We start from the raw sequence: 566,442 nt of genomic DNA on the forward strand, positions 1-566,442 counted from the left end.
AAAAACCTGTTAGTGTTGTAGATTTGATTTCAACCTCATGATGTTCGAGCCCTTTATGCACTACGATATTCAATCTAGGTTTGCCTTTAAGTTATCTATAAAAAAGCTTGAGCTACTTGAAGGTTCTGACAATACATTTTCCTGGTACTATACCTGATGCATTTGATAGGCTTTGATAGTGTAAGCAGCTTGGAGACATGACGACAAATGCTTCCAATTTGTTGACGAGGCTTAATCAAGTTAATCATGGTTTCTTTTGTGACTTTGTGCCCATTTACCCAGACTTGCTGGCTGGCGCGTAATTGACTTTATTGCGGTTGAATGTGTTCTTAGCCGATAAAAAAAAATCCAGCACATTTTCAAACCGTCATCCAAAGCTATACCCTCGTGCCTAAATCAACAGACACAGGCATTTGGGAATTCCAGGTTGATGTTCTAACACTATACATGGCCACATCCCATTTGACCCAAGTGCAAATAGGCTACAACAGACGCCTTGTGAGTGCGGGGACCGCTAATAATGCTCCCAGACAGAGCGGCCCTTGTCTGAAAGCATGATGCACGGGATTCATATTCACGCTCTGTCCGCCAATCTTGGCACCCTGCAGCCCTTCGCCATCTCCATTTGTCCTGGGAAGAAATAACCTTGGCATCAAAGACACCCAGCACTGTCTTGTACTATACGACTTTGACTGCATTTTTTTTTTCTTACTTCTTCTTCAACTATACTCGGTGTCGTGACGATCTTAAGCAAGGAGACTGTGTGTGACTTTGGAAATGGCCCTAAGTGCTGCAACATGATCTTATTCCCTGACAAGTTTTTTTTTTTTTTTTTTGTATCCTCGCCAGTGTGGCGAGGATACAAGAACATGGTACGCCTTCAAAATGACACTGGAAAACACTGGCAAAATGGATTCACATTCGGTCACGGTTTTATACTCGCTGCCATCCGAATCATTACTTAATTTCAATGCGGTAGATAACCCTCAATTTCATCCCTCGCTCTCTCTCTCTCTCTGTCTCCCCCTTCTCTGGAAGGGGAGCTGCGCGCCGGTGTAGGCTGGCCATGGTAAACAGTGCCATCTTGAGGTAGACTTGTGTAACTGTAAGTGTTATGGAGAGAAGGGATTCGCTGTGTGTAGTAAAATGTCTGGACAGTATGCATTTTTGGGAACTTTTATCCGATTCCTTTTCTCACATACTCCTACTTTTAATATATTCCAGCGTTTTTTCCAAAGTCACGGCTTTGGAAAAAACATGCAATTTACATTGTTCTAATAGGCTTTACGTCTGCGAAATAGAAACAGCTAAACCAATATGTGAATGACTTGTATTTTCAGATAATGTTTCTGAAGTTTTATAGGCATGATGTATACATGATATATCTTAATGGAGACGTTGTGGGGGTTTACAGAGCACATTGTGTTCCATTAGTAATTGCAGTGATTTGCTAGTTGCAACTGTTGCAATGTATAGCCCTAATATAAATGTTCAGTGATCATAATCTATAGAGAGATGTTGATCGCAGCAAAAAAGAAAAAAAGACTCAATTCACCTGATAGTGCAGTGTCCCGTGGGTTGTCTTGTTGCCTGGTCAGCTCTTCCTAACCTGGCGCTCTGACCTTTTCTGCCACTGGTTCAAGCCATCAGTGTCCACTTAGAGACAGGAGGCGAGCAGCAAAAAGAAAAAAAAAAAGACTCATGTGTCACTTCAAATTAAAGCCCTGACAGAGGGATGTGGTGGGAAAGAAATGTGACAGTGCAACAGTCTACAGCCCAGAGACAGAGTATTGGACTCTTACCCCCGGCTGCAGTCATAATGAACTCATCACAGCCTTTTAGCTCACCGTCAAGAAGTGAGGAAAGGTCTATTCACTGGGAAACAGGAATGATGCTGCGGTTAAATGAACGTTTGCGGATTGTGTGCATTGGAGTGCGGTCACTGGATTGTTTTCAGTGGAGCAAATGTATTGAGGATCAATCTTATATGTACAGTATATATTTTAAGTCATTTTGTTGTTAAAGTTTCTGAACGAGTGGAAAGAAAGATGCTGAAGGAAGTAGCCTAAATGATGTACGTGGGTGGATGAAACTGTAAAGCCTCTTTGAGTTTCGCTGAAAAGCGCTATATAAAGTGTTTTCATATTTATATTTTATCTTTGCATGTTCTCGCTATCTCGACCCAGATTTCCTCTTAGTCTTGTATATCCAAAAACATTAGGCTCAGGATGGACCTGTACCATAACTTCATATGGTCATTACTGGTCAAACCTCATGATCAGTGTTGGGCAATAACTTTAAAGTTGTAATATAGTCTATATTAGTAGGTGCAATTTTAAAAAGTTTCAAAAATTTAGCTACTTTGAGTTACTTTTGAGTTACTTTTGAGTTACTTTTGGCAAAATATAAACTGAAAATAGTAACAATTCCACTGAGCAAAAGTGCTGGGGGCCATTTTTTGTTCATACATTTAAATGCTCTTGTAATTCGAGTTACTTGAATTATATGTTCCCATATTTTGTGTCAGTAATATGTTATATTCCTTAGTTACTGAAAAAGTAACTCTGCTCATGATGTACATTGTCGTTTTTCTATGTCTACCGGTATTTTGGCTTGCTCTTGACATAATATAATGACATATGACATGATGACATTTTGCAGTATAATTTGACTGACTTTCCATTGCTCAAGTCAGTGAGAAATGAGAACATCATTTCACCTTGTACCTCAGGCTACACTACTTCAAAAAGACAGACTATACAGTTTCTAGCTTCGTATATATTGTTGAATACCAGAAAAAAAATCCTTCTTAACAAATGTTTTATAGTACAGAGGTCTTGGAGTAAGGAGCCAGCAGATCTGAGTGGGCTCACAGATTTTAAAAGTCTGTCTGTCAGAGAGTCTAGACTAGTCCATGCAGTGCTTTTAAAACCAATAAAGGGTTTTCAAATCGATGCGGTAACCAACAGGGAGCTTGTGCAAATAGCCATTGAGCTACTGAGTTTTGAATGCTTTTGTTTGATCAAGGAGGAGCGCAGAGGTAGGTTTGGAGATAAAGCTATGTGTCAAGTGAGGGTCAAAACAAGAAGGGCAAACCTTTGAGGTATATATATATATATTTTTAAGAACAGCATGACTTTCTGCTTATTCCCATTCAAGTGATCACTCGACTTACAATTGCACGTGTCCGAGGAGACTTGTATTATCTTTCTACTGTATAGACATCATACATTTGGTTGCATGTCCTTGGGTGTTGTGATGAGGAAGCATCTGTACTAAGAAACGTCAATGCAACTGTATCGGCCATTGGCAGGATACAGTAAAAGTGAGTAGGACTGTAAGTGTCACTTTAACAATACATTCTTCACCCTTTTAAAGCGGACACAAGAAGACAAATTTTGCTAAATTATCAGTTGCTTTTTTTCTGGCATCTGAAAACAATTTCAAACACATCTTAAATTGTCTTTTTAGAAAATGCTCTGTTCTTCTAAAACAACTTATTCAAAGTTCCCCTAACACCATGACTTCTGACCTATGACTTATTGTGTAACATAGCCTTTGTCCCTTTAGGAAAAAGCCGGCCTTCTTTACTTCCTTCTGATGCTCAATTCGACAGCAGTATCAGAAGAGGCTGCGCCCTGTTCTTTCATAGTAACAAAGCTCCAGTGAATGTTGAATGCTCCGCTTCAAGGTGAGCGGAATGGGAAGGATCTGGAGCCTGGAAATGAGGAAGACACAGTGCTTCCTGATTCCATAGGACCGTTGTAGGAGCTCGGGTTAACTAGCTGAGCATTGTACAGGTATGTAAAACCCAGGCATCAAGCGGAAGACTCAAAGATTTCTCAAACAAGCGTAAATGATTGAAAATACAACTCAGCTTGATTCGAGAGCAACATTGTACTTTTACTTAAAAAGATGAAAGTACATTTTTCATGATATCCCCCCTTTAAAAAAAAAAAACAGATCGTTCTGGACTTCACACAGTCTGAACCCACAACCTGGTAAGTGCTACAACAACCCTGACATTGTGTTTTCAGCGCTTTAAATTTCAGACTTGCTAATCCCAACTCCAGACCATTGCCTTGTCTGCAATCAATTGTTAATGTACTGGTATTGATCTACTTTCTTATCAAAGTCGCACAAATGGACCCTGCTTAATTTTTAATTAGCCACTACACTTGTATTTATGACATAGGTCAGTTAATAAAGAAGTGCAAAGTTAGATACTGAGTCATTCTTATAATGCACTTCTTCCCTTCGGCTTTGCCTTTTTGAGGTTGCCACAACAAATCATACCTCAGGGGTTCACAAAGTGAGGTCTGGGGTTCCCTCAGGGTCAGGGGCGCAGTATTTTGAATATTGAGTTGCCGGTTTTTTACACCTCTCTTAATGTAATGCAATATTCCAGCTCCAGGGAAGGAGACAAAATCAACATCCGCTCAAACTTAATGCCAAATATACCCATTGCTTTTCAATTGGCCAAGCAAATCCTTCAGTCTGTCAACTTACTCAGTCAAGTACTGAATAACGTAGCATGCGATTAGATATTCGAGCAGCTTAGGTGTGTCTCCTACAATCTTACATTAAGAGAGAGCCTTAGGGAAGCTTCCACAGCTGGTTCTCTGCGTACCACTCGCAGTCAATCACACCGTTCACCTTGGTCCGATCCTCAACGGCAGGAATTATTGACTGGTTCAACTGGTCTTATGAATAATACAAGCCACAAATATGTTTATCAAATGTGTCCGTTAAAAAACAAGGTCAGGACTGCTCATTTATAATGTATTTTTTAAACTTAAACAAGGTCTGAGCAGCAGATGTATAGAAATGTAAATAGCACAGTGTCACAAGATCAGTTCACACGGGACACAAGCTGCAAGGGCATTATAGATTATTTTAATTATAGAGAGGTTATATATTTAATTATATAGAAGTGAAGGAACTACTCAAAACTTGTACTACAGCTAAAGTACTACAGCTCAAGTACTACAGCTCAAGTTTTTAAGCTCGCTGGTCAATCACTCAGCCGTTTCCCAGCCGTGCTACAACCCTCCTCGACCCCCTTCTCCGCCTGGCCTCTCCTCGGCTCTGCTCGTCATCGACAGGCCAATCCAGGTCTCCTCTTCTACCACCGCCAGGGTCCAGGCTCCAGGGGAAGATTCTGGCTATCATTCATCAATGCCGTGCATTTCATATCGTTCGTTCAATCTTTCGCCGAGGTCTGAGCCCCAATTATGATTCATGTTCATTAATAAAAACACTCATACAGGCATTCTGTCTCTGTGAGTCTTTTCAGGTTGGGATGACTAATATATTCTCCTTTTTTTTTCTTGTATTTATTTTCATAGTCATACTGGGTTATCCGGAATGCAGTTCAAAATACACCCATTTTGAACCCAATCTGTAAAAGCAAATGAATAATCGTAAAAGCTGCTCTCAGAAAAACATGTACAATCTCCAACTGTTTTGCTCTGGTACATATATGGTAAGCTGCAAAAACCCATAATTGGTCCTAAAGTAGGTAGTTGTTGTGCTTTGGTGTGATTTGAGACTGTCTTCACAGTGACCCTCTCAGCACAGGTGAGTAAAAATATTCTGGGTGAAGACATTCATAATGTAGAGGCCATTTTGTATCATTGAGTTCATCTCATTCCACGGGCTAAAAATAAAGGGCCATAATGAGGCCAGATGATCCCAACTTTCACAAGAATTTAAAGAGCTAATTAAATCAGACACTTTTATCTTTTAAGTATATAAAAGAAAAGTATGATGACAATTTATAGAGCATAAATTGTCTTTGGAATGTGGCTTTGAATTTCACTTTGTAAAAAAAAATAGAGGTTTCAAGCTGCCAAGTTTGACGAACAACTTGTCTCTCACATCTGGAACAACACAATCACAATGACAGAGGTGGACAGCAACAAAGTCCATTTAATTATACTGTACTTGAATAGTGTTTTTGAGGATGTGTACATCTACACCACTGCATTTCTAAAAATGTTGCCATGTGTTATGTTCATTTGTTAAAAGCATAAAAAAATGGACACTCTCGAACAGTAGGTGGCGTTGTGCAGATGCAGCTGTCAAATGCCACTGGAAGACGTTTTGTCCCTGTTGTTTTTCCGTACACATTTTCTTTTCACAGATTTGTACTTTCTACTTTGAATGATTAAGAATTTTCTACAGCAAATACTTCGGTACTAGAGCAAACTTTACTTTAATTGGAGTAATAATTGACCAGTAGTATCTATTTTACTCAAGTTATGAAATCAAGTTTTCCCGCCTCTGCTCGTAATTTACATTGTATAAAATGTTATTCATGACCATGTCATAATGTTGTTGTATTCTCATTGCAAACATATGGAGTTTTGTTTTGCTATAATGGCTAAATGATTTGAGCTCCCGTTGACTAAATAATTTGAGTCCAAGTGAACTCAATGGGTTTAGGTTTACGTACATGTGATAAGGAGTAGGCTGTGAAGATATATGAGAGAGCAGAAGGAGGGTGGAGTCGAGAGATTGTGACCAACAATAATAATAACATTAACTCTATGTAAGGTTTTTAGCATGTTTTTGAACAGCTTTCACTGGTTTATAGCCTGGGAAATTAAGGGTCTTCATACAACTATGGCTCAGCATTCTGAACTAGATTAGTTAATGAGTAAGGTCACTAATGCTGGAGACTCAATTAAAAATGTCCTGACAAAGCATTACCACAAATTGTCAACAGCGATAAAGTCTATAATCAATTAGTTTCTATGTACACAACTTACACATAAACTCCTCACTGAGAAGCACGATGATGAATTACCTTTGAATAGAAAAGTCAGGTTATTTTTGTCTGTATCATAGATTTCCTTTCATTTTCACCCTATCGATATGTGCAAGGAGCCCCAGAAGTTGCTAATGAAAATTTAGGCCTTTCTCTCCGAAAATCCCAATGCCAGTGTGACATCTCACAAGGGCCGTAATGACCCAGTGGATAATTGGCCTGGCACACGCTGTGGCCCCTGAATGCCAATCAGAACGGCTAATCAACACATCTCCACATTCGAAGTTTGAAGACCCAAAATTTGAAAGGAAATGCTTTGGTGATGTATTTGGGTAAAAAATCAAAGCCTGTAAACTGGTATTGAGAGGAGAGGAGTCAAATTGATTTAGATTTTCAAGAATTCAGCACAAAATTGGCAAAAGTTATCACTTTATATTTCAACATATTTTGTCATTTTATTGAATTTCTTTTGGGGGAAATATCAAGCTTGGAGATCAGCATTCCAAAGAGTGTCCTGCAAAGTGAAATAAAATTTGGATTTTTACAAATGTGCACACTCATTTAGAAACTTCTGAAAAGTGTTCCGCACACATTCCGCAGTACTTTTTTCCATAAAGGGTATTCCAAATTGAATCAGCTTTCAAATCAAGCACATAATTAAATATGTTTTTGTATTTATTTTGGTCAAAATGCCATGCCAAGACCCAGGTATTCCACACGATGCTTCCAAATGACAATCAATTCAACAAACCAATGCTTACTCAATGTACTTTTTGATGCACCTCCTGGAAACCAGTGGCTGCAGAATAGATTGTCTGACTATTCCACATTCATTCCCATCTACATATGACTTAATGTATATCCTCTCTCATCTGACACTTGACATTTGAGAGGCACCGCGGCGTTCCACTGGATCCGCAGAACAATGACTGACGCGCAGTTTGATCAAAGCAGAAACCCCGGCTAGATTAGAGTTTCAAGACGCCAAAAGTGCATATCTCCTTTTAAGAAATGAATTTTCTGACTTCATGCCTTCTCTCCTCAAGGTAATTTGCTTCTCTCTCTGGCTTCCCTCCCTCCCCACTCCCTCTCTTCATCTTCACCGTGACACATTTGAATCACATACCGCTTTGCAGACAATGTGCAGAAAAAGGTCAAATATCCACGACTGTACTGTGCCGTCTGTGGGAAAGCGTCGTCTGTTTGAGCGGCTCCTGTTGGCTATAAAGCACTGGAGTCCTTGTGCTAAGACCAATAGTGAATAATCGGCGGGTGAGGTTTCGGTGATTCTTAGCGTATTCCAATATAATAAACTAATGAAGATTGTAGGATGTGAAATACTGGAGTTACTGTATATTATGTATATAAGATGTACTCACCAGTAGAGTCTAGAAAACAGAGATGTTCTATGGCTTTTTTTTGCTAATGTTCGTAATGTACAATGTTGTACAATGTCTGGAGCCATTGTACCAAAAAAGGTCAAACTTCAGTCACACGTTGCTCACATCATCAATTGCTGATATGTTTATGCTGTTTGTATTTGCTGTATTTCTCACAAATTAACAACGTCCTATCGACATCTCAATTAGAGAAGAAGTTGTGATCGCTGCCAGGGAAACTTGTCGGAGCAGTGGGGGGCCAATGACCGTTGCAGAACCTGGGGATCCATATTCCAGATCTTGAGCTGGTTAGTAAGGGAGAGTGGACTGGGTTAACTGTGGAGGTTCCAAGAGGAATGTACAGGGTACCTCCAGATGCCGGAGGTGGAGGTATAGGCATCACGCACACAACCCACAGAACATTTGGCTTCTTTATTATTGTTATTGACTTTTCTTTTCTTTTTCTTTATGACCATTAAAAGCCCTTGGTGGAAGGTCCTTGTAAAATTAATTTTAAGATTACTTTTCCATTTTCAACCTTACCTTGTGTTTGCACTCACAGTTTTTCATTTAGTTATGGCTTTACTTACCAAATTAACATGGCTCAAGTGTCAAGATTGTTAATCTTTTCTATGCCTTCAAAGATTTCTGTTCATAGTTTAGCATTTGTAGGGGAAATGTCACAGCTATGCCACTCATCATATGCTTGCATGTAACACAAGCTTTTTTCAAGTAAATGCCCTGGACATAATCAGACAGCAATGCTGTCAGCAAGGCTGCGTCTCCTTGAATCGCCTATAGCACTATATACTGTATACTTACGTCTTCCTGCCAGTAATGGTGTTTGCGTGGAGCACCATGTGAGCGTCCACTTCAAGGGCTTGGGCGCAGTGTCCAAGCTTGTTTCTTATGCACATACATCAGGCTCCTCTCTGCCCCTACAGTTGTTTGTGAAGGGGAATGTTTTTCATCTTTCAAAAGGTTTCACTCCGCTATAAATAGTCGAGCCCAAGCAGTAAGGACCTTCCATTTGGCCGCAATGTGATGTCTTTTAAAAGACGCGGCAAAAGCAGGTATGGGGGAACGGGTTTGTGCAAGAGGGGCGCAATTATGTGGTTTTGTATGTTTATCGACAATGTGTGTACAATGTGGCATTCATGGGGAACAACAAGGGTTTTTGTCAATTGGCATAATCTGAAGGCTGCCGCGTGGTATTTTTATATTTCTGTAAGCACTGAAGCTACTTTCATTTAAAGTTAGGAAAGGGCACTAGAGTCATAACTCAGCATCTGTTACCTATGCTGCATGTTGACACAAACACAAGTTTAAATAGCCTCTGTGCAGCATGTGGACGTCCTTCGCTTGAAAGCTCAGAGCCTCCAGAAAAAGTCACTGAGCTTTAACAAACCGAGGCCTGCGCGAGATCTAATTAAAACTCCGCTGGGCACATGTGGTGGGATTTCGGTAGTCAGTATTTAGATCATGGAAGAGTCCTTTAATGGCGGTTGCAAACTATTTTGAGCCATGGCATCTGACAATCTCAAGGGTGGGGCTCATTTGGCGAGAGAAACAAAACAAGTACAACTAATTGGTAATGGATATGAAATCACAAATAACAATAATGGCGCCTAGAGACGAATAAGGAAAAAGAGCAACATGCAAAGAAACAAATACAGTGTGATTAGCCACCTTCAGCCAAATCTACAGGTGAACTACTAAACTATTTTTTTATTACAGGTGAGAAAGTTTGTGCTGAATGAATAAAATATGTCGTACGGTAGATTGATTTGTGTAAAATGTCCAGTGAAAACGGCTTTGTTTCCGTGTCGTTACTGATTTACTCTTGACTTCTCCAGTTCTATGTAAACTAACACAAGTAAAGGGGTGGGCACAATTCATGGCGGCGCCCACGGGAACTCCCACAATAAGGTGAATAGTAACTGGAGAAAGTAATGAAGATGAGGTGTCCTGCCCCATGGCACAAATAGCCCATAGCATGGCCGTGGATCAGACGAACAAACAAACCCACCATTTAACATGTGTCCTTGTTTTCCCATTATTGGGTTCATTCTAAATTGTTATTGAAGCAAAAACGCTGCTATTTATGGGCAGTCCTCGGCCTTATGAATATTCTTTAAACAACTCCCGACCTTTCCTTGATCTCACTCACCAATCATTTCTAAATTTATCTTCTACCTTTATATTCCACTAAACCTTTATAAAAAAAAAAAAAGGCTCTTTGAACAGACTCACTAAGGTAGCAGCTTTGATATGAATTTGTTTATATTTCTTTCTTGAAATCCGTATTGAGAAGCACAGGGAGGAATTTTGATGTGCAACACAGCGGCAATGATAAAAACAAATCTAGCGTCAATGGATGTGGTGGGTAACTAACCATAATCCGTGCTTGGTGTCTTCAAAAAGTTTGCTGAGATCACGCAGTAACTACAGTGCCCAGATGTGGAACCGACTACACAAAGCTCATGTTTTAGCTTTGCTTTAATATTTTTTTGGTTGTCATTTTGGAATATACCCTAGAACCACTGCTCTGTTTGTACATATCTGTCTGTAAAAATGCACGAATTAATCCAGAGCTATTTTTCATCTTTTTATGTGTTCCAGCTCCTTTAAAACCAGACTCTAAACACTGTGGACCCACTGTTATATCATTAATGTTACCTAGTTTCCTCATTTTTTACACCTTCAGCTGAAGCTTTTGCACATTACTGTACATATGGGTGTGTGTCGAGACAGCAGTCATATTTTCAGGCTTGGTTGACCCTATTATAAGACTAAACTGTTCACTGAATACTCCGCCATCCATTCAGTCGACTATCCATTTTCTGCCTCAGTGGTTGCATTGGCAAAACAAAGTACATTCTACTGAGAACCATTTGGTTTTTATTTTTTCAATTACTTCGATTTTACCTCTTGCCCTCGTGTATGGCTGAATATTCTGGATAGAGTATCGCAAGTGAGAGAGAAAGCTATACTTTTATTGGATTTATTATGGGCTTTGGCGTTTTTACACCCATAGAAATGGCTAGTATAATCTTGACTTAAATCTTGAATATGCGGTTCATGGTCTAAAACACAAGAATTACATGGGAGAAATGTTATTTTTGTCTAATTGTCCATTAGACGGGCTAAACCAGAACTAAACCTTGAAAATGATATTTGAGCAAAACCAAGACAAGGGACTAAAGTAGTTCTATGAGAAAACTCTTCTTAACAGATCAATACACCTCTTACTGTACATGTGATTATTACCATTAGGGCTGAATGTGGGGAAGTCACTGCTTTTACACTCACATAGTTGTAATGTGTCAGACAACAGGAAATCATCCACATGTGACAATTGTTCATCTGCTCGCACGACTGCAATGACAAACTCATGAATGTGAATTAAACGGCTGGTGCCCGTCTGAAGCTGTGGCTGATGAATCTGTCAAACACATGTTTTTACTATAATGCGTTGCATTGTCTAACAATCTACTTCTCCTGCAATCAATACTTTTGTTTTTGGTTCTTTGAAAAATAAGAAAACAGGACTTTCTCCTCATGTTTATACTTTTGTAGCCACAAAAGATATCAAGTTGTCTGCTCTTATCTCCAAAGTGTTTGTACTTGTCTGAGTGCTTCACGAGAAATTTCATTTTGAAGTTTGGCAGATTTATTATATGAGGGATATTCAGCACAAGCTCTGTGTTTGTTGTTTTGCCTTAAACAATGTTGTTAGGTCCGCTCAGTCTGATGGTTCCAGATAAGGCTCATATCAGAAGACTAACACAGCGCCTTTGCGGCAGGTCCAAAACTGTTTTGTTAAGCATTTGCTTTGTCCATGCTCTCCTATTTCCTATAACAAATACACATAGTTTACTTTCTCTGAAAAAAAAAATCAAATCATTCTGTATTCAGAAAGCATGGAATGAAAGACCCATGTTTGTAATACAACACTAATTTGCACATCATCAGTAGAGTATTATCAATCAGATGGTTGGGACTGCATGTTCTGAGATGATAATAAAATCAGACTAATCTTGTCAAAATCCCATCCATATTAAATGTAAAAAACAACAACAACAAATACAATGATTCAAATGTTGATCCTGAAAAGGTTTGAGTGAATCTTTGTCTTGTGCAGTCTATGCTGGATTGTCATGGAAGTATATTTTAACTGCTTTTCTGGCCGCTTATGTGGAGGCTCATTAGTCTAAATTATATTTGGATCACGTCCCCATATATTTGAAAGTCTGTGTGCTGAGGCTTGTCGCCATTTGTCATATTTGTTGGTAAAGGCCCAGCAAATATATACAGTACACCATATACTGGCCCACTGCCACTTTCGGAGGCAATCAATTTCCCCCATTTCACTTCGCCTGACAAAACAAAGTGAGTATTTCAGGCACAAGTACAAATGATTGTAAGATTTGATGTAATGGTTCTATAATGATTGCCCTGTAATAAAATACTGTGACAGAAAATACACACTGTCGAAGGAGGAGTGGGAGGGGCTGTCTCTCATAATGCGGTGCATTATGAAATGTCTCCTTTTTTTTCCAAATGTCAGCAGTTGTTTATATTGGTTAACAGAGACATTTTGTTAGAATGAAGCTGCAAAACCACGTCAGACAAAACAAGCAAGGGGATGTTGAGAAATGGATCTCCCCAGGCTTCAAGATATCCAGCACCTGCTCCTCATCACCTGTTGCCTCGATATTGCTCATTTCTCATTCGGCCATTGCTTCAGGTTTGACAATATGGAAAACGAGAGTAGGTATTTTTGTAAAGAAACACAGTAGACCTTATACAGTATGTCTGAGACGATGTGTTTTTTTCATAGTGAACCTCAACAAACAAGTTTTGTTGGAGTGAGGGACTATACTAGGTCCACGACCAATGCTTTTTGGTGAAATTGACATGTGGCCTTGTCTGTCTTTCACTTTGATTATTTTGCTTTTAGAAAAGAAAAAACTCCATTGTGCTGTGGATGTGGGAAGTACATCACCCGTTCAAAGGGACTGTACAGAGTTTAAAAATGTTAAAATTCAGTATTTTCCTCCCCCTACATGCTCCAGCCATGTCCGAATGTGTAGAATGAGCTCAAACCTATTCACCACAACTGCCTCTAAAATCCTGCACTGTCACTCAAAAAGGTGTTTATTCGGGTCTGAAGTGCCGTCATGCACAAACTTAATATAGAACCCGCAGTTACACGTAAGACCTGAGGTGGCAGTAGTGAGAATAAAAATGACCAACTTGCATGGAGTCCCTTTCCAGACATCGGTAGAAGAAATACAGAAAGAAATAACCTTAAGGGAACAGGCAACCATTTTTCCACACTGAGATATGTTCTTACCTGAGCTTAGACGAGTTGATGTGTACCTGTTTGGTCTTTACGTGTGCGCTCAGTCACGCAAAAGACCGAAGATGTTTATAGCATTTAGTCTCTCCTCCTCTCCTCTATGCGGCCAAACGGGGGTGAAGTTAGCTCTTCCACGTTTTCCCCATTTAAATACAATTACATTAGTAGTGACACGATCAAAATATAGTTACACAAAATCAAACATGTCGATTTTCTGAGGGGATAAAAAGGAGTACTATATTGTACGGCGTATTAACACCTTAGGAGTACTTCAACATCTGCACCGTATTATCTGCATATAATATATGTTAATTTTGTGTAACTAGACCTGGCTTGGTCGCTTCTAACTTCATCACCGTTTGGTTCCATAGGAATAAACTGGGAGAGGCTAAATGCCGACAACATTGTTGGTCTTTTTGCGTGACTGAGTGCACACGTAAAGACCAGACAGGTAAGCATCAACTCGTCTAAGCTCAGGCAAGAACATACAGTGGGGAAAAAAAGTATTTGGCCAAAATCCAATAGAATGTCTATGTGGAACTGACCAAATACTTTTTTTCCCCCACTGTTTCTCAGTATGGAAAAATTGTGACCTGTTCCTTTAAGGAATCAAGTCCCAGGTCTTTACATTGAAAGGGACATTATTTCGGAGCGCGGAGCTGGACCTGCCCAGTTACGGCTGTGATTGCTCCATGTTTATAGAGGAAATTAGGTAGCATTGCATTTTTTTATTTTTTTTATTTTTTTTATATTAAAATGAACAAAAATGTTTTTCCATTTGTGTATTTGAGCGAATAAGGCTGCGATTTGGAAGGAAAACTAAATAATTTTTTCCACTGACTGGATGATAAACTGTAACTATAAACAAAAGCCGAATAAAGAACATTTGGAGTTTGTTTTAAAACGAGCAAATACTGCACAGCACAAGCAGTCACCTGTCACTGTGTTAGGCGTTTGTCAGTTTCCCTTTTTTTTTTTACGTAGATGTTTATTCACAAATTCAATACCATCTGAAGCCAGCTTTCTAAGCTTTTGATATCAGGATTTTTTCATTTGTGGAATCCAAAATGTAATGCAGCACTGACAAATGTGTAAAAATAAACTGATTAAAATACAGCTAATGAACCTTGTTTTAGACTTTGACTTAAGCATCTGTCTGGGCTGCTTGTATCTACAGTATCTACACTAAATTACCCCTCTGACAGAAGCTTATAAGGCCCATTTAGCTCCTCCGCATTGTCACATGAATAATTGTTTTAAATGATAATATGGCTAGTGTGATTTATGTAAAAATATCTGTCACTTCTGTGGGCTTTGATATGGATAGTAAACCCGTGGCCCTGTTTCTCGCTGCTCCACATCTGAAGCCCACTGTACGCTGCTTATGAATGTGCAAATAGCGGATAATTGGAAGAATATCATTTACATTTTTGTCAGTCCCATATTCCGAAATATATTCAGCCATTTTTCAACTCGAGATCAGAAGTTTCGAAATTTGGGTCCCAAAAGTGGCTTTATTTTAGGTCAGAGTTTTGAGTGCATGCTGTGACAGCGCAACCAAAGCACTGAAGATGGAGTTCAGCTGATCTGTTAAGTTTTGCTGAATGGTGCGGCTGAGTCAAAAGTTACAGGAAGTGCCTGACTTTGTGTAAAACTACAACACTACCTGACACCAGAGGCTATATCTGTTCTGCTTTAAGTGGCGTGTTTGGATTGGAAACTATATATAATTACACATGGCTATGTTCTCACATTGGAACAATATCTGAAATAGGTCAATGTAAATGTCAACTGTGCATGTTATGGGGAGTATATAACCTTTCTGTGGTGATGTGTGATCTCTATGCGCAATTAACATGATACTTGTTTTGCCTGAGAGAAAAAGTTGAAGGAAAGGAAATTACAATCTGCATACCACAAAGCAATTAGAGGTATAAAAAGTACTGCATCAAGTCTATCCAATAACCACAACCTTTGAAGTGGATATATCATATATCATGCATAATGATGCCTTATAAACCTGCTTTTGGACACCTAGGCATTGTTTAGAATTGTTTTAGAACTTAAAGGAGACTTTAGCACCAAGGGCTGTCTGTGTTTGTTTATTTAAAATATATATTTTTCTTTTCTTTTCAGCATGCTAGCAAATTAATGGCCCCTTGAAAAATGCACTTTGATTGCACAACTTTTAGTACAACCAAATTTAGAACAAAGTAATGTGCTATGTTTCACTGTGTAATAACTTACACCTACGGGTTACATACACAATGAATTAATTTGTATTTGTAGTTTGGAGGTACATAATAAGACCCAAACACTAACCTAGTCTTAAGCCCTAACAGTCTTATGTCCTATTACATTACGTACCTCCAAACTACATACGTATTATTCCATTGTGTATGTACTACATAGATGGGTTAGATAGATAAGTTTTACAGATTGTTACAAAGCAGATTACATTGTATTACATTTAGTTACAACATATCAAGGTAGTGTAAACTGAAGCGTAACCACGTTTTTTTTTAGTCATAATCTTTTCAAGTCAAGTCAATAGTTCTGAACTCATTTAAGTGATCTTTTTTGCAGTGTGCTTGGGAATTTTACGAATGTTAAAGCGACTATTGATTCAGCCTTCGCTAGATCCATTGTCACAATATAAATAGCTTCCGAATCTCCCACAAACCGTTCCCATCATATCATGTTGCTTTTCATTTTCATTTTTAAAGACACATTCATCTTGCAGGGGGACGATGACCTGCTGGAGCGATTGTCTCTCTGATGACTTTCTAAATTTGATGCTGCTTTTCCATTTGCAATTATCTCCCCTCAGATGTGCTAATGACATGGAGGGTCACCGTGATAACCCTGATTGGTCACATTACTGGGGAGCCAAACACCCTCCTGCTCTCACACCCTTGACTATTATTTCCCTGCCTTTTGTCACACTGCGCATTGTGTGGGCTAGAACAACACTGTAGGGACTGAAACAAAAGCCTACAAGTGTCTCATGGCTGCGGCGTGATGGATCATGGCACAGCAGCATCAGAATAACACGCTGTAGCTCTGGGGTTATTTGGCTTTCTGGACATCATTTAGACCTGTTTAAGAGAGTGTAGGAAGAAAATTGGTTCACTGCTTTAAACTGAAAAATAATGATATCATTGTCATATTTAGATTTTAGTTACCTCAGTTGGGAGCATTAGAACAAGTTCACAAACATGCAGATAAAAAAAAGAAAACAATAAATGCAATAAAACACTTTGAGTTCACTGTTTGGGGTTGAGAATAAAACACATTCATTCTTGGGCTTGTTTGTCTTTCCTGATACTGTGAGAATTCCTAATTGTACATAGTAGTAGTATCTCTGAAAGACTTACTTGAACCATCTGAGCCATGTTCTCCCTGTTCCCATAGCAAGTTTTCTGTCTTGGTGTTATTTACTCTTTTTTTTTTCCATCACTTTCTTTACTTGACCTTTAACCAGGGAAGTCAAACTGAGACTCAGACTCTTGTTTTTAGGGAACCATGTTTGTCTGGAATCACACACACAGAGGAACACCACGCAGAGGGGAAGGAGGTGTGCGGATTCCCCACAGATGGACCTCACCTGGCCTGAGACCAAAGTCAGGACCATCTAGCTGTGAGATAAGCGTGCTCTCCATGTAGCGTATGAAGTACAGTGGCTCATGAATCCATGCGCTGATTTCTAATGCATGAGACAATCAGGCAAGCATAAAAACAAATTGTACGAAAACACATTGAAATAAAGTGCTTGTCCGTACACATAGCCTTGTTTCCCCTTTGTGATTTTCCGAGTATTAAAGGCTTAACCCTGTGGCGCGCTGTTGTCAGTTGTGCTTTGCAGCTTTCTGCCACAAATTCAATTTGAATGCTTCCGTAAGGGGTCAAACATCTCAAGAAAATAGACCAGACACACCATGAAATTAGAGTGTTGTTGCAAGAGGCGGTGCCGCACTTAGATACAAATTTCTTATTACAGAAGTATTTGCACACAGATTGCATTGTGGATGACTGGTCCGCTGCAGTCGACAAACATAGGCCCATCAACTCCCCATACTCCGCACAGATACACACGCCTTATTGTGATGCACTGTGAGCACATTACCGAGCATATTTATACAGGAAACATGCAGACAGGGCTTTCTGAATATATTGTTTGCATGTATTTTCAAGTATACATAAACAATGAAGATGTATATAGATCTGGCATTACAAAAAAAAAAATGTAACAACAGATATAAACATTGCATGTTAAAGTATACATTGTAAATTGTACGCCATTTGATTGAATTGTTACAATATATAGTATATGTGGCATTACAAGTGGTGGTATTTTCTTAAATAAATTAAAACATTTCTTTAAATTTTGAATACATTTTTGTATTTTAAAGGGACTATAAGGAGCTACAGAGCAACTTTCATCTAGTCCCTGTAAAGAGACAAGATGCAAGTTAGCCATTTTATACTCACTACTGCCCCCTCAGGTCTTACTTGTAACTGCAGTCTCTATATTAAGCTCATGCATGACGGCACTTCAGACCCGAAGTAACAGTGCAGGATTTTAGAGGCCGTTTGGGTGAATAGGTCTGGGCGCATTCTACACATTAGGACATGGCTGGAACATGTAGGGGGATGAAAATACTGTTTTTTAAACATTTTTAAAAAATACATTTATGTTAACCCCCAAACTGCCTCGGCGTCCCCATGATTAACATTCACACGACAGAGCTGCACAATAAAATTGATAAAGGCATCACATTACGTAATACAAGATTCTGACTCTCACTACTGACATCCTGTATTTACCCAAAATGAATTCACCCACTCTCATTTTCTGTCTCACTTTTTGTGACGGCATGAGCAGTTTCTTGTGTTTTCTCATCTGCTTGTCTTTATATTGAAATGATTTTTCTGTGTATTTAATTGGACCCTAGTTGCTGGCGTTGATTCTCGCCACACAGAAACTCGCATATGAATACGAGGCGGGAGATGAATGGATAAATATTGTGTGGAACAGATGGCTCAGTTTAGCCTTTGACATAGTTTAGCAGCAGAGGGTAAACGGACAGATACATGTATTTATAGAAGTTTAGTGCGGTCTGTAAAGCTTGTGGTGTTTGGCTGAGGCGAGGGACAGTGTGAGAGAGTGTTTGTGGGTTTTAGATGAGGTGTTTTGGAAAAGGCCCAAACAGCCTGTGTACGCCAGATCGCTGTTTCAATACATCGGCCTTTACCTGGGCTCGCTGCCCAGTCAAACTTGTTCCCAACAGGAAGCCTCATTTTAATTCAAATTCAAATTTACATCACATAATACGGAGCTGGCTCAAGTAAAAGCAATGGCCACAACTGACCAATGTTCTTTAATCATTTCAATGTTTCTCAGTTAAATGTATTTTGAACAAATCTGAATTATGCCATGTTGAATCGAGCGTGCTAACGAAAGATCGTTTTGTTTGCGCAAACGATCATGTGTGGAAAAACAACATGCATGTGACATACTGTGACAAATGCACCAATCTGTCAACGTCATTAGAAATGAAATTTCACGTGAAATATAATCTGTAGACACATAAATCATGTTCTCTGGATGGAAATCATCATTGTTTTACGTATTTCTTCCAATCATTTTATTGATGACCATCCATATAGCTATTTCTAAAACATTACTGTATAAACCAAGACATATACAAGTCCCAAGCTAAACAGGGCCACAGTATTTGGCTAACTAGCTAACTAACAGCTGTAAATTGAACATCACTTAAACAATGTCACCTATAAAGTAATAATGGCTTTTGCCTTGGGCCCCAACAATGTCTACAAACGGCTCTGTAAATAAAGGCCATAAATGTGAAGAAACCGGTGGCCACAGAGCAGTGTCTTCACAGTAAGGCAACTTTATCCTCAGTGTCTCATTTTATCTCAGTAAATCTATTGTGAGCCTGTCAAAATGAATTTTAAACAGGCTTTACGCAAAAAAATATTACAAATTCAACCTCCCTTGGTGCACAGTGTTAGAGTGGTTGGTGCTTCTGCCTTTCAGCAAGGGGGCTCACTCCTCAGGCTAGCCTGGGTGCATGAGGAACTCTTTCCCAAACACACTGCTTTTTGAACAGGAAATTGTAAACCTAAATTGCCTAAAATGATGCCCGTGTATTCAAACTTGTCACTGGCTTCTGCTCATACTGTGCTCTTCCAAAAGCTCATATTGCTGAAAGAGCTCTTATCTGCAGCAGGAACACGCAAAAGAAGACAAATGAATAAACAACACTTCCGAGCTTAGTTGTTTATTTCTTTTGTAATATTGCACATACAGCATTTTGCAGAAACCAAATTGTTCAAAAATCCATTTTGCATAGAAGCACCAATACCTGGCGTTAGATGTTCATACCTGCGAGCCAAGGATGCTTTTATCCAGCCTGGAATATTGCAATAAGCTGGTGGTTGGTTGTTTATCATGTACTGTCTGAAACACAATGGCGTATAATAAGTGTTTGGCCTACATGCATGCCGTAATTGCCAGGTGCAGTTTTTCCTTTGATGATTCATGGGCTCTTTCTAAATGCTAACAGGGATACAAATTATCAATATATAGCTCAAATCTTAACAGCGAGGTGGTGACACCACATCCCTAATGGTTAGTGAAATTATACGAAAATCAACATGTTTGCCCACGCACTGTTTTTCCGTGTCTGTCTTTCTGCGCTCTTTCATGCGTGTTGCTAATTAGCATACTTGGATCACACAGAAATAATCAGGGGCTATAAAAGTGGCTAAATTAAAACTCAATTATTGGCTGAGGCAAATAGGCAAAAGAATATTGTGTGTTGTGTAGTGGCTGGCTGTACTGAGAGTGGGCTGGCGCTCTGCTGGCATCCTTCTAGTCAACAAAGACACAACAAAGGTCCCTTGTACTTAAGAAACAAAAACAAAAAAAACATTTATAATTGTCTAGAAAGAGGAGGCTGATCAACTGCTGCTGGTAAATGTGTAATTTCACAACTTTTTTTTTGTTTTCTCACACATTTTCAAAGTTGTTTATTGTAATTGTATTTTATTTATTGTTCAACAAAAGATTGTGAGTAAAACTTTGAAGGCATCGGCCAGTTGAAACAACCCCGATAAACCGGAGAGTACACAGCGCACATTTACGGGATGTTTCACACAAACAGTCGGCATCTGGAGGCGTTAATCTATGTAAATGTCGCATCTGTACTCGCAATTATGTGCTTGTGTTTTACATTTCTTTTTCTTGTTATTTCCCTCTGTGTTGTTTCTCACAAAATGGCACAAAAAAAAACATTCAGAGAGGTTTACTATGTGCAGAAAATGTATTCAGTTCGAATTTACTTGTACAGCACACAAAAGAGTTAACAAACAGGCATACATTAGCATATACAAAATAAGTGTGCTAATGGAATTAACACCGTGCAGCGGTTTACCACTTCATCTCATACGTGAAAATCCTTCCTGTAAACCAGACAACACCGTAGTCACAAGTGCACATTACAGAAAAAGTATCACATAGTCATCTCCCGCTCTGCCTGCTCCCCAACTCACTCTTTAAAGTTTCAAAGAGGCTGGAATGAACGAGTTCTGCTTATTATTCATTGGCATATCTGATTTCATATGTATTTCCATATTTGTTGTCGCCAGTGCTTACGGCTCAGTGCATCCCTCATGTTTTACCAAGCCCCACCCCTCCAGCTGCAGAGGAACCCCCTCCCCTTGTTTCTTCCTCCCCCTAAACCTCGGAGTGGGAGCAGGTGTGCTACACGTGTGCACAGTCAGACCAACTGAAAAATACAGCAGCCAGAATCAAATTAAACACCATAAACGCCGCGCTGATAAAGAGTCCGCTGGCATTTTTTATGATCTAATGCCTCTTAATAATGGTCTGATCAATAGCGCTCATGAGTCACCTGCTCAGAGGGATGATAGCTGGAGCCCACTGCATATGATGGTTCAGGTGCGAAAAAATAAAATGCATGTTGCTATGGAAGTGAGCATGAATGAACTGTGGCAGTGTAATAAAGAGAGTCTTTATAGAGCCTCGCCTCCGAGTGGATTTTCTCCAGTTCGGCTTTCCCCAAATCTAAAAGCTCCTGGACCAGTGAAACACCTCATTTGAAAGCTAAGACCTACAAAACGGATCTAAACGGATCTTTTTCCTTGGGTTGTTGCTGTGTTGTCGTCACTTTTTTCACTTTTTTTTTCATCTCATTTTAGCCGTTATTTTGTTGAGTTTTTGTCACTTTTTGGTCACATTCTTGTTGCTTATGTGTTTCTCTTTTGCCACTTTTTTGTCGAGCTTATGTTGATTTTATTTAGGCTTTTCTGTTGTGTTTTTGTCACAATTTTGCCACTTTTCTTGTTGAGTTTTTGTCACTTTTTTGATGCACTTTTATCCTCGTTTTTTTGTCGCTATTTTGATGCTTTTTTTTTGGTTTCAAGAAACTTGGGTAAAGCTAAACTGGATTGAGGTGGGGGTTAAGAGGTTAAAAGGGTAGTATATCAATCTAAAACCTTCATACCCCACAAATGCGTCTCCTGTAAAATGCATATTGATGCTGCATACCAGACAATTCCCGGTTGTCCTTTAAAGACTGCACTCTGACTCGGTATACAGTGAAGTGCAGATTTCTTTGTGGATTAACAGTGATCCCGGAGCTGTGCCGAGCAAACAGCAGCTGTGTGGATTCTTAATGTCTGAAATAAAGTGGCAGTCTGCTGTGATCACTCCTATTACCATAAGACTCAGGAGACGAGCCGCTCCATTATGTTGCAGAAACATGTTTGTTAATTAATTATCACCATCATATCTTCACAAAGAGACTAAAAATACACATATTTCTCTGTAAAGGAGAGGGGGAATAACGGCTCCGCTCCGAGGACGTGATTTGCATGTGCACTTGTAGTGTATTGTTTGAATGTCATCTCTCCTGGTTTAAAAGATTACAAAGCTCCTACGAAACACTGTGACACAAACTTAACACGCATTTGTTTATCCGGAAATGTAATCAAAATAGCAATGCGGTAAATGTTTTCAATACGCAATCATCTGGTGTCTTTGCCTCTCATCCGAAGTTCTTCTGGTCTGGAAGCCTTCTCCACAAAATAACACCAGACAATAAAAGCTGTCATCAGATGTGTACTCTGAGTCAATAGTTACAGATTTACAGTCAATAAGTAAAGTGCTTTTTTTCGCCCCGTTACGTTTTTTTACTCATTAATTGTCCGTGAGAGTAAATACTACACTGACAGAAAAGACAAAGGGAGAGAGGGATATTGTTCATCCAATTACACAATGGAGATCATTTTTGTCACTCAAACTGGACTGTAAATACTGTTTAAGTGGTGCTAGCCCGCAGTTAGCTTTGCCCGTTAGCCTGTTAGCTCCTTCTTCGTGATTCTGTTAGTGTGTATTGGTGCTCCGGGTCAGAGCAGGGAAAGTTGCAAGTGTGATTTTCTGGCCAGAGACACCAGGGGGAGATGAAAGACCCAACAATTATCCCATCAACACTTGTATTACCTCCAGAGGGACTACGGAAAGGATTTATCAAGGTAAACAAGTTACTTATTACTGCTTTAAGTGTTCAACAAAATTATGTATATTAGATAGACAGGGGTTAGATTAGGGGTGTCAAACTCATTTAGGGTCATTTCAGCTCCCACGGTGGGTCGCAGGCCGCATATAATAGAGAACATTTTCCCAATAAATGAATAATAATAAACTGTGATTTGGTCAAAGCCCCAACTTAACTGTTGCTTCATTAATAACAACAGCTCACACTTGTATTGCACTTTACAAGCCTGTGTCACAAGTACTACATAGTGCAATTGATTGACTGGCAGACTGTTCATTTACCACGTGGTTATGTAATGTGTTGTTCATATACTGAGCTCTTATTATGTCAGTGCTCTCTGCTGGACACGTGTGGAACTGTTTCCTTTTTTTTTTTTTTATGCCCCCTAGTGGCTAGAATGAGCATTCTGGTTATTCTTTAATAAAAAATCATAACTTCGCACAGGAATGGGCTAGAGACTTACTTTTTTTTTTTGACATTCTCTGGAATTTAGGCTCTACAGGACATTAAATCATCTCGCGGGCCCGATCAGGCCCAGATGGAGTTTCAGTCTTGAAGGGCATCCAGCATAAAATACTGTATATGCCAATTGAATAAGCACTTTCAGTTTGTATTATGGGAGCAGATTTGGTGATGCCAGAAGAAAAAGGATACATTATGCTTTTGATATTTTGCTATATGTGCGGAAACCATGAATTTCCAATTACTTCGAAGGCCAAAAGAAAGATGTAACAGGTGCGTTGCAAGCTTTAAGCAAAACTATGCTGAATCTCAGATTATTATACCCTGAGATTTAACAAAGCCCTCCCACGCCTTATGTCTACGGTTTTAATAAAGAGTAAATGTTGTGTGGGTGGGTGGGTGGCAGGTGGGGCGGACAGGATGGAGATGCGCGGTCCGTTCCTGAGGATGTTTGCTGAACACAGACTTGACCTTTCCGCGTGGAGCCCGTTAAGCCCTTAAATCTGATATCACCTGTCACTGCGCTGTTTGTCTAAGCGCTGTGTACATAAACACACCTGTCTCACTGTCCCAGCCCTTGATCACACAGCCATCTCTTCACCGCCGTATTTACCATGTATCAAGTGTTTGCACGGCCTGCTTCCAAGTACACTGAAAACCACCACACATTTTTTTGGGTTATATTTCATTTTGATTTCTATTTGTAACAATAAAGCGCTGAAATGAACTGTAACTCAGTGAATGCAATACAATGAACATCGGTTTGCCCATGTAGCGGGGTGTTACTCCATCGCAAATTTTAGGTCCATGTCAACTTCCTCCTTTTTTTCGGTTGTCTGCAATCTCCCCTCTCCGTCTCTGCCATTTTGTATCGCACCATTTAGATAGGCCTGTCTTTTCGTTTTATTTCTCTTTATTCCCAGTGCTCATTGGCTTTTGTCTGGTTGGAAGCAGACAGAAGGATGCCATCGATCTTCATGAGGTTTTGATACACATCGTTTCACCTCCTGCAGTACCTGCTTTATCAGGAGATTGGAGGAGGACGGATGACTGATCAGACTGATATAGCTTCTCCCGCATTTCACCCAATCCCCCACCCCCGTTGCCTCTGCTGTTTCATTCTGCAATTCTCATCTAAGAAGCAAAATATATTGAGAGTTGGCTCATCTAAGAAGCTTTGTTTTTGTATCCACGCGGTGGCCAAGCCTCTACATGGGCTAAATAGTGTCCCACCTTGCCCTTCATGTTGGTTCAGTCATTAGAGTCACAGCCAGAGTAACATTTTGTGTTAGTCCCAAACTTAAATAATAAGCGACTGGGATGATGAAAGAATCTATTTATGCTTTGCAAACAACAATTTCAAATTGTATTGGGGATTGCATAATCATCAGCTTGATGATTATGCAATTATATTGTTCCCTCATCAAAATAGTTGTGTTTTGAGTCATTCTTGCACACTTAAATAATTTTCAGTTGTCTCACAGCAACTATTCCAACTGCCTTAATCAGGTTCAAGTACATTGCCCACCAGTTCATCTATGGCCCCTGCTGTGGCCCTAAGTAGTCAGCAGGGGCACTCCATGCAATCCACTCTGGCTCCTGATCTGCACACCTCACCCCGTCCGTCTTGAGGTAAAAAAAACATCCACCAGAGGTTCACTGCAACAAAACAATGCAGCCACCTCTGAGACTAGCACCAATGTCTGACTGTGCTACGTCCATGGAGGCAGCAAGCATTTGTATTGATGGGGTGCAAGAAAAAGATGGTCTTAAAGGGACAGAAGGGAATTGCAGTGCATGTTGAACCAAAACTTTGAAAAGCCATTGTAGATAAACCTCTTACCCCGCACCTGAACCAAGCACTGCAATGCAGTCGGTTTAGACGGGGGTAAGAGGTTAATATCCTTTCCTAACTTAGAAAAAAATGTAAGATTGTGATCAATATATATTTTATCTATCACTAGATAACTGAAACACATACACGCACACATGCACGCACTCAGTCTTGTACTTCTATCTTAGTGAGGACCCTCATAGACATAATGTGTTACCCAGACCCTAACCCTAAGATTAGGGCCCTAACCCTAACCATTATCCTAATCCTAACCCTAATCTAAACCCAATTCTAACCCTAACCCTAAAACCACATCTTGACCCTCAAACAGCCCTTCAAATAAGTGAGGACCACCCAAAATTTTCTCACTTTCCAAAAATGTCCTCACTCTGTTCATTAAAAACTGAAACTGGTCCTCACAATGTTGTAATTACAAGAACGCAAACACACACACACGCACGCACGCACACATACACATACACACACACACACACACACACACACACACACACACACACACACACACACACACACACACACCACCCCTTTACCATTTACAGTTGAGTGGTCTATTATCTACGGCACAGTATAATCATGTGGCAATTCCACGGTCAAGATTGTTCAATGGATCAATGAAGCTTTGTGAATTTTCGGCTTCTTTGATTATTTGTATTCATACACAGCTCTGCAAAGTCACTGTGGAATTGTTTTCCGTGGATACTGGCTTTTGCTTCTTCCGGGTGTTTTCATGCTTCTCCTTTGATTTAGGCACTTAAATACTTTACTGCATTCTTAAATTAAATCCAGTGCATCATCAAAGCACTGCTGAGCAAACTAACAACAAGCTTAATAATGTGTGTTACCTTAAACAGGGACAAAATGCTGCTCATTCGGTCCCCATGACTGATTTATTCATATTAAACATAATGAAAATCCATCTTTTGCCCCATCATTATCAACACTTTGAGATTAGGGTACTGACATTTTTTTCATTATAAACGTAATGTTTATATTGGGCCTTTGAAGAGTTAACTTGTCATTTGATGCTAACCTTGACAGAGAATGATAAAAATGCAGGATACGAAGACAAAGTGCCGGTATGATCCATGTTAGGAGCAATAATCTACTGTTCAATGCGTGACTGATCGCATCTAAACATGGCCACATTGTGATGCGTTCATGGGCACCAGCATGAAATGGTTCATTTTTATGACTGATAAACCTTTGGTAAAGCGAGATTGTAAACGCTCAAATGACTCAAGCACAGGTCTGTCCCCCCTATCTCCTCGTTGTGCTCGCAGAAATCTTCTCTCCATCCATGCAATAAACGCGCTGCCGCATCTCGTGATGAATGTGTAACGGCTCCTCAGGTAATTTTAAAATAATGTGCCGCAGTGTAACAAGAATAGAGTTTAGGGTACTGATACACCGGCAGAGAAACAAGAGAAAAGATGGAGGGCCTATAGGCGCTCAGTGTCACAATAGTGGAGCAGATTAAGCCCATTTTCTAAGCAAATTGGTCACTTTGTGATTCAGGCGCCAAATCTGGCATAAATGTTGCCTGGGAATTTCTGTGATAAAAGCCAGTCAGGCGCTTTACAATGATACTTATGCTGTAAATCGGCGAGGTGTCGGCCCTTTGTTTTTAGTTACAATTTACCTCACCACGTAGTTCATAATCTTTTTTGAAGTCAGGTTTATTTAAGGGACTATAATGAGCACAAGGACAAACATATTTTGTGATGGAATTATGACATTTGCTCAATATCTTGACATGAAAAGGATACTAATGAAATTGAAAATGGAATCTGGGGGTTTTCCATTTGAAATATGACATGTTTTATAGCAGTGACATTTTACCACATATGGATTTTTTGGTAAATGAGCATTACCACATTATAGGTGTTTGTATCACAAGTGAATGATATATTGCTTCTACTTTATTCATACATTGGGAGAAAATATTCAGTTGATCAACATAGTCAAAACATTTTCAACACTTCCACATGCAGTATACACAACCTTTTATTTATGAGCTTTAGGAGAATCTCTTCAATGGTCCCCTCTGTTATTGTGCTCTCAAACTGATGCTAATGTTACAGCAACTGGGTCAATGATATGTCGCACACACACATAAAGCATTAACGCAAATGAGACACCATGAGTATGTTTTTCGGGGACACATTTCTTCACTATTGCTTATTTGCTTTTCCATGGAAACTGAACACAGTTTGAAAAATGTTCAAAGCAAACCATTGCATACAAGCCTATATGTCTCGGGACTAATGCAAAAAATGGACAAGCATTGACTAAACAATGCAATTTCAATAGTAGTAAATAGTAATTGTTTTCTTCATCGATAAAGTACTGCTATAAACTCCATTTCATCCTAACCAGAATCAAAGTGACTCCTAAATGTGTGCAGCCCATTGTAAGGGGGTATCAAAGCCTTCAGGAAAGAGCAACTGTACATGCATGCAGCCTACACGTTATGCACAGATCTCTCCTTTGTGCCCTGACAGTCATTTGGTTTCTTTTAACTGTAAGTAGCACAGCACTGCTTAACATTAGCATTAGTTTAACCCTAACTCTTATGCAAAAGTACTTCACCAAAAATCCAACCCTTCATTGTGCCTATCAGCAACTCACAGCTCAGAGGTTTGACACACTCTGGCCCCTGGAACATCATTAGTGAAATGGTGAAATTATCTCCCTCATAAATCACTCGCAGGTGTCATTTTTGGCGTTGACCTTGTTCCAAAGTCAATCACTTTCACCCCAAAAGGAAATGAAAATATCGCCTTATCTCAGGATTAGATTGGTTCCCCGCACCATCACCGTCTTCCTCTTCAGCTGCCTCGAGATGTTTAAATATTACATGCCATCCTTTTGGTTTTAATAATTCAAGAGCCAACCAGTGATGTTGATTAGAAGCCTTCAGTCGGCGCGTGAGGAAAAACAGCTGCGCGTAAGAAATCCAACATTTTTCCAAAGCGCAGTGTGATTCATCTTCTTCCAAAAGCACAACTGGCGTGTTTTGTTTCACTTAAGAACTCGGCAACCCCAATGCTATAGAACAAGTGCAAAGTCATGAAAACTGACTTAAGACAGCTAAAACAGAAATGCTTCATTTCTACATTGGGGGAAAGTTTGAAGCAGTGGCTAAAACATGGCCCAAGAATGTGCCATTGGAGATTTCTGTTTTAACTTCTGGCTCAGCAGCAAAGATCTTTGTGTTATACACTAGCTGAGTTTGAAATGGACTGGAAATTTGGCCAGATATAAAATGTTATATTTATAAACCAAGAGCCTTTCACAAAACCCACTTTAAACTTAACATTTCAGATGTTGAGTGAGGAAGTAAAAATGTGCTTCACAGTCACAATAACTGGCTTTAGTGCCATGATGTGTCGCAGAATGCAATAGGCCTGTGTAGTTTATTCATACACAGATGCAATATAAGATAAGAGGAAAGCCTTTATTGATCTCACAATGGAGAAATTCACTTGTTACATTCAACTCTCAGAAACACTCAGGGTGTGCAGAATAGACAGGAAATGTGCAAACAATTAAATAGTAAATATGGAAAATGTATTTTTTTGTCATTTCAGAACACTGACTTTACATAGCTATTTTCAATCATGACAGGACTGAGATAAAACTATTTTTTCCTCTAACAGCACAGTACTTTTTTATTTTATTTTTTTTGGATTTCAGAATTTCTAAAAAGTTGAGTTGTAAAAGTAGAGTGGATACTCTTTGCTATAGTTCATAAACATGAACTCCAGAAGAGGTATTCTGATTTTACTGATACAATATCAATGACAAGACTGCTTTATCTATCATTCCAAATACATTTAATGTAAAAGCTGTTGCTAGTGTGATAGTTTGAGTGTTTGGTGGAGTAGTTCTCCAACCGTCCACTGGGGGTGCTGGACTTTACTAAAAAAAAAAAAAATTCCTTAGTGCTTTTTCTCTTGCCCTTGCACTTCCTACTTTTGTACTACTGGGAGCGGTGCTTTATGAGAGCTGGTAAAATATTGGCAAGCTTTAATTCTTTCTAAATAAGTTGATTCTGATCCAAGCTACTGTATATCCAAGCTATAGCATTGCTCCAGTTCTGGGGGAACACGTTAAGCGCATGCCGACAGCAGCTGTGTATTGGGTGTGTGTGGCCCCAACTGTCCAGTGATGTCCTGAGCATTTGCCCTTTAAACAGACGTAGGAAGCGGTACGTTGTCCACGTCACCTAATGTAGCACTAGGCTTTAACTAAACTATTTTTCCACTAGGTTCTGCATTCTTTGAGGCCGTTCCCAGTAGGCCCACCACGGCTGCCTTGCATCACTTTGTTATCTATCACATACTTGTTTACATGTTCAGGCATTGTGCAGCCAAATGGACTTGTTTCTTTTCTGTATAACTTAACACACTTTGTTGAGAGAAAATCGGAAAGAACCCTTTTTACTTAAAGAAAAGAAAATATATTCCTTTGGATAAATTAGTAGTTTGGAATCGTCACCCCCTCTTTGTTTTTCAACCTACTTACCTGTGTCATTAATTTCTGTTACTGTAAAACAGGGGTGTCGAACTCGTTTGGGTCGTGGGCTGAAATCCAGCCCCACGGCGGGTTGCGGGCCACACATATTGTAAAGGACTGGCCTCATAAATACAGTAACAGCAGTTTACACTTATTGCACTTTATCAGCCTGTGTCACATGTTTCTCAATAAAGTCATTATTCATTCACTCCACACTCGATGGCAGTAAGCTACTATTGTAGCCACAGCCACCCTGGGGCAGACTGACCACCAAGTGGCTATAATATATCCTGATCTCTTATTACTAGCTGAGACCCGGCCTTCGGCCGGGCCTCGCTAGTCTCCACATTTGATATTCTGAGATTATGAGTGATTACAAAGAAATGTCCAACCCGTCACACAGTTCAGCTGTAGACCAGTGGTTCCCAACCCATTCCAAAAACTATGGCCACTACAAATGAGTAAAAGAATGAATGCAAAAAAAAATGTCAAACAAACTGCAATTGGAGTGTTTGATGCACCCGTGCTCCTTTCTTATAAACTACAACGACAATATTGTCGCTAAACTCAGGGAATAGAATTCAAGAGACAGTGGAATAATTATGGATAAATATTAGGGGTTCAGTTCTAACGCTTTGGTTCAAAGTGCAGGACCCGTGGTTTGGTGCATCACGGTAGTTTACAATCCAAAAAATAATGAGTAGGTTTTGAAATGAAATAGCCTAATTATCGTAGTTAGACAGTATTTATAACCTTACAATAAAATAGGCAATGCTTTCCAAGCTGCTTTAGAAGCAAATGTACCTCTGGGCTCAATACGTGAAAGCAAAATAGAAAACAAATGGTCCAGCAGCCAAGTAAAAAAAAAGATAAAAAGAAAAAAAACAACGCAGTGCAGGCCATGCGCTCGTGAAGTTGTAGTGTCATTTTCGCGTTTACTCACACGGAGGATAAATCAGTCGGAGCAGCGCGTGTGATTAGAGGCTCGTGTTTGAGGAGGTTTTGGGCATGCACGCACACGCACACACATACGCACACGCACACACACGCACACATGGCCCTGTTTGGATGCGCACGCGCACACATACATACACACACACACGCACACACACACCGCCCTGTTAGTACGCGCGCACACGCACGGCAGTCAGATCTCGTGCACTCGCGTTTTTGTGACAGCGGGTTGTCCTCGGACAGCAGCACCGCGGTCCATATGGACCCGTGGCCAATGCCCGCGGCCGGTGGGACCGTCACGTGGGGGCCGGCCGCGGATGTAATAACACCAACCACGCACACACTCACTACTGTCGCCAGGCTTCCTGGTGTTCCCAAACGGTCTCCCATCCCAGTTCTAACCAGGCACTTTCCTGCTTAGCTTCAAAGTCGGTATGGGAAATAAACATGGCGGCGCCCAGGCGGCGGCCATTGAAATAGCGTTTTCTATAATAGATGTCAGTGCCATCTGCTTTACACGTGTGGAATTCTCTCCTTTTTATAATTGAAGATGCCCCCTAGTGGCTGAGTGAGCAAACTGGTTATTTCGTTTTTTTTGACATACTGAAGAATTCATGGTCCTCATTCGGGCCTTGACCTTGACCTTGACCTTGCTGTAAAACATGAAGTTACGCTTGGATCACTACATTAGTTTCTTTGTTTTGTCTTTAAATGGATGGGGTTCTTAATGAAACTAGATGCAAGTTGGTCATTTTATTCTCACTACTGCCACCTCAGGCGTAATTGCACCTTCTATATTAAGCTCGTGCATGACGGCACTTTGGTCCGGAGTAACAACTTTTTCAGTGACAGTGCAGGATTTTAGAGGCAGTTGTGGTGAATAGGTCTGGGCTCATTCTACACAGGACAAGGCTAGAACATGTAGAGGGATGAAAATACTTAGTTTTAACATTTTTAAACTCCGTGTAGTCCCTTTAAGCCCACACTGACTATTTTCTACCCATCGATAGCCCACCCGTTTGAGGGAATTGGAGACAACAGAAGGGCTGCGCACTATCCAAAACCTTGTATTAGGTTAAGGAGGTGTAACACTAATTGTAAACAAAAGTATTAGGGGAAAAGAAGGGATGCTCTCTGGTTAAATGACCTGGCATTAATCTCACATAGTTAGAGCAGCAGGGTCCGTATCCAGGAGCGCGCAAGTTAAATTGGGAGGATTCTAAATGACGGCGAAGGTCAGAGTGGGGGGAAAACTACAGTGTTGTGCCCAGATAAAGGCGCACGGGGCAGGCAGGAGAGGTGGGGAGCCAAGGCTTTGCAGGTGGCCCAATCACCGCCCAAATGTGCTGCTAATAGGTTCCATTCATTATCGAACACACGAACGGCGGGCGCGGGAGGAGCCAGCCCATCCATCCCCGTCAGCGTGTGCCGTGTCAATGACAAAACCTTAATTACACCATTAATTAATAGAACGATTTTTTTTTTCAGCATGCGCTCTGTGCCCCCCGTGAGAGATTGCTCGAGAGAGAGAGAGAGAGGCTTCCGCAATAGCATTTAGCTGACAAAAATACACACGAGAAAAAACAAGTCAATGAAATGGAGTCCGAAATGCTCTTGAGTGCTATTGATTGACACAATAAGGAGACAATAAGTTGGATCTTGTTTACATTACAAGAAAACTGTAATCTCACTTAATACAGTCGATAAAGAATAAAAACACATTTTTGAAATTTGAAAACACACAATCAATAATTGGAAATCATTTAATACATAAACATACAAGTTATTGTATTCGTTAAAATACTAGTTACCATATACCAATGGCCGCTGGCTGCTCTGCTAGGGGCTGCCATTGCTGTAGTACCTCCATATAGCCGCTAGTCCCCCATTGGAAAGCATTGGGCTGTAGACACGTCAAAAACAACTTTAAAGCCTGGTCCCAATTTTTGGAGAAGTATCTAGAGCTAGATATTCCTCTGGTGATAACGCTGGGTTAGTTACAAATAAAGACCGGGTTGGTGTTCGTAAGAAAAATGTTTGAAATCTCATACTAATGAGGGTTGGACTGTTAGCATTGGAGCTGCGCGAACTACACGTCACGGAAGAGCCGAGTCCACAGTGAAGATCCCGCCCTTATGCCCTTTTAAGGAACATGCCTCGTCAGAGCTGGGGAGGGGGAGTCTGTAAACCTGCCATGATTTCCCCCTCGACCGTGGTCATTGTGGTAAACGGAGAGGAGTGAGGAGGAGACGCCCATCATATATACAGTCTATGCCATGTACACGACCAAATAAAGACGTTTTGAGCCTTCAGTCTTACAAATTCATGTGGGGCCAAAGTGCAGCCTAAAGTTTGTTCTTTTACTGCAAATTTAATCAGTCTACACAATTATAGCCTCAAGCGCAGAGCTACATTAAGCGTCCAGATAAAGGCGTGAGACACTGTTAACACGTCTCTTGAATGCATCCAGTAGAATGTTTCACTGTGTTGACCACCAGTTTGTGGCCCCCAATGTCGTACAAACTTCAAAATGCAGTCCATCGATGAAACAAGTTTGGACACCCCTGATGTAGGTGCATAAAACTGAAATGCAGCCTCAGCACGTTTAGTCCCGACTCTGGGACCACCAGGAGACCACTCCATGAAGATCTCAGAGCCCGGGATGATTCATGTCAGTAGTCCAACCTGCAGAAAGTCTCTCCAAGTCTGGTTTAGGCACTATACTTTTCATCTTGGCTATGTTTTTCGGCTGCTGATAATATTGATTTAATATGACTGTTAAAAGTCAGGTCATAATGCCATAACATTTCTAACCTGATTTCTTGGTTTTAGAGAGCAAGCCTCAAGGGGACTACTTACACTTTCTCCTTGTTTCTGTGGGCCAAACCAGATCACAGGACAATATAAGTGTCCAGTGCTTTAACGGCGCTGTCAGAACCTCCCAACACAAATGAATGCTATTTTATAGAGTGTTGCAACTGGTTAAACATTGCAAACTGTGTATATTGTTAGTGGCACAACCCTGATGTACAAATAAGTTTGCACTATAGGCCTTCTGTTTTGTTTATGAGCGACAAAATCTCAATAGCACCTGCTATTTGACACACTTAAAGGAATAGGCCACTGTTTTTACATGCTAAGATATGTTCTTACCTCACTTTAGACGTGTTAATATATCCCCGTCTGGTCTTTGTCCGTGCGCTCTGTCACGCAAACGGAGCACATACGCAGCCTCTCCCACATGTCATATAGCTCCAAAAAAGCTCACGATAGAAGCTACCAAGCTCTTCCACGTGTTCCCTATTTAAATAAAGTTGAGGCTGCGTATGTGCTCCGTTTGCGTGACAGAGCGCACGGACAAAGACCAGACGGGGATATATTAACTCGACTAAAGTGAGCTAAGAACATATCTTAGTATGTAAAAACGGTGGCCTATTCCTTTAAGCATTCACTCTCTATTTTGCACACTTAGAGAATCAATATATGAAGAGACACTGAGGACTTTAATGGCTGTAAATGTTACATGTGGAGGAGAATTCAAGGAGCACTAATGTGGCTCTGTACCTGGTTGTGTCCAAATGTTTTTTGGAGCTGTAAGAGAGCTACATTGACAAATAACATTCGAGAATGAAAGATTGAACATGAAATAAGCACTTAGCCTTGGTCAAGTGCAAAATTGTGATTTTTTTTCTTTTTTTTTTAATGAATTTTAAAAAGACAAGAAAGAAGTACTTTTTTACAGTAGCAATGAAAAGTGACTGGAGATAATAGCAGTCCATTAATCATCGTGGACATTATGTGCCTCACCATTAGAGTGATATTACTAAGGTCACAATAACAATAGTGATAAATGAGAGTCTGCCTGTTTGCACTAGAGCATATGCAGCCTTAAGTGTGACCAATGATTCTTCAAGTCCTTTCATATTTACTTCTTATAACGAACTTGCTCGATTTGAGCTTTCTATTTCCAGTCTATTGGTTGTCTGTAGCTATATCCACCATAGATAATGCAGGTTTGTTTAGTTTCAGACCTCTTTTACTGTGACTCAATCGCTTAGTTTGCTCGGATGTGTGATTAGCGCTCCTCAAATACAAGGAAAAGGACTGTATCTTTAAGGCTTTAATGTGTTGACATGTCCATTATGGGTTAGAAAACACACAGTGGCCACAGAAAAGCTATTAGCCGAGCCATAAAAGGAGCAGGACAGTGGGCAAACAGAATGTGAAAAGGTGGAAGTGTGTTAAATTGGCAGCGGAGTGGCGCGCGGCTGGGCAGGGAGCTGTGACCGGTGTCGAGGCCTCATCAGTGCACCGGTCTGTCAGAGCAGCGCTGAATAAAGCATCAAGCCTCCGGAGTGTAGGCTGCAGGGGACAGAAGGGCTATGGGCGTGTAGGGAGCACTTGGACAAGCACAACAGGACGACGCTGTTACACTCAAAACTGTTGGGGAAGTTTTCATTAGCAAAAGCCGCAACTGGTTCAAAGACAGCTTACACAAAGAATAAGAACATTCTGCAACATGTGGCAAATGGAGGCACATGTAAATAATTCAGTTACATACAGGTGAAGTGTGGCACAGTGGCTAGGACTGTTTTACATCTAGAAATCAGCAATGTGTTTGGTGATGTCCAGCACTGAACTACAATGTGGACAAACAAAAGATGTCTTGGCTTTGCTGATGGACTATTGAGTCAATATTAACTCTTTGCCTGCCAGCCCTTTTCTCAGAATCTATCCCAGAGTCTGCCAGGATTTCTCCTCATTTTCAACAATCTTCAACAATTGCTGCACCACAGAAAATGTTGTACTACAGGACTCGACATTAACGGTTGTCCGCTTGCCCGGAGCAAGTCAACTTTTTGTCTGGGCAAGTGGCCTGTTCTCCCTGGTTGCCCGATCGAGCAAGTGAAAAATACAGCAGACAGCAGAAGTCTTGTGTCCCGAAATGTATGAATCTATTATTGTCTATTATTACTAAGAACTCTATATTTTTCACTATTGTGTTCGCCTGAGCGCTGTGTCTAAGTGCACGAGCGCCGGACAAGGAGCGCCATGGCGGAGCAACTCGTGAGGAGAAGTCAGGTCAGTGCAGAGGCAGAGAAGAGTTTAGCGTTTGTTTCTACCTGAGTTCGCTCTGATTTCCTCGCGATCAGAAAGAAGCTTGTTTGTTTGTCGCAGCAAGCTAACGTAAAGCCAACAGCTACAGCTGCTGGCGGAGTTTGACCCGCCCTCCCCCTCAGCAGCAGGAGCAGCTAATGTATTTATTAAGTCTGTTTAAGCCCAAGCAGTGATATAGCCAATGTCATGGTTCATTAGAATAAGTTATAGTACATTCAGAAGTGTGCAGCACATTTAAAAAAAAACACAGGCTCAGGATAAGTGGTAAGATATAAAAATACAGTTAAGTGCACTGGAGACAGGAATTACATCAGAAAAGAGGCAACTTTTCGTTTCTGTTTGTTTCTTCTCAGTTGGATGAGTATGATTAATAAGATATTATTTGTCAGTAAAACCTTTGAGATGATAAACAACAAGTGGTTGTGACATTGCAGACTTGCAAATAAAGTGACAAATAATTGACAAGAAAGACGAATAATTATTTGATTGAATAAACAAAATTACAAATGGAACAATGCTAAAAAAAAAAAGCTGAGTTGAATTTTATTTCAAAACTTACACTATTTTACTGGAGTAGATTTTGTTGTCGGGCAAGCAAAAAATACCTGCCACTTGCCCGGTGGGAAAGTACTTCAAAATGCTTAATGTCAAGCCCTGTTCTACTTTGACAGCCACATGGTATGTACTGAAACAACGATCTCTTTAGGCAACCCCTTTTTCAAACACACCCGATGTCTCCTTCTTGTACAGGCTTCCTCAAACTGATCTGACTCTGATATTGTCTCATCGAGTCTTTGTGTGGGGTCTTCTCTAGAGCGTACTGCGCCGTGTATGTTTTGGTACTTCCTGGATTTTGTTCGTCCCCCTTTCAGCATGGAGCTGGAGTGTAGAGTGCACCTCACAGGTCTGATCCACAGTCAGAGCCTTACTGTGGGGAATTTATACATTCTCTCTGTGTCTGCATAGGTTTTCTCTACCACTAAAAACATGTACAATGGGTCGGGTTGAATGAAAGTGTGCCTGTGAGTGCGTAACAGCAGATGGAAACTTGCCCATGGCAACAATCCAGTGCGGTGAGTCCCATATGTGTTCATTAACATGCGCTGTCCCGAAAAAACAAACTAACAAGAAGAGGCAGTGTTTATATGTTGTGTAACACTTTGTAACAGAGGCAGTCCAGATTTGTTTACTTCATTTCACTTATTTTATGCAAATTGGTCATACATCAGTGAACTGTCGGCCAGGCCCAGGCCTGGATAAATGAGAATAGTGTCAAGAATGGTACATGTTATTATGTCATTCCCTCATTAAAATCATGCCTTGCTTTAACAAAAGGCATTTCCCCTGACCTTTTATTTTCCACTGAAGCACAGACTGAATTTTTAGCTACATTTGTATTTTCACTACTTTTGAAGTGCATATTGCAACTTTGCAAACAACTGCTCTCTTTCAAAGAAAACAGGCCTTGCTTTTAGCACTTTTCTCTCAGAAATGGTGATGAAACAGCCCACGTTTCCAAGTTGAGCTACAATTTGTTTAAGTGGTTTCAATTTAAATAGAAAACATACATCTTAGCATGGCGGAATACATTAATTCTGAAATGTTTTGACAATTGTTGAGTGAACTAGGCCTTCTACAAAAGGAAATATGGGTGCTCCATTTATTTTAGACGCTGTCACTGAATCATTTGCATATGCTAGAACGAGTTTTGTGATGACTTTTTCTTCTTCACTGGCACTGTGGCACAGCAATCAGTGCTCTTGCAACACAGGAAGAAGGTCCACGGTCCGATTGGGTGTTTCAGCGCAGAGTTTGTATGCTCTGCCTATGTCTGCTTAGATTTCATCCCAGTGCTCCACTTTCCCTTACCACTAAAACATGTACAGTCCCTGGGTGCAGGGCTCGCCCACCGCTCCTGACAGGGCTAGGCACCGTTCGTTTTTTTTAAATTTATTTTTATACCACTGCTTTAAAGGGACTAGATGCACGTTGTTACTACTGCCACCTCAGGTCTTACGCGTAACTGCAGGTTCTATATTAAACTCGTGCATAATGGCACTTCAGACGCGAATTAACAAACATTTTAAGTGACAGTGCAGGATTTTAGAGGCAGTTGTGGTGAACAGGTCGGAGTTCATTCTACACATTAGGACATGGCTGGAACATTTAGGGGGAGGAATATATTTAATTTAAAAATGTTTGAACTCTGTATAGTCCCTTTAATGATACCTGTTTTTCGGTACAGGTACCTGAACGGTACTTTTTTTGAAAGCTATGTCATTATCGTTTAGGAAACCCTAAAATGCACAACATAGGCAACACAGGCCTCAGCATCGTCACAAACAACTTCATGTTTTGAGCAGAATTTCCATGCAATAGCAGGGACAGATCAGATCCACATCATGACATGGTACAAATATCCTTAAATCCCTAAATACCTAAATTAAACACAAGGCACTTTATGTGTCATTCCAACAAGCCAAAAAACACAACACAATGAAATTCAGTCTCAAGGCCCAGTGATGTGCATAAATAGAAGAATATAAGAATAAGAATATAAATATAAATATGTTTTCAGCACAATGCAATTTCAACACATTTTTGCCTGGTTCAGGCATTTTTGCCCATGGTGCTGCACTGTGATAAGCCACTGCTCCTGACATTGGTCTGAGAAGTGCAGAGAAACTTTCTTACACCACATGCAATGACATATTGATGCTTATTTTACCACATGCCCTTTAACTACAAAATGTACTTCTATTAACAGAAAACAGAAAACTTCCCGTACCAAATGTCTTTGTGTTCTCCATGTAACCCAAGTAGTCTGAACTGAACTGGTGTCTTACAGTCAGACACTGGCGTTGAATGATGTCTAAAATCATTCTTACAAGCCTTAAGTATTTCCAGGAAGTGCTCGTGATGTGGGCACTGAAGTCATTTGTCTGTGGACGGCAGCCTCAATTAAGCAGCAAACCAGATCCGCTGACGGTCGGGCCTGAGACAAATGGTGGTCACAGTTAAGGGAAGGACATACAGACTGAGGTCCAACATAATGGGAGACATATGGACAAACGAAGCATTCACTTTGACCTCCAGCCTGAGGTTTGGTTTTGGACTGACATCAAGCCACTTTATCTTATGTTGCATACACAGCAATCAAATTACTTTAGCATGCAGTTATAGATCACTGGAGAACTGAGTGGACTCATATACACTATCGCTCAAAAGTTTGGGGTCACCCAGGCCAGTTCTATAGCTTCTCTAATCAGCATGACAGTTTTCAGTAGTGCTAGCATAATTGCACAAGGGTTTTCTAATCATCAATTACCTTTTAACATGATTAGCTAATACAATGTACCATTAGAACACTGCAGTCACCTATGTAAGTATTCCATAAAAATCACCCGTGTCCTGCTAGAATAGGCATTCACAACATCAACAATGTCTAGGCTGTATTTCTGATTTAATGTTGTCTCCAATGAAAAAATCAGTTCTTTTCTCTCAAAAAAATATGGGCATTTTAAGTGACCCCAAACTTTTAAGTGATAGTGTGTGTTTTAGCATAGTTGTAATTGATAAAATATCTGAGCATCCCCTCCTGGAACCGCCACCTTAACGTGGTGGAGGGGTTTGAGCACCCGCATGATCCTGGGAGCTCTGTTGTCGGGGGCTTGGTGCCCCTGGTACAGTCTCCCAGGGCAAACAGGTCCTCGGTGACGGGTCAGACAAAGAGCGGTTCAGAAGCCTCTTATGAGAGACCAACAGGCCCGGTTAATCGTGAGGCCGTCCTCCCATGGACCCACCACCTGCAGGAGGAGCCATAAGGGGCTGGTGCAATGTGATTTGGGCAGCTCCAACAGCTGTCCCCACGACCCGGCAACGGACAAGTGGAAGAAGATGGATGGATGGATGGATGGATGGATGGATGGATGGAAAATATCTGAGCATTCATTTATTTGTCATCCTCACCACTTAATGGAACATAACAAATACCTTTAAAAGTTTTGTCAAGAAATTGCTTTCAGGTTTAATTATTATGTGATAAAATAAAATCGATATAATTTTCTTTCAGGCCGACTGGCTTTCCCAAGTAAATGAAGGTCAAAGCAGAGAAAGGTGTTCAAAGGAGTTTTTTGGCCTGACTCCATTGTCCGTCTCAGGGACCAGATTTAAGATGAAGAAAATGATTCTTTTATCAGATGTACAGACTTTCTGTTCATTTCAGAGCAGATGAATTACTTTTATTTCAGAGTTCATCCTATAAAACGTTAATGCATTATTGTACATGGTGCAGCTCTCCAACAGAAACTCCCCGGCTGTGTGGACTTCCCACAAGTGTACAAGGCTTAAGGGTAATGCTACATTGATTCAGATTCAACTCTCCGAGGCAGTGACACACATACTAATATTCAAGTTAAGACCAGTCGCAGATGTAGCAGCCTGTTCTCTGTAAGCCCACATTTGTTCTTTATTCTACTGACAGTTTTAAGCATCCTATATACATGCACTGAAAGTCACACGGTCACATGTTTCCTCGCACCAATTTCATGGACCTTTCCGGAAAGTTTTGCTGTTAAAAGTTTTCACACTGGTATAGCAAAAAATGATGAGTTGAACTGATTTCAGTGTTGATTCAATATATCTAAGTTGTTCAAACCTTGTGTATTCCCTTCAAACAAACAAAATGTAGAGCAAATGAATGCACTCCTGTCACTCATCTAGCTATTTGTCGTCATACAATTGTGTAGATCAGATGCAGGGTTAGTGGTTCCCAGCCTTTATTGTCTCCCGTTCCCCTTGGAATTTTCTTTTACACTTCCACTACCCCCCATGTCAGATCGCTGCCATTTATTTAGAAAATGAGCAACAAAAGCCCAGATTTGTAGTTAACAGACAATGTGTTCCTTTTCAAACCAAAACTAAAAGATGTGACTTAGACGTAGTAATAATAATACTGTCTTATACTTTACTTCTACGTAGTGCTATGAACATGAAAAGGTAAACATGTTCATATGGAGCTCACCATGCCTTTGACTGTGGTAAGGTATGAAGGTTTGATGCTTGGAGAATTGTTTGATCGTTTCTGCTGATAATGGCACTGGGCCTTGAGGCGGACAGCGCTGAATAAACTGACTTAGACTTTCTCCATTGGGACCCATTTTATTGTTAGGACTTCTCTCTCCGCTCGACTTGATTTACAGTGGCGCGGAGGTAACAAATGCTCACCGCTATTGAAAAAGATTGTAGCTCCATGGCTGCCGCTACGGCCGGCCCTCTCCTCCCTCCGAGACCTGCCTCTTTATTACAGCGTGATCTCCTTCATTATTACAATAAGCACACAGGATAATCACAGCTCATTAGTTATGTTGGATATTAATGGGGGCAATATAAATAGATTCCCCATGTGTTTCAAATGGCTTAGCAAGAAAACACATCGGCCCTTATCTCGGTGCTAATGCGGTTCAGCTAAATGATGGGGATGCTGAGCGTCTGAGCAGAGCAAAGGCACTAATATAAAGCATTGATCTGCCTGGTGCTTCTGTGGCAGGCTGCATATATGAGCGGAGAGACAGCAATGTGTAACAGGCAAATGTTAATGCAGCAACAGCAGCTGGTCTTCTCAACACTAATGTTTTGTAAACAGAAAAATAAAAGAGATAAACTCCTTGGGCCTGATCTTGTGTTTCAAATTGAAGACTATAGCGCAACATTTTGCAATGAGTAGGAGCGCACTTTGTGATCTTGCCACTCCAGACATAGCGCATTTACGTGGGAAGTACGTGGGGTGGAGAAACACTCATGGCCAATGGTTGTGTTCTGTACAACAGCCTTTTCCTCCAACCAGACTCTGCGACCGTGAAGGGGTGAGGGAGAGGGGTTGTGGGGGAGTGTGGGGTGAACATGTGCATTTGTTTTGGTCGCTATTACGGCCAAGCGAGTGCCGATCCGTGCCACAGTGTGACCGGCATAGGTTACATCTCCTTCTCTCGGGACACGAACATTGTTTAGCTCACGATGGGGTTTTAGTTTGACCTGTGAGAGCCTATAATGCTTCAGGAAGAGCGTGATGTAAAAGAGGAAATGAATGTGAGGCTGCCATCAGAGCACCACTCTCAGTGCTGCTTGTAATAAACCACGCCTCAGTCGACCTCATATTATAAGCGACGCCCTCATAGCGCAACAGCAGATCTGGCCCCTTATCTGCCCTCATGCAAGTATGTTGGTTTTGTTCATTGTATTCTGACAATAGATTTAACAAAATAAGAATTTAACCCTAACCATCATTGTGTAACTCAGTATTTTATCACAAAAGAATAAAGCACATGCATTGCCAATTCTATTTCAAGCATTACTACTGCTATAACCACCATATTGTTACTACAACAGTCATCACTTATTGTCCCACTATGTCTGCTTGCACCTTATCTTACAACAGCGTACTTTACTGCCATTTTGTGTAACTGATTTGCTGCTGTTGCCACTCAAATGTCTGACAAATCTAATAAAAGGAACACTGTGTAATAAAAAAAAAAAATCTTCCCATCCTCCCCATTGCTGATGACTTGTTTGTGTGTGAAGTACTTGTTGGCTGTTGCAGAGTAAGTGTAAAGTTGATCTGGAGAAGACAGCGGAGTGAAACAAGGTCACGTCTCTCTCATCCTCACACAGTAACGCAGTAATAGACTGTGGCAGACTGTGTGCGCGTGAATCCTCTGATCTCGCTGCCCGCACTCGCTCTGTGTGTGTCCTGCTTCAGATTTCTGTTTGATTCTTGTCTGTGGAGATGGAGGCCGCCATTAATCCAGCAACGTATCTCCGCATGTCCTATGGAGCCGGGGGAATCCTTTTCCGCAGCCCTCCTCCCAACTTATGTAAATCAAAATGTGCATCAAAAGCCATTTGCCACATTAAGCGCCGCCCGCAAATATATGTGTACATGCACGCAACCTTGACAAGAGCACGACTCCCAGTTGTACTCGCAAATTCCCACACCTCATTTAAAAGGCAGCCATGCTTTAAAAATGAAGACGTAATCAAGCCGCTCGCTTTGAAAATCAATGGATTCAACTTGTTTACTTATGAATAAGAGAAAAGCGCTATTTGCGTATATCAGGAACTTTCTTTTTCATATTTTTTTAGACATGAGCGGGGAGTCATGCATGATTAAAGTATAACACTTAAATCCATGTCGTCTGCATATCTGCATACTAAGGAAGGTCTGAGACAGAGCTTTACACAAGCCCTTTGCAGTTTTTCTGTTCAACATGGTTCTTGAAATTTAAATACTGCAAGTTGCAGGGTTATAGGAAACCAGAGACATCCCAGCATGTGATTAAAGTTATTATGTCTATTGTTGGAGCAGAACATTAAAAGTGATTATGTGCTTTGTTGGAGCAAAACAATGTTCTTTACATGAGTCTGTTATTAACTTTGCATCAGACTGGGTACAATTAAATTCATTGATAATGTTTTTGTTGTGTTTTTTGTTACTGTTAAAGTTTTTATTCCCTCTTTTGCATGTAACTGTGATTACATTATTGTCTCCCCTACATATTGACAATATGTAGGGGAGACATTGTGACAACTTGCCCCGCACATGGGGCACATTGTCACAGTTGATTTCGTTGTGTTTGACGGTTGATAACTATTTATTGAAATATGATTTCATTTAATGCAGGTCTGCCTCTTGTGGAATTTTCTGTTGATGAGCAGTGAACTCTAGAAAAAAAGTGTGACAAACAGCCCTACGCATTGTAAAATGATTAGATAGAGTTTTATAAAGTATGCATTTCCCAAACTACGTTATAGACTTCGGGAAATTCCACAGTTACCATGGAGATCCGCCATCTTTGCAGCTGTTACATTTCCATTGACTCATGGTGCGTTCCAGGCAACTGGTAACTGGTACTTTTCCCACTGGAAAGTTACCAGTTACGACTTCAGTGCGTTCCAGGTGATTGAAGTCGCATGTAAACAAAACAGCTAATGCTACAACAGCTAGCTCATACGATGCTAACATATGAACGTTTCTTCAAACCAGATCTAATTACAAACATGCGACATAACGTTGTGTTGAAAGCTGTGACCAAAAGTAATGTTCACTTCACTGATGCAGTGGTTTTATCATTAGCGGTGCGGCACCACTGGGGGCCGCCATTACTGTCTTCATCTCGCATACAAACTCGTAGCAGTCTTCAGGTTTACGAGTTTACAAGTTGTGATTACCAGTTCGAGCGGCGATCCAAGGTATTTTTCCAAGTGGGAAGTGGTAAATTTGCCTGGATTGCACCATAACATTAGCTAAAAAACAGTACAAAAAGTGGAGAAAAAAGCCGTGGAACTACTCCCCTAACACTGTGGTGTCCGAGTGTTTTAACTTTTAAAATGCCCATTAGTTTACAATTGCTGCTAATCCCATAATGCTTAGCGACGTGACATCACATTCCCGAACTCTATTACCAAATTTCTCAGTTTTGGCAACTCTTGTCTCGTGCTTGACTAATTTGTGTTGTAAAGTTGTTGTTTTTTTGTTTTGTTGTTCATAAGAATAATGTAACTTCGAATGTAATCAAGGATTTTGATCGAAGGTTAGGCCCCGCAGTTCCCCTTAGTTTACGATACAGATCTATTAATGCCACTATGTGGTAGTATTACTATGTTAGGGACCAAGCAGTGAGACAATGAGACAAAGGCTATAAATCTCAAAAAAAGGCACTTTATTGGCCACAACAAACATAGGCCGATAAAAGAGGTCAACTTAATGTAACTTTACAAAAATAGAATGTGCAAAGGAAACTAAATAACACAAACAAACTGACCTCCTCAAATGAGACAAAAGGCAACTTGTATACAACTTGGACCATACCAAAACATAATGAGCAGAAACACAGGGGAGAAACAAACAAAAGTAAAGGACAAACAAAGCCCCCTTAACCCCAGTCCCCCTCTGCAGTGGTCTGGTCCACATAAGGCCGCCTCCAGCTCTCTCCAGGCCCGCCCCTCGCCACTGCTCAGTTCTTAAAGGGACAGAGAACAACATTAGGTCCAATCTCATATGAACTGGTTACCTCTGTGTGGCTGGGCCATCACATACTAGAACAGTGTAAGACTATATTATGCCACAAAATACCCTTTCCCGACCACCTTGTTGTGATGGAGGGGTTCAGCGTCCTGATGATCTGTGGAGATACTGCATGTTCTGACCCCTTGAGTAGGTTTCCCATGGCAGGCATTATGTAACAGGTCAGACGAAATGTGAAAGCCCCTTGTTATGAGAGAGTGACCCAACCATATGTACATACTGTATGCACGTCTGCCCCTGTGATAAAAGAAATAAGATGGATGGATCCATGCCAAAAAATGACATAATTTTTGTTTGTTTTTATTTAGATATACAAATATGTATATCGATGGCATATAATTATTGCAACATGTGAATTTCTCCATTGTGGGATCGATAAAGTCCTGTCTTATCATATGGTCTGTAAGTAACTTTAATCTACTGAAACTAATTCTCCTCTGGTGACAAATTGTAAATATACATATTTTATAAACATATTTGCATTGCATCTTGTGCCCCTTGTCCCCAACACGAGAAAAGTTATCCAAACTAAATGTATCATTGTGTCCCTACAACACCAGAGCCTCCTCCACAACAGGGAATTCATCATAATGACAAACTATGTGATTTGATGTATTGTGTGGACAATTTGTTAGACAATCCCCTCCATTTTGGGGACCTCTGCTGACAGCCTGTCTGAAGTTATGGTCCAAAATAATATTCCAAAGCATTTCTGTAAAGGCGTATGTGCCAGAGGTCAACGTAATGTTGGAAATGCGATTAAACCAGGGGGATTTTGACCAGCAGATTGAATGAATATAAAATGGGCTAAATGGCCGATTAGATGGCTGTCACATTAGGTAATCTCGCAGTTTGATCGATCGCTGGCGTATTGCGTCGCTCATATCGAGGTGATTAATTTGTCTTTTTGCAGTTCGTAACCTCTGTGGCTGCGACTTGTTTGCCTTTCCAACAATGCTGTCAAAACCGCGGCTGTGTGTCACATTGCCTCTCGTTCCATTAGTCTTTCTTAAACGCCGCTATCTATGCGTTCACTGTCAGTCCGCCAGAATTAGGGGACATCCGAGGGACTATAATTAACCTTGCGCTGTTTACTTAGCCTTCCGTACATGCTTGAGTTGTCAGTCCTCTATTTTGCGACGCTCAAACCTTTAGAAAACAGTGGGTGGAGAAATGAAAGCTGTCAGGAATGGACACAATTGAAATTAGTTAAATTAATGAGATGAAAAGAATGTGAAAGGGTGGCAGCAGGTAGAGCAGATGAAGAGGTCAATGAGAGACTATAAAAGCGATTATGATTGATGGTGACGGACCGGAGCATTTGCACGGGCTGCTGGAGAATTAATTAGAAAAAATTCAGCCACGATGAATGTATTGGTGGCCAGCAAATATGTACATGTATCCTTTTTTGGAACCATAACCTTTTCAGAAGACATCAACACACATTTGCTCATCAATTTATAGAAAACAGTGACTTGTTAGATTGTGGATTTGCTTGATATACATGAATTCAATTAAATCTGCTTTATTGTCAATTCTACTACATGTAAAGCATGTGCAAATGCAATGCAATAATGGTTCTCTCAGTTCTGAACATGTCCTCAAAGTATAATAGCACCCTGCGATTTTTTGTAAAAGTAGATAACTGGGTGAAAAAGGTTTGACAAAGGGTTGCCAGGTCCATGTAGCAATCTATCTTTACAACTATTTCCATTTAAAAACATCATACTCATATTGTGTTGCACTATATTTTCGATGCGATCACAAATAAATCGAAATGATGAAATGAAATATTTATCTCTAAAAATATTACCGCATGATGATGAGTGCAAAATGAGCCAAGTCAGAATGGAAGGACATATTGTAATTACCTCCCCACATATCCTCGGAGCCGCATTTCAGGATCCAGATGGAGTGTTGAACAGCTGACATCACTTATTTTATGTAATAATGTGTAGATCAGAGCTCAAGTCCTCCATGTTCTGCCTGTGATATTACCGACTCGAGCCGGAGATTGCAGGAGTTCAGAGCGTAATTGGACACGTATGAATTCATTTAGGGATTTGATGTGAAGGAATTTCCGGCTTGGCGTATGTAGCAATTTCTGGATGCAGTTGACATAATTGATGAATAATATTTCAAATGTTAGTGAAGAAATAAGTCTTATTTATTTGTAGGCTATTTATGTGAATTTTAACATCTTACAGCAAAATAGATTAATGAGATTTTGGAAACTAGAAATTTTAGAAAAAGATCCATCACAACCAGATTACCTTACTCTTCTGACGCAAGCAGCAACACACCGTCAAAACATGTCATATGAGTAAAAGAAAAGGACTCTTGTAACTTACGTGATCCAGCCGCTAATTTTAAAGTTAGTTAGACTCGCCCTCTTTTCTTCTTGTCATGCACACAATCTTCAAATTCTGTTCATTACATGCTGTATATCTAAAGTATGAAAAGTAAGCAGAGGCTGCTTTCGAACGGTAGGCTATAAGTTTGTTTTGCTAATCATAGCATATCAGCAGGTCAGTGCGTTAACCTCACACCCAGACACGCACATGTCATCATGGGACGATGGGGACTAGTTGCAACTTGAGGGGGGCTAGAGGTCACAGGGACTGTTTCTACAGTTTGGTGCAAAAATGCCTTTGGGGCTGATGCCAAAACCACAGTGAATGGTAAATAGTCACATTTATATAGCAACTTTCTACCTGCTTTAGGCACTCATAGTGCTTTATATCAAGGAACCAGTCACTATTCACCAGTGTACGCAGACACCGGAGGCAAGAAGGGTGAAATGTCTAGCCCAAGGACACAACCAGAGCCGCCTTAACCAATGGGCTAGCAGGGGCTGGAGCCCAAGGGCCTACCGTATTCAAGGGCCCATCACGGGGGTCGGCAACCCGCGGCTGCGGAGCCTCATGCGGCTCTTCAGCCTCCTTGTAGTGGCTCTTTGTCCAACTGGAGCAGCAATGAGTATACTGTATCTACAAGGAGAACCGGTTCTGATGAGTAATCCATCAGAATCGTGTGACTCCATCATTAACAACGCCTCTTATTGATTCGCTTTGCACCGCAGCTTCTTTATACGATAAACCCGCTGCAGATACACGCCTGCAGATACACATACCACTCGCACCATCCCAAACGTTTGTTTTAGGATCCGCGCTACACTTTGTAAAAAGCCCGTCTGAATCTGTCCTCTTCATACATGCTTATACGTGCAGCTACGTTATTAAGAATCAAAACAAAGCGCACGTGCTGAAACATGTGCTTTTGCGCGCTCGCTTGTATCATTCAGAAACTACGACGCTGAAGGGCTGAGATCATCCTTCCATCCTCGTTCATAAAAATAGAGTGTCTGCCACTGAAATAGCTTTAAATCTTAATTAAATAAAAAATGTAATAACCATTGTACATTAGCCTTTATAAAAATACTTTGAGGAAGTTTATGTCAAAATATGTTAATTTACTTTCTTTTCTGTTTAAATAAAAAAAAAGAAGCACATATTAGGCTATAATTTATAGCATATTTTTTAATGAATTGATAAGCAAAACAATAAAAAAGATCATCGATAAAAAAAATTAATCGGGGGGGCCTAGTATTCTGTTTAAGCTCCGGGGCCTATGGGTACATTAAGGCGGGCCTGGACACAACGACTGTGTGCACCTGCGGGATTCGAACCACAAATCCTCCAATCACAAGACGACCCCCTCTACTCTCTGCGCCACTCTTGCCCCAGTGCTATAGTTGTTAATGTTTATAGAGAAGAACAAGTCCTGACTATGTTTCAGCAGATAATATTTTTGAAAAACAAGAGGGTGGTTGTGCAGACATGGTAGAGCATGCCAGTGGATCCAAAGTGGATCTCTTCTGCGTGGGTGTGGCTGGATGTAGGGGCTGTGTGCGATCACCTGCCCAACTCATGGCCCTATCGGTGATGAGCGTCCCAAGCTTCCCCATTTTTGGACCGTCTCCTGTACTGGGCACCTCCTCCGGTGCCTTGGGGATGTTCAGGGGTGTTCTTGGATTGGTGCAGAGCAGAAGGCGCCCAAATATATAATCAATCAATCAAGTTGTTTTGTATAGCCCAATACACAAGTTGCTTCACAGGGCTGCACCAAACACTAGAACAGTGGAACAATAATCAACGGTAGCATTTTCAAAGGTATTGTAGATGTGACCATGTAAAGATAATGTCTGTCCCATGAAGACATAACACTGACTACAATATCTACATGAATTAATTGACCAATGTATTTATTGATTAAATTATATCTGATGCAATTAAGCTCGATCTATTTGTAAAACAATCCCGTTTTTCCTAAAATGCAGGATATACAGTAAGTGTCTCACTTAGTTTAAGTTCATTCCTAAATCATACCTGCCCCTTCAGTTAAATGTGTAAACGTTGTAACACTGTGCCAGTAGAACTGAAGGCTTTCTGAAACCAGGTTAATAAGAAGCAGATTCTCACAGATTCAACCTCTTCAACCTATTTCACCAAATGTCACATGCACACACTTCTAAGGGGGCCCACGGAGAATTAATTTGTTTCTTCTCTTGCCGTGAGTCATTAAAATACACTTCATTTCAGACATTTTTTTTTTTTTTTTCCAAACTGAAAGAGCAAAGTGTCTTGAAGGGACATTGGTGCCCAGAGCATGTCTTCTCCATTACCGGCTGAACGTCGTGATGAGGGCCGCAGACAGCAACAGGAGGTAGTATGCAAATGCAAACCCAAAAGGACTCTAAAACTCTGCAAATGATCTACAGCAGCCACGCACGCACCGCAGATGCACGACAAACAAAAGCCATCAAATTGTCTTCCTATAAATCTGGGAAGCCATTAAATATGAAGTCTGTGTGTGTACCCTCGTGTTTGCCGCGGAAAAACAAAAACAAATTTCATCTGACTGGGGCCCGTCTAATCTGCAGTGCAACCTGTGAAATTTGGATATGTCCACTTCGCTTCCCAGGATAACCAAAACAGAAATCACTGCACAAATAAATGACATCAACTGTGAGACAAAGAGTGGCGTGCCTCTTGTTGGCATCAGTAAGCAGAGGTGTTAAGTTTTATTGAAAATGAATTGTTGTGACAAGTACTGCCCAACCTATCTCCGTCAGCGACTGCAGGCTTGAGACAAAAGCAGCAGTTAACAGAAGTTTGTTAACATTATTATATCATTTGTGTTTGTAGGGTTTTGATTTAAAAATATATATATATGTATCGGGTCAGTAATGGATAAAAGTTAAGTGTAGGGACGCACCGATCCGATACTGGTATTGGATATCGAAACCAATACTGGAAAAAATGCGATATCGGGTATCGGCTACAAAAATCCAATACTGAACCGCAAATGTATTTTTGATCGCCAAATTTGAAATAGAGGGTGCATGCTAATGCTAGCGAAAACTAATCAAGGCTATAGAAATACCTAAATTAGAAATAGAAATACCTAAATTAGAAATAGAAATACCTAAATTAGCCAAATAAAATAAAGTAATCAATTCTGAAGCCAAATGTTTGTATTTTAGATTAAGAAATAACATACCTAACTATGTGTAATGATCAGATCCCTTTATGTGAGTTGTTTACAGAACAACACAACACAACACAATACAATACAATACAATGCAATGCTTTATTTGTCACTACACACAAGCATAATGAAACTTGCTTGGCTCTCAAACATTACATTATATTAATGTAACCTAAAACCTGTCATATACCCAAGGATATTTATTGTAGAAAAGTCATCCTTGTTAAATGTTTATCCAAGAGTTTTTCAATAGATATAATTGATAATTGATCTCCATTGTAAGATCTCCATTGATCTTACAATGGAGAAGAGTTAATGACATTTTTCACTCAGATAAAGCCACTTTTAAGAAAGTCTCTTAGCATCGGTAAATATCGGATATTGGCAGAAACTCAAACCCCAGTATCAGTAGCAAAAAAGCTGGATTGGTGCATCTCTAGTTGTGTTGTTTCATGTACAGAGCAAAAATAATCTGTAATACTAAACTTATGTAGAAAAACTTTTAGTTAGTTTAGGTTATTCCATTCGACGTTAGGAAGGTCTGGACGCTCTCGTTGGTTGTTTCTTCCTTTTACAACAATAGTGTGTGTCTATAGAAGAAGAAAATATTCCAAGGTTAAGTGAAATGGACTGCCGCTCTGGGATGCAACAAGCTTGTAACACAGCATTACCTATTAAGATGATTTATATAATGCACAGATAGCAGAGCGCTCCAATGACAAAGTTATATAGTACGTTGACCGTCTATGTTGCCCTCCATCTGACTTTTGCCGATCGAACACTTCCTGCCGCTGTGAAGGCCAATTTGAAAATAAAATAAACAAGCATGCCTTACATGGGATATTTATATTAGTCTCTTCTCGCTGCTGGCCACCTAATGCGTTTCTATAGCCTGATCCCATTACGCCGTGACACTGCTGTCTGCATATGGAAATCAGTTAATTGGGGCTAAAGATGGGCAATGACCCCACACACAGGCAGCCAATGAGAGCAGAGACGCACGCTGCTTTTGCAATAAGTCAAAGAATTCCCCCGTACAAGAAATCCGCAGTGACATTCAAGTAAAATTAATGCACAAACTGTATTGCTTTTTCTTTCTGAAGGTCAAATGAACAACGATGACTCTGGTATTATGTGGTGTGTGCTATGTTGCAACCCTTCACTGAAATGTGTCCACTGCATCCGTCCTTCAATGCCGCCGTGCCAACCTGTTGATGGGTGACCAAAGCACCCAGAAACAAACCCGGGACTTTTTTCTGTGCGGCTGAAATGCTTAATGTGCGGCCACTGACATGTCTTGCCAGGCTTATGCTAAATGCAAGCAAGGTATACCCTGACAAAATGCGAAAACAACACACTGGATAGAAAAAGAACTGATGATTTAATTAGTTCTCAGAGCAACGGTTGGCCCTGCTTTCCCTGTTTTGTTGAAGAATAAAAGTGGAGTCTTTTTCAGTCTCTCAGGTGTGCATTGTAATGGCAACAGACTCCAGCTGAGCTTATTTAAAGTTTGCTCGTTTCAAAAGTTGATTCATCTGACACAAAAACTCTTCCGTGTTGTTGTTTGCTTCAGTAAATTTGCATTGAACTATGGCACAGAGTAAACAAAGGTGTGACAGCTGGGTCCTGTCTGGACATAAGACACACACTGAGATGAATCAATGCCCCATTTATACTTTAATCTGGTTCTGCATTTGAAAATCAGGTCATCGCTTTATGGCTGCATTGTTGTGGCGATGAAATTGTTGTTTATGTAATATATTGTTAATGTTAATGTTCTTTCTGCTAGATTGTCGGCAAACCATTGTATTATTATGAGTAAGTAAGTGAGTGAGAAAGCAAGTAAGTGCTTTATTTGTCAAATAGTGTTCAAGTGTTAGTCCTGAGCCACTGCGACTGAGCCGAGCCGCCACTGTGGGCCAACCTGACCAGCATGTTTTTAGGTTGAGGAAACCGTAGCACCTGGCTGAAACCTGGCTGGCTTCAGTCCTCCTCTGATCCTCTGAAATGGTGCAGCACCTCTTGGGTTTGTCCCTGTTTCAGAGCGTGGTGTCCTGCACTGGTCAGCTCCACCTCCTCCTTCCTCCTCCTCCTGTGCAGTTCCCTCCACTCCACAACAGTCTTTCACCTTCTTCTGGGAAGAGCTTAATTAATCTGTTTTTATTCTCCAGTGAACGTCCATCAGCCAGAACAATCGAAGGCATGTGTGGCTTAGCTGTGAGTCTTGCCCGGATACCTCCTTGTTCTGAATGCATTCAAAAATGTTTCCAAAGTGCCCATAGAACCCATAGAAAACACAAATAAAAAAACAACAACAATAATTAAAGCCGCAAGCGGCGTCGTGCGGCCCTCGCCCCTGGCATTCCCCCCCTTGCAACCGCCCCTGCTCGCTGTCGCCCCATGCGAGCCCCCCGATTGCTATGCTCCTTGTGAGCCCTTCTGATCGCTCTTGCCCCTGGCGACCTCCCCCTTGCGAATGCCCACGTTCGCTGTCACCCAAACCTGCTTTAGCCTCTGTCTCACACCCAAACCACTCTCTTACGCCTGCTAACCCATCCCACTCTCGCCTGAGCCTTTGTCACACACCGGCCTCACTCTTGTCCCAAGTAGCTTTGGTGCCCACTGTTGCCTCAGCCTGAAGGCCCCCTGTCCTCAACCTGGGCTGCTGTTCCAGATATGAAGCTTGTAACACAAGCCTATAAGTAATGTAAGTCTATCAAAGACAACAAACGGATACAGGAGAATCAGAAAAAGACGTTGCAAACTTTTCATACTTGTTGTAGGAAGACACGTTGTACTGTAATGTGGAACGAACCAGAGGGGTGTTTAAATGGAACACCTCTCTGCAATGGTCTGCACGAGTGAAGAGGGGGAAGGGAATACACAATTGTGTCACACTACTTGGTTCTCATTGTGTACTTTTATCAGGCTCGAAAATATGTGAATCATGTGAAAAAACAAAGAATTAGAAAATTGTCATGGCTGTGTTTGAACTGGCAACCTCCTATACCAGAGACCAGCACACTATCACTGAGCTATAAGTACACACTATCACTGAGCTATAACAACATACTGTCAATGACCTGATGTGGGCAAGTATTCTCTAGAACAACGCTCCAAAATTAGGTCCCAGCACCTGAGGAGAGGTAATTTTTGGTCAATTTTCCCCCTCCATTTTCTTGATTGTTTTCGACATAGTCCCTGGTGTTGCCTCAATAGTTGCCCTACTATCCTGCCATGTCTTTAGTTATGCAAATTCTGTAAGCGTTGTTCCCACTTTTTTCATGAGGGTGGGACCATAGGTGCTGAATTATGTAATTTCCAGTAGGTGCCGAGAAAAAAAGAAAAAAGATAAAAATAGTAAAGATCAGAATTGATCCAGCAGCCTCATGGTTATGAACCCAATGCTCTACCTATGACACTATACAGGCATAGTTAAAATTCCAGCTGAACAAAGCAATGTCTTATAAAACTCCCCGTGCATTAGAAATGTTAGGACTAGCTACCTCCTTCACCTAAGATGACCTTTTACCACTGAGATATAAGTCCATACAAACATGGGCCTGATGAGGGCAAGGCTTCTCTAAATTTCTGGGCCGAAATTAGGGGACAGCACCCCACTGGAGGAGAGGGAACATTTCCCCATTTTTCATGAGGGTGGGACCAAAGGCGGTAAATCATGTTCTTCCCAGAAAGAGCCAAAAAAAAGAAAGAAAGAAAGAAAGAAAAAAAAAAAAAAAAAAAACTTATGAAGGTCAGAATTGATCCAGGGGCCTCTTGGTTATAAACCCAATGCTCTACCCATGACACTATACAGGTACAGACAAAGTATTAGTCGAACAAAAAAATATCTTATGAGACAATGTGTACAGTGGTCCATGTAAAAAGAGAAAGCATAAGAAAAGTGTGAAGGCTGTGTTAGGACTAGCTCATTCACTGAAGAAAACCTTGCTACTACTGAGATATAAGTCCATACAAACATGGGCCTGATGAGGGTGAGGGTTCTCTCAATTCTCAGGCCAAAATTAGGTGACAGCACCCCACTGGAGGAGAGGGATCATTTCCCCATTTTTTATGAGGGTGGGACCAGAAATTACAGAGTCCAAAAGAAAAAAAAAAAAAGGTGATGGCTGGGATCGATCCAACAACCTCACATATAGGAACCCGGCACTCTACCAATGGAGCTTCACAAGCTTAGTGAATTCTGTAGCCAATTTAAAATTAATGTTATGAAACACTTGTCTATTTGCAGAAAACGGACATTACAGCTGAAGCATTAATATATTTCATCTTTTTAATTAGGGTAAATTCCTCTGACCGCCCAAAGATTTGATGAGAGGGTGCATCAGCCCAGCAGCACCCTCCATATAAAGAATATTTCGTTGAGAGCGAAATAGTACGAGGAACACACAGAGGGACGGACAGGAAACGGGTAAACTAAACTTCCTGTCACTATAAACTTTAGAAAAAGTTGATTTTGGAGTCAAAAACATCAAAATTGAAGCATCTTTCTGTGACAGAGGGGTAGTATAAACATGTACGAGTCTAAAACTGTAGCCGTTGTGAAGAAAGGAGGAAATTTGGAAAATTGACGAATTTCAGAGAAAAGTCTTACAGAGGCCAGCACGCTGCCTGGCTAAGACCTCTGGCCATTTCCACGGAGGATGGGTGGGACCACTTAGAACCACTTAAAACCCACTTAAGGCCCAAAGGCGCGAGTGTGTGTCCAAGTTGGTGGAGGCTCTCCGTCACTGAATTATTTTTTTCAAATTTGCAGGTGGCGCTGTTGTGCCATTTTGCACGTCCCACATTGGACACTCACATTTTCGTAAATTTTTCACCAGACCGGATTTTTCGGTGATTTTTAATTGAGTTTTCGCGCACGTTCAGGGGGTGAAAATCCAGTTTTAAGAGGCGGAAAGAAAGAAAGAAAGAAAGAAAGAAAAATAATCGTTTTTTGCCAAAAAAACCTAAGCCGTTGCCGTTACCACCACATGCTGTACACCGTTGGAAAGCTCTGGCTAAGGCGCACAAAAAAGTTGTGGGGCATTTTTTTCTGGCGTGTACGTGGAGCGCGCGGTTGGCCGCTGAAGCCCCCGGGAAGGCTTTTCTGCAAAAGCAAAAACAATATAGGCGTTTTTCCATTGTAGCTGTTTTTACACATTAGACATTTTCGGAAAGCTCTGGCCGAGTCCTATGCGTCTGTCGTGGTCGGAGGTCGCTGTGGTCCCTGTCGTGTCCGTTGTGCACTCCGTACGCCATCGAAGCGCACCCTGGTGCCCCCCTGCGTTGCAGAAGCAATAGTCCCTATCGCCATGTATGGCGCTCGGGCCTAATAAAGTGTTTGTTTTTCCGCTAGATTCCCTTCCTTTATTTATTTCATTCAACAAAACTGCCCCGTCAGTGCAATTTGAAAGAAAAGGAGTAGATCTGCCCCTTGTTACGCCACAATCACTTGTCACTTGTCTTGTTAACAATGTTTACTATTTCCATCAATTTCTCATATTTTATGTCCAACTCTCTAAATATTTACACTTTTACAGATGTTGCTGTGTATTTTATGTACAGTATTTAGAATATCCAAATACAAATCATATTCACGTTTGTTCAAATAAAATATCTCACTGTATATCATCATTGTGACTTCAGAGGCCATGTGGGTGAAGTGTCCTGGTACACAATGGCTGCACGAATGCTCTCGGGCAGTATTGAAATCATCAACTCTTCTCTTCCCACAAATGCTCAAACCACAGCATTCCCTTCTTTTTTCCCCCACTGCATTTTACAAAAAAAACATTTGTAAATCCTTTCCATTTCCATTACACATATTTTTTTTCTTCCCCCCCCTACTTTTCTTCAATTGCTGTTGTGGATCTTTCGTAAAGTTTCTCCCTCTGAAGTGATGATACTGCTTTGAAGGCATTTTTCGGTAAAAAATTGCAGCAGTGTCAGAGTGGGCATGATGTGATTCTGCAAGACTTGACCACATGCATCGCGCCATTTCTGCTCGGCTTGCACTTTTCCTCCTTGTTACTTACCCCTGACCTGCTCTTAAAAAGAAATCCAGTCAGCAGCATCGCAGCGCCTCTAATGATGTGTAATCGCAGTGGTTTTCTGCATAATGCTGTGAATGGAGGTGTAGACCATCAAGCAGCACCGATACCCTGGGATGTCTTATAAGGCAGATGGCGATACTCTACTTCAGTTGGCTAAGACGCTAAGCGAACACATAGTTTCATGCCTCATTGAAGTGACTATTGAATGGATAATAATTTGAAATAGAGGGAGATGAATTAGACTAATTTCATAATGATGTTTTGCATGTTTGAAACTCATGAATAGCATTACGAAGTGTTCCCCGCGTGTTCGACTGTACGCGGCCCATCATTTCTGAGGGAAGAGCGTGGAAGCCATCAAAGTTATTCATGTCAATATTAAAGCTCTTGAGAGAGGGGGGGAGAAAATGCAACTAAGGCTGTTTGAAAACTCATATCCATGTTTGCGCTCGCTCATTTCATCGCGCCGCATAGCCCACTCTCTGTTTCAAAGCGAGCGCCGGCGTCACAGCTGAATTCAAATGGAGACGCAATTAAATGCAAAATGACAGAGAGGAGAGAATGTTACGATGGGAATGTTTATGCATAACACACTGTTCGCTTCTGTGATTGCAAAGACTTTTGATACATCTAAGAGTACGTGCATCAAAATGATCAGGGATCGGGAGCCCTTTGAAACCTGGTCAACAAATGTAAAGTTCTCTAAATCCTGAATCTGTGGGAAATATACAGGAAAAAACATAGGTGTAAACAGGGCAGCATATATTTGAATGGAATTATAGAGTTTGAAGTTTTAAAAGTTAAGACTGAGGTTTCAAATGTGTGGATTTTAATTCAGTTATTGTTCCCAGTATCGATAACATTTTAGATCTGTAGTCTGTAGTCAACCAAAATACCAAAACCAACCAAACACTAAATAAATCCCACATAAACCAGCTAAGGTGCTGTGGTGCTTTGAGTTTAAGGTGCTATTTATTTATCTGCTAAGAAGGGTTCTCGAAGAGTAAAATGCTTTGTTTTCAGGGATTTCAGGTGGCCATCCATATTTAAGTCACTAGCATTCACACCAAAACAGAGGCACCAACACTACAATTCAAAATAGGTTACACACAAAAAAATAGGATAAGTTGTGGACTAGTTTTAACCGTGGTAAAGAGCTGAAAGGGACGGCTATTGAACAACCTTGAACTTAATTGAACAGCAGTGGCATGGCTGAAATTAAGACAAAACACAGATCAGTCTACTATTAGCCGAACCCAAGCTGTACAATGGGAATATTCATCTTAAAGGGGGGTCTTTCATCTCTGTCTCTGGCCAAAACAAAACTGCAACTTTGCCTGCACCGGGTCGGAGGCACGATACACACTAATGGAATCACAAAGAAGAAGATGTACAACATCCCTCTCTCCCTTTGTCTTTTGTAAAAAAAAAAAAAATTCAACATGCTACGACACCTGCAGTGACGCTTCTGGCCTCTAGGGGCATGAGTTGCTTAGTGTGGCATAACGAGCGGTATAGGGGCCTTTTACTTAAAGTGTTTACTGTACACAGACCCTTAAACTTGTTGTTACAACGCCACCCTTTATTTTTTATGGCCAAGGGAACCCAAGAATGAAACTAATTCCCACACACGCAAGTCACACAGGTTCATTAACGGATAGGGACAGTAAAGTTATAAAAAAAAGTGTTATTTTATTTAGCCAGAGTTGCTTGATGCTGTTCCCTCTTCTCTGCAGGCCCGACTACTACCCACCGGGGTCGTGTTGTGATGTTTGCCGTCCATGTAACACTGTGCTAGTTGAGCGACAGGTTTCCTCGGAGGAGTCACAGAGAAGAAATACAGAAAGAGGAGGCCCATCCGACAAGAGCCTGTCGGTCACAATCAATGCATTAGCACACTAATTAACATAAATAATAAAGGGGAAAAGACTTTCAGACACATAGTGAGTTGTTTACGTGTGGCATGCCACTATAACATGCGCACAAACATGCCTCGACCACACCGGAGACACAACGGCCCGACACAATGACCCACAGTCAGGAAGCTAAAAACAGTTAGCGGTGTTAGCTCTGTACGAGTATACTGAATGTATAAAACCACAACTCACCGAGCATACACAAGTAACTGTAGCGAGTCATCGGGGCTTGACATTGAAGGATGATGACAACGCGTTTACTTCTTCAACAATCACAATGTGCTACGGCTGAGCTCACGGTGGCCATTACTCTGCTCCTGTCGGCGTGTGACGCCAGAGGGGACGAGGTCAGGAGGAGAGGGTGCGACACCCGTACCACTACATTAGTACTGCTTTAAGCAGACAGAAATCGGAGGTCAAACAGGGGACTCAGGGCGCCTTCAAGGAGCAGCATAAGCCTCCTCACCAAACCTTAGCCAAGCAGTTGAATAGCATCAATAAGTCAACGGATGAATAATTGTACTTTTAAAAGAACCCGAATAAGTCACTAATGTTGCGTTGTCAACAGGTCAGAAATCCAAGCTGTGAAAGCAATGTAATAACGTGTAATAACAGTGTGGCGCTAACAAATAATTTAAGCTATGAAGCTTGTAAAATTAGACAAAATATGGAGTAATGTTATGTTATAAACCTGAACAGTGTGGATTCATATTTTCACTTGCTAATGTTTCCATTGAAAGTAACTATCAATAGAATATTATTAAAATATTATTCAAAATGTCAGTCCAAGTACACATTTTGAGATCTGAGGCATGGTACAGAGTTGAGTTACTGACTTCAAGATGATCCAATGATTATATTCCAACTCCAAGACTCACACATGCCATTTCTGCCAGCGTTACTTTGGTTTCCTGTACATTAATATGACTTGAGTGGTCCATATGTGGCTAGCAGCTGTTTTGGGGCCCCATGTGCAATCCCACGAAGCACCTCGCTCCCCAACAAGTGCTAGCCGCAACGAGGCACGTCATTGTGACTTTTAATTTCCCTCTTCACCACATCATATTTGCAGTCGTCCGGGATGGGAGGAGTGGAAATAGATGTGCAGATTATTTCCATCTATAATTTCTTATCTGTGCCGTGGCTCCTCTGCCTCCAGTGCCCCGAGCGACCGCCCACTCATCTCACTGCCACTGCTTTTAATTCCCTAGGAGTGCCACCAATCTCCCAAACTTATTTTTGCAGCAGGATATTAGAAATTTAGCCACTTTACATCTCATTTTCCTGATCCAATGAGACAATTCACATTCAAACTTGCAAAGCTATAAAACTGCAACTGTCTCCATTCATTTCACCTTACGACCTTGTCACCTATCCCCCGCTGGCGCACTCTCTAAGCCCCACGCTGTCTGTTCGCCGCCCCTTTAAAGAGCGCTACATCTTAGAAACAGTCAATTTTCAAGGCAAAGTGTGCCACCTGCTTTTGGCAGCTGGAAGCCCTGGCAAATGTAGATAAATGAACAGAGCCACCTGAGGGATTTTATGAATCTGCTGCTGCTTGGCAGATTTATTTGCTTCCCGCCACAGAGAGCTGCACTGGTAAGCACAGATTACGGTCTGCGGCACACTGGGCCGGCCCCTTCTCCTGTTCTCCCCTTCTGTGTCCCAGCCGAGCACGCCCCGCCAGGCTGTTGACCCCACATTTATCAGTATTCCTCAATGTAAACCACGGCCTCTTGTTTTTCATAGGTTTATCATTGTGGCTCGTAACAGATCATGGAGTGCCCTTGGGAAGAGGTGAATGCATCTGGCGGCTTTGAATAATCTTACATTATTATGAACCAACACATGGGCCTGGACTGAATCTTCTAGTTTGAGGCAAACGCTCTTTTAGGATAACTTTACTGACCCTTCTTAGCTGGAATAACATTATTTGAAGCTGGGATTGATCTGTCTTGTAAAACTATTTTGTACCATACCTGGAGTTGGTTTCATTTTATGTTTCATTATTCTGCATAATGTAGTTCATTTCAATGGCCGCTTGCTGCTCTGCTTTGTGACGATGACACTAGGGGCCGCCATTACTGTAGTGCCTCCATATAACCGTAAAAATGCACAGCGGCCGACGCTAGAGTTGGGATTGTTGAACTTTTTGGAGAAATTCGTGACCAATCAGGAGCTTTCCCCAATAGTGACGTTGGAGCGGAGCCACTGCCGCAAATCCGGGGACTTTTACAAAGAGACACAATGTTTCTATTACCGAAACACCCAGGATTAAAAGCCGCGAAGAGAAAACTTATTTCAGTGGCTGGATTTGCACTGGGAATGTGTTTGGGCCTTGATGATGCATGAGTATTCCCAAAGCTAAAACAACACAATTTCCGATCGATCTCGTGAAAACGAGAAATATGCACGAATAAAGTCAATAAAACCACCATCTACATGAAGCATTCATTTAACAACAATAACACACTGAGCCACGCTTGTTGATTTTGTAGTTTATTGCTCACGTTTCATTTAGCCTACATGTGGCCATAGCCGATTTAGTACCTGGAGCTAACTAGCTTCTTAGCAGCTAGCTCCAATCGATCTTGTGAAAACAAGTAGCCTATTATGCACGAACGACGCCAAAAAAGCTGGTAACTACTTAAAGAAGCCTTTAACACGATCACACATGGAGTCGGTCTTGACACATTTGTGGTTTATTGCAGACTTTTCATCAACAATGAGTTGTAGGCAATTGTAACAAGCTAACAGGCAAACCTAGACTAGTCATTGTCCACCGGCACAAACAATTGCCCCAGGCACCCTGACCAAACTTGTTTTGATCTATTCTTGTGGTCAAATTATCTTTCCTCGTGCTTATTAGTATGCTTGTAGGTAGCTATTATTCTATTGTTTTATTCATTTATTGAATTTTTTGGATGCTTCCACTTTTCATCTCAGCAACACCAGCACTATCTGGAGGCGTATTAGAACATTCACTAATATTTTACGTTCAACAGGTATTTTTGGTAATACGGAACAGTTTGAGTTTGAGATCTGGATTGAATTCAATTTTATCAACCATTTTGTTCATCATTTTGTTCATTCCTATTGTGGCACATTGGTCTATGGCACTATCCCACAATGGTGCAGCTGGATAATAAACATTTCTTTAACCATGAGGTGCTCCTGGCCTGCACCAAACAGCATTGCCTCTTGTTTTTCCTGTACATAATTACGACTCCGAGTGGATCGTGCTCTAGGGAGGCGGTGAATGTGTTTGTCGACTTTGAGTGTTCATCTAATCTTGCATCTTTATGTGGCGCAGTCTCACAGTAATCTTATACAAGTTTAATTACATTTCTATTAAATGCCCTGCTGTTTCTTCTACATGCATTGATGCGCACATAACTACAGTTGTGCTCAAAGTTTACATACCTTTTTGTCCAATCATTCATATTCTTATACCCTGGCATAATCAAAAATTATGCCAGGGTATAAGAATATGAATGATAACACATAAAGTTTTTTTTTTTTTCACTCATAGTTAGTGGTCGTGTGAAGCCATTTATGGTCAAACAACTGAGTTTACTCTTTTAAAATCATAATGAAAAAAGAAACCCTGTTCAAAAGTGTACATACCCTGATGATCCTGACCTGATAATATGCACACAAACAGACACAAATGGGTTTGAATGGCTCAGGTAAGCATCCTCACCTGTGACCTGTGTTTGTAATTATTGTCTGTGTATAAAAGGTCAGAGTGAGGTTTTGGGCTCCTGACAGACCCTTGCATCTTTCATCCAGTGCTGCACTGGTGTCTCTGGTTTCTGAATCATAAGGAAATAGTTATAGTTGTAATAGTTGTCAGAGGATCTGCAAGAAAATGTAGTTGCACTGTATAAAATGGCAAAGGTATATAAAAAAAAAAAGATATCCAAGGTACTGAGAGAATCAATCAGCAGTGTTCAAACTCTAATTAAGAAGTGGACAAAGAAGTGGACAAAACCACGCTCAGGTCGGCCAACAAAACATTCAGCATCAACTGGCATGAAAATTGTTCAGAATGCAAAGAAAAACCTACAAATAACTTCAGCTTAAATACAGGACTCCCTGAAAATAGAGGTGTGGCTGTTTGAAGAAAAATGGGCTGCATGACCCAGTTGCCAGAAGAAAACCATTACTTCGCAAATACCACAAAGCATCCGCTTACAATATGCCAAACAGCACAGAGAGAAGCCCCAACATTTCTGAAGCAATGTCATTTGGAATGATGAAACCAAAATGGAACTTTTTGGCCATAACTATAAACGTTACATTTGGAGGAGTCAACAAGGCCTGTGATGAACGGTGCACCATTCCTACAGTGAAACACGGAGGCGGTACAGGAAAGTTGGTCAAAGTTGATTTCAGGATGAATGCAGCATGTTATTAAAGAATACTGGAGGAAAAGTGTGATCAGCCTGGAAGCTGCACATGGGACACACTTTGACGTTCCAACATGACAACGATGCAAAGCACAAGGCCATGTTGACGTCTCATTGGCTACAGCAGAATAGGGTAAGGTTCTGGAGTGGCCATCTCTCAGTCGCTTGACCTCAATATCATTGAGCCACTCTGGGGAGATCTCAAACGTGCAGTTCATGCAAGACAGCCCAGGTATTCACAGGAATGGAAGAAGGAAAAAGAATGGCCAGCTTACCATCTGAGGAAATGAAGAGGCCCAACCACAACTATAACAAGAGTCCAAGCTCTCATTGAAGCTAAAGGGGACATTGCACCATATTAAGAACTGGGGTATGTAAACGTTTGATCAGGGTTTTGGCATTATGATATCGTTAGCCACATAGCATAATTGCCTAAATCATATTTCAATGTTTTTGGAAAACAAGAAAAAACTATTTTTTTAGAAAACGCATTGGTATTGTTTATTGATATTGTAACAGTACATTCAACTAGATATGTGAACAAGTATGCAAAAAGAAAAAGACCTATCGTCAATTTCTTAACGGATAAAAGTGACTTAGGCAGAACATGCCATGACTTAGGCATTTTTTCTCTACATATAAATGCCAACATAAACATAACCACAGTTGTTTTTCTCTCCTAAACATAACCAAGATGTGTAACTTGTCAACCTTAACAAAGTTGTTTCTTAATGTGTAACCTTAACCACTGTTTTCTTTTCCCACCCCCTGATCGAAGTTCCACTCAGGTGCTGTTCAAACAAATTTTCACTGTCTATTGATGAGGGAGGTTGTCATAGTACGGGTGGGCCACTCTTGGAAGTACTGGTTTCATTGCCTGCAAGTCATTGAATTTCCTGAGTGTAATTGGCAATTGGGCAGGAAAGAGTGGGACATAGTGGAATGGTTCTTTGGGGATGCTGATTCGTTGAGGCAGGTCCTCCCAGTCTGACTCAAAATCCACCTTGTACCGGATTCGACCGTCAGCCAAGTACTGGAGAGCCCGGAGGTCATGGACTGTGGGGTCACCGACTTTTTTACCTGGTCGAATAGTGGTGACATAGGCCCCAGATAACTTCATGAAGTCATTGTGGTATAGCTGTGTCACCTTGTATGGGGATGGATGCATTCGTGCAGTCTCAAAGATGACAATGTAATCCCGTGGAGTGTGAATATCTTTGATGATGCGCCGTTCGATGAGGCTATGCATGGAGTCGCACTCCATTTGCGTGTGCCCTGCAACCAGAAACTTCTGTTCTATGGTGACATCATGTTTCATAGCCAGATGAAGGAAGGCGTTGCTGATGGTACCACACCGATTTTGATATCCACAGCCATCACTCCAGACAATGACCTTCTCAGTGTTTCTGTTGGCCTCTAGGATTGATTCATAGTGTTTAGACTGCAGATGGGCAAAAACCTCACTGCCGAGGGAGCCTTCATGCTCCTCCCAAGCGTAACAATACCCATTTTTGTTACTCATGTTGAAGCAAGTAAAGTTGTGCATCTGTAATTTAGTTTTATAATACATTGTACTTGCTTTTGTCTTGGGGGAAAGAAGAACGCATTGAAGGTCCATTGTCCACACTGAAAGTTTGTCACTGGATTCCTTTTTATCCTTGGCTTTTTCAGCTTGAGCCTGAGCCTTTAATTTCAAGTGAGCATTAAGCGTATCCTGATCTGTATTTCCTACCTTGGCGCTGACACATACATCACACTGGTCTTTTTTTGGTATGAACACAGAGTAATTCTGCTCCCTGAACAATTTTCGAAAATAAGTCTCACTCACAGCACGCATTCCATTTTCACCAGCAGCTTTCTGATATTCCTTGTGAAGATCACTTAGAACTGTTCCTGGCTCCAGAAACTTCTTATCCTGATAGGAGGGAACCTGACGGCAGTAATGGGATGGGACTGTAGGCAGTCCAGAGAGCCATTCTTTCAGGAAGGTCTGGTCAACATCTGATATGGGCACATGTGGACCAGTCTTGTTGGTCTTGGGTTTACATGCATCAGTTTTGTCCACAGTTAACCATGATCCGATGGTTCTGGGGGCGATGCCAAGTGTTGAACAGAAAAGATTCTTACACACAGGTAGTTGACCTCTATTTGTCAGTTGCAGGTGGTATGATAGGGATGTTGTTCTCCTTGATGCAACACCACCTTTCTTCTGTTTTACATGTACATTTTTGACTAAAGTCTGGATATACAGCTTGCGTGTCTCCCAGGAGGGCATGGACCAGAAATTGTTGAAGATATCTGTTCTCTTCTCTTCAGTCAGTAGTTCACAACTTCGTCTCTTTGACCTTAAGCAGTGCTGTGATGTGCAGGGTGGGCCCATGGTCTTTGGTGGTCTCTCCTGTCCTCTTGTATTCTTGTAACTCTCCCCCTTAAGACGCTTCTGTTTTATCACCTCTCGCTTCCACAGTGGCCTTCGGCGCCTATGACGTTGAACAGCAGAAGTTTCAAGTGCAGCTCCTGTTTCTCCTTCTCTGTGTTGAGATGTGTCTGTATCACTACCATTATCTGGATGGTCATCTTTCTCAGGTCTATAGTCCTTATCCAAGACAGTGTCATCGGGTTCACTTTCTGACGATGAATATGGATCTGATTGAGCTCTGGAGGTTTTACTAGCTCTTTCCTCTTCAATCCGTTGCACCATGTCTACGTCATTTCCTTCTTTCTCACGTCTAAATTCATCTAAATCCTCGACCTCCTCTAAATTGGTATCGAGCCCATTTCCTGACAAGAAAAAGGAAAATTAAGAAGAAGATCTTATGAAGAAGAAGATTTACATATCCCTTTCACAGACATAGTCACAAAGCGCTTTACATGAGACAATTCAGATTAAGTGCTGTATTTTATCACAGTAAACAATGTTAAATTCATAGGTTCATCTAAATGTTCTTCTAAACCAAATACTTCTTACATCTAGTCAAAACATCTCAATTCTAAAACAAATCTATTTGCACTTAAAATACAAAAGCACACGCTTGAAAAATAACTACACTTGAAAATTTGCTTAAATGTCTAAAATTGCCTAGATGTCTTTTTATGACCAAGACATTAAGTAATATTTTTACCTAATCAAAATTAGGCTTATTTCTGGTCAGAACACATTTCTACATTTAAAAAACATCACCAGTGTTTGCTAATGTTTGCTAGCTACTTAATTTCTTGTAGCAAAAAAAATGTGATATAAAGTTTTAATTACACAGTTCATAATTCCTTTGATAAACAGAAATTGCATTTAGTGTCTAGAAAATATAAATAAATGTGAAATATGAACTCTTACCAGATGAAAATGAATCAAAGAGACGAGCTAATACTTCACTTGTGGACATGCTTTCTGCCATTTTGTTTGTAGCATCAAAACTGCCTAAGTCAAAGAGATGACTAAGGCAGATAGTGTTTTTGGATTCTAATAAGTGTTGTGATTGGCCAAGGACATAGGCAGAAAGGCAGGATGATGCAGCAGTGAAAGGAGCATAAAGTTAGGCAGATATCTCAATTTGGCCAAAAAATGACTTAGGCAATTATGCTATGTGGCTAACGATATGTTGTTTGACCACTCATATACAACCACCGAATATGAGTGAAAAAAAAAAGGTTTTGTGTAATATTTCATGTTTTCTGAAAAATAGCCAAGAAAAATCAGCCAGGGTATGAACATTTTTGAGCACAACTGTATGTAGTGTGCTGGTTCAGTCATACACCAGGATTTTACTTGTTAACTATTCTCCCCACAACATTATATAATTGTAATTCAATCATAAATATAATTTGTATATCCATCCATCCATCTTTTTTTTATTTTGTCACTCAACTTCCAGTTTTGTTCGAGTTTTCTCTTGGTATAGTCTCAAGTCTTCGCTCTCTCAGTAAAAAATTGAGAAAAAGCCTTTGCCATATTGACTGCAGACACCAATGGGACAATTTTAATACTCTCATTCATTAATTGTATGCATCAAAGAGCAGTTTAAACTAATATTGAGTCAGACTCTGGCTGAGGGCACACCAATCGCCACATGTGCAATAAACCTGTTGGATCGCAATGTGCAAATACAGTAAATCCCAATTCAATCGTGTACTGTGATAAGAACCATAGAGACCTTTGCCCTTATCTGTGCCGAGTCCTACTGACTTCATTTCCCAGATCGTTGGAAAGCTCAACTCTCCCTTTACCTAACCCGGATGCCCCTTATACACCAAGGGTTTGAGAGTAACGCATGTGTACCATACGACCACGTGGGTCGTATTGACCATAAAGCTAACTGGACTGAAACTGAACAGAAAACTTTCTGAAATAACTTCACTAAAGCACCTTGCACTGACTCTGGTTTATCGCAGTATACAGCAATGTAAGTTTTTAGCACTGCAGGTCATCTATCAAGACCGCCATGAGGCCGGTGCATCCACTGAGCTAAAATCAAACACAGCAAGGTTGTTGCAAATATAACAATCCATCATTCAGGCCACATCCAAATTTGACACATAATCAGGGGGAATGTGTACCTGTATTTGTTAGTGCCTGTAGGAATGGTCTTCTGATGCACAGGGTGCTGGAGATGAGGCACTTATGGTAAAGGCCAAAGCACTTAGTTGTACAGAAATGTCTCCATAATTGTGATAACAACAGCATGAGAGAAACAAGGGTCAAGTGGGAAAAAGCAGTACGAGTGAATGCAAATCACAACTTAATTTCTATAGGCTTCTTTCTATAGGATACGGTGTTTCCTCATGCTAAACTGAAGCAATTCATGCCTGGTGGTGTGTGCTCTCCGTTTAAAAGTGCAATAGACGGTTGTGTAACACATTATATCAAGTTCCTTTTCGATGTTTGTCATTTCCCGCTTCACATGTTCATTGTCTGTGCTCAGCTGTCTTTGTACATGTCCTGTATATAGCCTGTGTATGCAGTGTGATTGTACAGTTTGTGTTTTTATGTTTTTTGGATACATCAACCTGCCAGGTGGTCTGAAGATGGAAATTAGCCCAAGGCTATTTTGCCACATTTACATGTGTTTAAATGTAAATATTGATACTTCACAGTGAGCATAGGGTTTTGATAGTTTTCCAGTAGTGCTGTGGAGCATCCAAGAGCTTTTTCGCAAACCAAAGTTGAATAGTTTGGGAGGGACACACAAAGTTAAGTATGGAGGACAAATGGAACAGCACCAACATCAAAACCCTATGGTCAGTTTGAAGTTTTAGTTTGATTCACAATATTTTGCAGAAAGATCAGACCACATTTTATGACAAATTTAGGCAGAAATGTGAGAAATTTCACACAGTGGCCCTCATTTATCAAACTTGCGTACGGTGAAATCAGAGCGTATGTGGGGTTTACGAAAAATTACCGTATCAATCTGAGCGCACCGTACACCTGGCGTACGGTGCGCTCAGATCCTACACCAGGTCAGGAGGTGGTGTACATGATACACCAATTTTAACTAAACACTAAACAGCGCTGGGAAACAGTTTTTAGCAGCATGAATTGCATTGCCACACCGCATATCATCCACATTGATGATATAATCATGAAACAAGGCTACAGCGTTAAAGGTCCTATATCATGCAAAATCGACTTTTTGTTGCTTTTAGCCATGTTGTTATGCTATTTCCTTATCAAAAACACCCCCAGAGTGGTTTGTGGCTTCATTCACGCAGCTCTCAGTAATCCTCCTGAATCCTGCTCTCTGAGCAGCTGCTCCTCCCTCTCCTGGTGAACGACTGAGTGTCGTAACAACGGAACGGAAGTGCTCGACGTCTGTAATGTAATGTCTTAATTCTATGCTTACGGCCTGATTTTAATTTGTAAAACAGCGTTTTCATTATTTCTGTCGTAAGAGACAAACAAAGAGTAAAAAAAAAAAAAAAAAAAAAAGGATGTGCCCGAGGTGCTTCCAGGTCAGCTGTGGCCAAAACAAACACATCGCGTCTGAACAGATCAGTCATGTTTGCGCTGCAGCTGAAGATGGAGCTCGTTACCTACTCTTGAAACATCTGTTCTTCATTCTTAACTAACGATAATGTCACGGAGAAAAAGAAGCGCGTTTGGCTACGTGGACGAGGAGTTTATATTCAACCCTTTTCAAGAAGAGGCCACTCAGCTGTTTTTTTCTCCTGGATTCAGCGACTATCACCAAAATATTGTTTTTCTGTGACTGTCACTGATGGATGTTTGGTGAACCTTCGCCAGAACCAAAGTGGATTAACTTTTATAACCAACGCGAGTCCCATAATGTAAACAGCGATGGACCAGAGCGGTGAGTCAATCCAAACGCGGGTTAGCTTGTATGTTAGCATATTAGCATGTGTGTTAGCCATTTATGAAGCTGTGTTGCAGATGTCAACTCTGTATCGTGCAGTAACTTCACTTATTGTTGTTTATTTATATTACGGTAAAGTTGTATGCGCGGAGAGAGGGGGCGGAGTTAACTGAATCGAAGCGTTGTGTCTTCCGGGTTCGAAAAATACCTCCAGAAAACACTTATATTTATCACAAAAATGAGTGCTCCATAGTGGTAGAGGTACAATATATCAAATAAATGCCTATACTTAACTTTGGAATGGCTAAAATAGCATGATATAGCTCCTTTAATGTTTATGGGCAGACTTGATTCAATGTTGCGCTGCATCGACCTGCTCCTCCACGCCACGGATCGAGCTCAGAGGCTCAGCCCGGACCAGAGACACTAGAACCTGGACTGCGGGGATATTTTCTTTTTTAACAAAAAAGACCGCTGCTGCTGCTGCTGCAGCAAACTTTGTGTGGATGTCTGCCCCGCCTCACATGCCACTGCCGTCGGGACACCGGGACTCACCTGGGTCTTCGCGAGGCCCTGCTCCGTGTTCTGGCTGGTTTGGGCGTCAAGTCTGTGGACGTATTCCGTGGCGCGAGCAACCCGGGTGTCAAATAAATCCTTCGACAGCACCACAGCTTTCTTCGGTCCGGACGGGTTCGTAAGGTCCGGGAGTGGCACGCGCAGGGTCTGCTGACCGCGCACTCTCCTCTCCTCAGGGGGAGGATCGAAGCTCGTCCCGTCGTCGGGCTGTCTTCGGTCCGGACGGGTTCGTTAGGTTCCGGTTGGTTGTGAGCTCCGCGCACCTGTTCCCTCCCGGAGGAAAGCTCTGCTCGGCCAAAAGACGCGTAGTTCTGCCCCGGCTCCAGCGCTGAGTCCGCGGAGCTGACCGCTGCTTTTCGCTGGTTCAGTTCATGGTCCAGAGTTTGCTCGGACTGCAGCGTTACATCCACGCTTTCTTCTTTTACTACACATTATTTTTTTGTGGTTTAATTGTATAGCCTTTTTTATGTTATTTAGGCCTAAAGTGTATTTAATAAACGTTTTTTTATTATTAACCTATTTCTTTTCAGTAAATGTGATCTTGGATTGGCCATAAGGTTATTGTGGGTTTCTAATAGATTCTTACATTTTTCTCATGCGCAAAATATCATATTTGTTGTGTTAAAAACAATTCTTTATCATTTCCTGGTTGGAGAAATGTTCCTTTTTTGCCGTGTTTCGAGCGTGCCGCAAAACCCGTGGGTGAGGCCTCCTGATTATGAATATTTTTGGGCGTTTCATTCAAATGACGCTGGGATTTCTCCGTGACATTTACCATCAGATGCTTCTGCGTACGGAGAGATCTGAGCATAAAGCACGGGTTCATAAATGCCACGCGCACTCTGGCGTATATCGCAAATGCACCTACACGTACACCGTTTTTGTACGCAATGTTGATAAATGAGGGCCAGTGTACTCACCTTCTCCTCCCACTGTATCCCAACTCTGAAGTTTAATCCTCCACAAATATGTTCTTGAATAGATGTGTTTCTCGTATTAGCAATTTTCTGTGCTCTGTGCACTAAATCTTGATTTTAAAATATGAATGATAAATGTAAATGCAATCATTAGTGGAAATTAGATATGTCCGAAAAATTGCTCATAGATATTTTTCCAAACTCGTGCAGCCCTTGTTGTCATGATTTCTCTATATTTCAGATATACTGTGCTATTGTAGTCAGCCCCTGTAACAATGAGGCAGTGTCTAGCACAGGTCCACACACTATGGGCAGCGGTAATAAGGGAGCAGGCAGCCAATAACAGCTGTAGATATTGCTGTTCTTGATCTGGCTGTAGTTAGCAATTCACCGCTGCCTCAGGCCATGTCCGCACTGGCCCTCTGTTTTTCACACACTAGCAGTTGTTCTTTCGAAAAATGCTCCCCAGAGAAGATCCAATCTGAAAATGTTGCTCTTTGCTAAACTCAGATGGCCCCACGCTTTATTTTTTCTTCCGAATAATGCCTCGCAACTGCCACCCACACATCTCTGTTTCCACGGCACGTCTGATCTTATCCTTTCAATGTTGGTGTAATTAAGATAATTGTCCAATAACAAAAGGCATGAAAATCCACCATCCATAGAAAATCCAGTCTGACTGCAGCAGTAAAATGTGGAGGGATATAAAATACAAATCATAAAATGACATCATTTTCTAAAACAGAACTCTCTCCATTCCTCTGCTTCCACCTGCATGACATATATTACATATTACAGACACATATTATTAACTCTTAAATTTTGGTTTCCTGCATGTATCACATCTGAGTTGACCACCTAAGTTTGTCTCACAGTGTTTCCATTGCTAAAGCCTTTAAATCCTTTTCTTATTGCTGTTACTTGGGTAAGTTAGGTGTGCATTTCTTCACCAATCATGAACTGAATGACCTCTAGTGACACCGCTGCATTTCATTTGCATAGAAATCCTGTCACCCAACAGAAGGGGGAAATCATAGCATCTATGCATGGTTTAGTGAAGACAAAGGGACTTAGGCGGTTGCCAATCAACGACACCAAATGTGAAAGAGGAGTGTTTAACAGAGCATGAATTTGGTAAGTCGCTCCTGTGCAGCTGTGACAAAAAGGGGAACTCGTCTTTAGAGACCAATGTTGTTTTTGGAACACAATGTAAACATGTTTATTTCATTTGTCAAATCTCCACCTATGGGTTCAACGGGAATACTTTGTTTGTTGATCCTGGCCTCTTAGCTAAAAAAGAGGTTTAGACTGTGATCATTCGACATATGTGTCATATTTTAACTACACGTATTTCTTAAAGCTTACAATTAAGGGAGCACAGACAGAGTGCTTGCATTTGTTATAGTTCAATTGTGATTATACTATAGTGATAAAAGACAAGTCTCAGCCTTCAAAGAAAGGGAAGGAAAAGGGATGCAGAGTCTCAATCTGAGCCATGTCCAACTGACTTAAGGACAGTTTCATCCACCAGGCAGTCAGGAACCTAAACTCTCCTCCTGTTGAGTAATTCTTTTGATATTGCTTTCTATGTAACGGTGAATGGTGATTTGTGAGTAGTGTGATTTTGAGTCTTTGTACTTCACATGGTTAAAATGTAGACCTTGTTTTCTGAGCACACATTTGTTTATTACATTGTGTATACATTGTTTGAATGATTTCTGCTGCAAACACTAGAATTATTTGAGATTCTCCGTCCATCTAAATGTCCATATTGTACTGCTCTGTTCCACACCAGTTCACCTCCATCCAGCTGTGAACATCTGCTGATCTGTGACAGCCCTGTCTCTGAATCTTTAATTGGACCTGGGCCCATTGATTTGTATTCTTCACATTTATTACCGTCATTTGTATGCACACTGTATTGCCCATATAGGATTGGTCAAGTCAAGTGGAATTATGATGAGAATACAACTTCATTATTTAACATAATAACTTTATATTTGTTAATGTATTGATTAATGTATTATTTTATTTTTACGCGATTCTGCCATATATAGATGCAAGTGTACTGTACAATCATCATGTTTTTCCCTTTACTCTTACCCGGACCTTTCCAAATCAGAAAAAAAGGCTTATGCTTTTTGTTTCTGTGAACAGAATCCATTCTGAAGATATCTCTATTTGCTTGGCACAGTGACAAGTTTCTCTAAGCAATGCATTGTAGTCATTATACAAGCGCACAGTTGGTTATTGTAACTGACTGAAGTGAGGCTGCCAATCTGCCCCATTGACCCATCCAAGCTCCAATCACTAACAGTGGTTGAACTGGTTTTCCCAATAACACGACAGCGCCGGAATTTGTCAAGCTGTCCTTTGGCTCCATGGACAAATGCTTTAACCACTGCACCACTGTTTTAAATTTCAGTCACAACACTAAAAAACAACACTAAAAAGTTGCAACAAAAAAAAGGTCACATGCTCTAATAATTCATTGGACTGTCTTTGGCTATGATTACTGTGATTATCCATTTGCTTGTTTCAATAAGCTTCTGCAATGTCAAATGACCCAGAGTTGATGAAGGGAGAGTGTGACCACTGTGCAAAGCCTTCTTCCCAAAGAAAACCAATGGGGTTAAGAGTTGTACTCTGCGGTGGCCAATCCATATGTAAAAATTCTCTCATGCTCCCTGAACCACTCTTTCACAACGTGAGCCCGGTGAATCCTGGCATTGTCATCTTGGACTATGCCCTTACCATAAGGGAAGAAGAAATCCATTGATGGAATAACCTGGTCACTCAGGATGTTCAGGGAGTCAGCTGATCTCAGTCTTTGGGTGGATTGGCTGCGCTGTTTGGCTGCAGTACAAGGCACAGGATGGTTTTTCACATTTAGCATTTCCATCGAAAATGGGCCGCAGTTGTGGGCAGAACTCCCACGGATGCACGTGCTAGAATACACATTACCACTGAATGGCGATGAAGACTGTTGTGAGCCGCAATGAGAACAGTGGGGACAAATTGTAGCTTTGGATGGGGCTTATTCAAAGGTGCCAAAGCAAGTAGTAGAGGAAAGAAGCATCTAGAAAACAAAGCAGATGTTATGCTAACACCAGCTAAAGTTGCTAAATGCTATTATCTGCAAAATCACCCTTTTCAACAACGATATGATGGTGGGGACTTTTATTTTTTGTGAAGCAATGTGATATGCAATTCTTCTCTTTATTTTGTTTTGTTTATGTATAAATAGAAGTTACCACTACACAGTTAAGGTAATTAACATAGCGTGTAAGGTTGTGACTTTGTGGCATTATTTTATTCAACCACTCCACAACCAATAAAACCTCCCCCAGCTCTGAGCCATTTAATCCTCTATGGACTCGAGGCCACGACAGGGGTCATAAGCCTCTGTTAATTGATGAAAAACTTCTTTGTGTAACCTCCACGGTCCTGCTACCCATGTACTCTTACAAGTCATGGCCAGTGTTGCGCTTCACACATCTGTTTTATCATACAACATTAATTCACCAAGTTGAATGAATGAGCAAGCGTATAGCCTTGAGAGAGAGAGAGAGGAGAAAGGAAAGTTATCTAAAGGCATAACGCGACCCTGAAAATCCAAAAGCGTATAAAACTCGCCTGGTAATTAGATGCTAAATTAGTCCACGTGGGCCAATTAGGCAACTCAAGACATGCGGGCTCTGCAATGCTTTGTCAACAGAAATGAAGCCAGCGCAAGGAGACAGGCTGGTGCAGAGAGAATGATAGTGTGAATGAAAAACACAAGGCATGAGAGCATAGTCCCTGATTAAAGGAACAAGCAGGATCAAAGCTGTTTTATTTGGCGTGCGTGTGAAGATTAGACAAACCTTAAGAAGAATAAAGCCGCCGTCATTTCCTGTATTAGGTTTGAATTAAATTTTAATGCTGGAAAAATGTTTGATCTTTTTTAAACAAATGAAGATGCTTTGGTTGGAGTCCCAGGCCTGCTCAAGCACAACTTCTTTACATATTAGATGGCTTTGTACTAAAACTTATCACGTCGGTAGTTTAATTAGTCTGATGTGTCTCGATTGCACAAGGAACAAAAATGTGAAGTAAGGTCCAGCTATTTTCTTTGTATTTATTCTGAGAGCTTTTTGTACTACAATAAGACATTTCTTCTTTATTCCTCCTGTGAGCATTAAAATGAAGTGTGTGATGCTACTCAATAAAATGAACTGCAATGAACTAAATGAAAAAGTGTTGTGAGTTCATGTCCCAGCACCAAAAATGTGTGTAAAAACGTCTTTCCCCCCACATGTAACTAGCCTGTCATAACGCCAGAGTGACTTTATTTATGTATTTATAAACGGGTATAAATACATATAGTCCCTCTGGGGGCCTATGATGTCGGGGGTTTCGTGCCCCTGGTCTCCCATGGCAAACAGGTCCTAAGTGACGGGTCAGAGAAAGAGAGGTTCAGAAGCCCCTTATGAGAGACCAACAGGCCCGGTTAGAACCAGCTGGATGGATGGATGGATGGATGGATGGATGGATGGATGGATGGATGGATGGATGGATGGATGGATGTAACGCGGCCACTGAGATCAGGCCCAGACGTACATGTAGGGAAATTATAATTGACCAGTGTTTACGGAAGGCTAAAGGCCAGGCTACCTCAGAGCAGCAGCTTTAAGGACAAGTCCAGCTCATTTAAAACAGAAGAAAGGGCACTGGTAAAAGATCGCTGTGTTGGTTGCGGGAGGAGCACTCCCGCACTGGTGTTTTATGGGAAATCCTGATGACACCATTAACTCCCGCCTCCCGTGCTAGGATTAGCTCTGCTTGGTTTTGCGGGAGTCAGCGAGATTAAAATCACACAATACCAGACGGTATCCCCATGTATCTTTTAACACATAACCTCCTTTCACCCTGAACAGTCATGTCCAATAAAGCCTACAGGCCAAAAAATTACTAAACTACCACAGACAAAGTGATGGCACATGCACAGAAATCGGAAAATACCGTACTTTGTAGCCCTTTCTGCTATTTTGAGTAAAATGGCGGCTGTTTCTGCGTTTATATTAGTGAATAACTTATTTTTCCTCCAAAATACTGTACCTCATACTGTCATTGTCCATGCCTTTATTTGATTTTCTTATATCTTTATTCCATTATTTACCATCCAAAGTGGCGCAGACTGAACGCTGCTCTTTCATGTGTCTTGAGTTGATCAGCTGATAGAGTCAGGGCTGCTGCACTGGGCCATAAAGCACGTCTGGCCCCAGCACAGCGCCTGCTTTTTGTTGTGCCACTGCACCTGCAAGCCCCAGATAAGGCGGCAGTGATAACAACCTGTCGCCATCCTGACATTTCTCTGGACATTCAGCCTGAGGAGGAGACCGAGCACAAAACACTGCTTTGTCACCACGTCGCTACAATGAGGCAAACCTAAATTAACCCCAAAATATTTCAAAGTCCTAGGCAGGTTAGGCTAATGCACACATGTAAGTATGTGGTGCTACTAACTTGGAAAATACAGTACCGCAAACTTTTAATGTGTTCACATCATGCCAGTGTGGTTTGAATAATTCTATTTAAATTTGCATATTCACCTGAGCTGGTTTGCATTGAACAGACCGATTAAATTTAAATTATGGATCATAAGATTGACTCTCATTATGTTTAATGAAGACAATGTGCATTTATACAGTCCGCACAATTTAAACGCTGCAGCTATTTCTTCTTTTTTTTTATCACAAAGACATCAATGAAACTCAAATTGTACATGATAATGTAAAGAATCAACACATAACAGAACTTATGTCATTTCATATAAAGGCTAAAAGAATTCAGGAAATGTATTGCTAACAATTTATTAAGTTTCAAATAGCCTCGAGATTCCAACCTTTTTGGACTAACACCTTTACCATGTTGTGCAGAAGCATCTATTTAACATCAGACGACTTCAGTAGCTTCATTCTGATTGTTGTGCACAACACCCCTGCCCTTCGCCAGTTTGCAGACAAAAGCATGACGCATGGCATCGTCAAGTATCTTGTGGCAGGTTTTATGGTTTGGAGGCTCTGTAGCAATAGGCCTCTTCATAATGATTGATCAGCATGTAGCGAGAGCAGCTGTCTGTCTGTGTGTCTGCTGCTACCCAGGGTGCTGTACTGGCACGTGTGGAAAATAAAGGACTTTGATTGCATCATGTTATAGGCCTGTTTCACTGGGGCAGACCTCCACACTCTACCAGCCATATGCAATTACTGAGCCTCTGGGGCTCAGCCATAGAAAAGATACACCGTTGTTTTACTCAAAGCAAATGAGTGCGAATAGGTTTGATTGCATTTGTACATCCAAAAGAACAGACTATTAAATATAGGTTAGTCGACTCGGCTTTGTTAAATGACAAGATCAGAGAGAATAGAGCAATATAACATTGATCTTTTGACTTGAATGTGACTAAAACCTTTTGTGATCAATGTTACTGATTGTATGGTTAAAAATGTAACTCAGAAACAGATTCACGCCCATGGTTGTGTGAGCCTGAGTATGAAAATTATATGATTGAATTTTCCATATTTTATGGTAGCCTTATCAGTGTAATTGTTAGATGCAGTTGTTATTAGTTGAGTTCCCAATGGGAATACAAATGTGAAATGCATGAGTGCTGAAAGTATTGAATATAGGGGTAGTTGCACATGCTTTTGCTTTTGCTTTAGCTTTAGCTTCAGCCTATTCCTTTTGGGCTTCCATTACTGTGTAATGACATGTCTATGATATGATATTGACATGTGATAAAAAAAAAATAAAAAAAATTGTGTACCGTGTTGAGAATGATTTTTAGTAAATGTTGTGTGAAACTGATTTACTTTAATGTTTCTAATGCTAATTTTGTGCTTGTCATGTATGTCACAACCAAATTTTAAATGATAAAAAGTAGTATTTACATTAATTACTATTTTATTTTTACCATTTGTGTATTTCTTCCCACTCAGTTTTGTTGTTACTCTACCCGCCTTATTTTTCTTGCAAAACATCATTCTGCTGCTAATTCTAGAAACATGGAACTATGTATATACTGTAGGTGAGCAGTTAGCAGATCAAGCTGAACAGTGGCACATTCATTCTTTACCCATCTTCCTCTCCATTCAAAGTACAGGCGATCAGGCTTCCCCCTCTCCCTGGACCGTCTTTACAGCTCATACAAAGGCGCCCCAACAGACCAGTAACATGGTGTGCTTCTCTGCGGAGTTTCAGAAACAATGGCCAAGCACGGTAGGAGCATGAAACAACCTCTCTGCTCAGGACTTTTCCAACACGAACAGGTTTAGAGATTTAATTATCCACCCAAGGCACATGTGTTTGAGCGGATGGGGAACAGAAGGAACAGAGGACATACTTGCTCTTCTTAGAGAGATTGTCCCATACCTCGAATCCGATAACGTCTTTGTTAGAGCCACAGAGGTTAGGCCTATGTATATTATGTTTTATTTTATATTTTTAACTGCTCGTCTACTGAACTAGAAACATGTCTATGATCAGCCATACGCCAACACTGTTTGTTGCAATGGGTTAACTAAAGCAGGAGTACGAGTCAGGTTTGAGGAGAGCTTGTATTTTATTCTAATCATAGGGCATGACGGTACGGCTTTAAGCACATCCATATAAAAGTAAATACAAATCAATAAATAGGCTGCAGTTTTAATATTCATAAAGTTATTATGCTGCAATAACTACAACTTATGAGGAGCCTTGCAGCAAAAACACTTTATTTTCAAAAACTAGCCAAAGGCACAACTACACAACATGCTGAGTTTCACCCACAACGTGTAATAATAATGTAAGTGTAATAAAAAGTACAATGCATTATTTATGAGTTAGCATCCCGGGCTTAACAACTGGAGTGACACGCTGTTTGGTAGCAATGGGCATTTTTGCAAATAAAATTAGCCCAGTAGCGGTCCATTATCTGCGCAGCATGGTGGACTTATTTTTGATTTCGTTCCGACTTGAGTCAAGGTGACCCCTGTTTGGTGGTGTGGCCCCCAGCCTACATAATATCAGTGTCAGTAATCTAAGCTGTGTGAAGTGTCAGGAAGTAAAGCGAACATCAAGGATAATAATGGGGTGTTTAGCCCCTGTGCGGTCACACAAGGAAAGGCAAGTGAAGGAGAGATGGCCCGCAGACAGACACACAGCAGGGGGCGCACTGGTTAGACTGCCTCATTTGTCTAGATGGGCATTGATAATAAGAGAATAGAGGAAAAAGGAACAGACAGAAAGAGACAATAGGGCACAAATATTTGAGGTTGTATAGAAATGAGTGCTGTGCTGCGGCCCCGTGACCGCATGAGGAAGTCTCAGATGATGGTCTGCAAGCTTAGCTACCTGTGTTGCGGGTTCGGTGTGTATCTCACAGTAGAGTCTCACGCCATATCGTTGCCCTGCATTGGAAGTAATAGGATTGTGGCCAGGGGTCTGGGTTTACTCAGGGATGTATCTAGACAGGTGATTCCTGAAGCTGTTAAGAGCTTGTCTGTGTTTCAATGGTAACTGTCATGAACAAGTTCTGGTCGACTTGTGCCATGGGATATAAACATTACTTGTATGGATTACCAGAACTTTATGGACTTTATCAAACTAAATTCAACAACAGAACCAACAACAAGCAATTCTAAAGCGAAAGTTACACACAATTTGAGCATGATTTCTTTTCTTTCTTTCTTTTTTTTTTGCTGGAGGATTCGCATAATGTCCATGGTTGATGGGGGAAAAAACCCAGATCCCCCACAGAGGAAACCCATCCAGACACAAGCAGAACATGCCAACTCCAGCACAGAAAGGCCCCACACAGTCCAGGAATCGAACCCATGATTTCCTGCTGTGACGAGAAAGCGCAAACCATTGAGTCAGCGTGCTGTTTTAAAGGTTCAGTGAGAGACACAAACCATACAGTTGGCTTTTCAGCCCAACCAAACACTGCGCCATATTGTCTTTTCTTTTGCAACATCCTTCAAAAAAAAAAAATCTGTTTTTTGTTATTGCCGAAGTGCCACTGCAGAGTAACAGACCTCCAAATGGAAAAATGTTTGGTTCTGGCCAAAGGGTGCACTTACTCTGAAGGGTGCACTTCAGTCTAAGTGCATCCCCCACTGTGAGCACAATAAATTTCATTAACACAGAAAACCATGCAGGTCAGGGGTTCTATTAATGCCCCAGCTTCCCTCAAGAATAACAACCACATACGGTACGGCTGGAAAATGCAGTTTAGTGCCTACCCACGCTGAAAGAAGGAGGAATTAGGGACCTGCTAATGCATAATAGCAGAACAGTGTACAACTTACACCTCTCGTCTCTACTCTTACAGTTTTCCACATTATGGCTTTTATTTTTAACCACTGGATTGCGGTCATATCTTGAAATGTGAACTAAAAGGGGCATATAATGGGTTTTAACTAGTTTCAAACTAGATACTCACAGCACCATGGCTGGCAAAGTGTCCAGCATAGTATGTGTCACAGCTTATAGGCTTAACCACTACGCGATCATGCAGTGTCGCTTTTTGATTGGTTAGTGCCTCCGGGATTAGAGGGAACAAGGAGTAATACCGGGTGAAACTGTGTGAATGAAACAAAGCGGAAGTCTGAGGGGAGTGTATTTGATGAGGGATCATAATAAAATATATTTTGAAAAGAGATTAGGTTTCACAATGCAACCCCATTTATTACCATTTATATAATACAATGGTATAGTATTAAGTCTCCCCGAAACTTGAAACCTAAATGTTCTATGAAGAATATAGAGATAGAGGTTGTTTTTCAATCATTTTCAGTAACAAAGAAGTGAACCAAAAGAACTTGTGTTTCTTTAGCTTAAAATAAACTTAAGTGCAAGTTGCAAGTGTGGCTTGTTCCAGTTGCCACTAATGCTGTTGTTCAGCAAGTTCTATGTGAACTAAAGACAGTGTATTGTACCTGACAAGGTGGTGGTTTGTGCACCTCCACACCATCCAACTGCAGGTCCTACACCTTGCTGAAGTCCTATGCAAGTCCCTTAACTATTATTTATATATCTTATCAATGTTCTTGGCTTGATTTGATGTGAGATGCCATTTTTTGCAGTAATGCCAACAGTCTGGATTGAACACTATTGAACAGTGGCTTTGGATAAGATTATGTTCCTAGTGTTTTAAAGCCCATAATCTGGAACTTTATGAGATAGGATAAGGAAACAATGGACTTTTAATGTTTATCTATTTCATCAATTTATCTTTCCCACTGAGATGGAGAACGTCCTTTTCAAGAGAGTCCAGGCCCCAGTGGGAATCATGTACATGTTTAAGCAATGCACTGTGCCACCACGCCGCTCACGGTTGACTCAGCAACCTGACCATGCATCTGCTGAGACAGTAAGAGGACATGGGAAACGTAAGCACCGGACACCGGGCTCTTATGTCCTATAAAAAGTGTTGTTGCTATTGCAACAACAGCCTGATTCATTCCTGTTTTCCTCGCTTACATTTGTCCAGTGCTGCAGCAAATGCCCTTTTTATTTCTCGTAATTCATAGTTTTGTTGATTTATGTCACATTGTTTTTCTTCGCGTTGCGCCGCTAACGTTTTACGAGACCCAGTTCGAAAATCTGCCTGTTTTGTAATTTTGAAACAGCGAGGCTTGACGTATTTACTGTATTGACAGGGGCTGACTCTCGCTCTTCATTATTGTAGTGGGCAGCAGCGGGGGCTTTTCAAGTGGGTCTATATCAAGGTTCATGGCACTACTTAATAGAGCTTTACATTTAATAGACTTCTGCTGGGCTCAGTTGAGGTGGTGCCAGGTCTTTATAGATTTTCCTGTACACGGGGGATAACAGTCGCACTTTAGCTTGTTGTTGATAGTATGATAATGTACGGCCAATCAAGATTACAGTCCGCAGTGCTAAATCTAAGGGATCATATTGTTCATAAGGAGATTGTGTCTTGCTCTCCAGAGGCAAGTTGGATGTGAAAGTGGTGTTTTGAATAGAGCAACATCCACAGCACATTTTCAATCAACAACACAGGTAAGAAACAAAATCGCATGGCTACAAAACGTTCAAATTATATAAACAACGTGTGCCGCGTTTGATGTATTTCTTTAATTTGCATTTTACCCAGTGTTGTGGTTGCAGAAAGGGGCGGATGATTTGCCCACTGAAGGCGCTCCTTTCCTTTGATTGAAATGGACTTTGACATCATGAAAATGGATATGTTGCAGAAAATGCAGTTTGGAGACGTTACAGCCGTGTTTCAGCCTCTCACTTAGGCCTGATTTGGCTCGGGACTTCATCGCTGGGCTCTAAAACGTTGGCCCTAATGCACCTCTAAAGCAATTACAGCCTCCTCCCAGGACTAATGACTATTACTTGTGTGTTTTCCTCCTCCTCATTACGTCCCGCTATTAGTCATAATGCTGAAGAATTTGATAAGACCGATGTTGCACTTTGATATGGCGTATACAACAGGAATCAATTATTTCCCAGTAGAAAAACATGCACACATGCACCTCATGACACACTTCCAGATAACGACGAGAGTGCAAGAAGAAAACATTATGAGCCGAAATTACAGACCTTGTGGTTTTTAGAATAAATTGGTTTGCTCTCTTGTATATTTTGATGCGTGGTAGTGAGTGTCTGTCATCCATTTTACCATTTCCTGAAAAAAAAAAAAAAAACACACACACACACATAACTTGAATGTTAAATATCAAGAAAATAAATGAAACACGAGAGTGGTTTACTGTCATTGTTAATTTCAGGTAAATTGTGTACGTGCTGCAATGAAAGAAAGAAAGGCTCTGGCCCTGATCTTCTGCCTGGTGTAAGGACACCATTGCTCCAAAGGTGGACATCATCTTGCCTGTGCACAGCTGTTGTTCTATGTGCCTGTGCCACGAGCTAGAATATATATTAAAAAAATACATATATTACAGGCAGCACAGACAGCGCTGCTCTCCTTTGGCAGCCTCACATTATTTTCATATTTTACATCGCGCTGCCTTGTGGTCTTCCTTTAGCATAATAGGCTTTTTGCTCTCACAGGTCAAACTAAAAATATTCATCCCACCGTAAGTTAAACACTGTCCGTGTCTGGTGTCCCGAGAGAAAGAGAGGTACAGCCAGTACCGTTGTGGCGCAGGTCTATGGGCTGCACTCGGCCGAAACACAAAAACAAACAAAAGCACCCCCACTCCCCCACCACCGCGGAAAGAGTCTGGTTGGAGGAAAAAGGTTGTTCCATTTGCCATCTATGTTTGTCCAGCCCACTCAATGCGTCAGGTCTGGAGCATCTGTAAAGAAACACAAGATCAGGCCCTCTGATTGCTATGTGCCTAATCTTTGGAGACAGACTGAAAGATGGTTGGAAATCTTGCATCAGTGACATTTTTTTTTTTTACTATTGACTAACTAGACATATGTATAGCAGGTCCATGCTGCATTAAAAAGTAATACCTGGAACAAAGACATTCCAGATATGGCAACTGCAGACCTATTCATGAGCAGTGCCTCAGTTCTGCCTCGGCGACTGAAGTGAGAATAGACTTCATCTCCTCATATGAACAGTTGGTGGGAGATCGAGCCTCCAAAATCAATTGGTTTTGCTTTGATCTGCTCTGCGGCTCTTAGCCCAGATGTACCTCTCTCATCAGGTCAATAAGAAGGAGGTAGTTTCAGTCGGTCTTGGGGCAGTATTCCAGTGGACAATATTCACAAAAGGATTTGCTGTATGACTATCTTCATATCAGTTATTTTACTTGAATGTCTATACTGTTTATTGCCCTTTTATAGTAAAAAAAAACCATATTCCTGGAACTGGGTGTTAGAACTTTGATTGATTGATTGATTGATTGATTGATTGATTGATTGATTGATTGATTGATTGATTGATTGATTGATTGATTGATTGATTGATTGATTGATTGATTGATTGATTGACTGACTTGTATGAGCATTGCACTTTACATCTTTACATTAATATTCATTTATTTCTTGTTTTCCTTGGCTGCTTGTACTGCAGTGAAGCAGGCGGAAAATAAAACCTGGAGGGAGCTCAGACTGGAGCAGACTTGACATGGGACAGGAAGACAGGCAGACGGCAGCGGAGAGGAGAGAGACAAATTTACTGTAAGTGCCTTTGTCAATGTACCATAAAAAAATGGCAAGTCTGCAATGATACAGGCTGGTGTCGCTTTGTTTAACTCATCATCTCTTATATATAGACAAATCGAAAAAGAAAAAAAAACTTAGGCGAAAAACAAATCATAACAATACAAACCAATAGCTGAGAAGGTCTGACACGTCCATTCAAGTTGAGATCTTTAAGGGTAAAATTCCCCGAGACACATTTTTGAACAACAGAACGATAAGTGTTTATGAAAAGACTGTCCAAGCATGAATCGTGTAACAGTGTTTCATAAAGCACCATTTTTGTGATTCTGTTCTGCTGCAGTGTTTCTTCTATGCAGTGTTGTATTTAATCACATTTAACTAGCTCTATGTTTGTTATTTCTCCAAGTAGTGGTATAAAAATGGAGGTAGTAGCAGGATTAGTAGTAGTAGTAGTAGTAGTAGTAATAGTCGTAGTAATAGTAGCAGGTGTAGTGTTAGCAGGTGTTAGAATAGTAAGTAGCAGAATATTCAAGAGTGGTAATAATTGATAGGATTGCTGTGCGTTTAAAAATTAATCTATCAGCAAATTCATTTATTCAAAAGTGACACTATTAAAGGGGCTAGATGCAAGTTGGACATTTTATACTTACTACTGCCACCTCAGGTCATACGTGTAACTGCACCTTCTATATTAGGCTCGTGCATGACGCCCATTCGGACCCAAAGTAACAACTTTTTGAGTGACAGTGCAGGATTTTAGAGGCACATTAGGACATTGCTGGAACCTGTAGGGGGAGGAAAAAACATTATTTTAACATTTTTAAACTCTGTGTAGTCCCTTTAAGCCTGGAGCTTAAGTTCAATTTAGTTTTATTTTAGACCCAATTTTGTTCTGATTTGATCACATAGACCATGAAAAATAGCCATGGACTGAAGGAGATGTGACCTGCCCCATAGTGGGCAGTGTGGGCTAGCTAAAGCTCGTTCATGCTAGCCGTTTGGGTGTTTTTTTTTTGTAGCCAGCTCATTTATGAAGAATAGAGCAAAAATTCAAAACCAAAATAACACAAGGAAAAATATTCTACGATGTTGTGAATGTTAGGACGAACACGATGAAATAAGAATGACAAGCCTGTGTTCAATTATGACTTCAATTTGTGCGTGACCTTTGTGTTAGCATGGTGCCTTTACTTTCCATCACGGTCATTTCTAACTCAATTGTTTTGGTTTTCTGATCTGTCAGCGGCAAAAATCAACCAGAAACAAAATAAAAACGATTGATCGTGAAGCGTGACAGAGGCCACCGTGATGATGCTGACCACTCATACAGCCGCTGGGTAACTGAAAGGTCAAATACACACAATATAAAGTTCCATAATGTACAGGGACAAAAACATTTCAATGGAAAGTCCATTAGAGCCAGGAACAAGATGTTTAATCTTGATCTGGCCCAATGATAGATTAGATACTCCCATAAATAGCCAAACATGGATTTACACAATGTTGACAACTTGTGTAGAACAACTCTGTATGTTTGTAAGAGTAAAATCTCCCCCAAGGCAAAGTCTATCGCTACCAACTGTCATTTAAACAACAACTAAACTACAATCTGTGTTTAAAAGTCCAACCATGAACCAAAAGTGAGTGTATCGTGCTGCAGTTCTGCTTTTGCACCAGTCAAACAAACATAAATGTGTTCATAATGACTTAGACACATGTGGAAAGACCAGAACTCTGCACATTGTAGCTAAAAAAAAAATCCATAGATCAGTTTCGGTCTTGACCCATGTGTTTACAATTAATAATGCTATAGCTTAAGTCAGCCGGCCATATCTGCTCATATTTCACCTGTTACAATTATGCCCACATAAAACACTCATCGACCCACTCTTCAGTCCTGACTGACAGTTTTTATATATATATATTTTTAAAGCTAACAAAAATGGTCAGCGTGTTCAGTTTGGCTGGCGGACAAAACCAGTTTTTCTGGACAGTTAGTTTCATAGTGTGCTCTGTGGGGCTCACTATCACAGCCATATGGGAAATGGACCGTTAGCCTGGCGTTAGACTTTCGAGTGGAGCGTAAGACAGTGGTCAGGTGAGGCGCCTGCTGCTCTGCTAATGTGCACACCCAGCCGAGGACTTAATAAAGAGATGCTAATGAAGGAGATGGTTAAAGCAGAAGTCATCAAAGGGTAATGTAATGTGCATGGCCAGATGTCTCAACTTTTACGCTAGAGTTTTCAATTTCAAGAAGGAAGTCAGCAGCTCAGTGATAGCATTGTTTAAAACATTATAGTACATGGTATACACGTAGAATGCAGATTAGGTGTGGAAATCAAAGTTACAATTTCCAAGACTCGATTGGCCTTGGTGTCTGATCAACGGAAAAAATACATAGACCAGAATGTAAACAAAAACAAAAGCATGTCCATTTATTTCTACTGATTAATATGGTGGGCTATTGTCGGGCAACAATACAATATAGCTACTGTGCTGTTTCACCAACTTGTCATTATCCATATCCAAGAAGCCACAATATCACTTTATCACTAAAAAAGTAAAAGCCCAAACATTCATGGTAACTTGAACGTGCAGTTCCAGCCATGATTTTCTGAATGTATTTCCATTTTGGCCAAATTTTGCCACGTTTGTCTTATTTGACAATGACAGTAAGATTTTATAAATAGCTTTGTAAATATTTTAAGACTGTTATCAAGTAATGCAATGTGGTAAGACTTTATAATAAGGTTACATGAAGTCATGCATGAATAACATGAAATTATGCATGAAATAATGCAATTTCATGATGTATTCATTTATCACAATATTATGACTCATCATGAGTTAACATGGCTTCACATTCTTTCATTGGTTGCAAGATATACCTTAATATACCACTTGCTGCTGTAATTAACCCATCATTAGGTAATCCAACCCCATACTAAAGTGATGCACTTTTATGCTTTGGACAATAATCAAGGTGTTTATTGGACAAAACAAACACAAACATCGTAGACATTATAATTTATATCTGTGCACAATGGGTTTAAATTATGTCTGTTTTTTGTGGTCATTTTAATTTCCATTACATCAACATAAACAATGCCTATTGCTTACATTACAACTAGAGGTCGACCAACATGGGTTTTTCTAAAGCAGATGCCGATATATGCCACCGATATTTTTAACACATTATTAAAATATGTCTTGACTATAATCCTGTGTATTATTGTAAATATGTGAAATTTAATGGACCACAAAACATTAATTTAATTTAAACCCATAATGCATTGTGCACAGATATAAATTATGATGTTTGTGTTTGTTTTGTCCAATAAACACCGTGATGATTATTGTCTTAAGCATTTAAGTGCATCACTTTAGTATAGAGGACGCAATCATCATACATTTATGAATGAAATAAGGATTAGCTAATGATGAGTTAATAACAGCAGTGAATGTTGCATTAAGGTAAAACTTGCAAACAAATTGGCTTAAAAAGCATGATGAATCATGATATTCATGCATAAACCTCACAATTACGATAAAGCTTTGTTAAAAACTCTAAATGTTTTAGTGAATTCATCATGATTCCCAGATCATGATTATATTCACAAGAATTTCTCATGAATTCATTACAGTAGTTACTTAATTACTTAATTCATGCATGATGTCGTCTATGAAAGAACATGAAGACATGTTAACTCATGATGACTCATGGTATCGTCATCATGCATAATTTCATGTTGTTCATGCATGACTCTATGTAACCTTATTATAAAGTGTTACCTGCAATGTTTTCTCATATTGTGCTGCCCACATTCTAAGGTTTTAGTTTGGACCGAATCAAAACACAGCACAAAGATTCCCTATCCCAAAAACTATGAACTGAAGCTCCGCGGCAGGCATTTCCATCATGCAAAAATTAGTTAAAGCTATTGAACTGTCCCCTTAAGCTATGCTGCTATCATCCTATTTTTTTCTACAAGGCAACACCCACTAGGCCAGAGCAATACGAGTGGAAATATATTCAAAAGTTAGAATATGAAGCAGAATGAAATTTACTGGTTTATGTTTACTCTGGGAGTCATTGTGCATCTCTTACCAGTAATATGGGGCTCCACCGCCGCAGGAGCTGTGCGGGAGTAAGCTATATTTTATGTACGACATTACCGTAATGTTTATGGCGTTTATTTATGCGTAACGTTTTGGTGTCAACACATCTCGTCTTTGAGGTCATGGTATGTAGTAGGCTCATACTCAGACGCGAGCACATTTGTTTTTATAGCGGCACCTGCAGCCTCTGGTCCTTTACGGCTTAGCGAGCAGCCACAGTGAGGACATTAACCTTGAGCACAGTCGCTTCTCTGGGACCATTCCCCCCGTCACGATTTAAAAATGTGTCAGATATTATGCGTTTAAATTATTTAGCGGGGTAACACTGAAGTTTAGCACTAACAAGTAGTTTGTTTAACGTGGCTGTAAATGCAAGGACAGAATTGAAATAACAAGGCGAGGCTCTTGCTATGCATTTATTATGTACATGTGAGATTTGCAATGGGATAAAGTTTATCAATGATGTATAAGCGAACAACAGAACAAGAAAATCACTGTGCAGCGTACTGTGCAAGTGCATGTGTAACCGAGCTTTTCCTACATATTTATTTAAATTTATAGGAAATTAACATTTAAAAAAAGAAAATGTGATGATGTGAAAAGATTAATGTGACCAAAATTGTTGCATAACTAAATCAAACAGACTGAAACGTAAAACTATCTTTAGACTCAAAGCAATGGCCAAACAAAATCTACCCAAAGAAAAAATTTAAACACTCAATTAATTCACAAATTAGTTAACATTGCAAAAAATATTAGCATTGGCTGTACAAGTACCCTCAGGCGCTCACCCCCCCCAACACGCAGCAGAAGACCCACGCTGCGACACAATTTCAGTGCACCCATGGGCTCAGTTGTTGCAAAGGGGGCAGCTCGCATTTAATCTAGAAACAGAGTCAGAGATAGGCTGTGCAGGCAGGAAAAGTTCACAGGCATCAGGTGGCACAGATGGCTTATCAAAGCGTTCCAGCGGTGCAGGCTGTGGCACGGAGCAGTATGTCTTTGCCACAACCTGATTTGTACAGAAAACTCCTGATAGGTGACAGGTGAAGGCCACACCCCACCCCCACTACAGTACATTCTCACTTGTTCGTTTAGATTTTCAAATATAGTCCACTGTACACAAGCTAGAGATGAATCAGTCTAACATTTTGACACCAAGAGTGAGAAATAGCTTTTGAAGATAGAAAGATAGAAACATGTGGACAATGTTTGAAAAACTCCACTACTAAGCATAACTGAAAGCCAGTACACCTCACTTGTTAGTAGAAGGACATCCTAGCCTAATAGCTAAGTCACATTATGTTCAAGCTTTTATTTGATGTATTCCTTTGGGGCGGGAGTGGGTATGCCAAACTTTCCTACTTACATTATTATAAAGTGTTGCTTCCATAATAACATGTTTATAACTGGCTGAAATGTTCATTTCAGACAGGCATTGCAGAGAAAGCTTCCCTTTAGCCTGTAGGAATGTTTAAGCTAGGTATAAGATGAGGAGGAAATGCTAAACCTGTGGCGAGCGTTCTTGTGACTGGGTTGAAAAGCAAAATGCCTGAACTCCTTTCAGCATCGTCAGTGATGTGCCGCCGCCTTTGAGCATGAAAAGTGATTCCTAAACAGAAAAGAACCATCTTCTTTCATTCAAAGGCTTGAACTATCTGGGAAGTGTGGGCAGAACATCAGCTCTGACCTTGTGTGCCATCAAAAAGCCCATAAATATTAAAAAAGTCTCTGCCGGATCCTCTGCCCTCCTCGGAGTCGGGAAAGGTCACCACCCAATCGAGACCGAATCTGTTTCCTCAAAGCAAAAAGTGACACAGTTTGTACAATGTGTTAGGTCTCTCCTCCAGCAATGTTATCATCATCATTCTGTGCCAAATAAGTGTGTATCACCACGACCCAGAGCAGCCCGTGGTTAAAACCGACTGCCCTCCAAACACAGCAGTGTGAAGACATGCAAGAGCATCCAGCCCGAGGATTATATCTGATAAGAATAAACGTACACAACGGGGCGCTTATCATTACCAAGGTGACTTTGGGAGTGTGGAGGTGAGGGCAGCTCTGATTGGTCACTTTGGGAATAGATGAAGGTGAACATCAAGAAAGAAACATTTTTTGAATATTGTCCCACTTGCCAGTTTGATCCAAGCCTGGCCTTAGCCATCCGTAAACTCCGGTCAATTATCATTTCCCTACATGTACGTCTGGGCTTGATCTCAGTGGCTGCGTTACATCGGTTGACTTTCTACCGACCATTCAGCGAGCGGGGGAGGCGGGAGTTGTAGGTGACGTTAAGCATTTGCACCTATTTGCGGTTTGTAGTTTGGCAACGGCGGCGGATACGAAAGAAATGGAAGCTCTTCAATCCGTCCTGGCTCGGCTCCCAAATATCCAGAAATTTAAATTGAAGCCTCGGAATGAGCAAGGAATGTCCCCAAGAGTAATGATAGAGTTATGATAGAGTTATGTTAGAGTTATGATAGAGTTATAATAGAGTTATGATAGAGTTATGATAGAGTTATGATAGAGTTATAATAGAGTTATGATAGAGTTATGATAGAGTTATGATAGAGTAATGATATAGTTATGATAGAGTTATAATAGAGTTATGATAGAGTTATGATAGAGTTATGTTAGAGTTATGATAGAGTTATAATAGAGTTATGATAGAGTTATGATAGAGTTATGATAGAGTTATAATAGAGTTATGATAGAGTTATGATAGAGTTATGATAGAGTTATGATAGAGTTATGATAGAGTTATGTTAGAGTTATGGTAGAGTTATGATAGAGTTATGATAGAGTTATGATAGAGTAATGATAGACTTATGATAGAGTAATGATATAGTTATGATAGAGTTATAATAGAGTTATGATAGAGTTATGATAGAGTTATGATAGAGTTATGTTAGAGTTATGATAGAGTTATGATAGAGTTATGATAGAGTTATGATAGAGTTATGATAGAGTTATAATAGAGTTATGATAGAGTTATGATAGAGTTATGGTAGAGTTATGATAGAGTTATGATAGAGTTATGATAGAGTTATAATAGAGTTATGATAGAGTTATGATAGAGCAATGATAGAGTTATGATAGAGTTATGATAGAGTTATGATAGAGTTATGTTAGAGTTATGATAGAGTTATGATAGAGTTATGATAGAGTTATGATAGAGTTATAATAGAGTTATGATAGAGTTATGATAGAGTTATGATAGAGTTATGGTAGAGTTATGATAGAGTAATGATAGAGTTATGATAGAGTAATGATATAGTTATGATAGAGTTATGATAGAGCAATGATAGAGTTATGATAGAGTTATGATAGAGTTATGATAGAGTTATGATAGAGCTATGATAGAGTTATGATAGAGTTATGATAGAGTTATGATAGAGTTATGATAGAGCAATGATAGAGTTATGATAGAGTTATGATAGAGTTATGATAGAGTTATGATAGAGCAATGATAGAGTTATGATAGAGTTATGATAGAGTAATGATATAGTTATGATAGAGTTATGATAGAGTTATGATAGAGTTATGTTAGAGTTATGATAGAGTTATGATAGAGTTATGATAGAGTTATGATAGAGTTATAATAGAGTTATGATAGAGTTATGATAGAGTTATGATAGAGTTATGGTATAGTTATGATAGAGTTATGATAGAGTTATGATAGAGTTATGATAGAGTTATCATAGAGTTATGATAGAGTAATGATAGAGTTATGATAGAGTTATGTTAGAGTTATGATAGAGTTATAATAGAGTTATAATAGAGTTATGATAGAGTTATGATAGAGTTATGATAGAGTTATGATAGAGTTATGTTAGAGTTATGGTAGAGTTATGATAGAGTTATGATAGAGTTATGATAGAGTAATGATAGACTTAGGATAGAGTAATGATATAGTTATGATAGAGTTATAATAGAGTTATGATAGAGTTATGATAGAGTTATGATAGAGTTATGTTAGAGTTATGATAGAGTTATGATAGAGTTATGATAGAGTTATGATAGAGTTATGATAGAGTTATAATAGAGTTATGATAGAGTTATGATAGAGTTATAATAGAGTTATGATAGAGTTATGATAGAGTTATGGTAGAGTTATGATAGAGTTATGATAGAGTTATGATAGAGTTATGATAGAGTTATGATAGAGTTATGATAGAGCAATGATAGAGTTATGATAGAGTTATGATAGAATTATGATAGAGTTATGATAGAGTTATGATAGAGTTATAATAGAGTTATGATAGAGTTATGATAGAGTTATGATAGAGTTATGGTAGAGTTATGATAGAGTAATGATAGAGTTATGATAGAGTAATGATATAGTTATGATAGAGTTATGATAGAGTTATGATCGAGCTATGATAGAGTTATGATAGAGTTATGTTAGAGTTATGATAGAGTTATGAAAGAGTAATGATAGAGTAATGATAGAGTTATGTTAGAGTTATCATAAAGTTATGATAGAGTTATGTTAGAGTTATGATAAAGTTATGATAGAGTTATGATAGAGTTATGATAGAGTTATGATAGAGCAATGATAGAGTTATGATAGAGTTATGATAGAGTTATGATAGAGTTATGATAGAGCTATGATAGAGTTATGATAGAGTTATGATAGAGTTATGATAGAGCAATGATAGAGCTATGATAGAGTTATGATAGAGTTATGATAGAGTTATGATAGAGTTATGATAGAGTTATGATAGAGCAATGATAGAGTTATGATAGAGTTATGATAGAGTAATGATATAGTTATGATAGAGTTATGATAGAGTTATGATAGAGTTATGATAGAGTTATGATAGAGTTATGATAGAGTTATAATAGAGTTATGATAGAGTTATGATAGAGTTATCATAGAGTTATCATAGAGTTATGATAGAGTAATGATAGAGTTATGATAGAGTAATGATATAGTTATGATAGAGTTATGATAGAGTTATGATCGAGCTATGATAGAGTTATGATAGAGTTATGTTAGAGTTATGATAGAGTTATGATAGAGTAATGATAGAGTAATGATAGAGTTATGTTAGAGTTATCATAAAGTTATGATAGAGTTATGTTAGAGTTATGATAAAGTTATGATAGAGTTATGATAGAGTTATGATAGAGTTATGATAGAGCAATGATAGAGTTATGATAGAGTTATGATAGAGTTATGATAGAGTTATGATAGAGCTATGATAGAGTTATGATAGAGTTATGATAGAGTTATGATAGAGTTATGATAGAGTTATGATAGAGTTATGATAGAGCAATGATAGAGTTATGATAGAGTTATGGTAGAGTTATGATAGAGTTATGATAGAGTTATGATAGAGTTATGATAGAGCAATGATAGAGTTATGATAGAGTTATGATAGAGTTATGATAGAGTTATGATAGAGCAATGATAGAGTTATGATAGAGTTATGATAGAGTTATGATAGAGTTATGATAGAGTTATGATAGAGCAATGATAGAGTTATGATAGAGTTATGATAGAGTTATGATAGAGTTATGATAGAGTTATGTTAGAGTTATGATAGAGTTATGATCCAATCTTTCTATCCAATCTTTTCAAAGGAGTTCCCACCTGATAACGGAGCTCAATTGTGAAAGTCCAGACCCTTCTGGTAAAACCAGGCTAGTTTGATCCCCACAATGCATTTGTATTCTTGAGCAAGACACTTTTACTTTTTACTACATTTTCTTTTTACCAATTCAAACATTTGTCTTGCTCTTTGGTTTGGTTCATCCAAGGGTTGCATGTTTTGATGTTTTTAAAGGCACACTGCGTCACATTTTGGCCCTACTGTTGCCATCATTAAAAACATGCTCCTATAGCACTGTAAATTCCAACTCATTGCGCTTACTTGGAATAAGTTGTAAACCCGATGCATAATTATTAAGCCCAATGTTAAGCCATGATTGCTAGTAACGCTAGTATGATTAAGAGGGCTTTCACAGTATTCTTTACTTGATACAAGTTCTGATTACTAGACGTTAGTACAGGCAACTGGGAATTCCTAGTACTGATTACTTTTGTTCCTTAAATATGGCCTTAACCTGTACTATTATTCTTAGTAATGGTTACTGGAATATTCCAATTCCCTTTATAGTTTATTGGTCATTCCCATTAATTAAGTTTTACAAATGTAGTACAAGATATAAACGTTGTAATAAAGCAAAACAAAGTATAGTTATAAAGTGAATTTATTTAACATTAACACAGTGTGAAGCACTTACATTTTAAGGTGAAATTAATGATAGAGCATCTCTATTTTTGCAGTTATCGTTCACATCAGTCCAAACAGATGGATAAGTCTATACTGAGCCGATGAAGCCGAGGAGCTGAAGTTTCTCAGAAAGTCCCACATATATGCAGCAGGTTCTGCAGACTCACAGCAGGAGGAAAGGGATCTTTGTAAATCACCGTCAAAACTCACTCCTCAAAGTCTTTATCAGTGTGGTCAGATTTCTGTAAGACATAAAAAGAACAAAAATGCTTTAGTTGTGAGTCCCTATGACAAGACTAAACCAAAACCTATAGATAAAATGTTGCTTTGTATCATCCAAACATCTCAGCTCTGACTCTGTCTCACCTCAGTGTGTTCAGCTCCAGTCTCAGCAGATCCTACCTGGATGCTGAGATGGTCTCAAGTTTTTACAGCAGTTCAGATTTCTGTAAAACAAAGAATTACAATAAGTAACCACAGTAAAAACAGGTAAAAAGCAAAGACTATGGACGTCCTCAGAGTTTTATGACAATAAGGTTAAACTATCATGTAAAAAATCAGGACTGATATTTGAAGATTGAACACTTCTGTACTAATACTAAAGTCCAAACCACAGATAAAATGTTTTTGACACAAACATCTGAGACCTGTCTCACCTCAGTGTGTTCAGCTCCGTCTCATCAGGTCTTCCCACAGCTGGACTCCTCAGTCTGACACTGGACACACACAAACCATTTCAAAGATTATTTTACTAAATTACATGCTGTTTAAAACACTGATCAGTGCAGTCTTACCTTTGGCCTTGATGCAGAGTCAGTCTCTAAATCTTCACAGCTGTCACTGTCTGGGGAAAAAAGAGAAACTTTAATCATAACCAGTAGTATTAGATACAGTATACACTCATTTAGTGCAGTGAGTTGTTAAATGGCGAGTGCCGTTTTAACATTTGAAATAATGAGTATTACAGTGATAGGGCCAAAGCTAATATGTAAATGCTACACGATTAAAAAGTACACAAATAACTGTACTGCACTTTTGCACATGAGCAACACTTTAATGACCCCTAAGTATCTATTGTCTTTAAATGACTTTACAACTTGAATTTATATCACGTATACTAGACAGGCCACTGTGCGGTCACCAAATTAAATAACAAATGTGTTATAAGGTAGAGCAAGAGTGTTGATGCATTTTTCAAATATGAAAAAATATTGAAAATAGTAACAATACATCAAACTCTCAGAGCAACACAAATATATCCAAAGACACACTCACCTTATGTCGATTAATGAGAAATAAAACAGGAAAAGGTCCTGTTTTCTGCTGTTTCTGCTGATGATACACTGAGGCTGATGAACACTCATTCTGTACATGCGACATATGACCTGAACCAACCACAGGCAACATAAGTTATAGCTTAGTTTTGCCCGTTACGATTACTAGACAGTCAAGTTCCCGTTACAGGGGGGCAGTAGTGGAGACTGGGGAGGTTAGTGAGAGTTACTAAAACCATGTACTGGATAAAGAGAAAAGCAAGTAAAGCCAAAGTTAAGTCTATATTATTCTATTATTCAAAACTGACTAATCCTAGTAAATGGGACAGAATCGTATAATGGACACTTTAGAATGAGCGTGAGCACAACAGGACTACAAATAATCATTACTGGCATCATGTAAAGTTAGTCAGTACTTGCAAAACCCTATTATTGGAACGGAAACATGTTGCAGTAAAATGGAAAAGTAATGAATCACAATTTTCTCTTGAAAATGTACTTCTTAGATGGAATAGAGGGTAAATGCTGTAAATTTCAGGTCTCCTAGTAATTATAACACTTTATTTCATGTTACGACCTTAATCGGAATTTACAGTCTACAATGACCAGCTTGACCTCAATGATAAAAATACTTGTATGCTTGAATTTCCATATTATTTATTGGGTAAAATTCTACACGGTGTGCCTTTAAGTAAAGAACGCACATGTTACACAACATCCGACAGAATCAAAAGCATGTCAGGACACATTTAGAAGTCTAAATAAAATAAAAGAGGACAGGTTTTATACATAATTCATTCAGTTGTTTTTAGAGTACATTATGTTACCTAATTTACTGCGGAATTTGTGATTTGCTAATTGCAACCAAACGTATGATGTCTACTGAATTGTGATAGCGAGCAATTGTGCATCCCTGGTTCATCCAGTGTCTTGATGCAATGTATAGTAGAAAGAGAAATATATTGGAACGTGTGGAAAGGGAAAAATGTCCATATACAATAAATCCATGTATTTTATAAGATAAGATCATGGATTGAGAGCTCATCGAAAACACGAAGCACAGAATGGACACATTTATGTCATGTCTTTCATGTGAAAAACACTTCTGTGCCTGAAAGTAATTTTTTATGCATTACCATTATATAGTGCATTCCCTCAACTATTATATCCTGTGGTCTATACTGTCTATGCCTGACTAGAAGTGTTTTTGCAGATGTTCTTCTTTGAAAAGCCGCACAAAATGTATAGGTTATAGAAATGTGCAGGGCTGCCATGACTTATATCAAGGCTTTGCTTTACCATTTGTTCTGAAATCTTACCCTTTCATGACATTAAGGAGGATCTACAAAACCGTGGATTTTAGTCTGAAGCTGAAAGGTAGAAGGGAGAGAAAACAAATATTTGACAATACAGGAGCACCTCAATCCACTGTCAAAAGCCGTCACAGCTAATCGGGATTGATCCTTATTAGCAGCGATGCAGAGGAAATCCATCCATTGATAAACTGTTTCTTTAGAAAGTCACGCGGCGGCTCCTGCACTGTTTTTTTCCTTTCCATTTGCGAAAATGAGCCAGCAATTTATTTCTAATTCAGAAACGGTAGCAATGGTCTAAACACAATGGTGTCTGCTCTGCTCCCTCAATATGATTTATGAGACAGAATCTTAGTATATTTCTTTGGCCGTAATAAGAAAATATAGCAATAAATCTGGAAATGTCAGGCAATTTTGTTATCACCTTGTTGAAATATCTGAATACATTATCAGAGGAGATGCTCAGTGGCCAATAGCAAAGACTCTGTCACTATTAATGCATGATCAACACAATTATTTTAACTGACTGCAATTACTCTGCTTAAATGTTAAAATGTTTGTTATTCTCTGTTTAGAAGACAATCAACTCATTATTAATCATTTTTGAAAATGTCTACTGTCATTGCTCCTGTTGTGTAAAGCGATGAATGTCCCATCCAGTCACACATTGTCAGTGTGACCATTTAGATTATGTTCCACAATTTCATTACTGCTCAGAGATCATATACGGTAACATCCATACCATAATTCCTATTTCTGGGCATCCTATCCTGAAAATGTTGCGACTCATTGCTATATCCATATACATCAAAAAGGACATTGCTAAACTGTTAATTTTATAACGCACTCTCTAAATGGTATCGAAGGTGAATTGGTGACGATTATGTCCAAGATCATCAGGACCCCACTGCCTTCTCTGCAGAGTATCTTCCGACGCCATCATTAAGGACCCTTTCCACCCCAACATGGATTTTTCACACTCCTCCCATCAGGTCGGTGGTACAGGAGCATGAAGTGCAGAAAAACGAGGTTCAAAAACTCTTTCTTCAAGGACTAGCTGGGCGACTGTGGGCGCTGTGCAATATGTTCTGTCTTTTCATTAACTGCACATGCAAACATAACATTGCACTCATTATTTTGCACATAATCATTTTGAGCACTTTATCTTTTTTTAATATTGTTCTGTTCTTTTAATATGGCTTAAGTGTGGACAGCAGAGTAAGAGTAAGAGTAAGAGAATTTCACTTGTTCCATTTTGGAGTGTTTAATGCACCTGTAGTCCTTTCTTGGTCATACTTGATGATTTTTAACATGATCAAATAACGGCTTTTCAGAATAGTAAGTAAGTAAGTAATCTTTATTTATATAGCACCTTTCACAGACAAAGGCCACAAAGTGCTTCACAACACAGTAAAAGCAGAAATTACATACAATATAAAAAGGGGTCAAAACAACACAGAAATCATAGCAGCCCAAAAGTAGCTAATTAAAATCTTGCACAAATAAATGTGTCTTAAGTTCGCTTTTGAAAGAATCAACAGAGTCAATAGAGCGCAAAGAGGGTGGAAGATCATTCCAGAGCCTGGGAGCAACAGCCTGGGAGCAACAGCCTGGAAGGATCGGTCACCTCTAGTACGAAAACTCGTACGTGGAACCTTTAGCAGATTCTGATCCACAGACCTCAGAGCCCGCGCAGGGGTGTAAGGCTGGACCAGAGCACTGATATAGGAAGGAGCCTGACCATGCACGGCTCTGAAGGCTAGAACCAGAACTTTACGCTTGATCCTAAAAGACACCGGCAGCCAACGAAGCTGTTTTGAAATAGGGGATATGTGGGTCCTCCTGTTTGTGCGGGTCAGAATTCTCGCTGCAGAGTTTTGCACTAATTGCAGTCGAGAGAGCTCCTTCTTGTTAAGACATGAAAACAAACCGTCACAGTAGTCTAAACGTGAAGACACAAATGCATGGATGATAAGCTCCAAATCATTACGTGAGACCATATTCCTAAGTTTAGAAATTTTCCTTAGTTGAAAGAAGCAGTTCCTGGTTAGAATGTCGAAATGACCTGGAAAATACAAGCATGCAAACAGGTTGCTGCCTGATTGAAGCAACGTTGTACTCCAGGTATGTTTTTTGATGAGGGACCAACATCAACTCATGGTGAAAAGCTCAACAAATGCATTTCATAATAATAAATCAATGTTAGTACAATCTCAGGCTCTAACATAACCTTCTCTGTTTATGACAACTCCAGCAGTCCTAGTCTTCAAAGCCTGTAAATGGACGGCAGATCAATAGACGCGTAAGATACCGATCGCACCTGGATAAATAAGAATAAATCGGCGGATCTAAGAGGCTGCGCTCTTTTGAAGGTGCCCCGCGCGTTACCGCCTACCTTTCCTTCTACTACTACCGCTGTAATCACTGCGGATAAATAGAGCCCACATGCGCAGAGTCGTGTTCGTGGGCTTGCTTGTCGCCATCGCAAAGGTCACCCCAGCCTCCCCGCCTCATTCCTTCTGTACCCCTCACACCCTCATCTCCTCTCCCATCATGCTTTGCACACATACACACATACACACGTGGAACAAGGCACACACGGAAGGCTGGTATGGGAGATCACCAGCTCATTTGTCTCTTTATCTGGCAGTGTCTCCCTCTCTCCCAGTGAGGTGTCTGTTTGAAGAATGTGCCCCGTTTGGGAGGATGAATTTGCATGATGAACTTGCGGATTTATTTTTTTATTTTGGCTCGTGAGAAGGCGAGAAAACCCCCTTGCCGCCGTAAGCATCGTTCCCCAAAGTGTTTTCTATTATAGTAGCCTATGTCAGTTAAAGCCAATGTCTTTAGGTAATGATTGTTTCCCTTTAGCTGTCAGAAAGCAAAGATTTGTTAGACTTTTAACAGCACGTTAAGACATCAATCCTAACGGTGTAGTGGCGTGATAGCGCTCTTGCTTTCGAGCCTGCGTGCATTTACAGCCGCAATCCACGGGGCAATGTCCTTAAAATGCAAAACAAGTGAAGAATGAAGAGGTGCGCCGAGTGAGTGGGGCGCAATCTGATGAAAGCAATCATACTTAGATTCAATTTCTGCTCCCGAGAAATGTCAAACGTAGACTTTGAAATTAAAAATCTCCTACAGTTCCCAGGAAATACACAGGAATTGCAGCTCTTCATAGAGAATTCATTTTACAGAATACAGTACCAATCATGTCTTAGCACCATTACAACTACCTCAAGTGCTCTTCAAATCCGGGATGAGAGCCCAAAGACGCAGGATCGAGCGTGGAGCACTGCCTTCGTCTCGACCGCTATGGTACAATCAGCCCAGGCCATCAGTCAGTGTGAAGGATAAACCATTGGTACATACTTTTATATTGACTCTGGCAGTAGTTAATGCTGCAAACACTTCAGGTGACACACAACGCACCAGAGGAGGATTGTTATAAAACACCGATCCCTCTGATGATGAGAGCATTGATCTTATCCCTCGTCAGACAAGAAGTGCTTCAGCGACTGACAACTGCGACTGTGTTTGGAGCTGTCAGTCAAAGCTAGCGATGGAGACAGCAGCAAAATGTCCCGGTCACGGGTATTATTCTGGGCTATCAAAGTACAAGACTCAAACAGGTGGGGAAATGGATGAATTATGTTTAATCACATTTAATGCATCTATTTTGTATCATATTGCAATGTTGTTCTCTGATCAAAAACATCTGATCAACAGAGATTCCATTTTCTTCAATTGTCTCTAACATTGCGCCAACATTTACCACCAAGTTTCTGCCATGGTTCTACAAAATGAGGAAGCATAAAGCTCTCTGCCAGCCTATAGGTTCCTTCCAATCCATAGCACAGCACAGGTCACTTCTCCTCTTCAGAGCAGCAAGAGACAAAACATCCACTGGAGATTTGTTCTGCCGTAACCCCTTCTGATACATGCGTCATCCACTGCAGCTTGTGTATGAGAAATCGAGCAAATCGATAAAAAGTAGATGAAGTAGAAGGAGATGGCCTGCCACCTCTAAATGAAAAAACACACTTGCAAGCATAAGCATCGCTGGCCCGGTCCCCTTGAAGTCTAGGGTCCCATAGGAAGGTCTACCAACAACCAATGGATGCATCCAGGGTAAAACTAAGGTAAAGTCAAGGAAAGGATTACGCACAAATCAACTTGACTTCTGAATGGTCAGCATCATGCCGGAGGAAATTTGTATTGGAGGATTTGGCCAAACCAGTAACCATAATTCAGGTCAAACCTTTGTGTTTTGTTTTTGGTAGCGCTCGTGCTTCACAGCAAGAAGGTCCTGGGTTCGATTCCCACCTGGACGGTGCCTTTCTGTGTGGAATTTGCATGTTCTCCCCATGTCTGTGTTGGTTTCCTCCAGGTACTCTGGTATCCCCTACCTAAAATGTGTACAATAGGTTCCCCTCTAGGGCCAGAACTCCCCTGAAAAAGTGATTCTTTATCTCAGTGGGACTTTCCTGGTTAAATAGGTCAAATAAACAAATCTTACAGTATAACTATCACACATAATTCATATAAGGTTAAGCGTAAGGTATACTTCATACATCACCGTGGGAAAATTGCATTTGACCCATCCTCAATGCTGCCAGTGTAGGCCGGCGCTCAGGGACCCATCTCCAGATGTGGAGCCAGGATGAACCTATTGTATATGTTTTTAGTGGGAGAACATGCAAACTCCACACAGAAATGCCCCGTTGAATTGAACCCAGGACCTTCTACCTGTGGAGCACGAGCGCTATTCCGAGCAAACACACTGACACTTTATCAGATCAGGTTTGTGCCGACTATATATTTTTGATCAGCTCACTGTAAACAGTATTATAAATGAAAGTGTATGTTCCCACTTCCCTATTAAGTATGAATTATTTTACATGTGGAATTTGCCTGGATATGTATATTTAACAGCGTTGTATGGATTTTCTGGTTAGTTGTGTCTCATGAGATCTCATTTTAGATCATACGCAGCGTATAAAGAAAATACAGATGGCTACTTCTGTGCATTAATTAGGATTGGTGAAAAATGTAGCGGACTTGACAGTTATACAGCAGTGCATCCAAACATAAGAACATAGCCTATATTATTTAACATAGCCTATATATACTGTAATTGTGTAGCCATCAGCGATATATAGAATGAAACATATTTTAAAAAGAGCATGGATAGGAGACATTAGGAGGGGCACTAAACTTAATTGAACATGAAATTAATTGAGTCCATCTCCGGGCTTAATTGTTGGACAGTCACATGCATGTTTTATGAGCTATGACGTATAGTGTTGGACATAATGTTCCCAGCCATTTGCAGCTCATGAAATGGGAATAGTTGCACTTTACAGATGCTTAGACACCCACCAGACTCTGAAGTCATTTACGCTGTTTTATTTGACCGGCACTGGGAGGTTTAAAATATTTATAGAATTGTAAAATGAAAGATTGAGGCATGTTATTTATTAGTGTTAGTCCTAATGTGCTAATGTCTAAAATTAATGTCTTGTGTAAAGGCATCATTAAATAGAATGCAGTGTATTAAAAGATAAAACTACACAATAAAGTGGTTGTTACTTCTTCTGATAGTCTGGTTATATGTCTCTTGGTCAGGCCTGTGCAGACGGCAATCCTATTTAATGCCCCTTGTTGATGAGATATGATGGCAAATGGATGGCACAGTGATTATGTTTTTTTGAGTTTTGTTTTAATCAATCAATGGCTTTGTATAGCCCAACAGGAGTTGCCTCACAGGCTGCACCAAACACACCAAACAAGGCAATAAACATTTTTTTTAAAAAGACAACATAAAGTTCAGGCAAATGAAGCATCCAGGCAAACTTAATGTCCTTGTTAGAGCTTCAGTTCGTCTTGTCCAATTCCTGTAGGCGGGGTTCCTCCATTTGATCTGAAACAGGGGCACTCCCAAGGGTTAGTGGAACAGGGGACACCATGTGAATAGTAATGAACAGACTTCAGTGAAGAAATATTGTATCATAATAAAGACAAAGAAGAACTAGAGGATATCAGTCAGTGTACCGTACTTCCCACAGCAGTTTTTTTTCCTAAGGCAGCTTTTCTTCAGGCTGTGGGTTAGAGCTTTATCTAACTGACCTGGCCAGAGGTACGTTCTGAGCCTAGTCCTAAATGTAGGGACTGTGTCTGCTTCTTTAACATTAGCTGGGAGTTTACTCCTTAAAACTGGAGCTTGGTAGCTAAAGGCTCTACCTCCTACAGTGATTTTGGAGACTTGAGGAATCACTAGTAGCCCTGAGTGCTCTGGTCTTGGAGATAGATCGGTGCCAAACCCTTTATTGCTTTAAATATGAGGAGCAGGATCTTAAATTTGATTCTAAACTCAACAGGAAGCCAGTGGAGAGACTTTAGTGACCTGTTTTTCTTGCAGATGTATTTAGAACTAATTGAAAACTTCTCATGGAACTTTTAGGACAAGCTGCTGCAGTAGTCCAGCCTTGATGAAACAAATGCATGAATACGTTGTTCTGCATCACTAAGATGTTTTGTACTTTAGCAATGTTGTGCAACTGAAAGAACGCTGTTTTACAGGCCTGGTGTATGTGCGCTTTAAAAGAAAGGTCAGGAACAGCACTCCAAGGTTTCTAACCATTGAAGTTGTACTTCTATAGAAAATTTAAATGAAATGTTTGCTTTTTTATGTTGAAACAAGTGGCACTGTAATCAGGACAATGAAATGTTCCAAGAACATTGGAGAACAGGGACTCACTCAAGTCCCACTTGTACAGTGTGATAAACATGATGAACATCACAAGCAATATCAAGCCGTGGAAAACTTATTCTCCCCATGCCTGTGTAGGTTTCCTTAAGTCCAACAACATGCAGGTCCAGTTGCCCCACATTGCAGCGCACACAGACACTGCCGCTCAGGTTTGACCTTCTCAATTGAATTTCCAAATAAACACTTTCACTTCAGTATTGTCTATCTGCAGGACAACAAATACTGGCATTGTAAACCAAACCAAAAAATGGCTTTTATGTAAATTAAGGAAGACATCATTAGGAAAACCATGTCAAAGGTTCTAAAATGCGTAAATCAAAAATGTCTTATAAATTAAATCCTGAAGATGTGCTTCAAAGCAGACCCTCCAAATTCCCCATAGCCTTACTTGTACCCATTATGTGTGTGCATTTTCAGAAAAGTATCAACAAACCACCCAAAAAAATACAAAATCATAGCAAAATGCATCAAGTCATCTCCCCTCATCTATATCTTTGTGCACAATGGCGCTTAATTCACATTCCTGGCCAGCAGCAAAAGCTGCCATTGTTATACAGAAAAGAGCCCTCTCCACCTCTTCATTCACTGTTGATATGAGCTGTGGCACATTGTTGGACAGCTACAATGGATCTCTGCCCAGATTTGTCACTGTCAACAGTGAAATCAATGGCCCTATGGATATTTTTCAACAAGTTTGTGCCTAAATGCTAATGTGGCTAATATGTGGCTAACATACTGTATGCTTCATGCGTGCACTGAACTCTTCCAACACAAACATCAATGAATTTCATTGGGAAATGGCTCATTTTAAAGAGAAGAGGCAGCAAGAAACACAGCAACATAACTGGAATTAACCAAATGAACATTATGGGACAGAATTTCCAGCCGGCTTATGATGATTAAAAATACTATAATGCAGGGAGGAAATACACTGTTATGCTCAATTTTGCATATATTCTTTCAATTTTTCTGTCCTTTAATACATGTTTTGACTTATGTTATAGTGTTGCATGACTGGAGTAGATGTTTTGGGAAGAAGGAGCATGTTTAAAAAAATATGTGCCACCTGATTAAGGACAGTGCTCCTTGAGATGTTGTTAATTGCGTGATGTTTGAAAAACTCCCTTTTTTTCTTTCATCATTAAGTTTAAACTCTGTATAAAATAGGAGCAAATAGATAAAATGTCATTATCCACCATATAAAAGTAGTTGTTGTATAATTGCATTTTGTTTTGATCAACTTTGTAGATGCTTCAAAGTTCAGCTGGTTGACTGCAGTGTAATAAAAGTTGATTAGTGCCAAGTGACTTTGTGCCCACACAGTCGGAGCTGGACTTGATGCAAAACTTTCTCTGAGATCTTAAATGTTTTCCTTAATGTGGAGGATTATGCTCTGAGCAAAAGCACTATTTGTTTTGTTTTTCGTTTTGCCCACATTTCAGTTATTCCGGCTGCTTGAGTGTGATGTATCTGCGAAGCAGCGTGCCGCTGTGTCTGATGCAGCCCAATTAGCGCCTATATAATGACGCCGGGATATTTTGTTGTCTTAGCCTTTCTAATGTGCCGACAATTTAGAATAAACAAAACAGACCAAACTTGTGGGTAATTGAACTAAAAGTGGGTTAGATTTAGAGCGCGCAATATGTCTCTTCAAGAACAAGTGCAATGGCTTCGGCAATTATGGGCTTTATGCAAATGTGCCTTATTTCAGTTCTCAGCGGTGGAAAAGCTTATAAGTCTGAAGACCCAAGAAGAATAGCCTGGATTTATATTGTGTTTTTCCAATCATTTGAGGTAGTTTCTTGTATCCGTGCTGGTTAGGCATTGCTTTTAATTTCCAATGTAGCGTTGAAAATCCGATACAATCTGTTTATAAAAATCAATCATTTTATTGACCGTGCAGCGCTGTGGCTGTACTTTGCAGCAGATCTATACTGCACATGGCTTTGGCCCATTGTTCCTGCACCTCCCACTCCATGCATCTGTCCTTTCCTCGCTCCAGCAGCCTGTTATCTTGATGGTTCGGAGCTAGCTGTTAGCTGAAGTCAGCTAAAACATTAATTGGACAGCAGGAAAAGTTCACGTTCCTTCTAGCCTTTCGATGCGCACCTTTCTATTATTTATGCTCCCTTATGTGAGGAATTCCTTTTGATAGAGCCAATCAATGGGTACTTTGAACAATTTCGACTGCAGACCGCAAATACAGTAGGAAAATGTGTTCTTTAAGTAAGTTTGGGCAATGCTATTAACTCGAAAGACTTTCCGCTATATTCTGTTTGAATTCAAATGAGAGAAGACGGGATTTGACTTGCAGCTGTGCTTCAACTAATAATGTCTTAAAGTTATGGGCAGCACACTCCGTCTCTTCAACTTCAGAAACTGCAGTATCAGAACTCTCAGTCAGTGGTTCTCAAGATATGGGTCGGGGCCTGTCTGGTGGGCCCTGGATTGATCAATTGCATTTATAGGTTTTGACCAAGTCTTCGGATAGTGCTTGAATTGAAAGTTGCAATAATACTTTTCTCTGGGTTGCTGCTTTTGTCAGGGGATATAGTATGTGTTTACATTGAGTTAAAGGGATGTTTCAGGGTTTTTGACATAGGGCCTCATTTCCAGAGTGTTGTTGATTTCTGGAGATTTTTTTTAGATTTTTTTTATTTATTTATTTTATTTGTGCAATCCTTATGTTTGGAGAGTTTAGTGGTGCTAGGCTAGTGCTAAGCTAGCGTATGTCTATGGTAAGAGGTAGCCTGACCCACTCCACAGTGCACCTGAGGCAAATCACTTATAACACCAGACTACCGATATAAATGTCTGTGTCGATAGAATATTTTTTTTGAAATATAACTGAGCTTGCATCACATGAATTACCGCATTTTTAGGGACTATTTTCTCGCAGATCACTCCACCGCTGCTTGCAACCACGAAGCTGATGCTGCTCAAATACAAGTTCTTTTAAATGCAATTATTCTATCGACACAGACATATATATTGTTAGTCTGGCGTTATAAATGATTTGCCTCAGGTGCACTGTGCTTGGGTCAGACTGTTTTTAATGCAGGCTACTAGTTACCATAGACATGCGCTAGCCTAGCACTATAGCCTAGCGTCACTAAACTAATCAAAATATAAGGACAGCATTAATTAAAAATATATATATTTCTCCAGAAATCAACAACACTCTGAATAACTATTGGAAATGAGGCCCTGTAGAAAAAAAATCCTGAAAAATCTTTCTTTCATTTTGACTCCATTTCATGCTATGCTATAGATGAGAAACTAGCCTCTCCACTATCCACTCAATTTAGTTTGTAGGTTGCTCATACGTTTTTTGATCACCATCCATTCATATGCAGAGATACAGGTGGCTGGAGCCTTGTGGCAACTATGGGCCACAGACGGGGTGCACCCTTCACAATCCAGTTTGATATATAGCAGTTATTCTCAATGTTCAATTCAGCAGAGAAAAACATTCATCGGAAACTATTTTTGCTCTGCTTCCTTCTTCTCAGCATGAAACTATGGAGGTTTATTCCTCTATATGTGTTTCCATATGTGTTTCTGCAGCGGAAATGGCCCGCTGAAGTAGTGCATAAATCTCACAGCACAGGGCAATCCCACCAGGTTCATCTTTCTGTGTATTGTGTGGGATCATGGCATCCTCAATGCATCCTAGTAATAACAAGGCATTTCTTCTCTTTGTTCTCAGCGGCAAAGAATGCATCAAAATAATTCAATAGCAAGAGAAGCCCCAACAGACGTCTTGCATCAAAATTCAAAAATATTTCTTTATTTGAAATACCTGTCTTTATTTGCTTGAAAACAACAGTCCAGCCTTTGATGGACTAAAGTGTAGACTTTGTAATGTGCAGTAACCCACACAGTGGCCTTTGTGAGTGAGAGGAAATATCAAAAATTCCCTTTCAATATCCTTTGCAAATAAAACATTGTGTTCGCTTGGTTCTCCCAGTCTTGGTCTTTCTCTCCCGACTGATACTGCCCAAACTTATTGATCATTGCGCTAAAGCATTCCCTCTAGTAGCACAGCAAGGACAAGAGCTCATGATTTAGGCATAAGATTGCAGTATGAGTTTCTTTTTGGCTTCGTCCATTTCCCTTCGCTCCTAAGAACTGTGCACTTAATTTGGTTTGATATCTTATGATGAGGTAAATAGGAGAAAATATGAAGAACAAGGACGTCACATGCTTGTATGTAGATGTTGACACTTTGCTTTGAACACCTGTAGCCAAACATGAGGTTACATTGTAGGTCCTCCTCCAAAAACATCGGTATCCTGCTGAGGAACATGCACGTTTGGTCTTGCTGCTAAGTTTGCTTTCATCTCAGTTTCACTTGGATTGCTCTTGTGTTGTAGCAACATAACCGGAAATGTTCTGCAGTGTGGCTTTAAGTCAAGGAGAGGTTCAGCACGAGAACTACACACAGAATCATAAGTAAGTAATCATAAGTAAGTTGAAAAATGACACATTTAAACTAAGGAATCACATGGAACTGTGAACCAGGAACAATCTCATTACTCAGAGACACGACCTTTTATTTAACCCAGATACCTGAAAAAGCAGAGGCAATCATTGCTTCAATTAATATTAATTGCTCAATTAAAACCACAATCTAATTATTGCAGGGATTTGTACAGCAGATGAAACATTTTAGAACAGGTTTATGAATAAATAGAATATAGAAAGACTTCTGTTTCAGCTATATTATGTCAGCGGTCCCCAAACCTTTAGGGCCGCAATCCCCAAAAGCACCTGACCAACCACTCGGGACCCCCACTGCTACAGCAATTTCAAGTGCTAAACATTTTTAATCTGGTTCATTGATGTTTGTTTTGATCATGCATTTTGATACTGGGAATAATTTGGGCATTGTAAAGGCATCTTGGCCACATTTAACACTATGATAAATAGCAAGTGTGTGTTTTTCAAAGACAAACGTCGACTTCTAAAGCTGCTCTCCCATCCACATCGTGAGTGTCATGTCGAGATGCAGATGGCTGAGGACTGGAGGTTGGCTTTCCCTGTTGTAATCCTCATATTAGTGACACTTGATTTGAGCGCCTCTTGCTAATCTCAGGTAGTGGTTACACCTAATGATTCTCTGGTGCCCTCATTCTGCTTAAGTAAATAGGAAAAAGGGAATGAGACAGACAAAGGGGCAGAGACGCTAACACTTTGAGCGAGGGGAGAGGGTGAGGATGAGAGCCTCTCTGAAGACGCTCTGCAGAGAAACAGTGCCATCTGTTGATCCAAATCAAGCAAGAGCAAGAGAAAAAGCTTGGTAACTTCTGGGCAGCTGTCTACACTCACAACTTACTGAGACGGGCACTAATGAGACACTATTTTCTACTTTGTTAATCATTGTGCTATAGCTAAGAATACGACTCTAGAACATAAAACTATTTGAGAGCAATTTCAGCAGCTCTCCCTGTCACTACTGATGGGAAATGTTTTAGAAACATGAATGGGTTACTTTATTTTGTCAGTATTTGAATATTTGAATCATTGCATCACGTACAACATAGTGCTTTGAATGTGGTTTAAATCGTTTTTTATACTTCTACGTCTTACATGTTATTAGAGACCCCTGCGTTGGGGTCGGTGCTTTGAGCATAATTTACCTCTTTTGTACTTGTAATATTGCACAAGTTCATCTTTCCAAACGTACATCTCATTTGTTGCCTTGCTTTTCTTTAAACAAATCCAGAGGGATAATGTATCAGCTGTAACAAAAAGGAACTTTGCATATGGTGGCATGATAATGAGCAGCCAGTGAATCTTTTTTTAATTGATCATTGGTCTGTTCACAAAAGAATGAGAAAGAGAGGGGGATGGCGGTGTTAGGAAAACAAACAAAAAGAAATGTTGATTTGGTACTGGCTCTTCAGAGGACAGATTAGACTATCTAATGATCATCGTTGCCTTCGGATGACGCCTTTGATGTGAATGTGACTGCAGCTTCCTCTTTCTTTCATTGGTAAATAATGAGAATGATAATTAGGGCAGGAATAGTAATCATCGGGTGCGTGGCCTTGGTTTGTCTGTTGTTATAGCGATGCAGAAATCCTAGGGGATGGACATTGGCTTCTAAAAGGGCAATGTTGAGATATTTTTTTCTATTTTTACAGGGAATTAAGTGTGCGATGGCTGGTTTACTGGCAGCACGGCTTTTATGTTGTCAGGAGCTATGGAAAAGGATGTCAGTCAGTGCAGTGATTGGATAAAACAGACATGCATTTGTGAAAGGGATGGAGCGGTTTTAGTTTTCCCAATCCCAATGCATGACTGTTTACTTAGCGGCTAGTTGTGTTGTGAATATTACTGGACAACTAGTTTAGGTATGGTTTTGTCGTCGGTTTGTTAATAATCCACTGTGAGATAGTTGAGTTATTAAACTTCCAGTATGTTTTGCACTATCGAGTAATAGAGCCAAAGAAACCTTCAGTCCAAGTGGTTCTAAAGATCCTGTGTTATGCTTTTTCATGGTTTTTAAACTACTTTCGCAGACCTTCACCTTCATATTTCTGTAAAATAACAAAAATGCTATGCAGCGACCCGAGTTTGACCTCGGACCGGATAAGGACAGTGAAAGTTAGAGAAACAAATGAACAAAACAACTCTCAAGGCATGTTTTTGATACAGATGTGAGATTATATATGGTTAAAAGTAGTGATGCGCCGATCCGGTACTAATAGGCTATCGAATATCGGAGCCGATACTGGAAAAATATGTTATCGGGGATCGGCTACAAATATCCGACACTGAACCGATATTAGTATTGGCTCTCAATGCAAATGTATGTTTGATCCCCGCTCAAAATTCTGTGGTTAGCAACAGCATGCTAAAGCTAGCGGGAGCATGCTAATGCTAACGAAAACTAATCAAGGCTAGGTCAGAAACTATGATAGAAACACCTAAATTGGCCTAATAAAATAAAATAACCACTGCTGAAGCCAAGTGTTTGTATTTTAGTTTATGAAATAACATATTTGTAAAGATCAGATCACTTAATGTGAGTAGTTTATATAAATGTAACCTAAAGCCTAAATAACCCAAGGATATTTAGTGTAGAAAAGTCATCCTTGTTAAATGTTTATCAAAGGGTTTATCAGTAGATATATTGATGAATGATCTGTAACCTGACAATAAAATATGACTTCATTGATCTTACAGTGGAGAAGAGTCCATTTCATTCAAAGAAAGCTACTTTTAAGAAAGTCTCTTGCGGTAAATATCGGATATCGGCAGATACTCAAACCCCAATATCGGTATCGGAAGCAAAAAAAAGCTGGATCAGTGCATCTCTAGTTAAAATCTAACAATAATAATAATAACTTAGCACATGTTGGTAATCATTATACTCAATATGGATTGTACTTACTTTTGCACATCATCCAAATTGCACTATTGAGCAATTCATACACTTTATAATTCCCCCATCTCTTGCTTTTGGTAAACGCTTCCCCTTTTTTCAAGTTTATTTTGTATCAAAAGTTTTGCTAGTTTGAAGATGTGGAAGACATGTTTGCTTAATAAACACAATTTAGACAACAGTTAAGGCAAAAACACTCCAAACACTTTAGAGCTATAATTGCTGTCTGTGTTCAAAAACAAGACACTTTTAAAAGTTTCGGCTAAATGTCATTCTTGGATTGTTCTTGTCTGTATATGAAAACCTTACAAAGGCACTATACAAAGACATAGAGAAAATGAACCTATTCTGCACCGCGCCGCAAGATTGTGAGTCTGCCTGGTCATCGAGGTCAAGGGAGAGTCGTTGCAGTCACATGAGTTCACTTAATTGATTACACACTCAAACATAATGAATTTAGTGGAAATCTATTAACCTTGTAACCTTATCAACAATGTGACTGTTTGTGAGAAGCCGGTGTTAGATGCACCACAAAGTATCCAGTGGACAGGGAGCGTAAACAACTCATCAGACAAACTATCTTATGCCATTCAGGGTCATGGTAAGAGTGTGAATGTGAATTCATCACTATGCTCCCTTTCAAGGATTTCCATCTGGTCACCCCTTTTATATCTTCATAGTGTGAAAACAAGGATTAAAACCTCGATATCTCTGAGCAAGAACAGAAGTCACGCTTCATATAATCTCTCCTGGCCTTCCTTCATCTCAACATGTACGAGTTTTATCAAGCTAACAAGACCCAGTTTACTGTACTGCAATCAAAGTGTCTTCACAGTTAAACTTAGTCAAATCCATTTTTGACAGCTTGTTTGGTCATGTGACTTCTATAGAGCGGGAAATGCAGGAGAAGTGTCTTGCCCAGAGAAACAGCAATAGCGGGCTCTTGAGGAAGGTCACAAGTGAGAGTCTTAAAATTCTGGCCGTATGCTCATAACATTTTTAAAAAACGTCACTTTCTATAATATCACAGCACGCATTCGCTGGTGGCATCATTAAGTGTTGCATTCAGTTTTCACCAAGATCTCGCAGTGATGATGGGAGAGTGCGACCACAGTGCAAAGTCTTCCCCAGCACATCCCAAAGATGACTCGAGGTTTTTCCACCAAGGTGCTAGTTCTGGGCTGGTTCAGAGCTGGTTCAGAGCTGGTTCTGGTGCCGGGTTGGTTCCATACTGACTTGGTTTTCCACCAAAATGAGAGCCTGTGCCTATTGTCATGGCAACGATTTGGGAAGTCAACATCAAAAATGGATAGTAACATCTTACTACAGCCACTTCTGGTTATAAAATACAGAAAAATAAGTTTATGTTTCAGTCACAGCAGCCGTTAACATTTTGATTTCTTCTTTCTAACTCTTGTTTTAGCTAAAGAGCATAAAGCAAAACAACAGTTTCCTCCACAGAGACTGTTTTGGCTTCTCCAGGAAGTTTTAAGCACAAACTAACTAATATTGATTGTTTGTTGGAGGAGAGAGCCACGCCCAAAGCTGTTGACATCACTGGTGCTCGTTTCTTGGTCCAGCTTTTAATTGGTTCCCAACCAGCACCAGATTTTGGAACTAAGAGCCAGCGTTTTTTCAGTGGAAAACGAAAGAACCGGTTCTGAAACTGGAACTGGCCCAGAACCAGCACCGGCACCAGCTTGGTGGGAAAGGGCTGAATGGGGTCCAGATCTGGGCTCTGCTGCCAGTCCATGTAATCTCGTGCTCCCTGGACCACTCTTTCTGGAATATGCCTGTGCCATCAGGGTAGAAGAAATCCTGTGCGGGAATAAACTGGTCATTCAGGATTTTCAGGTCGTCAGCTGATCTCATTCTTTGGGCTCATACGGTCGCTGAACCTCGACCCGACCAAGTGCAGCAACCCCAGATCAACAGTTAGTTAAATCCAGGTGGTGACTCTTTTTATCGGTCAGGCAGTGTTAATAATCATGTTGCTCCGCTGAGTATATGAGACACCGTTATCAAATAGTACATCACATGGACACCGCAAAACATGTGTCCCCATGGGGTTTGTAAACACGATTGTCAGCTTAATTGCAATATATTTCCCCATTAGAAAGGTATTTACTGTAGATATAAATTTGCATGAAAAATGAATAATGAATTGGTTATTTTTTACAGCACAGACATTTTCTGGGACGTGTTTAATTACGTAATTAACCGAGCTTTGTGTGTGTACTAAAGCCATAATCTGTAAGCAGGCGATGAGTTTGAAATCCTCCTGAGATTCATCCAAATGTCTTGTGAGTCCATTGTAACAAGCCCTTGCTTTATTTATGAACCATGGTTGGCCATTGCTCATTACACGAAAAACACCAACTCCTGTGTCTCAGCATGCATTCAGCGCAACACTAATGCTGTCAGCGTGTATGGTCTCTATTATGTGACTCTGTATGAGCAGAAACTCACATAAAAGTACAAGTTGAAATTAAACTTTCGGAGAAATACAGCGAGACCTATTGTTGTACTCATTTCAATTCAACTGTATTACGGACTCAGGATGCAAAAAGATAATGTTGCATCCAATATCCAAAGGTCAGTATTTAAAACCTTCTGAGTGGTGGTGGTAAGCTACTATTGTGGCCACAGCTGCCCGTTGGGGTAGACTGACAGAAGAAATGTAGTAGTAGTACTAGTAGTTGTTGTAGTAGTAGTATATGTCTTCTTTTTATTCCACAGTTTAAATAATAGAGTCAGTTATAAAAGATAGAGGCGTGAGGATTTTCAGCTTCACTATGAGCTAAAACAACTTTGAATTTGCCCTCTCTGCTTGCTCTCCAGACCACCTTTTCTTCCATTGCCCTATTCCAAAGTGTTTCATACTTACATTGCAACGATCAAATACAAAACCTCAACCATGTAAAAGTGAATCAGACTGAATGTCATAACTTTGCAGAGCATTTTGAGGAGCTGCTGTAATGGACATCGTGAAGCACGTTGCATGTCTGATGTTCATTTATGTTTTAACACATCACACTTCATATTTTTTTCACACGCGTTGCCCTGGTAGAGCATTTTTTATTGAATTTCTTTAATAAGTCCAACTGCACACAGAGAATAAGCACTTGGCCAAGGCCGATCGTCCACTCCAGCCCCACAATACCCCGCACACTCAAAGCTCTAATTATTTCAAGTTATAACGGACTGCTACCATGGAAACTCAGGTCTTGCTTATTTGTTGGCCTGGGGCAAAACTTGTAGCCGCTGTTAAGCACAAAGAAAGCACACCTGGACTCTGTCAGGGGTGCATTTCTTTATTTTTCATATGAAGCTGCATAGAGAAGTTCCCCGTCGTTCCACTGCTCACGGAAATGAAGCCCATGGTATTGAAATGGACTTTCCGCAACTGTTGAAAAAAAAAAAAATACCTAACATAAATCAACAATTGCTTTGCTTTTAATGACTGGGGTGTTTATTTCATAAGATCAAATATAGAAGCAACATTACATTTAAGAATAGCATTACAGATTCAGCCCAGTTTTCACCAGGCGCACGAAAAGCTTTTTAATGCATTTTGCTTTGGAATTCGGCCCGCTCACTGCAAGATGTAATTCCACTGTTCCTCTGGCAATTATTTTATCTGTTTTGCTGTGTGGCTGTGGAAAGAAGGGAGGGGGGACAAAAAAAAAAAAAAAAAAAAACAATTTGAGAACCCGCACTCAAGTGTCTGCTGCGAGTGTTCATTTGGGTTTTGGATGGAAGCTGGAAAGCGCACTTCGCCTGTCATTCTTATGTTGCCCAAATGTCCACAGACGACTCGTTCTCCTGGGCACTTGTCAGCTTTGAAGTGGGCCCTCATCAAGCTCCAGTGTGTCTGGGAGGAGCGAGGGATGTCATTTACAATGCTTTACAGCTTATTACTGAGCGGTGGACCGGTGGCACCTGTCAAAACGCAGGGGCTGAGGAGGTGGACAGTGGTATCCTCCATGAGCGCCCGAAAGGTGCAAATCAACAACAGCCTGGACAGGGATAATAAAACACATTGCAAACCTCAGGTGGCGGGGCTCTGGTCTTCAAAACCTTCCCTCAAAACTCGGGCACAAAATTGTCCGCAATGGCCGACATGGGAGGGTGACGGATTCTTGCAGCATTTCAGCCACAATGCAAAGAAAGAAATAGGGCAATTGTAAGAAACTGGACATAGTGGATTCTTTACCAGGAATCTCCTTTTGTACCAGGAAGACAAGGGGTGGCATCCAATGAAAGATATTATTTTCAGCCGCTTTTTGGACTTTTTGGACTAATGGCACATGCTGTATAATAACTCTGGCAGGGCACTGGTCTTCAAAACCCTTTCTCAGAACTCGAGTCACCATTGTTTGCAAGGGACGGTGACGGATTCTGGCGGCATTTCAGCCATAATTCCAGCAGGGGGAAAGGGCAATTGTAAGAAACTGGACGGGTCACGGTAGATTCTTTGCTAATGTAAAAAAGGAATTATCTTGTGATAATTTTAATTCTATCTTTTGACACTGCAAACTAATGATTCATTTTATAATGAGTCAATGGTGCTCATTACCCTCTCTCCAAACTCAGCACACAACTATTTATGGGGGATATTACAAGGTGTAAAGCAGCAGCAGCAGCAGCAGCAGGTCACTTGGCTTCAAAGCCTGATCTCAAAAGTCACAATCTGGCAACATTTCCTCCAATTGCATGAGAAAGTTATGGCGAATTTATTACTGTTGCAAAACATAGGAATTACCTTTTCCATCTGAAGATTTTATACTGTTTTATAAATCTGACAATGGTCAATGTGGCAATATTGAAGTATTTATTCATGAACAAAAGGGTCTATGAGTTTGAATCTGTTGTGTCATTTTTAGGAGTGACAGCATTGGATAGCAGTTTATGATTACTCCTATAATGTTCTTTCCCACGGGGCTAATAATATGTTGTACATATGTGGCAGTTCAAGGTCAGCAGAAATACTCTCAATTTCAAATCACAGAAAAGAGCCGTTTGCCATATATGCTTGAAAGAAGAAGAGCGATTGCATGAGGCAGTAAGCAACTCACAGTGGATTCTTTCCCATTGTAAGATATAGCTATTTTCAAGGATATACTGAAATACGGTTGGAGGTGTTTGAGTCTATTGTAAGATTATTATCCTTGAAAGTTTGTTTTGTTATATAGGACTTGTTCATAGTTCTATAAGTCTTCCTATTCATTTTTTTCCACACTGGACCAAAACACATTGTATAACGGCTGGTGAATGGTTTTCAAAAGTCTTTCCTAATAAGGATTAGGAAATGGAGGCTGGACATCAGGTTATAATAGACTAGAGTTGCCTTGATAAGTACACGTCCAGGCACTGGGCACCTTACAAAATGTATTTTTTTTGTGTGGATTTTTGTGGATTTTATAAACTCACAGATTCAATGTCAGACAATTGCTAGATAGTGGCAGTATTTTTCCTTTATGAACTTGCAAATGGCACTGTGTATGCCACAGATGGCAGTCCATTGGTGTTGAAAACCCATACATCTGTAAGCATAACAGAATGGTTTTCTATACGTGAGTGTAGTAAAGTGGAGCATCTTGGCAGCATTTCAACCACATTGCAAAACTAAATATATATAGCGACCATTTACCACTGTGTAAGACCGGGCAACATGGAGGATGGGCTGGCAGCTAAAGCGCAGTGTCTACAGCAGCACCTCCCACAGCGGCTCAGAGTCCAGGGACATGTGGACCTCTCTGATGCGCCATTGTTCCACCCACCACCAACTGCTCGCTTTCTGTATCTTCAGTCCAAGCGCTGTACCTGTATGGTTTCTCACTGCTACCTCAATGCCTGTTTTACTGGAATGGGAAAGCAGCATAGAACACAATGCCTAAATTACTTTAATTGTTATTAGTATTAGTCATTAGTATTGTATTTTTTTCTTTACATGATTGAAAAGGAGCACAATGATGACAACGCTTATATTAAAAGGGACTATACGGAGTTTAAAAATGTTAAAACCATGTGTTTTTTCTTCCCCTACATGTTACAGCCATGTCCTAATGTGTAGAATGAGCTCGGACCTGTTCACCACAACTGCCTCTAAAATCCTGCACTGTCACTCAAAGAGTTGTTACATCAGGTCCAATGTGCCGTCATGCACGAGCTTAATATAGAACCTGCAATGACGCAGAAGACCTGAGGTGGCAGTAGTGAGTATAAAATGACCAACTTGCGTCTAGTCTGTATGTGTATCCCTAATGCTGTGTACATGAGATTTCCAATATAATTTTTCATCCAGTGTCACTCCCAAAAACTTGAATTCAGATACTCTCTCAACATTTCTTCCATTTAAAGACCATTTTTAATTCACACTTTGAAAACACCATACATTTTGTTTTAGCCACATTTAATGATCATTTATTTTTGTCAAATCAATCTTTTATTTCACCATTTCTTTTTGTACTATTTTACTCGTGTCTTTTTTACTCATGTTTTTTCCTAACAAGAAGAAATGTGTGTCATCAGCGAAAAACACAGACTGTAATATTTCTGATACTTTACTTATGTCATTTATATATAGGATAAAATGAATTACTACAATGAAACCTTGGAGAATACCACATTCAATCTTTCTGAAATATTACCAGCAAACTATATAACTTGTCTATTTTCTAAATTATTTTTAATACAATTTAACACCTCTCCCCTAATTCCATAATGTGGCAGTTTTTTTAATGAAATGTTGTGGTCTATAGCTGTGGTGATGTGCTCTGTGAATTTCATCAACGCTAAAGCTGTGGATCTGTTTCTTCGAAACCCAAACTGACTGTCATTTAATAATAATAATAATAATAATAATAATAATAATAATAATAATAATAATAATAATAATAATAATAATAATAATAACAACAACAACAATAATAATAATAATAATAATAATAATAACAATAATAATAATAATAATAATAATAATAATAATAATAATGCATCAGTTTTATATAGCGCTTTTCTGGACACTCAAAGACGCTTTATATTGCATTATTCATTCACTCCATACTTGGTGGTGGTAAGCTTCTATTGTAGCCACTCACTCACACACTACCCTTTCCTGTTTTGCTTCCGAGATCTGACGGGATCGAGCAGAGCAAAGGCGACATGGTCACATTCAGCAAATGATTTTTCTCCATGAATGAATCCAATCTAAACAAAAAGATTTTTCAAGAATTTTTGCGAACTGTGAAATTAGAGATCTTGGTCTATAATTGGTTAGGCAGTGTTTGTCAACGTATTTAAAAGTGGGATTACTTTTGATCTTTTCATTTTGTTTGGAAAAAAAACCTGAGGTAAAAGAGATTGAAAATGTGGCATGAAGGGTTGTTTCAATAGTAATCACTAGTTTGTTTTATAATCGTCATGTCAAACCCATTACTGTCAATGTCTCATTTTTAAACTGAGCTACAGCAGATGTAATTTCTGCTTCAGTAACTCCCTCCAGAAATGGAATTCATTACTTTTTGCAAGATTAGCGCCAATATTTACAAAATATATTGAATTCATTTGCCATTTCTTTTACATCTATTTCTGTCATCGAAACATGTCTTCAAAATCAAAAAGCCTGGTTTTGGGTCAATACTATGTTTCGTCCAAGCAATATTAAACATACTGTTATCTTTCCTCAGACAAACACTTCATTGTGGAGTGTGTGGGTAAAGAGTTACAAGAACGGAGGTGACGTCATTCGACTTTCTCCTGAGCCAATCAGCTCCCTGCCTGGGCCGATTGTTGTAAGACTCGAACTGCAAGTAACCGCTTAGTTGAATCAAGCTGCACTGAACTGGTTCCAAGTTACTGCGCATGCTCCTCTGCTCTGGAAGCTAAATGTCAGACTACCGAAAGGGGCATAAGCTCAGAACATGGCACAGGCGATGCTCTTGCAGTCCAACGAGGAGACAACCTTCATGCCGACCCAGCTGAAGAGTTTATCTCCTTATAGCTATTAAATTGTCTCAAACCCAGAAGCTTCCTCTATCTCTTTGCTTGAATGAAAGAATTGCTCACATTTACTCCTCCTAAACCTCTGTTTGTATGAGCAACCACAGCCTTCTTCCAGTTGTTAATGCGTTTTTGACACGTTCTGTGCTGCTGCCTCTCACGCCGCAGATATGAATTCTCTGTCTGTTTCATGTCCAGAGCGTGTTCTGGAGGCACATTGGATCAATCTCTCTGTTAAATGTGTTAGTTTCTTGCAGGCCTGTGTCGGTCTGTTGAATCAATATCTCAGTTTGAGCTCACACGTGTAAAGTTTCTGTAGCTTCTACCAAAAATCTCACATGACTTTTACAACATGGAATGATAACAGTTCTTTGCAAATCAATGAAAGGACTATAAAAAAAAAAAGAGTCCTTCAAAGTGCAGGGCTCCTTGTGAGAACGCAAGCTTTTGACAGGGGCACTGGTGAGGAAAACGGGGTACACACTATTTGAATATAATGTTTAGAGACAGTTGTTGCAAAGGTCGACAAACAGAAACAATACAAAGGCAAGTTTGCACTGTATGATGCAAACTTAGAGTTGGCTGCTCAGACATGAGATCACAGCCAGAGGATATTTAAAGCAGCATTAACACATTTTCTGCTAGAATTCATAATTACATTCTGCGACTGTGACCACATCTGTGATAGGATTACCCATCAAACCCTCCAAAGATTCATCCATCTTTCTGTCAGCCCTCCCAGTGGACATCAAGGGTCCGATTGGATAAAACATTTGAACCCGCCCAGTTGTCATTACCAATGCAATGCTGGCTATTTTTACTTCATGTAATGAGCAAAGTAAGTCGGCTAACGCTCTGATCCCTCTTGAAAGTCTTCTGTGTTTTGAGCCAGTGAACAGGGGCAGAGGACTAATAGTTTCTTGAATTCATCCCTCTATTTTGAATGTTTTTAAAGAATTAGTAATCATTTTTAGGGTTAGGGTAAGGGTTAAGGTTAGGTTTAAGGTTGGCTATGAATAAGGGTACTATTAATGTCCTATCAGTATGTATAAAGTATATAAGCAGTGTGTTAATAATATACAAACATATTATTAACACTTATTAATACTTACCTAGCACACCTTAATATAAAGCGTTACCGTATTTTTGCTTCATTCTTACAGTTTTGAATAATCCTGTGTTGTTTCTACTGCAGAAGCACTCAATATTGTATGGATTTTTTTGTGTCCTGCACATTATTTGTTGTGTCCTGCACATTTTACTCTATGCCATACTCAAATGCACATTTCATTCTATGTCATACTCAAACTGTGTTTATCACAGCACCATACACTTGCTACCATACTAGCTAAAAATGGCGGCTTGCCTTGTTTTGAGCAGATGTCCTCTGCTGTTCACAACCTATGAGATCCCTAAAAGATCAGTTTTCTAACCATCTATTAATCCATCCATCCATCCATCCATCCATTTTCTTCAGCTTTATCCGGGGCCGGGTCGCGGGGGCAGCAGTCTCAGCAGAGATGCCCAAACTTCCCGATCCACGCACACCTCCTCCAGCTGTTCTGGGGGGAGTCCCACCAGCGTGCCCTGGTTCTTGCACGAGGCCTTGTCCCAATTGGACATGCCTGGAACACCTCCCGCGGGAGGTGACCAGGAGGCATCCGAAACAGATGCCCTAGCCACCTCAGCTGACTCCTTTCGATGTGAAGGAGCAGCGACTCTACTCCGAGCTCCTGACTGAGCTCCTCACCTGATCTCAAAGGGTGTGCCCAGCCACCCTGCAAAGGAAGCTCATTTGGGCCACGAGCTTGTCCTTTCGGTCATTACCCAAATCTCATGACCATAGGTGTCCCTGCACAAACATTAATGTAGATCATGAAAAGTGCACATCAAAGCAGTGGTGCACAAAAGCAGGTTCATAAACTACAGTTGTGCATAAAATGTCCACTTTAGAATAAAAATAAAAAAGCTACAATGTTTTTTGCTTCATTTTGTCAAATTGTATCGGCAAAACAAAAACATATGTGTTAAAGGATAACTCCTAGACAACTGAGAGCTTACACAGACATGTGGATGATTTGGTTCAATTTAATTGTTTAGAGCCACATGACTATTGACGGGTCGACTAAGCTTCACTTAAAGATATAGGTCACCACTTTTCCAGCTTAGACAAGTACCTGGTACCTGATACGTACCTGTCTGGTCTTTGTGCATGTCCGTGGAAGAGCTTAGTCACTTCTAATTTCCTTTAAAGGAGCTAGCCATTTGTCATATAATATGCGGCAGTAGTTCATTTGGTGGAGTGTTTGCCAAATGATCAAAGGCTTAGTGGTTCGATTACAGTTCCCAACGCAAACTGTAGTTGTGCTCTTGGGCAACATTCGTCACTCACCTTTCCTGATTGGATGTCGTATGCAAGTGAGTGACGGAGCAGCTTTTGGCGTAGCATGTTTCCATCAGTCAGCTTTGGCTTAACACCAACAAGCGTGAAGTGAATGAATCCTGTAATGTCAAGGCGCTTTAGAGGTGTAAGTGCCTTGTAACGCCAGAACACGTTACTGGAGATGAGAAACTAGGAGCGCTTTGGGTGTTTGCTCTCGAATTTGCAGGTGGGAGTTGGGTGAGATTTTCTGAAATGAAAAGGTCACAGCAGGAAAGGTATGTAATCATCACTTTTAGTACTAGATAGTGATTAGAATTAGCATATAGATAAAACTCTCTGTCAAAAAATGACACTTTCTAACTATGAATATTATGTTTAAATCAAGCGTACGGAGAAGTCAGTCAGCCAGGAAGACGTTGACCGAGAACGGGGTTGTGTGGCGTAAAAAAATGTAAGAGAAAATGTTATATACCAGTCAAACGTAACATGAACTTTTTAAGGCAATAATCAGGATGTTAATGAGTGGGATATTTTGGGATAGCAAGTGCACTTTTTGTCCTCAAAGTTGACTCTCTAAGCAGGAAAACCGGGGGGAGATTATGTGAGTTTGACTGGCAGGCTGTTGACTAATGTATTATTTCAAAGCATGTGGTTTGTTGATGCTGGCATTTGTGCTTTTCGACAGTTTAGTTGCTCTTGTGATAGAGCACCTTATGACCTGCAATGTCCTGCAGTGTGCCTTTAAGCGTTATGGAGCAGTCTGCCGCGGAAAAATAATGGTGTAGACGGGGTTATTTTGTGTAAAGAGAAACCGAGATGTTAGTTATTGCAATTCTTTTCATTGAGAATAATTTCACGGAGGTGTGTAAGACCAGTCTGGAATAACAAAGCTACCTTATGATCACATTCTGCTATAAAAGTTTGGGAGGTGATAATTTAAAGAGATCCATGACTGAGCCGACCTGTTTTTTTCCTGGGGCAGGTGACTGCAGAGCTCTGAAGCTTGGACCAGATTCGGTGACCCCCTTTAGTTTTGGAGTCAGGCCTGCGCTGATAAAAGACCTGGAGGATGTGAAAGCAATGCCTTGAATATTAAGAGGCTTAAATTCAGAGATGTAGCTGCAAGCCAAGCAATAAAGCACTTTAAAAGTCATCAGTAAATTCTGACCAAAATGTACCCAGAGTGAGCTCACTTGTCGGGAGCGGAAATGTAATGCGATCATGATTTGCATTAGGTTGGTTTAAATTCTCGTATTATAATCTTTCATTATGTCTTCCTTGCATTGATGTATATGTGTGCAGTGGCCTTAATGCACAATGACTAATGCATTTGAATTGTAGGGGCATTGTAAGGAAGTGGTGATGAAGTTTAAAGGTCAAACACACTGGATGCCACAAAAAGGATTTCAGTTGCATTAAGACCAGAAGTAGTGGGAGGTAAGAGCTCGATGTTCTTCAAAAGTTGGTTTCACTTCAGGACTCAAATCCTCTTGCTTCGTTTCCCTGCTCTTATGTCATTAACACTTATTTCACACATAATGTAATAAAAACATCAGGGAGGAATCGAGCTAAAATTACGTTTACAGACTGCATGACATGACGTGCGATTAGTAACAGTTGTATCTCCATTGGACATAATGTTTGCAACAGTTATTTGTTATTTTGAAATAGTAGTTAGTAAGGGCACAGCGACCATCAAAGGTATTTCTGTTGACCCTCAGGGAGGGCGATACCTGACCAAATTAAATGCATCACTTTAATCTATATCTAAATCTATTCAAGTGCTGGAGGCTTTCAAGAACAGATTTAAATGTGTTTTTTTTAGCAATTCAATCATTGGACTTCAGCCTCGTCCTGGTTAACCTCTTAACCCCCGCCTGAACCAAGCACAAATCTTAAAGCTTCTTCGCCTCATTTGGAATCTAAGACTCTTTCCTTGTTTTTGTTGTCGTTTTCGTCGCATTTTGATCACGTTTTCATTGTGTTTTCATCACATTTTATGTCACAATTTCCGTCACGTTTTTGACACAATTTTGGTGTTTTTGTTTTTGTGGCTTTATTACAGTTGCATTACACTACAAAACAAAACGCTACAAAAATGCAATGAAAGGACGACAAAGCAATAAAAACATGACAAAAATGCAACAAAATCAATTAAAACAAAACAATTAACTCACTGACTGCCAATGACGTCTATAGATGTCAATTGGGTTTTTCTATGGGAACGGCTGCAGCAAAGCCTTGAGCTGGTGTTAAAATCTTAGTTGTAGTTCTTTTAGGTGGCAGCATTGCTCTTTGGATGCAATCACAGTCACAGTTTTGCTTGATTACAAAAAGCTTGCTTTCTCAGCTTTTTGGTCAGAAAACAGCATTTTGGGTGATTTCACCTATTTTCTACGGACGATTACTAAAGAATGGAAAAAGGTACAGACAAACTTTTTTTAGATGAAAGAAGAGAGTCCAATCTATCTTTTGGTGGGTTTCGTGTTGACATAGACCTAGACCTAAATTACAAGTCTTGAAAAAACAGTCAAAATCCTGAAAAACCTTTGGCAGTGGGGAGCTCTCTGATTTGAATGTGGCTGGCAGTCAATGAGTTAAGAAGCTTAGATGAGGTCTTAGCTTTCAAATGAGGTGTAGGCTGTAAACTCCCAGGTCAAGAAGCATTACCAAAATGTAACAAAGCAAATACTGGGTTCTCTTGTAATTGTATTGCACTCATATCTGTCCCGTCAAGTAACTGTGCTGTGTTGTTTGATTGATAAGGTTAATTTTAGAAGGGCAAAGACATACCGCTGGACTCTTTTTTTTTTTTGCTAATTTACAAATCGAATTTTCTTCTTTCATTCAGCAAGACTTGGGACTGATAATTAGTGGCTCAAGCCCCCATGTGGTTTCATAACCTGTTAATGATGTGTCGTTTTGAGAGCTGCTGTGCACGACGTCAGTAAGTCACAGATGAGTCATTGTTTACCGAGAGACATACCCCTTTCATTTCTCCCTTTTTTTTTCCTTCCGTATTCTGTTTGGTGATTGTGCCAGATTTGGGTGTCCTTCTGGTCGTGCTGATTTGCCACTTAAAGAATGTCACTGTGGCTGTGTTCCGATGAGGTCAGACTCTTGTTGTGACCACACGCTCCAAAATGAAGTTAATAAGGTCAGATTACAAAAGCAGCTGCAAAGGGCACAAACTGTAAAGGTTATCGCAGGGCCGGAGAGTGGGACTCAGAGGGGAGCGAGGGTTCACTAATGTGACAGAGGGCACCACGGGACAAGAGCGAGAATCCAAAATCCCTGACATTTCTTCACTTGATTCTTTTTGAGTACTGTAAAGACGCAGTGCTGTCAAAAGTCCTTTATTTGTGAGAACTACACTTACTTACTGAACTAAATTGCTGCTACACTGGTATCATAGGAGACTTCAAATCACGATGTGTATCTTCCACCTAAAAAAGTGTTGATGAACTCTGTCCTCTGCATTGAACACATCCCTCAAAGGCGTTGGGTGTAAGTGCTGTGTCCATGGTCAGGAGTAACTAACTTGAGGATTAACCTATGCATGTTTTGTATGTTTGGAGGAGACACGGGGAGATTAGATTTTAGTTTAGTTTATTTTCACAATTCTTCATGATGTAATCTCAGGAATCATCCGGAAGCCCCAGACCTTCTTGCTAAGGTAAGCAATTAACACCTGTTATAAGATTTGGCTGGATATTTTGCACATTGCAAATAAGCACCAAATGGATCTGGGCTTGCTTAAAGGGACTATACAGAGTTTAAAAATGTTAGAATTGTGGATGTTCCAACAATGTCCTAAGGTGTAGAATGAGCCCAGACCTGTTCACCACAACTGCCTCTACAATCCTGTACTGTCACTCAAAACAATGTTTCTTTCGGGTCCGACTTGCCGTCATGCACTAGCTTAATATAGAAGGTGCAGTTACATGTATGACCTGAGGTGGCACTAGTGAGCATAAAATGGCTAACTTGCATCTAGCCCCTTTAATTTATTTCATACTAAAGCATTTCGGCAAATATTTCTCAAGATGATTTTTTGGTAACGCCTTATAATAAGGCTACATGAATTCACCATGACTTCATGTGAGTTCATGATGAAATACTCATAGTTAACACAGTTACTTCAGGCAATGAACTTATTAATGATCATGATTAAATAATCATGATCATGGTGAATCCTTATGCAGAAGAAACAAACTGTGGCACTTTGTATAAACTAAAAATGATCTCATGAATAGTTTATCATGACTTCTTTATGATTGTGCCCCTTGAACTCAAGCGTTGCAGCTTTGATCACTTGTATAAACATACCTAGGTTGGGGTTTTGAATCCACTTCACCCACCTTGCCTGTGAGAATATAGTGTAAGAGTGAACGTGTGTTGGTCGGAAGGGCCGATGGCGCAAATTGGCAGCCTCGCTTCTGTCAGTGTCAATGAGTAATGCAATTTAAAGCATCTTTGACTGTCCAGAAAATTATGATAATGATTAATTCATCAGAATCATTAATGAGTTCATTGCCTGAATTAACGGTGTGAATTCATGAGTATTTTATTATGAAGCAACATAACCTCACATGAATTAAGAATTAATTCATGAATTCATGTACCCTTATTATAAAGCATTGCCGAATTTTCTTGTAATATAAAATATAAAATGTTCCTTTAGGTTGTGTTTCAGTTGAGTTTTCAAAAGTCACACTGTTGTATGTGAAAAGTATTATATACAAAAACAAACCTAATCCAACTGAGGAGAGTGAGTTTGGTCTCCACAGCTGCCTCTGCACTTCACAGCTCTCTAAACCCAAACACCAAACCGCAGCGTGTTCCCAGACAATACAATACAATGCATCCTGTTATCAGCAGCCACAGTGCCCTCCGCTGGCTGGATGTGGAGCAGAGATAGAGGTTTTGATAGAGCCTCGGGCCTAAAGAACAGCATTGTGTGAAGCTAAAAGCGCACACTGAGCGTATTGTCAGTTCTGCATCAGAGCACTGGACGCGCCGTCTTAAAATCGCCCAATTTCAGCTGCCATTTCCCTGCTGTCTCCCTCTATCTCGCTGCCAGCTCCAGACTCAGTCACACATGCAAAACTATGCGCAGCAGCTTAAATACTGTAGACTCCCCTTTTTCTGTCCCTACATTTATGTGTGTTTTTCAGTGTCTGGGCCCAGGAAATGTGCAGCTAATGGACTGGCAGATGGATAGTGTCACAGTGGCAGATTGCTTATGTGGTGGGTATTTAGTGAGACTATTGTAAAGTAAAGTAATGTTGCTTCAATATACTGTTAAGTGGTTAGTTAATGAGTGGTTCATTGTAGCAGTAATCCAAATGCATAACAAATAATAGCGCATTGGTTTCATGAGCTATTATTCAAAGATGCTACGTTGCACTATTTATTATAAAGACCAACATTTAAGCCACATAATGTTTCAATTCCACCAGTAAATAATGTTTTGAGTTTTGAGATCGTTCAGCTGACCTTTTGACCTAAGATAGTGTAGTTTAAATTCATTATTATAATGGCATAGTGATCCAAAATGTATACAATATGTAATAAATAATTACATATTGATTCGAACCAAAGTTATAAACACTGTCTACTTTACTGAAAGTTGAAAGTTAGAGAGAGAAAAGTTGAAACGAGTCAGGGATGAAATGAAGAAAGTTGAAAGCCGTCACATTGATTAGATCAGCCGCATACGGGCAGGAAATGGATCACAGATTCCTGCCCTTAGCGCTGCGCTTTAGCCACACACAAGCTAATCATCAGAGCGCCAGTGACTTTGACTTATCACCCCTTTTATCCTATCAAAGGGGATTATTTTATCTTAGTGCATTCACTTCTTGTGAATAGACACTATGCTGCAGTGGTTTGGGCCATAATGGACAGATTAGGAAGAAACCTCTGTTCTGGCAACACTCAATATTTCCCCATTAGTGCGCCTGCCTCTGGGATTAGGCCTCTGCCACGCATTAAAGATGTCAATACTGCTAATATTGTTTTTGGAGGTCCTGCGCTTCCTCACAGAGGCTGCCTGAGTAACCAGAGCTGGGTGATAGGATCTATTGAACCACTGTGAGTTTCTCCAGGAGACCTATAGGACTTGTCTTATTTGACTGAGGTCGAAGTCAAGCAATCAGCCGAGTGCCCAGGAGCAATTTTACAAAAACCTTTGCAATTTACACACCACCGGTTTGTATGCAGTCCAAGTTTAGTAACATGCAACAAGCCTGTTCTACAGAGGGGAGGAAATCATTTATCATTCTGCTTCAAATGTCAGCAGCATGTTTCGATTGTTGAAGTTAACTGAACGGTTTTACAAAGATCAACGAGGTTTAGTTGTGCTATATGTTAAGGCTGCATGGCATAGAATATTCCTGATTTAAGTCTACTTTTCTGCATATAATTATTAGATAAGACAACGCAAATTGACAGATAGCATTAGAGAATACAGAAACAAGACCTGAGTCTGCGAGAACCGTGTTTCCCAACCCGGGGTATGAGGACCTCGAGGTACTTGAGCACACAGTTAATTTTAATGATGCTTTTTTAGTAAAATCTTTGAATTTGGGAGTGTTTTAGCTTCATTTTGAAAACAAGACTCTCTACATTCCTGATAATCTGTGTTTAGTTTACCACATTGTGATAATATTGGCAGAATTCTCGAAGTAGGGGGTCCTCGGAGTAAAAATGAATGGTTCAAGGGGTCTACGAGGAAAAAAACATTGTGAACCACTGTGTTAGAAGTGTTAGTGCTGAGTTGTATTGAATATCATTTCAGCTTCATAGGCTTATTTAATGCTTATTTATCAGATATTTGTGGGGAAAAAATATGATATCGCAGAATAAAAACAAATGAATTCTCTGCTTTGGTCTCGGCTTGTGATCCTATTGGATGGCGGTTCTCGATGGCACAGCAGTTGAGAAACACTTGCCTAAATTAACAACCTAAAAATATGTAGTATTGTATTTTGCTCCTAAGGGACCTGACGTGTTAGTTTCTCATCAACAGAAGGTAAATAAATAATAAGTTTTTCCCGTTTAAATCATTACTTTGACAGATGATTAATTGCCCGTGAGTCTGGTCATTTTACCTATTTAGCACAATGCCAGCACTGCACTCTCTATTAGGTTTGCTTTCAGAACAGACCGACGCAGGTGAGCACCAACCAAATGGAACTGAAGAAACACCTCACAATGCTAGCAACAATACACTTCAATAGATTTGTACATCTGTGCTGATTTAACTCATTTGTAAAACATATCATTTGTTGGACTCAATGAAAAGCAGCGATAAGTCAATCTCACCACAAGAGGGCACCATTGCACTATCACTCCCAGTCTAATCAACCCCCAAACTGTAATGTACCTACAATAACCTGGCTGGTAATTTTAGAATCTTACAGAACAAAGCAGTGTCTACATTATAGCAACTAAACATGGTATTGTTTTGTTGTGTTTTGTTTTTGCAGCCTTTTTAGCCAAACATAATGTACCGATAAAAAGTGAAATTGTATCACTGTTTAATGTTGTGCACAGGGTTGCGGATGATTGTAGTAAGGCTCAGATACTTCCTCCTACATCCTATATAAGTGCATAAGATTCCCAGGCTAAATGAAAACATGCACTTGAGTGTCGGTGCATGTGTCCTGTACGGTGGGAGTCTGCTGAGGTCATTTCCACTGGGACAGGATGAGGGATAGAGCCCCACTTTTCTGAGTTAGATAAATACCTCTATCCGGCCTTATACTGGAGCGGACACCAGGGACGGCTCGAAGACCAAAATCAGCAATACATAAGCATCAATAATTAAGCAACCCCACACAGAGAGGTGGCCGCGGGGAGGGCCGGGTGGATGCCACACAAGGTTGGACTGAAGTCATTCGAAATGGTCCTTTGTGGGGAAATAGACAAAGAAAAGCAATTTAAAATCACTTTCTCTACTAATTGTTTTGCTGTAAAAACAAAAAGAAAAGAAAATGCTTAGATAATCTGTTTCTATTGGAATTTATCATGTGTAAAACTTGCCAACTCTGTGGTTTGGACCATCGCAATGCAAATAATCTAATCTGTATAAATTCATATTTCAGTATGTGTAGAGATACATCTGTGCATGTTGGAATATTGATATAAATGCAAATAAATCACAAATGTATTTCACTAGGGCTGCCACGATAATTACTATATCGACTTACCGTTCCATAAATAACAGATTGAGTTACATTATATTTCATGTTAAATGCAGCTTGTGTGGTATTTTAGGATATGATTATACACTTCAAATAAAGGTTTACTGTCATTTTTATGCCTGAGAGTTGACAGTGTCGAGTATCGTAAATAATATCGTTTATCGCGTTGTTTTTTACACATTCTTCTCACATGTTTGTTGCTATTTTGACACTTTTCTCAATAAACATTTCGATTTTGGTCAAGCTAAACTGGGAAAAACGTGCTCGGTTCAGGTGGGGGTTAAGAGCTGTATTACTACAAGACTATACACTTCTTACATTTGACATTATTTTGGCTACATTTAGTGACAAGTTGCCAACTTTTAGACGCCGAGAAGCATTTACAATAATAAGACGTGCTGCTTTCCACTTTTACTGTATGAAAATAATCTGCCTTTTATTGCACCATCCAAAACATACCATTATCTCTCATGCCTTGCTTCAATTCAGCGTATCATTCATCATAATATAGGCTACTTAACAAATATTCAGACCGATCTAACTTTGATTCGGCCCGGGATTGAGCATGAGTTGCAGTGGACACAAAACGCTCTGGGTCAAACCTATAGACATTTGCACCATGTGACCCGGCAAAAACACAGCCTGCGCGCTATGACTTATTGATGAAGCCGGGGCAAAACAACTGACGTCCCTGATTTGTGCGCTGTTGTGAATTAGGAGATTTCACAATGTAAAGGTAAATGCCAGTTTAGGGAAAGAAAGAAAAAAAAAAAGTTAAATCGTGTCGTCTGATTCCTGTGTCCCTTTGTCTCCTGCAGCCCTGCCGTTATTTTGGTGAAAGAGGGGTTTTGGTGTTGAGTTTCTGCGGGGGCTCTGGGACAAGGGTCGGTTTTGGATTTCTGCCACTGTCCCACTTGTCCTTGTGAAGTTTCTTTGCCCTGGCGCTTTTTTTTTTTTCACGTTATCTTTTGAACGTCTCAATTGCTTAGAACCAAGTGAGGAGAAATACCAGTGGGCCACTCTATGGGGGAAAAAAAAAACACAAAAAAAAGAAGGAAGTTGGGGGTCGTCTGAGGGTTATACATGAAATCGGCCGCTAGGGGGAGAGGTAGAGCTGAGACTGAGAACAAAGTGTCGTATAGGCCTGGTGCAGCGAGAAACGCGAGAGTTGCTGAAAATGTTAAAAGACAAGCACAACAATAGGCACACACAAAAAATTGAAGAAAAAAATGTTGCTGTATAGATTTTTTTTTGTCCCTACATGTAAAGCCTGTCTCGCTTCTCAGACGTCTTTGGTATCCCCAGTCCGCGCGCTGCACTGGTGTGGTGTGGTTTCCATTCACGGGCCGTGGCGGTAGCGCGCACTGACCTAAGGGAGACCCCGTAATTATCCCGTGTGAGTGTGACAGGCGCGGGATAATCAGTCTCTCTGGGAATTGCGCGGGGGATCTGTGCACGAGTGTCTCTGAAAAGGCCTAATCCTCCGTGAAGCACTCTCACAGCGCGCGCGCACTCTCAACTGGAGAGCTCTCGAACAAACAGCGCAGCCCTTTTCGACACGGACACTCGGGACACCCCTGAAATACCCGGGATTATGGTTTATGATGCGTTTAGGGACTCCTCACGATCGATTGAAATGCACCTTTAGTCTTTTGTTTGCGTTATAAATTTGGAGGACTTTTTTTTTGCTGCCGCAGATGAAAAAAAAAAAAAAGTAGCCCGTTGTTTTGATCGAATTTCTCCCGCTCGTCACGCATCGTTTTTCATTCAAACAATAGAATTATATATAAAAAAAATATATATATAATTGTTTTTGTACTATACTTGCTGATATGTTTAGGGAACTTTGTGTAAGCTTTTTTTATGTAGCTAAACAATAGCCTTGACCATTCCAAATCTGAAAGCAAAGATAACCTGTGTAGTGTATCAACTAAAATTTGTTCTTGGTCTTAGAAGACATGAAGAACAAAGTTGTACAGGACAAAATTCAACAAATAGTATTTAAACAATGGCATCTACACTACACTACAGGTAGGGTTAGGGTTAGGGTTAGGGTTAGGATTAGGGTTAACCCTACACTAACCTATGTAGCCTACCACATTTTGTACATAAAGATCAAGAACATATCAGTGCGCTTATTTTATTCAGTTTGTTACAATGTTATTCCATGAAACTGCTTGGCTGTTTAAGAGTTGGACATCCAATGCTTATAAACTACCAAGCAGGTAAAGGTACAGGTAAAGGTGTTTTATTTGTCATTATACATCAACTGCATTTGACCCATCCCTCAACGCCACAGGACGACCCGTCGGGCACAGTGGGGAGCGACAGTGCGGCGCCCGGGGACCCATCTCCATGATGAGGAGCCAGGCTGATGGTCAGAAACACCTGGCTGGGAGGATTTACCTATTGCACCTATTGCATGTTTTTTAGAACAGATGGTAGCCCTTTGTCCACGACAGAAAACTCCTGTACAACTGAGAACATGTATAAACATTTAGAAAAAAAAAATGCAAAATGACTATCACTTAAACCAACAAACCACTGTCGGTGCTTTTTTGGTCAAAGACGACCCACTCCAATATTACGAACTCAAACAACAACTTTCACAATAAATTAACTCTCCCAAAGTTGAAATTTGTGTTGACACCGCTCCATCACATGCTCTGCCTGTCTCTGAGGAGTTGAGCTGCCTGCATTTGGAGCTGGAGGTGCACTGCGGGTCACCATTCGCAGACACTGGATGTGTAGCGCGGGCTGAAATTTGTTATGGCAGGGAAGATGCTTGTGCTCCTCTGCCATACAAGATGAAGTGAGGCGGCGCTTCCCTCAGGGGGGCCCAGGAATCAATTACTGCTCTCCGGAGGCACTGGGTTGGCTGCAACTTGCCATCCCAGCCCGCACGGTCAACCTGTCATCATTTGATTTACACATAATCACCTCCTAATTGTATCACATTGGGCTGTGTACATGTAATTTACAATGGGAAGGCAATTCACAGGGGTTTTGGCATGCAGGCGCTTCTACCTTTCTCTGTGTCCCTCTAGTCATGAAGCGCTTTAATGTGCTTGGCCCTGCCTTGCCCCGTGAAGCTTGGGGAGGCTTGGGATACATACTTTTGGAGCTGGGGCGGTTTTGATGGACAGCTGACATGAGTAGCACTAGAGTTCCTAGTCAGTCCATAGGAGTCAGTAGGTAGCCCCCCCTTATGCTACAAAGGGGGGAAAAAAGCTTCAAAGTCTTTCCTCCCGTGTATTTTTATTGTGCGATCACATCCACACTGCAACAGTATCCCCTGGACAACGCAAAGTTCAAGAAGACACTGTGCAAGCTCTGGAAAGTTTGCAGGCAGAGAAACATACCGTCTCCGCAAGAGCATAAAGTAGCTTAAATTATTCATCCAATTATGTGACACTAAGAGCTTTTTCACCAGGTGAGACAAAATTAATTATAAAAACCTCATGGGGCGGACCTTCAGACTCAACTTTGTCTAAACTTGGATGCATGATGTCACTGAGCGCGCGGCAGACTCCCCAGAGCACCCAGACAGACAGAGCCGAACGCATCACATGACCGCTGTATTAATCCAGTTGCATTATGGGCCATCGATCAATACATATTTTACTGTGTGGTATAACAATAGCCATCTATCAAGTCAGCTCCAGCTGCTCTGTGAGGGGGTAACCTTTTAAGACATCAGCAGGAAAAGGGAAGTGTGTCTTATAGTGCTCAGCCATGGAAAGATGTGTGCGCATGTGAAGATACTTTACTTTGAGGCATGGAGCATAAAAGTAAAAGGTCCAGGTTGTCCAGAATTAAACTTAGTCCACAGTCGTTGACTATTGCATTTTGATAATAGATTTAGGTCAAAACAATCATAATTCCTCTTACACTATGTTGAACTCGTCTCATGACATGGCCCAGTAGTGAAATTTTACAGAACTTGCAATGCAGAGAAGAAAATATCACACACATAAGAGTTCTTGGTGCCAAAAGTGCCAAAGTAACCCCCATTAGAGAGCAAATAAAGGGCAACGAGCTTCATACTTTACCAGGTTATAACAATATGTCTGCTCCTAGTCATGTTAAGTGCTTGGAAACTACTTCAAAATTCCAAATTGTATTCTAAATGTGCCTCTCTAACATGCTTACACGCTGGATTGGCACATGTTAATGAATGTGTACAGCCCTTGTGCTACATCAAATGAACATGAACCTGATACAAAGTCATTCATGTATTCATTATAGAGCTGACTTAAGCCCATGAGAAGAAGAAAGAAGTATCTTAAGGTTTTTATTGTAAAAGATCGGCGTCGGCGTTCGTATCTCTGTCTGGGCCACTCCAAAACATCCCGTCCACAGAGCAAATAGGAAGTAAGGCCATTTGCTGTCAGCCAATCAGAGCCCGCGGAGCCAAAGGCCACGGCAGCTACAGGTGCGCCTCATTCTTTACCCCCCTGACTGAGATGGATCTGTGCAATTTCTGCTGCCAGCATTGCACTAAGTTGTGTCTAAATAATTCAAGAAGTGGCCCGCTTTTCAAATTGCTTTTATTTTGAGCAGAATACAAAACAGACAACAGTGTGTGTGTGTGTGTGTAGGGGGGGGGGGGGGGGGGAATAGAAACTCCAGTGGAAGGATTTCTGTGTCAGGGAAAAAGCAAGAGTCGCCTAAATGGTTTCATACATCTCCTCTCATTTCTACACTCAGCGCCTATTCCGAACCGTCGTGGAGAGAAAAGCGTTTTTTTTTTTCATGCATTCTTGTGTTTCTCTTTCCCGTTCATTTTGACATTACTCAGCGTTTGTCCATAGCCGCCGCAGCTTCACAGGCGCGGATTCACAAAAAGCATGCTGTTTGACTCCAGCTAACAACTCTTGCCCTATAGTCTCGCTTTGATTTCTCTTCTCTCTCTTTTTTTTCCCCTGTTGTTGTGTTTTTTTTTCTTTTTTTGCCGAGTAAACAAACAATATTTCGAGTGATTCTCGCAACGCTTGGCTTCTCAGCTTTCTTTCTTTCTTTCTTTCTTTCTTTCTTTCTTTCTCGCGAGCTGCTACCACTGTGCGTTTGCTATACCGCTGCTGCTGCTGCTGCTTGTCAGAGTGCAGCTAGCTTTAATCGCTAAGCTCTCGACGCCATGTGATGTTCAAGGCCGCGCGCGCTTTCCCTTGCAGCCATCTTTTGCTATTTATCTGTCAATCATTCCACGCTTGGAAAAAGAAAAGGAAAAAAATGAAAAAGTAGAGCCCCCATGCCTTTATACCAAGCACTTCCTGATCAATATTATCAATTCACCCTCCTACCCGTATATGCCCCTGCCTACATTCACCCCCCGCGTGCACTTTCCTCCCTTCATCTGCAACCCCTCTATTCGTTTGGCCCTTTCTTCTCTCCACCCTCACACGCTCTCTCCCTCTCTCCCCTCTCTCTCACTCTCTCTCTCTCTCTCTCTCTCTCTGTTCGGGTTGCTGCAGCTGCTGTATCCATTTCCTCCTGGCAAAAAGGGACTTTATGAATAAATGATACTGAATTGCTGAAGGTTCAGATACTAAATAATGAATTTCACCACCAAAAACACAACAACTTCTCCAATCATAAAATAGCTCTCCCCTTCCATATTGATTGTGCTTGTGCAACCAGATGCACAGAGAGCGCCAGTCGGCATCGGCGGCGAGCTGTAGCGAGAGCATTTACACTAGAAATAATGTATAAAAATGATAAGGAGGACTTGCACTTTTTTTTTTTTAGTAGCCGTAGATTGCCGATAAGAGTGGCCGAGGTTTTGTTTCCGACAGTGGAGGGAGTAAAAGGGAGAGAGGAGGCGGTGGCGAGAAGGGGGAAGAAAGAAAAAAAAAATCCCAAAACTTTTGCTTCATGGGACATTCAAAGTAAGTGCGGTCATCTATTTGGTTTGCTCTGTCGCGAAGTGTGTGTGTGTGTGTGTGTGTGTGCACGGGTGTGTATTTTTGGAAGTGTGTGTGTCAGACGCTTGAAGGAGAAACTGTATTGGCTGCTGTTGGGGCCATGTTGATTTTTTTTCTCTCTTTTTTTTTTTTTTTTTTCCCTTCTTAGGTCATAGCCAGGCGAGGTGCAATTGTGAGAGGAGTCGGAACGGTCGGGCTGAAAATTATATCGTTTTGTTTTGGCATTTTGGACAATGTTGTTGGTATTTTGTACGATGTCGGCGTTAATGGGATGGAGGGGAGACGGGGATGGGGGGGCGTCTCAGGGGTGCTGCCGGGTCGTTGTTGCAGAGAGCTGGGGAAAATTGAGGCGTCTTGTTTTGCATGCTTCACTGATTCTTACATCACAGGTTGTAAAGCGAGGAGGGGGAGTCCGCAAGTGTGTGTTGGCAATGTGTTGGGGTCATTGTTGCTCACACTGAATATTTAAACTCACACACGTTCACTTTTTTATTTCGAGCAGAGATGCCATTGTCGAAGTGTTCATTTAAACCATAGATATGTTGTCTTACGTTTTGTTTTTTTGTTGCTGTGTGGAAAATGCACATTTATTTTCCACTTTGCAAAAGCTATATTTTACAGTGCGTTCATTCACATTCATTTTATCGATTTTACTCAAACTTTAAAATTGCATCAATTGCAGTAAAATGAGCACGGTAAATTAATATGCATTTTATCACTTGTCATTTTGCGAAATTTGTATATTAAAAAAAAAAAATCTCAGTCGTATCTAAGATGAATAGAAATTGATTTTTGAGTGCGTGTGTTGTGTTATTCTGAAAAGTGAACATATGAAAAAATACTGTATTTGACCACATTGCCACATCGACCACACTGAAATTTGGAAAGGAATTTGTAATGTATGTATATATCTTAGACTGTATATATTTTTACTTCACTCAATACAAAAAGAAAAATAAACAATGACATAAATTACGATTAATGAATCCTCCTTCTGTGACTTCTCATTCCTGCATTTTATCCATCTCTATATTTTATCCCATTATTCCATCTCGTTATTATCACATGCACTGATTTGCAATTCCATGCGTTATTCAGGAAACACACACACACACACACACACACACACTAGCTGTTATGTTATGGCGCACTGAGCCTCATAGTAATGCAGCCAGTCATTGTGCACAGCGATAAATAATTGATATCTCAATGAATATGCAAATGAGGAGAGAGAGAGAGCGAGCGAGAGCTGCGTTTCTTTATGGTGCTAAACAAAAGGCCCGTGTGATTTCCCGACTCCAATTAAGAAATATTACAGGCGCCATGTTGGGACTGGAGTCGTTTAGAGTTGTTCGGGGTCCTGCTCTCATGTACTCTTGTGTTGTAGTACTTTTGGGGCGAGGTCTTTTGAAGTAATTGTTCTGAATATTTCCCCTGATGGAGTTTTCCTTTTACACAGTTCAACCCAATAGACGACAATAATAATAATAGAGGCTACCAGGGAGTTTGTTTTGATGAAGCTACACTGTAAAAAAAAAAAAAAAAACAGTTGCTAGTCTTGCTTAAAATGACTATTTACAGGTTCTGCCAAACACTAATGATGCATGAAGTCCCTTGTATCAAAATCTAATTTGTCAAACAAAATGCTGATTTTTATTACAGATAAGTAATGTCTCTCATTTCAAGTTGTGTTAGTTTGAAATGTCTTGATTGAGTTATATTTTTACACATGAACAGTATCCCTAATGTTAAGCGAGTCACGCCAATTAGACTTATATTGTGGAATATTATAAAATCATGTCAAGGAAAAATGTAATAAACAAAGTGATCGCGTGTGTTGCAATGTCACAAGAGAGCAACTAAACTGTCGTAAAACGCTGAAAACAAGACCAAACACACTCCTAATGGGTCAAGAGTATAAGTATTTCAACCCTGTTTGGCTTCCTAGTCAAAGATATCCCACTGCAAAGTTACGAGTCTATACGAGTGATCACTGTTGTTTGCTGATGTTTTGGTGAATGGTATAGGCAACATCAGATACATTCAGGTCTCTAACGCTGATTTAGGAAATTGCCGATCAGTTACAGCACAAGGGGAGCACTGTTCTGTTTGTGAACCTTGTTTTTGAGTATCATAGAACTATTGTTATTTAATGAATACATTAAATTGCCAACACGGTCTCCAGACGTGACGACGTTGCCATTGTATGTATTGCATTTGAGCGATGCGTCTTATCCAAGAAGTGGGCAATAATCAAACTCGCAATCTCAACTTTGGTCAGTCTCAGAAATGGTCATGGGACTTTATAGTCGGTTTGCAGCCAATTCTTTGGCAGTAATAACACCTAGTATTGGAGGTTGGATGAGTACAATGGAAGATTTTTGAGTAAAATGATAGCGAAAAGCATAAGCTCTGTTGTTTGAGCTGACGTCTATCTTGTTGAGGTTCATCATTCAGCTATGTATTTCTTTTTATGTGACATGAAAAAAAATATTGAATTGAAAATCGAGATTGAGGGCTGCACTATTTAAAAAATGTGATACCAGTACTTTATCGATATTTGGTTTACGGTATTTGATACCTAAACAAAACTTTTTTTTTCCAATACTTATACTAAAACATTCCATATTTTTCAATTTGTATCATTTATTTAAGCCAAGGAACCAAGTAACGTTCCCCCCCATCTATATCATCTATAGCATATGAAGATTACATTGACCATAATGTGTCATTCACTCAAACAGCGCATGCAGCATAAACAGAGAAACTTCTGAAGCGCATTTTTTTCATGCCATGTCAGATTGCATTGCGTTTCCTGGTGCATTAGCCCTGTAACCTGCAAACCGGGGCCGGATAGAGCACTATAACAAGCTTTCAGCAGCGAGGAATGAAAATTTGATGTTAATCTGTGAGACGCAGCGCTGGAGCTGACAGGTGCTTTCTAGTCTACTTAGCCCAGTCTCCTCACATTTGCTGCTCTGCCTCCGACTCGCTGCAGCCCCTTTTAGAGCCGTCAGATGAGAGTTGCCAATCAGACGGAGCATGTTTTAGCAGCGTTTATGGTTTGGACAGAAGTGCATTGAATTATTGAGGTGAATAATGAGAGAAGATGTACGTAAAAATGCAAGCTGTGGTTTTAGCGAGAGGGAGATGTGAGAGTATATTTAGTCAAATCACATGCTGCATGTGGATTATGTAAAACACTTTGTAGCTAATGAATATTGACCTGATTTAGCAGATGAATTTAAGATATTTATGCACAAGCCTGTAACCTGTAAAGTTACTGTGGTATCACTTAATGAGAACTAGTCCTTATTATACCAAGCAATAATAGTAGTAATGTAATTCATTTTTTCTGAATGGTTTTGGAAGGAACATACTGTAAACGGAATGATAATTTTTGTTTTTGAACTCAATTTTGTTATTACATTTCCACAATGAATCATCATTTGACTCTTTGTTTTCATCCTGTCTCCATAGGGTGTAATGTAAAAACCACTGCCCTCTAGAATGTGTCTAGAAATGGTTCTCTAAAACATAAAGCTGTGTTTATGTTTTCGTATTATGCACCGATAAGACACCTCTACCACATATCAACCTATTAATCCTCCATGTGATCTGGCAGACATGTTGCCTTATTTCACATTATAGGGTCACTTCTCGCCTCCTTGACTATCCCACACACACACACCCCTCTCTCTGTGCTCATGTCAGCCCCAGGGAGCGCGGGCCTCTCAGACAGGAGTCACAAGGTTGAGCCGGTCATTATGGAGGGCCTTGACAAAGACTCGACACAGACCAACGCAGCCTCCTGACACGGGCCGCCTGCATTCCCCTGTGAGTGATACAATAAAACAAAACACGTGTGTGTGTGCTGAGGCGGGCGGGCGAGGCCAACTATACCTGCCCTGTCAAAGCCAATATGAGCCGCGTGTTGTTCTTATCACTAACTACCATTCAATAAAACTTCAATAAAAAGCACCGGACAATTTTCTCCCTCCTCCATCACGCTGTAAGGCCTTAACCCAGCGGTGCATCAAGACTGGATGCCCGAATATGCTGTAGTTCAGCGCTGAGGCAAAGGTTTGGCCAGTCAACACCTTTACAATAAACAAGATGGTTTTCAGTACAGAATGACGAATGGATTTGCCTGTTCATTAAATTTGGCATATGGCTGCCGCAATCTCCAACCACCTTTAGATTATATTGATCACTTTAGGCTTACAAAGTGAGGAGAGATAGAGCGAAATTTTAAAGAAAACAAATCAAAGTGCTTCCCTCTTGGACCTGAACACCACTAGTTTGGGCACGTCTTTCCACTTTTCCAACCCAGTTACGCCATGATCCTGCCCCTCTAGATTGTTCTAACTCTAACCTAATCCCTTTTCCTAAACCTAACCTTAACCCAAACTTTAACCTTAATTCCTTGCCTTAAACATTTGTAAAACAGCAATATTAACTTAATAAAGCCAACTGAAAAAGCTGCATTTTGAGTGACATCCAATGAGAATTCACAGGGGCGGGGCTTATGGCTTCACTTGGTTGGAGATCAAAATAAGGCACTTTGGACAAAGGTAAGAGCAGGCAGAGAATTTTCAAAAGTTAACAATCAAGCTCCTCCCCCTCTCACCCGATTGGACCTGACAGGCCAGTTCACAGGAAAAGCTCGCCTCATTGGTCAAAGTGGTATCCTCGGGGATTCTGATTAGTGTCTGAAATCAGCAGAAGGAGGGACTGAAGAAAAAATATGATTTAATATGACTTATGTTGCCTCCAATTGCAGACCCAGGTGGTCAATTACACAAAAATCTATTACATTTGTAAAACACTGAAACTTACAGACTGTCACTTTAAGGCCCATGCAGTAAAAGACATGCTATTATAACATGTTTTTTTTTCCATTTACTTTCTGAAATTGAACAAACAATTGTCACGATGCTTTATGTTTTATGGGTGAGAGGGTATTTGGCTGCAAACCGGCATGGCATGTGCACCATTTGTGTTAATATTGACTGTCAAAACCAAATAAACAAACAAATAAATAGATATACAGTAAGCGACTCAAACTTTTCACTCCAAGTACCACCTGAAAAGATACCTTCCTTCTTCGGTACTACCAGAAATAGTGCAACTTAATTAAAATTATGACAGATAAGTATGTGGCAGTATGTGCTCCACGTACAGTATATCTACTCTAGTTGTGTTGGTTTGGTCAGTGGTCCCCACTTATTTTACCAAAAAAGATATAATTTCATTCACTCTCTCGTCAGGCCTTGGTTACATGTTACAATATCGCTTCAATAAAAACACCCACCAATTTCCGCTGCCCTTGATCGCGCCTAATGCCTGTACGTCCTTGCGCGTTCGTCAGTGATACATTATGACTGAATACCAGAGCAGAATTCACTTTAACGGATGGAGCTTGGCGCTGCATTTTAGGGCCATTTTAAATCTTATTTCCCTGCTTCCTGCACCAGATCTGAAGCAGAGGAAGAAAAAAAAAAAACATGATTCCTCCTCTACTCTGTCGAGCCCCTGAATTATTAGGGGCATCAATATCTTTAGCATATTGCCAGGGGCTGCTGTAGACACTATCTGCTTTCATTATTAGTGTCAGCTCAATTATAGCTCACACCCAACTGTTTCTCAACATCTAATAGCGTCAATCGACAGTCGAGCCGCGCGCGCACGACCAGCCAATACCAAACCACACCTCCTTTCTGCATACAGGGCCTTCTGCTTTCTGTCATCTCGCTAATGCAGGGGAGGAAGCACAGGGCTCATAATGGTGGCCGCGTTCTTAGTGGCGATGAGCAGATGAAGCAGGCTTGGCCCATTTTCATCAAATATTAATGGCACGGAAAAATACACCCAGGCTGAGGCTCCTCCGTCCGCAGCCAAACCGGAGAGGGGCGACGGGGGGAAAGAGCAATGGGGAGAAAGTGCACTGAGTGTGTTTAGAGCTGCACTGTCTGATGGCCATAATTAGGGCCCAATGCAATTAAAAATTCAAAAGCCCCAGTTTATTTGAGCGCATGAATCTTCCACTCGCTGTAGCGTTTATTTCCCCTTTACAAAGTATTTTATTTTACAACTTTCAATTGAGCTCCATGGGCTGCTCTCCTCACTACACACTACTCTCTGTGCCTCTCTGCTGACTCCCCGGTCTGATGTAGAGGGTACACATGAACAAAAAATGTAACAAAAACAGGAAACTCAGGATTTGTAAACGATTGGCACAGATATCTAAGAAAAAAGAGAAAGGATCGCATAATCAAACTGCTGCAGTCTTACAATACATCATGATGAGGACTGCGGCAATGCTGTTTACAAAATACAGTTTGATTATAGATGCAATTATTATGTGAATTTTGAGTGATGTAAAATGATCGTTGTCATAGCAATTCCATTCAATCGGTTCTTGAATGGTCAATAATTCAATTGACTCCATGAATAATGAAATTGATGTGACTGATACTCACAGATTGCATCGTTGTAGTAGTAGTAGTAGTAGTAGTCGTAGGACAGAGGGTTAGTGATATAGCACTATTATTCCAACTGGAGAATAAGATCAGATCTCAGAAGTTAAGCTTGATCTGGCCTGTTTAGCACCTGGATGGAAGACTGTGAGGGAACACCAGGCTTGGGTTGGAAGGGCCGATGGCGCAGATTGGCAGCTTCACTCACATCAGTCCACCCTGGGACAGTTGTGGCTATACAACTTACTCTCACCAAGTATGGAGTGAATGAATAATGCACACAATGCACATAAACGACTTTGGGCGTTTGTATAAGATTAATGCTTAATTATTATGGGTGAAAAAAGCATAACAAATTTATGTTTATTTTTGATGTGGATAGCCCCAGTATTGCATAAAGATACACCTGAAACCAGCTAAATGGCTAATGCTGTTATGGAAATCTGTCTTGTCCTACAACTGAACAAAGCTGCACTGCAGGTTGTCTGTTGCTTTTTTAAAAGAGCAATTCAACTGTTGCCAAGCTAAATCATTTGAAAGATGACCTAATATAGCCAATTTCAAACATCATATCTCCTATCTCTCATATTATGAGGTTTGCAGAGAGACGAGTCCACTCCCAGTTAAGGCATGTTTTATGAGAAACGTTTCACCAATGAAAACACCAAAAATGAAACTGATCCTTGCATTTTATTCTATTTACTAGTAAATTGTTACGCAGTGTGGCTTCAATCTATGGGCTCATCAGAACTGCTTTCTAAATCTGCCCTTTCTTTGTTACACGTCTATAGCTCACCGCGCAATTCATTTGTGATACACTACTGCTTTCTTTATCCCCACTTTAAAATGACTTATCCCACTCTTTTCATTTATGCTCACAGCGGCACCTTAAACACAGAACAAAGCAGCTACATTGCACAATTTGTGGCCCGTGTATTGTCTGATTACCCAGACAATCCCTTCGCCTCCCGCATCCACATCTCTGCAACAAATAAACAACGACATGGAGTGCTTTAGGGATACACACTTCCTCCCTTACCCCACTTTACTTTCCTTTCTCTCTCTGACCTTTCTTCTTCTCTGTTCCTCCCCATTATCAAGCGTTCCGTGCCTTCAGATTTCATAGATATGCCACACGTGCGCAAAGCAGTCTGCTCCTTTACTGAATAGCGGCTCTTTTATTAGCGCGGGTCGTTCCTGTCTTGCTCGCCTTAAACAGTGAAGTGGGGAAGACGGGAAGAATCCAAAGAGGTGCCAGGGGCTGAGTTTGCACAGAGCTTTGATGTTGTCTTGATGCGGCAAAGGCAAACACGCTCACACATGTACACGCACACACACACACACACACACACACACACACACACACACACACCATGCCCAACTTTCTGCTCATGCTGTACCGTACAGTGAGCAGACAGGAGCGTGTGAGCCCAAAGCTAAGTATAAACATGCATACAGTGGAGATCAGACTGTGGTGAAGCTGCAGCACCAACGCCGGAGACACGAGGAGTCAGTCGCCAGAAGACAAGTCGGACAAAATATGCAGCGCATCAACATTTTTGTAACAATAGAGTCTTGCAGGGGGAGAAGGGCAAATGAGCCAAAACACAGGAGTTTGGAAGCAGAGGTTGCGCTGACATCTGGAGATGCTGTTGCTCGGGTGTTTTGTTTGGTCTGTGGGTGGGAAGGCGAGAACTGTGTTTTTTTGCAAAAGATCTGTGGATTATTTGGCTGTTCGATAACAGGGGTGTGCAGGTGATGTCACAGAACGGTGACAGTTTGGCAACAGAGGTCAAATGAGTGTCAGTTCTACATTGTTATCTGTTGACTTGTCCAAAAGATCAATCGATTATTCAAAAGTTAGATACAGATGCGTATTCTGGCACATATTCAGCTTCTTCCAAAGGTCAATACAGACTTATTGTTTGTACTTGTGATTTGCGCCATCTTTTACTATAAACATAAAATAAAGCTGAATTTATTATGGTAGAGAGCCATCCCCAAGTTAGAAAGCTGGCAATTGTGTCCTTAAGGTAAAACACCTCATCTCTAACTATATTAATGTTTACATGTGGAAAAAGCGATGATTTTTTGATTTAAACAGACTAGATGCAAGTTGGTCATTTTATGCTCACTACTGCCACCTCAGGTCTTACACGTAACTGCAGTCTCTATATTAAACTTGTGCATCGTGGCACTTCTGGCCCGAAGTAACAACTTTTTGAGTGACAGTGCTGGATTTTAGAGGCAGTTGTGGGCTCATTCTACAAACTCCGTATACGCCTGTACATAAAGCCAAACTGTGTAACATTTGGAATAAAACAGAAGCATGTAGGGTTCGCCTGGTTCGACTGGCGGGACAGCGCCAGCTCGTCTGCATGGAGAAGGTGCTTATCTCTGACAAGTGCTTTTTTGAGGACCCACAGCAGCAATAGCACTGTTGTTTGTCTCGCTGATCGTTGGAGCACAGCCGTTAAAAGTAAAGCTCTTAAGAAGTGTATCATATGGAGCAAATAACAGTAAGATTGCAGATGAAAACAGATATATTGGACAACTGGTCTTCAATTGAGAAGTATAGTTCAGTTGTACTCATTGTATATTTTTTTATGTTATTTGCTCTATCTGCATGTTGATGTTTTAGAATAAAAATAAGTTGAAAGCTCTTAATTCCCCGCAAAATACTTTATTTTTTCAAGGACTGCTTGAACTTGAGCAGTATTCATTGACCATGCCCCCCCCCCCCCCCCCCCTGGTCCTCACTGATGCTCGTCTATTATCAGAATAGGTTAAGTAGATTCTATTTATCTTTGCAGAGGGGGTCAAGAGCCCTGGGAGACAGAGGAATAATCACAAGTGCAGGGCCGTGTCTTCATTATGTCCAAATGAGGTGCAGAGATTGGACAAATATGACACGTGCCAATTCAGCACCTAATATTCATCACCCTATTATAGCGCTTCGCTGTCATTTTCTAAACAAATTTGACCAGGTTTAACCAAGATGTCCGGCTGTTAAGCGCTGTTTGCACTTGGACATTGGGGTTTGCTGAAATAAATGCACTTAGGGGGTCATTTAGAAAGTGTTCGCTCATGTGCAAAACCAGAATCATGTGCAAAAGTGGAGAAGCAGCAGAGTCATTTACGCATTTGGTAATCACAGAGTATTCTCTCATTTAGATAATACATATGGGTTCTAAAACTTTAATGCAGATACATTGTATATAAACTAATGGTTGTCAGAATAATATATTTTAGGAAGAGTGGCTCAGGTAATAGAGCAGCTATAACGGAAAGGTCGGCGGTTCTTATATTTACTGCCACTGTGTCTTTGGGCAAGATACCTTACACATCTTGTCTACATGAATATAGTGTGCAGTGATTGGTAGAGAGTGGAGGGGCCAATGGCAATTTGTATTCTTGCATTTTATTCATATGTTTTACAAGTAGTATTAAAAATATTTGGTTAAAAACAGCTCCAATTCTTACTGTTTAATTCTAATTTCAGATCACATTAATATTTTTATTTTTTCTATTACCTATTTGGTTACACTTTATTTTGCACAACCTTGATACGTTGTACCTAACAAAATGTAGTACAAAGTAATGTGCTTGGCAACAATCTGTAATAACTTGTACCTATGCTGTACATACAATGGAATAATGTTACCTTACATAAGGGTTCATTATGTAATAGGACACGAGACCCTTAGGGTTAGGGCTTAAGGTTAGGGTTAGAGTTGGGGTCTTATTACATTATGTACCTTCAAACTACAAGTACATATTATTCCATTCTGTATGTAGCACATAGGTACAAGTTATTACAGATTCGTACAAAGCCAATTACATTGTACTAAATTTGGCAGGTATAATGCATCAAGGGGTGTGTAAAATAAAGTGTTACCATTTATTTATCTTGCAAAAGAAAAAACAAGGCATCCAAAATGAGCATGTTGACATCTAAGTTGCAGTGTCAGTTATCAGTACCAACACCAGTTTAATGTATATTGAAAACTATTATAACACGCCGACATGCGATCGGTTACTAAACGTAATTTGTTGATCTATCCATCCAAATACAATTTACTGAAAAGTGACTCACTTAAAGGAGTTGATCTAATTCATTACTGCCACTCTTGCCACACCTTAAGTATAAATCTATCACCATTGCCGGTCTCTGCGCACTCTCCGGGTCATGGAGCCTCCAACCAACCTTGACTAACAAGCATATGTTAATTATGAGGCAGATCACAGGCGGGTCAGGCAGCACTCCGCAGTCACTAAAAAGGAGGAGATGCATTACTGGAGGGCATACCCCGGACTGGGGATGGGTACAACACCTCACGTGCCCCCCTCATGTGCTTTTATTTCTGAAGCCCTCACCCTTTTAGTGTTAATGATGCCAATGTGGTGACATGTTGAATGCTCTCATTTAGAGCACTCTAGAAATGTAAGACTGATACATGGACCAAAGGACAGCAAAGGCTCTGGTTCACTGTCTTCTCTCTAGACATGCTTCATTGTTATATTATATAAAAAGTAGACAAGAGACAAACATGTGCGACCCTTGAGCAGCATGTCAAGATTGTAACTATGTAATAATGGGTGTAACTTTGTGCGTTAAGGGGTAATGAAAGCAAAGCTAATGTCAAGAAGGCTAAAGCCAATTTAGTACAAATAATAGAAGATACTTCTGACTAAATTGCCATTGGGATGTGTATCCACAGACGGGACTTTACGTAAGGTTCAAACTGTAACAAAGTGGTTTCATATGTGCAGGCACACTGGATTATGAGATTTATTTAAAAAAGAAAATATATGCTCTAGTATAGCTCTATAAAGTGCTCTGCCAAGTAATCTGCACACCCAAAATAACACCAAAATCGCTCATCTGTCACCCCTCAGCCTCCTCGCTCTGCCCCCCTCCCTCCCCTCCTCTGTGTCCCTCCGCCCCACTCGGTCTGCCTGCCCTGCACCTCCAGGCCTTGCCCCGGAGCACATTGATTCTGCTGTATACCTAATTACGGCCCATAATCTATTCATTTCAGCAGCACCAGAGAGGGCAGCAGCTGTCACCAGCACAGCACCGGGGGACCGAGGCTGGGCTGAGGCTGGTGGCTGTTGGTGGGTCTTTTTTTTTACTCTGGCCTTTAAGACAATGTATGGCTTTAATTAGGGTTGAACTTTTTGGGAAATGATCTTTATTTTTTTCTGAAAAGTTGTATTGACATTTGAGAGAGCACTTTAAAACGCTGAAAGAGAATCACATGTTAAATAGAGTAAACAATAAGGGCATCATTTTATGCAATTGAACCTCAAGGGGAGTTGATAGTTTGCAGTTTGCCGAGGACATTACTACTTAAATGAGTTGTTCTCAAACTTCAGTGCTGGTACCTCCAACAGCCTCATGAGGTACTTGGGGTGCCCTGTACTGTTTGTTTTAGAGACATTACTGTTTATGCGTTTCTCCCCCTTTTTGGATTGTGTCTTGTTGCAAATTACTGTATCTTGTTCATGATTTTGTCCCATTTTAGACTTGGTTAATCCTGTTCTGACCGCAATATATTAGTCATTACAATTTAAGTAACTCAAGTTACAAGTGCATTCAAACTTTTGAACGAAAAAAGCCAAACCCTCCCAAACAACGGACACTGGTGTATAAGATCTGCGGCTGCGTGTAGCTAACGTTGTCAAAACAACAAACAGAGAGAATGGAGATAATGAAAGAAAAGGAAATCTTTGCTCGATGGCGTTATTATTATATTTTTAGTTTTTTGCCAAAAGTAACTCAAAAGTAACTCAGAGTAGTGTAGCTTAGCGACATTTTTGAAACAATAATATGTAATACAAACATATTACATGTTTATAGGTGTAACTAGTAATACAGAATATATTAGTTTTAAAGTAACATGACCAACACTGGTTATGGACCTGTGTTGGACCTGCCATACTTTTTTTCTCTCCTTTGGATACTTGGTGTGAAATGTTTGCAGACTTTGCCATTTGTAAACATTCAAATTTATCCATCCATCCGTCTTCTTCCTCTTTTCTGTTGCCGGGTCGTGGGGGCAGCTGTTGGAGCTGCCCAAATCACCCTGCACCAGCCCCTTATGGCTCCTGCTGCACGTGGTGGTCTCTCATAAGGGGCTTCTGAACCGCTCTTTGTCTGACCCGTCACCTAGGACCTGTTTGCCATGGGAGACCCTGCCAGGGGCACGAAGCCCCCTCAACAGAGCTCCCAGGATCATTCAGGTGCTCAAACCCCTCCACCACGTTAAGGTGTCGGTTCCAGGAGGGGACATTCAAATTGAAATAAATAAATCTCCCAACCATTGTTTTATTTTTAGAGATCTTAAAACTGGATCGGATAATATCTTTTGACCATGCACGGGGATTTGGCGGATAAGATAAGCCCCGTAACCAGTCAAATGCCATGACATGAAAAGAAAATGTGGGTGAAATGACTCCTGAACATTGCTATGGCAGAAAGTGTAGTCATTTGATATCCAGGCATTCAAAGAAAAGAAAAAAAGAGAGAGAACTGCCAACCGCCTGAATATCCCTTTTATGTTTATCTCCATTTCCTTCTAAGTAAATATCTGTCGGCAAAAGGACACTGATGAAAGATAACAACATCTGCCTGAGCTCTGGATGTGTTTCCGTTACCGCTGTTTGTCTCTATGTTCAACAAGGGACCCGCGCGTTCGCTTTGCGTCCAATAATGTTGCATTAATAGAAACTCGGGGATGACTGTGCCACTTTCACATCCAAAACGTCTCTCCCTCCCACGCTCTGGCTGCTTTTCTCTCAAAGTACTTTTGCTTCACATATCAAATATTTATATGTAAAAAATGGTCCCACGTCCATGCTTATATCTCGCCCACTGGAGCGATTCTTTTGGAGCTCGACTCTTTTTTTTTTCTTGCAGCTTGTGAATGTGACTCGTCTTCAAAATATTTTCACTCTCCTTTTTTTTTTTTTTCTTTTGCATTTTTGACAGGTGCGTGTGCGTGCGCGGTTTCTGGCAAGTTTAAGTGTTATTTTGTGATCCGCGTCAAGCGCCGGCACTTGAGAAGCCATTGTGAGGCAAAGCGCACCTCTCGGCCCGCCCAAGGGTAATCATCCTCTGTTTGTTTAATGTGCTTAATCTGCGGGTGAGCTCCACTGGGCGTGTCTAATTAGCAAAATTAATTTGTTAAGACATTAGCGTCGTTGGAAACGGCCAAATGAAGCCGCACTCTCTTATGCAAATGCGCCGCGGATTTGGCGGGCCGTGTTACCTCAATTAGACCCTACTTTGATATCCGCCTTGATTCCATGTCCTGCCTCTTTCATCCTGCCTTTCTCCTCATTATCGCTGCCAGATTGGGATAATCAGGAAGTGGGACTGCCATTGTGTGACATGTAAAGGCGTTGGGGGGTGTGGGGGTGTGGGGGGGGATTCAAACAGGGATCTTGGTTTTCAATTAGGAGGAGTGCGCCCACCTCCAGGATGACGGCAAAACTCAAAGCCCTTTGTGTTTCAAGCTAAGAAGAAACATAAAGGTGGAAGTGAGAATACTGTAAATGTGTTATATCTGCAGACATTTTCTTCATTGACAAATTCCATTTCTTCTCTTCTTAAAAATCTTATAACATCTTTTAGGCCTTTATATGTTTGGTAAAATTGCTGCTACAGTTGCGTAGTTTGAATGATTTATATTAAAGCTGTTATTTATTTTTAATCACTTCGGTGTTACATGCACAACTATGTTTTTTTTTAGATTAGGTCACAGGGATAACCACAAGATAACACTTAATATAACCTCTTAAAACATGAACTCATGCATGTTACAAATGATTACGCCTAAAATGCAAGTGGCTTATAATGAACCTCTTAACCCGCACATGAACAGAGGACATTTTCTCCAGTTTGGCATTGCCCAAATCTAAAAGCAAAAAAAAAAGCGGCAAAAGAGGGACAAAAAACGTGCAACAAAGTCACACGACTAAACAGACATGAGACGGTAACAATATAGCAACAAAAACACAAAATAATGTATTAAAAACACTTCCAAAAGACCACAGAGTGATGAAAAAGCAACAAAAATCCACGAAAGAACAACAAAAAGTCAAAAATGAGATGAAAAAGTGCGTTCAAATGAGGCGTCACACTGGCCTCTAGGCTGCAAGCTACGGTCGAGAAGCTTTTAGATTTGAGTAAAGCTGAACTGGACAAAATGCGCTCCTTAACTGTAAGAGGTAAGGAATAGTCCTATAGGTCCAATTATGCACTGATCATATCTTTTTGTAACTGCAAAATAAGCATTGTTGTTTGATTAAAACCATTAAGCTTTCTGATGATCTTGAGATATATCCAGGAGGGAACTGCGGTTGCCGTATAGAACATAAACTAGTGGTCAAAAGGAATTCTAGCTTACAGGGGAAAAAATGTATAATTCCAATTTGTTATAAAAGTGTTGTTGTAGTTCTTTGAGTTTGGCCTTTTCCCTTTAGTATGTATTTACTGTAGCCAATTAGCACATAGTCATTATCGAACTACATAATAATCTCTATATCTATGCCTTTGTGAAGCTGTTTTCTTACTTCTCAACAAGCTTCCCCGCACGCTGCTCACTGATTGGTGTTTCTTTTTTCTTTTTTTTTGTCTGTTTGTGAGTTGGCGAGTTAATGATCCCATACTTTGCACCCCTCTCTCGCCTGTTTAAGGGTTAATGAGACCCCGGCAGCCTCTCAGCGTGGGACGAGAGGGGCGGGGTTTTGTATTTGGGTTGGTTTGGTACAGCGGGCCGCGGCTTCAGTGGAAAACCACCCATAGGACTGTTCCCTTTGAAGTGTCAGCGAGCGCACACCCCCACCACCCCTTTCACCCCCTCACCCGCTCGCCCCTTGTTGTTCCGGGTGGCTCTTGTTTCATTTGTCTGAGTGGCAGTATAAAATATAGATGAGCATGCCAGACGACACGCCCCCTCTATCCAAAAAAAAAAAAAAAAAAAAAAAAGGCTAGAAATCCACCCCCACCACGCCATTATTCAAAGATTAAACCAATGCCTCCCTGTCACCTGGTAATGACCCCCCTAATAGCCGAGCAGCGTGACAGTAAAATTAGCCACACTTCGTTTTATTTGGGATTTTAATGCTTCCCGGCTACAATAAACCTCCCAAAATTATGGGTCATTTCGAAGCAAAGGATAAAATAAGGCTTTTTTTTCTTGCACGTTTGGCCCGAGGTGTGATTGTGTAATGAGTGGTAATGCCGTCGACGTGCCAGTGATCGCGCCGCCGTAGGGATTTGTAGTTTTGCTGGGAGTCTATTGTGGGACCACTGTATTTCATCTCCTGCGATCCCCGTGGGACGTCCAGTGGTCCATTTGAACGGCGGTGAGCGGGGGCCTCGGTCAGCTGCGCCCACGGGAGAGGACAGGCAATATTAGTCTGCTGTAAATCGTGCAAAGAAAACACCGGATTCATTGGCACTCAGCTGTCTAAATGAGAGATAAAATGAGGCTCAGGAGTCAGGATTTAAAGCAATAGGAAGACTTTTGAAAATGAGCTGCTTTTTTGGACTTAAATCGATTGAAAGTTTTCTTCACTCTGCTGGGGCGACAGAAAGAGTCCTGCACGCGGTTTCTCCAGTTCAGCTTTACACAAATCTAAAAGCTTCTCGAGCTTACAGACTACAGGCCAGTTTTTAGCGCCTCATTTGAAAGCTAAGAGCAACAGAACTAAGCTTCTTTCTTGTTAGGATTGTCACGTTTTTGTCCTTTTTTTTCACAGGTTTTGGTCACATAGTTGTGGCTTAATCAGTTACATGACATACAAAAAAACAAAATGGTGCCAAGTACTACAAAAGAAAAGCAATGAAAACATAACGAAAATGTGGCAAAAAATGTGGCAAAAATGTGGCAAAAATGTGGCAAAAATGTGACAAAAAGCAATGTATATGCGACAAAAAAAGTCCATGAAAACATGACGATAATGTGACAAAAACATTACAAAAACCTGCCAAAAATATGGCAAAAATGTAGCAAAAATGTGGAAAAAATGTACAAAAATGTGGCAAAAATGTGACAAAAAATCCATGAAAACGTGATGATAATGTGACAAAAACATGGCAAAAATGTAACAAAAATGTAACAAAAATGTAACAAAAATGTGAAAAAATGATGACAAAAATATGGCAAAAATGTGACGAAAAATATTGTAAAAATGTGGCAAAAATGTGACAAAAAATCCATGAAAGTGTGACGATAATGTGACAAAAACATGACAAAAATTTGCTAAAATGTGGCAAAAATTTGACAAAAATGTGACAAAAAATCCATGAAAACGTGGCGATAATGTGACAAAAAATTTGACCAACAAAAATTAACAAAAATGTGACAAAAACGTGACAAAAAAATTGGCTAAAAAGTTACAAAAAAAAAAAAAGCGTGATAACAAAAACAAGGAAGAAGCTAAGATTAGGTCTTTCAAATTAGCCGGAACACTGGCCTATAGGCTGTAAACTCTCCAGTCAAGAAGTTTTTAGATTTGTGTAAAACTGGAGAAAGTGTGCGTGGTTAATACATGTCATGTTTATGAATTGACTTCTAGTTGTCCACATTCCTCTTTGCTTCCAGCCCACGTCCCGAGAAAGTTGGGAGAGGAGCATTAAAATGTGTTCATGACAAAAGACATTAGGGTGCGCACACAGCCAGCACATTGCATTACGGGCTACAGGGACCTCTAATCTCATTCCAGTCCACTTTATGGAAACGACAAAATGCTATTACGTTCAGCGGGTGTATCAAACATTACATAGCTACTATTTATTTTCACTTTATTTGCTTAAGTAACACAGGGGCATCTGCAGGTAATTGTTTTAAGCTTTGTACCTATAATAAATCATCTTTTTCTCCTCCGATCTCCAGGGAACTCTGACTGTGGCCAACTTTAAATGGTCTCCGCAACTTCTTCTCCATTCACTTTGCAAAACTTTCTCATCCCATTACCTATTTTATTTAGTCTGGGAAGGCTATTAGAGAAGCGGGGAGATTGCTTTGACCTGCATGGGCCTTTACTTCACATGTTTGCATCAAAAGTGGAAATAGATTGTGGAGTGGCCCGCCTGTCGACGAGGTCTGTTCTAATTATCCCCGGCATTCTTCATGTAAAGGAAAATGGCTCCATGCATGCAAGATTAAAGGGAGGATGGAGGTATTAGAAATGTAAATGGTCGTACTTGCTTTGTTCTGGTTAAATTATGACAGGAGCATTTAAATAAACATGTGAAACTGAGTCAGAACAGCAAAGGAATTATGGCAATTTGAGAGGAATATAAATTAGCACTGGATGATTGTAGAGACTTGAGTATTGATGACTGGATTTAGATGCATTTTGAGAACTCACATTTAATGCCTTTTTCTCACAGATTACCATTTGGACATTGGGTATTGAATATGTGATATGATCTGAGTCCGCAATGAACTGAAAGTGTCATGTTAATTTCAAACAGGCAACAACAACATGTTTTGAGGATAAGCCTAAACACAAAATACCCAAAGTTTTGATTGAAAGTCTTAACTATGAAGAATAATCAACTTAAAGCAGTAACATTTAACCCATAAATCAAATCAAATACAAGCATGTATTTTAAAACACAAATATAAGTGTTTGCTGTGAGCAGCTCAACTCTACTCAGACCTGACAGTAACTTTATTAGGAGCGGGGATGTCTCCAGCTCGTCGCCATGGAGATATTGACTGAATGCAGCCAAATATGAGATTTAAATACGTTAGGTCCTCAACCAAAGCCGTTCATTATAAAAAAATAGCATTTTCTGTGTAGCTGGAGCATGTTTTGTATTGGCAGCAGTTTAGTCTAAAATGTTGCGCTGTGTACCTTTAAATATTGACAGTATTATATATACGACAATAACAGAACTTCTCACTATTTTGAATAAATACCTATTTACAGTATGTCCTCATTTTATCCTTGTACGAGTACATTTTTGTATATATACTTGAATTGTTTAATATTTACACATTCTTTTGACCTTTCATCCATTTTTTACACCACAGACTGTAATACATAATTAACTTTTGGCAACATTAATTTACTGCACACTGTGTATGTCAAATAGCAAGCCAAAGACAAATTTCTGTATTTATGTATTGTGAATGGGAGAGAGCAATGTTGTCCCATGTTAATTTCTACTTTCATTTATCAAAAATACATCCCAAACAATTCCTTACCTTCAAAAAAGTACACCAAGAACAGCAGTGAAAAACAATCCAGTTGGCGACTTACACAAAACTGGGAAAAGAGGCGACAACTTTTACTTAATGCCCATTTTGACTTAACCTTTTCTGATGGTTATGTCTTGCTTGATCTGAACTAAAGAACAAGCTTTCGTCTCTACTTCCAATCCCAGTTAGGCATGTTCTTAATTATTTCCATTATATCAGAAAGAAGTGTCAATAGTGACTACAGTGGGTGTTAATGATTCTTCTTAACAGAATTATACTTAAACCTTGAAAACTTAATATTTTTTTTTCTATTTGTCTTCGACCATGACTTTGCGGCTCATGTTCTATGCAAGAAACATTTTTTTCCTCGTCGGCTGTAACCAGAGAAAGGCTGAGAGAGAGACACGGGTGCGTAATCCTGGAATTATTATATCTGCTTTAGTGAATCTTGAAGCCTCGTCCGATTGCTTTTCCTAATCATTGCGGCCGGCGCGTGTTTGATCTCCATGATGAACAGATGATTAGTTTTTCATGAAACCGCTCAAGCACAACACACGGACACAGGCAGCAGTCAGGCGCTGTTGATTTAGCTGTTTGAGAGGCGGGCGGACCCCAACATCTCCCCTCCACGAGCCCGCAGGGGACCAGGGAGGGGTCAGCCGGGGTCAAGTCTATGGGTAATGATATATCACCTGCCGTATATTTAAGCTATTGCTAATTCTCCCCTCAATTATGGCCGTCCCGCTGCCCTGTTGGCCTCGGAAGCATCCAGGCGTCACAATCAATTTAAACAAGGATGCGCACATTTTGGGAGGGAGATGACAGCATCCGGATGCGGCAAATCACAGCAACGCGGCCCCAGATGAGACCACAGTGAGGCAACGTATGTGATAATGTCAGGGTTTGCCAGGAGAGCCAGGGCAGTGTGCGGGAATCACAAATTATAACCGTAGCATTTGGTTTGTGTTAATTCACTGACTTTGCACATTTATGGTTTAGGATGTTGACTTTGTTTATTTATGGTTTAGGATGTTTTTGGTTTGACAAATCTCATTTACACTGTAGTTTTTGAACAACATAGTGAGGCATTTATTGATGATGATAATAATAATATGTTAATGCACTTTTTCACCTCTTAACCAACACCTGAACTGAGCACATTTTCTCCAGTTCGACTTGACCCAAATCCAAAAGCTTCTTGAAAAACGCAGCAAAAGAGTGACAAAAACGTAGGAAAACAGTTGACAGTGAAGAAAAAGCAACAAAACGGTTTGTGAGGACACTCATAGACATAATGTATTACCTAGACCCTAACCTTAATCCTAACCCTATCCCTAATCTAAACACAATTCTAACCCTAAAACCACATCTTGACCCTCAAACAGTCCTTCAAAGAAGTGAGGACCACCCAAAATGTCCTCACTTTACAAAAATGTCCTCACTGTTAAAAACTCAAACTGGTCCTCACAATGTCGCAATTACAATAACACACACACACACACATGCACGTTTGTAATGCTATCTTAGTGAGGACCACTCAAAATGTCCTCACTTTGCAAAAATGTCCTCACTCTGTTGGTTAAAAACTCAAACTGGTCCTCACAATGTCGTAAGTACAAGAACACACACACACACAGACGTACATGAGATAATGGACATATGACAATAAAGCGATAACAACACATAGAAACACGTGGAAAAATACTAGATTTTGTAGTAGTTTTGTAGGTCTTAGCTTTCAGATGAGGTGCAACCCTGGCCTATAGTCTGTAGACTCCAGAAGCTTTTAGATTCAATGTGCCTGTTGGTTAAGGACACCCAAAGATGGTTTTCATCTTGCTTTCATGGCCTAAACCAGAGGTGTCCAAACTTTTTTCATAGCGGGCCCCATATTGAACATACGCAGGGTGAAGGGCCTCAGATCGGGGGTCTGTGCCGTGAAACCTTCAACTGGGTGTATTTAGCAGAGGTTTAAACTGTTTAAACGCCTGCTATGTCTCACAATAGTTGGATAGAAATCTCACGTTGACAACAGGAGCAGGTAAAGCTCAACAGCTATGGAAAAGGTGAATGGTTTGAGAGGTGGTAAGTTGGAGGCCCAGATCATAAATCGTGGGGTGTGTTTGGAACAAGGGGAACAAAAACTACACGTATGGGCTGTACTCATACATACAGTTCAGGAGTTCTTCCCATTATACTAGTGTGATTCTGTTCAGTGTCTTTTTTTTTGCCTGCGTTTTGCAATTCTTCCCTGACATCAGCTCTTCTCTATCCTCACACCAACCTCGGTAACCTGTGAAAGTGCCGTGCGGCTGCAGCGCTCCCCCGTTATAATGGGATGACAGGCTCCGTGTGAGTAGAGAGAGCGCGGATGAAACGCAGGTGAAATGGCTTATTTAACCAACACAGAGCAAGGAACTGCGGGGGGCTCACATCTCCATCAGAAACTCTCTTCTGCCTGAATAAAGTGGAGTCTGGTGCGCACCCTTTTGTTCATGCGGATAACGGAGAGCCAAGTCAGCAAAGGCCTGACTGGATCATACCACAGGAAGAAGTCGAGACTCCTCAAAAAAAAATGTTGGCAGTTGGAGAAGGTGGTGGCTTTTGTGGTTGTAAACAACTGTCAGCTAAATGGCAAAACAGTGAACAGTGCAAAGCTTGTTTCACTCATTATTTTTATTTTATTTATCTGTGTAAGGCTGCATGTGACTGGAATTTCTGTGAGGGTGGGGGAAAGATCGTATTTGGTGAATTGTTGGGCTGAAAGGATTTTTCAAAACAACAGATAAAAGTATAATGCAATCCTGATAGTAGATGATAACATTAGTGCTAGTGCAGATCACAGATCAGTTTTTTGGCCTCTGAACATTGTGGTCTGTGAAATAAATATGAAAAGTGTTGCAACAGCAGAGTCTGGGCTTCAGACTGTGTTAGAGAGGTGCTCTGAAGGAGAATAGTGTTTTTATTCTTACAGGTGAGCACCTGTGGAGTTACTTTCAATTGCATCATTATAGACTCAAAATAATGTTTTTTTTCCACAAAGTTCAGTGTGAAACTACAGTTTAACTAAAACAAAGGCTGGGTCTGAATTCCTCTCTTCTAAGACCATCACTTTTTTCATCAGGACATATGTTTTGAGTAGAGACTAAGAAAGAACAGACCCGTCTCTGCATTTGACCCATCCTCAATGGGGTTGGGGCAGCCTGTAGGAGCAGTGGATAGCCAGTGATAGCCAGTGATAGCCAGTGATAGCCAGTGATAGCCAGTGGATAGCCAGTGATAGCCAGTGATAGCCAGTGATAGCCAGTGATAGCCAGTGATAGCCAGTGATAGCCAGCATATGCCGGCGCCCGGGGGCCCATCTCTAGATGTGGAGCCAGGCTAATGGTCAGAAACACTTAGCCGAAGGATTAACCTATTGTACATGTTTTTTTTGGTAGGGGAAACCGGAGTACCCGGTGGAAACCTAGAACATGGAGATCATGCAAAATCCACACCGAAAGGCCCTGTCCAGCCAGGGATCGAACCTGGGAGCTTCTAGCCATGATGCATGAGCGCAAACTACAGTGCACCCCCAACACACCCCTCCCTACACCCTGTAAACACAGACACATGCAGGGGTCACAAAATAAGTAGGAATGTTTGCAGACGCAGCAACAGCCAGCGCGCTAACACAGTTTAGCCTTATGAAAGAAGTTTACAGAAGAAGATAAACCATCGGACCGACCTGTTCTGATGCAGCTGAAATGTCCATGTCCGTACCGACACCTACTAATAAAATATACCTAATAATTCCTGGAGAATTTTTTAAGTATATTTTAGACCCATAGTTCAGATTTTCATTTCTGGAATCTCTAAAATAAGGATTTTGTGATTTAAAGGATTTTCTACATTTCCTTCTACATTTATTCAGCCTTGGGAATGAGTCCCATTTACATAAAAAAAACATGTAATTTAATACATGCCATCTTGATACACTCAATATTTTAATGTGTATACTACACTTCAATATCATTTTTTTTAACTATTTACTTTAGTGCAATAACCTCCCCATGAGTCCAGAGGCCGATGGTTTTCAGCAAAAGTCAAATGTTGAAAAAACCTAACAAGCAGTTGTCAGTTCTCGACCATCACTCTCCTGACAAGCCACTGTTGTGCACTTCCCCTCTCATCTCTCTCCTCTCTCACCTTGCAGCCATCTGAGAGCCGCACTGCATTGCATTTGTGGACACACCAGGTTTACCTTTACTATACTGTACGTGTGTGTGTGTGTGTGTGTGTGTGTGTGTGTGTTGGTTGTACAAGTGTCAAAAAACTCAACATGATCTGGTCTCCGGCTTGAAGGCCTTGGATCTCGTGGCTCGGCTCACTCCAGACCTGACAGAGCAGCTGAACTAATCAATATCTCTCCTCCCCAGCCAAACGCGGGTCCTGCCACGGGGCCGCGGGGGTGCACTAATTGATGGGAACTCACTGGCGGGCTGCAGCTCCATGCCCTGCGGCACTGGAAGATGGCGAGCACAGGCCCTTCCACCGCGCCAAGAGGCGGAAGTGGAGCGGAGGGAGAGGCTCGAGATCATAATCCAGAGGTGAAAGCATTTGAGTGGTAGAGTTATTGGGTGTTTACATGTTGTTGCACACAGTGATATGGACACTGACAGGCAGATTCAACATGAATTAATATGGCTGTCTTGTTTGAAAATTCAATCAGTACAACAATCAGTAATTGTCATCAATGTAGTCATGTGCAATGTGTTATGGCTTTTGTGGCTCTTTGTCTAGTGAAAGGGGATTTGTCCTGGTTGATCTAGGTTTGATCTAGAGTTAGTAATCAGTGGTTATACCAGTTTTTTGAAGTACAACAGAAATATACTATTAGAGTCTATGGTACAATATGCCAAACAGCACAGAGACAAGCCTCAACATTTCAAATGGAGCACTTCCTCCTGTACTCCAAAAAAATAAAAGTAATGTTATCAATTGGGCGCGATGCATTGCTGTGTGGCTCAATGGTTAGAGTTTCAGCACATTTGCAGTGCAGCCCAGCTGCCTTGGCATTTTGACTGTGAATCCTAACAATCACTGAGGCACTCAAGAAACCAGATATACTATAAAATAGAATATGAAAAGAAGCCTCCATTTGTTACCAGCCATTATCAAATACAACCACTTAAAACCATCTACAATGCACATAGTGACCATTTTACTGTTTTGTGCATTATCTCACACTTTGGTGTAGTTGCACATTACACTGACAAACAACCACTATCCCCTTTCAGTCGAGGCGAGAAACACAGGGATGTCCCATTAGGTCTACGGCAGATAATTTGAGAGAAAGCCCACTGACTTTGCTCTTGTTAAGAATATATTGTTATGGCACAGACAAACCACGCCATGATAATTAACATCAATAATTAAGTAAGGGGAAATGGTAGAAAGAGCTTGCTTCAGTGCTTGCTAAATGTGCCTGGGAGATGCTGAGATGGACAGTCTGGCTAGCAAGCTAATTTGGCTCCTTTTTATGTGGCACTGAAGATTATCTTTATGTTTTCCACCCGCTTAGCCCTGGACCCAGTTTCAAGGGAGGGGAGAGAGAGTGTTTCCTGTCACTGCTGTTATCAACTGCGGTTGGTGTTTGTATCGATCAAAGGCAGATTCAAAACGAGAAGTGAGCTGCGAGAGAAAAGTATTTCTCATTCTGATGTCATATTTTGTTTCTGGTATTATATACAATTAATTACTAGTACTGTATAAGTGTCTTTTCTTCTACTACTACTGCTATCCTGACTTACACTGCTCCTGTATTGTCACAACTTTTTATACTGCTGTTCTCATGGCTGCTTTTTATACTGCCTACCAGTATTACTATAAGCACAAATGCAGCGGCACAGTTCTACCCCAAGTTCTCCTCCTCATTTGCTCTATACTGTATAAGATGCTGACGACTGCTTTTGCTGAAAACTGGGATAACCTATAAAGATAAAGAGTTCCCTTCAGGGGCAGTTGTTGGAGTAAGCAATTTTGAAAAAGGGGGTTGTCTCTAAACTAGACTTTGAATTAATTGGCGCTGTCTAATGCTGCTAATATGGGAAATTGCAGACCATTCATTCATTCAAAAACCTATAATTATGTTAACTTGAAATCCATGTTTCTTTTCTTTTTTACATAAAACAGCAACTTCATTTAAAGAGGTGGACTCATATAGAACCTGCTAGAGCCAGGTCGAAAGTAATGTTGTAAAGGGTTAAGGTTTGTAACTGGATGGGCATCTGATTTGAAGATTTGCCAAAATATATGTTTAAAAAATGAGACTTTAGAGAGCTGTTTATGTAAGATCTCAGGTGTTTTCGAATACTTCAAAGAATATATTCATATGGGGATACTAAGAATTGAAGACATTTTGCTTCTCTAGATTGTACTGTGGAGGCCATCTGACAGGTTTAAATGCTTTTGAAAATATGACTTATTTAGATGGATAACATCTGTTGTAAGTAATAATTATGATTTTACTTCAGTAAAGCAGCATTTTTTTAATGAAGACATGTTGGGCAGAAAAGTTAGTTTTATTTGAGTTTGTAAGTTACTGACAGGAAGTGACATAGATAGAGGTAAAGTGAGTAATTTCCCATTGACATAACATGGTTGGCACAGCAACCGTTTAAACTTGTTTGCCTCTAAGTCACTTCCTGTCAGTGTCCAATAAGGAAGTGAAATATAAACATCACAAAAATTACAAACTAAAGAACACTCGGTAAAGTTTTCAGCAAAATTTTAAACATAATAGTGTAAACTATGTTTTAGCAAAAATTGTGTCTAATGCGTCACTTAAACCTCATAACCCCCATTGAACCGACAATTCCACATTACCCAAAACAAAGATATAAAAAAAAGCATCAAAAAGTGACACAAAAATGAGGCAAAACATGACAAAAAGCAACAAAAAAGTGTGCCGCAAAAACAAAGGAATGCGATTAAAACAAAAATGTGGCAAAAGCACACAAAAAAAGATAAAAACCAACAAAAATATGACAAAAAAGAGACAAAAACATGACATAAACACGGCGACAACATGACAAAAAAATACAATCACTTTTCTAGGTCTTAGCTTTCAAATGAGGCATTAACAATGTTGCTCTCCAGTGAAGAAGCTTTTAGATTTGGGTAAAACAACTGTAGACAAAGCGCCTGGTTCAGGTGGTGGGTTAGGGGCAGGTTAAAGGGGACGTATCAGGTACATTTAAATTAAAACTTATCTATCAAAGTATTTAACTTTTTCATGCAGGTTTGAATCATTCTGTTTACTAATGCAGTCAAAATAGTGATTGTCATTGATTTGTTAGTATGCCATTGGCTATTTTCTTAAATCGTTATTTTAATTTTTATTATTTTACAGGTCGTTGGGTAAAAACTCAAATTTTCATTGTCAACCTGGCCAAGATGCATCGCAAGGCATTATTTTAGGTTATAAAACCTAAAATCAATGCTGAAGTGCCCAAAAGCAGGTTCATAACACACACTTTTGTATGATATACCACTTAAAACTAAACACCAAACCAAACAGGTAAAGGCAGTGATTTTATCGTGTGTCAATACAGCAAACCTTTAAAAACAAAAAAACAAAAAAACGATTATAATATCTTGGTGCATTGTCCAACACATGCATACACACATACAGCACATTGCAAAGGACTGGTGAGCTTTTCCACAACAAAGAAAGTTCAGTGTGGGCATTGACTTGAAAAATGATGTGCACACTCTCTTGGGAGTCAGGTGCTCTTTCCAAAATGTAAATGAGACACACGGGCCGCTGCGTCCCCTGCTGCTCCCAAAGCTTTGCCGTTCACCTTTAAACAGCACCACAATAATCAATGGGGCATTATTAATGTGCAAATCATTCAAGTGCTCCTCTGTTATCCCCCGCCGCGCTCAATACCACCTATAGTCCATAATATCACTCTGTATGGACATGTGTCGTGCGCTGAACCAAAGAATACCATCAACACCGTGTACTCTGACACCTTTCCAGTCATTGTGGTAACTCTCGTTCAAATACTAGCTGTGTTTCTTTGGTGAATTGCCCAGAGAGCCTATTGTTAGCACTCATCATGAACTATTAACACCATTGTAAGCCTCCTGAGATCTCTCCCCACTTCTCCGTCTCTCCATTTCACTGAATCCCTGAGGTTTTTTTTTGGGCAGCCGTATCAAGGATTTCAGTCCACAGACGTGTATGTATGATATGATTCAATCTTTAATAAGGCGTGTTTCCCTGCCGTGTTAGCCCCTCAGTCCTCCCCTCAAAGTTCCGAGTGTAAATTTTTCATAAAGCGAGTCTGTTTCCTTGTTCCTGAGCAGTCTCACTGCACAGAGGAGCCGCATGTTGTGCAGGGTGCTTATTGGACAGCACAAAGGGATGGCATCACACCTAATTTGGTCATTGGTTAGTCCCATTTTAGGTATAGTTATAGTATTAGTAAGTGTGTTATGGCGAGTGGACAATTTATAATGTCTTTGTGAATTGTCTTATAGCTGCATGTCTGAGCTGCAAAACAAATTTCAGATCCTCGCATCTGACAATAAAGTATTTATCTATCTATCTATTGATTATTGAGCAGCGAGTATCCTTGTACTGTATTTCTTCATTAATTGATGAACTAGTACAGTGAATTCTTATTTTTATTTTACATCTGTTTTTGCCTTTTTTACTTTACTCCATTAAAGAAGTACTAAGTAACTCAAAAGCACATAAGAGAGGCCATAAGTACATTTAATTAATTGTCTGTGAGAGATATTGTACATCCAATTACACAATGGGGTAATTTTTTTCACTCAAACTTAGCTGTAAATACTATTATTTATTATTATTGACCTTTATTTAACCAGGATAGTCCCACTGAGATTAAGAATCTCTTTTTCAGGGGAGTCCTGGCTCCAGAGGGGAATCTATTGTACATGTTTTTAGTGGTAGGGGAAACCGGAGTACCCGGAGGAAACCTACGCAGACACGGGGAGAACATGCAGACTCCACACAGAAAGGCCCTGTCCAGGTGGGAATCAAACCCGTGACCTTCTAGCTGTGAGGCGCGGCGCTAACCGCTGCACCACGCCTTATTGAAAGTGTCTTCGTGATTCCATTAGTGTGTATTGGTTGCTCCGGTCCGGTGGCAGCGAAGTTGCAATTGTGGTTTTCTGGCCAGAGACACCAGGGGAGATGAAACCCCCCCAATCATTTCATTAATCATTTTAGTATTACCCCCTGAGGGACTACAAAAATTATTTATTAATGTAAACAAGTTACTTAGTATTGCTTTAAATCAAAGAATCAAATCAATTATGTGTTGGTTTTGTGTTTCTTTTCAGTTGTTGCACATTAATTTAATTATTATTTTGAACAGCAAGCAAAACAAAAAAATTATGTAGTTTTAGTGTAGTTTTAGTATTTTAGTAGCAATTATTTTTTTACTTCATATTTCAGTACATTGTTTTTGTTGTTGTTGTTGTTTTGTTGTTTTTTTGTGGTTGTTTTTTTGGTTTTCTTCAATCTGAGTTGTTTTCTAAATAATCAGCAGCACTCACGAGACAAAAAGGTTCATGATCTGCTTTAGATCTGGAGCTCTGAACTTATGGTCCCGATTTTGGTCTTGTTTAAAATCTGATTTGGAGTGAATTTAGTTCTGGGTTAGACAATTTACCCTATACCTGTAGGTGCATTCAGTTTGAAACTAAAATGTAGGATTTTTAATTTTATATTTTTATTTAATATTTAATAATTTAATGATCCCGTAAATTTGTCATATCATACAAAATGTACCTGGAGTAGTAAATTGCTTCATTCAGTATGTGCATTCTTCACATCGTTACGGATTTTGCGGCATGCCTTTAAGTGAAAGCTTGTTGCCACTAAACACGTCATTCTAACTGCAGCCTGCGGAGAGCGTTTTTGGAAAATGTTCTTATTATTCTCTTTTCTCTACAAAGACATTGTTTTAAATTTAGTTTCAAAACAAAACATATAAATGCTGAATCATGTTTTTAAGCCTGACAGGGCCTCTTGGTCTCCTCTGAAGCACAGACCTCTTGATTCAATCATTAAGCATGTCTGTTCCTTGTTTCTGAGCCCTTCTAAACGAACTTTACCTTCGCCCATTCCTCCCCCGTGCTGTACAGCGTATTTATCGGGCTTCAGGAGAAGGTGAGGCAGGAGGAAGAGGAAGGAGCTCGCAGCCTGGTATAAATCAAGCTAATTATGGAGCCACGACAGTATCGAACCCACGGAGAGGAAATGAAATGATGGGAGGCCGGCCGTGGCTCACAGCAGCCGGAGTTAATGAAAATATTAATTACTTGATGATATACGGGGAATGTAGAGCAGCTCCCTCCTCCCTACAGCCCGAACCCCCTGTTCACAGAGCGCATTTGTTTTAATTGAGGTGTAATAGGACAGTTACATTCGGCTGACTCACTTGTTTTGACTGTGTAATTGACCAATAAAGGCCCATGATAGCCCAATTATAAATCCAATGTAGCGTTAATGACCGAGCAACTCTTAAGCGTCGGCTGAACGTTACGCTAGTGGTTATTTTAAAAAGTCGTAAAGTGCGGAGACAAGTGAGTTCAGAGGTTGGTGACAGATGCTGAATGAACTACCACTATACAGCAGTCCAAAAAGTCTATCATTACATATGTTTACTTATGTTGTTGTGGTAAAACACTTTGACTTATCCACAATTTTAACCAGCGAGTCCTAAAATCTTTGCATTGGTGGAAAAATACCTTGGTGTTTTTGTTCTCGCTTTTACCCCAAGTCTCATTAACTTCTCGCCCGCTCCCCGCTCCTCATTAACAGCACACCCGGTTGCTCATATGAGATTTTGTCCTGGCCATTGATTTGCTCTTTGTTTTCATTGTAAATTATTCAGAGGTACAGTTTATCAATAAGCAGGCCGGTGTTTGGAGCGCGGCCGTTGAGAGACAGGGGAAACTTGTGTTGCAGAGGTGTGGTAGGACTCAGACAGATAATATTGCACAACAGTCAATGGTGGTAATTAGAGCAGACGTCAACAGTCGGGCCCGGGCCACTGAGGTTTTGACTTCACGCTACTCTTAAACGTTATCCATAATATCGAATGAGCGGAAGGCAGGTTGTCATTTTAGTAACTTTACGGTTGTGTGGCGATCCCTTTAGAGAGCTTTTTCTCCATACGTGACACGCACAGCTTCTTAGCAAACGGAGAAGACAGAACTGACAGGGAATGAGCTCAATATTTGTGAGGGCAACTTCTTTCAAAGCAAGAGCCTCGCAGAGTAACAGGTCAGTGAATTCTTTCGAAATGGATCTAAGCCTGAATGTCTTGCAGGAGAAAATTTATCAGGTTTAGTCTCTCTCAACTTTGTATTTCTAGAAACAAAGAGACTAAATAAGGATGCCTTTTATTCAGTGCCATTTTAACCTGTTATTTCTTAACCGTTGTAAGAGCTCTGCGAAACAAATACAAAGTGCATGGACTCGTTATATATTTGGGCACAAAAGTGTAGATCTCTTGAACTTAGAAGACATTACCTTTACCTTGCAGTTGTGCACTCTATACAGTACTGTGTTTAATGAATACACTCTTCGTTGCAAGGTCATCGTATATTTAAGAAGATTATGAAACTAATCCTATGAAGATAACAACAAAACAAAGCAGTCATTAATCACATAAACTTTGATAATTAATATACTCCAGGATCAGCGCTCATGTAATTTATTCTCATAACTCAAGCTATTTCAGTTTAGCCCTCCAACCGTCCTGACACGTGCATATGCAGCTGTGGAAGCGGTGAGTGAATTGGACATAGTTAGGCTGCCAGTGAGTGACAGGCTAATCAGGACTTTGTCAAAGTGGACCGCGGCTGCACCTGTCAGAGCTGTCAGTCTTCTGAGGAGGCCGCCCTGGTCCCGAGAGTAATAAAGAGGAGCGCTGCCTTCACACCATTGACCTGAGAGGGGCCCAGTCAAGACGCTCCGGACATAACAATCAATGTCAAAACATACCCTATTGATGAGAGGTGTCAAGAGCAGACTGCACCTTACACAGGCTCCTGCAGGCGCCGCGGGAGTCTCCGGGGTGTGATCCTGATTAATACACAATAACAGCAATGAGAGGCAGAGCGCAGCAGTGCAGGCAGGAGGAGTGAGGAAGGTTTTGCAGAATATCCTACTGGAGTTAAAACACCTGCACAACTTTGTTACTGCTTTTTTCTTCTTAGTTATACAGTGGTCTTAGGTAGACAGTGATATGACATTCAGTTTATGAAACACTTTATAACCTGGATCTTTTCTTCCTCCAGTGTAAAAGCAAACACTGTAGTTCCCATAACATAACCTTCAAACTTTAAAATCGGTTGTTGTTGTGTCCATAGGCAAGACACGTTCACCCATTTTGCCTCTGTGTATGTGATGTGTGTTTGTGGGAATCTGGTGGTGAGCTGAGGAGGAACCATTAGCACAAACTGGAAGAGACATTTTCACCAGCCAGCAAGAAAAGAGAAGTATTTAGTACCTATTTAAGTGTAAGATTGTGACTATTTATCTGTTGTATGTATAGTGTGTGGAGGATCCGTATTCATTCCCTTGAAGTAAGCGACCCAACCGCTTCATACTGTAGCACCATGGACAGCGACCGATTTTACTGCCATCACACGTAATGAGCTGAAAGGCAGCATTTAACAATGGTCAAAAACATACTACAATGCCCTTGCTGCTGTGTTGTTTGATGACTAACACCTTCCTGGAGCTATAGTCTCTAATGTTGCAGTCAGACATTCTCACAAAATCAAAAATGCCACTGAACACAGGAGCCTTCTCACAGCTAACCGGTGACAGGCACTGATCAAACAGCCGAGTCACCACTCGGATCTTCCAGTAAAACTATCAGCGGGATGATATTCCAGTCTCAGTAACAAGAAGCTCATAAGATCAGAGCGTGATCAATGGGCAGTAAGATGAAGCCAGCCTTTGCTTTCCTCTCTTTGTTTGGAGAGCTTCCTCTGGTTCTGTGCACCGCGGCCAGTTACACTTACTTCTCCTTGTATTGACCTGAGATTCATCTTGTACAAAGAAGATAATACTCTCGCATATAGAAACAGAACTTATTGCAAACCAACAGTGACTATTTATTGCCCGTCCAACACAAGCTGTATAGCAAATTTAGTCATGTTGATAATACACATAGTAGTCCTGAAATATGTCACAAGTTGAAGTGCAAATGACACTCTCACCCTGACAAGCAATGGCACAATAAAAAAAAAACACATTTATTCCAGAGTATAGAATGTAATATTGTATTCCCCCAAAGATTACTGCTGATTTAAACAATGCAAAAGCCTGAAATTTGATCAATTAATTATCAAAACAACAGTGAAAATGGGTCACAAGAACCAGACATATTTTTGCACAGACATAGAATATGTCCATTCAAGATTTGGATTTAAAACGTTTCCCTTTTTCCCCTCTTTGCCATTTATTTATTTTTTCAAGTTTATTATTGGTCCTCAGAGTAATAATATAAATGGACATTTTGTGGAAAAACAAAAACAAAAACAAAAAAAACATATTTTGAATTTAGTCATGAAAGTTGTTATTTTAATAAACATGGCAAAGATTAATGCATTATCAAATGTGACATGTTTATATAAATGATCTAACTAAAAAAAATATGCATTCCTGATGATGTGACAACTGTTTGCATATCCCTAACGTCAGAGCCTGTGGGTCCCTGTGTAACACGTGTTTGTGAAAACAGTGATTTTTCTCCCATCATCAGGGGAGCGACAAAGCAAGCCACATCAATCATCCAATTAGACCAGTGTAGTTTGTCAAATGAGGTGTGGGACTCTGAGCTCAGTGGGGTTTAGGCCTTTTTTTTTTACAAGTGGAATTGAGAAATCACTTCCTGAAAATGACAAATATATACAATAGAATATGCTGTTACTATTTGCATTGTCAGTGACATTCATGAGGAGTGAATAAGGTTATGTGTGACTTCATCAGCATTTGTTCCCAGCATGCATCAGACCCGGTTCAGCAAATGAGTTGGAGCAGGCTTCCTGGGCAGTCTTTCCTCTCTGCTCCAACAACTCATGAAATATTTAATGTGGCTGGCAGTAACCTCTCTCATTCTCACTCTCCCCTTTCTCTGTGTCTGTGTCTCAACACATCCACACAAAAACTAACACACACAGCGCCCTGTGCTCTCCACACTGTCTGCAGGTTTTCTCTTCTTCCTGTCATTCAGACCATAGTCGCTGGATGGAAACGTCAGTGTTCACAATGAAACCTGCTACAGTCCATACAGAGCTGCATACACACACTTTACCCACATCAGTATCAAATCACCAAGTTGATTCAGTGATCTATTTTGTTACTGCAGAACCTTAGAAATACAAAAATTATATGTAAATAAATTACAAGACACATAATCAATGTTAAAAGTTATTGTCCTGTTAGAATTTAAATACATTGTGTTCAGCACCATGGACAGCGGCATCTGGTGCACAAACGCTTTATCCTGTCAGAAATTACAAATCATAAACTTGATAAACTAATGCAAACAGGGCTCCAGAGTGGGATCATTTTGGGTAATGCAAAATAATTGCATTGAATCCTTTTTTCCAGAAGTACCATCCAGATTAGTGCACTGAAGTACTGAGATGAACCGGTGCATCCATCAGTTTATCTGGGCATTTCAACTCAGCAAACACTTCTTCCTTCTCTTCCAGGTGAGTCTGGAGCCCCGATAAAGGCAAAATATGACCCTAAATTTGTTTTAGGCAGATGGGGGGGCTCCTACTGAGCTGCCCTGAGCAGAAATGAGTTGTTATATTCAAACTTTGCACACTGTGGTTCAAAACAGTGAAGAGAAAGAAGGATCTGAAGAAGGATCTGCCAAAACGTTATCTTTGATTCATAAATATACCTTTGTACATCGGCTACTTGAGTGTGCGATGCTGCTTTTTTATTTTTTTAATATTTCAAACTTCAGCCAAAATATAACCTCACTGAGTAAATAAATACCTATGGATTCAAAAGAACAAAGATATTTCCTCATGATGTCATTCTAAGCTTTGTGGACCATGACTACATTCACAGCCCATGGATTTATCGCTAAAGATAAGGTTTGTCCACACTTGCCAACATTTTCCATTGCACATTTCCTTCCCATGCCTGTCTGTATCATTCCAGTCTCTTCTGATTGTACGTAGGGTGTGGACAGACCTGATACAAATTTGACACCAAGCAGATCGGCAGCTGCCGGCTGTTTAATCAACACTGATGAATATTTGATGGTGCGGCGGCGGCGAACAGTGGCCCACATTCTCTCATTATCCAGGACCGTGAGTGCACTGATGAGGAGAGGGCTCTCACTCACAAGAAATGCCCTCACAACTTCTACTCTCTGGCATATTTCAGTAATACTGGTCAGATAAAAGAAACACATTTGTTAGTGATTGAACTTATCAAATTGTTAAATATATCACAAGATAAACAATATAGCACATTCAGCACCCTGGACAGCTCCTAACAATCAATCACTCAATCACATTTTATATGTATAGCAACTTACAACAGCCAAAAGGTATAGCCGGCCAGCCAGAAGACATGCTTTTCCTTTGGAGCAGATACAAAAAGCAGGAGTGGACGGCTGGCCAGGAAAGCCAAAAGGTGCACAAGGTGCTTTCCAGTAAAAATACACAGAATTAAAGAACATCAAAAAAACACAAACTACTCATAAACAACAGCAGTCAAGTCACTGGCTTTGTATAAAAGGCCTGAATAAATGTGCTTTTAACTGAGATTTTAAAACATTTGGCTCAATAACAGATCACAGGAGTGCTGGAAGTGAGTTCCACAACTTGGGGCCTAGAAAGGCAAAGGAACTGTCACCAAACTTCTTGTAAGGGGAACTGGGAACGACCAAGCAGAGTCCTGACTGGATGATGGATAGTTGATGGTAGGCCAGGGCCTGAAACACAAATACCTGTAAGTCCATGTTGATATCTACAACTTGTTTATGCCACATTATCCAGTAATTCAGTTAATTCAGTGAATAAGTATTTATAAATAACATTTATCATTCAAACAATTGTATGCACTGACACATTTTACACCATCGAAAATACAACCCAGTTAAAGCTGTTCAGCACCATGGACAGTGATACAGTATGTCTGACATTCCTATTTTAATCCCTTTTTATACCTTGTTTTAGCAGTATTACAAAATAATAATAAAATGTCACATCATCCGTTCATTCTTCTAGTAAATGCTCTTGTCTATTCACCTTGTTTCCAGTGGTTTGAGCTTTGTATTGTGGTGTCTGCAGCCTGCAGAGTGATGGAGGTAGAGAGATGGTTCAATAGAGGGTTCAAAGAGCACTCTGCCAGAGGCTACAGCAGCTCTTAAAAGGGAGAATTGGGAAATAAATGACATTTAGGTAGTGGGGCACATTTTGCATAGAGCGACATTTAGGTGGCAATGGGAATTTTCTTGAACGAAGTAACGCATATCAAACTGCTCTCTTCAGACACTGACAAGTGTTTTGATATTTTAGGACTGTACTTCATCAAAAGGGTGTCAGGCACGGAAGGCTTCATAAGTCAGGGTTAACGTATGATAGGGATGGTTTTGTTTCTTCAGAATTTGATCCAAGAGAGCACCACAAAGAAGCTCAAACAGGCAGTATTGAAACACAAAATCCCATCAATTTGAGTACACTGATTTATATGGGCAAATCACTTTGTTTTGAAACTTTTGTGAATTACATAACTAAAATGAAAATGCAAAAAATCTCTCTCTCTCTCCCTCTTAAGTAAAAATCAAAATTAGGCCAAGTGACTTTTATAACTTTATTTTCTAATTACAGACAGTCTCCATAGTGCAACAGATGGACAGTTTGGTGCGATATCAGGACAGTTAATGAGAGTGAGTATTCTGGGAAATAAGCGGGTTTATTAAGACCTTTGATGTTCCAACATTTGGTGCAGACTGGAACAAAGCTGCAATAGAATAAGAACCCTGTTAAGTGTTCATTTGGAAGTCTCAAGTTTCAGATGAAGGCTGTTGTTAACTGTTGTGTTACAATACTCTCCCAGAAGATTGAACTCCTTATGGACACAGCGTTGACTCATTTTATATCATATAAATAATTTAATAGTTAACTTGTAAAAGTTGAAATATGCTATTCCCCTCTTCTTTGTCAAGAAAAAGCTTGAAATTGGAGGACTCTCTGATATGTTTGTTGTGGTGAGTTGTACAAATAGGAATCTAAATTACACTTTTTGCTATGCAGCCTTCCTGCATATCCATAGCCTTCATTCCCATTTATCCATCACTGGCTACATGACAAGGGGTCAGCCCCTCAAGATCAAATATTTTTCTTACTAAATGACGGATTTATTAGACAAATAAGTTGTTCGTCTGACTCTGAACCCTCTGTGATTGAAATATACCCCTGTGTCAACAGCAGCGCCTCGCTAAGCGTGTCCCGGGCGGAGGAGGGCTGCCACAGCGGATTACTGAGCAAATATGAGTGGGAAATGAGTGCAGATCTGGGGGATCTACCCTCCACAGCCCAGATTTGACATTTCCTTCCGAAAGGCCGGCCTTCTGTGTGGTTAGACGGACGTCGCCCTCAATGGGAGCTTTTTTGTTTTGTTTTAAGATACTCCGAGAGACCCAAACAAGAGCATGAAGATAGAAACTTAAGTTCAGAACCAGCATTATCAGTGTGGTTTTATATGAGCCTGTAGCATTGTAATTATAATGGTATCATCCATCTTAACCTGGCGCCTAACAGCTGCGATTAGACCTGGATCATAGGCCCACTCCCCTCCGCTCTGAGCTACACTAAAAAGTCGCCCGCTCGTAAATCTAAGTGCTGCGTTTCCATAACATGGGCTCACATCATTATTTCGGCAGCGTAGTGTCACCCACTCTCTCATCTCGTCTGTCAGGAATCCAATTTCCCTTTATTTACATCCACACTGGAGATTAATTACTCCCCAGCAGTGGCCTGGAGGAACTCTCATATGAGCTCCTGTAGGCTGCACTCAGCTCCACTCTGAGGGCTGTGAGCTGTAATGGATCCATTGGGCCTGGGCAAAAAGACGCAAGAACCAGAAAACTATTACAATAAAAAAAAAAGTAACTAGAGAGCTCCTCAGATTTATCGAAACTCGCACGGAGTTAATCATTTCTCTAGCAATATATTTGATTTGATTTGATTGGTTGATAAAAATATATTTAGAATCACATAAAAGTGATGAAATATTGTGCCCGGGTCATTATACTGAATTGTACTTCAATATTCAAACCTATAGTTATTCTCTAAACACACACGGGTCATCTATCAGTTTGATATAAATTATTCATAAGATAAGTCCTCTTTACAAAACACCTTAGATGCTTTCAAACAAGTTCAACAGTTGACCTAAAGCTTTTACAGGTAAACTGGTGAAAGAATCAAAGGCTAAGTAATAACTTAATATGACTCCACACTGTACACTGCAAACAAAAACAAAAAAAGCAGGTATAAGAATAGGTGTTTATGAAAAAATACAAATTCAAAATTATTTAATGTAGCACACATGTAGGCCTGGAAAAAAAAAAATCATCATAAAATATGTTACAGTTGCCTCCTCATCGCGCTTTAAATATTGACAAGGCATCCATGACCAGATTTTGTTTGTTTGTTTTTCGCTTCATTTTTTTTTTTTACAGTAAGCTCTTTCTCCCATCGTTTGCCCTCTCCGCCGGACATGCCAGACGCGTGGGAAGAGTTTTTTTCAATGACCCTCCCTCGCGGTGAAGACGAAGGCCCGTGTCTCTGAGGCCCAATGCAGCCCGCCTCGCTCTGTCCGCGCGCGCCGTGACGCAGCGGTGCCATTGCCGCTGAACGAGCCCGATCGCGCAGAAGTCGTCGGTGATGAAATAGCGGCTGATTAATAGAGGCCTGTGTCGTAACGGGCTGACATATGGTAGGCGAGGCAGCTGGGGACGGTACCCCGGGCGTCCCCTACGGCCATTAACATATTAGAGGCTATTGTGCAGGCAGACAGTCCGACTTCATCCCGGGCCCCTGTGCAGGAAGACAGCACCCCAGAGCTGTTTGATATAGGCTTTCAATAATGCATTAGTCTTCTGTCCGGGATGCTGGGAGGAGGAGCAGTTTTATGTTAGTGTAGCAAACAATGTGGCTAACTCGGGTGCTAACTTTAACGCTCACCTATAATGCGAAATTACGCGCAACTAATGCAAGGGGAAGAACACGAGCCAGGCCTAGAATGTTTAATTTGTTATGGGGCCAAAAAAGCAAAAACAAATAAATAGAAAAATAATAAGGATTTAAAAAAAAAAATGTACTCACCTTTACTGGGTGTCTTCAGATCATTTCTGCAAAGGAAAACCATAAGGCAACAGGAGAAGTGCGTCTCAGCAGCGATGGAGCCTAAGCTGTGCGCGTCTGCAGCGTCCAGAGAAAGCCCGAAAGCTCACTGAAAATATTGCATTTTATATCAGCGGCCAGCCCGATTAATATTGCATTACCTCCGCGTTTAAAAATGCGTTTCATATATGAGACTCACGGGAATAATTCTAAAATTTGCAAGTGGCTAGAATTAAGGGGAAGCTTTCAGAGTTACAGTAGACGGGTTGATTTAGTTGAAATAATGAACTTTTGCTCGTTTTCTTTTATTCTCTCAAATTTGCAAAATTCTGATACATTCAATAGCATAAATATATAGGCTATTATAATTACCCTCTATTAGATATAGCCTATGTGGTATGCGTTAAAATTATTATGAGCATATTATTATTATTATTACTATTAGTATTACTATTATTATTATTATTATTATTATTATTATTATTATTATTATTATTATTATTATTATTATTATTATTACTGCATTAACATTTCGGCACAATTTTATCAAATCATTCTTAAGAAAGGCAGAACATCAACAAACATGTTTCTAGGTCAAAAGCTGCACTAATATTTTAAAAAAGCAAAATCTCTTAAGAAATTTGTTTTTGAAATTTATTAGAAGATTGCTGGAACACACCTCCCTGTTAAGTTTGGCTTACAGGATGAACAGTACCAATGAGGGGACAACAGAGGAGCGTGGACAGAAGTGAGGGACATTTCCATGATGCACAAGTCGCTGCAGGTTGTAAACATACTTGTGTGTGCACAAAAGTAAAGGTTTTACTTACACAATGTTTCTGAAACAATGAACACGACAAACAACATGGTGATCTCAATGTGAAAACAGGCATTAAACAGTGACTTACACCACCCACAATATCAGGTCTATAGTATCTCTCTAGGTGCAGTGACTTTATCCAATGCATAGTGTTTGCACTGCAAACTCCTGGTCCTCTGAATATCGGCTCCCTATAGAGCAGACAGGCCCTCAATCGGTTGAACTTTGTGTGAAGCCAAATAGTGACATAGACCTAATTTATCCAAAACACAGGAGCACAGTCCTGATTAATAAAGTGATGTCTTTATATACAAAACATTTAACCAATCTAATAACCTAAAGGTTCGTGTGCAATTTTAAAATAAATATAATATCTATGTGACAGCTTATTGACAGTTTCTGTCTGAGACGTTTCCATGCAGGCCAAATTCCTTGTAGCCACTAAAGAATGAAACTGATTTAGCAGCTTTCAAATAAATAAATATATGACTAAATGAAGAGACTGATGAGTTACGACGACAGAGTCAAACCAAAACACAGCTTAATAATCAATGAGGTAATTCTTAAATGGCTATATTTCAAATAATAGGCCTATTGGAAAAAAGAACTCGCTATTGTAACAAGCAAATCACCTTTATCCATGTGTTTTTAAAAGGCAATGTCGACTAAACTTTCCCTCGGAAAAACTGAGCAAAATGTGTGTCTGTTATTTGCATACTTCACATTCACCGATAACGTGAAAATAAACCGGATACATAACGCCTCAGAAGTGGGGATCTAAAGCCCATTGCGCACCAGCGAAAAACCGCTGGAGACAAAGACTGAAAGTGGTGTCTTTAGTGTCCCTTGGTCCCAAATTCAGTCATTATTCTCTCAGTACATTTTTCTTCACCCATCAGTGAGCAGCAGAGAATTTCAACCTTTTCTGCTTCTGTCTTTGGTTACAAAACCACACTCTCACCACATTTTTTTTCAAGTCCAACTTTTCTGCAATAGCTGCAATTTTCTCCGACGAGGGCCGCGGTTGTACGGCAAAATATGCCTCTAAAGACCTCTTCTCGGGTGCTGCTATGGACGTCCTCTTGCGTTTCTTTTCACCCCCGTTGAAAATGTCAGGTTTGCTCATTTTCTCCCTCTGGGCCCCCTCGGCCTCCTCCAGCCAGGCCTGCAGGATGGGCTTGAGCGCGATCATATTGTTGTGTGACAGCGTCAAAGACTCGAATCTACAAATTGTACTTTGACTCAGTGACCCCACACCGGGGATTTTGAGATTAGCCAGCGCGCCGCCCACGTCCGCCTGGGTCACCCCTAGTTTGATCCTGCGCTGTTTGAAGCGCTCTGCGAAGGCCTCAAGCTCCCGTGGGTCTGTGTCCGAGTCATTGATGGAGGGCAGCCCGTTGTTAGGCATCTGGCCGCCCCCGTGGTGGCCCGGTATAAGGCCGTGGTGCGTAAGGGGCGAGTTCATGCTCATAGCGGCCTGGTGGGGCAGATGTCCCAGGCCGTGCATGTGAGAGTGGTGGTGGTGTCCAGCGGATGAACTGGAGATGAGTCCCCCTCCACCACCACCTCCTCCTCCTCCGCCACCACCCGTGCCATCGTGCGTGCCTCCGGCCATTAGCGCGAGTGACGGCGAGCTGATGTGGTCCATGATGTCCGGAGGCTCCATGTTCCCATGGTGATGATGGTGGTGGTGATGATGGTGGTGCGCGAGCGGCACCGTGGACCCGGACGAGCAGGGCACCGTGCTCATCGTGTGGTACGTGGCATCCGGTTTGAACGGGTGCGTCTTGCCCTGGGACACCGCGATGTCCACCGCCGCCAGAGCCTCTGCGCGCGCCAGGAGAGTCTCATCTAAACTGGCGAAGATATTGCTCTGCAGCTGCGGAAATTAAAAAGAGAAAATATATATAGTGTTGATATTTATAGCGAGTACATATCCATTATTATTTTTAATTGTTTAAAGTTACTAAAAGATTGGCTATCTGAAAAACAAAAGTTGCAGACAGGTTATAACGACACTGAATGGAAACTTGCGGAATAAAAAATAGGTCTGTGCGCACTGAGAACTTATGAAACTTGTTGTTGGTTTAAATCAATCCCGATAAAATATAGCTACCCATAACTCAAATCATCTTTTAGGTTTGAAAAATGGTAGTTAAATAGAAATATGTTTAGGTGAAATACGTTTTTAATGCTTACAAACAGCTTGAGAACAGGCTAAGGCAAACGGAAGAACACTTTTTGGATAACCTATTAGGCTAATCCTACAGCCTTTTAGGCCTATTTCTTTATTTCTAGATTCATATTTAAGTGTTGAGCACAATACAGAAGACTGTACATTGGCTGCAATATGAAAAAGTCAAATATTGAAAATCAAATCAAACATAAACATGCTGATCAACATCATCGTAAATTTTCCAGTCGGGTGAATAAGTTAAAAATCCAGGCTTTGGTAGTTTAGTCCAAAAGAACAACGCACGTCCCAATACAGCTCATGGACAATATAAAGTCTCACAGAAAGCTCTGTGTGTGCTTTCAAAAAGATCACAGACTTCCGAGTGACTGCCGTGGAACACATGAAAAATACATTAAGTGCGCGTCTTAGCTGGAAGTGCCTCGGAGCTTGTTATTACGCACAGACCGCGCTGCGTGCAGGAAGCGCGAAGACACAATAAGAACTTTTGGAAAGGTTTAATTTACCTGTGGAGTCTGCAGACAGGCTCTCCGGATCGCTTCGGAGCTGGAATGCAGGGTGGTGTACTTGTGTTCGGGAAGAGAGGGGTGCATCGCGAAGTGCGGCTGTTTGCTGTTCATGGACATCATCTTGGCGAGCGCGTCCAATTAAAGTGCACAGGAAAAAGGGGGGGAATCGGCTTCAAGAGCTGGAAAACTAGTCATAGATACACAGTGATCCCCTTTGCCTATCCGGTTAATGATGCTGAGTAGAGTTCGCGGGAGCAGCCTTGAGCCCGGAGATCACAGAGATGCCTGCAGTCTCTCAGACGCACTTATCTGTCTACTGTTTCCCACTGCTGGGGATGAGAGAGGCTCTTACACCTGAGCGCCTCAGATCTCGTCAAGCCCGGACTCTGCTACTCTCGCGAGACATACTCTGGCAGAGCAGCGAGCAGCAAGCTGACAGAAAAACTGCTCACAGGGCACAGGCTGCAACATCTGGAGACTAGACGCGTGCGTTTTAAATTTTTCTCTCTCACTCTAGGACTCGCTCATCTATCTACCCTCTCACTGGGAGGATTTACGCTTTTCTAAAGGCACACACTTTATGCTGGTATCAACTGGTAAACCTTGTAACATTTTTGCAACATATGATTTTATTTTCAATGTTAGAGTATTTGTTTAATGAAGTCATAGCTAGGTTTGAAATAATAGTTAAAGAAAACATTGTGTGTAGGCTACTACAAACAGCAACAAAAGGTCCAAGTTTCTTTCCTTGGAATCATCCTGTAGCCTCATCAACTATTTCTCTTTATTACTTTATTCCAACGAGCTTGTTATGCACATAAATCAATGTACATACATTATATATATATATATATATATATATATATATATATATATATATACATATACATTATAAATGTATAATGTATATATACATTTTGGATGGTAAATGTTAGTAGCTAGTGTTGCCCATTATCTCGAGCAATGGCTTCCCTAAACAAATAGCCCATCATTAAGACCCATCAGATGAGCGCCAAACAAATTGATTTAATACAACTGCGTCACCCTGTACAGTCCTTAACCCAAATTAATTAATCCTAATGAATTAACTTTTTATTTATTCAAACCACAAAGGCCAGCCCAATTAAAATTTCATGCAGTGATTAGAGGTATGTGAAACATACATGATATCATTTACATAATAAATAAGCTGCTTTGTGTTGCCAATACATCTAAAAAGCATGTGGGGTCCCCAATGTGTGCCATGATGTTAACACTAATGTTTGGAGCAAATGTATGAATTGAAAGCAGGGGATTTGTATTTGCACAGTAGTGATTAAAGCTACAAACATTTTAAACAATACACATTACAATGATTGGACCTAACAACTTACAGACCGCTTGGTGAAAAAAAAGCCCGAATGCATTGTTTCCCCTTGTATGAACACTTTTCTTTCGGTTTTATTTGCTTTATTATTATTTTTTTTCCAGCTACAGAGTTGAACAAACAGCAAATGTTTCACAACTTTAACAGGACCACAGACTATCACAACAATGACAAACTAACATTACAATTTACAAAGCATCTGCTGTTCTGTAAATGTACAAGATCACTGACCCCTTATTTGATTTCCTCACATAAGCTTGGACAGTTTGGTTGGACTGCTTGTGCTAAAGGGGCTGTAGGACTTCCTCTTAGTTGGCTGTGTCATACTTGTGTTTCTATCTCTTGTGATTTCAGGTTTATCATCGCTAAAGGCCAATGAATAGCAGGCTTTATTTGGGTCGCGTTGACATTCTGCGCTGACGCCATCTGTGTTTTCATCTAGTGAATCAAACAACAGCTCAAAAGACAGTTCATCGGTCTGGGAAGTTCCTTCTTGGACACCAGCATCATCTTCCTCACTTGGCACTGGTAAATGGACTTCTTTAGGATCTTCTTTGTCTTTCAAGTCTATGATTTTACTGAGCGGTTGGGTTTGCCGGTTACTGTCCATTGCATTTTTACCGCTATGAACAGGAAGAAAAGTCGAGGTCATCTGCGTTTCCGAAACCAGAGTGTTTTCCAAATCTGTTGATGGAGATGAGGCCATGGACAGCTGTGATCCACGACTGCTCAGACTGTCTCCATCCAGCATCATTGAGTCCAACTCTGAGATTTTATCCAGGTAAGCTGCATCCATAGATGCCTCACTCGTCAACTGATACCTCTTACAATTGTTAGATGTAGCTCTTGAAGATGCAGCTTCTTTGGGTGGGCTGCCTTGGCTTGGACCAGAGCACGAGTCAAGAGGTTTAGGGTTATGCCAGGCGCCCCAGAAGGCCGACTTTGGCTCCACGTCGTCAGCATTTGGAGGCAATTTGTCAAGGCTCATAAATTGGTTTTCCACTGTGCTGCTTTCACTTGAACTTGGAAATTCGTCAAAATCAAGTTTCCGTAGATAAGAACTAGGCTTAAATGCAACTTTTTTCTCTCGGATCCCAGGGCTTTTCAGTGTCAAAGAGCGAAAAGCTGAAGATGGAGTGGTGGGCAACAAGTCAGCACTGGTGCCATTCAAGTCCTCACATTTCTGCTTTGCCGTCAAACTCTTGTTAAATGTGGGATTTCCCGATGGCAGAAACAACAAGCTGTTTTGAGAAAATGTTCGACAGTCGGCCTCTGGATTGCTGCAGATGGACTGGCGCTCGTTGTCACTCAGGCTCCTCATCATCATGTTGATTTTTTGTTCTTGAGTAACATCTTCGGGCCCGCTCTCATTGCGGTGCCGGACTGGCTCCTGTAAATCCACGCTTTTAGTTTCAGACTTTTTGACGCGGGATTCCAGCTCCTCAATGTACTGATCGCTGCGCTCAAGAGCCCGCTTCAGCTGGTCCATATTGCGCTCATACTGTTGGATTTTGGCCTCAAGTGCTGCCACTGTGAAACGGCCAAACCTGAAACACAAAAACATAAACATAGAAACCATGCTCTGTTATGGTCATGTCAAATTGCACGCTCAGAAACAAGCTATCAAAATTAAGATCACAAACATGAGTAAAACATACACTAAAGCTATACATAGTAAAATAAGTGACCAAGCTGCCTTTTGACTTCTTTGCCTATGATAACAGTGGTACACACAGACAAAGGGCACGGTCAAGGCTAAACAATACAAAAACATATCATCAAAAGGGTACAAGAACTTTTTTTTTTTTTAAACAACCAGATCTGAACCGCAATCAAAGTTTAGAGAAACTCCCTGTCGTTATCAGACCATTTATGCATAAACCTTTAAAGTCTCCAAAAGTGGTTGGTAAATGGCAAAGCCTACTTACTTTTGAGGTGATCTGCTCGCAACCTCAGCTTTCAGCCTCATGTTCTCTTGAACAAGGTCAATGTTTTGAGATCTTAAAGCCTTGTTTGCCTGTAATAAAGTTAAACCATTTAACAAATATTATAAAATAGTACGTTGCAAATTGTTTAAAAATCATGAAAAAGTGGATTGTTATTGAATACCTCTTTTAGTCTATCCATATCTTGCTTCACTTTTTCACAGGCATCTGTGGCAGCACGCAGCTTATTGGTTAGTTCTTCCAAGATGAAGGGGTCAACCCGTTTATCGTCCGTTGCCAGGGTGTTGATAGTGCTCGGATCTAGAGCAGTCTTCAGCTGGGACTCCAGATGTTCACTTTTGTTTTGTAGCTCCTCATTTTCCCGCACGAGGCCCTCAATTTCATCCTTAATAAGAGTTGAATTCATTACGCATCAACGCTGAGGTACATTTTTATCAATGCAATTTGTGTAAAGCAATTATTTACCTCGTACTCCCTAAAAAGCAGCTCCACTCTCGTTTTTCGCAGACATTTTCTTGTAGATGTTTTTTCTTTGTTGTCACCCTCATTTGTGCCTCCTAAGGCATGAGTAACAGTATTCTATTATTAATTATTACAACATACAACATACAAGGCAGGTAGAGAACAGTCACATTAAGCTTCTCTGTTTAACATTTCCCTATCCCTAACATTCCTCCCCCCCCCCCTTCTGCAACTAAATATGCCTCATCAGGTTTGCGATGCTTGTATTTACTCCGGCCTACAGGCAGCTAAAGCCTCAGATTACCTCCGCTCTTCTGTGTCGGACTCCGTACTCACCGATGATTTCTCTGCAGGGGTTCTCTTCTGTGATGGGCACTCTGCATGTGGGGCACTGGCTTGCCTTCTTTAACCACATAGTCATGCAAGACGAGCAGAACACGTGGTTGTTGGCACAGATAACGGGCTGCCTGACCTAGTTTGAACAAAGAATTGTGAATTAGTTCGGGACAAAAATCGCGAATATCACCGCAGTTGTAAACAATCGGAAACGTAAAGCGACCAAACGTAAATCAGAACGTTGCTGTTGCCAGGCATTTTTGTAAACAATCCATTCACTAGCAAGAAGGCGTCAAACGTAAAAGTAAACGCACCTTCCCGAGACATATCTGGCAAGAAATCGGCAAAGTCAGCGAAAGGGTGGATGCTTGGAAGTTTAGAGCCATGTTTTCCGTGATCAGACAAAGCAAACACACACAACTTCCTCAAAGAAGTTCCAAATTTCCCACCAGCTCAGAAGCATGGCGCGATACCGTAGCGTCTGCAAACTACGGAGAACAGAGAGGACCAAAAAGCTGCCTGCGCGTTTTCGCCAAAAGAAGTGTGCGGTTTTAGGTTGGTATATCATGCAAAAACAAGTCGCTTTCAGAACATTTAAAGTGATAATACATACCAAACCACACCATGTATCGCATGTCTAAATTATATTCAGACTTCGATGTGTTTTTTTGTCTCTCGTGTAACTTCGATACCGACTGAGCTGCGGTGTGTAGAGCTGAAGGTAAAATTATTTCATCAGTTAAAGCGCATATGGCACAATAGACACAGTTGTTACTAAAACATAGTTAACACAATAATATTAAAGATTTTTGCTAAAGCTTTTGCTATTTTGGCCTTTATTGTGATGCTTAGTTTCACTTCCTTATTGGACACTGACAGGAAGTGACATAGATGAAGGCAAACAATTTTAAACTGTTGCCGTGCCAACCATGTTAAGTCAATGGGAAATGAGTGAGTCAAACTGCTATGGAACATTACCTTTATCACTTCCTGTCAGCAGCTTGAAAGTAAAACAAAATTCTAATAATTGCTGCTTCACTTGACATAAAATGATAATTGTAAAACTGGTGAACTTGCAGCTGATGTTATCCTTCTAAATAAGCCATATTTGCAAAAGAATTAAAACATATCATATAGACAGATGTTGGTTTGAGCCCAAATGATAAATGATGAGAGCATATTGCTGCAGTATTGTAAACTCTCTTGGGCCTGACTGACCTTTTCTTTTTTCTAACAATGGGGTTAAAAGCTTGAAATTGTACATTTAGACCTGCCTATCATGATGAATAGCATTCATCTCAGGTACACAGACTAATTTATATGTAATGTCTCATAGTGGTCTACTATTACCATAATTCTGGAGTCTAGATATTTAAAATGGCATCACCAGCACAGTTAACTCTGTAGACCCATTACTCATATCTAAACCAACATGTCCTGCTCTTCATCGTATCTCAACCAGGACAATCTTTCCTAGATCTAATATGATTACAATTGACTGACTACAAATAGGCTTGTATTCTGACCTGGTCTAAAACATCTACATTAAGCACCTTGTTTAGTGATTTTGGGTGTGAACCACAAGCAAACACTAAGTGGACCTGCCATGGAAATTCAAGTACTTTATAAAACGTTGTAGATTTGTGTGAATGAGTTGCCCGTGTCCCTGCTGGTCATCATTATAGTCGTTTTACTTAATTTTGTTTTAATCTGGCTTTATGAAACTTTTCATTCATGAACAGTTTGTTAATTTTTGAACGTTTTCTGGAAAACACAAAAAGACACTCACACAAGATAAAGAATATTGTAAAGATTGTGTCCACAATTCTCAATTGCCCTTTGAGTTTGCATTGCTTTACAACAGGCCGGGCATTAATTGGTGACAGTCAATTAATCACTGCTGGTACAGACGGCTGCTGCTATTGATCTTGTCCCGGTGCTTATTTTTCATCTCTAAATGACACCGATCGCCAGCTTTGACCAGCCTGTGTAATGGACAGTGAAGAACCAATGACCCGTGTGTCAATCTCAGACTGGTGAGGCTGGAGGCTCCCTTCCCCCATCGCTGCCAAATAGCATCTTTAGCATTTAACTCAGAAAGGTTTAGACTGCCCTAAGAGCACAGCAGCGTCACAGTGCACGCTGGTGCCCAGATGACCTTTTCTGTTTAAGGCTTAATCTGTGACAAATGCTTTCTGTAATTAGCCTGATACCCCCTGCTGCACTGTCACTGCCCCGGCCGCTGTCAGAGAAGGAGCTCTCACTTAGCCTGGTTTCACATGTGCAACTTCAAAACATATCACATGAGAACTGTGTATGAAAACATTTTAGTTTAAAACCACATAATGACTCATTCTGATATAACTTGTTTCATCTAGATTCGGCACCATCCTGGATAATGTCATTTAACTTCAAAAGCAGTTTCGATGGTAAGTTGTCTATATTATATACTATATATTTTATAACATTTTATTTTATTTCATTTTTAAACTTTGCTGGTTTGCTAGTCAGAATCCTCATTCCAAAATAACATAGAAACAAAATAATATTTTTAATTAGCAATCTAATTACTTTTTAAATATTTTTACTGAAAACCCAAGCTTTGCTGGCATACTCTCATCCAACTATGGTCAGCTACTGAGTTTGAAAAGGGAAGGCTATGCTTCAGCCAAATTGCTTTTTCTTCTTAATTATTGTCAAAGAATGATCAATTGGTAGGGATAAAATGCTGAATGTCTATATTTCCTTGACCATCAGCATGCTCATGCATCATGCTGCAGTAAACACAAGTAAAATAGATGCACAGCTACAAATCCCAGTTTTATTGGATGGGGGTCTAATTATTAGGATGTAAGTCAGGCTGTGACTGCAGGGCCGGCTCCTTGATGTGGCTCGGTTTATATTTATCCTCTGCAGCTCCAGCAGCAGTGCCACCATCTCTACCCCAGCTTTTATTACATGGCCCAGGGCAGGTTACCCACATCCCCACGCAGCCACACAGGGACCCCTGGGACCGAGCAGAGCTTGGTATTATGGTAATACTATGGCTCCTTCCATTCTGGTGGCGCACAGCTGGGAAGGCCCATCATTACAAGTATTGTAGCAATCTGTTTAAGACGGACACTGTGTAGAGGTGGGTGACAGCGGCAGGATGAGAGCTGCATACATAGATCACATAAAATATGACTCAAATGTGTGTGAGGGTAGCCGGAATAAAATGCAAAACTTGTTATGAACACCTTATATCAAGTCCACTGTCAAAATGGCTAGCAGTAAATCTCTATTTTCACCTCGTTACTTTTGTATTTTATTAAAGGTTTCTTGTGTCGGCCTGTCATATCTCAAGACCGGAGCCTGTAGCACATAAGGAATAAACAGGACAGAAAGTGCTTGAATCTGTGATGACTCATAGCTTTAACAGTCTCTGTTATAGCACGTCGGACTATAAATCCATTAAAACCTGTCATAAACCAAATCAGAATTACATATCATGAAGTGGAAATGCTCATATTGAATTTCAAATTGTGTATTGACAATGAATGTACTAATTCAACATACAACCATTTCCCCCTGTTTTGTAAATATATAATTGCAAAGACAAGGTGGTAGGCTAGGGGTTAAAATCTGAATCTGATGACAACAAAATGACATTAAAACTGCATTTAAAAGTAAGCTTGTCTTAATAAAACCACAGTAGAGAAACTAATTTCCAAATGTCCTCACTTTATATGAAGCCACAGAAGCCCATTCAGGGGTTGTGTCAAATACAGGGGAAATTTACTGAAGAATAGTTTAATTAGTTGTTATTTTATTGATATTAAAAGTTATCCAAACCAAATATCAGAGTGTAGTAGTCTAAAACAGGACGGCCCATCTCTATCTGTCTTATACAGCTGCCCATAGAGCCATTCATTTGGTTTGAAGGAAAGTCTAGAAGGCTATGATTCAGATGGCTCCAGCGACTAATCATCCTCACAGTATTTTTAGGAAAGCGAGATATCCATTACGTCCCTTTGCCCCGCTTCTGGTGCTATTTTCAGCCCTGTTTTGAACACGAACATTCGATTGATAAAGCACTGAAACAATGTATAACGGTGTTTGGAGAGGTGAAGGGTAATCTAACATTATGACGATAAAATGCAATTTATCCCGCTGTCGAATAAGAAACATTATGTCATCCGATGTCAAAAAAAGTATCATAAAGTCAGTGCTGTGATCTGTAGATTTATAAGAGGGTAAAAATGTTTCTGCTTAGTTTATGTCTAATATCAGGAAATTAATGTTTTTATTCTGAACAGCAATATTCTGTCTGTATCACCCGTTTCTATTTTTCATTATTATTTTTCTTTTCCTTTTTTTTGTTTTCAATTTCAGTATCGTCATTACTTTTTTTAAAGTCTTTTTTAAAAATGATTTACCGACTCTAACTTAATAATATAATGTATTGTTTCATGTCAGTATTCTGAATCCATTCACATTACAGTGGCCTTTAAAATTGTTAACCGCAAATTCTACCAAATATCCAACCCACTCATACCGCTCTTATTTATTCTTATGAATTAAGTCTACAGTCTACAGTCAGGCTAAATCAGGGGCAATGCAATAATAAATAATTTACCACAGATATGAATGTTCAAAAACAGCCAACTATAACAAATGGAATGGTTCTACTGCAGTTGTTTATTCCTATTTTCTCAAAAAATACTTTGCATTTCAATTTTAATGTATTATTGCAGTGTTTTATATATATATATATAGGAAAGACATTCATATAATTGTACCATCATATACAATATAATAATAATAATAATGAATAAAGGTATGAAAACGTTCTGAACCCACAGTAATTTCTTCCTGCTCCCAAAGTCTTTCTTAAACGTGATCTCGACCTATAGGAAAATCTCATAGGATAAAATAATGTAGTAGCAAAGACATTCGTCAGCACTTAGCCCACTCCCACTCCTCCCCATGCACACACCCACCATGAGGCCTTATTAATTATTTGTAGCCACTTGACTTCATATTGTGCTGCCAGTGGCTTGGTCAAAGCTTATAATTACCACTTCCCTGTTTGTATCATTTTCCATCTCGTGTGCTTTTAGTGCAGTATTACGCGGCGGTGTCCTTTCTCTCTCTCCCCTCTGTCCTCCCTCTCCCCGTATACACAAGACCAAAAGTGCAGCCACATCATTTATTGATAAGACAAAAAGAATGTAATGAAATTATCAATGTTCTTGAATTAATTATGAACATGATTAAGAAAGCTAAAATCTCAGGAGCCGGTCTCTCATTACCCATTCACTCCAAGGGATTGCTTTCATTCAGGGAAGGAGCGGGGCGAAAAAGCCTCCAAGCAGAGCCCAGTCCAGCGCAGAGCCTCTCCCTGTGTGCCTGTCCCCTGGTCTCCGCTGCCGGGCTGGAGGACCTGTAGGACTCTTGGCTGTATAGACGCCGTGGACTTGGCTCACTCCTGGGTTGTGATGCTGAGCTGTAGCCGGTCGATGCTAGCCGCCGCTCGGCCTCCTGACGTTCCCATGGAAAAGAGGACCTTCCTGTTTCAACTACGATCAGGGGTCTTGACCTCATCGGAAGGAAAGTCATGAGGTAAGTTAAACCTACAATTATGTAGTTGGCTGACAGCTTTGCATCTAAACGGGTAGAGCAATTAATCTGTATTAATCAAAGTTTGTGTTTCAAAGTTGTAAAGTGTTACCCTTTACAGTGAAATGTTAGTAGTGTAGCCTCATTTGAGCTTTTTCTATGCTTTACAAATTCTTATTTATCAATTCATTTTTATTTGGAAAATGTAGGCTTTCTTACTTTCTTACACTTTTTGCCTAGTTGCTTATGCTAATTTATTCTTTTTACATATTTATATACTTACATTTTTTTATGTCCTTATTAACAAATTCACATCTTGAAAAACAAAAACCCTCTCACTCTCCATATATATTTTGAATTTGCTAATTTCGCATATCAGCCTCAGCTATGCATGATGCCAAATGCATATACTATTATATTTAAAGCAACGCGCTGTATAATTTGCATATGTCTCGAAGTTTGTGTTTGCATTTCTATTAACTCCCCTCCAAATTTTTATTTTTAACACAACACCTAACCCCACTCGTCATAGAGGGGATGCAGATTCACTAATTTCGGTGTCTGTTTATCTATTTATATTCAGCCAGAGAAATTGAAATGCTCTGCGCTGCTTCGTACTGTATCCTTGCTTCAGTCAGTCTTTCTTGTCTGAGTCACATGGGACAGTATATGGGGCAATGCTCCCAGAAGTATTGGGACTTTCAAACAACCCCAGTGCGCTTTCCTGCGCTTCAGCTATCTCTCCTCTTAAGCATCTTTCTAGCATCAGCCTACTAACACTGAAATAAACCGCAAAGCATTTCACTTTCCAATACAAATACATACAGTGGAAATAGCTGATTACTGTCAAATGATTTCAGCCGCATTATCAAAACAAAGAGGCGGCCATTGGGGGAAAGAAAGAGAGAGAGAGAGAGAGATCTTGGGGGTTAATGGCAAGGCTTCTGTCCCAGCGATTGATCGGCGTATTGGATCGCACATAAAGCTGCAGTTACTGGATATTACCTTGCTCGCTGCTATCGGCCTGCAGTGATGGCCTGGATAAGAAGTGCTTACCAAAGAGGATGCTTTCTCCAGGGCAGATACGGTTTCTCAGCCCTCTGGGAACAACAACAACCGCACGACGGCTGCTTGCTCAGGAACTTTCTACCCCATCGAGTAAATCCAGGCCCTTATCAAGTTACGGGCTGGCCCACTGAACGGCTCAAAAAATGTCTAAACCGTCTAAGATTCAGTTTTTGTGTGAAAGTGCAGTCGTTAAGAGGGTCCTGTCTCTCACTGATAAGCCTTGGGTTAGATGGAATGAAGTTAGCTTAGATTCAATGACTGAGCAGAAGTGGACAGTGTTCGGCTTGGTATTGTTTTTTGCTTGTGTGGAAAAACACACAGCAAGCAATTTGTTTGACTTTTCTTAAGCTCAGATCAGTGGTTTTCATCTGATGTTGCTTTGGCACAGATGGTGGAGCGGGTCGTCTCGTGATCGGAAGGTCGGGGGTTCGAATCCCACCTCCTGAAAGTGTACACTGTCGTTGTGTCCTTGGGCAAGATACTTCACCCACATTGCCCCCAGTGTCTGTGTACATTGGTGTATGAATGAGAGTATGAATGGGTGAGTGGATCCTTGCTGTAAAGCGCTTTGAGTGCCTAATGGAGGTGGAAAAGCGCTATATAAGTTGAGACCATTTACCATTTACCATTTTGCTTTACATAAGATAATCAAAACTAAATTAAACACAAATTACAAGACCTGCTGAGTCCTACCATTTGAGAACCCCATTTCCACATACATTTTGTGATGACTGCATCGACAGATAAGTTACCTGATGATTCCTATTTGAGACTTTTATTGTAACTTCTGCAAAAGCAAGCAAAAAGTAATGACCAATAAATGAGTAATAAAGCACTCAAGAGGATGCCCTATAGACCCTGTCGCTGCTCACATCATCAGTGACATCAGCTGGAGGCAGGAAGTGATCAAGAGATATAAGATTAAACTAAAACTAGCGAAGATAAGTGTAAAACTACAGCTAAAAAATGTGGTCCTGTTGTGGCACTTAAGGTGCAAGAACAAGAGTGACATTTGAGACGATAAAATAAGGTTTATCAGATATTTCCAACAACAGTTAGACACTTGTTTATCCTTACTATGACAACAGCTACAATGGAAATAGAAAAGGATCTAGCTTCCTGCCTCCAGCTAAACCCAGATTGTTTACAAACAATTAAAGGGTCTATTGCCATATAAGAGAATGAGGAAGCAGAGGGCAACCGCAGTACCCATAATGATCATAAGCTTGGTTTATGGTCAGGAGTATCTAGATCTTCAATCTTCGCACTTTCTTTCTAGTTGACCCACTGTCACAACATTAACTTTTGTACTGCCTAATACTAATCCAATATTACAACCTCTTAAGCCCCTTTTGAGTTTGAAACTTTCTTCATACCCTCTTGCTGCTTCGCTTGAGATTCACCCGGGCCTTAACTAACTCCAGATCTGTGCCAGTCTTGCCGGGATGCACCACTCATGAGCATCTGCTGAATGTCTCTCTGTGGCATTACACATGAAGCACCTGCTAAAGCCACACGCCAGCACGCAGAGCCCAGATGGCAGCTAAGCAGGCTAATTATTTCAACACAAAACTCTCATGTCCCACACCAGTGCGGTTTGCCTGTGCCACTTTGGCATTCTGCTGGGCTCTCTTCAGTTTGGAGAGCATGTCTGCCACACAGCTATAAAGATGTCATGTGGGTAATCATGGGCACAGACAGGCCCCAGTGTAGTGCTTGGCATCCAGATGTAAACATGGCTGTATAGGCTGGACTGGTGGTAGTGGCACTGAAAGATACAGGGAATTATTATGCCCGTGCTTGTTATGTTGCACTGTTGGTCCAACTTCAGTGATTAGGGCTCGTTCCTCACTGCATGAAGATTTGATTCATAAACCATGTGGGCCTTTGTGGACAGAGTTTGAATGTTCTGCCCATGTGGGTTTCCTTCAGGTGCTCTGGTTTCCCCTGTCAGCCCATAATATGCAGCTCAAGATGAAGAGATGTCTCCCAGGTCTTGACAGGTTGCCCCAGCAGCATTGTCAAATGTAGAGGACAATTTTCCCCGGTGAATAGCTTTCCTTACCTGCATTCAATGGCAACATTGTGTGCAGCATTTTTATACACTTTGACCTAGAAATTGTTTTGAACAAATGCATTTCCTGTTTACAATTTTAGTTGTTAGATTTTATAAATGTTATAATAGGGCTAATTAGTATGTTTTGCAACGCAGCAGTGTCTGTTTGTTTTCCAAAAGGAATGTATGCAATGTTTGGATGATTACTGGATATCGTATGTTCTGACTGAATGTACTATGTTTGTCACGCCTATGAAGTAACATAATCTTTTAGTTGTTGGGGAAGGATTATGCAAGCTTGGTCAAATAGAGAATAGCAGTTAAAGTCATGATAAACTTATATTTTTTCATTTGAAAGCCTTTTAATTTGTAAATGTGGCCGCATTTGCCAGTGGACCAGTAGTAAAAGCATGGGCAATGCATTCTGTCATTAAAGTATTCAGTCATGAATATGCCTTTAGTTATGTGAAGTAGTTTATTTTAGGTAAATTACTTTCAATCTTCTTTTATTGGAGAATAAGTGTAGGACTGTGTAGATTGGTTGCACAGCAGCGGCAGTAACTTCTTTATCAGCCGCAGCAGTAGCGGTTAGTCTGCACATCTGCACTGAGTTTGATGAAGTGTTACCATTAGGCCCCATCAGAGCAGGAATGGCTTGTTTGATAAATCCTGGCACTTAGAGCAAGGTGCAGTCCCCTCAGCGATAACCTACTGACTTCAACATTAAAGGTCCCACCAATGGGAGCGCGGCCTACGCCTTTATCTATGGCCGCTGTCAGGGAGGAGTATTACTGCCTTTGTGGTGCACATGTTGTGGATCTTGTACGTGTTGTCAAATAAGTGTCACGGATTAAAGCCGCACCGTGTAACATTTTTACTCAATGTATAGGACAGAATATAAACATGGACTTTCTGACAGGCGTTTTTATTGGTGAAAAATGTCTCTAAACAAATGTCTCAGACTTGACTTGTTACTTTTCTGGAAGCGGGACATGACAAGCTCGCCTCCATTGAGATATTGCTGCTTTGCTTTGACTATTTAAAGTAAAGCTTTCGGTCCTCTCCTAAATGCTTGGTCTTCACATATCCCACTGCAAAAATAGCATTTCCAGTATCTAGCTGGGGGACCCATCTTTGTGATGTGGAGCCAGGCTAGAGGATTCACCTCTTATACATGTTTTTCGTATAAGGGGGTGGTTGGCTGGTCGGGGAAACCGGAGAAACCTACGCAGACATGGGGAGAACATGCAAACTCCACACAGAAAGGCCCTGTCCCTGGTGGGAATCGAACACTTGACCTTCTAGCTGCAAAGCGGAAGCACGAACCGCTGCGCTACCGTGCCTTTACTTTGTAGTGTTAGCTAAAAGAGTAAAAATAAGAATTACCCCAGAATTAGAAGAGCTTTAAGTGTCCTTTAGGGTTTTGGTGTGAGGTCTACACCCTAACACACCTAACCGCAAAGTACTTGCTTACTGTACTATTAAGACACTGAGCACTATTTATAGAATTTATCAAGAAAGGTTGATTTGTGTTTAGTTAACTACTTAAATTTGTCTTTCTTTGTTTCTCTTTTAATACCTGAAGAGCCTTATAAACTTTTTGTGTATGCCCTTGACTTACAAATACACCTTCCTTTGTTGTAATCGGTGGAGATGCGTGTTTGTAGCTGAGGCGCAGGATAAATTAGCCAAAATAAAGCAATAAAGACTCTTAATTTGTCCCAGTACACTTCTACTTCATCCTCTCACACTCCTCCTCCCCTCTCCTCCCTCGCTCCTCTCCCTAAAGTGTCTCCCATCTGCTTTGGGGACCTCTCCTCAGCATGCAGTAGCAGGATAAGCACACCATTTCCCTGTCAATACTTTGCTATTAGCCCCTCTAGATCCATATATCACTGGGCTGTAGGCTACGAGCTGGAGTAGGGTGTTCGTCTTATCTCAATGGAGGAGCACTGAGGGTCCCATGGTCTGCCCTGCACTTTGATTTATCCAGCCAATAGGTTAATGGGGGAGAGAGCATGCTCCGTACTCCTGCCCTGAGGCAAAGGCATATGCATCTGAAAGAGAATAATGGAAACAGGGCAATAGATGTGTCCTCAAGTGTCATAAAAATAAGCCCCTCTTATCCAAAGCAGTTGCACTGTAAATAGGCCTATACAAGCATTTAAAAACACCTTTGAAAACACTTTGAAACCTAAACATTGGCCTGTGTCTAACTCACAGTGACATGGTTCTACTGTAAATGACATAAGCAGCCGACCCAGTGTGGCTCTAACACTCATTTTCTAGATCAGCCCTTGCACTGCCTGTTACATCAGCATCTTTATAACCTGCAGATATTTGGCCTCAATCCAACAAGAAACTGTCTTAATGAGCTAGCTGTCTCCGTGTCGGCCCTGGCTCCCTCTCAGCGACGTACACTGTGTGCGGGTGCATGTGTGTGTGTGTATGTGTGTGTGTGTGTGGTAAAGCTACAGAAATCCTGGATGTATGATGCATTTAGCTGTGGGAAAGAGAGACAGCTCAACAGGGGAAGACAAGCACTGCCAGATAAATGTCCTACTTAGCTATTACAGTGCACATTTCAACAAGAAACAACTCCCCTCCCCACCCAGTTTTTTGTTACCTTCCATGAAAATCGGCGGCATATGGTTGTATGCTTGTAGCTTGTATCCCAAGGCCAGTCCCCAGCTGGTTCTGGGAAGAAAAAAAAGAATGGGGGGGGGGGTGTTAGAAAATATAGGACTTTAGAGAAGAGAGGAGCATGGTTATGAAAAAGAGGAAAAGAAAATGAACAATATGGATCTCCCAGTTCCTTCAGAGCCTGTGGCAGATGCAGGTTCGGACTGTTAAGTAGCAGATAATTAGTTTGCTTCAGGGGCCTCCACCATTGTGTAGCTGTAGTGACTAACAAGGCCCAACTGGCACAACATGGTTTCTCTGATTTACACAGGGCCTGACATGGATGCGGCTTCTTCCTCTAGCACGGTTTGAAGCAAAATGAGCGATCATTTCTCAATAGACTGTGCTCTGGTATCTCCCTTCCTGCTTTCAACAGTGCTACACTTTTGTTCCTATCCAAAAACTCTAGATGAATAAACCCTTATGGCCACATACAGTGCATATAGTGTAAAGTGTGTTGTTGTTGTTGTTGTTGTAGAAACTGTTTTTAGGAATATCATGTGTTGCTGGATGTCGTATTTATTCTAATGTCTGTGTATCCAACATCAAATGAAAATGTACAAAACAGTGGCTTTAATCAGTGGAGGTGCCTCCATTTTTGGAGACATTTATCACAAGGAAAACATGTTCTGCATGGCATTGACAAAAGGAAAAAAAACAGCAGTATTGCAATTGCAATGTGGGATTTATGTTTTGAAATCAATATTCAGTTCACAGAAGATATTTTAAACACATCAAATTTAGAGTTTGAAATATGACAATCCAATTTCAGAACATGTTTAGATGTCTAAAATCAGGGGTTCCAAACGTTTCAGGTTCTATGCCCTAAAATATTGCTGTTAATGACTGAGACTCCGACAATGCATGTAATTACCTGCAAGGATCAAACATTTTAAACCTGGTTTAATGATATATGAAGTAATTTGTAATTAACTTACTTTACAATACCAAATAACAAAGTAATAGAATTTCCCTATTTTTGAAAATCATATCTTGAAATGATCTCGTGACCCCTAGCTCAGTGAGAACCCTGGTCTAAACTAGAATTAGTAGGTTTTACATATACTATAAGGCAAGGCAAGGCAAATTTATTTATATAGCACATTTCATGCACAAGGCAACTCAATGTGCCTCACAGCAACATCAAAAACACAATAAAACACAATAAAACAAATCAATCAATGCACTCATAAAAATATACAAAATTACAAATATGGATATATTAAAACTATATATTAAAAGTAGTTGAAATACCATCAATTGCCAGAGGCAGTAGTAAATAGGCATGTTTTCAGCCTGGACTTAAACATAGTAAGGGTTGAGGCCTGTCTCACGTCCTCGTTGAGGCTGTTCCACAGTTTTGCTGCGTGAAACTGAAAATCAGCCTCACCATGTTTAGTGGTGACTCTAGGAACCACCAGGAGACCCCTCCCTGAGGATCACAGGGCCCGAGATGGTTCATACAGCTGTACCACGTCACCTATATATTTTGGTGCCCAACCATGAAGAGACTTGTAAACTAGCAGAGCTATTTTAAAATCTATTCTCTGAGCGACAGGAAGCCAGTGTAGAGACCGGAGCACTGGACTAATGTGGTCGTATTTCCTGGTTCTGGTCAGAACTCGAGCAGCAGCGTTTTGAATATACTGCAGCTGTTTAAAAAGGCCATTGAACAGACCGTTACAATAGTCCATCCGACTGGAGACAAATGCATGAATTAATCTTTCCAAGTCCAGTTTAGACACTATGTTTTTTATTTTAGCAATGTTTTTGAGGTGGTAATAGGCCACTGATGTAATGGATTTAATATGACTGTTAAAATTCAGGTAAGATTATTCCAATGTTTCTGATGTTTGTTTGCAAAGTTAGTTCCTCAATAATTGCAGTCCCAAAAAAAGACTTGAACTTAATTATCAAACAAATCTTGTCTTTTGTTTCATCACCAAATGTGATATGCTGCTCTGATAGAAGTAAGAATGGCTCATTTGATTTGTTATGACGGCCATTTATGAGGAGTGACTACACTGTGAGTATATCCCATCAGCTGTTGGTCTCAGCCGCATTATTGATCCGTCCAAGTGGTTCTGTTGGATGTTATCTTTTCTCAAGGACATCTTTGTCACAGTTTGTACAGACACCGCACTCCCTGACCTTCAGTCTGTGTGAGGATCACATGGGGCAGACGATAGGGTTTCATTAAAAGCTAACCTAATAATGCTGTCACTCTCAAAACCTAAACATTTTGACGACCACAGTGAGTGACAGTACTTACTATTACAATAATATTTAATTCAGTCTTGGAACAAGAATATTGTTTGTTTTTATTAGCTTTTGTTTCTAACAAAAAAAATATAAATTACATCTGACAAGAAAAGAACAGAGAAGTTGTTTATTTTTGCCCTTAAGGATAAAAATTACAATATTCAATAATTATATTGAATTTTGCAATAATATTTTAGCAATATTGACTAAACTAAACAACTTCAACACAGTGCGTCCCAGTAGATTTAAACAAAAAATCTTAAGCAATGTATCTAGACCAGAGCAATCAATCTAGACCAAAACAGGGTAAAATGAAAGCAAATTTGGAGAATTATGTGCAAACTAAGCTTTAGCACATTATTTTTTAGGCTGTGTTGGCAAAAAATGTGTAAATCTCAGTCATAGGGAAGACATCCATGTCTCTGAGATATATTGTGGCTTTTCGTCATATGAATATCATCTAATATTGCCATGACAATAATTTTGTGCAACGCTATATCATAATAGCATATTCTTTTGACATCTTCTTGTTAATCATTCTCAACACGAAATACATAATTAATTTGCTGATGATAAAAGACCGGCGTCTTTAGATCCTGTAAATTATAAATCTTCATTTCACTGTAAAGTAATCCAGTTTAATTTCATACCTGAAGCCCCTTGTATTTGGTCTTGAAAGGGTTAACGCGACTCCGGCGTCTCACCTCCACATCCATCATGCTTGTGTGTAACCAGATCATAGCTTCAATCACAAGACGAGATTAGATAGTAGTCTATTAATCTCCCATATTAAGCACAGCCATTTGTGAAAGCAAACTGTCCCCGGCGAGCCCCCCATCCTTTCACTTGCCGTCTCCAAATGTGATTAGCAAGCATAACGACATGTTGCTGAGGGTCATGGGAGATATAGATTAGTCCCCGCTCCCTTCACGCTCGCACACGCCGGGGTGTTGCAAGAATGAACAATTTTATGTTCAAGCACCCGTGGGGATTACTGTTGCTGCCACCTATTGTATTGAGCGGGGCACAAATAATGGGAAGAGTTCATTCGGAGTCTAGTCGTTTGCAAAACACAGCGGGGAAGACTTTTGCAATAGTTTTTTTTTCTTTTCTTTTTTTTTGCATGTTGGCATCTGCAGAAGGGACAAAATAAGGGCGTAGTTCATTAATGAACCAACATCGACGGTGGCATTGTGTGGGCAAGATGGCTGGGCAGACTGACTTTCCAGATGGAGGCCTAAATAAAAGAAGAATTCTGTCTGGAAATCTGTGCAGCCATGATGGATAAGACAGTTTGTCCGTAAGCACCTGCTACACTGTGAGATATGTGAACTTACTCCGATGAAACTATGACACTGAGAGTGACGTATGAGGGCAAGTTTATACCGTTAAGAACTAACTTGATCGTAATTGTAGGAAATGAACCCAAGCGCAGAGATAACGGTTTAACAAAATCATATACATTGGGCTGCAGCTGTTATAGCTGTTTGCAAGTTCATCTCATAGCAGCTTTAGGAGCTAGCACCCCTTTTTTGGGAGGGGATAATGGCAAGACACTGATTTTTGTTTATCGTTTTAAACTGTTCTCTATTGTAGGGCAGCTGCAACAATAGCTTACCACCATCAAGGGTTCAGAGGGAACGTAGTAATGCAATGTATAGCGCTTTGGATGGCTCTTATTATCATCAGTTCAAATTTAGTGAGCAATATTTGTTATTGCTATTGCACAAGAGATCAACAAAATGTTTCCACTTTTACAATGGCGAAACAGTGATGCATAGTGCACTGAGAAGGTCACAATGTCAATACAGTTTATGCCGATGATGTCACCAGTCTTTTTTTAGCCGTCTTACCTCAACGCGGCGCACTGGAGGAGCGTCCTGTCAGGTGTCGGATTTCCCCCTCTGACTCGGGCCCGGGACGGTGTGGAGGAGGAGGCGGGCGCAGATCCGGTTACAGCGGGTGGGGGCATCGAACGCTGGGGGACAGATCTGTTTACTTGGGGAAGTTAATTGATTGCGAAGAAGGCGGTGAGCAGAGAAAGGAGGGAAAGTGGCGCATGGAGGAAAAGGAGTACAGGGGTCACGGTTTCACCTGCACTGGTCAGTATTGATCATGTGACTGCCATAACCTCCGACACACGCTGCTCTGCTTTTATTGCACTGTAAAGACAAATGGGACGGTTTCTTGGATAAACTGCCACCAAAACAGGCACGGGCCAAATAATCATTATGATCTTACATTACACTTTGGCCTACTCAAATGTCGTCACTAAGATTAGTCCATTTCAGCTTCTTTTTGGCCTGCATTCATTTCCTTGTGCTTTTCCTGTATATTTAACTGAATAAACAGCACATGTAACATATAGAGACCGTTCACAGATTTATGAATTGGATACTAAAGCACACAATACATAAAATACATTGGTACCACATTACAAAACAGTACCAGCATGGTAATAGGATGACCTTTAAGTTTTTTTCAGCGAACTGTATATGAGATACCATTATTTTACTGTTCTTGCACATTGTACATTTCCCAACTATGTGCAGCTATACAACTATTTGCACCCACTGAGTATTCTTGGAAGCTGTTGTTACAAGTTAATTTCTCCATTGTGAGATCGATAAATTCTTATCTTGTCGTAAAATGTCAATGTCAATGTCAATGTCAATTTTATTTATAAAGCACATTTAAAAACAACCATAGTCGACCAAAGTGCTGTACAAGTACAGTAACAATATGTACAATAAACACAATAAAAGTTAAACACAGGTAATATATAAAGGCACAAACTGTGTCTGGTCTACATGGAACCGAAGGCCAAAGCAAAAAGATGAGTTTTTAATTTGGTTTTGAACTCCTCTACAGACTGAGCCGAAAATAACATAGTACCTAAAGTGTAATAATATGATACCTAAAGTGTAATAACATGGTAATTATGTGAATTATAATGACATTGGACATACACTTTTTTATTTGATGGTATGACTAATTATTACCCTATCGTCCTGACTGTCAATGAACAGGACTCATAAGCAAAACGAATAGTTTCCATGCTGCTATGTCCATTCTATTAGTGCAGCTGATACACTAAAACGTAGCACGTCACATTCCGCTATATTTCATCATTTATTGTCCACGCCAGCTTTTATTTGAGGATATGTTGCAGGCTTTCTCACTATGAACTGAATACAAAAAGCATTTACAAAGGCCAACAGTGTAGGAAAGTATGAGATTGATTCAATGTGTACTATTTTTCTTTCTTTGAAATAGCCATTTTTACATGACTTTACCCTGAATGTTATTATTGGCATCCATTCAAGCTTCTGCTTATAACATTTTACTGTTTTTAGACCACACAAATGAAAAGGTAACTGGCAGTGTGCGTTTTTAATTACTTAAAAATTCTGAATATGCACTATGAGCTCATAAAAACAACCTAATATACCAAATATTAACATTAATGTCAGTAATTAAAGCTTTAATTGTGTATAATTTTCACATTTTATGCTTCAACAGTTGTTATTTTTACTACACCTGAGAGATGTTTTCCTATAACCATGTCCAAACAAACAAAATGGGCCCTTATAGTCGTGCGCCTCGTGCCTATTGGGGGAGATAGGGAGTGAGATGGAAGCCAGCAGAGTGCAGTCTGCATGCCTTCCACTTTGTATTGGATAGACCGCATTAATTATTTAGCCACAGAGCTGCTAGCTATTATTACAGAAAAACACTGGCCCGCATCTGGATGCTTTTTCCTTTTGTTTGTCAGTGGACACCTTGACCCAGTCCAGTTCAGTGGCCGCATGTTAAAGCAATGGTGTTATGAATGTGTCATACGTTACACGAGGTGAAATAGAGCTCAGGATTGTGTTGTCAAGACCAATACGATTTCTGGAATTGTGATGATTTCCCAAATAATATGCCAATGGGGATTTTAAAATCATTCTCATTCACATCAAATCATTTTGGCACTATAACATTCAGTTTAAAACATTCAATCCTCAACTCTGTAAGTAGAAGTATGTAGCAGTATCAAAGTATGGGATTGGGTGCTTCTTTTGGTACACAGGCTTTATCTGCAGGTCCAGCACTTGTTTTGTTTGTTTTTTATTCAGCCTTTTATTTTATTCCGCTACATAATTGAGGCCTATTTTTTTCTGATTTCCACCTAGATTGGTTCTTGACAGTGACAATTTGACCTTTGTTTTGTTCGTATTTGTCCAGACCTCTTCTCCACGAGTCTCAAGTGATGAAAAGTTAGAATCGTTACTACAGCAAGACACAATTCTATAACAAAGCGTTTTATCTCTTGACATGTCACCCATAATAAAACAACATCATGTGACTGAAACCTATAGATAGTCTTGATTCATGAGCTGAAGCAATGTTTAATACAATAAAAATGTTATGATAAAGGAACAAATAGTTTCCTGAGACATGGCTTTGGCTTTTTTTTTGGAGTATATGTAATTTAACTTTAACTTTAACAGTCACTGTGTAGATTGTATGCCAGATTACAGCAAAACTGCTTGTTTCCTCAGAAGAAGTTCTTCAGTTAATGTGATGAGCTGCATTTGTAAAATAATCTTACAGAGTCCATTTATTGCTTTCTTAACCAGAGCTATTGGACAAGACTCATAAACGGCCAGGCGCTTGAATAACTGTGCAGTCTTGAGCCGAGAGGGAAGCGATTGTTTGATTTGTGTCATTTTTTTCGCTCTTCATTCTCACTATTGGCTCTCCGCCTTCTTCAGTGCAACATTTCTCTGTTACTCACTCCGAGGTTATGGTTTGAGATTGAGGGCAAACCTGGCAGCCGCTGTTTGGCTTTCTGCAGGAATCTATTGTCAATACGGCGTCTGCAGAGCTACGGGTTTGTTTGCCGAGTTAATAGTAGTTTGATGATGTCATTCTCAGTGACCTGGAGAGGAATTGACCCCCGTTGTGTGAGTGTCTCTAAAATGCCACCTGCGCATTTATAGCCGGACCATCCCGTGCCACTGTGTGTATAAGGTTTTGTTTTATCTATCGCACGTGATTTGAACACACACAGTCTTGCTCCCTTGCGTTACAGCGTCCTCTCGTTAATTTGCTGACCCATACCGCAACACGCTCTGAGTACTTGTTCGCTGAATGTCAGTAGAAATTAGGTCCCCCGCGGTGACAATAAAATAATTTATTCATCGCGACTGACTTTTTAGAAGGAACCTTTTAGAGATTTTTCTCGAGGTGTGTTTCTGGCATGCACACAGAAGCAGCTTTCAAATATCAGGACAAACTGGTGATGAGTTTAGTTGAACACGTTTGATCAAAAGACAGCACGAGGATGTACGTTTTTAGCTGTGGTTCTCAAACTGAGGTTCCACTGGTGCTACTTGAGCTTCTTCAGGTGGTACTCAGTGTTATCTGCAATTAGATTTTAATTAATTTTAGATGAATTTTTATTAGGGATCATCGCGCTTTAGTAATGTTTATGTACTTTTGTCTGGCTGAGACATATTTTACACCCGGTTTAGACAAAGTTTGGCCCATTTTATGTCCAGATCCAATTTGATCTTGATCTTAGTCTGGTGGCACAAGGTGGCACTGGGTGTAAAAAGTTCAAAGGAACTAGATGCAAGTTGGTCATTGTATACTCACTACTGCCACCTCAGGTCTTGCGCATAACTGCAGGTTCTACTGTATATTAAGCTCATGCATTACAGCACTTCAGACCTGAATTAACACCTTTTTGAGTGACTGAGTGATTATAGAGGCAGTTGTGGTGAATAGTTCTGGGCTCATTCTACACATTAGAACATTGCTGGAACATGTACGTAGAGTAAAATACTTCATTTTTACATTTTCTTTAAGAAAGTTTGTGTGATTATAAACAAATGAGTTTTCATTGGGTTTTAAATTGTTTTGTTTTATGTACATTTTATAAAGTAAATTTGCCAAAAAAGAGTACACCTTGAACTTATTTTGAGCTCCTTCAAGCAATAATTTATACATACTTGTACACTATAAGTCTATAGTGGAATCAAAATAATTTAGCAGTATTGTGCAGCTCAACATTGCTGAAAAGTGTACCTACTGATGCTCATTTTAAGTTCATTTTACAGAAGTTTATCGTAAAGTATTTATTTATTTTGCTCGCTATATTTAAGAACAACACATTTACTCCAAACATTTTTGAAGATTTGTAATTAAAGTAATAGGACAGTATTTTTTTTTTTTTTTTGACTACTGGGGATTAGTCCACTTGTGTCGAAAGCAGTTTCACCATTACAGCCACTACTTACACCACAAAGGCAGAGATTGAGAAAACAGCAAATTGCTGTTCTTGCATCTCTTTCTTTCTTTTTTTTCTTTTTATTTGTTTTTCAATCAAGACCTTATTCGTTAAATATTATTGATTCTAAGAGCAATGATGAAATTGTTATTATTTATGAAAAAAAGGGTTAAAAGTAGAGCTTCACAATGTTGCTTCACTGTATTTGTGTGTACTTTTAAAGTTTCAGCAAAGGCGGCCATGAAGATATCAATACCAGATCACTCCTCTGTAACTCGTGCCTTTGAAGCGCTTCATTTAAAACATTATTTGTCGACTGATCAGGCGTGGGGCTGGCATCTCGCTATTAACATCAAACAGGGCCGCTGCTCTTGTGTTGGTTTAATCCTGTTGATTTTCACAAAGGGAGAATATGAAACAGAAAAATATAAAACGAGTTCAAGACAAGAGACGGGAGGGAGGGGGGGGGGGGGGGTGAGCACAAATCCTCGGGAGAAATGTATAATTCATAGCATGACATACCACAGTGCAGATGTATGTACCGCTGTAACAGGCTGCATAGGATGACGGCTGTGTTCTTGTCTGCGCTTTAGGCCGAGGAGCAGGATGTCAGAGTGGATTTAGCCCGGTCGAGACCTGACTTTGTCGCACGGGGGATCCTCTCCAGAGCTGACAGAGTTTATTTCGCAGGTGAGCTGTGTGTCTCCCAGATGCTGCATCCGATATTCATGGTCTGTGTTAGCAGGGGGAAAAAGAACTAAAACCGCACAAGTCGGCAGAAATGTCAAAGTGCAGATGGCGGGCTCTCCTCCTCAACCTAAGGCCATGTTTTGTTTACGTGAATTTGACTTATACTTTTTGTCATATTAGCAGTACACAATTATTCAAAAGTTGTATTATCTTTTTATTTATATATTTATATACATATATATAATTGCCAATAGATTAACAAACAAATTCTTAAGCATTTTTTGTCATTCTAACACATTTATCTTCATGTTTTTTTTAGTATTTTAAGAGTTTCTATGTTTTACTATGCGGTTTTACCATAAAGCATAAAGCATTCCTGCGGTTGTTCACGGTTAGTGTCACATCAGTGCATGTGTAATTAGGCACAACAAAAGCCCTTCAATTTTTCAGTACTTTAGGCCTGACAGACCGTGGAGACATAGCCTCCTCCGAGCTCTCCTAAGTCCTCTCTTAGATTACACCCAGCAAGGAAGGGGAAAAAACTTGGAAATCCCCTGTGCCCCTCTGCGCCTCCTGTCAGTACTCATACAAGAACACAAACGCAACAAGGATTGACTAACTACCCGCCATCTTTGCCATTTATCACTCACTCCATCTGTGTGGTACAGGCTGCACCCTTTCAAAGCCACTTTGCCAGAGTCATTTTGACAGCAAATTTGAATGATGTTAGTCTTTTAACAAAAATGTACATTCAGTTAAATCTATAATATTTATTCAACAACAAATGCTTATGGATTGTTAAAAATTGTAGTCTAACAAAATAGGGCTGCACTATACATACAGTATTGCCAAATCATTATTATCGCGATACCCACATTGCAAATTCCCTGTGACAAAATTTAGGAATGTGGAAAATTTTGTGTTAGTCGTGTTTGTCTTCAACCAAAACTATGACGAGATAAATGAGCTAATAAAATGAACACAGCACTCCACTGGGTCTGTGCTCATATGCAGCGTTATTCAGACTCCACAGAGGTCCACCAGGGTCTGTACCAGGGTCTTGTGTCTCAGAGGTCCAATAAAAAAGGTTACTTGCACGAATGATTAACTCTATTGGGCTATTGAGCAGATGTGCACAGGACGTAACTCTAAACCTGCTAAACCTATTGTTGTGGTGTAAAATGCCCAGTTTACAAACCAAACATTAGTTAATTTACTATTTGGATCTTGCATTATTCATATTAGATCTACTAAAACTGTAAACCAGTGTCTAAAGTAAAATCAACAGCTGTAAAACTTATTTTAAAAATGGGTATCGGCACCAATGAGAAATTCCCCCCATTATAGAATATAGATCTGATTCTGTACTATTAAATGTTTTTGACTTGGTGATCTATGTATACTAATATAATATACTCCTATGTTTAAAATTGTGGTGAAAAACAACATTAAAACACATTCACTATAGTCACCATTTAAAGGAAACGGCAACACAAAACAACAACAGATTTAGTTTTAGAGACATGTGACCGCAGCAGCACAGATGGGGTCACCCTCTGCTTGTCTTTGCGTTCGTCTGCTGAGTCGACCATAGACCAGGGCCCTACGCTCATTCCACTCTGCGCCCTTGTCTTGGGACGTGTCTGGCTGGGCGTTGTCTAATTAGAACTGACTACATGGACTTTTTAAGTCACGGACCGCGTCATGCATGTGCTCTGTTTAAAAGTTGATGGTGGAAGAGAGATTAGAACAGACACGAGAGGTGGAACAGTGGCTTCTTGACTTCCTCTTGTTCAACATTACAGATGTGTTTTGTTCTGCCATCAGTGGGAAAGCCCCTTCTGACACCACATTATTCCAAGCTTCGGACTGACACAAAAACTGGATTGAGATCCTTTGCAGAAATATCCTGTCCCTATGCCCAACTTCGGGCAAATAAAAAGCATCAACCTGATACATACACTAATAAGCCACACTGTGTAACATTCTAGGTCATATGTTTCTATAAGCTAAACTGCTCAGCTGGCAATCAAACTAAAGCACTTGAAGGGGGACCTAATAGATTTAAACGTTTGGCCACCTGTTCAAAGCAAAGGAGTAACATAACCATGGAGACGAGCTGAGGATGTCCCGCATGTTTTAGAGGTATGTCTCATCAACAAAAATACTAAAACAAACACAACAAAACAACAAACACATAATATTAGTGACATATCAGCATGATGAGATGTGTGGAGCTGAGGTTGTGACAGACAAGAATAAGGCAGCACAACCTTACACACCTGAAAACCCCCCATAAAAGGGCAATGTATTGAAATCTAAGCCAGGATTGATAAAGGGAACAGTGTGTTGTGGTTTGAAATCTTGACATGAGTTTCTCTTACCAGATGCACTGCACAGTCAGCAAATGGAAAAATGAGTCAGCTGCAGCGCTGCCATTGTTCTCCGAAGCAGCTTAATTGCTCTAACTGTGTGTTAATAACTGTGCGTTCATAGGCATCAAGGCACAATTACTGGGCCTGTGTGTAATGAAGTCTGATCAATGTATGGATTCTGCCCCCTGCTGTCAATAATGAGAATGACATCTATAATCAATTAGTCACTGTTCAAAGAGGTCGGAGGAATGGACAATTATCAGGAACAGGAGTCTTGCTTTGGCATAAATCAAAACATTTAAAACATTTGTAATGTTAAGTGGAAAAACTCCAGTCTCTTAATATGTGGTTTCTGATCAAGCCTGCTCTTTACTACTGCTTCTGTTGTGTTCACTGTATGTCAAGTTTATATCAAAGAGTCTTGTTTTATCTTTCATGTTTTATACTCATTGCTAACCTATTTCCCGACTAGGACAATAAATTGTCTGCCTAATTTAGTCACACTGAGAGCCTATTGGTCTATCGCACAGCCTGCAGTAAAAGTACAAGGTTCTTTCTGTCTCTGGTCTCTTGTGTGTTGTTATGTTTAAACCTGTCAGACATTTTCACTCAGTGTTAAAAGATGTTCAACTGGGATTTCATCTTTTCCCTGTCATTTATTTTCAAGGAAGGATTTGTCATGAGCCTCCCCACGCTGGCGTATTCAGGGAGCACAGCAACCTCTTCTGGACGAACAGGAGAGTGGCATTAAAGCCTCAAAGAAATCAGAGGTATGTTTTCCTCGCAGGGATGCATTATTACATGGTTGAAAGTGAAGCCAATATGGTGCAAATAATGTCCTGTGCTAAATAGTTTAAAGTTTTAAGTGTCTTTTATGGACACTGCAAAGGAATCGTTCTACTCCCAATTGTCAACCATTGAAAACTAACCAATGACTTGACTGAAAGAAAAATCATATTATTGCCTTGGGAAGCGTTAAAAAGTGTTCAGTGATCAATGCGTTTGATTAGTTTGGGTTTGAATGCTACACTGGCGAGCTAATCAGGCCATAGGGGATCGATGGAGCGGCTGTCACCCTCGCCTGCACTTCTGTCTTCAGATAACTACGATCTAAATGACTGGTACTAAAGGGAAGACTAGTGGGACTCGTATGAAACTCTGCCTGTGCTCTATGGTGCACTGGGGAACCTCCCCACTCACTTAGCTTCTTCTTAATCAGTGCATTGTGGAAATATGGCTCCCCACTACAAAGTCTCTTATCATCATATTTGTCAGAGCGGCTTCAATTATTCCCTGATTCCCTACATTATAAACTTTGTAAATCTGTTCTAAACTATATTGTTATTGCAAGTTTGGAAGAATAAAAATAAATAAATACCTGTGCCATTGTTGACTGAGGACTAATATATAGCATAAGCATCACTGTGAATATTGCAGTGAACTTACAATGTTTATCAATCAATAACTTTTAGCTTTTGTTATCAAAATATAATGCCACTGTTTTCTGAACATATCTCCTCCTTATCTCTCAAACCGCACCAGGACGGCTCCATTGCACATGTTTGGTTCTCCACCTATTCGTCTTGTCTGCTGTTTTCCAGACAAACTAATTGCCAAACAAAAGGTGCTGGCGTGTCCTGTCGAGACCCTTGTAAATGCTTTACGATGCAGCGGTTTCATTCTGCCGGGCTTGTTAAGTGGCTAATTATAAAAGGATCGCAAAAGGCTGTGATTAGGGATAAAGGAGAGGAGACAACAGAAACAATATTAGGACAAATGAAGCCTTGTAAGGACATAAAGAGGACATTAATTCCTGGTTGTTGCAGGAGATATAATGCTGATGATTATGACCTCTTACTAAAAGGAGGATAACATGTAAACAGGGCTAATAATGTACTTGACTTGCAGTAGCCATTTTCTGGAGCAAAACATATGAGGTGGTGTTTTATCATCATGTTGAGGGGATGTGAGGCGTAAGGGAAAATTTGTGTTGATTAAAGTTAACTGTAGATTACACAAGGAAAGGAAAGGAAAGGAAAGGAAAGGAAAGGAAAGGAAAGGAAAGGAGAGGAGAGGAGAGGAGAGGAGAGGAGAGGAGAGGAGAGGAGAGGAGAGGAGAGGAGAGGAGAGGAGAGGAGAGGAGAGGAGAGGAGAGGAAAGGAAAGGAAAGGAAAGGACTTTATTTGTATAGCACCTTTCACAGACATGGTCACAAAGCGCTTTACATGGGACAATTTACATTCACTCAATAGCGGGTGGTGGTAAGCTACCGTTGTAGCCACAGCTGCCCTGGGGTAGACTGACGGAAAGCGACAGAAATCTGCGCTTCTGGCCTCCGACCACCACCAATCGCATATAACCCAACAACCTTAACGCAAACCTACGCAGACACGGGGAGAACATGTGAACTCCACACAGAAAGGCCCAGTCCCGGTGGGAATCAAATCCGGGACCTTCTTGCTGTGAAGCACAAGCACAAACTGCTGCGCTACCGTGCCACACAACAGACCACACAATGCTTACTCTGTCATGTCAGGACATTCATATGTAGGCTACATCTTTTGGATATCAGTGGTCCTGTTTGGCTACACTACGACCACTAAGATTTCACTTTACAGCAAAGTGATAATATGGTCATAGGAATCATTGGTTATTATCAAGAAAATGCATTTGACCATGAAATAAATGATGTGTGCTTCTGTGTAATTACCATGATTAATACTATTAATAATAATATGTGTTATTACACTTGTAGTGCCATGCTGGTTCTATTCAGTTGCCTCTATTACTGCGTTGTGAAGTGCTATCACGTCGCCTTTCTGTTATATCTATATTGTTATTACTACATCATTGCTATTCACCTTATTCCGCCCCACCCACTTTTGCCTCTTTTTGCCACCGATCGGCACTTCCGCTGTCTTGACACTTCCAGAGAATTTTTCCTCACAGAGAACGAAGAATGTTTGCTTCCAAAATATGATGTTCAGTAGATTGATTTGTGTCCAATGTTCATTTTTACCAACAAGTCAACACTGCACCGTTTCTCTGTGCAGCCTGAAAACTGCCTTGTGTCTGTGTAGAACTCATTTTATGTTGACGTCTGCAGTCCTATGTAAACTAATACAAGTGAAGGGGCGGGCACTATTCAAGGCGGCGCCCACGCGAACTTCCAAAATGAGGTGAATACAGTGTTAATGGTGTATATTGTATGGGATTTTTTTTTCTGTACAAATTTGTCACCAAAAAAATGCTGAAAATTTTATTCTACCCACATCAGATTCCCAAAATTACTGTCCTCTCAACTGAATTACATTATTATGCAGTACATGTAATAGTTTGTGTAATGCAGTATCATTCACAGATATTTGGGCTGGATGAATTGTTTTTTGTTTTAATACTCCATAGGTCGTTTGTAAAGATCTTACTACGTTTGTCAGTGTAGTCCAATACTGCCCTTTTCTAAATAATACCTTCTGATTCTTGATGATGCGTTGACAGACGCCCTCACACGGCTGTCTGTGCAGGCCCTGAAAACAGAGCAGCGGATCTTGACAAAGTTGGGTAATTAACGACAGTGGCCATTAAAGAGCGAATATTCAGCCGGTTGATAAATGGCTTTAATAAGAGGGCCATGTTCGCTGTTGCAGAGACAGATCCTCAGCCACCAGATAACGCTGCATACTCCCAGCACACCAGCCGCTTCATCTTAGAGATCCCCACAGGCACGCAGCCACGCTTTGAGTTTCTCTTCCCATTTCCCCCATCTTTGGCTCATGTCCTTTTTAAATGTGCAAGTTATTTTATTATATTCAACTCACTACTCAAGCTGTGAATAAAATGGGGGGTTTAAAGCTATTCTTTCCTTATTTCATTTGAGTGTCGCAGCAATTTCTGGCCGGTCTGTGTTTAATTTAGTCACAAATCTGTTTATGAGCTTGCACACCGCCAAACCACCATACAAAACTGAACCGTACAACTAATATGGAGAAACAGACAGGCCTATTGAAAGTCTGCGGATACATATCATGACTATGCTGCCACTACTTAAAAACAAACTCACTCTAAAAAAAGTTAGTAACTGAAAAGGGGCTTTGCTTAATAACAAGTGTAAGAATCTAGCTATAAGGGTATAGCTTGCCCTTTGTGTCACCATCCCAGGCGTAGATAGTATAGATAGAAGCATAGATAGATAGTCACAAACACAAAGGTATACAAATCATGGCAAGGTATTGTACAGACAGGTGTCTTTATTTGCATACAATTTGTTCAACAAAATTGTGCAAATTTGATTGAGGCATTCAGGCCAACCGCCGCCTGCAAGATCATTTCAAAATCACCGTTTGGTAGATACATGCATAAAAGGGCTGGTTTAAATGCTACGAAAAAAAAGTAAACTTATGATATTTCTTCACTTTTGCAGTAAGTAATAAGTGCTTTATTTGTCATCGTACAAGCGTACCACGAAATAGTGTGCAGGTGTTACTCCTGAGCTGCTGCGACTGAGCCGCGCCACCACTGTGGGCCAACCTGACCAGCATGTTTTTGGAGGTAGAGGAAACCGTAGCACCTGGAGGAAACCCGGCTGCTTGCCTTGAGTCTCCTCTGATCCCCTAAAACGGTGCAGCGCCTCCTGTGTTTCTACCTGTTTCAGAGCGTGGTGTCCTGCACTGGTCAGCTCCACCTCCTCCTTCCTCTTCCTCCTGCGCAGCTCCCTCCGCTCCCTCCACTCCACAACAATCGTTCACCATCTTCTGGGAAGTGTTTAGCAATTCATCTGTTTTATTCTATTTTTTGTGATAACTTGTTTTACCCATTTCCAGTTAATATGCATTGTCCTTGCAAAAATAAATAAATAAATAAAAATTCTCCAGTTATTAGCCAGAACAATAGAAGGCACATGTGGCTTAGCTGAGTCTCGCCCGGATACCTCCTTGTTTGTCCCCTTTTTGTTTCCTGTAACTCCTCTTGTGACGTCTCCACTGTGCTGCAGGTGTTGGGGCTCTTAGTGCCTCTTAGTGTCTCAGAAGAAGAAATGTGTAGGTGTCAAATGGGTTTAGCAGATAAGATAGCTGTTTACTTTAAAAAAGCTGCACTTTCTTCATGACCATTATGGACTCTCTGCAGTAAAAGAAAATCCACCGATCCCCATAAAAACAAGGCAAAGACGTACAAAAATATCTAGTAAAACTATGTGGATCACAGAAACCACAAATGCAGTTTGCAGAAAAAGGCAAAAAATGCAGCTGTACCAAGAGAGAGGAAGGTAGAGTAGTCAGTTCTCTCTTTGAGCTTTACAGTAAGTTAAACTATACACATTATTATACACATGGTTTGCAATGATGTCAGTTGATTATCATTATCAAAAAGCCCTAATGATAGATAGGCATAATAGTTTTTTGTCACTATCACCCACCCCTTTTCGCCATCTTGTCCCTTCAAAGATAATTTTCCTGTCGTCTCTTGTATTTCTTCCTGCGCTGTATTTGTATAATAAGTCCACCTTTTCATTTACCTGCGTGTAAGTTAGTGGGGATGCTTGTACACATGTTTGTCTTGTAAAGCATCATTAGCCTCTTTGTGAAAGGGGCCATGCAAATTGGACAGTTAAGAAGCGCCAGCGCCAATTTATGTCCGCGCCTGGGCCCGTAACAGGGAGTGGGCTGCTGGTTTATCTGTCCTGGTGGGTTTGGGGGCAAGGGCTGACCACAGGGGTCGCATCCATCTCTGCCCCATACAGAGACATCATGGCTCCAGATGCCGAGCCGCCCCTCATTAGCACCACCTCAACAAGCACTACAGTGTGGCAAAGGTTTTTTGAGATGAGAAGACACACTCAGTCCCATGTATGTATAAGCCAAACTGGTGATGGGGCTGCAGACTAATAAAGGACATGTATTTGTGGTATAAATGAAATAACTAGACTGCTGAGATACTTTTGAACTTTGCATTAGTGCGTCACCTGTTCACCTGCGATCAGTTTAATGTTAAATCTTTACCTAAACATTTTCATAAATCCAATACTGACAACCAGCACATTCATTGAAAATGTGCCTACACTGTGTGGTTCAGGTCACTCAGCCCGTAATTTTATTTTTAGGCTGTTTTATATAAAGGAATTTTCAGAATGCATAAGCTCAAACTGTATTTAAAGCAGAGCACTGAAGGGGGATTGAGCATGATCTTTCGAGCCTGTCTCACACTAGATTGTTCCAGAAATGATCTGTGGGCTGGTTTTGAGGCCCATGTTTTTACAAACCCGTTATCAGAATACTATTCCATACCATAAAACGTTACTCAAAAAAGTAGTTCCTAAATAAAGCCAACACACTTAGCCTCTCAGCCCCCACCTGAACCGAGCACACTTTCCCCAGTTTGGCTTTACACAAATCTAAAAGCTTCTGGAAAAAAGTGTTAAAATAGCGATGTAAAAATGCCGTAAAAGTAACAATAACAAAATTAAAAAGTGTGACAAAAATGTGACAGGAACAAGTAAAAAAAAGTCACAACAAAAACGCTTTAAAAAAAATGCAACAAAACTGCACTAACAATGCGACAAAAAAGTTACAATCAGTTTTCTTTCAAATGAGGCGTTACACCGTTGCTCTCCAGTCAAGACGCTTTTAGATTTGGGTAAAGCCACACTGGAGACAATGCACTCGGTTAAGGCTTGGGGTAGAGGTTTAAACAATGCTTACCTTAGCAGTTAGTGTATGTTACAATGTTTTCTTCATTCAGACTTTCAACACTTTTCAGAAAGGCCTTATTGCTATAACCCGTCCCAAAGAGCAGTGTGTTTCTAGATGTACAAAAGAAATAATGCAAAAGTAATGGAAGATAGTAAAGTTTACATTTATTGTTTTTTGGGGTTTTTTACAGACTTGACAAGCTGAAGAACACAAACTCGAGAATAATTGGAGGGAATGGGCTTCTGGATAAATGGCTCAAGGTTTGTTCCTGTCCCCCTATTTCTCACACACACACACACACACACACACACACACTTCCTCACACCACGTCTCTCATCTGCCGGACTCCTCACCAAAGGCCCTTCAGTTCATGTGAGGTTACCGCCGCAGTCGCCCCCCTGGTCCCTCAAAGCCACCCAAGTCCATTAAATACACATGAGGACATAATTAGGGCCCCCCTCGTGCGGCAGACTAGGAGAGGCATGGGACTCACTGGGGACAACAGTGCCAGTGCCCTGACACTGACTCTCCCAACGCACTTTGCAAATTAATCCGGAATGACCAAGACACATCGCTCTGACTGACTGGGACCTATGCTTCCTCGGGGCCAGCTCGAGATTGCGCTCATTAAAAGAAGTTACAGTTGTATAATTACGAAAATATGTCTATGGCAAAATGGCATAGTGCTTAGTGTGTGGTTAGTTTGCATACGGTGAAAAATCGGACATGAATGTTTAATATTTATATGCTTTATGTGACCTTTAAAAATCCGCAAGGGAACAAGGATTCTAATATGTGTTTTTGTGGTAATTAAAAACCATTAAGCACCGCTGGTGAATGGATGACAGTCTATCACAGCGAACAAGATTAACATTGTATAGTCTGTTTGCTAATTTGTTCGAATTTGCAGCAGGAAAAAGAGGGAAATTGGCTATATTTCGCATTATAATTAGGTGGATAATAACAGCGCATGACTTATTGCACTTTTGTTTCTCAGGAGGAAAGTCAGATGAGATATTAGGCTGGACATTATTCTTATCCTGGCAGCCGCGCGGTGACTGATCATATTTAAATTACACCTCCTTGGGCGAAGTACTCGGAAATACTTTGCAGATGGGAATTCATCACAAAGCGGTCGAGAGAAAATGAGGGACATGAGGCTCTCCACGATGACTGATGCTGTTGACAATACACTATAATAGAGGTAGAACAAGGGGCTGTCCTCTGCTGTGCTGGGGCAATCGTAGCCATAGTGCTACAACAGGTTTAGCTTTTCCTTTGGAGGAAATGTTGTGTGGAACTTTTGTGCAAGTTAGCACTGGTCACTTTATAATAGATAGATAAATAGATATAAATAGAATAAATAGATTGAATTTCTATGTCCTGTTCAGTTTAGTTGTCTCATGGCACCATGTTATCAGATCAAAACAAATATGCATGTGCCATTAGTTCCTATATAAAGTAGTTGCTACAGTGTTTCTCAAACTGTGAGATTTGAAGCCACTGGTGGTACGCTATGTCTTTGCTTTGTTTAATTTACAGCCAATATTATTCACCTTTTTGTTCTCCTACAACCGAGTCCTCATTAAGATCTTTTTACGTAATGTGCTCTGTAACAATGTGTAATAATGTGTACCTATGCAGTACATATAGGGCTGTCACGATAATTACTATATCGACTTATCGTTCAATAAATAACAGATAAACAATATATTATTGGGCTCGATATTTATTGTCTATACATTTATAAGCATTTCCCCCATATGTTTTCTTTGTAAAACTTTGATTTCTAAAGGATGCAAATTGAATAACATTATATTTCATGTTTATTACAGCTTGTGTGGTATTTTAGGATATGATGATGCACTTTTAGAACATTTATCTCGACACTTTCCTGCCTCAATATATCGAACTTCAAATTTGTCCTCGTGACAGGCCTAAGTACATACACAATGGAATAATGTGTATTAGTTCTTTGGAGGTACATATTGTAATAAGACATAAGACCCTTAGGGTTAGGGCTTAAGTTTAGGGTTAGGGTTTGGGTCTTTTGTCTCATTACATCATGTACCACCAAAATACTAATACACATTATTCCATTGTGTATGTAACCTGTAGGTACAAGTTACTACACAGTGTTACATTGCATTACATTGTACTTAATGTGGCAGGTACAATGTATCAAGGGTAGTGTAAAATAAAGTGTTACTTTTCTTGTTTAGTACTTTAAAGCTACATATTTTTTGGCGGTATGAAAGATTTGAGAGCCACAGAGCCACCATACTAATTCCCTCTGTATAAAGCTAGTTTAGACAAAATAGCTCATTAATAGGAAATGTACATCAGTGTTTCAAATAAGTGAAGTTAGAGGAAAGCTTTAGATGATGTCAGGATTTTCTATGTATTAATAGGTTCTGTTATTTCTACTAATTGTTTCTCAGTTTAGTTTTACTGTGAGATGAGTGGTAAAATGAATGTTAGTTTTAGTTTCCTTGTCCCTCGAATGCCTTCTCTTCTCTTTCCTCTCTATACACATCTTTGGCCTTTCAGCTCTATATTAAAGCCCCACTCTTTGACATTCTTAACATCATCTCATTCCTTGGTGCAAATTGACAGCTCTATTGAATCACACCTCCTCGTTCACTCAGCTCGTTCCGCAGCACCGTGGCAAGTTACAATAACGCAATACTAAAAATGCCTGCACATCCATTTAACTTTATTGGTCATAACGCCAGTGGCAAAGGAGTCTTTATGACCTCTTTCTTAAATATCCTACAGTGAGATGGCTCTGCCTGAATTGTAGTGAACATTACAAACTTGCGCAACTATAAAAGTACAAATGCAATGTGAAGCACGCTCACAATTCAATTTTTACATCCTGGCCTGGGAATTACACTCATTTATAGACCAATGTTTTCTCACCCAGATGTACAATATGTTTGACTATGTTCACCTCCTGTCCCATAAAGACGGGCTTTTGTTTAAATTTAAGACAATACATTGAGCCATTATTAGCACATAGAAATGTAATTCAGCAGCTTTTTGGAGGCCGTTCTATTATTACCTTACATAGCATATTCTAAATGGCAGTTTTGCAACATAAACTTGTCTATCAACAAATATTACCGATTGTAAGAGTATTATTCATATCAATTCTTCACAATGGCTGCTTTCAATTTTGTTCTGTTTGTCTAAAGCACTAAGCCACAAAATCCACAGTTTTGTCATCTGTCCAGTATTATATGAGACTTGGCATTCCCACTGACCCTGTGGAGGCTGTGAATTGTCATACGTAAGCCACTTACGCCAACCACATAGAGGAAAAAGGGCTACATGTCTGGTCTCATCCATTTTTGCCAACTTATTAAACATTTTGCTGAGCTGAAGCCACAACTCAAATTCCCAGCATGCCCCCCAAAACGAATTACAATGTGGATTATCGCATAATTATGGATCTTTCCGAAGCCTGATAGAAGAGGGAAAATTGAGTGCTGAATATTTCATAATGTGCAGCGCCATCTTTGTTGAGGAAATTATTTAGGGATAGCATTCTCATTTGCAGAATGGATCAAGGTCCGCGGCGAGGCTGCAGAGGGCTGTAATCAGAAACCTCTGGTGATTCAAAAGAGATGTCTCCTCCATAAGTGAGCCGTCATCCATCTCTGCACAGACACCTCAGACTATCAGCTGCCATTAAAAGCTATCAGGGCGGTCCATAAAGCGTCGACTGTGCTGCAGATGAATGGTATGAACAAAGTGAGTAATGTCCACTTTATGTTTCTCTCTCCAGATGAGCTCCATCTCCTTCACCAAAACAAGACCAGATTTACCGGCAATAATAGATGTACAGTGCCATTGAATGTACAGGTAATTCACTCATTTGCAAAGTGTGATTTAAAGCCACACTGCATAACCTTTCACTCAGTAGAATAAAATGCAAGCATTCGTTTTATTGCAGGCTTTTTTATTGGTAGAAAAGAAATAAATATAATACTAATAAACTTACAATGTGAGTGGCCTCTACTCAGATCTAACTCTTCTTTGCTGAGAGCGGGACATCCCCTGCTCGTCTCCATGGAGATGGTGCTGCTTTGCTTTGGCTACATGTAGCCAAAAATTTGGTTTAATGCTTACATTATTTAACCTTTATTTAACCATCAAAGTCCCATTGAGATTAAAAACCCACTTTTCAAAGGAGTCCTGGTCAAGACCCAGCAAAGGAGTTACAATTGTAATTTTAAGTACAAATCTCAAAACAAAATTACATACACATTATGAAAAACAGTTGCAATTTAAAGAGGTCGTCTCCAGTGCTCTCAATCTGGACTTGAAAGTGTTCCTTGGAATAAGTTCAGTTATTTTCCAGAGAGACTCATTGAGAGTGCTTATCTGCTATTACATGGTATTTTTGTTGATTTATTGGCAAAATACAACGTTTAGTTGACTTGTGACATAGCGACATATAATCTGAAATGTTTTACAGTGTGACTTTAAAGTACAACAATAGGAGATATTGTCTAAAGTGGTAGAATGCTAAGTCCAGGTTTTCTCTTATCTTTTCTTTAAGAGTCCCAACATTAAATCCCCTGTCCAAGAGTGTGCAGTATATAGCCTATTTGTGCTAAAGGTTCTTTAACCAACCATCTTCATCGTAAAAAATTGGATCTGGGTAAACATTTATGCTTCACGCACTTGTTGTATAAATTAAATCTTGAACACATAAGAATTGCATTATCAAATGTGACAATGAACAAAACCTGTAGAAATTAAATACATTTCAAAACAAAGCTGTGTATTATTTCTGAATAGATTCCACTCTTGTACACTGTGAGCACTTTGAAACTGGGAGACCACTTTGTCGCCTGTAGAAATCATATGGAGAAATGCCAACTTTGAAAAATGCCATCTTTAAAAGGCAAATCTAAATGTCAGCGAGACAGATTCTTTACACATAGAGCGCGCTGCCTTCTGGCGTTACACCAAAGACTGTGAGAATAATATTGTCTCAAGTTGAAATGCTCTGCAATTACCAAGCACTGAGCATACAAAGAAATGCAGTCACATCGCCGCAAGTCTACTACAGTCATTTTGCTCACAACATTAGTCAAAAAACATTGGTCGCAACATTTCACAGCCAAATGCACGACAGTCGATCTGAAATCCCTCTCACTGTTACACTACACTGCAGTTTGAGGCTAAAAATAGATCATACTGGCCTACACTAAATTACCATTAAGCAGTTGTATATGTTTGGTTGAACAACAGCTCACATACCTTTAAGAGAGAGTTTGCGAAGCTTTATTACAGCTATAACAGCATGGACACAAAAGAGCAGAACCTGTTGGTCCACACAGCTGTATTTCTAACAGGTACAGTCACTGGGTCGTTTGAGTGGATACACTTTTAGCTCGGGGCACCTTGAACCAGGCTGCATTGGGTACCTCTTACCCAGCATCACCGGGCTCTCCCTTTGGCATGTAAATGAGACGTGAACAAATGTCCCGTCACCCCTGCGCCTCCCTGTCCCGAAGTGCTGTACTCTCTTCCTGTCAGCCTCCTCTTCATCCGCAGCTGCTTCATACCCCTCGCCCCTACCGAATCTACTCCTTCACTGCCTGTTATGTACTTTAAATGAGCTCTCCAACTCCACTTCTTTCTCGCAATTCAATTTTACAAGGCCATTATCCCGGGTGTAATGTGGAGGTTAAATATATCGGGGCAGACGTTATGTGAAAATAATTAGCGCTAATGAATAATGCACTCGTTCGGTTGATGAAGGATGGTTGTCACGGTAATGGGGTGCCAGGGAGGGGCCCTTTGACAAATGAAATTAAAATATTTAAACACTGTTATACGATATTACTGAGCCAACGCACTCCTTTTTTTAGTAACCTTGGAGCCTTTTGCCAGCTTTCTCTGCAAGAAGACTGACAGCTCTTGCTCAGCCAATCACGTCACGGCTAATCAGAGGCACAGCTCAAATCGACAGCGCCTGCCTCTTCGCTAAAATATATGACCATATTTATTGTCACTACGCTCATTTCGCCTCTTACAAGCTCATTTTCTCTCCCTGCCCTGACAGTGAAGGATGTCGGCCTTAAAACGCCCAGTTTACAGCACCCTCCCAGCCAAACGGCTTCCTCCAATCGATATCAGTGGACCAAGTGCTCTGCTACTGATAAATGGTAATGCATCAACACCGTTTCATTAGACATAATGGAAAGACGAGAGCAAAGTGTCTCCGAATGAGGACACAGTAATGGTTTGATAGCAGCAACTTGCACAACTTTGTAAGTGGTGGTGTGGCCTCATGTGTGTGACTTGAGGCCAATGTCGGGCGGCACGGTGGCGCAGCGGTTAGTGCTCGTGCTTCACAGCTAGAAAGTCCAGGTTCGAGTCCCACCTGCACGGGGCGCAAAAATAATTTTCCTAGGATAGTTGGACATTCATCATCCAATCAGAGACATATTAGGATTAGGCACCAGCCCACTATCCTTAAGGTCAGTGACTAGGGCAGGGTCAGGGTTAAGTGGATTGGTTGATATCTGTATGACGTTTAACTCTCATGACTTGTGACTGGTTAATCTACCAACTGTCCTAGGAAAAATATTTTTTGCGGACGGGGCCTTTCTGTGTGGAGTTTGCGTGTTCTTCCCGTGTCAGCGTAGGTTTCCTCCGGGTACTCCGGTTTCCCCTACCATAAAAAAAACATGTACAATAGGCCAGGATGAATGTGTGTTTGAGAGTGCGCAAGGGGACAACGGATGGAAATTACAGGCTATAATCCGGTGTGTGGCGTGTTTACATGCATTAGGCCCATGCGTGTTCATTAACATGCACTGTCCCGAACAAATAAACAAGTAAATAAAACTTAGGGCTGGTTCAGTAGTGACAGTAAGCTGTTTTTTTTTTTTAAATGCATAACATTTTGCTATTTACTGTAGCTAGCAATACAAAACATGTTCCTGATGGCCGGCTATGTGTTTGGAAGAGGACCTCATCTATTTAAATCTCATATTAGGTAGCCTTTAGTCACATCTCCATAGAGACCAGCTGTTTACATACCCGCTCCCAATAAAGTCATAGTCAGGTCTGAGGAGAGGTGAGCCGCTGGCAGGATGTTTGTTTACTATTTTTTTTAGGTATTTTTAAATGTTAAAATATCTGTTATAAATAAATGCTTGTATTCTATTCTGTTATTTGGGTGAAATGTTACGTGGTTTTAATTTGTGGAATTTCTTTGTTGCCATTTGCAAAACACTTGATTGGCCATTCAGTAAGAGAGTGGCGATTGTTAAAAGGCCCTAAGCTTGTTGTTTTTTTTTATAACAAACAATTAAGGTTTTTGTAATTATAAATAAATCAACGTTATTAACAATAGTTATCAGTAAAAAACATTTATTTATTTGAGCATGTTTCATATCTGGAGTGGCAAGGAGGTCATATGTATGAACAATTCACACAAAAAAGTAAAAAAAAAAAATCTGCAAGGAAAAGGGACAAAAATGTAATTATTTTAACTTTGTTTTTAGATCAATCTCACATTCTGCATTTAGAGGGGAGGCTCTGGTTCTGCAATACTGTTCCTATCCATTTCAGGTGGATGCACAAATCTTGATTGCTTTTGGTAGCAGTGACCTTTTTGTCCATCTTTCCATATGTTCTGCTTAAATCAATGCATGTAATATGAATGTATAAAATGTCATGTTAAATCTAGAGGGAAATACTTGACTCTTTGCTGTAAATGTCAAACTGTGTCTCTCATTGGACAAACCGTCTTTAAGGTGACTGTATGTCCGCCACACCTGCCCTGTGTATAGGACGATGGTTTTGTTGTTACAAAAGGGTATGTACCTCTCCCTACGGTCCAACAAAGCACGGCCGTTCACTTCTGACACATTTTTCTTTATGGTGGCGTATTTTTCAGATTGCCTCCATGTAAATTTGACTTGTAAAACAGACCTAATTACAGGCGCGGTGGTATGCAAGCCACACATCAAACGGTAAGTTACGGCAAAAGCTGTAAGATCTCTGTCGCTGCTGCAGAAACACTGATTATAACAGGGACATTACAAGGGAATTAAGGCGAAACAGTTTACGTCTAATGTGGCAGCCATGTGAATGGGGAGAGGGGATGAACACAGATATAGCGTTATTAATAATACATAGTTTCATTAAGCAGCTGGGAATGCAGAGACCAGGATCAAGGCGCGGGGAGAGTCAGCGCTGTGGAAGTCCTGGTGTGATGGTGATCCCAGACTTCCTGTCAGAAGCAGGGCCCCTACTGCTCACGCGCTACACGGTTTACTCTTTATAATGCGCAAATTAATCCTCACACTTTGCGCCAACCCTAAATGACATCCATCTTTTTGGCACTATTGCATAGTGATTAAGACTCATGACTAACAATTAGAACGTCCTGGTTTGGGAATGCACGATATATCACCAAAGTTTCATTTTAGTCATGATTTTCCTAACTTTGTTTCATTTTGTCCTTGTTTAGTCCGAATTTAGTATGTTATCAAGTCTTTCTTTGACACAATTTGATGAAAAACTGATTCAATTTAATGGTAAATAGTGCAGATGCTCTCTCATATTGTGCAGATTTATGTATTTTTCTATCTATATATCCTATCATTTATTACACAGGCCGGTCTAGGATTAAGTACTTTTGTGTATCTTTTCATTTCATATGAACTGAATGAAAGAATAAATAAAGAAAAAATAAAGAATGAATAAAGAAAACATTTAACCATAAGGTCAAGCAATATAGTTTTGTGCATGGTATGCAGAAGTAAATACCCAATACTTTCTGCTATGATTACATATGTTGCAGAATTTGTAGTAAATGTGTGGTTTTCAACACAATTCTGAAATAGAAAAGTATTGTAAGGCTGACTAATTCGCGACTTTTCAAGGAAAAAGCTCTTGTCAGTAACAGTAACATATTACTTCCGATTTTGCATCAAGCATTCTTATTATAACAGGGAAAGCCCATTCTGAACAGCAACTTAAATTGACTGAAAAAGTAGTGTTTAAGAGGCCAAACGACTCGGAACACACAAAGAAAGACCAGGAAGAGCAGGGCTGGAGAAATGCCCGGGCTTTGTGTGATTCATGGGCAGTAAATATGCAAAGGCTGATGGCCATAAGGCAATCAGAGCAGCGGCACTCATCTACATGTAGCACACAGGCCATAATCCATCTGAGGGCCAGGAGTGATGATCACAGGAAGCCGAAATAAGAGGCTTGTGTTTATTACCTCCGACACATCCATAATGCATACAGATGTACGGCGAGCGCTGTAGCCTTTGGCCACAGCACTCCCACTCACAGCACAGCCAGGAATATTGTTTTTAACATAATGGAATACAATCTGAATTAAGCACCCATTAAAACAAATAACTGATATCCTCTGAAGTTATTCAGACAAGAGTCATGATTGGGGAAAGGGAAATAGAGAAAAGTAGAGAGAAGTTAATCTGTTACTGTGATTAGGGCTAGGACTAGGGACGACAAATGTGATGCTAGCTGTATCTCGCACACAGATCGTACACATACTTTTAAAAATTAGAAGGTCTTGGCTTTCAACTGAGGTATCACACTGGCATATAGCCTGTAAGCTTTCCTGTCAATACACTTTGAGATTTGGATATGCATATTTGGAGAAAATAACTCTTGGATGGCCGTGGATGAGAGGCCAAATGTCCGTTTCTTGAACTACTGAGTACAGATGATGAAGAAGTTTGTCTACACTCCTGTACAACTGAGAGCTATAGGCATAGAAAAATGAAAATGAAAATTAAAAAATTGAGTATATGATTGTCTATGTTGAATAGTGGCCAATTAAATATGTGATGATAGGCTACATTATCTGTTTCATTCATGGATAGATTTAATGGTTCTATGAATAGTATGTGCACATTCTAGGTCAAGGAAAATTAAGTGAATCAAGATTAAGAAGAATTTAAAATATCAAAATGTAGAAGGTTACATTACGGAGAACATTTGGCATAAAATCACTTGGGTGCTGAAGATTTAGTTTGGTAGCCTTAGTGACAGAGAAACATCACAGTAATTGATTGCATTTACATTAAGATTGTAATACTGAAATCCTGCAGCTCCAATAAAGAGTATTTCCACTTTCTCCTTGTGTCTTTGTTTACTTTTGCTCATTCTCCATAAACAAACAAACACCTTGTTGGCCATGTCTCCACAGAGCACATTAACACCGGGATCCCACCGCTGCGCCCCTAACTAATAAATTGTGTTGAACATTGATAAACTAATGCAATTACCTGCAGGGCCAGCGAGTCAGCTAATTTAAAGATACTAGGTTTCTTCATGGGGTAGGAGGCTCCCGATGGCTCCCATGGGTGAAGGATGGCGCCTTTATTACATCTGTGGGGTCAGCCTGGTAGCATTGTATTAGGATTGATCTTTTGATCCCTGCCTGCGACCCACCACTGTACTCACTCTGTATATGGAAGAGAAAACAGCTTATCTAGCACAAAGGGTTAACTCTGCCAGCCTAATTGAGCACCACCCATCTCCTCCACACAGCAGAAACAGGAACCTAGAGGCTCGTAACAAGCCTGCCGTGACTTATTCACATAATAAAGCAAGGAGATATCTAAATGAGCCATTGAGCCAGCCCGGGGTAGAGAGGCCATTAGCCGCTGGACGCTTGGTACATATTTGTATATCCACAATTGTCCCATCATTTGCATAGATGTGGCTGGCTGTAGAAATGTTAGCTGTGGTTGCAACTCCCCAAAGGGCCCGCTGCAAACTAAATGACTTTGGACTTGTCTGCATTCAGACTCAGGTCACAGACAGATTGATCTGGAAAGTCAAAGCGTAATTTTGTACTAGCAGAGCTGATTTGGCTAGAAAAAAAGGAAAATATAGCCTCTTCTAAATAACACACATCAGATGACAACGTTGTTATTAATCAAGAAAGCTCATAGGCCTATATCTATACTACATGCCATGATTGAAGATATTTTATCATTTAATTTTAGCCTTGAAGGAACCGATAACATAATAACTGTTGCGCCAATAATGTAATAACAATTTACTGGCTGATAATGTAAAAACATTTACATTATTGGCCTGACAAGATTAAAATCCTTCACAGATGTAATAAATTCAACTAATAATGTAAACATTCCTATATTATTGTTCCACTTCCGGCAACACATGCCTTTTCCTATAACTGCAGAGTGTAAAGTGGGGCATCTTATGACGGAAAGGTTGCCGGTTCAAGTCCCTCCTCAGGCAAGACCATGACATCGCTGTGTCCTTTTGCAAGGCACTTCACTCACATTGCATATGTATGAATGTTGGGCATGTGTGAGTGAGTGCTTGGTGGTGGACGGAGGGGCCAATGGCACAGTTTGGCAGCCTACCCAGGGCAGCTGTGGCTTCAATAGTAATCTGTAGCAGAAAGGGAAAATTCTGTTAAGAGAACTAGCATTATCATATTGTGTGTGTTTAAAAAAAAAAAAATCATTATCCTTTTATCATTGTACCAAACTGTGTTTTAGACAGCGGTGGAAGAAATCTCAGACACAGGATACAGATTCAGATACAGGGGTGGGGAACTTACTATTAGTCCCATCAGTTACTTGGACCAACCACTCACTCTCATATGCTCCACATTCATACACAGGCAGGTGGCTGAAGTGCCTTGCCCAAGGACAAAGCAACGTCATGCACTTGTGGAGGCATGGATTAGAACCTGAAATGACTTTACCTTCGTGGTCAGATGCATATGAGCTGCAACATTTCCAGTGATAAAAGATTGTGATAAAAACCAACAAAAAGCGGTAAAATACAAAAGCTACGTTATTGCCACAACAGAGTTGTTACGTTATCGGTTCCTACAGACTTGATCAAAAGAAAAATATGAAGGGCATCTCTCCCAGTGACTAATAGGACAAAGTCCCTTTAGGGTTCAAAGAAGCTGAGCGTGTTACATCCTCTAACTCTTTAAGGGGGTAACCCAACTACATCTTTAAAAGAAATCTAAAAGTAACGTGTTGTACTTTAAGTTTTTTTTTTTATCATTTAGTTTACCAGAAACAGTTGAGATAAAGATCTCATTTAAACACATAGATCATATTCAAACAGTATGTCATTCTAGTCCAGAACATTTCAATCATGCATTCAACTTTCCTCACTTTACAGTTCTATTCATTCACTTCCAACCCACTGAAAAGCATAATCGGTCGGAAAAAAACAACGTTGCCATTGTGGAGGGTGTGGATATTAGCCTATCAACACCTACGATTGATACCACGCCGATGTGTATAACCACAGCTGCCCAAGGATGGACTGACAGATGGGTGGGTGCTATTTTGCGGCTACTGTCTCACAGGCAAAACCACCGTCTGCATCCACACTCATGCAAGCAAGTGAAGTGTCTTGCCTGAGGACACTGGAGCCAGGATCAAAGTGCCAACCCCTGGGTTTGTGTCACTACGGCTCCATTTTAAGGCAAGAAAAGTAACAAAGCTTACTCAGAAAAATGTGAGGTTTCATGCCTTCATAATTGTGTACACAAATCTGTCACCAATCAAAGTCCTGTATTCAGAGGTCAAAGGTCGGCTCTTAATTTGACCCCTGACACATAATTAAATCGCCATCTTTAACCTCAGTTACGAGCCGTCACAGAGCATTGGATTCTCACGCAGCAAATCACTGTAATCAATAGGAGCCGAGCGGACACGTGAGCATGGCGGGCCTGGGGCAGCAGCGATGGCCGAGCACAGATTATGTCTAATGAAGTTGAACTGTACTGGGATCATGTTAGCGTGCGGCTAATTTAATTCTGAATGATGTTAAACAATAACACAGAGAGGGGAAGTGATAAGGCTTCATTCAGTGGTGTGTATTTTCAGTGGTTAACTGTTTGCTCTCCGATTAATATGTTATGCCTTTGTATTCCTATAGCAATAATCAGATTGATCACTTTTGGAATGTTCCGCAGTGTGGCTTTAATAAAATGTATGGGCAACATGTAAAAAGAAATTCTACACTGATTTCTGTGCATATAAATAAACAGGTACACTGAACAGCGAATAAAGCGATTTAAATGAGGCCAAAAACAATAGCTGCAAACGTGAGATTTTGGTTGGAGATGGTTTGTTACAGAAAAACACCCAGCACTTCCAGGACACCAAATGAAATGATGTAGACCAGGGGTGTCGGAACCTTTATCACCAAGGGCTGCATGTTGAAGTAGATGTGCGCAGATTGGTGGTCAGTGCAGTCAAACACTCAACCAAGAGAGTGCGTTTTCTGATGTAGACAGATGGGACTGAGCGTTTTCTCTGGTTTGAAACAAATGACATGTAGGTTTGTATGTTTTTTAGATAGCAAAATAGAAAAAAGATTTAGAAATAGTAACTACACTTATGTTACGATGGACTTGTAGTTGGCGCATGTTGAAAACTTTTGGAGTCTTCATAGTCCCAAGTCTGCCTATGGTTTGGCCTCTTTCAACAAGTCCCTGAAAAGACAAAAGGATCCATGTTTTGGAAATAATAGAGAGGCCTATGTTCAATTTTGTGTTGCAAACAAAGCCTAGATACCTGTGGGGAATAGATCAGCACAGATCGACCTGTTATTTTAGCACTGGTTATGTACAAGAGGATTTAAAATGGTAGCAATGAAGAGCTGCCTCCTATTCTTCCAGTGTGAACAAAACCGAATTAAATGTGTCCCCAAACTCGAATGATGCTGAATGAGTGCGTGCTGATTATGATTTAGAGGCTGCTGGTTTCTTTTGAAAGTGCAGGGCTTTCTCTGTGTCCGGGGGCCTTCTGTTGTGTTTAAAGGGTTGTTGGGGCATAAATACTAAATTAATCATGCTTTAGCTCAACTTGCTGGGGACTGAAATTTGCTTATGGAGGCCCATGATCACATCAAATATTAATAGCTTTTATGCAGAATCGGCTTTGTACCAACGGGGCACAGGCAGCACAGAGCAGTGAGGGAGGGGTCACTGTTAATGTTGTGCCAAAATTCATAGATTTAAATGAACATGTTACTTTACCATCATAATGTAATGTTACCATCAAGGGCCCATATGCATTGTTGAATGCATTGCACACAATTGCCTCTAATTAACTTGCAGCACTGGCTTTGTATCACAGGCAGCAAAACTAATGATTATGAATAAAAACATTACAGCTGGGAATTGTAACATATCCATATGACCGACTTATTGACACCCAAGGGTCTTAATAATAAATTAATAATCTGAAATGACAGAATATTTTCAAGGAACGGATATATAGTTGGTTTTGCTGCTTTGAATTCATTGCATTTCTTCACAAGCTACTCTAGGGATCTCAGATATTATCAAAACCAAGTGGTGCTTTTGCGTGTCATTTTTCTCTTTGACACAAATCAGGAAGTTAGTCTTTGTCACAGATGTTATAAACCTGTTAGCTGTTTTGTAATAAGCTCATACTGAGATAGGGACAGCTTCAGCACACTGGAAATCACAGGGGGGTGGCAAGTAAGACTAGTGCGATATTTAGATGTGGGTCACTATACCACCCACATATTTTATTTATCAACCACTCCCCCCTCAGCGCCTTTAAAACATTCATGTTTTTTTCCCGAAATTATCATATTATTGGATTTCATAATTGTATTTTTACACTTTCCTGGTCTTGGGTATTGAGATCAGCACCACAGTAGGTAAATGACAGGCAGAAGGGGAGGGGGCCACTTGCACACACTGGACGGCAGAGACGACAAGGGGTGCATTGTGGGAGAAAGCTTATGTGATAAAAGAGTTTACAGCCTACTATGCTACATGGCTAAAATCGGATTTCTCACAATTATCTCCGTGAGCCTGACGGGAGACTGCAGGAGGCCCGGGAACCTTGAACCACTGGACACTGATTGGGTTATTCCTCCAATGTTTTTTTTTTCCTGGGGTGAAGGATTTTGGGAGGTGTAGTGGCCAAGTGCATCTCTAAAGTGGCTTGAAGTTGCTATTATTGCTCTGCTGTGAATGATTAAACTCTGAAAAATAGTTAATTGCCCTTGGTGTCTCTTATTATCCTATACTCTGTTCATATTTTATGTATCCTGAGCAGACGTTTTAATCGAAAGGGTTCACTATAGGCGCCTTGAAATGCTAGTTTTCTTAAAGCAACACTGTGCGACTTTCCAGGTGAAATGTTGTAGTCACAAGAGCACAGCGCTGGATCCAGAACAAAATGACTGAGTTTCAAGGGGGTGATAATGTGATGTAGCTAAAAAAAACTGAGGGGGGAATGTTACAAAATGAAGTTGCAATGCACCCTTTTGTTCCGCTGTAGAACTGGGCCCCCAAGGGCATATCAAAATAAAGCAACATCTCCATGGAGACGAGATGGTCATGTCCCCCCCTTGAGAGAAGTTGTCACTTCAGGTCTGAGGAGAGGCAGCTCACAGTGAAACTGCAGGTTTTACAACCAACTTCTGAAAAGAAATGGCTGTATTTTACTCTATTACGCGCAATGCTACACCGTATGGAACTGTATTAATCTTTGTAATAGTTTTAAGAAGACAAGCAGTGTCCACTAGCAGATGACTGTTGCACAAGGGATAAGGCATCAAGAGGTAAGACACGTTTTATATCTTCAATAAAATCTACTAGAATTGAAATGATCTTTGCACAAATTTGGTCATTTAACCTGCAGCAATGCCCATGTTTCGGGGCACGGGGCAAGGCACAGTGGAGCAGCGGTTAGTGCTTGTGCCTCAGGTCCCGGGTTCGATTCCCACCTGGACGAGGCCTTTCTGTGTGGAGTTTGCATGTTCTCCCCGCGTCTGCATAGGTTAGTGGTAGGTTATAAAAAACATGTGCAATAGGTTAATCCTCCAGCCAGGTGTTTCTCACCACCAGCCTGGCCCCACATCATGGAGGTGTGTCCCCAAGCGCTGGCCTATGCTGGCAGCTCACTGCTCCTACAGGTCGCCCCATGCGACACTGAGGATGGGTCAAATGCAGAGAACTAATTTCTCTACAGAGATTTCTCTACAGAGATTAATGCAGTATAATTTATGTTTCAAGTGTGACTGAAAGAAAAGAGAACCAAATGGATCAAAGTGAGTTTGTATTGATAATTAACAGTATAATCATACAATCATATTTTAAAAAAACATGGTTATCAATTCATTATATAGATGAATCTTGGACGTCTCTTGAAAAAAACCTCAATTTCTCCCCGATTCTGTAAACACAAAAACACACTTTCAGAATTTCTGAAAATTATGCCACGGTGAGGAAACTTTTTTTTACTTACCGTTGTATGTCAAATTTACCATACCAATGTGTTTATGTAGGTGCATTTAGAAGTTTGCTCTTTTAGGACGATGAAGTTTTTTTTTGTTTTTTTGAAATGGTCTTAGGCTCTTTTTTCACTCACTGCCAACATTTTCTCTTTTTTCCATTCGAGGTGTTATTTTCTTTTCTTTCTTTTTTTTCTTTTGGCAGGATGTTTTCAGACCATTTCAATTCTTTATTTTTTTACAAGTCAAAATAAAGCCAGGAACTGAAGCCAAGCGTTTCTTTACAAATTATTCAAACTCATACATAAAATATTTACAGGAGCATTATAACCAATTGAATTAACCACTTCTGCAAAGCTATAGTTGTGTAAATTACAAAACACAAGTCATTGTATTCAGAAACAATGTTCACAACTTTGTCTAAGTGATCAGCCTTCACATCCAGACAACTGTATTCTGTGTGGCAAAAAAAAAAAAGCATAACTACCTAACTACATTAAGAGCATTAAAAAAAAAAAAAAAAAAGTCACCATTGCTGTTTGTGAGAAACATTAAAAATAGCTCTAACATTGTACATGGTGTTAATGCCGGTTACATATTTGTTAGAGAAAACAAAAGTGAAGAATCTGGGTCGAACTGTTGAAAGTTGATGGACACTGGTCTTCATCTCCTCCAGGAACGCGGCTCGTCATCTTCTTCTTCATCGTCCTGTAGCAACGCATCATCACTCAGCGGCTCCTCCGGAAACTGAGGGAGGGGGGCTAGAGTTAGTGTGTTGTAAAGTAATATCTAAGACCAAAGGCTATAACCAAGACATCGCTTTCAACAATATACAATGGCTCCCCCTTATGGAAGCAAGGCAACATTAAACAAAGTATCAAGAGTTGAGAGTTGTTGAGGATTCCTAGTAGACATATTTAGTAGACATATTCAATAATTTACAAATGTATACTGTAATGCTTTAACAGGACTAGTCAGAAAACTCAATCTGTACCGATCTGTCGTCGATGCACATCTGCTCTACACTCAAAGGAGAGACAGTAAACCAAACCAGAGGGACACATCAAATTAAACATTTAAGACATAATGTTCTGTCTGACAGCGGACATGAGTGAATCATTTTGTGCAGTCCAGGCTAAAATGTGTCAAAACGATAGATTCAATTAGAACAAGTGATTCATGTCTTACCAGTGTATTAACCGCCCTTGTGTATGATCCCCATTACAATATATAAAGTTAAAGTTAAAACAAACCTCATCCTCATCGGCTTCAGCCTCCTCTGTGTCCACACGACTGAGATTCACAGCAGGTTTGTGCCAGGCCAAACGCAGGGTCTGGTTGTTCAGTCTCACTCCGTGTACAGCCGCCTTTCAAAGAGGAGAACAGCGAGTATGTGAATCATCTATGAGGGACAGCCAAGCAGAGATTATAACCCACCAGTTCAGCCTCAGCTCTGGTCTTGTAAGTGATGACTGCAGTCAAACGGTTCTCATCGATTTGACAATCTTCAATCTCTCCAAATTGCTTCAAGATGAGAAAAAAAAAAAATGCACATTTTTCAAACCAATGCTTGATATTTTAATTTGCAATATTCACCATATTTGGTTTCATGGACTGGTCCGTTCACATTTACATTTTTCTGATGCCATCTTATGTAGGTTTGGTGTCAGTGTTGGTGAGGCACTATTACCCCATGCAATAAAATAAACATAAAATGTGTAGCGCCATCCCACACTTTCAGTCATGAATTGGATAATGCTGGGTTCACACATAGGCACGATGCCTTTATGAGAAGTGGTACTCGTACTAGTGGTACTAGAATTAAAGGCACTGAAACTTTAGTCATCAACAGTTGGCTCACTTCCTACCACTAGAAGCGTTCATTTATGTGATTAGAATTTGGAAACTTTATTTGATCAAGATTGACATTGCCTAAAATATGATATACCTGGAGCAGCCTCCATAAAGGACCAGGAAGACCGACTTTTCAAGGAGGAATGAATGAGAATGGGAGCGGTTGTATTTATAATTATTTTTATTATAGGTACCACATTTCCCAATAGTCTGCAGCAGCCCACAGCAGCCCGCAGCAACGCGGAGCAGCCAGCAGCAAGTGTCAACATTTTGTGACGGTGCATGAAACCTGTCCCGAAATTTCCTCCACATTCATGATCCTCAGCCACGAATGTGGTTTCATGGCCTTCGTGACTTGTCGTCTTTATGTGTAAACCAGCCATAAGCACTAAAGAAACTATTGCAGCAGGATCTAAGAATGACTTTGCTGTTTGCATGAGTCTCCACCAGAGGGCACTACAGTGGTATATGTAGAATAACACCTTATTTATTTGGTTGGGAAAGTACATATTTATGAACACATGGAACTGCTGCATGTAAATGCACCATGCCAGATTGTAGCCATGGGCTAATATGTACGGCTCACAGATCAAACCCAGGACTTTCTAGCAGTGAAGTACAAGCACTACTGTGGCATTGTGCCGTTCAAATTGAACATTTGCCCTGGACTTACAGCAAAGTGTGGCAGGAGGTTGACATGGTCTGCGTCGCTGAATCCTGAAATCTCCAGTGCTCGAGGTCTATGATCCACAACGGCATGTGCTGGGACTCCTCTTCCTCTGCACCTACCTCCTCTTCCTCTCGCTCTGAGCGTGCCACGGCCACGAGGATGCAGCCCGCGGCCCCGTCCCGGAGACAAGATGCCCCTTTTGGCAGCCTTCAAGAAAACAAATATAGAACACTCAGTCCAAAGTGTATTTCCGAGGCCATTAAGAACAATCATTAAAAAAAATATACACAAATATATATTTTAACTTCCTTTGTGTCCCAAAGTGCGCAAAATCCATAGTTACCTAAAAAAAAACATCAGGAACTACCTCATGTAGTAACTATGTAATTCATTATCTGATAAAGATCTTGAAAAGGGAGGCTCCTTTCAGGAAATTACCTCAATCTGCAGCTGTGTGTACTTAATCTTCAGCAGTGCCGTGTCTTCTCCAGACTGGGTCTTCTTATACAAATCCAACTCGGCGTCTAGCAGCTCCTTTTGTGCCTGGACACAAAACATCTCCGTTAATTTCATACATATCCATCACAGGCATACAGTGATAGTTTTTTCTGCAAGTTTACCTGGGCCTTGGTCTTAACCGTACGAATGGTGGCGCTGGCGGAGATTCCTTTAATCTCCTCCTGTAGTTTTGTGATGCTTTTGGTCAAGGTGCTTAAAGTCTCCATGATTTTGGCCTTATCCTCTGCTTTCATTGTTTTATTCTTCTCCAGTTTAGAAATGAGGAGCTGCAAGGAAAGTCGGCAGAGATTAAAGTGCTCTACTGTCAACAGAAACTATGGCACACCTTGTCATGTGTGATGTAGTGGAAACTGTGATAAGATAAGATAAGATAATCCTTTATTGATCTCACAAAGGAGAAATTCACTTGTTACAGTCGGCGTTCAAGAAGATCACTCAGTTAATAAAGTGCAGCTGATACAGAGATGATTGCACATGTTACTTTACAGTCTTATTGTACAGTCTGACAGCAGTGGGGATGAAGGTTTTGCGGTTTTGAGGGTGTCTCAGTCTTCCACTGAGAGAGCTGCTCAGCTCTTCTACAGTCCCGTGCAGTGGGTGGGAGGTGTTGTCCATGATGGAGGTGAGCTTGGCTAACACCCTCCTGTCACTCACCTCCTCCACAGAGTCCAGGGGGCAGCCCAGGACGGAGCTGGCCCTCCTGACCAGCTTGTTCATTCTGTTCTTGTCCCGCTCTGTGCTGCCCGGGGCCCAGCACACGGCAGCGTAGTGGAGAGCAGAGGCCACCACAGAGTCATAAAAAGTCCTGAGCAGAGGCCTGCTCACTCCGAAGGACCTCAGTCTCCTCAGAAGGTGGAGGAGACTTTGGCCCTTCTTGTACAAGGCGTTGGTGTTGTGGGACCAGTCCAGTTTATTGTTGAGGTGAACACCCAGGTACTTGAAACTGTCCACCTCCTCAATGTCCTCCCCCTGGATGTTCAGCGGAGTGTGCGGTAGTGGCTTCCTCGTGAAGTCGATCACCATCTCCTTCGTCTTACTGATGTTCAAGCACAGGTGGTTGCGCTCACACCAGTCCACAAAGTCTAGGATGACTGACCGGTACTCCAGGTCGTTCCCCTTAGACACACAGCCCACGATGGCGGAGTCGTCGGAGAACTTCTGGAGATGACAGCTGTCCGTGTTGTATGTGATACACCAAGGGCCCGATCTTGTGCATCAAAACGGAGACGATAGCGTGACATTTTGCGCTCAGTAGGAGCGCACTTTGTGATCTTGCCACTCCAGACTTAGCGCATTTAAGTGGGTTGAGACACACACATTTTCCTCCAACCAAATCGACTCCGCGTCCAGGAGAGTGGTTGTGTGGGAGTGGGGGGTGAACATGTGCTTTTGTTTGGCTTCGCGTTCACGCCAAGCGCGGGCCGATCCGTGCCACAGCGGACGCTGTAGCTCTTTTTCTCTCGAGACGTGAACATCGTTTAGCTCACAATGGGGTAAATAAAGTTTTTAGTTTGACCTGTGAGAGTCTAAGGCTTAAGAAAGAACGCAAGCCAGCGCAATGTAAACGAGGAAGTGAATGTCAGCCGTGTTTCCATCAGTGCAGTCACCTCCTCTTGTGACGCCCCCTCACAGGTGGCGGAGGCGAATGGCACATATAGCGCCGCCACTCGGAAAATAATTCGCCAAGAGCCTGCGCCGCCCCGTGCGCCGCCACAAGATCTGGCCCCAAGTCTTTCAGTGTAAATGGGTCCACGTGCTAAATGAGGCACCACCACATACAGGTAAAACGGAAAATTAGAATATCGTTCAAAAGGTCATTTATTTCTGTAATTAAACTTGAAATGTGAAACTAAAATATGATATACTGTAGACTCATTACATGCAAAGTAACATATGTCAAGAAATAATCGAAATTAACAAATAAAAGTTACATATCTTACTTTGCATGTATTGAGTCTATCATATATTAGTTTCACAGTTTAAGTTGAATTACAGAAATTAATGCACTTTTTCACGATATTCTAATTTTCCGAGTCTCACCTGTATGGTGATGTTCTACAAATGCAGATTATGGACGTATTCCCACGTTCTTGAGCCCAAGGACGTGGGATGTTGGCAAGAATACTTCCTGGACGAGCACAAACTAAACTTTAACTCTTAAAGGCCCATTCACATAAACATGATCATCTCCAGTTGGGAGTGGTAGAGCAAGATTTCGCAGACGGTGGGGGAGTTGGTGAGTAGATGGCGGTTTGTGGAGGTCGATGAAGCCAGTTTTGTGTGAATGTGTTGTGGCCACACTGGGAGCATTGCCATTGGCCTCGTGTTACTGGCTGGCCAGCAAATCAGCTGGATATTAGAGGGAAAGCTTTTCTATTGTGTTTTTGAGTTGTTAGACTCGCTGAATTGGGCACCTTCAAGCGTCATGCTTGATGCACACGGTTTTATCAACCAGCCAGATAAATGTACAAACTTATTTGTGACAGAAAAATAAATAAAAGGCGGGACTCCACACGGAGTTTGAACAAGGGAGCGATGCATTTTTTTGACAACTGACAGCTAGACTTGCATTATAAACATTTCACAGAGAACCACTGTGCTGCTGTCGGGCTTGGTCTGGGGTTTGGGTGGCGTCAATGTAGAGGTTGCTCTGAGCAGGTGAGACGGAGGCAAACAAGAGGAAACATGAACAGACAAGTAGTCGCCCTGCCCTCCCCAAACAGCGATAGGGTGTTTGGTTGGTGTGAATCCAAACCAACAGTTAATGCTGGGTTTACACAAAACAATGTGTTATGAATGCCATTTTTCCATCATTCGAAACATTAATGTGTCTTAACAGGTTTCTTAACAGAGCGGATCGGCTCGTGGTATTCAGTTTTGGCTGCCAAATAATCTTTCATGAATGTCACGATTCATTCTCCATTCGGGGAGTTTGCAGTGGAGCGCGTCCATTCTTGATGTTGTTTCTTTCATGCTTGCGCTCAAATTTGATAGACCTGCTAAATACATTTTTAAAGACGGCTCCGACTAATATATCGGGCCGATATGAGCTATTTTACAATATCGGCCAATAAACATGCAGATATCTCTGAAACGGAAAGTGATAAAAACTTCCCTCATTTTAAAGCCCTCCCACAATTCCCTAGGCCTCAGGGGAGCAGAGGAAACATCGCGGTGAAAATCGGTCACAAGTTTGTACCTATTTTAAACATTTTATGTTGTTTTGTTTATAATTTCGGAACCACACAAGATAGAGACTTACAGGTTTATGTTTAGGAATCGACTGATTTTTGTCTTTTAAACAAGCTTCCACTAAAGTACCTACAAAACATGAACATACAGCGCCCCCTGCTGTCAGACACTAACACGCTCAGAAGCTTCATACACAAGACAATTTCCAAAAATAACAATGTTGCATATCAGTATCAGCCAATCAAAATCCCCAATAATCGGCCTTAGAAAAAAAACATTGGTCGACCTCTATTAGATATATTTCTATATATTTCAATGATTGAAACCGTTACTATATCAGTAAATGTCTAGCCATTTGAGAGATTTAAAAAAACATTAAATTAAATTACTTAAAATATCGGCTATCGGCCATGCCAACCCCCTTCATATCAGTATCAGACCCCAAACATGTAAAAGTAGAGAAAACAGTCATGGAATAACAAGTCACTGCTGGTTAACACATTGTCGTTTCCAAATGCTTTTATATGAACTCTTAGTGATTAACTAATGGACATTTCAGAAGGTAATATATTGAGTATTTTACTTTCTGAAATCTCCATTAGTTTAATTAATGTATTTATTTACCTTCTGAGTTTCAATGTGTTTCTCTAGAATTTCCTGCTTCTTTCTCCTGACATCTTGCTGTAGTTTCAGGGCATCCTGGAGTCAGAGTAATCAACAAATTAGACACAAGCTAAAGAATTTCAGCTTAATATTTCTCTGAATTCAAATCCATTGTGTACCTGTTTTTTCTTCAAGATATCTTCTGAGGTTTTCTGAGCAATCTTCAAGGCAACTGGGTTGTACACAGTTTTCGTAAGACCCAAAGAGGTGGAATATACCTGACAGAAATCATAACAAATACTTTTATATATCAGTCGATGTGATGCATTAACAAATGTCGGTATGTAGAGAGAAGACATTTTCCCAGTGAAGTTAATCAATTAAATCACACACCTTTTCAACTGGAGCGGCAGGTTTAGCAGAGAATCCCAAGCGTTCTTTCACTGACGGCTTTGATGAATTCTGTGCAATGAAAGAAACACTGCATTAGTGAGAGATGTTAATTATGTCAAACAGTTCAAGTCCAGCCCGCAGCAGCACAAACCTGAGAGTCCACACTGGAGTCCGGCGTCGGCTCAAGGCTCGATGTGACTAAAGGTCCAAGGCGGTCTTTAACAGACTGCTTCAGTGAAGTGGCTGGAAGCTGTATCAACATCAAAGAAAACACCTCAGAGCCAGTGTTTGACAGTTTGGCCATTGTAATATAACTTGTGTGGAGACATGCTTCTCATTGTATGATCTTTGATTCAGATGTGGGCACTTTAGTCTTTGAGAGTGGAGGGTCAGCGTCAGAAGACTTTTTGTTTTGCGTTGATGGTTCAAATATTCACGCAGCTCTTCTCATTTACAGGTTGCAGCTGGGTTACAGTTAGTTTATGGAGCTTATTAACGTGTGCCACATTTACAGGGAAATACGGGATGTTTGTAGTTTAATCGGGTCCGAGTTTTTCTTAAAAACAATGAAAAAATGCTCTTTTCATTACTTAATTTTAAGTCGAGTGCAAGAGAAGGAGAGCGGTGAGATTAGAGCGGCGTCTTTACTTGGTCCCCGAGCGCAGCAGTGATGAGACAGGAGACCGACTAAGTTACAGAAAAATAAAGTATATCTTAATATGTTTAAAGGGACAATACGGAGTTTAAAAATGTTAAAATTATGTATTTTCCTCCCCCTTCATGTTCCAGCCATGTCCTAATGTGTAGAATAAGCTCAGACCTGTTCACCACAACTGCCTCTAAAATCCTGCACGGTCACTCAAAAAGGTGTTACTTCGGTCCGAAGCTTAAAATAGAAGGTGCAGTTACACGTATGACCTGAGGTGGCAGTAGTGAGTATAAAATGGCCAACTTGCATAGAGTCTCTTTAAAGGCACACTGCGAAACATTTTGGACTATACTGTTGCCATCCGTACAAAACATGCCCCTAATGACCAGCTCGACATAAAAAATGCTATTTCTGCAGTGGATAATCAAAGAATGGATTTGGATAAGAACCTTTAACCTGTTTTAAATCTCAAATTCTGTTGACTTTAGTCACATCTGCATGGAGACGTACCCACTCACAGTTAAATTACAGTCATGTCTTTGGAGAGCTGAGCCGCTCACAGCAAAAGCACATGTTTGTTTGTACATTAATACGGTATTTTTCAATGGTGAAAATATCTATCATAAATTTCATATATTTCATATAAATAAAACTTATTTATTGGGGAAATTTCTACGCAGTGTGGCTTTAAGTAAAGAAATTTGGCATGTCATAATATTCTTTTTTTCAACAAAAAAGGGGAAAAAAATATTTATTTCCCGTTTAAATATAAAAGTGAATGTTTAGCAAGTTCAAGCAATTAATAAAGCATTTTTTTAAAAGAAACTAAAAATCCCAGTTGTTTCCCATCATAATGTCGATAACTGTGAGGAATTAAAAACTCAGAAAGCTTTCTTTCATAATAATTGTGACTCAAACATTTGAACTCGTGACATTCTTTGCCCAGAAAAAAAAACTCAACACAATGAAATGAGCACTTGGTGTCTTCATTTCTCATCATCCCAATCTTCTTACAAAATGTAAGAATGATCATGATTTTATAATTATCACCAAGTGATGTCAGAAAAACGTAAATACTCCTGCTTCAATTAGAAAACCAACACTCACAGCAAAGAGACATTTTTGAAAAAATCAAGACAAAGCAAAGTAAAAATAGGTATGTATAAAGTTGTGCTCAAACCGTGGAAGTTTGCTGTTGCTGCTGTGAGTGAGGCTGGCTCTGCGCGTCACCTCCATCTTCTCGATACCAGTGCACTCGGATAAAGCGGTTGTTCAGAACAGCCTCTGGGCTCTGTATGGCACGTTTAGCCTCATCTGGAGATGCAAACTGGATCACAGCGGCCTCTGGGTCATTCTGGAAGGCCACCTGTCAGGGCAACCGAAAACTCCAATTATATGTTTTTCCTCTGTGAAATACTTTTTTTGTATATATACATAATTTATGTACGTTTAACGCGTAAAAGTACATTACACTACACATAGAAAAAAATCTGAAAATGCATGTGTATTAAACAGAAGTAAGTGTGGCACACGCGCGCACACAAAACTTGCAAGCATAAAACATAAAAGCAAAATACACAACAGTTGCTAGTAATTGAATGAGAAGGTGAAAAACGTAAAACTTCTATCTGTTGCTATGTTCCAGGAGCAAGTAAACAGTCTGTAAACTGTCAAACATAAACATGCCAATGATAATATGCTCCTGATGCTCAGTTAGACACAGTCAGAGCTATTTTTGCAGTGAGTTATCAACAGAGGTGGGAGACTCGAGTCACATGACATGACTCGAGTCAGACTCGAGTCGCAATTTTCGGGACTTGAGACTTACTTGACCAAAGCTGCAAAAAGACTTGACTTGACTTGGGACTTGCTGTTTGTGACTCGAGACTTAACTTGGACTTGAGGCCAATGACTCTCAATGACTCGCTGTGAATTTATAGTTAATATTTATTTGAGTGAAACGGTCGAAAGATCAGGATTCATTGCGTAAAAGTGGCGCATCTATGTTTACATATGGTAATCAGCCACATGCGTGTTTGGTTACCCGACACAGCGCTTCTAATCAATACAGCACGAAAAGGCAGGAGGAAATACGACGTCAAAATACATGCATTAAAAGTTTTCTAAAGACAGTGAAGAGGTGGATATTTACGGACAGGAAATCGTTAGAAACAATGGACTGGACCTACAGCGCAGACGGAGCCTCCAGAACGACGATACGAAAGAGCTGGATTAATCAACAGAAATTTCGGGGCTTTTCGATGTTTTAAGGCGTTCACACAAAGTTTACAGCATTTAGAGGCTATTTTACGCATCCGCACACAGCCCAGTGACAGCGGGACTGAAGGCTACGCGGAGTCTACTTTGAGCAGGGGCGAATCTGAGTATACAGGGGCTGGGGGGCACCACTGACAGAAACTAGCAAAAATAAAAATATTATTTTATATCTATGCTTCAGACTGCAGGGAAAAGCAGCTCATATTTAAAATACTATATTTCATATTTTTTAAGTCGCCCCCCCCGGGCCCCCTTCCTTAAAATGCTGTCCCAGCAATTTTGTACATAGACTGTTTATTTATTATACATATATTTTGAATGTTGTGGCGTTTAAATATTAATTAGACTTTATATCCAAATCCATGAGATTTTAAAAAGTTTGATTTTAGCCTAAATTTCCAAAATTACGGTATCTTGAGAAAGCACTTATTATTTTCAAGATTAAACACATGAAAAGTAGACACGCTGGCGTTTGTGACTTGAGGTGACTTGCCGGCTAGACAAGACTTGACTTGACAAAAGCTATGACTTGACTTGACACCATGACCGATTGACTTGGACTTGCTTGAGACTTGGACCTTCACGACTTGGACTTGACTCGAGACTTGCATTGAGTGACTTACTCCCACCTCTGGTTATCAATCACTGTCCTTATGCTGCGTTCCAAGCAACTGTTATATTTCTGACCTCCGAAAGCTCCTTGGAATGCCATTCAAAGTAATTAACGTTACAACACGCACTGATGATCTGAGTGGTCGATCTTCAGATACGAAATGAATACAACTATGACAGCGGCATGATAAAACTTTAACGTAACTTCTCTATCAGTGAGGAGTACTCTTGTTGTTGGTCACAGCTTTAAATAACATTATTTGGCATGTTTTCAGCGTTTGAACAATGCATCTACTAGCCAACTGTTACAGCTTTATTCTACTTTATTCTATATATAGACAGCATAACTGTACAATATACTTTCTAAAATGAGTGGGTTACCTGTAGATTGACAATGGTGCCAAACTTGCTGAAATGTTCGTTGAGTTTGCTGATGTTGTTGAGCTCAGAGGGAATTTGCCGAACCAGCAGTTTGCTGTTGAGGGCATTGAATGGGCCTCTCTTATGGTAACCATGGTGATTGGCTTTGTTAAAGTTCGGCCTAAGCAAAGACAAAAGAGACACATGAAAGATGAGTATTAAATTTACCTCTTTAGATGAACTAATGGCAGCATGCGGTGCATCTTACTTTTCAAACCACGGCTTCTTGGATAAAATTCCCCCGTCGTGAGGCCCCACTCCTCTTTTTCTTGGGTCAGACTCCATCACAATCCTCATGCTGTTATTTGGAATCTTTTCTGTAGATAGTTCAAAATACTTGTTTTGGTAACACACTTAGAAAGTAATGTTAGCAAAGGAGTTTGCATCGTCAGCTTGTTTTGGTCCAAACTGACGGACCTCACGGAAATAAAATGAATGGCGTTCGACCTCAACCTAATATTAATGAGAATAATGGCTTACACTTGTAAAACTTTACAAGTTTCTCAAAACGCTACACTGTAGTATTAATTCTATACTGGTGGTTATCTACTGCTGTAGCCACACGACGAGCACCATCAACACCCCACACAAACACTGCATTCATACACAGCTGATGGGTAAAGCTTCTTTGTCAAGGACACAACAATCTGTGCCTGCAGGTGCTGGGATTCCTCTCGATTACAGGACAACCCGCTCTACCATCTGAGACACTGTCAGCCCACATATGCATACAGTTAGAAAGCCAGCTAACTCTCGACAACTTTTCAGAATTCTGTTGACTGTTCAATGTATATTTCCTATAGTCGTTAGATAGCATTTAGCCATCTAACAATTTCAAATTGTGAATGATCCATATGTTTTAGGCTATTGTCAGCCAAAATCTATTCCATTCTAATGCTATCATACACCATTTTGAACCTCAATCTTGCTCCAATAGACTTTGGTCATAGCCACGATTTATCTTCTGAATGTGACTGTGTGCAGCCCATAGACTGTAAAAATAATAGACAGCGTCTGCTCACTCCTCCCCGTTTACGTTAATACATTCAACAGGGAATCCATGCTGTGTTTACTACCCTGCTCCTATCGAACATCTTCCTAAAAAGGGCATATGGGCGGGATCTTCATGGTAGACACGGCCCCGACTTTGATTGACAGGCCGTTAGCATCAGAGCTAACGGCCTGTCAATCAAAGTCAGGCCCTCCTTAATATACAAGATTTGCAAAATGTACCTTACAAAAACCCGCATGGTTTCGTTATCACGGGACGAATATCTAGCTGTAGGAAGTTTAACATAGTCAGGATTCAGGCTTTACAGTTGTTTTCAAAGTGTGTAAAGAGCAATGCTTTCTAGTGCGAAACTAGCTTGTTCTGCAGCCACTAGATGGAGGTATTTTTGCAATGTCTGCTGATGGCGGTCCCTGTAGTCACGGACTTGTGCTACCCCCGGCCATTGGTGTAGCCAAGAGAAAAAGACAAAGTATTGTTACCTGCTCAAATTAATATCTATCTTTGATATTACTTTGCGCATCGATTTAGTATCGAGGAGTCTATTTTTTTTTTGACATTGTAAAGAGTGTGAGTCCATGAGCTCCATCGCTGACTATATGCACATTTTTAAAAAGGTTTCCTTACCTCTTGGCTTGTCTACATCCCCCATTGTAAGCCCAATCAGGTTGGGTCGCTGGGCGTTGCGGTGGCGGTACACAGGCCTGGATGAATTGGTTATGCTGGGAGCTTCAGGGTTATAAACGTCTGTATCAAACACTTCTGAGCAAACAGACAAAATAAACTTAGAAACTCAATTGTGCTCATTGTGTCCTTTGCTCAAATCAAATATAATTACCACAGCATAGAATATTAAAACTGAATGCTACAGTATGTTGACATGTTTTTACAAATAGGGATGCACGATATTATATAAAGTCAGTGGCTGCAGTAGAGTGTTTTTTGTAGTTCAATAATATGTGGGTGATATACTTTTTATGATACAGCTGTTAATGACGTCACTTCCCCTATTGTTTCTGCCGCAGAATGTCTGCTGTTGGGATTCTACGGTTGTGAAATCTGCAGGAGAGCAGGAATGAGCCGCCAAGAGAAAGGGAGCAAGGTGGAGCTGCAGACTCAATGCAATTTGGGTTAATAATTATCAGGCCTTATTATCGGCAAAAGAACTTATTGATAATTAATCGTGCATCCCTACAAAAAAAAACATTACAAATCTCAAAGTAAAGTTACACATCAGAATAAAACAACAACAATTAAGTGAAATACCGGGATTGAAGAGCGGCACTGGGCCCGGAGGTAGTGCTGGGCGCATGCCGGAGGTGACAATGGTGGGCACAGAGCTGGGAATGGAGTTCGGAGGAGCGTCCATTCCAGAAGGTTGTAGGGGAGGAAGAGGAGGAGGAGGCCCTGGGTAAGACATAAGATGGGTTCAGAAATTTTTCAAATTAAAAAAATGACTCCGCACAGCTCGAGCTCCCAAAAGAGTTGCAAATGTTCGACTTTTGTGCGCTACTCAGATTTGGATGTGTGCGTCAACCCGGCTCTTCAGACATTTTTCAGCCATATTTTGAAGGTAATGGTGCTCAGGTGCAAGCTATAAAATAGCATACAGCTATTTGTGGGCATGTAGCACCTAATTTGCCAATATGATATTACATGTATTTGAGTTTTAGGGCTCCAAATCTGGCATGTAACTCATTAAACTACTTGTTTTACACATGAGCAAATGCATGAAAATGACTTCTGTAAATCAAAAGGACCGAACGAAATTTTAAACTGTACATAAAACACCATCAGCCAATAATCAAAGTGGTAGTGAACAAAGTAGGTAACATATTGGAATCAATAGGCAGCCACTGTTTAGTGCTGTATATGTCCAGACTTTTGTCCAGAAATATATGTTGGTCCAGTAGGAAATTTTAAATGCAGATAACACACCCAAAGTTGTTTGTAACTTTGTTGTTTGTAAACTACATTTGAAGAAAAACTGCACATCTCAATTGCTACAGCAAGGTGCCTAGTTGACTAGGGAAACCCAGTAAGTAAAGATTCCCGCACATGCCCTAAAAAGGTTTAATGAAGTTCTACCTGCCACTGGTGGGAGGCTGGGTGGGAGTGTGCCTGGTGGAGGCACAGGGGGCCGGATGTTCACAGGTGGAGGGTTCAGAAGTGGTGGAGGAGGCAGCCCTGGAGGAGGCGGTTCCACAACTGGGATGGGCGGAGGTTGGAAAGGCAGCATATTTGGCAAATTCACATCTTCGACCACAACAGGGTCACTTCCATGATCGAATGGGCACATGTCTCCTCGCATGCAAAAGCCCTTTTCTGTAAGAAAAAAAAAGCCTGATTACATTTGACTTCTGAGAAAGGTAGAGTGTAGAACTGAGCAATGGCCCTCATTTATGCACAAAACACGCCAAAAAAGAAAATTTCTCTAACCAGGAAATTATAAATAATTGTTTTTACACAACAAATATATTTCGGTGCATTAGGAAGATTATACAATCTGCCAGTAACCAACATTAACCTTATAGCCAATCCAATTTCACATTCACTAAAAATAAATAACGAACCCCGGCCGGACCGAAGACAGTCCTGCGACAGGACGTGTTTTGATCATTCCCCTGAGGAGAGTGCACAGTCACCAGACGCTGTGCAGACCGCTCAAAGCGGGATTTTACGAACCCGTCCAGACCGAAGAAAGCTGTGGCATTGTCAAAGGATTTGGTTGACGCCCGGGCGTCTCACGAACATGGAATACAGCCCACAGACTCGGCGCTCAAACCAACCAGAACACGGGCCAGGGCCTCGCTCAGACCCAGGTGAGTTCCAGTGTCCCGGTACACGGCAGCACTGGTGTGAGGCAGGGAAGCCATCCACACAAAGTTTGCGCAGCAGCGGTCTTTTGAATAGAAAAAAAATACATATAAAAAATACAAAAAACACCACGAGTGCTTCCGTGTTCTGCTGCCCAGGTTCTAGAGTCTCTGGTCCGGGCTGAGCCTCTGCGTTCGGGCCATGGCGTGGAGGACCATGTCGATGCAGCACGCATTGAAACAAATGTCCATAAATATTAACACTGTATCCTTGTTTCATGTTTAAATCACCGATGAGGATTATATGCAATGTGGAAATACAATTCATCTGGACGTACCCCCACGTCCAGATTGATAAATGCCAAAACAAGCGGTGGTTTTTCATACACCTCAGATACGCTCCGATTTCGCCGTGCGCAAGCTTGATAAATAAGGGCCATTGTGTACATAATATAGGCCATATGCATTCTTCTATTTAGGAGCCAAAATATATTTTTTGAGTAAAAAATATACTTTTTACTTTAGTAAAAAAGTAATTAATTTATTATTAGATTTAGTCAAGGCTTAAAAATCCTTATATAGCCATAAATTAAACTTGTATGTTCCAGACCTTTGCTTGATAATTTCTTTTCAAATTGAACCTTAGTGAAATTTAATTTGTGACCCCTGCAAAATACAATTCACATAAATGATATTTCAGGTCAAAGTGTGGTACCGTCATAGTCGCGGCATCTCTTCCTTGGAGGTGGAGGTGGGCCCCTGTTGAAAGGCCCACGGTCAACAGCATGCTCGGGCCGGAACTCAGACCAGCTCTCTGTGGTGTTGTTACTATGGTGATGGGTGGGAGCGATGACAGTTATGGTGCTGCTCAGAGACGGGACAGGGAAGAGGGTCGTTGGTGTGGACGATGCAGCTGTAGGAGGTGCATAAACATCACTTCCTTCTGGGCGACTCTTTCCTGAATCTCTCTCTGTGATAAAACATTAGGAACAGCAAATCATATCTGGCAGAATAATTGATCTAAATTACAAAGCTGCTTACATGGTAAAAAAAAAACCACACAAAACAATTATAAAAGGTGATGCTCCAGTCCTTCTACAGCAGGAGACTAAAGGAGGGCTAAATAATAACTAAACTAAACTGGTGCGCATGTTGTTACCTCTGCTCCTGCTCCGACTTCTACTGTGGGTCCTGCTCCGTGTGCGGTCTCTGTCCCGATCTCGGTCTCTCTCTCGATCCCGTACCCGGTCTTTGCTCCAGCTCCGGCTGCGGCTGCGACTGTAGCTTCGACTGCGGCCTCGTCTGCGGTTGTAGCGATCGCGGTATGAGTCTCTTCTTGGAGGCAGGCGGTCGTAGTCCCTTTTTCTACAACGATCGTCCCTTCTACGGTCATCTCTCCTAAAAGTAAATTAATATTAGTAATTCAGGCAATACAGAAACGAATCAAGATTTTAAACGTAATAAAATTTAGGGGGTGATTACTTCAAAATGTTGCCTGGGTCTAGGGATAAACGTCTTAAACATTTACCTTAAACATTTTTATTGCAAAATGTCCAAAATAATAACAACAATGACTGATTGCAGTGTCTCAAACAAAACAAAAAATTAATTAATGATTGCAGTGTCTCACAAATGAGATTAGCTTGTGTAATACACACTAGCAATGTAATATACAGTAGTGGTATACCGTAGTAAGTAGTGTATATACACATATAATAGACAGATTTACATCTTGAAAATGGTCATCTAATGATCTGAAATTAAGAAATAAAGGCAACGTACCCAGAAAATACATAAACACACACCTGTCTCTGCTGTACCTTGAGCTTGACTGAGGAGGACTATGATTCACCCGACGAGATATCCTCTTCTCTCGCTCGTCTTCTTGACCTGGCTAAGTAAAAAAAAAGAAATGGTAAATATATTGAAATAATATATGAAATAATGTTTCTTATTAAATGAAAAGTTACTACTTACTTCCTCCTTTTTAGGCTCATCTTTTTCGGATTTGACCACAGGTGCTGGCTGCTCTGACTGAGGGAGGTAGCTTTTGCTGCTTATAGCTTCAAAAAGTTTGTCCACAAATTCTTGGGTTTCTAAAAGACAATAAATATACTCAACAGTGCACATGGTGATGACAGGAGACCACGAGACGGTGTGGACAAAGTTTCTCAAAACGCCATAAAGATGAACGTTGTCATACCTTTCTGTAGAAACACATCCAGCTGGTCGATACAAAGGGCTTTTAGCTCTTTTTCTGTTTTATCCTTTTTCACCAAAGCCACAACATACTTGGCGAGAGCAGAGGGATCCGCGTCACAGCTGTGGAGCAACAAACCCTTTAGCAAAAGCCCACATTATTCATGTACGACTAATACTGTCGGCGTATATTATAATATAGTGTTGCAGAAATTATACTATTTAAGACTATTTTGGGTGCTCTGATATTAATAGTATGGAGGTTTACAAGATTACATAACTCGATGGGACAGGGCTTCATTATTGCTAACATTTTAGCTGCGATACTTACATGGGGTCAAGGGTTTCAGACAGCCAAGACTTCAGCGCTTCAAGGTTTTCAATTATCATTTTAGATGCAACCCCCGTGTGTTCTTCAGCTGGGGCTAACGCCGTTAAAACAATGTTATAAATCTGGTGATCAAGAGTACAACTTGAACAGCAGCAGGTGCAAATCTGGTGCTAAAAGCAGCGATAGCTTAACCGCGATTACGTTGGCTACGTGAAGTTAGCATATGGCTTTCATGGACCTTACTTATTTCGTACTGTTCTTCAGATATCCCAGTATCGCTTGTGTAAAACATTCAAAGAGCTGCCAACTGGTTGCCGTTTACACGATAATAGATGAGTGCGTATTCTTTTAATATTTGCCGAAATTGTAGCACCCACGCTTTACTTTCTACTGTGCACCAGATATTTACTTCCGCTTGTGATCTCGTCAACCAGCTACCGCGAGAACACTGTTCTATCGTCTATGGTTGATGCGCATTGATACAATGTTGTGAATAGATTGAAGACATGAAAACTTTACAGAAACCTGCACTTGCTTGCAAGATTCTGAAGAAAAACATATTTATTGTTTGTTTGGTAGTTGATATCACTTCACACTTGATTAATTATTCGTTAAACTTGCAGACAACGGTCTCAATTCTCAAAGAGATAAAGTCTGCCTTGTGAAAGAAAGGTAGCGTAGTTGAAAAATGCAGATACCCCTACTTCCTCATTTCTATGTCTATGCTCCAGACATACTGTACAGTGTACACAGACTCATTAAAAAAAGGAATATCCACATTTTTTATTGTTTTCCAGTTTCACTGGTTCACATGTGCAATAAACACAGAAATAAAATACATTTTCCTGCAAACTCTTCTACTTGCTCTTCTCATTTTATATACATACAATACCTTATTCCTTCAAAACCTTCATCAATCCTACATGTTTTAAAGGTGCATTATGGAACATTATGTGAGAGAAAAAACTTAGTTGTGCGTATTTGACCTTAGTGACCCAGCAGCTGTATGGGTGGTTAACATAGCACCTTAACTTCCTGGCCATTGTGATGGAAAGTAAAAGTGCATGCTAAAAACCCATATTTTGTTATTCATATAAATAACTACAGAAATATTGGTAACATATAAAAAAAAAAGCTAAAAGCGTGATGGAGTGTGACAGAAACCCCACAAGTTACACTTTTACAGTCCAGGCCCCAGAGGGGAACCTATTGTATATGTTTTAGTGGTAGGGGAAACCAGAGAACCCGCAGACACGGGAGAACATGCATACTCCACACAGAAAGGCCCTGTCCAGGTGTTGATCATAGCCAGGACTTTCTTGCTGTGAGGCCCGAGCGATATAGATGCTGGGCCACTAAAAGGTCAAAAATATGCACAAACATTTTTATTTTTTTTCTCACATAAAAGTGACATAACACACCTTTAAAAAAGTGTCTCTGTGATGTTTAGACAAATCCAGACAGTTGAAAAGGCACATTTTATCTTTTTTTCCCTTTTGATAACTGATAATTTGTTACTTTCAAGTCACGACAAGCTCACCCAAGCCTTCAGCATCTTTTGAAATGTTTTTTTAAACAAATGACAAGATATTTAAATTGTTTCTTACAGAAACAGATTTATACCATGTCCAAAAAACACACCCATATGTCCTAATAAAACTATATATATTTTAAAAAAAATACATTAGTCACATATGCATTCTACAACAAAAATAGAGGAAACATTCTTTCATTAATTAGTGACTATTAGTTTAATATAGCCTAAACATTAAACAATAGTTTGTTTACTTTAGCTAGATCAGCCAGCTCCACTTACTTTTTTCTTTTAAAAAGGATGAATTTTTAGTCTGACTGTCCAGACTGTTTACATTTTCTAATTTAATGGGATGAATGAAGTGGAGCATTAACACTTGAAAAGCTATGTACAAAAAACAAACAATTAGGCTTCTTTTCTGTCAACTTAACAACTAAAACATATGGACTTAAACTAATTAGCTATGCTTCATTCAGCTTTACAATATCTAAAATCAGTTTATAAAAAGTCTATCAATGCAATAAAAGACACAATAAAATACTGTATACAAAAGTGTGGGTCTGTTAGAGGAATATTATACTCTACAATGCCCTGTTAACAAACTTTAGGTTTATGGGGGTAGCTGGACAGAGCAGACCATGAGTTTTGGCTTTGACATCGTCGGACTTTGGAGACACCTCAATGCGAAACTTCTGTATTATCTGTAAATAAAACAAGATTTGTCAAAAAAGTTTATTTGTTTGCAGAGCAAAAAAACATAACATTCCACCTGCGTAGCCCAACAAAGATCGAGGCCGACGCTCATCTACTGTATTTCTTTCTTTTTTTGCTTTGGTCGTTTGAATGGGCATCCACCGTGAAAAACATAAATCGCCGCCTATGCACGTGATGACTGGGGCAATGCGCTTACATAATTTTCATTCTAAAAAGAACCTTCAGAGGGTCAAACAAATGAATGTCAACAGGAGCCAGATGAGTGTGTTGCTGTTCTGTGAAAGTACCTGTATAACCTCTAAACAGGATATGCGCATACATAGTTTTCATTCTAAACAGAACCTAAACGTCATTCAGAACTGAATGGCAGGACGGAAGGCAAGAAGGAAGTCAGACTTTATTTGTATAGCACCTTTTACACAAGGTCACAAAGCGCTTTACATGAAACAATTTTACATTCCTTCTCTTCTTCTTTCATAGCCAAAGGAGGCAGCACAATTGTACTGACTGCAAACGGGTGCTAATAATTGTGACACACACAATTTTGTTTTTTTCCCCAGCTTTTTTTCAATTCTGCGTGTTTGAAAGTAAATATTTTTGGTTGTAAATCTAGTTTTGTAAATACAGTATTTTCAGTACAACATTAAAAAGAAACAGAAGAGAGATGTTTTTCAACAGCATTTGTTTCTTATTATTACCAGGGGTGCCAATATTTCTTGAGGGCATTGCAATTGCCTTCTTTGTCACTCAGCTTGCATCTCCAGTAAGGTGAAATCAAACCTCATTAATAATGCTTTCAACATATTTGGCTTTGTATCAAAAACAATTCTTACCCGTGCAAGAGCCAGGTGCATTTCCAACTCTGCAATTCTCCTGCCTATGCAGCTCCTGATGCCGTAGCCAAAAGGAATGGAGCCAAAGTTGTCAACGTGGTCCGTTGTGTCCTTTCTTACCCAGCGTTCTGGTCGGAAGTCTGTCGCATCTGTAAAGTTTTCCTCGTCGAGAGATGTTGAGTAATGACAGAGGGCCAACTGCGTCTAATAAAAGCCAAATGCAGAGAAATGTGCATTCCTCAATGAAACGGCACGGGACAGTGATGTATGAGTAATGAAATATGATGTTGTGTTAACTTTCTTCTGGCTGTTGCTTAGCAATTCTTCTTTACTATAATACTATAATAATATTACTCCTATTTCTATAAGCTTTACCCCTTTTGGGATGAAATATCCGCCCACCACCAAGTCATCTTGAGTAATTCGACCATTGCCCGGGAGAACTGGAAAAAGCCTACGCCCAAGAAAAAGACCAGGCCAGCATTATAAAAAGCTCTTCTATTGTTAAAAGATAAAAAACATAGAAATTAACTTTGCAAATGTTGGTAAATCCCTGTGGTTCGTACCTGAGTGTTTCTTTGACCAGGCCTCTGATCAGTGGCAGTTGAGGGACATCATCTGCTGAGGCCACAGCACTGTGTCCTAAAGTTTTCTCAACTTCAGCATGAATCTGCTGCTGTACATGAGGGTAACGAGCTAATAAATACGTGGCCCAGGACAGGGTAAAGGACGTCTGTAAAAAAAGAGGACAATGTTTATTTATCTCTAAGAGAGATATTTTATATTTTTTTCACCCTTGATAATAAGTTAATGTGTACTTATTTTCAAGGGAGATTTCAAGGTCCTAGGTTATTGTGTTTGAGTGTTTGTGTTTTTACATATTATCTTAACATTATTCTTTTCCACTGGATTGTGATTACTTGCGCAACCCTAATGAGGCCCGTCTAATCTTCTAAGCAACTGTGGATGACATGTCAATTAAAGAGCATGTAACTCCGCGCTCAAGTCTGTTTTATGTTAGCATCACAGAGTGTCTGCGAGATCAAAAAGAGAAGAGCTCTTGAAGATGACCACGTCTTATTCACAGTGCTTCGTCACCTTGTTCTTCCTCTGGTCCCCCGCTGGCTCTGTCACCACTCATTCCACATTTAACAACTTGATCCTATTCAACCCCAGCTGGGACAGATGCTGGCAACACCTCACACAAAGCACTTCAGGAATCACATGACAAATCAAACTGTGCTAAAAAAAAAAAAAGCATCTTCTTTCCTCCCCCCACACCGCCTCAATGCTTTCAGACATACATCAGCTCCTCTGTTACCGCACCCGCTGCTCTTATATGAGAATCGCCCCTGAAAGCCAGGCCCCGTACTCCCCCCTTAGACGCACTTTGGCTGGCTGGTGCTATAACTCTAGTTGGGCCTAACACGTCTTGACAGCTCTAGTGTGTGTTGAGCAAACGCAAATGCAGCGAGGGGTCAGGTAGTGGCTCAGAGTAGTCCACCCCCTGCCAGGCCATGGCCGTTGTAACAAGTTCAACAAAAACATACGCACTCCTTTATCCCTTGGCCCCCCGCTACAAACAAAACACTCCACACCCCCGGTTCTTATTAATCTGACAGTACCCAAAACAAATTAGGCACTAGCTGCGCACATGCCCACTCAAATGCAAATGTAGGAATAAAAAAACATGCACCATAAGCCAGGCTGAGTGAGAGTGTGTAGGTGTGTGTGAGTGGGAGACAACGTATGGAACTAGCCCAGGTTACAATCTGGCTGAGCGTGTTTACAAGCATGAGTTTACATGTACTGTACAGACCAAAAATGCTTTACTTCATGTAGCTATATGGGGTAGGGAGTTGTGAATATAAACATACAATCACTAAACCTAACTTCATGCACTAACATTACTTGAGACTTTATTGGAGACATGTCTGGGGATTGTTGTATCTCAAGAACCTAAACAAAAAATGTAAAAAATGTGTGTGTATATATATATTGTAAATAAATCACACATTGCTATTAGGAATTTCAAAACTGGATTTAAGCAAGCTTGCTTTATAAATGGGGATCAGATGAGTAATGTTTATGATATATTAACAAAAAAATCCTACATATCCTTCTTTTTAATGTACAAAGAGTGTTATTTATACAGAAAAAATAATTAGATAGACCGGAGATCCATATCAAAATATTAGGGTAAGATAAAAACCATACATATACTAGCTAGTTTTCAAAGCCCCCTGTGCAGACCTAACAGAAGCGAATGATGAGAAACTAAATCTGAGTGAGAACAATCGTAACAGTGGGATACTGTGTAACCTCTGATTCACTGCATTGACCTGACGCTGGCAAAGCTACACAGGTCTCAATGTGGCGCCAGAAACCCCAGCCCTGAAACTGAAGCCTGGGCAGACACACACGTGCGACTTAAGCCCTGCCAAACCAAGACAGTGCTTCCCCTCACCTACTGGTCGGATCACCTGACACCACTGCATCTCACCAAGTTACATAATCAAAAGAACAAAGAGATTCTAATATTCTACAGGGCGCTTCATCACGTCAACAAAGAGAGACATTGATATTTGTCTTCAAACTTTGTTATAAGTTAACAAAGGGAGTGAAACTGATTCTCAGACTCAGAGCAACCGTAAATGCCAGTTAGAAACCACAAGGATGACCAAATTAAACAATATATAAAACACCCAAGCCAATGACAAAACACGTGAAGCGTACAACAAAGCAAGGGCTGCACGACACATTTAATTAATTGATAGTCGATAGTAATTTGTTTTGCTTTTTTCTTCAAATAAAAGGATTACAATGGAACTAAATTGGGGAAAGCAAAACTGAACTCACACATTTAAGTTATCATAGGTTTTAGGCTTTAGGACTTCAGTGATATCGCAATCTATTGCAACTACAATTACAATTCTGAAAAACATTAGAGCATCTTAAGTGTAAGGTATATTAAACACATCTATTACTTATTACTTCAATTCCAAATATCCTCAATTTTATTTTGTGTCGGTTTGGATTTGTATAATTCTCCTTAAAAGCAGGGTGTCCAAACTTTCACTGTATAAGGTGTGAAGGGCCACAATCAGTGGTCAATGCGGTGAAAATTTCCACTGAGTGCATTTAGCAGAGTTTTAACTTGTGCCCCACACCTTAAAACTTAAAACCAACTTTTTTTTAAAACAGCTTTCCCGCAATAAAATGTTTGTTTTTGAGATATAATTGTGTAGAATAATGAACTTATCATAAAAAGGTACCATCTCTGTTTTCTCTGCCACAACCATATTAGCACACAAACCGTGTCCACTCCAGCCAGAAGCATCTCAGTGACGTTGGCATAGATCTCCTCCATGTTCATCTCCTTGGTGACCAGCAAATGTGTGAGTATCCCTCCTTTAACTTCCTCTCCGCACTCCAGCTGGGCCTTGATCTGGGCAAGCCTCTTACTGACATGAATGTGGCCTGGGATTAGCAGATACACAAGGAAATGGTGGGAAGACATGTGAAAGGAAAGCAAATAGACCAAAGTTATGTAACACAAGGACCCCAAAGAGGGTCATTATTTATCAGGAGGGGATTTAGATGCAAATTAAGATTTTTTCTTTTCTACAAGGATAAAACATTTACCCAATTTTGCATGAATAAATCCACAGACTGCATCAAAATGGAAAACCTTAACTAATCCGAACTAGTTTAAACAGTTAGTAAATTGGAGTTGACATGTCCTCCCCGTGTATGCATAGGTTTCCCCTACAACTAAAAACATGTACAATAGGCCAGGATGAATGATGTGTGTGCTTGAATGAATGAGGGTGATCAGAGGGACCGTAGGTGCAGATGTGTACCTACCCCAGGGGACTAAGCTTACCACTACTATGTGAAAAGCACTATACAAATAAGCTCCTATTACATTCCAATTGTAGATGGTTAAACAAAAACAAAAAAAACAACAACAACAAAAATGCTCCATAAATGCACATAAATGTGACGTACTGAAGTTGAAAAGGCCGTCCCAGGAGAGGCAGAACTCCTCCCAAGGTTTGGGAATGATCGGTCGGAGCCACTTGGGAATTGCCCCAGCGTACATTGTTGTCTTGAAGGAGCTGAACATGAGATGCAATGCGCTTATGTAATCTTGGGTTTCTTTGGGAATCTCATTTTCCAGACAGCCAAGGCGACACTCGTATAAAATGGCTGCCACACCTGTAATGGGAGAACGATTGTCATTTCATTACAGATTTAGTCCAAATGAAACACAAAATATTCATATGGTGTAATGTGCTCTATTTTGGCGTTTATCAAAATGAGGCAGGTACAATGGGACTTTAGTTTGTTCCAGAATTTTCAGAAATCTTCAGATTAAAACCACACCACGTAGAATAATAACCCAATGAATACAATCTAAATGCAAGCATTTATTTTCATCATTGAAAAATACCTCATAAATGTATAAACAAACATGTGCTTTTGCTTTTGCTGTGAGCGGCTCAGCTCTCCTAAGACATGAGGAGTGGGTACATCTCCAGCTTGTCTCCATAGAGATGTTAACTAAAGGCAGAAGAATTGGAGATTTCAACAGGTTAGGTCTTCATCCAAATCCATTCTTTGATTACCCACAGCAGGTGATCACAATCAATAATGTGGAAGAGGACCTAATGTACTTAAACCTAATGCTTGACTACTGAAAAGCTTAAGACCACAGTTTCTAGAATTTTTTTCACCAATAAAAGCACCCATAAGAAAAATAGTGCTTTTGTTTTGTTATTTTTATTTGGTGAAATGGTAAAATATGGCTTTAATCGTCGAATGTATAATTCCATTGTTGCAGATTGAGGGGAACTTAATCATTGTTATTTAGGGTCATTTTAGGTAATCTTTTATTGAAATGTGAAAACGTTATATTTTTCTGAGTTGGCTTTTCCGTTTCATTGACGCTCTTTGGTGACCGTTTTAAGCACTGAATTCCTTTGACACTCCTCTGTTGTATCCACTTCTTGTACTAGCCCAACTTTCAAACATCCCCTTAGTAATCATGTGTGTAATTGTTTTACAAACCTTCCATGGCATATTTGAAGAAGAGGTCATTTACGTTGAAGACAGTGGCTCCATCAGCCTCCTGAGTGCGCAGAATGTCAAGTCTCTTGATGAGGTCGTCCACAACATCGTTAACGTTATCAGAGAAAACGGCTATATCCCGTGGTCTCATTATGAGGCGCCTGAGAACACTGCGCATCTTCAGCCAGTCCTCGCCCTCACTGGAAAGTAGAAAGAATGCATTTCTAACATAACACATACCCATCTTTACATTGGTTTTCAGATTTTACAAAGTAATGTATTATACCAGATGTGGGACAAGAACCATTTAACCCTTCATCATGGGTCATTTTCATGAGAAATACCTAAAAGGAAAATCCCTGTACAACCTGACATTTATATTAAAACCCATGGAATTGCTATATTACATTACAAACAATAGTATTGCCTACCTATCTCCACTGACTACTCTGGGCTCATCAGAAACCTAGCAATTCAATATGCAAAAGGAGCACAACTCTAAAAGTTAAATGATCCCACAGGCAATGATGGTGCACCAGGCATTAGCAGTGGGTTAATACTCATGTAGTTGGTGGTTTTGGAGACCAAAGGTAAAAGTGGACTCACGCTGAGATGAGTCCTGTTGAACGACCCCTCAGGTCTCTGTACTCCTGCCACGACTCCATGTTGGCTCTCTGTGGGGCCATGCCCTCTGCCCTCAGCACCTGGGTGAGCAGTTCGCGGTCTGCGATTGAGACCACCAGCTGTGGCCCAAAGTGAGACTTGAAGATTTTCCCATATTTCTTCTGATGGTCCATCTATGAAGCAGAGTAGGCGTATGTTGTTGTTGGTTTTTACTGGAGTAATAGTCTGTTTGTCAAGGATACATTATACAAGAAGGCAGTTGATTTTTATGTAAGTGAAAAAGTATTTAACAATAACTGAATTGAACTAATAAAGAATAAACAACTAGATAACTTAAAGAACTTGTGAAGGAGTAGCATGCATTTAAATAAGCATATAATAGCATACTGCATACAGACATCGGCAATATACCTTTTTTGGGGGTCTTATTTCACAAAGTGTTAAGAGTACATACATTTAAACATATATTAACCATTAACCACCAAATGGCAAAATATGGCATAATACTAGTATTGTCTAAAGTACCAAAAGAATCAGAAATAAGTTTTTTTTTATGTAAGTTCAATGATTTAGTTTTTTTTTAGGGTTTTTAGCTTGGCACGTGCGGAATCTAAATATTTGCGTAAGTTTTTCACGTGACTTTTTGTGCGGTTACAAAATCGCTGGTTGGGCTCGTGTGTCCCTGTGCGCTTTTACGCTGACTGACGTTTTACGCACACACTTTGAAATGTGAATGAATCTGAAAAAAACAATTTACGAGATTACCTGGATTTCGTGGATTCTTGCAAAACCATCCCTCCAGAAGAATTCGATCAGGTTGGACATTGTGCTGGGGCCAGGCATCTCCTTGAGGGACTTGATTCTAGTTTGCTCTGCGGTGCCGCTGCTGCCCGTGTCCGGCGTCAAGAGCCGCTCGGGCATGTCCGTCTGTCCAGCCGCGGACATCCCCAGAGCCTCGCTGGCTGCGGACTTATGCAGTGCGCGTAAATTGGAAAACAGCTGCCGATTGCCAAGGACATTTTTCCAGCATGCTGTCGTTAAATGGTTGAGGCTAACCATAATGTCTCTGTGCGGGTATAGTCCGATTCACATTTGCAACTTTTTGGAAGTTGCACGTGTAAAGTGACTGCCCTGTGTGGTAACGCGAAGGTGGATTGTCATTGATTGTGGTTTTCTTTTAAACCCATGGCTTGAACAATCTTCGCAGTAGAAGAGGATTGGATAGTCTCTCACAAAGAATGGGAGGGATAAGTCTCTTTTAGGTAGTGGGCGTTTCTTTCCAAAAAGTTGGTGGGTTCAGTGGCGAGGATCTCAACGTGCCACTACAGGGTTACATCACACCATCACTTTATGTATAAACAAACCTCTCTCCCGCTACTTTACAGACTTTCTCTGGACATGAAGGACCCATATCAATGATTACCGATGCTTACTGTACTGTATTTGCACATTGCTGTGTGCCGATATGGGCAAATAGCCAACTGTGGCAAAAGTTATGCTTTTAAGACTGTCAAGAGCCTCTTGACAAAATTGTCACGCATTTTGTTATATGATAGTGCCTTAAGTCTTTATCCCCTGTATGATGCAAGTACAATATATTCAATCCATTTATGTTCCCTCCACCCCAAGGTCTTCAAATAACCCCAACATACTGTCGCCTTTTGTAACCTTCCAGGAATTACGCTTGGATTTTAAGCCAAACCCTCACAGTATGACATAAGCTAATGTGCCATCTTTTTTATGTTTTTTAATAAGTAGTGCTTCAATTAGTGAGTTTTCCTTATCTATGAATGAATTAAAGTTGACCTTTCAATCCTAGTAAGCCTCAAATTCAATGAGACGACTCAAAACAGGCAAGGATGAAAAAGGCTTGCTTGGAGCACCTGTTCCCATACCATGTTGTCAGCCTATTCTTAGATTGCAGTATAAGACTGCAGTATAAAAATACATATATTATTCATGCAAGAAAAAATGATACCTGCTACAAAATCTATTGCTTTATTATGTTTTTGTTACATGTAGAAAAAACGTATATACTTAAAGTATATATGATGTCGAACCAACAATATCAACTGGCTGGTACCATAATGTGTTGGTCTCTCAAGATTAATACAGTAGATACGAAACAAACCTGACTTTGCTGGTATTTGGACAACACATATCTGTACCGTTTTGTATCCTCTGTCATTGTTTTCTGAATCGCTTGAAGAGTGGGTGAACATTCTTAATAGAAAACGCAGACTTATTGCCTCGACCCTGGTACTCCATATAAACTGTGTCGTCAGCTCCTGACATGGAGCTCATTGTCCCCGGCCGCCTCGAGATCTGACACAAAAATAAATAAAAAGAGTTTAAGAAAAGAAGCAATAGACCAAACACCAACCTGGACACATGTATTATTATTATTATTATTATTATTATTATTATTATTATTATTATTATTATTATTATTATTATTATTATTATTATTATTATTATTATTATTATTATTATTATTATTATTATTATTATTATTATTATTATTATTATTATTATTATTATTATTATTATTATTATTATTATTATTATTACCTGCGGCCGAGTGCCAAACTCTCCTGCCACCACTTCCTCCTCTGCGTCCAAGTCTGAAGCTGCCAGGACCTTCTGCAGGAGCTGGTGCTGTTCATCACGAGTAGAAAACATCAAGTCTTCTTCCTCCATTCCTGCCAACTTTGTGATAACCTAAGACATTAACAAGTTATTTAATCTGTATTTTTCAAGGAGCAGGAAAAGATAAATGAAAAGATAAATAAATGTCACATTGACAATGTTACACCTTAAAACTGTACCCCTGGTCAACCAGAAACCTCTGTCTTTTTGTGGAATAAGCCATTTCCTGAGTATCCTGGGAAACCAGTGAATAGAAGTAGGCATTGTACTCCTCTGCTACCATTCCTGAGAGGATAAAAGGGACAGAGAATAATTGTGAAATAGGGGGGGGTGTTGTGTTGTGTTTTTTTTTTGTTTTTTTTAAGACAAAACCAACCTTTTTTGGCTCTCAGGACCCTGCCAAGCCTCTGAGCTTCCTGTCTTCGTGATCCACCATGAGATGAGATCTGAATAAGAACATTAGCCTCTGGCAGGTCAAACGAAGTGTCTCCAACCTGTAAGACAATAATGTAATACAGCTTCAGTGGTTTCATTTTACTGAGGCTTTGGCGGACTTTATGCACCTTCAATATCATATTGTCTATTACATAAAAATATGTCAACTGCACAAAGTATTAAATTGTGTTGAAGTCACCAATTTCCTCTTATATGGGCTGTACAAGGGTTAGAGAGCAAGCAGACAGCATGGCAACAGCAAAGCAACAGAGGTCAAATGAGTGGTAACTCTGCATTGTTATTATCTGATTTGATAGTCAGTACGGAACGTTGTTTAGAACGAAAATAACGCATGTATCTACCCTCAATACACGTCTAAATAGCATGTACATGCACATATTAAAAACAGATAAAATTCCTAAATTTACCTTGGAGATCAAAATGGTGTTGATCTTTGGGTTGTGTTTAAAGTTCTGTAGGATTTGCATTCTCTCCCCTTGTGACGTCGGACCATAAATGAAGGGCCTTTATAGAAATACTGCATTACTGTAAAGTCACTTACAGAAACGGAAGTGCTGCAAGTCTATAATCTTACTTACTTATTGAGACGAATTGCATATTCCTTCAAAGCAAAAACATTATCTGCAAACACAATAATCTTGTCGTTTCGCCGTTCATGGAAGCGGATGAGAAACTGGCAAGCTCGAAACTTGTTGGGGTTCATTGTATAGAGAAGGATTCGCTTTTTAGTCTTGATGGCCACATATTCTCTGTAAAACTCAGGAGACATTGGGCACCACACCTAGAAAACAAGCAAATGAAAAGGGTCACTAACATCAGTTGTTCTCTTTGACAGTCAATAACGCTTGAATCTGCTTTACTTTACTTAAGGGACACTTGTGGAATTAATTAGTTGTTATACAGTTGCATAACGTACCTCTGCACACTGGACTTTGGCAATATAACCATTATTCTGTAGCTCCATCCAGTTAGCCTCATACAATTTAGGCCCAATCAGGAAGTTGAGGTCAACAATCTTGTCATCTTCTCTGACTAAAGTAGCAGTGAGCCCCAGTTTACAGTGGGCCTGGACAATGGTCAGGACACGACGAAACATTTTGGCTAAAAAAGACAAACTATTTTAGCCCACCTATCAACAGCAATTTCAATATTTCTTGACTCTTATGCTCACCAGGGATTGTGTGCACCTCGTCCAGGATCATGAGGCCCCATTCTTGACTACGCATCCACTCCATGACCCTTTCTGCCTCCCACGAACGCTTGGTCGTGTGGCCCAACATAGAATAAGTGCTAATAGCGATAGAGCAGCCAATAGGTTTATCTTTGGCGTCCGACGTGAAGCGACATATTTGAGAGTCATCAATGGTGGACCACATCTTGAACTGGGCTTTCCATTGCTCCACGGAGACAGAGGAGTTACCCAAGATGAGACAGCGTTTCCGGACAGTGCATGCAGCTGTTACACCCACCAGGGATTTACCGGCTCCTACAAGTATATTGAATAGTTCAGTATATTAAACCATAGCACAATTACAGTTCAAGCCTCCAATTAAAAACTATGTCAATAGACAGCGATAAACAAAAACTAGGGTAACGCTTTATAATAATGGCTCATGATTTTCATGAACTTATGCATGAAATAATGCATGATTTCATGATACATTCATGGCTTACTAAATCATGACTTCTCAGGAACAAACATGATTACATGTTGGTTCATGGACGACTACATCCCTGAATTAAACATCTAACTAATGTAATGAATATGCATGAAAATCTTAATAATTCATCATGATCATGAGGATCATATAAGAATACCACAAATTCACCAAAACGGCAGAGGAATGACAATAAAATTATCAACAAATCATGATCATGAGGATCATGCATGAACATCGTGACTCATATAGCGGAAATCTACTTGCTAATTATGTCCCCTCAACTAAAGTGGTGCATCACCCTAAACCTTTTAACCTGTTAAAGACCACCTTAGTCCTGAAGAACAAGCAATGATTTCTGGACTGATTCCTCAATTGGAATTTTTTGGGGAAAAAAATATTGAAACAATTTTATTATAACAAGTACAGCATAACCACTCGCAGCTGTTGACTCACCGCAGGGCAGCACTATGACTCCCGAGCGTGCGCGTCCGTTCCCAAACATCTTGCGCAGGCTTTTTTCTTGATAAGGCCTCAACACAGCAGTGGGCTTCAGGTCTATGTTGATGTCTGGGTTGACTGAATCATTCCGAAAGTCATACTCCGCTAGCAGGGGGTATTCCAGTGTTATACAACGCTTCTGAAGCTCCTCAATCATTTCCTGCTCATAATAAGACAATGATTAGGAAGGAAATGCAGTTTGTCAGTGGATCAGGGAATTAAGTGTCCTCTTACAAAACTGATGGAGATATCCCCAATTATTTAATAAAAAAAATAATAAATATATTAAATTGATGCGATGCATACTTGTCGAATTTCAAATGACACGGTTTGAGTTTCTTCTGCCTCCTCCTCATCTTTGTCCATTTGCTCGTAGTAGCTAAAAATGTCCTCCGGAACTTGCTGAGTTTGTCCATCAGCGGTCTGTGATGTGGATGCACCATCTTTCCCCTGAGTCTTAGATATCTGCCCGGTCAAAATGCATATTTCAGTAACCATGGCACAACATCAATTCAATTCAATTCATCTTTTTTATTTGAGCATCTGAGCTCCACAAAGTTCTTCATAGGAACAGAGTTCAGCACAGTAATCAAGCAAAAGAAAGATACATGCGTCGGTGAATAGCCAAATAGATAAATAAATAACGTGGATAATAACATAATAATGTGTTTTGTGTATGGTGATGACACTTCAATACAACAACTTTACGTACCGCTGATTTGCTGTGGATGACTTCAGTAATAAGCTCAGTGTCCCCTCCTTCTGCATTACGCAGACGACATTCACGGACAACACTGTCCTGTAGCAAACGCTGAATCACATCAGGGAAAGCACTCTCCACAAAGTATCTGTAGACATCAACATTTTTAAAAAGGTGTGATTCTTTTCGGTAAACACATTTGATTAAAATATGCCTTACCTATTGTGCTTCAAAACCAGCTTGACTTTACCATAACTCACAGTGCAGAGCTATTGAGGAAATAATATGGATAACATTTTTAGACCGAGTTCTTTCAATCAGAATTTTAAGAAACTAACAGCAAAGGAAAAAAGATTATTCCATTGGCTAACACATAACATAGGTCATACTTTTATAAACTGTATTATTCCATCAGGGACAGACGTCTTGCTGAGTTTTTGTAGGTACTCCACAATGTCAGAGGTCTGAAGCCCCACACTGACGGCTGCGTACAGGGAGTAGGCGGTCAGCTTGTACTCGTGGATGTGGATCGGCCGACACACTGGTTCAGCTATAGCCACCAAGAAATCCTGAGCGTATTTATACACAGGCGAGAAGGCTTCAAGAAAAATGTGCCCATCAGGAGCCTTAAGAAAAGACAAAGACAGAAACAGGAGTTTTTGCTTGAGGAAAAGTAACAATGGGTGAAATATCAAAGACCTTAAGTTGTTTTGTTTTTCCCCCAGATATAGACAATGCTCATCCCACCTTAAGCAATAATTAGTACATTGTCTCCACCTTGTGGACAAACAGTTGCATAAGCCGGACTGGCAGTTTTGCTCAGTAATTGTGGCTTTTTCATAAGTTAAAAAGACACATAACAGAACAAATTACTAGCATGACCCATGAGACTAATGCATATGAACAAGAACATTATCTAATTGACTAATAATTATTGTTTGTCAAGTTATTTAGAAGTGTGATATAACAATATATTGTAATGTAAACCAGTCATTTAAGGATCTACCATAATATGGTTTACACAAGTAACTTTTTAGGATAATTTTTCATTTTGCTTTAATTTCACATTGTTTATTATATTTGGAGCAGGCTACAGCAAAAAAGGTAGGCCTACTACTTTGGAAACCTCTAAATCTAACAACAAAAAAATACAGTACAGTAACCAAACAGTATTTGGTTAATTGGCTGCTGTTAGGACCAAGCTCTGTATGTAATATTTGGAATTTTTGGCCAAGATGATCTGGTTTATTTATTTAGCACGTTTAAGAAACAGACCTATCTGTCCCACCCTTGTGTGGTCTTCAGCTCATTTTGACCCGAAAACCACTGGAGCCCGCAGAAAATGACCAAAATGACCCAAAATTAACGGAAATTTTTTGTAAAAAGAAGCAGAAAAAATAAGAATGTATGGTTATTTTAAGGCTCTTTTTTGGAGTGTACATTTTTTGACATTAGGGTCTTGAAAGGATTTTGATCCTTTCAAGGATCAAAAGGCCATTTCAGGTAGCAGTCAAAGTGGCGACAGGAAGCCACCTCTACAGCTGATGATTAATATTTACAGAAATATCAATCATAGCTAGTCTCACCACCCAGAGCGGCCGTGATGAATGGTCGTTCTTAAGCTGCATATCGAGGCGGTAATCTTTGGCTCCATACTCGTCCGCTCTGGTTCCAGATTCATCCACCTGCTTCCCCGCTGCAGCAGGGACAGCCTCCTGCGACTCAGTACCTCCAGCATCATCTTCATCATCCCTTTCCTCATACACACGCTTTTTAGACTTCTTGTCTGTGTGAGAGAGAAAAACAAATTACTATAAATGGAACAAACTTATTTAGTAAATCAGAATAAAACTAATTCAAACTAGATTGTGTTACTATACATAAAAGACATACATCTAATGCATACTTCATTATATTTCATTATCTAGCTTAGAAATTCCAATAACAATACATAATATTGTGATATGTTTACAAAACACTGTGGTAATTTGCTGGAGATTGAAAGCTAGATGCCTAAATTAAACTAAGCAAACCAAAATAAGTAGACATCAACTGACTACGAGCTTTAACAAATCGTTTACAATTTCAGTAAACAAGAAGTTGTGCCAGAACAGGAATGAATGTTCTTTATCAGCTATACTTTACTGAAACCACAATAACATGTCACAAATAACAGATGAACTCGATTCTCGTGTCTGATTGTTACATATCTTAGTTATGCACCAGAATCAGATGAAAATACACACTGGTAGTTCAGGTAAGCTAATCGCCAGCCACATGCTAACCAAAAGAGAGCAAAGATTACAACTCACCCCGATCACTTTTATCCTTTTTACCCATCGCTTATGCTTAGGTTGAGTATGGATTTACTAACATCCCGTGCCTGTAGAACAAAATTAGTTACAACATTAGTGTAAAACTGACACAACCTTTGGCTATAACGTGAATAACACTGAGATCCACTGTTTGATTTTAGAGACGTACTTCCGGTTTGTCACTTTAAAATAACGTTACTTTTTTTTCTTTACCTGAAAAAGGGAAACATGTCAAACAGAAAAGCAATATTTGATACATTTCGATAAGGACGACCACACACACGTTGTTTTCGGTGGAATAAAATAAAATGCCTTTCCATATTTTCAACAAATACCACAACTTTATTTTGTAAAGCTGCGGAACCATGTTATTGCACGTTTGGCAACTTGAACGAAACGAACCAATAGCGACGCAGCACCACTGTTTACATCCTGAGTGAAAGGTTGCCTTCATTTCAGGGATAGTAGTAAGCTCTTTTTTTTCCTTTTTTTTTTCTTTGCACGCGTATTGTTTAAACAAAATATATATATCTCTTTTTTTTTAATCAAAGTTATGTCGTCTGATCTCATCGGTCCAGCGTTGCCTCCTGGTCTGAGAAAAGATCGAGGCGAGGAGGAGTCCGAATCAGACGATGAATGTATGGTTGTTTTTGTTTAAAGAGAACACTGCTTTCTTCACATTTTCTTGTCTTGCATTATCTCATATTCTACTCCTTTCTATATAGTCGCTGGTCCAGCATTGCCTCCCGGATACAAACGGGGTGAACCGAGCTCTACAGACGAAAGTGAAGGGGAGGTGTCGGTAAAGAGAGCCAAAACAAGTAACTCCACAGAAAATCAACAGTATGTGAAATCATTATCTTGATCTGTTTAGTTTATGCTTTTTATAATGTTAAATCAAGTTTTGCATGTTTGAAAATATTAATATTAGGTTTCTTTGATGTAAACGTGTCGTGTGCTATTGTCCTCATCTGCTTCTGCATAGTGATATATTATTTATTTGTGTAGCTACAAAAAAGTATCCAGCTAGTATACCAACTTAATACAACTTTACATATTATTTTACAGGGAAAAGACAGAAGATGATGGATTCTTTGGGCCAGCCCTTCCACCAGGATTCAAGAAACAACAGAGTTCTCCTGAGCAGTAATTCGCTTCATACTGAAAACATACAACATAACATAATCCATGTGACTAAAAAACAGAAGCTGTAACTTCATAGTCTCTCCTTAGGACCCCTGACTCTGTAATAGGACCAGCACTGCCTCCAGGATTTCGCAGGCTGTCCCATGATGACGGAGAAGATAGCGAGGGTGAAGATCAAGCAGATTTATCAGGTCCAGCTCTACCTCCAGGGTACCAGCCTCAGACGTCCAGCAGTGAAGATGAGGATGTGATCGGACCCATGCCATCTAATGAGCCGATCCAGAACTCAGTGGCTCTGGACATTGAACGGAGGGCACAAAGAATGAAAGATAAGCTAACAGGGAATGTAAGTTACTGCAATAGCATCAAAAATAAGACTTAGGTTATCTTTTTTTTACTTGCATAAATATACTCATGGTCAGACATCCGGGAATTCCATGGCCACGACCATCAGCAACAAGAGGGGCAAACTAAGGGGCAAATAAACAACGTCACAAGTTGAATTGATGAATGTATTGGTAGAAATGTGGCACAAGGTGCGGTGGTCGCACATGTGTCAATCAATTCGACTCCATTGTTTGCCCCTTTGAGTGCTGTTGCGAATGGAGTGGCTTCAAGTCAATGCCCCGCTGACGTTGGTCTGACCATGAGGATGCAGACAAACTTTTTTTTTAATGGCTGACGCAATATAAACATTTTGTCTGAAGTACAGGTGCACATTATGCGATAATTGCTGCAAATCCAATTTTGTTTGTTTTTCCACTTTTGCATAGCAAATTTAAATACATACATATATGTACATACGTACATATCTTAAAGAAAAAAACTTTCCTAAAATGTTTTGAGCATGAATTCATGCCCAGTTATTTGTATTAGGATGAACCAGGTGTGCCAACAAGAGAATCGTGGATGACTGAACTCCCACCTGAGCTTCAACACATCGGTCTTGGTGCTCGGACGTTCAAAAAGAGGTCTGGTCCAGAGAAGGGTGACCGCTCAATTTGGACAGACACACCTGAAGACAGGGAGCGGAAGGACAGGGTAAGTCTCTGTTGTTCATTGCCTGTATGTTGGTTATCAGGCTGTTGAATTTAAAAACGTTGCATTCTCAACAAACAGGAGCGCCTTGAGGGTAAAAATAAAGGTGAAAAGGATAAAGATAGTGCTCCACAGCTATCCAGAAAAGAAATTGAGATGGCAGAGAAAGTATCTAAATATAATGTAAGTGCTTCTGCTGTAATAGTTTATCTGATTGAGAATGCTACAAAAACTACAATGTTCATACACTCTTTGTTCTCAGACTACCAAACGTGCCGAGTCTCTCATGAGTTTACACACAAAGAAGATGAAGGAGAAGACAAGTGAGAAGGCTGACCAACCAGTGGAAAGGAGGCCTTTTGATCGAGATGCAGACCTTCAAGTAAACCGCTTTGATGAAGCTCAGAAGGAAAGATTACTGAAAAAGTCTCAAGAACTTAACACTCGCTTCTCCCATAGCAAGGACAAGATGTTTCTGTGAAAATGTAAAGCTTGTGTATATCTCTGGTTGGAGAAATTTGTCTAATAATAAACACGTTTTTATTGAAAAATATAGCTTAAACTAGCAGTTTTGTTGTGAATGTGTTTTCCCTCTTTGGCTTTAGAGAATGGGTAGCGTACTGAACCTTGATTAGCAAATGTTTGTGGAAAGAAAGAGGTTTGTCAAAATAAGTAGAATGTTGAAGTGCTGGTCATTTATGATTTGTTTGCTATTGAATTTTGATGTTGTGCATTATGTGAAAAAATATCAGTGTAATCTTAGTTATCTATTGATGATATTAATAATCTATAGATTTGCAATATATGCAAACAACATTTGCAAATATTGTACAAATAAACTTTTTTTTAGACCTACATCATTTATATTCAGGTAGAGATACATTATAAGCCCGAGGGCAAGGAATTTAATGTCAAGTGCTTTTCAATAAAATTATGAAATTATATTTACGCTGCTTTTTGTTCATTTTTGTACAAAACAATCATTATTATAGATCTAAATAAACATAACGTAACAAATACGCTAGAAAACCCTTTTTCGTTTTATGTCTTTTGGGCTTCTTTGGCACCTGTATCACTCGATTTGCGCATGTGCCGGTGTTTTGCTTTTTAGCCTTTTAGCTCGTGTCGCATTTTAACTTTATACAATGTCCGAAAAGGGAGAAGTGGATTTAACTGGTGCCAAACAAAACACAGGCGTGTGGCTCGTGAAGGTCTGTGTTTCTTGTTCAATCGTAATGAACAATCGGTGAAACGTAAATAATTTCCAGCGATTGTTTAGCTTTGTTAGCATTTCCCGCTGCTGCTGCGTGGATTTACGAATTACAGTCATTTGTTTTGAATTCTTGTCTTTATCTCGTTTAGTTTTACATTGAAAAAAAATGACTTGTTTGCATCAAAATACAAAATGAGTCTCGTGAAGCCAAAAAGTGAATACATTTTGGACACTGAACTTTCTCATTTAGGTTCCAAAATATCTGTCTCAACAATGGGCAAAAGCATCTGGCAGAGGCGAAGTTGGGAAGATCAGGATATGCAAGTACGTAAACGAACCTCAATTTACTGTCTGAGAGTCAAAGTTCATTGTATTTTAATTTAAATGATTGTTTCTTTTTAAGGAAGGGGAACATGGGGAAACCAGAGGTAATTGTTCATGCCTATGTAACGTGGTTGTCTAATATGAAACTATGCATTTCAAATTCTAATGGCCAATAACATGTTTCCTCCCTTTTAGGTGACTTTCACTCTAAACGAAGAGTTGACAGTAATTGATGGCATAGACTCAGTAGCTGCACCAAGAGATCATCCGTTCACCATGCAGACAGTAGGAGGCCAAACATTAGCTGTTTTCACCGAGAATTCCTCAGGTGTGTATCTGGATGTGGTACTACTTCATCTTTGTCTGCTGTATTGCCAGAAACATACATTTTCATTTCTTGACCTTTTATTGCGCACCTAAATTATTATATAATCCGATTGATGGTTTGCTTTTATGTGGTATACTCACATTCACATAGTTTTGTCATCTTCTGGTTTAAATGTGAATACAGTAGTACTAATTAATAAGGTTTATGTGTTCTAGTAAGACCCATTATGCTATGCTGCAATGTAATGGCTCTGTGTGTGTATAAATGCAGCCCTTTTAATTGCTTTCTAATGTACGCATTGTATGGTCTTAAAAGAAGCCTTTTGTGTGCAGCGGCCAGCCATTTGACAACTTGCTTTTCATATAATGATTTGCTTGCTGGGCTTGTTTTTGTTGATTGCGTGTGCAGCCTTCAATCAAATTTTTTCTTAAATCTAATCCTTGCCATTGCTCCAATTTATTTTCAATGTTACTTGCGTCTGCTCAATACCTCCTGAAAGTGGTTACAGAATTAAGCATGATTGCTTAACAAATTTGTCAACAAAATCAACAATGATTTCATTTTTGTGGTTGATATAATCGGTGCATGGAGATGGTTTGAGTTTTTGGTCAGATTGTTTTACTGGTGTGTAAGATTGCGGATTTCTGCTGGACGATTTCTTTGTGACTAAATCACGTTGTTGTCCTTGTGGTGGGAGTGACTCTGTTGTCTTGGTGTGAAGGCATGCTTGCTTTGCCCTTGCTTGTGTGCTCCTCATAAATAATTTAGCAGAATATGTGGAATCTGTGTGATTGATACTGCTGTGAATAAAATCCTGGCTGTCTTCATTCGTCCCCATGTGTTGCCATTTTTATCATCCATCCCTCGTTTCTGTAGGCCAGTCAGAGGAGAGGTCTGACAGCAGCAGCCTAGGGTCGGGCGCAGGTCCAGGTGAGTCCTCCAGTCGTGAGTGACAGAGCTGCGTCTTTCGAGTGTCTCTTTCTGGTGTGGTGCCCTCTATTGGGGAATTTGTATACCATAAATATGTTTCATTGAGTTTGTGACTGTGTTTTTAAAATCTACATTTAACTTTTCAATCTGCTTGGGTACAAATGCGATTTATTCTTGTTGTATTGTTTACATATTCAGATTTGTGGTTGGTTTGATTTGCCTGTTTCTCCATACTTGATCAACATCTACAACAGTGGTTCCCAAACATTTCATGCCAAGTACATGAAATATTTGACCTTCCAAGTACCACCACATCAGGACTAGGTCAGAATTAAATCAGCTCTAAATTGGACCAAATTATGTCTAAACTGGGTGTAAGCCATGTTTTAACTTGAAAAGCACCTAAATGCATGACTGAAGCATAAATTAAATTATCTCTAATAAAAATGAGTCAAGTACTACAGTTTGAGAATCACTGATCTACAGTAGAAGTTGATGAACTTGATGCGACGCATAAGGTCTTAATTCTACTGTATTAAGGCTTTATCTAAAACTTCCCTAATAACCTTTTCATAGTTGTACTATGAGAGGGCATTAATAAAGAATGCTCTATACAGCCTAAAATGAACTATGTGAAATATGTGTGTCTTTTATTTGGCCTGTTTATAAAGCATTTTTGCGGTTTGAATGCTCACAGAATGATGGTGCTGGATACATGTCAAGTTGTATTGTCAAACATTTGCTTTGTGGGATCAATATCCACTTTGACATAAAAAAAAAAAAAGTTGACAATCATTTTTATCTTTGTAGATAAAATTGCCTTGGAGGGGATGGTAGTACAAAGAGCAGAGTGTCGACCAGCTGTGAGTGAAAGTTACATGCGATTGAAAAGGTGAGTATTTTCAAAACGTATGTATTAAGTCACAACAGTACAATCGGTACAAAGTAAAGGTTTTTTTGGGGATTGACAGGTTACAGATCGAGGAGTCCTCAAAACCAAACAGGGTATCACAACAGTTGGAGAAAGCAGTCACCAACAACTACAAACCAGTGGCAAATCACGCTAACAACGTAAGAAAATGGGACCCTTATTTACTTTTATTTCTCTTTGTATTAATGATATAATATGGCACAACAAACTGTGCACTGGTCTTTTCAATGTGCAACAATTGAGGAAAAAAAAAGAACTTTCTTTTATTATTGACTCATCTCTTGCATCCTGTTGTTGCAGCTTGAGTATGAGAGGCGAAAGAAGGAGGAAGGGAAGAGGGCGAGGGCGGAAAAACAGCAGGTGTTGGACATGTTGTTTTCTGCCTTCGAAAAGCACCAGTATTACAACATCAAAGACCTGGTGGACATCACGAAACAGCCTGTGGTAAGACCTAGAACACTAATTGATCATGATCTTTGGAACAATGACATTAGAGTAGTGTCAAATAGATGGAACAGTGGGAGGGTTCATCTGCAATGCTAATTTTAAATATGGCTGACGGCACTAAATTAGATTGCGCTGCTTGCTAAACACTGAAAAGGCAATTAGATGCAGCTCATTTAGACCCAGTTGGCCATGAGTGATCTGATATGAAGCCAGTTGCAGATTACATAAAATATTCACTGTCAAACATTGATTTGGTCATTTAAAGTCAACTAAAGCTTGACTGGATTTTTATCAGCTTGTGATGTGGCACATTTCATGCTTATTTTGTCCTAGATTTACTTGAAGGAGATCTTGCGTGACATTGGCATCTACAATGTGAAAGGAACGCACAAGAACACGTGGGAGTTGAAGCCAGAGTACCGACACTACCAAGGCGAGGACAAGACTGATGAATAGATTTTTATAAACCATGTGTCTGAGTGGTTTAACATGGACATACAAGGTTCTTAATGTGCTTTTTAATGTGTGAAAGTGACTGTACAACATACCATTTCAATGTTGAATATGTAATTAAAGTAGTTTTGAGCAAACGTTGCATTGTAATCAGTATTCATATATACCTTGATATGGGATTTGAACAATTAACCCCAAGTTAAAGCAGATACCCTTGTGAGTTCCCCACAAAATGAGGCAGTCATTAAGATGCACTTGTTTTTATTTTACAACACAACAAGTTTACTAAACAGCAATGCTTTGAAAATGAATTAAAATTCCACATTAAGCCAGTTCTTGGTTATTCTTTTGTGAAGTTCCAACAACCTTCCAGTCCTGTACAACGTGTGTTTGGTGATCAAGTCTGCAACAGAGGGGGGGGGGGGGGGGGAAGTAAAATATGATACAAATTCACACTTAAAAAGGCAAGCTAAACTGTACTCCTCAATTCAATCTGTGCAGCCATGTAGTGTAGCAGCCAGAAAGCGCGAGGATTGTTTGATTTAGCATCACTATGCAAACCCGAAAGCCAAGAAAGCCTGCTTTGGGTCTATCAGTGGATGCGAATACATACATGACGATAATCCTCACCTCTGTCCGTTTTTTGCTTGGCAGTCAGTGTTGCCCTCGCGTTGCACGTCTTTGATCTACCTAAAATGAGAAGACATTACCGTGTGATCATCTTGTGCGTTACAACAGGGGTGTAAATGCCTGTCGATGTAATCATGTCCTCCCCTCTTCAATCCGAGTCGCCACTGAACATGGCTGGCAGAAAGCGCAGGGACATTCACTGTCGCATCTAGTATTTAAAACCCGGGATATCCCACAACAGGGAGCCCAGGCTGTCAAAGATGCAGATCCGAGAGCTTCACATTAAGTTCAACTAAACTTACTTCATTTCAAGCAAATCTCGGTGTGCTCCTTCAGAGTCAAAATAGACCCATATCTGTACACGTGTTTCAATGCTGAAGATTTAACCCATCATCATCATCATCATCTGTGCACTTTTGTCCCCATTTGATCGTGTCTGCAAAAAAAAAGAAAAGAATGAGGTTGACTTTGATGCACAGTTTGGTCATCTGGTTTAAGGTAGGTTAGCAACTGTATCTGGAAAAAGTTAAAGATGCTAATGTTAGCATTTGCTAGCAGGAAAAGCGCATGGCAGTCGCGCCACCATAGATTTACATTAGCACCAACGACTAAACGACTTTTTACTCCCTCGTTAGATTCTGTTTGCGCCTCTGCATCTAAGAATATAGACAAGAAGAGACAGAAAACTTACCCATACAAATAACCATGGTAAAGCACACTTCGATCGCTCTTTAGCTACAGACCACCCCATGGAAGAAGAGCGATACAGTCGATGACGTTCACTTTTATACCGAAAACGCACAGGATATTGGCTCTTGCCTGCCCCCTAGGCCTGGGTTCGGCAAGTAACAATTTATCTTCTACTTATGAGGGAATGAGACAGCTACGTCAGTAATAGTTCGTTCATAATGGATTTTACTCCCATCATTGATTTTATTTTCGGTGGAAGCTTGGCTATCCTATAGAGTTCGGGAAAGTCTACAGTTACCATGGAGATCGGCCATCTTTCCAGCTGTTAGCATACATTTCCATTGACTAACATTAGCCAAAAACAGTTTATAAAGTGGAGAAAATAGCCGTGGAACAGCTCCGTTAGCTGCTGAGTTACTGCTGGTAAATACATCTAACTCACTGTGGTGTCCAAGTGTTTTAATGTGAACAATAACTCCAGTATTTTAACTTCTAAAATCTCCATTAGTTTACAATTGCTACTAATCCCATAATGCTTAGCGATATGACGTCACATTCCCGAAGCCTTAATAGAAAGAAAAAGACAATCAATTGACTTTGTTTTTATGCTGTTGTTTTTTAGGTCGAGAAAAAAAAACATGTTTATAAAGACAACACTAAAACAAAACATATAAGCAAGCAACAAGCAAACAATGAAAACCAATAAACCAAAAATACAACAAATGAAAGAACAGAAAATAAATAAATAGACAGTACACCAAGCAGCTGGCTGATAATAGGCTGCGTTCACGTGGTATCACAACCTTCCAAAATGCAGCAAAGTGTGGAGTTTATTCTGTAAAATTCCAAGGAGCAATTACGCATGTGCGTATTACGCGCGACTCTCTCCATCAGTTTGCGGGGAAGAGACAGCAGTTCTTAATTAGACTCACTCCACGGTGGTGAGTGCTTGTTCACGATCTTCCTGTGGATTTATAACGCTCTGCAAGAACATCAGAAAAGGTAGGTAGTTCTCAAGATAATTTACTTGTATTTCACTTCTTGCTGTGTGATTTCCTACTTGTTGTATTCTATTCCTTTGTTGAAATAACGGTATTTTAAGTTGTTCAAATATAGCAGTCTCCCATTGCCTGAAGGTACTATGTTCAGAGCTGTCTTTGGAAACAAGAAAGAGGGAAAAGGCAAAGTTGGAGGAAAAAAGAACCAGAAGTATGCAGGTAAGCACAACTAAGTATTAGGGCTGAAGAGAATCTTTTTATTTTATTTTTTTGTCTTTGTCCCAGAATATACCAAAAAGAGAATTTCAAATCGTGTACACCATTTGAAATACTCTATGTACTTTGTATGTCTGCCTTTACCTTCTCCCAAAATCAATTCTTATCTGTGCACATTGTGTTGCATTGATCCAGGTTCTTTCTCCTGGGTGCTTTTGCAGAGCCAATTCAATTAGCCCAATTCATCAGTGTCTGTCCTTTATACAGTCTCCTGCTGCTTTCATTTTAACTGTGTCAAGAGTTGAGTTTGAGAAACATCCTGACCTACTAAGACCCTAAATTTTGTGCGCATGTTCCTGCAGTAAACCAGAAAGTTCTGTGCCGTTTTCCTGAACCAGATAAGCCATAAGGCAGACCTTCTTCTGAGTTAGAAAGTGTAGCTTGGAAATATGTGCGCATTACGACTTACTGTACTGAAGCGATTTTATGTGTCACACAGTGGAGACGTATGAGCATTAGTGGAGCTCAGTATTAAAGCGACCATGTTTGTCATTAATGTTTAATTTAGCACTGCCCTGGGAAGCAAGCAAGAACAGAGAAAGCTGCAAAAGTGTGCCAGTCTCATTAAAATAATATGGTCTGTTTACAGTAGCCTTCACAAGAGCCCTGTGATCTTTTTGACCTAAAATCTGATCAAACACAACAAAAGTGGTCGATTTTCTTGACAAGGACACACTTCTCTTTTTTGTTTGTGCAATATGTCAATGGACATTTTTAATCATCCCAATAAAGCCGATGAGATGCATCGATGTGATTTGTTATGCAGATTTCAAACAAAGCGATGGCCATTGCTTTTAGTTCGCGTCTTGAAAACTAATTGAATTGCTGTATGCATTCAGATCAAATAAAGCAAGCATGTCTTATTGATCCAGAAGTATTCCCATGGAGGACACGCTTCTGCAACTTTCCATTACCTCACTCATTAATATGCCTCTAAGTCGAGATATGCTCGCTCTGCCACTCCTCAATGAGAAACATATTTAATGATGTTCCTTTGTGACTCGTTAATAGGCAAAGAACTAGCCCAGGACTAAAGCATGGTGTTTAAAGGCCCTATACCTGTTTTGTTTTTGTTTTATTACAGAAAATGCAAAAGGAAGTCACAAGATTAAAAATGTTAGTTTTGGTCCAAACTCATTTCTACCTTTCCTAACATATTTGCAGCATTCTAATTCTTCACATGGTCACTTTTCAGGGTCGCTGTCCCAGAAATGCTACAAAACTCACGTGAAACTTCATATTCAAATGTTTTTAAATTAGTGTCTTTTCCCACAAACGTCTGAGTTTACAGTATACTAAAGGAGGGCAAAGAAATGTTGTAGGGGGTCTCCAACTGGCGGCCCTGGGTCCAGATCTGGACCTCCAGAGGCTTTAGTCCGGATCCCGAAGCCTTTTCATCCTCTCAATATACTTAATTTCTATGGCTGAATTTCAAGAGAAATGACTGCATATGTCCGGACCCATATGTCGAATGTTATGAAAGCTGATTTACTTGGGGTCCCCTGGTAAAGTGCCTTTAAACCAAGGCCAAACAACATGTGGTTTAGGATAAAAATAGGGCAAATTCATACTAAAGACCTTCACTACATTGGTAAAACAGATGAAAAGATGACAGAAGGAACACACTTAACATTTTGAGTGCTGTATTGCATTTGATTAATCAGCAATGTTGGATTTTGTGTTTTATTTGTGCAAGAAGGTTGAAAGGAAATTAGCAAAACAGAAAAATGGAGAATGACAATCAGTTTCATAATAATCCTTTTTACTGCCATTGTTAGTGACAATGGTTCTCAAACTCATAAAACATGACAGAAAGTTAAGAATTATACATACTTGCAAAACAAAGCCTTGTGCGAGTTAATAGTTTGGTGCATTATAAAATTAGGCCTAAGATGGTTTTACAAACACTGAAATTGTACGTAGAAATTCCTTGTGTGTTTACATAATGCCTTATTTGTTCAGGAGCAGAGGTGCAAGCTCCCAGCTCATTACAGAGGGGTGGCGAGAGGCATACCCCACACTGTAGGGAGCAAGACCGGAGCCACAGGGAAAGAAAACCATCCCGTCTGACCAAAGGCGTGTCCATTTCTCTGCCTTCCTCGCCACTGCTGCCTCGACCGGCCGACTTGGCACTCTCCCAGTCCTGCGTCCCATTCCCAGGTGGGCAGTAATAACAATGCATACAAATATGATCCAGATATAATCATCATAAGCCGTACACAGGGGAGTAGGGGTAAAAATAGCACTGTGCTTTGATGGATTTTGCCTTTATTAGCTGTCTGTGCGTTCAGCTGCTCCCCAACATGTGACAGCAAAGAAAAGAGCATACACAGACGGTGCCTCTCGGGCCCAAAAATGTGACAGATTGTCAAAGTAAATAATTGAGTGAGATAAATTCAGCCAAGAAACTACAGTGAGCTGGGTCACTCTGACATATTAGGAATGGACACATGGGCAGATTTAATTGTCTGACAAGGACTTCATATAGGTCACATGCCAACACGGGCTCTTAGATTGACTTCTTATGAAAAATCTCTCAATCCAAGCATCGCAGCGGCACACCTAGTAAAACATACCCACATGAACGAAATGGCCTAATTTTGAAACCTGGCATATCTCTGTATATTTGCTCTATATTATATAAAAGAAAAATCTTTATTAAAGGGAAGGCGATGGTAAGGGTATCCAAAACAATCTTGAGCCAATCTTTCTCTATTGTGCACAATTAGTTGCACACTTTCCACTACAGGAATATTGTCAGCCGTTGTGTTGCGAGCCTTGCCTTTTGCCAAAAATGTTGTGTTGTTTGAATTAACTTAACTTTGAAAAAAAAAAGTATTTTATGGTGTATATTAAAACGGTGTCAAAGTTGTTGTAAGTTGAAATGAATATTTACATATTTTTATTTGGGTCACAGCTTGTGGTAGTTAGCTGAATGTGGGCCTTCCAACTTCATACAGTAATCCATACAGTAAATGATCATTCTTTCCAATTTAAAAGAAATCCAAACCTGGGCCTTTGCATTACCTTACATTGACACTATGTGGCAGTGTAGTGCAGCTAGTAAAGCCATTGAGAAAAAGGATAGATTATGTTCCATTCCAAGCAGCAGAGCTGTTTGGTCCCAAGTAAACCACACAGGCACGACAAGGAAATTTACAGCAACTAAATTATGCTGTCATGGTCAGTCTGTCTCAGTTGACCATGCAAATTGAACTGCAGCTTTAGAGCTCAGAGTCTGCGGCTCTCTCATGCGTGATTGAAAGTATAAATAACCCCCAGTGGAAATATACTGACTCGTTTCAGTTCACAAGAGTCTCATCCCTCTGTACTCTCCAAACCAACATTGCATAAATTGAGAGACACACCCCACGCGTTAACCGTGTCCCCGTCTTCAAACACGTAAACATGAGCTATCTTCATTTATTAAGCACAATCGCCCACAGTACAGGGAATACTGCTGTGTTTGCACACAGGGTTGCCTCTCTGTACATAGAGCCTCGTACTCCTGGGAAACAATTCAAATTCTGCACCACGGATCTCATCTGGATTGGCTTAATCTCTCTCCCTCACTTTTCTTTCACATCCCTCCCTCCATCTCCTCCCTCTACTCCCCCTCACCTCACCCCTCCCCTCGCCGCGTTGGCCGCCCTGATCGCGCTGCCTCCCACCTCCCTCTCCGCTGCTCTCACTCTCCTCTCCGTGGCCGAAGGACGGGTAAGGAAGCCGGACTATGCCGACAGCTCCTGCAGCGCCTCGTGCCGTGGCAGAGCGGACCACAGAGGTGAGAACCGGAGCGGGTGGGTGGTGTCACATCTGTGCTCAGGTGATGATTGACTTGAATGAGTGAGGATCTTATAGGAGGGACTGTCTTCAGCTTGTAAGTGACTGCAATTTAGTTGTGTTTTTTTTTTTCCAAGGTGCAAACTTCACTGTGCTCTTTCTTCTCTTTGTCATCTTTTGGGCAGCTTTATTAATAGTGTATTCAGGTACTTTAGCTTCCCTTGCTTGATTAAACAATGGGGAAACTGTTTACACCTCAGGCTTTCTGTGTGTATTTGACCACAGGGCTACCCGAAGGATAAGCACATTTCATGAGGCACCTTCTATTCTAGTTGCCAGGCACCTCTCAGCTTCCCGTTTCCAATAGCAACCGTTAGGTACTTTGATTAATAGTAGTGGACATCCAGCGTGTCCTCGTGTTACTTTGGCTTAGATGTCACGCCTCTGGGGACTAAATGCAAAGTTTTTCCCTGCTTTTTGTACACCCATGTACTTTTGTATTCACCACAATTACCACACTGGCATGTCGACAGAAGCCATATAGAAGAAGCTGTTGAAATTGACCTTGATCCACTCACAGCCACAGCTCAGACTCGGCTCACAATAGTTGAGAGAAAGACGTGACGGCGTACCTATTTCAAAGCTGCGAGCGACAGAAGGAGACAGAAGGAATCAGCTGAGGGAGTGTGAAAGGAATGATGTCTCAAACCCGAAGATGTTTGTGAGGAGGAGTGAGCTGTCCCTGTAATCTGCGATGTCCTGTCATCCTGTTTATGTGCCTACTCAATATGCATGTTACTCAGCAGAGACAAAAGTGTTAAAAGAAGTGAGATCTTTATTGCTCAGTTGCCCCGCGAGACATTAACGGGAAATAAAGGCTTACTACGCAGAGGTGGATGTGCAAAGAAGTGAGTCGCTGGCGGGGTCAGGGGCCAAGTCACCAGGGGGGGAACCCTCAAAACAGTGATAAATGGATGCAGCGCATGGCCCGCGTCAGACGACTCTCTCTCCCTTTCTCTCTCTACTATAGCAACTGCTGATACAAGCTGCTCATTCTCACTGCGATGGACCTGATTGAAATTCACAAGACGTTTCTAAAACTGAGCGCACCTGGCAGGCGTGTGCACCAACTCACAACCCCGCGCAACCTTTTCTAGCGCCTCCAACCGTGGTGATGGTCTCGGTAACAGTGGTTAGAGGGGGGAGTCACCGTCTGTGCATGCGTAATCAGCTGGGGTTTCGGCAACCCGGTGGATGCATACATTTCACACTACTGATGCTGCTGGTTGGGTGGGGAAAACTGTTTAAAATATGCATTAGAAGCCTTAATTTTGGCTCAGCGTGTTTATGGTTGTTTGGTTAATCAATCACCATCATGTGCTTAATCAATTACAAAACAAAATACCATTAAGGAATCGTTACGCTGAGCAGAAGAGACAAAATTATAATCTATAGGCACCTACATCAAAGGCCTTTACCTCATTTGTTTCTCTAGTGGAATAAAATGTGTTTTGTCATCCTGTTAATTTGTTAAATTAGACTTTTGTGTCAAAATACCTCTCTGTGCAATACTCTAATCATAAACATTTAGAATGATGTTCTTATATAGCACTTGTGGTATGGTTACCTTTGCAATTTATTAGGAAAGCTAGGAATGGGCCTCAAGCTTAACCTTTACCCGCTCCCACTTACATTTTGTAAGTTTTGTATAGGGCATGAAACAAAATAACGCACTGTTTGTAAAATGGGTCTTTTGTTGGTCATTTCGATCACTGTTCATGATGGGGATCAACAGCAGCAAAACGCCTCGCTTATATGAAATGTATGTGCAATGACGTGAAACCAGCGTTAATAACAGCTAATCAATAACTGTTTCATAGAGCACCCATGAAACTGATCAGAATGTGTATCCCTAATGTGGGCATCTCTGCTGTTTCTTTAGACCTCCACGTGGCGCCCCAACTGGGCTCCTCCCTTTCTACCCAGGAACTGATGACCAGACTATGCTTCTTATTGGGAGAAGCATCACCCGGCTCTAGCTCCCCTATGGAGGACAGGAGGGAGAGGAAGGTAGGCCAGCGACGTATCGATTTCCTGCGGTCTTTTTTGCTGTCATGTCATATAAGGAGGGCATATGGCTTCATCAGATGACCTTCGCCTGTGCTTCCTTCTGGTGATATTAGTTTAATAGTGAATTGATTTTTAGCTGTTTACATGCATAATACACAAAGCTCTTGCAGGTCTCTTTTAACACCCTTTAGGTAGTTCAAACAAATCAATAAAGTCCTTGTAGAATGTTATGCTAGAAGGGGAGAAAGAGGTTGTGCTTTTCTAATTTCATAACATGCTCGAAGTCTAAGGTTAAAGATTGAGATTTCTTAGCTTTTGTCCTGCCCTATTGACATTAAACTGTCTGGCTCGAATTCAGTGTTCCCTTTTGTCAACTAAGGTGAAAGAGTTTTTTCCCCTTATGATCAGAGGTGGGTGTGCATGTACTTAAGAAACCTTCTGAAGTAACTGTATTTTGGCAAGTAGTTTTCATACAGTACTTTTTACTTCTACTTGAGTAATATTAAAATTAGGTATCTGGAAAAAACAACAACTTGTGCCACAGTGAGTAAGTCTTTAAGTGACAAATCTTCATTTCACACGTAAAATACATATTATGTTTTGTTTACTTAATTCTTCATAATGATTTTGTTTCGCATAATGTATGTCACAACTGAAACATGAATCAAACTCCAAGTTCTTTTTTACTTTTACTTGAGTAAATATTTGGGCCACTGCTTTTTTACTTCTAATTATTTTTAAAGTAACATTACTCTAAATTGAGTACAGTAAATATTTTGGCTACAGTACCCACCTCTGCTTATAATATGTAAAGTTGTGATGTTCCAGAATGATGCATGCAATGATTTGCTTTTCCTAGACATTGAGTTTTAATACATTGCATTCATGTGATATCACATAATGTAATGAGCCTGAACCTATGGATGAGTCTTTCCTGTTATGTTGTGTACTTTTCACCATTCAAAAGATTGAGTATTTTGTGTGAATTCTTATTGCTGTGGCTGGTATTGTATTACTTTTTATGTAGAATTTGACTTGAGACTGACTGAAAAAATACTTATATCTTTTCACCTTGTTGTTAATACTTATGTATTTTTTTTTTTTCCCTGTTCACATGAAACAAAACTGGTCCAAAGTCCAATGTTGTCTCTCTCAGCACAAATGAACAAAGAGGATTTTTGCTTTGTTTTTCCACTATAGTATTGGCGTCCATCCTTTAGGCCATCATATGGCAGGTGTGTAGACCTTATTGCTGACAATGGATAGGTTCAACATTAGTAGATATTCTGTTTGGATATGTCTTTCAAAAACAATCACCCAAAGAGTTGAATAGGCCAATACCCTCCATCTGAAATTAAGACATCAATTGCTAGCATGCTTTGAATTCAACCTATTCAATTCAATTTGTATACAATTTAAAACACACATTTTGTGTTGTGCTTTCCTTTATTTCATATCATATACTATGAGATCATCGCATTAGAGCACCTGACAACACCAACATATAATGTCTCTGTGCAGTTGTAACCGTTGTGCAGCCTACGGTCCTGTCTCTGCTTTGCTCAGCCTTGGCCCATTTTCTCAGCCTCATTGAAGCACCTGAGCTCCAGATTCAGTCAGTTGCACAGAGATAGCAGCGGTCTATGAGGAATGTGGGTTGTCCTGGCCAAGATAGATGAGGCTCCTGTATATAGGGAATAACTGCATGGGAGTAACTTTGAACTTCTGTGTCTCCTCCCGACCATTTTCTCCGTTGCTGAATTGTTACATCACGACTAATAAGACTAGAGCAAGATCACACAGCCCAGAGATGAAAGTATATTTTCAGAGAGATTCAAACCACTGACTGTCAAAATGGTTTCAACTTTTGTTAGCCCAAATCGAACAGGATCCTGAGAAATAATAATCTCTACTGATCGCGCATGGCATTTATAGCAGCACAGAAAGGTCATGCATTTATGAGATTTGCCCAGTGGAAAATACAACAAAACATTATTTTTATTGTGTGATGCATCAATTTAAGAATCTGTCATAAGCTTGTCTTTCCTCATCTTATACAAAGCAGATCTCTGTTACTCATCCAAACATTTCAATACCGTCTGAATCAAAGTTTGTGGATAGTGAAATTGTATTCCTTTGATTATTTATAATTTGCAAATCCTCTAGTTCCTGTTTTCTGTGGGAAATTTACATCTTTGACTTTCACAAATATCTGCCAGTGGATTTTCATAACGTTGTGGAGTTTTCTTCAATTTCAATAATGTTTCCATCTTCCACTTAGGGATGGGAGATATAATGATCAAAAATAAATCACAATCTAATTAAAAGTTAGATAAAATACAAGAGTATATGTGAAGGAAATCTATCTTTAAATCTAAATAATATTAAACCCTATATGTTTTAAATATCTTGTAACAAGCAAAATTAAGTATTTGGAGCTTTTATCCATTTTATAATGTGACATAATCTGCAAAAGGAGAATGTTTCATTTGCATGTGTGTCAGTAAACCCTCAGTCTGTCTCCCACTTAAACGCCAGATCACACTCTGATATACGTCACACGGAGTAGCATCTCTTAAAGTCTAAATACATTCAATAAACTTGCTTTCATCCTGTTCATGGTCAAACTATTTTTCCTGTGCTGATTAGCTATATATATATGTCCTTCTTGACATTACCAACAGATTGAAAAGCCTTTTCACTGCAGTATTTGGACTAAAGCATCAAGGCTAAGGTTTCCTAAAGTCGTTAAACTGCCTAAAGAAAGCATAATGTAAGACCTATTGGGAGTGTTTTAATCGTATATTTTGAACAGAAAATGATGTTAGATACACTGTATTTCATTTTATAATCTTATGAATGGAAAGCAATATGAGCTTTCAGCCATACTGCCTAAAATCATGAATCACGCATTAGATTCTACTCACTGTGGCTCTAGAATGAGCAATTGAGATCACTCGAGGTTTGATTAACAACCCCCAGTCTAATTAATAAGTTGGCCATAGTCATAAATCCTGCTGCAGCGAAAGCCTCACAACAGTAATTTCAGTTTTTTGCCCTTAACTGTGGTGAAGCTACGAAGTGACGTATCAACATTATTGTCTTTTTGCTTACATTTCATCCACGGCAAACAGCAGTCGGTGTTTACAGTTTCTTGAGCAGTAAACTGTAAATGTCCACAGTGCGTGATGAAGTTTGGCTCTTCGCTGCAGCTCTGGGAAGATGACAGCTGGATGAAAGTAACAGGAATTATGCTTTCATTTCCCATGTGCACGCTCAGTCACTCTCTGCGCGCATGAAGCCAAACAGTCGCGCAGATGGGAGCTGTTTAGTGAAAGGTTCACTTACTTCACCTTTTTTTAATCGCAGGATCTTCAAATGATGTCTCTATTTTTTTTTTTTTACCTTTGCCTGTTGGTGTTAATGCGATTTAAATGATATAGTCCAACCAAATCGGCTGTGAATCTGATGAGCCAGAGCCATTGTTTAAAATAGAAATTACAATGAATCATCCATTCAAAAATACAAACATTTTCTAACAGCCTATATCACTTTTGTTTTTATCACAATTTATGTAGACTTAGTATCTTTCTGTTGTCGTTAAAAGTAACTAAAGCCTTCGTCTGAAAGTTTACACTTCACTGTGACTGGTTAATTCCTTTGTCACTCATTCAGAGAAGGACGAGACTGACCAATAAGAGGAGAGGTTGGATAAAAGTGTCTGCACTTGAGCCAAGAGCTGCATTAAACAGAACAGAAAAATAAATTACCATCATCATGGTGATTATCATGATAATATTGTTATCCTCATATGGCTTAGCCCTGTAGAAAAATAATTTCAAAATTGGGATTAAATGCACTATGGAAACGTGAGTAGGTTCACTGCCTGACCAAAAAAATACACCACCTGGATTTAACCAACTGATCTGGGGTTGCTGCAGTTGGTCAGAATCAGCAACACTATGCGTCCAAAGGATGAGATCAGTCGACTACCATGAACATCCTGAACGACCAGACCAGGTTATTCCATCAATGGATTTCATTTTTTTTACTGATGGCACGGGCCTATTCGGAGATGACAATGCCAGGGTTCATCGGGCTCACATTTTGAAGGACTTTAAATTGGAGCATGTGATGTCATTTTCACACATGGATCGGCCACAGAATCCAGATCTTAATTCCAGTGAGAATCTTTGGGATGTACTGGAGAAGGCTTAGCACATTGGTCACACTCTCCCATCATCAATACTACTACTAATAATAAGATATTTTTGATTGATGTAACACCGGATCTTTTGACATTGCAGAAACGTATTGAAACAATGCCACAGCGAATGTGTGCTGTGATCAAAGCTAAAAGCAGTCCAGTGTGTGATATTTCTTTTGTGACTTTTTTGGGAGGGTAAGGCGGGTCAGACCAAGATCCTAGCTGAACATCTGGATGTTTATGGAGGGTATGCAGATTATGTATAGCAAGGCAACTGAGGAAAGGTTGAGTCATGTAATAAGTCCTTTGTTGTCCACTGCTCCTGACAGGTTACCCAAACGTACTGATTGGAGGATGGGTCAAATGATGAAAGCGAGTTAACAATGTATATTATCTCCTTGCTTTGAGGTGGTGGGTTTCGTCTTTCTGATATACAATTTCCTTCATTGGTGTCAGCATGTCCAACTGTCTATTTTAGATCCAGCCCCCTTCCACTGTCCAAGGAGTAAATGTGAGATTGAATGGCTGTCTTTTTCATGCAGTTGTACTCCCTGATAAGTGCCCATATCTATGATTAGTAACCCCATGTTTTAATGTTTTCTCATTGTCATCAGTGACCCCTAAAAGCAGAAGATGTAATGCTGTTATAACTAGCTTTACCTTTGTGAATTTCCTTGTCTCGGTATCTCTGAGGGCCAATTATTTCTCCATACAAAGCAGATTGTTTGCTCACATATGCAATCTCTCGCTCTCCTCAGAAATGTGAGTGAATCTATATACACTGACCTCCATTTTTACGGTTGTCTTGACAACCAGATGCGTGTGATCATTGTTCATTGTATTTCTGTGCACTTGCAGCAGTGACAGAGATGTTGATAGTGGTATGTTGATTTGAAGCTACATTTGTTACTAAACAGCATTGAATATTTGGACTCCACAGTCACAACTATACTAACACTATTAGTCTATTACACAGGCTTGAATTCCAGTAACTAAAAGGCAATTCATTGTATTACAAGGTGTACCAAATCCATTGTACCTTTTATTGTGCACTAACATCAGGTAGTAGACCAGAAAATGGCGGTTCATAATCCATACTGCATTTTCTGTTCTGGAGAAAATGGTACACCCAAGTCGAGGCAGTCCAGAATGTGATACAGTATATGAGTTGCAGATTGGTATAGGAAAAAAAAGCTTGCTTAGAAGACAAGAAACAATTTTAACAAAAACATAGTGCTCTAAAGGATTAAAACCGGTCATATGCATTTTAAATGTTTTTGCACTGACTGAAGTGTGAACTGTATTTGCTCAAATTAAACAGAAAAGCTTTGTTTTTACATATTCTCATGAGGGCGATACGGCCTAAAATCCATATCACGATATCAAAAAGATCACGATAACTATATATTTGACGATATAATTGACAATGGGAAAATTAATTGTAATATATTATGAATTCTTCATGCATGCCCCTATAGCCTTACAGTTTAAAGTTTTGTAGCTATCTTATTTTTTATCTAAATTCTGTGTTATATGTTTTATGTTGCACCTGTTCTCAAACAATGGCAATACAAACTATTCTGATTCTGATAAACGACATACTAATTTCCTTGCAAATATGAGCTACTCAAGTTTACATCCTTCATTTCATTTTACATTTAAGCACCTAACCCTGTGTCCTACACAGTCAGTGTTTATGTTACTCTGATGGACCTGAGCGTAACATAAATTATATCATGTCCACAACGATCTAAAAAATTACAACGATATCAAAAAATTATATTCCAATAACGATATGCGATACGATGTGGCTCACACCTAATTCTCATCATTAGGAACTGACTCTGAAATATGTACGATTTATATGTCTAAAATAAAGGAAATAGAATAAAATTAGGATGCCTGGTCCCTGGACTTTTGGCGAGGAAGAAAATTAGCCCGCTACCAAGCTAACCTTCCTCCCCTCGATCTAAAACATTTTTACTACGTGTCGACATGGTTACAACCTTCAAATGAATGCAATGATGTAAAGATGAATATGGCATTTTCACTCCAAAATCATATTGAATAGAAATAATGCCACCATAGTCACAGCAGAAATCATGAAATGCATGTCCTCATCACAAAATAACACTTTTAACCCTCCTTGTCAAATAAACGCAACAGGCATATAGAACGTGTGATATCACTTGAAACCATTCTGACATATTGTCGCTCCTGCTCCCTTCCCACAGTGTGATATCTCGATGCAGGGGGGCAGCCCCAGCTCCACTCTGACCTGCAGCACGGCGTCCCCCTGTTCAGAGAGCCCCTGCTCCACTCTCAGCATCACACCCGGAGGGAAGAGTCTGCCCCAGCCCTTCGCTCCTCTCTCCCCCCACAGCAGCTCCAGCCCCTGCGGCACGCTCTCCAGTCCCCCGGGTCTGGCTCCGTCCACGGCTCTGCTCACCGGAAACATCCCTGGGCCCACTTCCCAGAGCCCCACCTCTACGCTGGAGAGCAAGGATAGCGGGATCATAGGTGAGTGCTCACTGCACCGTGAAAAATCCCTTTGAAAAATCCAGGGCAGAATTTCACCCGATGTTTTATTCTGACTCTGTGACCATGTGAAGCATATTCATATAGCCAAGCAGTGCTTAGATGTGAAGTGCTGCGTATTTGTGCTTGTTTTAATATCTAGCTTCAAATGAAATGGCCACTTTTGACAGGCAGAACCATAACTTTTCTTTCTAAGGATTATTAGCCCGCATGAATTAGAACAGTGAGTGAAAGGGGGTGAAGAGCGGGGAGAGAAATGCAGCATATTGTTGGAGCTGCCAATACCTCACAGAGCTCAAATATAGGCAAATTGGGTGAAGTATCTTGCCCAAGATACAATAACAGTTTGCACAGTTGTGGATGTATGCTCTAACTGCTGAGCTACTGTCATTGGGGACTTTTCCCCCCTTAATTCATGACTAAAGGCCATTAACTAGAAAGAAACTCCTTAGGGTGTTCCACAGGCTGGTTCCATTAGATTGTTGGAGCCATATCTAACTCCTCCTCTTATAGCAGCATTTATCCAGCCTCCTGACAAGAAAAACATCAGAACTGCCTCCAGAAGCTTCCTAATTAGACGTGGCATAAACTAGTTTAGATGACAACCTGCAAAACCTTTGTTACACTGCTGACAAATCTTTTTTTCGTCGTTGTTTTTCTTATGGTCTGCCTCCATACTATGCAGCAAATAGTGGCAGGTGACAGCTGAAAGTGACGGAGTTAGATACAGCTGGAGTTCCTACTTTTCTAAGTCAATGCCACTTTAGCCTTGAGGCTTCACCACCCTCCCTTTAAAACTGGGACACTGCTGTCTTTGTTGCTTATGGCTCTGATTCTCTAAAATAGGGCACTTTTCTTTAAATAGAGTTTGCATTTCAAGTTACAAAAAAAGAACAAGGGCCAGGTATTGCCATGAAACAAGCAAAAATATTGAATTGTTCTACAAGAGGACATTATGTTCAGCATAAATAGGTGATACACTTCTAAATGTAGATGTCCATATTGGGTGTACAGGTTGTCAATGCTGTACATGTTTTTTTCATGAATATCTGCTTGCAAGGCAGGAAATCATATGACATCAGATGAACATAGCATTGGCTGCAAAGGTTCAATTGCAGCTTTTTACACAGTGTATCGATTCATGAATGTCATGAACTACCTATATACAATCATGTGCCACCACAGCCACCATCACCAGTTCTTCGGAGAATGAGGAGCGCTGTGCCGATTTACCTAAAGATGACGGGCCAGGGGGCGGTGCGGGAGTAATGGGCCGTGCGACCGATGAGCGTCATCATGGCTCCAGCAAGGACAATTTGGCCGTCCAATCAGAGGAGGCCTTACCTAGAGCTGAGATCAAGGAGACCAGGACCCCACCTGCGCCCAAAAGACCTCTACCGCAACACCATGCACACGGGACATCCTCCCTGGCGACGCAGCGCCCAAATTCTGTGGCAGGTATGTTGTTTTCCAGCTTGTTTTCATTGTGTTTGGTTGAGCTGAGGTCTGACAGTTGTGTATGATGAATGAGTTGTAATAAGGGTGTATTATAAGTTACCCGGTATGATAATTCCAGCTGTGTAGCCAAAAAGGGTAAACTGTGCGAACCTTGCAGTATTAGTAATAGGCATTTTATTGTTCATGATTACAGTGAGCCAACACAAGCATTCACCTTGTAATTCTGTTCCTACAATTCCAAACAACTCGTAACACTGCACACTTTTCTGGCAAATCAACTATTACAAGCTACAATATACACATAAATGGTCACGCTGCTACTATGCGAGAAACGTGTTCACCTTTTCGCTGACACAAGATAAACTATGATCAGATTAGCCATGTCCGTTCTGCTTAAATTAAAATAATTGTTAGTGAAAGGCTTTCTGTTAAGGTCAGGCAGTAAAATTGAAAGCATTTTTCCCATTAATGAAGTGTGGTAATGAATCCTGCGGCTCAGGCTCAGACCCACGAGAATAATTAGTGAATAATTAATATTGACTGTAAAGTTTATTGATAGAATGGATTTTGACGTGACATTTTCCAATACACAATACACACATCTCCACAATTCATGAGCTGAACTGTGCTGCCCCTTCTGAGGCAATGGACACGCACTCTGAGCAGCTAAATGTCCTGGGAGGGCCTATAGTCATAAGAAAATACAACTCTTCCCCCTCTCTACAGTCACGATGTTTGGTTTGGTTATAGCACAAGCGCTCTTCCTCTTCGCTTAGATGTCAGTTCATTTGTAGTGGGAGCAAAAGAGAAAATTCCCCCGAGGAGCAGATTCACTGTAATGCCTGCCAGTTTCTGCTGTCAGCTGGTGCATTCATTTAGAAAGGGCTTGATGAGATACAGTAATACACTTCTATATAGTCAGTAAGGACAGTCAGTAAGGGCTTAAATGTTGATCATAATGCATTAAAGCCTTTACTTAATAAGCAGATATAAGACGAAAATTGGCAAATATCATGTATCAAAAACGATGTACTGCAGGGCAATGACTTTCACAACAAAAGTGATCCGGGAAAAGTGCTATTAATGATGCATGACAGAAATTACATAGTAAGACATACAGTAAGAAAGATGCAACACTGTATGGATGAAGGAAGGAACAACATATTGCATCCTAGTTTTTCTAGCGTATTGCTGTTGCATTACATTTGCATATTCAGTTTTAAATTAAAAAACAAGATTTTGTTCACTGAGCACATTTTCAACATGTCCAGGAGAATTGAGGAAATACTGCACTTGGAGAATGCTATTAATCTACTGCTACAATCACAGACTTGTCTGTAGAGGTCCAAACTATATCTAGCTTCAAATGAAATGGCCACTTTTGGCAGGCAGAACCATAACATTATTAGCCCACATGAATTAGAACAGTGAGTGAAAGGCGGTGAAGAGCGGGGAGAGAAATTCAGCATATTGTTGGATTGTCCAAGATACAATAACAGTTTGCACAGTTCGATGGATGTATGCTCTAACTGCTCTCACATAAAAAAGTCCATGGTGGCAAAATTGTATTTGCGAATTGCTAATGGTGCCCAATCAAACTGTGATTTGTATTTGATTGCAGTACATGGTTTCGACATGAACTCAATTTGGACTGCACGCTATGAGAAAAAATACATTCAAAAACTGTCTTGAACATTGTGTCAACAATATTATTGCACTATTATACTAAACCACTCCAACTTTGTGTTACATGAATTTAAACAGAAATTGAGCACTGTCAAATCCAGACTTAAGAGGGACCAAAACAAGGCTAAAATAGTAAAAGTAAATTAAAAAATTGTAAGCCACTACACGGTTTTGCAAAAAATAAACTAAAATCTCAAAGTCAGACGAAAGACCCTAGTGATTTTGTGATATATTGGTGTTGATTACAGTATGGATATGACGTTACATCATTTTGCAATCACGAGATTGTTGTGATATGTTGTGCAGCCCTCGCTACTATCAATGATAAATCTTCAATACATTCTCAGCCTTAGTATTTTTACAGAACAAGAACAGCAGTCATTGTGAAATATTGTTTTTGGACAACACCATTGATCAATGTTTATGTTTAGAACCTTCAGTCAATACTGTCTTGCTTGTTGCTGACGGTAGGATCATTTCAGTAACATTTCACCAGATACGTATTCCCATAGCAACAGTCAATTTTCACTACATAACATTATCAATCAGCGTCTCTTTCCCGGTTGGCTGTTCACAGTACAAAACGCTGACAGTGAACAATGGGAGTTAAATATCTAATTACAATGTTTAACTGCAATTTGGCTGATTGATTGCCACGTATATTGATTTGTGGCATTATTTGCAAGCCGGTATTTTTCAATTTTGCAAAACAGTAATTACACCGTTTTGGCATTACTTATAAGCCCCCTGGCGAGAACAAACACGAACTCTGGAACAGCGTCCATATGATTTGTTGAAGCGTTGAAAAAAGTGTGTGCTGCTGCCACTATAGAAAAGTTAGGCCATCTGGCACATGTCTCGCTGTGTTGTTTGTTTTTAGCTTCAGCCATCAGATGCTTGGGTTGTTGTTGTTTTTTTCCGCTAATGATTTGATGGTGAATAAGATGTTTTAGTGTTTGATGTAAGACAGGACAAAAACTACTTCACTTCACAATCTAGATTAATTCTTGTTTGGTTACAATGAATTTTAAACTGGTGATTGTGATTCAGTTTGAGCATGCTAAAAAAAGACCTACTACAACCCACCTACTACTAAAGAAAGTGATGTGCTTGCTTAAGGGGTATAACAATAGAATGCCAATTTACTGTTACCCCATCGTCAATAGGATGCACTATGTTCAACTTCAAGTTGTATGCGTCAAGTACAAGGTACCAGAAGCGATGAAAAATGTGGCTTTTTTCCCACACTTGACTGTCATACATCTAGTGCTTGGACCTCCAACCTTTTTTTTAGCCAGTGAACTACTTTTAAAACTAAGAGCTGCTCATGCTTTGAAGAAATGTGTCTAACTTTCAATGGGCCATAGTAATGATTTAGAAGAGGGGTAGGCTGTTTGATCGTGGGCCAATTTTATTCCGAATCAAGAGATGAAGGGCCAAGCCTGCCTGTGGGGCCCAATCTCATGGATCACTTTCGATGTTAAAGGGGCTAGATGCAAGTGAGCCATTTTATACTCACTACTGCCACCTCAGGTCACACGTGTAACTGCACCTTCTATATTAAGCTTGTGCTTCGGACCGAATTAACACCTTTTTGAGTGACAGAGCAGGATTTTAGAGGCAGTTGTGGTGAACAGGTCTCATTCTACACATTAGGACATTGTTGGAACATGTAGGGGGAGGAATACACATAATATTGACATTTTTAAACTCCGTGTATATTCCCTTTAACATACAATATTAGCATTGTTCTTTTATAAAAAAAATCACATTCATTATGTCTTTATTTCTTAAGTGTGCTATACAATGATAACATGAAAATGCCTTTAGATCACACTTGGGTGTAGTGATGTTTCTCAAAATGATGTGTGGGGTCATGATGTTGTCGTTGCCTGCCCCTGATTTAGAACATTGAAATATATTTGTTTTACTTTTCTCTATAATATTGCCGCTTCACTAGAATAAGATTAATTGATAATGAATTAATACTCACCACAAGCATTATCCCATCATCAAATTACTTTTTACTACTCTTTTTATAGCGTTTATAGAGCATATTAAGACATTTTATGTGAATGTCAGTCTTCACAGCCACTGTGTGTTTCAAAGAACTCTTTAGGAGTTGGTATGTGAACTTGTTGGTGATTTGTGGCTTTTTGGACGATGACATCACAGGCGCTGGAGGCAGCAGTGCGAGGCGGCGGAGGTGACCTTTAAAAAGATGAAAGATCAGGAGGGTTTGTTGGGTAATCAGCCAGGTGTCAGCGGCCAGAGAAAGGCCATTGTGAGTGGGGCAGGTGCTCACAGACAGGCTGGTCTCATCAGGCACAAGAATGAAGTCTCCAACTTGTCCCCGTGTCAAACGGACTACAAGCTGCTCTTGCTGCATCTCAGGTCCACTTATCCATTTGGCCTGCAGTTTTTTAACCAGTTATCATCTCCCTTCCCACACTACACCTCCTTCACACTGGCAGCCCACTGTTCTCTGTTGATGTTCTTTCAGGCCTCAACTCTCTGTCTCAAACGTAACAGTAGCAACAGCAACAGCAGTATCTGTTGTCATTGTCATCATCAGTAGTAGCAGAACCAGTAGTCGTACCAAAACTTCCCTTTTGTTTCTTGTAATAGAGATATTGTGTTCCCAGATATCTCAATCGCAGTTTGCCATACAGTATACAGTATAGGTATGTATACTCAATTGTTATTGTTTGGTTTATTGGTCCGTATGTTGTTTAATTAATTATTGGGTGGAGGTTGGAAGATCCTGGTCTTCCATAACATTACTGCTGAGGCAGTAATTCAAGCAAAAGGGACCCAAACCAAGTGCTAAGTACATATGCATGATTATAGTTTTCAGAGGGCCAACATTTCTCTGTTTAAAATATTTTATTTATTGATTTCATGTAACATTCTAATCTCTGAGATTTTGAATTTGGGGTTTTTTGGTTTATTTTTTATTTTTGGGTTATTAAGCCAAAATCATCAAAATTAAAGCAAACAAAGGCTTGACATCTGTCACTTTCATGCCACAAGTCTATATCATATATAAGTTTCACATTTTAAGTTGTATTACAGAAATAAATGTACTTTTTCACGATATTCTAATTTTCCGAGTTTCACCTGTATATTTTAAGTTTGAAAACCTTTGATGAATAGAATAATAATAATGCATGTACAAAATACAGTATAATTGCAGCTTTCACTTTCTTTGATCTTCAACAATATTTCATTATCTGTGCGAGAGTCCCACCTTCACACCATACTGTACATTTTAGCAAGAGAATTACATGAACCAAAAGTGAAACACTGTCCAACACTCTGAACCAGTGTTTGGAGTAACTGACGCAGGTAGAAAAGTGCCATATAAATTGATACCATTCACCATTATTATTTTAAGTTCAAGAGGCTTTGGCCATCACCATCTTTAGTTTAATTGTGGGCTAGAAAACACAACATTCTTATGCACTTCTAGAGCCGCACTTTCTTTATTTTGTTGCACGTAGGAGGCAGAGCCCACTATTACAGTGTAGTAAATAAGTAGAATTGCTCACCTTCTACTCCCACTGACCTTTTATTTTGCGTTCTCACAGTCAGGTTGCTCTCACAGTCAGGTTGATCTGACCAGCGTATTAGATTAGTGTGATAGTAATTGCTAAGAAGTTGTAAGCCCGTACTACAACTGTACCAGCTGTATTAATACACAGTGGACAGTACTTTACTATAGGAGTTAGCGGGTCTTATAGCCATTCACAGGTTGTTTCATTGCAGCTTTGCCTTGTTGCCCTGGAGCGCTGCGTGGCTGTGTTTTTATCCCACTGTAGGGATTAGAGGCAGCAGTAATACCAGATTTGCAGATTTCACATGAGATTTTTCATGTTGCAGAAATAATGAATAACAAAATCGCCATTCAGAAAATCTAAACTCCTCGTGACATCTTCGGCTAACACGAAAGTTAATATCTTGCAGTGAATTGTAGTCTCTCCTGTTATGCTTTTTGCCTCAGTACAGTTTCGTACAACACAGAAATGTCGCAAAAGCCTTCTTAAGCTTCATATCTTTCGCTGTGTGTGGAAAAAGCAAACACTTGGCTGACCTTTAAACTCTTGATTGTGAGTGGGAGGAGGATTGGCGCAAACTGTTGCATCTTGTTCTCTGCTCTTCATTTTCTTTTGTTCTATACGGTACACTACATAATGAGTCTTATATCAAGAAAAATACGCAATAATCTGCTGAAAACAGGCATTACAAGTAGTACTGCAGAGGAAAAAAGACATGTCATAATATGTTGTGATACTGTGGCAATGACAGTAACGTTAAAGTAGCAGTGACCCTGTACTAACATGAAATTCAACAAAAGCTAAATAACCCTTGTTCTCTGAGTGGAAAAAAGACTATAGAGTGTCTCTAGACCACTGTTTTAGTATGAAGTGGAGAAATAGAGAATATAATGGATGACTTAATTATTGGATTTAATTACAATTATTCAATGCTGTGTGCTGGTCAGGTTGGCCCACAATGGTATCGCGGCTCAGTCGCAGCGGCTCAGGACTAGTACCTCCACACAATTTCGTTGTATGTTTGTGCAATGACGAATAAAACACTTATTTATATCACAATGATTTTTGATTGGATACGTTTAATGGTCAAAGTTATCCTCTGCTTTTGACCCATTCTTCAGTGCCGTTGGGGTAACCCGTAATGAGCAGTGCTGAAGCTGGGATTAGCCTATTGAGTATGTTTTGGGTTAATGAGTGAAACTGGAGCACCCGCCCAGACACATTGACAACATGCAAACTCCACACAGGAATGCCCCGCTTGGCCCAGGACTCGAATTCTTGTCCTCATAACATCACTTGCAAAATGGTGGTTTGCCAAATGAGCTCTTGTTAGCAAACAAGCTAATTTTACCAAGCCCTTTTTTTCGACTGCAAAATTATGTTCAACCTATATAACAATGGTGATCATTAAATAACATGTCCAAGATCACTTTAAACTGTTCGTAGCACATTCATCAACACAAATTGAAATAAAAAGTGTAAACAAAAATCGCTGTGACATATGTGTCACGGCGGGCCTTTGGCCCAAAAAGTGTTACAGAAAATGTCATGTAAAAGTACAAAACAATGTCAAGTTAACTTTTGTGGGCCATTTGTGGGCCTTTGAGGTCACAAACGACTTTAGAGGGTGTGGTTGTGACAACGTCCTGGCATAAAATCAAAACCCAAAGTGATAGAGACTTGGGGTTTTTTGCATTGCAAAGAGCAGGGTCAGAGCTGTAAAATGAGACCCCTCCCAACTTTGTATGCATCAGGGGGGCGGAGCAACATCAAATATAATTTCAGTCACGAGTTCGTACACAAAGTCATACTTATACTGCAGACGTTCGCTTGCTAATTCAGAACCGTAAGAGATAGAGACTTGACCTTTTCAGTTCTGGAATCTACTGATTTTTCTCTTTCCATCAAGTAAACTATAATCTACCTAGGCCCCCGGGGGCCCAATAACAACATTTTGACTTTTGGGGGCCCAACCATGCCCAGGTCCACCAAATCGGCATAGAATTTGCGGCACTAAATCGAAAAGTGAAAGTGACGGAGACCTGGGATGCACTGGAAAGGGCTCAACCATAGCTTTAAAATGAGCCCTCTCCCAAGTCCCTAGGCCTCATGGGGGCAGAGTAACCTTGAGTTGAAATTTGGTCACGAGTTCGTACACCACCCGTTGTACATATTTTGTATAATTCTTTTGCCCATTACTCCGGAATAGAATGTGACAGAGACTTTCTGTGTTTTGTTATGGAATCTACTCATTCTTATCCGTCAAACAAACAATAATATTTTACTTAGGCCTCCAGGGGGCGATCACACCTTTGTGGGTCCCCGCATGTATAGTTTTACCCTCAAAAACCCCGTGTAGCACATGTGATACGAACAAGAAACATTAGTGATAGCAACTTACTTTGTTTTGTTTTTTGAATCTACTCAGTCCAAGCTTTAAAATAAGCCTAACCTGATATCCCTAGGCCTTACGGAAGCTGTGCAACAACAAATTGAAAAGTCCAACAAATCAGTGTCAAAAGCAGGTAAAGCGACATGAATGCCTGGATATTTTTGTTGCTTAACCTTATTAAAAAGTAAGTAATGTTGATTTAAATTGTGAAAGTGCAGATAAAACAGCAACGTTGTGCTTCTGAAGAAGAAACTGTCAAGTGGATTGATTTTCAAATAACATGTATAATCTAAAATAAAATACCTATAAACGCCCAATGTGACATATATGTCACTTTACAGCTCGTGCATGGCGGCACTTCGGATCTGAATTAACACCTTTTTGAGTGACAGTGCAGGATTTTAGAGGCAGTTGTGGTGAACAGGTCTGAGCTCATTCTGATTAGGACATGGCTGGAACATGTAAGGGGATGGAAATACTTAATTTTAACATTTTTAAACTCATATAGTCCCTTTCAGTTAGTTTAGAAGGATGTTCATATCTTGTCTTCTCTCAATTGTTAATGTTAAACAGTTACTCAGTGGACTTCATTTTGATTTTAACACATACATTTCAAATCTTACTTGCAGCCCCAAATATGAACATAATGTTTTGTGTGACTGAGACTGTGAGATTGTGTGTCTTCCTTGCAGTTATCTGTATTTAATGCAGCTCTCATTTTTAATAATGCATTTATCAACATTTTTTTGGGTGTCTTTTCCTTGTACCACATCAAGGTCACTGTGTTTATCTTAAAAAACAAACAAAGATTGTTTCCATGGCTACGCTGTTTCAGAATTTGAGCAATCTTAAGAGACTGGACTCGTGTGGATGTGCCCCACAGTGAAGATGCACTCAATCAATCGGAAAACAACTAAAAGCAACCGATGATAGTTTCCAGACTGTAAATTCACAAGAATATTCTGTAGATTTGTGAAATAAAAGTTAAAACAAGAGCTGAATGCTTCCTGTAAAGTCTCGTACTAGTAGGCTACATAGTAATTGTATAACACTTAAGTCAGAGCTGTTAAAAGGCCTGTACTGATTTTTTCCTAAAGCTGAAATTACTATTTGACTTTTTACAGTAGATTGTAAAAGAAAGCATTTGTGAATTAAGTCCACTGTATTATAAAGCATTTATATCGATTTGTTATAGTTTGCAAAAATGATCTCCTTTGCACAATATTCTTCATTCACTTTGCGTTTCAGCAACCAGCACCACCAGACTGGAGGATCTGAGCTTTTTGGACAACCAAAGGCCCGCGGGATATCGAGCGTCTGTCCGCAAACACCACACAGCTGGGCGCACAAATGACGACTCCAAAGGTATTTTGGGTTTAGCCCGGGGTTAAGATAAGTAAATATAGTGCGGCGAAACAGCTGTAGACCCTGAAAGAGTAGCACTACATTACATGTGCTGAACAGCTCAATAAAACACTGTGTTCCCGAACCTAGATTTGACCAACTGCAGCCCCCCCCAGATCATAACAGTTAGTTCAGTCCAGGTGACAACTTTTGTTTTGGTCAGGCAGCGTATATATATATGACCATGACTTCATTAACACTTTCAACTCTGTATTATTTTTTCAATTCATCACTATCTCTATGATTTTAACCTGGTCAATAGACTGTTCTTTTATGTTTTGTTGAGAAAAGGTAAACGTACTGCATAAAATAATCCTGAGGCCTTGCAATAACCCCGATAGAGGTAGTTCATCATTCCTAAATTAATTACCTTTCTTTCTCTGTTTAGGCAAACTGGCTCTATTCAAACAAGCAGACATCATGCTGAAGCCCTTGTTATTTGAAGTGCCAGGGATGACGGCGGACACTCCCTTCGTGGGTCGTGACTGGCTGTTTGTGCGTCTGGAGGAGGTTCTCAGGAAGAGTAGCAGCTGTGAAGGGCGCGGCGCGGTGATTGTGGGGAACGCTGGGTCAGGGAAGAGCGCCATCATCTGGCAGCTCGTCACGCTCAGTTGCCATAATCCGCGCGCGCCACAGGGAGGGACCAACATGCCCCACAGCCCGGGAGCATCGCCTAAGTGTAAGACAGACACACGATTTGGATGAATCAATAGCACTTTACTTTACAGCACGGTGATAGCATAGAAGCTTAAAGTGTAATATCACGGTGATTATGGTAATTTCGTGCCAATTACTCATGGAAAGTGGGCACATACCTGTCCCTACCCTGGTTACCATGCTATTTCCATCCTATTGACGGGTAGTCCCAAACTCTTGTTAATGACTATAATAAGTATTGCAATTTTATGCTGAGGTTTTCCTTGTTATGGACTTAAATCTCATTTGGGTTTCTGTATTTGAAATCAAGCCGGTCACACTGTGCTCCATTTCTAATGACAATTGGCTCGCAAAAATACACCTTTTTTGTAGTGTGAAGTGAAAACATTTTGACCATTTGACCACTATGCTATGATTGTGTACTCTACCAGCTATGGTGATAAGTATCTTTTGGGATCAGTAAGTAAACAATATAGCATACTTAATGGCATGAGCTTCGATTTAAAGATGTAAAGTTTGTCTATGAGAAAATAAAACTTGCACTCTGGTATTTCTTTTCGCTTGATGAAACCGTCCTTTGTATAACAGACAACTAAAGGAATGAGGCTGTACAGACTTTTTGTGGTTTAAAAAAAGCTTATTCCCGCTCCCTAAACTGTGCTGTGAGGTCTGGCACTTTTTGGGACAAGGTTGAAACTGGGTCACGCACTCTTCTTTCAAGTCCTCCCCTGAGGTTTGGTGTGCTGATTGCACTTGTGTAAGCGGTGGGAGTTTGTTGTCTCTCCTTTTTTACATGAGTGACACTATACTTCTTCTGCTGTAACGTATTCGAAAAAATATATATATATGAAAAATCTACTCAGATACTCAGATATTAATCAATACTAAATCTAGTATCTGGATTAGGGCTGTGGAATTAATTGTTATCTATTCAAAAGCTGCAATTACTGAAGAAGACCCTGTAGTTTAGACCTCTATAATCATCTTCTACTAGAAACACTTTTAGTTAGTTAATACAGTTAGAAAGTACAGTAGAAAGTACATAAAGCTTCTCTAAAAGTAAAAAAGTATCAACTATAATATGTCCTTATGAAAAGTAAAACTACCTTAAACGTGTTATTTTTACTTTATTGCGTTTCCACCACTCGCAGAAACAGTTGTTGAATAGGCTCTTTGATTAAAAGGATGCTGTTCGATTTGCTTGTTCTACACTGATGCATTATTCATGAATATTTCGTCTGTCGTTTTGATTTGCATTGAGCAGAAGGTGCGCTGTGGACTGACGTCTAAAGAAATTCACAGTGGAATAATAACACTGTTCTTGCCAGCTGATGTGCTTCTGATGTCAAGTTTTCAAATTTAAACGCACACTAATTGAATGACAACACTGGCATTGGAGATTTTGTCTTCTAATAGGTGTAAATAGCAGCTTTGTGTGTGTTGTTGTCTTGCCTTGTCCAGGTGGGGATAAACACTCTAAAGCAGGCTCCAAACCAGCAGCGGAGTCCCTGTCCAATCTCAGCACCGGCGCGAGTGACGGCAGGAAGCAGGCTGTCAGAGCGCTCGCTGATAAGGTACATGAGCACAGAAGTTAGTTCTAATGCATGTTGTCTTTTAACTCTTTGGGTATGTATATTTTATGGTATAGGAAGCAGAAAGACCACAGCTGTGTACATCTGAAGTTCTATTGAAATTGATGGCTTCTTCCTCATCTCCTCTAAGGCCTTACAGAGTAGATACAATTTTGTTTCTAACTCTAAAAGTTATTATTTATATTATTACCGGACAGAGGTGTTTTAAAACAATGATAATGGCCAGTGTTAGTTTGACTGTTTGTCTACTGTGTGTTCTGACCTCCATTTGTGATTTTGGCATCTGACTCTCAAAAGTAAGATGCCTAAATCTGGCATTTGACTTTTGAGATGCCAGCTCTCAAAAGTCTGGCATAAGCACCATGTTTTTGTGTTTGTTGGGATATTGATAAGAGGCAGTGTTTTAAAAACATTGACTGGAAATACTGTTTCTAAATGAGTGCATTACTACTGGCATCTTTAAATTCCAACACTTTTCATTTTTCCTGTAAAATTTGCCCAATGAACGGGTTAGGGCTAGGATTAATCAGTCAGAGTCTACCCAGTCTAAAACGTAAGGGTTGTTATAGAAATGATGGACATTTAGAAAATTGTATGGACAGAAATAGCGTAATTGTTGGTGTTCTCACACATTGAATTGACCTGTATGATATTGTTAATTTTGCCTTATGTGAAGTATTAAAGTCATGTCGCCTGTTAACACAGAAGATCACTCTACTGGGATAAGCCCCCACAGAAGCAGAGGAGTTTAGATGGTACCACCTTAATCATGCGTCAGTGCTGCCCCAACAGTCAACAAATAACAACAGAGTGGGCCATCTGGCTGATCCGAGCAAAAAGCCTGAGTCATTTTTTAGAACCATGGGCTTAGATAATGAGCAAATAACTGGAGAGAGACATTCTATACTCAAGACACTTTTTATAGTGGGTATATTAGAAAATCCACAATATTTTACTGAGGCAATCTTTTACTTTGAAACATACATTCAAATGGAGGTGACGTCTCACTCCCCATCCAGGGGGCTTCCTCGTGGCTGGTTTCTGGGGCATGGCTCAAGCCCAGGTGTGCAACAGCTGGAAGCGCAGTCCTCCATACCTATTGAGGGCTGGGCGTATAGATCTTTCATACATGGGCTCCTTCTCTTTTGGACCTTGCAGGAACATTCTTTTATTACATTCATTATGTCTTCTTGTTTCCAAAAAATACTAAAACGTTCTTTTAGAAAGACACTTGGTATAACAAAAGGGTTTGTTTACCTTATGCGTTTCGACGGACAGTGAATTTTACTTCCGTCTTCCTCAAAGGCGTCTCCAAACGTACATGATGCGTCTTTTTTTCAGCTGTTCTAAGCAGTGCTTAATTTGAACCCCCGTTTGGGAGAACATATTCCCCCAATTTTCTGTTTTTCAGGGTAAAGGATCCAGGAAATATTTAGGAGGATCCGGCAAATATTTCATCTGATATAATGGTGTTTAATGAGAGTGTTCCAGCAAATGTTTTGGCCTGTTCCCTCAATCAAATCAGTGTGCACACAAGTGTTTCTGAAATTTTCAAATTTACAAATTAAGCACTGGTTCTAAGCTATTTAAACAAACTTTTGTGTTATACCTAGTCTTTCTAAAATAACCTTTTAGACAATTCCTGCAAGAACGTGTCCCTATAATCAGAAAGAGGCCAAGTATGAAAGACCGATACAAGCCGTTTGAAAGAGGGGTGAAGAAGGCCAAATATGTTGAGCTGTCCAAGGAAGATTGTCGTTGTTACAATCCTGATGAGCAGCTCCCTCCTCAGGTGACTTCTACATGGCACAGTGACGGGGCTGGGGTACTTGCTTTAGTGGCACAGTGGAGTTTCATGCTGGGCATGATGGCAGCCTGTGGAGAGATGTTGCAGTGGGAATCCCTGTTTGAGGGCCTTCATCTTTGTTGTAATGACTGGGTTTTTCAGCAGAACAGTGCTACAATTTGCCTGCATGACAAAGAATTTCTTCCAGGAGAATAGCGTTACTCTTTTGGACCATCCTGTGTGTTCCCCCGATCTAAATCCAACTGAGAAGATTTGGGGATGGATTCAAGGACATTTCACAAAAATGTACGCCAGTTCAAGACCGTAAAGGCTCTCCATGAGGCCATCTTGACCACTTGGGAAAATGTTTCCACTAGCCTCCTGGAAACACTTGCATCCAGCATGCTGCAACCATTTTCTGAAGTGATCATAAACATCGTGGAGCTATTCATTACTGAGACCTTTTTTTGAAACATTGATTTCTGAGTTTGGGTTTTTAAGCTTTGGGCTGCTGAAAAGCCTATTTCAGTTGAATTGGTGTTTTCAATCAATTGCGACCTCAGTCTCTCTCTCATTTCTGCTTTTTGCATTCTGAAGCTCTACTTTGAACCTTCTTAAGAACCAACAGTGCAAAATGTGAATCCTTGCAAATTTTCAAATGGTCTTAAAATTATGATCAGGAGTGGAATCTTGGTTTCTTGCAATATGGATATTGAGTCAGCTTGTATTGTCATATATTTGTCAATATCTTGTGCATCCCGAGTGTAGGTGTCAGTGTGTGTTTTGTGGCTTCAGAATGAGTAAAAGAGTTATGTGAAATGCAAAATTGTGGTGCAATTCATAATAATTGCTATTAAAAAATAAAACATGGAAGGCATGCACGTTTTTGAGCCCATGTGGACTGCTGTGTTCCAGTAAGACATATTATTCATGTTTTTGATTTAAAATACTGTTAATTCCCATTAAGTTCAGATACTTGGAGATTCTGTTGCAAAGACTATGGCCTTGATCAAAGGCAGTGCTTCTCTGAATAGAAGAAGAGATCGATGCTGTTGCTAAGTTGGCTACTGCTTCATGCAGTTACACAGGCAAAAGACAGAAATGTTAACAGAATATCTACATTTTCTCCTGCTGGCTGTTTTGATAGCCCAGATTAGGATTTGTGTTTTTGATTACAGCTTTCTCATACACACTAAAGGGTGTGGGCTGCTACCAGCTTCACAGTTTCTTTAAATAGATACAGAACAGTAGCCTCCTTCTGTAAAACTTTGAAACTGATAAAAAGGGTCAAATAACTCAATGTCCCAGGGTCTTGTCGGGCACATGTAGAGCATGCTGCTGATTGCATCACAGAAATGGCATGGAAGCTGCTAAATTTACTAACTTGGCCTCAATAAGAGTTTCCATGGGAACTACTGAGACTTGTGATGGAAGATATGCACTCAAAATCATTGATAATCGGACGTGTGGTTGACATTGATTTAAAACCAGGGCAAATAGGGACTATATACTACCAAAGTATCATTACAGTATTGCATTGAGGTATTTCAAAAATGTTCAATCAGAAAAGATCTGCTTCGATCAAACAATTTTGTAAGAATACGTTTTTTTATTTTATTTAAAAAAATAAAAAAATAAAAATAAAAAAATCCTCAACACTTTACTCATTCTTCAGTGTCAGGAGCAGTGGGCGACCATTGTGGATGATTGGCCAAGACAAGCAGCAGGACTTTTGCCACGTCACATATTTAGGTCAACAAGCAGCTGTGCAGCTCCAGTGTATTAGCCGACTCACTACAGACTCCATCCATCCATCCATCCATCCATGTGAAAGAGACTGTATCGGATCAGCAGGACATCGAATGCCCATTCGTGTAACTCTGTTGTTTCCTGGTGATGTTTACTTCTCCATTTAAAATTATAGTGGTCAGTGTTGAAACCTGTTCACCTCTCAGCTGGCTGTCAGAGCAGCCTGTTTTTATAGTATGTGGCCTCACCCTGCGATGCCTCAGAACAAATGATATGACTCAGCCACCTCTGGTGGACTTCTGAGAGGCTTTATTCAGCTCAGATTATTCCAATCATATAAGTACAGTACTGAAATAGTAGGTTACTACCAACGAGTGGAACAGTTCATCCTAAAGAAGGCCTTATTTTTCTAAACATATTTGAATGCACATTAATTGTGATATGGATTATTGTTACTCTCTTTCTTCAGGTGGTGGCCTACCATTTCTGTCAGGCTGACAACACATACACTTGCCTGGTGCCAGAGTTTGTGCACAGCATCGCCGCCCTGCTGGCTAGAGCCCCACAGCTCACCCATTACAGAGAACTTCTTGTCCAAGAGCCACATATCCAAAATGCACTCAGTCTGCGGTCCTGTGTCCAAGATCCCATCTCTGCCTTTAAGAAGGGCGTCCTGGAGCCCTTAGCCACTCTGCGCAAAGGTAAGGCACACACAATCAAAGACAAATGTGACATTAAAATTTAAACAGCTTTTAAAGTTTAAAATAGCTTCACTTTTTATGGTGTCTGCTTCCGTCCTCCTGCAATTAGGAAGCCCTCCGCAATCTCCTGGCTGATATTATCCATTCATTAATTTATGACTGGATCATTGATTATTTCCCGGTTGGGGTCAGTGATTTGAGATTGCGGCTGGTGTGAAACAGATGTCAGGTCATTTACATAGGGGAATGATGAGTGTTATTTTTGCCCCGGTGAGTCATCAGCATCCCACATGATTTCAAGGTCGCAGGACGCTTTGGAGAGGCTGCTGTGAAGGTTGCATTAGTTTGTGCTCTTGCTCGTCATAGCCACAGTCAGCCAGATTGATGACCTGACGCTTGACTCTGCAAGAGGAGTGTGTGTTTTGTCAACTCAATCTCTATTAGTTTAAAATGGAGAGCGCGAGTGTACGAGTCCTCACCGGCAAGAGGTGACAGCGGGGAAGATACGAAGCGTGATGGATACGTTCAGTTTGAGGCTAATAAACGACAGCGGCCTCTGCTCCTCTTATAGCACACTGTAATCAATAGCAGCAGTCGGTGTTTTTCTCAGCGGGTGATGAGCTGCAAAACAATGCGCGGTTTGTACTGGCTCGAGACCAACTGTCAAAGCAGATGTCTCTTTGAACTTTGCCCCTTTTTGAAGAGTTGCTTGCAAGTTCTTTCATTCAGTCTATTGAGATTAGATTTGCAATGTATATTTTACATCACATTTACCCATAGCATTAACATAATAAGAAAATAAGGTTACCTATAATTGCAACCTGTGAGATTTACTCACTTTTCAACCACATGATTGTATCTGATTGTGAAAAAAACTTGCAGTCCAAGGACGGATTGCCTTCTTTTTTGACAATAACTTGCTTGAGAGCTTCACATGGTTTGGTATGGGGATGTAGGCACATTAAAGGTGCACTGTGCAACTTTTTATGTGGAAAAAAAACAACTTGATATTTGTGCGTATTTGACCTTTTAGTGACCTTTTGGGGTTTCTGGCCAGTTTCTGGTACGAACCCCGAAAAAACAATTGACCCTGTAGCGTCATAAAGGCAACTGTGAGGGAAAGCAAAGGCGCCATGCTGTACCCATAACGCCACTGAGTCACTAAAAGGTCAAATATACACAAATTTCAAGTTTTTTTTCCACATAAAAAGTTGCATAGTGCACCTTTGAGGTATCCCATACAGACTAAGTTTGGCACCCCTTACATTGTGACACAGAGCACATTCTTATATATTCTAATATATGTTGTGGCTCTACAAAGGTTGGATTCTCATATATATGCAATTATTCATCAGATATAGCATAGCATTCGTAGACACCACCCCCTTGCGCTTGCTCTTGTCAACTTGTCCCAGTGGTCTCTTGTTCACTGACAGCTGCCAATCACGCGCCTGTGCCCCTGCTCCCTCACTTGGTTCTTTTTTTTCTAATTTTTCTCCAGCATTTTCAGCTTAAATCAGTTAGCAGTAGTATCCAGTAGCCAACTTCTCATTAAATTTCATTTTATGCCTACACCTTGTTTCACCACGTCCTTTCTCCTACCTCAACCACATCTCACAAAACATGACAAAATGTGTGATTTGGATGGATTTCCAGATGCCATTGCCAGTACAAACCTATTTTTATGCCAGGAATATTATCCTGGTTGTGCAGGAGCATGAAATTGCAACATTTTCTCAGATTTCATGGTGATCCAACTTTATTCTCCCCTTTGTGCTTTGTGTTTCCAGAGAAGAGACTCCCTGAAGAGGACTATATCATTTTGGTGGACAGCCTGAACGAGGCAGAGTTTCATAAACCAGACTACGGCGACACCATTGCAGCTTTCATTACCAAAATTATCTCAAAGTTTCCACACTGGCTAAAGTTGGTGGTAACAGTCAGGACAGGTCTTTTGGTGAGTTCAGTCACTTTGCTTATTCACGTCACACAAGTTATTATCATGATTATTTCTGAAAATGATGGCAATGATTTTTGACATCCATCTGATCTAGAGCATTTAAAGTGTGGTTCCTTTTTCATAGCATTCGTTTCTTTGCCTCACTATGGGATACTGTACATGAGACACTCACTAATGCTACTCAGAGAACTGGGATTATGAAAGTAGCCAAATATTTGTTTGTGGAGAAAAATATAAAAATAATAGAATGCACAAAAACCTATGTGTATTTAAATAACCACAATCAAAAGACTCAAAGGGATATGTAATGTCAGTTTTGCGAACAATATTGTACTGTTTGAAAAGAACTATCCACAGTGCCCAGTGAGCAAATTGTTTTTTAATTAAGTCATGATTATGTGCTGAAAGACTGGTTTAATAGGCTGCTATTGTTTTCTATTTTAATTCTCTTATATGAATAGTTATGAAGTGATCTCAATGCCAAAAAGGGCAGGATTTGTGAACCAAATGTTACCTTGCCTAAATTAGCAACGCTAAATTTGTCAGTTTTTCTTAGCTGCCTTTGATCAACTCAGAGTTACATTTCATTGACACTATATAGGCAGCGTGGCATTTGGCAGCGTTGCTTGCTTCCGTCTGATGTATTTTCTCAATCTGGTGGGTAATCCTGCCAAACAGCACTCGCATCTGTCTCGTGGCACTGGCCAAGCCTCCAAATGCTGCCGGGATTAGGCTGTGAGTGGATGTAATACTACCAGAGACTGCAGAAAAGTCTGGAGCCCAGGGGCCAGCCAGTGCCTTACATAATTGGATTATTGTTTGGGAATACGCAAAACATATTTAGAGCCTTTTTCTTATCATGCACGACTTGAGTAATCACTACTTAGACCAAGAACCCGCCTTCATGCTCACATCAATAAAAGATATCATTGTAGCCGTAAATTGTATTGGAAAAGGGTATATTTTTTAACTATAGAGTGTACATTTATTCTCTTTTAAAGTCTATCACTGAACCCATTTTGGGCAATTCTGGACCCATCCTGCTTTCAATCTCTTAGCTAAAACTTTTTAGCTTGAGGTTTGTTTTTGCTATTACTGCCAGTGGAGGGAGCTCCATGCTTTAAACAAGATGCTAAGAGAGCAAGCCCAACTCAAGTGCTTTTACTTATCCATAATTTTACATTTTGAAACGTGAAATATGAGCATGTTTTTTAATCCACAGTTATACATGATGCTGCATATACATTTTAATAGAGCAGCAGTGTTGCTGTGGGATGAGTGTCTGCCCACAAAACAAACATTTCTCATGTGCATGCTGTTGTTGTGCCCCTGGGCAAGACACTTTACCAACATTCTAATCCGATTACAACATTTTTATAAAATGTTTTCTATTCTGAAATGACCAACTAAAACACATTACTGTCACACATTAATTTACCTCAGCAGATCACTGATGCTCTGGGCTACACTGTGTGTTGTCAAAGCAAGACGTAATTTTCTATTAATTGTGAGTGAGTTTTGACAACATGACTTTTTTAAGCTGGCAAGCCTTGGCAACTGCCGAGCAGTTAAAGACAGTTAAAGAGGAGACAATATCTGATGCCTGTCAGCAATGTTGGAGCTTGAGTCATTGTCACACTATTAGTGTACTGTAACCAATGGCTCTGTGTGAGTCACATCCAATGGCATCTGAGGAACGGGACCTGATTATGCTGCTTTTAATTTTTCATCGCCTAATGCACCAAAGACACTGAAGACACGCTCACTTGATTTTAAATGGCAGCTGGTCATGTGGCTTTTGCATTATTCCTCTTTTAGCGCTGAAGGCTGATTAGGTCTAAAAATAATGTCTGGACTTTCTGTTGGCGTAATCTTGGTTTAATATAACATATACACTGCCTAGCCAAACAAATGTTTTCATCCCTGTTGGCACAGGCATATTTCGCTATGACGATGCCAGGATTCATCATGCTCAAATTGTAAAAGAGTGAATCAAGGAGCATGAGACTTCTTTTTCACACAAGGATTGGCCACAGAACCCAGTTCTCAACCTTATTGCTAGTCTTTGAGAAATGGTCGAGAAGGCAGGTACGACTCTCCCATCACCAATACAAAATCTAGGTGAGAAGTGAACTCTGCAGGGGCTTATCGAAACAATGGCACGGTAAATGCGTTATTCACCTTATTGCGGAGGCTCGGGTGGGCGCCGCCATGAATTGTGCCCGCCCCTTTTCTCCTATCTGTTAACATGGGGCTGGAGAAGTCCAGATTAAGTCACTACACAGGCCGCACAGAGAAACAATGCAGTGTTGACTTGTTGGCGCAGATGAACATTGGACATTTTATACAAATCAATCTACTAAACATCAGATTTGAGCTGTGAACTTTTCCCCTCATTCTCCGCTTAATGAACGGGCTTCGCACTCGACCGGAAGTGTCAGGACAACGGAAGTGCAGCGACAAAGCAAAAAGAGGCAAAAGTGGGCAGGGCGGAGTAAGGTGAATAAAGGCAGACCTTTTCTTTTTTCATGGCATCATTTTTCCAGGAAGTGTCTTGTAATAAACATCAAAATACAGTGTTCAAACTCACAGGTCTCTTGGTAACAAAAGATGGAGTGAAGGATTTGACAGCTTGTGGATAGAAGCTGTTTTTCTATCTGTTGATACTGGTATTTAGCAATCTGCATTTTTGACCAGAAGGCAGAGCAGTGAATAACCCATGTCCAGGGTGAGCGTGTCCATGGAGATCTGTCTGGCCTTTTTCTTCAGTTTGCCAGTGTAAATTACCGTGATAGAAAACAGTAATAGTCAGCTCCACAACACTCATCATTCTGTAGCGTAGCTTCAATCCTGCACTCCAAAATGACTGTATATTTGGTTTTATTCTGGTTATTGACAGAAGTCATTCGCAGTTCTAGGTTATGTCATGAAGTAAAAAAACAGACGGCAATACCTGGGGCTAATGAGTCAGGGATCTTTCTGTAAAGGAAACTAGTTTTAACTAACACACCTGCTTGCAACCAGGACCGTCTCAAACATCACTCTTGATAAGTGTAATTCACCCTGGCTCTCAGTCTATGGACTCAGCACTTCACTTTTAATATCGAAAAGCATATTACTTTTGTTATTACCTTTTTTATACAGGTATTTTGGGCTTTTTTTCCCCCGATGACGTTTCTGCTGCCCTTTTTACTTGAGTCACTTCTAAATGTCATAACTCCATATAGCCCTATTTTAATATCAAATCCACGTCATTCATGTTTTGCAGGAAATCACCACCCTCCTCCCTTTTTCGGGCATCTCTCTGGACATTTTGCCAGACAGCAGTGACTTGGGGGCCGACCTTAGTGACTACATTCACCATCGGGTCAACAACAGCGCTCAGATCGCCTCCAACGTCACCACGGCAACAGGCACTGCGCCCGACCAGCTCCTGCTCAGTAAATTCTGCAGCCACCTCTCATCGCGAAGTCACGGGTCTGTCCTGTACCTCCAGCTCACTCTGGACCTGTTTCACAAGGGGCACCTGGCCATTAAGGGAGGAAACTATCTCGTCGTGCCTGTTTCATTGTCAGAGGTGAGCCGTCTAAAATAAAACTGCTGTGGGAAATACGATATTCATGTCATCAGAAAAAATTTAAATGATTAAGAAATTGGCAGTTCTGGATGGGTGGGACCGGAGGGTTATATTGCAGCACTGGGACACAGGGCTGTGTGGGCTCAAGAAGTCCTGGCTCAGACAATTTGCTGTACGCCTCTCCTCACTTTTCTCCCCCTTTCATGTCATGCTTGGTTTCTGACTTGTTGATGAAAAAGAAATCATAATTTGTTACAAAAAGCCACGCCACGTAACATTTGACCCAATAAATAGAATAAACTACAAGGTTAAGCTATACTTTATTGTCCCCGTAGGGAAATTTGTCCTCTGCATTTGCCCCATCCTTCGATGCCGCTGGGGCAACCCGTAAGGAGCAGTGGGCAGCCACAGTGCAGCGCCCGGGGACCCATCTCCAGGTGTGGAGCCAGGCTAATGGTCAGTATCACCTGGCTGGAGGATTCACCTACTGTACATGTTTTAGGTAGAGGTTAGCAGAGTACCTACACTGGCACAGGGGGAACATGACCTTCTAGCTGTGAAGCACAAGCGCTAACCGCTGCGCCACCGTACCATTTACAAGCATTTATTTATTTCACATATTTTTATCTTCTTCCTGTCTCCCCGGAGAAGAGAGGTTTGCAGCTGCCCGATATCTCTCATCTAACGCAATTTTGTTCACAATTGTATAATGACAGAAAAGCATATCTATCAATCACCCTTATAGATGAACAAACAAACGTTTGACTGCAGTGAGCGGCTCACCGCTCCTCAGACCTGACTTGTGACTTTACTGGGAGCAGGATGTCTTCAGCTCGTCTCCATGGAGACGTTTATTAAAGGCAGCCACATATGAGATTTTTTTTAAGTCAACATTCAAGCCCATTCTTTAATTACCCACTATAAAAATAGCATAATCTACTATATGTCTAGCTGGTCATTTGGAGCATGTTTAGTTTTCTGGCTTCAGTATGGTCCAAAATGTCACTTAGTTTGCCTTTATTCTTATTCTTACTATTCTTACTATTATTATTATTATTATTATTATTATTATTATTATTATTATTGTTGTTGTTGTTGTTGTTGTTGTTGTTGTTGTTGTTGTTGTTGTTGTTGTTGTTGTTATTGTTGTTGTACAGTAAATTGCTAAAATGGTAAATTACCTTAATACTAAATACTTACATGGGAGTGGTGTGTTTTTGTTTATGAACATCTTTTCCATTGTACAATGCGCTTAAGGCCTTAATTGCTATTCTGGGAATTAGCAGAGAAGGATTAATAAAGAAAACAAGTGTTACAGACTTCCATCTCAGCAAGCTGTTTCTTCTCAAAATGATCAGATTCCTGTTCCTAAAAAATTATATTATAGCTAAAAAATTGTAAAGTTTTTATTTCCTTTATTCAGTCAAATTCAATCAGCTTTTTTGTAATTTGTTCTACATGTAAATATATATAGTAGAATAGTGCCATTTATTTTGTTTTTGCCTGAGTCAACATTTTTATTGCACGTCACGTTTTTCATATAAGCCTGCACTAAATTGTTGGGCATTGTCTGTGTATCAAATTCTCAGTCTAGCGCCCTGTCAGCCCAGAGAGCTATGTGCTGTGAAATTACTTTTCACTCCTGGCCAAAGGCAATCAATGTCCGTAAAATTGCCACAAAGGTGCACAAGTGACAACCGGTGTTCACGCTTGTGTTTCCCAAATAAGACACATACGACCTGCTGCTGTATCCAGATTACATCAATAAAAGTTTAAATGCCTACATCAAATGCCTTTTACAAGCTGACAAAAATAGCACTCAGTAACCGAAATGAAGCAGATAGGCATTTGAATGTTGCATAAGCAGATGGGAAGAGAACAGATGCATTTTAGTGTACAAAGGCTAATGGCATATATGAGGGACTAAATAATAGGTGTGCAGCGGAGACATACATTTAACATAAATTTAATAAATTATTATTTCTTATTCCAATCCCCACATACTATCGTGAGCGATTCTTGTACGTGCAGTCCTGAGCCCAGATAAATAGAGAGGCCTCATAGGAAGTACATCTGGAACTGCCAAATCAATAAGCAAACCCATAACTAAAGAACATATCGGTCTCCTTCTTTGTAAAAAAAAAAAAAAAAGAATACAGACAGCTCAAACTCTAGTATGGTATTTTAATTCTATGTAGAAGTCATTTTCTGCTTTGCATGCAGTGGAGCAACACTGCTTCACCCTTTGTTGATCCTACTTTGCTAAAGGCAAAGCCGAGGTATAAGTTTCTCTCACTGTTTGATGTCTGAGGAGGGAAACGAATGCAGACTTAACTATTCATTCATTCATTTTTACATGTGATTCACTAGTATGGATAGGTTTTATTTATGTGTAGCATGCCAATTATATAAAGCTCGTGTAAGTCGAAGTTTGTGGGAAAATGAACTTCATTATACAAGCAGTAGATTTTGTGCACATAAGTGAGCCTAAGTAACATGCCACTACCACTCTGCTCCTTAAGGCTGTACCTCTCACCGTTTGATCATTGCGTTGAAGAAATATCATAAGACTTTCGATTTGAAAGACTGTAGACCCTCATTTTTCATTGACCTGGTTTAGGCTGTGCACCACACTATAAAAGCTTTTACTTATACTCCCTTTTCATAATGCTAATTGAGGATTCCTGTGTTCTTATTATGTATTTGAACAATGTATGTGGGTAGGTATGTGTCACCATAATAAGAAGTCAAGTTGTTGTGTGTACCCACGTACATTTTGCAAATTGGAACAAACATAAAAGGATCCCATGCAGAAGATATGTACTGTTTTCTGTGCAGTGGGCCATGCTCTTTTTGCTACATGCTTCTTCCTGCTTCTGCTAATCACACTATCAATTCCTGTATGTCTATTTTCGGCATTTTGTCTTCAATCTGCTGCATTTTAAACCGACTTCATTTAGACCTTGTAAAAGTCTTGGTTGTCCCCAAACCCCCCAAAACCCCCACACTACTAACTATTGATTCCTGTTTGTGTTGTCAGGTTTACCTACTGATGTGCCGCATGAGCTTCCCGGATAAAGAGGCCTTTGAACGTGTACTTCCGGTGCTGAATGTGGCACTGGCATCTCTGCACCCGCTGACGGACGAGCAAATGTTCCGGGCGCTGAATGCAGGCAGTGTGAGCGGGGAGCTGGAGTGGATGGACTTCCTGCAGAGATTAGACAGTCTGGCTGGATTCATGGTAAGATGTGGGTAAGACTCCTGTATGGCTTGATAAAAGGACATGAATAGGAGGGTTTCTTCCTTGAATTCTCTATGAAAAGGAAGTCCAAAAACTAGATGCTTAGAGACATGTTTTAGTCTTACGTAAACTAGGATGACTGGTTTTGTTATGGATTAAAAACATGAATTTGTTGTTACCCGCATGTCTGTACTGTGTTTGTGTTAAGACTCTGAAATCACTAGATAGATAAAGTGGCTCCTACATTTTGGCAACTGTGTAAAATGATTGTCCAATTTTTCTTCTACCTCCTCTAGGTGCGGCGCCGAGACAGCACACGCATGCTGTGTCACCCCTCCTTCAGAGAGTGGCTGGTTTGGAGAGCGGATGGAGAGAGCAACGACTTCCTCTGTGACCCGAGGTGAGGCCCAAGTCAATGCCCTTAATGCTGAACAGCCCGGACACACACTGTGTGTCGAGAGGTTACAGATAGTTTACATACTGCATACTTAGCAGAGGCATTGAAATGTTACATTAACTCCCCAGGAGCGGCCATGCGTTGCTGGCCTTCATGTTTTCACGACAGGAGGGAAAATTGAACCGGCAACAGACAATGGAGCTCGGACACCACATCCTCAAGGCCCACATATTTAAGGTAATACAATCAGAATCAGTCCAGTTAACACTAACCACTACTTGTGGCCATACTGCCTTTGCTATGCCCAATCCCGTCAGACCTAGGAAGCTAAGCAGGGACGGGCATGGTCGGTACTTGGATGGGAGACCGCTTGGAAACACCAGGAAGCCTGGCGAATGTAGTGAGTGAGTAAGTGGTTGGTGGTGGTCGGAGGGGCCGATGGCGCAGACTGGTTGCCTTGCTTCTGTCAGTCTACACCAGGGCAGCTGTGGCTACAGTAGTAGCTTACCACCACCAAGTATGGAGTGAATGAATAATGCAATGTAAAGCGTCTTTGAGTGTCCAGAAAAGTGCATTATTATTGTTATTATTATTATTACTACAAAACATCATAATAAAACATTGACACAACTAACGAAGAACACAATTCCTCTAAAACGAAGGCATTTGTCCTCCCTGATCACGTTTGTTGCTTTAGGGTTCAAGAACTATTTGCTATAAATAATGCAAAATACAACACAATAATGACCCAACCTTGATCCATCATCTCCCACACACAATCCATACACTTTAGTTCATGCACAGACTCGTAATGCGTTGGGAGATTGTTCAGCTTCACAATAGGCTAAAACCCTCTACATATTGATTTACTCCTGGGATGCAACTCTGCTTCTTAAGAACTAAAAGAAGCAAAAAGAACAACTTAAACTTCTCATGTTGCTGAACTGTTGGCCCTGAAGCATAAACAAAAGGCAGCAAAAAGTTTATTTTTTACATAGATAAATTGTGGTTTGTTGCATAACTTCACACTTTATATTCAATATATTCGGAAAACACATTTAAATTGCTTCAACAGAAAGGTTACTATAGAATAACAGTCTTGTATAACTTGCACCAAAGATTATTTGAATTATGAATGCATATCTAATTTAATACTCTTCTTTGTGACAAGGGCAAGTCCTTTATCAGTGTCAGTGTGGAGTTTTGGTCATCTGCTCATTATTTCCAAGGCTTTCACAATTTTGCTAAATTTGCGTTTAATATAAGACGGAGACACTTGACCTTTTTCTCTACTCATCCATAATCCCTATAATGAATTTTGTGATCAAGCACAGTAGAAGCACCCAGCTTTCTTGGAAATTAATTAGAGCATAATCTCAGTCACTGCCTGCCGTCTCCTTCTGCGCTCACGCTCTGTCTCTCTCTCACTCTCCCAGGGCCTGAGTAAGAAGACAGGTGTATCGTCCAGCGTTTTGCAGGCCGTGTGGGTGAGCTGCAGCACTGACAGTCTCTCCGCAGCTTTGGCCTCCCTCAGGAACCTCTACACGCCAAACATCAAGGTGACATATCCCTGCCCCACTGCGGTGTAGTGGAGAGAAATGTTTCTATTGCAAAATACACTAGACAGACATACAATGTAAAGGTCCACTGCTTTATTCAGGTTTTTTACAGTGGTTTGAATATCTAGCGATGTATATTAGTTGTGTTCTTTTAGTAAGACAGAAGGTTTAGTTTAAACGCTTTACTAGATCACTCGATCACTTCCTGGGATCTTCCTCAGAAGCGTCACCTGGTGGTGGAGGTGACCTGTCGTAGGCAGCTTTCATGGATTTTCCGGTCAGTAGGGAGAGCTTACGCCCCCTACTGACTGGCGCCTTCTTCAGGACGGCATCCCAGGTGTGGGATAAGGTGTACGCTCCGTCGTCCCGGTTCATAGATGTTGGTGCACGTTTCCTGATCTCAATGGCTTCTCTGATCCAGCGGTGGTACTTGTTACTTTCGGCACAGATGACCCTGGCATTGTCCCCATTCATGATGTGGTTCTCCCTTTTACATCTAGCTATCTAGTTATATAGGGGAGAGCGGGGTGGGTTGGGTCACATAAGACAACTGCCAAGATACTGAGGATAGAGATACCTGCAGGGGTGCCAAACCAATCGATTGCGCTCTTCTGGTAGACCTGATCCCAAGTTGACCGCGAGGTGTATAGGGAAAGAGAAAGGACAGGATTTCGCGAAAATCAGCGCACTCCTGTGACTATTTGCGTATAGTTGCGGCGTCCAGCGCCTCCGCGGGGGCTGCTGTGTCTGACACCCCAGCCGCCTCTCACACAGCCCCAGGTCTGACTTCTACTGAAGCCGGAGCTGCGGCCCCGTCCTCCTGGCCGCCTCAACCTCGCAGGTTTGCGATGTTGACACTGAACTGGTAGATCTCGGGAGGTTGGTTGCTTGAAAAGTAGATCTTCTGTCAAAAAAGGTTGGACTGGTTTACATCATTTACCACAGAAATTCACATTCACAAGACTTTAATAACACGGAGGAGCTTCATAGATTAGAATGTTCTCACATACACTCCTGGAGATTCTAAAATGGTGAAATGAGTAAACAAAGGCTAGTACAGGCTGTTTTTTCCAAACCATGTGCTAATGAAACTAAACACCACTTCCATAGTTTTTGACAATAATGACACAGGTCTTTGTGTTAGACAGTGTCATTTTTAACATTATTCACGCTGCTGTCTGAAGCTCATCCTCATGACTTTCTCTATGTTTAATGCTTTGTTTGTTTTCATTGTGCAGGTGAGTCGTTTGCTGATGTTAGGAGGCGCTAGTGTAACCTGGGGCACAGAGGTAGTGGGTCATGCCCCAATCCTTGCTGTCCATGCCCATCTGGGACATTTGGAGATGGTGGCATTGCTGTTGGAGATGGGTGCTCCTGTGGATGGGCCTACGGACAGCGAGATGACCCCTTTGTGTTTGGCAGCAGCCGCGGGACACACTGACATTGTTATTCTTCTCTGCAAAAAAGGAGCTAAGGTGAGTGACGTGTACAATAGCAATCTGCTCTGGTTAATACTTGGGGCCAATGTGGCGTGATTTATTTGAAAATGGAAGTGAAAATAGTATCTTTGTACAAACCTAGTATAGTATTAATTTACCCAGATGTATGTTGAGTGAAAACACCATATGAGCAGTTTATTTCATGTTTACATTATATCTATAGATGTAATAGATATCTATAGTTATCTAGGTTCTATCATGGTGTCCTTTCCCCCATCATCTTGAGTGTCTGTCACACTCGATACTCAGTATGTGACACAAATTACATTTTTAACTGTCAGTGTTAGTTTTCTCTGGGAAACTTCAGCATCCGCCAGGCTCAGCACCAGCACTCAATTTCCTAACCTCTCCTTGATGATTTCCCAAAAAGCCCTGATTTCCCTGGTTCTATTTTTGGACGCAGATATAAAGAGTCTTAATGTAGGGCAGAGTATTTGGGAGCAGTGTCCAGCAGCAGTGTCATGTCCCGGTGTGGTCCCTCTGTGGCAGGTGGGACACGCCGATAAGAGCGGCCAGTGTGCGCTCGTTCACACCGCTCTGAAAGGCCACGCGGAGATCATCAACATCCTGCTGGGACAGGACTGGGGACAGGACAGCGCTCCCGACACCGAGCCACACCTCAGCAACGAGAACACAACCGTAAAAAGGCAGGCTGCACAACAGGCCCTCACTGCTGCTGCCAGCCTGGGACACACACAGGTATACTTTAAGCTGTTAATACTGCAATAATTGGGAACTGTTATGGTGTGGGGGTTGCTGCACTTGGTCGGGCCTACATTTAGGAACACTATGTGCTCAAAAAGTGGTCACACAATGGTCACACTCTCCCATCATCAGTATAAGATTTTGGTGAATAATGAATGCATCACAGGATCTTTTGACATTGTAGAGGCTGATTAAAACAATACCACAGCGAATGTGTGCTCTAATCAAAGCTAAAGGGGCTCCAATCAAATATTACAGTTTGTAACCTTTTTTTTTTTTGTGGAAACCTTTTTTTTGGTCAGGTGCTCCTCCTTATGAGCATTTGAGTGATACTAATCAGTGGAGTTGAAAGATATCCTATATTATGGTCCAGATACAAAGTTTTTATTACAATGCATACATAAACTCCCTGTAGGCTTCACCTTTATTGCCCCACCCCTTGAATGTTAGAGATCATGCCTTTAAGGTTAAATATACATTATTTAACCCTATTTGATTGTGGTCCATAGATAGTAGAGAGGTTCTCCACATGCTCAGTGGAGGCTAATACACACAACTGTCTCCCTGCAGGTTGTGAGGAGTCTGCTGGACTTGAAAGACGAACAGCTGGCGGTGCAGATGGACGCTCACGACTCTCTCTGGGGAGAAACTGGTACGCTCCTTTCCCCCTGTCTCTCCCCTCCTCTGCTCTACACCTCTGTTTCTTTCCTCTTTCAGTCCTATCCTCCACTCGCTCCTCTCTCAGATAAATATAGCTCTCTTACCTCTTTCTGTCCATCACGCCAGATCTGGAGTCATGCTCCAGGGGGCTTCAGGCTCCGCAGTTCAGCCACATCTCTGCTTTGTAAACTTTGCTTAAAAAAAAAAACACAAAAAAAAGCATTGGGAGCTCTTGGAAGAAACTCATGTTCAAAAGAATTTTTAATACTATCCGCTGCCATTTTGTATCATTTTTTGTAATGCTATTAATTGCAAACTGAAAGTGAATTGAAATCACAGAGCTACTAACTGCTGATCTATCCGTCTTTCTTACTTTTTTACTGTCACAGAGAGGCTACAAGAATTACAACCACGGGGGACTGAACAAAATGCAGCGACATCTTAAAGCATTACAATAGATATATATTTCAAAGTAATTTGTCTTAAACGCTAACGAAGGATTAGTAACTGAGATCAGCTTGCAGGTCGAACATAATGCAATAGAAAGATTCTTCTAGCGGCTGAAAGATGTAAAAGTGTGAAACTTCCAGTGTGTATGGAAGTGCTTCTGGTTTAATTATGTCATTTCAAACTTTTAAAGATAGATATTGATCAGTTTCTACCTACTTAAGTCAATGGAAAGCTGTCATCCCCCATTATGGCGCTGACTGTCCTGCGTTCACTATAGAGATCTGCTGTGTCACTTTTAACATTTTTGGGCACTGTTGCAAATATTTGAGCCCGATCTGTTATTCTTACTCTCTCAAATTGTAAAGTTTCTATGATGGCATAAATGCAGCATAATTTATGGTTTGCTGAACAAGAAATGCATGGATTATGTCATGATTAATATGTTTGAAATTAATTAGGCGATCGTCGGATACCCAGCATAATGTTTCACAACTGAACTTGAATGTATCTTTTAATTTTTTGATACAAACCTGACATTATTTAAACCTTCATCTGTAGTTGTTCAGTATCACCAATTTTCCCCTTGTGAATGTGTAGAAGGATGGATGGTTGGATGTTTCCAGTTGTCGACGCGATAATTAATTGCCCATTCTCTGGAGAGTACACTGCCTCAGCTCGTAGTTGACAGTGTAGGCTTCCGCCCTCAGGAATGAGGAAAAAAGATGAATGAAGAGTATCATGATGGTTGTTAGCATCAGTCAGTACTTATGTATGCTGTGAATGCCTGCTCTGCTCCTCATAGACTAAAGATATTGTTACCACTAGCTTTCTCCCACCGCAGGGCCTTAACGTGAAATACAATGCACTAGCCCATAATAATAGGTGCCACAAATAAGCTTAAGCAAAATGGCCCTAACTAAATTTTAGTAGCGCTTTAGTGGTGCTTTTGGGCCCTGGGAGGAGCTGTGATTGTGATGAATGGAGGGAATACTGCATTCTTTGAGACAAAATTTAAATAGAGTCTTGTAACAAAAAAAAACCGGTACGTTATATTTTACAATTACTTTCATTTCTAACCAGTGAAAAAGCCAGTGCATAAACAGCATGTAGTGTTGGATTTCCCGGAGTTCTGTCCATTGTAGAGCCCACTGCTGTTCAATGAGTATAAATTACCACCGCCATGGCTTTAATCAGTGTGTCGCACTGTGTTTCAACCCCCTAACCTTGTTACTTTGCGCTGCATTCACCTTGGAACAGGGAGAGCCAGTCAGATTTAGTGTTTGTAAATACCCAGGGTAATATTTTGTATTTAAAGACCGCGTTAATGCATTGATCTGTTCCTTGAGGTCACATGATCAATAGCGTTATCCATCAGGGTTAGCGTCGATAGCCGTGCCCTGTCCTCAGCTGCTCAATTATCTGCTCCATTCTTGTTGTTTGTCATTGTTAACTACACAAGCTTCGGGAGAGGAGGTGAAGCACTAACTTTTGTCCACTATTTTTCCCTCATAAAATGTTTGAATGTCCTTGAGCGAATCCTTGTGCTTGGCAGATGTGAGCTGAATACAGACAGACATACAGTCACTTCAACTTTTCACCTTTGTTACTGATTAATAGATTATGTTTGTGCTACCATTAGATCAGTTATTATTTTGGTGGTAGCAGTAGTGAATGGTTACTAGGATTTCGACCGTAAACTGAATTTTGCACCAATTTAAAGGGACTATATTGAGTTTAAAAATGTTAAAAATTAAGTATTTTCCTCCCCCTACATGTTCCAGCAATGTCCTAATGTGTAGAATGAACTCAGACTTGTTCACCACAACTGCCTCTAAAATCCTGCACTGTCACTCCAACAGGTGTTACTGAAGTGCCGTCATGCACAAGCTTAATATAGAAACTGCAGTTACGCGTAAGACCTGAGGTGGCAGTAGCGGGTATAAAAATGACCAACTTGCATCTTGTCCCTTTAGGGTTAGGGTTAAATCTAAGTAAAATATTAATAAATACCTATTTATTCCACCCTGCTGAAGGGGGAAGAGTTGAACAGTCCAATGGCTGTTCAACCTCCTGTGGCGCTCCTTGTTACAGCATGGCATCCTTAGTCTCCCACTGGAGGTGCTCTTGCAGGAGAGCATCTAATTAATGCAAATGTATTAAAACATTTTAATATCTATCCATCAGCATTCTTCTGCTTTAACTGAGACCTGGTTACCTAGAATAGAATTCCCTATTTGGACACTTCCTCCTGAGCTTCCGGGCCAGTCTCACAGTGTTCGCAGGCCAACTGAGAGGCCCTGAGAGACCCTGTGAGTCCTGGCACTTCTCTGGGGCCTCTTCCCCATGGGACATCACCAGAACATCTCCTTTGGGAGGCGTATAGTTGTCTAAATAAATGCTAGGTAGCTCTGTAATGTCTTGGTGTAGGTCTGCGTCTTCCTGCTTCGTTATCCTTGTTTGAAAGTTTGCTGCCTGGTACTTCCCTGTTATAGATCATCTCTGTGGTGTCTGTGAAAGTTTTTAATCCCTGGCATTTATCAGATTTTATTAAAACCGAAGTTTGCCACCTCGTTGCTGAACACATTTCTCCAGGATATGATCTGATGAGATGCAGCAGTGCTTGAATTTAAATCAAATAGAAAATGCAAATCAGCCGCTCAGCTCGCATCTCACCTTTCCTCACTCTGTGTATTTTTTCTGCGCTGAATCTGTCAATTACAGATCCATGCCTTGCTGGGGGGGTTTTCTCACTCTGTATGCTTGTGTTTCCTGATAGTGCTCAGCGCTGCAGCCGGCAGGGGGAGGATGGAAATATGCAGTTTGCTTCTGGATCGAGGGGCGGGGCTGGAAGTGGCCAATCGCAGAGGGATGGTTCCGCTGCTTGGTGCCTCAAAACATGGACATACACAGGTGACTATTTTTTAGACCTAGATAAAGCAAAACTGCACCTATTGTTGTCTGCAGCTATAGGTTTAAACTCCAGTACATCCTCCTTTCAAAGGAATAATCAATAATATAGCTGTAATATGAACTATTGAACAAGTTGGCATTTAGCACTATGGGGTAAATTATTGGCGATATTGTGAAACTGTGCTTCTCTTCTCTGTGTCGTATATGCTGTATCTGAAAATTGATTTGTCTAGACTGAAGACTGCCTGAAATAGTGGTTTGTGTATTCAGCGGGAATTCAATAGAGGACATTCAATGGATTTTGTTGGAGGAGCACTTGTCAATTAGAAATGCAATAATAAAGAATGTGGTCCATCTTCTGTTATGCAATTGAATAAATTAGCAGCGTTGAATAGACCTCTGAAACCCACTAAAGAACTGGCGCTGCATGAATAGTAAGATAAAGGGCTCCATGATGAAAAATACATGTTTTTTGTTATTCCATTGTTTACTCTGTAATACTGCCAAATGAATTTCAAATTGAACGGCATGAGTATAAGTTGTCTTTATACACAGCTTTGATTGGAAAAAGGTAGAACTGATTTTGAGCCCCCAGTTTGTAGTATGATGTACAACTTTACTATGCATATCATAGTAATCATACCGCCCCAGTCCCTCAGATAATAAACTGTCCCGTCATCAATCTTTCTCGCCGTCACCTAGCTAATCATTGAAGTATTTTCCAGGTTGTCGAGTTGCTGCTCAAACAAGGCGCCGACATCAATGTAACCGACAAACAAGGGCGAAATGCACTCATACTGGCTGCCTCTGAAGGCCATATAAGCACTGTGGATATTCTGCTGTCAAAAGGTATGGCCGTTAACTGCTATATGGGTGCTCATGTTGTCTGAGCAAAGCATCATATGAATTTGTTACGTCCCTAGGTGCGTCCCTGTCCTCTGCAGACCAGGAGGGCCTCCCTGCTCTGAGCTGGGCCTGTGTAAAGGGACAGAAAGCAGCTGTTCAGCATCTGGTGGAGGCCGGTGCCGACCTGAACCAGCCAGACAGACAGGGGCGCACTCCCCTCGACCTTGCAGCTCTGAATGGAGACTCAGAGACGGTGGGTGTTTGGAATTACAAGACGAAGAAGTGATGTTTAGACAAGCTTATTTATAGCCCACTCAATAATTGAACTCCTCTTAAATTAGCATAACCATGCCGTTTTAATCAAGTCCTGCAGAATGAGTTTTATTACCAGCTAGATTGTTTAAAGGCAAACATAGAGTAGTGTTTTGCATATTTCCTGCAGGTTTGAGTTTATTAATTGAAGTGCAGCTTGTCACTTGTGGAGTTGTGGTTTTAAAACCTTTAGGGGATAAAGCTATACTGGACTGAAGCCCTCAGTGCAGTTCATCCTTTGCTGATCTGCAAACAGTGACATACTTCCACATATAGCTTTAGTATTAAATAATTGATGATGGTCAGAGGAGGAAGAAGGGATGAAAGGACCCTGGGCGCGAACATTAAAGAATATACAGCACATGTTATATGTAGCAGGAGGGGGCTGCAGAAAGGCATCACTGAAAAAGACTGGTTTAAACCACCAACATCGGGCTGTGGGTGGTTTTATTTTGTACATTTTAAAGTAAGTTCAAGGTTTGTGGGTCACTCTTGTTTAATCCTTTGTATTTATTTGAACATGGGACTGACACCAAGGCTAATCTGTTACTATGCCCCAATGTTGGATCAATAGAAAACCGCACTTATACTGTTTTTATGTAGCAAAAGTAAATAGCAAAAACAACTTAATTACATTGCCTTACAAAAGATCCGTGCTGCATTTTGAATATTATAATCAAAAAGTGTATTTGATCTCCCGTTTGCTGGCAGGTGCACTGTTTGGTGGATCACGGCGCAGTGTTGGAACGGACTGAGCATAACGGAAACCGAGCCTCTGAACGCTCCTCGAGCGGCTGCCAGAACCCAGCCCTGGTGGCCTCTCTGCTCAAAAAGGGATCGAAAATGGGTAAAAACACGCTGCACACAAACACTGCACTGGACATTTTGAAAAGAAAAAAAAAAACAGATAAAGAACACAATGAAGAATATGAGCATAAAGCGGAATCAATATTGTTGCTGCAGGTGGGAGGTAATGAACTTTTGATTGATTTTTGTTCCTCATAAAGGAAGATGTATCTGTAGTTGGGTCTTAACTGTATATTTATAGATTTCTTTGGGTCCAGAATTTATTTGCATCTTTTTTGCTTATTTTGCAGACCTACATCAGCCCTGAGTTAGTCATAAATAACTGGTTTAGCCCTGGATTAGTTCTAGTTTCTGTGTCCTAGTTTAATCTGGGTTTAGACCTTGACTGAGGTTCTGGTTGTTCTGGTTGTTCTGGTTGTTCTGGTTGTTCTGGTTCAGGTTGTTTTTTAGTCCTGGTTGTTACTGATTTAATCCAGGCTTAGTTTTCATTTCTAACTATCGTTGACCTGGTTTATTTTTTGTCTAGACTTATTTTAGTCCAGTTATTGGTACATCAGTCTGGATTAGTCTTCAGTCAATCAATCAATCAATCAATCAATCAATCAATCAATCAATCAATCAATCAATCAATCAATCAATCAATCAATCAAACTTCATTTATAAAGCGCTTTTCATACCGAAAGGCATCACAAAGTGCTGCACAGATTACATTTAAAACAATACGCCTGGCACACCCTCCCATATAATTATATATTAGGACTAAATAAATAGATATTAGTCTTAGCCCAATCAAGTTCTGGCTGTTTTAGGGGTAGGATAGTTACGACTTTAGGTGAGAGTCCTGTGGTTCAAGGCAGAGTAGTGCAATTAATCAATCTCCAATGGAAATGTGTTTGGTCTTGAATCGCTGTTATTGACGTGGGAAATAGTACTGGAGTCGTCTCATGGTCTTGTCTTAAACTAACAAATTGTTTTAAACGTGAACATCTAAAGTCTGGATTGATCAATAGGAGGAAACAAAACAGAGATTTATTTCACCCAGTCCCAATGGAGTTCTTGGTCTACTTTTGCTCTTGCACTTGGTTTATTTATTTAAATTCATGTGTTTAGCCACGGATTAGAACTGCTATTCAATTATAATTTGGGTTAGTTCTGGTTAAGTCCTGGTATCGACCTGCTCTGCTTGGTTCTCCACCGGTCGTCTGTTATCAGCTCTAAGTATCCTCTCCATCTCTCTCTATGTTTCCTGTGGGGTTTTCTCGTTCATCCTTCAAAAGGCTACAGGACAGCTCCTCACGATCGATCAGGTATGAGATTTACGGCCGGCTCCCTGTGCACGAGACAGGTCAAGATGTGCAGAGAAAGATGACTGTTTATTGTGTTACTGTTGCAGGCCATGCTACCTGGGCCATGGCTTCATCCAAACCAGACATCCTGCTCATTCTGCTGCAGAAACTCATGGAGGAAGGAAACATGCTCTACAAGGTAATCATGTTACAGGCTGCTGTTTGAACAAGCATAGATAGTTTAATAATGAAATGTACTTATTGAAATCCAAATGTGACTGCTATTGTTTCTGCGGTGGGTTTGATACCGCTGGTAAAAGCTTCTGTAGCGACTCAAGGTATTTCAGGAATAAAGTGGAAAGATATGTTCTGCTTTCATAAATATTTCAGGCAGATCTACCTCTTAGCTTTTGCATGAATTAGTTCACTATTATGAGCTACATCCTGCGCCTCTTTTTTTTGCCTTGTGCTCGTGTAGAAAGGACGTATGAAGGAGGCAGGGCAGAGATACCAGTATGCCCTGAGGAAGCTGCCGCGCGAGGGACAAGGAGAGGAGCTGAAAGGGCTGCGGGATCTGAGAGTTTCTCTGTATCTCAACCTCTCTCGCTGCCGAAGGAAAACCAACGTAAGTCCCTCTGCTGTATCAAAACGCTCATGCACTATTTAGCACCATCAGGTTTATGAGGAGCCGAGGGGACCGCGAGAGGCCTGCCCAGTCCTTCAGATCCATAATTCATCTGGATAAACATTGCACTACAGCAGACCGTTAAAATATTTCTAAATCCAGACGTATATGGACCTTTATCCATCCTATCATGGGGAGATTTACTTTTTATGCATGGTAGGTTTTTGATTAAGATCCTGATCTCTGTATCTTTAAAGAATGAAGTCTCATAAAGCTGTCTTTAAGCATGAAGTTCACTAGCAACCAATCCGATTTTATTTCTATAGCGCATTTTATAAACAAGAGTTTCCAAAAGTGCTGCACAAAAACATAAAATATGATTAAACCAGAAGCAATAAATAATTAAAAACAATAAAACATTTAAAAGCCAATACACACAGTAAAAAAATACACAAATAAAAAGAAATCAATTAAAGCAACATACATGATGAAAAGCTCATATTAGTCTGTACAAAATTTCAAGAGTATTAGAGGATAATATTAAATCGCTATTTATCATACTGGGTCAGGCTGTGCAGTCGTACCATCTCTGTCATAGCCTTGACTATGGTGCCCAGGCGCCACTGTCAGCCACTGAACGTTTGCTTGCGTATCAGTGTGGCGCTCTGAGAAGGTATTTATCCCTTTTCTGTGGAAGCATAGACAGACTTGAATGGTAGGACTAGCGCAGTTCATGTCTCCGGGTCCCGCACCGATGGTAAATAAACTTCTCCTGTATAAGACATCCAGACTTTTCCACCTATCCTCTTGAACACCATTGTTAATTCTGTAATAAAAAGGTTTGCTGTTTGCTTCCGCCACAATCAGGTCCTGCCAAAAACATAAATACAGGTGTGTAATAGACCTATAGCGTCTTGGATGTAGGCTATGTGTTGCCATAGTAACACTGCGTTCCCTCCCTGCGTGTGTTTAAGAGCAAGGCGACAAACAAGGAGAAGGGTTTGGGCAGGTTGTAGATTCTGCCATATACTGAAGGCAATAACCTGAAACATTTTAGTAAATAGAGTTGAATCACTCACTCTTATCTTGAAAATGGAGGCACCTGACAGTGGAAGTCTGCAGCCAGGACCCTCTTGTTTGATCCCCGTTAACGGTAATGCAAACTGTTAGTGTGTCAGTGGGCAAGTTCCTCCATTCATATTTGTCAGTGCATGAATTACTGTGCGATTGGTGGAGGTCAAAGTGGCTTTAGGCGCGAAATGACTCATCTCTGTCATTGTTCTCCGGAACAGCTGTGGCTACAGAAATAGTCATTACGAAGTGTGAGCAATGAATAATGCAGTTTTATGTGTTATTTTTGTATTGAGTTGTATTGTATTTTGTGTATTTTTGTAACTGCTTAGTAATACAATGGAGACTATTTTATTTTTATTTGTCTGTGATTACATCAATGCTTAATTAAAGTAACAATCATCTTATTTTGTCTGGTTTAGCTGCTCTAGCCATATTTATTCGATTGTTTCTGAACGCGTGTGTCTGGTGTGTGGTGCGTCTAACCTGGTGGAGCAAGTGCCGGCGTCACGATGGGGCTGTTGTGGATGAGATGATGCTTTTGTCCCGGGGCAAGGTTTAGAGCGCCTCCCGATGACAGCTGTCTGAACTGGATGTGTTAAAAAGTCATCCTTGGGGTCAGTGCGACCGATGAAACAGATAATGTGAAGTGATAAGGTCATTCTGTGGCCAACGCAGAGCTGCTGCTTTGTTTGTGCTCGGGCATTTACAGTGGACTAAAAATAACAGGCAGAAAAAGGCTGTTGCTCTCAAACTGTAGTTTAGGTAACGCAGATGGTAAGTTTATGTAAATGAACACGCTGGATTGTCACCATTGCCTAATATGCTCGAGTTGTCCTGGATTTCTGCTCACATGCACTCTCTCATTTATACACCAGTGTATTTAAACGCTGGAGGCAAGGTGGGTGAAGTTTCTTGCCCAGGGACTACATTATGCACACTGGCCGGAGATGGAATCATATCACCGACCTGAGGACTGATGGGCGCACGCTCTGCCACTGAGCCACTGCCGCCCCCAAAATTAAGCTTGGTTTACTTTAAAGTTTGATCCGGCTGTTAACCAGTGGCCTGGTTTAGTATTGCTCTGACAAGTTTATTGTCAGAGCCATTCCATACACCAATTTCAACAGTGCTTGTTTTAGTATCAACGGCATTGTGTAAAAAGTTTCTAAAAAACGTTGAACTTCTTGATACCACCATTAAACATTTAATCACTTCTTTAGAGGCTGCGGCTTTAGCCTCGCTTTCAAGGACACACCAACAAAGACATCATTAAAGTTTCACCTGAGAGTAATGATGATGAGAAAGACTTAAAAAAAAAAGAGAAAATCACAGGGAAACCTTTCTTCCTGTCCGTTTTATCGCCTCTATTTCCGCCAGAGGACGAGCGGCAGTAAAAATAATTGCTTCACGTTCAGAACCATTAAACACGCATTGGTCAGAAGTTTAATGAGGATGCAAACTCGACATTATTGAATTTGGACCCTAACATATATAGACCAATCATTTATGTGTACTGATTCAGTTCAGGCTTTTGAATAAAAAAAGGTTTTGTAATTTCCCTGAATGAAGGCTCAATCTTACTCACTTGCGGTCAGTTTACTTAAAGCCACACTGCGGACTATTCCAGGCTTTATGTTGTTGTGTCACTTGAGCAGGAGTCTCCTCATGATCAGATAGACACCGAAAATTATGTCTTTGCAGTGAGATATTGAAAATAGCATTTAGAACTATTAGAGTATTAGACTTTCAACTTTTGAGGCGGTAAATTGTCAAGTTGTACACAAGAACATTATATACATAATCTAAAAACAAGCATAGTGGTAATCCTCAATTAGCTTTCTTGCATAGTTGTGAGTGAAATGTAATTTGTCTTTATACATCGTTGTAATCTACTGACCACAGAGTATATCAAAGGCTCATAGCTGTTTCCAGTCGCTTTAACATTTATGTCACGCTCGGATTTCTCCATATTATACAAGGCTGACAAATATAAAGAAACTTTAAAAGATTGCTTTTTTTAGCTTTTGTTTTGGAGTTTATTTTTAAGCTTTTTTATGCTCTAAAATGTGTCTTGTGTTTCTGAAAACACAGGACTTTGGCATCGCAGAGGACTTTGCAACAAAAGCTCTGGAATTGAAGCCAAGATCTTATGAAGCGTATTATGCCAGAGCCCGCGCCAAGAGGAGTAGCAGGTAAACACTGCTGTAGAACTGTGTTTAATCATTTGCTGGAGTAATTCACGCCAAAAGCTTTTGCATGCAACTTTCTAATAGTAGTGTTAAGAAACTTTGTGGGTTTACGGTCTGCTGCATCAGAGGTTGAACTCATTGTTTGCCTTTGTGAACTTACATCTAGCAGATTGTTCCTGGTAGTGACTAGTTTTAGTCCAGTTTTAGTCCTGACTACACATTTGTTTATTCCACAGACAGTTCGCTGCAGCGCTGGCAGACCTCAATGAAGCAGCACGACTGAGCCCGTCCAACCGTGAGATCCGGCGGCTTTTGGCCCGGGTCGAGGACGAATGCAAACAACATCAAAAAGCACAAAGTGGCGTAGGTGGGACAGCTCATAGCCTCAGTCGGGACCATCACAGAGACGGTCACCACCTCCAGGTCGGGGAGGATGAGCCCGATGTGTTTTCACAGGGTAGTCTGGAGAGGCCCATCCCAGTATGTACCGCTGTTACATTTACACTGTCAACTAAAAGCCACACTGTGTGTTGCATTGTTACATGTTATATTGTTATATTGATACTCAAAACATAAAAGCAAGCCTGCAATACCAAACATGCTCCCAAAATTATTACTAAATGCATATTTAAATACAGATAACTCCACATGCTCACAACAAGAACAGGAGACTGTTATAAGCACAGGAAGTTAGCCAGAACTAGTGTGATGTTGCTACATTCAGTGCCATTGAAATAAAAAAACAGGATTAAATTTTGAACATATGTGTAGGGTTAGCCAGCTGCAGACTCCGGGAAATCTTCAATGTATTTTTCCTACAGCTCTCAGTGATCCAGATATTTTCAGCTTAATGCCCTGTAGCTAATGCTGAATGATATGGACAAAATTTCATATCTCGATCTTCATGCCAGATATCTCGATACGATACGATATAACTAAAACCAAGCATTTTTCAGAAAAAAATTAACATAATACAAAAGAGTGCTTCTTGGTTTTTCGATTTTAATGTTTTGAATATTCATCTCTCAATATCAATACGATAACAATATATCTTTCAGCCCTTCCTGTAGCCATCATGAAGTGTAACTTTATCATTACAGGTGGACCACAGTGACCATGAGCGAGACGATGACAGGGATGACTGCGATGAGCTGCCGTGTGGAAAAAGTCCAGAGTTTTGGCCTCTGAATCCTTACGCCCCCAACAGGACTCTCCCGGGAAACTTTGGGCTGTCTGATCCCTCGCCCTGCTTCTCTCCGGACGAGTACCCGCTGTTTGGGGACTTGCATGAGCCAGTGCCAGCCCTCAATAGACTGAGCCAAAGCAATCGGACGCATATGCAGAGCTATTCCCTGCAGTCGGGACGGGTTGGGGGCAGGCCTCTCTCCCTGTGCGCCCCATCAAGTCCTCTCCCAGGCAGACACATGTCCACTTCCTTACGACCAGCCCCGCTGCTCGGCATCGACATTGGGCCGGTATCGACGGACCACTCTACGCTTAGCCCCACAGAGCACTTTCACCCGATGTCCCCAAACAGCGCGTCTCCCCCCGGGCTGATGCACATGTACCAGCCCCGTTCCTCTAGCTTCTCCAGAGGCTCAGACAGACTCTCTGCCCACGCAACAGCTCCGGACAGCCTGGCGTTGGCTCTCGGTTCCGGGATGGAGGTGCGCAGAGAGGTGGGCACCGCTGGTTCGAGGGGGTCCAGCTCGAGTCAGGCTTCCAGCGGGAACTTATCGGACAGCGGGCGACAACAGGACGCCCCTTGCCCGATCAAGAGCAGCGGGAGCTTCAAAGCCAAACCGGAGATCAAACCCAGACCTTTTATGGGGGTCATGGACAAATCTGTGAGGGTGCAGGGGCAGAGCACCAGCCTGAGCCGTCCCGAGAGAGGAGGAGTCGGGGACAGTTTCAATATGGCAGTCATGGAGTTTCAGGGGGGGCACAGTGACTACAGACGCGCCTCTTTCCAGGACCAGATTTGTGGGAGCAGCAGTCAGCAGCGGGAGGGCAGATCGTCCCAGTCTCAGCTCCGGTTCCCGGATGGGCGCCACAGACCGCCCAGCCTGACCCGAGATAACCCCGCCCTGCACATGGCCCCTATCAAACCCAAGCGCTCCTTTATAGAATCCAATGTCTGAAAATATTAAATTGAACAAAGCACAGTTTAGGAATGTTTCTACCATAGACGGTTTAAATCAATGGATCCAAGGACAAGGGACTATTTGCATGTGGAGGTGAGAGGTAGCTCCGAGCTGTTATTAATATTTTACAGCTAGATTTTGTTTTGTTTCTTTTCTTTTGGAATTCTTTTGCACTTCAGATTATCTTTGTGAAATGTTTACACCAAGATGAGCCAATCAAGACTTATTACCATGTGAGAGAGAGAGAGACAATTACCCTGCGGGACGCAACTTTGTTTTGCAGTCACTCTTTCAAAACCTTTTTATTATCAGCTTAAGATTGACTTCTGTACTGTTTTTGTTCACTTTATTGGGTGGCATGGTGGCGCAGTGGGTAGCGCTCTCGGCTTCCAGCAGGAAGGTCCCATGTTCCCGGGCCATGTGGAGCAGTTCTATGTTCCAACACTAAAACCATGTATAATAGGGGCTCCTCTGGGACGTAAAAAAAGAGATTCTGAAATCTCACTGGGACTGATTAAATATAGGTCAAATATTGTCCCTGTAGGAAAACGTGCCCTTTGCATTTGGCCCATCCTTCAACCAGTGCCCCTGGGGAAACGTTTTTTTCTAGATTTTGACCCAGTATCTCTGTCAGAATTAGGCCTGTCGCAATAATTACTATATCGACTTATCGATCTGTAAATGAAAGAAAAACAATATCATTTTGGGCTCAATATTTATCATTAGTACACTACATTTATCCTATTTTTGTAATACTTCAACAATTTGTGTGTTACTTGCAACTTGTGTTACTGAAGATATGGTAACATGTTTCTTTTTGTAGAACAAATGATGACTGTTTCAACGTCAAATGTTGTTGTTGCGACAGGCCTATAGTCAGGAGTACCTGGCTAGATGCGTGTTTTGTTTTTGATGAGGAAAACCACCAAGAAAATCCAAAGAAAACCCAAACCATTTAAACGAGGAGAACACGCAAAACCCAAACAGAAAAGGCCCGACCTGGCTCGGGAATAAAGCCGGGACCTTCCCGTCATGAGGCAAGGGTGCTTACGCCGCCTTACCATGACTACGTGTGGATCGGGGTCCATGTTTTTCTATTTTAACATTTCGGTTTACCATAGGGAGCTGCTTGTGTTTGTTAATATGGGTCGGGCCACTCGCTCTTGGTCCATTAATTTCTACGGTCTGTGGCTCCATCCAAACTGTGTTCGAAATGGCCGACCGCGTTAGAAACTGCTACTTCTTGAAGACCGCAGTCCACAGACGCCTAAAACGCCGGACCCTTTATAGAGGCAATGAGCTATACTGTGAATCTAGCTTGTGTTGTACTTTCGCAAACTACGTCGTATTGGTAGTTTTATCCAAAAGAGTTTTTAAGTGCCATTTCAAACACAGACGATGACCCATATAAGGTAGCAAGGGACCGGTGTTTGCCTCTTTACCTGAGCCTGTCTGTAGGTATATGCTGCTGCACTGCATTTACACAATCTAGATCCAGTGAACTCAGGCTGCTACGCTTTGCTTTTATGTCTCTATGATAAAACATATATTGTATTGAAGAAAATATAAGTAGTGGTTTTAAAGAAAATAACATATTCTATCAAATGTAGAAGTAAAAAAAAAAGAAAGTGTCGTGCACGGATACACTTCAGAACCTCATGCAGATAGTTACCATTTCTATCGTCAAGTGTCTTTTAAATACATTTATATTTGTACATGTACACAATACAGATTCTATACAGACTAGATATATTTCCCGGTTAGTGGCTGTAGTCAGCATCACAGACTGTAAGGAATTACTTTGTGTACTTGAAAATAATTCTCTTTGTGGGTGCATTTGTACATGGGGGAAATGCTGAGCTGAATCTCAAAATGACTGCTTCTATATCCACTTAATGCTATTTATTTTTCATAGCAAAGAGCATATTACTGTATATGGAGTGTTTATTGTTTTATTTGGATATTTGAACATTTTTAGGAGTGCAATGAAATGAAAAACCTTAAAGACATTTACGTCACAAATCCTGTTTAGAGACTGCTATGGATTACTGCTGCCACACTCGTTACTGTGGTCAAATAAAACTAAATGCAGGATGTATCTGGACGTGCTTTTTTTTCACAGTATTTCAGTAAACATTAACATACAGCAACAAGAAGATGAACATGAATGAACTAGCATGGGGTGATATATATATAGCAATTTAACATTTAAAAGCAAATTATATATTGAACTATGGTAGTGATTTCTACACAGAAGGTTGGGTTTAACTTTTGCTAAGCCACAATAAGTGCAATTCCCTTTGTAATATAAATAATAATAATCACGAGTGTCCAACAAACTTGTAGCACACCATGAAGAGCTAACATTACGAATCTTGAGGAGACCAAAAGTAACAATTTTTAGTTGACTGCAATTACATTTGGGGTCGGGACCCCCAAGGGGGTCGCGAGACAAATTTGGGAGCTCGCCAGATCATGTAGATAAAATATACATCCTTTTTTTAGCATATATTATAATATTTTATTGTCGCATGTGTGTGCTATTTTACCAGAGTGCCATTATAGGTTCGTAATTTGATGAATTTTATTTTAGCCATTTGTTTTTTTCTTTGTTTTTTAAGAAACATGTAGGCTAATGTTCCGATTTTTCTCACGGTGTGACCCGGGCGGGGGGTCACGAACCCCTTTAACTGTTATAATGGGGGTCGCGGCTCCAAAAGGTTGAAAACCACTGGTTTAGATGCACAGAAAACTATAAAGATTCATATAAAATTAAATTATCATCATAATGACGATTAAAAAAATATCTATATTTGGTAACTTCACCCACCTGTCTCCCCGAATATGAAGTAAACATGTTCACATCAAATGTTGATTTTACTTATAACGACTGTAATATTGAGTTGATTACAATAGCAATACATCAAGTTGTTTGTGTTTCCTTTTTTGTTTGAGTTTTAGATTTTAAACCCACCTATTGTCAATTGGTCTATCACAAAGTCCTCTGAGCCCTATGCTTTGGGTTGCCAGATCTGTAACTGGGAAGCAAGAAACGTGAACATGTGAAACGTTAAGGAAGCCCATTTTGAAACAGTGATATGATACATAAATTAAGATGTTGAATTGAAACAACCCTGAAGTAATGCAGTAAATGTTGGTTTCACTGACAGCTAGTGGGTCGTCTTCCAGCGGCCGATGGCCATCTTCAGCGTGTGGTTGGGGGTGAGCAGAGTCGTCAGGAGGGGTAGATTTGTCATGGGACTCGAGCGGTTCTTAGTGTTGATCCAGCTTTCTATGGCCTCTCTTTCATACGAGTATCCATCTGCTCGAAAAAAAAACAAAAAAAACATGCAAACTGAAAAAAAATTCATGTGAAAATACATTGTCCTCATTATTGCCCTTATTATGAAACAGAAATAACGTTTCTCAACTTATATAGCGCTTTTCTACCAATAGGCCCAAAGCTCTTTACAGTAAGGAACCAGTCACCCATACACACTCATTGACTCACCAATGTACGCAGACACCTAAGTACGTTTCACAGCGACATAGTTCAACAGTCGGTTTAAATTAATTTTATAATAATCTACATGAATCGATTGTTGTTATGAGAGTTGTAATTTCAGCCCCCACATTTTTTTCTCCACCCACTTAAGTTTCAAAGGAAGGACTGATATCTGCTTTTTTTTTTCTTACTACCATACTTGATTAACAATCAGGATGAAGAACACTATTTGTTTTAATCTACCACAGGGCGCCAATTTCTCTCATCAGTATGTCTCCCTCTCACCGTGCAAACTGTGCTGACACCTACACTCAAACAACACAGAACACAGAACAGTACAGCTCACGGACTTAGCAGGCAGTAAAATAACCAAGGATTATTTTGTCCTGCTGATGTAATTAATATGTAATCTTTGGCACAGTCTTGTGGAAAAGTCTCTTTTCAGTCCTATGTGCGACACTTGCGCTGATGGTCGAGGGGGTCGTTTCATGATCAGTTGTGGGTTCGAAGCCCGGCTCCTGTAGGTGCACACTGTCGTGTCCTTGGGCAAAACCCTTAACGCACCTTGCCTCCAGTGTCTGTGTACATTAGTGTATGAACGAGAGGGTGAATGGGGGAGAGGTTCCTTCCTATAAAGCGTTTTTATATAAATCGAGACCATTTTCCCATTGGGCAATGGAGTAAAACTTGATCTGAGAAGAGCCATGAAAAGGCTATAATCTGTTAAACAGTTAAACGGTTAGTTATTCTGGAGGATTACTTTAAGAAACTATTTAAATTAAAATGGACGCAAGACAAGGTTAAGGAGTACCTGGGAGTTAAAAGGTGTAAAATTGTACCTCTTACTTTGAAAAAGTACGGATAAATCTTATAACTCTACATATTTCTCTACATACTTACCTCTCCATATAAAAGATGACGAGTTTTAAATTATGGGAATCACAGTTGAGAATTTTCTTTATAGGACGGGAACAACCCAAGAGATAAAAAGCCAATAGGATAAAAAGGAGAGGGAGGTTTAGCATTACCTAACCTGATTTTATATTTCTTTGCAATGCAGCAACATTATTGAGAAATGGGGAAAAAGAGCCATTCTGGCTAGTTTGCTTGGAAACTCCATTTCTGGTTCTTCAAAATATTGTGTTTCTAATGGGATTATAAAACTGCACAGACTTGAACTGTAAAACGACAGAGTAAAGAATGAAAAAAGTAATAAGAAAATAAATAAATGTTGCCCATGTCTTACCGGCGGCGATGACCGGGTCCTTCATGAGCTCTCGTGTGATCGGGCACAGAAACTCATCAGGAACGCCAGAGCAAACACACTCGCTCTTCAGCTCATCCACTTTTCTCAGCAGCTTGCTCCGCAGCCCCATTGACTCTGAAATAAAAAGAGGACAAAAAACAACTAAAGATGACAGATAATGGCTCAGGTCGACTTCTAACCAGAAGCTTTGCAGTTTGATCCCAGGTACTAAACATCAATCTAAGTGTGATTGGTGGAGGTTTCAGGCTGTTGAACAGATTTGCAGCTACATTTTCATCATGTCGCCTTAAGGCAATTTGAGCAACAAAATGTATTATCACCACCGGAGTGCACTAAGAGTCATCTACTATAATATTTAGCTGACTTTAGTCAATGTAATATTTTTGGAGAGTATAACTGGACTAAAACTGAATCGAAAAAAGTTCGTGGGACTAAAATAATGACTACAATGTCCAGACGTTTCTGTAGAAGAACAAAAGACTAAATTAAAAGCAAAAGAAGGGACTGAAAACATGTTAACTACAGTTCGAAAAAGCCTCATTTAAATTCAATGCCTAAGGAACAAATCTGATCCCTTGTTTATGTGGGAGAACTAGACTAAAATCTTGACTAAAAGTAAATGACATCTATGTCAAAGGACTAAGACTAAAAGTAAACGGAGAGCGCGACTGTTTCGTGAATGAAAAATGTGCTGCACTGCACTTTATGTAAGATGAATGGCACTACATGAATCTGAGGATTTGTTTTTATTTAGGAAACGTGGCAAAACTCGAGCATTTGCTCTGTGTGCTCTGTGGAAGTGTAACAAGCTTGGCCTAATATGCGGGACATTATTGTAGCGTTCGGGCACTTAGCACTTTTTGGAGGCCGGCGTGAGCGTGGGAGAGAAGTGGGAACAGAAAACGCAGACTGCCCTAATCAAAAGTTAATACTAGCACCAACACGTCACATCATTAGGTCGTTTAGCAGGGGCACTCATTTGTATTACTACTTTTTAAAAACAACTTGATCACACACTGCTTTAACACGTTCTTTCTCTTTCTTTTCTTGTACCTGTTTCAAACTCCCTGTAATTTCTCACAAAAGTTGGATTGAGAAAAGTCACACATGAACGAAGCGTATGTACTGACAAAGGAGGAGGCAGGAAACCAATGAAGAAATGAGCTCCAATTGTATTTTCCTTACACCAAATTCATTTCTATTGCAGTAGGTTGAAAATCTGTTTAGAAATGATGTATGATGCCAAAAATACACATGGCCAAAACAAACAAAATAACTTTTCCTGTGCCGAGCAGTTTGGTGCATCAGAGCTAGATTCCTCTCTATGTGTTTTTCTTAAATGCTTCCATTTTTCTGTGCTGTCTAAGCCACGCTGAAAAGGTGGGCCGCTGCCTGCTGTTGCGAAAACAAAGAACAATGTGAAGCCTGTCGCGGCCGCGGGGCTGCGTAAACTCACTGAGATTGACAGAGTCTGTGGGATGAAAATGACGGCACGGCGATGCTGCAGTCGTTTGCTGACAACTACAGTAACATGACGAACACGCGCTGGCTGCCGCTCGACTGACACTGACAACATAACACTCCCAATTTAGCCCCCGAGAAGCCGCTTCCAGTGTAAAATAGTCCAGAAATACTTCCCCGCATCACAGGACCTTACAGAAATCCCCGGGCTCTAATTATGCTGGGGCAAATCCACGTTCCTCCTTCATCTGGAAGTGACGTGAAAGTCTTTAAATCTGTGTACCATCGACGCCTTGTTTGAGAATAACTGCCCGCTCTCAAAGTGATTTGCGCTGTAATATTACGCAATCTCACATCTCTTCAACTTTCATTCATTCCTTAGCACTGTAGTTGTAAGTCCAAGCGTCGCCTTTTGGAGCTGAGAGGGATAAATTGTAGCATTGGATTCTTTCGCTGGTGCTCAAGTGGTGGAGTTTAGATCTGGTTTGGCCCTGGTAGTGTAATGAGACACAGTTTGGTCTGGCCTTGTGTTTACTCTTGGTTTAGTGTCGTTTATTCCATGATTAAATCCTGGTTTAGTCATTTTTCCCCCTAAAGGTCAGTCCATTATCTCAGTAGTGCAGTGGTGCTTCCTAGACTTGCTCCACAGTGTCATAGCTCACAGCGAGACAAGTGCGATGTGGGTTTTCACCTATGTGCAGCTCTGACGCCAGCGTTTCCTTGGTGAGGCTGAGCAGCTCGGTGCCGTCGATGTTATTGGTCCTGAAAGTGTCCACCAATCCCTCCAAACCTTCCTCCACCAGCCACAGGGACACGTCCTCCTCCGACCAATCACTGACCAGCAGCTTGGACGGGCCCAAAGACGCCCTCCCTGAAGAAAGACGAAATAAAGGCAAGGACTGAGTAAAGTGTGGTGTCCTTCACTGGTGATGCACGTGATTCAGAGTCAGGCGAAATGAAAGATGATGATGACGCTCATGATGGAGGAAAGAAAAGAGGGAGGATGCAAGGACGAGGGACAGTGGCCAAGGAAGCAAGGATGCAAGAACAACCATCATACAGTTAGTGCCTAAATAAGAGAATTCTACACTCACTTGCTGTATTATTGAAGTTAACTTGGTCACTCTCCTCACAGGAGACACATACCTTGTTTAGTTGTGAATGTAGCCTCTGCTGGAAGGAGAAAAAAAGTAGATTACATGATTTCAATACAATGCGATGTATTATACAAGGTGCTTTAACCTCTTTCCCCCCACCTGAACCGAGCACATTTTTTCCTCGTCGGCTTTTTGTCTCTTTTTGTTGCTTTATCAATGCTTTTTATATTGCTTTTTTGTCATGTTTTCGGCACATTTTTGTCACTTTTTTGTTGCTTTTCCAGCACGTTTTTTGCTGCCCCTTTGTCACTATTTTTATGCTTTTTTTCTATTTTTTTAAGCCTTTAGATTTGAATAAAGCCAAACTGGAGAAATGCGCTCGGTTAAGTGTTAAGTTAAGTGCTCTGGTCATTGTATTCTCTGTCCCTGTGCTCAGCCTAAATCAATAGAGGTAGCTAGGGTGAGGCAGGGCATCTGAGGTCCTTTAGAACTATGAGGCTCTATCTGACAGTCCTGGACGCATTTGTGCACTATATCAAAGTTTTAAGATTTTGGTGTATTGTTGTTTTCCATTTTGTTCAATGAGGAGTGAAAACTTTAAACCTTAATGTCTCAGAACTACTCAGAACCTTATGAATCTGAGGGGACGATGTCTCTATCAAAATGTAATTCACAACCAGCCAAGTTTATGCTGACATTGGAACAAAAGTTAAATTTTCTTATTTATTTCCTCCTAAATGATCAATTACAGCCAGCGTTCGTGTCTCTGCCTGAGCACACTGTGGACTCAGTCACTTGCTCTTCTTGATTAGTGCGGACTGGTGGCTACTGTCTGTGTGTGTGTGTGTGTGTGTGTGTGTGTGTGTCTGCCGAGTGACATTTAGCCAAGACATTTAGGAAACTTACCATTTAACAACTTTCCCTCTGCAGGGTCCAAACATGAAGCACAAAACAGATAAAATGCTAAAATTAGCAACAGATACACGGATAGGATCAGATACATTATAGACCAAGCAAATCATTATGACCACTGGCTGCTAATAAGTGATAAAAGAGTAAGTACAAACTTATTAAGGCTTATAGGCTGTAAGAGCTGCTGTGTTTGAGAACTCACCGTGACCACTGCACCCGTCCTCCACCCTCCAGATGTTCACCGTCTTATCCATTGATCCAGTGGCAATGATCGGGGCAGTCGGCGAGAAGGAACACGCGGTCACATATCTACACAACACACTAATATGTTATTATACAATATTTTGTTTTGTGTCATTTTAGATCAGAAGATCAAAGATTGGTCCAAGATCCCACCCCCATCCTCAATTGTTGGTGTAAACTACCGTATTGATTTGCGTGGAACTTTGGAGTAGTTCCTTGATTTTAAATGCTTTGAGTGCCCAGTGGAAGGAGAAAAGCACGAGTAATGTAGAAATAAGAACGATTCACTTGAAATAAATAAATTTGTCCTTCATTTGAGGAACTAATTTCAAGAAATCTGTCCATGGGAAATATTTTTACACTTAAATTAAGATTAAACCTCTGCAAAATCTAATTTTAAGTAAATTAAAGCTGGGGGACATTTTGTTTTTGTCGAGTACATTTATTTTTGCCACCACAGAGCATTCTGTAAACACAACAAAAATCAGACCACGTTGCATTGTCTAAAATTGAATTTAATCTAAATTAGAGACATTTATTTTGGGGTGGTGCCCCCTACTTCACTTTGCCACCACTCAAAGCTGAACACAGGTGGGAAACGTGGATATAATTAATTGGTTTGAACAACTCGGGTATAAAGGAAGGATTGTGAATATATATAAAAATATTTCAGTATTTTCAGCCTCATGGACAGATTTCTTTTAATTAGTTACTCAAATCAAGTACTTATTTCTATTACTTTTTGCAATGTACATGAAATATAAATGTTTATAAACCACTATACAGAACCTGTTTAATATGATCTGAGGTTACATTTGGAGCAGTAAATTGAGCTGAAAGTAATTTGTATTCTTTATAATCGCTGACTCATGCAAGGTTGAAAATCACTACAGATATTTTTTAAAATTACAAATTCTTTTCACGGGGCAGTGTCGTGCACCTCACAAGGCCGGCTCAGCTTTAATGGTGAAAGCCCGTGCAAAGATCACACGAGGGATAAGCGGAACATTTCCAGCAAATTCACAAAAGTCAAAGGCAACATTAATGAGGACAAACCCTAAGCTGATTGCTCAGAAATGTTGAGCCACGAACACTGTAGTCTCTAAACCCTTACACGCACCAGTCCTCCTCCCTCCCGTTCTGTTGAGTAATCTGCTTTTAAAGTCAAATAATTTCCTGGAGGGTTTTTGTGCGCGTTGTTTACTTTTTCTTTTTTTTTCCCCTCGACTTTTCTCCAAGTTTCCTCCCGCTCAGTTTCCCCAAAATGACTTTGAAATTGCCCGACTGAAAGAGTTGAGATTGCGGGGCTTTGAGGCAGACACAGGTGGCTTGAAGGAGGTATAAATAGCCTGTAAGAGTGATCATTGAGCTGAGATAGATATCACTGTGAATGTGTAGGGGAAGAGGCTGCAGACCTACCTCATATAAAAAGGGTAAATACATGCTTTGTGCCCACGCGGCATCACAATCTATTGAGGGAACAGCCTTTTTGAGTTTCTTCCTTTGCAATAACTGATACTTGTGGTTGCATAGAAGTAGTGAGCAGTGGAAACGAATTTTAGAAAGATGCTTTTGCTGTTAGCCTGAAAATCTGAAGAATTTTAAATGCTGTCTGCTCATGGTATCATCTACATTTTTAAATAAGACGAATATGTCTATACTTTATGCACTGGCGTTCCTAGATCTGGGAGAACTTGTTTGGTTCGGTAGAGATCTGCTTGTAATTTTAGTTCTGTTCTGTCTATAAACCATCTAAATCAAGTAACAATAATAAACAAAAAACATGATATTGAATTGTAAGACGTTTTCTTGCAATGCCCAAATCCAGGCAGAAATCTATTTTGATAAATTTTTAAATAATCATTTATGTTTGATAACTTTTATCTACCTTATAAGTGTAACTTTTAGTAATTTAATACACCTCCATTATTACTCTATAAAGCACTTTGCATAAGATTTTGTGCTTTACAAATCTACTTGCCTTGAATTACCTGAGCAAATAACCTAATAATTGACCTAATACAGAAAGTAAGACAAAGTGATACTAGATTAACAATAATTATGCATCTTCTTCAAATCAATATGTTTGTATCAAAGAGTTATCCACCATAACCGTTATTCGTCGTTTCTTAATGACAACTTAAAGCAGGACTAAGTAACTCATGCCCCTTGAGGCCATAAGCGCCACTGCAGGAGTCGTAGCATGTTGAGTTTTTTTACTCATTAATTGTCCGTGAGAGTAAATACTACGCTGACCGAAAAGACAAAGGGAGAGAGGGACATTGTACATCCAATTACACAATGTAGATGATTTTTTTCACTCAAACTTGGCTGTAAATACTGTTTAAGTGGCGCTAGCCCGCGGTTAGCTTTGCCCGTCGGCCTGGTAGCTTCTTCTTCCTGATTCCATTAGTGTGTATTGGTGACTCCGACGCAGTGCAGGAAAGTTGCAAGTGTGGTTGTCTTGCCAGAGTCACCAGGGGGAGATGAAAGACCCCCCAATCATCCCATTAACACTTGTATTACCCCCAGAGGGACTACGGAAAGGATTTGTTAAGGTAAACAAGTAACTTAGTACTGCTTTAAAATAAACAAACAAATAAAAACCTTGTGTGTCAGTGCTTGAATTCATTGAAATGTTTCCAGATGTTGCAGTAAGACAAAGTGTTTTCTGTTGCATTTGTTTACATTTATATGAAGCTTAGTAAATAGGTTTTTTTAACATCTCTAAATAGAGGCTAACAGCTTTTATAAGAGTGTGACATTTGCACCTAAACTGGTAAGACTTGGAAGTGGAATTGCACAACCACATCTTGCTGTTGGCTGAGAGGGAATTCAATGGAGCACTTATCGACAGGGGTGGGTGATTAAACAGTAAGTGAATAATTATGCATGATCAAGAAATTAATTCACATGGGGAAGGCTCGAAGTTTTATTTTGGTGAAACTAGAGATAAAATACTGCTGACTATGCTTTGTGAATCAAGGTAAAGACAGAGCAATAAACTTACCTTTCATGTTGGTTTAAGGTGTAAAGTAAAGCGGCATTCGTCTGCGAAAGACACAATTGTAATATTAAATTGTAAGATGCACACACAAAAAAAGAAGTTATTCTAACATCTTATTGGGATTTACTCACAGCATCATAGATTGTGACGGTTTTGTCCACAGATCTGCAAAAATATTAACAGTAAAAAAAAAAGACCAGAAACGTGTCAGTGAGTTCACTCTGCTGTATTAAGCGATCACTGTCTCCCTCTTGTGGTGGATTTGATGTACTTCATAACACTTTCTCAAATGTTGTACAGTGTGTTGGGTATAATGTGAGTTGCAGGTTTAACATCTTAAATCTCACCCAGACACGAGCAGCTGTCCATCAGCAGAGTAGGCACAAGAGAGGACCGGAGCCGACTGACCAGTGAGAGCATGAAGAAGTTGCATCTTAAAGGCTGCAAGACAAGATGGACACATTTAAGTGCAAATGATATGTTTCCATGTTTGCTTAATTGTAGCTTCAGAGGTGCTGCAGTGGGGCCTCCAAAGGTTGATCACACAATATTCACATCAAATACTTTAAGTGTGGAATTAAATTTATGGGTATTTGTTAATTGTGATAAATAGTTAGCCTAAAAAGCACTGATATTTTTAAATCAATTTAACCCCCATCTGAACAGAGCACATGTTCTACAGTTTGCTATTACCCAAATTTAAAATCTCCTTGAAAAAAGCGACAAAAACGAGACAAAAATAAAGATAAAAGCGCAACGAAAACAGCCGCAAAATGGCAATAAAAAAACAATTAAAATGTGACAAGAAAGCTGCAAAAGAGGAACAAAAAAAGTTGTGTGTCATGTGACTTAAACAAAAATACGACAAAACCGCAACCACGTGTGTGCAAAGATCCCTTTAGATCAGTTTTGTAGGACTTAGCTTTCAAATGAGGCGTTACACTGGTCTAAAGACTCCAGTCCAGAAGCTTGTTACAGGGGAAAACATTGTATTAATTTGTAACTTTTTTTCCCCAAATTCATGTTCTCAGCTGCTCCATGGGATCATTGGATCTCTCTGTGGGACTGTAACTCTCTCCATTTCGCTCTTATCTATAAACACATTATTCTGTTTTTTTCTCACCCACATTGTCCAGCATTGCAGTCAATCAGTGACAAAGCAGCCTGTACCTCCGGTGTGCAGTTTGTTGATGGCCCAGATCTTCAGAAGACTGTCTTGACCGCAGGACGCCATGCGAAACTGCACCACCTGACCTCCTGCAGCGTGCAAAAAAGTATTGTCAACCAAGGCTTTACGCACAACAGAAACTAAATATCTCATCTGCAGCCGCGCTTCTGCACACCGTTGCTTCTCAGCTTACCACCACTGGGTAACGTCTTCACAGAAAGATTTCAGATGGTTCCACGAGTTGAACCTAAGCTCTTGCTATAGGACAAGAGTTCTGACTATGCCACTTGAACTTGCCCTCACCACTGTGGATGTCTGGAGAGAAGGCGCAGCAGCTGACTCCCAGGTCGTGTGCGTTTTTCTCAGCATGAAGTTGGTTCATCTCTAGATCCCACAGGCGCAGATCTCCGTATGTCGACCCAGTCACGAAGAGTTGGCTACAGGGGCTGAAGGAGCAGGCGACCATCGTGGTGTCATTCACTGGTCCGGTCCTGACAGGAAACAAAATGTCAAGTTTGTAGTTATGTAAAGGAAAGGGTGGCAGTACTTTGACTCTACCTGCGGCGCTGCTTAGATGGAAAGTCCCAAAGAGCCAAAGACCCATCGGAGGCTCCGGAGACCAAGTGCGCAGAGTCCGGGGAAAGGGCACACACTCGGACAGGGCTGCGTCCGGGATGCTCCAGAACCGCCTCGATCTCACCCGACACCGTGGACCAGATCACGACGGTGGCATCGGTCGAACAGGAGGCAAGGAACTGCCCACAGGGGCTAAAGCAGCAGCAGTGCACGCCATAGCCATGTCCCGTGAGCGGGGAGAACGGTAGCTCTGAGAAGTCCTTTGTGTTGTAAATTCTCAGAGTTTTATCACCAGAACATGTCGCTAAGAGAGTGGCTGAAAACGCACACCAGTTGACGTCATCTCGGTGGTCTTGTAAAGTGCAAATCAGAGACACCATTTGGAACAGTGGACCTAGAACACACAGAGAAATACAAAGAAAAAAATCTTATGTGAATGAACCTCACTGTTTAATAACTATATTACTATCTTTAGTTTTTTCACATTTGATGTAATGTTTTTGTTTGTTGTTGATGTAATGTTTTTGTTTGTATTTGTTCGGGACAGTGCACAGTATGACATCACTGAAGTAGTATGCCTGTCTTAGACAAAAGCCAATAGCAAAGGTAGGCAACGTCCCTCTGGTCATCAAGATGCTTTTGAGTAATAGCCTATTATTACACAAATCCGAGAGCACATGAGCCTTTTAAGAGTTAAAGTAAATTAAAAGTGTGAGAAATACTGTCAATTACTTAAAACATTCCAAACATTTGTAGAACGTGTTGCTTTACTTTAGGCAATAATTGGCATGCTCGGCCTTGGGTCTTTTTACAATGAAGAAAATCGTTCCTCCACCAAGAATACTCGCCTGCCCCCGTCATAGGCTGCATGCAGTCTATAACAGCGACTCAGGCCATTTACCTCGTTTATACAGATCTATTATAAAACTAACAACATGCCATCACCATGTCGTTGGCAGTCACCTTCTGCTTTTCACGTCAAATTGACCACAATGGCCCAATTCGTTGTTGCTACGGTCTTCACATCGAGTTGATAGTTGAACGAAAGACTGTCATGCTAAAGCTGGTGAAGTAGTAAGAAGTTTTTAAGTTGTCACTCTGTAGCTAATGCTTAAACACTACAAAAGGATACATCAGTAGACAGATATTAATTTTTTAAGTAATCATTCTTCCGAGATTTTAAGAAACGAGAATAAAATCGAACCTGTCTTCGTTATCTTCTCTCTCGTTCAGCTCTTGTTTACTTCCTCATTCAGTTGTTTCTTTGACGTACAGCGTATTACGTCACGGCTACGGTGTTATGCCGAAAATTGCCTGACCGCCGAGTGCGTACCGTGAGCGCGCGCAGACAGGGGGATAACGGGCTGTCTTGTCCACAATTACACAAATACGGCCTATTTTTGTGCTTATACGTATTCATTTCAAACGGATTGATACTCAGTTCAAACCGCAGGCTATGAGATACAATATAATAAAACAGTCGCAGATCTTTGTTTCAGCTGTGCGCGCTCACGTTACATGGCAGTTTTCGTCATAACACCTGCTAGTCTCCTCCCTTAATGGTGCGGGTCTGGGTGGTGTGGATACATTGTTGCTGTAAGCTAAAGCTAAAGACAACTTTGTAAAATGTCTAATCACCAAACCTTGAGAGATTTGGTGAATCAGCGACTGACTGCGGCTGCTGAAGAAATATTTGAACTGTTTGAAAGGACGATAGTGGAGTACGAGGAGGAACTGTGTCGCTGCAGAGCGGAGAGCCACGGAAAGCAGCAGCGCCTGGACCAGGTTTTGAACCCGTGTATCCTTCTGCACAGAGTGGGACCGAGTCCTCCTGGCCCCGGTCTCAACCAGGAGGTCACTCAGACTGCACAGATTAAAGAGGAGCCAGAGGAACAGAGCATCAAAGAGGAGGAAGAGCAGCTGCAATTGTCTCTCCCAGATTCCAGTGCTGTCTGTGTGAAGAGTGAAGAACCTTCGCTGCTTCTACAAATACACACTGAGTACCAAACGGAAACTCAGGGAGAGAACGTCAACGCAGAGCCACATGTCCACCCACAGACTGAGGAAAACTCTCCTGACACTGACAATGATGATGATGATGAACCTGCAAGCTGCTCAGCTGCACAGATGGAGACAGAAGCTGATGGAGACCACAACAACCAAGTCCAGATCACAGAAAGAAGCACATCTGATTCTGCACACAATTCTGGTGTGTTACCCCAGTACGATTCTGCACCAGAGACAAGTGTTGCTGCAAACAATGAAAACATGGTAGGAACTGGCAAAGGAGTCAAGAGGAGGAACCACCAGTGCTCTCTTTGTCAAAAAAAATTTAGGAGAAGAATGGAGCTACAAAGACACATTCGAGTTCACACAGGAGAGAGACCTTACAGCTGCACAATATGTACAAAAACCTTTACCCAAAAGATTCATCTCGAAGTTCACTTGAGAACCCACAGCAGTGAGAAACCATACAGCTGTACTGCCTGTTTAAAAACATTTTCACAAAAGATTCACCTCGAAGTGCATCTGAGAACCCACTCCGGTGAAAGACCTTACAGGTGTTCTGTGTGTAAGAAGACCTTTACCCAAAGGAGCTATCGCCAAAAGCACATGTTAATTCACACAAAAGAAGAACAACAGAATGCCTGAAGTGCCATTGGTTTTTTCTACATTCAGTTTGTGTCATTAAAAAGCTTGTGCTTTAAAATGAAGATGGAGGACAGAATTGTAATTTAAAATCTGCTGAAGATTCTGTTATTAAAGTTGTATTAGGATTATTGTATTTTAAATGCATGTATGTATGAATGAGTGGGTGAGTTGTTCCTTGATGTAAAGCGCTTTGAGTGGCTTATGTATGTGGAAAAGTGCTGTTGAAATAGAAACTATTTACCATTTTCACACCATAAATAAACGTTTTGACTGACCTCTAGTTCACCTGAGGTGTTATCTATACATATCGGAATCTACAATTAAGGTTATGCAGTATCTGAAATGTTTCATTATATCTTTTCTAGGGTCCCGACACTGACATAATGTCACTTTGCTACAATATAAAGTCAGTGTACAGCTTGTATAACTGTTAAAAATGGCACATCAAAATATCTCCATACAGAGCCATTAATGTAAAAACTGGTGGTGCCAAAAGTGATGCTCCACAGATGCTCAATAGGGTTTAGATCAAGGGACCAGACGGTCACCTTTCTTCTCAGCTTCTTTGGCAGGGCAGTGGTCGTCTTGTAGGTCATTATCATATTGAAGTACGCCCCTGTGGTCCAGTTTTCTGATGGAAGGGGGGTAGCACATGGTTCCCTGACTGAACTGTAGCTCCCCAGTGCCAGCAGCACACATGCAGCCCCGGACCACAACACCCACTACCATGCTTCACAGTACGCATGAGGCACTTGTCTTTGTTCACCTCACATGCTTGATACCATCTGCGCGCAAAAGCTTATCTTGGACTCGTCGGACCACAGGACACGGTTCTAGTGATCCAGCGTGCCCCCCGGCCCTTAGCATTTATGGTTCCTTTATTGAAAATCATGAATACCAACATATCTTGTGCCATGCTGGAGCAGAGCATGATCCCCTCTCTTCAGGAACTGGGCCACGGGGGCGCGTGCCAATATGATGACCCCAAACGCACCTCCCAGATGACCACTGCCTTGCAGCAGCCGGGGGTAAAGGTTAAGGACTGGCCAAGCATGTCCGTTCATCTAATTCTAAACCATATTGGGTGTCTCTTCAAACACAGGTTGGAGGAGCACAAGGTCTCTAACATCCAGCAGGTCCATGATGTCGTATAGGAAGAGTTGAAGGGGGTCAGGTGGCGACCTGTGAAGCTCCAAGTTCTGGTGAACTCCATGTTCAAGAGGTTTAACACAGAGCTGGAGGACACTGGTGGCAAGACAAAATATTGACATTTTGAACCCAATTTTTAGGGTGCACTCACTTAACAAACCGTCATTACTTCAGTGTTCTTCCATAAAAAGATATAATTAAATATCTGCAGAAATGCTGGTGTGCACTTTGTCAGATACTGCATTTAATGTATTTGAGTGAGCCAAGGTCAAGTATTGTGTAGTGACAGACACTTTCATTGTGAAAGGCCATTTTGCTCCATACGATCCAGAGGGACCCCGTTTTTCATGAGTCCAGTAAAATGTTAGGTACTTGACATTTTCAAGTACATAGTCAGTCCACAGGTATGGAGGCAATGTGGTGTGACTGGAGTGAAGTAAAATGTACAGCCTGTAATTTATGAATTTCTATGTAAGACAAACCTTAAGAAAACAAGACCCAGACATTTACGTTGAAAAACATCCTTTTAATAGGTCCGTGCCACACACTAGTGAAAAATAAAGCTCCTACAAAAGAATGATACTTTTATTCCACAATATCTTAAATAAAGTAACTTCAAGTACTTTTGACTTGGGTACAAAAAAATCTAGCTGCCTCCATCAGGCCACAACACACAGCAAGGTTCAACACAGTGGTTACAAATGGCCTTAGGTCCTCTGTATTGTGGCAGACAACGAGGAGATGCAGTGTGGGAGCCAAACCTAGAGCTTGTTCCGTTTTCTGCTATTGGTGAGGAATGATTTCTGTGTCACTGTCCAACTTTGGAGGCCTTGTTGGATTGAAATGATATCAAAAATAAAATTGTCGTAAGAATGACAACTAAAAACGAAAACATCCCCTACACGCCCCTGTTGGAAGGGTAGGCACTACCAAGATTAAGGATACCACAGTGTTTGCAGAGGATATGTATATACTGTACAAACAATATTTATGATAATGCTTCCATCACGGTCACTAAAATAGAATGCTACAATCATTCTAAGGCATAAACAATATCTTAATATTCTTAAACAATTTGTACACATCGTTCCAAACAAGACATAATATAGACATTAATAAACAGTATATACACATGAATCACCATTGTTCCTCTGCGGTTCCTGTAAATAAATGCAGTTTTACAGTTTGTGAACAAATGAGTACAGTTCTCAACGCCCCAAAGCACTGACAGTGTAAACAGCTTTTTTTCTTGGCTTTGTTTTCTTTCTTTTTTTTTGGGAGAAAAAAAATAATAATCATAACACAGAGACACATTCCTTTTCAATTCAGTTCAGCTGATTCTTCCTTTTCATAGAAAATGAAGTGGACCTTGATTCATAAATAATTACAAAATTAAATACATTCACTATAATACGATTAAATAACAAAAGACTATTTACAGGTAGTGGAAAGTTTAGGGCAGACACACGAGTGAGGGTTCGTTCAGTGCAGTGTTCGGAGACAGGGAATGGTATTGCACGCGGACACCCCGATTCTCTGGGACTCTTTGGGGCTTTCATCCCTGTGTGATAAATCCGGCGCACCTCATGTAACGACTTTTATTTCACGGTGACATCTCTCTCTCTCTCTCTCTCTTAGCACGAGTCGGCTCCTTGTTACAAAGGAATTTGACTTCTTCCGACCTGCAAAGCCACATGCTCCAAAAATGAAATAAAAAAACATCCTGGTGCTCCATTTTGAAACGTAAAACCGGATTTATTGATAAAGTCTTAGTTTGTTTGTTTGAGAAGTTCAGTCCAACGCTTCTCGAAAAACTTCCTCATGTTGTGACCAGCTCGGCCAATGTCCGAATTGTCTTCATTGAATTTTTCGCAGTTATCAAACACCAGGTTGACGTCAATGATAAAAGTCTCCAGGTTTTGATATCTGAAAGGAGAAAATATATGTAAATTAGCAGTGAGAGCAACCGTACAATATTACAGTATCACTTTCACATGTTTGGTTGTTTAGCTTCAGCGTCTTGGTGATCCAGGGTTTGGTTCCCACACACACTGACTAATAAAAGCCAAAAGTAAAAATGAAGACTCACTGGCTGCTAACAAGTTTTTCTCGTATTGTAGAAAAGTCCATGGGTTTCTTGATGACCTTCTTGTATCCAGGGACTGACTTCAGGTTGACTGGTGTGAGGAACGGCCAGGCGTCCTGATGCCTCTCCAGCTCAGCAAGAAGTACCCTGGTAAAACAGAAAAAAAATACTTAGAAGCTACAGACAAAACCTTAAAGCCAAGACGGATTTACAGCCAAGAGCAAGAAACTGTAAGCATTTGGCAAGTGTCTAGTGAATAAAAAACCTTATACTCATCCCGTTACCTGCACAATCCAAGGTCTCTGTTGTTGTCTCTGGCGGTCTTGGCCCGTTTGACACAGGCAGGACTCTCCTGATTGGCGACTGGCGGGACAGGGGTGCTCTCCTCAGTCTTCCTCTTCCTGTTGTTGTCCTTCGCGCCCTTCTTGGGAGTGCTGTTGGCGCTGGCAGCGTCTTCCTCGGACACCTCGCCGTTCCCGGTCTGTTTCCCGTTCTTCTTGGCTTCGGCTTTCTTGCTTCCTGCGGTTGATGCTACGGATTTGCTTTGAGGCTTTTTGTTTTTAGGTGTGGGACTGCTCGCCTGAAAAAGAGAACACCCATTTATCTTTACTGTTTAACCACAAAAGTCTTAATTGTTAGACTGATATAGTATTATGTGGTAGTACAATTCCAAAAAAAAGAGGGTTATGAATATCTGAAAAAATGTCTTGACATGTTGCAGTTTCTTTTCATTTGTTCCCTGGCTGATAACATTCACAGAAAATAAATATGCGCCTGGTTTGTCAAACTTTATAAGCAGGTAGATATTATTTTTTTTTATGTGGACTGGCAAGCCACATCTAAAGCCTGATATAAAATGTACCTTGGATATGCACGCGGGGCAGTACCAGTCTCCTTCCGGGATACTGGTGATTTTGGGTTTGTGACAGTAGGTGTGGCAGCCCTTGTCACAGCCGTCACACAGCAGCAAGAGGTCCTCATTATCGCCCTTCTTACAGATCTGGCAGTACTGCAAAACAAAGAACTTATTAATAAACTGCATAATTCAAGGTCTCTTCAAGCCATTACAAAGTCAGTTTCCTTGCAGATACATCACCGTTGTTCTGAATTTCTAATAGGTTGTGTTCATGTTACACGATTATATTTCAGTTGGAGGGCAGGCACCAATGCAGCTCTATGGGAGCGGAGACAGTTTTTGAAAGAAATTTCCAAAAAGAAATGTCCGACTGTTTTCTCTGATCATTATTTGATAGTGAGTGGATTCACAAACCTTATGGCAGAAAGTCCTTTCTACTGGCCAACATCATGCGCATGTTTTAATAGTTTTGAATATTTTGAATGAGTATTTGAATATATCAGGGTGTTGTACATTGCCCTGCTATTGGCTCCAACCACATCAATGAAAGATGTTTATAGGAGTGGGAACCGCTCTTTGGAAATAATGGTAAAAGAAAATTGTAATGTACATAGAACTCGGAAAAATCTAATCAATCAATCAATCAATCAAAGGCACCACTTTTGGACTCCTTAATGAGGAAATAATTAGACTATAGTTCATATGAGCTGGAGGAGACTTTGAACAGTGTGACAGTTTTTGTTTCATATGAATTGGCCCAGGACTGACAGAGAAATTTGCCATAAACTAAGAAATTAGCATTTTGACAGTTACCATAGCTACCAGCTGCACCTCAGTTTTAAACGATAGACTCTTTAGAATGTTTGATGTCACGTGAACGCAACCTATGGCTAGCTCAGCGGTCCGAGTTTTACCTGAGACCCAAATAAAGACACAGAGGGTCACAATAATATTGAGGGCCATTTCCAGGATGGGCCTGGTGAGATATTGCAAACATTTGCCCAGAAAATCACCCAAGTGTGTCCTTTGGCAAGACACTTCACACAAATTGCCAACTGCAGTCACAATGTCAAGCTCACAAGGAAAAGGGCATGAACTGCTCAACAATGGCCATTTTCTCGTTCTTTACTGTCAAGTGGGGCAGCGCTACAAAATGCACCCCCATCTTTATTAAGTCACATGTGTGTCGGTACAACTATGTGATTTTAGAGCTTAGATATTTAAAAGCCTCTGCTCATTATAAGTCTGTGAAATGCCGTCAATAGTGCTTAGGTTTTGCTTAAGTGAGTGGCGTGTGCTTACCACTTTCATGATCGACCTCTCCCACGCGATGGACTTCTGCAGCTGCTGAATGCACATGGCCAGCTGGGCGGCACTGCGGACCTCGGTGAGCGCCTTTCTCCACACCTTCATGCCATGCGCCACCTCCTCCTCACCGCTACAGAGCAAGGAGAGTGCAATGATGAGCAGATACACACACAAACCTGAGGGCATGTGGGGGAAACATTAGGTAGGATCAGTTTATTAAGCCGCCAACAAGACAGCAGACCATAAAGAGCTCCAGCTGTGCAGAGACAGGCATGAGGATTTGGGGAGTGTGAGGCGCTGGGGAGAGGTACACACCGTCATGTTACGAGGAAACCCATGCAGAAAAACAAAAGAGCGAAACCGGTGATTACTGGGTAGTGGGAGCAATGAAGATGCCCATAACCAAGGTTGCACAAGACCATGCGATGACAGACAGCGCAAGTAAAACCACTGGGGAGGGGGGGAAAAAAAGTGCAGTGGAGTCCCATCAAATCCTCACGATACAAAAAAAGTCACGAAACGGAGATGAAAAAATAAAAGCCACCACAAAAGGCCGTGAGAAGCAGCAAAGACCCTCACTGGTGAAGACAAACGGAAGCACACACAGAGGGGAAAAAAGGGTCTTAGTGGGAGAGTGGGGGGAGCTTTGGTTGTTTTGGAGAGATGACCTACCCTTCCCTGTCAGCACTAGTGGATGGGGCGGGGGCTGGGACTGTGACCGTACCCACATTATCCAGCCTGATCTGAATGGTGGTACCTAAGGGGCTCCTCAGGTACCTTCTCTCGATGTTGCGCTCCAATTCGGCCAGACGTGTCACTGCTATGTCCAGAGGGTTGTCAGGGTGGCGCACCACCCCGCCCTTCTCCCCTCGCTCCTCCGGGTGCTCCCGCGAGTCTTTCGAGTCCTTGGAGTCTTTTGAGTCCTTGTCACTTCCTGAGGTCGGACTGGGTTTTGTCAGAGGTTTGTGTTCGTAGTAGACCAGGTCCTCACGCTCTGATTGTGGGTCTGGATGCATCCAACCCTGGAAATGATAAAGAAGCAGTTTGTGCATAAGCCACAGCCATCTGGATACTACAGCTTTGTCTATTTTAGTGTAATACAGCGACTTAAACACATGCACGTATCATACAAATTAAAAGCAATTATTTTCAAGTACAACCAATTTTTCCCATTTAATTCCATGGACTTTTATCCTTCTGTGGATATAACATTAGCGGTCTGTCATCCATGATTGATTGTGAGAACTGCTATTTGCCCACAATGGCCTATTATTTACCCCATATTTCCATATTAATTCTACCTTGACCTGCAGACTGGCGGCAGTGACCTTCCTCTCCAGCTCCTCCACCTGCTGCAGCACCGCGATGTCCATCTCCATGGCCTGCTCCTCCACACACCAGCCCCACACAGACTCCTCGCTCACCTGGCTCTCCTCCAGCTCGTGCAGCTCAATCATGGCCACTGCAGGACACAGAACAGGGCAAACACACTTTAGACCAGTGGTTATCAACGGGTGGGTCTGGTGGGTGTGTGGTTCTTTAATGTAAAGCACTCCTCTTTACCCTTTGAGCCCTCTCCATGTCACAATAGCGTGGGAAGTGGGTGTAATGCTAAAACACTCACCGTCTCTGTGTTTGGTGCAGACCTGGGGGATGATCTCCATGTATTTCTGTATTTGCCGCTGAAGCCCCTTCTCCCTGATGCCTCTGGTGTGCAGCCCCTCCACCAGGGCCTTCAGCTCCTCCATGTTCGACACCCGCCACCAGCCTGTCAGCATCTCTGCACACAGCGCCAAACAACCAGCAGTGTTTAAGCTGCGCTCATCCATATACCCCAATGAAACAGAGTACACCAGTGCAGAACAATCCCTAATCCAATTATCTTGGATTAGTCAGGCAAGTGAGATCTTCTCCAGCAGGTGCACTCTTCAATTAAAGTGCGCTTGGATATGGGCATTGATCACTGTTTTGGGGCGTACCTTCAGGGATGGGCCGGGGCGCGGGGTGGTCCGGAGACTTGGGCAGCTCCAGAGCAGGAGAGGGGATGGATGAGAGCTTTTCGATGCGGGGCACGGGCGACTCGCTCTTGCTGGAGACGCTGGCGGCCGTGGTGTTCTCCAGAGAGTGGGCGGGCATCGGGCTGGTGCACAGAGGCAGGCCAGGACTGAGCAAGCCGCTGGACCAGCTCCCGAAAGACAGGCCCAACAGAGAGGCACCTGGCTTTACCTGTAGAAAGAGAGCAGGACACCGGTGAATAAAAGGGGAAAATGACCCTGTGGAGACGAGGGATGTCACAATTCTAAACTTTTGAGTCATGATTATTGGTGTGAATCGTTTTAATATATATTCTAGGAGAGTATATTATATTCCCTCTCTGATTTGTTGCACGATAATCACAAAGGAGTGTATTTTTTGCAGCGTTATGCAATTATCATGCAAAAATTGATATGATAATTTAAAGCACTGCTGACTTCATGTGTTTCGGGGTGTGTGAATCTGTTGTGAGCTGTTATATCCGCGGTATTTCACCTGCAGAGCGGACAGGGGGTAGCTGAGGAGCCCGGCTGGGTGGTGGGGGCTGGCCGAAGCCGACGCAGCTGACGGAGTGAGGGGCAGCGCGGGGGACGGAGGCGGGGACTTGGGTCGCACCGGAGTAGAGGATGCCTGGGGGGACACTCGGGAAGCTCCGGGAGGGGGTGAGGCGAGAGAGGACATGTCACAGGGCGAGCGGGGCAGCAGGCTGAACCAGTGGCCGCTCCTCTCGGTGAGCACGCGCAGCAGCTGGTCGTTGGTCTGGAACTGGAGCTGGAGCGACGGGGAGGAAGAGGTCTGGGGGAGAGTGCTTTCGGAGGCGTCCCGGACGGAGGACGGAGGGGAAGTGTTCATAGTGTCGCTTTTCGTCACGGAGGGGGTTTCTGCTACGGAGGGCTCGGAGGAATTGTGCGTGGGTGTGGTTGGCGTTACCGTGGCGGCGAGGTGTCCCACAGGGCTGCCATTCTGACGGACACTCTCCTTGTCCTCCTCCTTCACGGAGTCTGTCCCGATGTGGTTATTACTGTCCCGCGGGAAGCACACCTTGGAAACGCTGCCTGGCTGCTGGTAATAGAGGGAGTTTGTCTTGTCCTCGCTGGCGTCCTCTTTCTGCGAGTCACTGTCTGTCAGCTTGTCCTCCTGCACCTCGATTTCCTGAGGCTCATCCTTGACTTTGACTTCCTCCGCCGCCCGTTTACGCCTCTGCCGCTCCTCCTCCAGTTCCTCTGGAGCTGCACAAAAAAAACAGTTTATCGTTATAGACAATCAATCGTCGCTTTGTAATGTGATCCGTAATTTTTGGGGGGGTTGGAGTTTGCAAAGTTGTGCTGGGTGATTCGAGTTTGCAGATGTAAGCTTAAATTAGCCTTTTGGGTGATGCGCAGAATTAAGATAAAGGAAAACATCCTCAGCATTTTTTATTCTGCCATAAACAGCTTGATAAGCACATTTTAGTTTGAACAAAAGTGATGATTTACAATATTTCTACCTTCTTACTCCAACACCACATTTGTTTCAATGATTTTGTCGCTTCGTTTCTCCATATACGTAAATGCTCGGAAAGCTGTATTTTATATGTAAAAAGCCACTCTAATCGCAAATCACAAGAGCCATCCATATCCATTTTAGGATTCTGGAAGTGTCTAAGCAATAATTATACTCTGCAATGAGACAAAACGTTATCAATCTGAATCATCAAGTCTACTAGTAGATTGTGTGCCGTTTGTTTTGGAGAATGAAGTAAGAATAACTGATGATTGTTAAGTAAAACAGTGCTGGAGAGGATTGAACTGAGGGCCCTTGTTCAGGAACCTTATTCGTAAAAGGTCTATTTATTTATTAATTAGATTAACAAGAGGAAGAATATAGTAATACATTTTTTGCCACATTGCCCAGCACTAAATGATATAAGAGGAAGAAAAAAAGCTTTAAAATACATTGTGTGATAGAAAATAAATAAAGTACCTTCTCCACTCTCCATGCCCTCGATGAAGACCCCTCCGCAGTGGGGCAGGACCCAGTACCTCCGGCGGTACCGATCCTGGCCGTACATCATGGCGCGCAGGGAGTGAGAGATCTCGAACAGCTTTCGTCTGATTTGGTGATGTTGCTGCAAAAACATGTGCACAAACAATATTACGGTTAATTACCACATGCAATGCTAATGAACCGATTTATTTAACTAATTAATCCCTTCATCAGAGACAGGCCTGTGCTAATGTATGTACCATGCAATTGATATGAATTTAGATAGGGCAATAAAACATTTGAAAGCCAAAGCGGTTTCAATTATTATATTTTTCAAAGATTATAATTGAATTAAGCCCCGTGTTAAAGGTTCAAGTGGTGGAACCCGCTCTTTGTTTCTCCTAATTGTATTGCAAGCACTACAGGATTAACTAACAATATGGAAAATAATGTGCTTCTGTGACTTATCAGAATCCCCAAAAGACCTTTTTTAAATCAATGTGTTTGTTCTTATTGTTTTATTTATTTCCCCATTTATATATTTTGAACCAGTTGGACAAACCTTGGCTAGTTTTTCGATTTGCTTTTCCAGCTCTTCCAAACTTGTGGCTTGGTCAACTTCATCCTGAAACGAGACGCAGTAAAACAGATGTTTTAAATAATGGCTTCACAACATGACACAATGATGGACACAATGGACAGACATAATGAAAATGTATCTGAGTGTTTGTAAATATCACACTGCACCCCTCACCTCGTCATAGACCTCTGTCTTTTTGACCTTCTTGATCTCTTCCTCCTCGTCCTCATCATCGTCGTCCGGCGGGTCGTCACTGTCCTCGTCTTCATCATCCTCATCGTCGCTGTCGGCCATTTTTCTCTTTCGCTTCGTGGCAGAGGATGGCGTGCCGACGGACTGGGTCTCCTCCACGCCCGCACCGCCCTCACGCTTCCCAGTGCGTTTGGCGTAGATCGCTCGCAGCCTGGGCAACGGAGGGACCACATTAGAGCAGCAAATACTGTCACGTGTTTCATTTTTCTCCATCATTATGAAATTGTTCAATATTTAGGATATATATTTCCTTTCAATTAGAAGTTAAGGCTCAATGTGTAGCGCCTAAGTTCTATTTTAAATCTTAAACGAAAATTAAGGATCTTCAAAAGAACATGCAATTCTATAAAATTCACAAAAGCACACTGCCAAAGGACACAATGAACGTCTGCAATTGCCAGGGCTGCTGTCGTTGAAACTGTAGCTAATGTTTCGTGTTTCAAAGTGTCCTATTGTGAGCTGAATGTTTCCTCAAACAGGATGTCTGAACTGAAACATCAAAGTGCACTCCCATTGTTCACAATACTGCACAATTTCACACAAATACCAGACATACCCAACCCAAAACAAAGACTCGGACACTTACTTCTTGAGTTTCCCCTCCATGATGATCTTGTCTTTCCGCACGTTTGCCATCTGATCCAAACCCTTGTCGATTTCACTGTAAAAAATGAAATGTAATTATCCAGCCACGTTTGCGCTGATACCCATTTCTGTGATGTTGGCAAAAAGTAAACACAAAATGAGATCACAGCTGATGCAAATTGACATGTATCCATAGCCAAAATAAGATGTTTGGGCTTCGTTGCCACACAGTGATGTTTAATTTTATTGAAAGCAACTGCAAATTACGGCTCCCTGCAGCAGAGTTATTGAGTCTTTCCCACCGCATCAATAAAACATACCATTACTGGCTAATGAATAACATGGGGTTAAGAGGCTTCATAACACATTCAGTACAAAAGCAGACGCTGATCACGTCGGCTATTAAACGTCTTTGTTTGATTTGGATGCAGATTTGGATGGGCACACATTATTCTTTGTGTAAAGCATGCGTGGAGTTGCTTTTTGTTCAAGCATTTCTAATCTGCTTATTCTTCCCTCTTGAGCTCAACCCTCACCTGCTGATGTCACAAAGACGTGGACTGGACTTGTTTTGATCATTTCAGAGAGCAAATCATGCATTGCCAATAGCTTGCAGCTGCTGTTTGTAGCTTTATTTAGACTTTCTCCACTCTCTCTTTCGAGCCAGTAGAGGATGATTCTAATATGTACATTGTTTGAAGATTTATAATGTGAACACTAAAGAGGGACCTTTCGAAGACAACCCATTAGAATAACATAGTCACCACTGCTCCCACCTGATGACCGCTTTGCTACAGGCCAGCTCGTTGGCGAGGAAGCCCAGGACGGAGGCTTTCTGCTCGGGCGTGTGGGCTTGAAAGGCCTTGGTCTTGAGGCTGAGGGCCAGAGGGGCCAGCTCCGTGTTGGCACAGTGGGCGACCATGTACATCTGCAGCACCTCCGACACATTGTCCCGGTTTATGCCCACATTGGTCAAGTGGTCTCCAAGCATCGTCTTTGTCTGAGAGAGGAGAACGGGTAAGAGGAGACAGTCATTTTCAAAATAAACCATGTTTTTTTTATATGTCACGAAGTGGAAATACCTGCATAACTGGTTTCATCTAGGAATCTACTGAAAGTTATACACCAAAAATGATCAACCCCTATGTAAAGGTTGAACCATGTGACTTTTCTTTTTTTCAAGATTATTTCTGCCATCAAGTGTAACAACAACCAAAACAAACAAGGCGCTGTCTCTAAATTTACCACGTTTTAATCAATTGCAAACACGGGAGTACGATACATTAATTCACAAAAACGATCTGCATGCAAGTTTGAGTTCTGTTAAAAAATAGTAATATGAAAACTTGATTAATCTAAGATAGTCACGTAATGGAAATAGCAATCTACACAGTATTGGATTTTCGTCTATAAATCATGCAAACTGTAAAATTGCAAGACTTCTTTGCTGCTTCTCACTCGCTAAACACTAAAGTTTGACACTGTAACATCCGACTTGTTAGGTCTAGCTAATTAACTGTACGCTACACTGACTTTGTACTTTTCTGCCTCCTGTTCAGCACTGACCTTTTGTCCAGGCGGCAAACCGGGATCACAGACAGCCAGAGACAGCAGTTTGACGAGCAAGTCCTGCACTTGGCCCATGCTGTCACCCACGTTGAGCAGCCCCTCCTGCAGCATGCTCAGAGTGGGGACATCGGAATTCAAGTCCAGCCCCAAAACCTTCCCGAACCCCCTGAGGAACTGCATCAGCATCAGGCAGTCGGACACGGCGCGGCCTGGGAGGATGAGGCCGGGGATCCGCAAGAACTCAGGCAGAGGCTGAGCAGGAAAAAAAACACACATTGTCGCATTAGAAGTGGACCAAAAAGTAGAATTTATAAAGCAAAACAAAGTATTCTCAGTCAGTGCAATTTTGTAAAAAGCATAGGTGTAATAAGCAAAAGCATCTGTCTATTTCTTTCTATTTTTGACTGTTCTGTACAGATGAAAAAATGCCCCGTACTGAATCAAACTGAACTGAGGAACTCATTCAGTAAAAATCCAGATATTTAGATTATGCAGTACTTATTTGAAACCACATGAGGGCGCACATATCCACATACAAATGCAGTAGATAAAATTGAACATGACAGGGAGTTTACCTGAGTGATGAGCCCATAAAATGGTTTAGTAATGAGAATGACACCATCCTCTTTCACAGCTACTTCTTTACACTACATGTGCGCCACATTGAGAATTTAAGTATTTTGTTCCAATTTCACATAGAACCTCTTTGATCTTATCTATTCAGTTTGTTGTAGATGACCACTCAGGCTAAATGTATTAAACTTCAGTAATCTAGGATGAGATATGATGTGCTTTGTAAATCACATCCTACAAAATATTGGAAGAATTTTTGTTTTCATACAAGTATCTCTTTTCATAACTATTTCACAGATCTGTGATCACATTTGACCAGATGCAATAATTACACACCCAGTGAGTCAGTTATCCAAGTGAAACCAGATCATTCTTGACAACTGCTTAGCAGTTCATGAGGCACAAAAGAATATAGTTAATTCGAGCTTAGTGGGTGCTCATTTTGAACAAACATTTACTTCTTTTTGTTCATTATTCAAAGCACTATTACAAAGTACCCGGTCAGTTGTACCTTGTGGTCAGAAAGACACATGTCTTCGTTTGGCTTCTTCAGCTCTCTGGCCAGCTCCTGCTCCAGCCTCCTCTGCTCCAGTTTACGCTCTTTGTTCAAGCGCTTCTCGTCCCTTTTCTCCTGCCGCAAGCGCTCTCGCTCCTGGAGAGTCCAACAGAGAAAGAAAAGTTGAGGCTGCATTAGCAAGTGAAGTGTGTGTGTGTGCTTATGCGTGTGTAAGAAAACAGACAGGAAGGTTTACTTGACTTTGCTGAGCACTGTTAGAATTCAGTCTAATGCTGTTGTGCATTCAAAGGAAAAGTGCTTCAGGGGCCAGAATCTTTTGACTTGGTAAGTGTGCAGAAAAAAAAATGAAGGGAGGGAGGGAGGGAGTGCGCGGGAAGAGAGAAAGCAGGAATCCATCTGGGGAATAATGACTTAGGCCCTTTTTACGGAGTGGACAGTGTGTGTCTGCTGTGTGCACATGGACTACCTCTGCTTTCTTGCGAGCCTCAACAGCTTTCATCAGCATTACGTGTTGCCGCCTCCTCTCTCTCTCCTAGAGTGGCACAGAAACACAGGCACATTAACCAGCACACTGTGGACATAAAGAAGCCAGCACTGACAAGATGTGCTAAATATCAACATACAGTACTTCACTATGATGCATTCAATAAACCAGGACCATACTTGAACAAAACACAGACTTCACATGTACGACTTTAACATGTGTGGTGGAAGCATAATAAGTGAAGAATACAGTAGTACGATGACAACCAAAAAGCAACACAGAGATGCGGTACAAAGTAGATGTGATGACAAGCTCAAAAAGAGAAGCAGCTGGAATCGGTGACGGCGCCTCGCAACTAAAGCTGACACAACAAAAGCAACAAAATACGGGTTGCCAGAAATCGTCTGATGTGCCACAGTGGGCGACGCAATCAAAATAATAATAAACACTATGGAATTAAGACTGCGCCGAGGCTTTGGTGTTTAGTTATGGGGGCGACAGGAAAGGCCTCAAATGCAACCTCTTCAGAGATTTTGCGGTTAGATATTAGCCTTGTAATTGGTGAGCACTAGACAAGCTTTGTTTTGCTTTTGTGCTCCATCCACAGTGCACTGCTAAAGGTTAAAAGAATCACTAGTGGCTGTCTATCGCTCTATTTGATCTCCTTAGGTTTGCCGCTCCTCTCTACTGGGCTGTTTCCCCCCGCTGTGATCCACCAAAAAGCTAGCGTCAGGGCTTGCCAAGGACATTTCCGACACATCGAGAGAAATAGGCCCTCTATTGGTTTGTCTCTGTGATAAACAACAATGAATTCCCAGCAGTTTCGATGTCCCCTTTCTAAAAATCCCCTAGATGATCCTCAATTAGTCCCTGACAAGTTTGACTAGTCTTTTTATTTATTAACTGCAACGGATCAAGCTAGTTGTGAGACAAAGAATGGCCTGTTTTTAGCGGCACAATTAGGTTGAACCGTTAATCACTGTAAACAAGAAAGGCAGGTCTTTTGTTTGTTTTTTACTGCGACTGTGTTGTTGAGTGAAAAGGCTACAAGCAGGACAGCCAGGCCAAAAAGTGCTACACAGAACCACGCTTGTCCCAATGGTGGAATTCATTTCACTATCGTTCAACGCTCTGTCAAAAGTTTACTTCCAAAAGTGTGTTTATTGTGCCTTTTAAACTCTTCTGTCTGAGAAGCGACCTCCACCATAGTAAGACAGCATGATGCTCCGTAGCAATTTTCATTGTTTTGTGCAAAGTACAGGGACAGTGAGAGAGGCCGGGGGCAGGTTAAAAGTCCAGCGCTGTGTGGACGGCAGAAACAGAGGCACGAATAGTCCGGGCCAAAGTCTCAGGCACACATGGGTAACGTAGTTTACTCCAATACAATAGTCAGACAATGTGTGATGAATGACACTCCCCCAGTGCACTGTAGCCTCGTTCCACCAAGCAGCACAGGTACAGATCAGTTCAGTGGGGCATAGGCCGGTAATGTGGCAGCAGAATCTATATGTGTCCAGACTGCTACATAAATAATGATCGCTAACCTTCTCTAAGGTCTTTCTTTATGATCAAAAACATACTATAGCCACTAACATTGCACAGATAAGTGCCATAACATAAAGTTATACATTTTCGAAACAAGATCAATTATTGCATTTCTAAACTGCTCTACAAGAACTTTGCACAATGTGGCTTTTTTTGTTACAAATAAAACATTATCTTGGCAAAACAATTTGTGACTAACAGAAAGTATAAATCAGACCCATGATTGCTAGAAGTTATTCATTTTGATTAAATTTCTACTCAATGTTTTTACCCCCAAGAGAGTTATTCTTGAGCAGATGGAGCAGTGTAAAAAAGCAGCAGGGAACACATACTTTGGGACACTCAGCACCCACTTTGAGAACAGACATATGCCACACCAGCCCAAACCATACCATACACCACTTGGTGGAAGCACGGCTCCTGAGACAGTGAGAGTGGATTGGCTAGCAGTATTTGCAATGCATTCTGAGTAGAGAGGGTTGAGGGTTGGGGGAGGGGACAGGAGCCTGGCCACAGTGACAGGGTCAGTCCTCCCTCAGGATGAGCAGATGGAGGCAGCATACTGACTCGTTTTCTCTTTTGTTGGTTTTGCTGGAAAGCCATGCAGAAGAATGTAGTATGACAGCAGCCAGTGCTACACTTAATGCATTGCTATGACAACCATAACACAACCAGTTACACGATGCAGGTGTTAGATGTACAAAAATAAACATACCCATACCATATCTAGTCTATGCCTCTCCAACTCCTGGTAGAAAGAGTTGGCAAAATATTATGGAACAGAAGTCAAATCCAATACCATAAAGCATGGCGTTAGCGATAAATCAAATCTGTGTACTGAATTGTTTTTATTTATATGTATTTAAGCACACACATCCCTGCATTTACCCCACAATCACTCACTCAAACACACTTGAGAGTCCCACTGAAGTCAGGCCTGACGTAAATGGTTTAATTTAGCCATAACTATAATGTTGAAGGGGCTGAGAGAGCTGTAGTGAATACCTACCTGATGTTTAAGGATCTCAGCCTGCTGCCTCCTTATTTCTTTCTCCTTGAAGGGAAGAAAGACAGCGATTACGGAAAATCAATATGCCCCCACAGCGCCAATATCATGAAAATCACCCCAGACTGATGGAATTTGAGCCCATTTTAAAAATTAAAGTACTGCTTTGAAGCTGCCATCAGTGGCTTCTAGAGTACAAACCAGCCATTCTCGGAAATGCTAAATAACCGGCTGTGTTATTTGAACATTTCCCCCCAAAAAATCACTAATGCAAACACTGAATTATTTTCTCCTATAAGGACATAGTTGTCAAGATTACAACATGTTTTCAAATGCGGAAGAAACGTGTTTAAAGGCACAAACAAGCATTTTACACGGGGTGTTTACAACCAAATATGCGATGTGTACCTGCACTGTAACGCTACAAACAAGTTTAAAGGATTTGTAGAATTGACAGATACCTTTATGCGTTTCTCAGCTTCTAATATTTTGGCATTGGCTGCTTCCTCCTTCTTCCTGCGTTTTGCCTGTGAATACAAATAACACGTCACATAAACAAACACAAATCAGTCTCTTTTTGAGTGAAAGCATTGTTTCACTCGAGCTAATTGTTCACAGTTTTCTGGCCTGGGCAAAGATTTCATGCCCCTGTATGCCAGTCAAATTTGTTAAACACGGCGTATGAATAATGTATCTCTTTAATACGTAATTGTGAAAATGTTGAAGCCTTCCGTTAAGAGTGGCTTGCCAACCGTGTCAACTCAAAATTGATTTAGTCCTGCTAAAACACTTTGAAGCTCTTGCAGTATAATTGTGTGTGTGCATCTGTGTGTTTGCGTGTGCGGCAAACAGCACCTTTTTCCCCCCGACCCACTTATGCTAAACTGTTACTGTTGTCTGATATAAAAAAAAAAAAAAAAGACTTTTCTGTCCAATTTAAATACGGTCTGAAGAGGCAGCAACAGCCATTTTAATATTCAACAGCCGTCAACCAAGACCAATTTAGCATTAGTTCCATGTGGAATTATGCCTAAGACGACGCAACTCCCTCCATTGCATGCCGCTGTTCAGTAATGAGCTTTAGGAAGATTAAAACACTATAGACTGAGGGCAGCAGCTATCCAGGAATGTTCTGCTTAATCAGAGGTACTCTTGGATCCCGTCCCGTACCTCCAAAATCTGCTGCGCCCTGAGTTCCTTCTCCATTCGAATCTGCTGAATTCGCTTGATCTTTTCCTGTAAATAAAACAAAAGCATGTGTTCTAATTTAGATAATGGTAAGAATCTTTTATAATACGACCCGCCAGATGCTATAGTTTAACTTTTTAATTCTGGTGAAGTGTGTCTGCATTATCATTCAGTGCATTCAGGGGCGCAGAGGGAGGGACTACATCTTTTGAGACCAAAAAGAAGAAAGAGGGAAAGGGATTTTTTTTTGGCGCTGCCCACCTGCTGCTTGAGGATCTTGATCTGCTCTTTCTGCTTCCTCCGCTCCTCAGCTGCCATGATCGCTACAAGAAGAAAGTCAATGTCAAATTGTTATCTGCAAAAAGCTACACGCTAAACTGCAAACAATACAAGCACACTTTACAGAGTTTTATCGACACCGGAGAGATACAAAATACAACATATACACAAACTATACAACATATAATAATATAAAACATCGTAACAACTGGAAACAAGAAAACCACCAGTATACAGGGAAAATGTGTATTTTATAGTTTTGATTTAAAAACAAAAACAAAATGGTACTCCTAAATTTGGCAAGTCTGTCTCTGGAGCTATGTATACGTTTTTATGTTTCATCTTGCACACAAAGAAAAAACAAAAAGGTGCATGCATAATGTTTGAGGTGTATATGAGAGAGAGAGATTAGAGCTGAGGGAAGATTAAAGCTAGTGCTTTCAAGTGATTTCTATAAACATGGACATACATACAAAGACTATATTAGAGGCGGCAGTGGCCCAGAGGCAATGCGGGTCTTTATATTACGCCTATTTAGATGAAAGCAAACCTGAAGACGGACTATATGAAAGACAAAAGCTACAGACCTTATAGACTTCTGCAAGTTAAAAGCAGAGAAGATTTAGTTTACCTTGCTGTTTCCGAGCTTCTTTGGCTGCACGCGCCATTGCTTGCTTTTCCAGTTTTCTCATCAGTTTCATCTGGGCAGCTTGTCTGGCTATTTCTGCACACAGCAGGAAGATTTGCATTGTCAGTGGGAAATGTACAGAGAACTCTAAATGCTTCCCAGAACAGAGTATCCACAGTATTCAAGTAAACGTATTGAAGGAGTCTATTCACGGTGTTATTCTTTATGCTCACCTTGTGCCTCTAGTTTGCGTAAAAGCTTGACTTCACTCGGACTGGGTCCCTCCGGTACTAATGGGTCGCCCACATTCGGGGGTCGGCCCTTTCTTCGTCTTTGACCTTTGGCACCGTCTAGTCCTAACTGACGCTCATTGCTTGGAGGTCGTCCCCGCCGACCCTCCATCGCCAAAATACGAGGAATTACCTCATCTTCCTTCAATAGGCTCCACTGTAATCCCTGCAGAAACACGGAAACCACACTGCAGCGTGAAACTGAACAAATTATGACTTCAAAATACACCTGAATCAGCAACATACAGTTATTAACTATAAACTTCAAACTGTATTCTAAATGTGTGCATTTTACATTAATCTGGTAAATCAAGTAAAGTCTAACAAGGACACAGATACAGATAATATGTGGAAGCTCCAAGATAGTGATTACAATGTGGTAAACAATAATAATGTAGATAATTTATGACAGTCACCCTGTCCTTGTAGGGCCTTAGAACACAGTGTTTGATGATCAAATTACTGTGCAGGAACACAATGCATGTACTATTCTTTTGTTCATGGTATACTGTATATCAGGTGGTCACCTGTGGAAGTAACATCTTATTATGACATGTTTTCATGCACAGTGAGAGGTCTATGGACTAAAGCTACTTAGGGCTTTGGCTCTGGCCCTGCCCGACAGTGACTGCTGCATGGAGCTTTGCCTGCCTCTAGATGAAAAGATGAACAGGGATCAGGGAGAGAGAGATGAAAGGCAGTCACCTGCGGTCCTTCTCTGGCTTCATAGAAGTCACCAACCCTTATCTTTGCACTGAAGCTAAAATTATCGCGCGTGATGTCTCTTATTCCATTTCTGGATAGATACTAAGAAGAGAAAATAATATTGGCGTTGGTTGAGGCAAGAAAAATGGTGAATTTAGCGACATTGAAAAGCAACTTGGAGGCACTAGACTGGAGAACGTTACAGTGTATAGCTGTGCAGTGCGACTAATGATTATAAAAGCCAAGGGACAAAAAGAGCAAAAGCTCTCAGGAGAAAAACGGTTTTGACCTTGGGGTGCACAATTCAGGCCCTCTGCTATTTATCTGTGGCCACGCTCAGCTTTTACTGCCTACTTAAGACTAACAGTGAGTGGCTGTCAGTGGCTGGACTCTTGTCAGTTTGTTCTCTACTTTCAAAGACAGACTTAGCGTTTGATATTGTTTAGATTCATATAAATTGTGTTTATATATTTTTAAGGGAACCAAAGTTGTGCATCCCAACATGGACCATTAATCACACTGTGGAAAGGGATTGAAAACAGTGGCTTAAAGTGAATTTATAATGATCTCTACTACCACAGAAAGAGGGATGGACAGAGGGCTGGAGCGCAGCAGGGAAGAGCACACAGATAATCCACAAACCCAGATACATGAGCATTTGTTTGTGCAAAGTAGAAGAGCTGCCATTACATTTACAAAGAAACAAACCGCCCCCTTGATGCAATTGTCTTTCCAGCCCACACTTTTAGGAGGAAACAGCCTTTCTAGTTTGCTTTAAACATTTGCCTCATGTATCTTTGATTACAAACTCCACTGCAGCGTCTCAAGTACCTTCATCACATCTGGGTACTGCCGCAGCTTCTTCCCACAAGGACCATAGTAGGCCACCTCTCCCTGTGGACGCCCTGCCACTGATTTGATTCTCGTTTCTCTCCTCCATCTGTGTGCCGTAAAAATAATCACGCATCAGGAATAATTAATGTAAAAAGAATCTGCCGCATGATACAAATGTGTTTCTTACTTACCCCAACTCCAAAGGCAGCATCAAGTCCTTCTCATTCATAGCCCGCTTCTTTTTGACTAAACCTGAGAAGATGATAATGTACACATTTATTAACCTTCAGTGCTTTTCTTGTTTTGTTTACATAGTAATACAATGTGCTGCAACTGCTTTAAAAGCAAAACTAAACAAACCAAATGATATGAAATTTTCTTTGCTTCCTGTTAAAATGATTAGATGTAATGAATCTTTTATTCTTCCAAACACGTGTGTATTTAACAACAGAAAATATAAGGACTAAAATGTAAATAGCAGAGTAATGAATAAATTAAATGGAGCAAAATGTCCCCTGTTTTTCTGGCGAGTCAAAATGAAGGACCCAACATTCCTGGCAGCTCCACATATGTCCTCTTTCCTCTGATCTGTGTAATCTCTCATTGCACAGGAAGGCGGAAATTAACCTTGTGGCTGTGCCAAACAAGTTGTCAGAGCTATGAGCATGCCCCTACAGGACTTCTGCTTAGGCCACAATAGTCTAAAGTGCAACTCTGAAACCCTCCTTTAACATACAACAGCTTTCTGTCCTACTGCAGTGGTGAGCAGCAAATGCCTTGTTTTCTGTATTTGGTGCGTTACCTAATGGAGAAGCCAGGCTGTAGGAGGAGCCCGGGGAGCTGTGATAGGCCAAGGCACTGGAGCTGGAGACGATAGCGGGACTCTTGATGACCTGCAGGTTGAGAGGGGAGCAGCTGGTGGCTGTGTGATTGGTTGAGGTGTTCAGTAGTTCTGCGCCTTTGGTGAGTCGGCGGGACAAGGACTCTTTTTTGGACAATCCAGACTGCAGCTTCAAATCCTTTGATTTCTTTCCAGAGATGTCACTGTCAGAGTTACTGTCAGACTCTGAAACAAAAGAGTGATGATAAAACGGCTGTGTAAACTGACAGCAGTAGGAACTGTACTTGAAAATTCCATGGTGGTGTTCAAAGACTAAATACTTTATTGTATACAAAATCTGTAAAGTGGTATTTCACTCCACTACTTTATATACAACTTACTGCTAATATTAAGACTAACCGGACAAACTGTCGTCTGAGTCCTCCTCATCTTCCTCCTCCAGATCATCATCCTCGTCATCATCGTCGTCTCCAGAGTCGTCTGATTCTTTGTTGGCGGGGAGTCCCGCTGTGGGGTTACATGTCCCTGGGAGACCCATTCCCGGTATTCCTACTCCTGGGATACTGACTCCAGGAATCCCAATGCCAGACTCTCCTCCACGAAACAAATCCACAAGAGACTGGACCAAGTGGTTCTGGGGCAAGCCCTTCCAGGCGGCTAAAGCGTCCGCTTGTGCCTGCCCCAGCCCCAGGCCATGTCCCTTACCCAGAATGCTTTTGCTCTTTCTGGACCCATGGCCTGTGGCATGGGGTGAGGTAGTGGGGGGCTGTGAGTGGGTCCTGCTGGCCCCTGTGCTCAGATTGACAGGCATAGACCCACTGTCAGAGTCACATTGAGGTGACTTCCCTCTGGGGGCGGAGTCTTTGCGTGGTTTGGTGATGAGGGCCAGAGGTGCGTCCTGAGTGGTGCTTTGGATGACTCCGTTTGGGTGATGGGGTTCGGGGAGCCCCAGCAGGGCACTAGAGAGGAACAGGTTGGAGTGATTGTTCTGGGGAGCAGGCACGGGAGGCAGTGGAGACAGAGAAGTCCTCTTGGGAGACTTGGGTCCCGTTTGCTTTTTAAGCTCAGGCGGGAACAACTGCCCCTGGGAGCCGAGAGTCTGGGAAAAGAGAAGAAAAATAGCATTGAATGGGGGGAAATCTAGGAGAAGGGAGGGAGGCAGCTCAGCGAACAAAAAAGGTTAGGGAAAATGAGAATAGAAATAGGACAAAGTGCTCTAGCTGTCAGTTTGCATCACCGTTGATTGTTTGAGCAGGTGACAAAACTACAATGCTTTACACTGGTACAGTTAACTGTGTCTAAGCTGCGTTTTGAGAAACAAAGAAAACATAAACGCAATAACCAAAGGCATTGTGCTCAGGCAAGCTCTTGAAGCACACACTGCACGCCTCTCTGAAATTGTAATTACTGTCTGCACTTGTGAATGGCTCCATCAACATTAGAATCATGCAGATGGACATGTTTGCCTTGAACACTGATGGCAAGTTCAGTTCGATCTGTATTTAAGCACAGACAGGTCACACTTTAACGTTGCACTTTCTACTGGATGTGATGTGGAGTGAAACAAATCAATTTCACAGACCATGAGATACAGTAACAGTACTGAAACCACAGGGGGAATTCAGCCCATTGTAAACTTCTCCATACTTGTGAAACTGAAAAGGGGAAATGATTTTGACAGAATAAAACTGCGTCTCCTGAACCGTTTTGCCTGCTGGTTGTCCTCCTGTCGAACATGTTTTCAAGCAGCAAAAGATCTATAGGTGGACCATGTAAATACACAGAGCAAATATTTAAGCTACATTATATCAGAAAGAAGCTGCACAAATGAGAGTAACTGGAAGGCCTCTATACAAGCCTGAGAAGATGAAACACAAGTAAAATGCTAGAACCCACTGCAGATCACTGTCATCCGGTAATGGTGGATGTAGACCAGTGACTAATGCAGTGAAAGGTTGAAGTACATGGGCAAAGGACAAGCGTTTTCATGGTATTTTCGAAGCGAATGAATCCTAAAAGCAGTCTCTCCTCACCTGCTTGAGCCTGAACTCATTGATTTGCGCCAGTGAAGCCTCCAGCAGCTTCCTCTTGCTGGGCTTGCCTCCCGCCGTGTGCTGGCTTGGCTTCAGCGTCCGCTTCTGGGAGCCTGTTACCGGCGAGGTCAAAGCAAAAGGTTTCGGGGAGGTGCACAGTGGGAGTGCGGAGCGCGGGGGAGACGGGACGGACAGCGGCTTGGGGGACGAGCACAGCGACAGGGGCAGGTGCTGGGGGGACGACGAGGGCAGCAGTTTGGGCGGTTTGGGGGAGATGGTGCTGGACCGGGCCTTGGGGGACGTGGTGAGGGCGATCGGGGAGGAGGAAGGCGAAGACTCCCTGTGCGTGACCAAGGCCATGGGCTTGGTGTTGGCTGCCAAACCTGTGGACTGGATGACACTGAAGTGCTGGTCTGTGCGCGGCCTGGAGTTGTGCAGGGCCAGCGGTGCGGGAGGTGACACAGAGCGGGACAAGGGCACCAGGGTCGGGTGCGTGGATGAGGCCTTGTGGGCTTTGAGCTCTGCAGAGGAGAGGGATCTATCTGTCTTTGCGCTGCCGCTGTTAAGTGTTAAAACCTGCGGAAAAAATTAACACATTGTGAGAAAACATGCTGTCGGCCATGATAATTTATTCTAATTTGTTGTAATATTTTGGTGCAGGGCATGATGGTACTAGGCAGCCGGCCACTGGAGTGCTCTGTGTGGCTAAAGGCCTGCTAGCTTTGCACTGTCCACACAGGCTTCTTATGTAGCCACAGGTTGTATGAGTGTGCACAACAGTTTTGCTTGTAAACAAGATGATAAAATGCTCCCTGTGCAATTTCTTTTGTAGCATCAGAACAGAACTGGCAGTTTCAGCAGCAGCAAAATCTCACATTATTAAAAAAAACTATAATAAACTATAAGCACCAAGATATGATGTTAATTATATGATATTTCTATACACCACGTTCCAAATTATTATGCAAATGACATTTTTCTCTGATTTTCTAAACTGTCAACTCAAATGAGAGTCAGCATAATTGTCAAGTCTTTAAGTGAATTTGTAGCATTAGAAGGTCATATTTACGGAAATCAAAAGCTATTTCAATCAAAAAAATCTTAACAGGTCAACTTATATTTTAACATAGGAGCCCTTCTTTGATAGCAGCTTCAAAACTCTTTAATCCATTAAACTTGTGAGTTTTTGGACAGTTTCTGCTTTGATTTGTTTGCAAGATGTCAGAATAGCCTCCAAGAGCTGCTGTTTGGATGAAAACTGCCTCACACCCTCATAGATGTTGCTTGTTGATGCTTCAAAGGTTCTCAATAGGGTTGCGGTCAGGGGAGGATGGGGTCCACATCAGTTTCCACATGAGTTTCTCTCCTTTTATGTCCAGTGATGCAGAGGTATTCTTTACAGCATGACACGGTGCGTTGTCTTGCATGAAGATGATTTTGTTACGGAAAGCACGGCTCTTCTTTTTGTACCATAGAAGACAGTGGTCAGTCAGAAAGTCCACATATTTTTCAGAAATCATTTTCACACCTTCAGGGATCCTTAAGGGGCCGACCAGCTCTCTCCCCATGATTCCAGGCCAAAACATGACTCCGCCCCCTCCTTACTGACGTCACAGCCTTGTTGGGACATTGTGGCCATTCACCAACCATCCACTTCTCCATCCATCTGACCATCCAGGGTTACACGGCCTCATCAGTGAACAAGACTGTTTGAAAATGAGTCTTCATGTATTTCTGAGCCACTGCAGCAGTTTCTGTTCTTGAGCATTCAATTAACCGTTTAGGGGAGGCCCGGATAGAAGGTTTATGCACAACTGCAGCCTCTGGAGGGTCCTACACCTTGATGTTCGGGAGACTCCAGAGGCACCAGCAGTTTCAAATACCTGTCTGCTGCTTTGTAGCAGCTGTTCTATTAATCTGAAGTAATTGTCAGGCTGAAACCGTCCATATTGTGCCTTTATCTGCACAAACCCGTGTGGGCTCTGAATCAGCCACAAATCTATTATCAGTACGATGATAAAGCTTAATCTTTCATGAAATATCGAAGGTTTTCACACCTAGACTAAGGCATTCAACTATTTCACCCTTTTCATCAGCAGAGAGACCCTTTTTCTTTCCCATATTGCTTGAAAATGATGGTCTGCTTAATAATGTGGAACATCCTTTTTCAGTATTTTTTCCCTTAACTAGGCTTAACCTGACAACTCCCAGGTCTCTGAGATTGATGTCAGTGATTTTTTTTAAACCTTTTTGACACTGAAATACAATTTGCATAATAATTTGGAACGCGGTGTATATTACTTACACAAGGAGTTTCTGTGATTACATCAGAGAACCTGAAATCTGTGGTTTATTAGAACTTCTCCAATGGTGCAAATAAGGTTCTCAGAGTGAAACAACACTGCGATATAGCAAGCAAAGCGACAGGTCAACACACCCTGACAAAACAGCCACATGTGTCAAGAAGTAAGAATATCATCTTACTTTTGATTTCTTCTTCGCTCGTTTGTCGGAGTCCAACAGTTCACTCGATTTGTCCTCGTCCTCTTCATCCTCCTCATCGTCGTCGTCATCGTCGTCCTCCGGCAGGTCCTCCAGGTCGCTGCTGAGGGACCCGTCGCTCGAACTGTCCGACGAGGAGCCCGATTCGCTGTGGCTGGCTGTGGAGCCGTCTGTGGGCTTCTTGCGCACCTTCTGAATCGAGACGAGACAACACCACTTAAAACACAGCTCCTAAGTAATGGTGCCTTATTTCTATTGCAGAGCCAGTTACTTTAGCGTCAGTTTTACTAATGATGTTCGTAATGCAGTTAAATTTTAGCCATGATTCAGTTCAGTTGAGTTCAGTTTGAAAAAAAAAACAAGTTGCTTATGATTTCAGTTAAAATGTAACAGAATGCACTGTGTTCAAATGGTTTAAAGTGCGACACATTAGACATAATATTTGCTAAAACATAGTGGACACCGACAGGATGTGACATATAAGAAGCTAAAACATGAAATTAAAAAATAAATGTAAAACTGTTGCCATGCCAACCTTGTTAAGTCAATGGGTAATGTGTCAAACTGCTATGGAACTACCTTGAGCTATGTCACTTCCTGTCAGCAGCTTAAAGGAATAGGCCACCATTTTTCCACACTGAGATATGTTCTTACCTGAGCTTAGACGAGCTGATGCACCTGTCTGGTCTTTACACGTGCGCTCAGTCACGCAAAAACACTGAACATGTTGTTAGCATTTAGCTTCTCTTTCTCTCCGCTATGGGGCCAAACGGGGGTGAAATAACTAGACTTGGATCGGGTAAACGCTCACATAACCGTATTTAAAAAGGGAAACGGTGGAAGAGCTTGGTCGTTTCTAACTTTTCACCCCTGTTTGGCCCCATAGAAGAGAGGAAGAGAAGCTAAATGCTGGCTACATGTTCAGTGTTCTTGCGTGACTGAGCGCATGCATAAAGACCAGACAGGTGCTCGTCTAAGCTCAGGTAAGAACATATCTCAGTATGCAAAAACGGTAGCCTATTCCTCTAAAAATTCAAATAAAAATAATTTCTGCGCAACATTTTTTCATTACAATTGCTGCTTCACTGAAATAAAATAATAATTATGCAACTGATGAACTTGCAACTGATGTTATCCATCCAAATAAGTCATAAAGCATTAAAACCTGTCATATGATGCACTTTAAGTCAGATAGTGTAATTATTGAATATCACACTTTTCTCTTCTATCAGGCAGCCCTAGTACAAAGTATATCAGTCTGTAGTTTGTTCACTCTTTCATGGTGAAACTTACAACTTGAAACCATTTATTTATAGGATTATAGTAGGGCTTTTCCCAGTGTGGCACAGAAAACCTGCCGCTCACATTTGACATTAAAAAACATCACAGTGATGGAAATGATGGACACCTTTTTCACACAATAAAACTCATTTAACCATCATATTAAAAATGAAGAAAGAAAAGTAATGCACTGCCCCGGCGCTCACCTTTTCTTTATTTTTATGCGTCTTCTCAGCCAATCCTGCTGGCTTGTTTGACGGGCTGCTACGATGACTGTTTGGGGTCTCTGAATTCCTGGTTGGTTTGGCAGAGGTTTGAACCGGTGCAGGACTCGGAGAAAAGCTCCCGGACTGCGTGGAAGGAGGATAGACCACGCTGCCGTTGACTGCCCCGTTCACTCCTGGAAACACACAAGCACTTTGTTATTCAGCTCCTCAGTGAGTCTTACAAGATAATGAAATATCCAACTAACAGCTAATAACTGCAAAGGGCCTATAAAAATATTGATTTATACCCTTATCTCATCGAACATGCTGGCAAAGCACAAGCCCAACACGAGTGGTTTACATAATAGAAGATAAATTAAAAGATATGCAGGAATTAAAAAAAAGTGCAGGACAAAGATTAAAACAGGGAATGGAGCGATGTAGCTGTTAAACATCTCTCCAAATAAGTTTGAAAAAGAAATGGGGTTTATGAACGAGTGGAGATAGTTGGGGAGGAGAGATTAAATTTTCATTGCAAAGTGTCTTAACGGTGCCACATGATTAGGTTATAACTGTTCATCAAAATTGCATTTAAATTGCTTCACGTTACACAAATTGAAGAACAAGGCGAGGATCTAGACAAGAAAAACAGCTGTCCACACCCAATAAAGTTTCTGGATGCACAAAAGAGTTGATCAGAGTTGTGTTTTGTGCTTTTAACCATAGGATGTGGCGACCCAAAGTGTGGAGGTGCTTCTGCTTTCTGGGGTGTATGGCTGTACCTTTTGGAGGGGAATGGCTGTTTTTGCTGGGCATCCTCATCGGGAGCGGGCTGGCGCTGTGGTTGGGCGGGAGGTGAGGGGCGAAAAACGGAGGGAAGCTGATGAAAGACGGGAGGAAGGCAGCAGCTCCTCGTCCATGAGCCTCCGCAGCTCTCCACCACTCTGTTTGAAGCGCCGAAAAGAACATTATTATCAATGCACAACACCAATTAGTCCTGCATTTATTAAAGTGGAATTATGAGAAGGCGCGTGTACCAGAGAGCGCTCCGAGCTGCGGGTGAGCGGCCAGAGCAGCGGACATACCCAGGGAGCCCAGGCCTCCGAACTCCGGACGCCCCGCTCCGGCAGTGTACAGGGCTCCAAAGGCTGGGTGGTTGACCAGGGGGAAGGCACTTGACAATGTGGAGCCAATGAAAGGCTGTTCTCCCGCTGACCCTAACAAGCGGCCTGCAGGAGGAGACAGACACAGGATTTAATAATCATTACTTTCACTCCTTAAGCGGGTAAATATACAGTTAAGTATATTTCAGAGAGTATTTTGGTGGTTCAAAACTAAACTCTAGTACACAAAGCATTCATTATGTGACAAAATTGTACACCTTTTCCAGCCTGCTAGTTTTGTAGATGCATCTGCACTGTAAACACAGTGTATTTTGTTTTGCAAAATGCAACGTCCATAGGTCAACACAGCCCTTATCGGATGTCATAAGCAGTTTAATGCACATTACAAGCTCTGGTGTAGGAAGAGCATATCTTCAATACCATCTACAGCCCAATGCACTGTCAGAGCCTGATAATCTTTGCAATAAATACACAATAGCAGCTGGTCCATTACACACATTGATGTTTTGACAGTTCATCTGTGAGTTAACCACAAAGAAAGACAACACAAAAAACAAAACAGCCTTTTTTTTTTTGTACAGTGAATACGATTCAGGCTCATTAGACTGAGTGTTTAAAGAATACATGGCGTATTCTGGTGACTCACGCATTCAGAACGACTGTGTTTGAAGCACAAAGACTTGTTTATGCAGCTTCCTGACCAAACAGTGGAATACTAAAGCACTACATTTTACCCATGTTACAACTTTCATTACAATGTGCAGCAGCCCTTTGTTTATCTCACCTTTAGCACCTTGCTTTGCCTGAGCGTTACTGATGTAAATGTTTACCATAAAAGACAACAGATCGTTTCATTATTATGTATCAAGTTCCATCTTAAAATATACATCAAATTGTATTAAAAAGCCCACCTTCTCTGAAGATGTGTTACTTGCTTTGCACCAGAACACTCTCGAAGGGATTTTTGGCAAAAACAAGCTTTATTTTTGAGAAAAATAATTGAGGGATGTGGGCGATCAATTTTTGTCAATGCACATAAATCCAATAAAAATGTGTTCAAATAAAGGCACAGCGGCTTTACACCGGTTCACTTTATGTCTTTCAGTGAATCCTTCAAACCGGAGTTGTGGATTTTGTCATAATCTCTTCAGCACTGAGTGATCTGTGTATATTGTCGGAAAGTGAGCGAAACCACTGCGTCTGAAAGAGGACCTCTTGCTCTTCTTTTGGCATCCCATTTCAGCACAGAAGAATACTTCATCAACATCATCATCGTCTAGCGTTTTCCTGAGCACAATCATTTCTGGCAGAGGCGACTGCCACGTATTACCTCCTCCCAGAGTCAGATGCAATTTGGTGTGAGCATATTTCATGCAAATTCAATTTCTATTCCAGAAAAGGAGAGCAAGCCGCTGTGATGCCTCTGCATAAACCAGGTAATACACATGCAAAAAGTGATGACTGAAGAAAAGGAAAGTGTGGCGCTTTGCAGATGAGAATGTCAAACTACCATCCACTTGCACACACCACAGAAATATTTTACCGAGTGACACCACTGCAGTGTTTTTGAAGTCATTCAGCCTGGGGTTTAATTAGGCAGATGCTGCGCAGCAGAGAAAAACATATTAGACGGATATGTGTTGCAAGTTAAAAATAAACTTAGTGATTTTGTGCCAGTATTGTGACACATGAGGGTATAGTCCTTCAGATGGGCTCCAAGGCCCTCTGCTCGACACAACAGCGTCTTCTTTTTGAATGTCATTAGAATATGCTGAATATGTAGGGGCCGCCTCGCCAGCGTCAGCGAGCGGATACAAAGATAAACGACTGCAAAGCCAGCCCCAGAAAGGCCAGTCACAGCATTCACTCCTGCCTGGGGTGCCCACCACCTCTCCTCCGCGCACCAACCCCCTTCCTTTTCTCTTCCAAGCAACACAAAGTGACATCTGCAAATGCCTTTTCAATATTAATGCCGGCATCCAGGAGGCAAATAATTAAATCTAAAAATTTGCGGCGCAGGGAAGACATACCTAGGATTACCTCCCATCTCTCTCGGCCTCTCTATCTGGCGGCCTCTTTTTCATTCTGTTTCAATCCGTCCTGCTCTCTGACAAACTGCACCGCCTGCTTTTTTCATGTTTGGATGCCGCCGAAGGGGGATTAATTTGTTGTTTGTTGCAGTCAATCAAATTTCCACAGACAGATTTAAGTTAATTGCATCCGTGAGTTGATCCCAGAAGGAGAGTGTGCTACAAACAGCGATCAGCTTTTATTCTCCAAGTGATATCCTCATCAATGACACTTGCACTAGGGCTGTACGATGTGGGAAAAATTGCATAATTTGATAACTGTCTTGAAAATTGTAATGGCGATATTGTTATTTTATTACACCATTTCAACTAGGGCAGTGCAATCTATTCTTATTGCAAAATGAGGTGATGTAAAATCAATATTGCAAAATCACTGAGGTTTGACCTGTGAGATTTACACAGCCACTTTAACATGTTTTGCCTTGTTTTTGTCAGTCTTAGTTTAACTTTATCAAAACTACTGCATTGATATGGTAAAATATTGCAATAATAAATCACTGAATACCTGATTTTTTTTCTCCATATCATGGAGGCCTCATTTCAACTCAATTTCAAGATCTAAAATGGAACTAAATAAGGAAAACTGTGCACATTTTTAATGTTAATTTTCATGTGTTTTTGCATTAGGCAATAAATCTCAGTCAGATGGAAGATCACAGCGATTCTATGATATATTGTGGCTTCGTGCGATAGTGCATCATTAATATTGCAGTAATGATAATGTGGCAATATATTGTGCAACATGCACATACACATACTGGCTTGCGTAAGCCTCCTGTTCATTTGAATGCAACTTGTTTTATCCACAAGTGTTATTAGCACATGGGCAAAGGACCTTGAATATGTGATGACAGTGGATCGCAGCAACAGGAATTACTAACAGCATAGGTTTACACAATGCTTTGGTTGTTTTATGAATATTTTCTTTTCCACATAAGACCTTATGAAGCTCATGTTAATGTCACCGTCCATAAAATATTTAACAGGTTTTGACTTTTCAAACATGTGAAATTGTCGTCACTACAACAGAGAAAAATGCTAATATTAATTACATGCCCTTTTAGTAAATCTATCAAAGGCTGAGTGAAATATCCCGTCATATTAGAGCATGATCTGCCCTCAAGTTCACTGTGAAAGGGCTGCACCATTTTGTGTCCTGAGATAAAAAATGTGCCATTGATGTTTTAACAATCAAATTAAAGAACATGTTTACGAGGTCTTTGCCATTTGAGCAGCTAACTATTAACACTATATCGTTAACCTTTCAAACAACAAAAAGTGACAAATAAAATACAAAAACAAGTTGTGTCTCTGACTATGGTGACTGGATTAAACGTTTGAGGCCTGGAGTGTCTCACGGCTTCACACGTGATTGACATGACTCAATTAAGTGGTTGATTGTGTCAAATTCTGTCAACGCTGGTTCTCACTTCGCTGCAGATCAGGGAACACTTCAAGAACGGAGCCTAACCTGAACAGTAACGTTGTAGGTACATTTAGCTACAGTAATAAACCGTTCATCTCTGTGAGAAAAATACTTGTTATAAGTTGTACATACATTTTAATAATTACAATGTAACAATATATCCACAGGAGAGCAAGGCTTCACGCAGGGCGCCGAGTTCCACAATGTGATAAATAGCTATTTCCATTATTTCATTTTAAAACCGAAACTTGAGCTCTTTGGCAAACCGTCTTTGAATGTAGCCGAGATGCTCCAGTGTGTTCATGGGAGGCTTTTCTGGCCTCAAACTGTCTTCCGCGCCTTGAAACGCAGATAGACATTATACCTTTGTGCCAGAAACATAACTAATCCACATACGCGCCGCTTTACACGTCAATTTCTCGGTGATTCCGTTGCGAGAGCTGGATTTGACTCCGCTCGGTGTGTAGCGTTAGCCAGAGTAAAAAAGGTCTATGAAAAATCAGCGAGACATTAAGCGATGAGGAGGAAATAGAAGCAAATGATTCACTGGCTCTCGCGGGGAATATGGGAGAAAAAACCCTCACAGGAAGCACACAGCACACAGATATAAATACTCGGCTTTCTGCCTAATGGCCTTGACCAATATAAGAAAAGGGCTGACGATGGTGGACAAGGCTGAGCAGACAAGAGTATTAACAGCATTTGACTCGGAATTGAAATTGTAAAGTTCCAATTAGCAAAACACAAAAGTTGCATTTTTTTATTTTTTTTTTAGGCCAGTGGAAGGGTGGTTTTTCGACCTGCTTTAGTCCTGATTTGATCATGATCAAGACTGCATATTATTTGGTAATATAATGCACTCTTAACCATGTATAAACCTGCCATTCTCATTGTTGAGTCCACTACAAACATGTTTCAAAAAGCAGCTCAACTTTAAAAGACTCAATGCAAAAACTTGCCAGATAAAAACCTCAATACAGATCCCGCTTTCCCGTAAAGGTGCTGATGTTATGCACTTGCTTTTTGCCTAATGACCCCGGACCCTCTCCGTATTAGACATGAGAGGCTCGTGCATGTTAAATCATGCAGGCAGGAGCTGTCTCTGTCTGTCTGCTACCCCCATAGACGCACGTAGACAACAGTGGTGGAGTGTCGTGCTGGGCTTGACTTTGAGGCAGCTGGAGCCAGAGCGCTGGAGGTTGTCAGGAGACATGGTGAGGCATGTGTGTATTTCTCACACAAAAGAAGCCCCTAATTGTTTGGGATTCATTAATGCAGCCGCTTTTCAATTGCAACCCAAGCTGTCAGGGAAGGAGGGAGGCAAAAAAAAAAAAAAAGAACAAGGAAAAAGAAAAGAAAAAGAACTCATAGCTCGGAGTGAGGTGTATTCAATGTTGGCTTCAAAATAACTGTATAATTATTACCGCTGGAAACTCATTTCTCATGGTAAAGAAGCGGATTGTTGTGAATGGTGTCAGGCAAGTTAGTGAGTGACCGTGTGTAGAGAATGTGCCCGCATGTGTGGTGTGTTTGTTCAGCAAGGATCAGTCAGTCATTCTAATTATTCTCACCAAGAGTTGGAGAGGTCTGCTGTTTAATTTCTCTATGCGCTTTTCTTTACTACATTCTAAACAAAAATAGTTTGCATGCTTATCTGTGAAATCGATTAACCCCCAATAGTGAGTAGCCATGTTTGGATAAAGGCATAGTATACCCCCCCTCCTTACCAGAGTTGCTGAGGGTGGATGCCAGTCCAGAGGGGCTCGGGGCCAGGCTGCTCTTGGAGTGAGGCGCCGGTGACGAAGAGGAGGACGAGGAGGAGGAGGCGGCGGGGGAAGAGGTGCGCGCTGCAGACAGGGTGGGCACAGGGGAGGCCAGCCGCTCTCCGGACTCCATATCTGTCAAACACAATCCAATCAGCGGGGTTACAATAGCACAGCGCTGCTAAACACCAAACACACACACACACACACACATGCAGCCCGCTCACACTTTTCCTCTTCACATCTCACTTCCCCGGAACAATATTTCTATTTAGCCATGCTCACTGGCTCCCAGCCCTTATTGATTTGTATGAACTCAACAAAAAAAAAGGTGCCATCTCAGACAGCAAAGTGCGTTTTAACATTTTGAAGGGAAAAAGTCTCAGAAAGCGCCTCCTGCGGCAAAAGTATCTCGAATCAAAAGGGACCCGTGTGACCTTTACAAAGCACTCATCAATGTATAAAGCACACAAGCAGTCAGAGTCACGGCAGTAAGAGGACTGTAGCCAGAGCAAGTCTAGACCAAAACTTTAAAGCCGACAAACATGCTCTTGATCAGCTTTGATGTTTGTAATTCTATCATGTCTACAATTGCTCTTTTAGGGATCACAACAGGCGATTATTTATGTGCAGAGGACGATAACGAGATCTGTCTTAATTATGCAACAAAATTCAGGAAGAAATTCAGGAGAAAGAGTAGAATTGACCCAGGTAAACAGGATGTCTCCAGCCTGCATGAATGAAGCAAAACACAATGTATGTTTCTGAAGACGAAACAACGCTTTACATTGTAAAAGCTTTAAAAAGTTGGCATTACTGGTATACATGTCTCCTTAAAACCTGATCTTTTTCATGTCCAATATCACATGAAGGTACACGAGTCACGCCTAGCAGTTAGCAGAAGCAAAGTAACAAGGCTTCATAATAACAAAGTATAGAAGGACACCAACAACAAAAATAAAGTTTAAAGGTCCTGTACCCGATTTGTCTTGATTTAAAACCATGGCAGAAGGAACTGGGTAAATTTAAGCTGTCGAACTCTAACTTTCCAAGCCCATTTCGAACATCCCCCCCAAGCACATTTCACAACTTTCAAGAGGCAATAAAGGAGCTTCACCATCCTGGTAATGCTAACGACAACCAGCCTGCTAACAGCGTAAGGGGGTCTCTTTTTTTTACCCATTACAGTATATTGCAATACTATGTTTCAAGGTAAAATGATGACCTGGCACGTGAAGAAATTGTTAACTCAGAATTCATTCCACCAGCATTGATTGCACTTGAAAACAGAATACAGCTCGCCATTCAGTCTTAACAATCAAAGGGATATAAATTAGTCATCTTTGCCAGTCACAGGTCATAATGAAGGTTGATTAAATGAAGAAACCTGTAATAAGAGGGCTCAAGAGCACTTAGGAGTTCAATAACACTGCATTTTACTGATTACTGTGGTAGAACTTGGGGTGCACATTCTTAATGAATGATACAACTTGGGGAACAATGCGATGGCTATTTTTGACCATTACATAAGGTTTCACTGTTCAAAAACTAACCATCTTCTCAATAAAAGACCACCTGACTTCTCACAAAAACAAGTTGAGATTATTTTCACACATAAAAAAAAAGTCCTCAAACAAAAACTAGCAAATATTCTACTTTCACTTCTCTGCCTCACCTGCCCTTTCTGCGCCAAATCCACTGGCGCCGGAGTAAACAAACCCACTTTACACCTGTGTTTGACTACAGCGTCCCTTCAGCGCGGCCTGATGGAAACCAATGCCATTTAGAAACCAAGAGCTCTTTAGGCGACTCCTTTCACTCACTAAGACGAAATGGAGAGAGAGACTTTCAGGCCGTGGATGCATTAACCAAAAATGTTCCATTATCAACACTCGCTGGGCCTCGGAGACTGCCATTATTGACCGGTTAGCGAGATTAAACATCACAGGAAATATTTCGCCGGCATTATTCAGCTTCGTATAAGACGTAAGTGTGTGGAGGTGTTTTCAAAAACTCCTGAAGCTGAATGCTAAGTCGTAAACACACTCAAAAGTGGCGATACATCACGGACATGGAAGAAAAAAAAAAACCTCAAACCCTCTGAAGTAGAGCATTATTAAGAAAAAGCAAAGTGGGAAAGTTCATTACTCATTGTAGTGTAATGTAAAGCGTTGTCTTTTAAGTAAATATATGTTCGGGGGTCGGACCGACATGTTTCCAGGATGTTAAACTCACACAAACAGACCCATTAGCAGTTGGGCACATGCCAAGGGAGATGGCAATAAAACTGAAAGCTTGTTGCAGAATGACAACTGTTTAGGAGATTAAACAAAAAATCCATCGTGTCCTGTTTTTTTTATTGTGCCCACAGCTCAAGATTTAATACTGGACGGTACATCTATTTATTTATTTTCTTATCTTTTTGCCACTTTGCCCTAGAGTTGTGAAATGTACAGGAATATCCCAGCGGCTTGGGGCAGCTGGATGAAGGATGCAGGACAGTGTTTCCCAAAGATTGTATATTCAACTCCCGATACAGCTGCACAGGGGCCACGGGACTTGGGACTGTTCTAAAGCCAGGGAGAAGTCGGGTGAGTTGCATCAGGTAAAGCTTTCGGAATAAAATCTTTGCCAAATCGAAGCGTGAATCACTGCAAACTTGGAGGGAGATTATTTTTTGCTGTGACCCTGAGAGAGAAAGCCAAAGAAAACAAGTCTATTAGCAATTCTTGATTTGTTTCTGCGGAAGAACACACACATCTTTGGCACGAGCTCTATTCCTTTATTATCACCTATTCAAATGAAGGACAAAAAGTATGCAACATGTACCCAGGCTCTAATCCTATTTGTGAGTTTACATTGCGGATGCGTGGGCACGGCCAAATAAACGTTTCAAAAAAACAGACCCATTTGCGGGAGTTGTGAACGCACTCTGGCACATTAAAAAGTCACACATCGCTCCTGTCTATCACATCAACCCGGGCCGGCTCGCTCTGCCCATCTCCGTCCGGCTGACACTAATCCAGGCCCCGAAATCCCCTTCAAAAGCACAGTTTGCAGATTGTGTTTTACAGGCAGGCTTTGTTATTGTGTCATTACACATAAACAGTCCCTGGCTCCATCTTCCGCTCCCTCCCACCTCCCTCTCTCCTCTGCAGAGCCACTGATTAAATCTCTGAGACAAAAGCTGCTATCCTCTGAATATCAAGTATCAGCCTTTCGCCAGGAGCAACACTGACAAGAGCGAGGGAGAGAGAGGGGGAGAGCGAGGCGCGGATGACAAGCAAACCTGCTGCAGTCCGCGGGGAGGGAGGCTACTGCTGTGCCATCGGACTTGGGCGGCTATAACTGCCATTGCTGCAGTGAAGTAGAAGAAGAAGAAGAGAGGGGGGGGAAAAAAATGGCGGTTGTGTAATTACGAGCAAGGTCAAAGGTCCTTTCGATGGCCTCTCGTGCGAGGTGACAAAAATGTGGGTTAAAGAGACACATTATGATGGCGATCAACGGGGGGAAAAAATGAGAGCTACACTTAACTTACAAGGATTAATTTCTGGTTTAGTGACAGCAGTGACCAAAAACCGCAACCTCTGATACTTATTTTTTTTTGGAGGCTGCCGCTCACAAGCTGTCACCTTTGAAAATGTCAGGTTGAGGTTTCGCGCCATGCAAAATACCAGCAGCGACAGTTACCCCGCTTGGACAGTCTAAATAATAAAAGAGAGTATGATTAGGAGAAGGAGAGGAAAGAGTTGTGGCCCATCATAATTATCATAATGCATGAGAAAACAATAGGTCCCTGTCTCCAAGGACGAGCTCGCTCATGTGGTGTCAGCTGGTAAGTGAAGCGGATCATTCCCTACCTTTTCTTAGGGCGGCTGGAAAGCAACGCGCGGAAAAGACGGAGGGGAAAGGATGGCCAAGATAATACAGTCTGATGCTGTTGTAAAAGACATCAACAGAACGGGGGAGGAGAGGACAGGCTGGTAAAGCATTCCTGTCTCTTCTCAATATCTGCGCTTAATGCCTCGCCCTGTCAAAACGTGATGATGTGAACAGAATTGATTCGGCCCTAACAAACAACCAAAAAAAAAAAAAAAAAGCAATCCCTCCTTTGCAGAGGTGTAAAGCACGGTGCTCCCCTCCCCCTCGGCCTGTCTCATCTCTCTCAATCTCTCAAAGGGCCTCTTTCTGGGATGAGAGAGAAAGGACAGCGGGAGGAAAAACCACTGCAAGGCAAGTCCATCTTCCACCCCCGACAACTGCAAACCGATCACTTAGTGCAATTAAACGTAATAACAATAAGAAGATTGCCGAGCCCGATGCAGCTCCGAATGCGCGGCCAAAACAATGATTGCAACAATAACGCTGCGCCAAGGTGTTCAAGCATCCAATCCTGACTTAATTATGAGAAATTAAAATGGATTTAGCATTGGAATTAGCGTGATTTTATAGGTAATTAATGGCGGAGCACAGTGGCGCTATAAGACGCGCTGTAATCTCCATGAACGGCTAAATCAATTTGACTTAAACAACACCGGCCAATCAGCGGCGAGAAGGCGAGAAACAGCAGGTCTCCCAGATGCAAGGAGCGGCAGAATGTATGCTAATGGCTTGAACTATGATTTATAAGATGTGTTGCAGAGCCCGATTCACAGTCACGTACACAAACACAACGCGGCACCCAGCTGTCAGCGCGTGCGGCTAATAGCGGCTCGCTGCAGCGGCCCTTCAGGAGATAGTGCGGCTATAAACAGCCCCGCGGTTTTATGATTGCATGTGGCCTTCGTATAGGAGCCATCACATGTCAGGATCATCTAAAAGGAGGGCACAATTGTATAAAGGAGATACAGTGCGTGCGTTTGGAGCAGATGTAATGGCCTGTGCTTGCCAGGTTTACACCCTTTTTACACAACGCAGCCTTTGACATCCAATCTATCTCAACTACTACATTAAATAGTCAAAAGGCGCGTTCAGAAGCATCACTGGGGGTTGTGGTACTGCAGAAAAATCAGTGGCAGGTATGTTTTTATCAAGAAGTATCAATTATATCCAGTTGCGTTCTCTTTATACGTTTACCTTTGTAGGACAAGAAGAAAAGAATCTGTAGACTTGGAAACATTTCTTGCACACTGACCTCAAGACATAAACAACTGTGGAAAGTCGACGGTAACATTATGTAACACGCATGCTTCTGCCCAATGTAATCCATTTAGGGCACACACAAAAAAAAACGCCAAATGATTATAGCAGTGCTCATGCTAACCTTCGGCCTCTCTTAATCTATTCCCATTTGTCGGGCCAACCCCGCTCCAACTTTGTCACAAACTTATTATTTCAGCAGTGAACATATTTGCGAGCTCTGGAACGTGACCTTGGCGCTTCTTTTGATGTGGGACGTCTGGTTTGGTGTAAACACATAGACGGGTGCATATAGCCACACATGCTGCACTTTTACAAGCCCCTTCGCTCCGAAATGTGCGCGCGACCCAGCTCTTCGCCCCCCTCGCGTCTCAGCCCCTTGCCCCGCCGTCAAACACACAACAACGCACGCACTCGCACGAACAGATGGCCCACACTAACTGAGATAATCCGCCAACAGAGTCATCAGCATGGATCAGTGGTAATCAGAGTGTGGACACAATGTCTCTTGTGCGGCCGTAATGGAAGGAGCGCCCGGCCCCGTGGAAATGCATTATACCCCGCCATGCGCTGACCCCATTCAAAGACACAAGGTGGCTCGCGGCTCCACTTCTCTCCCCTACATGTTGTACTGTTGTATTCTATACGCAACAGACTTGTCTTTAGCTCAGTTCTGCTAACAAGAGGAGAGTCAACATAGTGAGCATGTCGCGTTGACTGTTGCTGGTAAAACACAGGATTATAAAAGAGTAATCCACCATTAGCATTGCTTTAAGCGGTGTTAAGTCGAGAACTTTTAAAAAGGCGACAGACACTTAAGTGTAAACTAGTACCTGATAGTGAGCAATAACTTTAGCAACCCTGAAATGATGATCTTGTTGTAGCTTGATCTCTTACAGTAAAAAAACAAATGCAATTCACATGTTTCACATTTACAGATTACCTGTTATCTTAAATTACAGACATTTGTTGTTTTTCTGTAAACGGTTCTCTGTCCTTGTCTAAAATGACTGGTTTCTTGAATTTAAGCTGGTGTCCTTGGCTCAGATCATCTCTTCCTTTCATTGTGTTGATGTACATTATTTGGCTGTTGTTGCTCGGCATGACGTGTGCATAGATGTTTGTGCTGTGCTCGCTGGGACCAATGATCACTAAGTGAGCGAGATCATGTTGCTTATAGCAGAGTGCACGCACAGTCACTGCGGCCCTCCCTGCACGGACCCAGCAGCAGCTCGGAAGTGACATAACAAGGCGCCTTGGCAAAATAAGTGACAACCTTTGTCCAGTGTCACACGGAGAACACAGTCATTTAAAGGAACAGTCGGTAACTCGACACAATGTTGGCTGCGGTCTCACACACCACATTCACACACCAAGCAGGGGACATTTACTATACACTGTACAGTAAATTATCTATTTTTATTATAGTTTTAGATGAAACTGTCGAATGTAAAAGTTGCTTTGATTATTGGCCAACTGCCAAAGTGGAACTGATAATTTACAACTTACTTGGACATACTTAGGAGTTTGTACTAACACCTGGTTAGTACTAACCAAGAGTCTACCGAATCAGTTTAGTCCTAACTTACTTTTTCTGCATAAAAACTAGTTTTATGATTGTAATCAGCACTGATTTGTTCCTGTTGAGCCTTAGAGCCTCAGATTATTCCATGTTTAGTTCTGCTGTAGTGGTTTATCCCTGGTTTAGTCCAGACTAAATCCTTGGTTTAGTGGCGTTATCGCGTCAGACTTGGACAGAGCTGAAGCCTGTAGCAGTACAAAGACAGCGGCCCCAGAGAGGCCTGTCAGCTGACAGCAGCAGAGTGAGTGGCCCCTCCCTGGGCCCGCTGCTGCCCAGTGACAGATGGCAGAGCCGGGCATGTGCAGGACGGCCACCACCCCGCCTCGGCTGGCTTTGGCAGCGCTGTTGGCCACAGGTCTTATTACTGCCACTGCCTCCTGCCTAAACGTATCACTGGAGCTTACCATGTAGAGCAGGAGACAGGGTGAGAGGTAATGACATGGTCCTGTGTGGAGCGTGCAGCTACACAAACACGGATCCATGTCTCTGTAAGAGGCTTTAGATAAATCAGAAAACCAAAATGGCACGCCACACGCATTCTGTACATTTGGAAATGACAAGAAATCGACTTGTGCCAAATGGCTTTATTTGCGTTTTGAAGCGGAGTGGAGATGCCAAAGGCTGGAATCAACATCCCTCACATCCGCCGGCACAAGCTCCCAGCTCTGAATAATGTGATTTTGGGACATGGTGATGACTCGGTGCAGGAAGAGGATAGGCTTGTCACTTGTGCTTGATGTCAAACCTGTGTGTGACAGAATAGTGTTACTCAGCTCATCCACACATGCCTCCACTAACATCGCTGGTCCAGAAATAGACCAGAATGATCTGTTTGGAGGACTATCGGAGTGTACGATAGCACTCACAAACATAAAGTAAGCTCAATAAGAAAGTCCACGTCTCTTCCGCTCGTTCGCATCTGCATCCAGCCAAAGATAATTATTCTCCCAGTGGTAACCTAGCAGGGTCTTTACTTCAAAAAGGCAGAAGTGTGCATCAGGCAATCATCCCTGATGAATGTGCCCTTCTCCCAGTGCTAGCCCTGCGCCAACACTCTGCCAGTCTCTCTGCTCATTACACAGATCTGCCCATGGAGCCGGTGGCTGCATGTGTCGACAAGAGTCCATAATGACTGTGGAGCGTTTGGAAGCACACGATAACATCACGCTGCTATTTTAGACAATAATACATACACTCATGAAAACGCAGCCACACAGAACCCACAGACACACAGACACACCATTAGGCAGCCAAGGTAACACAAGGCTGTCAATGTACTTAAGACTAATGACAATTTACAGCACATTTCTACATTTGCTCTTGTACAATTTCAGAAATACTCAGCTTTCCTGTGCAGCTCAATGAGAAAAACTAAAGTGATGATTTGCAGAAATGTTGCCCTGAGGGCTCCAACATTGTGGCTGAAATACTGTGTGCTCAACATGTACCAGAAACACACAAACTGCACTTTCAGACTTGTCAACATTATATTTTACCTGGGATACATTTTGCTTTAGTTTGTGAGTTCTCAGCAGGAAAAGTTTGTACCGGGTTCAGCTGCATATAATGGTAAGACAGACTGCACATGGATAGCTCAAGGTAGACAAGAAAATGATATATATTTTTTTCATACATGTGCAACAATTACAGCAAAGGACACATTAAACTGTTTCCGTTCTCCCTCAAGGCTATAGTTTGGGAAGAATATTTATATGATTGAACATCTGGTAAACGTAACTAAATGGCCATAGTCTCTGTAGAGTCCTTTTTGTCCAAGGCCTATTGTCGGGCCACAGCCACAGAAAACACTTAAAGAAGTAAAGAAAATCACTTTAGGATAAAGCTTTGTGTGGATATAAGTAGAAACTATTCAATGAGCGGGAGAGAGGGAGAGATCTTGAGAGTGCGCGCACAAGGCTGAAGATATACATAATGCAAATGACATGGATGTGGGAGAGCTCAACAAACTGACAGTGACAGAACAGTGGAGGAACGCAGACTGCAGTTTGAGACGCGTCCCGAGCCCCTTCAGCCCCTTTTCACATCTACAGCCGTTCCAGAGTCACTTCTGTTCAGCTGAAACTTTCCTCTGTGTTAGATCACTGCTATCACCTGTTAAGGATGACACTATTCAGATAAGAGGAGTTCAGTCTGAAACCACTTATTCAAGACCATCACTTACTGCAAGGTCCGGGTTAGAAGCATTCAGACTGAAAACTACTTACTACTTACTTTCCTGGACTGACGTGAATGAATGCCATCTGTAGTGGAAAAAAAAATAGTTCACGGCTCGCTTTTACTTTTGCGCTGCCATTTTAAAACATCAGGCTTTTGTGCCACAAACCCTGCGGACAGCGGCTATGACGCAGTTCCCATATTTTACCAACAACAACAAAAGCATCAACGAAAGCGCTTATAAATGTGCCCCTGATCAATCAACTTTACAATGGGATCATATGAATTGATAACCGATGCTGTTGCTCCAATGTGTCCAAGTTGTTTCTCTCCTCCCGCACGCCCATCCCGTGCAGCCTATATTTATTCACCTGCTTGTGTATATTATTAACAGCTCATTTGGCTGTCAATACCGCAACACAAAATGGCTGCTCGCATGCTTGGCTGTGTTTATTATCTCTTGAGCAAACCCCCATCTTCTTAACACCTTTCCCTGCGACCTCTCTCCGCTCGCTCTCCTCCACCGCCTCTTTCTCTTTTTTTTTCTTCCTCTTTTCGCCCAAATCAATATTAATAACACAGGCTCATAATGGCGTCATTAAAGAATGGTCGGCTCTGTGTTGGAACAAATGCAAAATCCCCAAATAAGGTGTGAGAAATGCATGTTTGGAGCAGGACGTAATCTGAGGGCATATGTAGGTTTATAATGGAATCAAGAGAAAGTCTTAACGAGCGTCGAGTTTAAAGCAACAATCTGGCAACCTAAGCTCCGACAAGACAAAGATCTCAGAGGCAGTATGTGACTCGCCTGAATTCTCCTTCACGAAAGCTTTACATAAAAAAAAGAGCTATGTACAGACTCCAAAACATAGACTAGATGGGAAGCAGTGTCACGTTTTGCAATAATTGTCAAGAGAGTTTTGATTCTCTGGTAAATGAAGTCACATAAGGAGCAAAGAATCCACTACAATTACAGATTACTCACGGCTACGCCTGAAATGGTAAATGTTTCATAAATGTCCCATAAAGTTTAGCATCGCAGCTTTAAAGGCTTTTCTAGGCAGCAAGAGTCTTTCAAATCTAGTTCAAGGAATTTTCCCCCTTTCTTCCTTACAAAACTCTCCCTGAACTAAGAGATTTCTGGGTCTTCTCACTTTAGCGGTCTATCCACAAATGTATTCAGTGATATTTTTTTTTTAGGTCAGGAGACTGTGAAGGCCACGGCAAAACCTTCAGGCTGCACCTTGATGAAATCGTGGATTCTGAAGTCTATTTACCATCATTACCCAATTTGTTGAAGCCGTTTTTTATCAGCTTTTTCGTCAGTATTACGTTTTTCTTCAGAATCTGTTGGAAATTAATTGAATCCATTCTTTGCTCTACCCATAAACTGTTTCCTGTTTTTTTTCCCCACTGGCTGCAAAACAACCCCAAAGGATGATGGATCACAGATGCTCTTTTTTTGAAATTCTTTATCAAATGAATACAAATTCTGATCACTTTTGCATCGCACTGTATATGTATTTGTCATCAACAACTCATTTCCAGATTCAAGCACAGCTAAAACTCCAAGCGCCACTTAAATTAGGTCAGAATAGCTTTACGCTGTTTTCACTCACTTGACTCTTCATCATAAAATAAATAATTAGTAAAAAAATATTAATCAGAAAGCAGTCCAAGACCTATAGAAGGCATCTCTCCCATAAGCACCTTTAAAGCTATTTTTACACCGCGTGATATTTTTAGGCCCGATCGGAATATTCTAAATATCTACGTGCGGCCGACCCTTTAAAGTGGAAACGTCACGCGGCTGTGTTCTTTTGTTCAAACAGACACTTTACTTAATGTTACACATGCGAGGGGACCGGCTGGGAGAGAATGGGCTTGTATTGACTGAGGAGGGAGGCAGAGCAGCGGGCAGCCAGCCACTCTGTTCTGCTCCACTGCAACAGACACACACACACACACACACACACACACACAAACACACACGCACACACACGAGAGGCGAGTGCAGCAGGTGAGGAGCCAGCACATCACAGCGCTGCCATTTTTCAGTGTCTTGCTCAGGGAGAAGCGCTCTGACATTTTATGAAGCACTCTGCAGAAATCAGCAGCTTGTAATGGCGGCTGGACTGTCACTGCCTTCCTCCCCGTCGCCACTGCCGCCATCCGACTCGCTTTTAAAGATAGGATCGGGCCACATTAGCATAATCTAATCAATTTCACAAAATAGGCTTTTAATTACAAAAGAAAAAAAAGGAGCTTGTCTTAGTTTTTGCTGAAGCCGTGGGTGTCAAAAAAAAAAGAAATCTTAAATCCGACAGAGAAACTGTTGTGGTGTTTATTAGTGACTTTGAGATTGGGCCATATTAAATTAGAGCGAGCTATTGATCACTGGCAATGACTCAATAATATAGAGCTATCCACAAACACGGACAAGAACTAGGGCTGAACAGTTTAGAAAAACATATGATGGGGATTTGACAAGTTATGGCAATTCGATTTTAAGATTTTAAAAACATGATTAAGATCACGGTGCATAATTTATTTCAGTGTCATTCTTTTTAGAGCATGTTTGTAGAGGTCTAAACTTCAGGGTTAGACGATTTTACACATGATGAAACTCCATGGAGACAGGATATTTTGCTGCTTACAAAAGTGAGAAGCTATTGTACTGCCTGAATAATTGGACTCATTTCAACTCTGCTACTTAATTGTGCCGTCTTACCAAGGATAGACAATGGACTAAACCAACTATTGTAGAAATTTCGACACCAAAAACTCAGCGCTGAAGACACTCAATCAGTGCCTAACAACAATGGGCAATCATTAAAGTCACTTTAAAGCTGAACTGGTCTCACTCAACACTGGTTTGTGCAGTAATATCTTGGCTTGGAGACAAAATGCAATCCTGAACATTAGAAAACATGAATGTCCCGTGCATAAACCCCACACTGCCACGGCCTTCAGTCAGAGTCGTGTTGAGCCTGACAGTCCCGGCGTTGAGCAATGATTAACAGCGAGTGACTCTACAAACCGCTGCTAACGCATTAACACAATGTTTACATTAGCCGGCGTTTCATTGAAGCCATTAAGGCTACAGCTAGGCCAAGAGTCGGGAGCTCAACCCTGTGGCCTGACAATTTACAACCATCCCAAAGCTTGGCAACTGTGCCCCGAACTTTCACCAACGCCTCACATGGGACAGGCAGATTTATAGGAGGGAAAAGTGCGCCTTAAGGAAACGACATGATTCCACTTGAAGAACGTGGGCTGTGTCAAGGCCAAATCTCAGAGTGTGGGCTACGCTATAAACCTTTGGACTAAGCCGATTTCATTAATGTGACATTAGCATTTGTAATGAGAAAGGGGGGTGCAGCCCTTGGGACATCTTTGTGCCGTTACAAAAAGACACACATCTACCCTCCACATGCGCCGCCCACGCACCCAAGGCAAAAGATTGGAAACCAGACACCGAATTCACCGAAACATGATGGCACTAATCACCAACAGCTTCAAATGACAAAAATATTTGCGTAGGATCTTGAAAGGCAATGTGTTTTTTAATATTTTATGTCAAATTCTCATCATATAACCCGAAAATACGCAAATGACACATGCAGACAGCAGATTGTGGAGCAGCTCTTTATCAAGTTTGGCATGTTGTAAACATTTTGCACTTATACTTTCTTTCTCTGTAAGCGGTGGATAAACCGTCGAGTGACTTATCAGGCTGTTGCAACTGTCCTGGCATCAACATGTGGCTCAGGGCTTTGACCAACTGCCCTGTTTATGTCTGCACTCCTTAGCCCCGTCACTGCTGGTGGGTGAGTCAGAGCTAGTCACTTACCAATGCCGCAAACAGGAGAACAACAACCCTCTCTAAAACGTGGTCCAAAGGCGACCTACTTCCTTTGTCATATCTTTTAAACACGAGGAACAATTCTGCACAAATAGCATGAACTAAAAAAGTAACGCCGTGTCCCGAACGATTACGGATGAACCAAGAGCATGAAAGGAGATCGCTATCTGAAGAAATTCCACAAACTTCTGAAAAAAAAATCAGCCCAGTGTTTTTTACAACACTAGTGACAGTTGCTGCGATCATTACGTAACTTCCCTCGGTCCAACAGCTGGAAACCATGACGATGAAGACACACACTTCCTCTTTCCAAATGTTAAATGGAGGAGCTCAGTCAAAGGCGAGGAGTCACTCAAAATCCAATGGACTGAAGCAGGAAATCATTCCAGCACATGCAATGTTTTTTCACACTCTGACACACCAAACTATGAAATAGAAATGATTTTCCTAATTGACCTTTGGGGAGTACTAATTAAAATATATAAACTTATGAAAAAGATGTTATATAAAGATAGAGCCCTCATATAGTGTGCACTGTTTAATATTCATTATGAAATATACATGCTGGGGTTCAGATGACACAAAAACATCTATAATTCTGTATTCTTTTAAAGCAGTACTAAGTAACTCATGCCCCTAAGCGCCACTGCAGGTGTCGTAGCATGTTGCGGTTTTTTACTCATTAATTGTCCGTGAGAATAAATACTACGCTGACAGAAAAGACAAAGGGAGAGAGGGATATTGTGCATCCAATTACACAAAGGAGATCATTTTCACTTAAACTTGGCTGTAAATAGTGTTTAAGTGGCGCTAGCCAGGCTAGCTTTGCCCGTTAGCCTGTTAGCTTCTTCTTTGTGATTTTTGGGGCCTCCGACCTGTAGGCGGGGGAGATGAAAACCCCCCCAATCATCCCATCAACACTTGTACTATCCCCAGAGGGACTACGAAAAGGATTCATTAAGGTTAACAAGTTACTTAGTACTGCTTTAAAGGAGTTTGGGCAAAAAAGACATGTTATTACAGGCCTTATAGCAGATTTTATTTTGTTTCTTAACAATGAAATAGTAAGCATGTCCAAATTCTTTACAGGGGTGAGTTTTGCACATGTCACACCTTTCTGGGAGCAATACTGTCAAAGTAACATAAACTACCAGTTCACAATCGATAAAAATGCTGTATGATTAGATATACAGCACACAAAGATATATTCACAAATGCCTTTTACCAAAATATCAGGTACAGAGCCCTGAAGCTGTTTATCTGGACAAAGTATTGATTAACATGATAAAGTACTGCTGCCTTCTGTTCATTTTCTGGAGAATGGAGGATATCAAAACGACCAACAATAGAACAAACTTTAGGAAATCAATTGTCATAACACAGTAGTCAGGTCTCCTCTCATGTCAGCTCACCTTTCCACCCTGTCCAGGATACCCCACACCGCCCCCCCTTCCCCCGCTCGAGTACAAATACTCAGGACCTATCCTTTTGTGCAGAGCCGGGTTTTGACACGATAACACCGCCGTAGGTGGATGAGCACGTCTCCATAAATACTGTCCACACCCAGCATCCAGACACATTAGCCGCGGCAGACAGACAGAGCGCCACCATTATGTCACACCGGCTTTTCATGTGTAACTCTATCCCTTCCTCACACTTCCTTACGCCTCGGCCAATCGCGGGGCAGCACTGCAGGTCTCGCTTTGTTGTTGCCCGATATAATTTAAGGAGGAGCGTGCCTGTTTTGATGTTTGCATGTGGATTCCTCATGTGGAAACGATAACTGCCCGGGCCTGTTGTTGAGCAGCAGCGTCTCGCGTCCGGGAGCATCAACATCTGAGAGAGAAGACTGGAGTATGAATAGCTCAACTTATACCAGAACCACATGCTTTTCAGAACATGTCAGCTGACGTCAAAGCTACAGTTGGTGTTTTTTGCATACTAAATCCTAACAGAGACATGTTAATTTGCTGATTTCAGGGGACATTCCTTTGTTCAGGCAAAACTATATCTTCCTCCACTTGCACAGGTTGCATAACTAGTTAGTTCCGATAAAGAAGGAGACGCCAAAAAGCTCACTGTAGTTACTTGTCCCCCGTGAAAGCATATAAAAAAGAACACCATAACTTGTTGTTGTTGTTTATCAGCCCTCCAATGACATTTTTTAAAATTTTGACGCAAATAGGCAAGTTACATCTATTCTGGGAGGTCAAATTAAACTCAACTAGCATGCAGGTGAAAGTATGCATCCTAAATGTCCAGGTTGATGTGGATTCCTTATGCGGAAGCGCTCACTGCCCGGGCCTGTTGTTGAGAGCAGCAGCGTCTCACCCACTCGCCGCCCCCTAGAGGGAGACCGCTGCTCGGGGTCGAAAGGCTTGAAACGCAGGCTTGGATTACAAATATGACTCATTGTAAAAAGGAAGAAGAGAAAGAGGAGGAGGAGGGAAAAAAAAAAGAGACAGAGGGGGAGGTGTACGGAAGGGCCCGCTCTTTGAAATCATAGCAACATCACAGGCAGGCAGAGAGAAGACCTGGCGTTTGCACACACCTGCCAAAGACAGATGTTAAGAATAAATCAGAGAAGAGTGGAGGAGAAGGAACTCCGCAGTGCCGTACCTCTGCTAACTCACTACAGAGTGCCTCTAACCGGAGAGCAAACAGCTGCACATGACAACACACAGGCACTGATGAAAGTAATGCATGCACCTGACGCGAATACAAAGCCTTTCCCAGTCTATTTTCCCCTTTAGTTTAATATTTCCCAACAGTCGCTCTGAGTGTTGAGATGTTTATGACAGTATCGGATCGTCTGAATGGCTCGTTAAAACAAGAGCCTCTCACTGACTAGTTCTCAAATGAAATGAGTTACATCTTCTTTGAAACGAACAGATTCCAAAGATTCTTCTCCCTTTCAAGAGCGGTAAATCCCATCACCAGTCGCTCCCCTCTTCTCAAGTGCAATTGTTCCTGAACTCTTCCTGCAAACGACACGCAAAACAAGTCACAACATGGCTCCGAGTGGCGAGGGCGGTTTGGGAGAGGAAACAGTTTTTCCCATTGCTGACTCTGAGAGAATTTTGCCATTTTTCTCGGTTTAAATATAGCTGAATCGCATTGTTTTGGATGTGTACAAGTAGCTGGGGATTCAACGCGCACACAAAGCTCGCCAGTTTAAAGCATTCATACAAACAACGTGCTATTTTAGGGATTTGTGGTTGCTTAAACAGAATCTGTCCTACATCCTGTCTGTCAATGCGGCACACTTCCTGATTCGAGTTGCCAAGTGTCTTAAATATATCATTCAAATGCTGCTATTGCTGCTATTTGCGGCCGGGTCTTTGGGCATCGTCTTTTTTCACTGTTTTCTTTTTTAGCCGTGTCGTCAAACAGGCTGAGGGAGTCAAGATGGGAGCAGTGGAAGCGTGCGCATCTGTGTGTAGTACTCAGGTTTTCACAAACAGACACCCTTCACGCTCTGTGCCAAAAACAGGATAAAACAGAGTTAACTCGCAGTGCGCTGACATTATCTGCTCTTTGCTGTGAAAGCCAGGGCCTGAATGCTGAAAATGAAACTAGAACATGCGAGGCCCTGTCACAGTGAATAATGTTATAAATACGGCTAAGCAGAGGAGAGGTGAGTGTGGGAGTAAGCTTTATTCCATTAAAGCGCAATGCCAAGTCTTAACCCTTAAAACAAGTTAACGGACCAGAAAAATAACAAGGTTCTGCAAAGTAATAATCGCACTTACAGTGTTTTGTTTAAGAGCTTAACCAACACCAAACATGTTTTCTCACTTATATCTTTCCCTTCTAAAATGCATAATAAAAATGAAGTTGAATTTATTTGTGGTCTGAGGGGAGATTCATGATTGAAGTACTTGTCATATTTAGATCAACACAAAAATCGCATGAACTTCTCATGAACTTCTTTATTTGAGCTATATTTAACCAGGGGAGTACAGGCCATAAAGGGGATTTTGTACATGTTTTAGTTGTAGGGGAAACAGGAGGACCCGCATGCAAACTCCACACAGAAAGCCACCGATGGGCTAGGGAAGCGAACCCAGGACCTATTTTCTGTGAGACGAGAGCGCACTGTTCACACTCTCAGGAACAAATCGGACTGCATACACACATTTGATTTTTCAGATACTGAGCAATGGGGCATAGAAACAAAGTAGGTTAGGCCAAAGCTAAATATTCCCAAATGCTTTTAGGCTTTTGAGCTGAAAACGAAGATGAAACTGTCAACATTGTGTGAGCTGCTTTATTTTGTTGAACTCCTGAGATCCTTTTTGCTTTATTCAAGTTTCCACTGCTATGGAGAGACGAAAGTAAGAGAAGCAGAGGTCCCTGTGACGATGATGATTGTAACATCCGTGACTCAAGAGGTCAGGCGGCTCATCCAGGCCCCGGCCATTAGGGGGTTAAGGGGATGAAACCAAGTGTGAAATGTGAGAAGACACGCCAACACGGTTTCTCAGGCAACAAACAAGCGAAGGCAACAAACTTACTTCTGCAAGGAACGTGAGGTATGTTCATGAAGGAAGGAGGAAAAAAAAAAAACAGTCACGTAATGATTCATATGTGGGCAAGATGGAAAAGGACTTAGCGAAGCTCTTTCGACTGGCCAAGTTTAGACATGTTAATCAGTAATAGCCTGTTGAACTTCAGACGCCAGCAGAGAGCGAGTGCGTTTGTGTGTCTGGCAAGTCCGAGCGCTATTGGACTGGGCAAAGCAAGAAGAGCCCAACAGCCCAAGAGATAATCCATCTGGAGCGTTTCCTCACAAACATACGGAGGGAAGAAGAAAAAAAAAACGCAAGAAAAAAAAACGCAAGAGTTTCGTTTTTTTTTGTCTTCCGCCCACAATAGCTATTAATATCTTTCAGAGAACATTCATGCTCCTGCTCATGTCCCACTAAGGACTGGAATTCCTGCAGTCATCTCAAAGGAGTTGGAAAAAAGGCAGGCATTTGCACAAACTCATCGCAAGTACTGACACTCAAGAATGGAGGACGCACTTCTTCTGCTGTGTCGCAAAATCAGTGTCTTCAGCTGTTTCGGTTAAAGCTGTGGATAGATGTTTGAATAACAAAATGATTTTGAAGGCTTTTTATTAAATCTGACAATGCCCTCATTACATACTGGTGAAATATATGGAAATTCACTTTAGCTTGGTTTCATTTACTCTGTCTTTTCATATTTTTGTATAGTATGCCAATCCACCCACAGAGAATCATATGCCAGTAAACTGCTCGTGCAACTAGAAAGAAAAAAAAAAAAAAGAGGATGGCATTAGGAAGAGCATGCGGTGTGCTAATCAGGAAACCTACATGTAGCGACAACATTTCTAGGACACTTTCTGCCTCTTCATCTTGTTGGACCAGATTTAAGTAAACTCGAGTGACACGGGCAGGTCATCCCTCGCAAATGACAAGACCTTTTTAATGTTTGCATTATTTAAACAATGATTGCTTTCCTTTTGGCGTGTGCGAATAATTTACTCCAATATCAACGCGGACTCCTAAATAATCACTCTGCCTACCTGACAGCTATTGTCCGCGCCAGCGCCCAAAAAAAAAAAAACATGTTAAAATGACAGCCCTGTAAATGGTTTTAATTATAGTCGACACAGATAACAGCCTCTGGAAACATCAACCTTTTCTTCAAGCTCGCCGCAAGATTCAAAAACATAACAGTATTCCCTGAAAAACGCCGCCGCTGTTGTGGCGTGTATGTGCGGGCGTGCGTGAGGATACAATATTCATTTTGCTGCAGGAGGACAATCTATGCATAACAATGAGAGGCGCTAATGAAATCAGCCATCAACCTGCGATACATACATATTAAAGCAGGACCTCGGAGTGTCATTCGCTTAGTGCATCATTTGTTCCCACTCCTTTTTTTCCCTCCGCGCTGCCACATGACCTTTAGAGTATGTGCCCCCCCCCCCTCCTCACTCATTCGCTCACGTCTAAAAATAGGAAGTGTACCTGCAGCATTGTGGCGTGGCGCATACATGTGTGAGGAGCCTGACAGCACACCTCATCGGGGATTGATCTGGGAAATTCACCGCCCAGCATTCTTCTGCTCCCATATCTCACGTGGAGGTGCGTCGCTAAACGATTACAATCCAAACATTTGCGGCGGCTATCTTGAAGGAAAGAGTGGCATTGTTTACTCGGACTGATCAATGATTTATGTACAGCATTAGCTTTTGAGTACAAATACCTAGCTCTGTGATATATCCATAGCCACAGTCCATAAAGCAGAGACCAAGAACTCAAAAGATTTCCAATTGTATCTGTTTGATCCCAAGGTAAACAATTCATATTTTGCATAACATTTCAGTCAGCTTGTGACAAATGACATGCTTCCTACAGCTGAGCAATTCATCAAAAATAATCACGAGTGACATTTACATTCTGTTTGACGTAATCCAGGCATATAGGCAATAAGACCATTGCAATCAACCAAGATTAGGGCGACATTTGCACAACACGCAAGGAAAGAATTTCATGGCAACTACAGTGCCTAGTATCTAAAAACAGTTTATAACAGTTTATGAGCGAGGGAATACTCAAGTGAGCTAAAATAAACAGGAAAAAGTGACTGTATTCAAGAATAGAAAGGAAAGGTTATGTAATCCGGTTATCTAAAAGAACCTAAGATGAAATTGGCTTAGTGAGTGCATGACATATCGACAAGAATAAACAAGACAATAAGCAAGTTGTAGTAAAAAAAAAGAACGTTTGAACAATCACCCACTGACACTTGAGGATCATAAATGATAAGCACCGTCATACCCCTGTAATGTCATCTTATCCCAGCTGCCAGTGAGCCACGCTCCTCCCTCTCTCTCCTCTCTGCTCCAAAGCCCCGGTCTCTCTGTCTTTCTCTCCCCCTCACGCCACCACCCCCCACGCGCGCTGCTGCCAGGGAAATGGATCCCTCCAACCTGACAGTGGCCATTTTGAGCCTTCTCTTGCTCCTCTCCGGCTTCCTGGTAAACAATGGGAGTGGGATAATTGATCAAACAGCCAGGGAAGCCTCCGAGCAGGGGAAGGTCACCGCCCGCCAGCCCGTCTTCACTAAAGAGGGAGCGGAGGGGGGCGGGAAGATATATGTGTGTCAATATGTGGATTTGTCTCTGGGTGTGTGTACACGCATGTAATAGGACACGCCGGCTGTTTGTTGGAGCGGGATGGGATCAGCTGTGGCTTTGGAGGAGGAGGTCAAAAGAGAAAGTTTCCCCCTTTTCAATATATACTAAAAAAATCGGATGCCATATTAACTCAGTGGTGCTGATAAATGGTGTCTATCCGGGCAGTGACAATAACCACTAAGAATGGTTTGAATCGCAATAATGATCGTGAAATGCCAGAAGTGGGATGACATAATCTACAGTAAAAGTACTGTGACCCCAGGGCAACCTGTGGGAGTCAAGTGCCTTACACTCAAGCATTTACTGGGTCACCACAGTACAATCATGATAATATTGACCGGTATTCACAGCCCTCTTCATTCATCTTAGTTTCTATACAATCTATGCAACTGTAATAACTATAGGATTTTTGCATTCAGTGGTGATGGTCAGGGCAATAGAGAAAGGGGTCTAGGGAATGCACGGTGTCAATGAGTGCACACAATGGAGTATGTCTTTGTATATGGCCGTTGTGTCATGCGAATTAAAAAAGGTAGAGGGAGACAGAAAGTGGTGTGTGCGAGTATGTGTGTGTGTGTGTGAGAGAGAGGCGCGGGAGGAGAGGTGCAGAGAAGGGGGGCTCTCTGATGCTCTTGAGCTGCCATTTTTCTTCCCTGACAAAGACTCCATCTGCCACAGAGCCATTTGCTGCCTCCCGAGTCGGCGGAGCATTCGGCACGCCGCGTTCACCTTGATGTCACCTCTACACAGCTCACGGCTTGCTGCTGACGCTGTACACACAATGAAACGCACGCACACACAATCCCCGGCCAGGAAAAGGCAACGTTTCCCAGACATACCTGCGCGAGCTCGTCCTGTCAGCCTCACAGATACACAGCTCGGGGTTGGGACTTTCCTTACTCACAAGATAGAGTGGAGTATCCAGTGGAGACTGTAAAAATAGTGGACCGAAATTGGCTTTTTGGAAAGTTGAAGAGGAAGTGAGGCCTTGTCGTGATTGATGGATAGCAGGGTCGGTCATTCAAGAGATGATTGACCAGTGAAAACTAGTTCATACTGAACTCGAGCTAGCGTCAATGCTTCTTTATTAACGCTAACATGAGCCAGATCTTCGTCTTTGTGATCATTAAGTAATAAGTCATACGATCACAGAGCTTACATAACATTTCCAAAGCTTTCTTATTACAGGGAACTTCAAAGCTACATAAAAACAATGTCCCCCAGCGTCTAGTGTGGCACTGTTTTGCAGTGACGGCTAATTGACAGCTAGATAAATTAGCATGATTGGCTGTCCCTGCAAATAACTTTAAAATATTTGATCTGCGAAATTACAAAATTTACAGTGAGCTTCAAAAAGTTACGCACAACAATGTCATCCCAACGTCTATATAGCACTATTGTGCAGTGTTTGCTAATTGACAGCTAACGGCTAATTAGCATAATGTTGATTTAGCCGTTGTCATTGCAAATAACTGTGAACACAATATTTGCACTGCGCCTTGGCGAGCACAGATCCAGAAATGCCAAAGTTTTGCAAACCATGTGTGAGCGGGGACTGGCAGTGACTACACACACACCCAGCGATAGTTTATGAGTGACATCACGGCTTATGGGTCCACTATCCTTGCACTGTGTTTGGTATCCAGGCAGTGGCCCCACCTCCCTGTGGCTGATATCACCGCGCAACCATCACCGCTTTGTGGGAGTGTCTGCTGGGCCCGAACGACGCGACAGGGGCTGGGGGATTCACACGCCTCTGAAAGACAGCCAGGGGGAGCGAGAGGAATAGGGAGAGTGTGAGAGAGGAAAGGAGAGAGGAAGAGAGAGAAAGATAGAGAGAGAGAGGGAACGATATGGAGGGGGTCGGTAACTGAAAATGAGAGATGGCATTTTAAAGAGGAAGCTGAATTTCACCTGCAATTACCGTAGCTCCGGGGCACATGGCTCGGTTAAGAGACATTTCATTCCAAAGCCACTGCGTCTCACTGCCGTGCGGCGCCCTGAGAGGCGCATAAAGAAGGAGGGGAGCGGGCAGAGAAAGAGTGGTGGAAAAGTCTCCTCTGCCCAAGATGGCCCTCAGCAGATGCCGTGATGAAAGAGAGGAGGCAGCCAGGGATGTTGCCGGTAAATGAAACCCGGCAGAGAGAGCTATAGAGCTGAGGAGGAGCGCAGATAAAAGACACACAGGAGGGGAAAAGGGTATCTCATTCAGAAGGCCCCATCTCAGCCATCTGCACACCAGAGCAGACAGCTGAAGCAGGCCTCCGGACGACCAACAAAGACCCAGTCTGATAAACGCACTCACTCGCACACAGTTTGAGCCGCCATGTGTTGAATCATTAATAAAATTCTTTGTATTCCTCTTTCGATGAACTCCATTTGGAGCCGTAATGGTTTCCCCGAGGCTGCGTGTCCTGGTTAGTTTCACCAGGCGGACTGCTGTGTTTCATAGGAGAAGTGTGACTGCACAAATACAGTAATGAGCCCTCGTTGGGAGCGGGGGGCCTCCTGGCACCACTAATGGCTGCTCTGGACTGCAGCTGTATCCAGGTTACAGCCAGGCCCGGGACACTGGGACAGAGGGGACCGGGAGGGGACGAGGAGGGACCGAGAGCTCACAGTGACTGACCCCAGTTAAGTAGCCGGATTGGGAGTTTGAAGAGGAAAAAACTACAAGAGCTCATAGACTACTGTGTTGCCACTAGAACAAAAAGACTGTGCCTAGCCTCCTCGCATTACTGCCTAAGTCACTGGTTCTCAAACAATGAAGTAAGGTAAGAACCATAGTCCCAAGTACAAAGAGAAGGGACACTTCCTAACTCTTTCAACTGTACTTTTGTTTTGGTCGTTTTGGTTACCACAGAACATGGGCAACATGGGTTGAATACAGCCAAAATGGAGAGTACAATGAAATGCTATGGCAATATATAACCTGCTAATCTCCAAGAAGAGTGTGCAAAACACTTGAATTAAATAAGGCACTCACACACAATAACTCACGGAGCTCGTTACTGAACGACTTGCAAATCTCCTGATAAACCTTCACCCTCGAAAACAACAGTTGAATACCACTGACACAATCAGATAAAGTTCACGCAACACAAGAGTCAGCACAAGATCACATTGTTGAACTGTCTAAGAGTCACACACCACACAATCTTTCAGCACAACAGGTCCGGCAGCTCTTCAAACGGCAACTGTATTGCTCAGACGGATCTCATTTTCATAAAGCTGCCTGAACCTATTTCAAAACACTAGCCAGGAGTGTGTCAGCTAATAGGAAATATGGCTTTCTAAAATGTACATCACAGTCACTATCCCAACCAAACAAAGAGATGATGATGCGCAGTAAAGGCGATATCGGATACCACAATGCATATCCATAACTTACCTTGTACATAGATACACATGTGACTATAGATGGATGAGTGGGTGCAGATTTGTTGCAGACATTACTCAGAGGCAGACAGTGAGCTGCAGATAATTTTTACACGTCTCTAGTGACAGTGGAAGGGGAAATTACACCTTATAGCCGGAGGCGAAAGAATTTGTGCGTCTTGCTGCTTGTCACAAAACCTGAATAGGGTTTCATCAATCCTCGCAACTACTATCACTTTTCAGCTCGTATTCATGAGGCCGCTTTGTTTCTCAGCGTGTCTTTTTCCCGGTGCCCTTTAAACTGGTTCTCTGTTCGATTGGGGAAGTGTTGGAGATAACGCCGAAACATTTAGTACTTTGTACCTGCCTCCGAGCTACGATTGTTAAAAAGTGCAGATTGCCCTGAGGATAGATTTAGCAAAGACATGCTCGAGCATTGCTGTGGGTTTACTCAGCTGTCTTCTTGAGGGTTTTTTTTAGACAAAGAGATTCATTGGAAATATGTCCCGGAAAAAAGGATCCCAATATTGTGCGTAAGGCTGATATGAACTCATAAAGAGTGTTAAATAAGACACTGATTCACTCAATTAAGGATAGAGTAAGGTTTGATTTCATATTTTGCAAGTTCATCCATGTCCTTTAATGCTGAGGATATCATGTGACTCTAGATTGTGTGATACAGATGAAGGTTTATGCCACACACCAGTAGAAAATGGTGAAAGAGGCTCATCACTTGTGGGGATATTCTGGCAATTTTCAGTCACTAAGTTAGTAAGAATCAAGATAAGATTGTTTTACTTATGATTCTGCTCATGAACACAACTTGCCAACTGAGAAGACAGGCTGGTGGCTCGAATCCCTCAAATGCCTGAAAAAGAAGCTCTTGTCTCCTCTTTACCCGCCCCCCTCTTGTCTGCAAAAGCACCAGTCCACACAGAGTCCCTCCCATGGGCCGCGTGGTCTTAACTGCCATCCAGACTTTGGCTTCACCCCCACTGTCCTGCGAAAACGCTGCTCTTTTTACAGACCCTTGTCCCATGAATCACGGCTCGCACCCGGGGAGCCCGCGTCCGCTCAGGGGCTGCCGGCCGCGCCATAATGCCACTGGTCACGAGGGGTCACTCTGAATAGAGGCCCAGACAAAACAGCAGCAAAGGACCCAAGCTGTGAGCGCTCCCAAAGAGAGCCCGGGGAAGAGTGGCTTTCTCTCTTGTGTGTTTGTTGTGAGCTCGCGCGGGGCAGTGTTGGAACACACGGCGCAACAGTTTTGGGTGTCATAATGTAACGTAATTGCATGCTGGTGATTTATGAAACATTAGGAGGAGACCTTTAAACCCCATACATCTCAAACCTTTTAGCCCCGCACAAACCCGATTGAAACGTGAGCTCCCGGGACTTAGCCCTAACACCTATTCCAACGCTCGCTTTGAAACGGATCCACTCATCAGTCGCTTCTGTGCACTCCCCACAAAAAAAAAAAATCAGCGTCAACATGCGAACAGGACAAAGCAAAGTCCGCTTCAGTCACATTAGGCCATCTAAAGGTGCAGAGAGCAGCATAGACTATGAATACCTCAACAATCACAGCTAAGTCTAGGCAATATGGAGAAAATTAATAGCTTTTTTGCTTTCTTATTAAATTCTGAACATGGCCTTTTACTAATACAGCTCATGAGACGGACCGTTTTTAGTCTCTTTTCCAAAACTCGGCCTAAACAACAAATGAAAGCTTTACCATGTACAATACAAAATAGTTCAAATTTTATTCCTCCAAAAAACCCAAACCTGCTCCAGACAACTGTCACTGACGCGAGAGACCTGCAGCTGGTGGCCTAGTTGGTAAGGCTGCTGCGCTAGTACACAGGCCACTGTTTAGGCCTCAACGTTGTAGGTTCGAGTCCTGGTTAGGCTCTTCACCCACTTTCACCCTGTGCTTATCCAGGCCAAATACAAACCCTTTTTTTTGTTTCCAGCAAAGACATTTAGTGCCATAAAGTCAACAACCAACAAAGGCTCCAATAACATTTAAAAGGTTTAATACGGTTATGATTTCCATTCTCAATTTATAGCTGTGTATAACTAATTTGGAATCAATAAAGGGTGTTATGGCTAATTCATGTTGTTTTTAATCATGATTTTAATAGTTTTGAGGATATGGCACAGTTCCAGTTTTGCGTTTGCTGTGTGCTGAAGCAGGCCACACACACACACACACACACTCTCTCTCTATCTTCTCTCCATGATGCCAGCTGTTGCCCTCAGAGCCCCGGGTTTATTGGGTCTATCTGCTGCGTTTATGGCCGAACCGCATCTACCCAACTGTCTTCACTCACTCCACTCACTGTGACGCCGGCCGTGGGTTTCTCTTTGTTTCATCTGCTACTTCCTGTCCTGTGGCCCGTCCTCTGCCCCCTCCTCCTTAGAAGCCCTCCTCCGACTCTGACTTCAGGAGACAGACAGTGCACTATGCGGCTAATATGAGACTGCAATAGCTGTAATGGCAACAATGTGTGGGATACAAGAGGGAAGGGCGAGGAATGGAAGTCAGAATAGCCACCGATGAACATGGCGTTTAATTGGAACGAGTGGTAGTGATCGCTCAAAATGAATATCTGATCAGATGGATGGATGGAGGGAGGGATTTCAAGCAACAAATAGAGAGGCAATTGTATATTAAAGTGAACCAAACAGAGGTCATTTCAGATGGTTAGATAAACAAAGATAGAGGGATAGTGATATATAGTGATAGATGGCAACACATGGCGGGAGATGGGGACTGATCGTGATAGATTTAGCAAAAGACAGACAGATAAAATGGACGGACTGACTGTAGATTTGCAAGAATGTCTGAAACGTAGAAATGAAACAATGTGGGTAAATTGAAACAACAAAAAGGAGGAAGAAAGAAAAAAAAAGGGGGAAATGTTTAAATCCCCTGACGACGTGAAAAATCTCCTGCAATAAAGCTCAGAGCTGGAGTGAACAGAAGGAAGTCGCGAGTGAGGAGATGAAAGCCAGACAAAGTGTCCATCTTGCTAATGCGAATGTATGTGATGCGGATGGAAATGCCTCCCCACAGGAGCCACACGTTGGTGCACATAAAAAGCAGGAGCACCGCTGTGGGGCTGACGCAAGACTATCTGTGTCTCTCCCCTACGGCCGCCTGCTGCTGCTGACCTTCGAGATGTTTTCCTCTCTCCTTCCCCGCTTCCCTTTATTCCTGTCTGTTTCACTCACACACACAGGCGCACACACACACACACGCACACACACACGCCGCCGCCACACTGCAAGTCAGTATTTTGTCATTAAAAGGCATTGCATTTCAAGTTTGGATCAAGCAGATGGGGCTGCGTAAGCACAACTGCTGCTTCACACAGCGGCAACACAGCACCTTGGCTTAAGTACAAATAGTCAGCACATGCCTTACTACTAAATACATGCACACAAACACATCAGACATATTAACCGTTCAGCGTGTGTGCATGTGGGTTTTAAATAAGTCCGTGTACTTTCAAAATAGGCCCAATATCTATGTTTTCAGCTTTCCCCGGTGCTGGGATCCGCGGTTGCGCATTGAAAGACTTCAGCTGGCTCATCGATACAGTGCAGGGAGAGGTAGAACAGACTTGTAAGTGCTACAGTTAATTACTGCTACTGTAATTAGTAGTTAAATGGTCATGCCTTATCAACAAGCTTTAACAGCAGAAATAGTGGACCATGGGATCTTCTTCACTAGGCCTCACCGAGTGCCATTGACTAATTTGTAATTTGTTTGCCGCAAGTAAAACATTTGATTAGATTTCTTTCTCCTTCTCAGCAGACTAACAGGCCAATAAATGAGGACTGACACTGGCATTGCAAACGCGCTTTCCTCCCAGTAGCAAAGATACACAATAGAACCTTAATTTTAACTGAACAGTCTTTGTGTTAGCAAAAAGCCACCACTTGCCCTTTCCAAGATAACCTTTCAAAAGATGTAATAATCGTATAAGCAACAAAAATCTCGTCTTGACCGAGCCTGTTTACTAAATGGGCAGCTGTGTTTACATGTCGCCCCAAATAGGCAGCTTTACATTTGAATAAAAAAAGCTTGGTATTTGCGGACCCGGTCACAGAGTTATCGCGTAGTACTTTTGCTTACATGTTTGCTGGTAGAGCGGCACAGAGCGCAGCCTGTAACCTGAGCGAGGCAGGATTTGTGGATGGCTGCCTTGTGTGATCGCTGTTGTGTGTCCTGGAGGTTACCGAACACTGTGAAAGACAAGGCTGAACAGAGGTATCATCCGCTGTGTCCCTGTTCTCATCCCCATCGCCCTTCCTGACCAACAGCTCATAACGTTTAGGGCCAAAAGAATAAGAAAAAAAAAAAAAAATCATCGGCAGTAGCATCTCAGAGAGTTCAGCGGGTTCATGAAAATCGTGAGAGTAATACAGTTCTGTCTCAGTGCCATTAAGCACGTCTTTCATTTTCTCTTACACTCAACATTTGCATATTCCTTTGGGTGTTTTGCTGCACTCTCTTCTCTCTCTCTTTTTTTTCCCTTCTTCCCCTTGTCTTCCAAGCAACAAATGTCAGCTAATTACACCATCGCTGTTTGGATGAGCTCCATCGTTTCCCCGTGCTCCGATGGGTTTGTTCTCTGTGGGCTACAACGCAGACTCAGGCAGTTAAGCGCTATAGGTGCGGAGGCTGCGCTGCAAAACTCAAACATGCGCCCTCTGAAAAATGGATTCCCCAAGAGAGAGCTCATCAATACTCATCACAAATGACACCAGCCGCGTCCCGACGTAAGATGGCCACCTTGGCAACAACAAGCTTCCACCTGACGACCATTTTGTACCTTTAGTAATCACGCAGTGGCCTCTTCATAATGTCAACAAACACGACCACAACGCTGTCAGTAATGGCAATCGAAAGAAAGACATGTCACAATGCGATTCGATCCACATCAGCCTGCCAACGTTAAACAGCTTAAAGAGTAGCCAAATACCAGGCTTAATCAAATTCATTCATTTGCTTTACTTTGATAACACATTTGTTTAGCTTGGTGATCATTTGGTATCGCTTCCATGTTTTGTTTTGTTTTTGTATTAGCATTTAGCAACAGTTTAATTGCTCTTGTGACGTAGCAAAATATAATAAGGAATGTTCCGCAGTGTGGCTTTAAACAAGTTTAGTTAAAATGTCTGAACAATGATTAAAGAAGTCAGTTTCCATTAATGAGCAAATGGAGCTGAAACAACCACTCATTCATTTTGAGAATAGTATGAGTTTGTAAGATTGCATAATATTTTCATTTGGTTCATCTTCAGTGGATGGGAGAGAGAGAGAGAGAAGGTAGGTATGAGATGCATTTTTTTTACAAACCACAAGTCAAATTCAACTTGAGGATTGGATGACATACATCTGTAGATAAACTGTTAGAGTTAGCTCCCACCTTGAACAAAAAAACCTTCCGAAAGCACGGATAAGGACAGAAATAAAACCAGCAAAACATCTCCTTATCGAGAAAAAAAATAACACTTTCTAAAAGGATGGTCTTTGAGCTCACTAGCAGCACAAGGCCAGCGTGTCAGGGCGAGAAGAGAAAAGTGCAAGTCATTGCCGCCGTGCACAACAACAAACTGCCACCTCGCCGCTGCTTGAAGTGAAGCCTTAAGGACGAAGACGGCTCTCCCTGAGACAGAGGAAGAGGAAACACAGGGCCGCGCGGGAGAGGAGCCAGATTAAAGTGCCACATAACAAACACGCACCACACAATCCCAGATCCTGAGCAGGAAGCACCGCGGGGCACAGTTAACAGCCATTTACATCGGGCAGAGGCGCTCGGGGCACGCCGCTCCGAAAGGCTCAAAGGCTGTTTATTAGGTGTGTATGCTTCGTGCAAATATTCTGATTAAAATGAAAGAAATGTAATTAATTGCTTGATTCACTGAATGAACCTCGAATTTGTAATGTAATCATAACAACTGCTTTTCAAGGGGCTCTTGTTAAATTTAATTGGGGGGAGAAAACGCACAAACACACACACGTACACATGCATGCTCTTTCACTGAACGAATGAAAATCAAATTAGGCCTGAAACCGGAGGAGTCTGCAAGTTTGGCGCCATCCGTGTACAGTGGTGTGACAATAAGACAACGCTGTGTGTGTGTTTTTTGTCAAAAGCTGTGCATAGGAGTTAAATGTACTCACTGTTCGAGATGTCTTCAGCTCTTTGACATCACTGCTGCAACACCTGGGAAAACACAGAAGGGATCAAGTTAAAAATACACCTGCGCACGTGCGCCTTTGATTTGAAGGATTTGTTTTTTGTGTGATTGTGGAACACTATGGCTGTCTTTTCTCTTCAGATGTAACTTAAAAAGATATAGCCCGGGCTTAAGCATTTGTGGTCCAGACACATCAAACAGCGGAGTACAGTGACGTCTGAGGCGCAGCTGTGGCTACACTTACTCACACAAAGATATTCGCACACAGGCCTCTTTCTTCTTGCAAAACCTGTTTGTGAGAAATGGATCTAGACACTGGAGCTTTGAGAGTGAGGATATTTTCCCCAAACACAAGACAGTTCTTGCAGAGAGAACCCAGCCCGGCCGCTGTTCTCACGCCCAGCGCTTAGGTATTGTCTCTGAGGCCCTCTACAAATCCAACACAAACTGCCACTCGCCTGTTTATGATGACACGCAAGCAAACACGCATTACCACTTTTACATTTTCCAATTAACAAAGATACATCATAATTAACTTGTGCAATGCAATAAGCATCAGCGACCTGTGGCAGCACGTTCAGATGACTGGTTAATACTGCAAAATGTCATGCTCAAATTTCCACTCTCCGTGAACAGCACATCGTCTACAAGACAGGAGTAAAAGTATTATCTGGAAGATATTCAGGCCAACATTGTTCTTACAAATAGTTTGTTCTTAAAGTTTTGCCTGATAAAATAAAGAAAATTAAATTCAAAACAGCGTTGTTGTCACTGCAGTGTTTCTCACGTATGACTGATGAGACATGAGTTTTTAAGAGTAAAAATGTCACAATTATTGTCTCTATTTAATCTTATAACAGTGTCAATCAAATATAAGCTTATGTATTAAGATATAGGATATTTGCAGCACAATCAAAAACAGATTTAAATCTCTAAAATATAGAGTATTCCATTTCCATCAGTATCTCCTCTCAGACGTACAGCAAAGGCTGGGGATGTTGCAGGCACACAAACAGTGCTACAGCGCGTGTGGGTGGCTATCTAACAAGGTTGTGTTGACAGTAAACACATCCATCTGGTCAACGGCAACAGAATGGAGTCTCTGCTCCACCAGCACAGAGCGCTGATGTTTCCAGCTCGTGTCTGCTCTCACTAGAGGAGCTGGACTCCACACAAGGCACATTCGACTCTGCCCCTTCCAATGTGTTTCAAACCACTCGCCAGTTTACTGTCTCTTTAGACTGTGAACACGCTGCACTTGTTGCTCATACACATCTTGAGAATTTGTCACAGTGCGACAAATGTGTTGCTTGTATTGCCAGGATTCCAGTTTTACCCAAAGCACCGCTCTCACACAGTGAGGTGGGGCACAGTGAACATACTTTAGGTTCAATGGATTTGAGAAAACACCTTTGAGGCAACGGTGTCCTCCCCCTCTCACAACAACAGGCCTTGCTCACCTCTTGGATGTTGGATCTAGTTCAAGTTCACTATTTTTTCAGTGAACTTTGATCAAGAAATAGAACCATCACTTCTATCTTTACAACAAATATTTTCCCTAAACTATAAATATAAAATGGTCAGTTTAATCTTTAACCTTTCTTTGTCTGAATATCAGTCCAATAATGATGGGTAGCAAAGAGGGCTGCACAATATATCACTGTTATTGCAATCATTATGTGAGGCATTATGTGAGGCACATTTTTTTGTCTGGATCGTCCTCAGTTCCTTTCTCACCTGGTTTTGGTCTTGTTTTAGTACTTTGAAGTTTTCTTTTGACACAATTGAATGAAAAAAACTGACGCACTTTGCATTTTTGTTGATTAAATGCATCATCTTTAAATGATTTAGCAAAATATTCCAAACCGTTACCGGTGATGATTTTCTCTCATCTTGCACAGCCCTAGTAACAAAAATAGATATCATCTCTTGAGCTGCCATTAGCAACATGCTACATATCATATAAAAGGCGCTTATGAGGTGCAATCGAGGCTACGCAGCTCAAATTTCATGTCTATCCCTGTGTCCATTTGATATACAGTCTATGGCCTGAAAAGTGATAAGAGGCCAGGACAAAAGCTTGGTCTGCAGTTTCCTTTGATCTCTCAATTTCTAGATTTACTGCACAATTTTCCTCTGTCGTGGCGGTTTGTAAATCCTTATTTTGCGGATCTCTGATGATGGCTGCGGTCAACTATTACTTAGAATATTTGTTTTCCAGCGAGCGGCCCATCTTGCCTTGGGCTCCATGTTTCCGTCAGATAAATTCATAATTCATTTTGCTTGCACTTAAGTATCTCTAAACGTCACTTGTTGAAGTGAGTGCATGTGAAATACACTGGGTGCCCTGCAGACGTGTTTGAGTCGACAGCACACAGCACTCCTGTCACCACTGAGCACCATCAGCCGAACCTCGCTGTTGACGATAATTACAAGAGCTGTGATCGAAGTGTAATGGTGGAGATACACAGACGCAAACACTTTGATAACTCATAGGAGCGATGATGATAACAGAGAGCCAGGTAAGGCCGGATTCATCTGCAGCTTTTTCATAACGGCCTATTAGCACATGATTAAAGGATCTGTGCTCACAGGGCTTCGGCACAGAAAATGATTTGCCAGCCACGAGGCAGGTGAATTACACCGGATAAGAAAGCCACGGCTGTCTGCCGTCATTTTCCCCGCCACAATCAGCCAGTTAGTCTATTAACCCTGTATTACTTTAAGATCTTAGCACTTTTCATCATTGGCAGGTACTTTAAATATTCATGTTTACCCCAGACTTATGCTGTGCAGCGCAGCAAGACAGATATTTTATACCCTGGTTAATAGTAGGACTGCACAATTAACCACAATCTAGATCACAATTTGAAGGGTTGTAATTAGCAAAGACTGCAATGTAGCAAGTGAAATATCCTTAATACAATATACTGTGTCCCCACGGAGTCACATTCTGTTAAAAAAAAGAGCTCACTGTCATTTCTTCATCTACAAACATGTTTTACATTAGCTTAGCACTTCATCTCAAATGTTAGAGCTCCAAGACACTTTAATGAACAATTGCAAATCAACTTCAGCAAGCTTGAATAAATACATATCCCAAAACTGTACAGCTCAAGTTTAAGATGTTTACTGCGTTATTGCGTTATATATCATGTAACTTACTGTGAACCTCTGTGACCTGTGATTTAATAGAATCCAAGAGCAACTTCAGCTAAATCTTGTGTGTACAAGATGTAAAACCCCAAATGTATGTGATTATATCCATCATTACTGCCTTCATTATTTGAGTGTTGCTCTCCCGAAGCTACAGCACAAACAGAGGCACAGAAACAGTCGGCCGGGTTATAATTAGCCTGTACCTGCATTAGCCTCGAGGCAGGCTCACACATGGACAGACTGCAGCCTCTCAGCTGTGTCTGCTGCCTCAAGAGCCGCCTTCAGTTTCCCACAACTTCTCCTTAACTCAGACAAATCCTTTCAGGCCCTGAAGAGGTACAATTAATCAACAACATCTGCACAACAAACAAGTGTTTAGGTTTCTGCGTCTTGTCCACAAAAACACACCGTAATTAAATTTCAAATAGTGTAAAATTAGAGCGTTCAATGAGTTTGTTTGGCAAAGGTGAATAGGCAAGCAAAAACAGTACTGTAGAAGTAAAAAAAAAAAAAAAAAGAGTCATTAAAACTATTACCCAAGGCAAGAGGAGGCAGGTTTATTTGAACAGCATCATTCTTACACAAAGCAATTCAAAGTGCTACATAAGCTACATAAGATAGTCAACAAAACATAAATAATCATTAATAAAATGAAGATTTCCAAAGCGTAGAGGGGAAGTACTTTCAGCTGCTTCATAAGATTGAAAAGTTACTGTCACAGCATAAAGACATGTATGGAGTAAACAGAAGTTGTACTCCACACGTAAAAGTAAAACAACTGAAGCCAAAATGTTACTCAAGAGATTTGACAGACGCTAGATAAAATGACTATAAATAATTCCGAAAACTATTTCAAACCACAACGAGATGAGCCACTGAAATCCATCAGCCTGAGCGCAGTCAACAAGTTCCAAACACGTCCATGCTCCTCATCTTGTTAGTTCACACATATTTGCACTTGGAGACAGTACTTACTAGTGTGTACTCCTAGTGTACACCTATTTGAGATTGGGTAAATTCCCTTGCTTGTGAATATTTGATGGCTTGTTAGAGGCGCACCGGGCCCAGTGGGAGTGGAGACTTGGCCGCAGACATTTTCCTCAAGCCCCTGAACAAAACAGGCAAGTCTTGACAGTCCGTCCGCCACACAGTCGTCGCACAATCAGTTGCAGGAAACCAATCCCTAAATAGCAGTGATTCATCTCTTCATCACACACACACACACACACACAATGTCAGCACACAGCACAAAGGCTCTCTCTCTCCCTGTGTTTCCCAACTCGTATCTGCCTCTACCCCTTCCCCCCGTGTGGTCTCTCCAGCGGCTTAAAATAAGTGCTTCTTCCAGCTTTTCCTTTGCCCCGTGATTTACTGGCAGTGTTTAACTCCGGGGCAGCATCCTTTATCGTTACATGATCTGGGTCTAAAAGCTGACAAAATGGATTCACTCGCCCAGGTACATTTGTGTAGAAGAAGAGTACGTTATAACTATAAAGTGACTCATTTACAGAAGAGACTGTGGAGGCAGCCTGTAGCCGAACTTTCACTCCCATATTCTGAAGGCAAGCTGAGCACTGAACTGGCGTTACAAATGATCATCTGATCATAAACACTATGCTGCTCAAAAAGGTATCAAAGGAGCGATAGGTGAATTTCAGAGGCCAGGTCAAAGTGTCAGGAGGCTGTCAAGAGGCGTCTACATGCATCTATGGGAAACACTGAAGTATCATGGATGCTAGAAGACAATGAGAGCTGGTGAGGAGAGTGAGAAACGTTTGCCAAAGAGCAATCTAAAGTGTCCCAGCTCGCCAGGGCTGTGTACGCGTGTTTGTCATTGCACTAAATGGTTTCTTCCTTTGACTTGATGGAGCAAGTGGCTTCTCGAGGGAGTGCACCGCACACAGAGGGAAACGCTCTGGGACTGCTGCAAAGCTCAGAACATTAGAGCCATCCATTTGCGAGATGTAGAATGTGTACAGTATAGTTATATATATATATATATATATATATATATATATATATATATATATATATATGGGAGTGTGCGGGAGGGTGTGATTGTGCGCATCCCTCATTTTGTGTGACCATGAAAACTTCTGCTCTTAATGGCACGGAGCCCATTGCTGCATTAGCCATTCCACTTCCCTTTTTGCTGTCCTCTGCAGGATAAACCTCATTCATTTGTAGCTCAGATATGCAGCCAACCTGGACTGGTCTGCTCCGCTGCAACAGAAGTGCTGTCAGCCTGATTTTTTACTTACCGGAAACAAAATTATATATTTTAGCAAGTTTAGCGAGAAGTTAGCAAAGGAACAATCTCTTTCCGTGTTACAGAGGAGAGTGCCTGATGTTATGATTACCCACACATTCAACATGTCACATCCATCGACTACTTTCAGAACCATTTTGCTGTTTGCTGTCTACCTGAGCAATTAGGTCAGATAATTGATTTGATTATTGCGACAATTCAATGCAATTCAACACTATACAAGGTTAAAGGAGATATTTTTTCTCAACACTGCAATAGATGGCATCACCTGACATCTTTTTCCTGTGATTAAACTAAACATAGGGACAATGTACCTCATACATAACCTCTAAAGAGTTTGCAGCTAACTTCCACTGTTGAACTGTAATGAAGTGTTTGTGATACAGCACGTTTATGATGTTGGCTCTCATCATCTTACTCATAAACTGGCTCTGAGGGAAACTAGGCCAACAACACTATAATTGAAAGGTTCTTTCTGGCGCCTGAATAAAGGTTATGTTTTTCATTGTGTTCTTCATGTACATTAGTTCTATTGCATACGTGACAGAAGCCGTAACCAGGTGAAGGTTAGTCGTGTGTCCTCTGTCAGATCAGGGATGAGTTAGTGATGAGTGTGTGGAAATCGCTGTTTTCTGGCATTAATGGCAGGTGGCAGCACTAGTGTCCCTACTGTTAGATCCACTTTGTATTCCAAGTGAGTGTAATGTTGCACCAATGGAGATTTTAACATGAATGAAAGGCCTTCTCGATGCTTGCTCTGTAACAGTCAACCCCAAGCTCATTGTTTCTAAGATTCATCGTTGTTGGTGATGTCATGATGTCTTCATACCACCAAAGTCTTCATCGGCGATTTGTTAAATGGCCGGAAATCAAAAACATTCTTTACGTCAAGTTTTAGTACCGACATGTTTTACCACCGGGCCCCTGTCCTTGGGCTCCGCGGTGGCTCCTAAATCTCTCACGTGGGCGCTTTCTTCAGGATGGGAGAAACAAAGCTGGTGTCAAGCAGACGGTGATATGAGCACAGGATGTGAGCAGGACTCTGGCGGAGGATAATCAGAGCAGCAGCGGGCCACAACACGAGCAGGAGAGGATTGCGGCCGCCTTGATGATCCATAAAGATGACGTGTGAAGGTCAGAGGAGCCGTGACAAACACAGCTGTCACGTCCTCCTCCCTGCGCCGCGCGGCTAACGGCCTCCAAAACACTCGCGCAAAAAAACACCAACAACTGGGGCCACGAGGGGCCAAGGCTGAGCGCCACAGCCCCACTTCAAACCCATGGATGGCCTTAACAAGTAACAGTCTGTCCTATTTTAGACATAGGTTTAGTCCATCTGCATCGCTAGCGTAGTTTCACTGATGTTTCCATGTAAAAACCTCAAAGCCCACTCCAGGTTTGGTTTATCCACTTCCCCAAAACAGCTGAACACTGAGCCTCAAATTTGCTTTACTCGGAAAGGAAAGCACATTTTACTGTAGCCCTTTGTAGAGCTCAGCAGACGAACATCCAAACTCTATGTAGCCATTTGAATGAGGGAATGAAACGGCGGCAGTGTGCAGCCCAGATGTGAATCCACTTTGATTTCTTTCTGTGTGTGGAGCTTCTATTAAATGGATCTGCTGTCTCCTTGATCAAGGGAGTCAATAAAGGGCCAGTCCTGTCAGTGCCCGGGGGCTAAGTGTGTGCGCGGGCCGGCTGCGACTGTGGATGTGTGTTACGGTCAGAATGTGAAGTGCTCTGACAGGTGAGTGATTGAGTGCTTTCATTTCCCTCCAGCGACAACAAGACGCACAAACAAATACGACGTGCACTCGGCGGCTCGCCACAGGTCCGGGCCAGAGCCGAGGGGAGCGCGGGAGAGTAGTTTCCTAAAGGATGCTGCTCCTGGCTGTGCGCTTAAATTAGCTCTAAATGTTTGGATTACACGCGGGAGTCCTCACCAAGGGTTTAGCACTAGCAGCAGCGCCTAGAGTTCAGGGATGTGCGCGTGCGTTTCCATCGACACACACCAACACACATTACACAACTTTGTCTCTTTAAACAGATCACAAACACAGCACTTTATCGCAGGGCTACATAATATGAGAACTACTGCAGGTAATACCAAATCAGGGCCAAAACAAGGCAGAAATGGAACTAAATGCACAAAAGTAACTATGCATTGTTGTTTTTGGGTAACGTTTTCAATAATGTTGCGATATATGATGACTTCTCGCGATGTAGTGTCCCGTAATACTGGGATAAAGTTTCACTGGACCTTCCTATAAACCAATGTCAAAGAGAGACTGCTGCAACTTGCGCATTATGTTACAAAGGCCCTATAGCTAATGTTGATTACACGGCTGACACAACTGCTTGTGCTATGCGAGCCATGTACGACACAACCGTAACTGTATACATCAATTTGCATTACAAAAAGGTGATTGGTGAGAAAATTCCCTGATCAATCTGCCAATAGATTCCCAAATGTGCGGCACAAAAAGGACGGAGCCCATCTCCTTTGCCTTTCAGTGAGATAATTACACAGCAACAGTCTCTGGGTGATTGAGACGCTTTCCCTGGACGCCGCTGTCACTGCTGTTGGCTCAGGTTTATCGCTGAACATCTACAGAGGAGGGTCTACACGTTCACACTGACTTCATCTCAACAGAACCGTCTACGTTCTGGACTGAGCGTCAAAACAAATAATATTCAACGCTGACACTCATTTGGCTTCTCTTTACATGCCGTTTCCATACGGTGACATCAGCGACGTACCTTAGATAGTTTTGATTGACACTTCACTGCAAGCAGAAATGTTTTAAGCTACAAGTTGTGATCCAAACAAGGCTCTGTGTCTTTGTCCCTTTTTTGCTCAACATAAAAATGAGGGTGACTAAATGACAGGTGTTAACTACAGATACCTGACACTGGCTTGTGAATGTGGAGTTATTTCAGAGGGCCTTATACAAATCAACATATCAGCTTACGGTGTGTGTCCGAGTAAATATGCACCGTTTCCACCTGCAACATTTAATTCCCTCACAGTAAAACTATTTATAAAACACATCAGTGCACAGTGCGCCTCAGAGTGTCCATGGGGCAAACTACCTGGACAAAATGGTTGTAGTGATGGCGAACGGTTTAAACGTGTCCTGTTTCTACTACGGCCACAAGCAGCTGTAAACGGTGTAAACATAGACAACACGCGCGGTTTCATTCAGCAGGTTTGTGTTACAGCGACTGCACGTTTGAAAAGAGGCCTGGCTGCCCCGCTTGTGCGCCTGTGGTTGGTTGGTTGGCTGGCTGGTCGGCCGGTTGGGGGAAGGTGGAGAAGGATGCTCTCTGCCGCTGTTGCTGCCTCTGCTCGGGACAGACGCGGCAGAGACAGGGGAAGGGGAATGAGAGAGGTCAGTGGCCCCCAGTCTGAGATAAAGGGCCCGCTCCCTCCCCGCTGCCAGCATCTCGAGGCGTCTCACGTTACAGCTGTCTCTCAGTGTCATCGTTCAGAAGGCGAGAGAGAGACAGACACTGGGAAAAGGGAGAGGAGAGGAGTCGAGGGGGAAAGACGGGACAATGCCTCAGCCCTTCGGCGCACTCTGCGGGATGGGCTGGAGGGGTTAGGAGGGCTGGAGGGGGCGCAGCAACAACAACAGCGGTAGAAGTGGCAGTAGTGCTAACGCGGGGGTATGGTTAAATGAAGGGGAAAGGATTGTAGAAGAATGAGTAATGTTAAGACAACACGCAGCCCGCTACAATGTCTCATCATGGCAGAAATGTGCATGACCTTTTCAAGACAAATCATTGGGAATGTGGTGTGAAGCGAGCTCATCAGATCATTACCATGTTAAAGCTGGAGAAGACAATGTGTTTGGGTGTAATGGGCTTTACTAGACCGTGTTTATTCTAATCTTTAAGTCTATTTTGGATACATTTTGTTCCACAGACCTTGCAGAATGCATGTTGGTTCAAAGGCCTGGACACTCATTAGGTTCAACATTTGTGCGTCTTCCTGTTTTAAACTTCTCAATACGTAGAACTGTCTCTTTCCCTCATCTGGGAGTACGCACCATGAACAGAATCTGAAAGCCTCCAATAGTTATGTCACCCTCCCATCATTGACACAAGAGGCACAATTGATCCATCAGTGTTAATCATTATTCCAATTACTTTCTCCTATTTTAATTGTATCTCCCTAAAAAGAGTGAGCGTGTGGAGTGATAAGTGGTAGCCATCTGCAAAACCATGATCCTTGAATGCTAAAAACAGCACCTTGTCCCGGGTCCAATAATGACTAATCCAACGACTGCAACCATTTCAGCCTTTTCCGCTAACAAGGCATAACCGCGTGGGTCACTTCTGCACGTTGAACTCACAATGTCTTCTTCTTCTGTTTGACTTTGGGGAGGTTTATGATCACATTGGATTGCAGATAAAAAACTTTACGAAGGATAGCCGTGCCGTGTTTGCAGATTTGAGCGCAAACGTTAGCTCCCACAAGCCGGGGCGGACTGATTCTACCGGCGCAGTTTACATAAAAAAACACAAAACCCCCGTCCTGGACAAATACGCGCATCTCTGCTCGGCTCAAGAAGTGCTTCCCTGTTTATTTTGTTCTCCCCTTGTCATATCTGGTGGAGTTCTGTAGGAGTTAAATATTTAAAATTCTGGCTTAGCTCGGAGCCAGCTTTGCCAGCGCAGCTAAAATAAAAAGCCTTTGTGGCAGCAGTGACCAGATTTTAAATGCTGCAGAAGATCAATAAACGGGGGCTGTCGAGGCGCAATCTCATGCATTTCTGTGAGAGAGAGTGTGTGTGCGCGTGTGTCCCTTATAGACTGAAGGCTCGTGTGCTTACATATGTGATTGTATGTGTCTTAAAGCCGCAGTGCCTCTCACAGCTTCACAGGCCCCTGCTATAAGCTCTACTCTATACTATCATCAGGAATCCCACTGACCCAAGAGGCACGGCAATAGAGAAACCAATAACGCTCCCATTCCCACACACCAAAACCGCTTTCCTATTTCGCTTCCGTCGCCGGTATCCGTCCTCATCAGAGCGCAGTCAGCACCGGTGAGTTCTACTGAGAAGTGTAAATACAGGCCTCGCCACAGATTGGAAATGTCAAGGTGCGGTAAACATTGGACTAAAAAGCAGGTTTCCAGGACCCCGCTGTGTTTGTATAATCAAATAGCGGCTCAAAGGAGGAAAATGATAGGCATGTGGCAGCAAGAGAGGATGCGAACATACAGCGACTGCCCAATATAGTTCTTAGACACAACATTCATTTTAGCAGAGCTGCACTATACTTCTAAGTGGTCTGTTAGCGTTACCTCTAATGGCTCTTATCCAACCAGGCCACTCTCCACAAGGCTGTCAGGAATTATAGGTAGTGTGTACAGAAAGCAATACCCTTATGATTGAGTGTGGCAAAATGTGTTAAAACGAGGGTCACAATTGCAGAGATCTGCGATTTATGTTTGAAAACTCTTCATGGTGCATATGTTCTTGGAAATGGAAACTTTCTGTTCATGGCAACTCAATAAAACAAGTTATACTGAAAAGAAGTTACTACTATGGGCATTGCTGGGTAAATATGTTTATTTCAGCGACCTGCTTTTCTCCACCGCATTGACCGCTATTAATCAATCAATTCTAAGGAATAACCTTGAAAAGTGTGGATGTTGTTCGAATAAGCTTTACTTTAGAGACACATTTAACAGGTTGTTTTTGTTCATTACTTTGCAATATGCATGCCTCTGTAACAAAATCTGGTGTTGTTTACTTTGACTTTGTGACACCAGAATGAGCTGTGGAGTTAATCAATGCACAGGGACTTTCAGCAGGCTATTTTGTTGGTTGCACAAAACGGTACATCTGTATTTTCAGCCCTGTTCTAATGTACAAAACACAAACAGCCCTGAAGTGGAAAAATCATCAGGACCTTTTGAGACTTCATTAAAAGAAACGAGCCTGGACTTTCCAAACAAGGCTTTCTCTTTGGAGGGCCAAATCAACCTTTTCACCTTGCTGCTGCTGCTACTGCTGGTGGAAAAAACAGGCATCCCAGCTGAGACAGAGCATGCAAAAACAACCTTGACTTTCATCAAGGAAATTCTCACATTGAATGATAAATACGGGCCCAGGGGACGAAGAGCAGAGCAGCAGCTTATCGCCATTCCCTCCCAAATTTGGCCGCTCCTGTGTCTTGTGTCTCCTCAAAGTCAACACGGGGTGACCCACTTGCACTTTACAGTAGTTATTGTTTGGTAATTAATCCGCCATATGTAATCCATGCAAGCAAACAAAATGGTGTCTATTTATTTGGGCTTAATTAACGGCAGAGTCTGTTCACTTGTTCCTACAACACAAGACATATGCGCCCTGGCTCGTTAGCTTCGGTCAGAGTTTCGAAACATACATCGTTTCTCATTACCGACACACAACTACTAAGCCGCAGTTTTGTATATGCACTCTCTTAAGACCGCTTGAGCACTTTTGACAATTATTTGCGCCCCGCGATGATTGTTGGGACATCCAGTGAGCTTGAGCTGCTCCCAAAACTGTAGGGTAATCTAAGGTTAGGGAGAACATCTGAAAAGCCAACCAACTTTCCGGGAGATAGGACATTCACCTGCCTTGTAAACACGCTCAATAAGTGAGCGACCGCCGACCTGTGGCATGATATAATGACAAACTGCACAATTTAATCTGTAACTACACATGGGACATCTAATCTAATATCTCAAAGGTTTTAGGGCTTTCAAAGTACCTCTGTGTTTTAAAGGGGAAGTGGCTCATTGCTTAACATGAATGCAATGCTAGCTTAAAAAACTGACCAAAATCCAGGCCACTCAGTGGATCATTGACTCCATACAATAAAGCAAGTAGCCTATCTTTGCAGCATTTCAGCTTCCCCGCTTGAGCTGTTTTGCTTGCTCTGAGCCAATAAAGCCACATGCTAACAACGCTACACCCATTTAGTATGTTCTATCAATCTCACTATGCAAAATGAGTCAGAAAAATGAATCATTCCTTTCTAATGTTTTAAAATGATACTATTAATACCATGCCCCATGCCCTCTTATTAAGTTAAAAAGCTGCTGGAATAGTGCTTATGACATTGCCTCGTGAAACAATATGTGAACAGAGACCAGACCTCTTCTTCATCTCTAAATTTACCCTCTCTGTCAGAGCCAACATACAGAGATTTGACAGGGCACCCAGATGGTCATTATTATCTATAGATTATTTGTAGGACTAATGAATCACTGTCTGAATATAAAGTGTGGAAATCAATGTCATTAAATATTTAGCATTTTAAATAATTCTTTATACCACAAAATGTAAAAAACTAAATTAAAAAGTTACTAAATCTTCCCAAGATGTTCAGACACTCGCTTAAAGTAAACTATAGCCTACCGTAGAGTTAGTTAAAGTCATGCATATTTAATCAGCTTAATCAGCAACAAATTGCCTGTTAGCACTGCACAATATTGAGGCATGTACTGAAATCTGATAAGTGTGTTTGAGAGGTTATTTTTCAAATACTGACATCCAGCATCAATATAATGTTTTGTAAGCCTTTCTTCCTGCTTGAGCAGCCCTGAGTCAAAGGTAAACAGCCTGATGGCGACTCGTGTTAATGTCAGAAATGCACTTTAGATCTGAAAGAATAGGCAGCTATAAATGATCTTGTACATGGCTGTAATCAACAAATTAATCTATCAACCGTCTGGCACTCATGACAATCAATGCAGGGGACACCTAAAGCGTTTCACCTTGCTTCAAACAAAGCCATGGGCTTCCTGAGTAGCCAAAGACAGGACATTTTCAATCGTAAGGGATTATAGAGTTGAGCGTTGTGTGCACACAGGATTGTCTCCTCAAAAGCTGTCCAAGTTCTGTCAGATTCAGCACCCCTAGACCCGGAGCTCGTGAACCTAATTTCACCTAATCAGCTTAGTCAATACCAACCATTTGCTGTGACTTTGGTAGACATGCAAATAGGGCTTAACTATGTCTATCCTTAATTCCTGAATGTTCAAGTCAAACTGAAGTCACTATCTCGTCAAAAACAACACTTTTAATTTGAACAAAAGAAAAGAAGAAAACACTCCAGCATAAGTTCTTATATTCCCCTCTTATTCTGCCTGACTAGAGGGCAGAAGACATCTCTGATTTAAGTGAGCTTGAAGTAGCACACTGTGCTTTCATTTCAGACCAACATGGCAAACAAACTCTGACAGATTTGTTCCTTTTTTTTTACGTTGCTCTAGCTCATTCCCTTTCAGATTATGGCAAAACACCCTGCACAAGTCTATTAGTACTTCTAGTTGGTTTGTATGTTCAGCTGTAGCTCTTTGCACACTCTGAACAAATGTGCACAAAATGACTCTACAACAATACTTATAGTAGAAATTGTGGCAGAAAACTGTGAAGACGCTGTTCCGTTTCAATTCACTGATAGCACTAATGGCTTCTTAGCAGCCCCATGAAATCAAGCAGCTGTCATGTCGATGCATCAGCAGTGAGAGGAGGGAGAGCCATCCCCATAAGGACACAGGCACCGCGCCTTCATGTTTGGCTAAACATCTGCTCCTCTGCACTCTGCTTTGCAGCAATAAACGGCCAAACAAAAGAGGTGGGAGGTGAAATCATCAGATTTTCCATTTCAAAGCATTTGTTCAGTTTGTTTTTCTCCTCTTTCTTGTGCTATTTGCTGACATGAAGCACATGGATCAAGTTTATAAGCTCAAGGACATAAGAAGATATAATAGTACCTCAGTGAGGTGGATGGTGCAAATGAAAATAAGGTCACATTTTCCAGTCAGTGGTTATTTTCCTCTGCGAAGCATCTCTTGTCTTACGGTTACAAACCAGGAATACATCTTGCCCAGGGCTCATTAGATCTTTAGGCGTTTGTTAAACAAGTCAATAAATCAAACAAAAAGTTAATAAATCAAACATAAAGCCAATGTTGACAAACCTTTAGCAATTCGCAATTGAACAATAATAGTTCTGTAAGGCAGTAAATAGCACTTTCATCACATAAAAAGACAAGTACATTCTCTGAACACAACAGCTATCCATCAACCAGCACCTTTGAGAACATTCATTCATTCTTAACTAGTAAAATAAACATAAAGCTGCTATAATCATGGGGTGTAATAACATAATCGCAGCTTTGAGGCGTAGAAATATGTAACAGTGGAAAACGCAGCCACCACAGCACCTGCCCCCTATGACAAAAATCTCATTGCTCTGATATAACCAGCACGCCACATTATGTACGCCTTTATAAATGCTCACGTATCGGTTACAACGTGGGGATATATCTTAACCGACTATCAAGTAAACACTCTGCTTTCACTGTGAAGTAAAACTGGGAAAACGGCAAATGTGTCAAACAGAAACTTTGGTAAAACTTGCGAAAGAAAAAAGAAAAAAAAACGTGGCTCAATTTCCTTTTAAAGTGCGATGTGTGGTGCGCAAGGGAGAGCAAAGGGTAAAAAGGTTGGGCTCGTGTGCTTTGCTTAGGGGACGAATTATTACAACCAAGATGGCGAGTGGCTTGTTGTTTTGGAAGGGGCAGAAAAAAATGGAGGATATTGTAATATACACAAAGGGATAAATTTCAACAACTCGGCCAAGCGGCTCGCGGATTGAGGAAGCGACCGCGATAGCAGCAGCTCTCAGCGACACGCTAGCCTAACAGTACAAGCAAAGTAACACGGAAAAACTCCCACCAGCTGCTAAGCCTTAGAAATAAACCACATAGCTCGAAAGTTTATCCGAAACGAAAAAGGCCACTTTGTATTCGTCGCTAATTGTTTTATTTTCGCGTCAAGGGAAATGCGTTGTGATAATGGACAGCCGCGAGGACCAAACGGCAGTCCACTCGTCTCGTAGTTACGCACACAACATCCTCCAAACGGTCACAAAACGATCAGCTGCGCCCTTTACCGGCGAATAAAGCAAACCAGGCGGCACCAAAGCGTGTTAAAAGTTATATTTCTTAAGGGTACAAGTTGTTAAATAAAACAACAGCTCGAGTGATAGGCGCCGAGCAACACAAAAAAAAAAAAGGAGAGGGACACAAAGACGATTCCCACTATCAGGTCACCGCCGCTCGCCAACAAGAAAACACTTGTATCAAGCGGAAAAAAAACTTTACGGATTTACGCCGAATGTACGACTCCGAACTACGAGATAAACCGAGTGATCCGCGGCGACACGCTTTGACAAGTTACCGACAAAAAAAAAGCAGTTTACAAGAGATGAAAAGAGCTGAAGAAACTAGAAACGAAAGCCAAGCGGAGTGCGCAGCCAGCGGCTCATCGCTTGTTCTGTGATGGGCGAAAACGGCGTCATTGGAAATAAAGCGCTTACCTTGTTTTAGTCACTTTACTTATGTCCAACGTGGGGTTTTTTTGACTTCTGCGAACACTTCTGGCTCGGTCCTGTCGTCTCTTTTTCCCTTCTTGGTCGGTTTTGGCTTTGAAAGAGGTCGGGGACGAGTGATAAAGCGGGGAATTGGGCAGTAGTAATTGAGTGTCGGTGTGTGAGGTTGTGTGTTAGTTACTCACAGCAGATTGAAGGAGACTCTTCTCAAGGTTTATTCAGCCCCACTTCAAGGAACCGACCTGACGTCAGCTCACTACTGCCACACAAAGAAAACTTAATATTTCTGCAGCGGACACCACGCTCAACACCAGGGGACACTCCGGATTGTTTTGTTTTTTAATAGATATATGTATGCGACATTGTCATTGACGGAGATGATGAAGCGCGAACTTTATTTATGATCTTAACCATTCAAACCTCAGGCTATTGTCACTAGCGGTGTAAACAAACATTACACCACTAAATGCAACGGTCATTTTAGACAGATTACCGGTCCATGAATATGTTTTGAAACATTGTTTTTAACTTTTAATTGTTTAATTACATCATTGTTATGCAAATTACACTAAAACGGAAAAACTGCATGGGAATTTTTTTCTTTTTCTTTTTTTTTTTCTTTGCTTTTTTTCGCTTGTTTTAAAAGGGACTTGGATGTTTTTCAGGATTTAGTGATATGTGCAACTTTTTTTTTTCCCCCACAAAACTTTTTTATTTATTTAGAGAACACAGTTTTCTGTGTTCATCAGTTGGCCTCATTCTCAGTCGCCTAACTGTTTTGTTTGTCCACCAAACTGTCTCTGGGCCAACTGAGAAGACCTTGCATACTTTAAAGTAATTGATATAAGAACAAAATTAGCTTATTATTATAAATATACATATGAAACTGCAATCACCTGTTTTATAACACTATATGTTTAATAACACTAATAGAGATCTGGCCATTAAAAACACAGAATTTTACAAGAAATACATCAGCGAGTGGCATAATTCATCGTAATCAATTAAGGGAGACCACCTAATATGATTAACACAATACAGAGTAACACAGTTATGCTTTTAAAATGATAAATTCTACAAACTCGGTGAGAATCCGATCAAATCTACAGCTTCAGAGAAAACTGGCACAAGGAAGTGTTGTAGTCAATGTGACGTTATTACATAATTACTATTCATGCGTTCATCTTTTCCCCCTTTGATTTGGTTTGGAATACAGAAGCTACATTATCTGCACTGTCTCCAAAAGACATAGATCCTGAATGCTGGTTTCACGATAATCAAGTGACCACATTATGATGAATCCCCTGAAGATGATATATTGAAACATTTCCGCTGCAGATCTAAGTTACAGAGCAGGCTATTTGGCAAACAAAAGCAGAAATGGGACAGATCCTCCTCGGGATGGGATCAATACATTGCCTGGCAAAGACTGCCATCTGTGCCTAATTGTATGCTTTACCTCCTCTTCTGAACACACAATAAGCAACAGGCTGAGCGCAGGCCCTCTGACCCAGACTGGGCTTCCAGACGGGGGAAGATTATTTCATTCAACTGGAAAACAACAAGGGGGTGGGGGATTTTTTTTTCCTTTTTTTTTTTTTTTTTTTGCAGATGGAGCGGGCAACTGTTCTTATAGCTACTATCTACTCCCCTCCCTCAAAAAAAAGGGTATGGCCAACTGGTGTGTCTCTGCACGTCACATCAGTCCTGGTTGTATCCATTTTAGCAGGTATTACAGGGGATTAACAAACTGTTCAGTCTTAGTTTATGGACATCTCATAAATCACACACTGACAATGAAGTCATTGTTTGCTGCGTGATGGAGAGTTGGTTTACAGGCAGGTTCTTATAAATGCTTCATAAACATTATAAATGACCATAAACGCCTTGCTTCGTGTTCACTTAGCTGTACTCATGACTTCTAAACGCGTCAGTTTACATTATTTAGTTTGACACACGAGAACAGAAAAGTGATGTGGTAAAAGTTTCACGATTGCTGCAGGTAAGCTATTGGGCAAGATTGAGCTCAAATTCAGCTTGTGATGTGTAGTTAAAGCCATTTTATAAGCTTGCTCTCCATGTTGCTGTGCTCATTGATTTTTTTTCTCTCTGCTCCTTTCCATTACCTGTTGAGATGGGGGGTTTGCTCATCTTCCACACAATCCCCTCCATCGCTCTCCAGCCACTGGCACCCTGGTGTATTCCTCCATCTCGCCCGCCTCCTCTAGTGGGAATGACAGGCCGTGAGCAATGACATCGGCTCTGTTTGTCATACAGTAGCAGCGAGAAGCAGGGATTTTAATTGCATTGGAGAATCTTCATTAAAGAGAGCGCATGGAGGCGGGTGCGGGGGGGAAGAGGGCTACATGGGGCGGCGTGAGGGGGCACTCTGAGCATCGTCATTAGAGAAGGCACTAGCAGCAAAAGAAGGGTGGGCCCTCTTTGCATGCACACTGAGAATGCCTGCCGTACCTCGGTCATTTGTAACATAATAAGTGCCAGCACAATGACTGCAATGCGAGAAAGCACACCACAGGGAGGAGAAGGGGGAAGGGAGACAGCATGTCTGTCTAAAAGAGGGACTTTTTTTTTTTTGTCTTGATTAGAAAGTATAATGAGTCACTAAAGAAACAGGGAAAAGATCTCTCCTGAGACTGATGGAAAACAAATTAATCTGGTGATTTGGATTTAATTATTATTTTTCTATTAGTCCAGTGTTCAAAGACAGGGACAGCCATCAGAAGCGAGGAGCTGTGCTTGCATTTATTGATTTTTGCCTGGACACATTCAGGGAATACAGATTCATCTGCGCCACACACTCCACTATGTGCGGTTCCATTAACACAAGAGGCTTCCAGCAACTCCGACTTGTTTCATTTCAGCAACATAAATTGAGCTTTAAAAAGTGTTCACACAAAAAAGTGGCCTACGGATGTCTTTTATTCAATTGAATTAGGCATCACTTACTGTTGTGTCTGACATAATAAGTATTAAATAAACACCCGATAAATTAAATTAATCCAGCGCAGTATAGTAAAACATTATTGTTCCTCACCCCTCAGACAGCGCCTAATGCTTCTGTTTAATTTCATCTTTTGTTTACCATTAATGTACGAAGCCATGCATCAAGGCAGTAATTATTCTTTCTGTCTATGTAGTATCTTTCTTTGTAGGCTCCTTTCAATACAGTCGGTAGTCCTGAACACAATGCTTGCTGAGATGTAATGATTTGCGAAGTCAATGATTTGAACAGTCCGTGTGATTAAAGCACAAGGGACCAATTTGCCGGGCTATATGCAGAATATCGGTGTACCTCAAGTAACACTCACATTCTCCCTCTGACATCAAATTCAGCAATTATGGTGGATGGACGAGGATATTGATCAGTGTCCTCCTATCCCTCACTCACAGGGCTTTGCAATAAATATAATGGCAGCGAGTGTGCAGAGCTAATCAGAGATATTTTCAGTCTAAATGTGTCCAGCGGTGCACGGGGATCCATGTGACAGAGTAATATGCATTAAACCTTCACCTTTGACCCAAAAGTGTACTCAAGGAAAACAGGGTGAGGAAAAGTGGAACAGTGTAGTTTGACCGAGCTCCCAAAGCAACACAAATGGTAATCATTCAGGAGAAGGGTTTAATATTCCTAATTGTCCATCTTTATCGCTCATAGTGCAGCAGTATGAAACAAACACTGTGCTCTCTTTTGGTCCAAGTATTAACTAACACTATGTTTATACTAAATACTCTCTTGACCTGCGCTTAAGAACTCGTCGGAGAGAGGGAAAAGTATTCAATAACATTGTTGCTTTAGTTAAAGTTAGTATTAGTCTGCTGCCAGGTGGCTGAGTGGTTAGAACTTGAACAGAAAGAAGCTCCTGGGTTCAATTCCCATAATGTGCAGATCTGTGTGTGGAGTGTCTCTCCCGTGTCTGGATGGGTTTCCTCCGGGTGCTCCGGTTTCCCCCATCACCCCAAAACATGCACAATAGGTGAGTCCTCCGGGCAGGTGATTCGGACCATTAGCCTGGCACCACATCTGGAGATGGGTCACCCCAGCGACATCTGGGGATGGGCCGTATGTAGAGGACAAATTTCATTGTTCAGTTGTTGTATATAAAAACAAATAAACACTTCATCTACTCTAATAACTATGATTTTGATATTTTAGGAACATTATTGCAAAATGACACAACCTACGTCTGTGAGTGTACTTTTGTTACTGGTAATTCGTGGCTGATGAGCCTAAAAATGTATAGCACAATTTTCTTAGAGCCAAGATCATAATTTAGATCACGATTCATGTGCACTTAATATCCTTGTATTGCCTTTAAGAGCCTTCTGCTGCTTCTGGAATTTATCACTTCACTGCGGTTAAAACTCAAACACTCACTCAGAGCATGACAGAGACTGACGAGTAAGAGTGAGTGGCAAAAAGTGTCTGTATTTGAGCATCGAACTGCATTAAAAAGGAAAGCACTGAATCACGATTTGCCGTATCAGATCATAATTCAGTTCCTATCATATCACCCCGCCATAGTTCTAATTCAATCGTTGACCCGAACCCTTGTCCAAATACCTTTACACCATTGGAGCAATGCATAACAAGAGCAAGATATCAATTCAATTCAATTCAACTTTATTACGGACTCAAGGTCCAAAGAGACACAGGGACACAATATAATGTGATACTATTTTCTCCCTCTCTTTCCTTTTAAATAACACCAGTGGTGCCCTGAAAGCGTTTGAAGAACAACACAGACAACTCCAAATCCAGTTCTTATGACACATCCACGCATTGCCAATATTTGCAAGCTTCACATTAATGTACTGTTTTTCAGTCAGTGAGCACAAATGATCTTGATAAAAAGATTTTGAGAGATCCAGTAAATGTTTTCCATGCTAGGTTGACTAACAAAGCCCCGCTCGCTCGACGCCGCAAATGAGTGTGCTGGGAGAGTGTTTATTGTGGCGAATGTAACTGAGCAGAACCCTCTGTTGCATGATGTAATACACAGAAGGGAGAAATCATCATAATGGCAGCGTAGAGTAGAGTGACTCACAGTTGATGAGGTACATTCACACTGTCATTCACCGAGGAGCTGCAGTCTGCGCGCACATGTTGTCAGAGTGTGACCGATGAAGGGCGAGAGACACTGGGACAGAGAGACAACGGAGAGATAGAGAGAAAGCACATAGCATTACCACGGAGCCTTTTCTGGGAACGAGGTAGTCATTTGTGCCAGGAAAAGTGAAGAAACACGCTCCCTCTGTGATACATCTCTCCGTGAAGAATGAGATCACAAGCAAATGTCACCTAGACCCGGCAACGCCAAATGACCTTGAATCAAATAAAAACACGTCTTGATCCAAATGTCAGCAGGTTTTCCGTTTGGCAAACCGGCTCCTAAAGTGCAGTGCTTTTTTGGGGTAAAGTGATCAAGCCTGTATTTTCCACTCAGGCCACTCTACTGTCACTCCGAGGAGGCCTTAGTACTAACAGCAACTCTCAAGAGCACAGTTAGGTACCACATTTAATGGAGTTTAATTAGTCTGAGGTCCACAATTTGACCACCGGCCACCGATGGGAAGAAATAAAGGCGATACAATTTTAAAAGTTTTTGTTATGCTAATAAGATCACTACTATCAAATATTATTACAATATTATACAGCACCAGTCAAACGTTTGGATTATGTATCGTATTGGCTTTTCTTCATTTTCAACACTATTTGCATTGTATGATTCCTCATTGAAGACATTAAACTATGAAAGAGCACATGGAATTATGTAGGAAACACAAAAAAAGGTGAAATATGTATTATATTTTGAATTTGTCAAAATTGTCACCCTTTATTCTTTCCATATCCTCCATGAGCTTCATAAGGTAGTCGCCTGAGATGGTTTTCCTGTGAAGTCCAAACCATTTCTGGTGGTGACTACATCGTGAGGCTCACTGAGATAGTAAAAATACATACAATATGATACTGTCTGTTCATCAAAGTCGTTGATCTTCTCCCATTTGCCACTAGGGGTCTTGGCTGCCGCTCAAAAACTCTGTTCTTGCTGCAGGTGAAATCATGGTCATAGAGAGGCATAAAGAGGCACATATAACAACTCATATAGGCGCAGCCCTGTAGTTTGTACACATTAATAGTAGCAAGCAGCAGTAGTAGTTGTAGAAGCAGTTTTAGTATTCAGCTAATTGGTTTGAAGTGAGTCAAAACATTTTAAGAACAGAACTCTTCCCAAACAAAGATCATGACATACAGTTATAGTGGAGACAACATCCAGCATAAAAAAAAGAATAAAAACATGCTTGAACAGAGAACCAGATTCAAAATGTCAACCTCCTCATGTTAAACGTTTTTAGAAATCAGCGAGAGATCATCAGTGGCAACCTTTCATCAGGACACTGGGGTTTGCCTAACGAAGACCTAGATTTTCCTACTATCGTCCTAATAATGATAATATGTCCTCTTATTGATAAAGACTGGGTTTCTCCCTCGTCTTCTACGCACCTGTCTCTTGTAATTGATGTGCATTATGAGCATGAAAGGATCCCTGGTTTAAATTTCTATTCATTTATTTCATTGACCGGGACAGTGCATGTTATAATCCTGAATAAAATATAAAGGGAGCTATAATCTGTGTCAATCTGGCGGTCAAAGTGCACCAACTGTTTGAACCCACACTCACCTTCAGGGGTCACTGCTGAATGAAGACGACCCTGGTTCACGCAGCACCTTTGGCCAAGTTCACCGATGGGACACCTTTAGAGACACAACACTGTCACCAAAGTACAATGCATGTGTGGAAAACATTTTCAAAAGAACAGAGTTTACCTTACTGAATATTTTATAGAGCTAAACGCTAAGGGGATTTTTTAAGGGGAATTACTCTCACAGTTGAAGGAATTTCAAGCTTCAGCGCCTTTTACCTTATCATAGTTTACCCAAAACCAGTTTGATTCCTGTTTGCTGAAGCGGCCAGCTGCTTTTGCTGACAATAGAAAATAACTTAATAGACCTGTACTTCTCTTTGTTATTGGTTAAGTTTTGCTTTAGCTCGCGCTCTCTCTCTGTTCCCTGACCCACATAAAGCTACCATTGTTAGGGCTGCAGCTTAAACACAAGTCAGTTTGTTTTATTTTTCCATTTTCTTACAACAAACAAAGCAACAAAGTTTATGCAGCCTATTAGGACAAACTCAGGCTCACATTAGCTGAATAATTCATGGTTATTACCTGGAAAATAAGAAACATTATTGTAATTCCAAGGAGACCCAAAGCCTCTTCTATTAAGTTGTCCGCTCCTGATTTGTAATGCAAAGGTAAGCTATCTTTCATGGGATTCCACTCAAATGCTAATCTGGAGGAGACTTTCAGCGTGTATTGACAGACCGCATTGTCGGCCAAATCACTCATCAGAGATTTAAGAGCATTCATTTTCTGCAGACAAAGCTTTTTCTGGCTTTTTCTTTTTTAAGGGAAAAAAAACCCTTTGACAAGTGTGATTGGGCAAAAGCAGTTTCCTGTATTTTTTCATCATTATTATTTTCTAAATCAATGCTTAAGAGAAACTAGACACTGACCATGTAGGATCAGCAATATGGCGACCATGGACGACCATCTCTATACTCAGAGACTCAAGTGAAACCCAAATAGAATAGCAAAGTTTGCCCATGTGGAACCGCTGCACAACTGAAACCACTCCTGCCTAAATTTGGGTAGAGGTTGAAAGGTTGGCATTTTCACCACACAGTAAGAAGCCCCCAGGTTCAGCTACTTGATCTTAACGTGTGGAGTTTGCAAGAAGTTTCTATTAAATTCTCCAGCACAAGCATTTTAGTCAAGATGCAAAGTTTCAGTCAATTTAATTTAGGCTTAAAAGACTTGTACTGCTACATATATTAGCTTAGTGTTTTCACTCTTTGCAGGACTCCTTATATAGCTTGTCAACAGTGAGGCTTCAGGACTGATGTGAGCAGCATCAGTAAAATCACTAATTATTGATTTTAGTGCATGCATGTGAACAGATATGCTCATAAATTACGGCTGCTATCTTTATGAAGAAAGCAAACAACATTCACAGTGAATTTGTTTTTTAGGCTTCAACTAAATCACAAAATGATAAAAAGCCCAAAAGAAAAGCATAAATTATGTAAATAATGTAGACTGAAATGCTACATTTCAATAAGTCTAATTATAGACTATAAAATCTAATTTAAATGCAAAAACCGCTGCTTCTATACGACGTAAGCTATTTTCAGATCTTATATGTCAAGCTTCATACATCTATTTAATATTACCAATGTTGACATTCATGCTGCAGGTGTGATCAACATGCATATGAACCAAACCAGCTGATGTACTGAGATTAAGGCCCTGAAGCTTAATTCACCCATACACAAACGTGTAAGTGATATTGGCTGCATCTATATGAATATAACAACGTAAAATGACAATATCATGGGGAAGCTTGTCCTACATAGTTACACACACATTCAGTCATTCTCTGGCTTTGCACCAGGGGAGGGAAGTGAGCACTAGAAGAATCTGACTGTAAGCCATGGAGTCCAAAAAACTTGGATAAATGAAGGACTTTAACCCTAAAAAAAACGGAGTCCGTGCTTACAAAGCTAATTAAACGTGTAAAAGAATTCAACATTTGACAGCTACAACACATGCTTTGCCACGTCTCTTTGAGAATGTATGGATGCACTTTTTTCCACCATTCAAATACTCTCAATTGACATTTTTAATAAAATAAAAAACAAACTAGGGGAGAGGAAAGGCAACAAAAGCAGTGTTCATAGCTTTTAATTTTGTCTTTTGGCACTGGGAAGCTTAATGCATTGCAGCCAACAACTGTGCTGAAAGACACTTTTAATTTTTTGGCAATTTGTCTCCAAGACTATCTCATTCCTCAGAGCACACGCAGCTCGGTTTATCTGCATTGCGTTGACATTTGCCTCCCAGCCTGATTGCAGAGTGTTTTTGGAGAGCTTCATCAAAATACTAAAACTTTACCTTTAAAGACGCATTCTCTTACAGTGGCTTCCAAATGCAAATCCCCTGGTTTAGCTGATGATTTTTTTTTTTGTTCAGTCCAACCACTTACGCTTATGCTCAGTGGAAATTAATATTGTGTTTGGACATATAAAAAGGGACATCTTACACACACGCAATGTAAGAGATGGAAAAATGATTCTATATCCATATCCAAGAAAAAGTGTCCAAAGAATATTGAGGCCAAACTTCAAAGTAAAAGATTGATAACTGCAATTTAATCGTGCCTCATGAGGTCACAAGCCGAAGAGCATCTGAAACCTATGACCATTTAGGCCTCAACCACTGCAGAACAGGAATGGCTTGGCTTTGGTAAACATAAATGAATGACGGGGAAAGATGAAAACCTACTCAAGCTCTCAAGTGTGACTGATTTCCACACATTTCAGATAATTTAAACTTTTTTCAGACTTCTTACATATATAATCACTTATCTCAGAGAAAATGTGAGGTATGAAAAATGTACAGGCCAATTACTTTGCTCCTCTGCTTCATCATAGTCCATATGATGAAGTAAAATCTGTGTTTGAGGCCTTCAAAAAGACTCTGAACATTTGTGTCAAAACCGCTACACAAGTCTGTTAGCGCCGCGTCAGTCACACCTGGGTGTGTGACTTTCATTCTGAATAATTGCCGGTAAATGAAACCCTTATTATTCTGGTGTCAATGGAGAAACACATTCTTTTATTAATGAGTCCAATTGTGATTGCACAATGATTCGTTTAACAGTCTGGCGTCTATATGGCTTTTGGGGGAGCATTCAAACAATTCAATTAAATACAGGCTCGATACCTGAGGCAAAGCGAGTTATTACAAAAGGTGCTGCTAACTGTCTGTACTAAATTGATATAACTGAGCTCACTTTGTCAGCATGCATTTAACAATATTTTTATTTGGAACTTTTCTCTCCTTGAGTCATTACAGCAAACCCTTTAAGAAAGAGAACTGAAAGTAAAGATTGTTTCGACTGAGCTCTAATGACACTTGCCCACAAAAAGGTTGAGCAACAGATATTGTTCCCACAAGAAAATATGCAAATGTTTTGGACATAGGGTCTTGTTAGGAAGTATCGAAATAGAAGATAAGAGTATGGTGCATGTTCAAGATTGATGGGGAAACCTACAGCGATCACCTGGGGCTAAACTGAATGGTGTGGGCCTCTGAAAGCCTTTAACTGTTAGACTCATTAAAGTTCAATATTTAAAGCTTTGATTTCGTAAGTCTGTCTCTCCGTGTGCCACCCAATTGCTCAACTGGTCCTACTTTTTCTACTATTTGAGGTGGTTACCCAGATCAAACAAAAAAAAACATGTATGACAGGCTCACACGAAGAGGTGAGTTGAGGCAGTGGTGTAAATGCAAGACTCTTCATAGTGCCTTAACCTTGAAAGGTTTAAGTGTTGGTGTTGCTCTAAAAACATGTCGAAATCACTAATATCAACTGAGTAAACAGAGTAGAAGAGCTCTTCAGACACTGTCTATGAAAGCATTAGGGAGGAATCTGAAATGTGCCGCGGCATAACACGGAACAAAACACGGTTAACGACTCATCACGAAACATCCACACACAGATTTTCATTGCTCCACTGCTCTTTCAGTCGTGCCATTTGTGAGATGCGGGTAGAGAGTCTGCCTGGGAGCCTGCGGGGGTGGTCTTAAGACGGTTTTAGGCCCGATGAAAACAGGGTGTGTGCTAATTAATACTGGCAGGCCGCTGTTCCTCCTGGCAGCGTGCGGGCAGACACTGAGGGTGACGCCTGGTCAAAAATAGGGCACTACACATCGGCAGAGCGGTAATGATCACAATGGTGACATCATCCCGGCCCTCTCAGGAACAAAGAGCAGCAGCCATGCACACAGGCAGGCAGATGTCATGTGTGTCTGGGGAACATTCAGGCCAACAACACGCTCTTTTACTCCACAGGAAGGGCTCTTATTGGCGGAGAGGGGCTCAGCTAAATACTCCTCTGCCCACCCACTTAAAGAATAAAGATAGCTAAGTGAAAACTTGCTCATGTCACACTACGGGACCACCACCAAAATACAAGGTTTCACCAAAAGGTGCACAAGGCGCTTTTCAGAGTAAAAACAAGAATCACAGAGTAATAATGAGTCAGCTCCAGATCAATGGAGACTATGGAAACAAGTTATCCTGTTGGAAATTTGCATGATGTAATGAAGAAGGGAAGGAAATTTTCTTTGTATAGCGTTTTTCACAGACACAAGTCACCCACAGCGCTTCACAGGGGACAATTATTCATTAACAAAAATGAAAAACTCTGCAGATAATGGGCTCCCAACAACACTTATTTATTAGCACAACAATGTGATGTTTTGGGCGCTTAGCCATTCATCAAAAAGGTATTCATCCACTTTATACCTGGTGGTGGCAAGCCTCATACTGTACGTAGCTACAGCTGCTTCTGAGGTCAGCCAAGTGGTAAGTAAACAAGTAAACAGTAACAAAGAAGACTGATCAACGAGGGTCCCTTCATACGACAAGGACATACACAATCCCCGTTGCCCCAAGATATGTGCAAAAGCAACTGAAGACTTACTCTATACGCCCAGCTGAAATTGGGGAACAGGTGCAGGGCAACAATTATCAACTCACTATGGACTAATTGTGCAAAGGTTATACAAGAGAGTAACCTACATATATACAGTTCCTTAGTTTAACCTTGTCCTTTGAAGAAATGCAGCAAACAGATAATTGTATGTCAAGAGTGTTATTAGTCTTTTTCGCTACAAAGCACAGTATCTGATTGCATGTGTCTGTGTGTGTTTGGTGAAGAGCAACGGAGCAAAGCAGAAGAATGTCCACAAATAGCTCACAAGTATTTTCAATGGTGCCCCTCGCACATGTGACCTAAAGTGCTAACACATGTGGCCTTGCCCTCGCACCATTGTTACTGATCAGTGCACATGTACAAGTGTCTCTCTGCACTTCAGAGTGACACCAGGAATAGAGAGCCACAAAAACACCATTCACTGTTGCTGCTGTAATCTTGTAGTATAGCTTTTAAAGTACAATTTAATCACTTGTGCTATGATATTGTGGGGAGGCTCGAGGTACTGGAAAAATGTTACTTATTATTAAAGTACAGTGACAATGGGTCAGTGGTTAGAGCGTCCACAAATCCAATGGTCAGCAGTTCAAAGCGCCGACCACTGCATACTGTTGTCATGTTCTTGAGCCCAGCCTGCCTTCTTACACTGGTGTTTAAATGACAGTGTGTTCATGCAAACTGAACAATAGCAGCCATCCATTGTGGGCTCTTTACAAGCGTGGATCTTGTGTGTTCACACACTGTCCCCATCATAGACAATTGATTGCATCTTAATAATAAACCAATAATACTATTGTCAAGTGTCATGAAAGATGCAATCTTTATGCTTTGAATGGAAATAACTGTCCTGTAAGTGTGTGTTGTCTGATCACAAAAAAAGCTTCTTCAACTGATGTGACTAAATGATAGACCACCGGCAGTCTTTAATGAGATAAATAATAAAAAATAATAATAAAAAAAGATGTACATTGTATTTGTTCATTTCTTGCTGTTGTTTTGTTTGTTCCTTTGTGGTGATTCTGGTATTGCTCTACTCGTTATTGTACAACATTTACAAATGTGGCTAATAAAATCATCCAAATGTGCACTGCAGAGATTAAAACCATGTAATGCTTTTTAAGATGAAATGAGTAAAAGTAAAAAATATAGTCAAAGCCTAAAGCTCTGTGTGTTATCGAATGCTCCACTCGTTAACTCATAAGCAGAGAATGCTAAGATCAAGAGAGACGTCTCTTCACACACATTTCAAAAGGTTAAATACTACAGTACACATACTGTATAGCATCTTCATATTCATAAAAGCCCCAGTGAGTTTGTGGCAATGTTGTCTATGTATGTCCATACAATTGCTAATACATTAGAACAATGTAATATACACTTAATATATACTGTGTATTGCAAAGCATTAGTTATGTTTTAGTTCATTAAAGCTTAGTTAAAAAGTGATATGAAGTTTAAAAAACATATTGTAGTAGTTTAGTCCTGCACAAACCTTCATGTGAAATGAGACTCATATACTCCTACTCTTCTCGTAAGTGTTGATGCTCCTGGACATGTTTCAAATGTGCCCTTTGAACTGCAATTAGATGTTTTTCTAAAGTTGTTGGTGGTATTGCATGAAAAAGAAAAAAAAATAGAAAGAAAAGGAAAAAAAAAGTTGAGTGCTTGTAGTGTTATCCAACAGCTTTGACTTTGACACAGTAACCTGGACTTGTTCCCTTGCATTTCTCAAACGGCTTGCCCTCTCGCCTCTGGTGCTTTTTGAGGATCTTGTACTTTAATTCGTACAAACTGGGGGCTCTTTGTAGTGTCTTCCTCACCAACAGCACAGGCGGAGAGGACAGAGGGAGGAAGGGAGGCAGAGGGAGACTTCGTAGCTAAAAAGGAAATGGTTTGTAGAGACCTGGACGAGTCGTGGGAAAAGAGGGGTCTTGAGGAGGAAAAGCAGAAATGTTTCGGGACATTCCTCAGTGATTACACATGCGGCGCTCAACAAATCCAGACATTCTTTGACCAGTGTTTTGCCTCGTCCATAATAAAACCCCACACAGTCACACAGTCGATTTCATGGACAAAGGGGAAACATCCACACTGCTATATCGCTTTCATAAACATTGTTACAGTCATGTTTGCACATCTCATAAGCGCCAATAACCGAGTCAAGCGGAAACCAAAAGAAAAAGTAGAAAACGCAGTCAAATTCAAGGTCTGTGAGTCAATTTGTTTTCAGCTCAAAATACAAAGTCATCAAGGTCATGTTGTTTTTCTGTATAACCCAATATCACAACAGGAGTTTATTGGAGCTTTATAACTATTGTTTATTAAACAATGGGCTATAGCTAAGGCTCTGATTAGTTGAGGAAAAAAAATCCACAAACAAAATCTACAAAGCACAAACAGGCTAATCAAATGACACTATTCATAAGGTAAATAACATGCAGAAATTGTTACCTGTATAATAGTAGAAGATTAAGAAATCTACTTGAGAACAATACTGTTTTGTGTGAATCCATGAAACTAACATTAATTAATAAGACTGCAAATGTTTGGCTTTGCATAAGCTACAAGTTAGGGTTGCTTAGTAACAGACTCATACATGCATCTATTTCTATATTTTGCCTAATAGTGTGCTCCCTCAATCCAGTTATATACTTACTTTACAAGTAAGTAAACAACTGTAAAGAACTGTTAATAAGTACTTATCATTAATCTTGCGGAGAAACAGATTGCCTTTCGATTATATATGGACATTTTTAATCATTTTTGCTGTCATTTTGAGACCTATGTTTATGCTCTTTTAACATTAATATAATAATAATAAATTATAAATAATAATTAAAATAAACTTCATCATTGTATATGCAGAAAGTGTGAGCAAATCTCAGTCAGATGGACTCAGTTCCGATATATCGTGGCTTCTTGCGACAATATCATCAGGCCAATGGTTAATCAATGGTATATTATTTGTGTGTGTATTTATTATTTCTTCATCATCTGTGTGCTGCACTTTGGGAACTGCTGTTTATAAAATGCGCTACAGAAAAAAAGACAGGATTATTTTATTGCTTACGACTGTATTACACCTATAGTATTTCACTCTTCTTACAAGGGTTCCTGAGTGCTGCCGACCTTCTGTGACTAAGCCATTTCCCGTGTGGATCAATAAAGTCTATCTAAAGTCTTAAGCCAATGAGTGACACACCGGCAGGCAACACTTCCTAACCTAAAAGTTGAGCTCAAAGGAACAGACAGTGTTCTCATATCCTCCTCTGAACTAAAAACGGATTCAAGTGAGAGGATGGCATTGTGTTCTAATCTCACGTTACTTGCATGCCCATAGGGGGGAGAAAGTTAGCCCCCCCCCCCCCCAGTCGAAAGAGAAAGAAGTGTGGCGTGGTCTTCCCTTGTCACTGCTAGCTCAGAGGAATGCTCCATTATGTTCAAATCAGCGGCACTGGGGGAGGAGTGCTTGTAGCCTCTTCGCACTGAGCAGTCTTGAGAGCATGGGGCGAGACCATTGGCCGTGTTCATGTGATGTCATAACATTCTATGGAACCGGCCTATATTGTTCAATGAACTGTCAATATATGCAGATGCTTCAACTGCCACCACAAAATACAAGTACGTACAGGGGATGACAGGTGAAGAAAAGTGTTTTATTTTTATAGTCTAGTATGATTTTGTGTTTTGTGAAAGTTCAACCTATAATATAAAAAAAACGTTCTTATATGAAAACAGAAAACAATCCATGAGCATGAGTTGAATAGGATCACAGTTTGTTAGTACGATAACATAAATTCATCCACTTTTGTTATAGTCTAATCTAACCTAATAGCCTATGCCGTTATTCACGCATACAAATGAATGCAGGAAGACAATAAAATATCATATTACACAAATTGGGGCATATTTGGCGACACAAATGACGATGGACAACAGATAAAAAGTATGCTTTCCCTGCAGTTCCCTTTCATTCATCTTGTGGGATTGTCCTTTTTAAACAGATGCCAAAAAATATTATAAGCTATAAGCTCCCTTTGTGTGTTACATCACATGACATGAATGCAACCTTTCGGCCCACAGACATTTGAGTAAAAGCCTTAAAACCTCCTCCTCAACTCCCCGGCCCAGGCACTTCCTCATTTGTCTAGGTCATGCGTCCTTTTTGTCAGCAATTAATCTGAAGCGCAGCCCCCCCTATATTTATCCCCATTCTCCCCCTGTTCGTCCTTCACCTCTTCTTCTGTTAGCCTTGGCGAGATCTACTCACTGTTTGATCACTGCTCTGTTGTTGTCTTCATGCGACTAATAATGGATCTTTTAAGTGCAACACATTACCAAGTGCGATGAGCATTGCGTGACCTTCACATTACTATGCATGTGATGTGCTACAAAAAGCATCTCCTGTGTGCATCTAGCTGACCTATCACAACCCCACATGCTTTATTGCCTTAAAAGCATGTTACGGATGTTGCATTTGTAATTACGCTTATTAAACTATTGCATTGAAAACAAGCAACAATACAAGTATATAGATGTATCTGATTCATGTTCTTTCCTCTCATTTAGATTCAGTAATGTATGCAAATTGTGCGAATGCAGTTAATCCAGGATTTACAGCGATGACGGGCTTTATACAATGCCTTTCAAGACAATTATTCAAATCAATCTAATTAAACCTGTTGAAATGAGCTTTAATTGCCTCCCTGACTAAACAAACACCAAGTTCTGGCATGCAAATAATAGCGCCGCTCAAAGGGGTCTTCTAAGAAACGTGAATGGGGTGATAGTGTGTAGCGCGGCGCCCTCTTGTGGTCGTAGGGAGTAGTTTCACAATGACGTAAGCCCCGGACAGTAATGATGTGTGTGTGTGCAGATATGGAGCCAGATAATAAATAAATTGCCAAGTCTGTGGTAACACTAGCAGCTCACACAAAGAAAGAGCATATCGAAAGTGAAGCTCGAAAGGGTTAACTTGGACTTCTTGAGACATGTGGTAATTTATGTAATGGAAACATGGGCTAATGTGAGTGTGTTAAGTGCATCTGCCAAGGATTTGTAATCACAATGCTGTCTGTTTCTGTCTCCATCTGTCAGACGTCTGTACTATCTAATTGTCAATATTTAACAAATGTCTGTGTGCTCAAAGATCAAGGGTTTTCACATGATTTGGCATTGTATGCAGCGCATGTCTCACGTCTCATGTTTTATTACCATGCGCTTATTTCTCTTTATGAAATGGCATTGTCTCCCTTTTCCCCAAAATCTATTTACAACAGGGGTGGCCACATATTGGTGGTTAATGCAATGAAAATTTTAACCCAAGTCCCACACCTTTATTTATGCTCGAACCTCAAAACCAGCTAATTCCCACAATAAAATGTTAGCGTTTGAGGTTGCTATTGTGTAGAATAATGAGTATTGTTGTTAAGAATACCATCTGTAGTGAGGTGTACAAATTCAACAAGAAGCCTGAGGGCCAGCAAAAATTGGTCTGAGGGCCGCATTTGGCCCCCAGGCCCCACTTTGGGCAAGCCTGATTTACAATATACATTAGTCGAGCAGTCAATGTGCGGGTTATTATTTTTAAGACAATATCGAAAGATTCTGAGAAGCAACTAACCCAAAAAATCCCATGTTTTATTGCAGAAAAGTATGTTAAATTGATACCAACTCTACATAACATTGTTATCATTATCTTATGTAAAGTTTGCATGTCTCTTGGTGGTGGTAGGACTGCACAATTACAATTTTAATGGCCAAATTTGGAAATTTGCAAAGACTGAAATCATTTAGGCTTTATAAAGTTCTCTGTCCCCATAAAGATAAACCTCCAATCCTGCTAACTTTGTAGGGTATACCTCTACCTCTGTTTTTGATGCATGTGATTCTTGTAATTGTTAACCAATTCATAATACATTGCTCTTATCTTCTCTTACACAAATGTTAAATGGTGAATGGTCACATTTATATAGCACCTTTCTGCCTGCTTTAGGCTCTCAAAGCGCTTTACATCAAGGAACCAGTCACCCATCCGCACTCTCATTCACACAGCATTGTACACAGACACCAGAAGCAAGGTGGGTGAAGTGTCTTCCCAAGGACACAACGACAGTGTGCACCTGCGGGATTCGAGATCGCAGATCTTCCGATCCACCCACCTACCATACCTCCCTACCCAAACACCCATCAATCCATCCATCCATCTATCTCACCTATTTACAAATGTAATCACTTTCAACCAATTGCTTGAAAAAATATTTTTTGGGTGACCTTACTGAGTGTGTTTCTTCCACAAACACTAATCTAAAAGGTGGTAAGATACTCTGTCTTCTACCTTTAGATAGATAAGCGTTCAGCTTACCCACTGGAGCTGGAGAGACTTATTATCCCAATAGATATAATAAAATATAGGTCCTATCTATCTGCTTCAATCAAACTCTCCTCTTCTACTCAACTACTTTAATCTATTTGTCTATTAAGCCAAACCACAGCATCCTGAAGAAACCTCCTAACATGACATTGGAGGTTTAATATTTCAGAGGGACGGTCCTATTTAAAATGGTTAAATATTCTTTCTTTCTTCACAATCTATTTACAGCCCACAGTTAAGCACCTGTGTCAGCGCTTCTGTCTGCTTGACCGTGACAGAGGTTAGCTACTGTTAATGAGATAGCACAGAGATAGCAGGTCCACTTAAAATGAGCTGTCTTTCAAAATGCTACTTAGTCCTACTTTTTACCTACTTTAGATTCCTTCAAACAGGTTAAGGTTAAATTGGAGAAAGGGTTTGAATTTTTAGTAAGCTAGCGAAACAAAGACAGACAGTGCGGATTATTTTTAAGTGCGGGGGGTTGCTGCTACCTTTGCGAAGATGACCCAGTTTTAGATCATTTGGGTATTGTCACCTGCAGTAGTTTTTAAGGCATCATTGTCTAACAAACAAAAGGAAACTGTATTTGAATGTTTCTGTAATGTAGGCTCATTTTGAAGTACTATACTTGCAACATTATGAGAAATAAAAGACACTTATCAAGCAACTAAAGCAGAAAAATAAATCAAAGCATTTCAGTTTACTTGTACAATGACTTCTCTGCAGGAGGCTGTTGTGTTGACAATATTTGTGTAATTTCATTGGGCTTCATCACCTAGAAAAAACAAAACAAATGGTAAAAAGCATTCAATACTTACAGTATTTTCAAGCTACCGTATAGGTCTAATTTAGGTTATTATACTATGATATACAAATGTAAAACATCGAGCAGTATCTAGAACTTTATCATCCATTACAGCTTGTTAGGCAGAAAACATAAAGTGGGAAGAAAAAGTGAGAACTCGGTTTGGAATTTCTCACATTTCTGCCTTAATTGGTCACTAAATGTGGTCTGATCTTCATCAAAATCACAGGAATGATTAAACAGTGTCTACTTAAACTACTACCATATCAAAACCCTCTCCTCACTGTGAAGTTCAGTGTAGGAGAATCATGGTGTGGGGCTGTTTTGTTGCCTCAGAGCCTAGACAACATGCTATCATCAATGGAAAAAATAATAATAATTCAAAGATATTTTGCAGAAAAACCTGAGACATTCACAACAGTGAATAAGTAAGTGAACACCTGTATTAAATAGCTGCTGATCCTTCTTTTGCAGCAATAACGGCATTGCTGTAGTTGCAGGTTAGATGCTCACAACAATCAGGATGAATCTTGGACCATTCCTCTTTACAAAACTGCTGTAGTTCAGTGAGATTCAGGCTGTGCACTAACTTATTCCACGCTCTCCTGTGAATGTTATGGCCAGTAAAAATATGATCAAATGTAAATGTTTAGGTGGTGTTACTTTAAGCAGACACTGTTTAATCATTTCTGTTATTTTGATGAAGATCAGACCACATTTAGTGATCAGTTTAGGCAGAAATGTGAGAAATTCCAAGTGTACTTCCTTTTTCTGTAGCTTTAGGCTGTAAGGTAAATTTGGGTTAAGTGGTACACTTTTTTAAATGTAATGTTTTCAAGTCTTCAACTTTAAACGCCTTTTATGTTAATTATTTTTCTTCCTACAGACACGTTAGACTATTCAGGAATTTTTAAAACATCTAAAAAAAAGTCTGGAAAAAAATCCATGTTTAACACAGGCATCGGATGGTATTGATTTTTGTGTTTCATAGGCCTTCATCTAATCAACAAAAAAAAACTTCACCAGAAGTGAAGTTGAAAACATTCAAACTGATATATTATATACAATATTATTTGAGCCATCATTACTGGTTAATTAAAGCCACACCATGTAAAATGTCACCAAATACATACATGTTTTTATTTTTTTATTGCAGATATTTTTATATTTAAAAATACAAACCAGACAGACATGTTTGCTGTGAGCAGCTCAGTTCTTTCAGACATGACTATGACTTTACTGGGAGCAGGACGTTTCCGTCACCATGGACTAAAGGCAGCCAAATATTTACAGTCTATGAATATGAGGTCCAAATGGGTCAGTCCTGGGTCCATGGGTCAAGATGGTCGTTAGAAGCAGGTTAGGAAAAGTTTATCTTTTTAACAGTATTTTTAATTTTACACCCTGCATTTCATATTTAATTTGACAAATAAAAATGTAAATCTTTAACGTGGCCCACCACAAAAACTGTTATGGTATTTCAAAAAAAACCGCTCACACTTATTTCTCAAATATGTCCGAACTAATTATGCAAATATACATGTCACAAAGATAAGGTGATGAGAAATTTGTAAATCAATCCAAAAATGACAAAATAACCACCTTAGCATGAATTAGATAAAAATGTTAAAGTAACTGACCTGGCTGGTTTGATGTTTTTTCCCGCCTGGTGAAGATTGACACTGGAGGAATGAACAATAATGAAAAAAAATAATTAGAGGCACATTACGTTTACCCAGATTCACCTACATTGACTCCAAGAGTTCACTTCCGTTAATTCTGTGCTATGACATAACAGCTTATGTCGTTTATTTACTTTTCACTAATCAAGAGAAGTGCCGAGTATGGTAGAGCATCTAGAGATATTTATTTATTCCCTAAAAGTGTCATTATTCAGTTTGTCTTTGGCACGTTGGGCTATTTATAACATTGTTTATTTTTCTAGTGTTGTTTTTACGCTTACCTTGAAGGAGCTTTTGCTAAAAATAAAAAAGTAGAAGCAGCACGTGTCGGACCCACCTGCAGCCAATCTCCAAGCCACGCCCCGTGTCTTTGTAAGTCACGTGACCCCCTCCTGTCAACAGCAGTGGACGCAAGTAGACGACATACTCCTCTCTGTTCTGCTAAAAAACCAGGAACATTTGACCACACGGTAAGAAATGCACTGTCAATCTGCCACACACGCATCATACATGTTCTCCGAATGTATTTCAGCAAGTGATCGACACGAGGAGTTGTTTGTTCGTGTGTTTTCGCGACCTTTAAACCCGACTAGGAAGTGCTGTGAGAGAGTGCACCATCGACAAGCTAGCCTCCACGAATCGCTACACAAAAACCGATTGCGTTTTGATTCGTCTCTGGCTAATGTGCAACGCGAGCATTGTTCAGTGTGGATCGACAACGTTATATCTTGTAAAAGCCATCAGTTGTTGCCACGTTAAAAGCGAGCACAAGTCAAGCTAAGAGCAGCTTAACAGGCTGTGTCAACTGTGCTCGTGCTAGCAGCAGTCCTCTCTCTCCCTCTGTGGCTTTTGCAACAGCTGTGACATTTCATGCAAAACAACATCCCTTTGTTTGAGGAAGTAGCATTTAGCTCAGAGGAAGCGTCGTAATCAAAAGCTTTCAACTTGCTAAATGAACCCGGTGTGTTTTTTGACGTGTATATTGCTTTGACACTCGGGCGCTGTCGTGATAAACCACAGTTTGTTTGTTGGGCGAGGAGGAGGACACCCAGCTCTCTCAGTAACTCGAGAAGTAGTAAAGATAGCTCAAGTGGAAAATACTACACCATCTTCGCTTACATTTTTAAATCAGTCTAATGACCCTGACTGGTGAGTTTATTATTTACAACTCTGAATTATGGATCATCTCACACGTCCCATTAAGGGGAGACACTACAGGCAAAACTCTTTTTTTTTCAGGTTTTGAGCCAAATTGGTCTCTGACCATACAAGCTTTCACCCGTGAACAGGAAATATACCTAATCTTCACAATAACATGTTTAAATATTGGGCTGATTCAATGTTCCCCCATAGACTTATATGGGACAATGCAATTTCAAGGGTCTTTTTCTCAAAACACATTTTTCTGTCATTGTGGCGACACTATGTCCACGTCAGTCGGACCTAAAGACTTCACATTTTCCAGCCTTGGACTGAACAATATTTGGAAGATTTTTTCAGAGGGATTTTTTATTATTTAATCCCTGAGCCCCATTTATTGAGTTTTGAATGTCAAAAAATAAGGCGCAAATTACATTTTTGCAAAATTTTACACTAAAAAAACAGCTTATTTTAAAACTAAACAAGAAATCCAAAATCCCCTCTGAAAAAGGCTTTGTAACTCATTCATCAATAAAATGAAACCATACATTTGAATGTAGCTCTATCCATTATTCAGATTTCGTTGCCGAAAAGATGGGAAATTTGGGGCATTTTTAGGCATAAAACACCTTGTTCTTATATGAAAAGATAAAATGACAGAAAATTTGCAATGTATTTTTTTCCTTACATTTATGCCAGTGATCGACAGCAACAGTTTCAAATTGATATCTTTAAATATAAATTGTTTCCCTATTCACCTGCAGTGTCTCGCCTTAACAACTATAATCTCTGCTGCAATAAAAAAAAAACAATCATTTATGTTTGAGCTCAAGCTTTACTCTAGGGTTGTTGTTTTTTTGCCTGGCGTTTTGACTGGGTTGTGTGAATTGGACAGGCCAGAGGATTCATAAGCTATATTTGACCATGTGTGTTTTTATCAAGGCTAAACGTGTCTATGGGGCAAAGAGTTCAGAGAGTAATCCAAACTGCACCACACCAGCAAGTAGTTATACTTTTCCTGTAAAGCTTGCACAACTCGGAAACATGTACGTGTAACAGTGTAAACCTATAGTCATTGTGTGAAAGTCATTCCCTTCTTTTTCCTTACCCTTTATCAATATATATTTAAAAATGGCCACTATATTCTGCACCTAGAGATTAACGGACTCGATAAGTGCACATGATCTGCAGCCAAAGATGGATTGGAGACCCTTGTTTAGAGTCTGGGCTAGAGTGTTACAAAAATTGAGTGTTATGGTCAAAACCTGCTATCTTATTGATAAAAAGGCAGAACAACTCTTACCACATATCCCATCGGAATACGTTAAAGTGGACTCTAAATGTATTATGTTATTCAAATCACCATTTGTTCAACGTTACATTAACTCAGAATTCAATGCAGTCAATAACACCACAATCTTGATCTCATGTAAGGCGTTGATTGAAATCCCTTCCATCTGACTTCACACTGAAGACAAATCAGCAGAAGATTAATACCCCTCGCTATTAATGATTACTGCTTGCGTGTTTACCTCCTGTAGTCTTCCAGAAAGACCCGGTGAAGCAGATTTGGGAGCAAGGAGCAGCGCAGTGGTAGGTTTTACTGTTTACCGACACACTCTCGTGGGTGTGTTATTGGCTTAGTACAGTGCTACACTTTCCCACACCTTTTCTTTTCAAGTATGTCAGAGACTACGAGCAAGTCTGGATAACTGCAGACTGTATACTTCCTGTCAACCCAACTATTTCTTCAATAAACCCAGCAGAGACTTAAACACAAGTTGACAGGCCCCCTTTGATGATTAGATGAGTGAGGAGATCCAGGCAATAGAGCCTGTTCAAACATGTAGGGGAAAGAAGCTAACTTTTCTTCTTGTGTCCCTTGTGTGGCTATTCATAATGTAATGCAGGGAATTTCTTAAACACTTCCTTTTATGTGTGGACCTTGACAGTAGAGCTGCACTGTCTTGTTGAACGGAACTTCCATCACCTATTATTGTATAATAATAATAATATAAGTTTGGTGTATTGTGCAGTCATGATTTCCAGTTTATAAACCTTGACTTTGGGCTTGGCTAATGCTATTGCCACACCACCGTTCATGTGTGTCGAATGCTCTTGTGACATTTGGTCCATTGCTATGTGACTAGGTGGACTGTCACAGAACTGCAGATGTGTCATTGCTCAAGGCCAGATGGGGGTATTATTGAGCAGTATATGAGACTGGATTGACGAAGGAGAAGGAGAAGGAGAAGGAGACTTTTGGTTTCAGTCAAATTGGATTGGAGGGGAATTTATTTGTTTAAGCAGGGCCAAGTCTACATTATGTACCTCAATGACATGTTTTCAAAATTGCGATAATATTAGTGCAATATTATACAAAACCATTTACATGATCAAGTTACAATGACAAACATTGAGGAGACAGTTGATCCACTTTTCCAAATGGATGAAAATGACTGCGTATTTATGTACCTGTATGAGAATGTGTGTTTTAATAATGACTGCATGTTTGTGTCTGTGGCAGGTGCTTGTGATGGATTCCCGGTCCAGTCGACTGCCCCTTTATTTGTCCAGCTCCAGACCCTCGTACTCCTCCAGCTCCAGTCGATTGTACAGCACAGACACCTCCTTGAGCAGCGACCGCTTCAACAGAGCCTCTTACAAAACAGACTCTGAACAACATGTAAGGGCTCACTGCAGACAAAATAGTAATGCTTTCAAAACAATCTTGGGTTTTCATCTTTTAGACATCCAAGACTCTTCATCATTCTTTATTTGAGCTGTTGGACAGGATAACGGTTACAGGAAATGAACTGAAAGCTCAACAATGCCGTAATTTGGAAAATGTTACCAGAGAGATGTATAGAACAACAGAAAATCTAACAATATCTGTATCAGTTGGTGGTTATCCTACTAAATACTTTAACCTATACTGGACCTAAAACTATTTGCAATACTCAAGTGAGTCTTATCATTTAAGTGCCTTACAGAAATGATAGCAATTGTTATTGATGGTTGTGTTTTGTTGCTTTGTGTTAGGCATAAATCAAATGCTACCTTGAGCTAACTTAATAAGACAAGGATAAGTGCCTCAGAAAGCTAGTGGTTTTTATTTGACTTCCATCTGTGTTTTATTGAGTCCCAAAGGCTTTGTGTGTCGCTCGAGTATTTCTTCCTCAAAAATCCCGGGGGCATGACATGGCGCAGAGCTAACCAATTCTATGTGTGGTGCATGAGCAGTCACTTTGTGCAGCTTTTTATAGAGCAGCCTAGATTCTTTGGCACCCGATGTGTGTATTTCAGGCCTGCTGCTCGTCAAAGCCCATCTCAGTAGATAGTGTTACTGTTGTTTGCCCCCTCTGGGCTGCTCCAGCTCGTTCTAGAAGCTTTCTGCAGCATATGCATAACTTGCAGGTTGTAAGTGTCTGTGTTGCATAAATACCAATAACAAAGGGTTTGTTTCTGCTGCCAGTAAAAACAATAACACCGATCCTTGGTCATCTTGGTAAAAGGGCCAGACCACCTTCACTCTGCCGATCCCGTCAGATCTCGGAAGTTAAGCAAGGAAAGGCCTGGCTGGTACTTTGATGGGAGACTGTATGGGAACACCAGCGAGCGAGCGAGTGAGTGAGTGGTTGGTGGTGGGAGGGGCTGATGGCACAAACTGGTTGCCTTGCTTCCATCCCCAGGGCAGCTGTGGCTACAACAGTTGCTTACCACCACAGAGTATGGAGTGAATGAATAATGACAGTGTAGCACTTTGAGAAACTCTGTAATACAGGCTTGTCAAGGGAAATGCAAGTGTAAGCCATTATTATTATTATTATTAAAGTTTCCAGTAATTTAAAAACAATGTGAAATCAAAGCACAACTACATATAGATTAGTGTATATCTGCAAAGAGCTGCAATCAGTTTTAATTTGCATGTCATAACTGTGAATCGGGGCTAAACCGATACTAAAGTCAGGTCTAAAATGAAGACACTTCAGATGCGAACAAGATTAAAGCATGTCCCAACCAGGACAATGCCAGCAGTTTCAGGCTGCCTTTCACTAGTTGGTCTCAATGGCAGAATAGCCTCTAAAACCATATGTTGCAGATACCTGTGCTAGTCCCGATAAAAAAAAATAAAAAATAAAAAAAAATCCAAATTACATATATACTGATACTAAATAATGGTAAATAAACTTGTTCAATGTTGTGTGCACTTAAATAGTTTAGAAATAATTGCTTTCTGTTTTTCAGAGTTCTCGTCTCAGAGACTATGGCAGTTCCGACAGTCGCACTTCGAGCTGGAGACTGCCGTCTTCTCTGACGACCTCCACAAGAGCCTATGACCGTCCATGGGCCGAGTCATCTCTCACGAGCAGAAACAAAGTGGTACAGTGCATTCACATTCATGTAGTAGACTGACTATTGACCCTAAAGATGTTGTTTTTGGCCTTTTGAGATCTCGCAGACTTTCTACACGTCTAGAGGTAGATCATGGTTCAATTTGACTATGTCTTGTTTTCCAGAGTGAACCAGAGGGGAGACTGGGGTCACGGTCAACTCTGCTGAACAGTAAAGTAGATGATGGAGACACAAAAAGGGCCAAACTCACTTCTGCCTACAGGACTCCAGGACTGTACTCACAAACAGCCAGCACTTCTTTCATGGGATCATCTCTCCCAAGCAGCAGCAGCAGAGGTACAATCGCTACTTTAAAATTGTATTCCTATTCTATCCATACAGCACTTGGATTTAATACATTAGAAATAAATAGTTGTGACCAAAACTACACAAGGCAAGTAACTTACACACCTGCTGCCTAGATGTTTGAGATATAATCTCTTCAAATCTTTATGCACAATATTGTTTTCTGATTGAGTAGCAAATATCAGCTTTTTGTATAGTTAGCAATGTGACTACAGCAGATCCTAAGAATGTAAATAGAAGTATGTATTTCTTTCCCCAGTGTCCTCTGACAAGGAAAACGACTTGTCCGATTGGAGGTCGTCTCGGTTACTCTCAAGACAATCCTCCTCTTCATCGTCGTCATCCTCTTCCTCCTCCAAACTGTTCTCCAGGAGGGAGCTCGAGACCAAGGCTGAGCCCAGTTACTCAGGTTTTGGAGAAAGGAGGACTAGGACCACTGGACTTTCTTCCTCGTTGTGTAAGCACTCATTTCAGTTCAGTTTTCTTTATTGTTCTAGCAGGTGTAAAGCACCTGCAGAGTATCAAAACTGCATTACGCTCAAACCCTTGGTGCAAAAAACCCTTGAACAAAGTGTATTTCTTCAGAAAAGCATGTACTTGTAAAATCAAGGCCAATACTTTGATTAAATCTTGGGCTGCTGTGACTGCTGATGATTATTGAGTCTGTATACCAATGAGTAATATTTACACTATAAACTCCTGATCTAATTTTCATTGGGCTTTCTAAACCCTAATTCTTTGTGACAATAAAAGTGAAACAAACGGATAATAACCAGCCAACACTTCTTCCTTTCAGATCAAACCGATAGAGTGTCATCCTCATATGCACAAGGGGCGCGGCCTAAAGAGACATCCTACGTTTCTACCTCTTTCTCGTCCCGGGACAGTCGACCAGTCTCGTCGTCTTCCTCCTCCAGCTCATCCTTTCACCGATTCTCAGGCTTCCGTTTGCCCCCCGAACCCACCACACGTCCTGAACCCACCAACACGCCCGCAGACGCCCCAACATCATCTTCCTCTCAGAGATGGTACAGCACTTCTAGATCTGAAAATTCACTGCCCCCTAGACCTGCCCCAGAAAGTTCTGAAATTGAGGGTCGTAGTTCAACTCGAAGACTGTTTTCCCGTTTGTTCTCAAGGCGCTCCAGCCAGGACTCGAGTGGTTCTTCCAGCGTGAGGTCTATCGAAGAAGACGGCCGATCAACTGAGTCTGTTGATAGTGATGAAGCACCGGCCAGTGTTGACCCCCTACTGTCCGAATCAGTGACGCGCAGGCAGCACAGAGTCATGTATAACCCGTTGTGTGAAAGCAACAGTCATCGCAGTAGCGGCTTGGCGTCAAGGAGGGAACCTGCAGTCAGTGGTAGTGGCACTGCAAATCCAGCAGAGGGCAGCGGTCCATCCTGGCTGTCTTCCTCCATCAGAAGCCGATGCCCCCCTTTGCTTGCACGGTTAAGGAGATATGCCAGAGAGGAGAATGGCAGCGCAGCAACAAACCCGGAGTACACCTACAGTACTCCGCCATATTTGAGAAGAAGGAATGACCATGAGGATGAGGATGAGGATGAAGACGACGATGACGAGGAGGAGGAAGAAGAGGAGAAGGAGGGAGCAGTGGGGTTGAGTCATTTTGAAGCAGATTGTTCAAATGCGGCTGAAGAAGAGGAGGAGGAGGAGGAAGCGTTGCCTAATCTGGAAGAGGTGTCACATGTGTCCCGTAGAAGACTGGGACTGTACCAGAACTTTCCACTGGGACAGCTGGGAGGAGAGGGGCAGCTGGAGGACCAAAAGGAGAAGCCAGTTTCCGCAAAGGATCAAGAGAAGCTGCGCAAGATTAAGGAGAGGTAAAAACTGATTTTACAAATTGGCATTACAACATTTATTCTCTGCCCAGCTTTTCCTGCAAACGCCTGTCAGTCAGTAGTTTAAAATTGATTTGAAAGGTTATATATTTATGGTAGAAAAACCCTAGTCCTTGCTTGTGTTCAGTTTTTATGAAAGAGAAACTTTAAGCCATGGGGATTTAAAATGCCTGACCTTTCAACTTGGACTAATGTGTGAATGAGTGAATGTAACTTCACAAATTGGCTTTTTTTTCCCCTTGTGGTTTACGGTTTTGGTTGTTATAGGCTGCTGATGGAGGACTCTGAAGAGGAGGGAGACCTGTGCCGTATCTGTCAGATGGGAGAGGAGTCGTCCTCAAACCCCCTGATCCAGCCGTGTCGCTGCACTGGGAGCCTGCAGTATGTCCACCAGGACTGTATTAAGAGGTGGCTTCGCTCTAAAATCAGCTCAGGTACTTCCAGGATCTTGTTCTATGACAATTGCAAAATAATATACCTAATAATATACATTGTGTAATAGTGTAACAATATTGCGTTTGATGTTTTTATGTCTCGCGTTCCTTTGAATTATACATAAAACCTACTTTAAGCTCATAAACTCATAATAATCATATTGGCACAGTTTGTGAGCCGACAAATAAATTTGTACATTAAATTTCTCAAAACTGCATGAAAAGTTCTGATGCCAGCAGAAACAAATAAGTATCTGGCGCTCTCCCATCGAGGTCTTTTCAGCAAAATTCTTAGACAGTCATTATATGCCGCGTTAAGTTTTCGTAAGCTCGAACGTTTATGCCATGTTAATGCCATGTGTGTGATCTGCAGGTACCAACTTGGAGGGCATCACCACCTGTGAGCTTTGCAAGGACAAGCTGCGTTTGAATCTGGACAACTTTGACATCCAAGAGTTGTACAAGTCCCACGTTCAAGTGAGTATTGAGATTTAATTCAACAGTTTAATGTATGAGCCGACATACTGACTGCGAAGTAGCTGTAAATGTTAACGCTTCAAGACATTATTATTTTATTTTTTTAGACATAATTATTTATAAAATCTGTAAATCTGTTCTGTTCACCTTCAACATGTGCGAAGGATGTTAAAATAACTTTTTTCCACATTGGTAATGCCTCAACATTTATCAGTAAGCTATATTGTTTCTCCACAGTCTGAGTATGACGACTTCATCAGCAGTGGTCTCTATCTGGTTGTGCTGTTGCATTTCTGTGAGCAGAGGTTCTCAGACGTCCTGGGAGCTGTAGATGCAGCCGGGGTAAGAACACTTGCAAAATCACATGTATTTAGTCGGGTCGGTGATGTCACTGCTACCTTTTATTGCTATACACGCATTTAGGTTGTGTCATGGAGAGGCATGTTTTAAAATATGTTTATGTCCATTTTTTATTTTACCAAAGTTCTGTAAAAATTCTGTATTTTTTTTAGACCCAGAGCTTAGTTTTACAAAATTGTCCCACACTGATTAAGCTGTAGGCAGTAGTGTGTATTATTGGCAACTCGACAACTCTTCCCTTTCTCATCTAGTTATTCAACCTGGTGAGAATCCTTCACGAACACATGGACACTCTGGAAAGTATGTTTTGTCAGTTATTGTTTCGTTTGCTTTCTGCTTTTGTTTAAGCGCCACATTAAAGTGTATATGCTTGTGTATTATTTTAGTGATGAAACGTAACCCTTTGTTTCTCCTTTTGCAGACAGGGAAGGTGAGGGGCGCGACACTCGGCCGTCTATTGAGTTTTCGGACCTGGATGACGATTTGGAGGAATATTAATAGAAACGTTGTGGAGGGGAGCGTTTCAGCACACGCTTTGACCTTTTTTCTGATATGCAATGAGCTGAGGAGAGACGCCAGGTGCACACAACATGCCTTTGCTGCTGCTGGCTTTTGCTTTTTATGCAAACTCTAAAACAACGGTGTTGGTTGAAATGGCTGTGTTATTTGAGTGCACTTTATTCAGTTAATTAAATGTACATGCAAAATTTTAATTGTTAAACCACAAGTGCTTTAAGCAAAATAAATAAATGTTATGTGACAAACTTTTAAAATGGTTCAGATGGCCATTAAATATTAAAGTCTTTAATTATTGTTTCCATGTCTTTTACTTTTCTCATGCAACAACAATCGACTCCTTAACTTTCTGTATGGTTCAACTCAAAATGCTGTCTTGTATGTACAAATCTAGTTTCATGCGATATTTTGTGAATAAAGATTTGACATTGACTAAACAAGGCTGCTGTCACTAATCGCACCAAGATCTATGATGTATGTTTACCATAATAGTGGTGGGAAAAGTACTTGGAATTTGCTCTGAATTACCCCATTTTCCTCCAATAGAGGTAAAATTATAGTTAACTATTTCAACAAAGTCCAGTCGATTGCTACATTTATTGTATTAAATGGCAGATAGTTGGAGAAATAATCATTCTCTTCATCATGGGCCAGTGTTGTGGACAAGAGTCAACAAGATCTCAAAGTGGGTGGTGATGTATATACCAGTGCACACAGGTTTAAATTAGACAAGCACCGGGAAGAACTAATTAATGTAGAAATGATCGGCCATGTAAATCGAGAAACATTCAGTTGTAACGAGTAAATTTTGTTTATGTATCATCCTGGATGTCTGAGATTTCCTATTTTATTTGGAGTAGCATGCAATGTGTATATGTATACGCATTACTCCTGTTGTTACTAAGTAGCTCAGTGGTAACCTAGATTCCCGTTCATTCATCCAAATTTGCATACAGGTGAAACCTACAGTGTCAGTGGGGGAGGGAAGAGAATATAGTGGCTCAAAAAATAATGCACCTTCTAATCTGAAGGTCAATCCAACATGGCCTGAAGTGCCTGCGGGCACTAGTAAGCAGCACTCGTGTTTTGGTGGAGGTTGGAAATTGTAGCCACAGCTGCCCAGGTGTAGACCGATGAAAGCAAGGCTGCCAATCTTCATCCAACTGGAGTGGGTGGAAGTGGCCAGAAGGAGTGATGAAGTGTTTTATCCAATGACATAAGACGATCTGCTTTACCATTTCAGCCACTGTGGCCCCATTGATGTGTGAATGGGTGAATGCCTCCTTAATGGTAATCTTTTAATTGGCCAGTGAAGTTTACCTTTAATAATGAATTGTTAAACGTTTTGAAAACACTACTCTTGTGGACAAGGAGTTTTGAAAGAAATGGAATTTTATTGGAAGGTACCTGATCTGAGCAGATGAATGTGGATAGAGTTGATATGACCGCGTTAAACATGCAGCAAGCACGCCCTTGACTGATATCTTTGGTTTGTTCAGTTATAAAACAACGTTACATATTTACAAGGCATAAACACCAGTGCAATTTTCAGTATTACAAAATCTCTAAAAACCTCATTGTGCTTCAACATGAGAAATGCAGCTCCACATTAAAGTGCTTTCTCTCTCTCAGTAGTGCATAGCAAATAGTCATATCAACTGTACATACGTCACATAGGCTTGTTATTAACAATCAATAGTTAAGACAGTGTCCAAAGCAAATCAGTAATGAACTACCGAAACCTGGAAGATTACAAATAGAAAGGCACAATCAGTGGGATTTTTCATCCATGGCTGTTAATTCATGAATTCCACAAGAGAAGAAACAAAAAAACACATTTTTGGAGTGCGACCTAAGGTAGCTTTAGCCAATACTGAGTCATTAAACTTTATCAAAAAGTTTTTGAAAATGATTACGCCAAATTTCAGATGGAGGGCAGAGGCCTTTCCATACTATCCATAGTTTTCAAGCGATAAAAAATAAAATTAGGAACTAAAGCAGAATGTGCCAAACACTTAGGGATACCAGAGCTAAATCCAGTTCAGAAACATCAAAGCCCCCCCCCTCCTCTGAAAATCCACAATCCAAGCACGGGTGACCAATCTAGTCCTTATTAGAGCTAGTGCAGGCCTCCAGTAGTTATAGCTCAGTGACTGAACTCTGGAGGTTCTTAGCTTTCAAATGAGGAATGTTCACATATTGTGGAGTTTGCGCTTGTGTCCTCATGTGCGGCTCACAGCAGCTTAACCCTTTAATAGTTTGCTCAACTGTTTGGTAGAGCACACTTTATCAAATCATATGTTGTTTCTAATTCTGCCTATGGCTACCAAGTTTGTAATACTTAATACTTGTACCGGTTTAGAGCAGTTTTGGACCTGGTTTGGACCAGTTTAGGCCAGGTTTGGACTGGTTTAGACCTGCTTTGAACTGGTAAATAGGAGTTTTCGATTGGTTTCGTCCCGGTTTAGATCAGGTCTGGCTGGACTGGTTTGTGCTGGGTTAGATCAGGTTTGGACTGATTTAGGGCAGGTAACTCAGAGCTGCTTAGAAAATACAAAAAGGGCGTAGGGAGTAACATTAAAGGGTTAAGTTCTGCTGTCGTGCCTTTTTAAGACCACTAAGAGTGCATCCTGCAAACAATATCTTTGATTTAGTTTAGACAGAAACACTCTATACTTTGTGCCAGTTTTTACTGTATGCAGAAAGGCCACAAACCAAACGTCTGCAATTAAACAGTTAAATGGCAAATCTTACTATAGAATTATTAGCTGCTCTCCAACTCAATATTCATCTTTGGGGTCTTTCGAATGGTGTGATGTCACGTAAACAACCTATTGATGAACCATACAGTGTGTGCATCTTGGCTTGTATAGGGGAGTGTCAGTAGTAAAAAGCAAATATACAAAATTTTAATTCCCCTTTGAAATACTGTATTGGTTATTATAGCCTTTACTATTGAATAGAACTTGGTGTGGTATGGCCAATGCTCCCTGACAGTTTACAATCACGTCTTTCAGCGCATCAAAAAACCCTGGGACCTTTATAGTATATTGTTATGGGACCCAACAAAGAAATATTATTCACAGCTCAATATTTACAGTTTTACACACAACTCTTCTTTAGCTGGGTCAATAATAAATAACTTTAAAATATGAAAGGCTGCATTTCAGATAGTAACTCTTTAAGTACTCATAGACAGGCAGGAGATTCTTTTTTTTTTTCGTTTCTTGAGGCTCATTCCGGGTCGGTCACAATACTGGTGGAGTCCGTCTGATCGAAAGTCCGCTTGTAGCGCACCGTGGTGGTGAAGTGGGCGCGTTTCTTCTTGTACACGACGAAAGCAGCAGCGAGGAGCAGTAGGATGAGGATGAGGATGAGGAAGACCAGCGCCACAGGCGAGCCTTTACCTAAAGAGAGAGAGAAGAGGGAAGAGAAGACAAATTTAAGTTAAGGTTAGACCCATTCATCTTGAGGGTGGTTTGGTCTGGACTACTGTGATGGAGGGATTATTTAGGCTTTCTAGCAACAGGTCAAATGTACTGCTTTTTATTGCCATTTGAATGCCCAGATGCAATATTTTTTATGCAACAAATGAAAAAAATGAATGCATTTATGGTGGCACGGTTGCGCAGACTTTCTGTGTGGAGTGCTCTCCATGTCAGAGTAGGTTTCCTCTGGGTTTCCCTACCACTAAAATCATGTGCAATAGGCCAGGATGAAGGATGTGTGTGCGTGAATGAATGGTGGTGGTCAGAGGGACCGTTGGCACGGATGTGTGCAGTTGCACTTCTGTCAATCAAACCCAGGGGAAACTGTGGCTCCATACATAGCTTACCACCACCATGTGTGGAATGAATGAAAAGCAAATCTCCTACACTATAAGAAGCACTATACAAATTTCCATTATCATATTTAAAGAAACCTTTCCAGTAAACAGACAAATGTGCCTGTAGAACAACAATGGACTAAGTTAGGGTGGTTTCCCCATAGTGTTCAGCCTGCGCCTCACGCTAACTGAAGCTCGTACAGACAGAATGAGCAATCTAGCAATTTGGCTGGATTTATGGAGCCAGCTCCTATATTTCGAATAGGACGAAAATAAAAATAAGCCTGTGTGCTATAATAACTGCTTAAAAATATAACTTTTTTTTCTTGGGTCAGAAAAAAAAAAAAGATCTGGGTTAAAATGTAGTCCTACCATCAGTTCAGTTTGGTTGCGCCCCTAAGTATAAATGTCACTGTGGCTGTTTGAAAGAGAAACTAGGCCACTTCACTGTGGGGTATGCAGTATTTCTCTGTAGGCCATACATTTAAATGAACATGAAAGTAGTGCAGAGGTTGAATGTGTTTGATATCAAATTTACAATGGCCCAGTTTACTGCAGAACAAGGCTTTGTTTCTATCAGCAAACAAAATGCACTATGTATCTACACTTACATTAAGTAAAATAAATCATTACTAAACACTAAAATCAATTAAATGCACACTACGCAACGTTTTGGATTATACTGTTGCCTGCAATACAAGACATGGTCCTAATGACCAGCTCGACACAGAAATGAGACACAGACGGATATGTTTTTTTCAGAACCGATACAGATCCTTTACAATTATATTTGCGGCTTAGGTTTTTCAGTTCACAGTGCACAGCTGTTACTGTTACCTGATAAATTAATACAAGAATCATCTATTTCACATCATGTTATTAGACGTCTAAATGACAGATTGAGCAGGTTTTAAAATGACTTGGAGAGAGGATATTTTGATCTTTGCAAAGGGAACACAAAATCAGCCGTCTAAATAATTGCAGTGTTTGCGATGCCATGTAAAAAGTGATTTTGGACTTGACTGCGATTAACTGTGCAGCTTTGGAAGTTACTGGAGGCTTGTACTCACTTGCTTTTGTTTGACACACGACTCGACTCCGGCTCGTGTCGCATCTGACCAGTTTCCAGGCCCCTCCGTCAGCTGCGGTGAGCACAGCACACTGGTTTTCTCCCTTCTCAGCACTCAAAGCACTGGGTTTCCAGTTTGAGTATTCCAGTGCAGAGCCATCGTGCCAGGTGACAGGTTTGCCTGAGACATTTTGTGATTTTATTTGTGTTACTGAACAAAATAAAGGGCATTTTTTATAATTTTATCCAAAGCTTATTTTAGAAAGCATACCTTTAGGATCCAGGCTGATGCTAAGCCAGGCCCGACTCGTCACAAGTGGGTAATCGTCAATGTATTTGGAAACAAAGTCATTTTCCTCTTTGGTCTTTATGGTCAACACTTCAGCATCTGTGGGAAATAAGATACAGTGACATCAGCTCAAACATTATCAGGACGACACTGAATGTTGATTGAATGAATAATGACTACAATGTGGTGCTTTGAGAAACTTGGTAACACAGGCTTGTAAAGTGCAATACAAGTGTAAGCCATTATTAGGCCCGAGCGCCATCAGGGCTGGTGAAGGGGCTCTTATTATAGTAGCTGCCTCCAAAGTGCATGGCGTGCACACAACATACACTCATGCGGATATATTTATTAGTATTATTGACTCACCCAGGCTGTTACAGATGCTCTTGGCCCGGTCCATGTTGAACACGCTGTAGTTGTAAAAGCTCATGTCAAAGGCGTAGCAGTGGTCCTCGTGCTGCACCCACTTCGGTCCTCCATCTTTCTGAGGACACCGGTTAGACTCTGGAGCGGCCCGCAGCTTGGCTTCTGTTTACATGAAAAAAGTACACGCATTAAAAGAGTGATTTTTCCATAATACAAACACATGGAAAGTTTATTTATGTTTTATTAGTAGTAAACTAGCACTGCAATTACCTCCAATCCAATCATAGTTCCTGTAGCTCAGCTTACAGTAAGTTGAAAAAATGTGCTAAAAACACATTATCCGTTTTTCACACTATATCTATTTTCAGTAAACCATCTTAACCAAACACAATATATTGTGTGAAAACTATATTGAACAGATGATTCGCAAAACAGAGGAGTTCTTACTCTGAAAGGAAGAGGTGATGGTGGTGGTGTAGCAGATGGCGCCCTCGGTCACAGTTCTGCAGTTGCTCTTCACCCAGGTCCCGCGAGGGGTCACATAAACGCAGTGGGCCTCGGGGCGGATTATACTGGGGCTGATCTCAGTGATGGTGGGAGCGTAATTAAAGTCTGTACCATCAGACCACTCGAAGTCTGTGCCATTGGTCTACAACAACAAAAGGTTAGACTTTAAGATAAATAGTCTTTGAGGTCGGCTCTTCACATCTAGCATCACCAAAGCAAATCAACTGCCTCCCAAAGTTCAGTGACTCAAACATACAGTATATTAGGGCTTTATAGCAGATGTCTTTCCTGAAACAACTTGCATTTTCTCAACTAGACTGTTACACATAATCCCTTGCTCGAGCTAGTCACCAAAATATGGCGAGTCAGTGTCAATCTTTTTTGGACTGTTCTTGAACAGAGATCACACATGTTTGTGATACAGGAAATATATATATATTTTTAAATTTGATTCTGAGAAGCATAGCGTAATTAAGATAAAACAGGGTCAACCACAGTGTGTAAAATATACTTTTTTATCAGTTGTGACTTTTTGTTGTAAGTCCCAGCACTCACTGTTTTGGCCATGATGTATTTCATTAAATGTATTCATGTATATTTTACAATCATTTTGCAGGAAACAAAAATTGTAAGTGGTGGCTGTTTAGCTACCGGCTAAATCTTTCATAGCATGGTAATAAGATGGAAATATATAGCAAGGTAATTAAAATTGTAATTCATAAATTGTAATACCTCATGGAAACATCATTTTACTTAAGTTCACGGCCATTTTATTAATCAAAACTCTAGCCCAGAGTTTGTAACTGTCCATTATTTAGGCCTAGATTTATTGCTGGCATTGCAAGTTTAAGCACAACACAGTCACGTAAGTCTCTGGAGTGTCATTTATCAATAATGTGGTGCTAAACTTTATTAATTCATTATTATTGAATTATATTATTAGTAAGTCAGCAGTAATCCGGCAGTAATTCTAATAGAACTAAAAAACGATTCAGTCATTTTATTGCTGACTGAAAATGGGTAAAGAAACATTTAAGTTTAAACCACATTGGAATTTGATAATTATACTTTTCTTACATCTTGGCTGGAAAGTCCAATCCACAGCGAGTACCCGTCGGTCTTGGAGATGAGGTTTATGTGTGCGTCGTGCTGAATGTCGTGGACACTGGCCAAGTGCCCCCCACGTTTCCCGCACTCCTCCAGCGCCTGGAACCAGGTGAGCTTCTGGGTCAGCACCTGGTAGGTCAGGTTGCCGTACTGCTCCATGCCTATGGCCGAGGAGTTGTACTTTTGCTTTGATTCTGAGAAAATCAACAATGGAAAATTATAACTTAAATGTCATCAATATAAAAGATAAGAGTAGTTATTCGGTGCAGGAAGGAGCACAACGCAGGTCCTTCAGCCCCCCTGAGACTGTACTATTCAAATCAACTATGAAGTAAATCATGTGCAATAACCTGTGTGTATGCAATTGCCATTATTCTCACTTTATAAATAATAACTTCCCACTGTAATTGTAAATATGTATGTATAATATTATTATTATTATTATTATTATTATCACACCAAGTATCCAAGTATCCAAACATACAGAGACAAAGCCTTGAAGCCAAGCAAATATAGAACCATAGTGAAGTATCTGTCAAGTGCCATCTTTAGCCAAAGTTAATACTGCACATACTTCATCTTGAGCAAACAGGACTAAATCAAGACAAGATCCAATAAAGAGCCTAGACAGGACTAAACCAGTTTCAAACATGTACTAAAAACATAACAAAGACTTTCCCCTAAGAGAGAAAAAATAAACACAAAAACAGAAAAGGCCGTACCTGTGTCCAGTTTGCAGGCCACAATCATCCGTTGTTTAAAATCTGCAAAGTAGTTGCTGTTGGTGATGTAGAACCAAGCCCCGTAACTGTTGAGCGCAGCCAAGAAAGGCTTGTCTAAGGACGCTCTGCCGTATTTCCAGTTGTTGTATTGTACGTTAGTGCCGTCAAACCACTTGGTCTGGTTATCTGCCAAAGACATGGTATGTTTTTAATGCGGGAACAAAGTTATAACATGGTTCAAAGCTCGCTACCATGGCATCAGTAAAGCAAAACAATGCAATACTCGGCACTCATGCAAAGCAACAAAATCTCTTATTGAGTGCTTCAAAAAGAATTGCATCTAATATCTGCTTCTCTACAATGCACCGACTGCATTAGAAAGCTATAACAAGTTGACATTAATCATTAACTGAATTGAATATAATGATTAAAACTAGGTGACGCTTCAAGACCAACCGTTCTCGTCTTTGAACACGCCCAGCCAAACGAACTGCACCAGGCTTTGGAAAGGCACGAGCTGCTGCCTGATGAACTCATTCTCAGCAGCGTCTCTGATCGTCAGGACAGTGGCATCTTCATCTAAAGATATAAAACAAAAAGTACACATGTCCTGTCAACTTCAGCATACATTTAAAAAACAAAAAACATCTGACGTCTTACAAAAAAACAATTGATGTGATAAAGAAACACTGACAAGATATCAGTGAGATTTCAGAGAAATCTGTATCTATTTAGTAAAAACACACTGTCCTTGATAAGCATGAAGGTTGAGTTGGGAATCTTAGATATTGTGGCTGAAGCACGATTGGCTTGAACAACTACTATATTGCTTGTACACATGTCAAGTATTACTAATTTTGTTTAAAGAAAAATGTAAATTGTGGTATCGATTTTGTTTACGTGATTGAAGGCACGGGTGAAGACCAGACAGGTACTAAAGAACTCGTCTAAGCTAAGGTAAGAACATATCTCAGTATGTAAAAACTGTGACCTATTCCTTTAAACAATTATAAAAGGAGACTGACAATATATTAACTGGGTCCTATGAGTATCAGCAGATGAGGCTTACGCAGGTTTTTGCAGGTCTGTCGGGCCTGCCCTTTGTCGAACTGCTCCCATCGGGACGACACCAGCTGCAGTGAGTAGCAGTTGTTTCTGAAGGGGATCCAGTTGGGGCCGTTGATTTTATGGGGACACTTCACTGCCACATCGTCTTGTGTGGAGTTGTTGTCTGCTATAAAAAAAAATTACATTCAAAGCATCTTATTTTAGCAATTTTGGATTGAAGTGAATGAGTTATAAAATCAAAGAAACCCAGGAATAAATATTCTTACCATGAGGCTTGTGGCACACTGCTCCTCCCAACTCCTCCTCACACTCCATGGTTTTCCAGAAACCATCAGTGTCGATGTAAACACAGGAACCACCGGCAGCATCATCGGCCCAGCGACTGAACTTCGTGTGACTGTGGTCCGTCCATCGATAGTGGACGCCTTTCTACAAATGAAATTAAAGAATGACAGTCAATGATGTTTTGGTGAAGTAATTTGACCGTCAGAGCATGACAATTCAAGATAGAGATTAAAATGGTACATATTTTGCATCCTAATTGTGGAACACGGATTGATATCGGTTAAAAGCTTTCATTTTGTTGCACTCACGTCTTCACTGAACAGACCGATCCACATGGGCGTTCTGGCGCGGGTCACGTACACCACCAGACTGGCCTGAAGAGTGGTGTCTGAAACACTGGCCAGCTCCATGTCGTTCTCGGCGCACTTCTCCATAGCTTCAAACCAGGTGAGATTGTTCAGAAGGATCAGGACTGTGTGGTTCCCGATGTTAAAGGTTTTCGACGGGACCTCTGGCTCTTCCATTTTGTCTAAAGGGGAAAAACATATGAGCAACTTTAAAGACACATCTACCATTTACGTTGCATGAGAAAATGTGCATGTAAAATCTAAATATTGGATGAAGTTGGAATTTCTTCTACCTTCTACGACTCTAGTCCTTATTTTTAAGAAAAATAAAGCCACTGAAGCCGAGATATTTGGCATCATCATCTAATTGAGTCTACAGACAGAAGTGAGCCAATCGTAATAAAGTAATTTGGACATTTTATCGTTTTTAGAGTAAATGCTGTCGATAAAGAAGGGCATTAGCTCAAACCATATTTAAGGTTTTAAAGCAGAACTACGTAACTTATGCCCTTACAGGCCATAAGCGTCACTGCATGTTGTGTTTTTTTTACTCATTAATTGTCTGAGAGAGTAAAATACAACGCTGACAGAAAAGACAAAAGGAGAGAGGGATATTGTACATTGTGCCACAACCCAATTTATTTATTTATTGGTTTATTTGGTCGGGACCGTGCATGGGTCTCATGCATGTAAACAAGCCACACTGGATTGTAGCCTAGGGATAATTTCCATCCATCATCCCCCATCCGCACTCTCAAACACACTCACATTCATCATGGCCTATTGTACATGTTTTTAGTGGTAGGGGAAACCAGAGAATTACACAATATAAACAAATTTAGCTGCTAAAGCGGCGCTAGCCCACAGTTAGCTTTGCCCGTTAGCCTGTTAGCTTCTTCTTCGATTGAACTAGTGTATATTGGTGGCTCAACCGAGTGGCAGGGGAGTTGTAATTGTGGTTTTCTGGCCAGAGACGCCGGGAGAGATGAAAGACCCCCAATCATCCCATTAACACTTGTATTACCCCTAGAGGGACTACGGAAAGGATTTTAGGCAAACTCTTTACTTAGTGCTGCTTTAAGTGCACAGGACATAATTTAGGTGCAACACAAATAAACTGATAAACATATACTCTGGTGCAGATTTACCTGCATAGTGTTGGCAATAGGCCAGCTGTTGATAATCTCCACAGGAAGTGAAGTCCCAGGTACCCATCATGTCAGAATGAGGGTTGTTGTACATGTAGGCGCACAGATCCATACTCTCGGCATCAAATTGCTGCATCAAATTCAAATTAGAGTTTCAATTTCATGCTAAATGATACTAAAATACTTTGACACATCAAAGAGGGAACTTACACTGATTGTTATGGGCTTGACCATGCCATGGAGCAAAGGGTTAAAGTTGGCAAACGAAACCGAGGATTCATCCACCCATTTCTGTTGGTTGGGTCTAAGTTTCAGACCGAGCCACGTGAAGTTCATGTCGTTCCTTGAGGCCAAGATGCTGGTGATAAAATCTGGACCCAAAAGTTAATCATTAAACATTATTCAACATTTCAGAAGATTGACAACTCCAGGATAAAAATAATCATCTACAGTGAATGAATCTATAGTAAATGAATGCATTATGCACAAGTGTAGCCAAACATGCATCAAGCATAACAAAGGAACGAAAAACAACATAAAACTTGGCTGATGAAAGAATATACAATACAATCTTGTACTTTTTAATACACGTTTTTAATAGGGTGACCAGATTGTAACCTGCCAAATGTGGGACATGAAGTGTTTTTAAAGAGGACAAAGCAGAACAAATCTTTTTTTTACATTTAGCTTCTTTTATTAGATGGATATTTTAATAGAATATTTTTTTTCCACCAATAATATCAAAGTAGGCTGCCTGTCTATAATTCTGTGAATGTTCAGAGACATTTGGTCCTGGCTGTTTAGACCTGTCACTGAGCTCATGTTGGGTATAGGTCAACTTCAGCAGCTGCCTGACACTGGGATCTGAATCCGTCTGTTCTACTTTAGATTGTGAAGATGCACATCAGTGATTCACAGTTCAAATACTGAAAACGGAAAGATTTTACCTTGTGAAAAAAAAAAAAAAAAAAGTTTTGTAACTGTATCAACACTGAGATTTCACATCCATTATTTTGACATGGACTACTTGATATTTTCAATATTCTGCAGTCCTGTTAAATAAAATCATTAAAAAAAAAAATCCTTGCCGAGTATCTCCGAACCTTACCTTGCTCGACCTGGTCGGTTATAGTCAGCAGCGTTCCTCTCACAGATGCACATTCTTCAACGGCATTTTTAAAAGACATGGGCCTGGTTTGCCTCATCTCTATGTAACACTGAAACAACAGAAATTACTTCAAATTGTTAAAAAAAATATGCAGCTGGGAGCTCAGTATGAAAAATGTGCTTTACTAGCCGCACCTTGTTCCTGAAGGACAGAGAGTTTTCACAGGATTGTCCCGAAGGCTGCGGCTCATACGGGTTTATCTCCACTAACGTTATATTGACTTTCTGACACACAAAAGGCAGCCGGGTCCTGCAGCTTAAGTCGTATTCTGAAAACATTCAACTGCATTATTAACAAAAAGTAATAATAACAATAGTCTCAAACATCTAGCAAAGAATATTTATAGCTCCTATTTTTTACCCAATTCACTTGCAGTGTCTGGTCTTAATAATGTAAATGACTAACAATGCAACAAACTACAACCCGACACATTGTTCTTCCAGCAGCAATAACTTCTACAGCAGTTTGAGTCTTTGTAGTTGCATCACCCGAGCTCAGTTCATGCATATGCCTTCTTTAGATACTCATTGATAACATAGAGGAGTGATGTTGTGCAGTACAGATTTAAGGGCTATTGGAGCGTAAAAGTCTGATTTATTAGTGAATGTATAAGTGTATGAGTGAAAGTCTCAAAGCAGTTTTTAACGCACCTGGAAAACCACTTTCTCCATTTATGGTTGAACATCTTCCCAGGAAAAGTGACTGGTAAAAGAACATGCGAGAGTATCTGTAACAAAAATACACCTTTCATTTAGCCGACTTTTCAACATACAGCAAAGTGTATTCAAACAATAGTGTCTGTGCTCACGTCATAGGATAAAGTTGTTGCGGATCTTTCAAGTCAATCCACCACTTTTGTTTTGTAGTTGGTGTAACCTGTGTCAAAAATGAAATAAGTAGTTAAATTTAAGACAAAGTTACTGCTATAACACAAGCAACGATCAGTAATCAGTAGACGGCAAATTATCATTTAGTAAAGAAATGCATCATTACTTCAATTCAACAAACAATTACGAGGAGTCAAATGGTAATCACACAACAAAGAGTAAAACCAGTGCAGTGTTTGAGTTTTTAACACATTGGCACATCCTACACACCTCTTTAAGTTTTTGGTGGATCTGTCGGCCTGCGGTGAAGCTCGAGGGTGTGGCCAGTGTGCTGTTATTCTCTCTGCAGTAAAGCTTTGCCTCTTCGAATGACAACCGAGGCTCCTTCACAAACCAGAACTCGTCTTTATCAATGAAGATGGATGTGTCATGGTGGCTGTCTGCAAATTAAAAACAACAAGCTAAAACATTATGGATTTGGCTTTTATAGCCCCCACCCACGCCCCTCTGTGGTAGCATTATCAGGGGAAATGGAAGCAGCTAGAGTGAAACGCTCTGCAGTGCAAGAATTATAGATTCAATGCTTTTAAACTTCAAATTTTAAACAAAATACCTGGATTGTACCAGGTGGGATTCTTTGGTGTTCTTCCTAAAAGAAAAATATCGTTGTTGTGAATGGAATAGATGTAATTTGCACAGTTGAAATATAATTAACATTTCATAAGTAGCGTACATGTCAAATCTGCTTTAATAGCTCAATGTATTTTCAGAATCTTACCTCGGGGTATTTGGCAGACCCACTCGAGCTTGGCATCACAATGAAATGGCGTCACATAGAAAGGTATGGGGTTGACTTCATGAATCAGAAACTGAAACAGGTGGTTCAAGCTGCTTTTCATCGTCTAAAACAGAGAGATAATATTTATCAAACATGAGTGAAAAGTCGAGACCAGTATCACTGCTTGGCTTTGCGCTTGTTTTTTTTAACTTCAGAAACAAGGTCAGAGTAGAGACAGTATTTCTCACTATCAAAATCTATACATCTCGATAAGGAATTATGCAGAAGTGAAGATATGGCATTGATGTGGGTTTCCTACGAAGTTGCAGCTAGATTGTTGTGGTTTTAAACATCAAAGTTGTGCTCATTTTCACGAGAAGTCAGGCATCTACTCATACGAACAATATCACTGCTTTTTTTAATTGTCAAATGCTGTAATGCGTACTAGCCCTGGCGACAAATGTTGTGATACCAACATTTCCCCACTGCGCTTCAGTACAATAACAACCCATGGGTAGAGACTGACTCACTGGCCGTTTCTGCTACTTGACTCATGACAACTACCAACATGTGAACACAAGGGCACGGCACATATTTCAATATTCAAAGCGAAAGCTCCGAGTACACCTGGCAGTGGCAGCAGGTGCGCAAGTTTAATCAGAAGATGGGCTTTGAAGTCTGTGCATGGTCAACATTTGAAAGAAGAAAAAAAAATGGTCATTGCCATTAGTTTATATACCATTTTGATGTTTAAGATCTATTAAAAAAAGTATAAAGTATATTTTATTTGCCCTTACGTCAAAACTTTGCAAAATAACCCATTCAAAAGGGGGTATTATACTTTTTGCAGGCATTTGGTGAAAATCGCACACCTTTATCACCGTCATACACTTTGTTGTGTAAATGCAGTACAGTAGTTTCACTTTTCAATTCTCGTTCTCCTTCATTTCGCATCTATTTTAATGTAGAAAAAATATGAAAAGTTATGAGTTATGATTTTTTAAAGAATAACCACAATGCTCATTCTAGCCACTAGGGGGCATCAAATAAAAAAAAGGAAAGAGTTCCACAGTGTCCAGCAGCGGGCATTGACATTACAAGAGCTCAGGATATGAACAACACATTATTTTGCCACCTGGTAAATGGACAGTCTGCCCCAGGGGGCGGCTGTGGCTTCAAAAATATCTTACCACCACAGAGTGTGGAGTGAATGAATAATGACTACTATGTAGTACTTTGAGGAACTTGTGACACAGGCTTGCAAAGTGCAATACAAGTGTAAGCCGTAGTTATTATTGAAGCTACAGTTAAGTTGGGGCTTTGACCAAATCACAGCTTATTATTATTCTTTATTGGAAAAAAATTATCTATTATATGTGGCCCGCGATCTGGCGTGGGAGCTGAATTAAAAATGAGCTTGACACCCCTGCTCTAGCACATTCCTGTGCGACCAGCAGAGGGCACTGACATAAGAGCTCAGGATATGAACAACACATTATATAGCCACGTGGTAAGTTGGGGCTTTGACCAAATCGGATTATTATTAATTTAATGGAAAAATAATGTTAGTATATGCGGCCCGCGACCCGCCGTTTGAGCTGAATTTCGGTCCGCCCTAACCCACCTAACAGTAATTCTAATCCAAAAAATCCAGAGAGCGAGATAAAAACGAAACAATAGTTGAACTAACCTTAAACGCAGTACAGTCACGGCTGTAGGGATCATGGTTGTGGAAGTCTTGATGTAAAATATCCAGTGACACCTACAGAGTGAAAGAAACATCACATTTACTCAATAGTCAGTAGAAGACTGGAAAGATTAGTTACAATTAAATCAATCACACATTGCAGATGATGCAATTATAGTGTCAAACAAAAGAAAATGGCAAAATATGCTGTCTCCAGGAGGTCTTGTGTAAAAAAAAAACCTGCTAATCCGGTTTGGAATGAAGTAGAGCACGTGATTCTTGTCTTTCAGATTTATCCCAAAAGGTGCACAGCTTTTGAAAAACAAAAATTGTGAATCTAATCCTAATATTGGTCAGAAAATGTTGAAGGTCCTTTCCAAAATTGTACATTCCTATTTAATACACATCTATTATCTATTATGTCACTCACAGGTTGACCACTGCTCCACTGCCAAGAGCGAGTTGCAGGATTTCTTCTGTTCAGCCCGACCCAGAAAAATCGGTTGTTACTGAAGGAAAAACAAAGCTCTTGTGAATAATGATAGTTTAGTTTAGAAACAACAGCCTTTGAATGAATGTTGGGCAATACGGAAAAACAAGATGCATATATCATAATGTTTTAAATAATTACAATTTCTAATCATAATAAATGATCGTATAATTTACAAATTGCGTCAAGGGGAAAACGTTCCAGTACCATTCATTTCACACAAAATAGATCAACTGGCAAACTGATCGGCCAAAGATTTAATCACAGTTCGACTTGTGATTAAAAAAACAACCCCCAGACAATATGTCTTAAAGTCTGTTATATCAAACATACCTGATAGAGTCTCTCATGATGCTATGCAGGGCTCTCATCTCGGTCAGATGTGAGAAACTGGCCAGGTTTGCTCCCAGAGCCTTACAGAAGTTCTCTGCTTCAGCCCACGAGCGCTTCTGATTCACTCTCTCCTCATGAAACACCTGGGAATGAAAGGCTGGGGTTAAAGATCCTTAAATGCTTTTCTAACATATATCCGGGCTCAGGAATAGCACATACTGTAGCTAAATCTGGCTTCTAATGTTCTGAAGCTTAATTTTTTGTATTTTTTATTTTGCAAAGACTAAAACCATGGACAACTATGAAAACACAGCATAGTCTTATTCACCTTATTCCGCCCCGCCCACTTTTGCCTCTTTTTGCGTTGTCTCGGCACTTCCGTTGTCCAGACACTTCCGGTCGAGCGCGAAGCCCGTTCATTTAAACAGAGAACGAGTGAAAATATTCTCCGCTCAAATCTGATGTTTATTTGATTGATTTGTGTAAAATGTTCAACGTTCATTTGCACCGACATGTCGACACTGCAGCGTTTCTCAGCGCGGCCGAAAAACGGCTTTGTTTTCGTGTAGTGACTGATATTATGTGGACTTCTCCAGCCCCATGTCAACACATAGGAGAAAAGGGGCGGGCAATATTCATGGCGGCGCCCATGCGAGCCTCCGGAATAAGGTGGATAGCTTCAATGATTTAGATGTAAAGTGTGCACACTACAGGCTTTGTTTTTTTTTCTTCCCGTCACATAAGAGTTTTTGTCTTGGTGGCCTACAGATAGAACTACTATTGGAGAGTTTCCTTTTTGAGTTGCTTGTCAACTGAAGGGGGAGGGATTTGAAAATGGGAATTACCGGTGTAGGAGTTGTGCACAGTGGAACAACACTTATAAAAGTACATTCTTCAAACATCCCCATAGTGGTAAAAAAAAAAACATTTGTAACGTAACGACTTGCACGTCTACACATGTAGTTTAGGTATTGTGCTGTCCTTGAGGTTTAGCATATGTAGGAAAAACCCCAAGAAAATTGAAACCAAAAAAATAAGCAAGCTTGAAAAGTGCAGAAATGACAGGGAATATCCGCCCAAGTAACCACCCATTTTAATGATGTGCATCATCTTTTCTGTGGCATCGAACATGAGGTGACCATGACAGAAAGAAAAGAGAAGCCTACTGGAATTCTGGATTCTACATGTTTTTCTGTAAACCAAAAAATGCTATTTCTTTTAATTTAGTTTAATCCAATTTTAGTCCGAAAAAATACTACTTTTACTAAAATTATAATGAATAGAAGTGGTTGTAGTAATAAGTAATGATAGAAGTAGTAGCAGTAGTAATAGCAGAAGTAGCTCCACACCTTGTAGCAGTATTTGACGTTTGGTCTAGACACCCATCCGCTGGGACAGGGTGAGCTGCTGTCCGGCTCTGGATCAGGCGCCGGAGGAGGACTCAGGTCTCTTCTACAAATGGAGCCGGCTTTGAAAAAGTTGCAATTCTTCACCCTCCAGCTGCCCAGGGGTTTGGTTGTGGACATGACCCCACAGCCTCTATCACGAGCTAAAACACAAAATACAAGCACAATAAAAACATCTCCCACTCATGTGGCAGAAAAATATTGAGTTTTGTACCTGGTTCAGTGGCAGCCCAATTGGTGTAAGTGACCACGGGATTGTCTGGAGTCACCCACTGGTACTCCCCTGTGTCGTTGATATCTTTTAAGGCAATCCAAAAGAACTGAGTCTTTGAGCTCATCTGTTCTCCCAGAAGACGATTGACAAAGGCCTGTTCGAACCTGAAACAGACAATTCACAATTAAAAAATAAATAAATAGATGGAATTGAGAATGAAACACACACTGTAAAGGCGAGTAGGCTGCTCTCAATACAAATGCTCTTGCCAAATGTTTACAGCAAAGAACACCTATCCTCAGCATTCTCATCTGTGACATGATATGATTTCATCTCAGCCAGTGGTTCTCAAACTGAGGTATTGATTGCTACTTGCGGTGCACAGTCTCCTCCACAGCTCAAGTCCAAGATGATTCTCAGGACAATTTCAGTTATGATTTTGTCATTTTTTTGTACTCAAAGTTTGAGGATAAAAACTCCATGGGATATTATGACACAAGTTTTACTATTGAGAGCAAATCAAGTCGTATTTAAAACAGAAATTAAAGTTTAAAATACCTGCAAAAATAAACAATTGTAGTAATTATAATTATTGGACCTCCCTGGTGCCAACAAGTCTGCCCTGACAGACTTCTCTTGCTATCTCGCTCAATGACTCCGATCCTTATCATGACATCTCTGTGATCTCTCTAACAAAGCCATGTGAAAACTTGATTGTCTTCAAGTGAACGAACTTCAAAAAAACCCTGCTCTGTCAAATTTCATTTGCAAAAAGTAAATTAATGCTACCTGTGCCTTGTTGAGCTGTGAATAAACAATACATTTATGATGCATTAAGAACGGGTATCACCTGATTTAATGCTTGAGTATATTAGAGTCCCTCAACAGTCATGAAAGCACGCTTCAGATGAGAGACACATTTAAACAAGGCAAACTTAGTCAACCGTGTTAGGTGGTGCCCTTTCAATTCTATCCTTTAATTTCCTAATTTGGTTGCACTATACCTCCGGTGCTCACAATTGTTTAAGAACTACTATGTAAGATGGTAGTATATCAGGTCTAAATGGAAGGAAAGACCTGATTCCAGCAGCCCGTGAAGTTAATATAGAATAAATTTGATAAAAATATTTTGTAGCCTTATTATTATTATTATTATTATTATTATTATTATTATTATTATTATTATTATTATAATAAATCGACTCAAACCTGTTTCTTATGGTGAAGTTGCAGTTTTCTTCGAAGGAAACTTGTTTGGTGTTCAGCAGATAACACGAGTTACCATGTCTCCTCCAACCCTGCAATGTAAAAAAGATATTAAAGATATGAATGTATAAAACACACTTTCATTATGGCATCGTACAGATAGATAGGCCATCCTGTATAGATTAGTGTAATCATGTCATGCGAGTCAGTATACTGGTTTTATGAAGGCATGTGATCAACTCTAAGAGAACACCACACAATTATTTAAAGGGACTATAAGGAGTTTAAAAATATTAAAATTAAGTATTTTCCTCCCCCTACATGTTCCAGCCATGTCCTAATGTGTAGAATGAGCCCAGACCTGTTCACCACAACTGCCTCTAAAATCCTGTACGGTCACTCAAAAATATGTCACTTCGGCCCGAATTGCAGTCATGCACGAGCTTAATATAGAAGGTGCAGTTACACATATGGCCTGAGGTGGCAGTAGTGAGTATAAAATGGCGAACTTGCTTCCAGCCCCTTTAAGGTAAATAAAAAAAATATAAAAAACGTTAAAACAATATTTTTTCTTCTCTGTGACCAATGCACTTATGGTCCTTTGGAAACACTTCCTTTATTGGCACTCTCTCATATTTTGCAGAATATTTTCCAGAGTCAAGATGTTTCTTGAGTTGGTCACTGTGTTACTTGGCTTCAGCAGCTCACAAAATAAAACAACATAGAGTAAGTACTACATCTGAACCCGGGAAACACGGTTTCACAATGTTATCATTAAAGTCCAGACTGTAGCTTAAACTAAGCTGGTAATAGATTATTCTAGCAAACTTCAACTCACTTTAAAAAAAAATATACACCAAAAGTGGGTAGGGTAGCAAAATATATGACAAAAGCTTTCAAAGTATTGTGAACACAATAAGCAAAAATGTATTATCACTATCAAAAATATACCTGCAGTAGGATTTTGCATAATTGGTCCTTTCTTCATTGACTGCTGAAGCGCTCTCATATACATTTCTGGATTTTTTTTTATTTGTTTGTTTGTTTGGTTGGTACAGTGCATGCTAAGGATGGCACTCATGCTTGTAAAATGACAAACCGGATTGTAGCCCTGGGCTTATTTCCTTTCGATGTCCCTCACTTGCACTCTCAAACACATTCTCACTCATCCTGACCTACTGTACATGTTTTTAGTGGAAGGGGAAACTCGGAGGAAACCTACGTAGACACGGGGAGAGCATGCAAACTCCACTAAAAAGACTGAGTGTGTGCAAGAGCTCAAAAGTTGCTGCTTCCCATTTCCTCTCTCCCTTTACATGGCGCCTCATCTACTTCAATCAGCATATAGGCTATATCCTTGTTCAGCTCTCACAGGACAAACTACAAACTTTATTTATTCCACTGTTAAACAGAGAATACACGGATAGTCCAATGTTCTATGACATACTCTATTTTCATTTTCCTATTTTTGTTTTAACTATAATGCCTGTTCTTCTTATTTTATGCAGCTGCCTCAGTGCTGTACTCATGTACTCATGTAGGATACTCACATCTTTGAATGGGCACTCGTCTTTTTCAGCCAAGTCCTTAACCTCTCCTTTCTTCTGACACATGAAAGGTAACCTCTCTGTGCAGTTGCCAACCCTCCATTTATGAGACTGCAGGAAAATGAGAACACAATTTGAATTATTGCACCCAATAAAATTACACTTTCACAGGAAATTATTGTGACCTTGAGTCCACAGACGGGACCACGTTTTTCAGTGGGTTCAAGAAGTACCTGTTCCCTTCCTATTCCTATGTTATGGTGAAATCTGACACTGAATATGTGTTTTTTGTTGTTGTGAAAAAATAGAGCCTCAAGCTTACATACTGTATTTTATAGATTCTGTATCTTTCTGTGTTACAGCCAAGATCTTAACTTTTATAAATGTTCAAAAGCAGCTACGATTGAGAACAAAGGAATGGGTCTGCAGTTGTTGAATAGTAGGGGTGGGCAGGTTTGTTTGGTCGAGGGTCAGTTCTTTTGCCCTTTTTTTCCCCAAGTCAAAAGATTGTCATGTTGTTCATCAAAAACATAAAAGGAGGGATCTGGAAGTCCTTCCTCAGAAATTTCCAAAAGAACTGACAATATTAGCTATATTTTGGTATTCTAATACAAGTTTCAGTCTCTGTTATATACAATAATATTTCTCAATATATCTCACCTGGAGGGCCGGATTTGGCCCCCAGGCCTGACTGTGCCTATGTATTGTGCGATGCAACTCACATCCTTAAATTTTAAGATTTTTTTTTCAAAAAACTCGAATGTTTGCAATAAAACTTTAACATACAGGAGAACAAAAGTTAATGGTATAGAAACGAACCTCTCCAGAATAGTAAACGCAGCTGGTATCTTGAGCGGGCTGGACTGGTTGGTTTGAGTCCCAATATGTGAAGGTGATTGGCTCCTGGTTTATCCACTTGAAAACAGCGGGGTTTAAGCCACTACTGATCAGGCCGATCCATACATCCATTTGGGATTGACCTATTCGAGAAAAGCAGAGCAGTACCTTGTTAACAAGCACGAGTCCTATTCTTCACATTTCAGCTGAGACTAGAAATATGTGCAATGCCAAGTGGAATTGGTGAAAAGAGAAGAGGCCAAACTGGAGGCAGCACAACATATAATAATAAAATAGAAAACTTCATTTCAGCAGTCTGGTTAACTTCATATGCTTAGGTTTGTGCTTAGTAAAAATAAAATAAAAAGATAAAATTAGAAAGGAGGAAAAATCACAGGGAAGTATGCAGTAAGATGAAATAAAGTTTATGGGCCCGATCTTGCGCATCAAAACGGAGACGATAGCGTGACATTTTGCGCTCAGTCGGGGCGCACTTTGTGATCTTGCCACTCCAGACTTGGCGCATTTAAGTGGGTTGAGACATACACATTTTCCTCCAACCAGATCGACTCCGCGTCCAGGAGAGTGGTTGTGTGGGAGTGGGGGGTGAACATGTGCTTTTGTTTTGCTTCGCGTTCACGCCAAGCGCGGACCGATCCGCGCCACAGCGGACGCTGTAGCTCTTTTTCTCTCGAGACGTGAACATCGTTTAGCTCACGATGGGGTAAATCTAGTTTTTAGTTTGACCTGTGAGAGCCTAAGGCTTAAGAAAGAACGCAAGCCAGCGCAATGTAAACGAGGAAGTGAATGTCAGCCGTGTTTCCATCAGTGCAGTCACCTCCTCTTGTGACGCCCCCTCACAGGTGGCGGAGGCGAATGGCACATACAGCTCCGCCACTCGGAAAATAATTCGGCAAGAGCCTGCGCCGCCCCGTGCGCCGCCACAAGATCTGGCCCTATGTGTGACTAAAGGTGACGAAATGTAGATATACTGACCACTATGAAAACTGGTGCTGATCATCTCTTTGCTGTCGATGGAGTGGAAACTGGCCAGAGCTCCTGCCTCTGTGCTGTTACAGTAAAGCAAGGCTTCACCGAAGTTTAGTGGCTTGTCCTTCACCAGTTTGTAACACCAGCCGTTCCATGAGACCCAGCCTTCTGGACACAATGTTTCCTTATAGACCAGGGACTCTGCAAAGAGAAGGTAGACATCAGATGCCAAGGCTACGAAGTACTACTACTGATGAACCACTGCACATTGGAAATACTAGATCATAAAATAAACTGAAACACAGGGTAATGTATTGAAAATTCAGTAATTGTGAAAACAGCACATTATTTCATCCAGTCAAAGTAATGAAGGGGATTTTTTGCCTTCAATTTCCTATATTATCTACAGTTTTTCCAATGTTTACAACAGTATACTAATTTCTGTAAATATATGTCAGGATGAACCAGAGAAGGGCAGCCAAAGAGCAAACATTACATCATGCTACTTTATTTAACCTCCTTATCACACACAGTGCATTTGAGACCCCACTGAAGAGATAAATCTCACCTTCTGGTGCTGTTTGAGTGGCATTGACGGGCTTCTTGCAGATATAAGGCAGTTTGGCATCACAGGATTCGACCTCATATTGCTGCATGGAGTTCAGGACGCCACAGCCTGAGTCGAGGATTGTGGAGGTGGGCGGATTCCCTGTCGAACAGTCACACATGCACAACAGAGATGAATCACTGGGCCATCTGTATCCTAACTCTTCCAGAACCTTCTGTTCTTCAGTATGCCGGTTTGTAAAGCTCATTGACATATGCATGGTTTATCACATAAGTCACTGAGCCAATGATCTTCTATCACAGAAAACACTGGCCTGTCAAGTGCCATCTTTAGTTTACAAAGAGGTAGGGCTAAATACATTACATTACAGTTCAGAAGCATTAAAACTCGATGAGCTTTTCAAATCTTTGATCACCGTCCACCATCAAATTCTCAGAGTATCTTTCCCAAGGACACAACAATTTAGGCTGTGTTCAAGCCCAAGACTAAACTGCATCAGGACAAAGTGTTGAACTGTCTCTACACCTGAATGGCGCGCGCAGTGCTGAACACTTGCCATTTGAGACGGCACAAAAGCGCCCCATCAGTCAATAGATACATAGATTTACAGCACTTTCCTTTTAGTAATATTAACGCCTTATTCAGCAACGCCAACAAAGCCACACTGTGACAAATGAAAGGGCACCAGCAGCATCTTTACACTGCTGCCTTTGTGTCTCGAACCGACATTTGCACAAACCAAGTCTTCAATTTAGAAAAACTGTAGCAGCAGCTTTTTGCACTAATGCGAGTTTGGTGAGAAAGAAGCAAAATGGAAGCACTCCAGAGTTGTGCAAAAACCCACAGAGTTGGCAGTTGGATTTGTCACTTAGCTACCTATGTCACAATTTTACTTCCTTTCAAGGACAAGTTCACTTTTTTTTTGTACCATTTTACCATTACAAAAAAATGGGAAATATTTTAGGCTCCAAGTTATTCATTCACCTACCCTAGAGTCAGGTTTATCAGATATATAGACACCTTTGCTGATGGAAACAAAATGTCAACCTCAAATCTGTATTAACTGCTCAGCTATTGTACTTTTCTCTCTATTGACACACCTAACTGTGAGCTAATAAAAGCATATATGTATGTGCATATTAAAAAACAACAAAAACCCACCCCTTTGCTTGAGTGAAATTACACTTCTGAATAAAGAATGATCTGATCTGGGAAAAGACCCACCTGTTTCCCAATGAAGGAGGGACAGAGGGGATCCGTCTGACCACTGCCAGCCCTGAGAGGGGTCCAGCTGATGAAGGCCGATCCACATACGCTGGGGCATCCTGCCAAGGCCATCCAGCACTGCAACATCAGAGGGAAATGACCATGGGGTTATGAGCACTCACTAATAACCAATAAATACATGTTATAAAACTACCTATATGGGCGATATGGCAAAAATACAATATCAGGATTTTTTTAATGGGCTGGCGCATAATCTCAATCTTGCCTAAGGCCCCAAATTGGCTCGGGCCGGCCCTGTAAATCAACACACAGCGGGATCCACACACAGAGCAGAGGCGTCTCGCATTAGCATCCGAAATACATGCAGAAAGTTTGCGGCTTGAGTTTCCTTCACTGACAGTAGCAGGAAAATGGCCAACTGTGCAGAAGTGCTAATCGTGATAAAACGATCTCACAAAAATATCGCCATGTCGCTCTCCCTCAGACAGTCCACCTGACTAATAGTGTGGTAAACATGTAACAAGCAGATTACAAAGAACTGTTGCATAATGTTTAGACACTACATATACAAATTTAGATTCTTCTTTCTTCATGACCTGATGGATCACATTCACAACCATGCACACAATTCAACTTCCCTAAACATGTGTTCTGCGGTTCTTGAATACTTCCTGTGTAAGACTAGGCAATGCAATATGACAAAGGAGCCTGCACCTCGATGCAGAAATACTAAATCGTAACCGCGACGTAACCATCTACCATCTTTTATCATCTTCTTTGTTTTTTAGGATTTACAGGGCCATAATAACAGGAAGAGACATTTTAAATCATTCTAATACACAGTCTGCTGCTCTCGAACCAAGAGACTGTTCTTTATCTCTTGTTGGTTATCTTTCAGAGTCAGAGAAATGTTACTTTGAAATAATTTTCTCAAGTACAAGTAAAAAGTAGTGATCCAAACAATTACTCAAGAAAAAGTTACTTAAAAAGAAAATGTTACTTGAGTACTGTGAGTGACTGAGCAACTGTTTGAGCGAAAAGGTCTGATATATTTTCAAGGCTGCCATAAATTGTGTGAAACAAAACATAAAATCATGTGGAAATTGTGATTCCATAGAAAAAAAATACAGAAAAACTAAATTATTCTGAAGAACAAGGCGCTGTTTTATCGATGAAAATTAAGCATTTGCCGTATATTTACTCACAGTGGAAAAAGTAACAATTGTTTTTACTCAAGTAAGAGTACAGATACTTTAACTCAAGTAGAAGCAAAAAGTACTGTCTGGAAAAAGAAGTACAATTTCTTCAAAACGTTCAAAACATAACTGAGTACTACCCGTCTCTGCTCCTATGTAAATGAAAGAGAAAGACCAAAAAGGTTCATTTAGTATTTCTGCATATTACACAGTACAGCCCAGAAATGTGTATTTTTACTTTTCATTGTTGTTTAAGAGAGATAATATGTGGAAAAAATGTTAATGGCTTTAATCGAGCTTCATGTGCAACAGCATACAGTACACCAGACTATCCACATCCATTCACTTGTTCATAAATATAATTAACTATTGTCCACTTTGTGACTACATTTTGGCATTTACGAAAAGCCAGATATTGCTTTCATTTGTTCACAGATGGCTATGTGTATTAGTTTCTGTAAACGCTTTGAGCAGCAGAGCAAGTCAAAATATAATTAAATGGCCAAAACTGCAACATTACATTGCCTAAAATATAATAAGCTACTAGAAATGAGCACAATCACATATGGCGGCTCTCCCTGAGTCTTACAGGTTTTTGAGTGCAGATCCTCCGGCCCGGTGACACTGAGCAGGTCTCCACCCTGACTGCGACACAAGGTCAGCGCTTGTTGCCAGGTCACAGCGGCCGACGGGACAAACTCATAGCAGGAGTTCGCTTCCGGACCCTCGAACAGCGTCTGGCAACCTTCCTCTGAGGACGATACAATGCTCAATGTGTTAAATACATTTACTTTGCTTTTTCTAGCAACAAAGTAAGTCAATATATGTAACAAAACCACCGATGTTGTCCACTTAGATGCTTTTAGTGTAATTACATTACACTAAAAGCAACAATTGTGTAGTATAGTTCTAATTGTACGAGACTTGCATGGATCACAATGTAAACTATTTTGCAGCACAGTGAACTTGTTTTACTAGCAAAACAATCAAATAAGGTTGTTGTTGCTGTTTTTACAGTTGTTTTCTTTTACAGATTTACAAGGGCTGCCAATAATCAAACCAATAATGGGATGTAGTAATAATTCCCAAATTGAGTAGATGTTTCATGGTGTAACTGCTGGGTTTGACATATATTACAATTTTCAATAGAGGCTCACTGTGTGGCACGGAAATCTAACTTATTCAAATTCTTATTCACTTATTATCAAATTGCCCTTTCAAGCCTTCACCGACATCATTATTTACATATTTCAAAATGTCAGCATACTTCTCTTGAAGCTGGCACCACTCAAGAAGAGCAAAGTATCACGGTCTAACAAGTATGTATTTCAAAATGACAGTGTGGCCAGGTTGTGCGACTAGAGCTGGGACGATCCACTTGTCACGATCCGATACGTATAACGATACTCAGCAGCCGATCCGATACGTATTGCGATACAGTAAGTAATTATGATAAATTATAGGTTTACATTAAAATGTGTAAAAAGAAAACAGGCATGTGTCCAAAGTTGATAAACCAAAAGCTATTTGACATTTATTGAAGTGGTAATATTGAAAAGTGCATTAACACAAAATGTAACAAAGTGCTGTCACTGGAAAACAAAAGAGTGTGTGATTAAAAAATGCTCCAAAAACAAGTATTGAAAGTATTGCGACACTATTGCAAAAAGTATTGCGATCCAAATCTGATGTGATATTTTGTCCCAGCCCTTATTGCTACACATAATAAATAAAGATTTGCAGTAGTACTTGCCAGGTACTAGACAGTTCCCGTTCTTGCGGTCCTGGTCGTGGTCGGCGGAGGTGGCGCACCAGGACAGTCCCGGGCTGATGGTGTCTGGGAGGCAGCCGTGATGCCACTTGTTTTCGTACTTGAAGGGAAACTCACAGGGAGCTCCAGCAGAGTTCCCATTGGTGGTGTAGACAACTATATGAAGAAAGATAACCACAAAGTCAGAGGCAGAATTGTTACCAAACACAACAACAAATGTTCCTTTTTTAAATGAAAGACAAATTGTTGATTTATTTACAAGTTTATCCAAGATCTTTTGCCCAGAAGGTACTTTTATTTTTATGATGATGAGTCTTTCTCATTAATAAAGAATATAGTAGCCCCCAATATTGTATAATCTTCTCCCCATATTATAAAAATAAGAAGGAAATAAATTAGTAAGACAACAAACCTCTACCTTATAAATTATGAACAAATAAAACTATATTGTACTAGACTAAATAAAGACAATGAATTACATTCATACTCCAGAAAGTATTTAAATTGTAAATTGGGTTTGCTAGTGCCACCATAGTCTTAGCAGATGTCTGTGGGAAACACTTCAATTAATATTATCAATAACGTCTCAATAGAATTTTGTCCTGTGTGAACAGATTATCAAGAAATGTAACATGTTGTGTCAATTGGTAAGGAAGTCAAGCGAGGTCACACGCAAAACAAAAGGAACTCAGGAAGTTTAACGCCATCTATTGAATTTTAGATTAGATTAGACTAGACTGTACAACTAATGAACAATACCACAACCTAAACAGCACTAATAAAAAGCCCTGTTTGCAGATACAAAAACATTTAGACACAACAAACAAGCTACAAGTAATGACTGAATTTAAACAAGTGCTGAACAAGAATGTGATTAAACCAGTTTGCTTTTGGCACACAGGCAGTAGACAACTGCTTTATAAAGCCTCACACCCGATACAGGAAGTGATTTCAGACCAAACTGAAAATGCAGTTAACTGGGCACTAGTTGTAATGCAATCAAATTAGAGGTACTTTCCACGGCAAAGGGATCCCTGTCATCATGAAACAAAAGTGAAATTACAATGGGTTCATAAACTGTTCACAGCTGTCTAGATATTTCCAATGGTAGAAGTCTAGGTGTATCATGGACAATGAATAGAATTTACATGGACCAAAATTTTAGGAATGTCAAAAACAGCAAAGATATGAATGAGAATTTTTCTCTCCAAATCGTCATATTTTTCTATCTTTTACGAGCCCACCCTGCCCAGATGCTGAATTGCAGCGAGAGGCAAACCATCCTCAGTTTGAAAACATCCCAGTACAGATGTTCGATTGAAAACTATCTCTGTTTTTCATCTAAGTTGTTATTAATGACTGAAACTTACTCAAAATTGTTTGTGTGTGTTATATTACTGTGATCAGAGCATAGGAAAGCTAAAATCTAGAATTTTAATTTCCACTGTGCACTTACTGTGGTAGGGCTTTTCACAGATGCTGTCCTGGGACCCTCCTAAAACCCACGTGTCATTAAACTCCTTCCTTGCGGTGACTTTGCCCTCAGCGGTCGCCGAAAGTCCCATGTTATAAACAGTATACACCAGGTTATTTCTGCATCTCCACCACAGAATCGGGCCCGAGTCGCAGTCAGCCAGCGACAGGGTCTTAGAGGGAAAGTTCAAGGCTAAGCACTTGGTCGTGGCCACATGGAAGAGGCGGTCGCCTGAACCCCACTTCCACAACTGGGACGTGCTGGTAGAGTCGCAGGAGGCGAGGGTCATCTGTGTTGGGGCTTCCACACTGATGCATCTGTCTGTGCCAGATTGCTGAATGGTGAAGATATCATCATCTACAAAAGTTACCAAGAAAAGACATAGTTTTTTACTTGAAGTTACAGTCAAACTTTTTAAAGTTACATTATTTTTTCGAGTTAAATCTAAAGTAGAATATGTGACCCAGAAATTGTTGCACATTGAATTAAATAGTAAAAAGATGATGAAGTTGATACAGCAGTGAATCTCAAACTGTAGTACAGGGAGGCCCCTTTTCCTTTCTAGTGTATGTGTAATTTAGAGAGAAATGTATGTATGCGTTGTTCCTCTTTTGGATCAGTCCTTCTTTAGACACGTAATCGTGGTTTAGTTTTGGACCTTATTCAGTTCTAGTTTCGGCCTCATTCAGCCCAAGTTTTGACCTGGTATAGTCCTCCTGTTAAAGATGTTTCTGTTTTAGTTTCTTTTGTGGCACTACATATATATATTTTCAGACAAATAAGTCTGAAAACAAAAATATTTCAACTTTTCATGGTCACTGTTCAATCAAAACAGTTGTGAGCAAGGTCTTGTTTATCTAATATAATACATTACAATCCAACAGCTGTTTGTGTAACTGCCTCCTATGAGTTTTCTGAAATGGGGGGAGGATGTCAGTGAGTGAATGTTTCCATTCATTTAGATTTCTGACAGTGTCTTGTCATGCTCTCCCACCCAGGATATGCCCCGTGAATTGTATAAACAATAACACAAGCAAAACAGGGTTGCATTAGGACCATGTCAGATGACAAATATCATATGTTTTTTGGTGTAATCTTTCTTTCTTGTTGACACAGTACATTCATCAGTAAAGAGAAAAGAATAGCATATCCAATAGTTTGGCACTTACATATTTACTGAAGTAGATAAACGTCAGTAATTAGTACATATACAAAACTTAAGAGGTAATTGTATGTCTAACAGTAGTTGTATTACACAGTACTTTTTAAGATAAGATAAGATAAACCTTTATTGATCTCACAAAGGAGAAATTCACTTGTTACAGTCGGCGTTCAAGAAGATCACTCAGAGTTAATAAAGTGCAGCTGATACAGAGATTATTGCACATGTTACTTCACAGTCTTATTGCACAGTCTGACAGCAGTGGGGATGAAGGCTTTGCGGTAGCGCTCCGTCCTGCACTGAGGGTGTCTCAGTCTGCCACTGAGAGAGCTGCACAGCTGTACTTGTGTGAATTTGTTTTGAAATATCAGTACTGTTACTTGAAGGAGAAAGTTGTTTGAAGTAATTGTGCGCCTTATAATAGGAATTATTTATTTGATGTATTTGTATTACCTGGAAACATCAGAATTTACACATGGCAAGTTTTTCAGTCAAATTATGGCAACAATAAACTCAGTACTCCAGAGCTCCAGTACTATTTTCATCATATACTTTTTTATTTTATTTCTGTTATTATTATTATTATGAAGTGCACATTAGTCTACCCACCTCTGCCTATTGCATACATAACGAGGATTATAATTTTCACTTTTGTTTTTAGGTCTTGCACATCATTACACATAAAAAAAGCACTGACCAATGTGAGTGATAAAAACTCATCAGCTGCATAGGCTACTGCACATATGCAACAAAGCAAGGAAATAAAAGTGAAAGTGCGTAGATGATCAAACATATCTTTCCACTGAAAAACAATATGGTTTCAGTTTGCACAAATAGAAGATAGCTTATTATTATGACAATAGATCAGCATTTAAACGGGGTGCTTTGACTCAGGACAAAGCTACTGGAGCAGGGAAGCGTGAGTGTGCAATTTCTCTGGGACACTTGCAATATGAAATGAACGGAAACAGTAGCCCTATAAGAGCAAAGTCCACATCAGTCAATCTCGTGCGAAATTCAACTGTAGATGTAGTAGCAAACGTAAAGCTTTTGTCTTTTTTGAAACTCGAAAGTACTACGACCCAAAGCAAGAGTACTCCGTTTGTGTTTAGACTGAGACAATTCACTTCAAAATCGCAATTGGAGCAACAAAAGGGAGGATTACTCACCGAAAGTTGCGACTGCATTTGAACCGATCGCCCAAAACACAGTTGTCTCCCACACAATCAACAAACAAAGGCAAAGTGCGGCTTTGGACATTTTCAGCGCCCGTCACGACCCCGTCCCAGGCGCTGGATTCATACAAGGTCCTGCAGTCTCGGGGCGTGGAGCTTTAAATATAGGTCGATCGATGACTGGACTCCAAAGCGAAAGTGATCAGATAGCAAACCTAAAGCCAGGCTTCCCACAGCTGTCAACCAACCCTCCTCCTGCTCGGTGTGTGCGCCTAGCGTCAACATTGTCAAGTGGCAAAGCTGAGCAAGGAACACGGCACTTCCGGTTTGATATTTCAAAATAAAAGCCCCAAGCGGATACACATTACCGCCATGACAACGACATCAGGAAAGTAAATAATGTCGATCTTATTGTTATTTTTTGTAGCTTAGACTTGAAAATGAGCATAACAAAAAGGTTTTAGTACTGCTTAGTGACGTTTCTTTGCTACCATATTTATTATATTTATTATATTTATTTTCTTTCCACTTTGGTGTAATTTATTGAACTTTACATGAAACAGGAACGTGACTAGACTTTTTTGGGCTGGCCCATGCACGAGGACCGGCCAAGTCTAAAGGAGATAGCCTTCATACAATTATTGTATTGAAGGAATACAATGATTACGTCCTTCAGGGCAGATTCAGGGGAAAGTTCGGAAATGTGCTTTTATACAAATCCCAGTGAAAAAAAATGGGATGATTTTCTGTGTTTGAAAAGTAAGAGATTTTTAATAAAAATAAGGGAAATGTAATAAAAGCTGTTACTGACCCCCATAGTCAGATTCCAGGAGTGGCCCGTGCGGTGCTAACCCAATAAAAATCTGTTCTTCATTGACATTAATCATATCTTTTGAAGGAACATAAAGTGAAAAAAGCTGACTAGACCCTTTCAGTTGTTAAAAATAAGAATTTTATTTGAAAATGTAAAAAAAATGTGCAAAGTACATCGTCTTGTTTTGCATCACAAAAGCACATTGGAAAAAGTCATTTTCTTCTTGAACACGGATAAAATTCAAAGTAATTCACTTTTCTTTTGCATTAATTACATCTTCATATCTTCCTTTCTAGAAATGTAATTTTGGTTGATTTATTACATGTGGATGGAGTGTGAGTATTTCAATTGTATTCTGTAAACGGTTCAAGCAGATCTACATTATTGATCAAACAATGCAATGACCGTTTGAAAATGTCTATAGTCTAGCTAAGTTCCCCTATATATAAATAAAGATCTCCTTCTTCTTCTTCTTTTAAGAGAATTGGACAAAACATTTCAACTGTACTTTGTTGGAAGATGATGTAGTTCATGGTACTGGGTTTTCCCCAAAGTTTCTAAGGGATGATTCACATGTTAGAGTTTGTTATTGGAAGTCAGTGTACTCCTATCCTTTAATACTTGTACCTTGTAATGTTTCATTTGGCAAATTAACAGTTCTTTTACATAAGCACACGTTTTCAATACCTATTTTTCAACTACCACTTTTCACCACAGTCCGAAGTAATTGCAGCTTACAGTGTCTGAGCATTAACGTTGTACCTGCAGAGGGCTTCATAGTGGAGTTTGATTGAGTGCTATTCCCTCAGGCGAGTTTCTAAGTCTCTGATTAGGACGTTTCCGTCCGACTCAGTAGCTTGAGAACTTGTTTGTCGATAATAGGCGCTTCCAACTCCTCGAAAAGGTCCCTCATTCCTTTTGTAAACAAACCAGAGAGCTCCAGCCAGCAAAGCAAAGACCACTACGGCCACCAGGACAGCAGCAGCTATAACACCATGATGTAAACCTAAAGTAATATAAAACAAGTTAATAAATAGTCATAATGTACTATTTTCATTATACATATGAATCACCTTTGAACAAATGCACTGAGTTAGGGTTAGGTAATTTAACAGAATAAGGCATTACTATACTGCCCTAAATAAGCACAAACAACATTGCATTGTCATATATATTGCTTTATCAGATAGTGCTGTATAATAACATTGAGCTAACGGTGGATATCTAGGTCTGTACCAATAACAAAAGGTATGTTAAATGTTACCGTTTAGAGGTTCTGCCTCCACTTCAACATCTTTATCTGCAAGGAAACACAATCATTCCACAGATGAAGAGGACAGAAGTCTGTATCACATGGCTAGACATTTAAAAAACATGTCAGTAAAAGTAGTACATCAACTGCATGATTATGGAATTGAGGACATGATATCCTGTCTCTATCTCACGTGGTGATTGTGGAAATTATATGATATTTTCAAATATGAATAAGATGTACTTTTTTAAAGAACAACTAACCCCCATACTAGAGCTTTTCCTCGCCCACATTCAGCTTTAGAAAACTGCGCCTAAGGAGGCGTTTCCGGTATGAGGAGACCACAAGCAGATGCACCAGTCTCATATTTATTCATTATATTGATTTGACAGAGATTTACACTTCCTGACATAATGACAATGTTTACTATAGTGCGGTGATTTTTATGATATTTCTGACATATACCGTACTTACGTGTCACAGTTTTACACACAAATCCCAGTTTTTCGGGGCACTGCGCGAGGTACCAGACCCCATCAGCTGCTTTGGTTGAAACACATGTGTCTGTGGAGAGTTCACTGGGGTCTGGAGGTTTGCTGGGCCAATTGGTGTACTGCATTGGAGTGCCGTCAACCCAGTTCAAACTATCAGCTGAAAAGAATAGAAGGTTTTGTATTAGATAACACTGCAATCAGGGGTTAGTGATATGAGTGTGTAATGGAGTCTTACTGTCGATACTGAAGAACATGCCCAACCACACGGACTGGTGAACGAACCCCAGAGACCACAGCTTCTCTAGGACGAAACGGTTTTCAGTCTCTGTCTCGATGGTCAAGACATCTGAGGTGTTCACTATTAAAAAAAAAGTTATTTAAAAAAAAGACTAATGTTTACTAAATTAGATGTAAACAGTAGTGACCCAAACAATAACTCAAGTAAAATGTAAGAAAAGGTCCTGAGTATCTTTTTAAACATGTTTTAGTAGTGTAATCTGAGAGACAAAACATTTCCAATGAAAACACCTTAAACTAGATAAATACGGTACAAGAAAAACTTTGCTTTTGTCATAATGTCAACATGAAGCTTTTGTCACAGCTTGTCCACTAAAAGTAGACTTCAAAGTAATATTACTCAAGTAGAAGTAAAAGGTACTGTGTGATTTAGACGTCTCTACCTCTAGTTACACACAAAAATGCTGTAGATATAACGTTAATGCCTCCCCAAAAGCTAAACATTGAAGCAGTTCCTTTTGTAACCTCTAGGGGGAGTTAACGCAGCATATTTAGCCTAGGCATTACTGCAGTACTGCAGTGACTTAAGAAGAATTACTATGCACTACTCACTGTCCCTTTCCAAGTAGCTCAAAGGCTTTCTACTTTTCAGCCTAAGGTTGATGAGTCAATTTTGAGATTGTATAGATATATTCCCATATGGTTGAATATATGAGGAAACTATGAAACATTTTTTGGTTTTTTTGTTAATATTTTGTAAATATTTTAACGGTTATAAACAGTCTAGGCCGGTGTTCCCCCTTAATGTCCCATAGTTACTAATCAAAGCACAAGTAGCGATCTGCTGTTTTATTTAGACCCCCTGTTTACAGCAATAAATGCAGGATTTTGGTTTGAGTTTGATTTTGTTTCTAGGCAGCAATGGAAAGGCATATTGATTATTTCTAATTACATACAGAATAACATACATTTTTGCCTGCAGTAGTCCCGGGCTTCTTCCAGTGGGAGTCTGTGCACCACTGGCTCAAAGTTGTAGCACACACTTTGAAATTTCACCCACGTCGAGGGACACAGCACTTCATTTGCACTCATGGATGTGATTACTGTGAGAGGAGAAAATCATGCGTATAATATAATGCAGAATAACTGAAAAAACATCAAAAAATGTGGTGAAAAGTGTACTGAAAATGTAAAAGTACTGTGAATGGCTAATACTATCCATGACATTATCACTAATGTATTCTTTGCACACGAAATCTGGCTTGTTCCAATTTTCTGCAACTTTGAGCAAACTCTGGGTGATATCCTCAGTAGCTATTGTTTCTGTATGGGGAATTAGTGACCATGTTATTGTCCTCATTCTGTCTCTAAAAGGTGCCAATATTGACCAATAATATCAGTCGGGCCCTAGTGTGCACTTCATCCGGTTAATCCCAAATTTGGTATTCTGTTTGTGGTCTGTTTTTTCATTGTGTGTTGTTTTGTTATATTGGTAATGTTGGTAAACATAGACGAATGATGTAGTACTAACTCTTCTCGGGCTCGTGACACAGTGCTCCGGGCAACGTGGATTCACAGTCCGCTCTCCTCCAGCCTCCGTTCACGTCGATGTAAACGCAATCTCCATTAATGAAGTCATCCTCGTCATCAGTGCTGTCCCAGTGAGTGTACACCGTGTCACTGCCATCTGACCACTGATAGTTGATACCACTCTGCAAGACAAATGATCAGAGGATTGGTACTGTAGAACATATATATAATCCAAAGTGCTTCACAGTCATATAAAATTACAAGAAGGCAGGTAAAATCAATCGTATTGCCTAATTGACAGATTAGATTAGACTTTTACTGGAAATTGGAAATGCAACTACAGTATAAATATGTTTTTACTGCTGGGTCTACATTCAACAAGCTTCTCGTGAGCCAGAAGATTTTCTTTTGGAATACCTCATTCAAAAACATCAAAAAGTGTCCACAGAGGGTTAATTGTGTGGAAGTATACGTACATCTTGGCTGTACAGTCCAATCCAGTGCGGAGCCCCCAGCCGGTTGACGAGGACAGTGAGGAAAGCCTGGTGGTAGGCGTCTGTGATGCTCACTAGGTCTGAGTGTTTGTCTGAACACGACTGCATGGCGTCGTACCAACTCATGTTTCCAGACACGACTCTGTAGTTATGATCTCTGTACTCCACCTTCTCTTTTAAGGGGTGTCGGTACGAGTGAGTGGGGGATTTGGTGGTATCTATAAGTACAAAAACAACACTAATTATAAAAATTGATATACAGACAAAATCTTGCACAAACTTCACAAAAAATAAGCATTTTATGGTTTTGTTTTGATCAAGTTAAAGGTCCCATGAAATTTCTAGCCACTGCAGTCACACTGTTACTACCTGACTCAAGCACAAAGCAAAGAGCTCGCAGGTTAATGCCAATTGTTTTTGCCTCTAAAAGTCTGCACGGTCACTCAAAAAGGTGTTAATTCTGGTCCGAAATGCCGTCATGTGCCAGTTTAACATAGAAACTGCAGTTACGCGTAAGACCTGAGGTGACAGTAGTGAGTATAAAAATAGCAACTTAAATCTCTATTGCCTTTAAACAAATAATATTTAAAACAGTGAGTCTTACCTTGTGGTTTCTGACAAACAAAACCATAGCCCGACGTGCTGCATTTCTCATCGTACCATTTTCCCGTGAGGTGGAAATTGTGATTATTCGACATGACTATGCACAATGGTTCAGGCTCAGGGTCAAATCCATGCAGCCAGTCATCCTCCTCCGAGTAGAAACAACACACAAACATATGATTAAGCCAAGTTACCAAAATAGAAAGAAATACACATATTAAAAGGAATAACGCAATTCCAAAAAGTTCTAGATTTAAGGGAAATGTAAGAGTCCCCCATTGGATAATTACTGCATGTTCACCAATATTAACTTTCAAACAATTAAGTAGATTGAATAACCGGATCCTTTAATATATTCCAGGAGTTGGCTGACCTCATTCTTGGAGCACAAAACATTGCAGTAATTATTCAACAGGGAACTTTATCCTTTGTTATATTGTGCAAAGTGTACAAGAGCTGCAACTAATGATTATTTTTAGTTGACTAGTTAGATCAGTCAAGTAGTTAAAACAAAGATATTATTTTTATTGTGTCCTTCAGATTATTATAAAATGTGTATTGTTCTGGTGCTGTTTTGATCATAGACATAATATTAATAGGCTACGTCTTGTCATTTCTCCCTATTTGCCATAATATTCACGTTCGAGGGGGAAATCATGGCGGCTTTACAGACTCCTCCTCCCCAGCTCTGACTAGCAAGTTCCTAATAAGGGCATGAGGGCGGGATCTTCACTGTAGACCCAGCCCTCGCATGACGTGTAGTTCGCTTGTAGCCACGCCCCCGCCATTAGCTCTAATGCTAACAGCCTGTCAATCAAAGTCCGGCCCTCAATAGTATACGAGATTTCTAAAATCTTTATTGCGAAAACCAGCTTGGTCCCTGTTATTGTGCCTAACCCAGCGTTATCATGGGAGCAATATCTAGCTGTAGAAAGTTTAGGAAAATTATGCTTTAAAGTTGTTTTTAACGTGTCTAAAGTGCTATGCTTGCTTATGGAAGACTAGCTTGTTCTGCCGCCCATAAGGAGGTACTGCAGCAATATCGGCCCCTAGCGCTGTGGTCGTAAAGCAGCGCAACCAGTGGCCATTGTTTTTGATCTAACTCCCACATAGCCTTTGTAGGAATACACGTGCCCTGATGTACAGCGTATATAGACCAGATAACAATCACAAAAAACAAGCTTTTTTATATTTACTGTGATATGGCTCTTTGGTTCGACCGGGGACCAGTTTGTGTAGGTGACTACTTTCCCGCTGGTCCAGGCCATAGTGTCATCATTCTTCAAACCGATCCACACTCCCACAGAGCTGCCCTGGAGGAGCATCGTGATGTAGGCTGCCAACAACCAGGACAACAGCGCAGGGCATTAATATTTCAACATCTGAGCAGAAACTATTGTAAGAGCATCTCTTGGATTAAAGGCTATTGTTTGTTTCCAGAGTGTGCGTATGTTGCTCTCGCAGATTGGGGGACAGAAGCCGGTAATTCACTTACATGGGATTTTCAAAACAAATAGAGAATTCTACAAATGTCTTATCAGATCATCCATTTTAGTCGTATATATTCATGGGATTTAAAATGACATCATGACACAGTGGAGCTTTTAAATTACACGTTTTGTACCTTGTTCGATTTCATTTTCTATTGCTACCAGAGTCCCTCCGAATGCGGAACAGATGGACTCGGCATCAGTCCAAGTTTTCCCATCCTCAGGAACCTCCGGGAGGTGAAGGAGGAGGCACTGAATTCACCAAGGAAAAATAAATAAATATCAAATCTTTTCAACAATAAGATTTTAGAATAGAGGTATGATTTCTCGCAGCATGATTATTAGAAGCAATGCAACGAAAACCTTGTGTCCAAAATACAGCCATTTCTCTGGACATGCCCCGATATAGTGCTGCTCCCTGGGGGTTTCCAACACCGACACAGTCCTCCGCTTACACACGTAGCCATGGAGGTCGCTGCACTGGCTCACTGACCACTTTCCTGCAAAAATAGCAAAGATGAGACGAGCTTAAACATATACGCTGTTAAAATGGTTGATGCAGTATGGTGTGGTTTGGGTTTACCTGTAAAAGAGGACACAGTGGTGCACATCCCAGTGATCTTGGTGCCAATGCGCATGACTCCCTCCGACCAGTTTTGAAACTCTAATTCAGTGCCATCAGTCCATCTAAAATCAAGCAACACAGATGTATCAAGGATGTATCACTATCTATGAGGCTCATGGGGGGAAAAAATGAAGAAAAGATACCGGACTTCGGTTCCAGGTTTGCCGATGGAAAGACCAATCCACCACTCGGTCGGACCCAGAGAGTACTATCAGTGGACAAAAATACAATATATTTTTGACTAAACATTGCTGTATTTTGTGACTAATTGTGGCTAACACTTCTAATCATCCAACAAGCTTGCGTACTCTATATATTTTTCACAAATAAGGTAAAGCCTAGAAGTTTTGTCCATGTTGTCCAGTATAAAAAGTATCAGCCTGACCCGTCGCAGGCGCTCTTTGATGAAGTGCAGCTCTTCTCTGGAGTGAATGGACAGCAGGTAGGACCCCATCATCTGACAGGCCAGAGACACCGCGTCCCAACTGAACGGCTGCTTGGCCAAAAGGTACTCAGCGCCTCGATAAAACACCCAGGGCTCACTTTCTGTTAGAGATATTTTATCAATGCAAAATACTAAGCATGTACCGTTATGATCTGTCGCAATCAGTAAAGAGGAATGGGTGGAGAATCACAACAAGTAAAAAGTAATCAACCTATAGACACGGTCAATCATTGTAGGACTGTACTCTTTGGAAATTAGTCAAATAAAGACCACTATTTAAGAACCACTGGTCTAAAATGATGCAATAAATAGTTTGGACTTACGCTCAGTGTACCAATACGGCTTTAGGAGTTGATCACCTAAAACAAAGTAATGTTAATATAAAATTGACAGTTTGGGAAGCCTGTGCATGTCACTGCTGTTAATGAACCTTTGTACATCTTGCAAATCCATTCATATTTTTTGTCACAGGGTCTCGGCACAAAACTGTTGGTCACATCACTGAACACAGCGCAATCTCCATCGGCTTCTCTGTTCTTATCTTCTATGAATGATGTCACTACCTATAGAAAAGAAGAAATATTACGGTTGTTGTTTTTTGGGGAGTGAAATATCAGTTTCCATGAGGGATTTCTTCTTACTGGGCTGTCGTCAGACCATTGCCACGATGTAGGATTTTCAGGATCTCTCTTGTTCAGCCCCATCCAAAACCAGCGACCCTCTGTGCTGGAAAATCAAATCAAAAAACAAAAAAATGTTGTTAATTACAAGTTCAATACAATTTTACTTAAACATAATAGTCACAAATTCACAAATACGCACAATTTTACACAATCAAGTTTCAAAGTGAAGAAGATTAAGTGTTCAAATTTGTATACACAGTAATCACCCAAGGATAACTCGTCTCGCACCTGGACCACCACACTTGGCCAGAGACCAGAGCACAAACAATCAAGTCTATTGATATATTGTTCAAGGCAATGTCCTCCACTTTGCTTTGTTTTAGTTAAAAGAACGAAAGATGTACCAACTCTTCAAACATGGTGCTGAGGAGGTGCTTGACAAACAGCTGCTCCTCGTAGAATTGGAAACTGGCCAGTTTAGCCCCAAGAGCCTGGCAGAAGAAGTCCGCCTCTACCCAGGAACGCTTGATCAGGACCTTTTCATCATGGAAGACCTGTATGACCAACAAACAGCAGGAATTGTGATGCAGAATGTGATATGATGCACGGTGTTAAAACTCAGTTATTGCAGAAAATTACTTGCATTTGAGTAAAACAGCTTATTTTCCGTATTGGGAAAATGTATTTGATCCATCATTCATGTTACTGAGGCAAACCTGTCAATTGCAATGTTGATACAAAATGCAGTGCCCAGGATGATTGGCCAATTTGTAATGTTTTAGGTTAAAGCAGTACTAAGTAACTGATGCCCCTAGAGGCCATAAGCGCCGCTGCAGGTGTCGTAGCATGTTACCTTTTTTAACTCATTAATTGTCCGTGATAGTTAATACTACGCTGAAAGAAAAGACAAAGGGAGAGAGGGAAGCTGTACACCCAATTACACAATGGAGATAATTGTTTTCTCTCAACTTGGCTTTAAATACTGTTTAAGTGGCACTAGCCAACAGTTAGCATTGCCCGTTAGCCTGTTAGCTTCTTCTTTGTGATTCCATTAGTGTGTATTGGTGACTCCGACCCGGAAGCAGCGAAGTTGCAATTGTGGTTTTCTGGCCAGAGACACCAGGGGGAGATGAAAGACCCCCCAAACATTCCATGAACACTTGTATTATCCCCAGAGGGACTACGGAAAGGATTTATTAGGGTAAACAAGTTACTTAGTACTGTTTTTTTAGTGGATAAAATCTAATTACATAAAAAAAGACCCAGACAGCGACTCATATCTTACACATTTACCCATACGTTTGTACTTTTATTTATTTTACCATTACAGTCTATTTGTTGCAAATCAAGCAGCCAGACCAAGAACTCGATTTAACTTGATACCCATTTAAAATAACAATTTATTTTTCATAAACCAGAAAGAGTCAGGGAGCCCAGTTAATGAAATGGCATATAACTAAATTAAACCGAGGGACTTCGAGGACTCCTTGCTCCCTAAGACTAACCTTAAAACAGTGCAACATCCCCGGTTGTGACTCCCAACCGGGGGGACAGGGGGCGTAGGCGTCTTTATGGTCCTCAGGCAGCGGAACGTCTTGATAGTTCTCTATGCTTCGTTTACACACGGACAGAGCCTTGAAGGTCTCACAGTGTTTGACCTCCCAGTGACCCAGGAAAGGGCCACCAGACATGGCAACACAGCCACCAACGCTGACTGGAGAAATAGAACAAAGAGGATTGAGCACATGCATAGAGCAAGTAAATTATGATATATATAATTAGTACATAATATCTAAAATAACTAAAAGTAACTAAAATGTAGTTTTAAATCTTGACAAAAAATATATGGTGCATTTATTTTTGATTATAAAAGACTCTGCAATATATTCAAGCATTGCAATCACAAATTTAATACAGAATCTGTTGAGATATGAATGTGCAAATTCCATCTTTAGTCTGTTTCTTTAAAGAGGAGATGTATTTATTTTTATTTAATTTAATATCCAATTTAATCATCTGTTGCCATGTATAATATTTAGATTCAATGGGGAAAAACATTGGCCATGACTTCTCTATTAATTGCATGATTCTCCATTGAACATGTGTTACCTGGTTGGTGCTTGTTCCAGTTGGAGAAGGTGAGGGGCACTTCTGTGTTATTGGGAGCAGTCCATCTGTAAACTCTGTTGTCCTCTTGGTCTCTGAGGCCTATCCAGTAATAGTTGCTGCTGTTGGCTCCTTTCTCTCTGAGCAAACTGTTGACAAAAGCCTGTTCAAACCTGTGGGAATTGGAAGATCACCGTTAAATACAATCCACCTCACTGGTTGTTTTTTAATTATGCTGAAGTACTTGTTTTCCACAGTGAGGAGAGAACCCTTGCAGTAATAGTCGCTGATTGCATCGCCAAAGAAATGTTCGTAGCTTGTCACAGTGTAGCAATGATGGCCGTGTCTTTTCCAACCCTAAAAATTAAAACATATATTAATGAGTTGATGAATCAGAAACGTATTCAGCCCTCAAAATGCAGGAATGTCATGTGACTGTAACCCATGAATTGAAAATGCTGACCTTTTCCTACCATTTTTGGCACCTAACTCAAGCAACAAGAGGTCCAGCCACTCGGCCCTCACCCAAATCACACCAAGTCAGGTTTTGCTTTTACCTTTGATAGATACTGACACTGTGTATCATGAGAGCTGATGACTAGTCGTACCAATCTGGCCCCTGTCAAACTCCTTTCAGTTTTGCACTTGCTTGTTACCACATAATCTCCGAGAACAAGCTCTTCACTAGCTGCAATTTAAAAAGCCAATGACAGGTGTTTTTCAGTACCTGTCAAAAATATTAGTAACAGCTGTTTCACACCACACGGACTTCTGAAGTGAATTGAAGAGTGAAGCCCTCTGCACAAAGGCTGCTTCAGTTCGCATCCTGTTTAGCAGATGAGAACGTGTTTTTGTGTACAATTTGCACGAGGAGGCGCGGCAGAGTCTTAAAATTAAGAATTTGGGGAGAATACTTTGCTATTGTATTTTAGTCACAGAATACTGAATAAAAGTGTATTTTGTAGCATATTCCATTATTTTGTCCAATCAGAGTGCTGTATTCAGAATACTTTCACATTGATTTACATTATAACATCCGCATTACATCATAACGCCCGCAGCCCAGAGTGACATAGAGCATAACTTTTCTCCGACTGTTTTGATCTTCGCTTATTGTTATGAATATGAAACTGAAATTTACTGATTGAGTACTTCAATGTATTCCTTTCATTCTAGGAAAGTAACTGTGTTATAAATACCCTTTACCAGAATGAAGTTCTGTAATACGTATTCTGAATACAAGTACTCAGTTACTACCCAACACTGTTAAGAATGGACTGAGGGAGCGAGGCCTCCCCCATAGCGCTCATCACATCACTAACTGAAGCTTGTTAAAGCAATTTGACTGGGTTTTTGGAGCCAGCTCCAATATCTAGAATAGGGCAAAAATAAAAACAGTAAAAGGATCAAATTAGGATGATGCTGTGCATGTTAAGACAAACATGTGGAGGTAAGAATGACAAGCCTGTGTTCAATAATGACTAGAAGAAGGGTAAAAAGGTTTTAATGCAAAGCCCATAGGAAGCCAGGAGCCTGGAACCTCCGGAGCCAGCTGCCGTTTCCTTATGGTCACCCAGAGAAGTCCATTCTTAATTTTACAGTCTATGGGCCAGCCGAGCGGCATGAGATGCAGCCTTTTCCTCTCCTAAACCAATGGGCGAGGAACGTTCTTCTTCTCTTTGGCCCTCACGGCAGGGAGCTGACTTTACTACCACTCCCTGGTGGCCAACAGAGACTTTGCACCTCGCAAACAAGCCTGCCTCCAAAGAGTTTTATTTTTTCTGAAAAATGCGGACCCATGTGACAACTCTGGGCTGGGTGTCATTTTTTTACCATGCTGGTTTTTATGCTGTAGAAATAAAACGTATAAGTCTTAGTCTTTGATTGACATGCCCTGGAGCAATGCGGATTGTAGCCGGTCCACGAGGACCGATCTTCCCACCTTTTCGTCTTTTTTTGGAACATGCTCTGTAGGAGGAGATTGGGCAGCCATCATAGATTTTCTCTAGAATGGAGTAATTAGTGTAAATAGGGAGGAATGAGCACAAGATGTCTATCAATATACAGTCTATGGGCAAAATATCTAATACTAGTTGATTGAAGCATAAGAAGTGTGCATCGCCACTGCATGCACCTTGTGCATGTTTTAAACATTAGAAAGAACAATGGCAGATTTTGTGGAGGATTCGAGACTTAATTTTTTTATTTTTGCAAAAGACTTCCGTTTGAACAAAACATTTAAAAAAAATAATGCACAGCGCACAGCGCATGTTAGTGAACATGCATGGCACTCATGCACGTAAATACACCACACTGGACTGTAGCCTTGGGCTAATTTGCAGCCATTGTCCCATGCTCGTACTCTCAAACACACTCTCATTCATCCTGACCTATTGTACATGTTTTAGTGCTAGGGTAAACCAGAGTACCCGGAGGAAACCAACACAGACACACGGAGAACATGCAAACTCCACACAAAAAGGCCCCGTGCAGGTGGGAATCAAACCCGGGACCGTCTTGCTGTGAAATCACAAACGCTAACCGCTGCGCCACCAATCAGCAAAACCAGAGGCAAAGACAACTCAGTTAACTTTTTGCCTCTTTAGATCAGTTCTGTGGGGAAATGCTCCCCTCCTGAAGCAGAATGGCTTCACCATATGGAAACACAGAGGCAGAGGCTGCAGCTGCTTCTCCTGCTCTCTGGCAGTGCGTACAAACACTGGTCGCATCGAGGCAGCACAACCGCAGAGCGTGCTCGGTTCTGGGATATGCGTGCGGTGTGTTGAAGCCCTAATGTTGCATATTTTATTGTGACATATTCTATTCACCAAAGAAAATACCATAATTGTAGCACCTAATTGTTGATTTATTTTGATTCTCGCCAGTGGCAGGACGCAACCAAAACAAAGTCGTCAGGGAAATATATGGCCTCATGTTACTGGGTCCAAAGTGGCTGTATGAATTACTGAAGGATATTATAGTAAACAGAGTTCAGATAAATGCCAGACAATACGTCAGCAGCTACAGTGGTGTGTGAATCAGCTTATTGTGTGACGAAGGGGGGTAACACACTCAGAAGTAAAGCTCTGCCTAGTACTGCACGACCTCTATGACTCCTTTGTGACTCCAAATAGTCACTAACTTAGCAACCAAGGCTGCACAATATACAAAATATAAACAAAACAACAACTTGAAAATAGTTCAATTCAATTAGTTAAATGTTATCCTTGTTTTAGTCCTGATTAAGTATTTTTCAAGTCTTGATTTGATACAATTTAAAAAAACAAAAAAACAATTATTGACTATTTTTATACTTGTATGTGTCTTAGAGTAAATGGTTTATATCAAAAACAATAAAACAGCTGGACTTGTTCATATCATGCATTTCTTGACAATAAACGTACAATCTACATCCATATACATTCTCTTTAGGACTGACAAGGATGGATAGGATTTTAAAATGAGGAAATTTGTGAGATGCCAGAGGGCAAGCCGAGAAGACCAAAGCAGAGATAAATGGAAAGTGAACATGAAGATTAAGGTGAGAGAAGAGAATGCAAAGGACAAGGTTGAGGTGTGTTGCACTCTTACCTCTGGACAACCTTCGTCCCATGAATCTGAAGGAGAGGCTGAGGTGCGCCCTCTTTTGCGACAGACAGCCGGATATTGCAATTGACAAGATCTCAAAAACCAGTCACCTTCCTGTAGCAAGATCATTGTGAATTTATTAAATGGTAACAATTTTCAGAAACTGTAATTTTCTTAAGGCACTTTTTACATTATCTACCTTTCTATCTGCCGTGGCACAGACGGAGTCGCCTGGGGGGATGGGAGGAGGCTGGTTTTGGTGCCACAGTGTTAAAGTTACTGGTGAACCATCAGACCATTCAACAGATGCAGATGATTCCTGCTTCCAAAGGCCAATCCACATCTCACTGCTGGAACCATTGACTAGGGAAAAAAAATAGTTTAATTACAGAGTTATTTATAAACGACTAGCACTGTATTCATGAGCGTCGATGTTTATTCCCAGTGACCGAACCATAGCTCCTTATTCAGCTAAACGAGTGGCATGTCCACTTAAATTAATGTAATGGACCTATCCGTGCTTGGTGTTAGAAGAGAAGAAAGACAGTTCTTGTGGTATAATCAAAATCTACAAAGTGTCCAGAAAGAAAGAACTGCGGAAATGTAAGACGTGGAGGTTGTGACCCTTGGGAGAGCTAAGTCAGCGGGCCACAAAATGATACTTTAACTACATAACTTTCCCCAAAACTTATTTTTTATTAAACGTACATGCTTACTAAATGTATTTCTTCATATTCAGTTTTAATGTTGAAGATCGCTGAACAATTCTTCTTTAAAGCTTCAAGAGAAAGAAAAAAACAATTGCTCTACTCCAGTTTCAATAGTGTTTCAAACTACAAACCCAGGACACTGATTGTGAAGAAAATGAATCACATTTCTCAAATTGTTGCGACAACTGGATAATTTGTACTCATTGTCTGTGTATGAGATGAATAAAATTTGCTAAAAGCAGTCAGAAAAGCTTACAATTTTGCAGGACACTGAGGAGGAATTCCACTTCTGACAAAGACTGAATGCTGGCGAGGCTTGCCCCTTGATCTGCACAGGCCTGAGCCGACTTCTGCCAGTTAAGTTCTTCAGATGTCACGCTGTAGCAGTAGCCATTGTGAGCCAGCCAGCCATCATCGCAGTCAGTGGGAACGTACTGCCAGTTCTCTTTTGGATACATAAGGAAAAAAAATATAAAACAGAGGAGGAGAGGATGTAAGATATTTTACACGCTTATTTTAACATTGTTGGCGAAATTGCTCAGCGCACAGGGGAGAAGAGGGTCACGGGGCAGTCTCCAGGTGCACAACAGCTGTTCAGACCAACGGCTCAGGCTGATAACCTCATGCACTTTTGACCCGCCTTCATTCTTTGTTCATTCCACAGAAATATTAGTGGAAATCAGTATGTAAGGTGCGAACGTAGTGCAGCTGTTGTCAACATTGCCAAAAATGACATCATTTAATTTGTATTCTAATATTGTATAATACTTTTTATTTCTAATTGTAAGTTGAAATATACTGTATTTATGATTTGGGTGAGGGTTTTATCATGAAAGGTTGAAGGTGGATCATAAAACTGTACATTAGTTGAGAAGATATAGCAGGGAGATATTTGCAGTGTTTTTTAAGGGAACGCAGTTGATGTCACAGGGTTCTTAATTAGTAACATGCTCAATATTATAAAACAATTTGTATACTATCCTGCAATACCCAAGGCCTCTTACCCAGTGGCTCCACGGCGTGAGGGTCTCTGGGCGTCTTCTTGCAGATGTACGGCAGAGCAGACTGACACTCCAGTCCCTGACACTGCTCCTCGGGGCCTGGGTTAAACACTCCGCACTGGCTCCTCACGCTGCGAGGCTTCGGAGGTAACGCTGGTGAGTGGACACAGAAGACAGCCTATCAAACAAGCACTGGTCGCACACTTAATTGTTTTTTGTAAACAATCAAGAGTGATTTATTGCCTTGGTTTCATTTTTTATTGAAGAGGCAGCAGCAACAAGCAAGAACATACTGTATATGCCTAAACGCAAAAAATTGTACCTGCGGTAAAGTTGACCAAAGCGAGAGGAGACCCATCAGACCAGTGCCATCCTCGACTGTCTTTAAGGTGATTTAGACCAATCCACACCCGCACCCCAACACTAGCCAGGCGATCTGATGCCAGAAAGAATTGCAGCATGTTTAAAACATAAATTAAAATACACTGGCCATACCAAAAGGTTTAAAACAGGGGTCTACGAAATAGCGGCCAGCTGAATTACCTGAAGGGGCTTGGCGTTTGGTTACATTTGAAAGGGTAACAATGCTTTTTGCCCTGTCCCTATCAAATTAATATAAAATAATACATTAGAACTTGAAAGATGACTGAAATATTGTATAAACTACATGGATGTCCAAGCAACATGGACGACGCTTTACAACAAGGCTCTATGGAGGAACACAGCCCACAAATTCTATAGCATTACTTGCCCTCATGTGCAAATGTTGACTATACTACACCACAATAATCTTGCGCTATTAATATTTGAAAGCTAAATTGCTTTCTTCATTCCCTGAATTAAATGCTTTGCTGAATACCAACTAAACCACCACAGAGACGGATTGGCAACTACAAGGACAGCCAAGCACCACATCTACCATAAGTTTCCATGTTGCTTTCCAGGTCTGAGCAGGTGCATGCGCAAGTTAGAGAAAAAACTCTGCTCCTCAATCTTTCCGAAACCACATAAATTCAGGACAAGTCTCAAATCAGCCCTGTTTATTTCATTATGACTCATTATAGTAATCATTATGTCCATTGTACGTGCCTCTGATGTACTGCAGCTCTGACAGGCTGGTGATGCTGAGCAGGTTTCCTCCTTGGGCCTGGCAGGAGGAATGCGCCTGGCTCCACGTCACAATGGTGTGTAGGTTGAACTGGTAACATGCCCCCAGCTCTGCATTCGACTCCCAAAATGTGTCACAGGTGGAATCTGAAAGTCAAGGGAGGACACAGTCAGGAAACATGTTGGTTCTGACATTTCAACCCCCTGCTGACATGATCAAGCTGGTACACAATATAGATTTCAATTTCACAGTGCAAGTATTAAAGTACATTCACTTAGTAGTCCTTAAGTGAACTCATGCCGCCTGTTTGGAAAATCCTGCTTATAGTACTTTGCTCTTTTTTTAATTATTATTATACTTGAGGAGCAGACTGTGGACTCTGGAATGAGCTTCATCTATCCCTGCGCTTTCTCAGCTTGGTTGATGGTTTTAAAAGGCACCTGAAGAGTTTGTTTTTAGGCATCAACATCAGTGTGTACGAGTTAATAACATCCAATCCCCGTTCAGAGCCACCTCGATGGGGGCGCCGCAGGGGGCTATTTTGGGACCCTTGGTTTTTAGCATCTCTATAGTATATATGACCTTCCTAGAGTGTGCTGATGCGTTGTATTGATGCAATAATGTAAAAAAAAAAGAATGTGCAAAAGGTCGCATTGCACTGGTCAGCTCCACCTCCTTTCTCTTCCACCTAATCTCTGTCTACTCTCATTCTAGAATTTGAAAACATTGACATTACAATCAAGAATATAATGTAGGCCTACTTTTTTGTTCTAAATGAGGATCGGTTTAGGACAGAGAGCTGTCTGGAGGAAGTGGATTGTTTATTTTTGCTGGCAGTGCAAACCAACACCTCCACATCCATCAAATATCGCTCAGTTCCAAATACTCTATCATCAACAAGAGCTATTTTGCTGACCCCAAACCCAAATAAATAGGGAAGCACTGAGAAGGAGGTAAAAACCTTTCCCAGACTAAAAATGCAGCAAACCAGTGTGCTATTTATTGTGGTGATCTACGAAGGGAGTAGTCGAAAGGAAATTGCTGATTTAAAAAGCCAACAAAAACATGGACTCTAAGGAAAGTTCAACGGTTCAGTTCTTGCAAATGTCCAGACGTGAACACTGGTATCTTGATCTACCTATTATGTGAAGCCTACCTTGAACTGGACAGAAGCCCCAGCGCTCGTCTTGGTCGTAGTGAGTGGAGGTGGCACACCAGGGCAGATGGTCCTCGCGCCCCTCTGTCGTGCACTCGATATACCATTTGTTGTTGTATTTAAATGGAAATACACAGGGCATCCCATTTGCATTTCCCAAAAGTGTGTGTATTTCTGGAAATATGGATAAATATAGATAAAGCTTGTTAGATCACAATGGAGAAATTCACTTGTTTCATTCAGCTCTCAAGAATAACACTCAGAATAGACAGGAAATGTGTAAACAATTAAATAGTAAATAGAAGTATCTTATATACAATAACTACCAAAAAATATTAAGGGGCAAAAAGTCTAATTGATAATCCATATTTTCAATTTTTTATCATTTATCTCAATTAATGTGCAGTGGCTATCTTTCAATGTTTTTGAATTGTCTTTCAGAGGTAACTAAAGTCTTCTGCTGCATCTAAAGGTTTACATTTCACTGTGATTAAAAAAGTGCTTGTTTGAGCACAGAGCTGCATTAAACAAGAAACAATAAGAAACAAGAAACACTGAATTACGATAGGCTATTACAATATTTACAAAATAGCAAATTATCACTAGTGTCAGATCACAATTTTCCAGATCACAGTTATCTTTGATTAAAAATTGGACATCGGCTACTTGAGTGTGCAATGCTGTTTTTTTGATTTATGAAGATCTGCACCTCTGAGAGTACTTCTGGTGTGCGTCGCTTTATTTTCTCACGAAGTATAAAAGGGAGTCAACCACAGCCAAGTTTTGGAGATGCTATACTCCTGCTATACTTTCCTCTGACATTGGACACTCAAAGCATCAAATAACTACTCACTCACAGTTAGGGCAAGATCAATGAGGTGTCTTGCCCAAGAACACAACAACAGTAAACAACGGGATTCAAGCTTGCACAAATCTATATTGTTGGTTATTTTTCTTCTTTTCTTTTACAATACCTATGTCGCTGCGTAAAACCCCACCCATTAACATTGCCATCAAGTTGCCATCGTCAGTGCCCTCTCTCTCTATATATATATGTATATAAACTCACCTTCATGGGGATACGAACACGGCCCTTCATTGTAAGTGCCGTACCTCCTCCATTCGTGGTAAGAGTTCTTCTTTGCCACCACTTCACGTCCGGATACCCCTAGTTTCCAAATGTATGGCCCAAACAGGGCATTTTCCTGACAGCGCCACCACATGAGGGGGTAAGAAGTGTCACACTCAAACATGCCCAGTGTGTATGATTCGTTGATTTTTAGTCCAAGACACTTGCTGGTCCCAAGGTTGAAGAGCTGCTGCCTGGAAACCCACTTCCACAACATGAAGCGTGTTGGGCGCTCACAGTCCTCCAGCAACAGCTTGTCCTGGCGCACGTCTATGCACCGATGTAGGCCCTTGCTCTCCAACGTAAACAGACCCTTTTCTAGGAATTTAAACACATACATATGAGACACATGTTGTGGTCAAAGGTGAAGGCAGCTGTTTAGAAATTCTTCAAAAATCTAAAAAAGATGGACGTGGATTAAAAATAGTTTTGCACTTCAGTAAAAGCAGACATTTGTGGAATAAGACATTTGTGGAGTAAGACATTTGTGTGCTGTTCATATAATAATTATATAGTTGCTTTATCAAATGTGTACAAGCACGATGATAGTTTTCATTACAGTGACAGTATTGCTTCCTGAAAGTTTAGAAACTAATCCCCAGGAAGAGCTGTGATGATAGAAATGTGTTAGTGAGGAATGAATTTGGGCAACAACCACTGCTCAGGTATAGGGCCTTTAAAAAGCAAAACTTTTAGTACCAAGGGAAACATATAAAATAATCCATGTAGCCACTAATCCTAATGAGGATTATAACATACTATAAGGAATTGTATTTATTAAGGACAAAACTAAATGGTAAAAAAGGGACATTTTACAGGCATTTGCTTTCTCAGTTGTTTTTCACAGCCTCAGGTTACTCACTGCCCAGTAAACCAGGCAGTAAATAATATGTTATTATCATGTCTGCTCCTGCAAACCTCAGCTTCATCATCGCGTGTGACCACCAGTGTGCATCATCACAGTTTTTGTACAATCTCTAAGGTTCTGCTCTGTCTGTCCACTCCAGATTTTTTGTCACAAACTAGCTTTTGTGACGTGAATCCAGTGTGTCCCTCAGTCTAGACCAAACTATCTCTCCCTCTTCTCAAGGGACTTGTGGGTTCCTGCTTGGTATTTCATTCACTTCTCCGGCTAGTAAACAAGAAGACAGATGCGGGAAAGTTATCAGCCTGTGTTTACCGAGAGATAAAGGCTATACCTAATCGTCTGTGTTGACAATGTTGCTGTATGATTTCAACAGGTTTGCATTAGCCTTGGTTGTTTAAAAAGTATCCAGAAGTTGCACATCAATTGACTTACTGTAATGCTCCTCAAGTTGCTTTTTGTCCAGGGCTTCTCCGTATCCCTCGGTGTCACAGACGCTGCCCTTGGCCAACAGCACAACGGCGCAAACAGTGGCGAAAAAAGCCTCGCAATCGATGCGCCAGGGCGGCCGCAACATCGTTTCACTGGTAAATGAAGTTATAAAGCAAAGGTCCGTACATTCCTGAAGTCTGGAGTATTTTGGGCTCGATGTTTTCTTCTCAGAGAGTTTGGCCGAGTTGTGTGTGTTTTTTTTTTTTTTTTTTTTTTTCCAGCAGGGAACCAGAGGAGGAGCTGCCTGCGCATGGACAGGGCTTATGCTACAGGCGATTCAATGAGCTGCATGCGCCATGAAGAGCCAGAGGAGTGCATATGCGTTGAACTTTCAGACTTATTGTCCAACCACACTACTTGCATGCCATACTAATGCACGCCATTTGAACAATCTGCAGGGGAGCTATTGTAAAGAGGTTAATATTTCATTGTTTTGTAGTTAGTTAGTTTTGTTTTTTACCGCAAAATAAAAATACTTACAATAAGTTTGCATTTTGTTTTCATTATTCAACCACAAGGGGTCATGTCACAACAAGACAACGTTTTTGAAGTGTAGGAAGGGTATCTGGTGCAAATTACACAGTAAAAGACAAAAAAAGCTCCAAAGTAAATTCACCATGATCCACCAAATTTAGTTTAAAACAGCACATTATTTGAGCCATGTTACCAAAAGCCATTGTTAAACTTTATTCTGTCATGTGCAAATAAAAATGACCCACCAAGGACCAGTCTCTTTTTGAAACAAAAACAACATCAAGTTTTAAAAATGAAAGCCTGACTTTTATATTTACATTCATTCAATGAAACAGGTTTTTCTCAGTAGTAGACCACTCAGTGGCGCCCCCTATTTACAGCTGCATGTTTTACAGTAGTTGAATGATCAGAAAGTGCAGCGATAAGAGTGCAGAGGCAACAGTGCACTTCTCCAGCAGCAGTTCATGTAATGCCTGTCAATCACAGTGTTTCAACTGTGTCTAACATCTCAGAACCACAAAGTATAAAACACCCAATGCAACACACGCTCTATCTCATTCACACACACGCACACAGTCACGTACGTCTTAAGTGCATTCAAATCAGGTTTGTACAGTATTAGTGTCATCGTCAGCAGTTACGTTATAATCTTTTCTCTGGCGGAGCTCTTGTAAGTCACGTTTTTGAAGGTAGATGTTGAGCTTTTGAAAAGTGGATTGGTCCCCTGCAAAAAGATAAATACACATTCACTTTAAAATTATGTTCTCATACATACATCACATACATACGTTTTCATTATTAGAACATGTAAGCAAACAATATTTAGGTTGGCTGAAGTGACTAAAGTGCTGTGATATCAATAATAATTGCAATGTCTTTACCCATTGCACTTATTTAGGCTTAGGACCAGGAAAAGACAAATGCTTTCTATTTTAAAAACATACTCCTCACTGAATGATCATCTCAGTCAGCAAAACAATTTTCCTGGACTAAGTTTAGACTGTGCTCCTTATGCACTAAAAATACCTTGTGAACATTAATATTTCCATGGATAAGTTTATGTCATGGAAACCCACCGTCTGCCATTTTGCCTTGGCTCTTTCTGCTTCAAACTTGGCCACCTCTTTCCGGTCGTGGACAGACACCAGCACCTTCCACACAGCCAGCAGGATCAGGCCAATGCACACCACGGACAAGGACACTCCCAGGATAATCATGGGGATGTTTGGAGGCTCTGGGCAACCTGAGAGACAAGAAGAGAGATTTTTGCTGTTTATTTTAACCTTACACAAAGTAGGAATGATTGCAAGGCGAAGGGGTATTTGCCAAAAAATATAATCTAAATTTGTACAGCACTTGATCAAAATCAGAGAACAGTACCAATACAACCCCATTTATTTAGCTTTAAAGTATAACTTACATAACTTATCAGCACCTGAAACACAACCCCAGTGGTTCTTAAACCTTTCACACCAAGTACCAACTCAAAAAATGTTTAAAGTACCACAAGGCCTAGATCAAGATCAAATCAGGACCAAAGATCAAGATCAAATCAGGACCAAACTGGATCTAAAATGGCTCTCAAACACACTTCTTGAACAAAAAAGGAAGTCGCCAACTGGATTTAGTAACAAACTATTCTGATCTGGAGTTGCTGCAGAATGACCAGGCTATTCCATCAATGGATTTCATTTTCCCTGAGGGCACGAACATATTCCAAGATGACAATGCCAGGATTCATCGGGCTCACATTGTCAAAGAGTGGTTCAGGGAGCATGAGACATCATTTTCTCACATGGATTGTGAGAGTCCAGATCTTAACGCCACTGAGAATCTTTGGGATTGCTTGAGAAGGCTTTGCACAGTGGGCAGACTCTCCCATCATTCATCAATACATGATCTTGGAGAAAAATGTATGCTACACTGGATCTTTTGACATTGCAAAAGCTTATGGAAACAATGCCACAGCAAACGTGTGCTGTAATCAAAACTACAGGTGGCAAATATACAGCGGGAACCACATGTTTACATACACTTCATAAAAAGACACATTTGCATTTTTTTCTCACTGTCAGACATGAAACCAGAATTAACTTTTTTTTTTTTATGTCAATTTGACTTTTAAAAATATTTCTATTTGTCAAATTCCAGAAGAATTAGAGATAGAATTTTCTTTACCATTTTTTATTTCTTTTTACAAATAATGTTTGTAATGCATTTCCAAATTCTTCACAGGGTTGAGTTCATGAGCATGTTTCATACTTTCTGTGAGCAATTTTTCAAGTATCAGTTATAAGGCCTTTAAAGGGGCTAGATGCAAGTTGTCCATTTTACACTCACTACTGCCACCTCAGGTCATACGTGTAACTGTATCTTCTATATTAAGCTCGTGCATGACGACACTTTTAGTGATGGTACAGGATTTTAGAGGCAGTTGTGGTGAATAGGTCTGGGCTCATTCTAAACCATAGGACATTGCTGGAACATGTACATGAACATAATTTCAACATTTTTAAATTCCGTATAGTCCCCTTGAAGGTAATAATTTAATAGGTGCATTATGCAACTTTTTACGCATCAAAAATAATGTGAAAATAGAAGTGAGTCAAATACGCACCAAATATCAACTTTTTTTCCACATAAAAAGTTGCATAAAGTACCACAATGCGAGAACCCCTGTACCACACGTTAGTAAAGAGCAGTTTTCTATTGTCACTACTATTTTCTCAAACACATGTGGCAGAATGTCTTACCGTACATCTGAAGGTCGTACGCACTGGTCACTATCTCACTTCCTATCACATAAAAGGAGATCCAGCACTCGGAGTCTGTCATCAGTGTGCATTTCATGGAGAGGTTCTGGTCATAATCTGAAAGAGAAGTGAACACAGGACAAAGCATGAATCCTTTAGATCATCTTTCCTCTCTGCATTGTGAACGTAAAGGGATACTGAGGTTTGCGCTGGCCATTTGGTTTGATTTCCATATCAAAGCCTGCGATCTGCCCACACTATTGTATTTTCCATCTGAACCCTGACAATACTCCTCGATAATCGGCTACACCTCTCAGCTTGCACATCGAGAATAGGTCTAAAATAAAACAGGGAAGTTCAGGGCATTTTGCTATTCAGAAGTGCAATAAAAGCTTTGCCTGTACGACAAGGTAAATAATATGTTCGCCGTTGTCCAGCCCTGGTGAACTAAAGGGGTACAGGATACACATAGACACCTGAGTACATATAGGTCGGCATACCAGCAAGTCTGTGACCCATGGGGGAAATTAGCCTGCATGCTGCTACGAAAACAAAGCTCTGAGGGAAAAATGGGACTCACTAAAATAATGATTCCAACCAGCCAGCGGTACCTATTGAGCTCCATTCAAAGGCATTAGATGAATGTGACCAGTTCAGGCACATGACGTAGAGGTCATAAATGTTATGTTTAGTGATCATAAAATGTTTCCAAATATAATTTCCATTATTTTGTGTGTTAGCAAACAAGACTGACAAAGGCACATTGATACAGTAAGGCCGTGCCCCGAAGCTTTAACTGATTTTTAGTCTCTGTGGCAAGTTAGTCTGAAACTAAACCTGCACAGACTTGAAATCTTGTGACTTGTCTTTCAGCAAGAAAGTGTCATCATTGTCGCAGGTTGTGTTTCATAAATCAATCAGGAAACTCGGACGGTTAAGTGCCATCTCCCTCATGGGATTGTTGGGCTTTCTGTTGAGAGTTTACATGTTATCCTTGTGACTGGGTGGGTTTCCTCTGGGTGCCGCGGGTTCCCTCATCATCACAAAACATGCACAATAGGTTAATCCTCCAGCTAAGTACCCTTGAGTCCTTACTTACACCTGGCTTAAGTCTGGGTTTGGGAATCGGATGCTGTATTGTAGTTTTCCACAGCTCTAAACTATGAAGGATAGATGAAATGCACAAGGACAAATGCAAAATAATAAGATTTGTAGCAGAGCCCTAGTGAAGTCTATCAGAAGGGAGGCTGTGATCCACATGGAAGGAACAGAGTCTTGGATTTCAACCTCCGCCCTTCGAGCTGACCCGATCTGCCATCATCACAATGCTTAAAATATATATATATATAAAAAGTCTTCACTACCTGTTGATGTGTTAATGGAAATCTTGGGGAAACTACATTTTTGGGCGCACAGCTCAGGCTGCTCTTCTTCTTGGAGGTGGCACTCTACACAGCCCCTGGTGTGAAACAAGCACAGAACAGGAACAGGTTACTTTTTAATGACGCTTTGATCATTTCCCCAGACAAATCCCGGTCTTATCTGGGTTTTCCCAAGGCTTCCCTCACTCTCCGCCACTGTCCGCTTCAAAACAGTGGTATCGAGTGGCGCTTGCCCTGACAGCTGCTTTTAAAGAAGAGAAAGGAAATCTCTTAGTGCAGTGTTGGGGACATTAGTTGTCTTTTGATGTCACTTGGTAGGCGCAGACAAATGTGAACAGGGAGAGCATAATACGATACTCTTGTGTTGAAAAGACCAGGCGGATCAAGTGGCATAAAAGGGCCAATGTCTTATGCGTCACAGGTAAAGGCACAAGCTGATAAAAACTACATTGCGGCTCTATTGAAGTCATTTTTGGCATGAAAGAGTTCTCACCTTGCAGAGCTACAGGCGTCTCCGCATGTGGGGCACTTCTCACACCTGTCCCCCGACGCCTCTGGGATGGAACAGACGCACAGGCCGCACTCACAGCTTCCCCGTCCGCTGCAGACCGTTCCATCCTCAGAAAGGCAGGAGTCAGTGCTGGTGCTGCAGTTACAGTATTCCCCCGTCCAACCAGGCTCGCAGTGGCACTCCCCACAGTCACACTGGCCGTGACCTAGAAATGTAATCAGTGCATTGGTATTGACAAATGAAGAGCATGAGCAGCATTAGGGGAATATACATGAAGTGTTGTTTTTGAGTTACAACCCAACATGTACAGCAGGCAAATCATTCATCTGGGTTCTCCTGGCTAGGACTCTGGATCAAGATTTGGAGATGTGTCCATGGAAGGTGCACTGTGGTCACCCACTGACCCTTACAGGACGTCCCGTGTTTGAAGGATGAGACAAATTCCCATGACGTCAATAAAGTCTACAGATACATTAAGAAATGCGCCAATATTTTCTCGCAACATAAGAGAAAAGTTTAACTATTCAGACCAAATGGAAACCCTTGCTTCTAACACGTAAATAACTTTGACTCTGACTTTCACAGGTAAGTTTTCTGTAAGATGTTATAGTATCCTTCATTCTGTATAATCAGAGAATTGCCCATGGCCATAACACATAATTGGTACATGTCTATGCCTGTGTTAGTCACCACAGTGAGAAAGGACCATGACAAAGTGCCTCAAATGTGACACAATACGATCAGATTTCCTGTGGTTTGGCCTCTTTCACACCGACATTTACGCATCAGATATCATCCTCTTCTGAAGACGCATCGTCATTACCTCCACACAGCTCTCCTCGGAAGCGAACACAGGAGTAATTGTCACACTGGCAGTACGGCCCGTAGATGCGTCCGAATCCGGAGGCGTGACACACACACTGTCCGCAGTAGCACTCGCCCTGTCCGCTGCATATCTCTGCATCATCGCTGGCCATGCAGTTGCTCAACAAAGCGCTCTCCTCATTACATTCGCAGTTGACTCCCATGAAGCCGGGCTGACACACGCACACGCCGCACTGGAAAGCCCCCTGCCCCGCGCTGCACTGGCTGCTGTTTCCCTCTGGGGGCGGGCCACAGTCGCAGGAGCACAGAGAGTCCAGTTCGATGTCCAGCGCGTCCTGCAGCCCGACCGGTTTGAGAGAGAAGTAACGCGGAGCAGACAGGCATCCAGGGACCTCCACGGTAACATTGAACACCACCTGTGAAGCAAAAAAAACATTGTGCAATTGTTGGTGATGGATTAACGTCTCAATAAATGGAATAGGTTGCATTGAAAAGGACATGCCGATATGGGAACATAGCAATGGTACCATAAATGATGTACTGTATGTTGTTATATGTGTCCAGGACCTCACACCGGTGTGCATTTTTGCTGACTTATGCTAAAGGTGTGGTTTAGTTTTGAAAGTGACTTCTCTGAAATCCTTTTGATGCTTTTGAGCCGCGCAGCCCACAGCCCAAAGTCCTTTAATTAAACCCAAGTGTGGAAATTCATCTTCAGTCAGGCCAGCTTTCTGCTTTTATCTCGCAAATGGCTGTAACAAGGTCAAGATCTGAAAGCAGTGTAATCTTCAAAATAACCTTATCACCTGCCTCTTCATTCAGCTGCAGGGAGATCTACCAGTCCGTACAAGACGAGTAAACGCAGTTGAGAAGTAATTTTCGTCAAATAAACTGACCGTTTCTCCAGGTTTGACATTGGAGCAGCGTTTCATGTCGGGGGTGACCGTCCCGTTTGGGCAGATGGCTGTGAAGGACATCTGCAGCTCCTCCGTGTCTCCAAGAACCTCCAGCTCAATCTCTGAACGCAGCTCCTGAAAATGCATGTAATGGGTTTGAATTAAACCAACCTGACATGTCACAAGTATAGTATGAAGCTGTAGCTGTTAATGTTTTCAAAGAGAGGCAACAGGGAAAGCATGAATTAGTTATGGGGAGCAGAGCCTTTTAGATCACATCAGAAGGTATTGGTGTTTTTGTTGTTGAGCAAACTGGCGTAATCAAAGCTACAGAAAACATTTGGCATGTTGTGTGTATAAGCAGGCAATCCCAGCATTCACAACGGCACGTTTCATTGTTCACCTTTCAAAAACTCATCGGTGATCTCATCTGGTTTTATAAATGAGCGTAAAACAAACTTCCCCGCTTCTGATCGGATCACATCTTGACACTACATTGACCTTGATCCCATTAAATCCAGCCCGAAAACTTTTATCCTTTATTTTGTGTGACTCACGGGCCCAGGTGTGCTTTTACACCTGAGGAAAGAGTGACAGCTCACCTCAGCGGCGGTAAAGACCATGTTTTAACTGACTAATGAACTCTGTGACGGACTGTCTGGCCGCTAAAAGGTAGCTAAGTTTGTGTTTTCCTAAAGGCTGCAATTGTACCATCTCACCTGCGTTGCTAAGGAGAAAGCTTTGTGGGATACACCCTTTAAAGGAGATTAGTCAACACATGATGGACATAATGAATTGTTTTTGACAGTCAGTTGGGAGACTTTGATGTGGTTAAGGCGGAGGATTAAAAGAGACAAGCCCACATGAGGTTACAGCTGAGGTAGTAGAAACCATTCATAGTGGTTTCACAAAGCTTTTAGACCTAGTTCATAATGTAGCAGCCTGACACAAAACTGGGGCTGGGTATTGTAAAAAAAAAATTCTGATACTTTAATGATATTTGGTTTTTGACATCGATACCTAAATTCTACTTTTTTCAATACCTATGCTAAATTATTTGTCATACAGAACCCTAAAACAGATTAACAGTGTTGATTTATCCCTTTTCCTCCCATTTAATTGCATTTATCTTTTTATGCATTTGTACCATTTGTTTGAGATGAAAGAAACTTCCTATCAACTTCCTAACATTTTAAACACATTTTTCCCATTTTTTCCCCTTGATTTCCCCAAATTTTTCACACTTTTTAGGTGTTTTTCCCCCCATTTCTTTTTCCAATTTGGCCCAAAATGTTCCCACTTTCCCCCCCAAAAATGTCCACTTGTTTTCCCAATTTCCCCCTTTTTTATTTATTTCCCAACTTTCTTTAACTTGAACTTTTTTCTTTTAAATTTTGATGACCAATAGCACCAAAACTCCAATATTTCTTTTCAGTACCTGCTTTCGATACTTTTATTTTTCTGATACCAGTAACACCGTAACCTTTTTTCTCGATATCATACTGGTGTCATTTTACCCAGCTTAAGTCTAGTTTAGTTTATTTATATCAGGACAATATGCAGTTACATTAAAAGGATGGCTGCACCAGATTTAGCACTATGCTAATTTCAGCCTTAGTAAAAACTGATGAAAAATATTCACAACACTAGATCTTTCGACATTGCATTTTTTGTGGCAACTTTTTGTTGTTCAGGCAGCGTAAAAGATGCCACAACATATGGCAAAATCACTGACGTCTTCCATCTGACTGAATTTACACATTTCTTGGCCAGAACAGCCTAAAGCCAACAACAAATGTCAACCCAAGCATGTGCAGAACTACAATTTTAGTCATTTCAAATCCATTTTAGCCTTGTTTTCATATTTTTGTACTATATTAAAATGGTCTAGTAAAATATCTCACGATTTCACCTCACAAAATTCAAACAGCACGTTATCAAACAGTGCTTTTTTAAATCATACTACGCAGCTGTGTTCTCTCTGCTGTTTCCTGCTTTTTACTTTGAGCTACAGACAGAAACACCTGCATAAGTTAGAGACCCAGCAAGCAGAAATACAACATTTTCTTTTCTGACATCATCCTCGAACCGCACTTCCTGCAGCCATGATGACTGTGTGAAAACATGTTTCAAATCTAAACGGGACCTCTGAAGGTGGACTATATTCAGAGAGAGTGAGTGTGTATGAAGAGCTCCTGAGTTGGAGGGCTGTGATCAAACGGCGCAGTGGGACAAGAAGAGACTTGCTGCCAACAGGCTGATGCAGAGGAGCAGTGGCAGAGAAAAAATGTGATAGGAGAAAGAAGAGGGAGAGCGGAAAACACGGAAAATAAGAAGCAAGATGATGACAAGTCTCAGTTAAATGGAGCCTAATGAAAAACATAGCGTATAATCATAAGTGCTACATGTTCCTGTAATGTTTTTCAAATGTAACAAGGCTATTACAATGGAGAATAGGATATACTAAATAAGGCATTCTTAAAATACCACCTCTGTAACATTGATAAAATAACTAAAAAGAGGCTTAAACTGGACCTGGCAACATGAAAATAAAATGGAACCGATACAAAACGATGAGTAACAGGTTACAACTAGAACAAAAGCAGGGCTGATCCAAGATAAAACCACAATAAAATACCTTTTCCAGGTAGATAATAGGAATAATACTATCTGAAATTATATCAAGGATGACTCCATGTACCAGCAATGGTTTCCACACCACAGTTTGCGACTGCTCACCACAAAAACAATGTCTTACTTTGTACGCTGTTACAATCAGTTCCAGGATGTTCCTAGAGTCTTTGGCCAGGACTCCCACTGTGGCGCCAGGTATGAGGTTTGCATAGTTCTGCGTATAAAAAAAAAAAAAGACACATTCATAACAAGGTCAGTGTAGCTTCTGTGGGCAGATAAGTCCACAAGGAAAAGTGCAGCGAAGTAGGGGCCAGTTGTAACAGGTTGCTTTGTGGCTCATCGAAAAAGTATGCCCACATAGTCCACTACAAAACAAGAATGATGGTTTTGACAGAGGCGATAAGGGGAGATTATACTTTTACTGCACACTCCCTTTAGTGGTTACAGGCTACATTTTATGCTAAAAGTCTTATTTTATTTTTAGATTTTAACTATGTTATAATGAATTCCTCTCATCAAAAGCATACCTGGGGATGTATTAGCATGCTTGAGAAAACTCCCATGTTCGGTCTGTCTCGTTGCTGATGTCATGTCAGCTTTATCATTCCGATTCTACTCATTTCAGCCCTCAAACTGTCTCCACTTTCATTCAGGCCTTGTCAAAAGTTAGCACTTTGGTTTTAGCTTTCCTGGCAGCAATAAATGTTGAAATACATTCATATATTTTCTATTCATATGTGTTCATAAATAAACATGACATAAAAGTCCTGGATATCCACAACATTTGAAAGATACTGCATAATTCATGATATAGTAAATAATATTTATATCAACCTTTTCTATATAGGAAGCTTAATTGACAAGTTTTGTTTTTGACCATTTCGGTAGTTTTTATGATGTGATACAAAGCTACATAATGTTGTGCAGGGGTTTTGTGAGCACATGTTTTGGTTCCTTTGCAGTTTAATCAATGCTTACAAAACCCTTACCTTGTAGTTGTTTATCTGCTTCTCTGTCACTGCAAATATTAGTAAGATGTTGTTTTCCACCACTTTATCAATCAGCTGACCCAGAGTTGGATACTCCTATGAGACAACATAACAGTCAACAGTCGCTCTGTGAATGTCACTTAAAAACTAGAACTTGGTTTACTTCCTCATTTACCTGAGATGTGGACATGTAGTACTCATTGGCATTGTTCAGGTGACACTGTCCATCGTTGGGAGTCACAATACCCGCCATTTTACTGTCCATCCCGAAGTGTGAGTCCTCGTCACTTACAAACACCAACAGACGCATTGAGTCGTTTCTCCAGCCAATCCTCTCCTAGTTAAATAACGCATCGAAAAGCTCAATGTTATGTACCAACAAACTGTAATGAGATGTACTGCTCAAAATGACTCAACTCCTCAAAATGACTCAACTCCAAGCATTCAAGGTAAATAGTCGATTGTCAACTAGTACTCAACAAAATATGCTACATAATGTTTGTTTTGGAGAGAGAAAAAAAGACTCTTTATTCGTATTTATAAATGTTGTAATGTGACAAGTTTCCAGACCCTGTTGGCCCCTTCCAATGCTCTCGATCATAGTTGTGCTGTTGCCGTCATAAAAGTTTATACCTGTGATTAATTCTGTTCTTAGAGAGGACAAGTCTATTGTACCCCACAAACCGCTGCCTGCATGACTGCATCAAAGCCGCACTCGGGGTTGTCGATGTTTGCAGAGATGCGCTGCCGTGCCACGATCTCGTTGAACTTGTCGGTGCGACTCGTCAAAGAAAGAACGTGTTTATATCCAAACGTTGGCAGGCACGATGCATCGACGCGACTGTCAACACAATACAGTGAAAGTTGAGATGCTGAACTTTAAGATCCGGTTTTAGAAAGGACTTTTGAGTAACTTTATACCTGCAAGGGTTGTCCAGCTCCTGTTTGGTGATCTTGATAAAAGGCAGGACGGGTTTCTCCACAAAAGAGCCAAAACCCATTCTGAATTTACTGGTGAGTTTTGACATTTCTTTGGACAAAGAAGACCCCAGATCTTTGATCATCTCCAAATCGTCAATCATTGAGGCAGACAGGTCCATCAAGTAGTAAACATCCACGGGATAGTCCTCCGTGTGCTGCACTTTGACTTGGAAAGTGACCCGGCTACCTGCACAAGAATCCATTTATAATTTACACAACGGGTCCAGTGTACTGCATTTAAGGCATCAGAGTTTATGATATAATATAATTTTTTGACTGTTATTTTCATTAACAGAAATTTTTCATCAAAACATTCTTGTAAAGTGTGGCATCTTTTCCACAGAAAGGGTTGAAAACGCTGCACAAGAGCAACTACTTCAAGAATGACAATACTGTTATCCCTTGCTTGTTTAAATGTATGGTTTTCATAGCATTTAGTTAACGATGGGATCAGTAAAATGTCTATATATGCATAATTTATCAATGAATGTCTTGGTATAATATAACAAAGTGAAAGTATGTTGTGGGGTTGGCGTACCTGAGCGAAGAGAGAGGGACATCTTTTGCGGGGAGATCTGAGTGCCATTGGTGTTGTTGGTCTTCTTCCCGAGAGGCCGGTCCTGGAGGATTTGTCCACTGGAGACTGGAAACTCGACATGGCTCTTCGCACATCCCTTTTCTAATAACTTATCCAGGGTGTCACATCTTTCTCCCACCGAAAACCAGTCTGTGAAGTTCTAAGGGCATAAAATGAAAGAAAATTAATCTTTTACCACCACAGTTTTTTGACGTGTCTCTTCAGTCACCGCAGATGTAAATGTCTAAACAGCTTCCACTATGTGAAGGAGTTGCACACGCAGGATTATATCTGCCTTGTTTTATGGTTTGTATGAAAGTATAGTGCATGACTGAAGAAGCAGCATTTCACCTTTATAAAATGAATCAAATTATTGCATAAAAATGTACATGCAAAATTACAAACTACATCACATGCTATCTCAGTTGTGCACAATAAACAATGAAACTGATAACACCTTAACAACACTGAGGGTATTTCCCTTTTGTAAACCGTAAGGGGAGTAAAGATTGGAGTCCTGTGCACGGCCACTTTGCTTTATTTAACTGTAGATATATTACAATAATGTTTATTACAATGTACTGTGTCTTATATCAGTGCTTTCTTGTATGCAATTTATGGGCTGCGGGAGTTGCACCCACCTCTTGCTTGCACCAGGCACAAAGGGAACTGATCTGCAGACACTGATCACAAGTCACCGAGTTGCTGTCCGAGCAAGATCCTGCAACAACACAGCAACTTAAAATTCCCATACAGTATAACATTGACAAAGGTCCTTAGATACAAGATCGTCGGTGATCGTTAATGTGATGCCAGAATTTTTATTTGTTCTAGACAAGTAGCCAGAGCCAACCTTTGTGGTGACAGTTCTTCTCAAATTTACCGCGCAATATGCAGTGTTTATAGATAATGGATAATACATACATTTTACAAAGCCGTACAAACTACAAAAACGTACTTTCTTATCTACTTACTTCCCTAGGTTCCTGCTTTTTAGTGCAGTTTATTGCAAACCTTTCATAATAGAAATGTAACAGCAATTAAAAACGTTGTCCCATCGACAAAATATAACTAAATTATTAACTATTACTTCAACTTTAATACATTATTCATCCTTGCCATAATTGTTCATCTTCTAAAACCCATTTTGTCACTTATTTGGAAAAACAGTGAAACATATACATAATATAGAGCATTACAATCCCTGTATTTACTCCGGTCTGCCTGCTCAAAGCGCTGGTGTAATGATACCAAATGTACCTGCATTTCATAGAGCCTGCATGTCGCCCTAATAAAGTAAAACCCAGGCTGCTGTACCTTTAAGGAATTTTATGAAGCAACAAATCATGAATAACCTTGAAAGCAGATGATAAAATAAACCCAAGTTCATGTGGAGGTTTTTGTTCAGCACATTCTCTGTAAAACCCAGTTAAATGTTATAACGTAGTGAGAGACAAAAGCTTTTTTTCCCTTACCCTCCACGGTGTAACTCCAATAGCTCAGAGTCAGGGCCAGCAGAAGAAGAAACCCCATTAGTCCGTAAGGTTACTGCAAGACACCACACAGCATTGGCACAGGTTTTCACGTTGTCTCATATTTACAAAGAGTGCAGTCGACCCTCCTGTCCCGCGTCATGTGTCCGTGGAGTAAAGGGAGCGCAGAGGACTGTCTCGTGCCCGCGGTGCGTCCTACCTGCGCTTACGTGTGGGCGGGTACTTTGTTACCTGCGCCCGCTGCTGCCTTTTATGTTCACTTCCGCCCAGGTGAGGCACGCGAGGGCAGGACGTCAACAAATCGACTTTGACGGTGATTTATTTTACCCAAGGTGATGATTCAGGGCTAACTGGAAACATGCACAGTTTGGCTAAGAGTTATTAGACCTCATGACAAATGTGTGCTATGCTATACTAGCCTGTGCTCTTTCTATGGGACGCAACAAAATAAGCAGCTAAATTGAAATATTATTATTCCCTATTTTTTTAATGTTCATTAGGCCAATTTTTACATTTGTTGGTAGTCTGTTTTGTACACCTGCTGTATACGATCAGTTCTCTTAACCTCCATCTTAACCAAGCACATTTTCTCCAGTTTGGCTTTACCCAATTATAAAAGCTGCTTGAAAAAAGTGTCAAAAAATAATGAACAAAAATTAGACGAAAACAAGGATGAAAATGCAATAAAAAGGTGACAAAAAGTGTGACGAAAATGCAACACAAAAACCAAAAAAGAGCAACAAAAATGCAAAAAAGAGCAACAAAAAAGTGACAAAAATCGACAATAAAAAAAAAGAGAATGAGGCAAAAATGTGATGAAAATCCAACAAAAAAGCAATGGAATTTTTATTGACGGCAAAGGAAGTAAAAAGTTCAATTTAGATGAGTTTTGTAGGTCGTAGCTTTCAAGTGAGATGTTTGTCTGGCCTATAGGATTCGGACCGTATGGATTTAAAGCTTAAAGGAGCACTATGCAACTTTTTAGGTAAAAAAAAAATCTTTATAATTGCGTGCATTTGGCTCTAATGACTCGGTAGCGTTATGGGTGCAGCATGGCACCTTTGCTTTCCCTCACAGTGGCCTTTATGGTGCTCCAGGATCAATTGTTTTTAGGTGTTTGTCACAGAAACTGGACAGAAACCCAATAACAATTGATTCTGGAGCATCATATGGGCCACTGTGAGGGAAAGCAAAGGTGCCATGCTGCGCCCATAACGCCACTGAGTCACTAAAAGGTCACATACACATAAATATCAAGTCTGTTTGCACTATGTCAAAAGTTTCATAGTGCAGCTTTAACTGGAGAAAATGCACTCGGTTAAGGTGGGGGTTAAAAGATTAAATCTTCAAACTACAATCTGTACCTCATTACTTGCTAGTTCCTCCTTACATATCTGTAGCCAATGAAATACACTAGCTTAGGGGTAGGCAACATTAGGTCTAGAGGTAAATTTGCCCCCTAAGCATCGATCCTGTTCCCCAGGATAATTGATCAAGAAACATAATTGCACACAGCAGAGATCAACCAGTTGGGATGCAAACAATGGTATGCAACAATACAAATACTACAATCCCAGTATTTGTATTGTTGCTTGACTTTGGTCGTTTAACTATTGAAAGAAAATCATCCAACTACCGAGCTAACTTGCCTACCTTTGCTGTAGCCTAAAGCAATATGCTGTATTATGAAATATAAAAATTACTATACCCTGTTTGAGATGAGAGACATTTTGTAAATTGTGTCAGCTTAAATATCCACATTCAAACAGATTTTGTACTTTGACTGTTAGAGAGTAATAAAGTACAGACAGGCACACCACGAGCAAACAACTCCAGACGCCATAAAAGTAGAAGTGTTAATCTTTAACACAGGATGAAGCCTCATATGAATCATTCTTATTGTCATAGAGGAATGCATTTTCAACACGTCGATCACTGGAGACAGGCCGATCGCAGCATGAGGGATGAGTATCTCTCTGATTGTGACCGTGGGAGGAGGAGGGAGCTGCGGAGGTGTTGCACATTGACAGCTGCTCTGCGAATATCGTCCCAACTCCGAGGAATCTCACAATTCAGCACCGCGCCCCACTGGATCTGAGTGAGTCACATGTGTCACCCCAAGAGTCACCCGCTTCTCAGTGCCAACCGTGCCACACTTCTTCTTACACTTAATACTTTTGTGATAGATGCCAAGTCTCTTGCCGCGCTCGTAATCCGCCAGCTTTTCCTGAAAGCCAGCTCCACTCTTTCATTTATACCCCTCACTCCATGTCCTGTTATTTACTGGTCTACCTGTGGTTTCCTATGCTGTGGCTCCTCCCATTTTATGATCCTCCTGTAGCCCTCTTCAGCGTATAAATGTGTCATTAAGCCAAGCTGCCGTACATTCCAGTCATACAGTATGTTGCTACGTTTAATCTGTCATAAATGAATCCTAAACATCATGTTTGGCTTCCTGTAGCCAAAGCACAGCAGCAACATCTCCATGGCGACGAGCTGGCCATGTCCCGCTCTCAACAAAGTTACGAGTCAGGTCTGAGCTGAGGAGAGGCGATCCCACTCACAGCAATGTTTTAGAGATACTTTTCTTCCATACAAAACAAAATAAATGTGCTTGTTTTCTTCTAAGTGAAGTGTTAAGCACAGTTTCCATGATCAGCCCCATCTATATACTGTAGAAATTGTGACTGTGTTGCCATAACCTCATCTAATTCTCAGTTTAATGTCAAACCAATGGAGTTATTAAAACATGAAATACTTAATTTTAGATTTTCTTGCTTTACATGTATTCACCAGCAGTGATTCAGCAATATTGTTTTGGTAAATGCTTCTCTATGTTGCCTTTGACCAATAAAGTGGCAGATTTTGGCCATAGTGTTCAATTTATGACGTTCAACCCCAAATTCTAACATTTCCTTTATAGAGATTATTCAGGTTGTCACTGGATTCTTATATACTTTGAAATACTAATAATAAACATGTTAGACTTTAATTATTTTCAAATGTCAGAAAACAATATTTAGTTGACAGTTTACAAGATGCCATTTCCTTCATTCATTCACTGACTTGTTTACGTCTTAGATTTAGTTTACAAGCCCCATAATGAACAACTGCTCTCTAATCTAAAGTAATCCTCTGACATTTAAACAGCACGCCATATAAACATTGAAATACCAGGTAAGACACTTCTCCCTGCAGTGATCGCGCTCACCTTCAGGGGCGTCCTCTGAAAACATGCTGTCCCGTGCTGTGAGCCTTCTCCCCCGTCATCAAGTGAAAAGTGGTGAGAAGCGAGAGGAGAGGAGCGCAGTACATTCGCTCCTATTGTGCTCCCTGCGCCGCCTGGGACGATGTGTAACAGTAAACCTATTGTAACGCCGTCCCGTTATGAAGCAGGGGTCTTCTGTGTGACCCCTCTGCCCATGCTGCTTGGCCCGTGCGCACTGGGGTCATGAGTGGGTGTTAGCACAAGCTCCGACTCGCTCTCTCCATGTGTGTCTATGGCAGTGAGTGACAGTAACAACTGCTGGCTGTGGTGTAGAGACCGCCAACACATTAGCAGGGACAAGCACTGCAAAAAGACCTATCGGCAATAGGTCATCTTGATTTGGGACTTTTCTTTTGAGGTCTAGATTATTTTAGATCGGAAAATCTGCATATATATAAAAGGTTTACTAGATTAACTCTGGATGTTGCATCATTAGTTGAGACACTTTACCTTGCTTATGATGTATTGACTGAGTGAGTGACTGAGTGGTCAGAGAGGCCATTATAAAGGCACATATCAGAAGCCTAGTCTCTACCCCAAGGAAGCTGCACTCTTGTCATGAAGCAAGAAGTCCCAGGTTAGACTCCCGGGCCAGATTAAGTGGTGAGTTTGCATGTTCTCCCCCTGTTTCTGTAGGTTTCCTTTGGTTTCACTAAAAGCATCTACTGTAGGGTCCTTTCTGGAGATGGACTCCCTGAAAAAGAGAAATCTTGGTGTTTGTTCCAAATGCTCTTTTCTGATAGATATGAGTTCCTCTGAGATTATAGCCAGTCTCTCTGCGTTTAAACCTTTCTTGTATACATTCAGGAAGCTTATGGTTATGCACCTCATACATAACAATAGCTGTGCCAAGATCAACTAAGTCGTGTAGTTTTAGTATTTTTAATTTAATGAACAAAGGATTTGTGTCTGATAAAGTTCTGCATATGACTCTAATAGATTATTATTATTATGCAAACTATTTAAATCCAAACATATATTCTGAATTGCCCTTTTTTGCAGTGCATACAATATACAGTATCAGGACTCAGGAGGACTTTACTGTACAAGCAACAAGGGGTGTGAATGGCAAAACACACTCCCCGAATTCATTAATGTGAAAGTAAAGTTTGTCCAAGTTCAATTACTTCCTGGAGGAATTATGGGCCAAGGAGAGGAGTGTCACTATAGTAATCCAGCCTCCTTCAGATGGAGGTATGGCAGGAATGTAGGTAAACAAATAAAATCGAAACTCAATAACAGAAAGACGGATGTGGACTTTAAACTCCTTACTGTGGTGGTACCAAGAGTCCCGCTGTCTTTCATAGTTCGCAGGTTTATAAGCATAAGTCAGGCAGTTTGATAAGCTTGTGAGTCAGAATGAAATATTGGACGCTGCAATACTCTATCAAAATGCATCATCTTTTAATCGTGTGTATTTATAGCAAGATTGCTCACCTCTCAAGCGATTTCAACCTCCCAACCTCACCTTACCTTTTGCTAAACAAGGCCGACAAAATTAGCTCAACAGGAAAAGAACCACAGTTATTTGGTGTGATTTTACACCAGATACTCCCCTGGACACAATGCTTTAAATTGTTTGTGCTTTGGGGCTTGCAAAACAGTCCTTTGGTTGACCACTCATGCTAAGAGGAGGGACATAACATATATATATTTTTATTTTTGAGCACACCGCTGGTCAGAGGTGAACCGTTTTTAAGGTAATAGTTAGCGGCATCTTGAAAAAACATGACAGCATGATCCAGAAAAGTGACATGTGGAATTGTAATTTCAACGTTCAACCACCAGATGTTGCCAAAAAGATGAAAAGGGCAAAAAGCAAATTTAAAATGAAATGTAATTTTAACCAATACTGAGTTTTACTTGTCATGCACCGAAAATTAGCCCAGAGCCAGGGTGTTATGATTGTCTTGCTCAACATAATATCAGGCAGCTCATCTAAACATCCAGGGAGGTCCTCGGGAGCGAAGAAACTGTTTTGGGGGGAAGGTGTGTCTCGGCTTGGTTTTAAACTGCCGATTCAGACAATATATCTAATATGTAATCTACGGTTTTCATATGTCACATCAAAGCTCTGTGAATGCGTAATAGGCCTATAGTTATAAGTAATGGTCTCAGTGTGGTGGTTTGATTTACATTTCCTGTCACTAATAAATGCAATTTTTTGTATCTATTGATTTGTAACCATAGCTGGGTACATTTTGTGGGCAGATAAAAGTGCAAGGAATGTAGAAGGCATAAAAACATAATTATAAACACGCGAGAAACAGATTTGGCGCAGATGAGCAGTTAGTGTGCACTTCTGTTTTAACCCAAACAGAAGAACCAGGCAGACTTTCACTACAGCTACCGCCTTCACTGGTTTGCGTGGGAGAAAGAGAGTAAAGTCCTGTGGTGTTTCTGATACGCATCTAAAACCGACAGTAGGAATGAGAGTAATTGGGCATCGGTGATGAAAGCTTTGCTGGGGCTTGTCTTTCCTGTAATGCAAGCTGTAACTGTCAGAACAAAATGATAAATTAGTTTGACAAGAGAAAAAACAGTTACCGTGGTAACTTTCTGAAGTACTAGGGGGTAGTTTTATCATGAGTTACTGTTTACTTCTGCTTGTTTTTAGCAGAGCTGGTCTGTAACAAGGTGAATTAACTTAAGTACTTTACCTAAGTTGAGTTTTTGAGGATCTGTACTTTACTTGAGTAGTGTTTTTGTTGTGAACTTACTTATTTTACTCCACTATATTTCTATAAAGGCGCTTTAGCTTCAATGATTATGTAGATATAGATGAAGTTGCCAAGTTGAATAAAGAGAACAGCGAGAGACAACTGCGGGGTTTTAAGTGTAATCACCGCCGCAGACATGTACACACTGAGCTTTATAGCATTTACGATCAAGCCTCAGTCCGTATCTATACTCACCATATGTTGAATAGCTGAAGTTAATCACACTAAATGAATGACACTGGATACTGCGCCAGGGCTTCCCGTCTTAATGTCGGTGCCCCGGGCCTGACCTTGGGCCTTCTCTGGGGATCACTGCCATGTGTCCCTTCAGCTGTGGAGAATTAGGCCAGAGACAGAAGCACAGACACGAGTATATAGGAGGGAGGCTCATGGTGTGAGGACCGCTTTGCTGGGACTGTCCCGAATGTTCAAAGACTTACGATTGATGTTTCTGCTGTATTTTAAATGGCTCCTTGAAGTTTTATTTGTTGTTTCATCCTTGAGTTAGTTTCTATTGTTGATTTTGAAATTAGTCGTAGGAAGTCAAGCAATATATTTCACACTATGTGGTATCGTAGTCACTTTTGTGTTTATTTCTTACCACTGCATTTCATCTAACTGTGCTCAGAAGTTCCTGTTGCCCTTCGTGATGCTCATTCTTCCACGGCACTATGAGTATGCAGATGTGCGACCTTTAATATATAAGTTTACTTTCATTCATTTACATGTACCCTAGTGAGGAGGACTCTTGACTGACATTTGTGTGTGCGTATCCTTGATGAGACCTCTAGGAGTATTCCCGGAGCCTATGGACCGGATACACGCCGCGCACTAAAGGGGTGACGAGGAGTGTGATGTCTAATCTTGCACCCCCGTCCCGTTTTGATCCTCCAACTGGTAAAGGAATACAGGCCTGGTGCCCTCATGTCTCTGCCACAGCTGCGATAAGTCCGGGCTTAAGAGGGGAGATCTGGTTTGAGAGTGAAACTACAAAGAGCCTGAAATAGAAAGACCGGAGGCATGACGAACACATGTTGCACTTGTTACCCATTCGATATGTCACAGCCTACATTCACAAGATGGATATGAAACACTGAACAAATTTGAGGGATGTTTGGGAGCCTAAACATGGCTGTGACACATTTCACAGATAGTGCCCCCCAGTGTTACAGGAAGTCATTACGGGATAATTATTAGTAATGGCAAAAAAACCTTTTAGCCCGAAGGACATGCAAACCGATGCAGGTGTGTGGCATTTGAACAAGACTGTCCACTAAGACCCTCAGGTGTCCGTTATTTTACTGTTGACTGTATTACTTTAGTCAAATAGAAAAAACACTGACTCTCATTGAACCTGTTTTGAAAACACTGGTGCTTGCTGTACATTCGAGTTGAGATACAAAATTGAATATGAACAGTTGGACAAGTTACTTGGTAATGGTAATATATTCTATAATAGTTTATATATGTTCGTATTATATATTACTGTTTCAAAAATGTTGCTGAGTTACACTACTTTGAGTTACTTCTGAGTTACTTTTGGCAAAATATAAGCTAAAAATAATACCACAGAGCAAAGGTGCAGGCATAGATATTATTTTCCTTTTCTTTACCCATTCTCTCTCTCGTTACCTACACGTAACTGCAGATCTTATTCGCAGTTGATTTGGTGCCTCATTTGATTTAAGGGGAGTTTGGCATTTTTCATTCATACATTTAAATGCACTTGTAATTTGAGTTACTTGTATTGTAAGGACTAATATATTGCTGTCTTTTGTGTAAGTAATATGTTATATTCCTTAGTTACTGAAAAAAGCCATATATTTTTGTAACTCGTTATTTTTGTAATATGTTACCCCAACACTGAATATGAATGGTAAGTGAAGTATGCAATGTTAAAAATTCAAAGCCTATCATTCACTTTATAGGCTTCTAACTAATTGTTAACTTATAGCTATTGCTAACTTCACACTGCACATGCCTGATTAAATGGGAATCTTTTTTGTTTTTTATGTTTTTACAATTAAACAACAGTGTTTCCCTTTAATAGAAGAGATTATTGCAGGGATGCCCAAAGCGCAGCCCAGGGACTAAATATGGCCTTCAGGCTTTATGTTATTTGTATACATCGCCAGAGATGTTACTTTTTCCTTCAAGTTATCACTAAGGTGCACTAAGTGTAGGAAATGATTTCTCTTCCATGGTTTAAAAGTAAAATTCACAATAAATTGACATGACAAATGATTACACTTTTTGCTACATGACCGTAAACATTTAAGATTTCTATAATACGATACAAATAAAAGACATCTGTGGAAAATCGTCCAACAACTTTCTCTCACTAAGAAGTAGCAAAAAAATATTGGATATCGCTCTGTTTCAACAGGCAATGTGTAGAGGAAAGTCATCTTAAAGAATATAATACAGACCACTCTTGTGTGAGAAAGAGCATTTTATTGAGCACTGCTTTATTCCAATTTTTTTTTCAAAGGTAAGAGCAAGGACAAGATTGTTTCAGTGGACAGGGAAAGGCGAGGGGTAAAAGGTTTAAGAATTCTAATTGCTTTTTTGTTTTGTTTTTTATTTTGTTTTTTTTATCAAAACCGGCAGTGCGTCAGACTATAGCACTGTATCTTTTATTAGTGAGGTCCACAATTTCAATTACAATAGAAATTCTCTTTTGTAAGAAAAAACAAACTTGTAGTTTTCAGTCACTCTTCGTGCGACCATTTGAAATGAAATGCTATTGCCCTCAAAGTACTTACATTATGCATCTGAACAAGGCAGGATTTGATTAGCTTTTGCTTGGTAGATCCATACCAAACGTTAAAATTCATTGTAGACCTTTTCAAGAAGTGAAAACCAAGACTGTGTCGTTTGAAAGAAAGAAGGAAAGAAGAAAGAATAGTCTGCGCAAAGTTTCAAAAAAGACTGCAAAGTTTCAAAAGCAAAACACAAAGTGAATGCACGTCAATTGCTTTGCACAATGTGAAGAAACTAGTTTTAAGGAAAAGCGTGAGGCATCACCAATAAACTCAAGGGTAAAAAAAAACAAAACAACCAAAAACAGAAGCAACAACAAATAAAGCAAGAATTTGTTTTTCAAACCAGAAGGGGAAAAAAAGCAGAGGAGGAAATAGTAGAAGTCCTAAGAGTAGCAGCCAGCTCCTGAGCGTGGCTTCAGTTCTGCTCTGTCAATGATGGAAGGGCTTTACCTGCAAACCCAAACAGCACCCGCAGAACAATGAGGTAGATTTTCAGTCACAACGGTCCATGAGAAAAGAGACGAGATCCTCTTAAAATATGCCCGTTAGCTGTAGTAAAACATTTCACGAAAAACTACGGCTTTTGTTTTATTATATTTTCATGTGGATTTAAAAAAAAGGGGGGAGGACAGAGTAAGAAGAAAGATCGATGAATTTCTCTGAGACTTGAATTGCTATTACTATATTTTATCGGTATTGCCCTCTTTACTTTATTGCTACCAGAGACGAGATAGCATAAAAACACGCACTGCCTGGAAATCTTACAATGTTTCACTCACACGTTGTCAATCAGATTGTGTTGATGATACCTGATCAAGTTGGATGGACTTTATATTGGAAAGCATGATGTGAGGAAGGCACCTTTTCCAATAGTAGATTTTATGAATGGAATTACCTGTACGTCGAGTATATCTATTTGTATAAAAAAAATTAGGGGGAAATTATTACTTCATGCATTTTTTTTTTTTTCACACCTAGGGGCAATGGCAGAAAGTCTTTTGGTGTCAGGTGAGAGTCGTTGAAAAAGAGGAAAAAAGTAGAGCATCAGTGTTCTTCGTATCAAAATAAATCGTGTCTTCTTTTTTTCTTGAATTCTTTTTTTTTCCTTAGTGATTATAGCCAACCGCTTGAGTCTTTTTTTTACTCCATCCTCGTTCTCTCAAAAGTCGGGGCTGTGCAAAATGTTCAAGTTGTCTGGTCCAATCAGAGAAGGCCGTGACTGTTTTCACTTGGACGTCGTTATCGGCTTCTCAACGGCTCCTCAGCTTTCCATAGAGCGCCTGAAAAACAAGATTTAGTTATTGGACTTATGTTTTTATAATTGCATGGTCTGTAAGTGCTGACCACATGGCACAATTCTCCATTACTGTGATTTCAATTTCACTAATATTTGACAGGCCTTTTGATCTAAAGTGGACACATATCATGCACAATATGGCTGACTGTATAAACATGGCTTTGGTTACCTCAGAATTTATATTATTTATTATAATAAATAATGTCTGTGAATGAAAAAACACTAGGAGTGAGGACTGTATTGGTTTAAATTTCGAATTGGCCTGTAGCACCCTCTGCAGACAGAAGTGGACACGACACATGCTCAAACTGTAAATACAAGCTGGTATTTTTAGCCATGGGCATGCTAAAAAAAACAATGGCGTCATGATAAACACACTTTGAGTGTGTCCCTGCTCAGAATGGGTCAGTGATGGATTATGGGCCTTAAAAATGGTTACTTCTGTGTTCTGACTATTAAGCAACAAAATCCACAGAAATACTGATCAAAGCACCAAAGTAATCAGGATTACTCAAGCTACTTTAGTGAAATACTTCTCCAGGTAAGTTTCAATGAGGAAACAATGTTATTACCATGTTAAAACTAATAAAGGGGCTGCTTTTTCCCATGCGGCTGCAATAAAACTATACATTCAAACCCAGCAAAAGGTAAAGCACAGAAGCTCATTATTGCGAGATCTCCAAATGCTATAATTTCGGTATTGCCAAATAATCCTGATCTGTGGGCGGGGTTTACCTTGGATTACTTGCTGAGCTGACTGTAGGGGGAAGAGTTGTTGGAGGAGTCCACTTGCTGCGGCGTGCCATTTTCCTGGAAAGCAGAAACAGCATAGCGCATTTAAAACTCCGTAATGAGCACCTTCACCGTGTTTGCACTGAGATAATTGATACTTTTGATGGACAAAGGGAACTCAAAGGCTCTTAAGTGGAGGCCAGTGTGAATGTATAAAACAGTAATTACTTAAAACTGTATTGTATTGAAAACAATGGCTATCATCTTTAAATATGAAAAATACATTTCAGCGGACTCACAGGTACTTGCTGCACGGCAGGATACTGAGGCATGTAGGCTCCTTGTACAGCGGGGTTGGCAGCAATGTACTGTAAAAAAGACGCAATCAAAATCTTTACCATGATCGGAACGGGAGTCACGATACTAAAAATTGTATGCTTATCTATCTATCTATCTATCTATCTATCTATCTATCTATCTATCTATCTATCTATCTATCTATCTATCTATCTATCTATCTATCTATCTATCTATCTATCTATCTAATACAGTTTCTTTTAAATTCACCCTCTACATTGTTTAAAACACTGTTTAATTAGAAAGTCTCGACCCCCCGCCTTCTCAGTCCTCATTTCAACTTCTCTCTATTACGATTACACTTGTTTCAATGGAAAATAACATGCTCTACGGTTTGCAAACCTTTCCCACACTCACCTAGGCCTGAAGGATCTCACCACAAGTACCAGGCCAAGATTAAGTTCAAATCAGGACTAAATCTGGTCTAAAAAATACCTAAATTAGAATAAATCATTCTTAAACCAACAGTGGCGCACGTTGTATAGTTCAAGGCAGAATGATATGGAAAATACTTCTGGAATGCAATATTGAGATGCCGATATTATTGCGATATATTTGTTTTTCAGCAAATTGTGTCAAAACAACATTTAATGGAACTAATATTGCATCACTTAATATTGCGATACGATATTTGTTGTGATATATTGTGTGTTTGAATTTTAAACTTTTAGTAAAAAGTCACATTAGAAAAAGACAGCAACGTATTAAATCTTTTCACAAAATATAAATCTATCTTTGAAAATAATTAGTATTGATTAGTGTCTGTTGCAACCATAAAAGTTCTGACAGACAAGTAGCAAGGAATAACCATCAGTGTTGTGTGGTCCCTCTTGTCCTGTAAAAATATATTTAAAAAAACACAGATGTGTGATGAAATCAAGTGCCACTACTGATATTGTGTGGAAAAGATTAAGAACTCTAAGCCTGAGGTAGACAAAATGACGTAGTTTGTTGAAATAGACTATCTGCCACTAACGTTATTCCACTGCTGCTACTAGTACTGTTTTTATGTTTAATAACTACTAGTGATGCAAGTACTCCTGTAAATTACATATATTTTGAAGGGGTTTTACTTAACTATCAAAATTGTCTATTAAATGAATTCCACCTCTGTTCCATTTGAAAGCGTGGATTTAGTCCACAATCTGATCATTACCAAAATTACGTTGTTAAGAAGCTCTTAATTGAAATGGGGATTTGGCTGATTATATGATTATGTTATATGAATGATTAGTGCGGGCTTTGGTTCAACTGACCGCTCCTGGGTTTCCCAATGACAGCTGTCCCATCTGCTGACTGAGGAGAGACGAGGGGTGCAGTGACATGGGGGGGTCCACAGAGGGCGACATCACAGCAGCCTGCAATGGGAAAAAACAATACAACATCAGGAGATGGATCGAGCTGGTTAAATATGACAAAAACTACAAATGTTGAGAGTTGAACAAGCAAATAACATTGATTAACTTTAGGCACCTTATTTGCTTAAATCAGCAAGTAAACATTTGATAACTTATGGATGCTGCATATCTAAATACACATATGTACAAGCAGATAGAGCTTTGGTGCTGATTTCCGAGACTGGTTCCTTTTGCATTGAATAAAACACATTCTTCATGTTCAAAACTCTAGTTTAATATTTTTTTTTTTTTAAACTGGGTTTTCTGAACCTGCTTTATACTTTGGTAAGGTGAATGACTTAATAATTTGTGAAACGTATAGCGCTTGACATAACATTTCTGGGACACTTGGGCATATTCCATGATAATAAACCAATGGAGATTTTAAAATGTGCAATAATAGTGCGAGTTATTGTTCATATGAAAGCATTTGGGCACTACTGTGTGTTAAGATGTATTTACCTGGGATGAAAATATTTTTTTAAATATTTTCAGCTAATGGTAATCTTGGGACTTAGCTTGTAAAATGCCGTATTTCCATGGTAACAAACATCTATTGTATATATATATCTTTCAATGTGTCAAAAAGTGTCCAAAATAATATCAGTCAGAACATTTACATATCTGTGATCTTTCTGTCCCGAACCCGGGTAAATTGGGTAACATTAAGAGCATCATACTTGTGCCCCATCAAACGCAGCCATACAGTTGGTCATTGTAGCCAATGTAAATGTATGGCTTGAGATCACATTATGCGCTCATTTACAGTCGTTTTGCTGTTTTTAGCTGATAATGAATCTCGAATTCTTTGGGACTTTTAAACAGGACGCCTCTGGGTGAAAAGGCGGGGGAAGAGGAGGGGAGAGGGGGGCAGATGAGCGGAGACACTTGTTCCACTGGAAACCATCTGTTGGACGAGTCAAAGAGTCACAAGACTGTCTCTGCTGCAGGCATTTCCTGTTGGATGTGAGCGGGAGGAAGGAGGGAGCGGAGAGGGCACTGTCTGTTCGTCTTTGGGAACTTTTTTCTCCTTCTTTCAGACACACTCAGACGCGCACACACAAAAGACACGAGCTCTTTAAGCCCGTCTACATGAAGCGGAAGTTCACACACTTGACTACTTTGTCAGCAGGCCTAGTGAAGAGGCAAGCTTTAGAACAGGGAGACTGAAAGGCAGTGACAGAACATGTATGGCGCAATTTGTTTGGAGGGGGAATAACAGCAACTAATTATATTTAAAATACTACACTGTCTTTGGAGGGCATTATTTTAGGTTATAAAAAGAATGATATAAAACAGTATATACATAAACACATTATCTAGGACATATTATATATATATATTTGAGGTTATAATGAAAAGCAGCTCTTGACAAGGGTTAAAATTGTAAATATTTATATTATTACTCAAATAAAAATCATGTTTTTTATGAACTCACCGGGTGTTGCATAATGTAGGGCTGATGCGCCATCCAGGAATGACTCTGTACCTGCACCAAAGAAAACACATTAAATTTAAGGTGTGTCAGCCTCTGGTTTAGTATGTTACATCAAGTCAAAATGTTCAGATGTAAAACATGGCAGGGGTCTGTATTACTCTATGGGCAATATAGGGTATTTGAAAGAAGTATACTCCTTGGACCACAACTTAAAGATTAAGGTTTTTCACTCCTTCTTTCATTTTGTGGGTAAACAGAATAATTGGTTACAGAGCACAGACTTGTGGCCTTTCCTCCAACTCACCATTAAGGCAAAAGCTCTTAGAATGTCGAGATGTCACTTAAACACAACCTACTGCACGCTACAACATCATTATCACTTCAGTATTTTTTATCCTTTTACTGAATAATCTTTATCCCCTGCCCCACTGGATACCAAGCATTACTTAAATGACACCGGCCATTAACCACATTCAGCAATTTATAGCATCCTCTCTTTAATGGAGGACATTTTGGGAGTCAATGTGACATACAAATTGCAATATTTTGGGACACTCTCTCCACATTGCCTTTTGTCTCCTCCTGCAGCTCAAATTTACTACAGCAGATTATGTGACATATGCTGTCTGGCCAATGACAAATTTATCCAACTCTTTTTAAGGGCCAATTCGGTCCACCCTTGTTTCCATGGCAGCGGGGCTTTAAACAGTGACCTCATCTGCCGGGAAGTGCCCGTCCCCTGGATATCCCTCTCTCTCTCTCTCTTCCATTATTTCCATTTTTGGCCGCCGTTAATGTGCCTCTTTTTGACTAAATGACATCCCGAGTTGGAGCTAGTAGAGCCCCTTGACACTGGCTGCTAAAAGGCCTGACCCTGCCTCCCGAAGAGAGAGGAGCAGCAGCAGTGCCAGTACACAGTTTGCCCTATTAGCCCTTTGTTAGAGAGTACCATGCTACAGGTTTTACTGATGTGGTTACTGCACCATCATTTTCACTTTATGTTTTTGAAGATAATTTACTTGTTTCAGCAAGTTACTTTCCTCAAAATATGTTACGTCAGGCGTGACCTTAAGACGAAGGTCCAGTTTCGCAGTGGATGAAAGAGGAAATTTAAAACTGTAACTAAAGTTAAATTGATTGATGACAGAGAGAACGTAAGTGATGCCACACCACAGCAACAGCATGGCAAAAAAAAAACAAATGAGTGGCACAATAACAAGTCTGCACTGTCATTCTGTGATTCTGACACTCTATACACTTAAATATCTATTCCTTCCACAACATACTTGTTTTTGTCACTGTATAATAGTTCTGTTCAGTACAATAGTGTATAAATTAGAGGGTGTGCAAAGTATGTCGCAGTATGGCTAGTGCCAACATTGAAGCTAACATGATCTAAAACAGTATTTATACTTACATTTATACTTTATTAAAAAAGTAGACAGATTTTAAAATCTAAACACAAATAGAACCTTTAAAAGTGCAAATGTTTATGCAGAAAAAGTTGATATTTGTGTGTATTTGACCTTGTAGTGACCGAGCAGCTGTATGAGTGGTCCGCATGGCACTTTTACTGTGGATCACAGTGGCGTCTACAACGCTCCAGGATCATTTATTTTGTAAGTTTTCTGGTGGGAGGGTCGTCAGCAGAAAAAACCTTCCAAACAGTTGGTCCTGGAGCGTCCTAGAGACCACTGTGATGGAAAGTAAAGGCGTCATACTGACCACTCATACAGCCGCTGGGTCAAATACGCACCAATAGCAACTTTCTTTCCACTAAAAAGTTGCATAATGCACCTTTAACATCACAAACGGAGTGGCATATCAAAAAAGGAACATTGCAGACTTGCCGCTAGACTTTTAAATCATCTGGCTTTAAACATTGTTAATTAATGATGCCTCAGGCTGCCCTGCTGGGGCCATTTTTGAAATGCTTCCTCCAGGGAAAAGGTACCGCTCGATCAAATGTTCTACTCATCGCCATTCTAACCTAAGCTGTGATGACTCTAACCAAGGCATTTCATTTTTGTATGGACTTTTTATTGTACAGTATTTTACCCTTTAGTTTTTTATTTGGCATTTGTTGATGTGGTTTTATACTGCAAATGGCTAATAAACTGAACTGACCTGACCTGAGCTGTTGCAATGATGGAATGCTAACTGCCATGCTGTTGCTATGTCATGACATCAGACACATAACTTCTATTGTTGTAGCTAGGTTTACCGAGTCACTACTGATAGAAAACACGGTAGTGTCCAAACGCTTTTCTGTGAACAATAACTCTACACTTTAAAGGGACAATACAGAGTTTAAAAATGTTAAAATTATGTATTTTCCTCCCCCTACATGTTCCAGCCATGTCCTAATGTGTAGAATGAGCTCAGACCTGTTCACCACAACCGCCTCTAAAATCCTGCACTGTCGCTCAAAAAGATGTTAATTTGGGTCCGAAGTGCCGTCATGCAGAAGCTTAATATAGAAGGTGCAGTTACACGTATGACCTGAGGCGGCAGTAGTGAGTACAAAATGACCAACTTGCATCAAGCTCCTTTAACACTTTAAAATCTCTTATTATCTTATTATTTATCATGGTAGGAATCACAGGAAGCTTAGCGGTTCAACAGAGAGTATGCACAAACCTCATTTTCATTCTAAGCAGAACCCTCAGAGTGTCAAAACAAATAGTAGCACATTTATATAATGTTGACGCTCATTTGGCTTCTGTTGCCATGCTGTGACTTATTTTGCATACCCTCTATACAATTGTGTATGACTAAAGAGTAACACAGACAACAGGGAGAACTGGAATTACCTGAACCTTACACCAATACTTGAAAAAAAAAAAAAAATTTTTTTTTTAGAATCTGCATTTCTTGGACTTCCTGAAACCTTTATTTCAAAAACATCTGGCAACATTGGCTTTTTGTGCTGTTTGACTACACAAGACTCCCACATCCTCCTCCTGTAAAGAAAGACTATTTATGTCCATGTGTTGTATCTTGTCAAGGGACTGTTTCGATAATAAAGAGCGCATTCAGGAAAACAGAGCTCTCGACAGATTTACTTAAAACCGCTCGGGCTTTTGCATCGCCACAGTTAAATACTCTTTTCATAAACCGCAACCCGGCAACATGCTTCTTTCCGCATTGAAATGGTACATGACGGACCACACGAAAGTAAGCACAAGTTGATTAAACAAATACATTTGGAGTTCAGAAACGGCATGACTCAACCGCCAAAGTTCATCTGTTTAGTAAATGTCAAGTAATATCCTGGACAATAATTTAATCCCCTTGAATCAAATCAGGGAGTTTCCAGACCGTGCAAGTTTTCGGCAGCGTTACAGATTAATAGTTGACTGTAATCTGTCTCAAAATGGAAAGCTTTTGGTGCCACCCTTGACTTTGTAATTTTCAACTCGTCACATTGATTGAAGAGTTACAGGCGAGCAGTGGAATACCATTTCTTTAGTCCTTCAGTATCGTACCCTTAAAGCAGTACTAAGTAACCCTAGAGGTAATCGCCACTGCAGGAGTCGTAGCATGTTGTGTTTTTTTTTACTCATTAATTGTCCGTGAGAGTAAATACTACGCTGACAGAAAAGAGAAACGGAGAGAGGGATATTGTACATCCAAGTACACAATGGAGATAATATTTTTCACTCAACCTTGGCTGTAAATACTTCTTTGTGATTGTATTAGTGTGTATTGATGACTCCTACCCGGTGGCAGCGACGCTGCAATTGTGGCTTTCTGGCCAGAGACACCAGCGGGAGATGAAAGACCCCCCCCAATCATTCTATTAACACTTGTATTACCCCCAGAGGGACTACGGAAAGGATGTATTAAGGTAAACAAGTTATTAAGGCTGCTTATTGTTGTTTCCATTAGCCTGCAAATGCTACATATGCTACAGATGTCTTCATTTGCATATTAGCCCAATATATAACCCCATATGTTTACGGTTTCGAGTGGTACCTGATAAGCAGAAACTGGAGACATGTACGGCGACATCGTGGGCTGCACTGTCATTATTCTGTTGGTCATTGGGTACGGAGACTGGTAATACCTGCACACCATCGATAACAGAAATCAGTGAGTCCTCATAGTGATTTATGGCATGTACAGTCATATTTTTGTGATGTATTTTTGTTGTGATGTCGAGTGAGGCTTACCCATTCTGTAGCGCTGCTGTGGAAGGGTCATAGGTCAGAGTCATTGTACCCTATAAAGACAGAAAACCATTAAAATCACACTATTCATGCAGGCAAAGTTTCAATATTTTCATGTATTACTCAATGTTTTAGCTCATACAAAACAAACATCATATGATTTCAGTCAGCTCTATTTTTTTAGTTTCCCTTGTTATATTGCATGCAGAAAGTCGGTGTGCACATACTAGTCTCAGGTCGCTTGTCTGTCCGTTGGGAACGAACCCGCTGTGGCCGTGTTTCTTTCTTTGACTGTCCGCAAACTTGCACAGCAGCGGTTGTGATGGAGCTAGAATACACAGGAGGAGCAGTGGTAACTAAAACATCATAATTTAAAGACGCCTATTTCAATCTGTTTCCCTCGTATTCATAGCTAAAGTAAAAGGCACGGTTCTTTCTTACCGAGCCCTCCGGTGCCAATCTTGATGAATTTGCCGTTGAAGTGGGCGATGACTGCGTTACACTGATCCGTCGTGTCCATCCTAGACACAGAGAAGAGCCGTGACTCATTGCAGACTGCGTGACTTCGCACAGACACACATTGATACAGGCTCCATGATAGCAGCAGCGAACAACCTCTGGCCCTTCATGCTCAATGATGACAGACTCTGTGATAATGTGTTTAGGTTCAGAATTATGCACCGTGATTAGAGGCGACCGTGGACAAAAGATGTTAATGCTGGGTTAGGAAAAATACTCAAATTTAAAAGTATTTCAAGTATAAACTATTGTTCGTAAAAGATTCAATGATTCAATTTAGATATAACATTAAAAACCATATGCTCTTACTTTATTGATTCAACTACTGTTCACAGGTTGATACTAAAAACATATTTGTATTACAGACCTGGCGAAGCCCACCCCTCGGCTGTTCCCACTGTAGTCCCGGAGGATGCGCGTGGAGACGACCTGCCCAAAGGACTGCAGCATGTTCTCCAGCTCCTTCTCGTCCACCGATAAAGGCAGGTTCGACAGGTACAGGTTTGTGGGGTCCTGCTCCTGTTGCTGAAATAAAACAAAGGCCTACAGTTAGATCGTAGTGCACGGGATATTGTTAGCTAAAATCGTTTTAAAATCCTGTTCTGATCCCTGTTTTAACATAAAGACACAATCATTTCATGCAATTATAGAAAAATCACAAAAGGGGTTCACTCCCACTCTTGTAGCTGTGTCCTCGGTCAGATGGGGGCAAAAGCAGCTCTGGACAATATGCACAATATACAGCACTTTCAGTCTTGTATTTTAATCTTATCAGTATATGGAACTGTAATTGTCTGTGGAGTACCTCTCTTGTACACTATGGCTGGACAAAACAGCCTGCTCCTTTGCACAGGGCGCTCAGAGCCACTACAGACGCTCCTAGAAACAGCAGGAGAGTGGTGTAGCCTAGCTACCGCCGCACTCGCCCTGCGCTCTTGTTATTTGTTCCCTACGAGCAGCCTCATGCATTTCTCCAGAGAACAAGCTCTCATAAATGAACCCTCTCCTATGAATTTGAACAGAGCACAGAGGCAGAGCTGCAGAAATCTGATGATCTACACCATTTCCACTTCCCACTGTGAGGCAAATGCCAGCTGTAGGAGAGGAACTGCTTCTAAAAATATGAGGAAAAGTGTAAAACCTGTTTGTGGCTGTGAGAGTGCCTTATAGGTGGGAGGTGTCAGTATCCGTAGTGTTAACCTGCAATAATGGTGTGATAACGCATTATGGCAGCCTCCTGAGGTGAGCTCTGGAGCTGTGAGGAGGTGCTGGTTCAATGCCGACTGGTTATTTGGCAAAGCGAGAAGTGACATCTGTTTGTACAGTAACGTAAATGGGGTCATGAGGAGAACAGCTTGTCAGGTCATGTGACCAGCCGAATGTCACTCTTCATATAGAGAGCATACATACATGTGTGGTAATGAATAAACATCAAGTCCACAGGTTGCAAGACAAAAGCATCCGTTTTTGTGTGTTTGTACAAATTCACCTTGGCCATCTGTGCCTGAATGCCACTGGTTTTGAGAGCGTGCACTGCCTTCAGAGCTGCTGCCGGGCTGTCGAAGTCCACAAAACCATAACCTGCAAAACAGCAATGACAATATTTTAAAAAGACAAAAACAACAAACACCTTCATTCCTTGGTAAAATCATTCATCAAAGCCTTCGTATTCTTGTCACAGTGATGCCTCCGGGTCATGTTGGCTTTCTAGCTACAAATGCCTCAAGGGAAGAGGAAACAATGGCTTCTGATTGTATCTCATCTCAAACATAGTTTGTGTGTATTTCTGAGTAAAAGCTCCAGGTTTACATTTTATAATTAGTATTAGATTGATTTACTGACCTTTACATTTGTTGGTCGTCTTGTCCAGGATTGCTTTCGCCGACTGAATCTTGCCATACCTTAAATCAAAGACATGAGGCTTTTAGAGGAACTCGGCATTATACACGTTTGAATTGAACATTTGAGATTACTTTGAAGACCTTGTTATCACTGATTTCAGCAACATCTGGTCCTGAAAATTGCTGTAATTGCTGTAGATTAACCCCAGAATTGAATACAAACGTGTGCGAAAGCTATTGTGTGCAACAAAGCCACCCACTAACCCAGTGGGAAAGCTGCAGGAGGTTGTCATGTTCACAAACAAACATACATCATTTCATATTTATAAATGCACGCTTTTAATCAAACAAATAGGTTGTGTTCGGATTGATTCTCGTTTTACTGCTTAGTAAGAAATGAACCGACAGAAAATCCACTTATTTGAACCTCATCATTTTTGTTACAGATTGGGTTTCAAAATGTGTCATAAATTGTTATTGTGACTTTCATCTGCCAACAATCGCACAGTGTGTGACTGATTGAGTTTGATACTGTAGTGAAGTAAATAATCATCTTTGTTCAGGTGAGTTGACAGAGAAGATGCCAGTCTTGTCTTCTGTGGATAGTTGTCATTTCAGTAGCTATTATTATCCATAAACCAGGTCAAACTAACCTGCATTTTGCATGTTGAAAGTCAAATTACACAGATTCATTTGACAGAATTCTTACCAATCATATACCTCAATATTAAACTCACTACAGGTTTTTTAGAATGATGTCACCAAAATGCAACAGGTAAACTACTAATTATTAAAAGCATTTTCATTATTTAGGACCTGTTTCACCCTGACTAAAACGATGTTGACTGCAGCAGCTGGGATGCGCTATAAGAGCATGCACTGCGCACTATATAGCACACCCAGTGAATGCACTGCTTACATCACTATTCAGACCCTGTTGCTATGAAAAGCGCTTTCATTTCTGCTTTGTGCTGGCAAACACTGTTGGGAACATGAACAAAACACAAGCAAACAGGACACAAACAGCTGCTACCGCTGTTCCTGGTTACATGGCTCAGTGGCTTGGTCCATATGCTCCCCATTCACAGGCGAAATGACGGAGCAAAACTGCGCTAATTATGGCACTATCCACCGCAGTAACCGCACGCGCCCGTATCGCAATCGAACATGGGAGGTTTTTTTTTTTTTTTTACAAAGCCGTGTAATCTTTCTGTAGAAAACAATCATCCTTGCCGCCCGCTCCCTGCACCGCAGCGGAGAGATGGCTTTTCATGAAGTTTGCGGAGACACAGTGGTTGGAGAGTTTTATGTGTCAGCGCACACTATGGTGAACCAGCGTGAGTGAGTGATGTGGCAGGACGTGGCAGGCGACAGACTTTTGAGTTCAGTCTAGTTTCCTTTCAGTGTTACATGTGCTTTTCTGATGCAGTAGAGCAGAGTAGAGAATAAAATACATGATATGGTGTTCTATACCAAAGGAATAAAAACATTACTATGAGCATAATTCGTTCATTGAGATGTTTTTTTTTTTTTTCATATTTCACCAACTTTCAGAGTGATACAAAAAAACTGTCTTAAAAACCAAGTAATTCTAAAATTTTCACTTCTTTGAAACTGTGGAGGCGTTTGTGGAGCAGGTTTAGTTTTATAGTGAATGTATTTTGCCGTTTGACAACTTCTGTCTGTTTATTTGGTCGAGACAGTGCATGTTAATGAACATGTGTGTAAACATGTAAGATTGCGTGAACAGACACTGGAGGTAAGGCGGGGTGAAGTGCCTCGCCCAAGGACACAACAGTAGTCAGAGAGGAATAAAACAGGCAATCTTAAGGTGACTAGAGTAAGATGCTTTTTTAATGTGTCTGATTCACTCAGAAATACTAAGCAGTACCTGTTTAGTGTTTTACTATTTTAACTTTGTGACCAACATGATGACACACAGTGGTTCATGTTGTCCCTCGTAAAGAGCCTATTCTTCCTAATTATTCACATTTCCTGTGTCTAATCCTAAATGTAACCATCATGATGATACTTTCACAAATCCCTCCCACATTTTTCTACTGACTCACTAGCAGGCCTTCAAACCGATGACAAACTGCTGATATAACTCATCCACATGGCCTATGGCGTCACATAAATCCTCTGCAGTGCTGTGTATCTGTGTTAGTCGGTCCATACTCACTGGTGACAGAGCTTGACCAGGTCGAGGTCTGTGGTGGCGGGGGGCAGGCCTCTTATGTACAGGTTGGTTTTGCTGAGCTGCTCCAGGCCCGCGGTGCTGCTGTTGCTGCTGCTGGGACTGGAGGGAGTCATGGGGTAGGACTGCACAAAAGCAAACCACTGTTAGGAAGTCAGGACGCAAACAGATAAGCTAATTTAGAAAACCCTGCGCGGCGGACTGATAACGGCAATGTGTGGGAACTGGGAGGAAGGAGTGAGGATGTGTGCTATTGCAGGATCAGTACAGAGGGGCTATGCAGGTGATGTCACAGCATAGCAACAGCATGGCAACAAACCCTCTACATTGTTTTTTGGGGTTTTCTCACCGTTTGAAATGTTGAGGGAATGAAAACAATGTACTGTAAGTGCATAACCTGTATAGTAGGACTGTACGTTTACTCAAATTCAATTGCACGTCCCAAGTATCAGCATGGTGCTCTTAAATCCACAGGTCCACATGCGATCCAGCTCATTGTTAGGAGTTTGGACCTCAAATGGGAACTATTTTGTGTTATATCATACTGGAGTGATAAGCATCTATTTCCTATTATTGTTTATTTTATGAAGAAAAGTAGAGGGGAATAAAAAAGACAATAAGACGGATAGTCTCATGGAACCCTGACTCACTCATTTCTCATTGATCTAATATTGTTACAGATCAACAATTAAGGACATTCTATCTCTTCCAATATCCTTTGCCCAATGATAAAAATGTCAAACTAGGGAAAACTAGCAAAAATAATTTCAATATGTGTGTTAACAATGCTGGTTACAATTATCAATTTATCATGAACTGTAACAATTTTGCTTTAGGTAATAAGCTTTATTGCAGTGACAATAAAGACCTTTCCAGTCATAAAAGATCAAGTCTTATTGAAAATGGCGATCAATATGAGCAAGATTTTTTTTTTTTTTTTTGCCATATTGCACAACCCTTAAAGGCGTCTTATTGTCGGGACTCGGGAGTGAATGTAAAGTTTCACGTGTTTGTGTTTGAACTGGACAAATGTTCGAATGTGGTGAGTGAGTGATAGTGATAGACTGACAGTCAGGTGTCCTACTCTGGCTACAATTGAAGCTTACCACCACCAGATACAGAGAGTGAGTGAATTATGCAAAGTAGTATTGGATCACTTCTCTGATTGGTCCCCCTGATGTTTTGAGGGTGTAACAGGCTAAGTGCACATTCTCAGAGGAGGCAGGTAGCTTCAGTTATTAACTGCACAAGAATTGCAATAAAATAGAAGTGGTGATCTTGGCACTCCTAGTGTATAATAAAATTGTCCAGATAGTAGTAATAATAGTCATTGTAAATGTTTGTAAGAGTAAATGTTGCACGTTACCAATGAACTAGGAGAGTGGTGGTATGTATAATTATTAAGTTCATTTTGGACTCACAGCCAATTTGATTATGCTAAACTATAGAGCAGTGGTTCTCAAACAGTGGTATGTGTGCACCACAGGTGGTACTTTTTCAGGCTGTACTCAGGCTCATCAGCAACTTCACATTTTTCTTATTCCCTGGATACCAATTAATTCCTGCTTTAGTAACGTATTTAAGTTAGGCGTTTAGACATGGTTTGCACCCTAAGTTAGACATAATTTAGTCCTGATTAAGATCTTGTCCTGATCAAGGCCTTGGAGTACTTGAAGGTCAAATATTTAATGGCGTGACAAATATGGAGCAAATAGTGCCAGTAGAACTGCAGTAGTAGTGATAGTCCTGTCCATAATGTCAGTGTAGTAGTAAAAGCTATAGTTTTTACTACTACTGTAGTTGTAGCAGTGCGGTAGTAGTAGTTCCATGCATTATAAATGCTACATAAATTACGTACATGATCTATTTACGATCATGTAAAGCTGGAGGGATATGACTTAGCTATGATGGTGTCCTATTCATTATATTTTCAATGGTATTATTTGAAGGTTAAACGCAGTGAAATATTGCAGCAAAGTAGAAAAGAAAACATAAAATATCTCTTTCTAATGTCTAACACACATCTTCACTTGGGAATGAATGAATGTGCCATCCGTTAAAACAAACCAGGGATAAAATTGGGTCCAACAGTGGCACAGATACTCCTTCTTCTACCACCACAATAATATAAAATGATATTTTGGTTGATTTTTTGATAAATTGAGTTGAATTTGGTTGCTGTGGCCGACTTCAATCTTTCTGTCTCTTCTGTGATGTCCCTGTGATGTCGCCTCCTTTTAAGATGACAGACACTGAGCGGTAACGGTCCACAAAGAAGTGAAGTTGTTCTCATTTGTGACACATCTGAAGCTTAGTTAAAGTCTGCGGCAAGTTGCTTTGGCCTTTGAAGCGAAGAAAAATATCCTGTCGGTCGTTACAACAGGCGTATTTCTGCATCTGGGTCTGTTTTGGTGATTAAAAGAGCTTTGCGTCCCCACTGTTGCCTTGTTTTTTTTTATCTACATATTTTTGAGCTGAAAAACCATGCGACACATTCTCTCTTGCAAAAGCATTTCCTTCCCCTTACTCATTCATTAAAATAGCTTGCGGCCATTCCCAAACCCACTCCAGTTTCTGATCAAAGACAAAGCAATGGCACAATCGCACCATCTGTCTATATCCAAAGGCCACTTGACTCCAATGTGCTACAAATAAACCGGGCCAAAGCCATGTAAGGCATATCACCATATTACAAATGTGTGATCTGTGATGTTCTGAATAGGAGTGCCCCCAATCACATATGGAGGATTGATCACCCTGACAGGAACATCTGTTCTGCTTGTTATGTCTTCGGGGCAGTAGGTAAAGAGGCTGTGCATTTTTGCATTTGGTACGGCCATTACCCACCAACTTTTTCGAAAGGGTTCAAGCGAGGTCCCAGCAAGCATCGCCCACTCTATTAGGAAGCACAGCGCATCACCTTGAATATCACAAACTGTGCTTAACACCTACACTGGCAAGTATCAAGCGCTGTGCTGTGCTGCAGGGAATCCTGTGAGAAATACCAAATCAAGACATCAATCCGTGCTGCAATAAATTTAAACCTCCCCGGTCAGAGGAGTGGAACAAAATCTCAATCGAAAAGGTTTGCCTGGCACTAATCAAAGTCCATTACCTCCCTTGTTCACCAAATGAGAGATGCACCACTCTGACTTTTGTATTACCATTACCATTTCCCCCCCAGAATACATTAACCCATGTAATGGCCTACTACAGCATCCGTCATCCGTATTGACCAGGGCTAAAAGTGAATAGGCAAACAAGGTTAAATGGGCGCCCACTATGAAACTGTAGCAGCTGGTTTCATCCTCCAGTTCAAGCCTATCCAGTTTGACACGTCTGTTTGCAGCCGCAGCAGCAATGACCGAGGCCATGTTTCATTTCAACTAATCCACTTGGTATTAAAGGCTTTGGTTGGACATGCAAATTTTCAAGAGGAAAACCAGCAAGGGCTTTCCAATGTCACCAGTAGCGATTCGGAAAATTCTGTGTACGTTTTTTTCAAAGAATCAGTCACAAAAGTGTCGTTAAAACATTGTAATACATATGTGGTGAAGGCCTACCTGCTTCCTATTGGCTGACTTCAGAGGGTTTCCCGTATTTGCAAAGATCATCCTGGAGGTTACAGATGTACTATGATATTCTACTACGAGTGAAAGGCGCGCGACGCAGATGCGCAGGAGTCAATTGTAAAAAATATATATTTGTAGGCCTACGTTTTTTTTTTTAAAGCATCCGCATACTGGACAAGCTGCGGGAAAGACTAGTAACGCTCGTAACTCCCTCCGTCCCGCATAGGTACTACTGACACATCTATACAGTCAGATCCACAGCGATGGACCAGCCCTCCGGTCCGCTTCATTGATCTACGACGTCCTGCTGCAGACCGCTCGCCAGTCCCACCTACTACGGACTAAACCATCTACGCTTCACCAGGGTGCGCCCATCCACCACATAGTCATTACGTGTCACTAGCGCTTCCCCCGTGGCCACACCTGACGTTTCAAAGTGAATAAAACGTGACCGAAACGCCTTGGGCAGATTCGTCGCGGTGCGTAAAACGCGTTTGGGTGACTTTGCGCCGCGCACGGGGAGTTGCGGGCGCCTCTCGAGTTGTTGCCGTCCGCGCATACCAAGCATTCTTCACCCCCTCCTCCTCCAACCACACACACCCTCTTCCTCTTCCTACCCTTCCCCCATCCAGCCCTACATGTCACCGAATCAGGATGCGATGAAATATAAGTAGGGCCTGGCCTGAGCTGGAGGTCACAGCGCCCCATGAACGCTTCCCAGCGATTGGATTCAGCGACCAGTAATTATGAGCGGGGAATAATATTTATTGTACTGCACCAATGGGGCTGTTTCAGTTGGGACTACTAGATACCGTGCATTCCCTGTAAGTGGTCAACTGTGGCTCAAATTGCAAGACCAAGCATCTTACAAGGAATATGGGCATTCAATGAGTTAAATGGATGAACTAAAAATGCAAGTCTCTGTAGTTAGATTATTGTCTTTTGGTGTAGGTTTTGCACACATAAACTAGGACTGAACCCCGAAAATACAGGACTAAACCAAAACCCAATGGGACCACACCCTGGATCCAGTTTAGGGCTAAACCAAGGACTTAACCCCCAGCTGATCCAGGGACAAACTAGGACTGAATCCATTTGAAACCCATGGTAAACCAGGGCTAACCCCACAAGTTAAAACAACCAATAGTTCACTGTAGCACTGTAACAGGGCCAGCACGTGACACGCAGTCCCACAGGGAAGATATTGACTTGTCTAAATTGTACACATTAATTGCATGCTCATAGATGTGATGTTTGGAGAACGTCAGTTTCTAATGAATAGCTTAAACTGTTTAAAATGGGCCTTTGCTGTAGAATGGAATATACTGTAAGCCTCACTCTGTTTTTGTTACTGTTTGATTCCGATTGATTTTCAAATGCATCTCGTCAATGCTAAAAACCTGATGTGGTTTTTCTGTGTGACCTCAAAGACCCTGAGCGTTTGTCGACATGAGTTTGGACAAAGCTACAAAAGCTGAACCAGGCAACACGACCGTCCCGCCTCGTTAAGGCAGGAACTCCCCCTCAATGGGATCAATCAGGGGCCATTACAAAGGTTCTCTTTAAACCAATGATGCTTATTATTTGACACTTAGATATATTTAATCCTGAAATTAATTTGGCAAATGTTGAGATCGAGCTCATTTAATAGTATTAGGTTTGTATGTCTCATAATGACACGTCCAAGTAGCAAAGTTATTATTTTATTGCAGAATTGCTGTTTTATTTCTTTGTTGCTGACCAAATCCAGTTGATGCTGAGCTGTAATTTGTTGCCTTCCTAATCACATTAGGATGAGAAATCGGAAATTGCATTGGTGACATTAACAATAGCATAGTAATAACACATTTGCATCGACACATCTCACAAGCAGATAAATTAATGGAGTCTAGTCTTCACTGTTAAGATCCACTTGCTTACTATCTCATCTGCTGTAGGTCGATGTGCAGTGTGAAGATATTTAAATATTTAAGTGTTTAATTAAGTGTTTAATTTACTAAGCATACAACCAAATAGGGAACTAAACTGCTAGCAACTGTAGAGGGTATATTCCTGGCCTTGTCCGGAAGTTGCAAATGCATAAATAAATTTGATATCACTTTATTTTACAGAACCAGAACTACATTCAGTACAATATAATGTGCTCTGTAACAATCTGTAATAACTTGTATCTATGGGTTACATACACAATGGAATAACTTGTATTAGTACTTATTAGGACATTAGGGCTTAAGGTTGGGGTTAGAGTTATGTCATATTACATTATGTACCTACAAACTACAAATACATATTATCTCACTGTGTATCTAATCCATAGGTACAATTATTACACATTGTTACAGAGCACATTGCATTGTATTAAATGTAGTATCAAGGGTAATGTAAAATAAAGTGTTAATAGTCTTTTAACCTTATGTAAATTACCCCATGCTGATGCAATGTCTTCAGAGGCGTATGACCTCAGAAGCTACATGAAGACATGGCTTCAGCATCTTGTATTAACACTTTCAACCACAGCCACCCAAAGGCAAACCATCTGAGGTTACACCCATCTTCACAAGGCCGTCAGTTACTTTCTGTGATGCATAATTTATCTAAATGTTGCATTATTGTGTACTGTGGATGTTTATATACTAATTTATGCTCATCCTATCACTTAATAATCAAATGCAATTCTCCCTGAAGTAATGTTGCGTACCAAGATCTTGCCTATAGCTGACCTGAAATGTATACGTGTTTATATGTGTATGTTGAAGTGCTTTGAAATTTCAGCGACTCTAGATTGTTTATTCGTTGTTGAAGCACAGTTCGTACACATGATTTAAAATGCTTTACTGAACAGGAGTTGCTTTAGTGCTGTACATTCAGCCAGGAAGATATTATTCTGACCAATTTCAACATATATGAAGCTTATCAAACTGCTAACTTGTCGTCTTGTGATAACGTGTGTTTTTATGCAAAGTTTGCTTTTGCCCACACAATAACAACGCTCAAGCTTAATTCTAGCAATCAAAGCAACCATCTTTTTGTTAATTTGCTGGAGAAAGAAAGCAGATAATCATCTAAACACACTCTCAGATTGTTAGGATACTGGCGCTGCCTTGCATTTTCTGTACTTGCAGCAGTTTTCATTCATGCCTGCACTATTCAGACCTCAAAGCTATGCAAACTGCCATCAAACACATTGCTGCAGATCCTGATTTGAAAAGCAGAGGCGAGTCCAAATCCCATCAGGGTGCAGAGGAGCTCTCAAAGCATCGGATTTCTCGTCTGTATTTCCTCCGCAGCTTGGATTAAGGTTTCAGCCTGGTGTCATGTTTCTAAACTGGCAGTGATGGCCACTCAATTGCCATTTATTTCTTGATATAGAGGCTTTTGCAGTGCAGCTATAGTCTAGTACTTTATGTGCACACATTGTACAGATGCTTATTGTTCTAAATGTATTGAACAAAAAGTCCCAAACTCCCAGTATAGTCATGCAGTTATCCTTAAAAAGAAGGATTATTCTATTAAAATTACTCAAGATTTGAAATAAGACAACTCTTAATAAGTTAATTGTATTTTTTTTTTTTTCATTTGGTGGTAGACAAATGATTTTTTTTTTATCTGTGGCCTTGGTTTGCTTTGTCAATGTGTGGTCCATGTGATTTATTTGACAATGGTTGCACAAAGACTTGTGTCTGATTGAAGGGAGAAAATTAATGGTTTAAGCTGGAAAAGGTTGCCGCTGATGCCAAAGGATGTCAGTAATAATGATTCAGCAACTTCACAGGAAATGTTACAGTTGTTTCCAACCATGGAGCGTTACACTGTTTCAGATTTTAATGGTAGTTGGTATGTTGTTGAACACAGGGTTTTCTGAAGGCTGCTTTCAAAAACTGAAACAAACGTCCTGATAAAAAGGTTGGTTATTAGAAGAAGCAGTGGCGAGGAGTACTCAGTCATATTTACTCATATTCGTGTACATGAGTAACTTATTGCCGTAAAAGTACCTGTTGGAATAGATTTATCACAGTACTATTTACTTCTGCTTAAAAATAAGTCAGTTCAATTATTTTGATTTCAATTAAAGCTACACTGCGTAACATTTCACCCAATAAATACAATAGAATAGAAGCATTTATTGCATTACGCGCAACTTTGTTGTTGGAAAAAAAGGGAAAGAAAGAAAGAACAAACAAACATGTGTCGTGGGACGTCTCCAGTTCGTCTCCATGGAAATGTTGGCTAAATGCAGCCAAATATGAGATTTAAATAGGTCCTCATCCAAATACATTCTGTGATTACCCGCTGCAAAATGTGGAGCTGGTCATTAGGAGCATATTTTGTATTGAAGGGCAACATTATTATGGGGAACTCTTTGGAAATATGACAGTTTATTTGTTGTTTGTCCTATTGCATCACAACACTGGACTTTTATGCTCAGTTACTCAGCACTTAAGTCCTATTGTCATTAGGGTAGATCCTTTTTTACTTTTACTTGATTAATTATTGAGGACTCAACTTCTTTTACTTTTACCGGTTAAGATAGTTTAAAGTAACCTTACTCTTACTTGAGCTACTCTACCGTACCCACCCCTGGTATAAAGCCTTGTCTTGGTCAGAGTGTTTGAGTTCTTATAGTCTGTTGACTAAACACACATGTGAACAAGGAGGGCTTCAGGAATGCGGATGATTATCTCCTGCTCTCTCTCTTTCAGGATTTGAGGAATTTGAAGTTTCCCGTGACGACTGCAGCGTGCCTCCTCCTGACCTGTCTGTGAGGGCGGATAGGGCAGGGGCACTGCTGGGACGGGTGGCTACTTTCTGACTTCAGGACACAAACCAATCACCAATCCTTTTCACTGGCCCCTTGCTGCTCTGGTTTGGCGCCGATTTGTAGTCCTTCTGGGAATAATGAAATGCCTCGGATGGTGAAATATGAGAAAGCATGCAATCATCACAGCAGTTTTTTATCCCTAGTTGTAGATAGATATTCTTTGATCTTTTGAAACACAGGAAGACTAATTAGGGTTAAAATACCTACTGGGAAGAACTGCAGATATATGACAAAGAGAACCACAAACAAAAAGTAAAACATTTTTGGTGAAATGAAATAATGTCAACGTTTTTTTTTTTTTTTTTTAAATCATTATTATTATTTACTCCAACTACTATTACATATTAACCCATCAAAAACACACACAACTTTAAAACATACACACAAGTGAATTTATCCACTGTGTGATTAGTAGAGTTTTATCTTATCTTACAAACAACATGTCTGAAAGGTTTGTTAATCCATCTATGATCTACGAGCATTAGAGTTGTCTACTTAGCTGGTAATGGGCCTTATGTGTGTTTTCCAGGGAGCTAAAATGTTAGTGGTATTTTGTGATTGTGTTGCGCCCCCTGGTGGCGCGTTTTTGTCAGCGCCTCAAAATCAGAAATACGTCATCACGTTGCGACGGAAGCGCTTTCTGAAAATACATTTCTGGCTGATTCATTGTAGCTTGAATTTTTCAGTCGGCCACAAGAATTGGAATTTCTACGGTGAAAACCTAAGATGTAAGTTAATTTTTCCTTACGATCATCTCTTACGATAAATATATTACTTTCAGATGCAGCAGCTGCTTTTGAGAGACATAATTATTCTGATTACAGGGCTGGATGACTGTGGCTACGTTAGCATTCAACTAGCAAAAAGCGTTTTGTCATTTTTGTAAAGACGCTACAATTAATCAATGCGCACTGCTTTTCTTTCCCCAGTTGACAAAGTATAGCATTCAAGTCTTCATTTTTAATGTTATAATGTCTATTCTGACTCGTTCTGAATAGACAAGTAAAGTACTGAAACCTTTTCAATCAAAACCTATTGAATAGTTATGTTTGTTTGCCTGATATTTGAGCACCTCTTCTGGTCTATTATTTACGGGTTGCTTTTTATGCTATGTCTGTACAGAAAAAGTTAGTATGCAGCTACCAGTATTATGCTTGTTGACATTATATTGACACAGAGTTCGGGAATGTGATGTCATATTGCTAAGCATGATCGAATTAGCAGCAATTGTAAACTAATGGAGATTTTAAAAGTTTAAATACTGGAGTAATTGTTCACATTAAAGCACGTGGACATCACAGTGTGTTAGATGTATTTACCAGTAGTAACTCAGCAGCTTACGGAGTTGTTTCATGGCTAATGTCCACTTTTTATACTGTTTTTAGCTAATGTTAGTCAATGGAAATGTATGCTAACAGGTGCAAAAATGGTGGATCTCCATGGTAACCGTGAAATTTCCTGAACTCTATAACGACATAACAAAGATGCCAAACATATAGAAAATCATTCCTACTTCTTGTTTTTGTTAGTCTGCATAATGGACCGTCTGTTGAGGCTTGGAGGAGGGATGCCTGGGCTGGGACAGGTAACTCGTTATTTTCTTTATTTAAAAAAAAGAAAAAAATACTATTAAAAGCTAATTATTACCTAACCTTTTTCAAGATGACAGGATGAATAAATTGTATTGTGATGTTTTTCCAGGGCCCTCCGACAGATGCTCCTGCAGTTGACACAGCTGAGCAGGTGTACATCTCCTCTTTGGCCCTGCTCAAGGTAATGAACCCACCTTAAATGCACTTCACCCAAAACATAATCTGTACTGAGTCATATTTACCTTTCTGACTGCCTGTGTAGATGCTGAAGCACGGCAGAGCTGGTGTACCAATGGAAGTCATGGGGCTGATGTTGGGAGAGTTTGTAGATGATTACACCGTGCGAGTGATAGATGTTTTTGCCATGCCACAGTCAGGAACGGTATGTCCTTGTGTTTATTTTCTGCATACTTCCTTGATTCCAGTTCTTGTGCTAACTGTTTCTGACTAAATATTATTTCCATTACAGGGTGTTAGTGTGGAGGCCGTAGATCCGGTGTTTCAAGCCAAGATGTTGGACATGCTGAAGCAGACTGGCAGGTAAAGATACACACATTATTTGTACTGTATCTGAAAAAGCTGGTTTTAACACTGATTTATGTGTCCAGGCCTGAGATGGTGGTGGGCTGGTACCACAGTCACCCTGGGTTTGGCTGTTGGCTCTCAGGGGTCGATATAAACACGCAACAGAGCTTTGAGGCGCTGTCGGAGCGAGCCGTGGCTGTGGTCGTCGATCCCATCCAGAGCGTCAAAGGAAAAGTAAGCCTTGTCTCGCTATGTTATGGTTTAGTAAAGATGAAATTAACTGATTGGGGATTTTAAATGTTTTTAGGTTGTTATTGATGCCTTCAGATTGATCAATGCCAACATGATGGTGCTTGGCCATGAACCTCGACAGACCACATCAAATCTGGGGCATCTGAACAAACCTTCTATCCAGGTAATTATATATTATGCGTGCAGATAATGTCCATTTTCTTTTTGTTATTTTTTTCCTGACATGTACATTTGTATAATCCGTGTAAACTCAAAACGTACCAATTCCTCAATCAGCTTAAGAACTTTTGTCTACAATCAATGTCCAATGTACAAATATCCTAAATAACTCGCACCCCATTTCTTTAAAATACAATTAATAATACATTTCGTGTAATGCCTTTTTACTGCCAATAACGTAATTATTAGCCTTTTAAAGTTCAAATTAGTTTCATGTATTGCCTCAGTTTACAGATTTTTAATGAATAAATATTTACAAAATCATATGTGGATTCAAAAATAAAACTGCCTGGTTTATTTATTGAAATCATTCATTTAATAAAGTTGTTTATTTTGTTTTTAGGCTTTAATTCATGGCCTCAACAGACACTACTACTCCATCACCATCAACTACAGGAAAAACGAGCTGGAGCAAAAGGTATGTTTAGGAAATATATAGCTTTGTTAAAGTGTTTAATTTGTATTGATTATATTATAACTTTAATTTTCTAGATGCTGTTGAATCTTCACAAGAAAAGCTGGATGGAGGGCCTGACTCTGCAGGACTACAGTGAGCACTGTAAACTCAACGAGACCATCGTCAAAGAAATGTTGGAGCTCGCCAAGAATTACAACAAGGTAGAGCGAGAGAGTCCTTTTCATGTTGATTAATTGTTTAATATAGCCTCACTACCCATTTCCAATCATGTTCAAGCTCTGAAGGTCGGAGGTAGTTGAGCATAAACTGTTCCCCAGCTCAGTTCGAGCTGTTCATGGAATAATTGTACAGATTTTTGAAACGGTGAAGTGAATCAGGACAGACCCCGATAGAAATGAACCATGTCCACTGTAAACATGTTGATACTAATTTACTCCTCCACGAGAAAATAAATCAGTTACCCCAGCTTTAACATATTCTAACATGGACAATACACTTACAACAATCATGTCATAGAAGCTTTTTCCACAAAAAGCGTCATTGATGAAAATCTTTTCTTTTCTAGGCTGTGGAAGAAGAAGACAAAATGACCCCAGAACAACTGGCCATCAAGAACGTTGGCAAACAGGTAACAATAGACATTTGAGTGCAGCCTTACTGTCTTACTGTTCATATAGTTTCGTAATCTACCTACAATAATGTCCTTTCATTTCTCACAGGATCCCAAGAGGCACCTAGAGGAGCACGTAGATGTTTTAATGACCTCCAACATTGTACAGTGCCTGGCCGCCATGTTGGATACTGTAGTGTTTCAGTGAGGACCTTGTGTGTGTGAATAAAACAAATGTTTTTTTTCTTTTATATAAAATAAATGTATGTAAAAAATATCTGTCTGATTCATTTGAACATGGTTATCATAAATATGGATATCGATATATCATAATTTAAGGGAGCACTTCTCTTGTGAAGAATAGTTTGAGAAAGCATCACTGAATGTAATTAAGCCCCTCTATTACCTCCTGTGCACTTTTCGGACTAGCTCTGAGGAGATTTACTTTTACTCACTTTTGATAGAAAAAAAAGTTAACATCTATAAATTTCTAGGTAATAGATAAGCCACAAGGGGGCGCTAGAGCAGTGTATAGTATGCATTAACGGTATATCTTGAATGGATGGATGGACTGTCAATGGCCTTGAGGCACAAAAGAAAACTTACATGGGTAAAATACTAAAACATCATTGGGCATTTGTCTTGTTCTTTTTGTTTTGTTGCTAAAATAAACACACTTAAACTAAAATCATAGAGACCAATGAGAACGAGTTCATAATGGAGACTATTCTGGCTCTGGAACCCAGATCAAAGATGTGTTTGCATAAACCAATATCAACAATACCTTATTCAAAATGTTTCCTGCAACTATCACATTGTTTTACAGGAAGCTGCTTTCACTTTTTGTAGATTGCAGTCTCTCTCTCTCTTTTCTTCTTCATGAAAGTCCCAGTTAACAGTGACAAAGCAAATCCTGTTAGAAGTTTAGCATTATGTTACTTCATCTGTTTTCCTTTTGGTCTTGAACAAATCTTTGGGCAGCTGGATCTGTATGATTTTACGTGTTGAAATAAGTGAAATGAATCGGCCTCCCTCAGGACGTCTTGGGTGGCGGCCCAACCCACAAACCTTATGGTAAAGAAATAACCTAAATTCAGGAAATGGGGCTGAATGCAACACTGGCTGCATATAAATGGTCAAATATTTGAGGGTGTGTGATGTAAAGAAAGACGGGCCTAGAAAAAGGGTCTTAAATAGATGCAAACTGGACTAAACTGGATTCAAAGACATGAGTCTAACCCAGAAATATGAAATTATCTCTAATTCAAATGAATAAAATGTCCTGTGACCTGTTTGGCTTTAAAGCAAAGACAGTGCAGCTGAGCGACGTCCCTTAACCCTGGTCTGACCTACCACTTTCACCTTTTAAATCTCTTGAGCCAAATCATAAACAGGAGAGGGTCCGGCTCAGAGCACAGGGAGGGAGCGCACTGGTGTCTACTGCATCTGTGTTTACATCAAGTGAAAAATGGTGCCTGCTACTGTCAAAGGTTCTCCCATTTCACTTCAGAATACAGTACATTCTGTTATTTTCTCCTTGATGTCATGTCATTTTTGAAATATTAACTGAAAGCTTGCCAGTGCTATCACCCTGTACCACTTTAATAACCACTTTTATGCCACATTATATGTTCCCTGGTTTGAATTATTTAAGTGACAGTATAAATGCTAACTGTAAGTCTTCACTGAGCTTTTGTAGTCGCTGCATTATTATTTCATTCCACTCACTCAGACTTTTCGGTTAACAAAAGTCTCCCACTGAATCTCTGCCAGCTGTTGATATCGTGTTTGCATCAGCACCACCTTGACCATGCTTCATCTCAGAAGCAATGCCAGATTCTGTAAGTTTAGGGCTTCATTTGTCCACAGATCTAAAGGTCGACGGTTCAAATCCAGCTTTTTGACAGGGGTACTCTGTTGTTGTGTTCTTGGACAAGAGTCACAAGACACTTCAGAATAAAAGTGTGGGTGAGTAATTGCTGATGGGCCGATGGTGCAGACTGGCAGCCGCTCCCCCGTCAATCCCAGGACTGCGATGGCTATAACTTGATCAACTATTACTACATTGTTGGCAAGAGTTTCGGTGCTTGAGCCTTTTCTGCTCAGTCAATAGATCATCACGCACAACCTGCAGTATTTACTTGTTTTTACGAGATTTATCATGAGTGAATATGTCCATACTTTGCTCTCTTATAGACCGTTCTTTCCCTTTCTTAGGTGAGCCACATTGGTCCACAGATTTTGGCTTGTATCGACAGCAGTGGAGGGGATGAGAGGGACTGCTTGTGCTCTGTGCCGTAAAGTGCTGATCCCTGGGAAAAGGAAACTCTGACTAAGTCCCCATTTGTTTTCAGGCATGTGCAAAAGAGTGCGGTTCTGTTGGGAAGCCGCAGCGGTCAAGCTCCACACAAGGAGAGAAATGCCAGTCCTTACGCAGTTGGTTCAAATAGTTCTTAGGCCTGAAAATTAAAATGATGCAAGGCTTTTCGGTCTCTATTGGCTTAACTGACGGTTGACTGACTAGTTGATTTAATATTTATAAAGACGTGGCTGCATTGGCTAACAGAACAGCCTTTTTCAGGAAGTTTGATTACCATAAGTGTATACATTAAAAATAGAAAGAATACATTAACACGTTTTGAAACATGGCAACATAAGCTTCCATAAGACCCAATTTGTTTCTTTCAAAACTGCAGGATTGTGATAAGTTTCATTCATTGCTCATGATACAGAAAGGTGGGGCCTCTACATAAGCCTGATAATAGATTTTTAGAAGAATAACAAAAGAAAATTGCACTGTTTCATCAGACTTTAACATAATAACATAGGAATAAATAGAGGGGTAAGACAGAGCCCACTGTAATTATGTCTGTGCTTGGCTTCCTTTCTGCGTCTTGTGCAATTGTACCATATGCTTCCAATCTGAGCCTAAACTACAAGAAAACACTAGAATTTACCAGAAGCATTAATCTCCAAAGGCACTGATAAGAAATACCTCTCCAATCAGTGTTTGTTTGACGTGACTGAGGATGTGGAGCAGACAGTGACAGAGAGGTGGGATATGATAACGGACAAACAGACAAAGGGTTTGCAGGGACCACGTGTTTATTATTATTATCATTTATGGAAAGCAATATTACATGACGGCAAAGCATTGGATCCGAATAAAGCTCATGCAGTTGAATTTTGTTATAGTAAAACTAATGTTTCCATTACTCTTATTTTATTATTGAACATTGTCTTGTAATGTTGTGTATATGGGCAAACAAATGTTCCATTCAAGGAAATACTGTGCAGCTTTTTCTCATCTGTCCCCCAGTTGTATTGATCAGTGGTTCTCAACTAGTGGGTCGGGACACAACAGTGGGTTGCAGGACATTTTCAGTGGGTCGTGAGCCTTTTCCATGGGAAGCATTCCAACATTTACCAACATTTAGTGACTGAAAAAACACCCGCGTCTCTTAAAGTGGTGCCAAGTTCTTTTGACGATGATTTTAGTTGAACAGCATCAATTATATAGCATCAATTTTGTGAATTTGCAGGCTAGTTTGTAAGCATTTCTGTGACAGTGATTGTGAGAAGTGATCCTGCAAATTGTGAAAAAGTGCTTATAAATTCATCCCTGGGAAGAATTTGGAAGTTAAGAATGAGTTGTGAACCCAAGACAAATTTCCCGCAAGAGACAATAAAGTTTAATCTAATCTAATGTAATGTAATCTAATCTAATGTAATCTAATCTAAAGTTTGCACACTACTAATTTGATTTACTCACACCGCTATTATTGATTGTAAACCAAAAAACAGGTACAGGGCCTTTAAATCAATAATCTGTATGAAAATACAGTATTTTAACAGTATTTCATGCGTTACAAAAAATATTTTCATTTGGGTCACTGCTCTGAGGTAAAGATCATATCAGTCGAGAACCACTGGTGTAGATAATGCACTAGTTGCTGATTTATTTTGTAATCAAACACAAGCCACTGAGACTTGTTACAATATGTGGCTCCATACTGCTTTCATAAAACATGTACAATAGGCTGATCCTCCAAACTAGCTCAAGATCTAGAAAGGGGTCCCTGCTCCTCCTGACAGGTTTCCCAGCAGCATTGAAGAGTGGGCTGACTGCATACTGGACACATTACCTCAAGCCAAGATGGTGACTTGGTGCTTGGAAGCCTGTACTTTGGTAAATCTGCTGTATCACAAAGCAGGACCATGTATGTCTAGTCTCATGCATAAATAAGAGCAAGTGTGTTTTGCAACTTCCCGACAGATTCAATCCTTTTACCATTACAACAATATAAAACTATTTGTGCAGGCTCTGGTCCTGGTTTTGAATGACGGTAACCGGTGCATGTGGAGTTGTGATGTTGCCCGGCGGTACATTTCCTCTCTGTAATGCTCATTTTGGTGGACTCTGTTTGATGATGTCACTGTCCGCATAGTTTCCACGGCAGCAGAATCCTGGGCGTGTGTTTGAGGAGGAAGTCTGACCAAAACTAAACCTCGACCACAAAAAGAGCCGCTGTTTTCCCTCGTCTGGTCTTCAGGGACTGACCGTCTGGACCTGTGTTTTTATAGTCAATAATCAAATAGGCACCACACACAAGATGGGAAGCTGCTTAAGATTTACATATATTTGTGCAAATTATCATTACATAACATGTTCTTAAGTAAAAGTTTTTACAGTAATGTAATCTTCAGACACAACTTTTTTACATTTACATAAGGAAAGTCTGCAGCACTTTTCCAGAAGAGTCTTAAGAGACCCTATTGTATATGTTTTAGTTGAGAAATTCCAGTCCGGCTTTAGGTTAAACCACAGCACCGAGACCACCCTCTTAAAGATTTTAAATGACCTTAGATTAAATTATGACTCACAGAAGGTCACAGTGTTGGTTCTTCTGGATCTGAGCGCTGCCTTTGTTACAGTCGACCACACTATTCTTTTAACTCGTTTAAAACACATCGGCCTCTCCGGTGCTGTACACAAATGGTTTACTTCCTACCTCACAGACAGGACGTACATGGTAAGTGTAGAGATACCTGCTCCTCTGAGGTCCATGGAATTACATGTGGTGTGCCCCAGGGTTCAATTTTAGGCCCAGTGCTTTTCTGTATATGCTCCCTCTTGGTTACGTCATGACACATGAGATACATATCAAATTCTGGATGGCAGAAAACTTTCTCCAGCTTAATCAGGACAAAACTGAAATGTTAATCATTGGCCCTGAGGCCCAGAGAGAGAGACTTTTACCCAAACTACAGTCACTGTCTATGAATCCTTCCTCACAGGTGAAGAACCTGGCTGTGATCTTTGACTCTGAGCTGGCGTTTATCTGTCGTAACCAGTGAGTGACCTATATTTGCTCTGACGCCAGAGTGCTAGCCACTGTGACACTGCCCATTTACCTACATAGACTTGCCTAAGGTTTACCATTATTAGATAACAAAATACTACTTCAAATACTGTTGAAGCTACTATCTGCCCTCCAGTGATGGGAGTACTTCTGCATGTACCATGTACTGTAACTTTTACTACCTCTACTATTCTTTGTTCTACAACTTCTACTTGTTAATAGTGCTGCCCATTTTCACAGAGGAAAACAGCATGATTTTATAGTCAAGTTAAATTCACACAATGTTAAATAACTACTTTATCCCACATTTTAAAGACAAGAAGTTGCAATGCTGCATATCAGCCATTTCGCAAGTTACTTAGAATGACATCATAACTTTGGGAAGAGAAAGTGGAGAAACTAGTCCCTTATGAGACAGTGACTTGTAAGATGAGGAATAATACAGCAGTGATGTGCCTTGGCTGTTTTTATAGTTTTAAGTCCGCTACAAAAAGTGTTTTTTGATACTGGCTGCCAAAAATAATCATGAGAGAATTGTATATTTCAATTGCTTTATCATAGCGATTTCTGACCTATTGAGCAATGGGCGTTCTGTGCTTTGCAGACATGGACTCAGCAGTGACAAACGATCTCCACAACAAACTCTCTCCATCTGCAACAGTGGAAACTATATTTAGACACTGTATTGTCTGTAAGATGTACGTTCTGCATAACATAAGAATCCTTTAGTCATCAGGTTTAAATGTTTAGTTCAGCAATAGTTCCTCTCAATAGGGTGACTGCTTAGATTTTTTGGAACTTTGTTATTTGGCAAGCCAGTGATTTCCCTTTATCTACGGCCTGCGCAACGCTAATGTTTGATCCCTGGTTGTGAGCCATGCGTGATACCTGAGTCTAATGAGACCTGAACACTAAACCTTTCAATCGAAACCCATGTCAACGAATGGAATAAAGAAAACAATGCTTTATTTATGCACAAACACTGTATCCATGCTGCATTTTTGCTCTAGGAATGACAAAATGAAAGGTTTATGTGATGATACAATTTCTGCAGTATGGGCCGTGATGGAATTTAATTTACTGTATCATCGGTGCATTGAATTTGTCTTCCCGATGCCCGCTTTCTCAAGTTTTAGGAACATTATCAACCTCCAGGATTGATAAATGTTCACACCAGCCATAGTAGTAGTACAGGAGGTTGGCAGAGAAACAAATCATCAATCAATGAACTAGGCACAATTATGAGAAAAGCTTGCAGCAAAAACTCCAGTATGTAGTGAAAGAGTTCAATTACGCTGTTTATTATCAATTCTACCACATGTAAAGCGAGATTTAGTTCAGCCTTCACAGAGCAATACCACAACAGGGGACTGCAGAGGGGGAGTTCAGTTTCCTAGCAGTCTGGTGAATGAAGCTGTCTTTCAGTCAGTTGGACCAGGCACACAGATCTTCTCCACAATCTTCTCCCTGATGGCAGGACTGAAGAGGCTTTGAGATTGCCGTTGCAGCCCCAGGGGGAATCACATGAGTCTTTCAATTCTCATGAACACCAAATGCACAGTTTGTCAACAGTGATGATCCTCCACTTTTACGACTGCAGTTTGTGTCATGACATCATATTACTCTCAGACCTACAATTGTCAACGTGTGCTCATCGCTGCAGGCGGGCACATACCGTAATTAGACTGTTTCTGAGTTGACTTCAAAGTGGAAAAGCTGCATCATTCATTTAAGACAGCTGATGTGTTTTGAAATGTCCGCATGCTTTGTTCCTGTAAATAATATAAGAAAAGGACACACCGTATTTCCTGGCCGGAGTGAGTAAGCTGTTCCCTCTTTCATTGAAAATATGTTTGGTTTTAACGTGCTTGTAACTGGGCTCGCAGTAGTACGCTCCAACATGCACTTAGTGGTTGGAGTGGAAAACCATAGGGAACTCCTCTTCCATCCTTAATGTTTTCTGCAGCAGAGCTCAATATTATGCTGGGAAACAGCGTTGTAGAGCCTGGAAGTGTGACGTCTGCAGTATAATCTATGTTCCTGTTATCGCGACATACTGTCTTAAGCTCTGGGTCACAGCCAGCAGTGTCACAATGTGTTCCCTCTGAAGTACCACTGGTTGAGAGATCCTGGTGAATTTGCTGTAGAAAAGTGAGAAAGGTATTGACATCTCTGGGCCCAGGTACACCAGACGAAAATGAATGAATGCAACATGTCATAGAGGTGTTTTGAGAGGCCATGGGGACAGATCTCATTTAACAGGGGCAGTGCCAGTGCGTGACAAAAATCTACCACAGTATCTTCACCGCCTCAACGGCTCTGAGTGGAGAAGCCACAGGTGTTTTACGTGCACGTGTGAAATGTGAATAAAGCAGGACTCAGCATAGTATCATCATCTGGTTTTACACAATCTCCCAGCCCCCACCTGCCCATGTCTGAATCAAGCTTCCAGTCACTCACCATCTTTTCTCGGTTCCAAAGAGAAGCCAGGAACCACTAAGGAGCAGCTTAGTTTAATGTTAGTTTAATGTTCAACTTGTGCATCGGCTGAAAATGTCCAATCCTGCAGTATTACTATTTAAGCGGAGGATGTTTTTGCTATCACTCTTCCATCTTCATTCAAAAACCGTCATACTATTTGCTCAGGTGCTTGTTTGGGTCTACGTTCAGAGACACGTCTTCAATGAATATGTTCCTTTACGTTAAACCAGTGCGTAATCATTCATAGCCTCCAAAACAGCCTTTAGAAATGTGTTGTTTCCAACTCAAATAAGAAGTCATCAGTGGTACCTGGTGAGCCACTCCTCAGAGGTGAGACCTCAGGTGAGCTGGTCCTGTGTCTAGACGGGAGCGAGTGAGTAATGGTGAAGCTCACAGCTATGTACGCAGACAGTTCCTGTAAGTTCCTCTGTGGAAAGTGAGTCTATTTGAAAAGTCTATTTGCTGAGTTATGAAGGGGAACACTCACTGAAATGTTGATTCTTGTGAGAGGAGAGTTGCAAATGGCTGCATGTTTTTACAGAAATTACACAAATTATTTGTTCTGGGGCAGTCGTTGCACTGCTTATGAACTCCACGTAAAGTCCAATAAAGCACATTATTAAACTGAACAAACAATTGAAGTGTTTACTCACTGTTGCTGGAAAATGCTTCACAAAAACAGCTAACTATCTAAATCCAAAAAACACCTTTTTTACAGCATCATATAATTAATGCATTGGGTTTATTGACGTCTTTGGCGAGCTACAAGGTAAGGCAAGTTTATTTGTAGAGTACAATTCATACAGAAGGTTATTCAAAGTGCCTCACAGTTACATAAAAGAAGACGGATCAAATCTTCCTTCTACATCCAAGAGAACTGGTCCATAGGTGATAAATGAGATTATAGACAAAAGTGAGTGAAACATGTCATGTTTGCAGCTTCAATGCTAATGTTTTCTAATGCTTCTGTGTTTCTCTGTTGGGTTGCACCGTCCTGGAGTGACTGACCACTTCTGACAGCTGTTTGCTCTCAGGACAAGTCAAACATACTTCAGAAAAGGCAGCTTTGCTCAACACCTCTAGGCTATACTAAACCTCAAAGCAGTGACCCCAGCAATAGATCATCCTCACATCTCTTCGCTCTGTCAGACTGTTTGCAAAACTGTCCTGACTTGATTAAAAGGTCAAACTAAACAATTTGCGATCCTTGCCTGAACACACACACCCTTCCCCATAAGACTGATGTTTTATTTAGATTATTTTTATGGTGCAAGATTAAGCAGTTACTGGACAGGCACCCTTGCACGCTCGGGGTACTTGTCCAAAGGCCTTGCAGTCATGTGCAGCCTCAGTCAGTCTCTGTTCTGGACTTGACCAGTGTTTGTTGTTGGTTTTAGTGACGCAGCTCCTCTGTCCAGTCCAGACTGAGAGGTCAAACTTAGGAGGAGGTACAAAGAGAGGCTTTGAATAATTTAGGAAAAATCAACTGGGTCTTAAATTGACCCGAATGTTCAGACCTGGGTGTAAAAAAAAAAACCTCAAAGTGTCTAGTGAGAGTAAGATAGTAGATCTTAGTAGATCTGTTGGCTACTGTTAAAGTCAAGTCCTGGGTCTTAGTATTACACACTTTCATTCACATACAGTATCTTATACAAGATCTACAGAAAACAATAAATGATGTAGCCTATAATTTAAGATGTATATGTCAATTGGAAATCTTTAGTCAATAATGAACAGACATACTGTATTTGTGACACTTTTTTTTTTTTCATATTAAATGCAGTCAATCTGTCCATGTTTAGGCGAATAGCTGCCCTGAGCTGTTTACACACACACACACACACACACACACACACACACACACACACACACACACACACACACACTCAATACTGGGGCATACCTCGAACATTAACGTGATGAAAGCAGATAGGTGTTACACTATGATTAATAGAAAGAGACTTTAGGTTCAGAGCCACATGTGGTTTAAAAAAGGAAAAGTGGTGAGTTCATACTTCCAGGACTTCTAACATCTTGGAGCCATTTTCTAGGGACTGTACTGGAATTGGGCTTTGCTGTTTAATCAGGGCGAACTGTCATGTCTAAAAAGTTTAACTTTAGAAGAAATAAGCAGCTTTTGTCATGGATTTAGATCACTGTCTGGGAGATATTTAGGCCATTATGGTTTTGAAATATCAAAGATTGTGTGGCTGTGAGGGTAATTGGTAGATCTACTGAGCAGATGTAGGTAACAATGTTTAGTTTAGTTTAGTTTAATTGTTTTTTTGAGCATTTTACTCAAAAGGAGTGGGCTGAAGCAAGAAGATTATGAGCGCCCACCCCCAACCCAATGCAATACAATGATAAAAAAGGACACAGTAGCAAAGGAACAAAACAACAACAAAGAATAAAACAACAACAGAGAACACCAGCAAAAATGGATCACATGCACTCATGATCATTGCCTTTAATATTACATGACTGAAACTCTGCACTGTATACATTCCCATAAGGGAGTAGTGCTAATTACAAAGCAACAAAGAAAATGAAAAGTAAGCAGCATTTACACATACACACAGTGTACATGTGCTGGTATCCTTCTATGAAATAACTTAATTCTATAGCAAATTACTTTATCAATCATACATTTAGCAATATCATATTGAGATTAGTCTCATTGGTAAAAGAGAACTACATTTCATTTACGTTTCAGTGCAGCTTAATTAACACAAGCCAAACTTACAAACCATTGTTTGAACTGTTCATATAACAATGCACTTCTGTGTTGTTCCCAAGCAAGATCTAACATTTTTTAGAATCTTCTTATTGCTGTCACCAATTCCTCCCAAGCAGGTAATTAAAAAATAACTCTATTAGTAAAATACATTCAAAAGTTGAAAAAAATCAAGCTCCTGATTGAAATGATTGTCATGTGTTTTTGCTACTGAACATCAGTTTAATTTCCCTGGGGCTTTATAAGCTATCTATCTAATTTGCCTCTTAAACTGACTCAGTAGCAACAGTTGTTCATCACTGTTAAAAAAAAAAAAAACATCTCTGCTGTGGCCACACCCTTTGTGTTTCCATGGCAGCACTTCCTGGTTGCAGGTTGTTGTGGAATGTTTTGGAGATGCTTCGAGTTTGGACGCTTGTCGTCAGCTCAGACACATCTTCACATCCTGAGCTCAAACCACTGATTCACGCCGTGGGTTTTGGACAGAGACAAGCGCTGACGGCTTAAGTTGCTCAATCACATTTTCACCTTCAGGTCAAGCCTGGACTTCTGCAAAGTGGTTCCTCTTTAATATGGGTTTGACCAGCACTTTCCCAACATTTTTAGACAAATGACGTAGACGTATTGTGGAAGAGAAAGTAGAAAAATTAAAATCGCTGCAGATGCATTGACTCATTCTCCCCTTCTTCTTCTTCTTCTTCTTCTTCTTCTTCTTCTTCTTCTTCTTCTTCTTCTTCTTCTTCTTCTTCTTCTTCTTCTTCTTCTTCTTCTTCTTCTTCTTCTTCTTCTTCTCTATTATTATTATTATTATTATTATTATTATTATTATTATTATTATTATTATTATTATTATTATTATTATTATTTTCATAATTATCAGGGGGGTAATGCTAATCAAGAAACTTTGGGCAGTATAAATTTACATTGAGGGAATGCAGATGAAGTGTCTAGCCCAAGACACACTCAATGTTTTTGGAAAAAATAAAAAAAAACTCCTCTTGACCCGCCCACCCCCCAAAAGGACTGCAAGTGCTAATAAAAGTACAGTGCATATTTTTGTTCTCGTCTTAACAAACAGTGGTCCAAGCTGTAAAAATCCAGCTCATGGCCCAAACGTGGGTCACATCTGCTCACGCCCTCCTTTTGTACATAAACTCAACTATTTTAAACCTCTCCTCGACCCTTCTTGTACAAAAAAATAACCCATCTGTCTCTGCCTATGTATTATGCACCCATTATATCAGTAATGCTTTTGCACGGGCCTACAGATGGCAAATATGCTTCCAAGTTGTTTTGATGTTAAATGTTTTTAGTGATTTAGGTAAAAACATGTGACTCATGGGGCAAGTGCAAGCAGCGTTTAATAATAACAGAGTCTTAAGACAAGCTGAGACCTTTACTTGATATGAATAATACTATTACTATACTCTTAACAAGACAGTAGTGCCTCAGACCTCGCATGGGTCCTTGAAGAGCACCTCACTTTTTGATACATTCACCTTCCCATCGAAGCACTCACTCACCCTGTGCATTTATTATTAAAAAAAAATCTGTAGCTACAAACCAATGTCAGCACTTACACTTGCAACTCGTTATCATACAACAGAATAAAACCAAGTGGTCATAAATCACGGTTACAGATTGTGTGTGTTAAGAGACATGCATGAGGGGAATCACTTTGATACAGACCAGGCACACGGCCAGAGGCTTTGGCCACGGCAGCTCATAAATCTGATAGAGCTAGCAGTTCATTAAGTCCTGCTCCAAGAACTGAACTGAATGTACCTTTTTCTGCAAACATTGTGCCTTGTTCACAGTACACCCATTTCACTGTTATCTTTTGCCATTTTTTATTGAAGTACAGTCAATCATCTCTTTACATTGTCCAGTCTTCATATTGATTTGACATATTTATAGGATGTCATAGAATGCCCCTCCTCATGCAATATGTTGATTTATCGAGGATCGAAATAAGAAGCCAACAAATAATTAAACAATAGCACATTTTGCATAGTGATACAAGTAGCCTTTATAAAATATACTGTTTCTATATAAAAACACATCCTCTTCCAAAACAAAGATGAGTTTCCACAGCTGTGTTCCCCCCTTGTTTTCCTTGCGACCTCTCCTCACTGTTCCCTATCCCGCGGGCACGGCTCCTGGACCTGCCCCGGACTGGAATGACCCTTCCCCAGAGTCTCACAGTAGCTGCATCTTCCCCACAGCTGTGACTAAGAGAGTGGAAGAAAACGGTTGCTGTTGATTCGAGACGACTGGCACGATTTTGGCACCAAACCAAGACCCGTGTGTAATGATTTTTTTTATTTCTTCTCTTCTTTTCAGCACAGAGACATGACGGGAAAGTGGCCACTAATTGACCAGCAGACCAGACACGGCATTTCAGAAATAACATTAGTCACTCATGAAGAGAGGAGCTGAATTTTGGTACAACGGGAAATAAGTGCCAGACACAGTTTTGGTGGCAGTTTGTTTAGGCGTGACGGCACAGTGGCTGAGGGGCACGCTCTTTGGATGAGGGTTTGTGTGTTCAATAATCCAAAGAGGCAGGGTCGTGTGGAGTTTGCTTGTTCTCCATGTGTCTTTGGGTTTCCTCTGGGCACACATGCACCGTCGGCCAATCCTCCAGCAAAGCAAGATCCTATAGCTGAAGTTGACAATGGCTCAGAAAGCAGAGCAGGTTGTCTCAAGACCGGAGTGTTGATAACAGTTGATAATAGTAGCATACCACCACAGTGTAATCGATGAATAATGGCTACAGTATAGTGCTGTATAAAGATGGGTGTTGAGAGATGGGTCAAATGCAGAGCACACAGCAGGGGCGGACTGGCCATATGTCCATTCTGGAAGAGCACAGAAGGGCCACTGGCTCTAGGGCCACCGGTCTGGCCCCTCACTTTACCTTACCCTTACCCCCGGGCGTAACCGAGCTTTACCCAAATCTAAAAGCTTAAAAGAAAAGCATCCATAAACAAAAATGTGTTGGAAAAGCGTCAAAAAAGTGACAAAAAGTGACAAAAACACAACAGAATGTGACGAAAACGTGATGACAAAGCAATGAAAAAAGTGGTGGAAAAAACAACAAAAACATTAAAAAAAAAAAACGAAAAACAAGAGACGAAAACAAAACGAAAAAGTGACAAAAAAAAGTGACGAAAACAGACCAAAAAGCCACAAAAAAAGGAATGAAAAAGCAGCAAAAAGCAACAAAAACAAACAACAACAAACAAAAATGGAGCGACAACGTGACAAAAAGCTACCATCACTTTTCTAGATTTTAGCTTTGAAATGAGGCATTACAACTGGAGAAAATGCTCTCGGTTAAGGCGGGTGGTAAGAGGTGAACATATGTATTTGTGGAAGTGTCGCATTTACGCTAATTTGGGCCAGGCTGGTCCAGGGCTGTTTTTCAGTCCCAGTCTGCCCCTGGCACACGGTAAGTTTGCAAAAGCAGAAATTCAATTAACAGACTGCTGATAAAATGAATGCAATGTTTCCATCAAATACCACAAGACCCTTTAATTAAATTGAATGTACTTAACCTACACTACATGTCATGTTTGTCTTCTCCAGTTCCCATGCTGTGAAGTTATGAGTTTTTTTTTAGGGGGAAATAGAGGGGACATTATTAAACCCATAGCACACAGTTAATACATTTTGCAGACCCTGGACCCTTTCACTTAACTGCACCACCAGACTTGTGACAGATGAGGAAGAAGACTAGTTTGATGGATGTGGTGCAGGTGGAGCAGAAACAGTGAGTAAGTGTCTGGGTGTGTCCAGTTAGTGTTAGACGTGATTAAGGCGACTACATAACACAGGGTCAGAGCCACATCTTTAATGCATTAAACTGTATACACGAGCCGTCAAAACTGCAGCCAAGAATCTGAGCTATTTAACAGTTCACTGGTGGAGACAGACCATGACATTGTAATTGTATGGCCATAAG

The 566,442-nt window shown here is 40.7% G+C and overlaps 17 protein-coding genes and 2 long non-coding RNA genes across 38 annotated transcripts; 7 read left to right on the forward strand and 12 right to left on the reverse strand.

The window, feature by feature from the left end:
* The first annotated feature begins 135,336 nt into the window (after window positions 1–135,336).
* LOC306962512 lies at window positions 135,337–214,934 on the forward strand. Of its 2 annotated transcripts, XR_013792822.1 has the most exons (10): window positions 135,337–135,583; window positions 158,741–158,911; window positions 178,988–179,161; window positions 179,267–179,414; window positions 183,756–183,806; window positions 186,703–186,981; window positions 201,920–202,016; window positions 205,059–205,161; window positions 211,268–211,337; window positions 214,868–214,934. It is a non-coding gene; the product is annotated as an uncharacterized lncRNA (long non-coding RNA). The 2 variants fall into 2 exon arrangements; XR_013792823.1 differs by lacking the exon at window positions 158,741–158,911.
* On the reverse strand, window positions 174,377–177,727 carry pou4f1 (POU class 4 homeobox 1). Its single transcript, XM_079555659.1, has 2 exons — window positions 177,265–177,727; window positions 174,377–176,443 (listed from the first exon to the last, which is right to left on the reverse strand). The coding sequence occupies exons 1-2, from the start codon at window positions 177,385–177,387 to the stop codon at window positions 175,460–175,462; spliced, it is 1,107 nt and encodes a 368-aa protein (XP_079411785.1). The 5' UTR covers window positions 177,388–177,727; the 3' UTR covers window positions 174,377–175,459.
* Window positions 178,733–181,851, reverse strand: obi1 (ORC ubiquitin ligase 1). Its single transcript, XM_079555658.1, has 6 exons — window positions 181,692–181,851; window positions 181,378–181,513; window positions 181,045–181,136; window positions 180,743–180,964; window positions 180,562–180,650; window positions 178,733–180,180 (listed from the first exon to the last, which is right to left on the reverse strand). The coding sequence occupies exons 1-6, from the start codon at window positions 181,761–181,763 to the stop codon at window positions 178,881–178,883; spliced, it is 1,911 nt and encodes a 636-aa protein (XP_079411784.1). The 5' UTR covers window positions 181,764–181,851; the 3' UTR covers window positions 178,733–178,880.
* A 12,530-nt stretch (window positions 214,935–227,464) lies between the features above and the next one.
* On the reverse strand, window positions 227,465–245,330 carry rbm26 (RNA binding motif protein 26). Its single transcript, XM_079555153.1, has 22 exons — window positions 244,921–245,330; window positions 244,594–244,712; window positions 244,368–244,486; window positions 244,196–244,284; window positions 243,550–243,788; window positions 243,106–243,360; window positions 241,663–241,899; window positions 240,841–240,981; window positions 240,202–240,336; window positions 238,774–238,882; window positions 238,527–238,686; window positions 236,437–236,622; window positions 234,759–234,857; window positions 234,608–234,676; window positions 234,394–234,492; window positions 234,236–234,310; window positions 230,521–230,685; window positions 230,339–230,443; window positions 229,904–230,107; window positions 228,814–228,900; window positions 228,630–228,743; window positions 227,465–228,123 (listed from the first exon to the last, which is right to left on the reverse strand). Exons 1-22 carry the CDS (start codon window positions 244,977–244,979, stop codon window positions 228,040–228,042), a joined length of 2,949 nt encoding a protein of 982 aa, XP_079411279.1. The 5' UTR covers window positions 244,980–245,330; the 3' UTR covers window positions 227,465–228,039.
* A 1,094-nt stretch (window positions 245,331–246,424) lies between these two features.
* cyp27c1 (cytochrome P450, family 27, subfamily C, polypeptide 1) lies at window positions 246,425–254,873 on the reverse strand. The gene is made up of 9 exons (XM_079555374.1): window positions 254,464–254,873; window positions 253,681–253,871; window positions 253,075–253,274; window positions 252,013–252,222; window positions 251,318–251,481; window positions 248,568–248,734; window positions 248,377–248,455; window positions 248,002–248,205; window positions 246,425–247,155 (listed from the first exon to the last, which is right to left on the reverse strand). The coding sequence occupies exons 1-9, from the start codon at window positions 254,755–254,757 to the stop codon at window positions 247,036–247,038; spliced, it is 1,629 nt and encodes a 542-aa protein (XP_079411500.1). The 5' UTR covers window positions 254,758–254,873; the 3' UTR covers window positions 246,425–247,035.
* An 865-nt stretch (window positions 254,874–255,738) lies between these two features.
* ercc3 (excision repair cross-complementation group 3) lies at window positions 255,739–262,101 on the reverse strand. Its single transcript, XM_079555647.1, has 15 exons — window positions 261,975–262,101; window positions 261,249–261,448; window positions 260,052–260,288; window positions 259,882–259,931; window positions 259,675–259,810; window positions 259,269–259,427; window positions 258,918–259,122; window positions 257,975–258,289; window positions 257,720–257,904; window positions 257,382–257,584; window positions 257,211–257,307; window positions 256,724–256,841; window positions 256,514–256,632; window positions 256,270–256,419; window positions 255,739–256,023 (listed from the first exon to the last, which is right to left on the reverse strand). The coding sequence occupies exons 1-15, from the start codon at window positions 262,000–262,002 to the stop codon at window positions 255,883–255,885; spliced, it is 2,343 nt and encodes a 780-aa protein (XP_079411773.1). The 5' UTR covers window positions 262,003–262,101; the 3' UTR covers window positions 255,739–255,882.
* Window positions 262,102–262,391: 290 nt separating this feature from the next.
* On the forward strand, window positions 262,392–264,884 carry gpalpp1 (GPALPP motifs containing 1). Its single transcript, XM_079555762.1, has 8 exons — window positions 262,392–262,444; window positions 262,529–262,615; window positions 262,703–262,820; window positions 263,046–263,123; window positions 263,211–263,469; window positions 264,000–264,164; window positions 264,243–264,344; window positions 264,424–264,884. The coding sequence occupies exons 2-8, from the start codon at window positions 262,531–262,533 to the stop codon at window positions 264,640–264,642; spliced, it is 1,026 nt and encodes a 341-aa protein (XP_079411888.1). The 5' UTR covers window positions 262,392–262,444; window positions 262,529–262,530; the 3' UTR covers window positions 264,643–264,884.
* Window positions 264,885–265,235: 351 nt separating this feature from the next.
* gtf2f2a (general transcription factor IIF, polypeptide 2a) lies at window positions 265,236–268,806 on the forward strand. Of its 2 annotated transcripts, XM_079555214.1 has the most exons (9): window positions 265,236–265,372; window positions 265,625–265,698; window positions 265,778–265,802; window positions 265,894–266,026; window positions 266,903–266,956; window positions 267,767–267,848; window positions 267,928–268,027; window positions 268,188–268,331; window positions 268,668–268,806. In XM_079555214.1, the coding sequence occupies exons 1-9, from the start codon at window positions 265,307–265,309 to the stop codon at window positions 268,788–268,790; spliced, it is 801 nt and encodes a 266-aa protein (XP_079411340.1). In that variant the 5' UTR covers window positions 265,236–265,306; the 3' UTR covers window positions 268,791–268,806. The 2 variants fall into 2 exon arrangements, with proteins under 2 accessions (XP_079411340.1, XP_079411341.1); XM_079555215.1 differs by lacking the exon at window positions 266,903–266,956.
* Window positions 268,807–269,255: 449 nt separating this feature from the next.
* Window positions 269,256–270,316, reverse strand: LOC306962571. Its single transcript, XR_013792827.1, has 3 exons — window positions 270,109–270,316; window positions 269,720–269,853; window positions 269,256–269,477 (listed from the first exon to the last, which is right to left on the reverse strand). It is a non-coding gene; the product is annotated as an uncharacterized lncRNA (long non-coding RNA).
* A 666-nt stretch (window positions 270,317–270,982) lies between these two features.
* Window positions 270,983–327,662, forward strand: LOC306962094 (protein TANC2-like). 3 transcript variants are annotated; one of them, XM_079555151.1, is made up of 30 exons: window positions 270,983–271,109; window positions 271,210–271,324; window positions 273,344–273,541; window positions 275,094–275,165; window positions 277,107–277,234; window positions 283,676–283,961; window positions 285,165–285,437; window positions 294,321–294,437; window positions 294,865–295,155; window positions 296,595–296,707; window positions 300,730–300,961; window positions 302,752–302,918; window positions 306,190–306,498; window positions 309,539–309,739; window positions 310,036–310,139; window positions 310,265–310,373; window positions 311,573–311,695; window positions 312,934–313,170; window positions 313,684–313,893; window positions 314,470–314,551; window positions 317,786–317,919; window positions 318,645–318,768; window positions 318,843–319,018; window positions 319,789–319,924; window positions 321,162–321,191; window positions 321,278–321,369; window positions 321,649–321,795; window positions 324,961–325,061; window positions 325,295–325,538; window positions 326,159–327,662. In XM_079555151.1, the coding sequence occupies exons 2-30, from the start codon at window positions 271,249–271,251 to the stop codon at window positions 327,197–327,199; spliced, it is 5,553 nt and encodes a 1,850-aa protein (XP_079411277.1). In that variant the 5' UTR covers window positions 270,983–271,109; window positions 271,210–271,248; the 3' UTR covers window positions 327,200–327,662. The 3 variants fall into 3 exon arrangements, with proteins under 3 accessions (XP_079411277.1, XP_079411278.1, XP_079411276.1); XM_079555152.1 differs by having other exon boundaries at window positions 271,001–271,109; window positions 271,244–271,324; XM_079555150.1 differs by lacking the exons at window positions 270,983–271,109; window positions 271,210–271,324; window positions 273,344–273,541 and having other exon boundaries at window positions 274,720–275,165.
* A 2,611-nt stretch (window positions 327,663–330,273) lies between these two features.
* Window positions 330,274–341,718, reverse strand: wdsub1 (WD repeat, sterile alpha motif and U-box domain containing 1). Its single transcript, XM_079555001.1, has 11 exons — window positions 341,643–341,718; window positions 340,421–340,832; window positions 340,166–340,353; window positions 339,865–339,951; window positions 339,042–339,135; window positions 338,826–338,859; window positions 338,698–338,738; window positions 335,643–335,753; window positions 334,127–334,338; window positions 331,954–332,088; window positions 330,274–330,524 (listed from the first exon to the last, which is right to left on the reverse strand). Exons 2-11 carry the CDS (start codon window positions 340,816–340,818, stop codon window positions 330,373–330,375), a joined length of 1,452 nt encoding a protein of 483 aa, XP_079411127.1. The 5' UTR covers window positions 340,819–340,832; window positions 341,643–341,718; the 3' UTR covers window positions 330,274–330,372.
* Window positions 341,719–341,795: 77 nt separating this feature from the next.
* On the forward strand, window positions 341,796–343,176 carry LOC306962612 (uncharacterized protein). Its single transcript, XM_079555798.1, has one exon. The coding sequence runs from the start codon at window positions 342,065–342,067 to the stop codon at window positions 343,088–343,090; it is 1,026 nt and encodes a 341-aa protein (XP_079411924.1). The 5' UTR covers window positions 341,796–342,064; the 3' UTR covers window positions 343,091–343,176.
* Window positions 343,177–344,752: 1,576 nt separating this feature from the next.
* baz2ba (bromodomain adjacent to zinc finger domain, 2Ba) lies at window positions 344,753–422,408 on the reverse strand (the record flags this gene model as incomplete). Of its 15 annotated transcripts, XM_079555808.1 has the most annotated exons (39): window positions 422,314–422,408; window positions 422,117–422,222; window positions 406,299–406,341; window positions 376,754–376,924; window positions 371,424–371,615; window positions 371,169–371,330; window positions 370,387–370,580; window positions 368,882–369,091; window positions 366,398–366,973; window positions 364,764–365,463; window positions 364,326–364,589; window positions 363,715–363,775; window positions 363,521–363,629; window positions 362,690–362,791; window positions 361,928–362,150; window positions 361,698–361,790; window positions 361,049–361,110; window positions 360,770–360,835; window positions 360,061–360,126; window positions 359,603–359,647; window positions 359,309–359,341; window positions 357,031–357,096; window positions 356,559–356,699; window positions 355,472–355,726; window positions 354,682–354,905; window positions 353,907–353,981; window positions 353,243–353,471; window positions 353,051–353,113; window positions 352,486–352,630; window positions 351,019–351,752; window positions 350,469–350,715; window positions 350,114–350,269; window positions 349,791–349,951; window positions 349,162–349,511; window positions 348,484–348,619; window positions 347,188–347,334; window positions 346,610–346,905; window positions 346,329–346,472; window positions 344,753–346,165 (listed from the first exon to the last, which is right to left on the reverse strand). In XM_079555808.1, the coding sequence occupies exons 4-39, from the start codon at window positions 376,920–376,922 to the stop codon at window positions 346,009–346,011; spliced, it is 7,053 nt and encodes a 2,350-aa protein (XP_079411934.1). In that variant the 5' UTR covers window positions 376,923–376,924; window positions 406,299–406,341; window positions 422,117–422,222; window positions 422,314–422,408. The 15 variants fall into 15 exon arrangements, with proteins under 15 accessions (XP_079411934.1, XP_079411936.1, XP_079411930.1 ...); XM_079555810.1 differs by having other exon boundaries at window positions 349,797–349,951; window positions 422,117–422,337; XM_079555804.1 differs by having other exon boundaries at window positions 349,267–349,511; window positions 359,315–359,341; window positions 422,117–422,336.
* Window positions 422,409–443,010: 20,602 nt separating this feature from the next.
* On the forward strand, window positions 443,011–452,469 carry marchf7 (membrane-associated ring finger (C3HC4) 7). The gene is made up of 11 exons (XM_079555203.1): window positions 443,011–443,100; window positions 446,298–446,456; window positions 448,019–448,153; window positions 448,291–448,462; window positions 448,731–448,928; window positions 449,268–450,315; window positions 450,601–450,767; window positions 451,141–451,244; window positions 451,482–451,586; window positions 451,856–451,904; window positions 452,026–452,469. The coding sequence occupies exons 2-11, from the start codon at window positions 446,307–446,309 to the stop codon at window positions 452,100–452,102; spliced, it is 2,205 nt and encodes a 734-aa protein (XP_079411329.1). The 5' UTR covers window positions 443,011–443,100; window positions 446,298–446,306; the 3' UTR covers window positions 452,103–452,469.
* Window positions 452,470–454,711: 2,242 nt separating this feature from the next.
* On the reverse strand, window positions 454,712–483,196 carry ly75 (lymphocyte antigen 75). Its single transcript, XM_079555705.1, has 35 exons — window positions 482,905–483,196; window positions 480,556–480,930; window positions 479,082–479,255; window positions 477,918–478,079; window positions 476,130–476,249; window positions 474,906–475,046; window positions 474,344–474,538; window positions 473,330–473,490; window positions 472,514–472,621; window positions 470,967–471,055; window positions 469,758–469,921; window positions 469,487–469,686; window positions 468,138–468,280; window positions 467,745–467,823; window positions 467,318–467,389; window positions 465,628–465,751; window positions 465,463–465,498; window positions 465,120–465,289; window positions 464,831–464,898; window positions 464,673–464,749; window positions 464,157–464,290; window positions 463,963–464,071; window positions 463,065–463,225; window positions 462,855–462,984; window positions 461,668–461,888; window positions 461,341–461,503; window positions 461,076–461,240; window positions 460,463–460,585; window positions 460,007–460,192; window positions 459,255–459,478; window positions 458,118–458,319; window positions 457,671–457,832; window positions 457,287–457,403; window positions 457,017–457,196; window positions 454,712–455,527 (listed from the first exon to the last, which is right to left on the reverse strand). The coding sequence occupies exons 1-35, from the start codon at window positions 482,993–482,995 to the stop codon at window positions 455,355–455,357; spliced, it is 5,199 nt and encodes a 1,732-aa protein (XP_079411831.1). The 5' UTR covers window positions 482,996–483,196; the 3' UTR covers window positions 454,712–455,354.
* Window positions 483,197–484,305: 1,109 nt separating this feature from the next.
* Window positions 484,306–503,893, reverse strand: pla2r1 (phospholipase A2 receptor 1). 2 transcript variants are annotated; one of them, XM_079555000.1, is made up of 31 exons: window positions 503,616–503,893; window positions 502,256–502,633; window positions 501,187–501,360; window positions 500,012–500,176; window positions 499,245–499,358; window positions 498,926–499,075; window positions 498,178–498,366; window positions 497,411–497,574; window positions 497,215–497,325; window positions 493,868–493,980; window positions 493,627–493,796; window positions 493,023–493,231; window positions 491,926–492,071; window positions 491,536–491,620; window positions 491,325–491,457; window positions 491,218–491,253; window positions 490,835–490,995; window positions 490,593–490,657; window positions 490,408–490,511; window positions 490,188–490,324; window positions 489,959–490,076; window positions 489,608–489,670; window positions 489,531–489,577; window positions 488,336–488,483; window positions 487,714–487,949; window positions 487,239–487,419; window positions 486,676–486,810; window positions 485,706–485,828; window positions 485,451–485,627; window positions 484,989–485,024; window positions 484,306–484,730 (listed from the first exon to the last, which is right to left on the reverse strand). In XM_079555000.1, the coding sequence occupies exons 1-31, from the start codon at window positions 503,755–503,757 to the stop codon at window positions 484,522–484,524; spliced, it is 4,419 nt and encodes a 1,472-aa protein (XP_079411126.1). In that variant the 5' UTR covers window positions 503,758–503,893; the 3' UTR covers window positions 484,306–484,521. The 2 variants fall into 2 exon arrangements, with proteins under 2 accessions (XP_079411126.1, XP_079411125.1); XM_079554999.1 differs by having other exon boundaries at window positions 489,531–489,670.
* Window positions 503,894–504,352: 459 nt separating this feature from the next.
* itgb6 (integrin, beta 6) lies at window positions 504,353–520,515 on the reverse strand. The gene is made up of 16 exons (XM_079555172.1): window positions 520,399–520,515; window positions 517,170–517,242; window positions 516,336–516,415; window positions 515,656–515,854; window positions 515,058–515,304; window positions 514,812–514,977; window positions 514,312–514,473; window positions 514,137–514,232; window positions 513,272–513,361; window positions 510,514–510,648; window positions 509,616–510,033; window positions 508,775–508,997; window positions 508,264–508,358; window positions 506,900–507,016; window positions 505,223–505,389; window positions 504,353–504,870 (listed from the first exon to the last, which is right to left on the reverse strand). The coding sequence occupies exons 2-16, from the start codon at window positions 517,225–517,227 to the stop codon at window positions 504,784–504,786; spliced, it is 2,340 nt and encodes a 779-aa protein (XP_079411298.1). The 5' UTR covers window positions 517,228–517,242; window positions 520,399–520,515; the 3' UTR covers window positions 504,353–504,783.
* Window positions 520,516–525,610: 5,095 nt separating this feature from the next.
* rbms1a (RNA binding motif, single stranded interacting protein 1a) lies at window positions 525,611–543,803 on the reverse strand. Its single transcript, XM_079554482.1, has 14 exons — window positions 543,454–543,803; window positions 539,876–540,015; window positions 537,695–537,753; window positions 537,342–537,433; window positions 536,220–536,377; window positions 535,775–535,854; window positions 535,561–535,661; window positions 535,337–535,386; window positions 535,140–535,230; window positions 531,162–531,212; window positions 529,583–529,684; window positions 528,269–528,337; window positions 527,973–528,047; window positions 525,611–527,220 (listed from the first exon to the last, which is right to left on the reverse strand). The coding sequence occupies exons 1-13, from the start codon at window positions 543,502–543,504 to the stop codon at window positions 527,979–527,981; spliced, it is 1,113 nt and encodes a 370-aa protein (XP_079410608.1). The 5' UTR covers window positions 543,505–543,803; the 3' UTR covers window positions 525,611–527,220; window positions 527,973–527,978.
* A 5,123-nt stretch (window positions 543,804–548,926) lies between these two features.
* psmd14 (proteasome 26S subunit, non-ATPase 14) lies at window positions 548,927–552,162 on the forward strand. The gene is made up of 11 exons (XM_079555191.1): window positions 548,927–549,009; window positions 549,811–549,866; window positions 549,983–550,054; window positions 550,136–550,255; window positions 550,343–550,413; window positions 550,482–550,632; window positions 550,706–550,813; window positions 551,213–551,287; window positions 551,362–551,487; window positions 551,853–551,915; window positions 552,007–552,162. Exons 2-11 carry the CDS (start codon window positions 549,819–549,821, stop codon window positions 552,103–552,105), a joined length of 933 nt encoding a protein of 310 aa, XP_079411317.1. The 5' UTR covers window positions 548,927–549,009; window positions 549,811–549,818; the 3' UTR covers window positions 552,106–552,162.
* The last annotated feature ends 14,280 nt before the right edge of the window (window positions 552,163–566,442 follow it).

This window comes from Gobius niger (assembly GCF_951799975.1).
Source record: "Gobius niger genome assembly, chromosome: 4".
NCBI lineage: Eukaryota > Metazoa > Chordata > Actinopteri > Gobiiformes > Gobiidae > Gobius > Gobius niger.

Bases quoted from the DNA above. Each gene is read 5' to 3' on its own strand.
- pou4f1 (XM_079555659.1), bottom strand. From the start codon at position 177,387: ATGATGTCCATGAACAGCAAACAGCCGCACTTCGCGATGCACCCCTCT. The intron at 176,444-177,264 runs GTAAATTAAACC...TAATTTCCGCAG, and splicing joins CCTGTCTGCAGACTCCACAG to CTGCAGAGCAATATCTTCGC.
- obi1 (XM_079555658.1), bottom strand. From the start codon at position 181,763: ATGGCTCTAAACTTCCAAGCATCCACCCTTTCGCTGACTTTGCCGATT. The intron at 181,514-181,691 runs GTGCGTTTACTT...TGTTCAAACTAG, and splicing joins GCCAGATATGTCTCGGGAAG to GTCAGGCAGCCCGTTATCTG. The intron at 181,137-181,377 runs GTGAGTACGGAG...CTCATGCCTTAG, and splicing joins CCCCTGCAGAGAAATCATCG to GAGGCACAAATGAGGGTGAC.
- rbm26 (XM_079555153.1), bottom strand. From the start codon at position 244,979: ATGATAATTGAAAACCTTGAAGCGCTGAAGTCTTGGCTGTCTGAAACC. The intron at 240,982-241,662 runs GTAGAACTTCAT...TGTCTTACCCAG, and splicing joins CAGCCTCCCACCAGTGGCAG to GGCCTCCTCCTCCTCTTCCT. The intron at 234,493-234,607 runs GTGTGTGATTTA...GATTTCTGTCAG, and splicing joins CTGCCGCTCCAGTTGAAAAG to GTATATTCCACCTCTTTGGG.
- cyp27c1 (XM_079555374.1), bottom strand. From the start codon at position 254,757: ATGGTTAGCCTCAACCATTTAACGACAGCATGCTGGAAAAATGTCCTT. The intron at 253,872-254,463 runs GTAATCTCGTAA...TCTGCTTCATAG, and splicing joins CAAGAATCCACGAAATCCAG to ATGGACCATCAGAAGAAATA. The intron at 248,456-248,567 runs GTACGAACCACA...TCTTGGGCGTAG, and splicing joins CTGGTCAAAGAAACACTCAG to GCTTTTTCCAGTTCTCCCGG.
- ercc3 (XM_079555647.1), bottom strand. From the start codon at position 262,002: ATGGGTAAAAAGGATAAAAGTGATCGGG. The intron at 259,811-259,881 runs GTAAGGCATATT...TGATGTCTACAG, and splicing joins CTGGTTTTGAAGCACAATAG to ATACTTTGTGGAGAGTGCTT. The intron at 257,308-257,381 runs GTAAGTAAGATT...ATTTCTATAAAG, and splicing joins TATGCAATTCGTCTCAATAA to GCCCTTCATTTATGGTCCGA.
- gpalpp1 (XM_079555762.1), top strand. From the start codon at position 262,531: ATGTCGTCTGATCTCATCGGTCCAGCGTTGCCTCCTGGTCTGAGAAAA. The intron at 262,616-262,702 runs GTATGGTTGTTT...CTTTCTATATAG, and splicing joins GTCCGAATCAGACGATGAAT to TCGCTGGTCCAGCATTGCCT. The intron at 263,124-263,210 runs GTAATTCGCTTC...GTCTCTCCTTAG, and splicing joins CAACAGAGTTCTCCTGAGCA to GACCCCTGACTCTGTAATAG.
- gtf2f2a (XM_079555214.1), top strand. From the start codon at position 265,307: ATGTCCGAAAAGGGAGAAGTGGATTTAACTGGTGCCAAACAAAACACA. The intron at 265,803-265,893 runs GTAATTGTTCAT...CCTCCCTTTTAG, and splicing joins GGAACATGGGGAAACCAGAG to GTGACTTTCACTCTAAACGA. The intron at 267,849-267,927 runs GTGAGTATTTTC...GGGGATTGACAG, and splicing joins AGTTACATGCGATTGAAAAG to GTTACAGATCGAGGAGTCCT.
- LOC306962094 (XM_079555150.1), top strand. From the start codon at position 274,790: ATGAGCTATCTTCATTTATTAAGCACAATCGCCCACAGTACAGGGAAT. The intron at 275,166-277,106 runs GTGAGAACCGGA...CTGTTTCTTTAG, and splicing joins TGGCAGAGCGGACCACAGAG to ACCTCCACGTGGCGCCCCAA. The intron at 325,539-326,158 runs GTATGTACCGCT...TTATCATTACAG, and splicing joins GTCTGGAGAGGCCCATCCCA to GTGGACCACAGTGACCATGA.
- wdsub1 (XM_079555001.1), bottom strand. From the start codon at position 340,818: ATGGTGTCTCTGATTTGCACTTTACAAGACCACCGAGATGACGTCAAC. The intron at 339,952-340,165 runs GTGAGGGCAAGT...TGCACGCTGCAG, and splicing joins CTCTCCAGACATCCACAGTG to GAGGTCAGGTGGTGCAGTTT. The intron at 330,525-331,953 runs GTAAGACATGGG...TTTTTCGAGCAG, and splicing joins GGACCCGGTCATCGCCGCCG to ATGGATACTCGTATGAAAGA.
- LOC306962612 (XM_079555798.1), top strand. From the start codon at position 342,065: ATGTCTAATCACCAAACCTTGAGAGATTTGGTGAATCAGCGACTGACT.
- marchf7 (XM_079555203.1), top strand. From the start codon at position 446,307: ATGGATTCCCGGTCCAGTCGACTGCCCCTTTATTTGTCCAGCTCCAGA. The intron at 446,457-448,018 runs GTAAGGGCTCAC...TCTGTTTTTCAG, and splicing joins AAACAGACTCTGAACAACAT to AGTTCTCGTCTCAGAGACTA. The intron at 448,154-448,290 runs GTACAGTGCATT...CTTGTTTTCCAG, and splicing joins TCACGAGCAGAAACAAAGTG to AGTGAACCAGAGGGGAGACT.
- ly75 (XM_079555705.1), bottom strand. From the start codon at position 482,995: ATGTCCAAAGCCGCACTTTGCCTTTGTTTGTTGATTGTGTGGGAGACA. The intron at 472,622-473,329 runs GTTCGTTTCTAT...ATTTTCCTGCAG, and splicing joins GCGTTTACTATTCTGGAGAG to TCTCATAAATGGAGGGTTGG. The intron at 458,320-459,254 runs GTAAGAAAAGTA...TTGTTGTTGTAG, and splicing joins TTGGACTTTCCAGCCAAGAT to ACCAATGGCACAGACTTCGA.
- pla2r1 (XM_079554999.1), bottom strand. From the start codon at position 503,757: ATGTTGCGGCCGCCCTGGCGCATCGATTGCGAGGCTTTTTTCGCCACT. The intron at 490,325-490,407 runs GTAAACCCAAAC...CTATTTTTGCAG, and splicing joins CACTGTGTCCTCTTTTACAG to GAAAGTGGTCAGTGAGCCAG. The intron at 490,077-490,187 runs GTTTTCGTTGCA...TGGTGAATTCAG, and splicing joins GGCTGTATTTTGGACACAAG to TGCCTCCTCCTTCACCTCCC.
- itgb6 (XM_079555172.1), bottom strand. From the start codon at position 517,227: ATGGGGTTTCTTCTTCTGCTGGCCCTGACTCTGAGCTATTGGAGTTAC. The intron at 508,998-509,615 runs GTAATGACGATG...TTACATTTCTAG, and splicing joins CCGAGGAGAGCTGTGTGGAG to GTCACGGCCAGTGTGACTGT. The intron at 507,017-508,263 runs GTAGTGAAGACT...CTTCTCTTTCAG, and splicing joins TTCCATTAACACATCAACAG to ATTATGACCAGAACCTCTCC.
- rbms1a (XM_079554482.1), bottom strand. From the start codon at position 543,504: ATGATCTTTGCAAATACGGGAAACCCTCTGAAGTCAGCCAATAGGAAG. The intron at 528,338-529,582 runs GTCAGTTGAACC...TCTTTTTTACAG, and splicing joins CATTGGGAAACCCAGGAGCG to TACATTGCTGCCAACCCCGC. The intron at 528,048-528,268 runs GTGAGTCCGCTG...TCTGCTTTCCAG, and splicing joins CTGCCGTGCAGCAAGTACCT to GAAAATGGCACGCCGCAGCA.
- psmd14 (XM_079555191.1), top strand. From the start codon at position 549,819: ATGGACCGTCTGTTGAGGCTTGGAGGAGGGATGCCTGGGCTGGGACAG. The intron at 549,867-549,982 runs GTAACTCGTTAT...ATGTTTTTCCAG, and splicing joins GGATGCCTGGGCTGGGACAG to GGCCCTCCGACAGATGCTCC. The intron at 550,633-550,705 runs GTAAGCCTTGTC...AAATGTTTTTAG, and splicing joins TCCAGAGCGTCAAAGGAAAA to GTTGTTATTGATGCCTTCAG.